Here is a 576,716-nt window from a genome sequence, read left to right as displayed (position 1 = left end):
TATACAGCAGTGCACCAAACCTACCTAGTGAAGCATGGTAGTGGGAAACTTATAGGTGTCTCTGTGAAGGTTCTCAGTCGTTCGGGTCATGGTAAAGATAGGCAACTGGAATCTGCCATCAATTTACAATACAGTCCTACAGTAAATTCTGTTCCCAAGAAGTTTCAGTCATTCACATCTTGAAACTGGAGCTGACGGTTGGTCGTTGGTGCACCATTCTTTACATAAAGAGGACAGGATTCCAACAGTCCCCCCTGAACGACAGGTAAGTATCTAGCTGTTAGCGGACACTAGTCATGCCAGCATTTGATTGTTAAAGGACACAAGCCAAGCAAGTTTCTGATGGGCTACACCCACAAATGTTCCTACTTAAATCTCCACTTCCCACCAGTCCTTTAGGGCTGAAGAAGCTGCACGGATGATTGGCGAAATGTCTACGAGTCCAGTTGCCTTTCCAAAACATTTTGGGATATTAAAGTCTTGTGGTGTTAGCCTTTGATGGAGCTGGACACAGCAGACCCAGGAGAAGCAGCACTCTTCTCCTGGGTCATGAGACTCGCTACGACCTCCGGTTTGCATCTCTACGGAGAATTATGTATGCTGCAACAAGACAATGAGGCCAAACACACCCCAAAATACCAAAGAAGGAGTGCTGATTGTCCTGGACTTTCCTCCACAGTCACCTGACCTCAACCCTTCCTGAATATTCATTGGTGCACTTGAACATATCAAATACTAAGCTAACGCTGAAGTTATTGAGATTATCATGTGTAATGGAAACTATATTCAGCTCATCATCTCTGCTAGTTTTTTGCAACATGGCTGAGTATTTTACGATTCTGAGGTTTTGGATGAACCATAGCACTAGCAAATTACAGATAAACAAGCCAACCGTCGCTGGTGGTCAGAAGACATCATCTGGGGTCTGTAGGTCAATCTACAGACACATGTTGACGATAACAAGTAACTCCAGACTCAACGGGGAATAGCACTAGCGTATCATAACAAAATATTGGTGAAACGAACGAGTTTCGCGGCAGATAATGCGTTATTTAGACGCTGCGTTTCGGTGCCCCATTCACTCCCACTATATGGATATACACAGATCTAAATATCTCCCAAACGACTCCAAATGACACCAAAGTTATATGGGTGAGTAAACGATTGTATTTAATGCTAGAAATAAGGTTCAGGTTGTAAAAAAACAGTAGTTCCCCTTTAAGGACCCAATATAAAAAAAATCCTGTGAATTGGTTTGAAACTGTGTTTTAAAGCCATGAGCCAAAATGTTTGTGCAGCAGCACAGCCGTTGATACAGAATCAGTTCACTGATTAACCGAGCTCCGACAAGAAGTGCACAGGGAGCTGCGGCTCACATGCTGCTTTCTCAGGGTGAAACGACGTTGCAGCAGGGGGACTTTATGTTAACATGTCATACGGAGTAATTGCCGCTCATTACCCTGCGCACAGCTGGAGACCAGCCTGGTCAGCCCCCATAGTCTTAACTGCTATTAACAATCAGTTAAGTGTACTTCAACAGTCAGGTTGAGCGAAGAGATGATGTTATAAAGAAACTCTTTGAACTGTGGAACTTAGGTGTACAGAAAGCAGACAGGAGTGTGCGTATTGGTGTCTGTGTGCATGTGTCCTTGTGTCTATATATAGCTTGAAAGGAAGGAGAGCTGAGATCTGAGTAGTTACGTTATTAAGGGAAGGGCTGTATCAGGGCGACTAGACTACCCTGAAACTTGAACTTCCTCCAAATCTTCTTTTGTGCGTTTTCGTTTGTAGTTAAATCAATTCTGAAAGTTGGAGCTGACAAATATAAATGCACCTTTGCTTTTCACACGTTGACACTCTTCAAGTGTACAGGTATATCATTACTTTTCATGTAGCCACTTCTATTTCTATTCCCAGTTTAAGTTAAAAACTCTTTTTTTGCACTACTACTACTACTATTACTTTATTTTTATATTCAAATTCAAATAATTTCCTATACAAAAATGCCCGAAACAGCTTGAGGATGTGCAGCTTATCTTTTTAATTACATTACATTTAATTACAGTTGCATGTTTTAGCTTTATCTTTTCAAGGTTAAACAAAGGTTGATTGGACATATTTCTGCATTTTCTGCAGCTTCTGTTTTTAATGCTCAACACTTCCTGACTACACTTTGCATACTTTCACTGAAGTGACATTTTTAGTGCAGGACTTGCATCGCAGTGCTGGTAAAGTGAGTATTTTTAGCGCAGTTTTAGAAATGTTGCATTAATGAACAATTTGAGTGCTTACTCCTCTGCCTGCTGCTTTTCTCTCAAAATTGTTTTTATATTAGAGGCATAACATCCTTCTGTTCATGCAATGGAGACTTTTTATATATCAAATATATAAATATCAGGGGCCAGTTTTGAAATATCTTATCAACTTCCGTATGCTTAGCTGAGGAGGAAAATTTGATGCAACATTGACAGGAAATTGCAACACAGTGAAATGGAAACTCAGCAGCAGAGAACTTACTGGAAGACTTTCGATCATGTCATCTTGTTGTGCCCTTTTCTTCTGCTATGGTATCTAACTGGACAATTAGAACAACCAGCTACTTACCTTGACTGACTAACTCCTATTATTCACATATAATGGAAGTGGATAGACTAGCAAAAAATGGTAATTGCTCTGTTCGGAGCGGTATTTTCATGTCCTGCAGAGCAGCACTAACAAACTACCAGAATCACTTTTAAACACTTAATTTCGTTGACTATTTGGAAATGGTTTTGTATGGCCAAAACACTTGATGTTGATAAATTGCACAGTATACAAGGGAGTAGTTAAAAGAGGATCGTGTAGTCAAGCGATGCACTAATGGGAATTTCGTCTGAAAGCAGTTGAAGTACAAGCTGGGAAATTATAAAAGAAGCAGTTGAGTCCAATTCAAGTTGAAAAACAAATTGGCAGTCTTGAATGGGACTCTCCTTCTGTATTCCCATCTAAAAACATTTTTATTTAACTAAGGGAGCACCGATCAGCATTTTTGCAGCGTATCACCAATGGCGATCACCATCATCATCAGCCGGCGGATATCACCACGTCTGTCAGACGCTGCCTCCAAAAACACTTACTTTGAGTAGTTTGATTTATACGGTTCCAGAAATGGGTTAAAAAAAATGACTTTCATGTGTTTTTTAATCCATCAATTACTCAGGAAATACTAAACCCAGAATAAAATAGTTGATTCCTGTGGGATGTAACAAAGATTTTTTTTTAGAAACTAAATAATAGAAAAAAAGCAAAAAGTGAACAGAACAGAAAAAAAATAAATTCCAGCAGGCTAATGGAAGGAACAAAAAGCAGTCTTATCTATGTACTCCAGAAAGAATGAAAAATAGATTCTTTATTAATGCACTCCTTAGTTAAATTCCAGTACGCTCTTGTCTATAATATAACATGCAGTGTTGAAGAGTCACTTGCTTTCTGCAGCTTGCTACACGGTGAACAGAGGTAGATTCATGTTGGACTTGGACTACCGGTAAAAAAATGATTGGAGCACCCTCAAACTTAACTTGACATTCAGCAGTTACTGAGCAATGACACGCAAAGTGCTTAAAAGAAATAACAACATATTGTTCGACCTACACGCTGGTGAACATGTGGGATTTGACGTTTTTTCTGCAACTGCATTGACTAATTCAGCTTCGACTGATGGCTTTTGCTCAAGGCGTGCACTCTAGAGTGGAGACAAATTACAATCCAGAACCTGACGTAAAAGTTACAAGCGCACACCATCATTAACCATGGGAACATGTGCGTCAACTGAGACTAAACTCTGCCGCAAATGACTCCCCTGCATAAGAAGAGAGCTTCTGCTGCATCATTGGCTTCACTGATTAAATTTTAATCCTCAGAATAAGATGCCACACTCTGATTTCTACCAAAAAATCCCATAAATCAATCATAAATCCCAAATAATGGCCTTCACATCACTTTTTGTGTGTCGCACTAAGTTTGCCTCTCAAGCCGTGACGTTGGTTGTGAAATCAAGCCTGCAGCAGAGCGAAGGGTCCCGACCGAGCACGAGCAGGTTTCACGCTCTCGGGGCCCCGGCGTTCTCAGAGGTCACAGAGCACCCGGCGGCGGCCCCGGCGCTGACGCGCCTCAGTGCCGGGTTGTCCATACGAGCTCAGCCAGCCGTCCCTAATGACGGCCGTCGTCGCTAATCAGCCGGCTCTGATTGTGTGGCGCTTCTTCCGTCGGGCCGGGGAATGAGCGTTGACAGTCGCATTGTGCTGTGAATGCAGGCTGACCCGCGGGGAGGTCAGGGGGAAGAGTTGCACGGTGATGTCACAGGTCAGGGCGCGTTGCACTCTGAAGTGTGAGAGGCCGGTCCAAGGTACCTCACTGAAAGTTCAGTTTGCTTTACAGCCGAAGAGGGTTGCAGTTAAACCTTGATTGGGGAACTGGAATAACGTTTTATAACATTTTGTCTAAGCTGATAAAGATTCAGGGGAGCTGTACTGCTCTACTACTCCTTAATTTCCTCTCTCAGAGGCACAGCAGTGGAAGGTGTGAAAAGCCTGCATTTGCTGATAAAACCCCCCTCAGTTCCCGTTGAGTTTCTTTATTGGATTGAGCACAAAGCCAAACCCGATCTTTTGTGTTTGTCTTACGGCTGCCCTAAACCAAAACCGAGCTTGAACATGTCTGCTGTGTGGACGGGCTTTAAACTCTGTTACCGATGGAGACTATTTCTTTTAGGGGGATATTGTGTGAGACGTAAGTGTCCGTGTAGTTGTCGGAAAGTGCGTGAGATGCTAGTGCTTCTAAGAGCTAGCCGCAAAGAAGCCGACTCTGCTCGTTCTGCGTTGTTATTGAGCAGTGTCCTAATCTGCTGGTCTAAGAAGGAAAGATAAAGGGCCCAGTTCAGTGTTGCTTGTCCTAATTTTCCCGCATCACCTTGAGTTTTGCCCCAACTTGTAGCTATTTACCAGAAACAAGCTAGCTATGCTAACGGGGTGAAGATGGCCTTAAACCAGAGGTTTCACTACCACGGTACAGAGCTGTGAATCTGGAAAGACACAAGTGAAAAATGTTGTTTTGTGATGGGATGCAGATCTCCAACATTCATTCATTCATTCATTCATCTTCTGTAACCGCTTGTCCTTTGAAGGGTCGCATGGGGGCTGGAGTCTATCCATGCTGTCATTGGGCGAGAGTCGGGGTACACCCTAGACAGGTCTCCAGTCTATGGCAGGGCTAACACAGAGAGACATTCACACCTATGGCCAATTGAGAATCACCAATGAACCTAACGAGCATGTCTTTGGACGGTGGGAGGAAGCCGGAGTACCAGGAGAGAGATCTCCTACATCTTCAAGTTTTTATAAAGATGTGAGTTAGCTATTTTGCGCAACTACAGTAAGGCTCTACTCAAGCTGCTGTGCATGAGTGACACTCATCCCTGGTTGTGGTTGTATATGTGGGGCGGCTGTGGCTCAGTAGGTGGACTGGGTCGACCACGAACTGGAGCAATAGCGGTTCGAGCCTTGCAATGGCTTGAGCATTGCCCCCACATGGGTGGATGTGCCACTTTAGGTAGAAAAGCGCTATATAAAAACAAGATCATTTACCATGCGTACATCTCTTTTCCTTCCCACGCTGGTTATCAGGTTCTCACTCTTAGGCCGAATAAGACAGTTGCCATGGACATTTATATGGTTATTTATAGTCCTGCAGGATGATTACTAAATCGTTGTGCAGGGATGATGTATCAGGAAATTTTTTTTAAAAAAAGTGCGATTTGCGGTGGACGTCCATCTTCCCCTCACATGATGGGGTTAACACAGAGGGCATGCTCCGTGTTATTAGGATATGGTGTGGTTTCTTGAACTGATGCTGAATTTACAAAAAAAAAAAAAAAAAAAAAAAAAAAACGTGTTTAGCTGAATCCATTGAATTTCACAATCTTGTTTTACATTTTAGGAAGCTGGGTTAAAACATCCCTGGAGCATGAGGTCATGCGCGTATTGTTAGCTCTGCATTTCCTTAAATGTTGGAAAGCTGGAGCACCACGATGAAGTCCTTTTGGGTAATTACAGTCCAGAGAATGCCTTATATTTCAGTGGCGAAAACTGGCAGCCCGGCGGTTCCATGCTGGCACAAATGGGATGGCAGTGGAAAAAAACAAAAACAAAAAAAAAACTAATCTGTGTTGTGCCCCTCTTAGTTTGCCATCCTTAACTTGGTAACCGTAATTACATCCCCACATCCTGATGTGAGGCAGATACGCACCGGGAGCTTTTAATAGGCCGTGCAAAGACCAGGGCCATTCATCCAAGGTGCTGAGTTTGCAGGAAACATCCAAACCGCAGGTCCTGGTGCACCTCGTGCTGCCGAAGTGCCTCTCCCATGGTGCACACTCTCTCTGCAACCAGAATGAAGTAGCGCAACATCACACAAGAGGTTCTGTCTGACTGACACTTCTTTTACTTTTCTTTTGTCTGCCACAGTTATTCTGACACACTTTCTTTTACCCCACATCCCTTTCAGACCTATGTTGCTTTTCAGTCAAGCTCTGATCGTTTGTTGTCTTGCAAGCTGAATATGTGTGCCAACTGTGTATGTGGCACAATAACTGGCCCAGCACAGTGGTTGGAAAAAAGGGCCGTGCACCACAGATAAATACTGCATGGTTTAAAGCAACACGTGATTGGAGTTTCTTGAGTCGAACTATGAATAGGAAGCAGGAGAATTAGACTCCATGCGCTCATGACCAGAGCTGTCAGCATGAATTTGTGAATGGTAAAGCGTCACGTCACTGAATGCGGGATTTCTGATAAACAGAACGTCCCCGTCTCTGTCACTTCATATGCTGTGTCTCCGCATCCTCGGTCTCGAAAACGAAGCCGATTTCCCTCCAAAATCTGCCGCACAGAATGCCGAGAGCCTATAGTGTTTCCAGAAGGGGACGTGCAGGGCCATGTGTGGCACAGTCAGAACTGGCAGAGCTGACTCCTTACAAAACCACAGATATGCAGACGTGGGTTTCATTTTCCCAGGATACATAAACGCTGACGACGAAAGGAGAAGTAGAAGTCTAACGCGTCCACTGACAGACGTATTTGTCATGGGGTTTATTCCTCCTCTGGGGTTTTAGTCTTCTGACCTTTAAGTGAAAAATCCACAGTGCAAAAAAAATGCACTTTAAAATTCTAAAGAAACTCGTATGAGGCTTTAGACGCATTCAGCGAGTATCAGACAAGGGTTGACTGTGTTTCATTGGTTTGAAAAAGTAAATTCTTGCCAGTGGAGGCTGCGGCACCGGTGGAAGACATACCCAGATGATTTACAGTACTCAAGTCAAAGTAGTTCTACCACAATGTAAATGTACTCCATCATAAGTCTAAGCATTGCTAGATCAGAACTCCACTGAAGGAACAAGTGTGGAGTGTCCAGTACTCCGTAAAAGCTTTATCCTGTCAATCTCACCAATATTTTCTTTTTGCAAACGAATTTCTGGACTGCTGACAACGCAGCCCACCAGCTGGTAGGCAGCAGCAGAAAATGACTGGTGATGTGTCCTGCTGGCCAAGTCACGGTGAGATAATCTAATCTAAACACAGCAACGACTCAACAGGGAATAGCACTAGCATATCATAACAAAATATTGGTGAAATGAACAAGTTTTGTGGCAGATAATGCGTTATTTAGAGGCTGCGTTTCGGTGCCCCATTCACTCCCACTATATGGATATACGCGGATCTAAATATCGTCCGAATGACTCCAAATAACACCAAAGTTATATGGGTGAGTAAACGATCATATTTTATGCCAGAAATAAGGTTCAGGTTGTAAAAAACGGTAATTCCCCTTTTAGTAGGCTAATAGTTTCAGTTACAGTACACATTACAGTACAGCTGATTATTTTACTTTACTGTGTATCCAAATTTAAACAACCTAACATTTGCCAGAATAGAAAACTGAGTCGCAGCTTGGCAAACAGACTTGGAAAAGTCTCTTAGTGTGAAAGGAAGTTATGGTGCAATAAGTTATTTAAACAATCTTCTTGAGGTGTTTCCTCCATTTATTATAATCCTCTGTAATGCTGATTTGTTTGTGTGCCAGCTTTTGATTTTCTGTAATCTCTGTAATTTTCTGACTCAAAGGCGAAATACCTCCACACATGACGTATTTTTAACTTGTTGGAGCGGACCTCTTGCTGCACCTGCACTAGTAGCCATTCAGCATGTTGCTCTTATTGTTCAGTGTCATAGTCATCTGCTGTACCTTTGGGACTTTTGCGTAACATGGAAAAACAAGTGGTGTCGTAATTTTAGAGCTCTAGCATCCGTTTGGTACTGAAGTATGAGTTTTTGTAACATCCCTAGTGGTTAGCTCTGTCTTCCCAAACACAGTAAATGCATCAGAGGCACAACCGGGCCTGAAAAGTTGAGATTATCTTTAGGCTCACCTCATTTTTTAGTGTCTAAAACCTTTGCACAACTGTTTCCACAGCACCAGTGTATATGGTGAAATCAGATTAAGACGATTTCTTTATATATTTTTGCACGTTCGCACGCAAATAATAGTTTGCATGTTCTCCCTGTGTCTGCGTGGGTACTCTCTGGGTACTCCAGCTTCCTCCCACTGTCCAAAGACATGCTCGTTGGATTCATTGGTGATTCTAAGTTGGTCGTAGGTGTGAGTGTGAATGGTTGTTGGCGGTTATAGAAGATGAATGAATGATATCTAGCATTATTATTTGTTTAACAAAGTAATGAAAGGAGTACGACCAAAGAAAGAGCCCCTTCTCTGACTCTGATGTCTGGGAGTCAGCTTGTGTGAGAGAAGAAGGACAGGATGCAGACACTAATTAGATTAATGTGCATTAAAACATCGCCATGACTGATGGAAGACCTCAGTTAAAATTAACTTGAGACACTGCCTCTGTGTCTCATGTGAAATGTATGTTGAAATTTTGAATAAATGAATCTATGGTCACTGAGAAAGTTCACTCCTACAGCTCTGACTGGAAGCAACACACAGACATGGTGATTCTAAGAAAACACAGAAATGAACTGATTTATGTATCTCCAAAGGTTGGAGTAACAATCCTAAAAAAAATTATTCCGTATGTGGAGCACAGATGTCCTCTCTGCACATTAAAAAGGGTAAAAAAGACTACAGCAGCTCATCCTCACCCGCCCCCCTCCTCCAGAATCTGGGAAAGGGTGACTTCCTCCCCTGTTATTTCCATGCCAAGCTTGCCCTCAGTTCAACTCGTGAAAGCACGCATTCCTTTCCACCTGAGCAGGGGGTAGTGTTACCCCGAAGATTAGCCCTCTTCTCACTCCCCCTCCCCTGATGAAGTAGAGTGCTTTTTAACATGGGATTTGTATGGTCCTCCTGGCGTCCCATCCATTCCATCAGAAAACACTCACTTCCTCTGTCGCAATGAATAGACTTGCATGGACAATGCACTCAAGACTCTCGAGACTAACCTCTTGGTGGCCTTTGCTTTCCAAATTTGCCAGCAGAAGATGTGCACCCATGAAAATGAGGGATGATGAATGGATCAATGAGCTAATTGGGCAGCTGTTAGAATGCACGTTCCTCGTTTTTCTCTCATTATACACTCGCTTTTGAAATACTAATAAAAAGCCTGCAAAAACACTAATTTCCTCTGGGGATGCCTTTGGACGTCTCCCAGACTGAGCTACACTAAATCTCTCTGTGGAAAAACAGGCCTCAGTTTAGGGATCATGCAGTGACATTTGAGAGACATCTACCAATTTTCTTTATAATAGCGATGTTTTGCTCACCAGAAGCGTAATGCAAAATATAACTGGCCAAGTACCAGAAATGACAGATTCAAGGTGTCATAAACTTTGAATGTAGTTTGAATTCTGTGCACTTTTAACTTACCAGCACTTCAGGATTTGATTCCTGGACTCATGTATCTCACCGTGCAATCTATACGAACAATTCACATGAGCTGGAGGAGAATTTTCCTTCTACCCCAGCCCTGACAAGCTCTGCAGAATTTATAATCTGACTGAGGCTTGTTAAAATCACTGCAGGGCTGCAGTGCTTTGGGATAACATGAAGACAACTCGGGTGGAGACAGTTCACATTTGAGAAGCTGATGTGAAGTGAAAACGAAGGAGGGGGAATAGAAGTGTCTTTGGTGCAGCAAGTGCTTCGCCAAACATATTTATGGCTTAAACATGGACACGGTTAACTCATCGGACTGTACTGCCTCACTGCCAACAGCCAAAACAAACCTGAGGACGCGCTGGATGCAGAGCTGTGTATACTGTTATGTTTTTCATCCAGCTCTGCTTGGGCCGCTGATGGGTTTAACACTCGTGGCCTGTCTGTGGAGATTTGAAGGCATCTGGAATTGTCATAGAGTGGGTTTTCAATATGTTTCTTTTCACAGTCCAACCATAGAACCCCACACTGTCTCTGGCTTTTTTCTTTGACTGGATTTTCTTTTCAGCTCTTTAGACTTTAATATGTGCTTCAGGTGTCACTCTTCTGTCGTGTGTGTATTGCACAATCTGCAGTGTTCAAGTTTGAAGATAACTCAAAATCAAAGAATGTACTGCCATACTATTTAAAGGGGAACTACCGTTTTTTACAACCTGGACCTTATTTCTGGCATAAAATACGAACGTTTACTCACCCATATAACTTTGGTGTCATTTGGTGTCGTTCGTCAGATATTTAGATCTGCGTATATCCATATAGTGGGAGTGACTGGGGCACCGAAACGCAGCCTCTAAATAACACATTATCTGCTGCGAAACTAGTTCATTTCACTAATATTTTGTTATGATACGCTAGTGCTATTCCCCGTTGAGTCTGGAGTTACCTGTTATCATCATCCAGGGTCCATAGATTGACCTACTAACCTCTGACCTGGATGATGGCATCTCTGAGCATCACACGCACCCACGACGGTTGGCTTGTTTACTTGTAATTTGCTACTGCTAGTTTTTTTCAACATGGCTGAATATTTTTCCAATTCTGAGGTTGTGGACGATGACTTTGTTTACGATGGACGTCCTTACCGTTTTGAGCCAGAGTATATGGATGAGGAGCTCGTTGAAAGGAGGATGCGTAGGCAGAGAGAGGAACAGCTGGCCAAAGAACAACAAACAGGTAGATGACAGGTAACTCTGGACTCAGCGGGGAATAGCACTAGCATATCATAACGAAATATTGGTGAAATGAACGAGTTTTGCGGCAGATAATGCGTTATTTAGAGGTTGTGTTTCGGTGCCCCAGTCACTCCCACTATATGGATATACGCAGATCTAAATATCTCACGAACAACTCCAAATGACACCAAAGTTATATGGGTGAGTAAACAATCGTATTTTATGCCAGAAATAAGGTCCAGGTTGTAAAAAACAGTAGTTCCCCTTTAAAGTCCCAGTGTGATCATTGGCAACCCTGACCACAGGCAGTTCCATCCCTAATGCAGCTGAGAACTGAAAGGACATTTACGCATCATTTTCTTATTAGCCTTTTATTTTGATTTGACAATTCTGACATATCAGCTCGTACATAAACAGAGCTCCTGTTACTTGTCTGGGGGGTCTCGAGGCTAAGAGCATCAACTAAAAGCCTAAAATGAAATGAATAGGGGCATTACATTAACTGTGTATCTCCCTTCCACTCATAAAATAAAATAGCAGGAAAGCTGCCAGGGCCTTTCGCTGCGGTCCTAATTACAGCGATGATAGAGTGGCCTTGTGGATGCTGCAGGCATGCTGCTGTTTGATGGCGTCTCTAACTCTTCAGGATGATTTCCCAGAGGGACGCTGCGATCACGGAGGATGTAGTAACAGCCCACCCGTTAAACAGATGTGCACAGATATTAAGCTAATGAACTTAGTGGGTGAATGCTGGGGGCGTGCCACTGCTGTCACTCCGAAGTGCACGTTCAGGATCAAGCCACTGGCTTTGAAAGTGAAGCTTGCAAACAGATTGTTGACCTCTCGGGACTGACCTTTCACCATAAAAGAATTGCAATAATGCCTTCATTGCAACTCTGATACCTCTGGGGCAGAACAGAGACATTTAAGGAGGAATTTTAGATGAGTTGGAATTCCCAGGTGACAGCATAGTGTTATTGTTGACACGATCTGTGGAACCGTCTAACTTTTGTAAGCGTTGTTTTTATCTGTCACTGTGTCGACATTTCAAGAAGTGGAGACAACAATAGTAAAAATAATGGGCTGACAACAATATCCTCAGATCAGACTTCCCTTTCAGCTGCATTTTATTGGTCCGATTTACACAGAATCACTTATAAACGTGGTTTTATAGTTGCGTTTCCAGCCTTTCCTAATGGGCGTCTGCACCCAGCAGAAACAGAGGCTACCCTCTCAGATCACTGAAGTGAGGAAAACACCACCTCAGGAATAGGTTTTCACCAGATTATCCGCTGAGCTCCAGTTTCAGCCACTTAACCTTTCAACTCAAATTAAACTTGACCTGTCCCGAGGTTAAGCCACTTATTACCTCCACTGCAGGTTTCACTGTCATGTAGAAGAAACATGCTCTAATAGCAATCAATCATTTTTCTTAATATATATATTGCTATCAAGACTGAATATATATCTATATATTAATTTGCCTACTAGTTCTATGAACAAATACCTAAAGTTGAAGTACCTGCAGTTGCTCAACTGCATAAATAGTCAGAGGAGACATTACAGGCAAATGTTCCTGCTAATCTTGCTCTATAATCTCACAAACATACTTCCTGACAGACTAATAGGTCCATTTCGAAATCTATACTTTTAATATTACCTATGGGCGGCACAGTGGAGTGGTGGTTAGCGCTGATGCTAAGACTGGGTCCTTTCTGTGTGGAGTTTGCATGTTCTCCCTGTGTCTGCGTGGGTTCTCTCCAGGTACTCCAGCTTCCTCCCACCATCCAAAGACGTGCTCGTTGGGTTCATTGGTGATTCTAAATTGGCCGTAGGTGTGCATGTGAGTGTGAATGGTTGTCTGTCTCTCTGTGTTAGCCCTGAGATAGACTGGAGACCTGTCCAGGGTGTACCCCGCCTTTCGTCCAATGACAGCTGGGATAGGCTCCAGCCCCCCTGCGACCCTCCGCAGGTCTGATGAATGAATACTAGTCATGTTAAGGGCCTTACTAATTGTCATGATCAACAAGTTAAGACTGGAACGTACATAATATGTAATAACATTGATGCTATTGTGTGTGGTTGCTGTCCAGTATGGAATATAAATCTTGGGTGAGAGGAAGATCATTTAGAAGTTAGTGTCCGATATGCAATTTTAGACTGTATTATAATAATATAATGATATTGCTACGGAATACATGTCATAAATCTAAACCTCTGTTGATCATTGTGGTAATAAGACCAAAGGTATAGGGCTAGATTGATGTGGTCCTCTGATGAATTATGGGATGCATTAAGCTCTATGCAAGTTTGATGCAGTAATAGGAGTGTGGATCAAACGAAGGATAAGTGTGTCATGTGTTGGTAATTTATTGGCACAGGTAACGCTTTGACTCAAAGTGAGCTTGGAAATGACCATTAGAGGCTGTAGAATGGTTGAACGGCTTCAGTCAGAATTCCTCACAGTGCATGGAGGGTTTCACCCCAAATCCAGCACCCTGAGGTTGTGCACTAACATGAGGAAGGCTGAGGACTAGTGAGAATCAGAGCCTGGATGAAACAGCAAAGATCCAGGAGTACTATACTTCAGGAAGATGGCCCCTCTGATGAAACACTTGGTGAATAACTCAGGCAAGCAAAAACCAGAGAAGAAAGAGCAGGAGCCATCACGGGTCACCATTATCAACTAACAAACGGTGTGTTCTTTGTTTTATTCATCTCAGGTTGTTGCACAGAGAAGACACTTCAGAGTGAGATGAAAGGATCGATAACATTCTTGCGTTTCAACAGAGAAAATTTGTGGCTTACGGTGCAATTTGACAATTCTTGACAAACAATTCATTGTGTCATTCAGTGTTTTATTCCAGTGCAGCGATGTGACAATACAGTGTTGTAGCTTGGTAAACTTGACACTTGGTAGATGTTGAAAAATACATTCGGGCATAAATTCAAATGTGGAAAACAGTGAGAAATGCTGTAAATCCACAGGAGCAAAGAGAGCACCGTATAAAAGTGAGGAAAATGCCAGAATTCCTCCCATCCCTCAGGTCATTTTGGGGTTTCGGTCCAGTGAAACTCTTCCTGGCTGCTTTACATTTCACTGTCATCCCGGCCAGATTTCCCAGCGTAGGGTCCAGTCACAGCAAGACTCTGGTTTGGAAGCTGGAAAGCACGTCACTCATCACATTGTAATTCACAGAAAAATAAAGAAAGACATTCTCCTTACTCTAAGTGACTTCAGCCGAGACAGAGAAGGGATGAAGACGCAGTTTAGTTCCAGAAGCTTTTGTTCAAATGAATGTATTCCATCCTCTGCAGATATAATGGAGTTGTTATCACACATCTAATAAGGGATGGAGCTTTTACAGACGGCAACTGTTGCTGTGGTTACAATAAATGCGTCTTTCGCCCAATTTATTCATGAAATATGAGTTAGTATTTCTATCCCACGAGTCAGAGTTGATCCAAATATAAGCTCTCAATTTACCAGTCGATCTACGTTCCAACCCTCACCTATGGTCATGAACTTTGGGTAATGACCAAAAGAACGAGATTGCGAATACAAGCGGCCGAAAAGAGTTTCCTTCGCAGGGTGGCCGGGCTCAGCCTTGGAGATAGGGCAAGGAGCTTGGACATACGGGAGGAGCTCAGAGTAGAACCACCGCTCCTCCACGTTGAGAGAAATCGGTTGAGGTGGTTAGGACATCCGGTAAGGATGCCTCCCGGACGCCTCCCGGGAGAGGTGTTTCGGGCATGTCCCACCGGAAGGAGACGTCGGGGGCGACCAAGGACACGATGGAGGGATTATATCTCTCGTCTGGCCTGGGAACACCTGGGGGTTCCTCCCATGGAGCTGGTGGAAGTGGCTGGGGAGAGGGTGACCTGGACCCGGATAAGCGGGAGAAGACGAAGACGAAATTTTAGGAAGAGTTACAATCTCTAGGTTTACAATATGGCTGAAATAGCTTTTATTTTTGCAGACTGTCTAACATGCATAGTGACTGGAAGCATACAGAAACAGCAAGCTGGTTTAAAATAATAATAAAAAAAACCTCAACTCCACCTTTAAAGCTGACTCTACTAAGCTAAGTTAAAGCAGGAGATTGAAGAAATTTGTACACTGGTGCAACACAATACAGTTCAATAGTTCAGCTCTCAGTTATTTGAAACTAATTTTGGATATTCAAGAAGCAGAGATTTGGCCTGCTGTGTCCTGAACTGTGTCTTGGTTCCAGCTCTGTACGTCATGGTGTTGTGATTGGTTTTCCTGGGGTTCTGTTTCCTGTTTTATTTTGTTAAGTTCTTGGTTTCCTGTTGGTGTTACTCCCTGTGTTTTCCCCTTTGATCGGTTCATTGGTTTCTCCTTGTATGCTCCGCCCTGATTTGCTTCACCTGTGTTTCGCCACCCCTCTGTCCCCTGTGTGTATATATAGCCCCACCTTCCCCTTTGTTCTTGGTCACACCATATGCTCGTCACCCTGCTGTATGCTTGCCACTTTCCTGAATTCATGTCTCCTAGTAATTTTGTCTCGTCACGTTTGGGTCACCTGCCATCTCTGCAGCGCTTTCTGTTTTGTCTTTTTTCTTCGTTAAATCCGTTTTGTACCTGCTCCTGCCAGGGCCCTCTCAGTCCTGCATTTGGGTCCTACCTCATTATCCAACGAACCCCTTGACTCTTGTGCTTAACACTCAATAAACTGCATTGTATTTTCCAAAAACATTCCTTCGCCTATCGGTTTAAGTTTTATTTTGAAAGATGCACCATTTGAATTTTGACAGAGCACAAAGTTAAAAAATATTTTTCAGTCAGGGTTTGATTTTTTATTTATTTTTTTGCATTTTTGATTTGTTTAATTCTAAATGAAGGACTCTGTAGCCTTTCATCAGCTTAATTTTTAGTTTTTAGGGATAGCATTTTCATAAAGTGCCTTCAATGCGGTCTTGTGTCATGATGTTGGTTATGTATGGTAACCCTGGCAGGATTTTCCTTCCCTGTACTGTTGCTGTCTTTTGAGACGGCTTACACTAGAAGAATACGTGTGTGTTTGAGAACATTTTGACAACCCCTACTATATATGCTATTGGTATTTTGCCTGCCACCGCAACAGATCTACTCAAGATATTACAACCTCTGAAGGCGTCCAGTGGCGTCTTGCCCAAAAGATGCTAGCAGCAGATCCTTAAAATCCATGAAGTTACATGTTTTTGGCCTCTGCAGATGAGACATTATCATGTGCCTTTTGCATGTAATAATACCAGATAGTCTGTGTGTGGTCAGAAAGTTGGTATAAATTGAAATAATTCACAATTAATTAAGTTTGTTATTTCATTTAGTATAACATGTAAATTGGTCTTCTAGAAGATTTGGGGATTTACAGGCAAAGCTGATTTGAGAGCAGGTCCTGGATGGTTAAAGATAGTTGGGTCTCTGCACTTCAGTCTTTCTAAAACCAGAAAAGACTCCATCTGTCTGAAGCTTTCCATGGCTCCCTCTACAGCTGAGGTATAAGATTAAGACAGGGCAGCTGTTGACCTTAGATGCTAAACGTGATAAGATTCCTGTAATAAAAAGGGAGTTCTGAGGCCAGTTAAGGGCAAAGCTATCCCGGTGTTGATGTAAGACGGTCAGAATGGACGCTGACAAATAGCAAGGTTTATTTGTGCTTGTCCCCTGCAGTGCAGCCTTACAACATTTCATAGGTTTCTCTGTGTTGTTGCCTGGCTACGGCCCTGCTCAGGCATATTTTTATCATGGTTGCTGTGTATTCTACGTCCTTCCCTTGGTTGCTGTGTGTTTTATGCTCTGCCATTATTTGCGGGAAGATGCCCTGGCAGTCTTGATAGCAAGTGGCAAATACAGGAGTGCATTGTCTCCTCGTATTTGTCCTTGCAGCAGGTTTTTTTGTTTTTTGTTTTTTTGTCTTCCAGAATAGATTTTGACTTTCACTGTTTGTTAGTGGGATCCTCCAGTCATCGGTCACACACCTGCAGTCCTGATAAGCGACACGGCCATTAGCGAGGGCAGCACTGTTATCGGTGATAATGGAGGCCGTTTCCACAGATGCTCACAGTTGGAGATGATTACGAACCGAGCCTATTACAGCGATCATATGTGACTCTAATGGCACATTCTCCCTCTGATTAATTCAAACAGTTATTAATTTGAAATTAATGGCTACCTTTAGCATCCCTGCATGAAGCCATAAAATGGATAAATCACATGTCACGTAAATGGAGAGTCGCTTTCTGAAGCTTGACAGCCCAAATACAACAGCCTCCTGAGGCTCAGCGGCGTGCAGACAGCAGGGCCACGGGGCTGCTCGCCAACTGATTACCTGAATCACAAGCAGACAACATGCTCTCCTGCTCCTTCTCTCCCCATCTCTCACTCTGCTCATGTTCGAGAGCAGAGACCTGGCCGTACACCCTGGGAAGAAGAAGCCACTTAGCAGATGATGACGCTTTGCCTCACCAGCCTGTGACACAAATAAGGCAAGTGGGCACTGAGAGGGAGCGTGCCCATCTGCCGTAGCTTCATCATTCCTAATATGCCATGCGTATCCCTGGGAGACCAGCAGGGGTTTGTGGGAAGTGAGGAAGCGTTTACCAGCAGTATACAGGCTGGTGGTTAGCCTTCGTCATACACTATTGTCCCAGTGGAGATGCAATTAGAAATAAACAAAGGCGCCCTTTTACCCCCGGAATTAATAATGTGTGCCTTGTATGTAGATCGAGTGGGTATGTCTGGCGTTAAAGGAGAATTACCGTTTATTTACAACCTGGACCTTATTTCTGGCATAAAATACTATTGTTTACTCACCCATATAACTTTGGTATCATTTGGAGTCATTCGGACAATATTTAGATCAGCGTATATCCATAAAGTGGGAGTGACTGGGGCACCGAAACACAGCCACTAACTAACGCATCATCTGCCACAAAACTCGTTAATTTCACCAATATTTTGTTATCATATGCTAGTGCTATTCCGCGTTGAGTCCAGAGTTACCATCCGGGGTCTGTAGATTGACCTACTAACATCTGACCTGGATGATGTCACCTCTGAGCACCGTGCGCACCTGCGACGGTCGGCTTGTTTACCTGTAATTTGCTACTGCTAGTTTTCTGCAACATGGCTGAATATTTTTCCGATTCTGAGGTTGTGGACGACGACTTTATTTATGATGGACGTCCTTACCGTTTTGAGCCAGAGTATACGGATGAGGAGCTCGTTGAAATTAGGATGTGGAGGCAGAGAGAGGAACAGCTGGCCAAAGAAGAAAAAAAACGCTGCATGTCTGCGAATAGATAACAGGTAACTCTGGACTCAACAGGGAATAGCACTAGGGTATCATAACAAAATACTGGTGAAATGAACGAGTTTCGCGGCAGATTATGCGTTATTTAGAGGCTGCGTTTCGGTGCCCCAGTCACTCCCACTGTATGGATATACACGGATCTAAATACTGTCCGAACGACTCCAAATAACAGCAAAGTTATATGGGTGAGTAAACAATCGTATTTTATGCGAGAAATAAGGTCCAGGTTGTAAAAAACAGTAATTCCCCTTTAATATCCATCTTAGGACACATATAGACATCAGAGATCTCATTCTCTTCAAAAAATGCATTCTGGTAATGTTTATAAAAGTTGTCTGTAAATATTTCATGGCCCTTGTACGGCAGACGTACACACATTCTTGAGATGGTTTCTCGTTTTCTCTTAAGTCTGGATACAGAGTGCAGGGAATGGTTCAGAGAGAACACAAAATACTGCAATATAAAATGTCACTGTGACCTCCGAGGTTGTCAATTGTCTTCCATAAAAGCAAGGCTAGAAACAAGGGCAGGCTTCTCAGATGTTCTAATCTAAAAAAAAAAAAAAAAAAAAAAAACCTGAATGTTCCTAGTAAATGTGTAATCTGATATTTACAAAGACAGCCGTGATGATCAACGGCCGACGTCTGTTATTGATTTTCCAAAAGGCCGGCATAGTTTTGAGTCAAGTTTAAATTATTTAGCACAATATCACATATTTGACTCAGGGGTGCTTTATGGTGTGTGCAGCACACTCCCTCGATCCAGATAAGCCTAACAAACATCATAAGAAATGCCAGGAAGAGCAACAGAGGGGCCCCCGTCTTCCTGAAACAACTTGCATTTACTGTGTGGTCAATCACAATGACAAAATCAGCAGCTGAAGCTATATTTCCTGCGGGATGAAGATCTAGAAAATCCATTTTCTTTTCCAACTTCCTGCATCCTAGTATGACATGCTCATTTCAAACGGTCATTTTCTGGATGGAGCACTGAATTCTGAGAAAGGAATAGCAGAAACATTTGAGTGAACTGTGTTCATAATAATTAAATAGGCTGCAGTCACTACCTGCTCTATAGAACAAGGCACCAGGAACCATTTCCACCAGTGTCTATAAGATCCTGGCAGATGATTAAACAAAGCAGGCAGAGAAGTAACAGCTGAAAGAGAATTAGATGCTTGTAGTATTTTGGGTACCCCAGCACTGTTATACAGTGCAGTAGGTTGAAAACTACTTGAAAATTCCTGGAAAACATTGAAAGTGTGAACAGGCTTAGTCCCATATCATCTAACCCCATTTGAACTCACTAGTCTGTGTCATTAAATCTCTCCAAAGAACCTGCCACCACTTTCCAGAACCTCTGTTTTTCCCTTCCATGCTGCCACTTGCTCCCTAAATCTTGTGTTGCTGGGGCACTGGGTGCCCAAAGGAGAGGGTGGGAGGGAAAGCAGGGCAGGCTGCAAGTATATGTGCATGTGTGTGTGTGAATGTGCACCTGGGACTCTGCAGTCCCTGCAGGGTGAGGGTTTGTTTCCACCAGACTAATCCGGGACAGACTCAGGGAACTGCGCTTAAACAGACATCTGGCAGTTCTGTCTGGAGCATTGTCCTTTCCAGATCTCAGATTAGATTTAGGGCTTATAGATAATACAGTACATATTTTACTGTTGGCTGTCCAGCCTAGAGTGGTCGTATTTAGATAAAGAGGCAGAGGAACTGCAGACGTTGAGGTTGAAGCAGAGGGACAACTGGAACTACAGCGCAGGTTAAAATATTTTTCCAACACAGGAGGCTAATTAGCTAGTGCAATGATGTGTTGCATGCAGTCTCTGGTTCTTTCAATAATATATAGTATATATTAAAATACCATTACCCTTTCTTTGAAGGGAGATACTAACTTTTGTCTTCAATCCTCTTACCATTCAGGTCAGATTTATTGCATAGATACAAGTTGAGGATTCAAACACCCAGTGCGACTTGCCACGGAATACTGTTTCAGGTCTATGTCCTTTTTTTGTATTTTGTCAAAACTGAGAAGATAAATCATGACATGAATTAATTTTAGAATGCCAGAAGATATATACATAATCCTGCCCAGTTTGGGGAATTTATGTAACAAATCGAAAGTGTTGGGAAGAATACTTCTGCATATGTTTCCCCCTTAAGACAGCTCTAGTAAACCTCAAATGCTACAGCATCAATTCAGGCAGGTCCTGCTTAGTATTTCATGTTCAGTGAGAGCCCACAACTAGGTATTTGCTGCAGCAGTAATTTAGGCACCCAAATTTTATTTGTGTTACTTAAAGGGGAACTACTGTTTTTTACAAACTGGACCTTATTTCTGGCATGAAATATGGTTGTTTACTCACCCATATAACTTTTGTGTAATTTGTATTCCTTCGGGAGATAATGAGATCAGCGTATATCCATGTAGTGGGAGTGACTGGGGCACCAAAAAGCAGCCTCTAGATGACGCATTATCTGCCTCGAAACTCGTTCATTTCACCAATATTTTGTTATCGCACGCTAGTGCTATTCCCCGTTGAGTCCGGAGTTACCTGTTATCATCATCCGGGGTCTGTAGATGAGCTGGATGATGTCGTCTCTGAGCGTCTCTGAGCGTCGCATGCACCCGCGATGGTCGGCTTGTTTACCTGTAATTTGCTACTGCTAGTTTTTTTGCAACATGGCTGAATATTTTTCCGATTCTGAGGTTGGTTATTTAGAGGCTGCGTTTTGGTGCCCCAGTCACTCCCACTACACGGATATACACTGATCTAATTATCTCCCGAAGGAATACAAATTACACAAAAGTTATATGGGTGAGTAAATGACCGTATTTTATGCCAGAAATAAGGTCCAGGTTGTAAAAAACAGTAGTTCCCCTTTAATGAATATGCAGTATACATACTGAATATATGTGTGTCAGTAAACTGAATGCATTTCAGTACTGTTCATTGGCATTCACACTTGGAGACTAGCTTACTTGATCTGGACCGTGATCATCGAGACCTTCTAAAAGACTGATAGTAGGTCAAAGAACCAGACAGAGGCCATCTTCTCAATCTTGGGCTTTGTTATTTATGTGCAACTGTCCAACTGTCAACTTTCTCATCAATCCAAATGCACGAAACTAACTGTGCAAATGGATTGGATAGGAATTTTTTATATATTTTTTGCTTGCTTAAATTACTAAAAAACTATGTGGTGACTTCTGCAGTTTCCCCAGAACTTCTGTATGGAAGTTGTTTAAAAACGTGCTCTTCCACTTTCAGCTAATGGAAAACTCTAAATCACTGCCAAATAACCAAGAGTGATTTATGGGAGAGTCAGAACTGGTTTGTAAAAGATACACCCACTTAGCCTTGGACCTATGGATGGGAAGGATGGGATGTGTTAGCGACTGACACTGTATATGCTTTGTATAGAGACTGAGTATTACTTTCCAGCAGGATGCATTAACCGTGTTAGCAATGGGGTGTGAAACCGGGCATGAGAAAATCTACTTCCCATTCCCCAGCTGCACGGCCCCACCCAGCTGAGCAGGTACACGGAGACCGCTTTGTCTCATTTACGCACAAACAATGTATAGAAAACTAATGTATCATGGATGTATGGTGATGCATACATGCTCCAGTACCGAACGAGCTCTACTGTCATGAAAATATCCTCGTTCTGCTGAAATAGTCGGGATGTTTGGCTCCCACCGCGCTGACAATAAAACTTGTCAGCACATTAATGAGGCTGCTGTCAGCGGAGACAAGAACATGCAAGTCAAACGCAGTGACAGGTGTCATACAAAGACATGCTTTGTCTAGTGCATGAACAGTACACGATACTCTGTGCTGTGGGAAAATGAAAGGCCTCCATTATGGAATGAGGAGCCGGGCTGTCACTTGCCGTATGGGTTAATTTATCCATATGGAATGTGAAGGCAAATCTACTCAGCTACTGAACCTTTTCCCACAGCAGTCTCCCACAACTGTCATATAGTATGTACAGTAGTCATGCAGAAGTATTGCGAGGTAAGTGTGGGTATGTTCATACAAAGGATAGCAAATCAAAACACATAAATCTAACTAGAGCTTAGGACAAAGTTAAAAAAGACACTTTACCCTACTACAGGTTCATGGAGATCATTGCATATGGCTTTGTCGAGGTTTTGAAACATAGAGTGTAAGCAGTGTACATCTACACTCCATTGCTTTAAAATGTTTGGAGCAAATCAACAAAGGATGGAACTCTTTGAGCCAAATTTCATTAAAGTGGCGACGGCAAGTGTGGTACGCCAGTATTTTGGGACCTTTCTTGACGACAAACTCAGCTTTGATGCCAATACCAATCAGATATGCTATCAGGGGTTGGTATTTCTGAAAACTTTGAGCAAAATATGTGTGAAAAATACTGTATTTTATCCTCTGCTGGTTTTGGAGCCTTAGCATGATTGTAACTTATATGCTGTATTTTGTTTATACTGTATCTGACACGATGTTGTACAGATGGAAAAGCAAACTGTGAAATTGTTTGACAGTGGTAAAGATCATCTCTCCATAGCATGTCATATTTGAATTTTACTCTTTCTATCACAGCATTTGTTTTGGCACGAGTATTAGGATGATGGAGATTTTATTTACCATTTCATGCAGAAAAGGTGTTTAATATACATAACCCCATTCTGTTAAACTTGTAAACACAACCTCTGAGAGACATTAAAAGCACTTTCTTGCACAAAAATCATAAATCATGGGAGAAAGCTGTTTTCTGGGTTGTTGCGATCGTAATTTAGTCAAAATGTTGTATTTCCTATTATCACATTAAGATGCCAGAAATCACTCTTGGTCCAATATTACATGTCTTAAGAATTATTTCACCATGATTGTTTACGTGTTCTTAATCACATCATAAACTATTTCACAAGATTAAATGCCCTCCGGGGAGCCAGCTTAATTGTATCCATGAGCGAAGTGGGGTTTTGAAATGATTTCAAATGTGGTCACTATAAACATTTGTGGTTACACCCACATGTGAAAGCTCCACCAGCAGTCAATCATCACTGGACGCATAGTTCTACTGAGTTTGAGATCCATTTTCTCTATGTCTTTTACTCTCTTTCTCCGGTGTTGAGGTCAGGTAGAGTGCCAGTGTTCTGTGTGTGTCTTTGCAGAATCTGTAGTCGCTCACATTAAATAAATCAGAGTCCGTCAAACAGTTAACGTAGCAAGCTTAAAAGTATGGTAGCAACAAGGGAGCTAAAATGATTACGGTGTAGTGGCCCGACTGTGTTACTTCAAGTTTTAAATTCATGACATGATGCACGAGAACGTGAAAAACATTTTTCACCTTAGGAAAAGAAAAACTACAAAATGCTGAATTTATTTCTCTAAGCTTCACAAACCCTGTTAAAGTAGTCTTAAACTGATACATATCATATTCCTGTCAGGATCCATTCATTCAGTTACACTTGGAGTCTAGAAGGGCAGTATAAGTATCTTATTTTAACCCACACACAGAAAAAGTGCCTGTGTTTAAAAAAAGGCAACTGGACTTGTAGAGTTTTTTGAGAAGACATTTCCCCACTCATCTGAGAGTTCTTCAGTTCAAGGGGGCTGGTGGGAAGGTAGAGGTTTAAATAGGAAACTCTGTGGGTGACCCATCAGAAACCAGCTTGTTTGTGTAAACAACTAGAAACTGGTGCCGCTGTCCTCTTTCCTTATGAGAGCTTAGCCTAGAGAAGACCGATGGTTTGAAAGGGGAGTAAAGGAAGCCTTCTCTTAACAGAGGAGGTGGACTGAGAGTTAATCTGCCATTAACTTACAATACAGTTGTAACTTCTGTCCCCAAGAAGTTTTAACCCCATTCTCACCTTGAGACTGGAGACTCTGAGTGACGAAAGGTCGTTAGAGCACCATTCATAGGGAAAGAGGACGGGGACAAACAGTCCCCCTCAACGACAGGTACGTATCTAATGGAAATTAGCTGCACCAGTTTCTGGTTGTTTACACAAACAAGCAGTTTCTGATGGGTCACCCGCAGAGTTTCCTATTTAAACCTCTACCTTCCCACCAGTCCCTTAGAACTGAAGAAGCTACTTGGATGAGTGGTGAAACGTCTTCTCTATAAGTCCAGTTGCCTTTTGTAAACGCTTTTTGGGTGTGCAAACAGTGCACGCATGAAGATTGGAAACGTTTCTTTTAATGCTGAGCTGCATTCATTCACGAATGCAGTGCCAGCATGGAAATATGACATTTTTGTTTTATCCTCTTCTTCATTTTAAAGTTTATCACACAAGTTATTTCAGTGATTTGACATTTCACAGTTAACCACAAAATTCTTACGCATTTATATTAATTCTCAGAATCTGGTGCCTACGTTATCCAGAATGTGTCACACTGAGGAAGTAAAACTTCTCATGTATTGCATTGTGTTTTATTTTTCTGTTTTTTCTGCTTTTGTTTTGTTAACCGTTTCCTTTTGTGTTGCAGTTGGCTTGCCCTTCCTGGGTGTCCCCGCCTTTGTGATTGTCTTCCCCGTCCTGATTGTTTTCACCTGTGCCTAGTTACCCCAGCATGTATATATTGCCTGTGTCTCCCTTAGTCCTTTGCCAGTTCGTCCTATCCTTTTCAGTGGGACCAGCTCCGTCTCAGTCTTGTTCTGACCAGGTCATCATTTTTCTTGAGGCTTTGGTATATTTTGTTATTTTATCTTGGATTATGTGTTTCCTCGAAGAGAGAGATTTTGCATGAATTTGAATGTCTCTTCCGAGTCATGGAAACCTTCAAACCTTGTATTGTCGTGACAGAATGTAACCTCTATAGATGGATATGTGTACATGAACGTGCAAATTTTTTTTTGGCAAGGAACAAGATTTTTGTACCAGAAGCTTTCTGGATTAATTTAGAAGCTTGAGTATCATCTGAACAGGCTTTGGTTGAATGTAGGTAGATTACATCCTTGCAGCGGTAATGCCTTGTCATACTCTATTGTCAAGCAAACCAACATAACACAATGTTTGTCAAGCAAATACGTCAAACAAAGCCATTGTAGCGGCTTTAAACTGTTAATCAGGTGGAAACTTCACTTATAAATTCCAGCCGCATTCTCATATCTCAGGTTGATTGTTGGGCAATCAACAATAACTGGCCTCGTAGAACAAGCATTCTTGGCCCGGGCATGTTTTATCAGTTATCTAGATATCTGCTGGGTATATTCAAATCCCTGAAACTTGGTTGATGTGGTAGCAGGCAGTTGAACTGCTAATATAACCATTAGAGGTCTTTTCTTTCTAGCTTTCAAAATGGTTTTCTTTTTTTACTGAAGCAACATCACCAAACCCCAAAATGCACACATCACAGCACCGCAGTGATACTGTATTTTATGGCATATTTACTAAATCCATGATGTTAATGGTACTAAATGGTCATCTAATCTCTATTCTGTCAGTCTGATGCGCATATCAGAAGTTGAGTACCTTGATAAAACAGTTTGTGGCACAAATTTATTTCTGACATGGCATTAAAACATAGAAGAGGAACTGGATGCAAGAAGATGATGTCAATAAAAGAGTGACAGTCAAAGCAAGAATATGGGAAATTACTCAGAAATAATGGTGCATAAGTTTCCTTTCGATCAAGAGATTTTAAAAGACACATCCAAATGGGACTAGACCTCACTGGCCTGGAGGACATGGCTGCAAACAGCGATGTCTTGGCTACCTTGCTTAGCCTACTGCCTTTGCTACCGGTAGCCAGACAACTGTAGGAAATGTTGGACTGATTCTTTATAAGCTGTTGTGAACCATTTAGCTTGCAATGAATGAACAATAGCATTCTTTTCATTTTAAAAAACATGAAAGAAAATGCTTCAAGTAACTGTATGACATCACATGCAGCATGGGAACTCTACAGATAGGCCCTTCCTTCTTTCTTATCAGTTGTGAGTCTTTTGTTCTTTGTGCATATACTCCATCTCTGGGTCGGACATGTCTTTGTGGAATTATTTGTCTTGCCAAATGGAGGGTGCAAAGTTAATGAAATGCCTTTTTTACCAGCCAGTGTCCCTCTCTAGCCACAGCCAAAGGACAATGACACTGTTATGTTCGCTGGTTTTAATGTGAGACACAGGCAGTGGTGTCTGCAAGAGAGTCAGAGGTTTTGCCCTCTGTGAATGTACTTTTGTGACGGTTCTTCACAAAAGAGCCACACATCATGTCGAACAAGGCTATTTACAATAAAAGCGCATTATACTGTTATGTATAGACTTGTACCATCTGGATTCCTGGCAAGTGGCAGATAGATGCTTTGGAAGTAGAGACTTGGGGCTTTGTTAGATTTTCTGTGGCTTCCGTTAAGGATGAGGCCAGATTTATGTGGTCCGTACCCATTGGGGATGACGGCACATATGAAAATACAACGACTGCTCACACAGATATCTAGGCAGTGCCAGATGAAGATGAAGCATCTCTTTCAGTTTGCAGGTGTTGCATTGTGCATCCAAAATAAAATCAGGTCAGCTTTGAACTTCCTCCGCAAAGCAGGAGAAGTGGGAAGTGGAACTGTAGTAGGCTAAAACTAAACAGCTGGAATGTCTGCAATGCTTGACAAGCATGCATGCAAATTAGCACAGCTAATATTTAAGTGTCGTTCCACCATGGTGACGTGACAGGAAGACATCAAGCCTTAATAGACTTAGCTTTACAGTAGATCCAGGCTGAGCTGCTGAGTATTGTTGTGGTTCTTATCAAGCCCAGATGTGACAGCGCAGGCTACAGGTATTCACAGCTCTCTTGGAGCAGCGCCAGACAGGAAGCCGTAATAATAACAACCCTTCAGCTATATGCCACCGCCCTGGGACAAATTCAGCTAGCACCGTACAGCCGAGCGCACCCCAGGTCTCTGCGTGCGTCACGCGGCTGTGCTCTTCCCTGCCAAGCTGGCCAAGAAAAGCACAGCAAAGGGAGGTTTTTATGTGTTAAATTGTTGCCACGGTGGAAAGGCCATCAAATAGGCCTCCTTCACTTATTATCCCGCCTTCAACCCAAAAAATAAATCTTGCAAGTCTAGTTAAGTATGTTATTGTTCAAGAAAATTGTTGTTCAGTTGTTCAGATGGTGTAGGATTTAAGCGTTGGATAGAAGAGACAGTTGCACAGTAGTCTTGTGAAATATGTACTAACTTGCGGCAGATGAGGTTAGGGTTAGGGCTAGGGTTAGGGTTAGGGTTCAAACCCAATATGTCACGGTTTCAAATGGATGGAAGAGGGCATTTATGAATGTTCAGCCACATCTGTTGTATTTCGTTTTGGTCAAATTGTACAATTTTGTGTATTGTGTGATACAGTAAGTAAATCTAGATTATATTCTTTTTCTTTCATTTGTTTATTCTGTGTTGATTTCAGCGATGAATAAATATCTGTCTTATTCATTTAAGACAAGAATATGGGAAAAAAGGTTTTTACTTTTACTTCCTACTGTAAAAGGTATTTGATGTAGCTCAATATCAACTTCAGATCATCTATTTTGTTCCTACTTCCCTCTCTGGACCTCTTGGTGCCTCTTTATTGCGGCGATCAAAGAAAGTTATAGCCGATTTTAATCTTTAGACTGTCTTTAGAAACCACCACCCCTTTCCCTCGCAAATGTAATCATTTATTACTTTCAGCCCAGTACAGACAGATCTCACAGCTGATTATTCCTCCGCTGTGTTTGTATTCGAGTGCCTCCTGGGCGTCTGTGTGAACACACTGACAAATGTATGCGTGTCCTTTAAACCACTCTTACTCTCTCTCAGAAGTAGAGGGCAGCGTCTCTGTTGCTCATCTCATCAAACAGCTTGAAGCCCGGACTCATGAGAGCAAATCACTTCAGGGCCTCATCATTGCCATGACAACCTGATTGAGTGCAGCTACATAATTGGAGGCCCCGTGATCTTGTGTCGCCTTTGCCACTTTATGAAAGGAACTGCAACCAACACTCACAGAGGAACTGAAATACCTGTAGTTAGTATACAGCAGCTGTGACTTTGAGCTCTTGCATCTATGTTTTATTACTGTCTTTAATGGTAATTATTGATATTTTGCAGTGTCCTCTTTTGGATCATTTTAATATTCTCAAGTACAAAAGTTGTGCATCCACCCTGGCGGCTACGTCTTCACTCGCTTTACACTCCAACTGATTTAGATTGAACAAGTCTTACAGTGTGTAGCATGTCAAATGTCTTATGTAATAGTTCACCTCGAGTTGACTGCCTGAAACGGCTAGCAGGCTCCACTTCATGTATAAATCATAAATCCCAAACAGTTTCTGACGTGTTTGAATTCAGAGTTTAGCCTTTGAGTGCAACAGACCATTTGTTCTGTAGGACTGCACTTTGTTTTTCAGCAGAAGATGTTCTTAAGGTCAGCTGGTGTGAACTGTTGGTGCTGCTTCAGTAAACTCGGCTGATACAATACAAATCAACAAAAACTATGGCAATCTGAGAAGCAGGCTGTGGAAATATTGTGGAATCTGCCCTGTACACGGCGAAATTACCAACAGAGACTGTTTGCCGACATTCTTGTGTGCGGCACTCAGAGGTGACATCAGCCAGGTCAGAAGACATCATCTGTGGTCTGTAGGTCAATCTACAGACCCCGGATGATGATAACAGGTAACTCCGGACTCAATGTGGAATAGCACTAGCATACGATAACAAAATATTGGTGAAATGAACAAGTTTTGCGGCAGATAATGCGTTATTTAGAGGCTGCGTTTTGGTGCCCCAGTCACTCCCACTATATGGATATACGCAGATCTAAATATCTCCGGAACGACGCCAAATAACACCAAAGTTATATGGGTGAGTAAACAATCGTATTTTATGCCAGAAACAAGGTTGTAAAAAACTGTAGTTCCCCTTTAATCATATGCTTTTATGCAGTGAGTTTAGTTTGAATATTCATGGACCCCAAATGACTTGTTAAATTTGGTATTGGTCGCCTCTTGATTCTTTGTGTGCAGTGTGGTGCAGAGATTCACGTTGCTCAGAATCACTTTTCGTATAGTGCCACCAGCAGTGATGGGACTCTTTGAGTGTTGGTGGTGGAGTGGTCTTTATTCTGGAATAACCAATCTTGCCTCCAAACAAACCACCACAATAGTTTCCCACTTGTGCAGTTCAGTATTTTGTTTAATTATATTGGTCATAAACCTAAATAATATTTGCCTGTACAACTGTAAGTGAGCCTTTACCTTTAGGCTAGTCGAGTTTTTAGTTTTAGAAATGAGTTGGTGGTCCCGTGGTTGCAGACTGATCCAAGAGAGGAAAAGATGATATGTCCACATTCCATTGTTGTGATATTTATGGAACTTTCATACTATCTTCATTCCCTCTGACCGATATGGTAGGTTCTGGACACATTTGAGACTGGTGCATTTTTTTGTCCGGGGTCAAAAATGCGTTTCTTCCTGTTCTCAGATGTGACCCTGTGGCTCGGGAAGCTCTTTGCAGCTGTACCATCTTCCCAACTGTGACAGCAGCTTTGAATGGCAGGATGTCCTGTTTGACATTCCCCCTGAGAGACTCTGTCAGAGGTCAGGCACTCTGGGAAGATTCACTGGCCACTGGGAAGGATGCCCAGCACCACGAAACAAGGTGGATTAGACATGTAGACATACATACAGTATATTCCATGATGGCTACATTTACAACCACATTATCAATGTGGATATTATGTAGTTAGGATATTAAAGCAGGTTTTAAGGTGTCTATGGGCTGAGCGCAATTGTGCCTTGTGTTGACTGCATGGTGACGTCTCACCTGAAAAAGCTGATGGAAGCTGATGGAAAGCTCATCGATGGATCAGTTCGCCTACCAGCCTAGCATCGGAGTGAAGGATGCTGTCATCTCCATCCTGGAAAGAGCTCTATCTCACCCGGAGAAGGCATTGTGAGAATTGTGTTCTTTGATTTGTCCAGTGCTTTCAACACCATCCAACCTCTCATATTGAGGGATAATCAGGTGCATGCATGAGTGGAATACCACCTCACATCCTGGCTATTGGACTGACCAATAGACCACAGAATATGAGGACACAGGACTGTATGTCTGATGTGGCTGTCTGCGGCATGGGAGCCCCTCAGAGAACTGTCCTGGCTCCCTTCCTCTTCTCCCTTACACCATTTAACCAGCTGTCATCTGCAGAAATTTTCAGATGACTCTGCAGTCGTCAGCCTCCTCCAGGATGGGGACTCATCTGAGACTTTGTAGTATGGTGACAGGGAAACTGCCTCCAGCTTAATGTGGGTAAAACCAAGGAGCTGGTGGTGTTTTCCGCAGGCACAAGCCAGTGGACTCTTATAAGTATCTGGGTGTTCACCTGAACAAAAACCTGGACAGGACTGACCATGCTAGGGTACTTTATAAGAAAGGCCAGAGCAGACTCTACCTGCAAAGGACACTTAGGTCCTTCAGAGTGCAGGGAGAAACTACTGAGAACCTTTTATGACTCTATGGTGGCATCTGCCGTCTTCTATAGAGTGGCCTGCTGGAGCAGTAGCATCTCAGCTGCAGACAAAAAGAGACTGAACAGACTGGTAAAGAAGGTCACCTCTGTTGTGGGCTGCCCTCTCGAGCCTGTGGAGGTGGCGGGTTATCGGAGGATGGAAGCAAAGCTGTCATCGCTGATGGAAAACCAGTCCCACCCTCTCTGTGGTGCAGCAACAGCAATGGGCAGTGCCTTCAGCAGCTGACTGCTTCAGAGCGTTGGCGCAGGTCCTTCCTTCCTACTGCTGTGAGGCTGTACAACCACATATGTAGAACTACTGTTGTATTTAATTTGCTATTTTTGTATTTATTTATTAAATGCTTATGTCTCGTGCACTGTCCTTAAACTATATGCCGCTGTAACACTGCAAATGTCCCCACTGTGGGATAAATTAAAGGATTATCTTATCTTACCTTATGAATGTGACTGCTAGAATGTCTGTGCCGTCCCTGTTTATCTGTTCCTCAATGGATCAACTGTACAGCTGCACCAAGTGATGCATGCAGTGAATGCTGAGTCTCTGCACTTAGCAAAATTAACGGAAATCAAACATAAAGCCCCAGTAGAAGCTGGATTTTATACTTAAGCTGAAGCATTTTCCATATGTGGTTGCAATTTTTTGTCATTTCCCACCATCCAGGGCAAATGTGCATAGACTTTCATCCTTAAATTGACTTGATAAACAATTTCACCTTCTTTCATTTAGTTTAAGACCAAACCTCTGATGCCATACCATGTCAATCCTGATGCACCAGTTTTTAGAAGAACCAGCATCCTAGAAATATTTCTGCAGGATCTTCAGATAATCATCAGCTAGGCAACTGAAACACGTATATAAAGGGAAACATGTGTTTTTAAAATACATGCCAGTGTGATCACCCAGGTCACTGAGGATAGATCAGGTCCTAGCTTGCATCTCAGCAGTAACACGCCATGGGTTGCCCCTCGAAATCCAGTTCCACCCAGGGGATTGTTCTGTGGCCTCAGTAATGAAATGTATGGCTCCCTGCGAGCGACTAAACTACCCTTCGGCAGCCCAATGGCACCAATGGCGTAACAGTGATCCCTTCCAGACTCGGCTTTTGCACCCCTCCACAAGTTTCAGGTATTTGCTAACCTTCCTTTTACTGGCCTTGTCTATATTTTCTTCCCATGGCACTGCAAGTTCCCACATGATCAAATGCTTGATGGAATCTGAATAAATTACCATGTCGGGGCAGAATAAACTGCGGGTGATATGCTCTGGGAACTGAAACCTTCAGTTACTTTCCACCTTGCTACAAAAAAGCTATAATGCAAATTTGGAGTTGCATTAATCACAGTAGGATGTGATGACATTCCCATCTTGGTTTACTTATGGTTCATTGATATATCTTAAAACCAGAGATTATGAAATGTAAAAAGAAAGCATATATGCTGTATATGTATGCTATAAATATGATATAATGAAATAAATGAGCCATGAACGTGGGAACGTTCAACAAACCTCAAAGTTTTGACTGTTTTGTAACAACATTACCGATGTCAAGGTCTGGGACAAGTTAAGTGGCAAGTGAAAAGTCACCTAGTTGTTAGGATGATGTAAACTTGGCAAGTGAAAAGACGTGAGACACTTTAACAAAGGCCCAATCATTATGACCAGATGGTGGGTAGCTAACCACATGGATACATTTGTAAAAGGTTGAAGTTTAATGTTAAGCCTTTGTTGCTTTACTGCATGGTCACACAAATATGAATTATTTTCTCTACTGTCTTATAATGATCTAATGATTGGACACACTCTGATCATTATGAGCTACAAGAAGCCTGCATGATGTAGCCCAAAGCCTGACCTGTCAAAGGCTTTTTGATATGTAAGGTAAGAAAACCAAATGTTTTCCTTCATAGCCCTGTGTAGCCGTTGATAACACATATGAAAAGCTTATGTCAGGCTGGAAATACTATTTGGTAACCTGTCTGGAGTTGATAGACAGAGTCTGAGCTGAGGTCTGGGAGCTAAATTGCTCCACTGCCTTGTATCTGTATGGTTGCTGCAGGAAGTGTGCAAAACTCATCTGTGGAATTTTCCTGTGCACAAATCATCATCCTGTCTCAGAGGAATTTCTTACTCAACCTATCAGCTTTAAAGAAAAGGTCAAGTTTTTTTGCGCATGGTCGGTCAGTTCTCGTAACTCAGCGCTGCTGTACATGTGACGTCCCATGGCTTTCCAGATAAGCGAGAGCCCGCTTTCCTCACGAAATTGTATACCGTCATTGTTAACTAGTCAGATGACATGACTTGTTAGAGCCCTTTGACACCGGGGGCTGTGAGACAGCACTCAGGATGACACGATGACTACATCCCATCAGAATGTCAATGCCCCAGCCCAGCTGAGTCCAACTCACTTCCTGTGGATCAGGGCTTTCTCTCATGCGCCACTGAATGGGGTATGGTGTGGCAGCGCTGAATTGGGTTCCTGTTTTTGCTCTTCAATCGAAAGTGATCCGCTTGCCAAGGATCTGCCCACCTTTCAACTTTCTGCACACTAAACAGACATAGGAACTCTCGGGAAAAGGGAAATGAAAGTGAAGAGCTACTTTAGAAAAAAAAAACCTTCAGCTTGGGGGTTTTCCTTACACACCAGCAAAGGACAGAAACTTCCTTTTGATATTTTATTTTGAATTTCATGCAAAATATACATGCGAGGAGAAAAGAAGAAGTAGGACCTTGGGTTTGCCACCACCAACCCAACAGCCCAACAATAGATGGAGAGCTACATCTAGAGTATATTTAATGAAGTTAGAGTAAGAATTCCTTTTGGATGCACTTCCAAAGGAAGATGAAGACACTTCCCCTTAGCAGTACATGCCCATTCTTTCATTGTGCTCTTTGAGCCACCATTGTCCTTCATGACACAGGGATTAGAGTGTATTTTAGACGTTGAATATGCCCCAAATAGGAAGATAAAGTAAGATACTTACTTAAACAAGCGTGTGTAAACAAACTTGCAAAAACCACTGTAAAATAATGTTGGCACAGAACAAACTCGTATTAATGAAACACATCAAAGCTGCTCTAGTCGACCTTTTATGTAAACAGCAGGTTTGATTATGTGTTTCTGTTACACTGCAATTCCCCAGCTCCATTAACCATTTTAGCATCTTTCAGCTCTTTGTTTTGGTTTTACTGCTTGCTGCTTTGCTGATTTGGATCACTCTCACAGCTTTCATCAAACCCGTGATGCTGATGAAGGCAACGAGCCGAAACGTCTTGGTCTAATAAAGTTGTTCCATATAATACAAGTGTTGCTGACTTGACCTTTTCATATTCCTTTTTTTCTCTTCCATGCACCTTGGTAGTAGGTGACGTTGTGCCAGAAATACAATTTCTTCTACATGAAGCCCAAATCCAGCAGCAACAGGCAGTAGCTTTTACTAAAATAAATATAATGTAATGAAGCCTCAGAGGCCTACGGTGCAGCAACTTAAACACAAAATGTACAAATATGAGATTAAAAAATAAATTTAATTCACTACCTGATTCACACAAAATCAGCAACTAGCAACTAGCAACTAGCGGAGCCGCAGACATTAGCTGAGATTGAACCAGGACTATATACTGCATGTATTGGACTTCAATATCAAAAAAAAAGGCAGCTGGACTTTTGAGATTGAGAAGACATTTCACCAGTCATCCGAGTAGCTCATTCAGTCCTAGGGGACTGGTGGGAAGTTTGAAGTTTAAATAGGAAACTTTAACAGAAGCTTGCTTGTTTGTGTAAACAACCAGAAACCAGTGCAGCTAATTTCCATTAACGGTTAGATACTCAACTGTCGTTGAGGAGGGACTGGTTCCTTGGATATGCCACGACCTGGATGACTGAGAACCTTCACAGACACATTGGACTTGAATCCATTAGGTGGACAGACACATCTTTGTTTGTTTTATAAATTAAGGCTTAAGTCAAGTAGTGGTCAGTGTTGTCTGGTTTCCAACTTGACTGTAAACGCACAGAGCCACATTGTGGGTCTAGCTGAATGCGAAATTGTCGTATACAATAGATAATTTGAGTGACACACTTACCTTTTGTGTCTGATTTCTCTTTGAAAATAAATTTGACAGGCGGCACAGTGGAATTGTGGTTAGCGCTGATGCCTCACAGCAAGAAGGTTCCGGGTTTGAATCCATGGGCCGACTGGGCCTTTCTGTGTAGAGTTTGCATGTTCTCCCTGTGTCTGCGTGGGTTCTCTCCGGGTACTCCAGCTTCCTTCTACCGTCCAAAGACATGTTCATTAGGTTCATTGGTGATTCTAAATTGGCCGTAGGTGTGCAATGTGAGTGTGAATGGTTGTCTGTCTCTCTGTGTTAACCCTTGCGTTAGACTGACGACCTGTCCAGCTGGGATAGGCTCCAGAATAAATTTGACTTAGAGCTGGATTGTCTGATGGCTTGTTTCTCCATTTTTCCTCCCCCAGCTGACCTATTTGTAACCTGTCCACTGCATGCAGCAGTCACAACGTGTTAAACTGTAGTTTCCATTTTACATACCATGCACACATGTTCAGCAGTGATATACAAAGACACATTGGCATGCATCTTTGTTTTTCTTTGTTTCTGTGAACGCCTTGTTTGCAGAATGTTGTTGTCATAGCGGCCCCTGGGATCCTCAAAATCTATTTTGCATAAAGTGACTTGCTCAACTCTGCTTGAACTTTGCTGAAACAGAATATAAGGATGAGAAAAGAAACTCTTTGGCCACAAACCCACTGGAATGCATGTCAAGTTAAGAGCACATCTCAGAGAAAAAAGAATATATCTTTAATTAATGGCACATTACAGTGGCACTGAATCAAATTCCGCCATCGGGGCTCTAATGTGTTCCATGACACTGGAGAATGTGTTGATATGTTTCTTTCAAGCTAGGATGAGGTGGTGGAAACATCAAACTACCAGCTTGGATTCCTTCACAGCATTGTCTTTGTCACTGGTGCTGTATAGGAACAACTGATGTAGGCTTTGGCAGGCCACGCTTGAGGGAAAAATAGACCTTCACACATGTTACAGATATTCAGATTAACAGAGAGCTAAAAGCACATTTGCAAAAACTGTTTTTGCCATAAAGCTACTGGAAGGAATTTGCTCTTAGTAGCTGCCAAGAAAAGCCTTGAATTGATGCGGTTGCGTGTATTTCAAGTACTTTAATGAGCTATTAGATATCTTCTCTCTTTCGCGCAGTCCTTCAGGCCATTTGAAATATTAAATGTTTGATTTAAGTCTTCAGGTGTGCTAATTTGATGAGAATTTCAGATGGGATTCGGTCCGTTGCTGTATTGTTCTCCAAATATGGCGTGGAAAGAATGTGCAACAGCTCATTTCTTCCCACGAAGAATCTGCCTCACATACAAATTTATGTCAGTGATAGCGTTGCAGAATAGCTGTGTTTTAGGAAAAAGGTTGGATATTCTCTCGGCACCTGGTCAAATGGTAGGAGACTGGGGCTCATGTAGGGAAAGGGCTTCCTGAGTTGCATCTTCTCCATGACAATTACACATGGAGATGTTTATAGATCTTACACTCTCTTGGAAATCTGCTCCAAGGGTAAAAACTCCAAGCAATGCTGTATACTTAAGTGGGAAGAAATAAACCAACAACTACAATCAGTCTGTTCATTGTTATGAACTTAATTATCCCTTTTCAAAAGCAAAATCTTGTTCCTGGTGATCAACGGGTATGTTTAAGTGGGTTACTACTATTTCATCTGTGGTCAACACTTTATTTAATATGTGCTTGGGTCTCACAGTAGAAGATAATTAAGGGGAATCACCAAAATGACTGGGATATATTATCTTGGCTATACTGTAAATGGTAATCTGGACTAAATGGATGGGCTGGTATTTCTATCACAGAGGACTGATCAAATAACAGAATAGTACTATTTTAATCTCATTTTTTCTGGGTTCTACACTTTACCAACACTGCCCTCAAAGAGATTCCCCTTTAAACCTCCAAGACATAAAAATCATTGCACACATTCTTACCAACAGTGCCCTACAGATTGACACAGCCAAGGACATTATATTACAAACTAATATTTAGGAGTCCATGCAACGATGTTGCAGGTATCCCTATTGATTTTGTTGTGATTTTCATTCTTCTTCTTCGCCTTAATTTTCTGCTTAGCTAAAGGTGTCTGCCCAGGACAAACTGTAAGGGCGAAAGGCATAAAACCGAGTCATTTGGTAGAAGTCCTGCGATTTCACTTTGCCAAGGTGTCACTACACATGCCTACAGCTAGATGGCGCTATAATAAGCCTATTTACGTTTTGGCTCATATCCCGAGAACCGTGTGCCCTAGAAACAACACGTCTATTTCCGTCTGCCATTTTTCCTCGCCATTTTGAAAAAATTGCACCTCAAAGCAAAATCAACTCCTCCCAGCCCGTTCATTCAATTCTCACCAAACACAAAGATAATGAAAATTCTTCAGAAGAACTTATTATTGAGGGTTATTGATTACAAAGTTAATGGCTAATTCATTTTCACGGCGTGGCACAGTATAACTGAAAAGCTAATATTTTGTGAAGTATATACCCAAACTTAATCAAACTTCATATCATTGATAATAATATGATTCTTTACAAGCACCCAAAATTTTGTGACCCTTGGTCTTTGGGGGGCGCTACAAAAGCAACATTTCAATATCTCAAAAACTGCAATAGCTAACTTGATGAAATTTGGCATACACAATCTGGAACATATTGTGTAGATACTCAAGTTGCGTGACATTATGTCTACAGGGGGCGCTACAGGTGACATGGAAACATTTCATATGACTTTAAGGCCTATAACTTTGAAGTATTCACCCAATCCTTATGAAACTTAGAAACCGTCATTATAATATGCTTGCATACAATCATGCCAAGTTTCGTGAAATTCGTGCTGTAGGGGGCGCTACAACCACTACATGTTTATATCTTACAAACCACCACAGTAAACTGCTTTTGTACATTTGACAATAATAATCTGTGGATGACTCCTTACAAGCACACCAAGTTTTGTGTAATATGGTCTATAAGGAGTGCTACTGGTGACTTATACCTCTGCGTCCCGCACAGGGATGACTTCGCCACGGCATGGACCCCTTTGTGGTCGCTTGCGATCATCTAGTTGTTGTTGTAGTAGTCCAGTTTTACTGACAAAGTGTGCTTTATGTGCCTAAAGTCATAAACATACCCATTTTTAAAGAAGTTAGAACCACATTCACCAAAGACTATTGGCAGCGCCAATGAGCCAAAACAGCTGATTTATGTTGCCACAGTAATCAGCAAAGATTGCATAACGCATACTAAGTTAAAATGTTCCACATTAACTCATAATAATTTTAGGCTCGCTAGTCTGTCGCTGTAAGCAAGCTAACAAATGTCCAGATAAACCTGAAGGCCTTCTTAAGACTTGGATATAACACACAAGAGAACAATCAGCACCAAGCCAAGGAGCTGACAGAAAGTGGTTTAGATGAAACAAAGTAAGAGAACACGTTAATAGTAATAGTGAAATGACATTTAGTCACGTTAAATTCAAACCTAATCTTGCATGCTTTAGAAAGAAGGCGCGTAATGTGCTGTAGTGCCGATGATGGAGTCTTGCCCATGCTAAGAACGTATACGTTCAAGATCCTTTGACACAAAATGCTAGTAAAAACAAAAGAATATGAAATATGGTATGCATGGAAAGTAATCAAACTGTATTATATTATGTTATATATTTTGAAATCATCTTCACTTAGATTATTTAGGTGGAAATTGCTTTTGGTCTAAAAGTGAACGGACAGTTTGGAGAAGGCAGATCGAGCACTGGCTTCTATTCTGTGTATACCGTACGGTGATGAACAGACCAGAGCTGTAATCGAATGAAGAAGTCTTGTTACAGATCTACTTCACACTACAAATCACACGGCTCCCAAATAAAAGGCTGAGTGAATTACAGGCCTTTTGAGAGGGTCTTGTGCGTATGGGGAGGCAGTCATCTCGCTTACTCTGCCCTGCCCTGTCATTACTAACAACACTCCGGGACCCTGGTGAGAGGCTAATGACTGGTGCCAAAGTGTGAGTCATTCTCTGGCTGACTCTCCGCGTCCTAGGAAGACTGCTGATGACCTACCCTGATGGCCAAAATGTTGCAGAGAGAATACGTCTGATTGGAGTATTCATATTCTGCTGAAGCTGTTGCATTCTCCTCACGCCTGACCTCGTCTTTTTTCTTGTAATCACTTACTGAATGATAACATGCCAGGGTTAATCGTCATTGTTAGTATCCTTGTCATATTCTATTTTATTTTGTCTATTAAATGACAGAAAAAAGGGCAAATGTCAAAAGTCCCCCAGTGTGAGTGACTGGCCAGCAGTTTAAACCCTTAGTCTGTTTACAATGATCTGCAAAGATATGACTTCAACCATTAAACTGATCAATTTATAATTTCAACTACCTTTTTCAAACCCCAAACTCTACGTTGACTGCTCAGACACCTACAGGTATGGGGAAGCAATCACATCAATTCAGGTGTCAGTCATCAGTACTAATGAACTCCCCAAACACCAACCACTGAGGATGTAGGTATTGACGGCTGGAAGCCTTCACAACTGTGAAATGTTCTTCTGTCAAGAGGATGTAGGTTGCGCATCAACATGGCAGGAATAAGACAGAATTAAGGGTGGCACGGTGTGACAGTGGGCAGCGCTGGTGCCTCACAGCAAGAAGGTCCTCAGTTCAAATCCCTGGGGTGAAGGGGGTTCGATTCTCAGGGCCTTTCTGTGTGGAGTTTGCATGATCTCCCCGTGTTTGCGTGGGTTTTCTCTGAGCACTCCGGTTTCCTCCCATCATTATCCCTTAATGTACAACTGTGACATTTATGATTTCCTTCAGTTTGGCGTTGAAAGATCTCCCAACTTAGAGTAGTTTCCTACAAGTTATAATACTAGGTATCATATGAGCTACATCAAGGGGCCTGTTCAGACCGTGCATTAAGATCCGATCTGGGCTATCCAATCGCAAGTGGCCAGTTTTAGGTACGTGTGTTCAGACTTGGCATTAGCATGTGTCTAAAAAACGTGTCTGCAGATGCTGCTCCAGAATCGAGACCAGCGCTGTTTTATGTGTGTGCAATCTCCAGTAATAAATAAATGATGTGCGCTGGAGGTGTTCACACATGTCTTTTACGTGATCGTATTGCCCAGATAGGATCTTAATACAAGTTCTGAACAGGCAAGTACAGAATCCAGAGTGATTACCTCAAAGACTGACTGGTTTTCTTTAGACAAGTCAGCTAATTCCGTTCACGAGAATAACTTCTGCATAAATTAGTGAGAATGCAGTCCAAAATCAACGGCATGCACCCATCTCAAATCGTGTGGTTATACTGGTGTAAGGAAAGGTTGCTGACTTTGATAGCCAGTAGAGCAAGTTTTTTTTTTTTTTTTTGAAAAAAAAGGGGAAGAACACAACAAACCGAGAGCAACGCCAGAGTCAGGAAGAAGAAGTTCAGCGAGACTGAAAAAAAACCTGCTTGCCACATGCACACATGTTAAAGGTCAGGTTCGTTCTAGACTGGAGTTGTTTTCAGCATTGCTGGACAAAGGCTTGCTGGGACAATCAGAGCTTTACTAGATACAAAGTGAACTGGTTTGTAGGACAGTGCTGCGGAGGTAGATTACAGTCCAGAGGCTCTTATCCCCCTCTGCCAGATTTTACTGGCTTGTAGCTCAAGACATTAGACATTTTTTTTTACCTCAGCTGTTATAATTACCCGAGGTGTAGCCCTTTGTCTAGTGCCTCAGGGAGACAAGTCTGTGATTCACACATTGGAGCGTGTTTTTTTTCTTCATGTATCGACCCTCATATGGAACTGAGGGATCCTAGACGTTAAAAGCTGACCTTTTCTACGACACATGTTTATCCCAAAGGTATTTTTTTTGTGCTATTGATGTGTGCAGGGGGTAAAAGGTGGGTGTTGTGTGTGACCATATTTTAGTACATTGTATGATTACTTAGGTCTCGGGCAACACTCGGAAACAAAAGAATTCTACTTCATCGCATCATCCACTCCAAACATTCCCCAACTTCCATTGCGTATTGCCGCCTCTCTGTCTCAACAAGCTTAGCTTGCGAACGGTCAGAACGGCAGAATACCGCAACACTCGTAGATGTGTGCAGATTGTATCTGCTCAAGTGGGCAATGAATTCACGGTCTGTTTGTAGAACTGCACGGCTCATGTGCAGCCAGCCAAACACTGGCGGATGAGGGTTACGGATGAAGCCAGGATTGATGGCCTGACGCTGTGTCATAAATCTGTCACGTCCACCACTTTTTTTTGCAGAGAAGCCTGTCATGTAATTGTATTAGGTGTAAGGAATACTTATGAGCAAATCATTTAAGGAAATTAGCCTCAAACTCGTGGCTAAAACATTTTTTTTTTCTATGACCAGCTTACTGTTGGAAAATCCCATTAATTTCTTTGTTAACCCATGCTTTAGGCAGTTTGTTCTTCTCACTGTGACCAATTGTTGCAAGTTCACCGCAGCCACGAATCTGAACTTTTTCTGCAAGTGAAAGCAAACAAGGTTGTTGTAATGTTTTGCAAGAGACTTGGCTGTAAATGTTCTGTTATTTTGTTCAGGCCGAGATGAAGACAGCAGCTACTTCCATCTGACAGGTTAAGTTGCTTTCACTGTGGACAGCAGTCTGGAAGTGGAGCTCAGCTGTCTTGCAGTTAAGCTCAGGACAGATCTGGAGAAGTACTCTGTGGGCTGGCCTTCAAGAAATACAGTGTTCGTGCTCTCAGCAGCATCTGTGCACTCGGAGATATTAAAGAAGGAAAGCCGATCTTGAGTCAGGGAATTTGCTCCGCAGAACTCGCATGCATGGAAATTCTTTTTGACTCGCACATGGTTTTATGACTTGCGTCCCTTTGTAACTCAGAGAGAGCTGCACCAGATCCTGCAGCTGTGAGGGCAGTCATGAAAACTAATGAATGCTTGCCCTTTCTGTAATCTAAATATCTCCACGTCAATTTACTGTGAATGAAAGGCTATTTCTATATGTCTCTGTTTCAAGCAGACATAGCCTTTGTGGGTATCTTCTCGGTGACAGCACAAGTAAGTCGGTTTATGTCGAGAACAAAGAAACTCATTTTCTATTCCACGCTGCTTTTCTCTCAATGTCCTGTCACATTAAGAGAATCTATGCTGTACAAAACATAGCTGTGTTTCAGAGTGTAATAGGCCAGACTACTGCTTCTAACAAGCCCACTGAAATCTCTATAATTGTAATGGATGGACGCCAAAATAATCACAGTGGAACCAGGAATGTCCGTCCCACCGTTGGAAACATTCTGCAGAGGCCGTGAAGCGCAGCTCTCGGTGCAAATCATAGCATTTGTAAAAGTTTGCTTTCGAAATGTCTTTGACAGAATCCTGCCAAGGCTAATCTCTATGTCCTCAGATGACCACATAAAAAAAAAAAAAAATGGGTAAAATAGAGTTCACGTTTCTTTTCCCCTTTTCGAAAACGCCTCAAAACTGCTGCGCTCAGATTCTCTGCTTGGCATCCGCTGTGCTCTGGTTTTCCAGTTTGGCAGGCCACTCGTGGACGTGGCTGCTGAAAACCATGACAGAGGCAGATTCGTAAACTCTTCACACAAGAACCCTTCCAGGAGTCCCATCTGATGGCTTTACATCGCACGCGGAGGGCTCTGAAGGCACGTGTCCCATGACGTTGCTTTGTGCTTTTGTGGTGAAGTGACTGACAATTAGAAATTTGTTTCATTGAGGCTTCTGCTCCCTTAGATAGATGAATTCTGCCACAGTGTCTTCCCAGACTGTAGTACAATATAACACTCAAAATACAGTTTAAATTAATTGGATTTTTAGCTATGCTATTTGGCACAACTAAAGAAAAGAAAATCAAACATTTACTATGGAGATTGTAAGCTTCAAATGGTGGTTCATTGGTGACAAAAAATATTCTACTACTGTTCCAACAATCAGTATTGAGGTTAACTGCTGGTATTTTCAGCTCAGTGATCACAGTAAAACTAGGAGCCCTGGGGTCCTGGTGCACCTACGCCATAGATTTTGATGTAAAGTTTCAGTATACTTGAAATATACAACATTCAACTGTTGGTTTGTGATCGGTGCATGTGGTGTTTTCATTCGTTCATTCACTTTTTGATACAGATTACTGGAGTTGCATTCAGGAGACTTTCAATGTTATTTAAATGTTTGCTTCTCAATGTGCAACTGCCACTGTGTCACTTTTTAGTGTGCTTTCACACCTATATTTTGGTGCGAAAGCGACCTGGTTTATGTTTCTGAGTAACGGAGGCGTAGTCATCCACATCATCTGAGTGCTGTGTAGTTGTATTTGTTTACAACAAAGTGGCTCTGATTGGTTGAAAGTCTATCCAGTTGTGTACAGAGTTTTTTTTTTTCTCTGTATTGGTTGAAACATGCCCCTATAATGAAATCCAGATGAAGTGTTACCAGACTCATATTGTGATAAAACCTTCATCTGGTTACGCACCAGGCTAGACTGTTCCGTCTTATGAGTGTATACTTTATTTGAGTCATACTTTCCATAGTCATAATTTACAATTGTAAAACAAGCTCTATTTTTTCTCAGCATGTTGGATCCTACAGACCTTTTTAAAGTCAACTAATGTATGGTGAAAATTGAGTTGACGCAGACCACAAGAGAAAGTAAAGCTTTGCAACAATGAAATCTATGTTCTTGACCTGGATACATATTGTTGCGTCTTACACAAAAGAAGCTACGGAGGATTTTCTGCAAATTTATTGAAGACTCCACATTGGCTATTGTCGGCCGTTGCCCACAGCAACACCTGGAACGCCGTTAGTCTGACACTTCAAATAATCGACTCTCGCTTGGCAAACTCTCAGCTCTACCTTAACTTCTGTCTCTCGCATGGTGCATTCACTGACATCAAGGACTTCTGTGTTTTCCCCCTTTGATTGTTTGATTGGTTTCTCCTTGTGTGTTCCTACCTCATTAGGTTTACCTGTGTCTCATCAACCCCTCAGCACATGTGTGTATATACTGTATATATAGTCCTACACATAGTCCTGCCTTTTCTGCTGTCAAATCATCTGTTGAGTAATCAGTTTATTTCCTTGTGTTTCAGCCTGTTTACCCTAGATCCTCCTACCTTGGGTTTTGCTTTGATTTTTGATTGGTTTTCACCCATTTCTGGAGTTGTGTTTTGGGGTTTACCTCCTTACCCTGCAGCGTTTTTTTTGTTCCAGATTGAATTTTCATCGAAGTTCTTCCTTCTTTCCTGCTCCTGCCTCCCCTTGTGTCCTGGGTGTGGGTCCTACCTCACCGTTCAATGCTCCATTGAATCAATTTCTGCTCACGAAGTTTAAGCAGATCAGTTTTTCTGGCTGTGATTGATGTCAACAAACCTGCCAGCCGCTGATACTTAATTTGTCGCTCTCAATTAATCAACCAGGATGCATCATCTAACGACTCGCAGCCTCGAGGACTTGACAGGGTCACACTGAAATCCGTGCAGGCGAAATATGTGACATGCATCTAAAGCGAACACAGTTTTCTGAATCAGTACACAAACACGCCTGCCACTGTTTATCCACCTCGTATCATGAAGCTGAAAAAGCAAGTGTGTCATCTCCGTGGCAACTGTGCCACAAACAAAACTGAAAAAGCCTGTTGTGGACACGGTCACTGGATATATGAATCATCCCCCTTTGTGAGGAAGAGAAAATATCGGAGCAGGTTCAAAACTGAGTGGCTCTTCTCAGTGAAAGATGAGAGGAGGGTAAATATTCATTGTTTGCCACAACTTTACTGTATGTTTCAGTCCAGCAAACAGCAGGCAAGCAAGGATGGTGAAAAACTATTGTAGTGTAGCATTTAGCAGTTTTTCACCAAAACAATTCTAAAAGGAAATGGAATATTGCGTCAGACAAGACACAAACATGACTCTAAATGAGCACATGTACTTTAAAGGCTTGGCTTATTGGTAATTACCAATAACTGCTCCAGAAAAAAAAACAAAAAAAAAAAAAACAAGAGAGGTCATAATTTCAGTTTATCACTGATCCTGTTGAATTGTTGAATTGCCAGTTGCACTACACCATCTGATGTTTCAAGTACTTACACAGCATCACTGATACTTGTTGGATTAGAATATTGGTTTTAGTCAAGTATGTTTAACAAACTAAGTTGTTTTAACAGATCTGGTAGAGAAAGAATGGAGAATAATGGATCTCCACAACAGCAGAGAAATGCACCACATTCTAAGATCTACAAAATTCTAAGTGGTGAGTTAAAGTGCTTATACAGTATATAACTTGACAACAAACTTGTGAATGGCACACTGTGTGTCTGTCTAATGTCATTCATTCATTCATTCATATTCTTGTCCTGTGAAGGGTCGCGGGGGTTGCTGGAGCCTATCCCAGCTGTCATCGGGCGAGAGGCGGGGTGCACCCTGGACAGGTCCTGTCTAATGTCAGATGTGCCATTTTTCTGACAATCAGAGACAACGTCTGGGAGCTGGAGATGGGGTGAAATCTCATACACTGCTCCTCTGCTTCAGCCCCCGAGGGGTTTTCCCTTCACCCTCAGAATGCCAGCTAGACCTTCATAACCTCATTACCACAATGAAAGTAATTCATGGTGGAAACATCCAGTAGTTAAATAGTGGTTGTATGATTCTCCCTTTTGAAAAATGTGATTTTAAATAATGATTTTGAATGGTCCATCTAACGGCTGCACTCAGTAGGAGGTCCTTCATGTACTGTTGCAATAATGCCTCTTGAAAAGCTGTATCTCTTGCATTCATTATTCCTTTATTTGAAGGAAAATGACTGGGCTTTTTGGGGTTTTTTTCTTTAACTGAGTATAAATGAGACCAAATATTTACAAACTTACCAAAATGTCCCTTATCCGGACTTACAAAGACCACTTAGCAGTACTTACAAGAATAATACAATCAAATTTCAAAAGACTAACTAAATTCTACAAAGCACATGAAACTCCAGAGTCAGCCATCAGCTCAGCCGTCGTTAACAAACATCGATTCTGTGATGACTGGCCCAAGTTAAAGCTTAAACATGCGTTCTCTGCAAGCTGTTAGTCCTCAATTGAAGATCCATTCTAGTACAGATATCCGCTGGTGTGTAGACTGATTCCAACTGGCTGCATCTTCTCTGCAGCATATTGTGTCTTGTCATCGTCACGCAATTTTAAACCAGTACAGTCGGTGATTGAAAAACAATCACTGACTTGACAAACTCAGTAAATCAACACATGCCAGATATGCCTTTAACTTAGACGATATGTCTTCTATTTACTTCATCTTTTAGTCTTGAAACCAAAATGTTCTAAAGTATGTCCCCCAGTGGTTCCATGTGCACTGAGCTTCATTTAGGTTGTATCTCGTTCTCCCCTGTGTCAAGCATTTAAGCTGTAAGCTATAAGATGCAAAGAATATCAACGCCTAGCATAATAGTAAATGTTGCTGGTATTTACCTCAACTATACAAAAATACCTAGAGGTGTAGCATTTTCCCAGGCAAAGGTGCATTCAGCACCTGAAGCTCTTTAGGACACCTCAAACTGAAGGATGTTTTCCCTATTGACATAATTTATGGAGATTGTTCAGTGAACCTCAGCTTCTCTGAGGGTTTGCCTACGTTCAACAAGGCAGCAATTGGTAATGCAAACACTGAAGAACCAGGGTATTTAGGTTTCAGTAACGTGCTGCAAATATTTGCTCTCATGACACTGTAGCAGAGTTTAGGCAGCACTGGCACAAGCATCTGTGAGATATGCTATACTGTGGCATCAAATAAACATTTCAGTTCCTTTAACCTCCTAAGAGCATAGCAACATTATTAATTACAAAAGATTTTAATAGCATCCACAGAACTACAACGAGATGTGATTATAATGAGTGACTCTTCAAGGACAAGGGTGGCAAAAACCATCGCATATGACCCCTAATGAAGTTTTATTGACGTCTTTTCCCAGTGACAGAAAGTGTGCATGCTCACATGAATGCACAGTGGTCTGCCCTAAGACTGAATACAGCTATGCAGGGATGCAGACAACTATGCGGACCACTGCTGCCTTGGTCTGGCCACAGACGGGATATGGCAGAAAAGCATTTCCAGATAATATTATGCACCTTATGCCACATCCTCTTGGACTCTTTTGTTGTCCCAGTGGTGATGGCAGTAAATACTAGACTTAAATTGATCTATCTGGTAATCAGTTCATAGTGGTGGTAACTGATGGAAGAAGAACTTCGAGAGACTCTGTGAATGGCTGATTAAAGAAACCTTTTTGACTTTTGACCAGAGAGTCTAATTACAGGTTCTCTCTGGAGAGAAGCTCCTCTGGCTGCCTCCCCTACACACACAGCTTTTATACAGATAATCTTGGTGTGTGGTTTCCATGGTAATGTGAGTACAATGACATTGTGAAGGCAGAAGAACAGGTGAGAAAACATTGTAAATCCAACCATAATGATGTTACAGAAAGGGTCATAAAGACGTTAAATTACGTGGATTACGCATAGGTTATACATTTAGTTGTGTCATTGTTGCACAAGTCTATCAATGTGTAACTAGTCTTAAGTTAAAAGGTAAGGTGAGCATAGAACACAATCAATGATACTATCAGTAGTATTTTTCTATCAGTAATTAGTTATTTGTGTTATTTTACGTTTCTGTCAGGGTAAGTCCAAGATACGCGAGTTCGATTATAGACGTACACATTTCATGAGAATTGTATTAACTGGTGTGAAGGAATAATACCAAGTAAAAAAAAAGCTGTCACGGTAGTCCATTGCTTTGCAGCACAAGTGTCACACACTGCAGGCATTGTACCAACGATCAATGAGATTCATCTGGTGGTCCCTGCATGATAAATGATGACATTTTGCCATGACAAATGAACAAACACCATCAGCTAATGAAGACCAACCTCAAGAGTCCTCTACTACACATTTACATGTCAGACTTCTACGTAGAAGCAGTTTGTTGCCTTTCACACTGAACACAGAAAAGCATACGGTGCTTAGATAAAGCATATTTGCAGCACCGGGCTATAGCATAGACCAAGCGTGATGAAATGGCTTGCAATGGCCCTGTCAGACATAGCACATGAGTTCTGGAGAGTAGAGTTTATCCAGCTATTCTCGTGCTGCAAAAACTGATTCTGTATTATTTCATCAGCCGACTGTATGATGCAGTTGACTGTCACCCCTCCATCCCCACCCATGGACAGGGATTCAAGTATTATCCATTTACCCAATACCCTTCAAAAAATGCCACAGTAAAGACATCCATCAATTTTTAACTTGAAATCTAATATTCCCTTCCCTATGGTGGAAAAAATACATTTCTGCTACTGACAAATTCTGACTGACAAGCTTCACACCATGTTTGTATTTTCACACTTTGAAATCAACAGCATATGCCTAGGGCTGTCACACTTTGCTCGATATCTGTCATATTTTTTTACTGACTGGTTCAAGTGAATGGCAGCTATCCAAGCAACTTTCCACAGCTGCTACACTTTTGTTACTGTACAGTATAGAGTATCGTTTCACTGTTGCCGTTGCAAATGCAGAATAATACAGATTACAGTTTGAAATAAATGATTCCGTACACTAAATTCCTTTTTTTGTTGTTTATAAAAGGCAGCAGCACTGTACGAACTGTGCAAAAACGTGCTGATCTAGTGCAACATGGCAAATCTTGCCTAAAGGACTCTGCTCTCTATCTCTCTCTCTCTTTGTCAGGGGGTTAGTGTGTCAGAGGATAGAGTCAGCCGCTCTGTTAAGTTTTGCAGCGTAAGCCCTAGCTGTCAGTGGACCACAGTGGCCGGCAGCATCCTCCTGTCTCTCTCTTTGAGGCCTCCACTCTGTCAGCGTTGTGTCTCTCTTTGAAGCGTGAACTCAAAACGGAGCTCAATCCTCCCGTGAGTAAGCTCATCACCAAACCACCACGCTGGCATTCACAGACATATTCTGATCAGTCACAACATTATGACCACTGAGAGGAGAAGTGAAAAGCACTGACCATCTTGTGACAGTTCAATGTTCTGCTGAAGATCCTTGGGCTTTCATTCATGTGGATGTTACTTAGACATGTACTACCCACCTAGACCAGACCAGGCACCCCCACCCCATAGCAATGACACTCCTTGATGGCAGACAAAGCAGATGGCACACACACAAAAACGCTTTAGGAACAACTCAAAAAAACATGAAGACCAGCACAAGGTGTTGACCTGGCCTACAAATTCACTAGATCCCAAACTGATCAAGTATCTGTGAGATGATCCACAGAGGACCCCCCCCCCCCCCCCCCCCTCCCCCAACCCATAGGACCCAAAGGCCTCCACGAACAACACTCTCTTGCCAGACACCACAGGACACCCTCAGAAGGCTCATGTCCATTCTATGATGAGTCACAACTGTTTTGGAGGCACCAGGGAGACCTACACAATATTAGGAAGGTGGTCATAATGTTATGCCTGATCGCTGTATGCAGTACATGCACAAATGTAAGCATTTTCTGAGCTGGAAGTAATGTGGAATGGCCAGGTAAGCAATTTTGTCAATCACCAGTCCGCTGAGACCAACTTCTGTATGGTCTCAGTGCTTTGTCGTCCTTTCAATGGGAGCTTCACTAAGATGCATAGTACACAGGCAACCATGTAAACAAACGTATGGTTAAAAACAAGTATATATCTCTGCAACAGTTGTCCTTCAGACTAACGATGCATCGAAAAGAAAAGAGGAATAACACAAGGAAACCCATTCTAAGAGCAATGGGCCATCCATACTACAAAGCTGTTGCAATACCAAGCTCAATCAGCTGTCAAGCTATATGAAAGGTAACTGGATTTGCTTGAGTTGTGTAATGCCTTATTGAAAGTAGCAAGTGGACCCGAGAGCAGACCACAGCAACCTCCCTGAACACGATCCAGTAACCATCGCAATGGCAGACATCCAAAAAAGGTCGAGTCAGGTCAAGTACGAAGAGCTGGACAGCTCGAGGCCCTGACATGATCCACACTTACTGGCCGAAGAAGCTAACCGCAATCCACGAGCGAGTGACAGCACAAATGAACCAGCTGCTAAGGGACGGGACCCACCAAGTAAACGGCCTGTGCCAGATCATCACCACGTGTGGGTGTGGATACCACCTGCCGAATGGTGAGAGACAGTCAGGAAAAACATGAACCATGGCGGACAACAGAGTAACATGAAGCTGCTATGGATTTTGTGCAGACACAGAGTATGTTATGTGTATCCTCTCCAAATTTGACGCCTTCAGGGATGATGTCATAGTTCAGATTTACTCCAGGTGCTGAACCTTTTTTGGTAGGTTTGTATGTGTGTGTTTCTGCTCATTTTAATGTTGGTGAGCTTTACTCATTAGCACATTACCATGGAACAGACAAACAAAGAGTCAGCTAGTCACTGTGTCATATCAGGAAGCCCAGGAATTTCAGAAAGCAAACTGAGCATGTATTTAGTCCAGAGTTGTCCTCTCCTTGGGATAAAGGTCATAGCTTTGAAGGCTGAGGACTGTGAGGTATGGAACTGAAATCCTAAATACACAATTAGGATTGACAGAAAATCCGAAAGGACATAATAATCCACCTTGTTGCATTTAAGTGTGTATAGGTGCTTCACTCCATGCATATATGCATGCACTGTAAATATACTGATCCTTTTTACAATTTGGTGACGTATTGCCAATTTTGCATGTGAATAACAGTGTCGTCTATTCAAGTGTCTCATACTACATATTATGGCTTACTGATTTATAGATGTAGGGAATGCCCATCTGTCAAATTGTGTCTGTAGAAGCATTTCTATTGATTTTCTCCCACATATATGTGGCTTTGCTGGGTATCATTAACGGTAAGTGGATTACAGTAGGGAAAGGATTTGGCCTGTTAGACTGCAGCCTGCAGGTTTTCCCCATGGTCACTCTGTCCTGTCTAAAGTAATGCGTCTGAGCAGCATGCTGCAGGCGTGTCAGTCTGTATCTGCGCCTGTCCGGTAAAACACCCGTAGTCCATGGGAGGGAATGTGCTTTGGGTCACAGACGGGCCATTTAGGCATTTCAGGCCATCTACCGCCAACACGTCGCTCCCCTCCAGCCTTTCGAGCAGTCAACTGTGTCCACAACCAGTCCCACTGCCAGACCTACATACCGATGTGCACAATCTGAATCTTTACCTACCGTTTTGTCCAGGAAGGATCCCTCAGATTAGATAAATCACCCTCGGAGTGCCATATATTGTTTATTTTTTATAAATTTTCCATTGCTTGCTTTTTGGCAGGAATCCAGCTTGTATTAAATTGCATTTGAGTCTTTCATCCACAAGTTTTTGGTCTCATTTACAACATGAAGGAGTGTTTGCTCAGCTGTTCTCTGTCACCTCGGATTCATCCTAATGGAATTCAGGACCCTACCCAATGTTCATTCACCAATAAAGTTGTCAAATACCAACATTTTGTTCCTGGAATTATCAACTGTCCAAGTTAATTCTATGCATTTGGAAACAATACAATTGTCTATAAGAGTAGAGTAGAGTTGAGTAGTGACCAGTTTTCTCAAAGGGAGCTTGTAAATTGTAATTCAGAATCTGCAAGTAATACAGAGTTTTATCATAGTACAAGCATTGTAAAACTGCAAATAAACTTTTTGTCCCCACACAGATTGTTGCTTTAATAGCTGGAGCAACAATCTGAGCCAGACAAATGTGCGTTTCCTTCAGCACCCCTGATAATGAATAAATAAATAAGCTGCAGGGGCCCAAAATGAAGGCAATGTTCTGTTCGCCATTCTTTTTTATTATTACATGAAAGTACGACTTTAGGTTTCGATAAAAAAGACTTCATAGGTCACACACTGAAAAGGTTATAGCTTCGCTTTAGTCTGACATATCATGACAAGTGAAATCCCAACATTTCTGCCGTCCAAATCACAGCAGCAGCCGCGCAAACGGCGTCTCTCCAGCCCGTCTGCCGACTGGGCCACACGTCCTCCCTCTCCTGAAGGACTCCTCATTAAAGTTGCATTAGTGAGGATTCAGTTCCACCGTGCATCCTGAGTGAAGAGATTTTTCTTTGGACTCTCTGCCCCGTGTACAGCAAATGCGCACACAATGGATACGGAAAGACCAATATGCTTGGCTGGGATTGGCTTGACATTTGAATGGCCAGAGAAGAAAGGGGAAGCAAGGATTTGGTAAGGGGCCACTTCCTTCTTAGCTTTTTGATTTAAAAAAATAATAATAGTAATTAAATAAAAACCTGTTACGCTGTTATGTGGTATCAAAATTCTACTAAATGGGTCTCTTTTAAGTGAAATGTGGTGCATCCAGTTGAATTTGAAAATTGAAATTGAACCCATCTGATCTGGAAATAAAACTTGTGTTAAAGTCATTAGAGCTGTAATCAAGTTCTTGTATCTGTGCCCGGTGTCAGCAAGTACAGCAGGCGCTTATAAATATATATATATATATATATTCCTAACGAAGAGGTTGTTGGCAGTGAGAGTGTTAAGCTGAAAACACACAGACCACTAGCACCAGTAGTAAGCGTTACGCTGCACACATCAACAGGAAGTTCACACACTGCACAGGGCAATAAAATTCAATGCACAAGTTTCCGATTGTAATTGCAGACATTAGCTTAAAAAAACAATAATAATAAAAAATAATCACCCACACCCCTACTTACACTCCCCAGGAAATGTCTCCCATGGGTGTAAAGAGAATTGAGGACCCAAACGCAGAGACAAGAGGAGGGAGGGACAGGAAACTTTAATTAAACTGACTTTCTGTTTAACAAAAGGCGCTGCAATGATAAGCCAGCGTAATTCCAGGAACCAAAGTCCAAGCACAACGGTAATTCAACAGAAGTACCAAGAAAATACCAAAACAAATAAATAAAAAAGCCAAAGAAAACTAAAAATTCCACAAAAAGAACAGAATATGTAGCCAGAAAGCAGAACAGAAAAAATACACAATGATAATGAGCCACAGGTGAAACCTGTGAGGGGAGGTGCGTAGGAGCACAGGTGAAAGTAATCACACGGGAGGAGAAAAGACAGGAAGTACAACTAACTAGTTTAATATAAAAACACACTGCGAGACCAGAACTTTGTATCACAACAATATATATATATATATTACCAATGTCTTTGTAATGACAAGATGGTGGGTGATTGTGTAAAGCGCGGGATATTTCTCGACCTCAACAGCTGGTTTCTCCTCATCCATTAACTCTACATAGAGTGACAGGCAAAGGCTGCCCCAGTGCAGACAAGTAGACCCAGGAGCCAGGATGTACATAAGAAACATTTTTTTTCCTTGGGTTGGTGAGGCTGGAAATAAGACAGTGACGTAAAGAGGCACCCCATTGTTGTTTTAAAGTGCACCATTCAGTAGAAGCTTACTTTGGCCTTGGGGCTGTGTACAAACCATAGACTGTATATAAATATGGACAATGTGTCCCCACTTCCTTGCATTGGCTAAACAGATGCTAGTTTCCCAGGGACGCGGGCGTCAGCATCTTGCGACTTTGGAGCCACAATCTGCGCAGTACGGGCTGAGGTTGGCATGGCAACTTGTAGTCATCGTGATGTCACATCCTGTTTCTATAGCGTCAAATAACGAACCATAACGAAACTCATTGGAAAAACGGACACTTGAGTATGCGTCTGTGCTATATTAACTACCTAAAAGACAGAAACCATCCTTGAGAATAAAATTGAGGTGTAGTTAGTTAGTTTAGTTAGTTTGGCCCAAGTCGCAACCACTAACATGGAAGAGGCGGAGCTTATGACCTATACTGCAGCCAGACACCAGGGGGAGCTCTACTTGCTTTGGCTTCACCTTTAAAGGAGTTGCTCCGCTGTCCATCTCAGTCATTACAGACCAATGTGTCTCAACAGCAAACAATAGGACAGTATTTAGCATCTTTACGCAAGGTTCCAGTTTGCTGCGACACTTTCGCAGGCTGCTATATATCTGCAATGGCTAGCAAAGCTGCACTCGCTGCTGGGTGAATTTTACGTGTGAAATAAGAAGTTGGCTTAAAGGGACAGTGTGAACCTCAGGTGAAAATGTATGCACAAGAAGGGTTTATTGTTTGACCCAAGCATGGAACAGTGGATCTCAATTGGATTCAGGGATGATAACTGCTTGTCTAAATGACGCTGCATGTTTTAAGAATAATAACCATTTTTTTTCAATATTTTTCTCATTTTTCTCAACGTCAACAAAATATGAGGTTATTTGCTATCCAAGTTTATGTCTGAACAGCAAACTATATTATCAAAGTTGAAATAAATTTTCAACACAAGGTAGTATGAACAGTACATTTAAATGGTAAGATTAATAATAATAAAGATTATCAGACTGTATAACATAATATACATAAATTGAACTTGTGAAACATTGACGTCTTGCAGTTTATTACTGCTGATTCTTAAAAAAAAGAAAGGATGATAACACCAGATAAGAAGAGGATTTATGTACGTTTGTTCTTGAAATCTCAGATTTTCGGGGTCAGATGGAAGGCTTTGGGTTCGTGATTGTGCTGCGTGTACCGTACACTACCGGCTGTAATTGTCATACCGAGAAAGTAAAGCTGGTCATGTTTTGCGTTGGTGTTTTGTTTTTCTGTTTCCGCTCTTGTTTTGTTGACTGTTTCTTTCTGTGTTGTAGTTGGCTTGCCCTACCTGGGTGTTCCCGCCTTTGTGATTGTCTTCCCCGTCCTGATTGTTTTCACCTGTGCCTAGTTACCCCAGCATGTATATACTGCCTTTGTCTGCCTTGGTTCTTTGTCAGTTTGTCCTGTCCTTTTCATTGGAACCAGCTCTGTCTCAGCCTTGTTCTGACCAGTTCATAGTTTTCCTTGAGCTTTTGCTGTCCTTCTTTATTTAATATTTTGTCATTTTACCTTGGCTCACGTTTTTTCCTCGAAGAGAGACATTTTGTGTCACCTTAGTCATTGATTTTCTTGTCGCGTTTTTGCCTCATGAAGAGTGACTTTTAGTTTTTTCCTCAGAAATAAAGACCGAGCGAATTTGAGCGTCTTCTCTGAGTCGTGCATTTGGGTTCAAGCCTTGCACGGCCGTGACAGCAATTAATGATAAGCAATCATTGCCTCTGAGCTAAAACTGTAAGCAGCCGTTCTGAGAAGTTCACGGACTCCTGGATGAAAGCAAAACAACCCAGAAAACATAATCACAGTGTGGAAATGTTTGAAACAACAAAACAATATTCTGAGGTCATAGCTCCAACCTGGTCAGCGCAGCCACCCAGTCTGTTTACATTTGGAAAAGGAAGAAATTGCAAAGTGTAGCCACAGTCAAAGAATGTGTGTGTTGATTGCTATCTCACATGTCCCATATACATTCTGAGGGGAGGAATGTCAGTGGGTTTTTTTTTTTTCTCCAACTAAATGGTAACAGCTGTTTCTGAGTGATGTGTTTGATGGAGGTTGGGAGAGCGGTCTGCTTTTATTTACTTTGGCCACAGCTTTGGAAGGGGAATACTTCAAACGGATGCAGACTGCCATCAGACTCCAAGCTCAGCGGTCAAACATTCTTTGGTTTGCTGCAGCAAAACATGGCATGTTACCCCGAGTGTTCAGTTTCAATGGGAAAGACCCAGTTTGTGTTGGGAACAGCAGGGCCCACAGCTGGGATTTTACAGGTCAGCACATTTCAACTGGTGGCTTTACATCCGATTATGGGAGGGAAAAGGAAGCAAAATAGATTTACCTCGGCTTGGGAATGTGTTTACAGGCTGCTGGTTATTCTCACACTTCACACCCAACTTGGTTGTTTTCAGATCTCACTCGGTGCGTTTACATATGCTGAAATAACTGTGATGTCTTTCTGCAGTAAGCGTATTTTCTCGTAAGGTCATGAGGCCTGGTTTCTGAATCAGAGGAGAAGGTCAGAGATTGTTTTTAATATTGATTAATAATGATTTGAATTGATCAATTACATCACAACGGCATACTTTGTTATACTATCCAGAGATACAGTATTCTCACATCTCACAGCCTTATCAGACTCAATAATTATTGTAGGCGAAGACTTAATACAATCATTGACCCTAACTAAGACCAATCACAACTTGGAAACACCCACAGAACATGGCACTCATCAAATATTGTAAAAAAATACATGGAGGATCTCGGACTTGGCGATTTTTGGTGATCTAAAAACCCGTTGCAAAGAGAATATTCATACTATTCACGCCCTCACAGAAGTTACTCACACGTTGATTATTTCCTAGTCAGTCATTCCACTGTATCTTGAATTAATAACCCAGAAATCCATCCCATAGTTATCACAGATCATGGTCCAGTCAGCTTTGAATTAACACTCAAAACCACCCCAACACCTCCAAGTAGGTGGCGGTTCAACACAACGCTCCTGGCGGACCAAAACTTCAATCGTACTCTTTCTAGAGAGTGGACATCCTTCAGAAATTTGTCCCTCATTCCTCTGGGAAACGGCATATCATCCCACATTCCACACATAAGAAAGAGAACAAGAAAAAAAAACAAGAACTGGAACATAAACTTCAACATCTCCATTTCCAACGCTCCCATTCACCCAACGAGCAAGCCCAAAATGAAATCAAGACATCAAGACACAACTAGAAGATATTATACACCAACAAACCCAGTGTCTACATGCAAAGACAACAAGACTAAATTATTTTGAAAACAATGGAAAATTCCTTGCTAATCAACTGAAAAGAAACAGAGAAAAATCAATTATCACGACAATTAAGGACCCACAGGGAAATTTACCTATGACTCAAAAACAACAAATTCTTTTCTGACGACTCTGAGAAACTCTACCATTCAGACAACACATCTAGCACCGAAGAATTCCACCAAGTTTTTAGTAGAAAAAGCCTTGTAAAGTTGTCCAAAGAACAACTAGACCAACCAATAACCTCAGATGAACTCAGGAAAACCATATTCTCCATGTCTAGCAATAAATCCCCCGGCCCAGACGGTTAATTCCATAAACACTTCTTTCAACTCGTATCTCCTCTTTTCATCAGAATGGACAACAAAATTAAATTATCAGGAACCATGCCCGCACACATGAACACAGCCCTCATCTCCTTGAATCTCTTGCAGCTGCCATTCGCCAAGCCACTGACATTACAGGAATACAAACACACCTTTCCCGCCACAAAATCAGTCTATACGCAGATGACATCCTATTATACCTAACGGACCCCTTAACTACCCTTCCTAAAGTTATAAATATCACATCCACATTTTCAAAAATCTCTGATTATTCTATAAATTGGTCTAAATCTATAATCCTAATCTTCTGATAGAATGCTGTGGCTAGAAAGCTCCCCTTGACAATAACCGGTAACAATAACCGGCATCAGTGTTTCCACCAAGCTGTCAGAGCGGTTCTCCTTGAATTTCACACCACTACAAAAAAAGTATAGAAGAAGACCTCAATCGCTGGAACAATCTGCCCATCTTTCTAATTGGAAGAATAGCAGCAGTAAAAATGTCATCTCTAAAATAAACTATCAGAGACATCCCCTTGCCTTTAAATCACCTCCTCTAGCAGTTGATGCAGCTTTGCGTGAACTTTGGAGGAAGATTCCAAAGCAAAACAAGTGTACTGTAAATTATGTTCAGCAACCTCAATTTGTGTCTGTGTGCTATGCTCGGTGAGTATGCCATGCCTCGCCACACACACTGTAATGACCAGCTGTGTGAGATTTCTAACATAGCTGCGGTGCCGGTGGCTCACCCTGCTTGCTATTTGCAGGACTTGTTCACAGCAGCATAGCTGAACAATTACGGGCTGGGTTTGTCTGAAAGCTTATATTCACGGTGTCCAGAACATAACTGCTAATCCTTCTGCTGACATCTAACCTTTCCTCCTACGCAAGATCAAATTTACTTGTATGAATACCACATTTACGTTAGCGATATCTTCCAAATCTTTGTCCAGTTTTCTGCTATAGCTGTAAGTGATCAGGTGCCGTAACATTTCCTGGCTCCAGTCAAGCCTTCCGAGAATTCACCATCCATTGCTGAACATCTGGCAAAACGGCAGTAACTGAGTAGTGACACTTTAAAATTATATACATATATATATATATATATATATTTATCAGGTTTCATTGGTATAAAGCCTCCTTAGCTACAAACACATTTAATGTCCTCGAGAGTTTAAGTTTAAGCTTTCTTGTCTGACTTATTTCTGCAAATTTCATCTGAAAAACTTGAAGTACTTGAAACACTAATCTGTTAATGTTAAGACTGGCATCTCAGTTCTTATCAGCATATGAGTAACCCGCCAAATTGTTTTTTATTATGGAAAAATAAATGATAAAATAGACGAGGTCGCCCGCCCAAAACTGTTTAACTGGCACATCATAATCAGTTCCCAATGGAGTGACTCCAGAGCAGCTATACCACGTGTTAGAATTAGAATTTAAAGAGGTGTTCCTTCATTCAAAGTTCAAACTATGTATGTTGGTATTTAGGCAATTTGGGTCACTGGTGTGATTCATAATTCCTCTGCTTTGGAGTTTGGAGGTTCAATAGGACAGATTTGAATAATTTTCAGCTTAAAGGGGAATTACCATTTTTTACAACCTGGATCTTATTCTGGCATAAAATACTATCGTTCACTCACCCATATAACTTTAGTGTCATTTTTAGTCCTTTGGAAGATATTTAGCTCTAATGGAGCGTATATCCATATAGTGGGAGTGACTGGGGCACCGAAACGCAGCCTCTAAATAATACATCTGCCGTGAAACTCGTTCATTTCACCAATATTTTGTTATGATACGCTAGTGCCATTTCACCGTTGACAAATAAGTTTTATGGGTGAGTAAACAATCGTATTTTATGCCAGAAATAAGGTCCAGGTTGTAAAAAAACGGTAGTTCCCCTTTAATCCTATTGTGACTGAATTTACTTATTACTTTCTGTAGTTTAAATGCCATGCTAGTGGCAGTCAAGGGCCAGAAACTTCTGTTAGTCATGTAATGAACATCAGAGACACGAGGAATTTTAAAGGCATTTTCTTAAATTACTACTTTATCTCATGTGTAGTGTTACAGACTTACTAAGGCTGCATACTCATTTTTTCAAAAACTAGTCAAACATACAATGGGACCGCTGTAATCTCTTACTGCACCGGAAGCTTAAGATGAACTTAGTCAACCCTGTGCAAAACACTGTCTTCACCTCCCTCCCTGCCCACACCCCTCCCACTGAGACTCAGAGAAGACAAGAGAGAGAGCTGAGGAATGCACTTTAGTACTGGCACAATGGAAGCCTTTTGTGGAAGATGAAAAGAATATTAGTCACCACTAATGAGATTTGATGTTGGACTGCCATTGTCAGTTCTAGCCAGATGGGTAGGATACACGGTGTAGCAGTCAGGCGCCACACATCAAAGACGAGGGGATCCCTGCATTGCATACTCTTCTGGCATTCAGTGCAAGGACAGAAATTAAGAGTTTCCTTAAAATGGCTTTCGTCAGCTGCGATTCTCTCGAAGATGTACCTGTTTCACTCAGGACTGGCTGTTAAAGTTTGAGATCAGATAGCCAAATTATCGATGAAGTACCGTACAGGTCCCCAATGACTCTGATCAGAGAGTTCCTTTAAGGAAGAGCTTTGCCTAACCCTCTGAAACTTGGTCAAATTACATCTGCTTGGTATCGCACAGACTGAGCTCACCGCACCAGCTGGAAAACCTGAATTGTGTACATTACTTAAACATTACTTTCCATAGCAAGTCATTTAAACGTCATGCCAGAGATGATGTTTCAAATTAAAAGTAACGAAGGTGTAACAAACTGGACTTGAGCTAAAGTCTCAGTTTTCCATTTTGGCCGTAACACTGACAGATTTAACAGTGTGTTTATAACCTTAAAGGGGAATTACCGTTTTTTACAACCTGGACTTTATTTCTGGCATAAAATACGATTGTTTACTCACCCATATAAATTGTTCGGTATTTAGATCTGCGTATATCCATATAGTGGGAGTGACTGGGGCACCGAAACGCAGCCTCTAAATAACGCATTATCTGCCGTGAAACTCGTTCATTTCACCAATATTTTGTTATGATATTCTAGTGCTATTCCCTGTTGAGTCCGGAGTTACCTGTTATCTATTCGTGGGCATGCAGTGGTTTGTTGATCTTTGACAACTAATTCCCCTTTAACTCACCTTTTAATAAATGAGAGTATATTCTACTTCTGCTTTTCAGAGCGAAATGTTTCTTTATATTAGACATGTTTAAGTGACTCTGTCCATCAGTCATGATCTGTGTTTTACAGGTTTCTCCTGTAGAGCAGGCTGGTGTTTTCATTCATCGTTTTTTGATTTAATTTTATGCAAAGCTTTCGTTTTGTATCTTTTGCGAAATAATTTTTAGAGTGTATACCGTACTTCTTACAAACGCTGTGTGTTTTGCAACTGATTGTGTAAACCATTGTCAGTTGTTTGGATTTATGTTGATTTTATCAGATGATGTTGTGATTCTAAAATATAGATTTTATCACTGCAGTGTAGTGGTGTGGGAAAGACTGCTTGTTAAAATTCTGTTTTGTGGTTGCCACTTCCAAGGTAGAGGCAGACTGGGTGTAACCTTTTCTTCCATGATGTTCAGGTGTTAAAGCAATCAAATGGAAGAAAATTATTTCTCATAGAAAACAGTATTTTACTCCTCAACCCCTATTTTTTTTTCTTTTATTTCTACCTGTATAACATCTTTGTAAAACTCTATAATTAAATGGAGTTTAATTAAATCCGTAAATAACTGCAAACAGATGCATACCTGCTTATGACTGAACGTGCCATGCTCGGGAATCTTCAAAAAATGGTGCCAGTTGGTTGCCAGTTGATAAGGCCTTTCTACCGGCACAGAGAACTCCTCAGAAGGTTAGGCAGCTGAGTTTTGATGTAGTTTTGAGTAGCAGGAGGTTTGCAGAGCACTAAACTTACAGCAGGAAACACAAGTCAAAGCTATACGACGTGATTTGACATGAAATAAACCTTCAACCTCATGGTTCCATGACTGAAACCCACTTACCCAGCAGTACCTTTAGGAGCATGTCACAACAGCAAGTTGCTTCATGCCGCCAAGCAACTTTTCCACTGAAAGCAGAGAATGCCTGGAGGATTGGACTTCAGTGCAGATTCGTGTAAAATTTACAGTTTGTCAGAATAAACCAAAAGCATGTGGTGCGCACCTTAAACAAAGCTTGTTATGCTCTAAAACGGCTCTATATTTATCCAGCTTCTTATTTCCCAGTGGGTCCCAGAAGGGTCAAAGGGATGTCTGACTGACCCTGCAGAGAGATAACCCAATAAGTCCTGTCGTTGGCCTCACAATACGGCCTCTTCCTGTCTGGGCACCACCCGCGCTGATTAAGAGGAGAAGGTTCACTGTGCACAGCGCGTTCTTTACGTCAGTGCAGCGGCCTTACAGTCCAGAGTGAATCTGTGTTTTACAACTATTTACCACCATATGTTGAGTATTTATGCTGGATGGACTGTGACAGTTTAAATATATTAAAACTAAGATGGCACTTGTCTTGTAAAAAGACAGAATCTAAAGGATTACACGGAATTGGTATTTTTAGAAATGTGACTGTGAAGAGCAAACAGGAAGTTCAGAGACAGTTTTTCCTAACGAATGACCTGGGGTGGGTTTGATAGGATGGCCTCTCACTTTTAGTCGCTTCTGACCTGGATGATGTCGTCTCTGAGCGCCGCGCGCACCCGCGAGGGTCGGCTTGTTTACCTGTAATTTGCTACTGCTATGGTTCGTCCACAACCTCAGAATCTGAAAAATATTGAAAAAAACTAGCAGTAGCAAATTACAGGTAAACAAGCCGACCATCCCGGGTGTGCGTGGCGCTCAGAGACAACATCATCCAGGTCAGAAGACATCATCCGTGGTCTGTAGGTCAATCTACAAACCCTGGATGATGATAAAAGCAAACTCCGGACTCAACGGGGAATAGCACTAGCGTACGATAGCAAAATATTGGTGAATAGCAGATAACGCGTTATTTAGAGGCTGCGTTTCGGTGCCCCAGTCACTCCCACTACATGGATATACGCAGATCTAAATATCTCCCGAAGGACTACAAATTACATAAAAGTTATATGGGTGAGTAAACGACCATATTTTATGCCAGAAATAAGGTCCAGGTTGTAAAAAACAGTAGTTCCCCTTTAATATCTGATGGAGTTCGTTTTCGTGCAATTATTAGTTGTTGTTTTTTTTTTTTAAAAAAACAACATGCTTACTCGTCTGTCTGCTCCAACTCTTTGGAAAAAGTTGATTCTCTGAGACTTTTATACTCATTCTCTTTTGCTCTCAAGTGTCTTGTTGATTGGAAGAAGAGGCTGCAAAAGCTCTCCCAAAGACAATGGGAAGTGGAAACACAGCTGAAGTCCAAACAGCAGTGAAGTAATCATGCAAACTTCTTTTTCCTTCTTTACGCTTTGTGTCTTTGCAGTCAACCATTGATTTATTCCATCTGAAAGACTGATGAAAGACTTGACTTTCTGTGTTTATCTTTTCTCCCTGAAGCAGAACCATTGGCGATCCACACATTGTAGTTTTGATGGAAACTATTAATACAGCGGCAGTTGTTGTGTTAGAGCATTTCAAGTCGCAATAACTTGTTTCGAGCGGTCTGGAATGTTTGGTCCCCGCCCTGCCCCTTCTTCCTCCGGCTTCCTCTGCCCATCAAAATAAGCCACTCTCTTCAACTTCCAGGAACAGACGCCGCTCAATCAGTTTCCAGATTGCACACTGCGCAACCAGATTCTGTAACAGAATGTCATTGCGGCGGCAGGAAGCACAGGGGCGTTTATGCCGAATTACAGCTGACGCGAATCCGATGAATTTTGCGGTGGCTAGGAGAAGTGCGTGGCTATAATTTGACTCCTCTTCATGCAAATGAAAGCCGGCTCGTGATTCACGCCGGTGACGAACTTTCTGGAGAGTTTAAAAAGGTGACACTGACGTGACATCAAGATGTTTTTTTGGAAGTCCTGCACTTGGGCAGTATCAGGGTAATTGTTAAAACAAGCTTATATTATGGCCACCCATCCCCGGAGGTATAAAGCCAGTGTTTCAGTCGACTGACACACTTTGAGGATGTAATGAGTTGTAAAAGCCTGCTTTAATGATCACCAGCTGCCTAATTACTGACCATGTGCCTGCATGCCCTCACTTTTATGCAGTCACCAGCTTGTACGCAACCAGAAGCACCTGCTGTTTTGTTTTTCAAAAGGGGTCAGAGCTGATCTATACATCCAGATGCCTCCCAGCACAAAATACTGATGAATGTGGCAAGTGGAAATTATTTGGTGATTTACAAAATTTCAAATTTGGGCTAAAATTGGTTGCAAAGTCTGAGTTGCCATTAGCCATTTCTTTTTATTTTGGTGGCCATTGCTCCTTAGGTGATTCAGCGAAAGGACTCATTTTCTCAGGACCGTAATTATCTGGGCCAAGTTTCATGACAATCCATCTATTTGTTGTGGTACCAGGAAAAAAAAATGCTGACCTAAGAGATGTCTGGGCAATGGTTTCATAGAAATGTAACCGTTAGATTTAGTCTACTTGTGAACTTCTTGACTGCCAGTTTCATCCCAAGAACCGTGAAGGTGTTAGTGACGCTTAGGCTGGCCAAGATTTAGTCTTTATGTACTGTATATGATTACCGTCTGACTTTACCTCCCTGGTTATATAATAATAACTTAGATGTCTGAATAAAACAACACTGCATCCAGTATTTATCTAGATATATAGAAATGTTCTGCTTGCTTAACAAAATGTGATTTTTGTCTTACAAAACTGGGAACAGGAATATTTCCGCTACTGTAGTTCAGTTTATTGTCAACTGACCTGCTTCCAACAATTACCTCAGCCTGTTCAGTGGTGATCCAGGCGGCAGGACAAAGCCTGGCGCATTTGAGGCTTACAGAGAAAGGGGTGTTTTTGTTTAGGCCCTCAAAGGGACCCAAAGGCCGTCTGTCCCTCCCTATCTCCCTTCTGTCTGAGCAGAGGAGGGGGCTTGGGTGACTTTTGACACCAGGCATCTGTTGCTAAACCAAGGAGTTCTTTCTGGGGTCCCTGTGCAAACTAATACTGTACCAACATCCCCCCTCCCCCGGTGGCTTCTGACCCCAGACACATGGCCCACACATCTCAGTTTAACCCTCTGGAGTCGACGGACGCGCCGGCGCGTCCAAATCACATGACCAGTTTAAGACGATGTAGCAGCAAGACGAAGTCTCACTGAGACTCCGTTTCAATTTGTGCAGAAAGTGCTAACTTCAAACTATATACCAGTTTTTAAATTGTGTTGATAGGCCAAGTAAAAGTGGACTTATGAAAACTAATATACGGCATGCTTTTTCCTGAATATTGTCATCATATTTGGTGCGCGTTTAGTGCAGTAAGATACGGCGAAAAGGAAAACGCTAGCAAGCGGAGATCGCTAGCCGGCTTCAGGTGATCGAAAAAAAAAAAAAAAACATGACACCCTCTTTCCTATTGGTGGAAAAATGCATCACATCAGCCAATCAGAAAATTATATGGTAATGGTTGCTAAGGAAGAGGGAAAATTGGTGGGAGTGACGCTATATACAATCTATGGAGTGATGACGGTGAAGAGAGAGAGAAACGAGTTTTGAGATTTGAGACATTTGTGACCTTAGTTATTTACTTACCTTACTTATTAGACATTACTTATTAGACATTACTTATTGTGACGCCTGATAGTTTTGCAGATGGTTCTAAATAGTTGTGCAAAAAACGCCTGATGCATTTCCTGTATTTCAATGTAAATAGTTGTAAATAACTTTGTTGTTTGCTAAATTTTTATATAAGCTTTTGAAATTTACAGTTTAGATTTGCATTCTAAGTTATACAAATGGTTCGTTAAATATGTTTGTGGTTTTCACAGTGAAAAATCTAGGTTTTTCCTACTCGGATTTAATATTTTTAGTGTGGTTTTAGGTCCACTGTGTTAATACAGTATATCAGAATGAAAAAATAACTGTATAATCACACATGTGAGGTTGTGTTGAAGAGAATGACACCCAACAAGGCAAGGTAAACTGTTTTTAAGATGAAATATAAAGGTAAAACCAAAAGTAGAAAAAAACGGCCAATTATACTCTGGACCCCAGAGGGTCACGCAAAACAGCAATGGATTAAATTTCATTTATGCGCTCGTCTGTTTAAGAACCACCAGAACCAAATTGGAGGTGGTTAATGTGCTGCGTAGTGTACATTTACAACTCGTTTCATTGCAGGCAATTGGTTAATGACTCCATGTCCTCTCCAGAGGATAGAAACACCAGCAATGTGCTAATGTGGGCAGTATATACCTTTGTCAAGGGAAGAATACACAATCTGTCTTCCGATTGAACATTAACATTGTTGTGTTTCAAACTGTTGCCCTAAAAATGTCCCGTAAAGCTTCAAAATGAATAGCACAATCTGCTTCCAAGGCAACGCGCTGAGTGGTGCCAATGACTGTCAATCTGTCCTTTTCCTCTTAATTAAATAAGACGTGTTTCTTTCTGCCTCTTCTTTGCTCCTCTGAGTAAGTCCCATTCATTGAAGGCACTGCTGTGATTAATGGCTTTGTTTCAAGCGAGTAGTGTGCTGCATCTGTTGTCCTCTCAGTCAGGACGGGACGCAGAGTCCCTTTTAACTTGTAGGAGCAAGGATCCGACCATGTGTATAGCGGTGGAGACACTGCAATAATAGCCAGGACTTGAAAAATGAGCAGGCAGTTCATTCAGATGTCACAACTAACATGAGTCTGCTACAGTGACACAGGCACAAATAAATTTTAGTCCAAGCCTGGCAAAAAGTGTAAAGAACTTGGTAAATGTTTTTCTTTTTTTTTCACGGACATTTTTAAATCTGTATTGTCACAGAAATCCCCCCCAAAGCTACATTGTAATTATCTGAAACTTTTGTAAGAATGTTTGTTTGAACATTACCAAAATACCACCTTTATGTAAGAGCCGGGGGTATTTCCCAGTCAGTTTGATTCAGTTTTATTTATGGCGACAATACCAATCACTAGAGATGGGATTTTTTTTGGCTGTTTGAATGGTGCTGGATCTTGTGGAACCATTCCTTTCAAAGAGCCATTCAAGAGACTGGCTCATTGTGACATTTATTTATTTTTGAGATGCCTGTCTGGGGGGGGGGGGGGGGGGGGGGGGGGGGTAGTGACTTATTTTATTCTGCAAATAATCACTTGGAGGAATGATAGGGTAAGATTTGGATCGGAATCATTTTAACATCCCATCAATATATATATTCATTTGGTGGGATATCTGAGTTAGTATTATTCTTGACAGTTACTTTATTTATCCAGTGAGAAATTCATTCAAAATGTGTGTTGTTAAGGAATTTAACCCGTGCGAACTGCTTGAAAGGAAGCCATGCTTACCACTGTAGTACCAACGCTTCATCTTTCAGCCAAATCTTCAAATCACATTTTGAGTCACCAACCATTTACTTCAAATGAAGCGTGGCCTTCCCCTTCTTGAGACCTCTGCGTACTGAGGCACCCACATGTGAAACACAGCAAAAAAAAATAAAAGAAAGTCTCGCAACTCGGTTCACATCGCTCTCTTTAAAGAGCTGGTCAATAGATTCAGTTCGTTCACCAGCATCACAAATCTAACAGACACAATTTAACAGATACTTTGCTTCTGAACTGTATGACTCTATTGTGACCTATGTTTAGCGTTGAGAACCCCTTCTAACTTTCTGCAGCCATTAGATAGAGGTGGTATGGTCAGTTATAAGATGCAGTTCATTAACTTCTGTGTTGAAGATTAATTTCAGTCCATCGTGTAGCTTCTGAAAAACCAAGTGAATTCCTACATTTGAGTTCTGATGGCACAGCAGACCTCGCATTTCAGGCCAGCCCTGCCCGTTTTGCTAGTCACTGGTTTATGAAAGCCTTCATCTGGCTGCTCACCTGTGTTGAGCTTGTGTCCAGCCCTCTATTTGTAATTATCAGTAAAGAGTAGCATAGATTGCCAGGTCCATCAAACCCTGACAGGGTAATTCAGTAAGTCACCCTGAAGAAACTAAAGAGTGTTTCTCCAGGAGCTGGCCTGCTCACTGAGGCAGAGAAAGCTGTCAAGTGCACCATTAAGCCAGATGCAACAACCAATAAATCTGCCAGCAGAGATGTGTTACAGATGTCTAATTCCTCACACGAAAAGACAGACCGGTAGAAAACAAATCAAGCATGGAGGGGTTTGAATGGTATGTGTCAAGTTTTCATCTGAGTGGGGAAAAAAAGCTGTGCTTCTCATCCTAGTGTATATGTTAAATTCCCTCCGTGTGAATACAACATTATAGAGCTGACATTGGAATTAAGCCAACACAAGTAAAACATTTAAGCACTAATTAGTAATTGACAGAGAACAAACACTGAATGTTTAATCGTATTGATCATATCTCGGAGTGCTGAGCCCAGAATTAAATGCCTGTGACCAGGAAATTAAATGCCTACTACTATGGTCTGGCAGTGCTCCTGAGTATTGTACATGCCAGCAAATCAGTAAAGAATGCCTCTCAACTAAATCGGCGTATTTCCATGTTAGTACAACCACTAATTTCCACTGTAGATCATCTTCATTTCTCTGTAAGGCCCTATTCATAGCTGGCCTCAACAGGCATCTTATTTAATTGGTTATAGCTATTAAAGGAATGGCTTAAGACCACAAACTGGACTGAGAAAACATTTGGTTCTTTGGAAAGTTCAGAGACGCTTCACATCCTCTGTTTGGGGTTGTACAGTGTTACAGCAAATTATCCATTACAATGTGTGTTTTGAATGTCATATTGTACAGTTAAAAATGTAAATACCTCATTTTGAAATCACAACAAAGCTTAAAGGGGAATTACTGTTTTTTACAACCTGGACCTTATTTCTGGCATAAAATACGATCGTTTACTCACCCATATAACTTGTCATTTGGACATCGTTCGGACGATATTTAGATCCGCATATATCCATATAGTGGGAGTGACTGGGGCACCGAAACACAGCCTTTAAATAATGCATTATCTGCTGCGAAACTCGTTCATTACACCAATATTTTGTTATGATACGCTAGTGCTATTCCCCGTTGAGTCCGGAGTTACCTGTTAATATCATCCGTGGTCTGTAGATTGACCTACTAACCTCTGACCTGGATGATGCCATCTCTGATGTCATCCACCGCACAGCTTGTTTACCTGTAATTTGCTACTGTTAGTTTTTTGCAACATGGCTGAATATTTTTCCGATTCTGAGGTTGTGGACGACAACTTAGTTTATGATGGACGTCTTTACCATTTTGAACCTGAGTATATGGATGAGGAGCTGGTTGAAAGTAGGATTCGGAGGCAGAGAGAGGAACAGCTGGCCAAAGAACAACAAACCACTGAACATCCGCAAATAGATAACATGTAACTCCGGACTCAACGGGGAATAGCACTAGTTTTGCGGCAAATAATGCGTTATTTAGAGGCTGCGTTTCGGTGCCCCAGTCACTCCCACTATATGGATATATGCAGATCTAAATTTCATCCGAACGACTCCAAATGACACCAAGGTTATATGGGTGAGTAAACGATCTTATTTTATGGCAGAAATAAGGTCCAGGTTGTAAAAAATGGTAATTCCCCTTTAACTGTCCAAACAGACAAATTTGAGAAGAAGTGAAGGTTTTCATAAAGGGCAGTTCCTGCTTTTGGGGGTATATAAAGAGGAAACAGTCAAAAATAAATGGAACAGGAGGTGGCCTGTGTCTTCTTTGTGACTGAGCAAATTGTAAGTAAAGCCTAAAAAAAACTTTATCAGGCTGAACCTGGGCTAAATCACTGGTGAGGGAAGGAGAGACTGGAAAAGCTATGTGGATGACATCCTAGAATACATACAGTACATGGATACACTGACAAAGTTATACAGGGTTTTAAATAACATACCAGATTGAAATAGTCTTGCTACTGGTCGTGCTAAGTTGTTAAGTTAATAATGGGCAGACTTCGTCATTTATTAGCCTGTAGTCACAGCGCTAGTCAGCATCCATTTTCATCCATCAGATTATCAGGTTATGATCTTCTCGCCAGTCGGGGCTATGATGTCATACAAGACTAAAGCCAGGAAATACCCAATCTCCTTGTCATTACATTACAGCGAAACAACCAATGAAAACACAGTGCTTCTGCAAATCCAATCAAACTCCTTCACTGGCTTCATGCAACCATGAAGTTAATGTGTTTGCAGTCAAACCTGGCTGGCTGTCTTTCCACTCTCCTGAGCTGTCTACCATCTGCTGCTCTGGTGGACATTTGTCTCCCAGCCCGCTTGGACTTGTGCATGACTAATTTGGAAGATAACCGCTAACAGAGCAGAGAGTAATGACCAAAAAGCTTGAAAGGTGCAGTGTCTCTTGTAATATATTACATTGTTTATATTGCAGAACAGAAGTTGTTCTGTTTTATGTTTCCACTGTATCAATGCGTCTTGTTTCAAGTTGGTGTCAGTGAGAACGATATGCATTTTTGCAGCATTGGCACACAGTCAAATTTGAGGAAGTGCATTGTTGACCTTGTTTTAAAAACGGAACCGTCAGAAAATTAGAAGCCTTCTTCTATGTGTCCAACAGAAAGATAAACCGAGCATCCTCACATAAAGAGCCAGGTTTTTATAACCTATCCTATTGTGCTTTGTTCACACAATCACTCCCATATATGTGGCTTATCCTTGTCAACTATAAAGGTCTTCATCAAAAGGTAAGCAGACAACCTCCAGCGTGAGCACATAAGCACCATAATCCAGCAGATAATGTGGGTGTAATAGCTACCTTTTACATGTGCGAAGCAGTTGGGTTCCTCTTGAGCTTAAAATACACTTTAAGCAAATGGCAGGCTGGTTTGGGTGCCACTGATGTTGAGGTATGGAATGAGCAAATTGGCCAGCCCACCCGGGTTTTAGTATCTAATTCTACCTGGGAGAGAGAATTGAATTTTTTACACAGACTATGTATTAGCCCAGAGGGCCGACACAGAATGTACCCAGCTTTGTCTAAATTTTGTACTAAATGTCAATCAGCAGCTCAACCTCATCTTCAAACGCCAATCGGATCTTGGTCCAAGGACTTGCTTGCTTGGACTCAATGATGAACTCCCTGCTGATATACACAACATCTCCTGCACATTGCATTGTGCCAGGAAATCTATCCTGGTGTTGTAGATCTCTGATAAAGCCCGATCTCTTAATAAGCTGCTAAAAATTGTGTCTAGCGTCTCTCCATTCGAAGCATTGTCTGCGGCATTAACGGACAAAACTTTTCAGTTTTTTCCAAACTCGGGATCTATTTTAGGCTTTAATGCCTCTCAAAGGATGAGACCTGGACTCATCGACCTGGCCTGGGTACAGGTCACAGTCTCATAGCCATAGTGGAAAACATGTGATAGGCCTTGGAGTCTCATCATGCACTCACAAGAAATGATGTGCAATTGTACTGGCATAAGACCAAAGTATGTGCACATATGTAACATGTAACAGACACTTCAAACATTGCACAGGTTTGACATGACAGCGTTTTTGATTGGAGAAGCTAGGTCTTTCGGTTGAATGTATGCTACATGATTAGCTAATTTTCATTTGTTCATGAATCAGCTGCCTTTTCTAAGACACTGAAAATCAGAGATATCATTTAGTATTCCTGTGTGAACTATATTGTTGACTGCTGTCTGAAGAGATTCAATATGCTTGAAATAGGATTGTACCCAGTAATGTACCTGACTGCATTTTGAGTGTCAGGGCTGCAAAGCTAAATCTCATAAATGTATGAATTGCAGCCAAACAACTATATGGCATATTAAGGCAAGCTGGAAAAGATTTGTTACTTAAAAACAGAGGGTAAAATAATTTCACATGAAACATAGCTCCAGGTGAGTCTTGAATCTTGTAGTCCTAAAAGTCTTACAAAAAAAAAAAGGGAAAAGCATCATAGACTCGTGTGACCTGTTTTTGGAAATTAGTTTGTGCAGTTCTGTTGCATAACGTTTCACAAGAAGTCCCACTTAGTTAAAAGCAAGTAGATGACCTCATTCACACACTTCCATGGAATCACATGTGATACTTTGGACCAAAGGAACAAGGAACAAGGAAACGTAAGAGGTTTCCCGTCATTTGTGAGGCGTTCACCTGCTTACTGAAGGGAGAAATTGTGTAAAATATTCAGTGGTTACTAAAAATAACCCTGATCCCAGAGGCTGCTAAAAAATATATTCTCATGCTGTGTATAGTATGTGAGAAATATTCCATCAGTATCTCCACCTTTCTACTGCTTTGAATAGTCTTACTTGACTTGGTTTGTCTCTTTGACTTTTACTCTCAGCCTTTAATACATTTTTCAGCTATTGTTACTTTGCAGAAATTAGAGACGGTTTGGACTTTCTAGAATGTACATCAATGGATCCAAGTTAGATTTGTTAGTAGTAGTGGTATTGTTAAAATACCCAAATTCCTGCTGGAAAGGATGCCACATCATTTTGATGGAAATGAAAACGGTCAGTCTACAGAGGGCTGAAAAGTTAATTTTTGCTGAAATGTCATTGCAGCAACTAAAAATGGTACTTAGTTGTCTGCATGGCTCCCACCTGCATGTGTGTCAAACAGATGTGAGCAGCTTGCAGGCCCTGCTTTGGGAGCTCTGATCTACCGTTCTATTTACAACTGTGTACTGACATAGTCTATCATAGGAGAGCTAATCCCATTCCTAGCCAGAGCCTCCGCTACCGAAAGAAGGTGGACGCTGCGTCATGGTGATGGCTTCCTTCCTCAAGCTTGTGCCCATTGACATACGCCAACAAAGCACCATTTGGTCATTTCATTCAGCAATCAGACTCTGGTTTTATTGAGAGTGGATTGAGTGGTGTTGTTGAATCAATCCTTAGGTCTGCTGCTACTACCACTACAACCTTCACAGACAAAGAAATTGACTCTGGTTCCTGCACAGCATCGTGTTTTCAGAGGGACATTTGGGCTGTCATATATTCTCAACCAAGGAATTGACCGTAGAGTCCAGGCATAGCATGACACCGTTGACTTCTTTTGTCAAGGGCGACTGGTAAAAAGGGGAAGCAAACCCCGGTCTTCTGCATGACAGGCGGAGATACTGTCCACTACACTAACCACCGTCAGGAAACCACAAGGTACTACACCCATGTGTCCATAGTCAATATCCATACCAAGGAGGAACACATTCATGAGCCATATCACTTGGCACTCCACAGTGCGTCCGGTTCATTTGACAAAGAATGTGTGTTTGAGCCTCAGCACACAATAAACCCTTTTCAGCTGTTTCTGGTGAAATTGACCAAAATAAAAGAAAACTCTTGGTCTACTGTATTGCCTTCTTGAAATATAGAGGAAAAAAAATATTTTATATGCAACAACACCCTCTAGGTCTACACAGACTTCCTGGGCACAAGCTTTGAAGCCCTGTGAGTTGGTATTTACTGCCAGCCATCTGTATAGGGAAAGGAGCAGGTTATATTTAGATCTGCCTTGCATTCATGTGTAGACGCCCACCAGGGGAATCATAGCTACTATCAATACACTTCCGTTCTGTGTCATTCACAGGATTGGTTACAGCCTGCTTCTCTGGGGGCTGAAACACAAAGGGGTGAATTTAACAAACATCCAAGGATATTTTAGAGAAATGCATTCTAATTAACTGTGTGGCTTTGCGTTTTCTTCCACTTCCACAAACTGAGTGAATGTATAATTTTTTTGTATATTGTATTGCTGCAAAAGGATCATTTTCTGAAAATAGTCCAAATCTAGGCTCAATGGGTCAGAAGGTGTTTGAGTTAATATAAACCCCACTATCTCCTTGGGATGTGAATTAAAATCCATCTCAACCATAAGCAAACAAAAGCATTTCCAAGAGTAACTAAACACTATGTATAATTAAGTCATGAGGTGTAAGGTGGTAACGAAAGAACTGCTGGTTTTGCATTGAGGCGGGGAGGGCAAGAGTCTGGTTAAAGATCCATATTTACTTAACCCTAACCATCACACACACCTTATAATAGCTGCTATGAACAAAAACCTGTGCGATCATTTTAAAATAGCTGTGTTTCTGAAGAATTTTGAACTTTATTGCTACTGCTGCCTTCACTTTACGTCACCAAACATTATTTTATTGCATGGCTACAACTGCAATAAAGTGTCTTGTGAATTAGGAATCCAGATTGAAAACAAATGCACGAGTGTAGTGAAATGCAAGTCAAGAGAAAGTCTAAACATTGATATTGACTGTTGGTCTACAGATGCACTTTACTATAGGGAAAGTCAAGTATCACTGAAAATGGCAAACATGTCATATGTTAAAGGTTATAAAGAGGACATTGTTACGGTCAACTTCAATAACTATCTGTCCGCAAATGTCAGTGTGGTGAGTGACTGTGAAGTTGCAAAGGTTTTATCACTTCCTCAATCTGCTGGAACCAGACAGACCAGGATCCTATGAAGTGATGAACTGGCTGGGTCTAGACGCACTGGTTGTTCAGAGTTTTATGACTTTTGTTGACGTTTGCAGAAACATAAGTTGGATTTCTGCTTATTATTATTAATATGTTAACAACCCGAGTTTGCATGTTCTCTCTGTGTCTGTGTGGGATCTCTCCAGCTACTCCAGCTTCCTCCCACCGTCCAAAGACATGCTGGTTAGGTTCATTGGTGATTCTAAATTGGCCCTAGGTGAGTGTGAATGGTTGTCTGTCTCTTTGTGTTAGCCCTGTGATAGACTGGAGACCTGTCCAGGGTGTACCCCGCCTTTCGCCCGATGACAGCTGGGATAGATTCCAGCCCACCCGCAACTGCTTATTGGCCACCAATTCAAATAACTGAACATTTTTTCTAATATGTTTGTCACAAATCCTTCGCAACATTACAGACGGCTTCATACGCGATGTCATCTAACTAGTGTTCTACCCTCTACCTGGAAATTAGTGAATTTAAGGATTAAAAGTTAACCTTATTTAACTGATAACCAATAAAAAAAAATGGACCAAAGTGATAAGTAGTCATTTTAGCAAAATATTCCGGTCATTTAATGTGCTTATCCCTTACGAACCAACGGTCTGAAAGTAACTATTAATGTAATAGATGGCTAGCATGATGTTAGTATAATTTTGCGAAAATAGCTGTGTAATTTGTCAGATTATTTGAATTGGCGGCTAATAAGCAAAGTCCTTGTTAAGAACCAGTTACTTTAAATGATAATAATAAGCGGAAAAACAATTTGTGTGTCTTCTCATTTCCACTCACCAGTGGCAATTGTCAACAACTCCAAAAGTCATAAAACTCTGAACAACAAGTGTGTCTAGTGCCAGGCAGTTCATCCCTTCATAATGTCCTCTGAACAATTGCATTGTCGTGGTTGTGCGGTGAGTATTTGCAGTGCACCTGTTGTCAAACGGAAGAAAAAGTTTTCTTATTTCACCTGTGTTTCGTTCCTTTGCACATGTTTTTTTGTTCTTCAAAATGCAATGCGTTGTGCTTTCTTGGCCACCGTACTTTTGACTCTGCAGTCCCGGCTGTTCATTGGGTTTCATGTTTGGAACCTAATATGGGCTTCCCCCCATTCCTCAGCAATCCCACCAAGCCTTGGTCTTAGGCCTCAGTGTCTCTAGCATGCTGCAGTCACTTGCCGGTGCAGCCGCTGTAAATCATGGATCCCAGCTGCACTGTTGGATCAACCGCAGGACAAGCAGGCTTTTGTAAAGTGTCCCTAACTGATTCTCCAGGGTGATGAACACACTGGTTAGCCTCTTCTCTGGTCCATGCTTGGGCTACACCGATTTTCGACTTGTAAGAGGGAGTCACACATTCTGGAAATGTCAGTGCACAGAGTTTAAGATTCTCTTGAACACCTGTTGTTGTTCCTTTCCCATACCTTGCCTCTTTTTTATTTTTTTGAGGCAAGCACTTGGAAGTAGTTTGCTGATTTGTCATTAGTGGAAACTTTTAGACAGAAAGGAAAGCCTCATACTTCCTTCTCAGAGCCCTGACTACGGACTAATTAAACACTGTACACTGCATTACAAACAATCCCTCAGACGGCGTAAAGATTTCAATATGCGTAGGAGGTAAGTCATTCCCAAATAACCAACTCCCTTTCTCCTTTAAACCATTGTACAACCAGAAACTTCAAAGCAACAATTCACACTGTTGCTCTGCCAGGCAAATCTTTCATTGTGCTGCTGCATATAATTCAGTGTTTGTCTTGTAAAACCAAACCAGGAAACCACATGTTTAAATCTCTGATCCCCTGCTGCAGCTCTTCTCGTTCCACATTTATTTGTATAACTTTTTAGCTGGATAAATAGTATTTGGAGCTGCTCGGGTATGTTGTTTGGAATTGTGCGGAACCTACTTGGCAGATAATCAGCATGTGTTCCCAGTTTAGACAGATAGATACTTTACTTATCCCAAGGGACATTCAGTGTCCAGTAGCTTCATCCCATCCCCCCCCAAACAGATATGGAATAATAATAATAATAAAACTATATTTAATCACAGTCCAGTTGGTTCCTCACAGGAAGGCATTATAGTCTTATGACCTGACGGACAATGACCTCCTCAACCTGTCCGTTGAGCAGGACAGAGACAGCAGCCTGTCACTGAACAAGCTTCTCTGCCTGACTATGGTGCCGTATAGAGGGTGGTGGACATGATGGACCGGAGTTTGTTCAAGGTCCTTGCCTTTGCTACCGATGTCAGGTACTCCAGCTCTGCCCCAACCACAAAGACAGCCTTCTGTATCAGCTTGTCCAGCCGAGAGGTGGCCTTCTTCTTATTGCTTCTTAGAAGAGGGCATTGGCAAAGATTGCCCGGAAGCTGCTGGACATGTTCTACCAGACTGATATTAAACGAGACAGCTCTGACCTTTTTTGCACACTGAGTCTTTGGTAGCCAATCAGTCCAGTTTGTAATCCAGTTGTAGACCCAGGTACTTAGAGGTCTGAACCACCTCTACATACTCCCTGTTGATGGTCACAGGTGAGGCCTGGACCTCCGTAAAATCCATTAACATCTCTTTGGTTTTAGCTGTATTGAGCCGAAGGTGGTTCTCCTGGTACGCAAACTGCAGTGGGTCGAGAGCATGGCGGACCTGTTAATAAACAGTCCGATCCCCCCACCTTTCCTTTTCCCACTTGCCTTGGTGTCTCTGTCCACTCTGACTGCAAATCCAAGTTAGCATTGGGGATGCTAGGCGCTCTTCATCTCCATCAGCGTGCCAGAGGAAGGATACCCAGCACCAAGTAAATGTTGCTCCTTCTGAGAAGATGTGTTCACTGGACAAGTACACCAAGAAGATCCACCTCAAACACATGCTGGGGTAACAGAAGACTATGAAGGCCCAACAGCTCACCTCACCTAACCATACAGATAAATGAGATATGTCTACTTAATCATCCTACAGATGCTACCAACTGAAGCTTATGGGCCCAGTTAGTGTGTCATTAAGTGAACACTCAGATTGATTTCTAAATACCTGCATAACACACTCTATACCCATCGGCCACGCTACTCTTTCAGACCAGATCCACATAATTTGTTGTGATAATGCAGCAGGGGTGGCAACACAGATGGATGCTGCAAAAGACTGCAGGGTCGTCCAACAAAAACTAGCACATGGTTAAACATTTTCAAGAGTTGTGTCACAGACATCATATATATTTTCATGTCATGGATTTATTCATTTTTTTTAATGCAATTTACCTGAAACTGTGAACCTTCACCAGTGTACACCAGTGCTGTGCCAGATATTATTATGGGATGTCAATCCAGAGATTAGAAGACCAGCAGACTATTCATTATCTCAATCAGTGAAATGGTTCTTGGAATATCTGTAAAAAGCCCAATGTCTTATGTCTCTAATAACTTAAACATAAAGCCTTGATTACTCTGAACAGCAAAAAAAAAGCACAGCTTCTACTTTTCTGTTACTTGTGGGAAAAAAAAGAGAAGAAAATAGACAGAATGTTTTTCATGGAGTTCCATTATTGATCTGTAAGCCCGAGGGTAATTCTCCGCCTGTCCAGTGGGAGCTGTGTTGGAAGTTGTTCCAAAAGCAGAATAAATTAATCAGAACTCTCGGTGCTGCCTGGCTCCTGAGGAGCAGCCGGTGCTATAATCAAAACAGGGCTCAGAGGGGTTCACTGTGTTTCCGCTAGATCATCAGGAAGAAATCAGCAACCCTACTTATCACACCAGTCATAGAGGAGGAAAAATAATTTTATTTTCATTTAAAAAAAAAAAAAAAGTTACCTTTTACATTCTGGATTATGTCAGTTAACATTAAGTACATGTATATATTAGTGTATATGTGCATGTGTTGTGTATGTATGTTTGCATGTATGTGTATATACACCTATACCTTACCTTTTATTATACTATTACAATATAATGCATTTACTAATACGATTACTTGTGTTACTACTACACCCAGTACCATAATCATGTTATTAATAATTATTATGAAAATGAATATAAATACCAATAATGTTGCTGTAAATTAAACATGTGGTGCCTGCACAGCTGGCACCGACAGAGGCCAACAAAGGAACAATGTGATGGACGAACAATTATTCTTACTAGCGCATTTACGAGGTCAGACACTGATGTTGGCCTGGCTCCCAATCTCCATTCCAGTTCCTCCCAAAGGTGCTCAATGGGACTGAGTTCAGGGCTCTGTGAGGGACAGTCATGTTGGTGTAGAAAATGGTCTTCCCCAAATTGTGGCCACTGTGGGAAGCATAGCATTGTCCAAAGCTGAAGCATTAAGACTGCCCTTCACTGAAGATAAGGGGCCTAGCCCAAACCCTGAAAAATATCCCAATACCATTGGCCCTCCTCACCCAAATTTTACAGTTGACACAATGCAGTCAGCCAGGTAACGTTCTCCCGGAATCGGCCAAACCAAGACTCGCCCATCTGACTGCCAAACAGAGAAGCGTGATTCATCACTCTACAGAACACGTTTCCGTTGCTCCCTGGTCCAGTATCGGTGTTCGTCACACCACTCCATCCGATGCTTGGCATTGGACATTGGATGTGAGGCATGCATGCAGCTGCTTGGCAATGGAAACCCATTTCATGAAGCTCCCACCGCACAGACTTTGTGCTTACATTAATGCCACCTGAAGTTCAGGACCCTCGAGCTATGGAATCCGCAGAACGTTGGTGACTTTTACGCGCAATGCGCCTTGGCATTCGTTTAACCCGCTCACAACTCCTCCAAAAATGGCAACTTTACGGGATCCGTGTATACGCTGTACATTAACTGTCTTGACAACAGCTTGATGGTTGTGTTGTGGTTCATTGAATCTTGACCTCCTGCCATGAGGTTGTCATGTTTGGTATCATCATGCTTGCGCAGAGACCAATATAAATATATCAAAAATATGAAAAACTATATATGCTAACCAACCATACCCGGCAACCAGCGCTACAGCAGGAGACGGTTGCATATGTAGTATGCATATGGACTCAAGTATTCTATCCCTCTAAAGGTTGGGGGCTAGGGAGGTGGAGAGTGCTGTGGCACTGGTATTATCATGGGCATAATCCGTTTTTATAGCCCTACTCAAGTGTCGCTGAGTGGGGCTATAATGTACTGGATGAATGTGATGGACGATATTGGCCGCGCAGCTATCAGTGAACAGATCATTGTGAAGCATATAATAAACAGCTGATGTCCATCAGCCACTGTAAAGGCTATGCTCCCTTAATACAGACTATAGTCCTTAGCTCTGTGCACCATACAATTTACCCTGCCATGGATTTTGTATTATCAAGATGTCTTATGAATGCATTAATACATATTTGTTACATTAATATCATTATGAAGCATGAAACTAATCCATCACATTGACAGGATCGCCACTGCTCTACTTGAAGACGGCGGTTATTAATATGATTTGTGCCATTATTCCATCGTGACTTCATCTCCCCACTCCCATTAGTCAAAACAGATAGTGAAACAGGAATCCCTTTGAGCCGAAGGCCCTTCTCAGTCCAAGAACAAGAAAGCTTTTTTATGGCGCAGGCAAGCTCGTCTGCACTGATGAAGCATGCCCTTTTAATCCCCAATGAAACTCGCATGAGAGTGAGTCTAGTGAACTTCAGTGGCCTCTGGAGTCACTAGATCTAAACTTCTGAATTCAGCTTTAGTATGGTGTACATTCATATCCAAATATATATCCTGCCTCATTACAAAACATATTACATTACATATCAGGTCAGGTTTTATTTGTCTGTGCAGAGCCATAAGCTTAATCAGTGAGACAACACAGCAGCAACTCTCATGGGAGCCACTCCGGTCTATATTGCAGGTGACGCAGGGCCCGTGTCATTTATCTGGACCGGCGCAGGGGCACGTATCCCGCTCGTCTCGCTCTTATCTGAAGCCTTTACAAGAACACTTTAATATACTCCTCCCATCATCGTGATCGCACAGTGTTGCTGGGGAATATCGGTAGTGGGGAAGTGGGAAGGAGGGGGTTACCAAGGCAACTGGTTACTCAGCGACAAGCTCACCATAGAAGTACGCTCGCGTTGCATCTGTCTTATTACTCCATCGCTCCCCTCCCCCGCCGCATCAGACCGAGGGGTTGTTTTAGTTGGCAAAAATAAAATGGCTCATTATGTAAAACCTTTAATGAACCTCGTCACATCTATCAGGCTCACATCAGTACTGGCCATTTAAATCAAACCTTAACTCAAGTGTTAACCCAAAGAATCCAGCTTGTTGTGTTTTGCCCTTTTAATTATTCTGGCAGAGTTATGCATCTGAGATCGATCAATTCTAAGCAGCCCTTAGAACTCTTGAATTGCAATTGTGGTGATATTTTTCGTCTCTTAATTTAATATAATGATTAAAAAAAAATGTGTAAAGACCGCTCACTGCGACGAAGCTGGGTAATGATAAAGTTATTCTGGTACAGATTCTTTGCTTTAAAGGACAGGCACCTAAAAGCTTCGTTTGCAACGGCTGAATAGTATTTGGGTTACCATGGAAACGTGGCGAGCAAAACTGAAATAAATGAGGTGAGTATGGGCCTTTTTTTTTTCTTGGTGACAAGGCACTGATACTCTCTTTATGGTGGAGAGGAATATAAAAGGCAGACACATCTGTATTCTGGTGCATGAATCAACCCAAAGATATCCCGGGCCTAATGGATGTCACCCGAGGCTGCTTCAGAGGTGAAGGGGTTTCTGCTTTCCTCCTGCTCTATTTAAAACTTCAACGCTCCCCTCTCGTGTTATTTTTCCAATAGAGGTCTTCCTGGACAATTAGCAGATAGAGTAACAGCCCTGAGCGTGAACCCGAAACTTGTCACGGAGAGAAAAACTGCTTCTCGAGACGCACCGGATACAAGCCACTGGATAGAATAATGGACTCAGTCTCAGTCCCTCCCTGGAGTCCCTCCCCTGTTTAGCTGACAAAGTGTAGCTACAGCGCTGAATTGGACTCAGCGGTGTCTGGGCAGCTAATTGGAACAATATCATGGACCACTGCCAGTGTTTGCTAGATCTGGGTCCTCTTCATCTGAGCCGGTTAGAAACTCCCAATAAGTGATCTGATGTGATATTTTCACAATACATCTGGCATCATTTGTGTGTATTCATTGTTTCTTAGTTGTTTCTTAAAGGGGACCTTACTGTTTTTTTACAACCTGGACCTTATTTCTGGCATAAAATACGATCTTTTACTCACCCATATAACTTTGGTGTCATTTGGAGTCGTTCGGACAATATTTAGATCCAGTGGAGCACTGCGTATATCCATATAGTGGGGGTGATTGGGGCACCGAAACGCAGACTCTAAATAACGCATTATCTGCTGTGAAACTTGCTCATTTCACCAACATTTTGTTATGATACGCTAGTGCTATTCTCCATTGAGTCTGGAGTTACCTGTTATCATAATCCGGGGTCTGTAGATTGACCTACTGACCTCTGACCTGGATGATGTCATCTCTGAGCTTGTTTACCTGTGATTTGCTACTGCTAGTTTTTTGCAACATGGCTGGATATTTTTCTGATTCTGAGGTTGTGGACGACAACTTTGTTTATGATGGACGTCCTTACCGTTTTGAGCCAGAGTATAGGATGAGGAGCTCATTGAAAGGAGGATGCGGAGGCAGAGAAAGGAACAGCTGGCCAAAGAACAACAAACCGCTATACGTCCGCGAATAGATCAGTTTTAATTAAAGCAATTTGTGATCAGCCATTTTTTGTCAGCATTTTCACTAGCGGTAACTTTTTTGATGGCACCACATACTCATTTTGAGAGGGCATACTTGAACTCACTTTCATAAACTTAACCAAGAGCAACAGTAATTCAGTATTACAGAATTAAAAACATTGGCAGCTAAATCCGAAGCTTTAAGTGGACCCTGAAAATACTTGCAGTTTTGGCATTTTGACATATCAGCTCAAACGCTTAAATCCTGAATGATTTTTCTTTTCACGGCTTTTCACGGCTTGTAGAGGTAGAAACAACATCTGTGTCGACTCCGCACCGTGCACCAGCAGATCTAACACCAACGGGGAGGGGAGGCAGACTATTACCTCATCCCAAATCTCATTATTCAAAATACCCCTCCTTCCTCTGAACTTCAGGCAGCACAGACCACAGTGTCCTCCAATTTACTGTGCACCGCAAGGCTTGAAAGGATATTCCCTTTAACGTTTCATTCCTCCCCTGGTATGAATGTGCTGCAGCTGAACAAAGGCACAGCTGGAGATAAAGGTCCCCCTGCAGATAGGCTAACATGTAATAAACCGAAATGAACGGGCGGGAATTGGAGCTACTTGAAGCCGGCTATCACCCAGGTCTGTGCATGGGACATGGGACCCTTACCTGGAATCTAACCCTAACCCTAACCCTAAGTACTAAAATTTGACAGGTGCACAAAGGTTTAACTTTTCCTTGACTGAATATTGTATACTGTATAAATTTGTGAATTTTGGGTGGACTACAGCTGTGACACACACGCCCTTGGGATGGAGCCAATTCCAGAGAAAGCCCGGGCCCCAACAGGAACATCCATCCCGGTCATAACAGCATACAGATGCCTCGGATTCCTAAATATGACGTCAGAGCACGTACACTTATCTCGTCCTGCACGGATGACTTGAAGTGCCTGCATCAGGATAGAGCCCTTCAAGTCCCGTCCTCTTCCTTGCAATTTTCCTTCCTCTGCTATTTCACTTTCCCCCCTGTCCCAGCTCGTGGTTGACCCACGGGGGGTAAACGGGTGACCCCTCCACTTTCTCTGGACACAATAGCCTTTGATAGCCGACGGTGGGAAAGAGAGCAAAAGAGACTCATTGCACATTCAGCTAAATCTGGGCAGCAGGGGCCGGAGCGCCAGCAGCCCTCGAATGGATGATGCCATTGATGGTTAAATCAATTTGGGATGGTGACAGCGTAGCAAGGCTCCAGACTGTAACAACTGCAGATTACAACAGTACTATGCCCCTCCCCCCAACACACACCCCCGCTCCTCTGCCTTTTTAGATGAAGTGTGGGGACTTGAGAAGGGGCTGGGAGGGTGGGGACGGAGGGCGAAGGGGGACTTAAGAGAGGCGGGGAGGGTTTAGGGTGACAAAAGAGAAAGCTCTCCGGTGAAAGGGAAGACGGCGAGAGGAGAATAGACACATTCGGCGCAGCTAAGCGCACAATGCTGTTTCACTCTTTTCTGAAAGGGAAAAATAAAAAGCAAAACGTTACTCAGTGATGAGAGAGAGCTGCTCCACTCAGCTGCTCTCTGTCCTCCTCCTCCTCCTCCTCCTCCACCTCCTTCGCTTTCCTTCCTCTTCTCGCTGTTGCACACATGCATTCATGCATGAATACCAGCACACACACAGAATACATTTTTTTTTTTTCTGTAGTAGATTTGAGGTGGGGGTGGGGGTCAGTAAGGTTTAAATCCCAGCCAGGGATTTTTAGTGCTGGATGGGTGGTCTTGTGTGGGTTGTGACACAGCAGGTTTGCGTGGATTTTCTTTTTTTTTTGCGTGTGGTGTGAAAGCATCAACAGGGCTGCGCGAGAAAAGGCTCAAGGCTGCCCTCTTCAGACAAAAAAAAAATAAAAAATTTAAAAAAGGAAAAAAAAAGATTGAGAGTTCTTCTTTGCCATCTCAGCATTCTTCTTCTTGCCCCTACTCCGCTATATGGGAAGTTAATGGCGACAAAATGGTGGAGTAAGAATGCACGGGGAAGACTGTAAGACTCACTCAGTCATTTTAAAAAACACACACCTCATGATTCATAAAAAAAATTTTATAAAAGCACATGCAGAAAGAGTCTTCATGCCGATTCATGTTACAGTGAAGCATGGTGGTGTGTTGGGGGGACGCACTCGCCGACAGTTGCATGAGAAGCCAGAGGTGGTCTGCGGTTGCCGTGGCAACGGTGTGGGCTGAAGGAGCTGTGAGCGTATTGAGTATGCAGAAAACTAGTCCCCTGAGATCGCTGAGTGGATTTAAGATGGCTGTCAGAGAGAGAGAGAGAGAGAGAGAGAGAGAGAGAGAGATCTGACTGGGCTTTCATTCGCAGTGATGACAACCAGGGGCAACACATTACAGGAAGATGATAACATCGTTTTATTTTCATTCTTGGTGCACACTTCAGACGGTGGCAAGGGATGAAGCTCGGTTTTCCTTTTCGGTAAAAGATCTGTCGGGGGAATCGAGTTTGGTCGCAGCTTCCTTTGATCCGCGGTCGTCTTCTTTTCCGCTGCCTCTCAGACGTAGAGACGTAAGCCCAACTCTTGCTGCCTTCGCCCAGAACTCGTTGCCATGGTCACAGTAGCTGCATGACAAAGCAAAGGAAGTGGATGGATATCTTTTCCAGATGTTGTGTTTCTCTTGACAGGAAATGAAAAGCAAATATGTCAAACTTGTTGTTTTCAAAATAATAATAAAAAAAAGTTTGTTTAAATAGCAGGGAAAACTCATGGCTCCTTGGTTTTCCGTTTGATTTAGAACAGTGTGATATCTTCCTCATTTTGTGACTCTTTCTTTTTCATTAGATGAAAAGACTATTAAAGCGGAATTACCATTTTTTACAACCTGGACCTTATTTCTGGCATAAAATATGATAGTTTACTCGCCCATATAACTTTGGTGTCATTTGGAGTCGTTCGGAAGATATTTAGCTCCAGCGGAGCGCCACGTATATCCATATAGTGGGAGTGACTGGGGCACTGAAACACAGCTTCTATATAACGCATTATCTGCCACAAAACTTGTTCATTTCACCAATATTTTGTGTTTCTGTTATCATCAGACCCCGGATGATGATAACAGGTAACTCCAGACTCAACAGGGAATAGCACTAGTATATCATAACAAAATATTGGTGAAATGAACGAGTTTCGCGGCAGATAATGCGTTATTTAGAGGCTGCGTTTCGGTGCCCCAATCACTCCCACTATATGGATATGTGCAGATCTAAATATTGTCCGAACTACTCCAAATGACACCAAAGTTATATGGGTGAGTAAAAAATCATATTTTCTGCCAGAAATAAGGTCCAGGTTGCAAAAAAAAAGGTAATTCCCCTTTAACTCAAGGAGTTTTTAAAAAGCTAAAATATAGATGCAAACTGAGGATCCAGCTCATCTGGCTAATGACAAAAAAAAAAAAAAAAAAATAGGAGAATAAAGATGGAGTAAAAGACACCAAAATACAAGGCTGTTCTAAGCTGCGTAATGACTTCAGGACTGACCTGACCTGTTGGATAACAATCATCAGGTGTAAAGTACCTAAAACGTCAGCATAGTGCTCTATGTGTGATTCAATTAAAAAGTATAATTGGAAACATCAGTAGCGTATTTGATCCCTTTCCATCTGAAGGACGCTACAACATTTTACTGATGGCCGCTGATTGAGAGTCAAATTTGTTTCATCCCCCGCAGATCCTCTCCAAAGCTCATAACAACTGTTTGTGGGGTTTTCAGAGATAATTCGACATGAAACCAAATGCATGTGTGACAGCATGAGCAGCTGCCAACAGAAGCTCTGCTGCTGCAAAAACACACAGGGCTGGCCTGTCACCTCTGTGTTAGCAAAGGATGCCTCTTTACAGTCGGCTTCTCTGCGGTGGTCAGATCCAGAGCCGCACATCAAACGGCCTAGCCTCCCGTTCGTCTCACTCCATACTGTTGTACTTATGGTTTCATTAAGCCCCCTTTTTCAAACCTCCACACCACTTCACACGTTCTCCGGGACTGTTTCAATCAGACGCGAGGAATGAATGCATGTGTTGCTGAGCGTGTGTGTTCTTTCAGACCGTGAACAGATGTGGTTAAAATTGAAATTTTGCCAAGTAATATCCAGTAGTCGTAGCATTGGGGCTTTGCCGGAGTCTGAAAATGCAGGAAGAGGGTTGCTTTGGAAATCTGGATGGTTAAAATCAGGGCTGCTAGGCTTTTAGAACGTCGTAAACGAGTTCCCTTGTGGCGAGAGCGAGATAACTCCAGGAGCGCTCCACTTTGAACTTGAGAGAGCTGGAGTGGAGTGTGACAACAGAATGCCTCCTTCCCTGGTTTAGACATGTCTTTTATTTTCTTCAAACGCTTGAAACCACATGCAAGAAAATATTCTCCAGCGAGAAGTGTATTCGTCATGAGGCGAGCAGTCCCCAGAGCTGGTTTTTATTCCGGCCAAACTTCGTACACTTTTAAGTTGCAATTATAAATTTCTACTCTTGGCATCTGAAACGTTTCCACTTACAATAACACAACATTGTGCGCCAACCAAGGCCACCTGAATCTACCTCCCCTGAGTTCCAGTCTGCTACAAGTGGCTATTTTTATTGCTCGTAAGGCTCATGAAAGGAGCCTTTCATCTGCAGGACCTGTCTCGAACATGAAAAAGTTGCATTCACACTTCCGAGAAATGCTAAAACAGCTGTTAAGATATGATTTTGTGTGGCGGAGCCTCTTTTCATCTCAGAATTGCACTTTTACACAAAACCTCTAGTAGAAATAAACTTACTGAACTGAGAATTCCACATGCCTTTCTTTCTTCAGTTTGTCTTCCTTGTTGCCCTATTAAGAGGAGTAACCTTTCCCAACTCATCCGCCACACTTCCCCAAACCAAAATACAGTTCCTTCTTGGATTACGTTCCATTTACCACAGGTATGATCCGCAGGGCATTGCTAACATTGCCTAAGCTCTTCGAGGTGTACGCATTTACCGAGGCATTGTTCACGGATCACGTACCGTGTGAAGTGCCACGGGCCAAAGTCTGTTTGGCTTCTCTGCTCAGATGACACATTATGAGCAATACTACCTCAGCAATTAGAATCATTCGACAGTTTTGAATAAACACAAACCTTAGCTTCTCATGCATGTCATTGGGACTAAGACGCCTTTCAAACCTAAAGTGTATCAGCCTTAGAGCCAGACAAGGGAAAAGATATTAGACAATTGTGAAAAAGTCCTAAATATTTCTCCTTTTATATTCAGTGTCACTTTTGAGCAAACTGTTGATGTGACATCCAAAGTATTGGCCACACAATCGAGTAAAAATTTTATATTGTTTACAGTTTATGTCGCCAATTCATACTGCACAGAATGCCACGACTTTACGTAGTACGATTAAGATCTTGTGACGTTAGATGAGAGAGAAACCAAACAACTCCCCCTAGAGCAGCTTTTGGTGAGGGAACTCTCCAATATAACCAGACTGACAGTGAGCTGCCCTCTGCCTTGGTGGGTGAGAGGAGGGTGAAGAGGGAATTGGTGAACACTGAGAAACAGTAAACACTGAGCAGATTATTGGGCCCAATAGTCCTTCTATCAGAAAGATGCTGATCTGGAGCCAGAGATACCTGAAAGATACAGGGAGAGAGAGGACTGAGAGAGGAAAAAGCACTAATTATGAGACAGAGGGGCACAAAATTATAAATGCATTGGGGATGAAAGAGAAGAGAATAGAGTATAGGTGCTCAGTGCATCATGGGAAGCCCCCCCCCCCCGCAGCCTAGACCTATAGCAGTGTAAGTAAGGGAAGATTCAAGATCACCAGTCCATACTATAAGCTTTATCAAAAAGGAAACGTTTTAGCATCACCTTAAAAGTACAAAGCCCGAACCCAAACTGGGAGCTGCTTCCACAAGGAAGCCTGATAGCTGAAGGCCATACCTTCCAAGCTACTTTAACAACTCTAAGAACCACAAGTAAACCTGCACTTCGAGAGTGAAGCATTCTATTAGGGTAACATGGTACTATGAGGTCATTAAGATAAAATGGAAAAGAAAAGCATTTTAAAATCTTTCCTGGATTTTACAGGGAGCCGATCAAGAGAAGCTAAAATACCATCTTGCTTGCTAATTCCTGTCAGTGACCTCAGTGCGGTATTCTTGAGACTTTTTATAGAGTCATCTGGACATACTGACAATAAGGAGTGCAGTAGTCTAGACTAGAAGTCTTTGAATAGTTTTTCAGTTAGTTTATTCGTTAGGAAAGTTGCCTGTAAGTAGCATGAGTAGTAAATTTCAAGGAGATAAATGTCGGTTTCTTCCGGGCTATAGTAGCTGTACATTAAGTGAGTAATATTCAAAAGAATGCTGAAAGAGAAAACTGAAAGGTGCTGAGGCAAAAAAAAAAAAAAAAGAAGAAAAAGTATAAAGTTGCACTTTCACAACAGACCATCTAATTCTATGTTGACTCTGACAAAGAACTATTTCATTACGTTGTTTTGTACAAGAGTGAGTGGAGCTAGGTTAATATTAACAATTACATGAGGGCTTACATCCCAGATATTAAAACCACAAAATTGTCCAGGATTTAATTACGCGAAGCAACAACTACCTTCTGCATTTGGCACCCCTTGACAGGCCATGAATACGGCGCATTAGCAAAAGAAATCTCCATGACACTGGAGAAAAAATGTGCTTTCATAGGCCCAAGGGCAATGTTCCTTTTGACTGCACTCACACAGTCAGTTCCTCTGTCAACCCCTTTCAGTTCCTCTCTGGTCTCATCTCAGCAGACAGCACTAAGTGGTCATGACAAATATCACATCTGCATATCCAGTTCCATGGTTCCTGCTTTAGCTTTTATTGTGTTCGCTAAAAATGGTTGCCGGACCAAAACATTTGCAGAATGGCTTGTTTCCGGTCATCTAGCCTAAAGTCTCATTCAGGTCTAGGCTTACAATCGGCATTTCATTCAGAAAAACCCTGAAGGTAGTTCATGAAGTCAGTCAAGACAGACAGAAGACTTACAACCCTAATTTGAAAAAATTTGTGAACTATTAACGGTACACAGAACTGAAAATATTATTTATGATACGTGAAAAAGAAGTGCTTCCAAAAAGGCTCCTTGTGGAACACCTCAGCCGAAGAAGTTTTAAAGGATTTAGTTATTTTCTACAATATATTGACTCAACATCTGGTCCTTCCAAGGTGTTTCTACAACGTTAAAGAATCTACTTAACTGTTAAAGGCACAACAGATTTTGCACAACTGAAATTATGCTTTTTTTATTAGACCTACAAAGGACTTTGTGGAACATTCCTAAACATGGTAGAAATATGGAGATAATGAGAAAAGAACCCAGGTCATTGCCTTCTTCCTCCTCCCCCACAACTATAGCTGTGTGAGTCAGTCCCAGGGCCTCCCTGCTTCCTAACCCTGGGAGCCAGGGACCTCCAGTCTGCCTGGTTGGAAAGAAAGCACTCACCCACTGTGAAATATCTGCAAGGTATTAGTATTGCGCAGTCACAATGGCAGAGGCCCGTACACAATGCTGGGAAGTTCTGCACAGCAGCGCAAGATGACACATCCGGCACAGGCCAAAAGAACATCATCCCATTGTGCCATCATTGTGTTGCTGGGGGGTTGCTCTCAGGGGAAGAGAGGCAGTGTGTGCCTTTTGTCTTTATCTCCAACTGTCTTAATCCTTGCTCTTTTCACAGGGGGGCTGTGGATCCGTGGAGCAGTGAAAAATTCTGACAGTAAGCAGGCAAGAAACTGGCTCCCCTCCAGTGCTCAGCCTGTCTCAGGGCCTATTTGTCTTTTACATCTGAGCCAACCTAAATTTCATCTCTTCCTCTCCTCCTGTAATACATTGTACTGCAGACTGTTCTCATCTCTGGTGGAAGATTATAGGCTATAATTAAATATCAACTATCTTGACTCTGAGGCAGTTTGGCCTGAGGTCGGAAGAAGATCCTCCTCTAAGTGGCAGAACCTGTCGCTTGACACTGCTTGAACCGCTAGCAGATATTGCACCGCTGAACTGACATTACAAATGTGGAATTTGTTAATGTGGAAAGTCAGAGCCAAAAAAAATCAAACAGAACAAACTTCCTACTTTACTGTAGATGCGTGAAGAGAATATTTAGCATCATGCTGTCACCGCGAGGCAGTACTCAGGAGTTGTGAACAGTCTGGTTCAACAGGTACAATAAAGTCTAAAATGAGAAGCGTGAGAAAGCTATATTTTAAAACGGTGCCTTTGAAGCATGTCATCACTTGCTACAACTTGCATGTGTATGTGTGCTGGTGTGCAATTTCTTTATAAGCTTCTTGTAATGTGCAGTGAAGTCCTAAGTGGAACTGGGACATTGACAGGAAGCAAATTATAAACACTTCTTTCCCCCAACACACTACCAATTGCCTTACAGAAGACACTCGAACAACAGAGATGTTAAACAAGCTCAGGCAAGACTGTGGGGTACCCTGAATTCCTGGCAAGAAGGAAAATACACAATCTTTCTTAGTGTGACCTTTAGCTAGTGTATAGTAACATAATATTTGTTTGTAATTTGGGAAAGCTGCGACTAAGTAGGTAAAGCGGGCTTCTACTAACCAGAGGGTTAGCGGTTTGATTCCATGTGGACTACAGACCTGTGAAGGGTTATGGGGGGACTGGAGTCTATCCCAGTTGTCATTGGGCGAGAGGTGGGGTACACCCTGGACAGGTCTTCAGTCTATCATAGGGTTAACAAAGAGAGACAGACAACCATTCACACTCACACCTACGGCCAATCTAGAATCACCAATGAACCTAATGAGCATGTCTTTGGACGGTGGGAGGAAGCCGGAGTACCTGGAGAGAACCTTTTAAACATTTTTTGTGGCCAATGTCACGGCTAAGCATCGACTGACAACTCCATCAGAACTGAGACACACTGCTGGGTGAGGCTGTCTGTCCCGAATGCTGGGGGGGTATGCGGTCACAGGGTCAAAGCGCCGCGCTGCTTCAGTAGTTAGTCAGGCCAGACTGAGCGGGAGCCAAGCCAGACCGACCCTGGGAGCCAAGACTCGGGCCAAAACAATGTGGCCAGCTGGATTCAGCAGGAAGCTCATTTCTTGCCTGTTTTGAATCTAATCTAAAACGGGGAAAGTTCTCCTGCTTTTTTTTCTTTTTATCAAGTAGTCCTTGCCAAGTCATTGCAGTGACACAGACGAATGGTGTTGTCGGTCATGCACCTGTATAAGCAATGACACTGTAACCGGAGACTGGACAGAGAGCGAAAACAAGACTGAGAATGTCATCATCAGCACATTTTCACAATTAGACAGCTTTCAAGTGAATCTTTCTCAGTACCATCTTAGCACAGATACTTCATAGAGATGTTTCAGCCGTAGCTTGCAGATGAAGTTTGTCCAGTTGCACTCTCCATTTTATCTGATCGTATGTTAAGCCAGAAATAAGGCCCAGGTTGCAAAAAAGTGTCTAATATTTGAGCTTTATAGTCTTTTTGAATCTCTTTTTGTATCTTTTCTATTTCAAAGACACTTGGCTCCTGGTGGTCTGTGACTGACAGCTACCTGCTGGCCCTGGCTAGACTTCACAACCATCTAAGCCACAGCAGCAATAATAACGGGAGGGATATTGATCCTCTCCCAGGCCATGTTTTTCCTTCCACTGAGAGGATCTTCAAACACAGGCCTTACAGCTGTGACAACACAAAGGATTCAATGGAGGGTTCAGGCTGAGGCAAGACGGTCGGTATGAGCTGATGTCAAGACAACCCTAAGTGAGACTGTCCTCACCAGATTTGTTTAAACGTTTTTAGCAACCCATATTAACATCTTCCCAAAATGTTTGTGCAGTTATTGACTGTCCTCTATTAGAAGCTGAGGCGTGATAAGGACGTCCATCATAAACAAAGTCGTCGTCCACAACCTCAGAATCGGAAAAATATTCAGCCATGTTGCATAAAACTAGCAGTAGCAAATTACAGGTAAACAAGCCGACCATTGCGGGTGTGTGCGGCGCTCAGAGATGACATCATCCAGGTCAGATGGACTCATACCTGTCAAGTTTTGGATTTAGAAATAAGGGAAATTTTCCAGCGCCCGCCGCAAGCAGTCCCACCACCCCAACCAAGCTCCAGTATCCCTTATATCAGGGGTGCCCACATTTTTCTGGCTTGCGAGCTACTTTTACAATGACCAAGTCAAAGTGATCTACCCGTGTATATATATATATATATATATATATATACACATTTTTTTTTAATTGTCATATTAATAGTTGTTACAGTGTTAAAAGCTCTATCCATCTTTGTTTTTATTTTTATCAAGAAAAATTGGTGCACTGCACCTTTACAAAAATAGCGCTGTCTCTTTAAGAAAGACGGTAGTCTGGAGTTGTTGCGTGGCTGTGGATGTGTGCCTCTGAACTGAGGGCATGTTGCAACTATAAAGTAAAAATAAAGATGAAGCTTTGTCTTGCTGTTTGTTTTGGAGTTGCAATGGATGCATGTTTTAGACTAACATCAAAAAAAAAAAAAAAAAAAAAAAATTCAATGGCACGCGATCTACAGTAGGCTACCTGTAGTATGCTACTGCAGGTGGCAGTTATCGCGAGGCTGGTGACAGAGCTCAGATTGGGAATATTTTTATTTTATTTTTTTTACTCCGCCCGGGCCCGGGGTATTATTATTTTTTAATAACGCATGTTAAAATACGGGAGATTTACGGGAAAATACTAATACGGGAGGACGGCGGGAAAGAAGGGTAAAATACGGGACTTTCCCGGCCAAAACGGGATACTTGACAGGTATGGATGGACTCAACGGGGAATAGCACTAGTGTATCATAACAAAATATTGGTGAAATGAACGAGTTTCGTGGCAGAGAATGCGTTATTTAGAGGCTGCGTTTCGGTGCCCCATTCACTCCCACTATATGGATATACACGGATCTAAATATCGTCCAAATGACTACAAATGTCACCAAAGTTATATGGGTGAGTAAACGATCATATTTTATGCCAGAAATAAGGTCCAGGTTGTAAAAAACGGTAATTCCCCTTCAATATAAAGAAGTATGCATTACTAAGTACTAAATTTAAAAGAAATGCAAAAAACAAGTGGGCCTCACTGTATATAACAGTTTACTGAGTAGATAATGTAGGACTCAGTTTACAAACTGTCAGTCAGCTGTTTGTGCGTTGGCACTGGCGGACAGAGAAGTGATAAAAAGTCCTCTCAGCAGCAGTGTCGGCGTTGTCCAAGCAGCTCAGGACGGGCCGCGGAAGTACGCCGTAATTGGTCGTCGGTGATTCTGGTTTCAGAGGTCAGACAGCAGGGAAGTGTCTCTCCTGGGAGCTGATGGCTCATAAAGTCGACTCCAGCTGGAAGATGAAGGAGATCACTTCTCTCTTTTAAACATCAGACTTGGCCAGAAAACTGAGATGTGAAACTGCTCTGCTTCTTGTCAACACTTTTGGCACAGTGCTACATTTACACTACAGACGAGTTTTCTTTCTGTTGAACAGTCTGAACTGGTGGCCAGGCTTTTCGCCTTTATTGTGTTGTGCGTGCTCCTATTTTCTGTGTTTGTCACTTAGCTAAGCGGAAATGCATTTTATATTTGACCATCGTCATCATCAACACCACAACCATCACCATTAACTTCACATTACAACAGTGGGTAACTGATAGAGACCAGGTGCAGTTTTGTTTCATTCATCAATAGACGAGTTAGCTCACATTCCTCAGCAAGTCGGTGATTAATGGACACGTGTCTTATCATCAACACAAAGACACGAACCCAGGGAATTATGAAGAGGAGATAGTGACTGAACATCCTCAGGGATTTCCCCGGTCCAGCCTCGAGGATGTTATATGTAATTACTTACTGTCCAAGAAAGAGAAAAAAAAAAAATTGCATGGAATTTTTCCTCTTTTTTCACCACCTCCAGCATGATGTATCGTAAAACATATATTTTCCCTCCCTTCGCTCTCCAGCTGTGAAAATATTTTCCCTGTCAAACATCTGTTGGAGGAATGTGGGGACAGAGAAAGGGCCTGCTTCCTGTCAGTAAAGCTGCAGAGTAGTGCAGCCCCCTCCCCACACACATATAGAGGCCCTACCTTCTGCCGGCTGCTTCCCACAGTGGGCCCTCCACGCTGCTACATGGATCCCTCAGCATCGTTATATTCATTTAAATTCATTTATTTGTCTATAATGTACTATGGATTAGTTTAAACCAGTTAGACTACAGTGGATATATCAGGAGGAGGCCATCTATTTTGACAAATAAGGGAAGCTGAAAGGTTTTATTGTCTTGTTCCTGTTCTGATATCTGATCGGACAGTTTTACATGCCGGGTTTAATGTGAAAGGTGTTTTCCATTGTGGTGAGGTGACCCAGATTTATCCTTAGTTAAACTGAGCGTTTTAGCCTTTTTAGTTCTTTTCATCGACATTGTTTGCATCCTCAGCAGGCGCAGAATCAAACTACTCAACAACTCCAATTCATCACTTTTTGGCACCCCTTGAAAAGAAAAATACATTTTTAAATATATCTAATATGGCCCTAGGTGTGCATGTGAGTGTGAATGGTTGTCTGTCTCTCTGTGTTAGCCCTGCGATAGACTGGCGACCTGTCCAGGGTGTACCCCGCCTCTCGCCCGATAACAGCTGGGATAGGCTCCAGCCCCCCACGACCCTCCAGAGGACAAGCAGTTACAGAAGATGAATGAACGAATGAATGATTATATCTAATACTGACAACATCAGTAAGCAGGGAAAGCATGACGCCCTCCCTATGATCTTTGTCGTCCCCCATAATCCTCAAGGGAACATGAGTTTCTATGCGTTCTGTGACAAAAATTTGGACAAACTTTGTTCCAGCTTTCAGCGGGATTGAAACAAAAGAATGTCAACAATATGAGAGACATTTTAAAGTTTAGATAAACAGCTTTCTGTCATATACCACATATAGACTTCAGTTAATGGTTGAAGGCTTGTGGATGTGCACTCTGTGTAGGCTGCTGTGATAACCCTAGAGTAATGGAGCAAAGACAGTTCCTGTCAGTCTGAGCCTTTCACACAGTGACAGCTAAACAGAGCAGCTCCTGACACTTTCATCACGCTAGGTGTCATTTAGCTGTCCGTGCATTTCCACACGCGATCAGTCGGCTTATGATGTCGCTACCTTTGCTTCAATATGAACGCTCCACAGTAGACATACTCTATATTCAGTTGTTCATGCAGTGTATATGTTTTGAACAGCTTATGAGAACTAACTTTTTATATCTCTACATTAGTGTTAATTGAGTGTTTCCTGGTTTTACCTCTGCTGGATTACCCTCTTTTGATGGACGTATGTTTAATACCTTACCTCTTAGTTACCACAGCATCTTTTGCTGTAAAAAGGCTTGTGTTGTTGTGTTGTTCACCCAGCCTTCTCTTACTCCGTCTTGCTCCCTTTTCTTGCTACATCGTGCCATGTTTCATGATGGCTGATTAAAAGCTGTCCGCTGTACGTTTTTAACACTTTACAGACCAGCTTTAAGGTACAACCTGTTTGGTTGCTGCTTCACTTTCTCCTTTAACATGTCTTCCCGGATCAAAGTCAGTGCTTTTAGGAGCACAGTGCAATTCTAGCTGTAACTACACCAATCAGGCATAACATTATGACCTAATATTGCGTAGGCCTCCCCTGTGCCTCCAAAACAGTTGTGACTCATCAGAGAATGGACATGGGCCTTCTGAGGGTGTCCTGTGGTGTCCGGCAACAGGATGTGTGGGCCTTTGGGTCCTATGGGTTGAGGGGAGGGGCCTCTGTGGATCATCCCACAGATACTTGATCAATTTGGGATCTAGTGAATTTGGAGGCCAGGTCAACACCTTGTTTTTTGAGTTGTTCCTAAAGCATTTTTGCGTGTGCATCAAGGAGTGTCATTGCTATGGGGTGGGAGTGCCTGGTCTGGTCTGGTCTGGTCTAGGTGGGTGCTACATGTCTAAGTAGCATCCACATGAATGCCAGGTCCAAAAGTTTCCCAGCAGGAAACTGAATTGTCACAAGATGGTCAATGTCATTTACTTCATAATGTTATGCCTGATCGGTGTATACTCATGGCTTCGGCAGAACAGCCCAGGTTATAATACATAAAATGTGTTTCTTATGTTTAGACAGCTAAACATGTGAGACTGAGGCAAAGACTGGACCTTTACATTCTGATTCTGGTGTATTTATTTTGCATGTATTTCATTTATTTGCTTGTAAACCCCATAATTGAGATTAAAACCCTGAAAGAAAAAGGGAAAGTTACATTTTTCCATGCAAGTTGTGCATTTATACTACTTTTCTCCGAATGCAGGTCAAACTAGGCTCAGCAGAGGGCCATCACTCACTCACACACACTGAGGTCATCCACTCAAAGGCACTGGCCTCATCCTTAGCCTTGTGGTCGTTGCCCGAGTGACCTCCAAGGTCAGGCAGGCCAGGAAGCAGATGGGCAGAGGTCTGATATATCGCCACAGGCTGTGGATAGTTGTGATTGGCCACGTTCCTGTGTGGCTGGTTGACAACGGCGTGTTATCGGAGCAGAGTGTGAGGGGCCTGCTGTTTGACTTTGGCTCCGCCGAGGCCCGACGGGAGCAGCTGGGCCGCAGCACAGGGTTCCCATTATTTATGTGGGGTCCTGGCATTAGCGCTCCAGCATACTACTGCGCTGCTGGGGGGTGCTGCACCAACTGCCACTTACTGTACAATCAAGTCTGTGGAAGGACATGGCAAAGGAGAGAGGAGGAGGAGGAGGAGAACGGGAAGGTTGCTTGTTGCCAAGAATCCTGAAAAACAACCACAATGCTCCACTGTGGAAGTAATTATGCTGTATCGCTGAATGCAGGGCATAGCTCTGATCTTACTCAACAGATGTTTATCTTGCTATGTCATTCAGTTTGCAAAGTTGTTACAAATGCCCTGAGATGGATGATGATGTTGTTGACAATGTTGTCAATCACTTGGTGCATATATGTGTCTTAAAACGTTGATCCAGACAAAGCAGATTATCTTAAAATTTTGTATAGATGTTGCCTGTCCTTTGAATTCGAACGATGGCTATTCTTTTCATCCGGTGCCATTGTCATGTTAAAATCTGAACCCAATTTCACCACTAAGAAGATACTGCTTGCATGAAAGTAGGTTCTCCACCACCGCCTTCATCTTTTCTCTACCTCAGTCAAGTCTTTTTAGATTTCCAGACAGATTAACGGCAACGATACTGCCGGTACTGTCTGTCCAAATAAAATCCTGGCAAACTTTAGACACAGCGCAACTACATGTAGAGTCAATAGAAAATGCAGATGGTAGCATGGGAAATCACTCCAGGAACAGTTAGACAAGAGAAATGTAGCTTCGTATTGAATGTTAACACAAAGCCAGTAATGGTGAAACTTCTGTCAGAGTAATGTTTAGTTGGAGCTGTGTTTGTGTTTACTACTTAGGGGTCGAAGCACTGAAAGTGGAATGTAAATATTAACACACGCCAACCACAAGGTGGCGCTATAATAATAATGGTAAACGCATTTTATTAAATTGGTCTTAAAGGATACGTCACACCTTCAAGTGCGTTATATCTCTGCATTTCTCAAATGCAGCCACATCTGATTGCGTGCGCCACTTAAAGGGGAATTACCGTTTTTTTACAACCTGGACCTTATTTCTGGCATAAAATACGATCTTTTACTCACCCATATAACTTTGGTGTTGTTTGGTGTCGTTTGGACGATATTTAAATCCATGTATATCCATATAGTGGGAGTGACTGGGGCACCGAAACGCAACCTCTATAACACATTATCTTCCGTGAAACTCGTTCATTTCACCAATATTTTGTTATGATACGCTAGTGCTATTCCCCGTTGAGTCCGGAGTTACCTGTTATCATCATCCGGGATCTGTTGATTGACCTACTAACCTCTGACCTGGATGATGTCATCTCTGAGCGCGGCACGCACCCACAACAGTCGGCTTGTTTACCTGTAATTTGCTACTGCTAGTTTTTTGCAACATGGCCGAATATTTTCCCAATTCTGAGGTTGTGGACGACGACTTTGTTTATGATGGACGTCCTTACCGTTTTGAGCCAGAGTATACGGATGAAGAGCTCGTTGAAAGGAGGATGTGGATGCAGAGAGAGGAACAGCTGGCCAAAGAACAACAAACCGCTGCACATCCATGAATAGATAACAGGTAACTCTGGACTCAACGAGGAATAGCACTAGCATATCATAACTGAATATTGGTGAAATTAACGAGTTTTGTGACAGATAATGCGTTATTTAGAGGCTGCATTTCGGTGCCCCAGTCACTCCCACAATATGGATATACGCGGATCTAAATATAGTCCAAACGACTCCAAATGACACCAAAGTTATATGGGTGAGTAAACGATCGTATTTTATGGCAGAAATAAGGTCCAGGTTGTAAAAAGCAGTAATTTCCCTTTAAAGTCCTGCAGTCCATGCGCAATACCACAAAATGTGCGATAGCTCCTTGAAAAACAAGTTTTAAACTTATTTGTATTTGTAATTTGTAACTTACACACAACAAGATTGGTGACAAATTACTCCCTGAAAGCTGCCCGTTAATAATTATTAATAATACTTTCGGTTTTGAACTTTGTGTGTTAGCTTTGATACAGCAAAGCTTTTTGTGAAACAGCATCGCTATACCGTGGCCAGTTGAGCAGTGCAGCTTTAAGAATAACTTTTCCGGGTGCATCATGACCACGGATTTCCTAGAACCATTAATTAGGCTTTGCAGCTTTACACATTGTTCCTTTGCGGCTGAGCCGTGTGTAAACTGAGGACGACTTTAAAGACTGTGATTCCAAGAAATTTTTAAAATAGACTGCGCGTCTGTATTGTCTCTGTTACCCAACAGCACAGCTTACAAAGCCCAGGCCCAGCTGCACCATCATCTCTTCCACGGGCTGCTGACTGATTACAGTTGTTTCGTCCTACTCTTCCTGTCTGTGCAGCACCAGCGCTCTTCTGGCTCATGTTGTTGAGGAGCTTGTCCTCCCTGTGCTGTCCTCCTGATGGGGTGATGAACATTCAGATGTGTGGCATTAATTCTGGGTATATCACCGCTGCCCCTTGTCTGCTCACAGTGCCACAGCTCAGGGTAATAACCTGACATTCCCTCGGGGTCCAGTTTAGTTGAGTATACTTCAGAAATAATCCTAATACCGGGTACACTGAGCACAAGAACTGATGTAGCAGTTTCTCATGCCATATAATTTACTTTCTGTATTGGATGGTAGAGTAATGTCATTTCACTCTTGCTAGCCATAAAACTATTTGATTCAGGTGTTATGGCACAGTTACCGTTGGTTATGGAAGCTGCAGCAGCATGTCCACAGTGTGAGATTTGTTGAAGTCAGGAAAGGTAAATACATAGAACACATAGTGTTTGCAGCTTGTCAATCAAAGTCAGTCAGACTGTAACAGAGCTTCTGCAATGTCACAAGATTTATTTCCATCCAGTGTTGGATTAATTTTTCACCAAGATCTTGTATTGATGATGGGAGAGTCTGACCACTGAGCAAAGCCTTCTCCAACACATCCCAAAGATTCTCCACGGGGTTAAGGTCTGGACTCTGTGGTGGCCAATCCATGTGTGAAAATGATGTCTCATGCTCCCTGAACCACTCTTTCATGTTCTTTCATGTTGCTGAACCTAGACCTGAGCAACTGCAGCAACCCCAGATCATAGCACTGCCCCCACAGGCCTGTACAGTAGACACTAGGCATGATGGGTGCATCACTTCATCTGCCTCTCTTCTTACCCTGATGCCCCCATCACTCTGGATCAGGGTAAATCTGGACTCATCAGACCACATGACCTTCTTCCATTGCTCCAGAGTCCAATCTTTATGTTCCCTGGCAAATTGAAGCCTTTTTCCCCCAGTTAGCCTCACTGATTAGTGGTTTTCTTAAGGCTACACAGCTGTTCAGTCCAAACCCTTGAGTTCCCTTCACATTGTACGTGTGGAAATGTTCTTACTTTCACTACTAAACATAGCCCTGAGTTCTACTGTTTGTTTTTCTTCCATTTGATTTCGCCAAACGTTTAAGTGATCGCCAATCACGATCAATCAGGATTTTTTTCTGACCACATTTCTTCCTCAAAGACGATGGTTCCCCACTATCCTTCCAGTTTTTAATAATGCGTTGGACAGTTCTTAACCCAGTTTTAGTAGTTTCATCAATCTCCTTAGATGTTTTCTCTGCTTGATGCATGCCAATGATTTGACCCTTCTCAAACAGACTAACATCTTTTCCACGACCACAGGATGTGTCTTTAGACATGGTTGTTTAAGAAATGAGAAGCTACTCATTGGATCAGATGGGGTTAAATAACTTGTTGCCAGCTGAAAGATAATCACCCATGCAGTAATTATCCAATAGGAGGCTCGTACCTATTTGCTTCGTTAAATCGAGGCTTTTTTGGGGGCCAGGAGGCAGTGTATTTCTGAAATTCAGTTGTGTGTCCTTGATAAATGTAGTCATCTGATAATTTTGTTCAGTCGTTATCACAGAGACACACAAATTGTTAGCAAACTACTCAAGGCATGTGCTACTTCCTTCAAATGGGAGGATGCCTTACTTTGGAAGGAAACTTCCTTTCCATGTTATGAGTTCCACCATAAAGCAGGGTTAATACTTGTTCAGGGACCAATGAGGTATTACCAGAAACATCTGTGGATCATTGCCCAGAGTGGAGAGAACTGCACGGGGCCTCTGGTCCCGGCTACACATAAGCTTGTTGTACTGTTCTGTGTTTTCCAAATCATGCAACGAGAATGAAAGAGGAAAATGAACAAGAACATTTTGGAAGAATCATTAGTAATTAAGAACAAACCCATGTTGTGAGTGGGAGTCTCAAAACTCTGTTGTTCAGGGTAATATGATCAAAGTACTTCACTTTTGAGTTTGGCTCAATATGTGTCTGCTCTGGTGCTGAGGTATTTTCCCAACTCCGTGTTTCAATTTGAGAAAGTGCTCGCGCTGTATGTGTTGAATACATTTAATCATTCAAGTGTCCAGCAGCACTGGAATTTGCGGGGATTATTTACAGCATAGGATTTTCTATTTGGACTAGCAGAGAGTGGAAAAATGTGTCCTACCTCTGGTGAGATAAGAGTCCAGGATATTTTGCTCCCTCTGTGTATAACCAGTATTAAACCAAATGGAGAGCAAGTTGATCTATCACAGGAACCGACGTTGGTTCAAAATTGAATTAACTGATTGACTGATTGTGTGCATGCCGTAATAATGTCAGCACCACACTAACCATATTCTGCAGCCTTCTCTTCTCTGGACATCATCTCATTGGGGCAAAACCAAACTGTCATTTCTCACTTAATTCAGCACTTATGAAATATTCATTCATTATACCGTACATGCTGGACCGACGTTTTACCCGCAGGTATCCATTAATCCCTATATGCAAAAAAATTTGGTTAAATACTAATTAATTTAGGAATATATCTTGTAAATGAAATCTGAAGATATGTAATTATGCAGGACTTGCCTCAGAGCTCTTTCTGAATATTCTCAATCAACGTGTTCTCAAACCAGAAGATATTTACAGTAATTAACTTAAGGCCTTCAGGTTATTGAGAGTTTGGAGAGCTCTTCCTATGAGGAGAATTCACAATATTCCCCTTCGTCGGCCCCCTGACTATGCTGGACAGCCTGTGGAAGTTGGTCATGGTCAACATGGTTTATTGCCCATGACTCCCTAAATAATATTTAGCATTGTTTGCTGAAATTGCATCTATGTGAGCTAATATAAATAATGTACACCAAAGAAGGAGAGCTGGCTGATGGCGTAAGTCAAATGTTAGACTAAAGCTGAAGAACCTGGGGTTTGTGTCCCGTGTCGGAACCTTTTGCTTTCAGTCACTGCTTGATTTGATAGGTTTAACCCTCTGAGGTCAATAGTATACAGTAACTTGTTGTTTCTGACTACTTTCGGTTCATCTGCAATTTCCCCATTGTGGGACAAATAAAGGGTTTCTTATTCTTATTCTTATTCTTGTGTGACTTTTGACATATTGTACTAACACACTGGACCTAAAACCACACAAAAACATAAATGTCACGGTTCTGTGATTTGATTTCCTGTGTTCATGTTGAGCTTCGTTCATGTTTCATGTTTTTGAGTTTCCTGTTTTATTTAGTTAAGTTCTTGGTTTCCTGTCTTGTGTCCCTTCCCGCCTTTGTGATTGTCTTCCCGGTCTTGATTGGTTTCACCTGTTTCTCGTCACTGTCCTGTGATTTCCCACCTGTGTAATTGTCTGCCCCGCCCTGATTGTTTTCACCTGTGTCTCTTCTGCCCTTGTGTATATATAGTCCTGCCTTTCCCTTTGTCCTTGGTCATGTTATACTGTTTTTCACTATTTCTCGTGATTTTAAGCTCTAGTCTTTTCCTGTTATGTTGGTTTTGATTTTTGGATCTCCTGCCTTATGCAGAGCCTTGTGTTACTTTTGACTTAATTAAATTAATTTTTTGCCTACTCCTGCCTCATCCCCTGGTGTCCAGCGTTTGGGTCCTACCTCACCCTGAAAATCCATGACGATAAATTCCGAGTTGGAAAAAGCTGGATTTTTTTCACTGTGAAAACCACAAACATGTTTAATGAACCATTTTTATAACTTAGAATGCAAATCTAAACTGTACATTTCAAAAGCTTATGTAAAAATGCAGGAAACGCATCAGGCATTTCATTTTTTGTACAACCATTTACAAAACTATCAGGGGTCACAGTAAGTAACGTCTAAAGCTCACAAATCTCTCAAACCTCAAAAGTCGCTTCTCTATTTCACCGTCGTCATTCTGTAGATTGTACACAGCATCACTCCCACAACTTTTCCCTCTTCCTTAGCAACCATTGCCATATGATTTTCTGATTAACTGATGTGATGCACTTTTCCACAAATGCTTTCCAGCACTTGAAGCCGGCTAGCCCTCTCTGCTTGCTAGCCCTCTCTGCTTGCTAGCCCTCTCTGCTTGCTAGCGCTCTCTGCTTGCTAGCGCTCTCCGCTTGTTGGTTAAAAAAAAAAAGTTCATAATTTGGGATAAAAGATGTCCTTTCACAACATTAAACACACGTAAAAAGACAAACTTTTCACACTCAGTCGAATATCTGATGTGAAACAGTTAAGACACCACACTTTAGATCTGGGCTCATGTGAGGTGCATACTCTCCCACAAGGGCTGACGTTTGTGTAACACCGTAAAGAATGTCCCACGGCAGAAAGTCATAACTGCAACAGTAGAGGGAACGCCTAACTCCCCGAGAGAAAACACGAACCATTTCTCACTCCTTGAAAAATAAGCTCAGCAGATAGAATAACCTGGAAACTCTCCCGGCCGATTCAAACAAAAACACAGAGCGAGGTTCGGAGCTTGGCAAAAAACGAGCTGCTCGTCGAAGAGCTCTGATTGAATATTATTCCTGCGTCTTTTAAGAGCAACACAGCGCAACGCTGGCAATTATTACAGCAAATACTGAAATATGGTCCTGACGCTGGGGTGGCTTCTAATCGTGCTTCGGCCGTGTTTGCACACCTTTGTACTTTGTTTTTCTCAACCTCTGAAAAATGTGATGGATTCGGAAGGAAAGCTGGATCGTTAGCATCCAGGGACCAAAGAACCATCTAGAGTAAGATGGCGGCATTTGTGTGTCTACGATCAGCGTGGTTGATTTGCACCCATGACCCCAGCAGTCACAGGGGAAGGGTCGCTCCGGGGAAAAGATAAAATCTCCTCTCACATGTCCGACACAGGAAACACAAACATACACAGCGGTTTATTATGGGTGTGAGCAGTGAGCGATTATATCTGCGATGTTTCTTGACGATGTTTGTTGTTCTTTTGCACCCACGGTCCTCAACACATTTGGCATGACCAACGCTTTACAGTAGAATATTTAGCCAATATTTCACAGCACTTGCCTCCAAGTCAGCCGTGTCTTCTTCCCGTTCCCCGTTGCAAATGCAGCAGAATACAGATCAGATGAGAGTGACATTGAGGGATGTATTTGTCACTCCATGTCAGAGATTCACATCAGACACTGCAGAATGTGTCGGACACAGGGATGCCTCGTGACCTCTAATTCGGACAGGAAAACTCAACAATGCTTGTCCACCTCCAGTCACAGTCCTTCACAAACTAGCAGCAGGTGTCTGGGGTTGGTAATTAGCACAAATTTAGGTTTAAAAACTAGTAGTTGTGTAGCCGTGTTTGGTGCTTTGGTGCCACAGTCACATATGATGAAGCAGAGAACAGAAGTCAGAGGATATGGTGTTTTTAAATCTCTTTATTTGATGAATTCTTTTGCATTTTTCACCTCTCCTCTAGACTGCACTTGGACCATCCTCCCCTTTGGACTCAGGAACTGCCAAACCTGGCTACGCCCCTTAGGATTACATTTATGGACCAGTTCCTGGGGGAATGTGCCAAGTGTAGTATGGATACGGGGGAGTTTTGGGAGATGTCAGTATTATAAGTAATGATTTTGAGCAGCTGACGATCATATTTTCTCTTTTGAACTATGTATTAATGTTTTTTTCACTCTTAACTTATAGAAACGTTTTCAGGAGCATGGATTAATCACTGCCAAATGTTAATTGATTTATTAATTGTATTTCCCTTGTGTAGGAGGAGCCACTGTCTATATAAGCAGAGGAGATGGTGCTTCTCCTGGGGGATTTTAGGTGTGACTGGCCAGCAGGCCATGGTTGTTGCCATAACCAGGGGCCCAGACTTGAAGGGGGCATAGCCTAGAGCAGAAGTGGATTCCAGTTATTTTCTTTTTATTTCTTTTTCTTTAGTCTGGTTTTTCTTCAGTTTGGCCCACCTGACTTGTACTGTAAATATTGCACCATGCTCACTGCCCCCCACCCATCTACTAGAGCATAGCATAGCCCAGCCAAACACAGTTTTTCATTTTCAACATTATTCTTCTTGAACAATCTTTATCTATTTTATAGATAAACTCGATGCATTGTACTTGAATCCACATACACAGCATATACATAGTCTAGGGTCCATGATGCATTTTAATACAGAATCCAGTGTGATAACCCTTAGTACCCCTTGGTGGTATGGTAACTATTACCTTCCTCAGTACAGTAAATTCAGTACAGATTGCAGTTCTCATGGCTACAGAATAAACTTGGAGAGATCTATAATGTTGAATAAAACTCCAGGGCATCCGATTTACATCTACTCTCTTTAGGTTTCCTGGTAATTACACATTGGCAGCACATATGCATAGAAAACCGAATTCTTCATTGTATATAATTCAAAACATGTATTGTGTTTATTAACCCAAATTTCACATTTAGAGGGCTCCAAACTCTTAAAGCAAATAATATTTTTTTGACTCTACAGTCCACCAACATCCTGATAATTACACAGTGGAAAAGCATTGGGTCACCTCTGCATGCCTCAACAACATAGTGACCCCTGGGCCAAAATACACATTGGTTTCAAAATCTAGCACCCCCGAGTCTGGTAATCACACCTCCAAGATACTCGTAGAGGGCGATATTACTGGGGACGTGTTCAGATTCAGATTCAGATTCAGAAAACTTTATTTGAATCTGCCTGAATAAGCCGCATGTGAGCAGCATGACGTGCAAGAACAAGACACTTTTAAGGAATACAGAAATACACAGTATGTGCAAAAACCAATGCCATTTGAACTTTCCAAACCAATACACCAATCAGACATAACATTATGACCACCTTCCTAATATTGTCTAGGTCTCCCTTGTGCCTCCAAAACAGTTGTGACTCATCAGAGAATGGACACGGGCCTTTTGAAGGTGTCCTGTGGTGTCTGGCAACAGAATGTTGTTAGTGTGGGGCATATGGGTCCTATGGGTTCAGGGGAGGGGCCTCTGTGGATCATCCCACAGATACTTGATCAGTTTGGGATCTAGTGAATTTGGAGGCCAGGTCAACACCTTGTGCTGCTCTTCATGTTTTTTTTTAGTTGTTCCTAAAGCGTTTTTTTTTGTGTGTGTGTGTGTGTGTGTGTACCTGTGTCAGGCTGCATCCTGCTGGGGATGGCTGCTGCCATCAAGGAGTGTCATTGCTATGGGGTGGGGATGCCTGGTCTGAATGCCAGGTCCAAAAGTTTCCCAGCAGAACTTTGTGTTCTCACAAGATGGTCAATGATGTTTACTTCTCCTCTCAGTGGTCATAATGTTGTGGCTGATCGGTGTACATCTTTAAATGCATTGGGAATCTGGAATTAACCAGGAAAATATTCCAGCTCTGCAGTCCTCCAACTTCCTTATTTTCTTGTAGAATGTGAATGAGCCTCCCAGCCAAAAGATCTTGAGCACTTCATCCACCACTTACATATAGTTGCAGTAAAGCTGAATGTTGCGCTGCAACCTCGTTGTGGAGAGTTACATAGCATACTGAACAGAGATGTATAATACCATGGAAACAAGAAATACATCCCCTCATCTTCTCACAGAGAAGATAGCGGCCAAAGTCCAGAACGGAGCTCCACCATCCTCTGAGCTTCACCAGCAAGTGACACCGCCAGCTGCAAATAAAGTTGCTCATTCTGGTGCGTTAACAAAAAGTCTCCTTGGAGTGAAAGGACATCTAAGAGACTACACAATACCTAATTCAGAATGAGAGTATGCTCACCCAGTTAGATACGTTCAGTGTATTCCTTCTTGTGAAGGAATGAAGCAGGTTTTCTTACTCGTTGCTCGGTTCTATGTATCGTTGCCAGATATGTTCACACATACAAGGAATTCCTCTTCCTATTTAATGCAAATGACATTAGTCTAAATCAGAAAAAAGAAAAATCTAAAAAAAATCGACAAAGAATAACAAATAAAAGAGTAAAATAACAATTAGACTTGTGCATAATGTGCTCTAACCCTGTACAGCACTCTAAGAGGTAATAAAGTGCTTCTCTACTGACTGGTCCAGTTTCTAATTGCTGTATAGTTACAGCCATAACTCTCAATAAGTCAGCCAGACGTTGCTCTGCCACACAGCCCCCCCCCCCCCCCCCCCCCGTAAGTATTTTAGAGGGAGGTTGGCAGGGGTCCCGTCCTGCAGCAACTGGGAAACAAAAGAGGAAGAGAGCCTCCTTCCTCCACGCCGGGAGGGCCCTGGGGGAGACGCTGCAGCTGGTTCCTCAAATTCAATCTGAGAGCAACGCTGCCCTCTAGAGTGTCTGCTAGGGAAGCTGCAGCTTCAGAGATGGGGAGGGTGGCAGACGCTGGTGGTGTAGCTGGTGAGGTGACCGCTGGGACTCAGCCACTGCTGCTGCTGACGATGATGGGAAATCAGGTTGTTTATCCCCGCTGGCTCTGTTTTATTGTTTTATTGCCCCGTGCGGGTGTTGACTAAGGAGCAGGATCATTGTGTCTGCCTCTTTTTTGTTATTTTGTTTTGTTCTCAGCAATGATAAGACTTCATAGATACCCAAGGGGGGAATTCAGGAGAAAAACAAGAGTGTCTGGAGGTAAATTGTTTAAGGATGTGGATGACACGTCTTAGTTTCTGATCCCTTTTAGTGGTTTTGGGACAAATGATAACTCTAAGGGTCCAGGCCATTCACCTGGACAGGTCTCCAGTCTATCGCAGGGCTAACACAGAGAGACAGACAACCATTCACACTTACATGCACACTTATGGCCAATTTAGAATTACCAATTAATCTAACCAGCATGTCTTTGGACGGTGGGAGGAAGCCGGAGTACCTGTGAAACACTTCAGAGTAATTTTGGAAATGAGTGTTAGTCAGAGGTCGACTGGAGTGCGATTATTTAATCTAATTCCTGTCTTTGTTTAAGCGAGCTGAGTTATCCCATCCCGTTTTGTTGGCGGTTGGCTATTTCAGAAAGCGGAGGAGAGCTAAATGATTCTCCGGTGAGCGTATGTGACAGGAGATGCTTCGTTTTTTTTTGTGATAAATGGTAAGAAGACCAAAGGGCAAAGAAAAAGAGCGTCACTGAGAGGCCCCCAGACGGTATACAGTATCCAAACAAATGTCTCCACGTCCTCCAAACACTGTAACCGTGCTGAGTAAACCGTGACACAGTCAAGCAAATATTTGATCATTTTAATTGATGCCCGTCTCTGTTTTCCACGTCTCCTGCTTTCCTCTCTCACTTATCTCTTATGTGGTTCCAGCATTGCCATGATTCCTTTTATGATTTTTATGTCTGCATTTTCTCACTAATTCATATTCGTGACCCTTTCTGAGAAGCAATAAAGCAAGGCCTCGCTCCAAGAAGCAACTGCGTGGTTCTCATAACATGGAACTTCAGCGCAGAATCGAAGGATGGATGATGTCTCAAAAGTGCAAACTACGCAAACTGGCCACTCTTAAAAAAAGGCTTTGAGGACAAGACGGGAGGAAGAGCTGGACGTGGCGGAGCTGGAGATGTTGAGGTTTTATTCTCTGGCCGCGGGCAGGACGGATAGGATCGGGAATGTGCACATTAGAGGGAGATAAAGTTAGAGCGGCCAGGTTGAGATGGTTTGGACATGTTCAGAGGAGGGATCAGAGAGTACATCAGTCGAAGGATGCTGAGGTTAGAGCTGCCGGGCATTAAGGAGGTCTAGAGGAAGACCAAAGAGGTGGTTTGTGGATGTAGTGAAGGAGGATATGAAGGTAGCTGATGTGAGAGGAGAGGATACAGAGGATAGGGTGAGATGGGAGCAGATGATTCGCCGTGGTGACCCCTGAAAGGAACAGCTGAAAGGAAATTATGGTATTTAACTGGTATCATAAAGTGTGTTGTGGTCCAGTAAAACACAGCAGCAATAATGAACAATGATTATGTCTGTGCTGCATGAATGTTCAAATGGATCTGACACTGCCACAATGTATTCTTCAGTCAATTAATGACTGATTTACACAGCAACTCATGACCTTACTCCTAAAAAGATGTCTGATAGGTACACTTTTACAAAATATGGGTCTCTTATGGTATTTAATGCCTTTTTCCTCACATCAGTCCCAAATTGTGTCCCAAATCTGAAAGCTAAGCGCCTCAAGAATGAAGCCAGACCGTGTCAGATGGTAATGAAGACGTCAGAGAGACTCTGGTTTTCACTCGGCAGACAGAGCAGCTCACCACAGACTCACTCTGTGTTTGCTCCTCACGCCGGACTGGACACTGACAGCGTCTGGACAGTGTGAGCAACCAATTAGGTTAAATTGAATTTGTCGCCCCCAGAATTTCTTTGCAGGACAGACTGGAATCATTATATCAGAATGCAGCGCTGGCTGAGGAGAGGAGGAAGGAGTGAATGAATGTGATTTGCGGTGGTGGAACGATGAACGCGGTGATGGACAGTTTAAGCAAGTCTCACGGGGGGACGGGTCTGTCAGCACAATCTCAGAGAGGACCAGCATCACAGACCGTCTGTGTTCTCAGCGTGGACAGTGGGGACCATCAGGCCTGTGGGACTTAACTCAAACTTAACTGAAATACACAAAGAGAATTTCAACATCATACATTTTAAATGAATGGCAACAAGTGTTATTTTTACTCATCACACAAGCAGGTTTACATTTGCAGCCGGAGAAGCGTTCGTATCTTACATCGTGTCCTTGTGGTCTCTTTGTGGAAACGAGTTTACTAAAGTACAAATTTCACAGGAGACGGGCTGCCAGGCTTTACTCCCAAATTCCCACATCCTCTGTTTTAATCCGGTTTTAGCATTTTCATTGCATTAGTTAATGCTGTGCTTGTATAGGTGTCACAATATTCCAAGTTCATGCGTGGAAATCCACTGAGGAAAAGGAAAAAAATAATGCTTGGTTAAGGTTGTAAAATTAGGACTGACAGCAAAGGCCGTACAGGCGGTTGTCTATGGCACCACCTGCTGGAGGGGGGCGCTGCTGCAAGCAATCAAAAAATATATAAATTAAAAATTAAAAATTAAAACAATAAATAAAATAAAATAAAAATAATAGTAATAATTTGCAACTCGGCCTGGCACTGTTTCCTTGTGCTCCGTCTTGAAAATATGAAGAAAGCACCTTTTCATCGTGTCTGGAGGTAAATTGTTTAAGGATGTGGATGACACGTCTTAGTTTCTGATCCCTTTTAGTGGTTTTGGGACAAATGATAACTCTAAGGGTCCAGGCCATTCACCTGGACAGGTCTCCAGTCTATCGCAGGGCTAACACAGTAGTAGCTAGAGGCTGTAATGCTACCATAGATACTGTAGCTGCTGTGTGACTGTGTAACTGTAATGCAACCTCTTTTATTTTAACAATGCATAACCACAACTAGATACTTATTTATGATATGTTGAACACATCTACACGTTTTGCTTGGCACTGAGGCCTCACAGCAAGAAGGTTCCAGGTTCGACTCTATGGGAATCCATGGGATTCGAACCCGGAACCTGTGGCCGGAACCTGGGTCCTTTCTGTGTGGAGTTTGCATGTTCTCCCTGTGGCTGTGTGGGTTCTCTCCAGGTTAGGGTTAGGGTTTAACTTTGTTACTAATTACAGTAGATGGAGGCCATAGTCAAATAAAATAAAGTTTAATGCACTGATGTGGTGTAACAGTATGGAGGTACTGTATGTTGGAATACAGCTACAAGTCACAAGCATGGCAGGTGAGATCTGTAATCGTATGGTCAGTATGGTCAAATCCAGACACATCATGGGTTTAAGTCTCTCAGATATTCACATCTGTTACACATGCAACGCATCCTGGCCTCTTCACATGGAAGGATTTTGTCCGTTTGTCCACACATGGAGGCTACGAAAGTCATTTTATTATGCTAATAAATTGGTCAAACCTAAACTTTCCACGATGTGAATTGTAGCTTGCACACAGAGCGTGTTTGTTTGTGCGATTGTTTGTGTTTTCTAGTAATGTTTGCGGTGGTGTGTGGGTCACCAAATGGCTAGAGCTGGGGTCAGGGTTAGGGTTATTCTAGGGTTAGGGTTAGGGTTAGGGTTATCTAGTCCAGATATGGTTTAACAACTTCAGTGTCATCCTCTATATATCCCTTCATCTTGTTTTCTTGTTCCTACAGTATTACACAGCTCTGTTCAGGATATCACGTAACTGCAGCACAACATTCAGCTTTCCTGCAACTATACGTAAAGCTTTGTCAGTGGTGGAGGAAGTACTCTGATTCCATCTTGTCTTTTTGTGAAATACACCATTTTTTTATGTTTGTGAATCTCTATTGTCTGGTCTAGCTAGACACATGGAGGCTGATTTGTGTTTCATCAACTCTCATAGTTACGAGGACAGGGGAAATGGTCATCGTAACATAACCGGTTAAACTAATGCAAGGCGGTTTTGATCGGTTTTATGGAAAATAATGAGAAAACTGTGTCCATGTCTAAAACAGATGGAATTATCATTAAGTTCTGGGATGTGCTGCACTTGATCTGAGTTGTTAAATGCATATAAGATGGAAAACACGTTGGCGAGTCCTCAGAGTCGTCTATAAGCAACTGCATGCAGATGTTTGGCTGTAGTGTACCGTCATGTACTGTAAATCACAGCTAGGTTCTGGTATTTATTTATTTCATTAGTCACTTCCGAACCACATGTGTTTACTTTGCTCTCATATTTATTTATCAGACAATGTCCATCACTTGAACCGCACACTGAAGCATAGACAGAGAGTACAACAAGGAATACCAGTACATTACCATTGACTTGGCTTCATTGCTATACAGAAAATGTTCAGTTTTATTCATGGAATTTCCAAACCTGTCTCATTTAAATAAATAGTTTTAGCTAGTTTAGTACATTTACAGCAAAACTGAATTTCTCGCCATAAAAGGTTGGACATATATGACAGTGAATTGTGAAACGCTCACTTTTTCTCACCCATTTTCATTGAAATCTTTTTTTACAAGTGAGTGGTAAACTCTAGATTGTTTTTATCGCTAAATTTGGTTCAGCATCCTTCTTGCCAAGGGTTGGCAAGAGATTTTATGTCAGTTTAAGCTCTACAGTATATTCTGGCACCCAGCAAGGAATCCAGGAATTTGCAGCCCCTGGCCAAGAAATAATCTGAAAATGAATGTTAACAGAATTGTGAAATCTTGTACTTGTGCCCTGTTGTTTGTGCAACTTCAACAGACATGAAATTGGGTATTAACTAATTAGCTTCAGAGGTGCTGGTTGGTGGATTTATGTTCTCAAATGCATGCAGCTTCATTACTATGTATATTTAGACATAAACCCACCAGGTATAACATTATCACCAACTTGTCCCCCCTTTTGCTACCAAAACAGCCCTGACCTATCGACGTATGGACTCAACTAGACCCCTGAAGGTGTGCTATGGTATCTGGCACCAAGATGTTAGCAGCAGATGCTTTAAGTCCTGTAAGCTGTGAGGTGGGGCCTCCATAGATCGGACTTGTTTGTCCAGCACACCCTACAGATGCTCAATTGCATTGAGATCTGGGGAATTTGAAGGCCAAGTCAACGCCTCAAACTTATTGTTGTGCTCCTCAAACCCTTCCTGAACCATTTTTACTTTGTGGCAGGGTGCATTATCCTGCTGAAAGAGGCCACAGCCCTCATGAAATACCATTTCCATGAAAGGGTGTAGATGGTCTGCAGCAATGCTTAGGTAGGTGGTACAACAACATGGATGGCAGAATCCAAGGTTTCCCAGGAGAACATCACCCAAAGCATCACCCTGCTTCCGCTGGCTTGCCTTCTTCCCATGGTGCATCCTGGTGCCATGTGTTCCCCAGGTAAGCGACGCACACAGGCATCCACGTGATGTAAAAGAAATCATCAGACCAGGCCACCTTCTCCCATTCCTCTGAGCTACAGTTCTGATGCTCACATGCCCAGTGTTGGCGCTTTCACTGGTGGACAGGGGTCAGTATTGGCACCCTGACTAGTCCGTGGCTATGCAGCTCCATACGCAAAAAACTGTGATGCACTGTGTATTCTGCAACTATCTATCAGAACGAGCATTAACTTCTTCAGCAATGTGAGCTACAGTAGCTCGTCTGTTGGATCGGACCACACAGGCCAGCCACCTGCATCAATGAGTCTTGGCCGCCCATGACCCTGTCGCCTGTTCACCACTGTTTCTGCCTTGGGCCACTTTTGATAGATACTGTGACCACTGCAGACCGGGAACAGTCCACAAGAGCTGGAGTTTTGGAGATGCCCTGACCAAGTCGTCTAGCCCACTCAAAACCTTACACTCGTCCATTTCTTCCTGCTTCTAACACATCAACTTTAAGGACAAAATGTTCACTTACCACCTGTTATATCCTGCCCACTGACAGGTGCCGTGATGACAAGATAATCAGTGTTATTCCCTTCATCTGTCAGTGGTCATAATGTTATGCCGGATCAGTGTATTGGCACACCCTGACTAATTTTTAAAACCGCTTTGTGTGGGTTCGAATAATGCTTAAAGTGTCTGTTTCCGAAGTTTACTTGCTTAGCCTCAGCTGTCTTTGGGGAAAAGCCCGAGAAGAACGAGCTAAAACTTTGATGAAAACCACAGCGAATCACAAAGTCTCTGCCAGCATTTACACGTGTGATTTTCAGCAACCTAATCTGCCTGGTAGTTTCAGTTTTCAGCAAAAAAAAAAAATCTTACATGAGAGGCAATTGAGTCATTCCGTTTTCCCACCGAGTCGGACCTCTGCTCTACATTTTTGAAATCGCTCTCACGTACCCCCTCCTCCTTCCATCTGTTTCTAATCAACGCTCGCTGCCAAGACAGAGATACACTTCCCCTGAGGAGGCAACTCACCCACTGAGATAAATCACAAGACAGTCTATAAACTTTACAGTAAGGCCAGGATCCCACAGGAGAACAGCCAGTCTAAAACATAGACTTAAGTTTCTACATTTCTGAACAGTTGTCTGATTTTATTTTCTTACTGCAGTGTATTAGCACAGCCACGCCTTGAAGGTATAATGTATAGCACCCAACATTGGCATGGACACAGGTTGAACTAATAATAATTCAAACTATGCCAGTGAACCAATGTGCAGAGTACTTCGGACCCTAAGGCTGTAAGTTACAGTACATAAGTTAAAAGTAGCTTAACGTTTGTAATTATTAGACCTGTTGTTCAGTATCTTTATATATTTCTATTGTGAATAAGGTCTACAAAACATACACATTAAAGAAATACACGTTTTGAAGTGGCTAAGGGAGTCAGTATGCTTCAAACAAAGAGTCTGACATCTTGTTGTCTTAACTTCTGAAAGTTGTGAAACTTCATGAGAACAGGACCCCTGAGAAGATCATCGGCTGAGTTATGGCCTCACAGAGCCCTGCTACTCAAAGGATGTTTCCAGCTTATTTCAGCCAATTCAACGCAACCCTTTGAAGTCACTATTGCATCGCCTGGCTGTCTACGGGCGCCCAAGTTTTCATTTTCGCTTTCCAGGTTTGTCAGACAACGGTAAACAGTTGATTTGCGCAACACATATTCAAGTTGTACTGGCTATTGCCTGTATACAAATAGTATTTTTTTGGAAGTCTGACTGAAAGCAAAAACAGAAATTAGCTGCCTGGTATGGATATTTTGCTAACTGCATTTCAGTAGACCATTGCTATGGGGTGGGGGTGCCTGGTCTGGTCTAGGCCTTTGGGTCCTAAGGGTTGAGGGGAGGGGCCTCTGTGGATCATCCCACAGATACTTGACCAGTTTGGGATCTAGTGAATTTGGAGGCCAGGTCAACACCTTGTGCTGTTCTTCACGTTTTTTTGATGCCAGGCTGCATCCTGCTGGGGATGGCTGCTGCCATCAAGGAGTGTCATTGCTAGGGGGGGGGGGGGGGGGGGAGGGGTGGCTGGTCTGGTCTAGGTGGGTGCTACATGTCTAAGTAACATCCACACGAATGAATGGCAGGTCCAAAAGTTTCCCAGCAGAGCAATGAATTGTCACAAGATGGTCAAAGATATTTACTTCTACTGTCAGTGGTCATAATGTTGTGGCTGATCGGTGTATGACAGTCAGTGGGTAAACTAAACAGCCTATTATTATAGTATGGTAAATTCCTAATTATTTCCTTTTTAGTGAAAGAAAATCCTGTAGGCATGTGAGCTAACCCTCTAAAGTACCACTGTCCATACAAAGCGTGCTACCTCCATGCTCAATACTTCCTTTCTCGTGTCAAAGATTTATTTCCTTTCCAAAACTGTGCTTGTGCTTCTGCCTGGGGAGCCTTTAGCGATACAAGTGGGTGTGTAGCATTAAAGAGAGGAGGTGTTTGTTGTGATAGAGGTCATAGTTTTCTCTGGTATGTGTGGAGAGTGTAAGGAGAAACTGCAGGCCGAAGGGGTAGAACTGACCTGAACACTTTGACCTCTCAGTAGAGGGCTGGGAGGGAGGAAGGGAGGGAGGTAGGTCTTTCTTCTCCTTTGGTGACATAGGAGCAATCAGCTTTAAAAGTCAGTTTGAATCTGATCATTGACTTCTTGCTTTTCTTGTTATATGGCACTCAAGAGTTACCTTGCACTCTGTAAACTGCGATAGGCATGTACCATAGACAGTTTAACATTCACCTTTGTGAAAATGGAAATGTCTCACTTGTGTTACTTATATCATACTCATATCATAACATTTTGAGATATTCGCTCTGCAGCACTGAGGATATGTTTCTCCTTGAGCGTTTTCCTTGGCTCAAAGGCCAGCAATGCACTGTGAAATGCGCACTGTATCACAAATACAGTGCTGCTGCTGTGAAAACTTCCCGAATCACTGCCACTGACCCTAGCCTGTGAGCGATCTCTGGTGTTTATACTGTGCCTGTGCTGAGTATACCAGCGTGCAGCAGGCCAAACATGGAGAGGGAACGGTCTACTTGGTCTCGGGAAGCTCGTGGACAAAAAATAGATTGTGATTCAGCAAAGCTTGAAATCGCTCCTGTGGTTGTTAGAGCTTTGTATGATCTGTTTTCACTGTGTCTAAATATTTTTTCTAGTCTGGCATTGTACTCAAAAATCCATATCTGGAGTTTACTGTTGCAACTGACTCTGTAATGGTACGACAGGAGATTTAGACAAAACAAAAGAGAGTGGTAGTTGTATTGCTGTTGTTAAGAATAAATGGACTATGAGTTAACCACATAGAGGTTCATGTTTCTAGACGGTGCTAAATTCCATCTGGGATTTTATCTCTGCCAAATACTATATTGAAAGGATAGCGTTTCAGTCCCATTTTATTTACAAGTCAGTGTGAATGCTTCACGATGATATGGACATAAAATATGTGACTAAAATGTACAGTCTTTGAGGAAGAAGAGTTTGGTGCATTTTGATCCAATAGAGAGCATTCATTATTATCCTTACCAAATATTTACTACGTGTACAATACGGCAGGTGTTCAATGACGCAAATGATGTGTGACAAAGGGTGAACGAGCTTAGTCACCCAACCACAAACTTGTATATTCTTTCAACAAGCCACTCTACAATACTCGACTTCTCTAGCATGCCTAAGCTAATCATTCGCAGTTTTAATGAACATTAAAGGGGAACTACTGTTTTTTTACAACCTGGACCTTATTTCTGGCATAAAATACGATCATTTACTCACCCATATAACTTTTATGCCATTTGGAGTTGTTCGGACGATATTTAGATCCAGCAGAGTGCTGCGTATATCCATATAATGGGAGTGACTGGGGCACCGAAACGCAGCCTCTAAATAAAGCATTATCTGCAGCGAAACTCGTTCATTTCACCAATATTTTGTTATGATACACTAGTGCTATTCCCCGTTGAGCCCGGAGTTACCTGTTATCATCATCCGGGGTCTGTAGATTGACCAACTAACCTCTGACCTGCCGCGTGCACCCGCGACGGTCGGCTTGTTTACCTGTAATTTGCTACTGCTAGTTTTTTGCAACATGGCTGAGTATTTTTCCGATTCTGAGTTTGTAAACAACGACTTTGTTTATGATGGACGTCCTTACCGCTTTGAGCCAGAGTATACGGATGAGGAGCTTGTTGAAAGGAGGATGCAGAGGCAGAGAGAGGAACAGCTGGCCAAAGAACAACAAACTGCTGCACATCCGCAAATAGATAACAGGTAACTCAATAGCACTAGCGTGCCATAACAAAATATTGGTGAAATGAATGAGTTTCGCTGCAGATAATGCGTTATTTAGAGGCTGCGTTTCGGTGCCCCAGTCACTCCCACTATATGGATATATGCGGATCTAAATATTGTCCGAACGACTGCAAATGACACCAAAGTTATTTGGGTGAGTAAACAATCGTATTTTATGCCAGAAATAAGGTCGAGGTTGTAAAAAATGGTAATTCCCCTTTAAGGAAACGTACGTAATATGATATTTTTGGACAGAAGGGTAACCAGCAACACTTCACTTTTACACCAGATTGTCAATAACTGCCTTAGGGATGCTTGTGGCAAACGATGCCAATGACATGTCTGATCTCTACTAAAATCAGCCACTAACTTTGACAAAGAAAAAGGCCTCTTGCTAAAAAAATTTGATGGGAATGGTGTATATATTCTGTATGTGTAGCATATAGCAAATCTCTATATAACCACTTGGCATTGTCAAAAATAAACCCAAGAATGGTTTTAACCCTCTTTCTGTCCATAATGGTAAATATAAAGGTGCCAGGGACCTTGTTTTGCTCTTGTGTGGATGACGTTTCTGCCATACATAACTGGAATGTGACAACCTGTTTATTAGTCACTTGAGACATACATCTTCCACATGGTCCGACAGGCCAGCGCGGCATAACTTGGACGTATTTGGAACTGCCCACAGTCTTTGTGGAGTCATGAATTTCAGCATGTGCAAAGGTAAACTTTAACATTGCCTGTACAGTATCTGGCAGTTGCGCATCCTAGGGAACTACTGTTTTTAGACCCTTACAATACCTCCTTTGTGCTGGAAGTGTCACACACACACAGGCTCTTCCTGTTAAGAGCTTCACACAGTGTCCGTAAATTTAGCTGCTTTTGATGGGCCGACCTTGGAAAACAAACACAGAGCTCATGTCTGGGGCTGCCACGGAAGAGCTGGGCCAGGATATTGGAGCAGCTGTGTCTTTTCTGCCTGTGGAGTGCGGAGTGAGTGTTGAGGCTTTAGACCCCCTGCCCACACTGACCGAATAGAGGGGAAGGGGAAAGGGGGGGGAACAGCAGAGGGAGGGTGGTGCCTGTTGAGCCCAAGGTGAAAAGGGTGCCACGGCCCTGCAAATGGAGACGAGGAACTAACACTCAGTCTGACTCTGCCACTTGGGTTGTGGGGGTGGGGGGTGAGGCAGGGCTAAGCAGTTTGGATGGGTACGCTGTCTGAGTCGAGCCTCAATAGCTCAATAGACAGAAGCCTTCTGTTGCTCATGTGCCTCTCTCTCTCTTTCTCTCTCTGCCGTTCTTTCTCTCTCACTCTTTCCAGCCTTCCCATCTGTATGTGATTTAGGCGCAGGCTCAGGGGAGAGGCAAGTCCGCTAGGGGAGAGCGATCGAGGCAGGGAGGAGGGATAGAGAGAGAGAGAGAGAGAGAGAGAGAAAGGGAGGAAGTCCATACAAGTTTGTTTTACTCAGCCTGGGCCGGGACTAGGCGCTGTGCCGCATCAGGACATTGTGAGCGGTGGAAAAGTGAAGCCAACGGGTGCAGCACGAGCACAAGGAGCTGCCCAGACGCTTCCCAGTGGCCAGGAGACACTGACTGAGACTCAAACAGAGAAGGGGGCTCACTGGGCAAACATAAATATGGCTGCTAAATCTCTGTCCTGCCTCTGCCTTCTCTACATCTTCTCATGGATTGCCTATCCAGCTTCAGCCGCCAGGCTGGGGGAACAGCAACAGTCGGTGCTGGAAGTAAGAGAGATTTAGTTTTGCCTCTTTTTGACTGCAGGCTAACAGCATTTATGCTTGGTCTTTCACTTTCTTTGCTATAATGTACATGTATATAATGATGCTGATAACCATGTACGCACACATATTAAGGTGAGAAACTGTAAGCAACAAGTCCAGAGAGCTCTATGAGGATTTCCATGTGTTTGGGCTTTGAAAGTTCGCTACGGTCCTGCTTTGTGTTCACGCATGTTAGGATAACCCGAACTTAAAGCTCAGATGGGCTGTGAGTTACTGTCTGCGCTGCTGTCATGCCCCTCCTGCCCCTCCCTGACTTCTCCCTAATGGAAACCAGCTGCCAAATATTGGGCAACAGCCCAGAGAGGAAAAAAGATCACAATAGGGAGTAAGAGCAATTAATACTGATACACAAAACACAGTTGTCTTGGCTCAGTGTAGCTCTACTAGGTAGATATCATTTTGTCGTATTGTCTCTAGATTTGATAAAAGACCATTTTTTCCACTAATGTAATTTCCGTTAAGTGTATGCCCATGCAAAATGCAAAGGACAGAAGTTGCTTCATGTGATCTTTTCACGCAATGTAAAAGGAAAAGCAAGACCCTAAGTCATGGGTTTGTTATTATCATATGGGGCAGCATAGTTAACAGTTTCATCCAGTCTTCTTAACTTTGCAGCTATGTTGCATGTGTTGCATGGTGACATATGCCGCCACCATCAAAAGATCCACCAGTTGCACTTCTTTTGATGTACTTCCTCACTATGTTCGTTTGCTACCCTTTGGTTTTTATAAAAACTGTTTAGTATCTCAACCAGCAATCAGAGCCCTTTCCAAACCAACAAGTGCGCCACACTGTAAGATATACAGGGTTGCACCATAGACCAAAGTGGCTCCATGTGTAGAATCAAAGGTTATGCCAAAAACTCAACTACGTACACTTGAGGGATGTGAAGTCTACGCCAATAGACTGTGACAAGTCTGGAATTGCCACATTAATTTTCTTTGTTAGAGACAAAGCTGCAAATTCTGAGAAAGTATAAAGATTAAGTAATGGTAAATCACAAGTAGCCATTTAAGACAACAACAAAACATTCTGAGGAAGATTGCCCTCTCTTATTGTAATGGTGCTACTTGAGTCACTTTGGAAAGTCAGTGCCGTACTATAAATTAGCCCAAGGCATCTGTTGAGACACATCCGCTGTAACATCATGACCATATGTTGGTGGGAACCAAAAACTATGGAATGGTTCCATTTTGGACAATTCACACCTGCATGTTCCAATGCAGTCTGGTAGAAGGAATGGGGCCTGAGGTATGAGATTGTGTAGTACCTCTGACCTTGACACCAGAGTTGACATGTCACACACACAAGCAAGTATTTCGTTGAATATATTGTATATCCAATCTCATCCAAGTGTTGTCTAACCATCTTAAACAATAGAGCAAGCTTTATTAAAGGGTAGTACTGGGTGTAGAAGTTGTCACTGAACATAATCTAGGGTTTTGCTAATGGATTTTGTTAACCCATCTTGATGTTTTTTACAAGCAAGGATGTAGGTTCAATCTGAACTACGCCGTATTGAAGGGTTTACTGTACAGCAACATTGTGATTGCTGGTTTTACTTTATCTGTCCTGATCCACCTTTGAAAAAACGCAACCCAAATATATATATATATATATATATATATATTATGAGACAGGCTGGTTTGTGGTACAGTTTTGATGTTTTACTGCTGCCGCTACGGTGGCCCTGAAGGTCAAAACACAACGACATTTCACAAAACACAATGACATTTCAGATTACGGAAAGGGTAGGGACAACACTTCTTGTTTCTGACTGGACAGAACCCGAGAGTGAAACGTCATTTCCTGTTTCTACCCAGCTGTGTCCGTGTTTTAAACCTTGTTGGAAAGAATGGAGGATGAGACGGCATTGATAGAGGAATGTTTTGAAAGAGGACATACATATAATGTCATTCTTGATATGCTTTCAACCCATCAAGACATTGGCATGTCCCTTGGAACCCTGAACGCACAGTTGAAGGAGTTAGGACTGAGGAGACGGGTCAACGACTCCTACTTCTTTCCACAATGTGGACAGTACATGTTGTCTGCTTTCAAAGCGCATCACAGTGTCCGCGTAGCTGACCATTCACAATGCGTCATTTCTTGACTGGCAGCAGAACAGCCACTCACATCATCTTATATTTTAGCACGAGTTCTGTCCAGTCAGAAACAAGAAGTGTTGTCCCTACCCTTTACGCAATCTGAAATGTAGTCGTGTTTCCTGTAATGCCATTGTGTTTTGATCTTCATTTATAGTACAGCGTCACTTTGACGATGTAGGCACAGTGTAGCTCCGGAACCTACGCCATGACTTGACGTGCAGCGCCCCAGAAATGGGGTTTTATTTTGTTCAGGATCCTACACACCCACTCATTCAGGTGTCTTCTCTAAGTTCCACTCGCTGTTGTGTCAAGTACAGAGTGAAGGTCATCAGCATAATGACACCAGATAAAATGGGCAGTGTGTAAAAGGTAAAAAGGTCAAATACAACGTACGAGCATCCAATCAAGAAACTTGTCAAGGCTAAACTAATCAATTTAAACATTTCTTTCTCCTTTGTTTTTCTTATACTGTATGTGTTTACTTCTCCCTGAGCTTTCTCTGAACTGTTGGTCCCCTGAGAGGAGGCCTGGCTCCTGCCGCCAGACTGTTTGTGCAGAGTTAGGATGAGTTTCTCATGACCCAGGATCCGCTCCATCCTGAGGATGTTTAGAGGAGTTAGCATGACTTAATCCAGTGTCTGGTCTCACATTGGCGTTGGCGAGGCAGAAATGAGATTCGGCCTTCAAGCTTTAACGTTTAATCCATTTAATTTCCTCACTCTGGGAAAACTCTAAAGACACACATACATTTTATCGCCATTAAACAACATCCTACAAATCCAACTGCCATTACTAATTTTCCACCCATACACACACAACACGGAGATGGCTGCGCAGTTTGAAAGCTATATGATCAGAGAGTGTGTTGACTTTGGACAGGGCTCATCAGTGTGGCCAGATCCTGTTTTTGTGCTTCATACCAGCTCAGAGATAGGGCCTAAAAACCCAACTAACACCAAAACAGACAGATACTTAAAAAGCCAGAGGCAAAAAGTGACTGAATCACTGGAAAAGGCTGCTTCACTTGAAAACAGAAAGAGGCCAGATAACGTGTTGAATGTCTGCATTGTTCTCCCGTCAGGATGGGCACAGTGGGAGGACCACAGAATAGTTCACATTGCTCAGTGGGATCACAAGTGACAGAAAACTAAAAATGTCATTTGTTTTTCATTTTCATGTCTGACTCCCAGCTTTTAGATTCACTTCTACAAGATTACTGGAAAAGAAAGAGGTCTTAAAGTGACGAGTCATTAGGGGAAATATTGGCTACTTGCCTGGCTCTGTCCAAACTGCAATTAACTCTAAAGCACACTAAAAGAGAATGTTCTTGGATCTTGTTTGTTTTCACACAGTGGCTATGGAACTGGAAACCTGTCTGTAATGAAGGAAGTGAAAAGTGTTAACCAAACAAACATGTCCATAAAAACAAAATCATCTGTTCCAGAGCAGCCTTGAACATATTTGCATGTTGCATTGTTCGCTATTCAGTCTCCGACAATTCAAATTCTTTAAAGATAAATGACCAGCTCCATGTGTTTATAGCTTATGAGTTATTAAAAGGGAATTACAGGGTTTTTTTTACAGTGTGGACCTTATTTCTGGCATAAAATACGATCGTTTACTCACCCATATAACTTTGGTGTCATTTGGAGTCGTTCGGATGATATTAAGATCCGTGTATATCCATATAGTGGGAGTGAATGGGGCACCGAAATGCAGCCTCTAAATAACGCATTATCTGCCACGAAACTCGTTCATTTCACCAATATCTTGTTGTGATACGCTAGTGCTATCCCTATCGTCTGAACGACTCCAAATGACACCAAAGTTATATGGGTGAGTAAACGATCATATTTTATGCCAGAAATAAGGTCCACGTTGTAATAAACGGTAATTCCCCTTTAATACTTTTGAGGCTTGCGTTTGTATGTTACTGACCTCGTGTTCGGTGAACTCAGGCATGGACATGGAACTCATGTCAGTATTCTCATTTAATTTTTGGAAAAGCAGACAAATAACAGATGTCCCAAAGGGTGGGACAGTACCTTTTTTTCAAGTTCATGACGTCTAAACACAAGAAGCTGTTTAGTCATAGCATCTAATAAAGACACATTCCTCTCATTTTAGAGGGGTCTAAAGACATCCATGTCTTACCTCTACACCATCTGCTCCATCGCCTTGCTCCCACTCTCAACCCCCCTACCCTGTGCTCCCCTGTGTGTACACACTGCAGCTGTTGGACCCATCACAGGCTGTCACACAGCTAAGAGATCTGAGTCATTGCAAAACAGTTTTAAGTGGTGTTACAAATGGTAACTAGGATGGTTTGCAGTGGTTAAACCATAAACTTGAGGTTTACTACTCCTAATGGCTTGGCTCATTAATTTCTATAACCACTTGTCCTGTGAAGGGTCATGGGGGGGAGGGGGGGGGGGCTGAAGCCTATCCAAACTCCTAACAGAAAGGCCCCAGTCGGCCTGGATTCAAACCCGGAACCTTCTTGCTGCGAGGCACTAGTGCTAACCACCATTCCACTGTTCCACCCCATTTGGGTAAATTTTATTGAACCAACTAGCGTCATTAAGTCCAATTCCAGGATATGTTTACATGTAAGGCCGCCGCATTTGGTGTTTATTTCTGTAATGGTGAATGGCTCTGCTGTGCACTGTGGGTCAGGGAAACCCACAGGAAAAGGGCCCGCAGGAAGAATCAGAGCTTCTGTTTGCAGGATGTCACATTAGACGGACATACAATCGTGTCTTTGTCTCAAAGCCCGTCTGTTAATAAATCAAAGGAACGTATGAATCACAAGTGGTCATATTCACTAATGTGTGTCTGTGGAATGCCGTTCCGAATGCACGGCAGCAATGTCCAGCTCACTGAGTGGAACAAGGAGGTCAAACTGTGGCGTTCTTACAGACTACCGCAAACAAAGTGCTATTGTACGCCTCACTGAATGGTGCAGTTTTCAAAAGTCCAAAGATGTTCAAAGGGTGTGTGTGTGTGTGTGTGTGTATGGGTACATCACAGCATCCCGAGTATGCCCTAGTGAACAAACGTCAGACAGGATGCATTGTTTAAAAGGGCTTTCTGTGCAAGGGTGGCAAAATTTGACTTAAAGTTACTTTTATTCAACCAGCAAGTTTTTTCGCTGATGTACAACAGGCATCATTGTTTTATTTACATTTGAACAAGAAGTGGCATGTCCAAAATTATACATACCCTTTGCAAACTGTCACAGTCTATGGGAAAATCCAAAGTTCTATACCGTCCCAAATAGTCCAAGCTGTTCTAAAGCATCTTAATCACCCTGATTCATTGGGAACAGCTGTTTTAATCAACTCAACAGCTGAAAAACAGCAGCTCTCTGCAGTGTGCAATGTCCGTTGGACTGTCTGACTTTGAGATGTTGCCACCAGCAGAGCCCAAATTCACCTTCAGGCCGTGGTGGTGATCCTTGGATTCTTTTTCACCTCTCTCGCTATCCTCCTGGCTTCCAACCACGTCCTCTGAGATATTCCACAATGTGGAACATGTTGTATTCTTTAATAATACTTTGCACTGTAGCCACTGGAACTTGAAAAAATTCACATATGGCCTTATGGCACTTTCCTGACTCGTGAGCAGCCAAAATGCGCAGCCGCAGGTCCTCAGCAAGCTCCTTTGTCTTAGCCATGACTGTCCACAAACCAACTGCAGAGAGCTGCTGTGTCTGCTTTTGTAATGCATCTATACTTCTAATCTTTGTCACTTAGAAGAACAAATTTGTAAGCCTCGCTAGGGTGCTAGAGGGGAGATGGGAATTTGCCCAACCAGTCCACATGCTTTGTGGATTCGGAGAAGGCTTATGACCATGTCCCCAGAGGCATCCTGTGGGAGGTGTTCCGGGAGTATGGGGTGGATGGCCCCTTGCTAAGGGCCATTCAGTCCCTGTATCAAAGGAGTGCAAGTTAGATCCGTGTAGCCGGTAGTAAGTCGGACCTGTTCCCGGTGAGGGTTGGACTCCGCCAGGGCTGCCCTTTGTCACCGCTTCTGTTCATAACTTTTACTGACAGAATTTCTAGGCGCAGCCGGGTGGGGGAGGGTGTCGGGTTCGGTGATCGGAGGATCTCGTCCCTGCTTTTTGCAGATGACGTGGTCCTCCGTGCTTCATCGAACAACGACCTCCAGCTCTTGCCGGGGCGGTTCACAGCCGAGTGTGAAACGGCTGGGATGAAGATTAGCACCTCCAAGTCTGAGGTCATGGTCCTCAGTCGGAAAAGGGTGGATTTCCCACTCCAGGTCGGGGAGTAGGTCTTGCCTCAGGTGGAGGAGTTCAAGTATCTTGGGGTCTGTGTTTTGTTGAGATTTGTGTTCTTAAACCCCTGATTGTTCTGTTCTGTTCTTTTTACTCGTGTTTCACTTTTTTATCATTTACATTTGTGTTCATTGCAGATCTGCCCAAAGAACTTTTTCCTCAGCGAGCAAAAACAGTGTCTACCGTGTAACTGCAAAGGCCATGCTGACTATTGTGAAGACATCACTGGCGTTTGTATAGTAAGTTTCCCTCACTGGTTTTTGCTCAATAAAAATATCCAGGTTAAGAAATGGCGCCGTCAACGTGCAATGTTTTTCCTTCCAGAACTGCAAGGACCACAGTACAGGTGATTTCTGTGAAATGTGTGAAGACGGCTACATACAAACTCAAACCCCTGACGGACGCCACTCCTGCCAACCATGCGCCTGCCCCCTCTCCGTCCCCTCCAATAAGTAAGCTGGCCCGTTCTTGTTTTTGCAGCAGCAAGACTGGGTGTTGGCAAGCAGTAAGTCATCTCTGAAATACTTTCCCCTGTGTGTCCGGGCAGCTTCGCGGTGCGCTGTGACAGAGGAGCTGCCATTCTACGGTGCAAGTGCCAAGAGGGCTACGCCGGACATTTCTGTGAGAGGTCAGCGCTGAGGAGGCTTTGAACGATTAATCAGAAAATGAATAAATGCAATGAAAATAACAACATACTGATTTGCGCAAGAGCTTCATGGGCTTCAGGGCAACTCACGTCCACAATATTCACACCGATGTAGTTAGAGTAGGACGCCCTGCAGCATGCCTGCACCATCAAATTACAGCCTCAGCCAAATTTGAAATAACAGCTGGTGTAGGTAATGGCTTCAGTCGCAAGATATCAATAATCACCCCTAATGTTTTTGTCCTTTTTTTGTTAATGCATTGTTGATCATGATTTTTGGACAATCCCATTGCTAATGATTTATAAATGCAGGCATGATGCAGCTTATTAGAAAGCAGGAGAAAAGATTTGCATTTATTCATGGATCATTAACGTAACCTCATTACTCCTTGACTGGATAAACGCCAGATGAAGGGCTTTTACAAAACTTTGACACAAACCGAAAAAAAGGTTCATGTAAGTGACATAAAAATCATTTTTAAATACTTTAAAAACCGTTAAATACCATTTTTTACAACCTGGACCTTATTTCCGGCATAAAATACAATCGTTTACTCACCTTATAACTTTGGTGTCATTTGGAGTTGTTCGGACAATATTTACATCCGCGTATATCCATATAGTGGGAATAAACTGGGGCACCGAAATGCAGCCTCTAAATAACACATTATCTGCCACGAAACTCGTTAATTTCACCAATATTTTGTTATGATACACTAGTGCTATTCCCCGTTGAGTCCGGAGTTGCCTGTTATCATCATCCGGGGTCTGTAGATTGACCTACAGGCCCCGGATGATGTCTTCTGACCTGGATGATGTCATCTCTGAGCGCCATGTGCACCCCACGTGGCTTGTTTACCTGTAGAGTATACGGATGAGGAGCACGTTGAAAGGATGAGGCAGAGAGAGGAACAGCTGGCCAAAGAACAACAAACCGCTGCACGTCTGCGAATAGACAACAGGTAACTCCGGAGTCAACGGGGAATAGCACTAGTGTATCATACCAAACTATTGGTGAATTAAACGAGTTTTGCAGCAAATAATGCGTTATTTAGAGGCTGCGTTTCAGTGCCCCAGTCACTCCCACTATATGGATATACGCAGATCTAAATATCGTCCGAAGTTACATGGGTGAGTAAACAATCATATTTTATGCCAGAAATAAGGTTCAGGTTGTAAAAAACGGTAATTCCCCTTTAATAAAGTCACTAGTTACGTCTTATAAAACCTTAACATACACATTACACAGCCTTATTAGAAACTGGTACTACTAATTCTCAAGTGCTTTTAGTTGTTTTGTAATTTACGCACCATAAAAAATAGGCACCAATCACCACTGCATGTAATGAACAGCTGAACACACACACGTCCCCTTGTCCATAGTTTATTTAAATAACTTAGTCGAAAAGCAGAGCTGGCATGCACCAAGTTCTAAGTGAGTACCCAATGGCGGATTTTTCCTTCGCTGCTGTTCCTTGTGGCAGGCAGCGACACTATCATTCATCTGCCATTTCCCATATCCAGGTGTGCTCCAGGTTACTACGGCAACCCAATGGCGATTGGTAACTCCTGTAAGCGGTGCGACTGTAACGGCAACTCGGACCCCAACCTGATCGTCAGCGAATGCCACAACGTGACGGGCCACTGCCAGCATTGCTGGGGGAACACAGCCGGCGCGAACTGTGAGAGGTGCGCTCCAGGTTTCTATGGTGACGCCATCAGCGCCAAGAACTGCAGAGGTGGGGGCAGCAAGTAAACTCCCACAGCCATCACTCAAGAGACATTTGATCCATTAAAGTATTGTTGTTGCTTATTGTTCTGTGAAATCCAACTCGATTGATGTTTATTGAAGTTTGTTAACACAGTTGCTGTGGCTTACATTCTTGCCATACAACCAGTTATTGTTCCTCCAGGTCAGCATAGTACCCCCCTACATATATACTCACATCTCGTCTCAGCTGTTTTAAAGATAACACGTTCAACATGTATTTGTCGACAACCTTTTAAGCTACTATGTAAAGAAAATAGACAAAAGGATTACCATATGCTTTTCGGGGGCCCTGTAAGTCCAAAAATATCCCTTCCCATAGTGCTTGTGACGTAATTTGTCCTCCAGCGTTCTCATCACTGCATGTACTACTGTGTGTCTGTCCCAGAGTGCGAGTGCGACAAATGTGGCACCTCTTCATGTGACGACCGGACCGGAGTGTGTCACTGCAAGCCGGGAGTCACCGGACGACTCTGTGATCGGTGTGAGGTGAGACAAGCCGCATACCTCTCCTCAGTGCAGACGATACTTCTTCAGGAAATAACTCATGTAGAGTGGGTTTAAAGGGATAATATGACATGCAACATACTTTTTCTTGCTGTTTCTGTGGTCACATCCTTCCATCTGCTTTAAATATCCTTGAGCTGCACTATAGTTCTGATAACAGTCTAACTGTAACTTGATTTAAAAAATGTGTTATCAGGTGAAGAGGAAGACATGAGAGATGTCAGTTTGGTGTGTACAGACGTGCTCCTCCATTTTCTTGATTACCAGGGTTACGTATTGTTTGACTGGTTGTCAGAAAGGAGAAACACGCGTGACAACAGCGCTTTTCCAAAAAAATTTCCACAGTTGAGGTATTTTCAATTGGAAATGTTTGGACTGGCAGCTGAAAAAATTAGGGATGCACCGAGAATTTTCGGCCAAAAACCGAAAATGCACTTTTGGGCCATTTTCGGACGAAAATTGCTGCGGTTGTTGCTTGCACGCGTTGATTCGGCGATAAAAGTTCCGGCCGACAAACCGAAAATACACTTTCGGGCCATTTTCGGCCAAAAATTTATCGCCAAAACAACACGGCCGAAACAGGATGTTATGATGATGCAAGAAACAACCACAGCGATTTTTTCGGCTGAAATTTTTCGGTACATCCCTAGAAAAAAGGAACAATTCGTGTGCAATTCGGAAAAGTCGCTGCGCTGATAAAACGTAAATACCATACGAACCCTCACTCTTAAGGCTGAGGCAATAATATGAGTGGAAGTGTTTGAGACAGGTGTAGTTTTAAAATATCACACCAACAGAAAGTAGTGAAACTGTTACTTGACCATCGCTATCGTCAAATTGGTAGTTCGTAATATCGCTTCGTTTCCAAATTTCACTGGTGTGCATGATATTACAAACACGACATTTATAATAATAAAAGCAACCTTGAACTGCCTAATTTTCAATGAACAATGTTTTTATTCTTCTAGGACGGCTACTCTCATTTCCACAGCTGTCAGGGCTGTCGGATGTGTGAATGTGCGCCAGCATCCACTCGCTCCACCTGTCATCCTGTCACCCACAGCTGCCCGTGCCGCCCGGGAGCCGGAGGTCGTTACTGTGAGCGCTGCCTCCCAGGGTACTGGGACTACAGCCCTTCCGGCTGCCAGAGTAAGCCGAATGCCTTTACAGAACATGCTAAATATTCTCTTGCCCCCTATGGACAATTTGCTGAAGCACTCGATGTAGATTCCCAGAGAAAAAGGCTCGGCTGAACGCACATGTTCCCACGCCCATTATTGCGGTAGTGCTCATGATGTCAGAGAGGCCTCTGCTGAGAGCCGTGACCTTGTGGTTGGAGGCTCTCTGCAGAGAGTAGGATGAAATCATAGTGCAACCTAAAGCTAACATACACAGCTGCTAAAACAATCAGCCCGACACTAGAGGGACCGCAAGACAGATGAGCTGGCCTTAAGCCAAATGACCATCTGTGTGTCTTGATATACTGTATATGTGATAACTGCACTGAATTGTTTCTGGTCTACCAAGAATTTAATATGAGGAGAACCCTCTGTCTGACATTGCATTTGTTGTTTCGTAGAGTGCGACTGTGAGAGTGGCTACTGCGACATGCACACCGGAGAATGCCTGGCAGAGTCTTCAACAGTCAACCTGTGCAACAGCAGTAAGTGGAACAAACAAGCAGTAAAAGAGATCCCCTGACAGAAGAGCACAAACTAAAAATTGTCTGAAGGGCTTCTCATTTCAAGTTTCTTTCCGGTTTTAGGCTGCGATGACTGCATCTGGAGTCTGATTGGGGACTTGCGGCTGTCCAATAAGACGCTGGACCAGCTGAAAGTTGGAGTGTTGAACATCTCCACAGGTGCTGCTGCCAACGACAGAATCAAATACTACAACTACACTGCTCACCGACTGCAGGTACGTGCACATATAAAACAATGAGCACAGTGTAAATGCTGGACCAAGGAGAAGTCACCAAGCTTTAGCCTTGAATAGCCGGACCCCTTTTCTGACAAGAATTGGGTAACATCAAGTCATACATCTGTACTGAAGCAGATTAATGTTAATTCAAAGAATGCAGTGAACAGCATCCAAACGTCTCTTTTGATCTGATAGAGTTGCTGAATGGCTTTGCTTTCAGACCCAGTTTCAAGACTGGAGAAACAAGTCATCTGTGATGAAGACCCATACTGGTGAGCTGGAGGAGGCAATGGACGCCGTGGTGTTGGACATCAAACAGCTGGGAGAATCGGTCAGAGAAGTCACCATCTTTCATTTGCTCTATTAAGTTTAAGATGAAGCTTCAAAACACCCATGTTGTACTTGAAGGAGATTTGTTGTAGATGATCACATCCTATGAACATTTCCAGACCAACATAACACAACAGTGTGAAACCCCTTATAGTCCCAGGCTGATGTCATGTTCTTGTGGTTTTCCAGGAGAACACTGTGAAGAATCTAGGGAGCAAACTGGACAGCGACACACTGGAGACCTTCACCCTGGCTGAGCAGCTGAGCAGAAACCTCAGTGATCTCAACATACGCGTTGAAGGTACCCAACAGTTTTGCTTGCATGCAACTGACTGTACTTTGACTGACTTTTGATTTTATCTGCAACATGGACATGGCCAGTTCATGGACTTCACAGAGAAGATTAATATACTATACTCCAAGCTGTATTAGTATACTGTATGAATCAATAGAACGGCTGCAGGCAGGGAACTTATGACTTGTTAGACTCATTCATTCATCTTCTGTAACCGCTTGTCCTGTGAAGGGTGGCGGGGCTGGAGCCAATCCTAGCTGTCATTTGGCGAGAGGCAGGGTACACCCTGGACAGTCTATCACAGGGGAGACAGACAACCATTCACATTCGCACCTACCTAATTTAGAATCATCAATGAGCCTAACGAGCATGTCTTTGGACGGAAAGGAAGACAGAAAGGCCCCAGTAGGATTCGAACCCGGAACCTTCTTGCTGTGAGGCATCAGTACTAACCGCTAACTTTAAACTTTGGCAGGCAAATTTACATTATCGTAAATGGACATAGCTACTTAACAAACTTTGTCTAAAACATGTCCATTGCTGCTTCCATCTGTTGCGCATATAAGGGTTTGAACCCTCGGATTGCCGGCGGCCAAGACACCAGATGGTTAAAACAAAGCCTTGTGTGTGGGTGTGTGTACACAGAGATGATCCATGACTGGGAGCTGTACAGTGTCTACCGGGATGTGGATCCGGAGGTGGTCAGGCGGAACACTGGGGTAGCTCAGGAAATGGTCACTTGGATGAGGAAACTGGACCTGTCACCACAAGAGCCCATCGCCACTGATGAGTCAACTGAGGCCCACGAATGTGAGGAGACGCAGACACTGCAACATGCACATACACAGTGATTACTACCTTACACAGTAATGGCGTGATTTATGATTAAAACCTAGTAAGGCACTTGCTGAAAGAGATGCAAACACCAATGCGAAGGAAACTTTAGATATACAATGCAGTAGCCTTATTTGGTTTTGGGAATAACAGCATTAGGTCTGAATGCGTCTTTCAAATGTGCCTACGTGTTTCTGGTTGTGTCTTCAGTACTGAGGCGGGTCCGTCAGCTGGAGAAGAAGTTAATGATGACGGACGGCCGCCTCCCACCTGTCAGAGAGGTCCTGGTCCGCTTTTCCACCAAGCTGTCCGACGCTCAGAGCTTCCTCCAGAAAGCAGTCAGCGCGGTGCAGGAGACCGAGGACAAGAACAGAAATAGCATCCTCAAGGTCCAGAGGAATGAGGTGATTTCTCATGACCCCCCCTCAGTTTATACTTGGGATCTAATCTCGTCACGCATCTCTCTCCTTCCCAGCACTCCTTAGCTGTGCGTGACAGTGTGGGTGCATTAGTGTACAGTTAAGCCCACAGTCCTTCTCCCTGCTGCAAAGGAGTGTGGTCTTCGTACTGGGCCGTCTGCTTTATATCAACTCAACAGTTATAGAGTGATGAGTGTTTTGTCCCACTGGGGATCTCACCCTTTAAAGACACAAGAGCAACCTGCAGACTATTCTTGGTTTGCCTTGCACGGTTGCAAAGCAGCTAGAGAAAGCGAGAGAGAGAGAGTGGGAGAGAGACAGGGGGATCTGGTTGTAGTTTACCAGGCATGTCAGAGAAGCCTATTACTTGTGGAATTTAAGTGGTGAGAACAGAAACGCAAAACCATCTGTGGGAGTTTTGGACTGTTGCATTAGAGGGAGGCTCACACAAGGGGAGAAGCAATGGTGCAATGCAATGCAATGAAAAAAAAAAAAATAATAGTCTGATGATATCCAGATCCTACACATAGAGACAAAACTACCCAGCCAATCATTGAATCATTACTGTACAGAGAAAACTCATCATATCCAAACTTGTTGGGCTGTGTGTATTTATTTTCATTTATCGGCTTCTCACCAAACATGTTGACTAGGTTCGTAATTACCTCCTAGTAAGCCATAAGTATGACTGGCAGCTATATGTGCAGCCCTGCAGTGATACCTGCAGTTGATCAGTGGCCATTGATCACAGCACTCCAGCTTCCCTTAAAGGGGAACTACCGTTTTTTACAACTTGGACCTTATTTCTGGCAGAAAATACGATTGTTTACTCACCCATATAACTTTGGTGTAATTTGGAGTCGTTCGTTAGATATTTTCGATCCATGTGTATCCATATAGTGGGAGTGACTGGGGCACCAATATTTTGTTATGATACATCCCTAGTGCTATTCCCTGTTGAGTCCGGAGTTACCCGTTATCTATTCGCGGATGTGCAGCAGTTTGTTGTTCTTTGGCCAGCTGTTCCTCTCTCTGCCTCCGCATCCTCCTTTCAACAAGCTTCTCATCCATATACTCTGGCTCAAAACGGTAAGGACTTCCATCATAAACAAAGTCGCCGTCCACAACCTCAGAATCGGAAAAATATTCAGCCATGTTGCAAAAAACTAGCAGGAGCAAATTTCAGGTAAATAAGCCGACCGTCGCAGAGATGACATCATCCAGGTCAGAAGACAGATCCCGGACAATGATAACAGGTAACTCCGGACTCAACGGGGAATAGCACTAGCATATCATAACAAAATATTGGTGAAATGAACGAGTTTCGTGGCAGATAATGCGTTATTTAGAGTCTGCATTTTGGTGCCCCAATCACTCCCACTATATGGATATACACGGCTCTCCACTGGATCTGGAACGACTCCAAATGACACCAAAGTTATATGGGTGAGTAAACGATCGTATTTTACACCAGAAATAAGGTCCAGGTTGTAAAAAAATAAATAAAAAATGCTAATTCCCCCTTAATATACAGTTTTAGTTAAATCCGTTTGACCTACTCCACAGTGCACTACGTGTTCAACAGCAGACTTGACAAACCTAGAATCTAGCCAGTGGACATGGTGGAGCCACATCACGCTTTCACAGATATTATTTGGGACCAAAACAAACCTAAAAGAGAGTCAGCGTCGCACACTTCTGTTATTTTTGTGAAATCATTTTAGACATTTGATTATTTTCATCACACAGGTGTACTGCAGAAGGTGTCTCACTCCAATCCTATTAGCTAACTCTTGTGTTCATTCTGTCGCGAAATGTAGAATCTGCTGATTGCATGTCATGAAGGAACTAAAATCAAACCACTAAATACTCAAACATAAGACATGGAAGTAGTTGTCAATAATGTAAATGCATGCTGTTTGCAATAAGTGCAAAAACCCAAATTCATACGGTGAATTTTGATGTCATCTACAATCTGTTGATGTACAGTTGGAATCTGAACCCAGCTATGTGCAAACCTCGGCACACTACACGTGCGTCTGGGTTCATGTATTTGTGTGCACAACATGTGTTATCAGGAGTGGGGATCTCCATGATCAGGGTCTCTGCTGTGAATAGTGCGCTAACTAAACACAGAGCCTCTCCTAATCTGGGGCTCTTCTTAACCTCAGCACAGACCGGTTGACTCCAGCGGCAGCAGCAGCCATAGTGTGCACACTGCTGGGTGACCACAGCCAATAAAATGATCTCATCACTGCGCCATATTCAGTCATGCAGTCAAATTTAAGGGGGGTTGAGGGCATTGCAATAATCTCCAATAACCAGTGGCGATCCTATGTCCTATGTTGGCCCCAGGCAAGTGTGCTATCCCTCCAGTCCAAACTAGTGAAATCTGTAGAACATAATATAATAGGACTCTGAGGTTGGTTGCTAAAAGTTAACGTGAATATTTTTCTGTCTCTCAGGCAAAGATGCAGAGGCTAACAGAGGACCATGTTGCTGTCAACGACACTGTAGAAACGGCCAGAGGCTTCATTTCTCAAGCAGAGAGAACGGTGGCTGAGGTGGATGCTATGGTGCAGGTGAGGTAAACTGGAACCAAATTTCAGAACGCTCCTGCCGTCTGATGGCGCTCAGGTTTTCTTTGTGGCCAGTACGCATCATGATCTAATAGAAAGCAATTTGGGGCTGCAGTGTCCTGGAGCTTGAATTGAATTTATGCATGAAATGGATCCATGAGAGCTGCCCTGCTTCAGATTCCACAGCTGGTCAATTCGATTTGGAAGCAATTTGTGGATTGCTGGAGATTGAATGAGTAGCATTCTCAAGCATTCTCTGTTTGGTTAAGTAGCTCTCTATTGAGTTACTCTGTGGGAAATCTCATTATTCCCAAGGTAACAATGCAAGCCCAGTCTAAGTCTAGTGCGTGACTTGTGATGCAGGCAACGTGCACAGTTTTGATGCCCAAAATAAAGTCGTATGCGTGTGCTTACCCCTGTACATCTTGTGGCTGCATTTCAACAAGCAAATGTCTAATCACCTGAGTAAAAAGCATGCATACATGCAAAAGAAAAATAAGATATATACAGCTACATAAATGACTAATGAGCACAGTGGTGCTCAGTCACCTTGTATGTACCACATCAGTATTTTCATGTCTGAGCTGTGCTAGTCAGACACACAATGCGCATTGAACGGCGTTGAATGACTTTGGATTTTTTAAAGTTGACTAATATGAGGTGAAAGTCGACTAGTTGATGACGTCACACATAAAAACACAGTAGAAAGTAATTCTTTGCAACAATGAAATCTATATTCTTGACCTGAACACATATTGTGAAAAGAAGCTACGGAGGCTTTTCTGCGAGGTGACTGAAGCTTGAACACGGGCTACCGTCGGTTGGAGATACAGTATATATAGCCTATATGAATCGTCAATAGCGTTTTAGAACGTGTTGTAAGATAGGATAGTCTAGCAAAAAGCAGCATATCTCCGAAACCTTTTCCGTGTGTAGCAGATAAAGGTCTAAAATCTTTGCAATGAAACTCACCAACAAATTGCAGATTAGCGGCCTCCTTCTCTCTGTTGCTGCAGGACGTTTGGTGAAGTTGTTAACTGACTGCTGTTGAGAGGATCTGGACCGTTCCTCTGCTAGCGTTAGCATTACTGTCATGGTAGAGTGGGTTTCATCTTTAGTGAAATATTTCCAGACACTTGATGAACCAGTGCTAGCTTCCTGCAATGACCCACTGGGCTCCTCACCTGTCTTCTCGGAGACGTCCATGTTGTTATTGTCACGTGATCAGCGACTAGTCAACTTCCCGCTTAAAGCGTCGTGGCGCAGCAGTAAAGTCGACTGGTCGCTACAACCCCTAGTGCACACGTAAATGGCACCTTTAGTCACGCATGTTTGTCTCAAAGACTATCGAGCATAGCGAGGGTGTCAAATAGTTCCATGTGGAATGCCCTTTCAAATGTTGAATGAAATATTTACGTGCGTGTCTTGTCTTGTTGCGTATGCAGAGTGTGACCGAGCACCATGCAGAGATCGATGGCGCCAGCGAAAAGCTGATAGAGAAGACGGAGCGTCTCTCGATGGCCGACAGAGATTTGGTACAGAGGGCTGATGAGCACGCTGAGGAGCTGGAGACTCAGGCCAACAAGCTGGAGGAGTGAGACGACGTTTGAAATGCATATGATAAAAATACGTATGATACAAGTAATCAAGTAATGTCCAAAAAGACTATACCAACTCTAGCCCATCTCTAAACATGCAAGCAATGTTGACGTTCATTCGGAGTAATGTAAAGTATTGAGAACTGCAACTTTCAGTTAATGTGATTAATGTTACCGTCTAACACCTTGTCTCCTCCAGGGATCTGAAAGACAGTGACGGCAACGGCTTTGTGCACAGGGCCATAAGTGCTGCCAACGTCTACAACAATATAGTGAAATACATTGATGACGCCAATATCACTTCACTCACCACCCTCAACTTATCCCAAAGAGCTGAGGATGTAAGTCAGGTCACAAAAATCCCCTAATTCCACTTTTATAAGTCTATTGCATTTTTGTTTATCCTGCACGTTTGTCTTTTAGGCCATCACTGGGGTCAATATGCAGCTGGGATTCCTGATAACGCAGAGCAGCAACGTCTTCAAGGAATCTGTATCGCTGCGTTCAGAGCAAATCGGTATGACCGACCTGGCCGACATGATCATTGTTTATGTGTACTCTTCGTAACTCTGTTATTTAATGTATGTTTCTGTCACAGACATGGAGACTGAGGTGGCTGACAAACTGGTTTACATCTCAGAGACTCAAGAAACCATGGATAAAAACACCAAAAAGCTTGCAGAGATTGTGCAGGATATAAGTGAAATTCAGAGAGGTAAGGGTGTACTCAGCTTCTTAAAAGGAGCAAATGTAATTTCCTTGTGTCCAGAAGTATTTATCGCTTACTGTAGTTTGGTTTTATTTGCCTAGGTCTTCAGATATGCTAAGATATGCCATAAACCGGAGGTCATGTTTTAGAAAATTATATATATGTAAAAATCCATGTGATGAATCTTGCTTACAGATTAATAAACCATCTGTAGATCGGTAAACCTTTTGCTGGAACTATTGCAAATGTAGCCCTGCCAGAACTGAACTATGAGATAATGAGAGTGTGATTTGTTGAATAAGCAGTGAATAAGTAATTAGCTAACATACTCTAAATGCTCTAAACTCTAAATTTTAAGTAAAATTCTTGATCAAGCAGTTATTTCCCACGGTTTAGTTTCATGGGTCTACAGTTTAGAAAGTTGTTCCCAATGTTCACCAGTACAGGCCCATATCTTAGCAGCTTGCTTCATTGGTTTCACTGAAGTCCCATGATTATGCAATACAGTAGGTACTTATGGTTTTGGTGCATGGACCTGTAGTTTAGCAATCAGTTTCAATCTGAGAGGTCATATAGCCATGGTATGGCATGGTATAGCTGTGGTAATCGCGCACAGTGTCATAGTTTAATCATCCGTATGTATGATTTATGAATCAGAGTTCTCAATTTCAGTTAAATATTTCATCAACTCCCGGACACTCCATACAAATGTCGCTTTGTTACCCTGAATACATTTTTCCGTATGCACTAAAGCACTTTTACCAAAGAAATTGTTCCTTTTCCCCGTCAAGTTTGTGAATTATCAAGAATAACGGGGACATTGTTTCTATTCTCTACATATATTTCTGCATGCCTACAGAAATGAAATAAAACCCAAACTATTTGAATGGTAAGATTCAAATAGTTTCTTCTAACTCTGTGCTTTTTCCACCAGTTGAATACTCTAGTTGTCGACATATTTGAATTTGCGCTTTCTGACAAACCTCTATCTTTTTTGTTGTTTGTTTTCAGACAGAACACCACAGCGCCTTGAGTTTACCTTGGAAGTGGCTGAAAGTACTCTCAACCGCTCAGAAGAAGTCCTTCAGGCTATCACCCCCTTCAGCACGAAAGTGGAAGAGTGGGACAATAACATGAGAAGCAATGAATACTCCTCAGATGCTTATGAGCAGGCTGTTGCCTCGGCAGGAGAAGCAGGTAGAAGTTTCACGGGAACCTTTTCAGTGGGGATTTTTAAAAAAGGGACAACTAACTGTGTACTATGTGTTTTATATGCATCACATCAAATTTGTGTTTTTGTTGGACCTCGTTTTGCAGTGGAGAACCTGAACGTGCTTGTTCCCGAGCTGCTGGATAAGCTGAAGGTGGTTGAGGAGAAGAAGCCTGTCAACAATGTGACCACCAACATTATGAGAATCAGAGAACTCATAGCCCAGGCCAGGAGTGTGGCCAAGAAAGTTAGTTCATTACATGACATGTATTACCTTACATTCCTGCCGAAGACGACACCTCATCTTGACAAAATAATGATAATGTGTCTATACAGGATTTAAAAAGTTTAATTTCTCGGGATTGTGAAAAGCTGATTGTGATTTATTTTACCAAACTTTGTATTTTAACTTCTGATCTCACCAGAAGCGCTGTGTCGTTCCTATTTGTTTTCTACCCCAGGTCCAGGTGTCCATGAAGTTCAACGGACAATCCTCCGTGGAGGTCCAACCTCACAGCAACCTGGAAGATCTGAAGACAGTGACGTCCATCAGCTTGTTCATGCGCGTAGACCCCGACAAGGATCCCATAGAGGACCGTTTCATCTTGTACCTGGGAGACAGAAATGTGAGGAATCCGGGCAGAATCAATTTGATGGCTTTACCGTCTGGGGTCATGCGTTATGATAAAACAAATGTCAACCAAAATTTGCACCCAGAGGCGAAGGGCAAAGATAAAAGGCAGTGGACATGAATGGTTTGTTGTGATCATGGGAGCAGCAGACACAAGCTTTGAAAGAGCACAATTGCCCCATTTGAAGGTTTCCAGGAGACGCATGACACAATAGTGCATGTGTGTGCCTTCGACGTTAGTGTCCAATCACATAAATAGTGCCATGCCTCGCACCCAATGTGGGGCCTCTGTGTTCTCCTTTATAGCACTTCACCTAGGAGATTTCACCAGCACTGTATCTATGCGCCGATGTTTCTTCACAGTTTTCCAGTGTGGAATAATAGCCTCAGCATGGGCACTGTTAGTAGTCACAAATGAATGAGAGTAATTCTTATGAAACCACTATATATCAACGCAACATGACATTTCCCAATTAGGAAACTATTGACCACTGTTTTCTGCTTTTTCTGCCCTCAGGGGAAGAAAGACTACATGGGTCTGGCCATCAAGAATGACAACCTGGTGTTTGTGTACAAGCTTGGGCATGAAGATGTTGAGATCCCGCTGAGTTCAAAGCCTGTCAGCCAATGGCCTGCAGTCTTCAACAACATCAAAGTAGAGAGGTAATAGATATTAATGAGGATTGCTCATTATGCAAGAATCTTTTGCACAAGCAGATCTAACAGATTTGCCCAAGTGGCACATGCAAGTCAATCAACAGAACATTCACAATTCATTTCCAATTAAATGCAATGCAGTCAGTTAAAACAAAACTTCCCTTGTGGAGTTTCTGACTACTTGCAAAACTGCGGCAATGTCTATATGGCTTGGTACCTGAGTGCAAGGTTAGAAACTCTATCATTTGGTAACTACCCCTGACTTGAATTGCTTTGTGTTGCATTGCACACCAAACGGTTCTCAAAGCGTTTTTACGGTCACAATGACACGCCTATCCATTCGTTCACACGAGCTTGCATTCACACAACATTGCCAAGCTCTGGGAGCAACTTGGGATTCAATGTCTTGTCCAAGTACACTTCGGTTTTGGTCCATGTGCCGGGTATTGAACCACTAAGGCTCTGGTTCATGGACAACCCGCTTTACATGCTTACCCACAGCCAACATAACTTTGCACATCAAATGTAAAGATTGTATTCTGTTAACCATACCATCAAGACATGCCAGTTTACTGAGTTGTTGTTGTTTATTTCAAGATTCGAACTTTTTGGCATCTGATTTATTTAGCAAAAGGTGTGCTGATGACTCTCTGGCAGCTTTTAGTATATACGCATGGAGTGAAATAGATACAGTACGTCAATCATGCTAACCATGGCCTTTTACTTGCAGGCTTGGCAGACATGGAAAAGTCTTCCTGACCATTCCCAGTCAGAGCTCCACAGACGAGCAGAAGTTCATCCAGAAAGGCGAATCTCCTGGTTCTGACTCACTGTTTGACATCGACCCCAACGACATAGTGTTCTTTGTTGGCGGTGTCCCACCAGACGTCAACGTAATACATTTTGTAACATTAACTTTAAATTGTAATGTTATTAACGTTATGTGTTTGCCTGTTTTTCTCAAATTATGACACCGACTCTTTCTTTTTTACAAACTAGCTGCCCCCTCCTTTGAGCCTTGCTCCTTTTGTGGGCTGCATCGAGTTGGCCTCGCTGAACAATGATGTGATCAGTCTGTATAACTTCAAAAAGACTCACAAAATAGACGTCGCAGCATCACCTCCATGCCCCAGGTACCCTTTTGCATGGCTGGATTTATCTTTTGTAGGTACCCAAGGACAAACTTTGCAGTTAGCACCTCAGTGACTTCTGCATTAAACTTTTTTAACAGCTCCAACAATTTCAGCCCAATTCACTTGTAGTAAGGAGCTGACCAATTTGGCCAGCCTTCCGAATTTAATACCCATTATTGTGTTGAAGTATTAATTGAATTCATCACGTTGACAGTTTGCCTTTGTCTAAAGTACCACATTGTGTTCCCCATTTACAGATACAAGTTGGCGTTCTCCCAAAGCCGTATCGCCAGCTACCTGTTTGATGGAACGGGCTACGCACTCATTAGTAATATTGAGAGGAGAGGGAAGTTTGGTGTTGTCACAAGATTTGATATCGCAGTGCGAACAGTTGCAAACAATGGCGTCCTTTTGCTCATGGTCAATGGGGTATGTAACCTTTTATAAAATGGTCCAAGATGTCTAAATATAATTTTGCCCAGCAGATGGTTAGCACGAGTTGATGGGTAGCAAACCATTGATAGATGATGGTTTGGTTCTGAATATAATGGGGTTAAAATGTTAAAAAAGTAGAAATTTGACTGTGTTACGTTATATATGTACACCGATCAGGCATAACATTATGACCACCTTCCTAATATTGTGTCTCCTTGTGCCTCCAAAACAGCTGGACAGGGACATGGGGCCTTCTGAGGGTGTCCTGTGGTGTCAACAGAATGTTGTTAGTGGGGGGCCTTAGTGTCCTATGGGTTGTGGGGAGGGGCCTATTCTTCGTGAGTGTCATTGCTATGGGGTGGGGGCGCCTGGTCTGGTCTAGGTGGGTGGTACATGTCTAAGTAACATCCACACGAATACCAGGTCCAAAAGTTTCCCAGCAGAAATACAAGATGGCCAATGTTATTTACTTCTCCTGTCAGTGGTTTTAATGTTGTGGCAGATCGGTGTATGTGTAGTAATTTGTCAGCAATATGTTTTCTGATTTTTTTGATGTTCAACTAATGTACTTTATCGTCTCGTCTTCAGGATAAATTCTTCCTTTTAGAGTTAAAGAACGGCTTCCTGCGCCTAATGTACGACTTTGGCTTCATCAATGGGCCCAAATATTTAGAGGACGAGTTGCCCAAGCTGCAAATAAATGACGCAAGATACCACGAGGTCAGGTTTCCTCCGTGTAGTTACTCGTTTTAAAGATCCAAACTTGAGCTTGTGACTGTGTTGCCATAACTGTCAGTGCTGGGACATTTCCTCAGGTGTCGGTGATCTACCATCAGTCGAAGAAGGTCATACTACTGGTGGACAAGAGCCATGTTAAATCCATGGAGAATCCGAAAACCACACTGCCCTTCTCAGATATATACATAGGCGGGGCTCCATCCAGCGTCCTCAAATCCAGGTAAATTAGATGACTGAACACATATACCTATTGTGTTCTGGATGTGCAAATATATAATAAATGCTAACCTATTAGCTGCAACAACCCAGAATAAGTCAGATCTCTGTAGTTACTGTGCTGATTGTAGTGTTTGATTTTGTTTTGTTTGTTTTTTTTTTATCCCAGGATAGAGCTATCCTCTGTGGTTGGCCTGAAGGGCTGTGTAAAAGGATTTCAGTTCCAGAAAAAAGACTTCAACCTGCTGGAGGAGCCTGGCACCATTGGCATCAGCAGTGGCTGCCCTGAGGAGTCCTTTGTATGTGCCCCCTCCACCTCTTCACACTCTTGTCAATGATAATGTACTGTGTGTGTGTCTCTCTGAAATATCAAATATGGGTAAAGAGTGGATGGCACACGTTATTTCACAGACAATCTTTGTGTCATTGACTTAATACATTCCCCAGCCCCTTATCCTTACCTTAACCATCACAACTAATGGCCAACTCATTTTGTCTGACCACCCTTTTCCAAAGGACTTAAACTGGACCTCACGACATAAGTTAGGGTTAGGGTTAGGGTGCACACACACACACACACACACACACACATGGACACGCCTACATGTTGATTTGTGGGAGGATATTTGATATTTACTGAGATGCAAGAGGGGTAACAGGTGCAGAAATTGAAATGTGTTTATTTTGGCAGATGTCTCGTAAAGCCTACTTCAATGGAATGGCCTACCTGGGATCCACTGCGAAGATTTCCCCCTTTGACAAATTCGAGGGAGGACTCAACTTCAGAACGCTGCAACCCACCGGACTCCTGTTCTACCTCAGTGAAGGGGTAAAGCACACGAGTGTCTTCATACACATACCGTGACCAAGCAATTTTAGAAAGCTGCGTGATGGTCAAATGCAAAATGGATGTTTTTGCAAAGATCCTTTTAACACATTCAGGATCTAGTGTTGATAACTAATGGCCGCAAACTTTCCTGCCCTCAGTCTGACGAGTTCAGCATCTACCTGGAGAACGGAGGGGTGGTGTTGAACAACAGAGGCACAAAGGTTAAGTCCCAGAAGAAACAGTACAATGACGGAAGGTCGCACTTCTTATTGGCCTCAGTGAACAATCAGAAGTAAGTGTCTCAATGAACGCAGCAAATCTGTGTTTTGATTCTAGCTACCTGCATATACTGTTTCCCCTTAAATATATACTGTACATTTAAATAAACAAACTTGTGCCAAGGACATTTGGAAGTGCACTTCAGGTGTGATGTATCTGACCCACTTCTCCCAAAACCCCTCAAATTTGTTGGTCAGTACCCTCATTGTGAAGATTATGAGGTTATTAATGAGAATTTCCTCTTACCGTCTTTCAAAATTCTGAAAAAATACTTTTGCACAATTGTTTTTGGATTGCACAACTCCAAGTCTGCAGTTAAGACAGAAAGACGGACTTGGACAAATACCAGAATATGGAGACCAGAATAAATGGGAGTGGTAGATGGCTGTTACCTGCCTGAGAATCATCCATGAAAACGAACCAAACAGCTCAATTCAGATTGTTCACCTCAGGTATTCACTGTTCTTGGACGACAAAGACAAGCAGGAGAAGAAGCGTCCATCTTCAGCAGCCACAAGTACGTCGTCAGTTTCCAGCGCAAAGAGTTTCTACTATGGAGGATCTCCCAGCAGCAGCTTCAAGAACTTCACAGGCTGCATAAGCTACGCCTACATCAACAGGTAAATCACCACTGGAAAATCCCTGCAGCCTGGAGTGAGAGAGGGTGAGACCCATTTTAAAATAAGGATTTAGATGCAGTTGCTGATTAGTATGGAGGTCTCTCCCTTTTCTCTCCCTCTGCAGTATCTGAGGAAGCAACTCACAAATAAAGCCGTGAACTCGGTGGCTAACCACACAGGTTGCCATGGTTACAAGCTAACGCATTAAGCAGCGTCTGGCACTCTTTCTGTCTGTTTTTTCTTACAGGCAAGACCGGGACATTGAGTCTGAAGATTTTCAGAAGTACCCGGTGAAGGTCCAGACTTCTTTGCAGGACTGCCCTGTGCAGCGGCCCCCTGCTGCGCTGCTGTCGAAGCACAAGAATAAAACTTCCAGCGCCAGACGGAGTCAATCAGAGAAGGTAAAAATGTGAATAGTAGAGTAGAGCTAAACGAATCCTGTCTTTTTGGGGATCTATTCTTTTTCATTTAGTTGGAATCGGTTTGGGCCAACCTGACACGCAATATATACTCTCACAGGTCACCAGGGATGAACAGGCGCTGTCAGAGACAAACACTAAGCCCTGTTACCTCTCTTCAAGTCCCAGAGCAACCCGTCAAGCCTACCGCTATGGTGGTGTCGCCAACTGCAGGCAGCACTATGACCTCCCAGATTCCCTTTCTGAGAGGTAGGTCAGGCCGAGAACCATTCCAAAGCAAGGTCAATGTTAAGCCTGCTCAAAGGCTCACACATGCACTTCATGCACGTCATTCAAAGGTGCATCTGTGTCTGCACGCATGACTAAACGTATCTTACTCCTTCAAGGTCGCACTTCTCCTTATCCCTGAGGACCCACTCATCTTCTGGCCTCATCTTTTATGTATCTGACCACAAAGAGAAAAACTTCATGGCTCTCTTCCTGACCCATGGAAATCTTGTATACACTTTCAACGTAGCAGATAAAAGAGTTCAAATCAGGAGCGGCGAGAGATACAATGACGGCGCATGGCACAATGTAAGTTCACGATGTCATTTCACCTGTCAGTGTACTTGCACGCATGCTAGGATGGATGTACGTTCAGCGAGTCGTGCACCGAAGTGACAACTTCTTCTCACGCCGAAGGTTATTTTTATCCGCGATGGGAGCACGGGCCGGTTAATAATTGATGGGCTCACGGTGTTGGAAGACAGCGCTGAGGGAAGCAGCGCCGGGTGGCATGTCAGCAGCCCCATCTATGTCGGAGGAGTTCCTCCAGGGACAGCCCACAAGAATATTCAGGTAAAGATTGGTATGTGGAAGAGATTTAACAGGAAACCACCACTGTGACCTTTTCTTCAGTGAAACTCAGCAGGAAAGCATCCCGTAACACTTGTGTTAAACATAAATATACCTCTTGTTCCGTGCTAAATATGAATATTTAAGTGTTAATATCCCTTGGACTCATCTTGAACTTACATGATGGTATTTAAATCCTCATTTCATTTCTAAACCCTGCCAACGTATTACACTGACCCCCTTTTTTTGTTCTACCCCATAGAGAAACTCCGCATACAGCTTTACTGGCTGTTTGAAGCACCTTCAGCTTGATGGACAGGACTTGGCCTCCGAAGAGACATACGGGGTCACTCCGTGCTTCGAAGGACCCTCTGAGACAGGAACATACTTCTCAGAAGAAGGAGGATATGTCATCCTGGGTACATTTCTAGTAGTTTCACACGCATGAATGTGTTCCCTCAAGCCTCAAGCGGGAACTGAACGTGATGACCTTAACGTGGTTTTGTGCAGTCTTCCTTCCAAAATGTGACACCGCATACATTTTGTCAAAATCAACTCTTTCCAAGCTGAGCATCTGCTATTTACACGGCTCATTAGCGCCTCGAGCCCCTCGTTCTTTCACATCCCGTGTGCGCGGAGAGAGTGCGGGGAACGCGAACGCTCCAGCAAAACTGGGGGACTGAGTTGCAGCTGTTGGAGTGATTTCACATGTACACCCTCCACAGAGAGACGGATTAATGTAGTGAGAGCCAGAAATGATAAGGTACTCGGCACTCACAACATCTTGTTCCCTCTGCTTTCTCCTCCCTCAGATGAATCATTTAACTTGGGGCTGAGGTTTGAGCTTGTGATGGAGGTGCGCCCCCGTGTGGCATCTGGGGTGCTACTGCACGTCCGCTCGGCAGAGGGCTTTTTCACTATGTACCTTCATCAAGGGGCGGTAAGTCTTTAGCTTGGCAGTAAACCAAGGAAAACATATACATTCAGATCATCTCAAGTGCAATTTCATGGATCGCAGATGCTGTATAATGCTGGTGCACATTTCAGGTGGTGGTTCAAGTAAATGATGGGACTAATGAGTTCTTCACGAAGAGATCACCAGAGCAGGGCCTGTGCTCTGGCACCTGGCACAAAATTACAGGTGAGAATTTCCTTATCAGTGCTCGAAAGCCATTAGACAGAAGAAAAATGTGAACAGGTGATACGGCCAACACGGCAAGCTCTAAATGCACAATGTGGATTTATTTGGTTGTATTGTTGTTATTGGTTGCAATATTGTTATTAAGATAAGGTAAGATAAGATTATTTGTCACATGCACAGTTATACATAGTGCAATGCACGGTGAAATGTACCTAAAATACCCTACAACAGTGTTTTTCAACCACTGTGCCGTGGCACACTAGTGTGCCGTGAGAGATCGTCAGGTGTGCCGTGGGAAATTATCCAATTTCACCTAATTGGTCTAAAAAAAACATTTTTTGAAAACAAATTAATTATTATCTGTAAATAATATCCCATTGTCAAGTGTCTGTGTATATATATCTGTGTACCTATCGGCCAAGAGCTGTGTTCATCCAAACAGGCCCAGGTTTCACACGGAATGAGTAGAAATATGAAAGATCATAAGACTTTTTTCTTTGTGTTTATTTGATTCCTATTCAAGACACTTTGACAAGAATGACTTTATATTGTTAATATAGGCTACAGGGTTTCATTTTTTTTAACATTTTCAGTCGGTGTTGTGCCTTGTGATTTTTTTTCAATGAAAAAAATGTACCTTGGCTCAAAACACAGCCCTACAGTGAGATTTTGGTTTTGATTTCAATGTGAGGTTAAAGTCACTAAGACATTTCTTTAAAACAAACATTAGCTCTGATGTAAGTCCGTTAAGATATATACATTCCGCTTAAACTAATTTAGTTTTCAGATTAAGCGCACGTTAAGTGAGTCCTATACTGACAAAGTCAAAGAACACCCTCCCAACCATAAAGCACGGTGGTGGCAGCATCATGTTGTGGGGCTGCTTTTCTGCAAGAGGAACATGTGCAAGGAAAGTTATGTGGCTATACTCTTAGAGAGCTATATCCCAATGATAATCCAGTTGGTGAATCTAATCACAATCGAGACAAATAGCAAAAATCAGCGCTAATTTGCTAAAAAGAGAAAAAGAGAAAAAAAAAAAAAAAAAAAAAAAAAATCAGCGCTAACTAGCCTAGCTTAGCACGGTTGCAATAACTCCCTTTTGTGCAACCTTCATAAAAAGGCATACGAGGAAAACGGAGAGATAACGTTGAACTAATCCTCACTTAATAGTCTCCACCAGCTAGTGTTTTAGCAAATGGTTAAGTAATTCAGTCAATTAATAACCTGGATTGGAAGTTATCATAGAAGTACATGAACGGTGGTATCGTACTTGTGAAAAACTATTTTATTTCGTGAGTACCGCTGGAGTAAGAAGATAAACATAATAAATACCAGAATGGTGAGTTACAACACTTTGTTTTTGTACTAAAAACTGCTTTTCTGAAGAGTTTATTAGAGTTTATTAACTTATTACCCCCTGCCTGGTCTCAGTGATCCGGAATGCCAACGTTGTCCAGCTCGATGTGGACTCTGAGATCGTCCACGTCGTTGGGCCTCTGAACCCCAGCTCCAGAGATAACAAGATGCCGGCATTCATTGGTGGAGCTCCAGGTGAGCCTACAACAACAAGTGACTTCTCCTTTTTGTAATGAAAACTCATCTGTCTTACAATGCGATGCATGTTTCTCTCTCTCTCTCTCTCTCTCTCTCTCTCTCTCAGATGTGTCCCTCCCAGAGAGCATCACCACCAGGAAGCCCTACGTGGGCTGCATGAGGAACCTGACCGTAGACAAAAGGCAAGCAAACTTCAAGAAAGCCGTTATGGTCAGTGGAGCCGTCAGCGTCGGAGCCTGTCCAGCAGAATAACACTTCTGTCGTCACTGTCCCCCATATAGCACTGACCAAACTCATCTTAGAAGCTACCGTTCTGTTAAGCATACCCAGTACTCTTCGTTAAATGTTTGTGCTTGTGCTTTTTTTGTCCCACACCAAGAATATGACCAAACATCCAAATTAAAATAATCAGAAAGGAAGTATCTGTAATAAGAAAATGCAGACAAATCCCAACAGTGGAACTTACAGTCTATGCTACCCTTAAAGTCCATAGCATCAAACACTCAAACTGATAATAGTGCAATCCATAGTACAGTATGTTCCATTACTACACTTTACTATCACAATGGCACATTTTTTTTGTACAAGCCTGCGATGAAAATTTGTTTTTGTACTATTTTACTTCTGATAATAAAGGATATTGTACATCCAAGTGTGTTTTTTTTACTGATTTATTTTCAAAACATTAGAAGTGTGGCTATTTTTACTTGCAGTACTTTAGAAAATTAAGACAAAAAGAGAAGTTTGATTGTGGGTTTTCATTTTATTTTGGTAAGTGTGAAGACAAAGAGCAAGTGGTTTTATTTTTGGCTGCTCTGTGGGCGATAAATATGGAAACAGCGCCACCTACTGTCTATTTCCCCCAACTAAACTGAAACGAGGAGTTAGTTTAAAATATATATATATATATTTTTATTTTTTATTTTACTGTTTGTTTCAATTTGTATAAATTCACTTATTTTATTCTATTATTGTGGAAGGATATGCATAGTCCCTTTTTGAATATTTATCTGAGGCAGTCATCGTTTCTTACCTGTCCTGTCCTCGTGGCAGTTACGTAAACAGCGTAAAGACCACAACAGACAAAGTTAATGCAGAGCGCGCACTCTTTCTGCAATACTTATAAATATTTATAAAATATTTTCGGGAAGACACTTGAAAACAGAGGACATCTCTGAAAACTGTTTCACTTAAAGAGAAAAATGAATAGGCACGCTAAAGAGTAAAGCTTCCAGCAGGGTATCTTACGCTGTTGTCGCAGCGTTGAGCGCGGTCTCCATGGCAGCCAGGCAGGCAAGCACGTCATCAGCAGTCGACCGGACGCAGCGAAGGCGCGCGTCTTGCGAAGCGTTTAAAAGTTCTGTCTGTCAAAAAAACTAATTTTAATGGACAGCTGTGGACAAACAATAACACCGAGCGTGTCTTAACCGGTGCTACAAACGGGGGTCTGTGCGCCACTGCTGTCATGACACAGTCCGTTGTCGTCCAAGGTGAGTGGACATCTTTACGTGCGGGTTTATGCGCGGAATATTTTCATAGCAGTTTATATATATTAAAAAAATCAACTTTATACTTGTGTTCTTCAGTTGGACAGTGTGGCAACCAAGTTGGCTGCAGGTTTTGGGATCTTGCTTTGCGAGAGCACGCCCACGTCAATAAAGTAAGTGCGAATACACACAACGTAAATACAAGGACACTGTTCCTGCCTTTTTGTTTTTGTTTTCTCGAGTTCACCCGAGTTAGCGTGTTGTAATTTATTTCTTTTCGTATCATGTCTGAGGAAAACGTTTTTTAATTCCGAGCTGACTCATCTTTTTATTGTGCCTGAGAAGTTCCTGTATTGAGTTACCGGGCTGTTCTCTCTTGCTTAGAGACGCCAACGGTTGCCTAGCAGCAGCGTTTTCACAGTTTACGGCTGACGTTGCCGCTTGAACGCCAAGAATTTTGTGTGCACGACTTCCCCTGTCGTAAACACGAGCTCACTGGCTCCAAACGGAACAATTTCAGCATATGTCAGTAATATTAATAAAATATCCTCTTATTCAAAATTAATAATGAAACTATCCTAATTTCCAAACATTTTAATAAGATAAGATGAGACTTTATTGATCCTCGTGGGGAAATTTAGGTCTTACAGTGGCAGGGCAAGACAGTGAAAAAATACAAGTTAGTTAGATACAAAATAGAACAAGGTGGGAGAAGAAAAATAATACAAGAATTAAAGGTGCCAATCAGCCACAATATTAAAAACCACTGACATGAGAAGCGAATAACACTGACAATCTTGTGACAACTCAATATTCTGCTGGGAAACTTTTGGACCTGGCATGCATTCATTCATGTGGATGTTACCTAGACATCCACATGAATGAATGCCAGGAGTTGCTTTGTGCCTAGACCAGACCAGACCAGGCATGCCTGCCACATAGCAATGACACTCCTCGATGGCAGCAGCCACCCCAAGCAGGATGCAGCCTGACACAGGCACACACACAAAAACTCTTTAGGAACAACTAAAAAAACAAAACAAAACAAAAAACACGAAGAACAGCACAAGGTGTTGACCTGGCCTCCAAATTCACTAGATCCCAAACTGATCAAGTATCTGTGGGATGGTGGGATGATCCACAGATGCCCCTCAACTTAACCCTCAGGACCCAAAGACCCCCCCCACTAACAATATTCTGTTCCCAGACACCACAGGACACCCTCAGAAGTCCCATGTCCATTCTCTGATGCATCTGACTTGTTTTGGAGGCACAATGGAGACCTACACAATATTAGGAAGATAGTCATAATGTTATGCCTGATCAGTGTAAAATCAAGGTTTAAGTAGCTAAGTAATTATTACTACTAATATTAACTACAGTTTGGTGAAAACCCAAACTAGTTACGGTTAAATAAAATGTTAAACTTGACCTAAACATCTGAATGTAAAATGTAAAGTAAAATCCTACTCGGTCCTTACCATAGACATGATAAAGTCTATGGTCCTCACCTTATCTTGTGTTTTTCTGCTACTTTTCAGAAAGGATTATATGATGAGGCCCTCAGCAGTTTTTTCCGGAACGTGGATTTAAGGTAATTATCCCTGCTTTCATCCAGTCTGTCATGTAAGTGTTCAGACGCGGTCCTGAGTGTAATCCCTCTGTTGAACTTCTGCTTTCCCAGCAGACGTGATGGGGGAGCCTGTGTTGTCGGCGGGAGAATCCAACAACTGAAGGCCAGGGTAAGTTCGGACCCGCACCAGAAAACTGAGAGAACTTTAAAACCTTCAAAAAAAACAAAAGTATGTATTGCAGAGCATGTTTTGGACAAACGATGATTATAGTTGATCTATTTAATACCATGTCAGTTAAACAAAGTGAACAACAAAGGACATGCAGTGCACATTCAATCTCTCCCTTTTGTTTTGCTAAAACTTTGTTGGAAACTGGCAACGGATGTATTTTTATATCACTCCAATGGATTTTTTCAAATTGTACGTGAAACATAATATCTCTTGACCCAGCCTCTTTATGGTTTACGGGAGTCTTTCCGTTTATGTTAATTATGCTTTCTGGCAATAAGTAAGCAAAAAAACTGCCTCACATCTGCTAAAGTTCAACCCTTGGGGTTTTCTTTGGACCAGTGAAGACAATAAACAATTCAAAACTGGATAACAACACGCTTAAGACCGACTGATGACGTCTATATTCCGTCGCAGATTATTTTAGAGTTTGAGCTGGATTCTGAAAGTGTTCAATGAAAAGTGTTCGCTGGGTTACAAAGAGGAGTTATGAAATGACCGCAGGCATCCGGGGCATGCGGTACAATATCGGCGAAATATATCATTGTCACATATTTGAATCTGCAGGCGGTCCTGGTGGACATGGAGGAGGGCGTTGTCAACGAGATCCTGCAGGGCCCCCTGAGGGAAGTGTTCGACAGCACTCAGCTCCTCACAGACGTGTCAGGTTCAGGCAACAACTGGTGAGAGACAGACTAGCCACGGGACGCCTCGAGCTCACATAGGTTGTAAAGTGTCTCAGTTCTGCGTAGAATAATTTGGGGGGGGAAGGGTAGGTGCAGTTTCTTGTCGGGGCAAGGTTTATCTATAGCCTGACATCCACTGTAAAAAAAAAAAAAAAAAGAAACAAATGTCTTTTTCATCTTAAGCAGAGCTGTTGGTGAGACCTTGAGAAAGGAATGTTCATCATAATAAAGAAAAGTTCACATGAGACAGAATTATGTGTGAGCTGTCATGTTCTCCCAGTTCACAGCGGCCTCGTTCAAAATTCTTGAGGTTTATAAAAAAAGTGCAGGGAAACCGACTGTTCTGTCACATAACATCTGCAGACGCATTATTTTTGTCCCCATGCTGGGTCCAGCTGTGGAGAGAAGTATTATACTGTATTTTTCAGATTGTCTCTCTGTTTATGTCGTTCGATTATCTCACGAATGCATGCATGGATGGTTTCGAATGTCAACCTGGACTTGAGGACGACCCTGTGATCCAACAATCCATAACTCAACGAATCCCGAGGATCGTTCATAAAGTGATAACATTTTAAATCCAACAAGGCCAGAGATCGAATTGTATGTGAAGTCACGAAAGTTATGCAGAAATACTTTTTGAGGTTTTTGAGGCTGGGTGGACGGAGCTGTAAACTTAGCTCGCTGGCGGAGGCACGCGATCACAAGGCCGTAATTCTTCTTTCTGAGCTGCCACTAATTTAGTTTCCAAGCATGAGCCCCAAGAAACTAATATTAAATCAGTTTTACTATTAAATCTTCTCCTTAATCTTGGCAGATGCAGCGCAGCAATCACTGCGAGACTTAGGCGATATTTATTCCTTGCCAAGCGAATGCCTGTGGCAAACCCTGAACGTAGTCTGCTGCGCGTCAACAACTCAACAAGTGTTTTATGCCGTTTTTTTTTTTTTTTTGGTGCTTAATCATGATTCAAGGTTTTGTTTTTCTCCTAAGCAAGCTCTGGTGTCCTCCTCTTCTCCTCTTGTCCAGGGCTGTTGGACACTTGACGTACGGCTCGGCCTACAGGGAGCAGATAGTGGATAAGCTGAGAAGGGCGGCAGAGCACTGTGACTGTCTGCAGTGCTTCTTTCTCATTCACTCCATGGGAGGAGGTAAGGTGCTGCTACACGTCCATGCGTATTCGTTAAAAAGATATTTTACTTAAACCTTTGCTTCCGTTCATTAATATTGCACAGATTCTCACCTGAATCTCAAATCTTGTGCCTCAACAAGCTTGGTACTTCTTGAATAAAGACCTTTTTGATCATGAGAGTATGATTAGTTGAGTATCAGTGATGCAAAGCAGATTCTTTCCACAATTAGTCCACTGCCCGGGTATGGAAACCAACATATTAAGCTTCTCTAAATCCCATCCCAGTTTATTGAAACAAGGTTTTAAGTTCTCTTAACGACGGCTGGTGACTTCAGTGTATATTAACATACTGATTGTGGACTTGAGGCACTGGTTCAGGCCTGGGGACCAGAGTGCTCAGCCTGCTAGAGGAGGAATTCCCCGACGTGTGCCGCATCGTCACTTCCATTTATCCGTCTGAGGAGGACGACGTCGTTACCTCTCCCTACAACAGTGTCCTGGCAATGAGAGAGCTCACGGAGCATGCTGACTGTGTCCTGCCTGTGGAAAACCAGGTTTGCGCTTTTGAAAACATTTCATGCGGATGTCTGTGCAAGCACGTACGTTATGAAATTACGGATTCTAATGACTTCTTCTATTCTGCCCTTCTACCCTGCCAGTCTTTAGTTGACATCGTGAACAAGATTAAACTGATGTCTCACGGTGCAAAGCCGAGTTCAATGATCAAGAAAGACAGCAGCGTCATTTCTGCACAGGGTGGACTCAGCGGGGCGGAGAAGCCCTTTGATGCCATGAATAACATTGTGGCTAACCTGCTGCTCAATATTACCAGGTATAGTCACTGTTTGTTCACGTACAGTTGGTCTCTGTGGTGAGGGGGTAATTGCCTGTCTTGCAACGTACACTTAAGACTAAATTCACGCTGTCCATCATACAACATGACCGCAAGCTCAACATGTAGAGTCAAAGAGCTATCTATAGCCTCAAGTAGCCCAGCAACAGGTGGTATGACACTCACAGGGCCCTGATATTAACGTTATGGAGTCAGCGTGGGATTACACAAACCAACAAAACATTGAGACGGAACTGTCGCAAGTTCTCTATGATAGAAATAACGTACCTTCCAAGTGCACTGGAAGAACTGGGCGCAAGTGTACCTAGGAAAGGCAAAGGGTGATTAAACTGATTTGATGAGCCTTTTTCCGTTTCCTGCATTTAACTTTTGTGTCATTTGGAGTCGTTCGGAAGATAGTTAGATCCACGTATATCCATATAGTGGGAGTGAATGGGGCACCAAGACGTAGCCTCTAAATAACGCATTATCTGCCATGAAACTCGTTCATTTCACCAATATTTTGTTATAATACGCAGATTGACCTATTAACCTCAGACCTGGATGATGGCATCTCTGAGCATCGCGCGCACCTGCGACAGTTGGCTTGTTTACCTGTAATTTGTATGAAAAGTAATTAATCTACAGACCCCGGATGATGATAACAGGTAACTCCAGACTCAACGGGGAATAGCACTAGCGCATCATAACAAAATATTGGTGAAATTAACAAGTTTCGCGGCAGATAATGCGTTATTTAGAGGCTGCGTTTCGGTGCCCCATTCACTCCCATTATATGGATATACACAGATCTAAATATCTCCCGATTGACTCCAAATGACACAACAGTTGTATGGGTGAGTAAACGATCATATTTTATGCCAGAAATAAGGTCCAGGTTGTAAAAACACCTTTAATACAAACTATTCATCGCAATATTGAATAAAGCATCTTCACTTTTTGTGCTTAAAAGCAGTCTGGATGTGTATTTTTTTTAAACTAAGAGCTCTAATTAACTGTCAGTATCACTTAATCGGTTTCTTTCACTGTCCTTTGTTGCAGCTCTGCCCGTTTTGAAGGCTCTCTCAACATGGATCTGAATGAGATTGCCATGAACCTGGTGCCGTTCCCTCGTTTACACTACCTGGTGCCCAGCCTCACCCCTCTCTACACACTGGCGGACGTAAACGTCCCCACCAGAAGGTCTGCTCTCTGTGCATCAGTGCAGCTATTTTAACCTAATCTCTGTTTGGGCCACCACATTCCTCCGGGCGCACGCTTTGACTTGTCCCTGTAGGGAATGCACAGTTCCATGCGTGTATGTAAACCGACACACTCATGTCAATGTAATTAACTTTGATCCTCTGTTCTGTATTACATCAGACAAGCAGAAAAACAAAACAGATGTATGTAATCTAGCACAGCTTTTTTTTTTTTTTTTTTTTGTCTTATCAAACAGTCAGTTTAAACAAGAGGCGTGTGATTCTCAAACAACACAAAGCTGGTTCTTGTTTCATTATGCGAAAAGGTGTTAACTTCAATTTTAGCTCCAGGCATGGGATGGGAAAAAAAAACACCCTCAGTAACATAAAAGCAGTCTTGTGTGAGCAATAGAGATCTTGTCTGTTCCAGTGAGCAGCTCATAGGTCAAAAAGAGTGGTGGTTTTACTGGGTAAATATGTGGCTGTATGAATGCAGAGCAGGGTGTTGCTCAGCAGGACTTCCCTGGTTTCTGCCCCTCGGGCCCCAGTCAAACTGAACGTTATCTGACACGTCTCCGGGCGTTTCTTTCTCAATTCCTAATCGTTTGTTAAGAGAACCTTTCTTTTCCTTTGCTGTCTCTTTTCACCGTGCCACCTAGACTGGACCAGATGTTCAGCGATGCCTTCAGCAAAGACCACCAGCTAATCAGAGCGGACCCAAAGCACAGCCTCTACCTGGCCTGCGCCCTCATGGTCAGAGGCAACGTTCAGGTGTCCGACCTCCGCAGGAACATCGAGAGGTCAGAGCGCCGACCCCCGATACGTTCGTACTCGTTTTAACCAATAGTGCTCCTATTCAGCGCCAGCGGCAGCGGTTCATGACTGGTTCATTCAGACCTTGTTTTTGTTGGACACGTTCTCAAGAGAAACGGTGAAACAGAAGCTGGAGTGAGAGCACGCTCGCTCACCTGCCCAGTTCATTCGGTACCTTACTGAAAACGAAGGCCTTCCACTGTAACAGTCCTACACTAAATCTTAGCTTCATGAAGGTTCTTGGTGTTCAGCATTTGTTTCTTATAACTGAGAGAGCTGTTGATTCAACTGAGCTTTCATTTCGGAGACTGCGGTTTGTAGAACTGTTGAAATGTGTCGTACTGAAACACATTTCTGCTATTTTAGTCAGTGGGCTAGACTAAATAACAGAATCACTTTAGCGTGTCATTCAATCCAGTTTAACAGCACCGCAAACTACATCCTCCAAGATGGTCACGCAATAGGAATTAAATGCAGGACACTGTAAATGTTAGCAGGCCCTGACAGAAAAGCAATTAACTAATTAAAAACACATTTTTGAGTTTTGGACAATTAGAAGATTTTGCTGCTAGCTCTGGGAAGAGATTATTTTCCCCATGTGTGTGTTATTTTCAAAAAAAGTTTTCAAAGTTTTCAGTGACAGAGTAATTTAAATGAGCTTTGGTGCACAGTTTTCCCGTGTTAAATATATAATTGAAGTACAAATCATTGTCTCTCTCTCTCTCTCTCTCTCTCTCTCTCTCTCCCTCCCTGTATTAGATTGAGGCCGTCGCTGCCCTTTGTCTCGTGGAACCAAGAAGGCTGGAAAACCGGTCTCTGTTCCGTGCCTCCTGTGGGTCACTCCCACTCCCTGTTAGCGCTGGCTAACAACACCTGTGTGAAGCCCACATTCCTGGAGCTGAAAGAACGGTTCACCAAGCTCTACAGGAAGAAGGTGCATTTCCAGTAGTTGTGTTTTAGATCTTCAGAAGCTGCAAAAAAAAATCTTCTGAAGGACTTTTGAGATATTTTGTGCTGGTTGGTCTGAATTATCTACTGAGAGTCATGGTCATCTCGTACTGCCTTTGCTGATCTTGCACCGTTTCCTCAAATCCAACCTGCAGATCAGAGTTTGGCTCATTGCATTATTAAATACAGCCAAGCTCAACTTGCCACACTCGGTGACATGGTAATTTCTCTTGCGTCGTGTCTGATGAATGTCTAAACCGCTATAGATTAGATAGCGATGAAATGTATGGTTAACCGTGGTAATCCCTCATTTTTTAATCTAGTGCCATCGTCGAGTCAAATTTTACTTTGCCCAACTCTTTTTTTAACCAAGTATGTCATGCCTCGGCTGATTTGTGTTTATTTTTAATTATCAAATGTTAGCACGCTAATGGACCAAGTTGTGAACAGATATTGTCGTTAGCAAGATGACATTAGCATTAAGCTCAAAGAGTTGCTGTTATTCATGAGGGTTATGATGTTGATTCAACTGTATGGTCATTATGGTTCTCATGGACTGTACAGCATTATACTGACTGGTGTTTCAGTGATTTTGCCTGTGAGCATAGAGTAATGAAAATGAAATGAAAAAAACCGAAACCCTTTCTGTTATCGTTCTGTTATTTTAGGCTCACTTACACCACTACCTGAATGTAGAGGGGATGGAGCAGAGCTTCTTCACAGAGGCCGTCGCTTCCCTCAGCTCACTGATTGAAGAGTACCATCATCTGGACGCCACCAAGGCCAGACTCATACCTGACGCGCCCAGGCTCAGCATCGCCAGATAAAGGTCCGCTCTGCTGTCTTGTTTCAGAAACAACTTCAACACAACCAGTTCTTTTTGTATATACTTTTTATTTATCAATGTTGTTTAATTTATGACCTGATTAAAAGGTTCTTTGTCTGAGAGAAATAAACAGGAACATGTAAAAAACAAGAGTTCAACTCAATGTGTAGTATGACCTGTTTTGCCTTAAGGCTTCCTGACCCCTGAGCATTATGAGGTAATGTTGGTGAGTCAGCGCTGGGTGTTATTACCCTGGCCATATTCCTTGTTGTTATTGCACATACCTGTCCTAAAGACGAGGTTTATATTTCTCCATTTTTTTTTTTTAACCATCCCTACAATTCTTCCCTATCTAATTTCATTTTGAAACAACGGGTTTTGTCTTCTCTGAGATTTCTTGAGGCACATTGTCTCTGCTGAGGAGAACTTAAAGGGGAACTACTGTTTTTTTACAACCTGGACCTTATTTCTGGCATAAAATACGATCGTTTACTCACCATATAACTTTTGTAGTCATTCGGGAGATGTTTAGATCTGCGTATAATTTGCTACTGGTAGTTTTTTGCAACATGGCTGAATATTTTTCAGATTCTGAGGTTGTGGACAAAGACATCATGATGATGATGATAACGGGTAACTCTGGACTCAACGGGGAATAGCACTAGCGTATCATAACAAAATATTGGTGAAATTAACGAGTTTCACAGCCGATAATGCGTTATTTAGAGGCTGCGTTTCGGTGCCCCATTCACTCCCACTATATGGATATACACAGATCTAAATATCTCCCGAATGACTCCAAATCACACAAAAGTTATATGAGTGAGTAAACGATAATATTTTATGCCAGAAATAAGGTCCAGGTTGTAAAAAAAAAAAAAACAGTAGTTCACCTTTAATAACCAAATATGTTTCAGTCCAGTTTTCCACAGCAGTTACATGTGTCTGTGGACATCTTGAGCGGCTCCACTAGAGCAACCGCAGGTCAGAAAACATGTCGCTTGGATCGTTGCACTTCCTCTGGCACACACAGGATATTATCCACTGCATCTTCCACTGTGTGTTGGTGCCCCCTTTGCAGGTGAAGTTGACCTTGATCATGCGTGACTTGTTGGGGACACAGCAGCGCTTATCCGTACAGACGCCGCAGTAGGTGGGCTTGAACTTCTTGGTGCTGGTGCAGCCGGAGAGCGCCAGTTTCTCCGCTTTCTTAGCCAGGAACTTTGGTCTGCACGTCTTTCCTTTTGGCACCTGGAAGGCAAGAAGTGATTCGCACGTTTTTACATTTAAATAGACTACACTTTTTAGCACAGTCAAACAGACTTGAATCTAGTCGTCACCTTAACGCTCCTGATTATGCTTTTCTCACACGGTCGCAGCAGGCACAGACGGCGGTCCTTCCTCATCTCGCATTTGCCGTTGTCGTTGTTGACGCGCGTGGAGATGCCCAGGCCGCAGGTCTTGGAACAGGGACTCCACGGGGTGGTCTGGATCAAACAGTTCTTCTTCCAGGCTAAAGGAGGATCCCTGTAAGCTTTCAGTGTTACAGTTAAAGGGCACTGTGTCAACAACACCCTACACACAAAGTATCAGCCTATGTGTTGCCAGGCAGACATTAAAATCAGGCTAACAAACTCCAGATGCCTGGTTTGACCCACCATAAAGGCAATTACCTACTAAATGTTTCCTCTGAGCTGCACAGGAACCATTTCCTTTACAGTGAAAAAAGACGTTATAGCTGCAGCTTTGTTGTTCGCTTGGTGCATATACTAAATGCCCCTCAGCTCAGCTGGAATGATGGTTTCAATTACCATGTGTGCATGTCAGCTCTTAAATTTTAATCAAAACATTGTGCTCTGGTTTTCCACAGTGATGAAAGAGAGTTCCCATGAATCAGACATATTATACTGTAGATATGGCCCTTCAGAGCTACATTCCCAGCTAAGCCAACGAGCTGTAGTCTACATCAAAGTGCCGTTTGTTTTTTTTTGCGTTTAACAAAAAGCGATTTCTCCCTCCTCTTCCTCTTAATAACGGGAACCATCCATCAGTCTTCTTTCCTCTGTGAGGCAACCTAACCACAGGCAGTCACACTTCATACTGCCAAAATAACGAAGTGCCCCCTCCCCTTCCATTCAGCTAATTAGCATTCCTGGCCAGACGGGCTGGCCCCTCTTTCAGACGTTTACTCTCTAAACACACACCTGACATGTAGGTCGTGTCCTGTTGTTGCTTGTTTGAGCGCTGGCCGCCGCGGAGGCCGGCTGGCGTGTTGCCCATCAGCGGGGCAGGGCCCAAAAGGCCAGCGGGCTTCTGGATGAAAGCAGGGGTGCAGCCGATCGCTCCGGCAATGCATGTGCACTTATAGAGGGGGCTGGGCTGGAAGGCGTCTCCGTTCTCATAGTGGGCCCCATTGAGGTCGCAGCCCACCGCCATCATGTCTGAAAGAATGAGGGGAAACATGTCAGGACTCTCGATGAGCTCTCTGTAGATCTTAGAAGCAGATCTACAGACTGCAGACTGTTAGCTCAGTTGATTCACAGCCTAGCACCCAAGCTTGGCACTTACACCCAATAACCCAGAAACTGTGATTCAGGTCGCTGGCACAACATAAAAGTGCAACTGAAATGTAAATCGTTTGATGGCTAGAGTGGAGAATTTGATTGATTACCGTTAACAGTGTATCAGTTACGTGCATCTGAAACTTTCCACTTAATAAAATGTCTAAAAAAAACACTCTGCAGGCTTCTCCATGCACACACATTGTCACTCAGCTGAGAGCAGTTTGTGAAAACGCAAACTTCAGATTGATTTGTAAAGCGAAGACCATGCAACAATATATTCCTACAACGTCGCAATTGTCTAAAAGCGTTGCTTCTTTGAGCTCGTCATCCCTGTTTGTAACATTTGTGAGCAAGAGGTATGATTTTAAAAGGAAAAGAATATTTTGAGTCCTCCCCAAACAAAAGGCCAGGCGCACTCACATGCGCACACTCCAACCTCGTATCTCGGCTGGTCGGCCGAGAAGTCGCAGTACATGCCCTTGTGGGGGTCGCACACGTCCCTCTCGTTGCACGGCTGTCCGATCTGCCGGGCGCAGCTCTTGCAGCATCCGCACCCGTCCAGGACGGAGCTCACGCCCGGAGCGCAGTGGGGCCTCGCCGGGCACTTGCAGGGCCACTGGCAGAACTGCCGCCTGTCCGCCGCCGCGGCCCGCGCACTCTGAGGAGCCAGCAGCTGCCCATTGTTCTGAGCCCTGCTGAAGCACTGGGTGAAGATAAAGAGAGACTCTGTTTGTGTGTGGACTGTCCAACTAAATTCACCAAATGCAAAATAACTTTTTGCTTCTGTAGAGTTGGCTCAGCAAACCCCCACACCTCACTTCCTCCTTTTTGACTAGAATCTATTTAATATTTGGAAAATGTTTGGGAAACAGGGTGACTGCACAAACCAATCAGACATAACATTATGACCACCTTCCTAATATTGTGTAGGTCTCCCTTGTGCCTCCAAAACAGTTGGGACTTATCAGAGAATGGACATGGGGCCTTCTGAGGGTGTCCTGTGGTGTCTGGCAACAGAATGTTGTTAGTGGGGGGCCTTTGGGTCCTATGGGTTGAGGGGAGGGGCCTCTGTGGATAATTCAACAGATACTTGATCAGTGTGGGATCTAAGGAATGTTGTTTTTTTGAGTTGTTCCTAAAGTGTTTTTGTGTTTGTGTGTCTGTGTCAGGCTGCGTCCTGCTGCCATCAAGGAGCGTCATTGCTATGGGGTGGGGGTGCCTGGTCTGGTCTAGGGGGATGGTACATGTCTGCCTCCACCTCCACCTCCACATGAATGCCAGGTCCAACAGTTTCCCAGCAGAACTTTGTATTGTCACAAGATGGTCAATGTTATTCACCTCTCCTGTCAGTGGTTTAAATGGTATGGCTGATCTGTGTATACTAAACGTATCCTCAGAGACCCCACCCGCCCCAGACATGCACTTTTCTCATCCCTTCCTTCAGGCAAACACGAACAGACTTAAAACCTGCCCCCCAACCCCCAACCCTAACCCTAACCCTAGGATATGCTGCTTTATGTAATGCTATAAAGTAACTATGTGTTCATGTTAGAGACTGTGTAGTAACACACACATCATGTGAAGGCAGGGGGCTGCTGAAAATCAGCATTTAAGGTTGCATGTTGACTTGAAACCACAAAATGAACAGACAGCTTCTGTTCCACCTACAAGTTTAGCCACTCTGGAAAATGTTGGAGCAGAACGGCGCTGCGTACGAGGCAGTTGGTTTGCAGTGCAGCCTGCTTAATGTTAGACTTAAGAGCAAAATGCCCTCACATGCTTAGGTTGGCCTCACCTCAAGTGCCGTTCGCAAGCCAAGGTCAATATTTTGTTTTTTGTTTTTGGCCCGGCTTAAAAGAGTGTATGTGTGAGGACGATGAAAGTGAGGAGCGACTGCTGCTTCCAAAAGATCCTGCGTGATTGTATGATTTGCCCCAATCAATGTAGGAATATCAGTTGTATAAAATAGATTAGTACACATGTCGCATGCCAAAAAAAGCTTCAGTTTGAGTTCAGTTGCTCTCCAAGTGGCAATGACTGTCTGGATTTTTCCGCTAATCAGCAAAACCTTGAATCTTCCCCTACTAACAAAACCCTCACATGTGTTATTCCTCCGTGCCTTATCACTCCAATGTCCAAGGACAAGTGAGACTGAGCAGTCGTAGTAGTGCTTTGAGCTGTGTAATATTAGCATGCTAACATGCTAATACGTATAAGAATAAGAAGGTTTATTCAACAAAGGTTCAAAAAAGGCAACTGGACTTGTAGAGTTTTTTGAGAAGACGTTTCACCACTCATCCGAGTAGCTTCTTCAGTTCTAGGGGACTGGTGGGACAGTCGTTTATGGAAATTAGCTGCACCAGTTTCTGGTTATTAGCATAACAAGCAAGTATTTTTCAGGAGGAGTTCCTATTTAAACCTCAGACTTCCCACCAGTTAATATGTTAATATTAGTGCAAATACGCCTATTGAGTGCAGGTGGACTGGAGAATAAATATAGGGGTTATTGCACAGGAGTCTGTGAAGTAGAGGTTGAAGGTGTGCGGGATTTGACGGCTGTCTTTTAATCTATTGGTTCTGGATTTGATGATGATTTGTTTTTTAGAACTAACATCCAAAAAAGTTTCAAAAAAGGCAACTGGACTTGTAGAGTTTTTTTGAGAAGACGTTTCACCACCTACTTGGATGAGTGGTGAAACGTCTTCTCAAAAAAAACTCTACAAGTCCAGTTGCTGAAGAAGCTACTCGGATATACCATGACCTGGATGACTGAGAACCTTCATAGACATATTAGAACTAACCACTATGGGCAAGGGTTCTTCTAGGAATGCAGTTAGCTTTGCAGGTGTAAGTATTTAACAAATTCAGTGATGATGCTGAATAAAAGGTGTCAACCTCGTGGCCGCACTAAAGGAAATAGTCTAAGCCCTCAATGGCAATCGTTGCTTATAGTTGAGATAGTCAAGTCTGGATCAAACGTTGCAATCCGCAGAGCGTGGTGTTGCCAAGGCTGAAAACGCATACATGTGAACCCCAATGAGAGTTAATCCCTGAATGAAAATGGTTCCCAGTTCCAAGAAAGGTTTTGGCAAATTTGTTCCTTTGAATCTCAAAGTTCATTTCACTCTAGAGTATTAACGTCAACCTTCAACCCCACGTCTACGATGGGCAAGACTCTTCATAGCTCGGAGCAACAACGACAGGCTCATTGTCTTTTCTGTATCAGAGCCACTCTGTTGTAATTCAAACGTGCTTTGCTTTGCCTGCTTTGTTTGCTATAATGAAACCCATACAGGGTATCGCTTGAGCGTAAATTCCCTTAGGGTCACAGAGGGTTATGCCAAAAATCTAGAGCCTGTCTGCCAGGTTTACTGAATGAGCTCATTTCTTGGTGTGAAAGTGGAGCTTAACACACAGAGACTTTGGAGCAGGCTCTTTTGGAAGTAAAGACTACTCCAAATATATTTGTACGATATGATGCAAATGTGCATCTTATAAGACCACATTGATGAGATGAGTCATTTTCCGTTTTCTACTACTGAGAGCTCCCAAGCATCTTAACGGTGCATTTTCTTGCGCTTCATATGAGGCAGGTGCAGAATGGCATCAGGTGTTTTGCCGGACACCTTGTCAGTGTGTGTGTAGTGTAAGAGCAGAAAAAAAGATCATGCTTTTCTTACCTGTTGAGCAAGGATGAGCAGGAGAGAGCGGCAAAGAAGCGGTAGCATCTCTCAAGTGTTAAGATTTGTTTGAGCCCCAGGAGCGAGCGCACACGGGGAGATGACGAGGGCGCAGGAAGGGTGGGATTGAGGGAAGGGGGCTGAGAGAGGAATGGGGTGGGGTGGGGGAGAGATTGGGAGAAGTGACCCGCCGGAGAAGGGGACAAAGCACCCCTCTGTCTCCTCTCCAAACACACCTTTCCGCCCCCTCACTGATCCAGAGGGGAAATATTTGTCTTCATAACTGCCGGGCTGCTCCAAGGCCACTTGTTTATTCTTAGCCTGCGGACCTCGATCATATTTATCTGAGCCAGGACTGCACAGTTAAATCCGTAACCCACGTGTGACCGACCGATACACAGCTCCCAGCAGTCTTTTTAAAAAATTTTATTTTTTAAGAAACTTCTTAAATCGAACAAAACCTCAATTCATAACCTCAATTCTCCTCAAATACATGTTGCTGGTAAACCGTGGTGCTGAGGCTGTCCATCTAATGTAGGCCGATACGAATGTGTGGTCACATTCCGTTCTTATTTACACTGAGTAAAGAGGTCCCATTTAGAGCTAACTTTCCACCTCCATCTTTGTGAAACCAACATCCCCTTGAGAATTCACGCAAATAGACCTGAACAAAGACTTCTTATTAATACAGTAATGCTAGTAGTCGTACCTGCTGTTCTACCATAGTATTATTAATAGGGGTGGGACTCGATTAAAAAGATTAATCTAATTAAAGAGGCTTTGTAATTAATCTCGATTAATCGCATTTTAATCGCATAACAATATTTGCCCCAAAAAAGCAATTTTTTTTTATTTAAATGGATTTTAGTGGACATCTGAGTCAAATAACAGACACAGACATGAACATTGTAAACTCTGAAGCTCTTTTAACGTCTGGAAAAAATGCATTTAATTGCATTTCAATTCAAAACAGTAGAGTTTGGGCTTCCAACTCGTCTTGTCCGTACTCGGACCGGGACTGCTAGCACTAACAGCTCCGGCGGTTTCTGTGCTCACTGCAACATGCTTTGCATTTAGATGGCACCGTAGTGTTGAAGTGCTTCAGTGGTATGCAAACTTTGTTTTTTTTCTGCACAATTTGCACAAGGCTTCCATCGGGTAGTTTTTTTTAAATAAAATTTGCCTTCCACCTAGCAGCGTGCTTTCATCCGATTCCTCCATTTTGGTAGCCGTTAGCCGAGCTCGGACGTGTGCATCAGTGTAATCGGTGTACCAGGAAATCGTGCGCTGACAAAAGTTCTGCATTGTTTGGAATGCAAACCGCGATTAAATGCATTAATTTTTTTTGTAATTAAATAATCGTAATCAACGCGTTAAAATCCCGCCCCCAATTATTAACAATCTGTGCATTGGCAATGCTGGATTTTTGAGTTCTGATGATACAGTTAAGTCCATTGGTCTGGACAGTGACCAAACGTTTTAGCTGTTTACCAAAATGAATAAGTGCAGATTCTCAGCTTCAATGTGTTTATATTCGCATCGGAATTGGAGCAAAGCTTTTGGACAAGTTAACATATTTGAAAAGCAAATTTTTAATACTTTGTGGAAAATTCCCTGCTGGCAGTGACCAGTGCCCGAAGTCTAGCACCCATGGCTATCATGCCTATCACTTCAAGTTTGTCTCCAGCAAGTGAAATGCCCATGAAACTGGTGACGTTCAACTCTGTGTTCTTTCACATCATCAAAAAACAATACTCATGAATCACACTGCCTCCACTGTTGGATGCATGGATGACCAGGACATTTGGTTCAGGTTCTCATGGTCCCCAGATAATGAATCTTATGACGGTGATGATATCTTGACAGCTTTTAGATGGATGGCCAGGAAATGTGTTAAAAGACATGAATGTGCCCATCAGCACTTTAGAGGTGTAGCATTACCTGGATTCAAGAAGCGTACAAGACACCTAGCCTTGCGAAACACGGCATGGGTGCATTTCAACAGATACGGAGAGGTAAACAAAAATACCTCTGCACACTATTGGATAGTCCTGCAACCAATCAGAGCTATCTGGTTGTAAACAAATGCAACTCCACGTCACACAGATGACATGGATGACTATGCCGCTTTTGTACATAGGCAAAAATGTAAAAAATTTTAATACCTTCCCAATGGAGCGGTTTTAGACAAACTTTATGCCCCCAAGAAAATGATGGGTGGGGAGTTTGAAACTTTTATGGTGCTTCGGGAGATCTATAGCACCATAAAAAGACCACATACGATGTGGAAAATAGACGTCAACGGTGAAGATAGAGGTCAAGGGGGGTGAGAAAGGGAAGGATAAGGAAGGACAGTTCATTGGTGGACTATGAGAAGGAATGTTCAGCCCTACGTGATCAGCTACACGGGTGATCAATTAGCTTTTCATTCATAAATGAGAACTATCTACACTATGCCACCGCTTTTCATTCATGTTTACTGAGACAACTAAGTGCTTGATTACCTGGTGAAAGTATCACTGGCCCCGAAAGTACAAGGCAAACATCACAAGCTAAGTGATGTCTGTTAATGATATGAGTAACTGTAGTCTGGTCACTGCAGCCTTATCTCTGCTATTTATTTGCGTCTTTTGTGTCACCAGCTTAGATAGGCACTCCCACCCACATAGCATCAAATAGCGGAAGGATTACTTCCACCATTACTCAATACCAGCTGGAATGTGGAAGCCTTTCAGTTCTGCCCGAAACTAACCAGTTTGACGTATAATACAAGGAAAAATACAAAAGCTAAAGGAAGCCTGTGCATTTTTGCATTCACAACAAAAGCATGTGAATGTGTTTTCGCTCTCCCTCGGCTCCTGCAGTCCATAAAATTCCAGTCTCGTTTTGCATCGACCGAGAGAGTGCCACAAACCCTTGGTATGAACTCAAAACGGGTTACCTAATTTAATCTTATGAAACTTTTTGGGCAGGGGTGGAGAGACAAAGGCAGAGCAGGTCAGTCATCACTACTCAGCGGCTCCTCCCACAGCAAGCGACACCTCCCTCTTGCTTTAGTTTACTCCCATCGCTGTGCAGTTAGATCACCCTCAGAGAGCGACAGTTCACTGCAGACAGACACAGGTTGCTCTCAAAGCGAAACACAATACAGGTGTGACTGCATCTGAATGAGGACGCCTTCTTCTGCCTGTTAATCATCTGCGTTGGGGCAGACAATTCTAGCACACTGACTGACTGACAAAGCGTTGCCTGCCTTTAACTGCTTCTGCATCCATGGCAGCTCCATTTTAAAAGCACTTTTGGACCTTCTGAGTTAAACCTGACCAGTTAAAGTGTGCGTCTGCAAATGGCCAGCGAAATGAGCTTTGATGAAATCCTAAATGCTATTGGAGGCTTTGGGAAGTTCCAGAAGATCTTGTATGTATGGATCTGTCTACCTCAGATCTTTCTGGCGTTTCATATGCTGGTCTCAGTCTTCACCGGGGCTGTTCCTCCTCATGTATGCCGCTCCACTTGGCCCTCAGCGGGTTTGAACTTTAGCCTTGTGACTGCATCCGATGGCCAGCCTAAGCCTGTGTCCTGTGCAGTCCCCTTAAACCACAGTGGGGCTCAGGCTCATGACGATGGACACCCAACTGTGAACTGCCAAGGGGGCTGGGAATACAGCACAAAGACATTCCAAAGCACCACAGTAACTGAGGTGAGTAAAGACTGATGTTTGGATTTTAATTTACTAAATATGTACTTTGTCCCGTTAATGTGTTCAACACGAGGACTCAGTGCAGCTACAGAATATTGGGGGTATGCCAGTAGTTTGATTACAGTGTACTACAGTGATATCTGAGATGGGGCTGAGAGGGGTGAGGGTCGGGAGATGGACTCCTGCCGTGCAGGCATCTTTTAGGCCCCACCATATACACTGCCAAGCGTTGTACCACGTGACATGTGAGGGGTGGGCACTAAGAGCAGTTACATGAGCAAAATGTTGTGATTGAATAAGACAGTGTCCCATGTGGCAGTGTTATGATTACGAAACTAGGAAGTTAACGAGCACTTAATGAAAAGATTATGAAATTATGAAGGAACTTAATAGTACTCATTGTAGGTAGATCAACCTGAGGAACAAACGCTCTAAATCTGATTTTGTCAAAGGGAACTAAGGCCCTAACGTAGCACCAGAAGAAGTTATGAAATATTAGGCGTCATCTGCCGGGGATCATACATACACGTGCTAATTTTGTGGAAGTGGGGGAAAAAACATTGGCCAACACAGTAACTGGAGCGGTTGCTGCTCTCTTCTCTTTTTCATTTTCTCTCTCTAACTGGTTGGCCTCAAGCAGATGGGTCCCCTCCAAATGAGCCGGGTTCTGCTCAACGTTTCTTCCTGTTAAGAGTTTTTCCTTGCCACCTCCGTCTTTGTGCTTGCTCTGAGAACTTCAGAGCGGGTTCTGTAAATTGTTATTGAAGCTGCTGCAAATAAAGTTGAATTGAATCACTGAATGTTTTCACCTAACTTCCTGTCACTTGTCCTTCCAGTGGGACCTGGTTTGTGAAAATGCCAGCCTGAACAATATGGGCTCTTCCATCTACATGTTTGGCCTCCTTGTTGGAGCTGTTGTGTTTGGAAGCTTAGCTGACAAGTAAGTTGAACATCCCCCATGCATTTTCAGAGCACTCTTAAAAGGATTATGCCTTTGTCTTGTTGCTTGCTTTTGTCCCGTGGATTACTTTCTAGAACTGTGCGTCGGTCGGATCCTTTGTGTGGCTTGCTCTGTATCACCAGGAACTCTGTTGTCTCATTCCAGATACGGTCGCAAGATCATCATCCTCATCAGCCTGGCTATCCAGGCTGTTTTTGGCGTTGCGGCCGCCTTCGCCCCTAATTTCTACGTCTACACGGCGCTCCGCTTTATGGTTGGGACCTCCATCTCGGGGGTTATCATGAATGTCTTTGTCGTAGGTCAGTGCCCTGCAAAAACACAGCTCTGTGATGAAACTGTGATTTTGTGTTACTTTTGTAATTTAAAATCAGTGAATAGTGTCCTGTACTTTGAAAGAACCTGTCAAATTTGCTATGGTTTTAAGATACTTAAGCGATGCTTACAGTGGACTTGTAGAGTTTCCTGAAGACGTTTTGTCACTCAGCCAAGTAGCTTCTTCAGTTCTAGAGTTGGAGTGTAAATAAGCGTATCTGTGGGTGTAACCCATCCGAAACTTGCTTGATTAGTGTCTGTTAAAGACTAGATACCTACCTGTCGTTCGACGGGACTGGTTGTCTCTGTCCTCTTTCTCCAATGAATGGTGCATTAGCAACCTATTGTCAGCCACAGGCTCCAGTCTCAAGGTGTGACTCAGGGTGGAAACTTCTTGGTAACAGATGTTAAGACTGTGATGTAGATTGATGGCAGATTATATCTCAGGCCGTCTCCCCTGTTCAGGCTAAAATGCAGATGTTGTTGTCTTCGAGGGAGTGCCCTTTGTCCTTCAGGTGTAGGTTGACCACTGAATCGACTCTCCTGTGTTGGGACATGTGTCTGTGGATGGGTTGTTTTGCTTCCTCAGTGTACAAGTCTGTACATTCCTCACTGCGCTCAACAGCGTGAACTACATTGATCTGTTTTTGCCTGGGTGTTTTCTCTTTGGGTTTCTGCTTCAGTTTGTTACCAGGAAATAAACTGGAATACTGTGTTTTCTGAAAATTTTCCTCTTCTCTGAGTGTTTTTTTTTCACTTCCCCATCCATGTATAGGGATGGCAGTGTTCTTCCTCTTATTGTTCTCCTCCTCTCAGTCCTTTCTGGAATATCTTTTTCAGCTTCTGACAAAGGCCCAATTGTTGATGTGTTTTTGACCTTCTTCAAGAAACTCTACAAGTCCAGTGCTTTTTTTTAGTGTGTATCAATATCTGCACTTGTACCGTAAGAGATTAAAGGGTAAAAGTCAATTTTAAATACTTTTCTTTTTTTCAAATAAAGCCAGACAACAGTCACGACAAACTCTGTTCTTTAAAGGGGAACTACTGTTTTTTTACAACCTGGACCTTATTTCTGGCATAAAATACAATCGTTTACTCACCCATATAACTTTTGTGTCATTTATAATCGTTCAGGAGATATTTAGATCCGCGTATATCCATATAGTGGCAGTGACTGGGGCATCGAAAACGCAGCCTCTAAATAACGCATTTGCTACTGCTGTGGTTCGTCCACAACCTGTCTGTAGGTTGTTATGATATGCTAGTGCTGTAGCACTAGCATATCAAAAGTTATATGGGTGAGTAAACGGTCGTATTTTATGCCAGAAATAAGGTCCAGGTTGTAAAAAACAGTAGTCCCCCTTTAAGTGACAATCCAACCAGGTTTTTACATAAAGGTCCTTTTTTTTCCAAGAGAAGTACTGAAATATTTGAACAGTGACCTTCACGGCTCTGAGAGAGTATCACATCTAAAAATCCCTGAGCTTGGAGGCTCTAATTGTTTTAACAGAAACTTGTGTCAGGATGTGGATTCCTAAAAATGTGACCCTCAACCAATGGGAGACAACATCATGGAGATGGGGCTGTTTTATGTGAAATCTGAAGTTTGCGACACGTGTCTATCGTCTGTCGACCTGAGACATTAAACATACATGTGTTTTTGTTTTTGTGTGTACGTGCCGCTGTGTTGTCATGCCGCCACACAGGCACAGAATGGACAGGATCTAAACAGCGGATGTTGGCTGGCATAATCACTGACTACTTCTTCGGCTTCGGCTACATTCTTCTGGCTGGTGTGGCGTACCTCATAAGAGACTGGCGTAAACTGCAGCTGGCTATATCCGCACCCGGCTTTCTCTTCATCTTCTACATCTGGTGAGACTGACCCAGCGTGCGCACTATAATCAGGAAAACAGACTTCGGGAAGGTTTCCGACAGCATTACAGAAAAAATGTGGCGTTGCGCTTGTGAAACTCTAGATTAAGGAGGTTCATCCCGTTAGATTGAACATTAAAGCTGTGACGAATGCTCAATATCATGCATGACTGGTGTTAAATTCCTCACATACTTTTAGTGTAGTGCTACAGGCAACAGTACCTACCTACTCTGAGGTCTACTCGCCTGTCTCTTGCTATGGATTTTACATATTATACTCAGTTTTAGTTATCAAACATAACTAACAACACAGATAACTGCAGCCTTCCATTTAGTATGCCAGTGGTAGCTGATATATAATCACACTGCAGCACCATTGGCCTAGTAGGCGTTCTTGTGAGATTTCCAACAGAGCAAATGTTCTTTACATTTGTAGGGCTTTGCCAAAGTCGGCCCGCTGGCTAATGGCCAACGGCAGGAAGGAAGAGGCTTGGGAACTGATCCAGAAGGCAGCGCAGATGAATGGGAAGCCCATCGATAAAGACCTGGAGATGTGTCAGGTAGAGTTTTATTTTTAGCACTTAGCAGTTTACAGATATATTAATTCATTTATTAAAATGTGGACGATATTAACAAACACCATACTGAGCCCTGCCCCGACTGGTTGCTTTTGCTCTGTCACCATTATTAGCTTTCGAAAACAACATTATTCGAACTTCTTGCACATTTTTGAACTATGGGTGGACAAAGGGGACCTTTCTTGAGCCCATTTGACTGTAAAGTTAGCCAGCTCTCCGAATATCTCCTTAAATTTGTTGAAATCTGTACCTGGTTGGTGTTTTTGTCCGTAAGTCTATTTTCCTGTGTTCTATATAGATCCAGTGTAGATATAGATAAGTATGGCACTTTTGTATTGGGCTCTCAGTCGTTCCAAATAGCTGACATACAATCAGTGCTGTATCTGAATACCTCCTGCCCATGTTATGAGTGTAGGCATAGCGTTGAATTCAGCTGTAGTGTTGTAGATCTTTAGCTAATAAGCTGAGGAGCTTACGACACAATATCTGAAAACGAAGCAAAACTAGGAAGATATAGTATAGTTGATGATGATGAACACGTTTCAAACACTGCTTTAGTAGCACTGAGAGTACTCACACCGTGACACAGCCTGATGACTGCCAGGAGCACCCATTTTTACTTTGCATACATTTCTTTTGATAACTGTCTCTCATTCAAATATTCAAACTACCTAAAACAGCTCTGTGTTTCATTCCCCTGATAACCGTGACTGGTGACTGTTGGCGTCATAAACTCACTGGTTTACTCTCGTTTCGCCAGGTCTGTAAAACTGACGCGAAGGCTGCGGTGCAGAAAAAGCACTCGTTCCTTGACCTCGTCCGAACCCCAAAAATGAGGAAGCGATCTCTTATTATCTTTTATCTCTGGTGAGTGTTGAGCAGCTGAACGCTCCTTTTCCATCCCTTTCACGTTATAAAATATATGGGTTGAACTTCCTAGTGACTACGCCTGAAAAGGCTTCCTCATTTCCGCATTTGGTTCATGCTAAACTAGTTCTTTGCACAACCAGAAAGTAAGCTTTTCAAACATGTGACTAAAATAAAGAGTTATGGCACAGGCCATCTTGGACGTTCCGTGTAGATCCCTCAAAATCAGTATAGCCAATGTTGTTTTTATGTTTATTGTGTGAAACAAGGTTAAAACCATGGAATAGTATCTTCAGTGGAGGGTCAGTGCACCTTTACCACCTTTGAGTTGTCTCACCTAAAATGCCGTTCTGTACAAGAATGTCTTTGACTAAATGGTCTTGTATATTTATAAAGCTTTTCTACCTATTGCTTTACAATCAAAATTTGACCGCAATAATCAGAACCAAAGCAGAAGTGCCAAAAACTGCAGCTCGTTAAGTGGCCAGTTGAGGGTTGCTCCGAAAAATCAGTCCCCGTAGAAATGGACAAACCCTTGCTGACGTCACCCATAGGTTCCCTGCAGGGTGGTTTTGAAGCTCGGTGTGGTGGCTCCGGCTGTTGCCATCTTGGCAGTTCCTGGCTCTGCCTAAGCACCAGCTAATCCAAAAATGGGAAAATAGGTAAGTCACATAAATATTCACTCCTGTACAGTTGTCATCAATGGGGAAATTAGCTAAACATAGGCCAAATAGCTAGTTTTGTACCAGGCTGTAAACATTTGTATTATTATTTATTTCTGCTGTTAACACGGGGGTCTGTTGGAATTGACGTAACTTCACTACACAAAGCAGTGAGCTCCCTTTCTTTGCCTCCACGCGCGTCGCAGGTTCGTCAACGTCCTTGTCTACTACGGCCTTTCGCTCAATATTTCCGACTTCGGGATGAACATCTATCTGACCCAGATGATCTTTGGTCTGGTAGAGATGCCGGCACGCACCATCACCCTCTTCACCCTCAACCGCTCCCGCAAGTTCTCCCAACTGGCTTTCCTAATGGTGGGCGGCACTGCCTGCCTGCTGACCATCTTCATCCCCAGCGGTATGCACATACATACACACACACACACTCATCTACAGCTAAACTACATGCAATAGGCCTCCTCATAGATTGTACAAACAGTAGACTCTGTGCCCTATCTATTCTATGCTTCAATATTTGTCAGACATTGTTTATTCAAGTTTTTTTTTTTTTTCTACCTTTTAACAGACTTGTCTGTTATCAAAACAGTCCTTGCCATGATTGGGAAGTTTGGCATCACAGCCTCCCTCTCCATCATTTACGTCTATTCAGCTGAGGTGTTCCCTACCGTTATCAGGTGAGTGTTAATCTCCCATAAACCGACGTGTTCCTCCTCCCGAAACAAACAAAGAAAGCTCCCGAGCAAACATGTTCAGACTGATTGACCCCGGAGCAGGTTAGGTAAATTTCAACATTTTATAACACTCTTCTCTTTGAAAGACAGCCAACGGTTATTATGTTGTAATTGAGATGTGAGTCAGCTGTGTTCTGTTGGGTAACGGATAACGTTGTGACAAGTCGTTTCATGAATGACTCTCCATACCAGCTATTCATTGAGCGGCATTCGTAGCCCATATTAAAATTCCGATCATGATTCTGACATATTTCAGGGGTTTTGCAAAGTGCTTTACATGAATAAAAAACAGTAGATCCCACCCATTTCAAATCCCAAATCATTTTGGTCCCTGACGTTGATTTAATTAGTTAAACCTCTGACAAAAACATCTGTTAAGTTTTATTTAAATTTTCACTACTGCTATGGGTCGTCCACAACCTCTGAAAAATATTCAGCCATGTTGCAAAAAACTAGCAGTGGTTACAGGTAAACAAGCCGACCATTGCGGGTGCGTGTGGTGCTCAGAGATGACATCATCCAGGTCAGAAGACATTATCCGGGGATCCGCGTACATCCATATAGTGGGAGTGACTGGGGCACCGAAACACAGCCTCTAAATAACAAGGTCAGAAGTCTGTAGGTCAATCAACAGACCCCGGATGATGATAACAGGTAACTTTGGACTCAACGGAGAATAGCACTAGCTTATCATAACAAAATACTGGTGAAATTAACAAGTTTCGCGGCAGATAATGTGTTTTTTAGAGGCTGCGTTTCGGTGCCCCATTCACTCCCACTATATGGATATACGCGGATCTAAATATCTCCCGAACGACTACAAATTACACAAAAGTTATATGGGTGAGTAAACAATCGTATTTTATGCCAGAAATAAGGTCCAGGTTGTAAAAAACAGTAGTTGCCCTTTAAGTCGTTTAAATACGTTGAACATGTCATTCATATTAAATTATACACAATTAGAAGTTATCCACTAAAACAAGTTTCAGCAGCGGGGTCAGACAAGTGGCAGGTAGAAGTGTGGAAAGTTTTTTATTTTTTTTCCAGAGCAGTAAACAGACTGAGCAGCAGTTTCGCTGTAGGCTATGTCAACACCTACACAAAGTGTCAGTGAGAGTGTTAACAAGAGTATATGTATATATATATGATCCAAGTAATAATACCAACAATCCTCTGTTGGACTAGACACGTTGATTCAATCCCGTAGTATCCCTCCACATGTGGCTTGTACCAGTGATTCCTGAACAGGGGCCAGTTATTTGATTTGTAGACGCACGGGGAATATTACAAAAACAGGATTACAAACTGATGTGTGAAGCTCATCATCGGCAAATGACAATAAAGGGTTACGCAGGACAAGTCTCCCTCCAATTGCAACACGTGTACAGCAGCTGCTGCTATGTTGGGAAGCGAGAGGAGAAGTCTCACTAGATCGCTAAAAGTAAAATACAGCTACTGTAAAGAAAGAAAGTGAGCCTCAATGCTGACAAGAGCAATATGTCTGTGTGAAATGAATGTCTACGGACACTGTCACTAAGCCCCGGCCTCCTTGGGAGTACTCAGATCCTTTACTTAGGTTGAAAATCTACTGCTATACGCTCCACTGCGAGTAAAAGTCCTGCATTAAAAAACCTGTAAATACTTGTAGATATTGTGCAATAAAATGGCCTCTGTTTTGTTATTACACATTATATTTCTGAATGAATACAAGTGCATGTTGCTTTTTATGTTTAAAGCTGAGATCATTTAAACTGCTGTATGCATTGTTGGGTAATTTGATCTACAGCGATGCATACTATTCTATACGCTCTTCATATGTTAGCCGCAATCCAGCGACAAACCCGGAAACCTCGCTTCAAAAAAATATCATACCATATGTTCCCGTTGCCTTTACCAGCTAATCCGAATGAGCTATTATAGTTATAAGAGTTAAAAGTAGGAGATTTTCTCAACCCACAAAGAACGCTCAGAATCAGTAAGTCAAGTTTTCCCTGGACTGGAAGCGTGTGGGGAATTACAGTCTGAAAAAGGAACCAGCAACGAAAGCTGTAGTACAAACGCAGCAGAATAAAAAGTGCAATATTTGCATCTGTGATGTAAGTGGAGTAGAAGTAGGAAGTGGCATGAAATGGAAATGCGCAAGAAAAGTACGTCAAATTTTGCTTGCGGTCAGCACTAGAGAATAATCCGTTAACACGCCCTTTGGATTTCATTATTGGGCGAGTTTCAACTAATGGAGAAATACCTCAACTCACAACTGGTGAGTCCTACAACCAATCTGAGGCATTCTGCGGTCAACAAATTCAACTGTAAGTTACGTCTGGTGCTCAGATGAAGTACATATGTTTTTGTTTTGGGCAAGCTCTGTCCGGCAATGGACCAATTTGATCGGCCCAGGTTCTTACAGGGTCCACTGATCAATCCCTAACCTTTCACTTGCAACCGCTAAAAAAATATCAAGACACATGCCAAGTGCAGGCCAGGTGGTTGAGGCACCCAAAAGGAAAAGAAGCTCAAAAGCTTCCTTTGCATAATGCCAGTGTTTTTTTTTTGTTTTGGTACATCACTTGTTCACCTCGTGTTTGAGCTTGGAAACTAAAAAATGCAAAATGTGACTTTCAGATTCTGTCATACAAAGGCAATTTAGGTCAAAGATTTCTCTGGTAGCCTTTGATAACCTAGAGAAAACATGGTAACACAAGGTGTAAATGAACGGGAATCCGTCCATTATCAAATTACATCATATGAAATGTAAATGCAAAGACTCGTGGATCAAATGAGGATACTTTATCAGATACAGATATCAATACAGGATTTAACTAGAGCTTTTATCTCCCTAATTTACAGACAAAATGGGATCGGTATAGGCTCCATGTGTGCTCGGACGGGGGGCGTCATGGCTCCCATGATGTACCTTCTGAGGCGCATCAGTCCTCAGGCTCCCATGGTCCTTTGTGGCCTCTGCCCCCTGCTGGGCTCCGCCCTCACCCTGATGCTGCCTGAAACGGCCAACAAGCCCCTGCCGGACACCATTGAAGACGTTGAGCAATCCAACTTCAGGTCTGACATAACTGTTTTCAGTGATATTCAGTATTTTCTTCCTGTTGCAGAACTGACATATGCAAACATTTCAAAAAGTATATTCTACAAACGTCTAGTTTAAACATGTGCGTAGCACAGCAAGACCTAACACGGTGGACATCAGGTTAAGTGAGATATTTCATGCTCCGTCTCTGTCGTTGTTGTGTGAAAATAACATTTCCTTCTATTTTCTTTGTTAGTGAGGAGGATGGTGGCGTGAAGCCAAACCATCTTTGACACTTTCCTCTGGAAACCAAATCTTGGCAGCAGCAGGATGGAGTGAAACACAAGCACCAGAGCAGCCACTTGTCAATAGTTTTTAGACACAGACAAAGGTCTGTGCCTCCAATGGAAGTCTTTCTTTTTATGGTCATACACTATATAAGTATTTTTTAACTTTCCATTTTTTTATGTTTGCTTTTTTACTAAATTTCTTTTCTTTTGTTCAACTGTGTTATTCTCAACTATATCATTTTGATTGTGGAATTAAGCAACCCAGTGTTATAACCTACTCCACACACCCATGGCACAGTTTTACATTCTAAAGGTCTATTATTATAACCTCATGGAGCCTGTATACTGAAGGTAGAACCTGATGCCTTGACACGTGGGCACGACATAAAATGCGAATTAGAAGATCCTCTGTTAGCTGTTAGAGCACACATTTTCTGCAGTAATTTACACTTGAGTCACACGTTTCAGGTCATTAATGTTTGTACACACGAATGTGACTCTGTAAAAGCGCAAACTGCCAGGATCTTTTTTCGATTCAAGGCTTGAGGCTTCGATTCTATGCTTGTAGCCTCAAGCTTATAATCGAAGGCTTTTTTTAAAAAAAAAAAGAAAAAAAACAACAACTTATCTCTTCATGAAACAGTGTAGCCTCAAGCCTAGAATCAAAGGATTTTTTTAACTTTTTTTTTTTTTTTTTAAAAAGCCTAGAATCTAGGCTTGAGGCTTCGATTGTAGGCTTGTAGCCTCAAGCCTACAATCGAAGGCTTGAGGCTATAAGGCTTGATGCTTGACGCTACAAGCCTTATAGCGTAGCGTTCAATTCTAGGCTTGTAGCTTCAAGCCTACAATCGAAGGCTTGACGCTATAAGGCTTGAGGCTTCGATTCTAGGCTTGTAGCCTCAAGCTTAGAATCGAAGGATTGACGCTATAAGGCTTGATGCTTGAGGCTACAAGCCTAGAATCGACGGCTTTTTTTTTTTTTTTTTAAACTTATCTCTTCATGAAACAATATATGTTTTTGGGTTGGGAGTGGAAGACTGCCATAGTATCAACTCATAAAGTTGCTTTGGAAAAGTGATATTTTTAATATGAACAGCTGGCATTAGAACAATGTAGAAATAATGGAACAACACAGTAGGTCTATAAAGAGATATTATTGCAGTTTGCTGTGCACGGAGCCCGTACCTCAACCACATCCACAATGTGGATGAACCCAAATTCTGACTGTGAACCAGGACTTATCACTGTACATTATCACTGTTGCATTTGCCTCATTGTAGTTGCACCTGCTTAAATTTCTCACGTAACTTTTAGGAACATACTTGCCGGTTCACAGCAACTGAATGTTGCAGACTACAGGCTGACACGGAGCACATTCAGTATCAAAATGTTTAGACAGTAGGTATAAAAACATATATATATATATTTTGTTGTTAGTCATCCAAGTATTCTGATATTGTGATATTCCGGTGACAGCCCAGTGCTAGTTCATGATCTGTGTTTGTCCAGAGGGGATGTTGAGGTGGGGTAAAAGCTAAAGTGTGATAAACTGCACTCATGTTTACAGTAATAGCCAACGGCAGAGGCTGTCTTTAAGGCAACACTGACACACTCTGGTTTCCAGCGAGTGTTACAAGTTCTCTGACAGCTCAACAAATACTTGAATGCCATATGTAAAACATTTATTTTATATGACTCTAATTTGCATTTGTATACTTTTACATTTACATTTTGTGATTTTTGCAGAACCAAAGTCTGTGACACAGGACGTTAATATGGTGTGTTTTTACTAAATTTATTTGTACAATAAAGGTTTATTAGGTGAACTTATGTGTCTGAGAAGTGGCTCACATTTGATGGGAAACTGTCTTTGGCTCGTATATTTGTTTCAAGATTGCAAAATCAAGAGACTGCTGCTGGAGGACACACTGCCGCAAGGGAAATATCTTGAAAATCATTAAATACATGTCAGGAATGTGATGATAAAGGAAATATTGTAATTAAAGTCACTTTAGAAAGCTGCCAAACACAGGTATGACTAACTTTAGCAGTTTTTGACTTGTGAATAGTGGGTGTAACTAATGATTCACTAATGGAACATGTGCCAAACACAGGTGTGACTAATTTTAGCAGTTTTTTAATTAGCGAAAAGTGGGCGTAACTAACGACTCACTGACAGAATATTCAGTTTGTAGGTCTGTCCTGGAGTGGAGTCGTCTTTCACGCCGTTTCATTCAAAGATGCGTTGTGAAAAAGATTTATGAAGCATGTGGGAATGAGAAATATATTTAGAGAGGAACCTGCATGACATGAGAATGACATGCGCAGATGTCGAAAGAAAAACATGCATGCTTTGGGGATGTAATTATTATTAACAGGAGACGCTGAAATCGGTTATTATATAGTATTACGGAAGTATAAAATTATAAATATGGCACATAGCTGCGTTGATATTAATATTGATTTCACAATATTTAGTGAGAACTTCAGGCTTTAGTCAAGAAAAGAAGCTTAAATATTAATATTACCTCCCATTTTACCACACTGAGTCTGCGCTCAGTTTCGGATGATGCCAGGGCTTCTTGCATGCGAGTGATGGTCACCGCGTTCCTCCGTCCCACCAGAGGGGAACAGCTGCGGGTTATGAGCTGTGGGAACATGTCAGAGGGCAGAGTGGCTGTCATCACTGACCGACCGGCCTGCAGACATCAGACAGCAACTGGCACTTGAATCAGCGGACATTTTGCTAAAGTGGCAAAAGCTGTTTAACAGCGCTGTTACAGGAGGACCTGTGAAATACTCAACTCATTCAAGGAACACCTGGATAAATGAGTTCAGTAGTAGTAACAGCAACAGAAGGAAATGGATAAATACTGTACGTCATACACTGCCTGGACAAAACAAAAGTCGCCACATGGATTTCACTGAGCAAATAGGTAGGAGCCTCCTATTGGATAATTACTGCATGGGTGATTATCTTTCAGCTGGCAACAAGTTATTTAACCCCAACTGATGCAATGAGTAGCTTCTCATTTCTTAAACAACCATGTCTAAAGACACATCCTGTGGTTGTGGAAAAGATGTTTGAGAAGGGTCAAATCATTGGCATGAATCAAGCAGAGAAAACATCTAAGGAGATTGAAGAAACTACTAAAACTGGGTTATGACCTGTCCAACGGATTATTAAAAACTGGAAGGATAGTGGGGAACCATCGACCACCAGCAACAGTAGAACTCAGGGCTATGTTTAATAGTGAAAGTAAGAACACTTCCACACAATGTGAAGGGAACTCAATGGATTGGGACTGAACAGCTGTGTAGCCTTAAGAAAACCACTAATCAGTGAGGCTAACTGGGGGAAAAAGGCTTCAGTTTGCTAGGGAGCATAAAGATTGGACTCTGGAGCAATGGAAGAAGGTCATGTGGTCTGATGAGTCCAGATTTAACCTGTTCCAGAGTGATGGGGGCATCAGGGTAAGAAGAGAGGCAGATGAAGTGATGCACCCATCATGCCTAGTGTCTACTGTACAAGCCTGTGGGGGCAGTGCTATGATCTGGGGTTGCTGCAGTTGCTCAGGTCTAGGTTCAGCAACATTATGTTGCCCAAAGAATGAGGTCAGCTGACTACCTGAATATACTGAAAGACCAGGTTATTCCATCAATGGATTTTCTTTTCTTGGCAACAGCACGATGGAGTCTTTTCTTCCCAAGATGACAATGCCAGGATTCATCTGGGCTCAGATTGTGAAAGAGTGGTTTAGAGAACACGAGACATCATTGTCCACCACAGAGTCCAGACCTTAACCCCATTGAGAATCTTTGGGATGTGCTGGAGAAGGCTTTGCTCAGTGGTCAGACTCTCCCATCATCAATACAAGATCTTGGTGAAAAATGAATGCAGCACTGGATGGAAATAAATCTGGTGACATTGGCTGTCGAGCTTCCTGCCATTTGGCATCAAGGTGCTGTTCCACGTGTTGACAAAAGATGGCGCCCTAACGTCAGGTAGAAAAGCGCGTAGCCTACGCTGCAGCTCAACCAGCTGTGATTAGAAGTCAAACAGCTGATTGATATATTGCAAAACATCGACGACCTCCACGTGACAGAGAAAACTTTACATAATTTAAAAATGTAAACGGTCTCAGCAAACTCTTTACTGGCATTATATTTATACTGAACCATTAGCATGTTTTATTGTTATAAAGTGCCTCATATTGCACTCTTAAAAGCGAATAAAAGACTAAGACGTACACATTTTGCTGAGATATTCATCTAAAAATCACCCTGAACTTTGTTTTCGCTCAACCGCCGCCACCGCCGCCCCGCCTTACCCTCTACTCTCCTCTGATTGGACAAGAGACCTGTCAGTCAAAGAACCGGGTCCGCTGCGTGCTCGGAATTCGGAGTTGCCGGTACGTTCAGGTGTGGAAATGAATGAAAAGCGTCAGACAAAAGTCTTAAAGTTATGAAGTTGGCTCGGGAGTTGTTTTCACTTTTCTGGAGCCGACGTCAAATGTGATATTTAACGAGGCAAATGCGAGCCGTAAAGGATGCTAATGATGTGGGCCGCCTTTAAGTGAACGACAGAACAAATAAACATAGTAGCTTTTTGCGAATCCCGCGGTTAAAACGTAACATTGAACGCATCTGCTAGTGATTTTATTTTAATTTTCCTTCTTTTTTAAAAAACAAAAATAAAAAAAAAAATACACTCGTCTCCTGTGTAAAGCCTTTGTTGGGTCTCGTTTCTCGCGCCTCGCTGCCCGAATTTCCCACGGCTCGTGAAGGCAGCGGCAGTTCCATTGTGGCCCTGCAGAGCTAACGCCATCATCATCATCATCACACGCCGCGGTTACGACGAGCAGCACGGCGACATCAGGGCCACGGCAGCAGCAGCAGCAGCGGCGGCAGCAGCAGCGGCGGCAGCAGCCTCAATTAACGCCACATTATTTTTATTTTAACGGGCTATGGAATATAGGGCTGCGAATTAATAGTAGGCGCGTTTGAACTGGTAAGTGAGCCGCTGCTTTTCCATTATTATTATTATTTTTATTTGTTGTTGTCATTCAGCTTGCTCCCGTCTCCAGCAGCCCGAATGAATCACTTTGATTTTTTTTAATTTTTTTTTATTTTTATTTTTTGCATTTTTACTGTTATTGACGCTTCTTGCGCGTAAACGTGCTTTAGCCTGGTTTGGCTGGCTGGCCACACACACACACACACTCCGGGCTGCCTCCTCTGCACGGGAAAAGGGCTGTCTTGGTGAGGCGTCGGCTGTTTTTTTGAATTTTTATTTTTTTTATAATGTGGCGTATTCAGTGAAACAACACAGCGGCATACGTGCAGTGTGCGTAACTGGGACCCACACTCCACAGTCGCTTGCTAAGAAGCCAGGGTCTTTTTTAGCTTTCCAAGCATCCTGACGCATTCGCTTCTGACCCTCTCTGCTCGGTTGTTTACCATGCATCCCCCCCCCCTTCCTCCTCCTCCTCCTCCTCCTTCCCTCCCCTCTCTCTCTCTCTTTTTTTTTTTTTTCCTCCCGGCATCATCAGCATCTCATCTATTGATGCTCGGTCGAGTCAGTTGAAGGACACAGCCTCACATGATCCACTGGCTCTGTGTTTTTTCTGGCGTAGTATTTAGTTAGTCATGGATGCTCTTGTTAACTTTGAGGACCAGGAGGAGAGTGGTGCAGGTGTACTGCGTTGGCATCATGTCAGTCCATCTATCTTCACTTATCCAGATGTGTAGCTGTGGTTTCGGCACCGCAGCACGAGGCACTAAACTCCCCCCCAACTTTGTGTTCTTCTCCACTAGTTGGGTTTGGATATTTCAACCTTCTCCTCCTCGTGCAAGGGAAGTGTCTCCCTCCTTCCCCATTCTGGTAATTGGGGTTAAATACTCTCCTCACCTCGATTTCCCTGTTAAACAATGATGGGCATCCCTCCATCCACTCCACTCCCTCGGCCCATAAAGCCTGGTCAGGCCTGGACCGCAGCCGTTTGTTGCGCGTGTTGTGTTTGCGAAATTAGTGCAATTGATTATGTCGCCCGCCGCTTCCATTAGCTCACCAAACTCTCTCCCTCTCTCTCTCTCTCCCGTACTCCTTTAAGAAGTGTTCCCTAATGAATCAGCGTCTGTTTACACAGCACGAGACAGACAGCGAGGTTTCGCCACTTCGCGACGGATTTATTTTAGGTGGCTCTCGAGGGAAAGCTGCTGAGTCCGGAAGCGGCGCAGTGCGATGTGGAGTTGTAATTCCCCCCCCCAGCTTTGTTTTGCCGGTGAAGTGCTATTATTTTCAGAAAACCCGCCTTCCACTGGCTTTAAAACGGTTCTCTGTTCAGAGGTAGGAGGTATGGAAACCAAGTAGGGATGCACCGAAACAACACGGCCGAAACAAGATGTTGTGATGGTGCAAGCAACAACCGCAACCAACGCATTTTTGTTATTTCGGCCGAAATTTTTCGGTGCATCCCTAAAACCAGCCTCAGGACCCACTGTGCTTTACGAAAATATAGTTTTCTTAGAAGCTCTGTACACTTTCATTATCTCATGTTTGGCTGAAGTCTTCATTAATCCTAGAGAATCCTCATCTGACCCCCGGCTCCTTGCAGAGAAAAAGAAAAGCCCTCTCTTGTCAGAATAAGTTATGAGTAAAGAGCTACTCCTTTTTTTTAATTCTCGGTGCCGTCCAGTAGTCCCTCGCGTTCAGCCTGCCGGCCCGTTCAGACAGACAGCTTTAAACAGCTTGTCTTCCTTTTTTGCACTGTAATGAAACGCTGCCAAAGCACCGTGTTCCTAATCGCAGTTCACCCCCGTCACGAGCTGACAGGCGGATACTTTGTGCTGGCAGGACACCTGATCCGGCATGTTATCACACAGAGGCGAGCAAGGCGGTAACACAGGGAATCTGATGCAGTAGAAGAGAAGGATTTCTGATGAGCAGTCCCGGTGATTAACTTGGGGAACTTTAGTTGCATTTAGATGTACTGTTTTTTTGCTTTCATTAGTGGGTTACTTCTCTGTGGTCAGAATATTTTGATAACTTGGCCTAAAGTTAGCCATGTGGACTTTTGATTTAAGCACCCAAACGTAACTGGAATGATAAAAATCGTGTACCCTCTTATCGTAACTCTTCCACACAGGGCCTCAGGAGTATGAAATCCCCTTGAGGGGAATAAGCTCAGTTGATAATGTACTTTAATGGTGCACTTCTTAAACACTTTGACGGCTAAATGAGCACAGATGCCAAACAAACAATCAGGTTTGAACTTTGTGGAGCTGTGGAGCCCAAGCTCGGTCGCCCCTTTAGGCCTGTGCCACTTGGTAGCGTTCAATTTAACCGTATAATTCGTCCTCTTGTTATGAATTTGTCATCCGTTGGTGCTGACGATACACCGTTAGGGCCTGATCTGTAACCTGGAAGTATCTCACGTGCATGTAATGGGCACGGTAGAAGAGTCTGAGGAGGAGCTTCCTCCGTCATTTGGAAAGGGTTCGGCAGCACCGGGTCAAGACACAAGGCAAGCGTGGCATCTAAACGAGGAGAGACGGGTATCCATGACAACGGAGGATGAGGCTGAACGGTCACCGATACGGGCGACCTCGCTCACTGCCGTGCTTTGCCTGCTCCGTCTCCGCTTTGACCACGAAAGCACTCACTTGATGCCTTCAATAACAGATGTGGGCAGTGATTGGCTTTAAAGGGGAAATACTGTTTATTTACAACCAGGACCTTCTTTCTGGCATAAAATACAATCGTTTACTCACCCATATAACTTTGGTGTCATTTGGAGTCGTTCGGTCCATATTTAGATCCAGTGGAGCGTCGCGTATATCCATATAATGGAAGTGAATGGGGCACCGAAACGCAGCCTCTATAACACATTATCTGCCACAAAACTCGTTCATTTCACCAATATTTTGTTATGATACGCATCCGGGGTCTGTAGATTGACCTACTAACCACGGACCTGGATGATGTCATCTCTGAGCGCTGTGCTTATTGTTTACCTGTTATTTGCTACTGCTAGTTTTTTGCAACACAGCTGAATATTTTTTCCGATTCTGACGTTGTGGACGAACCATAGAAATAAGGTCCAGGTTGTAAAAAACAGTAGTTCCCCTCTAAGCTGCTCTGTAGGAAACGTTCAGTCACTACGTTACATTATTTTCAAAAATTCTAAAAGCTCAAAAGCTGCTTTATTGGGAGTCGAGCAGCGTGTAGAATTCTGAAACACAAGTGTTGCTACGAGAGGAAATGATGTGTGAAGACGGCTATCAGAAGTTTACCGAGGCTTTGGCCTGATAACATGTTGTGACAGTCATCTTTTACACAAACTCGCTTTTTTTCTTTTGATTTCTTAAACTTCTTGTGAAAAAAAAAAAAGTTTTCTAATCGTTTAAGCCCTTAATTACTATTTTTGTGTCAGTCCAGCTCTTCCACAGAATGGGGTGGTTGCATCTAACCTGCCATACCTTTATAAGTTAGACTTCTACCACAAATACACGAAAGTGAAGCTGCTGTGCCCGGTAGTGACAAGTTAAAACGTATACCGCTCTGTGAATGTGCACAGGTTTGCGTTAAAGATCTTTATTAGAGTTAATGTAAGAACTTCATCCATATGTCTCGTGTTCAGCGGTGCATTTTGTAGGGTGGTGTTGACAGAAAGTCTAGTCCAGATCCTTCTGATAGACAGTTTCATTCAGGAACTGCTTTTTTTTTTTCAGACCCTTTGCTCTGATCAGCTGCAGCCTGCTTCCTTTAATTATGCTTTTAGACGTGTGAAGGACCTGGCTGGACTCCCACCTGTGGTGGACTGAATTGATTCGACACACACCTGTGAATGTAGGGTCCCGCAATTCCCGCTGGATGTCAGGATGAGATTTTCGCCTCTCAGACTGATTTTGGAGCATTCATTTTAATAACACAGGTTAACTCTATTTTCTTTTCTCAGTTTCATCCTATTAACCATGTTATGGCCATTTGTGGGTTCAGACCCCTGGGTTGGAAACCACAGGCTGATCAGGATTGGGTGTTTATGAATGGTTTCCATATTTTGGAGATGTTTAATGAAAGCAACGTGGCACACGTGCACTTTCTGCACATGTCTACAGATTTTACTCAACCTGGATAGCACCTGCTCTCAGAATTTACTCTATCCTCCTCATTTATGTGGCTTTGATTCATGCTCAGGAGCGTGCTGTACTCTGCTGATGTAGTGTGGTCCCATTGTTCTCAGTGTCCCCAGAGAAAACAGCAAGCAGCTTCTTCTGGGAAGTGCAGGTGTGGTGTGTACTCACATGGTGACTCCCTACGTCCCTTTTGGTCCCTGACTGTCTCTAACCGCTCTCTGGCTAGAGTCATTTGGAGCAGACTTGTGTAGTGGCCAGTGCAGAGAGCTGCCGGAAAATCTAATCCTTTTGCAACTTTATGTAACCGCTAATGTTCCACTGAAGAGTTACATACTTTCCTGACGGTAAACAAACATTTTGGGAGCAGTTTACCTTTAATAGTTGACCAGAGAAACATAGACAAACATCATTAAAACAGCTAAATGTTGTGTTCAGCTGTTTTGGTTCGCAGCCATTCACGTTTGCCTTATAAATGTCTTGCATGATTAATTGTTGGTTGCTGGCGAACTTTAAAACTGAAAGGTTAACCCGACCTTTCAGCCTTTCAGTGTCTAATTCTTAAACTGTAAACAGTTAAACTGTACTTGTATTTCTCTGTTCTGGCTCCCCAACATGGATTAAATGAGTCCTCTGTGACAGTTATTTGAATATATTTTGGGTTTTGAACTGTTGAACAGATGAATTTAGGAATTTAATCTTTTATAGACTCTTTTAAATAGTCTGTAGATTATCCCATAATGGGAGCAACTGCAAACCTATCATCAACTGGTCCTTTTATTACTATTCAGGACTTTGTGGTTAAGGTTTTTTTTTTTTTTGCCAACTTGAAGACAGAAACAGAAGCTGAATGGACAAGTACAGTAAGATGCAAAGATTCCCATTTAACAAAAAAAAAGAAACACATTTGAAACGTTTCCCCACTTCTTTCAGTCTGTGTTAAATATGGCATGATTCAGTTTTAGGCCCTTGGCAACCCTGTATTTTAATTTTAGCCAGATTTTATCCATCCTATCTATCCATTTTTTTCCCACCTTTCCGAGGTTGTGCTGGGTGGCAACAGGCTGAGCAGGAAATTACGGATTTTAGTATTTTCTAAGCACTTTGGGGCCACACGTGTCGCAATCTCAGCCTGAGATGTTCTGTTCTATCAGTGGAAACCCTGATTCTAACCCTAGCCTCTAACTCTATCCATACATATACACAGGTAACTGCCTTACTCCAGCCCTAGCCTAAACCTAATTCTTGCATGTTAGCTAGATAGATGGATGGGTGGATTGGTGGTAGAGAGGGAGAGAGAGAAAGAAAGAGAGAGACCCATTGACCCCAAACCTTTCAAACGGCCCTTTGTCCACAGATAGATGATCTAAAAGTCAAACTAGTCCTCACAGCGATAGCTGGACACAGTCCACAGACAAATGAGGACTGAATAGATGAATAGATGAATAGATGATTGGATGTACTCTGACTGTTGTTCAGCTAACATCCGTCTGATTACACAATAGCCCTGCAAATCAGTTTGTGTCTGTTTTACGTGCATGCCTACAGTTATTGTATATTGGGCTCAGAGCACTATCAAAACACATGCCTGGACATCTGATATGTAGACTAGGGATGTCCCAATCAAGAATATTAGAAGATCCGATACTGATCTTCTAATATTCTTGATCCTGATCCACTTTTAAATAATCCAAATTTCCTTCGTTATTCTCCAGGACACGTGTATTAACTGTATTGAATCCAATAAATAGGACTGTCAAAGCCAATGCAGCGAGGAGACGGCAGCTCGTACCTCGGCTCCGTAGTCCTCTCTAGAATATGTTTCTCTTCAACGCTGTCTCCAGGAAACTTTTCTTTTCTTTTAAATGCAGCGTTCAGTGTTTGTGGTTTTTTTTTTTTCAGGCCAGCCTTTGCCTGCGTCTACCTAGTGACAGCTCATGAGGAGATATTTCAGCTTTCTTAAAACTAAAACCAGTGTTGTCATTGGTTCCTAAGATTGAGATAGACGCACTGATCGTGTTGATTTTGTACAGCTCTTCTCTTCTCTTCATACTACAATCCAATCAGCTTTTAGGCCTGACGGGACTTTTTTCGTTTTTTTGTCTGGTGAGACCGCAGCAAGGTTTCTCACAAGAGGATGCAGGAAATGATGAGTATTGAAAAAAAATATCAACGTGAGAACTTTATGAATTGTTACTGGATCTTTCAAACCAAGATCAACTTCCGTTTCCCACAAAATTTCATGAGATCCTGGCATCGATTCTTCTAGCCCCTAATTATGATGCTATCCCAACTGTTAATAACTATATATATACAGTATATGGCTTTAGCGACATATGGGGCGCTGTTTGTAAAGTTGCGTACGTTAAAATGAACACGCATTTTTTCCCACATTTAGCTTAGCTTTTAAAGTACGCAACCTTACAAACGGCGAAAGCCATTAAAAATGACACCTCATTTTTTTATGTTTTTGGAGCTAAATGTGGGAAAAATTGCGTGCGTTTTTTTTAATGCATGCGTTTTTTTTTTATACTTGCGCAACTTTACAAACGGCACCCCCATAGCGACTCAATAGTGCAGTTCATATACAGCAACACTAAACATAGGCTGTTGAGACGTGGCATTCTATGGGCAACTGTATGTAAGATTAAATAAAGTATATATTATAATAAATTCAATTTATAGTAAACGGTTGACATTCAATTTAACTTTGCTAGCTAGCTCTTGAAAAGTTAAGCTAGTTCGCGTTACATCTAAAGCCGTTTTCTCCGGGTTTTGACCAACTCTCTTTGAATTGCTGTAAATCTCCATGGTCTAAAAGTCAAGAGCACAAACATCAGGTTTTAGAAAAAGTTGCGTAAAATTTTATTAGTGAACACCAATAGCTTCTCATGCTACGTGAGTTGTCCGTGCCGTTTTCTCCGCCAGGTTAAATTACAGACCAGGTGAGTGGCCGGCCCTTTGGGGAGAGATGATTTCGGGGTCGAGACCACGGCTTCTAATATTCGTGATCCTGATCCCATATGGGACGCCGTTTGTAAAGTTGCGTACGTTAAAATCATCATGCAATTTTTCCCTCATTTAGCTCAAAAAACACCTAATTTTTTAATGTTTTTCATCCTGCCATTGTTTTCTTGGGGGGGGGGGGGGTTCTACTATCTTAATAAAAGCCCCTAATTATGATGCTATTCCAACTATATATACAGTATATGACACATGAAACGTTATTTGAGACGTGCAAAAATATTTCAGGTTCGTCATGAGACCACGGCGGAGCAAATCGCCATAGTATTAACATTGTATGGGAAACCCTGTGTGAAATCCAACTGCTTTCAAGCTTGAAACACTCTGCTTAGGGAGTTTAAACCTGCCTGTCAGTTGTCTGTAGCCACCTTCACCCTGTCATTACGGACGGCTGCAGAAAGCCTCCCTCTTCTCTTCAGGAGTTAATGTCGCACATGGAGCTTGTGGTGGGTCAGATGGCCTTGGCTCATGCGTTCGGTACTGGGTGTACAGTCAGCCACTTCTCCGCCCCTCAGCGTCACGCCAGAACCTTAGAGGTCAGAAAGACACCACAACAGTGCTGTCCTTTGTGTCACTCCTCCAGCAGCGGAGATAGATGAAACGTTTCTCTTTTCACTCTCTCGCTCGCTCCCCCCCCTCCTTCTGCTTTGGGGGCTGAGCCGTGACATACTTGGAAGTCTCAAATGAAGTTATTGTTACAGATGAGTAAATGTTGAGCCACGGATGAATGAAGGCTATGACAGAGGCGTCAGGGGCGCACTTTGACATGTGAGAGCAGGGCTACAGATCATATGATCTCCTTGGAGCGCCTGCAATTCTGCAACTGCTAGTTTTCTTTCCTGTCGATTAAAAAAAAAAAAAAAAGAAGGTCTCTTTTTCTTCGCTTTTTTTTTATCCGGTGACTTCATTAAATAAAAAAACAACCCACTGGGTCATTGTTGTGGTGATATCAAGTGAGAAAATGATGTGTGAAAACCGATGAAACCATGAAAGCTTGTCAGAACAGGGCCTGTCATATCAGGGCTCATATCAGCCCTCCGCTTCCACCTGCTAGAGCCGCTCTTTATGTTTGCTCACGGGGTGCTCGAAGTGCGCAAAGTCAGCCGGTGGCCGTCGAGTGTGGCTTCATTTCCCCTGAAAAGAATCACAGTTGCTCATTTACATCTGGAGCACAGGCAGAGGCGAGAGAGCTCCGGCGAGCAAGGCTTTCGCTCATATCCCGCTCAACATTTTCTATTTTTAATCTCCCTCGCTCTTTTTTTTTTTTTTCTTTCTTTCTTAATCTCTCCAATTCCATTTAGCTTTCAAGTCCGTTTAGCCTTGATTCGGGAGTTCAGCAGTGCACCTCGGTCTATATTTAAAGCCTCACCGCTGAATAAATCGAGCAGAAATCTTTTAATTTAGCCAGCCACCACCCAACCCTGAAGTTTATACTGCTGCCGAGGCAGAGGGATGGCGGTGGTAAGTTCTTCTAACAGGTTTCAGCCATATGTGGACGTTAAGCAGCTAGCCAGAGATCCCTGGCAGCTGAGAGAAGCTGAGAGAAGCTGAGAGCAGCAGAGAGCGATAACTGACTCTATGCATTATGCTTTCTTAGACTCTGTCCCAGATTTCAGATCATTACCAGTAAAGTATGCTTGGGCTTTTTAATTTTGGGTGACCCTCCTTCCAGGCTGCCTCTGCTTTGCTTTCACACCTCTGCAGAATTATGTGTGCATTTATCTGCTTTGCATTGATTTTGAAGGAAAAAGCTTAAAAAACGTCCCCCTAAAATTGTAACATCTGTTTTGCAAGGAATTAAGACAAATGAATTGTCAGATCAATCAATAGATGGGTGTCTTGAGGATGAGAAAACAACCTGAACACACTACAGCAAGACTTCTACAATACTGGGCTGTGCTGTGAAGCAGACACGACATGTGGTGTGTGTGTTTTCTTTCCAGCGACAGTAGCGTGAATAGACCAGAGTGCAATGTGACCACAATGTGCAGGTTTTCACATGTGTTTACTGACAGCACTTGAGAAGCCAAGCCTTCCTCGGTAGCTTATTTTAAAAGAATTTAGCAAAAAAAAAAAAAAAAAATGTAGAAGCAGATAGGATACTTCACTGGAAAAACACTTGTTGCACTTACGCAACATTGTGGAAAAAGGGTCACTGTCTTACTGGTGTTATAATATTACAGAAAGACATTTTGTAATGCTGAGCTTTACTGTATTTTAGAAAGATTTAAGCGTTTCCTCTGACCTTTGTGGAGGGACTCTTTATTTTAGGCACCTCTTCTTTATAGAGACTGCTTTGCACTGCACACGGATGCCAGTATTTCTATTATTAGCTTATAAAACCAACCGATGTATCGGCAAGGGCAGTTAATTGGTTGGGACTGCAATATATAAAGAAATATTCGAGGTAAGGAACGTCCTCCAGACTAGCACTATCACCATTTATCTTCTGTAACTGCTTGTCCTGTGATGGGTCATCGGTTGAGAGGCGGGGGGTACACCCTGGGCAGGTCTCCAGTCTATCACAGGGCTAACACAGAGAGACAGACAACCATTCACACTCACATTCACACCTACGGCCAATTTAAAATCATCAATTTTAATGTGAAACATTAGATAGTAGGGATGCACCGAAAATTTTCGTCCGAAAACTGAAAATGCACTTTCGGGCCATTTTCGGCGGGAAATTTATCGCCGAAACAACACGGCCAAAACAGGATGTTGTGATGATGCAAGCAACAACCGCAGCAATTGTACAAGAGTTGAAAAATTATCATCATCTAATAGGGATGCATCAAAAATTTTCAAAAATTTTTCAACTCCTGTTCAGCCGGGAAATGAATGCATTAAATCATTAACTAAAGACCAAACAGCGTGGGGTGGAATGAAAAGTCTGCATTCAGGTGTTTGTTCAAAAAGTAAATCAAACTAGTCAGACCAATTATGTGTAGTGAATGGTGAAGTCCTTCTCTTGTTGCACGGTATGAATTGTTCTAATTCTTCAAGTGGTGTTCTGTCAAGTGGTGCTCAACATTTCACTAGTGAAGCAGGTGATATGTTGGAGGGGGTTCCTTCCATGACCCATGTAGCCTTCAAATGAGGCCCTTCACCAGTCGCAAGTCGTGAGGGCGCCTTTCTTCCCTGCCGTAACAGCGGGTGAGCCGGGGCGACAAATTTCACCGCGCCTTATTATTTATTAATGAAATGTTTACCGTGCTGGCGGGCGGACCGATGACAAGTGTTTGCGAAGAAAGTGCTCTCTGTAAATATGTTAATGTCCCGGAGAGCTCTCATACATAATTAACTCGCTGTGAATTTTCCAGTAGTTTCTGATGTCACGTGTGTGGGAGTGGCTAGATTTGGTCACAACAAAGCCAGGCTGTGCTGCATGGGGAAATGTCATGAATTGATTGTGACAGTGTGATTTATACAAATAGGAATACAAAGACTAATGTGTCTGAAAACAAAATCATCACAACTTTATGGGCAACAGTGTATTTTATGGTGTCTGCAGATGTATTCGCAATTTAAATGTAGATATTCTGATTTTGCGTCATGCTCACATTTCTGCTCAGACCACAGTTGACTAGTGTTTAATCTAATCTCAGATAATAACTGCGTTTCAGGCTTCTCACAGTCACAGAGATGTTCTGTTAAGGCCAGTTTCCTCTGCAGCATATAGTCACTGACCCGTCTGCTCTCTGTGTTGCGCTCTGCTCCCCTTCGACTGTGCAGCGTCATTTCTCTGCATTGCTGATGCAGCTGCAAGATGCTGACAAAGGAAATGATTGCTCAGCCTGGCAGCGGCAACGTGCTGGCAAGCCCGACCCCGGCGGCCTCCACCAGGCTCCATCATAGTCGGCGATGTCTCCGAGGGATAGATTTATGTTGGCAGAGTCACAGGGCTTTATCTTCTCGATGCTTTGGCACATGTTTAATAGCCGCTAGCTATCAACATATACAATAACAACGATGGCCCGATGCTTATAATGCAGCCATCCCTGTCTGCCCCAGACGGTGATTTACTGTATATGTGGCAGTCCCGCTATGACATCAACACTGATTGCTACGTGGACCCTTGGTCAGATCACGAAAAATCTCCAGTAGCCAAATTTGTGTGGTCAGAACTGTCAGCCAGCACCCAAGATCCAATCGTACTTTCATACTCTTGTATGTAAATAAAGATCATTTGAGGCTCAGCTGCTGTGTCTGATGGGTTGCTACCACCGTATCTGGACCACAAACAGCACTGTTTGTTGTTATATGCGTCCCAATTTGGGAAAGTGCATCTTTTAAGAGGGAACTGCGTGCAGACTACTCATATTCAATAATTTAATTTGTTAAATTTTGATTGGATTTATTCATTATTTAGTTGGTTGACAGCGACAAGGACAAAGGACAAATCAGAAGGCTTTCATTACTAATGAATCCCTCATTACTACACTTGCTTAGAGGGCTTTTAACTCTAGTTGTGGAATGAGTTAATCACTCAAGATGACATCAGTTGAGGACAAATTGCAGGTTCACGTTAGGAAAGGATAAGGTCACAAGTGACCGAGACCACCTCCAGACAGGGTCTCAAATAAGTCCCAATGAGTCATGGATGTGTCACTTAGGACGCATCATGATATCAGGTCCGAACAGGGCAGTAGACTTTGTTTTTGTCTGGAGGCAAATCAGATTTGTTTCTGTAGTCAGTCGTTAAATCAATTTTTAGGTCAGACTGTCCAGACTTATTTGCGAGCGTGCAGAAGGCGTGATTATATAACAACAAAGGTACTTCCAGCTTTGCCTTTACACTAGCCTGTTGGTAGCCTGGAATAGCCAGAATTCTTCTCAGGTGGAAGTCTGGTAACATTTGGTTTTCATTGTGGGGTCCAGTTACAACCGGTACAGAGAAAAAAGTGTCTACACGCAAATGGATAGTCCTACAACCAATTACAGCCACTTTGTCGTGATCCAATCAAGCTGTGCTCAGACGATATGTATGACTACCTCGCTCCTCCAAGTTGCTTCTTCAGTACTGATGTAGTACTTGAACGAGTGGCGCAACATCTTCAAGACTGTCTATCCAAGGTATATCCAATAAGCATGGTGAAACAAGGGCTTCTTCAGTTCTGAAGTAACGTTATCAGTACTGAAGACTGGAGAAACATCTTTAAGAAACCCTACGAGTCCATTTGTCCTTGTTTCAGCTTGCAGCAGGGTCGCCTCTGGCTGGACCAGGGCCCCCAAACAATACTACTGGCAATGTTCTTCAAAGAGCCAGTGAAGGAGTATCCTTTTTGCTGAGGCAGCATCTTCTGATTACCTGCTCAGTGAGGCTTCCTGCTTTCCTGTCCTCCTGCACTACTATCAGGAAGTGACGAAGAGGAAGCTAGGAAATGGCGACAAGAACGTGAAGAAAAGCAGGAGGCAACTGTTTGCTCTAATTAAGCATATATATTTGCCTTTACACTAGCCTGTTGGTAGACTGGTATAGCCAGAAGTCTTCTCAGGATGTAAGTCTGGTAACACTCCATTTGGTTTTCATTATGGGGCATGTTACAACCAGTACAGAGAGAAAAGTGTCTCTACACGCAAATGGATAGTCCTACAACCGATTGACTACCTTGCTCTTCCAAGTTGTAGTAGTAGTAGTACTTGAATGAGTGGCGCAAAGTCTTCAAGACTGTATATCTAAATGGTATATCCAAGGTATATCCAATAAGCATGGTGAACCAAGGGCTTCTTCAGTTCTGAAAACTGGAGAAACATCTTTCAGAAACCCTAGAAGTCCATTTGTAATAGTTTCAGCTTGCTTGCTCGATTTTGGTTTTCTTTTTTTTTGGCAGATTTAAAAGTGCAAAAATCTACCATTGCATATACTGTACATGCAAGTTTAGATCTTTATTATTACTTTCTTAATGATTTTTGCATCAGTGTGTTGACTTCATGGACTCACTTTATTCATAAATGTTGGTTCGTTAAATGTATGCGATGATACATCATTCACTCCTAGGGCCAATCCTTGAGAGGTTTCCCTCGCTCTGTGTTCACGGTGCGCCTGTGGGAATAAGAGTTAATTATGTCTTCCTATGAAGACACAAAAGCTATTCGGTGCTTCTGAAGTGTTCGGTCTTGATCTGAAAAAATAAATAAATAAAAAAACGCCATCATTTTTGCTCCCTCCATAATGCTTTAATCACCTGGTAAATCCCTCCCTCATGCAGCGTAGATGCAGACTGCTGGGGCCGACTGAGTACAGGAGGCCTAATGTGCTCTGAGGATAATTGTCCATTTTAATCCACTCCTCAGCCTCTCAACCAGAGCTGGCAGTTGTGAACTGTCAGTCAAAGCACATCTGACGGAGCTCATGGGAATGACGAAACATTCAGGATATTCTTGCGTGTCATATCTTAGCAATGAACTGCGGGACAGCGATTGAGGAAAAACCATCAGCAACTAAATATATCATCACTCCTGAACCGCTGCATAAACCGTCTGCAAGGTTGCTCCAAATCCATGTAAGACTGCACCTTGCAGCTGTAAGCCTTGCAAGTGCAGCTCTCGTTGAAATGGCAAGGTGCCTTAGGGACTTACCCTGAAATGAACCAGAAGTGGGTGGTTCTCGGTGAGATTTATGTTAAACTGTAAAATGCAGAGAAAGGAGTCACCCACCTACCACCACCACAGAGACATGGGTTCATTTTCCAGCAGGGGCGCCTCTGGCTGGACCAAAGCCCTCCAAACAATACTACTGTTCTTCAGAGAGCCGGTGAAGAAGTATCCTTGTTGCTGAGGCAGCATCTTCTGATTACCTGCTCAGTGAGGCTTCCTGCTTTCGTTTCCTCCTGAACTACTACCAGGAAGTGACCACAGGAACGTGAAGAAAAGCAGGAGGCAACTGTTTGCTCTAATTAGGCATATATATACAGTAAAGTACAATATAAACATGTGATATTTGAGAATTTGTGGCCCTTTCAGTAGCCACAGTTTCACAGAAGTGACTCAGTCGAGTGTAGAAACAAGTGTTTAATGTGTTCATACGAGCTTTTTGAACTGGCGATTGACGCCGGCATGTTCCGTTACTGTGAACTTGGCCCGCTTTGTAGCTTGAGAAACAATGAAGTGGTAAAAAGCACCAGTTGCGTCTGAAGCGTAGTCGTAGTAAATAGTTTGGCTCTGTTGAGGGCAGTGATACACCCTGTAACATCAAAATGCCAAAACCACGGAAAGAAAAAACAAGAAAGCAAGCAGAAATGGATAAAGACGTGGGTCTTTTCAGAACAACTTCAGCTTTAAAGCCCTTTCTGAGCAGCTCAGACGTTGATGAGAGTAATGAAAACTTTAAAACCGCCCCTTCCGTGTACATTTAAACTGCGATTAACTCATATTACCTGTGCGTTAGTTATTCCGTAGTCGTGGAGGAACTTTTAAATTATTATTTTATTAGAAAATTTATTAGAAACTGTTCCTACCATAACTCACGTGAAGTGGAAACCCAATTGTCAGCAGCCAGGAAGGTGATGATGTATGTGTAGCTATACTGAGCTATGCTATAAAATAAAAATGAGAACAAAACCTGATTTTTTTTGGATGCACAGTACGGTACACTGAATCTTATGCCTTGTCTCTGGATCCTGCTGTGTGTCCGGAAACTTCAGTGCTCATCTCATCTGTCTTACTAGCAGCAGCAGCAGCAGCAGCAGAATGACTGCGCCTGTTGTGCCTCTGCCTGTCATGTGAACGCTCTGGGTAGCTGAAGGATTTTACCCCCACAGCCCATCAGCCATTATTTCTTTTTTTCTTTTTTTATTGGAGAGGGGGGGCTGCTGTTGAAAGGGGAGACTCTCTTTCCTCAGGGACTCGCACACTCAACGGCGAAGCCTGTCACCATGACGGCCCGTTGCCAGGACGGCCTTGGCCGAGGTGGAGAGAGTGGGAGGACCGGAAGGAACCCGCAAAGCGAGCGCCCGACATGTGGGGCGGCCAAAATGACAATTTTCTGCTGGTGAAGGAGACTCAAATCACATGTTTCACTCACAAACTGAGGTCGGCTGGACTATTTTGGGACACTGTTCTTATGTACAGATATCCAAAATAGATACCCTGTAACTTACAGCTGAAAGATCGGTTTGGTTTCTGGTTGAGTGCTGCTGGTACTTTACTATACGTTGCTAAAAGTCAGTGCTGGTTTTGTTGTTTACTCTTTTGAGGAGAGCTGACAGGTGTATGATGTGATTCGTAATACCGCGAACTTCACTGGAAAGGAATCAAACCGGTCCTCTTCTCATCCTGTTGTCCTCATTACCTTCGCCTCACGCTCGTCGTTTAGTACGTGACAGAGGCCGAAGCGGTTTCACACTGTCCTCTGTATACGTCCACATTGCTGCCATTCCGCCGGGAGGGTTAAATTAGAAAGCAGAGTTTTTAAAAATAGCAGGTTGTTTGTGTCTGTGCGGTCAGGCTGGGGCTGCTTGCAGCATAACAGTGGCCGATCGCTTCAGCTCGCTCTCTGATTGTCACATTCAGCAAAAACCAACAACCGTCTGTGTATTTTATATTTTACTATTAGCGTAATAGCTTGTTATTTTTCAGGTTGGTTTGCAGATTTTGTGCAGCTCACTTCCATCAAGTAAACTGAACCATTCGGCCTGTGGATGTCTAATTCAGCCAATAACAGGAAACGTTCTGTTAAGAAACCCCCACAAACACAAACCAGCAGCAGCAGCAGCGGTGGCGGCAGCGGCTTTCCACGTGGGCGTCTGCTCTTGCAGAACAAATAGTTGCATCACATCAGCGAGGCCGCTCCGCTCCGGCAATCAGCAAAGCCACGGAGACAGATTAAATTCGATTAGCCGGGCTGAGCTTTAAAGTCAAATCAGCAGCTAATGGGTTCTAACATATTTGGCAGCGGTGACAGTGTGTCTTTTGTAAATAAAGGGCAGCAAGGAGGCGCTCCGTGAAGTTAACCCCGGCCCTCCTGCCACACAATGGCTCCACTGTGTAATTCTGCTGTCAGTCAAAGAGCTGGCAGCCGCTGTAAAGTTTATCCATGCCCGGTGGAGGTTTGTCTTGTAAATAAAAGTTACCATGTAGAACAACAGATATGTCCTTTTATACTTTAGCTCTGCACTTTTTTTCATAACAGATTTGCAATAAAGCTTGCATTCTGGGATAATCGAAGCAATGACGGCATCAGCTGAAACAGAGCGGTGCCTCCCTTTTATTATGAAATGGGTTGGTTTGGCTGAAATGTGGGCCACTAACATAATATACGATTACAGATTAACTCACTGCCTTGAAGGGGAACTACCATTTTTTTACAACCTGGACCTTATTTCTGGCATAAAATATGATCGTTTACTCACCCATATAACTTTGGTGTCATTTGGAGTCGTTCGGACGATTTAGATCCAGTGGAACGCAGCGAATATCCATACAATGGGAGTGAATGGGGCACCGAAACACAGCCTCTAAATAATGCATTATCTGCCACGAAACTCGTTCATTTCACCACTATTTTGTTATGATGTGCTAGTCCGAATGACTCCATATGACACCAAAGTTATATGGGTGAGTAAACGATCGTATTTTATGCCAGAAATAAGGTCCAGGTTGTTAAAAATGGTAGTTCCCCTTTAATACTACCGTATTTACATATTTTGATTTGCATCCGCCCATTCTGAACTAAAATCGTTGAACCCAAAGCCTCGTGATTCAAGTGGTTTAAAACATGTTAAGATAATAATGCCAGTATTGACAGTAAAGAGTACATACACAGCAAATAGTTTTCTCCTATTTTTTTTTTTTGGTGGTGAACAGTTGCTCATATTGGCGCTGTTTTTACCAAAAAGAGTGTAGTGGACAAAATGTGTCAGAGCTTTTAGTCATGCTTTGAAAAAAGGACTGAATGTTTGGGGGAAGTGGTGGGTTTTAATTTGTTCCATCATGTTTTCCACATAGTTTTAAGTTGTCATCTCGCTGCAGTGGTTTTTTAGTGGTTTAACGACACAGACTGGAGAGTTAGTGCCGTTATCTCGATGAGTCTAGCTCTTCATATTTACACAACTGTAACCCTTTTTGGACAGTTTTCTGGAAATGTGGTTCAAATTTACACCGCAGCTGGATACAAATCCAACAGTCACCTAATTTAACTCCGCCTTAGCGAAGTTTTGCCTCATTCATTCGGAAAAAAAACACACAACCACTATTATAAATGATGGTCTGCAGAAGAAAAAGCCTTGTGAGTGATGTTTGTCGACTAGTAATGAGAGCCTTTTAACATATCCTATCCTCGTAGCTGTTAATCTAAACAAGAATCAACAAATGGAAGTATTTACCGGTGTGATTCTCTCATTAAATAATGTGTCATCATGTGATTAATTATGGATGCCGTCATGTTGTTGAATGAGGAGCCGTGCATGATTCAGTATTTCCTCAATCACTGATGTCTTTATTTGCCTTTATTACCAGAGATTACGGTGCATGTGGAAACTTCCAGGGTTGGAATTATAATCTGAGTATTGTGCAGATCAAAAATCATGACACACACATAAAACAGTGTTGTTTGTGGTTCTGAAATAACAGTAGATAGAGATTCATTAAAAACGGCCGTTGTTAGAGTACTCTGCTGCTCCCCAAAGGATTTTGGTGTTTATTATGACAAGGGAAGGCTTTACTGCTGAACAGGTACTTTAATATTTGACACTTTTCTGAAAATATACAGGACTTGGAACTGCTTGATAGTGAAATTGGAAAGTATTTGGGCGGTGTTGTATTGGTACCATTATTTGTGTCTATCCCGCAATAGACTGGCCAACACAGAGAGACAGACAACCATTCACACCAATTTAGAATCACCAATTAATCTAATGATCATGTCTTTGGACAGTGCCAGGAAGCCGGAGTACCTGGGGCATCAGGGCTAACCACTACACCACTGTGCCGCCCCATATAACTGAATATTGGACGCAAATTGGTCCAAAACAACTGCATGCTTGTGATATAAATGGCAAGCAAAAAGGTTCCGGGTTCGAATCCATGGGCCGACTGGGTCCTTTCTGTGTGGAGTTTGCATGTTCTCCCTGTGTCTGCGTGGTTCTCTCCGGGTTCTCTCCAGCTTCCACCCACCGTCCAAAGACATGCTGGTTAGGTTCATTGGTGATTCTTAATTAGTGTGAATGGTTGTCTGTCTCTCTGTGTTAGCCCTGCGATAGACTGGAGACCTGTCCGTGACCCACATGCTTTTGCATTGGGTCCACTGCCAAATGACAGTGAGTAGTATTTTTGTCAAACCTGCCTGCAGTGGCCTGCATTAAATAGCATTGTTTTATTCACATCAATGAATAAAAGGATTTCTAAAATCCACCTGTTCTAGTGGCTGGGTGAGCGGTGAAATGGGGCCGTCAAAGAGGCCTCTGATTAATGCCGGCAGCTCATGCGCTTCTTGCCACAACCTGTTTTTTTTTACTAGTAGAAATATTACGGTCACACTTCCAATATGTTTCTGTGCCAGTCAGGATTTGGATCATTTATTCCAGCTGGACAAATCAGCATTCATCATCTTCTCCTTTGTCACCATGTTCCAGATTTTATCACAGTGATAATAGGTTAAATCAGCCGAACTAATAGAAGCCGAGGCCGACGGTGCCTTGGTGCCGTCCCAAAGCGATGTGGCGGGGGGGGGGGAGAGATTTTGCAAGACCCATTTTCTCAAAGCGTGAATGACAGCAAGTGGCACGTGCAGTTGATATTCATCTTTTATTGAACGCTGCGATGAATAATTGAGCGTCTCCGTGTCCCTGCAGGGCCTCTGTTTTGGCGGCGCACAAAGCAATGTGGAGGAAATAAAGGTCCTGACACGCTGAAAACCAGAGGTATGACTCTTCACACTCCACTGGACACTTACACACTTGTAACCTCACGCGAAACACACTTGTGGATGAACCAAGACCAGCATATGAGAATAACCTCCTACCAGCAGCAGATGGCCGGACTGCAAAACATGCTCATTATGGAGGATTACTCTAGTCTTTAAATGGATGTGGGTTTTAGGCACAGATGCACCAACACACACACACAGATATGCATCACTAACTGAGATCGCTTACCAGAGGCTAACCTGCTGTCACAGGTGCGTGCACATACCTGTGGTTCGTTAGCATGTGCTGGATGTTCTGCACTCCACAGCGCGCGTGCAGTTCTCGTAAATGAACGGGAAGCTGTAATAAGTGTCAAGAGAAGTGCATTGTTGTTATTACAAGTTTGACCCACGGAAGGAACAGATGCAACCAGCTAAAAGTGTTCCTTCATGACCCAAGTGTCCATTTCTGCTGCGGCCATCTTTAATCCTCAGTGCAGCTGTAAGGTCAATCCGTTGCATTCCATCAGGAGTTAATGTGAGGGCAGCCAGCATACACAGCAACCCCCCCCCCCCCCCCCATGCCCCATGTGTGTCTTTTTTCCTTATCCCATGCAACATATTTCCTGGTCAAACTTGCAGCAGATGAAAGATGTTCCAGTCTTTTCCTAATCCGAGCGTTAGCACGCAGGGTCCCTGCTAGAGTGGATGCTATTACCCATGAGCAGCAAGCATCGGTGAGCGTGCTGCCTCCTAGAGCAACAGCTGGACCGCTACGTAATAAGCATGCGTCATGTGTTCCACTGTTAGAAAGGAACTCAGATTTACTTTTGACTCTCCATTTGCTACGGGCTTGAGTTTTAAGAGCCTTTCTGGTTTAAATACGAGTATAATAATGAGATGTTTTACTGTAGCTGCTCGAGGCTGAACCAGACTGTAATACCTGCTTTAACCCACGTTTCAGTGTGTTTTTGGCTCAACAGACGAGACAACAGGAAAGCACAAGATAATATTTTTGTGTTTGCTTTTTATATGTATGAACCTGTGGCTGACTAAATAAAGCAGCGGTGCTGAGAAGTTGGTCGGCGTCGTCTCAAGGAGCGAGAGAAAAGAAACCAAATCTCTGTTTAAGAAAAGTGCAGAACGTTCGTGGTGAGCTTAAACAGACGTTTAGAGCTGGTGGTGCACATGAAACTTAAACCCTTAATATTAGAAAAAGTCATTTTCATTGTCATATAGTCGTGTCTGTAGCTCCAGAGGTGTTGTTGCTGGGTCATGCTAACTTTGCGCTCTCCTCTTTGAAGAAACAAGGAGTCTTCCTGCAGCTTTGCAGTAAAGTTGAATGGTTGGTTTTCAAGTCTGACTAAAAGTAAAATCTGAAATTAGCTGCGTGGAAAAAACAGTTTTGGGATTACGAATCATCCGGCATATTTATCTGCGCACTAGTCACTAGTTTCAGAAACTCACCAGCTAAAAGCAGTGGCGTATTATAATACAAGACGCGGATTGTTGAGGTCACCAGGCAAGAGGAGAGTACAAAGTTAGCATAACCCTTAGTGCTATGATAACCGTAATAATAAATGGGAAATAAATCTGGTTAAAATAAACTGGAAATATCCTCTGGATTCTCCCTAATGCCAAAACTGGCTTTTCCTCGCAGCTAATTTCAGATTTTACTTTGGTCAGACTCAAAAACCAACCATTCAAGTTTGTTGCAAAGCTGCAGGAAGTGCAAAGTTAGCATGACCTAGCAACAAAACCTTTAACTGTTGAACTGTTTGGTCTGCTCTTTGTTTAGTGTAATTGAAAACATAATGCTTTTCAACATGTGATCGGAGGCTCTTCCATCTGTGGTTTCCTCATTTGCGTTTTTCTATAAGTAGAGGTCCCGACCTTACCAGTGAGGTTTAGCTAACACAGAACAAGTGTCCCATTTTCAAAGCTGTGTGGGTGGATGCGTCTCACACGTGCTCTGTGCATGTGCAAAAAAAAAAAAAATGCAGCACAAATTAGACAGTTCATTCATTTGTTCACATTCCTGTGAAGGGTTGTGGAGGGGGTGGAGCCTATCCCAGGTGTCATCGGGCCAGAGGCGGGGCACACCCTGGACAGGTCTCCAGTCTATCTCAGGGCTAACACGTCACCACTTAACCTAATGAGCATGTGCCTAATGAGGCATCAGTGCTAACCGCCACGCTGCCTCAAATTAGAGTATGACGCTAAAATATTGTGTCACAGATTAAAGATAAGAGTACAGACTAAAAGTTTCCGTGACAATTTCTGAATCACACTCCCAACTGAGCGTTTCCTCTCTTCTACACTGCAGCTCTTTGATAGCTTCACTTGTCCTGCTAGCTATTTTAAATCCATAGAGATGGCCGTGTCTGGACCGGTCGGGACATTTCACTATGGTGCTTCCTCCTCTTGAGCGTTACCAGGGGTTCCAACGATCTGAAGCCAGCCCGCTGACAAAGATCCATTATTAAAAGAAGAAAAAAACAACTATAAATGGAGGACAGGGGTTTTTTTTGTGGTAGATTTCATCAATGGGTTAGTGGAAGAAAAAAAAAAAAAGCTGCACAAGGGAATTCTTCCAGGAATCAGCTGAGTATCCACCATTCATAGCGAGCGTATTCTGCACACTAATAGCTCCTTTATTATGTGTGCTCCAGTTCCCTGTGGTGCTTCTTGCGTGTCTCGATGCACAGCGACGGAGCCTGCGGCGTGGGCTCGTCGCAGTTACTGTAGCTCGGCACGTGACTCGGCCCCTTTTCGGAAGAGCTCCTCCGCGTCTAGACGGAAGACGTGCCGGCGTACGAAGCGTGGCAGGTGTCAGAAGAAGCTCGGCGGAGCAGCGGCGGTATCACACGAGGAGCGCCCTCGCTGTGGGAATGTGAAGCTGATGCATGCATGTGTGCAAGAGTGACTGAGTGTGTGTGCTCCGGCGCTCTCTCGGTGGGTGGGTGGTATTGTAGGCTGGTGAGAAAAAGAAAATGAGTCACAAATTCCAGTCGTGTTTTCATGCCTCCACTCTCCTTGCTCTCTCTGAGAACTTGCACAAAGCGAAGAGCTAAACAGCACAATTACCGTCACATTATACCAGATATGGATAGTCGCCGCTAGAATCACTGGCAGTCATGACACAAACGCCTACTTGTGTTTTCCGCTTTTACAACTCCCATGCTCTGGAGCTGCCTCTTCGTTCGTCCTCTCCTCCTCCTCCTCATCCTCCTCCTCCCAGCTTGTTAGCTCCACAATAATGACTGTGCCAGTGTGGGCTGTGTAGCTATTCACTGAAATGTCAGCGTTGCCCTCAAACTGTGGCCCCATTGTGGTTCCCAGTCTGCCTGATGGCGAGGAGATGCAGCCAGTGGGAAGAAGTGGTGCCGCTAATGAACCTTGTTAAGCTTCGCTCCATTATATTGACACATCTGGTGGCATTTTTCTCCTCCTAATTAAGCGATCTGTTCGGGATCTGGGCTGCGAAAGGGTTTGCAAATCCACCGTGGAACAGGCAGGAAGTGCTCTACTATATGTACTTGCCGGGGTTGTTACCCAGTCTTAGAGTAGCCTTTGAAGCCTCAGCGTGACACATTATCTGAAGATTCTCCACAAATAACGTCCCGTGCTTTGTTCCTTTGGTGTCATTTGGAGCTGTTCAGAAGATATTTAGATCTGCGTTTATCCATATAGTGGGAGTGACTGGGGCACCGAAACACAGCCTCTAAATAACGCATTATCTGCCACGAAACCCATTAATTTCACCAATATTTTGTTATGATACGCTAGTGCTATTCCCCGTTGAGTCTGGAGTTACCCGTTATCTATTCGCGGACGTGCAGCGGTTTGTTGTTCTTTGGCCAGCTGTTCCTCTCTTTGCCTTTCTAATCGCAGGTCAGAGGTTAGTAGGTCAATCTACAGACCCCGGATGATGATAACGGGTAACTACAGACTCAACGGGGAATAGCACTAGCATATTATAACAAAATATTGGTGAAATGAACATTTCACAGCAGATAATGCGTTATTTAGAGGCTGCGTTTCGGTGCCCCATTCACTCCCACTATATGGATATTCATAGCGTTCTGCTGAAGCTAACTATCTTCTGAAGGACTAAAAATGACGCCAAAGTTATATGGGTGAGTAAACGATCGTATTTTATGCCAGAAATAAGGTCCAGATTGTAAAAAACAGTAGTTCCACTTTAAGTATGCTACTTATAAAAAGAGCACTCTGACCATCAGATCCACTCATGTCAGAAGACGTTTCTCTCATCCTCGCCGTCAAATACACTGCTGAGGTGCTGCTGCGTATGAGAAAGTGGAGACGTCAGTAAATTATCCTCAGCAGCGGTGCTCGGCCCTGCTGAGAGACGTCACCTCTGGGAAGCATCAAAGTGCCGCGGCGGTGCAGCGTTCCCCAGAATCTGCAGCATTTAGGCAGAATCGGCGCGTCGTCGTTTCTTTCTCTTAATGTTGGTATCATTATTATTCCAGGGCTGCTCATGTAGGCACAGTGGAGGAGGAAAAAACTCCTTCAGATGATTTATCGACACACGGTCTTGAGTGAGGTGGTGGTCCATAATCAACCTCATAGAACAGCCTTAATGCTGCTTTTTATTCAGTCTTCAAATCTGTGTTCTGGAGCTGAACGGTTTGTCATTTGATTAGTAAATAGCAGTTATTTCCCATTTCCCAAAATGCTTCATCTGGAAAAAACCAATCTGCCGCTTTCCACTGGTCATATATTGCTACCTTCCAATGCTTCAGCTTGAGGTTATGACATGGAAATGTGCTCTTTATAGGTTGTGAATGAAGTTTAACTCCTGCACGCGGTAAAAACACAACGCCATTTGAAGGAAGAACAACGTAGTTGCTGATTTTTACTGTTGTCGTTTGTCAGTGAAACCTGGTATGTTGGTTGCTTTTACTACAGATCATTCCTTGCATGATTGTGGAACAACATGCTTGGTATAACTAAGGGTAAAATAAACGCAAACACAGCAAAATGTGCAAAGAAAATGCAGGTTTGCCTTCCTAGTAGCTGCTTTGCCTGTGTTTACCTATAAATACACTGCAAAAAAAAGTCTCCACCTGGATTTAACTAAGCAAATAGGTAGGAGCCTCCTATTGGATAATTACTGCATGGGTGATTATCTTTCAGCTGACAACAAGTTATTTAACCTCAACTGATGCAATGAGTAGCTTCTCATTTCTTAAACAACCATGTCAAAAGACACATCCCGTGGTCGTGGGAAAGATGTTAGTCTGTTTGAGAAGGGTCAAATCATTGGCATGCATCAAGCAGAGAAAACATCTAAGGAGATTGAAGAAACTACTAAAACTGGGTTAAGAACTGTCCAACACATTATTAAAAACTGGAAGGATAGTGGAGAACCATCAGGGTAAGAAGAGAGGCAGATGAAGTGATGCACCCATCATGCCTAGTGCCTACTGTACAAGCCTGTGGGGGCAGTGCTATGATCTGGGGTTGCTGCAGTTGCTCAGGTCTAGGTTCAGTAACATTATGTTGCCCAAAGAATGAGGTCAGCTGACTACCTGAATATACTGAATGACCAGGTTATTCCATCAATGGATTTTTTTCTTCCCTGATGTTCATGGGCATATTCCAAGATGACAATGTCAGGATTCATGGGGCTCAGATTGTGAAAGAGTGGTTCAGGGAGCATGAGACATCATTTTCACACATGGATTGGCCACCACAGAGGCCAGACCTTAACCCCATTGAGAATCTTTGGGATGTGCTGGAGAAGGCTTTGTGCAGTGGTCAGACTCTCCCATCATCAATACAAGATCTTGGAGAAAAATGAATCCAACACTGGACGGAAATAAATCTGGTGAAGCTTACTGAAACAATGCCACAGTGAATGCGTGCCGTATTTCTTTCAAACAAAGCAGACGTATACAGTGGAATTGGAGATGTAAAAAGCAGTAGAAGAGGTGGGATGATCGATCCCCCCGCTCTGAGTTTCAACAGAAACTTCTTTTGAAGTTTTTCGCATTTCGTATGACTACAACTCGATGGGCGTAGGAAACTCATTTTAATGATCTCCCCCTTAACCCCCTCATCTATCCACTTGCGGTTGTCTGGCTGGGTGCATGCATGCAGCTCAGACTTGGACTGGGACATTTATGAAGCGCGTCTTTCGTTTAAACTGATTCGCCTTCGCCCGTTTGACCGGGGGAAGTTTAAAGCTCATGAACTGTCTCCGTTCAGTATGTCGACAGGTGGCTGCTCTCAGTATGCATCAGCTGCAGTGGGTTGTTGTGTCGCTTACAAGGTGCAACTGTGTGAGTGTATGTGAGTGTGTAATGTATGTGGTTGTCTGTGTGTGAGTGCAAGTTCTTATTGTGCAGATGGTACAGTATCATGACCCCATCCGGTTTTACTAAATAAATAGCCCACCTTCAGTGCTGATTGCTTTAAATGACTCGTGTCCTGCCCCTGTTTTCTGCACCTCTTTTTGAGGTTGGAGGTGTGAGGGTGTTTTATCTTATGCCTCATCACCCTCTTTTCTTTCCTTTTTGTTTCCACTACACGTTGTTAACACAGCAGACAAGCATCTTGAGTCAAAGTGTGTCATATCGATCTATATGCAAACAGGTAAAGCGGCTCGACCATCATCTGGCACAGATTTTTAACCTGAACAACAGCAGCTGTGGCTCCTCGCCGACAAGCTTTAGACTTACTGCACATCCCACTAAGAGCTGTGACAGGTATATTGTTACCGGAGCTGTGAGATGCTCTGGGTGTCCCGGGCCTTCCTTCACACTCGGATGAACTTATTATGGACACGGCTGCACAGAGGGCAACAAAGGAGCCTTTCACTCAGCCGTGGAAAAAAACTCAAACGGAACATTTCTGGTTTGCAAATTAGCCTAATCGTAACCCACTGAGGCAAGAAGACCCATTGATCCCACAAAGAAAACGTCTGTGGCGTATGGAGATCGCTTCAGAGCGTCAGTCGTATACATTTTTTATTAACTTTGTCATTATGTGTTCTCTGTCTGTTTACTGACTCAAGGATGTCCGGTGGTTCTAACACCAGGGAGGCTTGTTAATAGTCAGCCACAGTTAAATCAGTGCTCCATATATTGGAGGTTGAGCAGCGGCGTGGTTTTAACTCTAATGGGGCGGGGATAAAGGCGGCTGTTGGGCTACAGCCATGTGCCGTCCTAGGGTCCCCAGGGGCTAAGCCAGCAGCTTAATGAGCAACCCCGCAGGAATTAGTGCTACTTTAACCTCAGCGCTTTGATTGCTGGAAGAGGCCCGGTGCTCAGCTGATTTAAAGCTGCTGATGGGTGGAGAAGGAGAGGATGAGGGGACGTCATTCTGTCTGTTAATATACATGTGCACTTCCGCTGTTGAAGAAATGTTGACATTAGAGACCATAGCGCTTAAAGGGGAAGTACCGTTTTTCACAACCTGAACCTTATTTCTGGCATAAAATACGATCGTTTACTCACCCATATAACTTTTTGGAGTCCTTCAGAAGATATTTAGCTCCAGTGGAGCGCCGCGTATATCCATATAGTGGGAGTGAATGGGGCACCGAAACGCAGCCTCTAAATAACGCATTATTCGACGGGGAATAGCACTAGCGTATCATAAAAAAATATTGATGAAATGAACGCGTTTCACGGCAGATAATGCGTTATTTAGAGGCTATGTTTCGGTGCCCCATTCACTCCCATTATATGGATCCACTCCACTGGATCTAAATATCGTCCAAACGACTCCAAATGACACCAAAGTTATATGGGTGAGTAAAAGATCGTGTTTTATGCCAGAAATAAGGTCCAGGTTGTAAAAAACGTTAATTCCCCTTTAAATTAACATGATTTTTTTATATATATAAACTCTAATCTTCCAGTAAAATTTGAATATGACATTAATGCAATACAATGCTTCCACAAGAATTTTTTCTTTTTGCCTTTTTTGCCATTCTGAATCAAATTATTCCAGATAAATAAAGTATTTAAAGACACAAACACTCGTGATTCAAAGAGTGTAATCCCTCATATGATGCCATAGAGGCTTACTTTGTCATCAAAGTGTGTACACTTTTGCTGTTGCCTATAGAGACGATAGAAAATAAGTTGAATCCGTGGTTCCCGGTATGAATGTGACGCTTCAATTCAGAGAAGTAAATAAGTCGCCATCGCAGCTGCTTTTTTTTCTGCCACAATCCTGAAATGAACTAGCTCCAGTGTTTAGTTGCATAGAGGAAATATCGCCGTGTTGAATGAGGATGATTCTTTAGACTTCACAAATAGGAGACTTTACACAGCATGGCACAAAATAGTGACACAGCATAAATGTACAGAATATATCTACAAACGTGACAGAAAAGAGAGCAGGATGTGAGGCGGAGACTCTCCAACGCTGAGCATCCAGAGAACCGAGTCAACGAGGACATCACTCTCTCCTATTTCCTGTTATACCGCGTGTCTTAACAGCTTTATTGTCTGAAACTGAAGTGTCTGTTTTCAGAGTGCTTACAGTCTCTCATCGTGCCACTACTGCCGCATCAGCATCAGCACCTCTTTAAACATTAGCCGCTGATTGATCTAAATGGAGCCCACCCACTGCGTTGCACTGTTGCCTCAGTGCGAACCAAGAAAAGACAACGGGGGGCAAATTAGATCTGGCCTGCCTCTCCTCTCTGGCATGACATTACCATGCTGACCTAGAATCTGCTTCGTCGTAATCAGGTCTTGCAAGGTGCAAAATATAGGTTTGGAGAGGCGGCGCTCCCACCAGAGAGGGTGCATCGATTCCGACGAGAAACTTCGACGGCCAGGCGACAGTTCTAAATTGGCACTGTGATCTACGATGCTTCATTTATACACACTATTTATAGATGTGTTGATCGATGCTGCTCCACCTGAGCACAGAGAAGGCCTCTCTAGAGAGCGAGGCCTGCTGTAACAACGTAGACGGGCTGTTTCCATGTGGCTTCACACGTTTGAACCACGACTGACGGTCAGTCAGTCAAGCAGGAAGCCCCTCGGCCTGTCGTTCTGCCTGGCCTCAAACTCCGGAGAACAGACTGCCTGCCACTGCCTGACCACTTCCTCAGCTGTCAGTCATTCGTCTCGACAGATAGATACACATTACACTTCTACCAAGATGTCGCTGGTAGCCAGTCGGTCTGTTGAGCCACTCATCTGTCTGGTGCCTCATTGATTCATGATTGGCAGAGGATACTTACTACTGTTTTGTTTAAGTGATGAAGACATTAATGTAGCTGTTAGCATATAATACCTCAAAGGTTCCTGCAAGGTGCACGGGTTTCTCGTGCACGGCCGTGTTTGCGTGTTTACCCGTGCACGCGGACTGAGCGGAGAGAAAGAATGATGAGCCTTTAAGATTATCTGCAGCCGGAACACAATCCTCTTTGGATGCGGCGGGGGCGTGTCTGAGTCTGGGCGCTGTCTAGACGCTGCTCTGTGCGGGGGAACGTGCTGTACCGAGCCGGGCATGCTGCACACGCCGGCTCGAGAATTCACAGCCGGATCACGGCATCTCCTCGGTCTGAAGCCACCCGGTCACGGGGGATGAACGTACACACTGGCAGAGAGGCATGTTTGTGCTTCTGTCTAGTTCTTATGTGCACGATTTCCCAAAATGTGTCCCCAACCTCTTGAATTGTCATGGCTGCTGCTTCGTTTCCACTCTGCCACCCTGGCTCTGGCGGCAGAGCAAGGATCCACGGTACGCACTGTGCTCTGGAGTGTGGTAACCTAGCAATGGGGTGATAGGCGACGGTGCTTCCACTGCTTAGAGGTAAATCCTGCTTCTGCGGGGCACGTGTGAAGTCACCCTTGGCCGTCCTTCATTCACTTGATTGTGCATGTTTTAGATTTTTTTTTACGCTGCTCCTCCTCAGTTGTTGACTTTGCGGCGGCAGATTGAAAAGCACCAAGCCATCGCAGAGAAGTGCGACAATTTACTAAATTAATCTTGTTGCAGTAGGGCAAAAACATTCAATAGACAAACAAGGCATCACGGTGGACGAGTGGACAAGTGACGAAGATCCAGCCCATGACATTACAATATTTGATTTTCTCTACCTTCATATAAATCTCTACCTTCATATATATCTATATCTATATATATCTATCTCTCTCTTTCTATATATAAAAAAAGAGATATATGTATATATATATATAGATATAGATATAGATATAGATCTATATATACACATATATATAGATATAGATCTATATCTATATATATGTGTATATATAGAAAGAGAGATAGATATATATAGATATAGATATATCTGTGTATATATATATAGATATATATCTACTGTATATATATATCTATATATATAGAGAGAGAGAGATATACATTATAGATAGCTAGATAGATATCTAGAGATAGATATAGATAGATATAGATATATGTATATCTATATCTATATCTTTCTATATATATATAGAGATATATATCTATATCTACAGAGAGCGATATATACATTATAGATAGATAGATAGATAAATATATATATATAGAGAGAAAGAGAGAGATAGATATACACTATATTACCAAAAGTATTCGCTCACCTGCCTTTACTCATTCTATGAACTGAAGTGCCATCCCATTCCTAACTCATAGAATTCAATATGATGTCGGTCCACCTTTTGCAGCTATTACAGCTTCAACTCTTCTGGGAAGACTGTCCACAAGGTTGAGGAGAGTGTTTATAGGAATTTTTGACCATTCTTCCAAAAGCGCATTGGTGAGGTCACACACTGATGTTGGTCGAGAAGGCCTGGCTCTCAGTCTCCGCTCTAATTCATCCCAAAGGTGTTCTATCGGGTTCAGGTCAGGACTCTGTGCAGGCCAGTCAAGTTCATCCACACCAGACTCTGTCATCCACGTCTTTATGGACCTTGCTTTGTGCACTGGTGCACAGTCATGTTGGAAGAGGAAGGGGCCCGCTCCAAACTGTTCCCACAAGGTTGGGAGCATGGAATTGTCCAAAATGTTTTGGTATCCTGAAGCATTCAATGTTCCTTTCACTGGAACTAAGGGGCCAAGCCCAGCTCCTGAAAAACAACCCCATACCATAATTCCTCCTCCACCAAATTTCACAGTTGGCACAATGCAATCTGAAATGTACCGTTCTCCTGGCAACCTCCAAACCCAGACTCGTCCATCAGATTGCCAGATGGTAAAGCGTGATTCATCACTCCAGAGAACGCGTCTCCACTGCTCTAGAGGCCAGTGGCGGCGTGCTTTACACCATTGCATCCGATGCCTTGCATTGCACTTGGTGATGTGTGGCTTGGCTGCAGCTGCTCGGCCATGGAAACCCATTCCATGAAGCTCTCTGCGTACTGTACTTGGGCTAATCTGAAGGTCACATGAAGTTTGTAGCTCTGTAGCAATTAACTGTGCAGAAAGTCGGCGACCTCTTTGCACTATGCGCTTCAGCATCCGCTGACCCCTCTCCGTCACTTTACGTGGCCTACCACTTCGTGGCTGAGTTGCTGTTTTTCCCAAACGCTTCCATTTTGTTATAATAGAGCTGACAGTTGACTGTGGAATATTTAGGAGCGAGGAAATTTCACGACTGGATTTGTTGCACAAGTGGCATCCTATGACAGTTCCACGCTGGAATTCACTGAGCTCCTGAGAGCGGCCCATTCTTTCACAAATGTCTTGTTTCACAGTCTGCATGCCTGAGTGCTTGAATTTATACACCTGGGGCCAGGCCAAGTGATTAGAACACCTGATTCTGATCATTTGAATGGGTGAGCGAATACTTTTGGTAATATAGTGTAGATAGATATATCTAAAGGCAAAATGCTAACCTAATGAGAAATACAATATAAAACAAAAACTTGCAGTTGCAGCTAACTCCTTGTTTCGTAATCCATCTACCTCTAATTCTCACTAGATCACAACACGTAGATTAATCAGCTGCTGAATATAGTCCATATTTCCTCCTGTTAGAGTAACATTTACTGACTAACTATTGCACCCAGCTTTCTTTAATTATTTAGCAGTTTTTTTGTGCTTTTTGATGGAATTTGTCAACAATAACAAGATTACAGATCGTTGCCAAAATCCTGCATTAATATTTATGTGTACAGCTGGTATTGTGAATTATTGAGCAATGCATCTCAACGGATTTATTGAATTTATAAAACCCTTGCGCCCATTGATGAAATAGTTTCATCTTCATTCATTCATCTTCTGTAACCGCTAACCGTCCTGTGAAGGGTCGCGGAGGGGGGCTGGAGCCTATCGAGCATGTCTTTGGACGGCGGGAGGAACCCATGCAGACACAGGGAGAAAATGCGAACTCCACACAAGAAAGGCCCAGCTGGCCCATGGATTCGAACCCGAAACCTTGAAATAGTTTCAATTAAGACGAAAAATTTGATACAAAAAGTGCGATTCCAAATTTTAAGCGACAGAACTTAAACAATGCGACGCCATTTGCATCTTTTTTTCTAACCTGCCTATGAGGCCGTTACTTGGTCTTACAAACCCTTATTGGGCAAAACCTGATTGCATTGTTTGGTCCTGGTAGTGACAGTAAACGCTGCAGCCTTGGAAATGATCCTCGTGTGAAGCAGAGGTGGTGTTGGACTTGATTTAAATGTCAAAATGAATGATTATTTATGAAGAAACCTAAGACACTCGGCTGCCATGGCATTTTGTGATAGCTGTGCTCACACCCTTGCAACGCAATGGCTGAAGATAGATAAACTAACCACGGTTTAAAAGATTCTGTCAGTTTATAAAATGATTTGGTTGATGCAACCACTGGTTTGAAGCTTTCCTTCGAGTTGCAACGTAGAGAAGAACAACATGGCAGTGGTTTATCTTCTAAATAGGCCATGAAGGGCATGTGGTAATAAACTATGCATCTGCAGCGAAGGCATTGCTCGCTTAACGTGTGGATGGGAGTTAGTTCAAAGTGCTGTCTGTGTTCGTCTTGCTGTTGCGAGCTGTATCAAGAAAGTGGGGAAGGGAAGGCGACAAGGAACATGAGCCAGAGTCGGAGCCGTGTATTCCTGTTTGACTCCAGGTCGGCTCAGTCGCTGAAACGAAGCAGCGAGGATGAAACACAGAGAGCCAGAGCAGGACACACTGAGGCCTCCTTGGCTTGGCCTATTTATAGAATAAATAGTCGACTTGCCGCAAGACACTTCATCAGCAAAACTGCCTTCCTCGGAATGGAAGAACTGAGTGTTTATTTTCGGCATTTCGGGGCCGAGCCGCATCATCACGCCGCTCCTCTCCTGCAGCATTGTTCTGAGTGAGGTGAATGGAAACGTAACACACTTCAGGGTATATTTGAAGCTCTTAACCACATCCTGTAGGCAGTCATATAGTGAAGACGCTGAGGCAGCTGTCAGAGGCAGCAGCGCTCCGCCGGAGGGGTTCAGCAATGTGTTGCACCTTCTTCACGTTTGCACATTTACAGGAAGGTGCATCACCCACAAGTTGAAATGCACGGCGTTGTTTTTGTTTTTTTGGCAGTTTTGACCTATTGTTAGTTTCTTTTATGCCAGAGTACATCCTGTTGCCATTGTTTAAGCAGAGCTGACCGTATTCAAATATGCTGTTTTGTGGGTTTTCCTTATGAACATATGTAGCCAAACCCATTATGACCAATCACAGTATATTAAATTGATTATCTAATGTTGTTTTTTGTCTCCATCCGTCTCCTCTTATACTATAGGTCTGCTGCGAATGTCTTTGTGCCACATACTAACTTAGAGATACTGCTTCGGTGGGTGAGAGCTGCAACAGCATACCGTATACGTAACAATCTGGGATGTCCAAGTGAAAGTATGTACCTGGATATGCTCATCGTCTGCAGAGGCTCTTTTCTAATAACGGCATTCGAAAATTGAGTTTGCGACCCTGACACCACTGGCACTTGTCTTCCTGCCCTGAAAGATGAGGACCCAGGGAAACAGGATGGCACTGTAACAATGCATTATTTCCTCCCTTTCCTGTGGAGCATGCAATCAGCAGCCTAAGGAGACGCCAAGTAATGTGAGGATGTCTTTTCCGATTCATCATAATGAATTGATGGACACAGTTAGTTTTTAAGTGCAAGCTCAGGGCAGTCGTTTCTCTTTCATAAGATCAGGGGTCGTGTTAACCGAGTACTTTCCGTCGTTTCCGTTTTTTTTTTTTAAACTGTGACGGAAAAATCTGAAGGCCATCCGTGATTTTGACAGATTGCAATTCACACCCCTGACCACTTGGTGGCGAATCGCAGTTTGCATTCCAAACATCGCGGAACTTTTGCCAGTGCACGATTTCCTGGTACACCGATTACACTGACGCACACGTCAGAGCTCGGCTAACGGCTACCAAAATGGAGGAAACGGATGAAAGCACATTGCTAGGATTGATGGAAGGCAAATTTTATTTTAAAAAACTACCTGATGGAAGCCTTGATAAGAGTTTTGTGCAAATTGTGCAAAAAAAAAAAAAAAAAGTTTGCATACCACCGAAGCACTTTAAACCTACGTTGCCATCCAAGAGTTGTTAGCGCTAGCAGTCCCAGTCTGAGTACGGACAAGACGTGTAGGCAGCCCAAACTTTTATTTGTTCATTTATTTATTTATTTTACCATTTAAAGTCAAGTCTGTTCTGAAAAAGTACTTAAAGTTAATGAAATTAAATTAAATTCTGTCTTTTTAAAAAATTAAAGTTATGGGTAAAAATAGATTACGACATGATTTTTATGACCCTGTCAGTCAAAATGACAGACCACAAAAAGTCTAGCGCAGCCTCTGCATGGGGCACCACCACTTGGGACGACAAATTATTTTTAACGTGAATGTGTTACTTGGTGAAAACTCTTGAATTTAGTTATGTACCGTCTCAAGGGTGTCACGTCAGCCGCAATTCCAAATGCGTCCGCCACCACGAAACTGACACAGGCCCTTGTCATTTGCTGTTTATCACGGGTCGGGTCGTGATCGGAGGAAACAGATCTTCTTTAACAAAAATGGCTCAGAATCTAATTAGTTTTATCGCACTGCCGTCCAAAAATAAAATGGACACCCTGCGGTCGGTCGTAGGAAGACTCTGTCATGGTGGTTTTTTAATGATCATTTTTTTAAATATCCGTTCTGATAATGTCACTTCTTTGGAAACCACTTTTGCAGTAGAAATAGCTGTCGCAGATCTGTCATGGGACTGAGCATACAATAACATCTTATTTGTACTTTCAGTTAACTTAAGAGTAAGTTACTCTCTTTTAACTTAAACAAATATACAATTGCAAACCCTGTGGCACATTAAAAAAAGCTGACTGTCACTTCTAATTGAACAAAAGTGGAAAAATAAAGCAAGCATAGTACAGTATTCTGTTCATATTTTCCATCATTGCAGACTGGTGTCTCCCTCAGGGGCTTTCTGTCGCTTCAAAAGCCAATCAAAGGTTTAATTTGCTGAGAGGTACCCCCTTACGTTTGCTTTCTGTAAACTGTAAATGGAAAGAAAACTATCATGTTCAGTACAGAATGCAATCATACCAACTTAGATAAACTGAAATATACGCTTAGTGTTTTTCAGTGTTCAAAGCCGGCCAGTCTGCTTTCAAAAAAACCCTTCCCCCCCCCACTGAAAAGCAAGTGTGTGGTGCAGACACATACGCACCTGAAAATGTCAAGCTATCGCTCTAAGGGTGTTTGTGAGGAGACTCTGAAGGTGTCTCCTCTGTCCTGCGCTCTTGGGCTACTTTGTTCCTCAGCTGAACCCCACTGATGCCGCCTGCCTGCTCAGTGCCTGACAACCAGACACAACTCAGTGGCTGAACTGAATGACAAATTTTATGTAACATATTTATTTACCCAGCGGACTAAAGCACGGATAAACGATCATTTTACCAGCGCTGCCGTAGGTAGCACTCACTGCAAGGGACGCAGTGGTACGCTTTGCGACTCAAGCTGAGGTTAGGTTTCCTGTCTTGTTTCACAGAATCAAAGCACTCGCCGGAGATTGAAAGATAACTGATGGTTGCCTCCGAGCGGCCGATGAATATTTCAATGACGAGAGCGGAGGCAGCATCTTGTGTTGGTGTTAATTCATCCAGAGCCCCACGGGGGAAGGAAAGACTGCGGCGGCTGCCAGGTCAAGTCCTGGACACAGCTGCATTATTAACAGAAGGTCAACTGTCAGCATACGTCTGCAGGGCTCGCATCAGGCAGCTCACCCAATTTATTTATTTTATTTTTTTTGTGCCTCTGGCTGCCATGTTTGTAACCTTGTAGGCGGTTTAATGAAGGTTCATAAGCCTTCTCTTCAAGCTTTCTGCTCTTTTTTTCTTGCTCCAATAAAACGGCGCCAGGCCACAACGCTTAACACGCAGAGCATCTGGAACAAGTTTTATTACCTCACCATAAAAACACACAGAAGATAGAGTATATAGGGCCAAAGCCTGTACATGTTGACCTGAATAAGTTACAGGCCTGCATAGGATGTACACATGTTTATGTTTACAATTAAATACATGACACAAATACATTCACAGTATGTTCAGTTTTAAAAGGTTTAAAGGACCAATGTATGGGATTTAGGTGGTTCTGTTAGCATAAATAGCATAAAAGAGTATTCATACTGTGGTTTTTGTTGGTGTGCAGTCAGCTACGACTATTTCTAAGCTTAGAGTGAACCAACCTGTCAAGTGTCAACCTGTAAAGCAAGTGTATTTTGTCATTTTTCCGGTGCAGAACAGCCGGGGACGCCTAAACAACAATCTCCTGCAGTGGTGACTGCACATATCACAGTTGAATGTTGACCGACTGCTAACACGAAGCAAAAACAAAGCTGTAAAAAGTCTTGGCAACACTTCTCATGGAATTAGTTTATCTCAGAAATGTGCAGATGGCAAAATTTATCTATTTTTTTTGGATATATTCGGTGTCCAACTTTGTGATAGACTGGCAGCCGGCCCAGGGTGTACCTCACCTTTCGCCCGGGGATAGCTGGGATAGGCTCCACAGCCACCTCCCGACCTCTAAGGATAAGCCGTAGTAGATAATGGATGGGTGGATTAGTTGTCCCAGCAGTCATTTAATAATAATAATCCACTGAATCTTTTTTTTCTCACCAACATTAAATGTTAAATGTGAGCCACCTAGCATGGTTTTCTCAATACTTGTGGACTTTGTGAATGAAATGAGTTCCACATAACCTACTAGATACCACATATAAAGTAAAATAGACCCGTGAGGCGTGGACTCTATTAGACGTGCTCTGCGGTGTCAAGTATAAAAGGCGTCAGCAGCTGATCTTTTAAGTCTGATAAGTTGTCCCTGGTGAAAGTTCTTTACACATGTTCACTTTGAGTGGTCAGAATGCTGTTTTTCATGTGGTTGACTTTGTTGTCTTCTGAAGTTCCCTTGAAGTTTCCTTAAAGGGGAACTACTATACTACTAATCATCACTATACGATTGTTTACTCACCCATATAACTTTTGTGTCATTTGTAGTAATTCGGGAGATATTTAAATATGCGTATGTCCATATAGTGGGAGTGACTGGGGCACCAAAACGCATCCTCTAAATAATGCATTATCTACCGCTTGTTTACCTGTAATTTGCTAATGCTGTGGTTCGTCCACAACCTCAGAATCGGAAAAATATTCAGCCATGTTGCAAAAAACTAGCAGTAGTAAATTACAGGTAAACAACCTGATCATCACGGGTGCGGGCGGCGCGCAGAGATGACATCATCCAGGTCAGAAGTTAGTAGGTCAATCTACAGACCACGGATGATGATAACGGGTAACTCCGGACTCAACAGGGAATAGCACTAGCGTACGATAACAAAATATTGGTGAAATGAACCAGTTTCATGGCAGATAATGCGTTATTTGGAGGCTGCGTTTCGGTGCCCCATTCACTCCCACTATATACGCAAATCTAAATATCGTCCGAATGACTCCAAATGACATCAAAGTTATATGGGTGAGTAAACAATCGTATTTTATGCCATAAATAATGTCCAGGTTGTAAAAAACAGTAGTTCCCCTTTAATGGAAATGACTAATATGACCTCTTATATCACGAAAAAACGAAAGGGCAACTCCACTGTGTTACATTATGACACTTTATGTCTAGAAGAAAATAATCTTCTGTGTCTCCACCTTGGAGGATCATGGAGGTGCCCGCTATCATCCTCCCAGCTCTTCCTACTGGTATTGCTGCCGCCGCCGCTGCTGCTGACACTGAGCCGCCCTGACACAATGGTGCCATAACTAGGCACCGCCCAGCTTGATTTTGACTGACAAGAGCAGCGAGAATAGAAGCTAGTGCCCCTCTCTGCGAGCTGCGAGGAAGGGGAGAGAGGATCACAGAGGCGGACATGATTGAGGCCTGTGTTGTTGTGATCCACGCTCATCCGGCGAGAAGAGATGTAGACAAGCGTGTGGCCTCTCCGCTTCCCCCGGCAGAACCACAGACGAGCCAGGCGGCAGGCGGAGAGGTTATCCCGGTTTTGACAGCTCGCGGCTCATAATACCAACTGGAGAGGGGATTCTGCTGACTAAAATGAAAAGAAAAAAAAACAGTCAGGAAAGACATTATTACCCAAACTGTCTGCCGTCCTCTGGTGCTTTCATACTGTCTGCAGGCTGAGGTTACTATCGTCTCCACCCTGGGAGGCGACCTAGACAAGCTGAGGGGCACGTACTGGAAGGCATAAAAGCAGGATGGAGCCTGTGATTTTTAATGAAGGGGGTTGGAGCATCCTCAGGCAGGCCTCCTGCGGTGCCACGTGCTGTAAAAAAAAACTCTGAAAACAAGATTATCAAGCCCAGATCCTTTGTTGCCCCGCCCAGCCTCTTCAAAATACACCGAAACCAGTTTGCTTTGAATTGCAGGGGTCCTTACTCACGGCGACAGTTAAGGACAGCTTTCATTGGTTAGGTTTGTAGCAGCTACTCCTCTCCTGCTGTTTTTGTTTCCTCCTTTACTAACTTAGTCTCAAGGTCGTAAATCATTTCCTACAGTTGTAACACAGCTGTCGCCAGTTTTCAGGCCAACTGGAAATAGCTTTGCCCAAGTTTTCCTTTTTCGGTCCCTGTCGGCTGATATGTTGCTGCTGGTTAGCTGCGCGTGCGTTTTTCCCTTTGTTAGCCTGGTTAATTTCGGAAAAGGGAGGCTGCTCCGTCCCTCTGTGGTCAAGCCCAGCCAGGAACACCAGAGGCAACGGGAGTGTTTTTTAGGGAGGCATGGATCACAGCTGCTGCAGCAGTGCTGTCGTATCCTCTGTGATGTGCCAGGTGACCTCAGTGACCCGACGGCATGCAGCCAGGCCTGCCTGAATGAGGGATGCCCTCTGAAGGTCTAAGCCAGACAGCAGTCTAGCAGTCTGCGTCGAAGGATTGCATGGGTTGTGAAATGCACAAAACTATGTTTTAAGCAAACATCTGTGATTAGAACGCCAGCTCATTTACACACAAACACGTTTGACTCGTGTAGATGTTATTCTTTTTCTGTCTGTACAAGGTTGATGCAAATTATGACCCAAAAGGCATACCACTTACTAATTTACAACTCTACTAAAGTGGCATTTATGGGCGGCACAGTGAGAATGGCTCAGTTTGATGCAGTAACAGCCCAGGAAAGTAATTTAGCTAAAAAGTATTAGGGCAAACGCTGATCAAAGTGCCAACCACAGTGCTTTTAGAAGATATTCAGCTGGAGAATAGAAGATAGGGTTTATTTTACTAATAATTTCAACCATAGTAAAGCTGAAAAGTAAATAATGCTTGAGGCTGAGCTTTAAATTATGCACGTTTTGGGTAGCACATGTCTTTATGTGTCTGTAGTTATGTTAGTAATGAGAGCCTTTTAAAAAATTCTGTCCTTGCAACTGTTGAAGAAATGAATCAAAGTAAGAATTTACAAATGAAAGTATTGTGAGTACACGAGTGTGATTCAGTGTCAATTATTGATGTGGTCATGTTGATGTATGATGAGCCGTGTGTGGTTAAGTGTTTCCTCATTTACCGTTGTCTTAATTTCATTACCAGAGATGACGTAGATTGCGTATAGAAACTTCCAGGCTTGGAGTTATAATCTGAGTTTTGTGCGGGTTTTACTGACGTCAGGACGGAGATCAATAAATAATAACTTAACGCGTGAAGCCAAAGTCACGACGCACGCACATAAAACAGCTCTGGTCTCGGTTCTGGAGCTGTGGTAGAGATCCATTAGAGACGACGTCTGTTGCAATATTCTACTGCGCCCCAGGTGATGTCGGGGGTTTATTTGCATACAGAGGGTGAAACTGAGATCGGACACGGAGAGCTGGCTGGAGACGCGTGTTAACACAGGTACCTAAATCTGTACACTTGCGATCGGATAGCCCAGATTAGATCTTTATGCACGGTCTGAACAGGCCCTGAGATTCTTAATGTATCCTCATCTGTATCTTTCAGTACTAAACAGTGATTAATGATGTTGCTTCACGGTGGGCTTTTGGTGGAGTCACTAGGTTTGCTTGAACCGACGGGTCAGTTGTAGTGACCTAGCTCTCTGTCTAAGAGGCTGCTGACATGTTAATGTGTGACATGATGCATCCAGTAGCTCTCAGCTGTGGTTGTAATGCAGTAGGTTGCCGCTACATGCGTGCACTCTTGAGGCTCGTGTCAGTGTGAATAATAAAACGGGAAGTGATGGAGATAGAAAGAGAATGCGTGCATTCTTCAGTTTCTACCTTTCACTAGAGCAGGCCTTCTCCCTCCACGGGACGCTTCGTGACGCCGGCAGAGTGACGCTCTGGGAGTGCGGAGAGGCGGGGCAGCCTGCTGGGGAGGCAGAGCCGAGGCTTTCCCTCGGCAGAGAGGCGGATGCAGCATGTAACACTCGGAGCCCCTGATTAACCTGCCATCTTTGTCAGGCGTCTGGATGCTCTCACCTCCCTAGGACCTGCCCCTCTTTTCTTCCCTCCCTATCTATCCATTTCATCATGCGCCACCATCCGTCCCATCCCTCATCGACTCTCGCTTCATTCCTGTCTCAAACTCCCCATCTTCTTCCCATTCTGCTCTGTGCCCTCTTGTCTTCCCTCCTGTAATCGTTTTCTTCCTCACTATTACTCCATCTCTCTCACACACTCTCTGTGTGTGTGTGTGTCTATTTCGGTGTTTGCCCTTTTCCTCCTGATGAAGGGCACAGCACGAGAACAGCGCAGACTGAATAATTCTTTCATTACGTGTTGCCCTGCAGTACAACAGGGTGAGAAACTGTAGGTTTGTTTGCTTTATCGGCAGTCGTATTGGGTGAGCAAGAGAACAAGAGTCAGAACAATAGGTGATGCTGGGGGCTTTGTTGTGTTGCTGACTTTGTGAGTAGTTGTGGGTGGTGGTGGCACTCAGCTGCCATGATAGGTTTCTCTACTCTGGACTCTCTGTTCCCTCAAAGGTCATCATTGTCAAGACAATGCAATAATTTCTCCATGGCATGACTCTAGGCTACAGTTATATTGTGCACCACCCATGTTTTACTATTTGCATTAAAGGGGAACTACTGTTTTTTACAACCTGGACCTTATTTCTGGCATAAAATACGATCGTTTACTCAATCTACAGACCGTGGATGATGATAACAGGTAACTCTGGACTCAACAGGGAATAGCACTAGTGTATCATAACAAAATATTGGTGAAATGAATGAGTTTCGTGGCAGATAATGCGTTATTTAGAGGCTGCGTTTCGGTGCCCCAGTCACTCCCACTATATGGGTACACGCAGATCACAATATTGTCCGAATGACTCCAAATAACACCAAATAAGTTATGTTGGTGAACGATTGTATTTTATGCCAGAAATAAGGTCCAGGTTGTAAAAAACGGTAGATCCCCTTTAATATGAAAGCGTACGGACAAAATTTGATATGAGCTTTCAAATTGACACGTGACAAATTTGAACATCAGGAAAACTGTGGCTCAAATGACTGTACGGAGCATGAAAGAGGTAGAAATCATCACCAACCCGTGCAGTTCCTCTTTAGTCTCCAGGGCATTTTGCACCTTTACTGTTTTGGTTTCCATCTCATTACTTTCATCCAGCCACAGCTGGTAGCTGTTGTCAGATGAACCCACTGTGCTCGCTAAACAACAGAAGGACTGAATTGTCAACGAGCTGGTGAGCAAAAGCTGTGCGGGCCGCCCTCCTTTTCTGCCCGTCCGTTGAATTTCCAAATTCATTATCCTCCGTCGCACACATCTAAAGGAAAGAAGTGTGATTAGTTGGACTTGATAAAGGAATAGTTCCGCATTTTAGTCAGCTTTAGAGGACCTTATTTCTGGCATAAAATACGATCGTTTACTCACCCATATAGCTTTTGTGTAATTTGCAGTCGTTCAGGAGATATTTAGATCATGCATCGATCCATATAGTGGGAGTGATTGGGGCACCGAAACACATTTAAATATCTAAATATCTCCCGACTGACTACAAATTACACTAAAGTTATATGGGTGAGTAAACGACCGTATTTTATACCAGAAATAAGGTCCAGGTTGTAAAAAACAGTAGTTCCCCTTTAAGCTGCTGCTATGCTAAGCTACCATCTGTCTCGAGCTTATTTAACACGAGTTAGTGTGTGCAGTAACATATTTCTCTTTTCTGTACATTGATCGCCAGTAAGGGCATCTATTTCCAAAATAGTGAAGTGTTTTAGTCAACTAAACGCCTCCTTGTCAGGGCAAGAAATTAGTCTAGCTTAGCTGATGTTGAACAGACAGTCCAGCTCCCGCAATTTGACTTCGGTCCCCTAATGACCAAAGGATTGGAATTAGCCTGAGGGTTGGTACCCTCCACCTCCTGCTCCTTTAACTCCCTCCCTCCCTCCCGCCTCTCTTGCTTTTGAAGCACCCCACCTCCTTATCTAATATATATGAAGCCAGGGATTTATATTTGTGAGTCTCCCTTGACAGCTGCCCCCGAAAAAAAGCCGTGACATACTGTACCCTTCAGGTCTGCACAACCACCCTATGAATTAATCACCCAGGCACGGACTCCCCCCACACCCCTTTTTCATGGCCCTGTCTTTTCTTCAACATGAAACCAACGTGGACAGCATCTTATTTCACCTTGAGTTCATCTATTTTCTTCCCATTAACTCCTTTCTTTATTGGCGATCTTTACATCCTTGCATGTTTCGGGCCTTTGGCTCCAGTTAAAGAATCTAATGAATGTTGTCCGTCATGTTTTATGTGAATAGCTTTTTTTGGCGTCAAGTAATTATAGATCCGACTCCGCTACTGGTCATGTCCTGCTCTGTAATTGGATTTTCGCCAAGGGGTCATTGATTTCACGTTGGTGGTTGGTGTGTTTTGATTCATGAGAGGACATGCCTTCTTAAGCTTCTTTTGATAAAAGAAAAATAAATAAGAAAAGAAGAATTCTCTTTGCAGCCCGTGACGAGCGTTAGTTTTAAGCTACGGTTTAGTCGCCTTCCTGCAGCCCTCTGGGATGAGCACAGCGAGACCGGGCGAAGTAAACAGCAAAAACAGCCCCTACGGCAAGCAGGTGGAGGCTTTTTCTGCGAAGGAGGAATAATTAATCAGCAGAGAGGCTGCGTGAAAAGGAGGGAAGGAAGTGAGAAATAAAGAGATGAAAGAACCCTCAGTTCAAAGAGAGCAGTCAGCGATGAGCCTGGCCCTCGCTGGGCCCGCAGGAGTCTGACAAACGGGACTTATAACTGACACCGCCGTCTTTGGAGACGAGCAGATTGCATTCAGCATGGATCCAGTAATCTAATTGCCTCAACGATTGTTCTAATTGATTGGACTGGGTAAGAAAAACAGAATAATTGAATTGAAGAATGTGGTGTTTTGTGGATTATTGTGGCAGGAAAACAATGGATTTTGACACAAACATGGTTTTGATGCTTTTTAAATGACTGACAGACAGTTGTCTTCGTTGTCATCGTTAAATCAGAAGGTCTATCTCGCAATGGTGTTCAAAAGGCTTGGCTAATGTACGACGAGAACCACTGAAGCTGCTCTGAAAGCTTGTTTTGTACCAATGCCTTTCTTAGCCTCTTGATTTGCTTTTTTTGCACAAAAAACTGTAGTACGAGTATAAAACACTGGTTACCATCTATTAAAATTACCAACTTGAGTTGTCTTAATCACCAGTGCTTTGTATTATGTCACATGGAGGACATACAGAAACCAAACCTTCAGACTAACATTGTTTCACTTACACAAAACCACAGACCGCAGTGACGTAACATATTTTCCTCTACAAAACGTCAGTTCATTAGTTTCCAAGTCAAGTCAGTTTTCTGTCTGTGATTCAGTATTACAAGTTATTGTTTCAACAACACCTGTACTCGGTTAAAAGGAAATCTCTTAGTGTAGACAGCAGTGCCGTTTCATGTATTCACTCAGTGTAAGCAAACAATTGTTTAGATTATTGCAATTCTGGAAATCTGAATCTTATTGTGTTATTTTTTTGTAATAAGCTGAGACAGACACCTCTCCTGGTCATACACAGAGTTTGTTTCAAACTACACCGATCAGCCATAACATTAAAACCCCTGACAGGAGAAGTAAATAACATTGACCATCTTGTGACAATACAGTGTTCTGCTGGAAAACTTCTGGACCTGGCAGTCATGTAGCACCCACCTAGACCAGACCAGGCACCCCCACCCCATAGCAATGACACTCCTTGACGGCAGCAGCCATCCCCAGCAGGATGCAGCCTGATACACGCAAAAACACTTTAGGAACCACTAAAAAAACATGAAGAACAGCACAAGGTGTTGACCTGGCCTCCAAATTCACTAGATCCTAAAACTGATCAAGTATCTGTGGGATGATCCACAGAGGCCCCTCCCCTCAAAGGCGCCCACTAACAATATTCTGTTAGTGGGGGTCTGTGCCAGACACCTCAGGACACCCTCAGAAGGCCCATGTCCATTCTCTGATGAGTCACAACTGTTTTGGAGGCAACAAGGGAGACCTACACAATATTATGAAGGTGGTCATAATGTTATGCCTGATCGGTGTATAAACATTAAATAATTTTAAATAACTGCCACCTATTGTTTAAGGATTGTCTTAAATCTCGGTGGAAAAAGACTTGATCCTTGATCATCCTTGCTCCAAAGATTACCATTTAACACCAGCCCAGGAAAAGCTTTCCATCCGGCTTTGGGGGATCAATACATTTTATACCCCCCCCCCCCCCCCCCCCCCCATGAAAGCCGATTCAGTCGTCCTCTGCCAGTAGCGAGTTATGTAAAGAGTCAGAATGCAGAGCGGTTTGTGGTCTCAGTCAGTGCTGCCGTCTGCTTGTGAGTGTATGCGATTCGAAACGCTCTGCAGTCATGCACCGAGTGTGGAATCGCCGCAGTTGTTGCCAGGACCCCCTGCCTTCCCCCGTCCTGTCACAGAAGATTACAGTGTCTGTTGACAGAGGCGCTGTGTCGTGTGCTGCTGCTGCACCATTACTGCATGTGGGAGGCCTCCATTTCACTGCGCCTGCAGGTTTCTGACATGGGTCAAACCAAATTGGTTACAAAGAGCAGGAAGGTCTCGTTGCTCTACTCGTGATTGACTCAGTTTCTACCTTTGGCGGATGACGCCTTCGTGGGTGTTTAGTGCCGTGTTTCCTAATATAATCACTGTTGCAGGGCTGCTCTGCTACTGAATGACCAGCACTAACGTTTCAGAGTTTGTAGAATTTGTAGTTGTAAAAAAGATTCAAGCAATCTGCGACAACCTCTGATTGTGCTGATGGGCGTTTTGGCCTCTGCCTGCACCAGGGTGCTATCCGAGGGATCAGTCTACAATTATGTTGAAAGAGAGCGTTCACGCCGTGTCAGTCAGTACAGGGGCTGCTGTTCTAATTGGTAGACAAGGGGGTTTCTCTCAGCGGCTGCACTGGAATCAAGAAAGAGCCGAGCCTCGACGAGCGTTGCACTTGATCACTTGTCAGTGCTGTGAAAACAAACACAAAACGTCAGCTGAGCTACAAACTCAAAGACGTACTACTTCCCCTAAAGCAACAGCCTGCAATGTTAAAAAAAAAAATTTAATCATACATATAGAACATTTAAACGTCTATTATTTATATAGCGTCAATAACGATATAGATTTTCTCAAGGTGATTTGTAGAACCTAGAGCCGGAAACGCCTAGAGCAATCACTAAGAACCTTGAGCTTTGTCTGTATGGGGGGAATGTGAATGAATAAATAAAAACGACATGCTTTTCAATGGTAGCATTGAAATACACGGATAGCGAGAAAGTAATAAAACAAAGGATAAGTGCTCAGAACAAGAGAGAAGAAAGTAGAGCGTAGGTGCTCAGTGCAATCACGGAAAGTCCCCCAGCAGCCTAGGCCTATAGCAGCCTAACTAAGGGATGGTTCACGGCTACCTGAGCCAGTTCTAACTATAAGCTTTATCAAAAAAAAAAAAAAAACCTTAGCGTAACCTTAGAAGAAGAGACGTTGTCTGCCTCCTGAACTCAAACTACACAGGGGCCTGGTAGCTGAAGGCTCTACCTCCCATCCTGCTTTGTGAACTTTGATCTTTCAGGGTGATATGGCACTACGAGATGGAGCCTTGTATGTGAGGAGGAGGACTTTAAATCCTATTCTGGGTTTTACAGGAGGCCAAAGAAGAGAAGCTAAAATCTGAGTAATGATGATGCAGGTGGCATATTAGCATGTAGCATAGTAGTTTCATCCCCAACCACATTCTTTCAGTCACCACAGAAGAACAGAACTTTAGACCGTGCATGAAGATGAGAACAGAGATCGCTGGGAAACTGAAAGTTTTTATACCGAAGCTCAGCTCTTTCTTCGACGCGACTGATCAGTTCTGGTTGTAGGTTTAACATTCAAATGGTGTATCCCCCGATACAATTTTGATATGATTGTCATGCTCGAAAATGTGGAGATCACTGCTCGTAGTCAAATTAAACCAGTAGACTCTGATGTGAGGTGAAAAGGGGAAACACAACCCTTGGCAATGAGGATCTTGAAGTCAGCGACTCTTTATTCAAGCAGAGTTCACAGGAGCTCCCAGAACAGAAAAATGAAACGGTATTTATACACAATGGCAGGTTATCTTCAGTACCCATCATGCTGCCAGTCAACAAGCATGTCATCTCTTCTCTGGAAGGAGGTAGTATCTTCCTTGAGAAAACAAGGCACTTTATCGTGCATGAATACAACCCGTTTACTAAACCTAGTAACTAAACCCAATATTTTTCTATCAGCTGATATGGTGATGTTTTGTTTCGTAGGTTTCAGCCTCGTCTTACACAGCTTGTAGTTAGATCGTCGTGTTATCACGTCAGTTGAGAGTGGGTATTGCTTATCAGCGACACTGTCAATCGTCAGCAGACTGCGGCTCTTTCCCATGATCCTTCGCTTGTTTATTACCGTTGCTACTAGTGGGAAGCCTCAGGAATAAATTTCCTGCTCCTCGCTGCAGTCCGATGAGGCAGAGGACAAAAGGAAGCCAGAGGAGAGAAAGGAAATATATTTCCGAATGACAGACTGAAGCTGAAGGCCAGACTGGCGCTTTGTCTTCCAAGGAGATCCTTGATTTATCGTCGGCCGTTTCCTGATGTGCCACTCTAACGCATTTGTTTTCATTTCGGGGAGCTGTGGATTAGTGGTTAGAGAGGCAGACCCAAGGGTCACAGCTTCCTCACTTGACCATTGCCGAGATAACTCGAGCAAGCACCTAACCAAGAAATTGTTCCCCGGGAACAGCATAAAAGATGGAGCAGCCCATCATTTGAAGTGTACAACACTGCAGTACAGTATAAATTACTATTATTTTATAGTTGTTTTGCAGGGAAACACTTAAAGGGGAACTACTTTTTTTTACAACCTGGACCTTATTCCTGCCATAAAATACGATTGTTTACTCACCCATATAACTTTGGTGTCATTTGTAGTCGTTCGGGAGATATTTAGATCTGTGTATATCCATATAGAGGGAGTGATTGGGGCACCGAAACGCAGCCCCTAAATAACACATTATCTGCCGCAAAACTCATTCATTTCACCAATATTTTGTTACTGTACACTAGTTCTGTTCCCCAATGAGTCCCTAGTTATATGGGTGAGTAAACGATCGTATTTTATGCCAGAAATAAGGTCCAGGTTGTAAAAAACGGTAGTTCCCCTTCAAATGGCAGTAATTCCTCTGAATCTACTGTACATAACATGTAAGCTCCTTCTTAAATATTGACTCTTCTGTATTTAATCTGGCTCTTGAAAGTCCCCAATCTTTATAGAAGTAAGTCTGGTGGTTGTATCACCTGTTTGCTTTCTGTATCTGAGGCTTGTTTGTCAGAAAGTTCCTGTTTCTGACATTTCAGGAATTTAACTCTCCTGCTGATTTACGTTTACATCTACTTGTCTCTTCTTTAAAACTGATGTGGCGATGGTGAAATGTAGGGAGAGTGCAGCATAAAGAAGAGAGTGGAAATACTTTGAACATGTGGAAGGCAGGTGAAGATTCCTACATCTGGCTGCTCGGTCTGACTCAGATTGTTAGGCTCCGTGATAAAGTTATTGTCCGGTTAGCAGGCACTGCTCTCCGTTAAGATCAACAGGGCAGCATTTACAGTCCTGTGCCTCCGTGCCTCCCCTTCTCACCAGCTAGCCTCCCTGACGTCACTGTGATAGGAGCTGACCGTGAAAGAGACACATTGTTTGTGTGAGTCATCCAGAATCTAAGTTGTTAAAAGAAAAAAAAGGTCCTTGCTTCCCAGACCAGAGTGCTAACAGGCTTTGAATGATGTCAACTGTAGAGAAAGCAATGTGAAGTGAAAACCTTGAACAGAGGGATGATTTCAGTCCTGTTTGTTTTACTGTGAGACCGAGCTCATTTCTCAGCACGTTACATCCCATCGATCTGCCAGTTGAGGTGAAATTAACACAGTGTTAAGAGTTGTAATCTAACCCTCAATCTGTAATTCTGCTATTATCTAATGTGTTATGATATTTTAAATCACTGCCTTTCTAGGACTTAATCACTCAAGTGCATCACTACCATTCAGACCAACTTAATATCTATTCTTTTTCTTGTTGTTAACAGATTATAGATAATGGGCTGTGTGCAATGCAAGGATAAGGAGGCAACCAAACTCACAGACGACCGAGACACCAGCATTTCCCAGGGAGCGGGGTACCGCTATGGGGCCGACCCCACGCCGCAGCACTATCCCAACTTCGGGGTGACCGCCATCCCCAACTACAACAACTTCCACACCCCCGTTGGGCAGGGGATGACCGTCTTTGGAGGGGTCAGCACGTCGTCGCATACAGGAACCCTAAGGACTCGTGGCGGGACAGGTTAGTCGCTGCCTCTAAAGTTCACTCCTTGTGTCCTGATTGAAAGGCCCAACGGTCAACGGCAAAGCAAAGTCAAGGTTTAAACTAGTTGTAAACACTCAGAGCAGATATATGAAATGCAAGCAGAGTGCCACCCAGTGTAATGCTGCCTCAAAGTTTAGGGTCTTCACTCAACTGGAAAACAGTGAGTCACTAGACCTGTGGTAAGACCTCGGTAGAGACCTGTGGCAAACTTACCCAAAGCCTACACACGCTAAAGTTTATTTTAATTTGCCATCGGTTTGGGGGTGTTGTCAGACTGCTCAGTAAGCACTTCAAAGCATCCTTAAGCTCTGATAGTTGGCCGGTTTAATCACTGGACATACCAACATAGAGTTGGGGGAAAAAAACGGCGCTTACCCCGCTCTTCCTGCCGCAATGCTGGTTGCACTGGTTAGCTTCCAGATTTGACTACAAATGACTGAAAAAGAAAGCATTACTGTCACTGGAACTTAAAACAGTTTTCAATAGAGCATTGATCAATTCTTGGGTCACCAAATATCCGTACCTGAGACAGATGGTATCTTGCAAGGGCTACAGAGCAAGGGTACTTCTTAGAGAAATGAGTATTTATTGTTCGACAGAAGAGGAAAAGTGTCTACGAGACAGCCTGAAGTGAGAGGGTCATTGCTCTTTGTTTCATCCCCGCGCTAACAGTGCTCTCTACGCCCAGTAATAGCACAGACTATAAGGGATCCTTTGTGCGGTGAAAGACTTCCCATAGCATCCCAAAATCCTCACCCCTCAGCCAAGGCTGCATACAAGCTCCACTCCCGACCTCATTCCAGCCCTGTCAGGAACGTCCGGCTGGTATTAGCACAGGGCTTTGTGCGCCAGGCTCATTGTTTAGGTAGGGAATATTCCTACTCAGGATATCCTTTATGTTTGACTGAGCCTAGGCCGCTGTGCAGAGGAACTCAGCGTTTCCACTCAACTTAGCAGAGGCCTCTCCCTCAAAGTGTGGATTATTTTCTGCTTTGTATAATCCAAATCCACGCAGTGGCAGAGGAGCAGAGAGGGGGTTTAGTTTTTTAATTTTCTCCTGGTGGGGAAATTTTGGACGTAAGCCGTCCTTCCCTTTCACCCTCTGATATAATGTCGCTGCCTAACAGCCCCAATCATCCCCTTCTACCACAATGAAGTAGCAGTTGGCATCAGACAGGTTATTGATTATCAGTTGATCTTTTGCTTATGTAATTCCCCCAAATGGAAATTCACAGCTAGTCCAATGACCTTATGTAACTAATTGAGTGTCATCCCAGCAGACAGCGCTGAGAGGAATCGATAAACAAGTTTATATCTAGCACCTACATCTGCTGACTGTTCGAACGCCGCAAACCACAGCTCTTATGCATTCAAGTTTTTTTTTGTTAAGGTGTTTCAATTAGACATTCTTTTAACATGTGAATAGCAGCAAGTACTCATTATCTGCACTGCTATAGAGCTCCACGTTGCCTCTTCATATCAGTGCTGCTTCCCTAGAAAGCCTCAGTCTGGCGAGAGTCTGCGAAATGTGAAATGACTTGAATTAATGCGATCAAGGGAGTTAAACTGCACTTTGAAGTAGTGCGGGTTCGAATTCTATTTGTCAGACGCTCCCACTAGCATAAAACAGCTGAAAGAAGATGAGACGAGTTTGAGAAACGTTAAATAGTTCATCTTAGCAAGTCGAGTGATAAATGCAGTTTATTATCCAGATGACCAGACAGGTTGGAAACCGACAAAGAGCTGCAGTAATATCTTCACCAAACTGCTACTGGTACCCATCCATCCCAGTTTACAGACCAACTGTTTAGTTCAACTTTGACCTACTGTGCTTAGTGTGTATAATTATATTGCATTTCCCAAACCATCCATAAAAATAATGGTTGGCTAATATGCTTCACTGCATCTCCCAGTCTTAATGTGGTCTGAATCTAGCGAAGTAATAAACTGGAACTATGCTTCAGTACCCCAGTTTTTCCATACTGTAGATTGCTTTAACCAGTGTTAAACACATTTGCTGTTGGACATACTTCAGTCTTCACTTACAATCACTGGAACTGTAATTAAAGGGGAATTAACGTTTTTTACAACCTGGACCTTATTTCTGGCATAAAATACGATCGTTTATTCACCCATATAACTATGGTGTCATTTGTAGTCGTTTGGACGATATTTAGGTCTGCGTATATCCATATAGTGGGAGTGACTGGGGCACCGAAATGCAGCCTCTAAATAACGCATTATCTGCTGTGAAACTCGTTCATTTCACCAATATTTTGTTATGATACTATGCTAGTTTTTTGCAACATGGCTGAATATTTTTCCGATTCTGATGTTGTGGACGACAACTTTGTTTATGGACGTCCTTACCGTTTTGAGTGAGAGTATACAGATAAGGAGCTCGTTGAAAGGAGAATACGGAGGCAGAGAGAGGAACAGCTGGCCAAAGAACAACAAATCGCTGCACGTCCGCGAATACACAACATAAAGCTCTGGACTCAACGGGTATTAGCACTAGCGTATCATAACAAAATATTGGTGAAATTAACGAGTTTCGCAGAAGATAATGCGTTATTTAGAGGCTGCGTTTTGGTGCCCCAGTCACTCCCACTATATGGATATACGCAGATCTAAATATCTGACAAACGACTCCAAATGACACCAAAGTTATATGGGTGAGTAAATTATCGTATTTTATGCCAGAAATAAGGTCCAGGTTGTAAAAAATGGTAGTTCCCCTTTAATTACATAACTGTAGTACTGTTTCACATGTTTTGCACTTGGGTTGGGGTCTGCCACCTGCTTTTGTTAAAAAGGCTACCAACATGCAAAAATCAGTGAATATCAGCTTTATGGATTTTTGGGTTACGGTACATAAGTTATTTGTCCATGCCATAACACTTCCTAATGCATTTTTGAAAAAAAGCAGCCCTGCGCTGATTCCGGTGATGAGATCATGCTGGAATGGCTGATTTTCAGGCCACTGGTCTTTATCTGGAGTTTTATTCTGTCTAATGGAAGTCAGACTGGATTGAAGCATCCCAAATCCCAGCCTCCGCCTCTAGGCAGTTCAGTAAAGAACCTCTGGCGCCCCTTCTAGGCTAGATTCTCATTACTATCAGTTCACTCAGTTAAGGTGGTGGATTTGCTCCAAGCGATCTGAAACACTGACCTGAAAGGCCAATTTTGCAACTTAGCAAAGCCTCTAAAACTGTCTCGGGACTTTAAGAGTTGCTCTTGTTAACAAAAAGCACAACAAACCCACCGGTAAAAAGATACGTGTCTTAAATCCTGACAGTGGTTAAAATGATTCATCAAGGGAATACAATACCAAATGGAATTTTCAAATCACTATACAGTATAAGTCTGCCGTCCCAGGACGAATACATTTAAGTTCTGGACATCACATCCATTGTAGGTTAGTTTAACAGTCTGCATTTTTCCTCCTCCTCACAGTCTCATTTGTATTGTTGTCGTGCACTAAACCTAAACTACTTCATCACATTTCCTGGAAGTAATGAGTAAGCAGGAGTATAATAGTGAGGAAATACTCCCATGAGATGAGCGTAAAATGCGTAGGATTAGTGGCAAGAGATGTAGGGAGGGGATAAGGGAAAGTGACTAAACGGTCTTCATTGAAAAAAGAAAAAAAAACTCAACTCTGCAAAGGTTAGTCTGCCACTGTAAAGACACAAGAGAGCTGTGACAGTGATGTATTACAGTAAGTAAAGGTTAACAATACAACAAAACAACGCTATGGTGCTCCGTGAGCCTGAAGCTAGCTTGGTTGTGCAGTGTGCCATTTGACCATGTCTGAGGGCCTCTTCAGGCCTTGCATTAAGATCCGATCTGGGCTAACCAATATCAAGTGACCAGCTTTAGGTGCGTGTGTTCAGACCTAGCATTAACATGTGTCTCCAAATGCATCTGCAGATCCGAACTCAGATTATAACTCCAACCCTGGGAAGTTTCTATACACACCGTAATCTCTGGTAGTAAAGGTATAATAGGAGGTCTTTAATGCAACTCACACTACCAAATGCGGACACATGCGACCCAGGCAACCTCCACATGTGGTCAGAGATTGGAATTCTCAAACGCAGTTCGTCCTGTGTGCGTTCACACCAGTCTTTTACGTGATGGGATCGCCCAGATCGGATCTTAAAGGGGAACTACTGTTTTTTTACAACCTGGACCTTATTTCCGGCATAAAATACGACCGTTTACTCACCCATATAACTTCGGTGTCATTTTGGAGTCGTTCGGACGATATTTAGATATATCCATATAGTGGGAGTGAATGGGGCATCGGCAGCCTCTAAATAACGCATTATCTGCCGTGAAACTTGTTAATTTCACCAATATTTATATATGGATATACGTGAAAAAGAACACCGAAGTTATATGGGTGAGTAAACAACCGTATTTTATGCCAGAAATAAGGTCCAGGTTGTAAAAAACAGTAATTTCCTTTTAATGCAAGGTCTAAACTGGCCCTAAAAGGAAAGGTATTCATAGTCGCATGTGAGGGGAGAATGAAAAGCCTGCTTTATTAAGAGTCTTCATCTGTCCGAGCTGCAAGTGTGACGGTTGAATAATGAAGAACACACAAGATGCGTGGGATAATTATCGATCTGCAGTCATGTCTCTTCAGTCCTCGTTGGTCATCTACGCAAGACGGGATGGTTTCCCCAAAAAGGGGGTGTGATGATGAGATGCCTACTCGGGATGATGTTTTACTGCTCTGATGTATCCCTAAAGCTTAATACAATAACTTTATTTCATAGTAACAATAGTAAGTTTTATTATAGGGGAATTTCTATTCTTCCTTATAACTGGTTTACGCTAAATTTGTTTTCACCTGTAAAAATTTGACGATGTCTCATTAAATTCACCACAGCCAACTTGTTGTACATTTAAACCAGAGATTGCTCAGTGTGCTTCCAGAGCTGCAGTGTGATCTGCAAGGCGCTGACATTCTGTTTGTGTCCCTCCTACAGGAGTCACCCTCTTTGTGGCACTTTATGACTATGATGCACGGACAGAGGATGACCTCAGCTTCAAGAAAGGAGAAAGGTTCCAGATCATCAACAGCACGTAAGTCGCTGCAGCCGCTTATCAGACCGCCTGTGCTCAGGAGGAATACCCATTTTATCACCGTCTCAGATGGGGTGGCGTTAGCTGCTGGGAGTGGAGCAGATGGGGCTTTGCATTTTTTTCAGCTGAGGTGTAAGTGACGGCTTGTGTTTTGCTTTCATAACCGAACCTCGAAATAAGTCTGCTTCTCAGCTTCAATTTGTAGAGATTTAAGACACTAAAAGTCACGTTAGCTTTAACAACTAACCTGGCAGCGCAGACGCTTGAAAACTAAATGATTTTATACGTGAAAGCAGACTTAAACACAAAGTTAATGCTTAAGAATTTACACAGAGCACATTATTAAAGGGTGCAAAGCACTTCAAATGAGGTGAAAGTGGTGGCTCGAACATGCAACATGACAATCACACGGTTTATTTAAGGTTTACACAGGGTGGAGCTGGGTCTCCAGCCAGCAGTGATGAGTGTGGCGTTCCTTCAAGACTTCCCTCTGAACTTGGACAGGAAGTGCCTGGTTACACCCACATTGATGTTGGCTAGCCTTTCTTCCAGTCAGCAGAATTGCAGACGACCCGTGTGTGTGTGTGTGTGTGTGTGTGTGTGTGTGTGTGTGTGTGTGGACGAGAGCCAGCTCTTTAACCATCCCGTCCTCAGCATGCGGATGGTTTTTATTTTCTTTTGCGTCTGCGTTAAGCCGTGTCTCAGCCTGCCGGAGTGACCTTAAGCTGCCTCTCTCTGTTTGTTTGGGTTCCTGCAGCAGCGCAGTGACATTCGAGGAGACGGGGTCCTGCCAGGACTGCGCTCTGACTCTGTCCTCCGTTAAATTTCGCTCTAATGACGACGCTTCTTAGTGTCGCGACGCAAAACGGACCCAAAAGCCGAACGCAGATTCAGTGATGTTCCTTTTAATCTTGGCAAGTGATGCTTGTGAGGCTGAGACTGTTGGCAGTGGTTGGTCGTGACAGGTAGGAAGCAAGCTGAATTGGCCGGCCGTGAGTTGGTGCTGCTGAGCTGGCTCGCAGATATGATGAGTAACGGTCCTGCAACACGGGTTAGTTAGCACGCAGGAGGACGCAACAAGCTCACAAGGAGTGCAGGAAAGACCAGGTTGGGTGTAGTGCAGGGGTTGGTAGATGGATTCAGGTATAACGGTTCTAATTTTCATAGCAGGAAGTGATTGGGTAGCCACACTCGGAGGCAAAATAGGGACAAGAAACCAGAAACACAAGGAATTAGGGAGAGAACACAGCAGAGCCAGGACGCTGTGCAAAACGGGACAACTGTGTACCTGTGTAACGTCCTGTGAAGGGTTAGGGTTAGGGTTAGGGTTAGCGGGGTCTGCTGGAGCCTATCCCAGCTGTCATCAGGCGAGAGGCTGGTTACACCCTGGACGTGTGATTGAAGCAAATGCAAACTGTGCTTCTGAAGTGTTGTACTTGAACACGCTGAGCGGTCTTGGGATTTTGAAAACGAACACTTGTTCTGTCCGAGCCATATCATTCACAGCATAATTCACATAAATCATATATACTTAAAATTAAGGGTGCATGATAATTATCGGCCCGATATCTGGAAATGATGACGTCATTCCGATAAGTCCGATATCACAACGAATGGCCCCGATAATATATAATATACATTTTTGTCAGTACTGCGGTGTGAGTGGTTGTTTTAATCAATCGCAATAGCTGCCATTACCCAGGATGTTACACATAAACCACAGAAACATAAAAGGTCGGAAAAACGACTCTCAAACCGGGAACAGGGAACTTCCGTCACCACTTGAATGCAGCACAAAGTGCATACATTTGTAAACAAACAACATGGCGGCGGCGGTGGTGTGGGACTTTTTCAAAGTTTCCGAGGATGACATTTCTCTGGCTGTTTGTGATAAATGTTTAAAGAAAGTGCCACGAGGTGGAAAAACCAGCACCAGCTTTAATACCTCGAACATATAATATAACCATCGATTCGATGGGGTTTTGAAGGCGTATGAGGACGCCAGCGCGGCTAAAGAAGGTAGCAAGCTAGCCGGAAAGAAGACACCTGGACTTTCGAAAAATCCAAGAAATTTGCCAGAGATGACACAAGGGCTAAAGCTATTGGAGATTTAATCACAGAAATGATGGCGCTGGATGATCAGCCCTTCACCCTCGTTGAAGACAGGGGCTTAGGGTCTCGTCTCATTAATCACAATGTTATCGGTTATCGGTATCGGCCTTTGGAAGCGGAAGGTTATCGGATATCGGTATCGTTTTTTTAAAAAGGTTATCGTGCGTCGTTGTCTTATTTCTCAGTCATGTCATAGCTTTCAAGAGGTTTCATGAAGAGAAGGTCTGTTGGGAAAGCACACATGCATTTAGATTATTTTTTGTTTCCTTTTAAATTCTACGTAGGTATGTTTTATTTATTTATTTATTTATTTATTTAATAGGGACAGTGCACATTAATGAACATTTGTTCAGACAGCAATAGACGTAAATATGCCGGATTATAGCAACAATGCTAGCTTGCAGCTGCAGTCCCTAGGCAGGTAACACAAAAACATGATAAGACATAGGACAGGACAATAGATGACAATGAGAGCACATCACAAGACGTCAGTGGTTACAAGACTGGTTTAAAATCTTTGTATGAATTAGGAAATCCTGGCTACATCCCAGGTTATTTTAGACTACTATGTATGTAGTCTGAGAGACAGAATTCAGGGCAAAGCAGGCGCACTAAGTACCTATATTACTACATTACTTCTACACTATTTACAGGTGAAAATGTGGTTGTAGCCTAATAATGGAGGCATTAGCTGTCTTCCTGATTGTTTCCTCACAACAATCCCCGTGATAGCAGTGATTATCTTGCTCGTTAAGTGTTAAAACAGACGCCGTGTGAGGCGTTTCCTACTGTACGTGATTGCTTTATCACCTCAGCCTTCGGCCCCGGCAAGGTCAGTCTTCCTCCTCGCCGCGCCCGCTTAGCATCCTGTCTCAGCAGGCGTCTTGCACATTCCACCACACACACCACGCGGTCCCTGCTGGGACCTAGCCAGAGAGCAAGGGAAGACACCGTCTGTCATCAGAGCCCTTCTCCTGCTCCTCCTCCTCCTCAGCGGGAGCCAGACAGAGCTGCATCTTCACCCCTTCTCTTCTCCTCCTCCCCACCCTCTCCTCCGTCTGCCCACGACTCACTGCTTTCAGCCGGGCCGGGCTTCTTCCAGCCGCCCACACTGACTCCTGCTGGAGAAAGATGGTATAAAAAAAAAAAAAAGCCTGATGTAGCCCCTGACATAGCTGGCAAGAAGTGACTGACAGATGCTCGAGCAGGCGGGCTCACGTGAAACTGGCCCCAGTAGAGATCCCAACGCCACCGCCCCCAACGAACAGAAGGCACTGTTGTCCCTTTGTGGTGTTTTTTTAATTTTTTTTTTAATGCCATCCTCCAGGAAATGGGCCTGAATCGCCAAATGCATCCAGCTCAGGCTGTTTAGAAGCCAACGTGAGCGTGTTGTCGTGAAGCTGCATCGGCTATAATCAGGAAACGGCTCCTGTGTTTTTTTAAGTCTGCGCTGTTAGTAAACTCAATTACAATTGTTCTATGAATAAACACTCTGCGGCGTTGTGAATGGCTGCCTGTACGGCCGCTCTCAGTCAACACGCTCAGTCCCGTTGTTTAATTATACTCTCATCGGCAGTCACCGCAGGGAAAGAGGATTTGAGTCCGTTGTGGACACGGGAGGGAGGTTCTTTGTTTACTCGTGTTGTTGTTGTTTTCTGTCTTTTTGTGGTGGTGGTGCAGGGTTGGTTTTAAGGAGACAAAAGAGGCCGCGGGACAGACTGGGGCCCACCCCACCCCGTCCCGTCTGTTTGTGTCTCTCCGGCTCCGTGCAAGCTCACATACCGACACATCTGACACCACGCAGACACTTCCTCTTACTCCTGCATACTTTTTTTCACCCTCAGAAGGCAGATGCCGGAGAATCCATCTGCCTCTCCTTCTCCGCCTCCTCCCGCGCTCCCCTCCCGAGGGATCCTCTGCGAACAAAGGGAGGCATGTCTGTTTCTGCCTGGGATGTCGTCTCCAGGCGATCCCCATCATCGTGGCTTTATTCAGCAATAAATGAAGGACTAACAACGCCTCTTCGCTCCTCCTCCGCCCCCCTTCCTCTCTCTCCGTCTCTTAGCATCCCCGACATACACGAATAGAACACAAGCCGTTCCCTTCTGGTGTGTGAGGGACGCGATAAACACGAGCGCCGGGTGGTACAGCGTGTCCGAGAGACACGACGAGAGGAGAAGGAAGTGTGTGTGTGCGATTGTTCGTCTATATGTAAGCGCTGGCAGTAGTGGTTAACCACTCTCTCCCTTAAGGCGTCAGGATATGCCGCTCACTTATTTAAAAGCTTACAGGGACATCCGAAAAAAACTTTGCTCGGGACAGGAGGAAAGAGTGTTGGGGGACTATTTACAGCGCTCTATGCTCTGTATTGTTGATTTTAAGAAGTAGAACTGCTAATAAGTGTTCCTTCTTGTAACTTTTAAAAATAAAACCCGTGCGGGAGGTGCATCCTTCACCAATGAGGGATGGAAACCGAAGGCGCTTGTCGCAGGGGGATGCTGGAGCCTATCCCAGCTGTCATCGGGCGAGAGGCGGGGTACACCCTGGACAGGTCGCCAGTCTATCACAGAGAGACAGACAACCATTCACACTCACACCTACGGCCAATTTAGAATCACCAATGAATCTAACGAACATGTCTTTGGGCGGTGGGAGGAAGCTGGAGGAAGCCGGAGAGAACCCACGCAGACACAGGGAGAACATGCAAACTCAACACAGAAAGGCCCAGTCGGCCCATTTATTCGAACCTGGAACCTTCTTGCTGTGAGGCATCAGTGCTAACCACCACTCCATTGTGCCGCCCATGTTCGAGTTGTTCAGTGTGATTATGGCTCTTGCATAGAAGCCAAACCTCAGTCTGTTAGTACTGGCCTTCAGTGTCCTGCTACCAGATGGTAGCAGGTCAGAATGTGAGTGTCCGGGGTGAGTTGCGTCTTTAAGCATCGCTTGGTCCAGATGTCCTCAGGCAGGGGGAGGTGTACAGTTCCTGTAATGAGGGGATGGGGCAGCCGATGATCCTCTGGGCTGTGGTGACGACCCTCTGGAGCGCCTTCCTGTCTGCTGCAGATGCAGCTGGAGAACCACATGCAGATGCAGTAAGTGAGGATGCTTTCTATGGAGCATCGGTAAAAGGACACCAGCAGTCTCTGGGAGAAGTGGTTAGAGTTCCTTAGAGTCCTCAGGCTCTGGTGTCGGCGCTCCAGGTCAGGTCGTCTCATCACATCCAGTTTCGATACTTTCAGTGGGTCTACAAATTGATATCTGAGCCTCTCTTTAAATGGATTGCTTCTTGAATGATTGTCAAGAATTAACTCAGCATTTCGCCGCACAAATCCTTTTATTTATCTCCCAACCGTATGTTGAAGTTGTGCTGGAAATCTCTCTAGGTGGCACCATAGCCTTTAAATTTGATCAGTTACTGTGTGATTGATTTCCCCTCTAAGATGGACAGGCAGTCAGATTTTGCCTTTTTACCAACCACCCGAGGTAGGATTTCACTAAAAGTCAGCAAGAAAACTTTATCATGTGGGGATTCAGAGTGCCACAGTGCATTATTTCACCATTTTCGTGTCAAATATCAGTATGGCAGCAGGTAATGAATACATTTCTTTGCATTTTGATAAAGGTCTGCGTCACATGCTTAAGTTTTGATTACTTCAACAGTACGTAGCTGCAGCACATACTTGTTACGGCTTTCAAAATGAAAAGAGATGAAGAAGGAGGTTGTATTATGGACTTTTTTTATGGCTCAAGAGAGAATATGAAAGGAGCAAAAAAAAATGAAGAAATGGGAAGAAGATAGAAGGAAAACAGTGGAGTGGGTGGCCACATGAAAGAGTCTGAGGAGCAGAGGAAGCACGGATGGGCCCGAAGAGAGACGGTGGTTAGTGAGGAAGAGGCGCACAGAGCACATCAGAGAAAGAGACTAATGGCTGAGTGGGTGTCCAGTCTGAGAGGGTCTTTATTGAGCATCTCCTCCTTCCTGTTCTGGCCCTTTTTTATCCACTTTATAGACATATAGCAGGCATTCAAAGTGGTTAAACTCTGATTCATGTGTCGCCAGCGTCACCCACAAGCAACAGAGTGCAGAGGTCCAAAAGAACAGTTGAGAGTTAGGAAATTACCGTTTTTTACAACCTGGACCTTATTTCTGACATAAAATATGATCATTTACTCACCCACATAACTTTGGTGTTATTTAGAGTCATTCGGAAGATATTTAGATCATATAATGGGAGTGAATGGGGCACCGAAACGCAGCTTCTAAATAACGCATTATCTCCCGCGAAACTCGTTCATTTCACCAATATTTTCTTATAATACGCTAGTGCTATTACCACAATATGTCAAATGTGATATATTTCATCCTTGGTTCAGACCAAGACCTGGTTATGGCTTAGCATAACGCTGAGAGTTGGGGGAAAAACATCTAACCTGGCTCCAACAACGCAGGAAATCACCATTAAAACTGAATAATAATCGAATAACATTTAAGTAGTTTCCAGCAGAATTCCACAATTTGATTATGTGTTAGTTTAGTGAATGTGAGAGGAGAAGATACGGAGTCTGAACGTGGTTTAGGTCAGGTCAGCCATTCATACTCACACCTACGGCCAATTTAGAATCACCAATGAACCTAACGAGCATGTCTTTGGACAGTGGGAGGAAGCTGGAGTACCTGGAGAGAACCCATGAACGTAGACAGGACCGTTTTTGTTTTTGTCTTCTCATTATATTTCAGCAATGAGTCAAATTCATTCATTCATTCATTCATTCATCTTCTGTACCCGCTTATTCCTGTTAAGGGTCGCGGGGGTCTGCTGGAGCCTATCCCAGCTGTCCAATGAGTCAAATTGTACAATTATTATATTGCTCATATGGTGTCACAGAGTCTTATATGTTTTCCACATGGACAGTGTTCCGACAAGAGCTGTACTTTGATGTGTTCAGTGGAACGGAGTAGATCGGCTTGGATGAAATCAAGTGTATTAATGTGCTTCTTTTTTCTCTTTTCCCTCTCCCCCAATCCCCTCTCCCTCTCCATCTCTCTCTCTCTTTCAGTGAAGGGGACTGGTGGGACGCTCGCTCCCTCACCACTGGTGGCAGCGGCTACATTCCCAGTAATTACGTGGCTCCGGTGGACTCTATCCAGGCTGAAGAGTAAGTAGCGTGTGTGCGCGCTTACACACTACGAGCGACTCCCATCGAGAATGTGCTCTGAAGCAGCTCGAGAACAGTGGACGCGAGGCTGCAGACGGACAGCCGCACATGTGTGGAGTTAACTGTCTCTGATGAATGAGTTCAGGAGGAAAAGTCGCAGTCGTCCCGCAGGTTCTTGTTTTCCCTCGGGACGGCCATTTCTGCCGGCCTGATAGAATGACATTTACTACAAAGAGGTGGATCTAGAATTTAAAATGTCAGCCAGACTCTGGTGGTAGATGCATCCAGCTTGGTGAAGACTTAGATTTTTATTTTACAGTTCATTAAAGGGGAATTACCGTTTTTTACAATCTGGACCTTATTTCTGGCATTAAATACGATCGTTTGATCGTGTCATTTGGAGTCGTTCGGACGATATTTAGATCCGCGTATATCCATATAGTGGGAGTGAATGGGGCACCGAAACGCAGCCTCTAAATAATGCATTATCTGCCGTGAAACTCATTAATTTCAACAATATTTTGTTATGATACGCTAGTGCTTTTCCCCGTTGAGTCCAGAGTTACCTGTTATCATCATCCGGGGTCTATAGATTAACCCACTTACCTCGCACTAGCGTATCATTACAAAATATTGGTGAAATAACGAGTTTCGCGGCGGTATTTAGAGGCTGCATTTTGGTGCCCCAGTCACTCCCACTATATAGATATATGAGGATCTAAATATCGTCCGAACGACTCCAAATGACACCAAAGTTATGTGGGTGAGTAAATGATCGTTCCCCTTTAAGTGCATGAATTTTTACATGTGTGGCACCAATAAGTTACACTTCATCCTTGAATGAATTGAATATAATCTTCCTCATCCTGTGAGTGTGGTTTAGTCTGTAGTCTCAATAATCTTTTTGAGTAAAGAGTCACTCGGTTAACTGCGGGGTAGAATCTCATCATGAGCTCACTGGTGGAGCACGCTGGGTTTTTCTATTTTTTTATTTATTTTTTAAGGATGTGGGTTCAGCTCCTCTCATCGGCACAGATCTGACTTTGTGAAAGACGCTCTCGTGTCGCATCGCTAGCGTTTCCTGCCTCTCCTTTCCTGCTCTCGGCGCAGTTTGAGTCCCTGCGTGAACCCCTTTGAAGCCAGGAAGTGCTAAAAAAAAAGAAAAAGTTTTATCTCAAGTTGTTGCACAAAAACGTCATTATTTTAGGTTTGTATTGCCCTGGTCCCCAGAAGCCTCAGCTGGTCATAGTCTGTGTAACAGATGAGCTGCTGGTTTGTAGCTCACCTGGTTGAGCAGGTGCTCCTTAATCTGAGGCTACAGTCCTCTATACAGTAGCGTAGGCCTCTCACCTAACTTCTTTATATCTTCAGTCATAGGGTTAAACTAATCCATTTCACCCTGACAGTTACACTGGGGATGAATGTGCTTAGTTTTTCCAATATTACTTGTGCATACTGTATTTCTAGTCAAGTGGGAGTTGCATGGCTGCACCGCAAAGTTATCAAAGAAGTAGAAAAAGTAGTAGTAGAATACATGCGTACTATACAGCAGTTTATCATCTCTTCTGAGACTGACCTTCAGCAACCCCCCCAGGAGATGGAAGTACAGTGAAGTAGAATCACGCGTGACTTGAGAGAAAGTAAAAGGGGGAGTGGGAAGTGGTTGTATAGGATCTGCTCCTTGTGCTGCTTGAGTTGACACATTTTCTCCCGTAATTGCAGCTGGTACTTTGGCAAACTGGGTCGTAAGGATGCAGAGAGGCAGCTCCTATCCACCGGCAACCCTCGGGGCACCTATCTCATCCGTGAGAGTGAAACCACAAAGGGTAAAAGAAAAACACAGACACACACAGCACACGTCAACCTGCAAGACTCTTGGATGAGTTGGGTGATCAGTGACTCTAATCTCTAAGCCCCCAATCCCTGATCTGTGTCCTCCAGGTGCCTTCTCCTTGTCCATACGGGACTGGGACGATGTGAAGGGCGACCATGTCAAGCATTATAAGATCCGCAAGCTGGACAGTGGTGGCTACTACATCACAACCAGGGCTCAGTTTGACACACTGCAGCAGCTGGTTCAGCACTACTCAGGTAAAAACTTTGCACACTTTTCGTATGTGGAGCTTCGTGCATTTTGGTTCCTACTGGTCATGATATGTTCCTTTGAAGTAATTTCATTCAGGATAAAATTTAGGACGTAGTTTTGCAAGTTATTCTGGTAAACTGTAGGTCCTTAAAGTGTTAGGATGTAATTTTGGTTATTATATGATATATTCTAGTTAAAGAGAAATTACTGTTTTTTTACAACCTGGACCTTATTTCTGGCATAAAATACGATCGTTTACTCACCCATATAACTTTGGTGTCATTTGGAGTCGTTCGGGCGATATTTAGTTCTGCGTATATCCATATAGTGGGAGTGACTGGGGCACCGAAACGCAGCCTCTAAATAACACATTATCTGCCGCAAAACTCGTTCATTTCACCAATATTTTGTTATGATACGCTAGTGCGAGGTTAGTAGGTCAATCTACAGACTCCTGATGATGATAACAGGTAACTCTGGACTCAACGGGGAATAGCACTAGCGCATCATAACAAAATATTGGTGAATTGAACAAGTTTCACTGCAGATAATGCGTTATTTAGAGGCGTTTCGGTGCCCCAGTCACTCCCTCTATATGGATATACACGGATCTAAATATCTTCCAAACGACTCCAAATAACACAAAAGTTTTTTATGCCAGAAATAAGGTCCAGGTTGTAAAAAAACGATAATTCCCCTTTAATTTTAAGATGTACCTTTATACATTTTAGGATTTTAGTATTATGTATGGGAGTGCAGTTTGGTTAATTGAGGAAATCTAGGAAATCTACATAGTATGGTGGAGATTTCTATATCATAACGTGGTTAGTTGTGCTGTTTATTTTGGTGAATCTTAGCGCCTGATCTGATTAATTGCTGCAGATATTCAGATTTGATTGGTAGTCGTTATTGCTGCCTTGAAATTGTATCATTTGTCTAGCATAAATTAATGTGATGCAGCTTGGAACACAATGACGAATGAAAATGTTGCGTAAGTTAGCATTAAGTGTTACCAAAGCTTCCCCTCAGTGTTCTGGACCAGGGCGTAAAAATATACTAAGGATTTTACTGCTCACTCTCTGGTACAGAGATTTGTTAAGATGGGGAAGTAGCGTCGACGCCGTGGGCCAATTTGCACATGCCCGGACGGCAAAGTCCTCTCTTCTGCGCGGTGTCCATTTCCTTGAATTGATTCCGAGTGCATTAAGCAGACGCCGTTACACCGTATAATCTCATTTTGCCCCTCGCAATTTCACATACAGGAATGAAGGGTGGCTCTTACCCACGAGACACAAATAGAAAGACACGGAAAGCCGCTGTACTGTATGTCAAAATAGCTGCATCTGCTGCAGCACGTGTCCACATTCATTTTTAATGCGAGGCCAGCTAGAAACGCGGTGTGATAGCGAGAGCGGGAAGGCACTCTGTTCACACCCTTCGGTTTAGCCTCGCTGCGAGCTCATCCAGATGTGCTTATTGAGCTCGTCGGAGATGGCCGTCGCATCTGTGCACTGACACACATATCTGACAATGAGATTTAGAGAATACTGGTTATTATTACTCATTCTGGATTGTGTTCTTACTATGTACCCATGTACTATGTTCTCATTTGTTCTGTTTTGTCTCTCTCTCACTGAGAAAAGGATGTTTCTCCTGTCATGCTCCAGTTAGCTCATTGACATATCGATCTTTATGCTCTAAAATCAACTCCCTGGCTTTTCTGTACGTTGTTTGCGTCATGACACATTAACCGTCCTTCTGCATTTCACCACCGCCAATCTAGGTGACACATGGAGCCGACCACACGCACCTTCGCTTATGATTCACTCTTTTGTAAGGGCTTGCGCTCATGTGGCTTTCTGCTTGTCTGCTGATACGGCATCGTGCACTGGCGCTTCTTCTTCGGACACGTCTCCTCGAGAATCAACGAGGCTGCACGTTTAAAGAGACGCAGCAAAACCTGGCCTCGTGTCATCTGGTGCGAGCCACAGCTAATAGTGCCTGATGAATCAATGTTGTTATGCGGACTTGACACATAATCCATTATATTTTAATGTGTAACTTGCCTAAAAACAATGTCCTTAAAACAAACTGTCTTTGTTAAGGAAAGGAGCCTCTACTCTTTAATTTTCCAGTAAAAGTTGAAAAGTCGTGCATCAAATCCACGTGCAGCCTGTTGAATCTGTACTCACGTTGTCATAAATTATTCTGAAAGTGGTCCGTGTATTGACATGTTTGATGGGTTTTATGATAGCGGAGTGAACACAGCGCTGTATTGACGTTCGAGTGAAGCCTCCGAGGCAGCGGGTAGGCGGCCCAGATGGGCTATGGTGGCCGAGTCGCAGGTCGAACGCTCCCATGGGTGCGGGACTTTATCTCGACTTTACTGCCCCGTGCAAACACCCTGGGACATTATCACTCGCAGAGGGAGGAAGGGGAGCGCTTTGTCATTGCAGCGTTAGACGAAGGGGAAGGGGGGGGCTGTCTTGATATCGGCAAGAAGGTACCAGCGGAAACTCTGCGCTGTTCCACTGGTTTAATCAATACTGGGCAAACACGAGAGCTTCCTCCAGAGTAAAAGCAAGAGACGCCGCGGTGTCATCAGCTAAAGTGACTGGGTTGGATCGAAATGGAAACAGCTGGAGCACCACTCAGTTGCCTAAACAAGCGCGGCCATTAATGACGGTGCAGAAAGTCCCGGCGCTCCATCTGCATGTTTAACCTAGCTCTAGATGAACGCATCCCCGGCGAGTGACCGACGGCCACAGCTGTCTTCTACACATGCATTACCGCCATTATCGTAAAGAGAGCGTGCAAGGCGTGGATGCCATTAGCCAAAGTGAGCCATAACGTTGTTGGCGACCTATGATCACACATGTTATTGTGTCTTCCTTCGCCAGGATGAGGCCTCAACGTAAATGTTGCACAGTGCAGCGGATACAACGGCGTGAAACAACGATATATGCAGTTGAACCTTGATGCACAACTGCAGACCTACGACTTGCAGCAAATGATTATATAAATTGTGTACATTATATTATGTACACATTGCAAAAAGCTCAAGAAGACTGCAGTACAATCACTTTTCTTAACAAAAGTCTAATTATGAATGGTACAGATTACAAAATGTTTGCTGAACCAAAAATCCAACAGACTAAATGTTTGATTCCAAACCCTGACAGCATCGTGATGGTGTTTTTCTCAGACTTGACTGAGAAAGCCCTTTCATAGTAGCACAAAGTGTACAACTGTTGCTACACGCTGGGCTTGTGACTAGGAGACAGGTGTTGAGGTGCGAGACTGAGTCGGCAGAGTCTCCTTTTCGCGTTGTTGGAACTGCGACAGCGCCTCCGTTTCATTGTCTGCCACCGTACAGCTCCGAGTAGCGTTTTATTTTAGACCCGTCTGACCCGGCAGCACTCCGGTTGATTTGATTATCAGGAAAGATCAGAGAGAGACCGCATCAGACTGATTACCGCTTGATCCTCTGACCTGGAATCAGCCCAGAAAGTGGAAAGAACCGCATCGATTTTCAGCTGTGATGTTTAGTCTGCTCTTTATTTATGGTTCTTTGTTGCTTTAAGGGCTTTTCTCTGTCTGCTGCAGGGTGCTATGCTAACTCTCTGTACGTCTCTCCCTCTCTCTCTCTCTTTGTGCTCTTACTTGCGTGCCGCTGTGCGCTACGTGCAGAACGAGCTGCGGGGCTCTGTTGTCGCTTGGTGGTTCCCTGCCACAAAGGGATGCCCCGCCTCGCCGACCTCTCCGTCAAAACCAAAGACGTGTGGGAGATCCCACGGGAGTCGCTGCACCTGATCAAGCGCCTTGGCAATGGGCAGTTTGGGGAGGTCTGGATGGGTACGGATCCAGTCGCCTCCGGAAGACGAGGCCACGTGGGAGGAGTCGCGCGGAGACAGCGGAGACACCAGACACACGCCAAAACAAAAAGACAGATAATCTGGCCCGGGAATGGGGATGGGATCAAATCAGTTTGATATTTCTTAATCAAGTGTGTCCGGAGACACTGCTGTCTCAGCGTGAAGAAGGCCTCCTTCCACGTGTCCCTCGCTGCATGTTATCTCCCCAGTAGTTAACCCTGTGTGCCTTCCCTTCCTTCCCTCCCCCTGTAGAGAGTGCGGATGGTTTGTGCTTTAATTTAACCTGCGTGTGTGTGAACTACATCCCTGACACTGTGGGCTTGAGTCATGATGCCTGGGAGATCAGCAGAGACGCACTTGAGTTGGAAGTAAAGCTGGGGACGGGATGTTTTGCTGATGTGTTTTACGGTAAGGAAATCCAAGAAAAAGCACAGTTTCTTTTAAACTGTTACCTGGGGCCACCCTGGAAACACACGCGGAGGTTTTCATTTATCCTCACCAGTGCCTTCTTAAATGCGCCAAGGAACAATTTGTTCACCAATTTCAGATGAAAGCAAATGCTCTCTTATCCCCCTCCAGCATTCGCGCTGTGTTTTGTGCTGGTATTTTAGCACAAAACCCATTAAATGTCTATAAAAAAAATCAACTCCTATTTACGGAGACAGTTTTCTACCTCGCTGTTATTTTGAGTAACATGCGTGCTCTGCAGTGTGGGACTCATAAATGGTCACTAATTGAATTCAGTCAAATAAACTCACTAGAATAAAAATGTTAAACTCAGAACAAACAGTAAGTGAAGTGAATCCCTTTGCATTCGACTGTGTGATCATTTTGGATTTTGTGCAATAGTTCTGCAAACCACAGCCTCCAAAATCTAAACATAGTGAATCAATAGCTCTCTCACTTATTAGAAACCCTTTGAGTACCTTAACTGTTATAAGTTACTGTTATATTGGGATGTTTTCACTAGTGTACTTAAAGGGGAATTGCTGTTTTTTTACAACCTGGACCTTATTTCTGGCATAAAATAGGATTGTTTACTCACCCATATAACTTTGGTGTTATTTGGACGATATTTAGATCTGCGTATATCCATATAGTGGGAGTGACTGGGGCACCGAAATGCAGCCTCTAAATAACACATTATCTGCCGCGAAACTCGTTCATTGCACCCTGCGGCGCTCAGAGATGACATCATCCAGGTCAGAGGTGAGTAGGTCAATCTACAGACCCCAGATGATGATAACAGGTAACTCTGGACTCAACAGGGAATAGCACTAGCGTATCATAACAAAATATTGGTGAAATGAACAAGTTTCGTGCCAGATAATGCGTTATTTAGAGGCTGTGTTTCGGTGCCCCATTCACTCCCACTATATGGATATACACAGATCTAAATATCGTCCGAACGACTCCAAATGACACCGAAGTTATATGGGTGAGTAAACGATTGTATGTTATGCCAGAAATAACGGTCATTCCCCTTTAAGATGACAGTGTCCCCTGTGGTTAATCTTGTGCATTAACAACTCTATGTAGACCAAGAACTTCCTTTCGTGTGATCAGACAAATGACACATTTTTAACTCGTGTATAAAGAGGTCCGATGATTCACTCTTATATAATTGGATTGCAGTGACGCTGACCGACAGCCACACACAAGAGGCAATGGCTTTTTAAATGTGACCCTCATTGGCCTCGGAGCTGCTGTCTTCTCTTTCATAAGTATAGTCACGTGCCTTATCCCTGTAGCTTGGCTCAACAAATGAGCTTGAAGACAAGATATTCCTCAAGAAGACAACTGCTTTACAAGTTGAAGTGTTAGCCACTCAGCTAAGTAGCTATTGCAATTTATTTGCAGTCAGTTTACTATTTTCCCAGTTCATTCTTTGGATTAATATTTCCTGTTTAGTTAATTTTGGACCCGACCATTTTGGATTTCCATACTGCAGATCATGAGGGTCTGCCTTCTTATCGTATTTCAGCTGGACAGATTAGTGCAGTTAGGGCACCTCACAGATGACACCCAGCCTCTGAGATCCTATTGCTGGACCACCCACCAGGTGACCATCACCCATCCCGCCCAAAGAAGCCTACTCTAATTTACAGTACGAGCTTACTCTTAAATTAAGCCGCTGACAAAAGGAGGCCCGGATGTCAGCTGCTAGGGTCTGTCTTCCCTTTGGGTCACTACTGATATCCTTGCATGTATTTCTATCGCAGAGTGAGATACAAGGAGTACTATGGTATTGGAGCGATTGCAGCGATGCATAACTAAATAAGAGGGCAGTAGCTAAAGACCGTGCAACATTGGTCACATCATCACGTTGTGTTATAGTAACTGACATGTAACCAGTGAGGAGATTACAGGCTTGCTTTTGTTAATCATCCTACAAAGGATTATTTGCTCCCGTGTTGGCGTATTGTGGCTCTCAAAGCCCTGCTGAATCTCCCCTCCAGCTTTTATAAGCCATTTCAAATCAGGGTCCACTCCAAATCTCGTACCCATTTAATTATCCTCCAGCCCAACCTCTGCATGTTGAGAACTAAAACTGAACTGATTCCTTACCCCGTCTCCTTGTCTCATTCTGTGCTGCATGTGTACCTCATTGTCATTTCAAAGCAAAGGTTTTTGACAACAGTCCCCTCTCAGCCGCCAACCGTCTCGGGGGTGTCAAGCCCGCCTTTGAAATGACGTGATTTGAATATGAATCGATGCTCCTGCTGTACACTGACGCCACAATCCGTGTGCGTTGCACCAGGAACGTGGAACGGCACCACCAAGGTGGCGGTGAAAACTCTGAAGCCTGGCACCATGTCCCCCGAGTCCTTCCTGGAGGAGGCTCAGATCATGAAGAAGCTCCGCCACGACAAGCTGGTGCAGCTCTACGCCGTGGTGTCGGAGGAGCCTATTTACATCGTCACGGAGTACATGGGCCAAGGTAGACGAACGCACTAACATGCACACACGTGGTCGCTAACTGCTTTTTGCAAAGTCACTTGCAACCCGTAGGTCTTAATCTGCACTAGCAGCTCATTTATGCTGCGTGGTTCATTTTGATCCAAAATCATAGAAATCTTCTGTTAGATTAGATTACAATAAACAGGATTACTTTTCAGTCATTCCCCTTGTTTGACCCAAGCGTCCTCAATAGTAAAAAATGTAGCACACTAGCCCAAAATGGCCTAGCTCAGCTCTTCATGCTTACGTCTGCGGCTAGTGTGTATTTACGTTTATAGCGCTGTGTGAATGTATTTAATTTAAAGTGAAACTCTTTGTTCCTTTCCAGACAGAGCAGTGGCAGTGGCTGCTCTGTCGTGGTAACCCCCCGATTCAAAGGGACCGAAGATGATTAAGGCCTTCGAAACGCTGGAATTCCCACAAAAATAGCTGTGGGTGCGCATTAATCACCACAAAAACGCAATAGTGGAAGCTTTAATGTGCGTCGCATGAGCCTGCCACATCTAGGTCACGCCAATAAGAGTAACCAGAGAGCAGGATGTGTTTTCAACAGGCAGATCCGGCGTGAGATGTTGTGAACGTCGAAGCTTTTGCGGTGATTTTGCGGAATTACTGAATTTCAAACAATCCCTTGTAGGGCGGAGAGGGTGGGGACGCTGGGATACCACTTGATTGGCTGGCGTTGTGTTTTTTGTGCGTGCACGGGCTAACATCAGACGTCTCTTTGTGTCCACTGTAGGAAGCCTGCTGGACTTCTTGAAGGACGGAGAAGGACGAGGGTTGAAGCTGCCTAACCTGGTGGACATGGCAGCACAGGTAGGCTATGTGTACATTCTGTTCTGTATAAACAGGTATCTGTATGTGGTTATGCAGACTCTTGTTGGATAGGGACAAGGCGGTATTGACCAATAGCGTTTTAGCAGGATCGGGTTGCGATCAGGTAAACGGTCCACGTGGAAAGCAAAGGAGGGAGGACCTCGTTGGCATGCAACCAAACATATTTGTCAAGCAGATACCTGGAACTATAATTAGATATTAGTGGAACGACCACGCCTCAAACATCATCTGTCAAGTCTACGCTCATCTTTAGTTGTTGGCTAAGCCGTTTGATCGGTAGTAGACTCATTGGTTTCCTGGAAACGGCAGGATTTTTAGAGGGAATTAAACTTCCCTGAACAAGATATTCTGTTCTCTGTAGGTGAAACTGAGCAGATACACCGATCACGCATAACATTATGACTACCTTCCTAATATTTTGTAGGTCTCCCTTGTTGCCTTCAAAACAGTTGTGACTCATCAGAGAATGGACATGGGTCTTCTGAGGGTGTCCTGTGGTGTCTGGCAACATGATGTTGTTAGTGGGGGACCTTTGAGGGGAGGGGCCTCTGTGGATCATCCCACAGATGTTTGATCAGTTTGGGATCTACTGAATTTGGAGGCCAGGTCAACACCTTGTGCTGTTCTTCATGTTTTTTTTTTAGTTGTTCCTCAATGGTTTTTGTGCGTCCTGCTGGGGATGGCTGCTGCCATCAAGGAGTGTCATTGCTATGGGGTGGGGGTGCCTGGTCTGGTCTAGGTGGGTGCTACATGTCTAAGTAACATCCACATGAATGAATGAATGCCAGGTCCAAAAGTTTCCCAGCAGAACGTTGTATTGTCACAAGATGGTCGATGTTGTTTACTCCTCCTGTCAGTGGTTTTAATGTTGTGGCTGATCGCTAGATTTTCTTTACCGGACGATATTTTCATAACAGTATGTTAAGGTAAGTCAGTGGAAACCTGCAGGACTTGATTCAGTGGGTGTTTCTCTTTGTGCTGTGCTCCAGGTGGCAGCAGGAATGGCTTACATCGAGAGGATGAACTACATCCACAGAGACCTGCGCTCTGCAAACATCCTGGTAGGGGACAACCTGGTGTGCAAGATCGCCGACTTCGGCCTGGCCAGGCTCATCGAGGACAACGAATACACGGCTCGGCAAGGTGGGCTCCCCACCACCACCCCTTCCTCCTCTCTCAAGAGCACTGATGATGTTAAATGCACATTCCTCCAGCTCCCACTCACTCACACTCACAGGCTGATCTGACTGTATTAGTTCATGTTGGAAAATCTCGCTCTCGGAGGAATGCAAAATTTGAAACACGCCCACGTCAGAATGTCTGGCTCGTGAAACCGCAATCGTCTCAAAGCATTTGCTCACTAATGCAGAGAAACAGGGAGAAGACACTCCCTGGCCCAGAAGAGACGCAGAGTAATGAGTGTCTACCCTGAACTGAATTGGCCGTTTTCTGATTGGGAGTAGGATATTCTGTCAGTGATGACTGACGTATCTATCTTGGCATTTTAACACTGGAATCGTGCTTCTCTGAGGGTAAATGTGTGAGTAAATGTTTCCACTCCCACTCCGGGTCACAAAAGGTCGTTGCTGACTGTGTTTTAGACTAAACGTCACTTACTGCATTTCTTCCAGAGCCCTTAGCCCACATCTCGTGGAGTTGTTTAATTATCATGACAACAACTGAGATGCTCCAGAAGACATGTTAGTAAGTTGCCCTTGCGGCGTTTCGCCCCCAAACATTCAAGCCCCCAATTATGATATAACTATAAACTTTACAGTATACGGCGCATAAAATAAGATGATGCGTTTTGTATCCGTCCGTCTTTAAATTACCGCAATATTAATAATAGACGAAATTGGATTTAGCGACAAATAGCAGCAGCCTGTGCGGTTTCAGAATCAGAATCAGAATCAGAATACTTTATTAATCCTTCAAGGAAATTGTTTTGTTGCTGTTGCTCCCATAAAGTGACAGTTGCTAGTTACAGGAAAACTAAACACGAGCTGTTCAGTCGTGGTATTCTATGAACAAATGTATGTTTGATTAAATAAAGTATCCGTGAAAATAAATATAATTTACAGCAAACTGTTGACTTTCAATCTAACTTTGCTAGCTAGCGCTTATAAAGTTTAGCTAGTTCTGGAGTCGTTTCCTCCGGGTTTTGATCAGTTCTTTAAATAATTGTAAATCTCCATGGTCTAAAAAAAAAAAAAAATCAAGAGCACAAACATCCGGTTTTAAAAATTGGCGGTAATGTAAGTTTTTATTAATGATCAGCACAAATAGCTTCACATGCTACGTGTGTCGTCCAGGCTGTTTTTCTTATGAGGCCATGGCGGAGCAGATTTGACCCTGGCAGGCCGCCAGTACTAGTATTAGCATAGTATGGGAAACCCTGCGCTTGTGAAATATGCTAAAGCACCCAAGCTGCTGCATCGTCATCACTTCAGTCACCACTTTAAAGGAAACTGAGATTAGAGGAAGATTAGAGATTAGATTTACAAAAGACGAGTTTCCCGTCGCACATTTAATTCTGCATAAATACGGTCTTAAAGGTATGCCCTCGTGGACCGGGGGTTAAGTAGCTTCAAGCAGCACGGCGCTTTTGTTGCATCTTGTTTCCTGTCTCATAATAAACACTACTAAAATGAAAGTGCTAGCTGCTTCATCTCACTGTGAAAACTCAGACCTCTTGGAGTGGGCAATGAGCACGTTGTAGCAGCGTTTGTAAATGTGATTGAGTTTAGAGAGACAGTTCTGAGACATACCAGTGCATCAAAGAGAACTACTACTACTAGTACTATTGGCCTCCCTTCGTTCTTTCACTGCGGTGGTTTTCATGGTATATACATACATATATTAGTACCACTCTGTTTAGTAGGAGGTGAAAGAGCACATCTTTTAAAAGCTGATGCTCTGTTTATTAATATTAATGTCACCTCGCTGCTCTCCTTCAGGTGCCAAGTTCCCCATCAAGTGGACCGCCCCGGAGGCTGCGCTGTACGGGAAGTTCACCATCAAGTCGGACGTGTGGTCGTTCGGCATTTTGCTGACGGAGCTGGTCACCAAGGGTCGGGTGCCTTACCCAGGTGAGGAGGGGGGAAAGGGGCTCAGAGCAGTGGTCTGGTAGGTCTCCGTGACAACAGAGTCCTCCTGCTGTCTATGGGAGTAAAAGGTTCCTGTAACACTTCGCTAACCTTTGCCTCCCTGCCAGAGTGGGAGATAACCCCTAATTGCCAGCTCTTACCTGTGGGACAGGTTACACTTCAGGTGGAGACTGTCCTGAGGTGTACTCTGGACAGTCTGAAGTGCAGCTCCATGCGGGGGAGGGAGCAGCAGAAAACTCTCAGAAAAGTCACATTAATCATACTAAATACTGCATACATGACCACTTCTTGTTTATAGTGACGCTAAATAGCAGTTTAAGACGCTCATCAAAGCAACGTTAATTTGCGATTAGCCTAAATAGCTGTTTCTGTTTTAATGTTGTTTTTTTCCTAATCGTGGCTGAATTTAATTACTGCCTCTTATTTGCTGGTGAATAAATGAAACGACAGTCTCTCCTCTCCCGTCTAACTGGATGTAGCTTCGTGGCAGAGCGCTGACATTCTGGTTTGCTATTGTAGTTAAACGTTTACACAATGTTATCACAAGGAGCTACGTATGTCCTCCTGACTACCAGTAGTAGTAATTTAGATCTGTGTATATCCATATAGTGGGAGTGAATGGGGCACCGAAACGCAGCCTCTAAATAACGTATCATATAATATCATACAATATTTTGTTATCGTACATTTTTCCAATTCTGAGGTTGTGGACGAACCATAGCAGTTAGCAAATTACAGGTAAACAAGCCGACCGTCGTGGGTGCGCGCGGTGCTCAGAGATGACATCATCCAGGTCAGAGGTTAGTAGGTCAATCTGCAGACCCTGGATGATGATAACAGGTAACTCCAGACTCAACTAGCGTATCATAACAAAATATTGGTGAAATGAACGAGTTTCGCGGCAGATAATGCGTTATTTAGAGGCTGCGTTTCGGTGCCCCAGTCACTCCCACTATATGGATATACGCGGATCTAAATGTCTCCAAACTGACTACAAATTACACAAAAGTTATATGGGTGAGTAAACAGTAGTTCCCCTTTAAGGAAAGACGGTGCCTCTCGAGCTCTCACTGTTTGTGCAGAAGGCCATCAAGGCTAAATCAAAGTCTCTCTCTCTGTTTAAGTGCCCCCCCATAGCCCGAGCTCACTTTTACGCGTACGCTTGGTTTTTCAGGCATGAACAACCGCGAGGTGCTGGAGCAGGTGGAGCGGGGCTACAGGATGCCGTGCCCTCAGGACTGCCCCATCTCGATGCACGAGCTGATGCTGCAGTGCTGGAAGAAAGACGCGGAGGAGCGGCCGACCTTCGAGTACCTGCAGGCCTTCTTGGAGGACTACTTCACAGCCACCGAGCCTCAGTACCAGCCTGGGGACAACCTCTAAACCCCCTCCGCCGCCAAACCTCTTTTCTCTCTCTCTCTCTCTCTCTCCCTCTCTCTGTCTCGCTCTGTCTCTCTCTCTGTCTCTCTCTCCGGGACTCAGCCCGACCTGTGGCAGGACTGGCCCAAAAAACTCTGGAGCCCTTCTAAGCCAGGCCTTTTTATTTTAGGGATCTGTACAGCTTCCTCAGCTCAACCCGAGCTCCTCAATTTCCAACCCTTAAAGTCGCAAGCCTCAGTCTCCGACGCGCCCCCACTCCTAGTGTCTGAACTCAAATGTGACGATCGGGACGGAGGATGGACGAGACAACTGGGGGCTGTGCTAATGCAATGAAGTACCTGTATTCAGTGTAAATAAGAAAAGCTTGTCTGAGTTTGTCTGCTTTGGTTAAAGATTTTATTTTCTCCTGCACAAAAATAATAATGATAAAAGAAAAGAAAAAAAAGATCGATGCAGAGGAAGACGAGCACCTGAGCAGGTACAGTTAATCTGTATTATACTGTAGCTCCTGAATTATTTTCTAGAGATGAAATTGGAAGCCTCAGTATAAATATATATATATTTTATTTTGTCCTCATTTTCCTTAAGAATATTCACCCCCAGATCATTGCCTTTTTGTTTCCCTCATCCATATAACTTCAGTTGTATGTAGTTGTTTGTAGAGGCTTCTTCAGACGAGCATGATGCAGTCCTTCATTAGCTTTTTTTTTTATTATTATTATTTTCATGCCTCCTACCCTAAAATCTTCCTCGGAGCACCAGTCGGTTCTTTTACAAATGCAATGTCACAATTTTGGAAATCACAGCCAAGCGTGCAAGGATTTTGAGCATATCCCTCCTCGCTTATTTGAGACAATTTCCGTCTTTCTACCAAAAGTGTTTAGCTGGACGAAAAGAAAGAAAGGGGCTAATATGAGAAGAGTATGTGTTTTTCATTCGAGCTGTCATTCCGCGGCCTCTCCTCATCGCCAAGAATCCTAATGTTGCGGGAAGCCGACGCAGACCCTTCGCCTCATCTCGTGCGCATCCTCCTCCGCCGCCCGAGCCCGCGGCTGGACCTGGACCACCTTACCTCCTGAGATTCTGCTTCTTTTTATGTTGTACTGACACGGTTACGCTCTCGGCATTTGAGTCCTTGTTTGTTTTTACTGTGATCCTTTTAAAGAGTCTGTTGTGCTGTACGTTCAGGAGAGCTCTGGGGCCAATTCAGGTAACGACCGAAGAGGTTCAAGTATGAATGTGGAATGAAATGAAAATTTATTTAACCCTGATCTGATCTGGTCTTAATTCTGATGGTTTTCGTGGCCAATGGAAACCCCTTACTGTTCAGTTGTACAGCTCAGTGGTTTTTAAGTGTGGCTAACTTCCCTCCTTTGTACCTTTTCATTTCCATTTTTTAACATTACTTGTTTTGTTAATTCAGTGATATGGCGTTTGGAATTCAGAAAAAGACCAATAAACATTTTACACTCTTTCAAAGACACTTATTTTAACCGATCCAGTGTTTGCATGCTTCAACAATGACCCGCTTGTGGATGTGGATGTGGATGTGAATGTTGAGAAAGATGCTCTAAAGCTGTTTTAGTGTCTCTCTCAGAGAGACGTGTGCAGATTTAGGATCTGTACATGTCTAGGAACACGTCATCTCATAACGTTAATGGTGGTGTGTGCTCCCAGTGAGAACGAGCATTCATGACTCTTGAATGTGCTCATCCAAATGGAGTGCAGCCCAGATTTTTCTTTTTACGGTGACACCTCACACATTCTTCCAGTGGCTTATCGCTGTGTCCTGCAGAGCTAAATGCTGTATGCTGTAATGGGCATGTTTTATTTTTCTCTACCCAGTCGGAATTTAAAAGGGGACTCACCGTTTTTTACAACCTGGACCTTATTTCTGGCATAAAATACAATCGTTTACTCACCCATATAACTTTGTTGTCATTTGGAGTTGTTATATTTAGATCCGCGTATATCCATATAGTGGGAGTGAATGGGGCACCGAAACGCAGCCTCTAAATAACACATTATCTGCCGCTAAACTCGTTCATTTCACTAATATTTTGTTATCGTATGCTAGTGCTATTCCCTGTTGAGTCTGGAGTTACCTGTTATCCAGAGTCTGTAGATTGACCTACAGACCTCTGACCTGGATGATTTCATCTCTCAGCGCACCCCACGCGGCTTGTTTACGTGTAATTTGCTACTGCTAGTTTTTGCTAGTTTTTTGCAACATGGCTTAATATTTCTCAGATTCTGAGGTTGTGGACGACAACTTTGTTTATGATGGACATCCTTACCGTTTTGAGCCAGAGTATACAGATGAGGAGCTCGTTGAAAGGAGGATGCAGAGGCAGAGAGAGGAACAGCTGGCCAAAGAACAAACTGCTGCACATCCGCGAATAGATAACAGGTAACTCCGGACTCAATGGGGAATAGCACTAGCGTATCATAACAAAATATTGGTGAAATGAACGAGTTTTGCAGCAGATAATGTGTTATTTAGAGACTGCGTTTCGGTGCCCCAGTCACTCCCACTATATGGATATACACGGATCTAAATATCGTCCGAATGGCTCCAAATGACACCAAAGTTATATGGGTGAGTAAATGATCGTATTTTATGCCAGAAAAAAGGTCCAAACGGTAATTCCCCTTTAACCATGCTTGCTTAAAGGGCCAACGTGTTGGAGGGGAATTTAGTTTTTGTTAAACCCTGCAAAGTTAACGGAGTGTTGAGCCACCATGTTTCCACATTAGCCTGGACTGTGCAAATTAAACACTGGCTCTGGAGAGTTACTTGCATGTGACTTTCTTCAAACGTTCTCCTGTGTGTTTGCAAGGTGAGGAAAAGGGTTGCAATCAGTTGGTTGCAATCTTCAAACTGACCATTAGATGCCACTGAATCCCATACCTGGGTCCTTTAAGCCATGCTTTGCTAATGAATTACAATAAATTACACATGTAGTAGTAGTATTCTTAAGGATATCTCACAAGCAGCTCCAAGGGTACCAGCTCTGTTATGCCACATCACTGGTCTACTGAATACTACCACGCGATCAGAGCTGAGTTGGTTTCACCAGACGTTCTCACTGAAGTAATTTTAATATGAGGTGGAACAAATGCAAACATTAATAATGGCTAAGGTTACACTTAGGTGACAGAGATCTCTCACACTTACCCAGATCACTGTCATCATTTGTCGTATTATTACATCTGTGTTTGACAGATCAATATGTTGTGGATACAGCGTCTCTCTTTTCATTACTGAACTCGCCAATTGCGCAACTACAGCTATGAAAACCACACCGACCAACACATAAACACATCTTCTGTGTAGAAGGTCACTCATATCCCAGGATGTGAATGTTTTTTTTTCTCTGCCACTCATCCAGGTTCAAGCACTGTGTTTATCCTCTGTCCCACTGTTTGATTTCTGGATCCAGAAGTGGTAGAAGGCACAAAGAGAGGGTCAATAGTCCACTGAACAAAGGTTTCAACAAGGTTTACTTAAGTCAAAGATTCCCTTTAACTCGTGCTGAAAACTCATCGACTCAAGAGGGGAATGTCACACCCTTACCACCTTTTATCATCACTTAAGTCTGGTTAACAGTGACAAGTAACAAGTGATTATTATTTTAAGTGGAATATAGGTCTCCTGGGTTCATGTGTTGTTGACCCAACTATCTACCCTTACGTTCTCATCTTCGCTCTCAAAAGTAGTGGTACCTCTAGAGGGAAAAGTCTCTTGGTATTACAGATAGCCTATTGTGGTTTGATTTGATTTTGATTTGACTTAATCTTTGACTTGAAAATGCATACCTGAAATTAGCATTAAGCAGTGTTTTTGCATCACTACAAAGATCCCAAATAGGGTGAAAGTCTGTCAGTCAACTTAACTTTGGTTCATACTAAAACAATAATTGGTTGGATGGACACGAGTGGAAAATGAAGTTGACTGTGATGTCCAGTGACGCGTCCTTGCAACTGTTTGCTTGCAGTACTGTTTAGTGCTGATTTGTTGATTTAACCAAACTGCGACTGAAAGTTTCAACATATATTTATACATTATTTACACGTCCGTCTAAGAATAGCACGTTGGTACAGATTTTTGGTTACACGCAGGACACGGAGCACCGTGGAGGCTGACTCTTGTTTGGTCCATTCATCCACCACAACAACCTCCTCCAGACTTTCACAGACTTTCATGTCACTCTTTATACTTGCTTCCTCGTGGCTCTCTGTGGTTTTATGAATTAAACTATGAGGGTATCAATATTTTAAAGTATCAGAGTGTAAATTTTTCACTGTTTACTCTTTACCCAGGCACCTGCCTTTAGCTAAGTCTGACACAGGGTGTACATAATGGGTTGATAATGCACTTTAATGGTGCTACTTGCCTAATGAGCTGGTACTTGAGCTGGTTAGTGTATTCTCATTTGCCTGGAAGATTTAGATTAAATGGACAGAAGATGATAGACTTTAACAGCTTTTGAACTCAGTGATGTCCATTCACGGTTCATTGTGTTTATTACATTTACGTAACTTTGTGTAACTTTTTTGTTGCAGTCATCCACTGGAAAAAAGAAGCGTGAACCCGTGACGTGAGAATTGATTCTCAGATCGATAAAGTGGCGATTGCCTTGCCAGGAACTCTACCTCTAGCTGATGGGTTCTCTTCCAAAGCAACATGGCAAACAATCTGGGACAAAATCATTACCGTGGCTCCATTTGCCCACTGCACAAACTCCATTTATTCTATCGGAAACTGGCATCAACTGCCGAGAAACATGCCCTGCGCATTAGATGCATGTCAGGTGGTGTGACTCCCTCCTCCTCAAGGTTTATAGGAGCAGCAGCTGGTCCTGTCTCACCCACCCCTCCTTCACGTTATCAATCGCTTTGTCCTCGTGGAGCCATAACCACCTGGGATGCACGTCTGGGGAAGAACTCTCCTCTGCGTGGCCCTTTTGCAGCTCTAAGGAGACACCAGGTACGTCTGAGTTTATCCATTTCAGGGCGGCTATATTCATCCAGAGATCTAGAGCATCTGTCCTTTTTAATAATACACTGTGGACGTCAACATGGATGAGTGAAACAAAAAGCTATCGGGAGTATGAGATCAAGATAACAGTGGATCTGCATGTGCTGTCCTTATGTAACACAGGACAACAATTTCCCAGAGCTCTCTACAGAAGCCTCCACCGATTCCTGCTCTTCAGCTTGCGGCCAGGTGAGACCCACCCAAAGCAGACAGATCAGGTTTCACCCGGCATTTGCTGTGAGTCATCGGGCAACATCGGAGCCAAATCGAGCTCTTTTGTTACATCACACACAAGAGGGCGTCTTGTTTTTTGACCACAAGTTCAAACATAGTTGAGAAATAATTCTGAATGTTCTCAGGGTGCCTTAAAGTCAACGGCAAAGGAAACCCAGAGTGTCACAGGTACCATTTGTAACCATGGGGGTTAGTCAAATCATGTATCATGAAAGCTCCACTCTGCAGTCCACCACTTACCACTATTTGTCTACTTTACTTCCAATGGCTTTATTGCAGGTATTAGTATGTGAGCGGTGAATGAATAATGGAAGAAGCAAGCGTTACCATCTTTGTCACTATACAGAAGATCTACTACCCTTTGCTTTGCGTCGTGGGTATTCCAGGTTTGTATTTTTTGTAGCATTTGGCTTTAATTGATTAAAATAAGTACCAAAGCACAACAAGGTATAAGATCGCAGGTCAAAAAAAGTTTTTCTTTGTCCAGGCAAATAGCAACCACAAAGGCAACCTGACCCACTGGCCTCATTCAGGCCAATAACTATTTAATATAACTGATTTACTATGGTATTATAAGATTAGAAGAGACTGAAGGAATAGTCTCTCCATTTAAAGGGGAACTACTGTTTTTTACAACCTGGACCTTATTTCTGGCATAAAATATGATCGTTTATTTACCCATATAACTTTGGTGTCATTTGGAGTCGTTCGGACGATATTTACATCCGCGTATATCCATATAGTGGGAGTGACTGGGGCACCGAAATGCAGCCTCTAAATAACGCATTATCAGCCACGAAACTCTTTCATTTCACCAATATTTTGATATGATATGCTTACTCACCCATATAACTTTTGTGTAATTTATAGTCCTTTGCTACTGCTAGTTTTTTGCAACATGACTGAATATTTTTCTGATTCTGAGGTTGTTGACGAACCATAGCAGTAGCAAATTACACGTAAACAAGCCGACCGTCGACGGGTGTGCACAGTGCTCAGAGATGACATCATCCAGGTCAGAAGACATTATCCGGGGTCTGTAGGTCAATCTACAGACCTGGATGATGATAACAGCTAACTCCAGACTCGAAGGGGAATAGCGCTAGTGTTTCATAACAAAATATTGGTGAAATGAACGAGTTTCGCAGCAGATAATGCGTTATTTAGAGGCTGCGTTTCGTTGCCCCAGTCACTCCCACTATATGGATATACGCAGATCTAAATATCATCCAAAGGACTACAAATTACACAAAAGTTATATGGGTGAGTAAATGATCGTATTTTATGCCAGAAATAAGGTCCAGGTTGTAAAAAACAATGCTTTATTTGACTTTAATCCCACATTAGATAAAATATTATCTCTAAATTTCTCTTATAGGTGTGTGTTTAGATTATCTGAGTGCTCGAAGACTCAGACTGTTAGTTTAGCTGTGAATTAAGTGACAGGTGTAGGGTGCAGTGACATTAGACGGCTAAATGTACTAGCAAGCTAAACATTTAAACATGTCTCGTTTTGGACACAGCGAGGCCAGAGGGTTTCTGCATGTTCCCGCGTCTTTGGCAAGCTAGATTAAGTGGCAATCATGAGATTAATAAAAACAGACCTAAACATTAAAAGGGGTTGTTCAAAGTAGCCAACCCAGCAATCACCAGCGTTATCATCATCACCAGCCAGCCGTTACATATATGGGCTGATAGCAAACATCGGGCAAAGTTTACAACCTGCGGAGTTGGTGGAGACCCAGAGGGAACGCAATACGTTAGACGAATGCTAATGTAGCTTGCAAACAAATGGTTAAATCATCATCACAAACAAACACATTCATTTTGTTCTTTCTGTCTTTCCTCCCAGCAAACCTTTTCACTTTCTACATGATCTGTTTCCGTAAATGTGGAATGTCCAACACGGCCATCATTTACCTGAGCTGCCTGGCCATTATGGACACCTGCTACCTGGTGTGGGTAATTCTCATTGACCTGACTCTCACCTTCTGGATGTTGCAGCCTTTCTGGCACTCCCACCCCTGGTGCGGCATTCTGGGATTCCTGCAGTATGGCTCTCTCTACAGCTCCTCCTGGATTGTCGTGGTTTTCACCATCGAGCGCTACCTTGTCCTCCGCAGCACGGCCTCAAAAGAGCATTTCTCCCAGGCCTGGGTCACCAGATTGACCTGCGTGGCTATAGTGCTTGTGTCCCACCTGGTGTCTGTGCCAGTGGGTTGGATAAATGTTGTCACGCCTAAGAACTTAACCGTGAATGGGGTGAATGTGACACTGCCGAGGTGTCGGTACCGCGACCAGATCTACTCTACCGTTACAGTGTGGATAACTACTTCCCTCTCTTTGGGAATCCCAATCATATTGGTTATAATCTTCAACTACCTTATTGGATACCATCTTAGCAACGCCAGAAACCTTTTCACCAAGGAGGAGCGTCGCGTTATGCATGGGAAGACCACCAGGGGCATGCTGAGGAGGACCATTCTGCTTCTGGGCACCGTCTCCGTGGCGTTCGTGGTGCTCAGCCTGCCTCGCTTTGTCACATATTGTATCCTGAGGACCAAGTACAACACTGAGAACTTCAACAGGAATGACTACAGGATTCCCATCAATGTAGCTGGAGACTTGGCCAACATGCTGCAGAACCTCAACTCTACCACCAACTTCATCCTTTACTGCTTGGTCAGCCGCCGTTTCCGGCAGGAGCTGCTCCGGGTGGTGACTTGTAAGGCCAAGGTACTGGAGTTGGGCTCCGTCCTCAACTATACCACCATGAAGGTCTTCTCGGTGGTGAATCATAAGGCTTCGCCGTCCAGCGACCCTGTGACCGTGGTGCTCACCAATCTAAAGCAGATACCAGATCATGCCTATGACAACAGACCAAATTCAACCGTCTCATCAAACCTGAGATGGAACCGGAAACCATGAAAACACAAATATATGGACCTTGAACTAAAATAACCTCACCCAGTTATCCTTCAAGATGTTTATTTGTTTGCTTTTAGGTAGGCTAGCATTGTGGTTCTGTTTCATTGATTGTCATAGTGGAAATACTGGAAATTCGTGGTCCCCGAGGATGAATCCCTCTGAATTCAGTGTTCCCCTGACTTGTTATCTAGCACCATGTATCCCAGAAGCCACTTGGTCAACTGGCACAATATTTTCAGTCTTGATCATTTAGATCCGCTATGAGAGTGAAACCGTGAGAATTTACGATTACCATAATTAGCATGCCAGCCCACTAAAACAAGATGGTGCTGACACAATATACACCCAAACATCTTCATTCATTCATCTTCTGTAACTGCTAGTCCTGTGAAGGGTCACGGGTGGGCTGGAGCCTATCCCAGCTATCATTGGGCGAGAGGCGGCGTACACCCTGGACAGATCTCCAGCCTATCACAGGGCTAACACAAAGAGACAGACAACCATTCACACTCACACCTACGGCCAATTTAGAATCACCAGTGAACCTAACCAGCATGTCTTTGGATAATGGGAGTAAGCCGGAGTCATCTTTGAACATCTTTGTGTTTTAATGCTTGTGTTAGCATACCGGAGTTAGCCTTTTGCTCAAAGCACTGCTACGTGCAGCCTCTAGCATGAATCCTGTCAACAAGCTTTATAAAAGTCAGCCTCTATTGCACACCTGGTTGAAGCAGGTGCCCCATAAACTGAGGCTGCAGCCCTCACTGCAGTGGCTTTTTCACTGCATGCCTTCCCCTTTCTCTCACCCATTACCTCCTAACTCTCTTCCCTGAAAAACTATCCAACGAAAGCACAAGAGGATAAAAAAAAAAAAACCTGCTCAACTGCTCATCCAAAACTCACTCTTGTTGATAATACATTTCACACAAGCCGCATATTATACCCTTGTACTTTTTCTCTCCTGCGCTTTTTGATTTTTTTTTTGCTTCCTCGAGCGTCATGGCAATGAGATCCGAAGCCTTCCCAATCAAAGGAATTGTTAAACATAACTGGCTGCAGTTTACCTGCCTGGCTGAGGAAGCAACCTCATTGGCAGTCCCGGACTTACTGCCAGACACCATTTGCATAAACAGGTCACGAGACTTCCAAGCTTTGCATGAGACAGAAAGGGACAAGCCGTGAAAAGGTTTCCTGTTTTCCTCAGAACAGGTTTGTGCTGTGGCGGAGCAATAAGTAAAGGTAGGTGTGGGACGTTTGGCTTGTTTGTTTTTATATATATATATATATATATGTAAAACTTGCCAGGAGAGTACATTGGAAACTTTTGAGATAGTTTGTATTTGTTGTTTAAGAATACATGCCTATCATAGCTGTAGATCAGTGATTCTGACCTTTGTTCTAGTTTGCCGTGCTCACGTTACATTCCAACCCACCTGTAGAGTTACGGCTACTGTTGCACACGGTGCAACGAAGAAAAATGTGTAAATAGTACCCCTGAGAAGAGTTTACAGTGTAATACTTTTACATCTGCTGTTTTCTTTGTGTGATTTGTGAAGTGTTTCTTTCTCGTGTTTGGCTTTGAAACTTCCGTTCTTTTCATGCCACTTGTTTCTCTGGCATGAACCTCCTTAAGGTGTCGTGCTCTGTTAAATTCTTTCAGCACTGTTTTCATTTTCACCAGACCAAAGGTCACAGACGCTTTCCTTGGTGAGAAAATGGAAACTTTCCAAGGTAAGAAACCAAAGCCTTGTCAGCCTGATCATTCAAAATGTCGTTCCCAGTGACATACAAACCTGTTTTTATTCCGGCTCTCGCTGTCAGGACCTTGCCCACATCAGAGTATTCCCGTTGAGATAGACGAGAGGATGCCATCTGACAGTCTGGACTTGAACTGGCTGCCCCCTTGCAAAGAGTGTAGCGGACACACAGAGACCAATAACAGGCCAGAGGATCATGGACGTCAGCCTCCTCAGGGGTCGGTGCACAATGTAGACAGGTATAGACTCCCTGAGAGCCAGTACAAGTTTGAGCCCAGAGCAGCCTGTTATCCTGCTCAAGAACGTCACATCTTTACACCATCAGCCCTACCCTCGGGGCATATGAAGCCCCCCCACCCTGCAGATGTTTGTCCTCCTGGTCTCAGAGAACAGATGCCGCTGTACGACCAGAACCCCATGTTTGAGAACAGCAGAGGCTTCGCGAGCCCTTCAGGCTGGGCCTGGGGCCGCTCTATAGAGGAGGTAGAATCCTTGGAGCCTCCTCTGCCCCTCATGTCGAACGTTAACTGCGGCCCCTTCGTTCCACGACGATACCCGGTAACACGGATGCCCGGTCAGTAAGAGATGCGACATGTTCGTTAAAGGGGAACTACTGGTTTTTACAACCTGGACCTTATTTCTAGCATAAAATACGATCGTTTACTCACCCATATAACTTTGGTGTTATTTGGAGTCAGTCAGGAGATATTTAGATTTGCGTATATCCATATAGTGGGAGTGACTGGGGCACCGAAATGCAGCCTCTAAATAACACATTATCTGCCGCGAAACTCGTTCATTTCACCATTATTTTGTTATGATACACTAGTGCTATTCCGGAATAACCTATTATCATCATCCAGGTTCTGTAGATTGACCTACAGCCCCCGGATGATGTCTTCTGACCTGGATGATGTCCTCTCTGAGTGCTGCGTGCACTCGCGACGGTCGGCTTGTTTACCTGTAATGTGCTATTGGTTGTGCTATGGCTTGTCCACAACCTCAGAATCGGAAATATATTCAGCCATGTTGCAAAAATCTAGCAGTAGCAAATTACAGGTAAACAAGCCAACCATCACGAGTGCAATGCGGCGCTCAGAGATGACATCATCCAGGTCAGAAGAATAGCACTAGCGTATCATAACAAGATATTGGTGAAATGAAGGAGTTTTGCGGCAGATAATGCGTTATTTAGAGGCTGTGTTTCGGTGCCCCAGTCACTCCCACTATATGGATATACATGGATCTAATTATCTCCTGAACGAGTGCAAATGACACAAAAGTTATATTTGTGATTAAACAATTGTATTTTATGCTAGAAATAAGGTCCAGGTTGTAAAAAACAGTAGTTCCCCTTTAACCTCAATAGCACTGAACGAGAAACCGTCCAAATGAGGAATTTATGTGTGCTCCTTCGTATCTCTCTGCAGGCCCCATGCCGGGGAGCGGTCTGAGACAGTGTGCCTGTTGCGTTCCTGCAAATCAGTTCGGTCACAATAACAATTATGGCCATTACAATCACGATCACCCTGCCAGTCCACACCAGGAGCCACAACACCACCACCAACACATGTACGTCGTTATGATCTAATCTTTTCAGTATTCGACTTTCCACGTATGACGCGATTCACTGTCTGACTGATTATTTCCCTCCACAGGAATCCCCCTCAAAATAGGCTGCAGCCTAAAAATGCTCCGAATGACTCCTATGGATCGGCGCCTCAGTGCGTGGCACCTCTTAGAGATGTCATGCACGAGGTCAGCGTGGATCGCTCGTTCCTGGCAGGACCAGGACCAGGACCAGTCACAAGGGAGGTCAGGAAGACCATTAGCCTGCCTGAGGAGTGCAGTAGGTCACATCAGTGTCTCTGAGTAAATATGTAATGATTTTTTTTCACCCTATGGTGTGGATGTTTGACTGACTGTTCGTTGACAGGGAATGTTTTCATCACATACTCAGTGGACACGGCTAAAGAAATAATCCCTTTCATCAAGTTTCTGACTGATCAGGGCTTCAAACCGTCAGTAAGTCGTATCCAGTCTCCATCAACCTTTCATTCAAACCGACATTTCATACAGACATTCACAATCTGGCCATCCTTCCTTCCTTCCACCCAGATTGACATCTTTGATAATCCAATCCGAAGAATGGGCATCACAAAGTGGATGGACAGCTTTCTGAACGATGTAAGTCTGACCGCTCAGTCTTCTGAGCACAGAATTCATCAGTTTGCTAAGTAAGTCTTCAAAAAAAAAAGGGTGACAGCAGTGTGTCGTTTGGTAGAAATCAGTGCTCATCATTGTGGTCATCAGCCCCAAGTACAAGGAGGACGTGGAGGGGGATGGAGACGATGAGCACGGCCTGCACACCAAGTACATCCACAACCAGGTAAGTCAGCAGTCATATTTAGTTGCAACATCGCCCTCTTGTGACTCGTTGATATCATGGTACTCCTCCCATATGTGAGTAATGACAGGAATATGAGGAAACGGCTCTGGGGGGAATGCCAGGACAATTCATTTGCTAGCACACTGAAGTAGCTTGCTTACTTGATTAGTGATGCACAAGAGAAATCATATCCTTCTGTCTGCTGATAAAGAATGCATCACGATGAATGATTGCTTTATTGTTAGCCAAAGTATGCAGAACGCTTTTCAGACTGCAATGAATGCATATCACCATATTATATTTTCCTGCTGGCGCAGATTCAGAATGAGTTCATCCAACAAGGCTGCCTGAACTTCAGACTGGTTCCTGTTTTGTTTCCCAATGCGACCAAGGTGAGAAGAAGCAGCACACGCAACAGATCAAGACGTTTCGGTCACATCTACTGAACTTAATCTTTTACTGAGCAGTTCCTTACAATACAAACAAACCCCTCGCTTCGGACCGTTCACCACGAACCAGTGCAGCAGGAAAGCGAGGGTGTTTCAGTACCTGCACAGGCATGAATCACAGCTATCGATGATTGGCAAATTCCATTTCACTGCTTCACCTTCAGGATCTTGTTATTGTTTGAGCTGACTCACTGTCCCAACTGTAATGGGACACTTGAATAGCACAGAGGTGCTGTTCACATTCTTACTGAGAACTTTATCTTGATGTTCATATCAGTATGATTAAAACTTATGGGAGATGTAGCTGTGTGCGTAACATGACATGAACTTCCATGATGTTGCTCAGTAGCATATGCTCTTTTGACCAAAATATATAATGTTGAACTAGTGATACTTACAACTACAAACAGAGAAGTTTGGACAAATTGCATTAAAAATGATCAAAAAATGTCTTTTTGGAAAAAAAGGAAAAGAAAAGAAGAACATAAAGCACCAACTAATGATGGTAATAGCCTCAGTAGTTACCATGCGTATAATGAAATCTTTGAAAGCTTTGTCATTTAGGGCATAAAAGCTTTTAAATAAATCAGTACTATAACAAACTGTGACTGTGGTAACACAGTTCAGCAGGTCAGTCTCAGTGAGAGCTCTGAAATGAACCGCAGTTAACTCCAGCCGCAGCATTTAAATGTTCATTATAAACTCTAATGGCAGCAGGCAGTTGTTTTTAAACGCAGACCAATAAGGTCTATTGACCATGCAATGGGACTGAATGTAGGCAGGATGAAGAATGTGATTGTCTGTGAAACTGTTCCAGTTTGTACTTTTCATCAGCACTATAATTAGAATTTTCCATTGTGAAGTTCAAAAACAACAACTTCTTGATTTTAGAATAGGGACAAAGAGTCTTCGGTTACTGTCAATGTTCAGAAAATGTACGGTGGAGATTTGGCAATTGGGAAATACAGATCAGCTAGATATATCCAAAAAGCATTTTAAAAATGGCAACTGGACTTGTAGAGTTTTTTTGAGAAGACGTTTCAGCACTCATCGGAGTAGCTTCTTCAGTTCTATGGGACTGGTGGGAAGGTAGAGGTTTAAATAGGAAACTCTCTGGGGAACCCATCAGAAACTTGCTTGTTTGTGTAAACAACCAGAAACTGGTGCAGCTAATTTCCATTAATGGTTAGATACTCACCTGTCGCTGAGGGGGGGACTGTTTGTCCCTGTCCTCTTTCCCTATGAATGGTGCTCTAACGACCCTTTGCCAGTCAGAGTCTCCAGTTTCGAGGTGTGAATGGGGTTGAAACTTCATTGGGGACAGACGTTAAAACTGTATTGTATCGCCATCTGATTGTGGTTACCATGTTAAAGGGTGGTTTGTTTGGTTAAAGAGAGCTAAAAGGTACCTCCTTCGAGCCGGATTTGAACCAGCGACCTAAGGATGTCGACGGGTGCTCACTACAGTCCTCCGCTCTACCAACTGAGCTATCGAAGGGGATGTGCCCATTGCAGTCACATGATGTCGGTTAGCCAGGCTTACTATATACATCAACCAGGAATACATTGATTAACAACTTGAAAAATAATTTGCGTGAAAGTGATATAATCTGTCTTAAACACCTGCACTCTTAACATCTGCAAAAAGTTTCACCCCCATTCACACCTTGAGACTGGAGTCTCTGGCCGACCATCTGCCAGTCAGAGTCTCCAGTCTCAAGGTGTGAATGGGGTTGAAACTTCATTGGGGACAGAAGCTAAAACTGTATTGTACTGCCATCTATGTCAGATTGGAAAAGCTGTAAATTTTTCCAACCTGGCACGGATGGCTTCCTTTATTCTTCTTTCAAACCATCGGTCTTCTCTGGCTAAGATTCGGACGTTGCTATCTTCAAGGGAGTCTCCTTTATCCTTCAGGTTTAGATCAGCTAGAATAATTGCATGCTATAAGAGGCATGCACTCACTTACATGAGACATTAATTGTGGCGACGTGAGGGGAATAAGGTTTGAGGTAAAATGTCTATAACTCAGAGTCTCCCTCACATCCAGAGTTTTAGTATAGTCACTCACTGGCCACTGATTCACCGTGCAGCCTCTCTTTATTCTTTACAGAAACACGTCCCGGCCTGGCTGCAGAGCACCAGAATCTACCGCTGGCCCCTGGACACCCAGGACATAGTGTTGCGTCTGCTCAGGGAGGAGCGCTACATCATCCCACATCCCACGGCTGACCTCACCCTCACTGTTCGTCCTCTCTGAAAAACCTTAAAGGAAGCAGTTTGTCTTCATCAGTAACACAGTAATGAGTGAGGACTGCACTGTTCACTCTTAAAGCGTTTTTAAAGTGGTTTTCAGACACAGATATGCTGTTTGTTCTGTTGATTCATATTTCACTTTGACAGTGTTTCTGATCACGCCACGCGCTGTCCTTCCTTTAGAAAATTAAATTGTCATTAATACCTATTAGTCAGAGGTGTAGCGCGTGTTTCTAGGCGTGTTACAGTGTTTCGTTATAATTAGTCATTGGATACACATATTAAAAAAGCTCTTACTAAATTAAATTATATATATTGTATTTCTGGTAGGTCAGGTGTTGGGGATTGGCCAATCAGAGCTCCTTACTATTATTACAATTAATAGGATCTAACCTAGCAGCGACATTCACGTTCATTTTCTGTCCACTGCACAGCTCTTGTTTGGTCTCCTCCAATTTTAAAGGGAAATATTTGATTATTCTACTGTATTCGTGAGCTAGTTAACTAAACGTATCTTATTTTTGAGTCACAAAACCAAAATGAGCTTTAGAAAAAGACAAAAAATGAACAAACTAAATTAATTTTTTTTTTAAAAACACACGAACATAACATAAGAGCTATCTTTGAATCACACGGCAGCCGTGAAATGTAAATTTAAATGTAAATGTTATACGTTAAAGCAGGAACACGTGTATTTTTGAGACGGATTTCATTAGTAAATAAGAAAAGGAAACATTTAAAAGCCTGTAATGAATTCTGGAATACCTCTCTAAAATATATATATTTTTTTGTAATTATCATAGCAGGGCAGGATGAGGGGAAAAAATAATATCACATTTAACTTTTTATGTTTTTATTTGAGGTCATTAATAGATTGTTTTTCACTTTTTATTGATGAATTTGTAATAGCCTTTTTATGATATTTCCACATTATTACTGAATGTGCGTGTGCCCTGTAAACATACAGTTAACCAGAAGGTGGCAGCACATCCCAAATAATAATACCACCACTCATAACCTCCTCCTCCTCCTCCTCCTACCAAGGCTCTACATTTTATTTTGATAATTCTTTACATTAAATGCTCTGTTCAACAGATGTCATGATGAAGATTTCTGATGTTCTGTTATTTTCATTCTTACTAAGATGATATGAAAGGAGTTTTTTTGGGGGGGGTCGCAAAGCATTTGTGTGACATAAGATCCGTAGAAAGGGCCCAGGAAGTCTGACAACAGAAACATCCTGTCCATATGCTGCACACCAAGTCCCTGATAAGCCAGCAGCAACGTGTGGGGCACCTCCAACTGCCAGCTTCCACCCTGAACTTGCTCGATTTGCCCCCCTGTCCGTGTTCAGCGTTGGTACAGCTGACAGCTAAAGATGATTTGCGTGTGAAGGGAACTGCGCTCGTGTCCAGGCTTTTATCAGCTCCCGCACACAGGGGGCTTTCTGTAAACATACGTGCAGCCGGTGCCGATAAATCCTCTATTTGTTATTGTTCCACCATGTGTGTGCCACTCAACTCGGCCTTATCTGGTCGGCCCATTGCAACCACATGCAGATATTCACCCCCACCTCCAAAAAAACAATCCATGATCCTTTTTCTAACTACCCTTCTGCTACTCACTGAGTGGTGTTTGGTTATCCTTTACTACATCTACAGTTCATCCATGGCGCAGTCCTGCTGAAGGGCCCTCTGGGGATGCAAACATACCTGATTCATGTCTAGTGGAAGATGTTTCTACTCCTTTTATTTTATGTTTGTTTGTTTGCACATTGCATTTCTTCAACAGTTGCTCTGCCTCAAAAGTATTGTGTTTACCTCCTCCAAAAAAAGCAAATGCCCCCTAAATCCTTTATGAATTAACCCCTTTTACTCTCAGTTCATCAAACACAATCCTATGTGGTTGCTTAAGATGTTCTGTCCTTCCTTAATCCACCTCCATCACCATCGCTGAGAGGAACATAATAAAAAAGAGATGGATCATCTGAGCAGAAAATGGCACTTCCACCATCACTTTTTGATCACTCTGCTCCCTCTTGGGCCGTCAAGACTAAAATATATGCACTCGGTGTACTGTAAAGCAATTTAGGTAAAAGCTCCCAGCAAACACTGCATTAAATATGGCATATATAACAAGTTTTTGGATTAATTTGATGTTAAAAATGTCCCTCACATGCACTCATACAACTCAGGAGTGAAGGCTGGCGAACCCGAGCAGAAGCCTGCCGATTGGTTCATTAAGAGAGGGCCTCGGTCAAGGTCAACACACACTCCGGCAGACAGCGGCGGCGGCGGGCCTCGCCATTGAGATGAAAATGCTAATGAAACATTTTTCATCACCGGGGGAGTCGTTGACTTGCGATGTCCCCGGCGTGAACCGGACCGAACCAGCTGTTTGGGGAGGGTTATGGCTCTTTCAGCGGAGAGAGGGGAAAGCAGTAAGCTCAGCACATCCAGCGCTGCTACTTGCCACGTATTAGGCTATTAGAGGAATCTGAGTGGCATGCTGAACAGTGTGGAGATGTGCAGGAGGCATGAAGGGCTCAGGCACACCGCCGGTGGAGCACAAACCCTCTGCGTCTTTTGTGCAACATAAAATGGAAAAAAGTACTTTTAAAGTCAGATTTGTTTTAAGTTGGCAGTGTTGAATGTTATATTGCAAAAGCTGAAATGCAAAATGACAAACTGTTCCTTCAATAAATATAGGAAGTGGATCTCTTCATATTATGTTTCTATTATGATTTTATGTTTCCTTATTCTTTTTGTTCAGGTTTATTCATGGTATTTTAGACTAGCTCCTACTGTTTTTCCTCCAATCACATCACAGGAAATGTTTAAGCCAATCAGAAACGCGCTCCCAACTAACCACCAATGAGAAAAGTGATGTTTTCCAGCTCCTCGATCCAGATCCTTGTTTTGACGCTGCAGCGGCAAATGACCGCATCGTGCTGTTTCCGGTTTCTAAGCCGACTCGCACTTAGTTACAAAATAAGAGTCAACCCATACGAGACCGTTTGAAATATCACGCGTAGCGCTAAGATTCGGGTCAGATTCACTAAGGTTAGCATTGTGTGTGACGTCCTCGTTGTTTTTAATGTGGCCTCTACAAGTTTCTCAGCTGTGTTGTAAAGTATTGAACCGAATACCCGCTCTTCGCGTATTGGTGCCATTATTCTGAAAATACCAAACAGGATATGAATGTGGATGTTGCCGGTGACTTCCTTCGCGTTTTTATTTAAGCAGTTTGTGACAGAGAAGTGTACGCGAGGACAGCCAAACACCAAATTTGATCCAAACCAGATTTCTAAGAGACTGATAAACGTTTAAATGATGTGAACTTTCAACTTTGCTGCAGGTTTATGGACTAATTCAGTTAGTCAACCGCTCTTTAAAAACATCCTTGGTTCTGGTTATCTGCTGCCTTTCAAAATAAAACAAATTTTCTCGCGTTAGGGCTTTGTGTTATGCCGTTTGAGTCGTCGAGGTTGCTTTTATTTTGAAATTCTTAGTAGGAAGTGCAACTCTTCTGCATTCTGACGAGCTTACTTCCTCCCCATAGGTTAGCTAACGTGGGCTAGCCTGATATGGAAGAAGAGGGAGCGCAACCGAGGGGCTGTCTGATAAATCGGGACTGGTTGGGACTAGTTCTGAGGCGTGATTTGGAAAGATAGCGCTACATACCGGAAGCCCGGGGGAACATCTTCCTGGCTGAAAACAAAAACACCACAGGGAGGGCTAAAAATCACGGGACAGCCACAATTACAAGTACAGCATGAACCCGACAGCTGTGGAGTGGCGGATAATTGCCCGCCACCGTCGAGTTTAGCTCCTAGGCGACCGCAACTGGACCTCAGCGGCGGCGGCGGCAGCGGCAGAAGCGGCAGCGGCGGCACTACTTCAGGGCTCGCTGGGAATCTTTGTTCGCGTTTTTTTTTTATAAATGGGGGGAAAACCCGGACTCCGCTTTCTCTCTGCAGCCAGTTCGCCGCCGTGACAGCTTTGAATTCTCCGCTACTGACTGCCCACCCATGTCCCCGCATCATATGCACTCGCAGCAGTAGAGTTTTTTTTTTTTTGGCGTTTCCTGAGGGGTCGGTCGCTCTCTTGACGGACGCGGCAGTCATGTTCGCCGTGCGCATCGTCACCGCAGACTACTACCTGGCAAGTCCCATCAAAGACCTGGACGTCTGCTATTCTGAATTCAGGGAGAGCGACGTGAAGAAAGTGCCGGTGGTGCGGATATTTGGAGCGACACCCGCAGGTTAGTCAACTCTTTGGTGTTTTTCCACGTCTAACGGTTGCTCTGCGCGGCGGCAAGCGGCAAGCGGCGGCGGCGGCAAGCGGCCGCGTCGCGCGACCTAAAGCGGCTCCGCGCTGCATTGTTTACAGGAAATCCAGAGGGGGGGAAAGATGGTGTTTTAGGGTGTTGACACGTTGCTCCAACGCGGCGTTACATTGCACACAGGGTTGCCTGCAGTGGTGGGAGTCCTCAGCTCCCTTCTCACTCGGCTCTGCTTTGTTTTCGCTCCCCCCCACCACCACCACCACCTCTGCTCCATCAGGGACAAGCGCGGTGGTGGTGGTGGCGGACACCTCTCCTCCTTCTTAGGGCTCCACTTATCCCTATTAACGCCACATGTGGCATTCAGGGACACCTTACATGCTTGCATTTTTTTGTAGTGTTTATTGTGTGTTTAAAGCAACCTGTGGCGCGTGGACGACATCGTTCATCCCAGAAGTGCAATTTGTTGACTGCAGCAACATCAGCAGGCAAATAATGTATGTGGCAACCCTATAAATAAGCGTTCTGGTGTAATTCATGCGTTTTTTCAGAAAGACTGAAAGGGCAGGACCATCATGACAGTGCATACATTAATATGCGGGATATAACAATGGCTGTCATGATCTGCAAAATAAATAAATAAATTAATTCAATGTGCAGATTGCTGCTGTGCTACGCAGGTCAAAAAAAAAACCAAAAACACATTTATTCTGTTTTTTCCTCTGAGCTTTCTTTGGCACATGCCCCGCTCTCGACTGAAAGGCATTACAGCCGAGCACCGTGGGCACCTTAATCTCCAGCTGCAAAACAAAAGAATCATTTCCCTGCACAATAGCACGGCATTAGCACCCCCCCCCCCCCGGACAAATCCCCAAGCGAGGAGTGCCGTGCCCTCTGTTCAGTCTGTTTATGTGACAGGTGAAAACACTATTGCAGTTACAGTGACTGGGTGTATTTTTAGCAGGGTTAGGTCCTCAGTCTGCCTCAGTCTGCCCCCCCCTCCGTCCCTCCACCCCTCCACCCCAGAGGCTGGCAGTACTCCTCCTTTGCAGGACGACCCAAAGCGGCGTCCGCCAGGATGCACCTCCAGTGAGGATTAAAGGCTTTAGAGCGGAGAAATATAAAGGATAGTGGGTCAGGGTTAGGGCGTCTGGGCTGATTTGGTCCTGTCGCAAAGCCTCCACGTTCGCATGCGGTTGTGCTGGTACAAGGGGGCTACACACACACACACACACACACACAAAACACAAAAACACACACACAAAACACAAAAACACACACACAAAACACAAAAACACACACACACTGCAGCAACGGCAACCTGCGTAGCTTGTCAGTTGAAAGTATGCTGATGAGCAGTTCATCAGCACTGATTGAACCACCAATCAAGACGCCATGCAATCCCTAGAACAGCCAGACGCACCAAGGCTGGATTGATATTATAATATATATATCGCTGCTTAATTGTTTTCTGCCTTTTTCTGGTCGTGCAGTCGGCATTGTAGGGAATGTAGCCGACATCTTAACTGGATTAATAGTTTAGTGAGTCTATAGAATATTGTTGGGAAATGATTAACTGATTAAACTGCAGTTATTTGATAGCTTCAGGCAGTGGAGATTGAGGGATGAGGGTGCAGGAAGTGTGGCTTTCATTCAACAGAAAGGTTTGTTTGTTAAACAGGCATAATTCAGAACATTAACATAACACTGATTATTGAAGCCTGGTTCTATTCGGTCGTCTTAACCGAACCAAACACGCGTGAGGCGAGCACTGTGGAAGTGACTCACCTACTCACCTGTGTTCTTTTTTTTACTGAGACACTCACACAGTTGTAGGAAAAAGGTTCGGAACAAGTCAATTGTCATAACATAACAAGATTAGGGATGCACCTAAAATTTTCAGCCGAAAAACGAAAATACACTTTCGGGCCATTTTCGTCCGAAAATTGCTGCGGTTGTTGCTTGCACGTGTTGTTTCCGCGATAAAAGTCAGAAAATTTTTGGCTGAAAACGCACTTTTGGACAAAAATGTATCGCAGAAACAACACGGACGGAACAACACGGTCAAAACAGGATGTTGTGATGATGCAAGCAACAACTGCAGCAAATTTTTGGCTGAAAATGGCCCGAAAGTGCGTTTTCGGCCAAAAATTTTCTGACTTTTATCGCTGAAACAGCATGTGCAAGCAACAACTGCAGCAAATTTTCGGCTGAAAATTGAAAATACACTTTTGGGCCCTTTTCGACCGAAAATTGCTGTGGTTGTTGCTTGCACATGTTGTTTCGGCGATAAAAGTCAGAAATTTTTTGGCCGAAAACACACTTTGGGGCCATTTTTGGCTGAAAATTTATCGCCGAAACAACACGGCCGAAACAACACGGCCAAAACAGGATGTTGTGATGATGGAAGCAACAACTGCAGCAAATTTTTGGCTGAAAATGGCCCAAAGGTGCGTTTTTGGCCAAATTTTTTTGGACTTTTATCGCCGAAACAACACGTGCAAGCAACAACCACAGCAATTTTCGGTCGAAAATGGCCTGTAAGTGCATTTTCGGTTTTCAGCCGAAAATTTGCTGCGGTTGTTGCTTGCACGTGTTGTTTCGGCGATAAAAGTCAGAAAATTTTTGGCCGAAAACGCACTTTCGGGCCATTTTTTGCTGAAAATTTATTATCGCCGAAACAACACGGCCAAAACAGGATGTTGTGATGATGGAAGCAACAACCGCAGCAAATTTTCAGCTCCGGAGCATTTCGGTTTTCGGCCAAAAATTTTCGGTTTGCCTCCCTAAACAAGATCCTGCTTTTCCCTCCATTTTGCGGTGACCCCTGCATGTTGACATACACTCTTGTTTGAAGCCCGTGTAAATGCCTCCGCCTCCGGCCCCGTCTGATTCAACATTCCTTCTCCAACAGAAGCCAGGGGGGCATTTAGAGCTTTCACCTGATTTCGGTTCGCACACACTACACCACCGCAGTGTTTGATACTGTTTTTCCGTTGTTTGTGCGTTTTAAATTGGATTTAAGTGGCGGTAATGACAAAGTAGCCCGAGTGTATGCGTGTTTGTTTGCCGTGGCAGGGCGCCCTGCGGATCTGCACACTTTGATTCTTCCCTTGCTCAGCTTATGTAGCACTCGCGCGGCTATGTTTCCAGAAATAAAATTGCATCACCATCTGGAACGCATTGAAGCAGAGAGGGATCTCTTTCTTTCTCTGTAGCTGAGAAACGGGCCCCGCCTATTGCAAATAATTCACTTTTTTTTTCTTCAAAATATTTCTCTTTGCCTCCATGTTGTTTTGTTGGCTGGTGTGAAGGGAAAGCACGAGCAGTTTTGCTTAACGTGTGTCAGCTTTTATCTCATCGGTGTGTTTACCCCGGTGTAAGTGGTCAACAGTGCATCTGCACCATGTGGCTCTGGCTACAACCCCCAGGCCTCCTGTCCCCTGTCCTTCCCTGACCCAGGCCGTGCACACTCCCACCCATCAGCCTTGTGTAATTCAATACCACGCTTCCTGCTTTTCTTCTCCCCTCTCCTTGTAAGCGTTGACCGGTTGCCCTTCCCGTATTGCGCCCACAGGGTACACGCGTGCCCACTTTTCCGGAATAGCGCGAGGATTTGAGGAAAATAGTCGCCCCCTTTTGTTGCGGATCCTATCACTTTATGCTCATTCGCAACCAGCGCCGTCCCCGGCATTCACCGAAAAGTCTCCCAGTCTCCACTCCACACATCATGCACCGCTCAGAGATGTTGTTGAGGCGGCCGCAAACCTTTTGAGGTTTGACAGCATTGATCTCCCGCCCCTCGACGCCGACGGGCTCGGGCCCAGATGCGCTGACGGGCTGGCTCCGCGCCTCGTGACAGCAGGAGGAGGAGCGGCGCTGTTTTGGTTCATCACTCGGGACATGTGCGCCGGGGTGTTTGTTGAGTGTGCGCGTTAAGAACGTAGAAGGAGAAAGCGCGTGACCAATCGTCCTGAATGAGCCGGGGGGGGGGGATAAAACCGAGGGCCTCTTCCTCCCCTCTGCCCCCTCTCCCCCTCCCAGGTTTAGCTCTCTCCGGGGGAACCCTTAATACCATCTGAAGGAATTCCTCCGGATCCATTAATAAGATAATGGGCAGACTAAAAAGGACTCCGTGGCTCATTAGGCAGAAGGTCATTGTCCCCTTAACTGTTTACTCTCCTCTCATCCTGTTGGTTACTCGGTTTCAATTACCGTCCTCTTAACTGCCAGTCCGGTAGCCGCTAATTACGTTACAACTGGGAAGCCTGTTTTGTCGATTGTGGTGTCTATGGATCTGATTTTCTGGTTTTGCTCGAGCTCGTTAAGTTACATGTAATAGCCGCATGTTTTCCAGAGTGCTGGTAATAGTGATGCCTCGCAGAAGAATGCCGCTCCGCTCTAATCCCCCCCCCCCCCCCCTGTGATGTTTTCTCCTGCAGATTGAGGCCCAGCTTCAGGTCAGGGCTTTTTTTTTTTTTTCTTTTTTTTTGAATGTTGAATGGAGGAAGGAATGTTTTACAGGATTTTGTGGGTTTCGGGGACACGGAGATTGCGTGCACGTGAGAATGATTCATTTTTGTCACAGGCGTACAAAACAGAAACAATCTCTGACTGGTTTATGTCGTTCTTCATGTATGAATATGTAGACATTTGCTGTTCTTTCTGCATTGTTGTCACATCTTGGATTAGTCTCTCCTGTGTGAGTTTGTCAGTAGACTCCAGAGGCGTCTCTGTGCCGCTCGCTCACACCTTTTTCTGTCTTATCTCCTTTTGTAGTGGCCTTCCAGCTTCCAAAGCCTTTCTGCCGTGCACTATCTGGTTTCAGGGAGGCTTGTCCAGACGCAGTCAGCCACAGCGAAGAGTTTCAATAAGCAAACAGGCAGAGTCCTCTCTCTCTCTCTCTCTCTCTCTCTCTCTCTCTCTCTCTCTCTCTCTCTCTCTCTCTCTCTCTGCCGTTCACACACAAGTCCGTGTGAACGGGAGTAAATATGGGAGGAGGTGTTGCCAACTCTGATTTCCATGATACCACAGGTGGCCTTTGTGGTGGATTACAGACAGAGAGGCTGAAAAGCTTCTGGCTAATGAGCAACATCCAGTCGGAGGTGGTGTACTGGGCGCAGGTCTGATTTAAAGTCTTTTAACCACATTTATTTTTTTTTTTAAATCACATTTGGCCTATTGCGGAAGGTTTTTAAACTGCCGTGCAGTGCGACTGGAAGTATATTTTCTGCAACCCAAGGCATTTTATTTAATGACAACCACTCCAGATGGAGTCAATAAAGTGAGGCTGCAGATGCAAATTGCAACCACATTCAATTTTTGGGCTACATCTAAACGGTAAACTGAAAATGCTGCTTCCACGTTGGTTTTGTTATAGAGAGTCATACAGAGAAACACCTGAACAAGATGAAAACCGACCAAATTAGTATTCCTTTCGTTCTGCAAACAGGCAGCGGCCCGCGTCAGAGCCAACATGTGGAAAGTGGCGAGACGATCCGAATTATTATTTCATAGTAGGGAGTGACTGCAGAATGTTGTTTTCTTCTCTAACACAGTCCCCACTTATGGCTGTTGCACGCACTGCCTGCTGCTCTGCTGTGCTTGTTACACATTTTATTTCACCTGCTCAGGTGTTTTACTGCATCCTGATAAACAATTAGAGATGCACCGAAAACTGCGATAAAGGTCAGACATTTTTGGCCGAAAAGCGCAAAAAAAAACGCACATTCGGGCCATTTTCGGACGAAAATTGCTGCGGTTGTTGCTTGCATGTGTTGTTTCGGCGATAAAGGTCTGAAATTTTCGGCCGAAATTTTTTGGTGCATCCCTACAAACAATAGACTCGTCCTCAAAAATTTCGGACATTTATCGCCAAAACAACACATACAAGCAACAACCGCAGCAATTTTTCAGCCGAAAAAGGCCTTGAAGTGCATTTTCGGGCCATTTTCGGACAAAAATTACTGCGGTTGTTGCTTGCACGTCTTGTTTCGGCGATAAAGGTCCGATATTTTCGTCCGCAAAACCGAAAATGCACTTTCGGGCAATTATCAGCTGAAAATTGCTGTGGTTGTTGCTTGCATGTGTTGTTTCGGCGATTAAGGTCCAAAATTTTCGGTCGAAAAACCGGAAATGCACTTTAGGGCCATTTTCGTCAGAAAATTGCTGCGTTTGTTGCTTGCATGTGTTGTTTCGGCGATAAAGGTCCGAAATTTTTGAGGACGAGTCTATTGTTTGTAGGGATGCACCAAAAAATTTCATCCGAAAAAACGAAAATGCACTTTCGGGCCATTTTCGGCCGAAAATTGCTGCGGTTGTTGCTTGCATGTGTTGTTTCGGTGATAAAGGTCCGAAATGTTCTGCCGAAAAACCGAAAATGCATTTTCGGCCGAAAATTGCTGCGTTTGTTGCTTGCATGTGCGATAAAGGTCCGAAAATTTCGGCCGAAAAAACGAAAATGCACTTTCGGCCCATTCTCAGCTGAAAGTTTATCGCCGAAACAGGATGTTGTGATGATGCAAGCAACAACTGCAGCAATTTTTCAGCATTTTTCATTTTTTCGGCCGAAAATTTTTGGTGCATCCCTACAAACAATGGACTCATTAACATATGTATGTCAGCTGTCAGCATTCACCAAGATTTTCAGAGAAGTTGTGAGCTTCCTGACTACCTGGTAGCTGCCAGTGATTTCTTTTTGTCTTGAAGGAGCTGTGAGTGTGCAGCGGCTGCCTCGGTGTCCTTGCTGCGGCTGTGGCCCAGTCAGTCTGATTGATGGCTGTGACGGCTTGCTACAGCTCCTTGCTGGCTTTCCGAAGGCGTCGCTGTCGAGGGCTGCAAGCCTGGCGCTGCAGCAGTCGTTGCTCCCGACGCATTCCCATCCATGTCACCTCGTTTCATACTGAGTCGGGTGGGACTTAAAGTTAACATCTGGAGCTGCTGGATGTCTTTCCATTACTCATGTCCATCTAAATCATCTTTTTTTGGCAATACTGCATTTCAATTTCTCCTCAAGCTGCACCCATTAGTTGTTGCTGTAGTTCAGCGTCTTGTTTAATGACACTACGACAGCAGTGTGCAATAAGGTCGCTGAAAGCAGTGACGCTGATGTTGACGTGTAGTAACAAGTTTGCCTTTAAATCTTTAAATGCACTTCTTACCCTGAGTGTTTGAAAGCCACAAGACGGTGCAGGTTGTTGTTGTTGTTTTTCTGTAGCTGCATGCCAGATGGCTTTGCCAATGAGGTAATGTGATTTAGTTCATCTCCATGGTGAGATAGATGCTCATTGGAGAGGTAGGAGAGATGGACATAACAGGATGTTAGGGTTTTTATTTGCGTCCATAAAGTTAAGCTAGTTACGTTACGTCTGGAGTAGTTTCCCCCGGGTTTTGACCGACTCTCTTTTAAATAATTGTAAGGTGAGTGATCTGTAGTTTCCCATTTGTCATGAGACCATACCATTTGTAAATTAGACCCTGGCGGGCTGCCGTAGTATCAACATTGTATGGGAAACCCTGCGTAGTGTTTGTCTTTTTGATTCAGTCGGAAAAAAAAGCCACCTTTTGATGTGAAGGGCCTGCTGAGAGCCGCTGTTTTACTTTAACGCGACTGTAAAGCTGTCTGTTTCGACTGCACGTCTTCTCTCTGAAGCCGGTTTCTGTAATGTGGTTCTGTGTGGTCTAATGGAAGAGGCCCATGTTGGCACGTGGTGTTATTTCTGGTCCTCTGCTCAGTGTTTGTACTATTGTGTCCTCAGAGAGGGGGAAAAAGAGAGAGAGAGAGAGAAAGGGGGGTTGGGGGGCGTGCTTTGTTCACCCAACCCATGACCATAGGAGACTTTCCACTTTATGCTCCCTCAGGGCCACTGGCACTGCTGCAGGAGAACGCCGCAGTGTTTCAAACGCAGATTAAAACCTCGTTGAAAAAGAATGAAAGAATTTGTCTGGCAGAGGAAAGCTCGAGTCGCTGCTGGGGGGGCAGAATGTTTTAACTTGCCATGGTGTGCCATTCAGCATGGGTATTAATGTGAGCCTGTGTGCACATACTGTATACGCACGGCCAAAGAAGGCTTTCATCTGTGGCGTTGGGTGTATCTGCCAGTGCTGCAGATGCCATGTTCAGCATGTAGACTTTCTGGTTGATGCGGTGTTGCATAATTGCGTTCACAGGATTTTTGGCCACTAATCTACCGACGTACGTAAACAAGTTGAAGAACATTTTCAGCCGTAGTGACTTCCATCAGTCTGCCTTCACTTCCGTTCTTCCACTGACTTTATATTTGTCCTCTCCTTAAAGGGGAACTACTGTTTTTTACAACCTGGACCTTATTTCTGGCATAACATACGATCATTTACTCACCCATATAATTTTTGTGTCATTTGTAGTCCTTCGGGAGATATTTAGATCTGCGTATATCAATATAGTGGGAGTGAATGGGGCACCGAAACGCAGCCTCTAAATAACGCATTATCTGCCGTGAAACTCGTTCATTTCACCAATATTTTGTTATCGTACGCTAGTGCTATTCCCTGTTGAGTCCAGAGTTACCTGTTATCATCATCCGGGGTCTGTAGATTGACCTACAGACCCCGGATGATGTCATCTCTGAGCGCCACGTGCACCTACGACGGTCGGCTTGTTTACCTGTAATTTGCTACTGCTACTTTTTTTTTTTGCAACATGGCTGAATATTTTTCTGATTCTGAGGTTGTGGACGAAACATAGCAGTAGCAGATAACAGGTTAAAAACAAGCCGACCATCGAGAGTGCCCGCGGCGCTCAGAGACGACATCATCCGGGGGTCTGTAGGTCAATCTACAGACCCCGGATGATGATAACGGGTAACTCTGGACTCAACAGGGAATAGCACTAGCGTATCATAACAAAATATTGGTGAAATGAACGAGTTTCGCAGCAGATAATGCGTTATTTAGAGGCTGTGTTTCGGTGCCCCATTCACTCCCACTATATGGATATACGCTGATCTAAATATTGCCCGAAGAACTACAAATTACACAAAAGTTATATGGGTGAGTGAACGACCGTATTTTATGCCAGAAATAAGGTCCACGTTTTAAAAAACAGTAGTTCCCCTTTAAATCTGCAGTGTGTTCAGATTAAATCTTATGTACAATCTTATGTTACATAAGTATAACTTTCTTTGTGATGTTGGGCAGAATGATACTTCAGCTCATTTGACTCCTCTCCCTAAGGGCCTGTTCAGACGTTTCATTAAGATACGATCTGAATGATAAATACAGATGTGAACACCCCTAGAGCGCATTTGAGAGATCCGATTCTTGACCACGTGTGCATCCGCATTCCTTTGGTAGTGTGAACACATTCATTTGGATCATCAACATCAAAAAGCACCATAAGTTAAGTTTGTTGAGAGCCTTTTAAACTATTCTGTCCTTATAGAATAAATCAATCTAAGTAAGACTTCTGCAGCATCATCATGAGTCATAAAATTTTATCTTCAGTTTAAAGTCAAGCGTTCTGCTTTTTTTATTTCGGTCAAAATCAGAAGAAAAAAAACAAACAAGCACTGTATCTCTATATCTCTAAGGCCCTAACTGACTCACTATAGTCACTTCTTTTATATAATTTTTTATTGTGGAGGACCTTTTGGGCATTAGATTCAACAAATATGGCTTTGTTCTTTTATCAGCTCTAAAAAAAAATTTGTTTCTTTTAGATATTTCTAAATTGAATAAACTACAGAGCATGTTTGCTTAAAGCCACTGCACTCCTTAACCTGTGCAAAGTCCACCGTTCTCCAACAAACCAAGGACCGACACTTTTTCATGCACGACTGCAGCAGCAACCGAAGGGTCTTTTTTTTTTTTTTTTTGATCAATTTTTAATTCCACAGCAGTTTGAGGGCAGGCTTATTAAAAAGGGGGAGGCGGGAGGGAGACTCTGGAAGCCTGGCTCTAAAAATAGCACAGCTTGTATGTACATATGTGTGTGTGTGTGTGTGTGACTGTGTGTTTTAATGCGACTGAGCTTGTGTCTGTGCAGATAGACGGCTGGCATGTTGCTGCTGCTGCTTCTCCTTAACAGGCTGATAACTCTTTAAAACTGTTTGACAAGCGTCTTCAGTTTGTGAGTCGTTATTGCTTTTTCTGGAGACTCTGTGATGTTGGAACTAAAACCTTTTATTCCTCGAGGAGTTTTGTCTAGACCCCGCTCCGTCCTTTTTGGTACCTGCTCCCTGCTCCCTCACCGTAATCTGCCCCCGTCACAGCAATATCTCAGCTTCAATTTAGTGTGTGTGTGTGTGTGTGTGTGTTTGTGGCTTTCTCTATACTGAGTGAGTGGGGGTAGAGGAAAAAGAGAGGGGTGGGTGTTGTGAAAGACAGAGAGCGAGAGAGAGAGGGAGGGAGCAGGCATGTGTGCAGGTCTCGCTCGCCCAATGCACCAGCTGAGCCGCTGTCCCTACTTCTCGTGATGTGCGGCGGGGAGAGCGAGACACGCCATGAATATCAAATTTCACTGGAGCTGAGAAAAGGAGGGCAGGCAGTGCTTGGAAATTTCTTCCCGGTGCGTGGTTGGAGATCGGCGCCCTCTGATCAGGGGAGCTGGTCTAGATCCATGCACAAACACACGGTGTCTCCGAGCACCGTGGTATCCACTCAGCTTTTTTTCTTCCCCCCCCCACATTCATTATGAAATCTGTAGCATCTCTGTACAGTTCTCGCCGCAACGCCAAGTTTTTCTTCCATTTCTCTAAAATGCAAATGTCTTTCTCTGCGTCATGTTGGAATTTTATTCAATTTTTTTTTTTCCCTTTTCAAGGTGCTCCTTATTAGGACTCCCATTCCTACTGTTGTGACTCTCCAGACGCACGATATTATGCTAAATTCAGTTTTTTCCCATATTGAGGGGAGAAGAGTTTTACATAATGCGTTACATAAAACGGCACAACTTCTCCAGCGTGCCACTTCGTTATCGGACTGGCTTTATGCATTCAGTGTTCTTAAAGAATATACTGTTTTAAGAGTTTAAATTAATTGAAAAATCAGTGGTGCGAGAGCCGTTCACCAGTCGTCCTGCCAGATTTAAATCTGAACTTGATGGCCGTTCCTGTGGCGTTGGGTTTCTGATTGAAGCACACTTATGAGGGGTGTAACGAATAACAGATTTGACTCGGAAAATCGGTTTTGATTTAAAAGATGCGAGTGCATCGGTACACGGACTCCTGAATCAGTCTTAGCGTAGCTTGAAATGGCCAATGGCCTGAGAACAAACGTATGAATCGATTCAAAGGGGAATTACTGTTTTTTACAACCTGGACCTTATTTCTGGCATAAAATACGATCGTTTACTCACCCATATAACTTTGGTATCATTTGGAGTCGTTCGGAAGATATTTAGATCCGCGTATATCCATATAGTGGGAGTGAATGGGGCACCGAAACGCAGTTCCGGATCCTCCTTTCAACGAGCTCCTCATCCGTACACTCTGGCTCAAAACGGTAAGGACGTCCATCATAAACAAAGTAGTCGTCCACAATCTCAGAATCGGAAAAATATTCAGCCATGTTGCAAAAAAACTAGCAGTAGCAAATTACAGGTAAACAAGCCGACCGTCGCGGGGTGCACACGGCGCTCAGAGATGACATCATCCAGGTCAGAGGTTAGTAGGTCAATCTACAGACCCCAGATGATGATAACAGGTAACTCTGGACTCAATGGGGAATAGCACTAGTGTATCATAACAAAATATTGGTGAAATGAAGGAGTTTTGCGGCAGATAATGCGTTATTTAGAGGCTGCATTTCGGTGCCCCATTCACTTTCACTAGATGGATATACGCTGATCTAAATATCTCCTACAAATTACACAAAAGTGAGTAAATGATCGTATTTTATACCAGAAATCAGGTCCAGGTTGTAAAAAGGGGAACAGTAGCTCCTCTTTAAATATTTAGTTATAAACTTGCCGTCCTCAATCTCAGTGCTTTAGCACAACCTCCTATTTTTTTTTTACCTGTGGCTTTCCACCACATGGTTTATAAAGTTGTTTGTTTTGAACATAAATTTAGACTTTTCTAGTTGATGCTCTTAAATGGCAGCTTTCATGGCTGCAGCCCGTCTGTCTGCAGGATCAGCTTTTACAGCAGAAACGTTGTGGACATTGCTCTTTGAGTGTACTATTGTAAGTGTGTTTGAACAAGAATATCCCTGCTTGTGTGCCTCAGTAGCTGCAGGCACCCAAAGGATTTCCCCTCCGCTGGTCACAGTCCACGCCTCTCTCTCTTCCTCTGCTGTACTCTGTCTCCGCTCGCCCTGCCCTCCTGTCTCCCCTATACCATCTCCTGTCTTCTACACTCTTTTGTTTTCCCACACATGCCATCCCAGATTCCCTAAATCACATCAGCGCTTCCTTTCATCTCTCTCTCTCTCTCTTTGCAGTCCTTTTCCCCTCCTCCCCCTTGCTCTCCCCTAACCCTCAGATTGTCCCGGTCTGCCGTCACGGGAGATCTGCGGCACAGCGAGACCCGAGTGTTTACAACTGGAGCTAGTTTGGCCTTTGCCCTCACCCTGTCAGTTCCCCCGAGCCTCCTCCTCTCTGAACTCAAACCTCCACACCGAACTTTAAAATCCCTCTGCGGCCTCCTCTTTTTTTAATCTGGCACCGTGACCGTCATTAGTGAGGACAAATTGAAAGGGGTGCAGGTGAACTGGACAAGCCACCTACAAATATTCAGTCTGTGTGTAAACAGTCCCTACTCTTGGTTTATTTGTCTGCCGTTTTATACACGTCCATGAGGTTAAACACTTGAGTATTAGCTTACAATGCCAGCATTAACTAAACATATTGAGTTTTATTTCAGCTTTGAGAACTATCCATTGCAATATAATGAGATACCTTTGCTTCCTTTCATCAGATTCGACGGCGACAAATCCATTTTCCACGAGCGGGCAGCCTGTTTTTATGCGATGCACCCAGATGCACATGCACAGGCTTGCATGTGTGCGGCGCCTTGTGATCCACAGTCGTCCCAATGTAATCACGCTCACTCTTTGGCGTGCACCAACGCATGAACATCTGCTGCAGTGCGTCAGCGTGGTCGTAAACAACGCTGAAGTTGTATTAGCGCTAATAAACAAAAAACGGGGCCTCGCAAATATTATTACGCGGAAGGAATACGACGCACGTGTCGGTCCTCGAGTTTATTTGCGAATAATAAGATTAAAAGATAGATCGCGAACAAACATCTAGTGGACGACTCGTTGACTAACTGGAAGAGTGTTTTCGTTGCTGTCATCGGCGTTATTTCTGCAAACGTGGGATTCAAAGTTAAAGCATTTACGCCTAAAACGCCTGCTAAAAAAGGCCTTTTTAGGCGTAAATACTCTTCTGTAAACCCCATCTCAAAACCTGAGGTTTTTCAAAATATGTCAGCGCTTACTAAAACCTTAATTTCTCAGGCTCTGTAGCAGATAAAAAAATATGAGATAAAAAGCATTTGACAGCTTACTTCTTTGGCTTTCAACTTGACTGACTTGCTAGGGCATAATCTTCAAATGCATTTTTTTTTTAAAAATCAATAAACACCAAACATTTTTAAAATTTTGAAAATCAGTAAAGATCGTTTTTTTTCAATTACTTCGTCAATATCACTTCCTTCACTTGAGTCAGCCGTGACGGATCGCTAGCACGGTGTTTAAATCAATCACAAAGCGTTTTATTAGTCACATGAGTTTAAAAAAAAATCCCTAAGCATCTCTGTCACTCACCCCAAGAATATTTCAGCCAATCACAGTGCATATAATTGGCCATGTGCCTCGAAAAAGACGACAACGCTCAAAATGACGCGTTTGCCGGCCTTAATGGTAACTACGCATAGATGCGTGATCCGGTCTGAATGGGTTAAAGCATGCAACAAAAAGACCTTTTCCATAATATTTCATGCCTCATCACTTTGTTTATGGTTATTGTGATCTGTTAGGGTCCAGGTCCAGGTCCAGGTGGCATAGAAATGTAAGACCGTGACCATGTAATCGTGTGCTTTGAGTCCACTTGGGCGTTTGCCATCCCTCTTCTCTCTACTTTTGAAATGGCGTTTAAAGAGATGTTTTTCCTTTGCTCCTTTCAGGGTTCTCTTCATCCTCCGTGACCAGATACTGTCTTTTGATATTATTTACAGTGGCTGGTTTGCCTGGCAGTATGAGAAAAGAAAGAAACCAGCTCCTCTGTGGGTTATAATGTGTGCAGCAAACCCATAGTTTTAATGTTCTTCGTTGGGTTGGAGCTATATTTGATTTTGCTCCTGCTCCGTTGCATAAAAATGTGTTTTTTTCTTTCTTATTGCCTGTTGGCACAGCTTAATTGAATTAAGCTCCTACCCCGCCTCCTTCCAGCCCCATATATTCTGCTCCGTCTTCACTACTATGTCCCCCCCCACCATGTTTTGCTGCAGGAATCCAGCCCCTGCCTAGTGTCCTGTCCTGGCCTGGCCTGGCCCTACTGCTGCCCTCGGGCTGTTCTCGGCCTACATGGCCTACGCCGATGCTCCCCATATTTATGCACAGTGCCCTGGCCAAACAAACCTGCACTCCCCCCCCCCCCGCCCTTCCCTCCTTCTATGTCTCTGTTCTGAGGAGAAGTCAGCTGAGGTTATGTGGGAATAAAGTGTCCTAGTTCACAGGGTTCTTCCTGTAAACTCTCAGCCTGCTAATTATGCTCCCGCTGGATGGACTGCTCTTTTCCCTCAGCACCTCTCTCTCTCTCTTGCTCTCTCTCTCTCTATTTCTCTTCCTATTGCCCAGGCTCTTTTCCTTTCTTCCTCCTCTAAGTTTATCCCTCCTTGCGTCTCTCTCTCTCTCGTGTGTTTGTGTCCGTCTACAGTGCAGTAAAAGACAATTTATTTGTCTCTGCGGACCCTCTCTCTCTCTTCTTCTGGGTCTCCAGCTGTTTCTCTCCAAATGTTACACAACTTTTAAGTGGATATTCATAATGTAAAGATTACGTAACTAGCAATTGACCAGATCAGTGTCAGCCTGCATTATAAATTGAGTATTTCCACTGCAGATGCCGACCCTTCTCTTCTCGCGTGTGCATCATACATACTGAGCAGTATAGCCGGTCTTTTCCACCACACTAGGACGTGTTGACAATGACATTCACAGCTAATGAAACCAAAGTGGTTACCATGTGTTTTTGCGTGAGACAAGTTAAGTCTGAAACAGTACGTGGTGGAAACATGAAAGCCGACACCCACTCAGGTTCTTGTCAATGACGTGCTTTTGGCAACTGGAGTTACTTTCAAATGATAGATTCTCAACCGGGGGCTCGTGGACCCCTAGTGGTCCGTGGTGTAATTGCAAGGGGTCCGTGAAAATAAAATATCTTTTCAAAAAGATCCTATGACATTTATGGAAATAGTGCAGTTTCTGCTGTTTCTTTCAAATTGCAACCGCCATCCCCCAGATCGGGTGGGGGTTCCTCAAGGTCGATCAAAAATATGCAGGGGGTCCAGGACCCCAATAAAAGGTTGAGAACCACTGCTGTAAATGATATTAACTTGGTCTGAGAGAAAAAAGGATGGAGCCATGTAGATGAACACGTCCTGACCAGCCTGCGTCAGTGCTAGAAATTTATACTTGTGCGCTCGTCAGTCTGGCTTGCTCTGTAAAAATGCTAGCCGGCGCTGTGTCTTTTTTGCCAGTCGGGTTCATTTTTGTTCCCACTTCCTGTTTCGCTTTCAACAGTGGCGACTGAAACTTTCGCCGAAATTTCGCAGAAGACGAGTCATACAAACGTTTGTATCTCCGAACCTCCTCAGTCAGTCTTTCCTCCTTGTGTTCCATCTTTATCAATCCAAGCCAATCAATCAGACGAAGTAGCAGCCGGAAATACTAAAGCGGAAACACGCTAATACCAAGCGGACCAGTCGAAACTCTTGTGCTCTTCGTCGCATAGTTACATTTCTGGGGAGGTGCACATCAGTTACAGCGCTAGGGTCTGCATTGACGCCGTAGCCTCTGCGCCAACGCAACGCAAAAGTCTAAACCACCTATAAGGTTACTCACGTGCTAGCTCAGCTATCAGGGTTAACCATAGATAAATGCCAGCTCTCTTAAGCGTAGCATAACCAGTTTCCTACAAAATCGGTGGCTTGGAAGCTGTTTTTCCAAGACTCTTTGCTTGCAAACTCTAAAAATACAATCTTTTTTGTATTAGAAACATTTTTCCCAGTGTAATACGTAACCACACACAGATTAACCACACATGACCCGTATGGCCAAAGTGTTTACAGTGTATCACCAGCCCTCACAGACCAAATCCAATCCCGCGAAGGCTGTGTGCAGTCTGCCACTGCAGGATTCCTGGAGTACAATCAGGATTTAGAAAGCCAACAGGATCCCACTCGGAATCCAATGTCTGCCTAGAAAAACTACGCGTTTCGAAATAGAAAATATGTAGATGCAGCACAGCTCTTTATTTCCCTTTGCCCAAACACAATGACTGGATCGAAAGCAAAGGGTTTGCAGGTCGTACATGTCACCAATAAACACAAAGCCACAATTTAATTTCAAAAACAGTACACGCAATAGATAAAACATATCTTAGAGTGCCATTATATCCCCAGTATTTTTAAATTTGCCTTTATTTAATATTTGATGTGAGTGAAAAGGATGTATAGAGGGAAGGAGGACAGCTTTCAGGAGACGATGGTTAAATTGGTCTGTCTTTCATTTGTTTGTGTTATCGATAGAGCGGGTAAGGAGTGGATGGGGAACAATATAGAGAAAAGAGACATCCTGTTACACAATTCAGTGTTGTTGAGGAAAAGACCGACATAAATGGAAGTTGGAGCTGATAACTTTAGGATTATCTTAATTAATTACCAGCAGAGAAGTCCAATCATGTCTCCTGTCTTTCGCGTTGTTCTGTGCACATCCCTAGCGTTGCCCTCCTTGCTTTTGATTCATCTGCGACCAAGTCCAGATCTGTGGGTTCTGCTGCCTCCATCTGCACTCTGTTCTTGTTAAGATTTCACGCGAGCCTGCGTGGCTGGTGAGAACAAACGGCAGGAACGCCGGCCCCTCGCAATCGCAGCGTAGGCTGGCCCGGCTTCACGCTGTAGCCAACCCTTAATTTTCTTGTTCATATTTATAAAGATTGATGTATCCTCGCTTTGTCTGCTTAACGCAGGTCTGGCATGAATCACCTTCCAAGTCACCATCTGGTCAGCCTCAGCCTGTCTGCTCAGATGACTGGCTCTGCTGTACCGTCTGTCTTCTCAGCCAGGAAGATGTCTGGGGATAGCTGGCATGGAGGTGTCCACGCCAGTCCTCTAGCAGGCTCAGCTTGAGCGACTGGGCCGTGCTGGCTACAAAGCGGTCTTTACGGGGAAAATAGAGAACTGATCCTGTTCCCTGTCATGAAACTGGGACAGGGGACAGTGGATCTGTTGGCATTTATCCTCTTGTCTATCATAGGCGGGACAGGTGATTGGATGTGGAATCAGAATGCATGCACAGTTTAGGCTTTACTTTTTAAAAATTGCAGTTACTTGGGCACTTTCTGGTCCAAACCAAAGACGTGATTGTCCAAATCGGAACCAAATCATTACAGGTGGATGTCTTTACTAGTGACAAAATGTAGGTTTATTCATATTATCAGCACGTCGACTGTGTAGCTATGGCGTAGCACCGGACCCTGGGCCGTAACCTGACGTGCACATCCCCAGAAATGTAACTACGCTTCGCGGCAACATGGACCACAACGGCTGGGATTGGTCCAAAATGCATTTTTGGACCAGGACAAGCACAGAAAGTTCTCCTTCGTTCACTTAGATGTCTTCTCTATGTTCTGTGCTGCAGTGATTTCAATGAAACTGTTTATCCTTACTTCAACTCCAACATGAGCCACTTGCCATTGACATAACAATGCCGACACACCAGCGCACAGGTACAAATGCTTTTGAGGATGCAACACCCTACGCCGTAGATACGCTGTCAACATGCCGCGGTACTGTAAATAAAGCTTCAGCAGGCCTTACGATGATGTATTATGAAGCTCCTGGACTACTACCAAGCTGACTGTGTTGTGAAATAGTTTTGTCAGCATGGAGGGCAGAATATCTTGGGAGAACTGGGCAAACGGACAGTCTGCCCATCGCCAACGCGGGCGGCACGAGGCTGCTCACTTTGTAGTTTCCTGATCAAAGCGTTCTGATGTCAGGATTTGTTTTGTGAGATCGTAGTGACCGTGACCGCTGACCACTAAACTGAAATCGGTTTGTCTTTCAATCCAAGGGGACAGTTGTGCCAAATCTGAAGAAATTCCACCACAGAATGGGACAGATGAACAGCTCAAATACACAATGCCTGTCGCCAGCGCGGACATATAGGCCACGATACAAATCATCATCCCCAACTGGAAGCACCCTAAGAAGCAGCAATATTCAACAATGTTTACACGACTACAGGAGTTGACGGATTCCCGTTTGCCGCACCAGCTAAACAGATTCCCATCGTTAAAGTGCACCATTTCATCTCTCTTTCTCTAGCACAATTTGTCGCTGAGCTACACGACACTCTTCATCTCACGTTGGCAATGCCACAACTGTTATTACCAGGCAAATTAGAGTGGCATCCACTTCTTTGCGACCACTTGAATTAAAATGCTTTAATGGCCACACACTGGACATCACAATTGGCCTTTTGGGGAGGCAGTCCTAAATTTAGTAAATCCCGAGTTTGATCCATTAACGGTTACTCTGTCATCTGTAGTTTGTTTTTTCATGATCTAAAAGTCTCGCCGAGTTACGTCGAAGGTCGCACCATTGTCAGCAATCAACATCAAGCTCCTCTTGATACATGAATCATGTGGAAAATTGTTAACCTTACTGTCTCATAAATATTGACGCTATCACAGTTGCCACAGTTGCTGAAAATTGACTCTGGGCCATGATCGCAGACTGCACTGTGTATAAAGTATGGTCCGAGAGTGGAGACAGGTGGAGCTGCGGTATCAGTGACCCGACCACAGTCAGTTCCCGCCAGACTCATTCATGTTTTTTGCTACGGGGCTGGTTGGCATGGCAACGAGTAGTCGTCATGAGGTCGCATCGTGTTTCTAAAACAAAGTCTCTTGCAAAAATTTCCACTTGCCACTGCCTAAAATGAGAGTAACTATCCTTGAAAAAAAATAAAATTATTTGACGTGTACTTTAGTGTTTTAGTTCGGCCCAAGTCCCGCCCACTAACATGGAGTGGGTGGAGCTTATGGCCTATACTGCAGCCAGAGCTCTACTTGCTTTGGCTTCACTTTTTAGGAGCAGTTCCACCGTCCATCTTTGTCCACAGGCTATGACCAGGATGGACGGCTGTTTGCTCCAACTTTTCCAAGCTAAGCCAGAGGTCTTCAACACAGGGTCCGTGACCCCTAGGTGGTCCGCGGAGGTACTGCAGAGGGGTCGCAAATTTTTTTTCTCCATAAATCTAAATGGTTTTAAATACACATATAAATATATAAGTAGGGGGTCCCTGCTCCATCTCTCCATCAGTTTGGGGGTCATTGGCCTGGAAAACGTTGAAGACCCCTGAGCTAAGCTATTATGCTAGCTACTGGTCCTTGTTTTTATCCGGTCAAACAATACAGTTGCCTACTACTCAATGCATTCAGGTAACTTTTGAGCCACCAAACTAAGCCAGTTTCAAATGGCGTATTTGACACATTGGCACTGCTCTGCTTGCTCTAGGTCCTCGTATTTCCACATTTTAACAATTTAACAGTTTTGATAGCCTAAACTTCCCAGAACATAACCAAGAACAAAACGACATGAGCAACATTTAATATCCAAAATAGGTGACTGAATACGGCTCATTTATATTTTACTCGTTGTGTATTTGTCCACTTATTTTGAGCTGTTTCTAATTGATAAGGATTGTAGTGAGAGGCTGGAGCGTTAGGTGAGAGTGTGACATGGCTCGTGGGTCACGTAGGTGTGCCACTTGAGGCCAAGTCAGAACATTATAATTGTTTGCCCGTCTTGAAGAACTAGGCTGAGTTTATGTTAGCTCTCCCGCCACAGCCAGTAAGAGTCTCACTAACCATACCAAAGATCATATAATGCAGTCCTGTGTACCTCATCAAGCAGGGAGCACGCTCTCATTCATTTGCAGACTGCTCATGTGTATATTCCATCCCCTCTGTTCTCTCCAGCAGTTAATTCAAGGAGCAGGTGATAGGAGTGAATCCATTAGAAAGACTGTGATTTAGAGGGTTGTCACACTCCTCTGTTCGTTCGTCTTCCTCTTATTGCTTTCCTTCTCAGACACACACACACACTGCGACCTACTCATTGTGTGGCTTTGTGTATCTCCGCACGTCTGACTGGCATTTCACTGTTCGTCCGCGGATTTATAACAAAGGTTTCCTATAAGCGTATTAATATGGACGCTGTACTCCACCAACATTTACTGGAATCAATTTGGAATGACCCCAACATCATACAGGGACGTAACTGCACACAACGCCCGCAATTAACTCATTAGAACAGTGGCGGCGAACATGAAGGTCAGTGCCAGCGCTGCTACCATGGCAAAGGAACTATTGATCGGCTGCTCTCGTCAAAGCAGAGCAGTTGTTTTTGTGTGGAATTGACCGTATTTGTACGTTTGCTGGGTTACGCACCAAAAACACACGAGCCCCGTCCAGTTTCACAGACAGGCTCAAAGAACTTTGTGTGGGTGGTGGCTGTTTGTGTTTTTCTGCGTGGGCATGTGTTTTATAGACTGACGCAGATATTTGAGAAAGAATTGTTCTTTGAAGAGCGTAATTGGTTACGGAGAGTCTGCTGTCTTTAAATGAAGCTGTGCATGAGTAGTCACTACAGTGGACAGAGACAGAGTCCTCATCTGTACCGTCTATATCAACTTCATTTATTTCATTAAATGCAAAATGTTCCAGGAATAATCTGAAAAATGAAAGATTTGCCTTTTTTGGATTTCTGTAAATCTTATTTTTAGCGTTCGCTGAAGTGGAAGCTGCTTTTAATTGGAGTTGAACATAAACACTATCTATCCATATAGTGGGAGTGAATGGGGCACCGATAACGCATTATCTGCCGCGAAACTTGTTAATTTCACCAATATTTTGTTATGATATGCTATATGCTATTGCCCGTTGAGTCTGGAGTTACCTGTTCGATAAGATAAGATAAGATAGGACTTTATTCATCCCCGTGGGGAAATTGTCATCATCTGGGGTCTGTAGATTGACCTACTAACCTCTGACCTGGATGATGTCATCTCTGAGCGCCGCACGCACAGAGCGCGGCTTGTTTACCCGTAATTACTGCTAGTTTTTTGAAACATGGCTGAATATTTTTCAAATTCTGAAGTTGTGGACGACGACTTTGTTTATGATGGACGTCCTTACCGTTTTGAGCCAGAGTATACGGATGAGGAGCTCATTGAAAGGAGGATGGAGAGGCAGAGAGAGGAACAGCTGGCCAAAGAACAACATACCGCTGCATGTCAGCGAATAGATAACAGGTAACTCTGGACTCAACGGGGAATAGCACTAGCGTATCGTAACAAAATATTGGTGAAATTAACGAGTTTCGCGGCAGATAATGCGTTATTTAGAGGCTGTGTTTCGGTGCCCCATTCACTCCCACTGTATGGATGCGCGCAGATCTAAATATCGTCCGAACGACTCAAAATTACACCAAAGTTATATGGGTGAGTAAACAATCGTATTTTATGCCAGAAATAAGGTCCAGGTTGTAAAAAAACAGTAGTTCCCCTTTAAGTGACCTCAAACCTAGTTTGGCGTTTCCGTCCTGGTGATCCAGGCCGACGTATACAAGAAGATATCGCTGACCAGTTTATACCAGCTCTAGTTGGAAGCTGTCTATTTGAACAGGCACTGTTTTAAACTACGGTTCAGACAGTGGTATTTTTTTTTTTCCTTCCAGCATTTTCAGCAAGTAAAACCAAGTTGTGTGAAATTGGAGTTTTGACATGGCTGAATGCATATAATAAATCACATATGCATTTAATCTGGATGCCAGACACTTTTAATTGTCGTAAAAAAAAAATCAGTCTAACGATCAGCAGACTCTCCTTTAGACGGCAAACTCTCCTGCTCAAAAATGCCACAACAAAAAATTGCTTTGTACTAGACTTGATTTGCCATCCCTGTCAGGATCCCACACCTACTGCTTGGTGAGGTACAGACAGCATGCTCCTGTGAGTGTGAGAGAGTGAATGTGAGTGTGTATATGTGATTAACCGGCCTTTTATTCTACCACCTTCCTAAAACGACTGTGTATATTTTCCATTTTTCACAGTTTAGCCCCTCATACCCTCATTCTGTAATATTAACACACTAGCACTGAGCCGAAGGGCATCATAGATAACAGCTTAAAATATTTTCTCAAGTATAACTTGATTAAAGTTCTTCAGGTTGAGGCAGAGTTTTTCCTCTTCCACCACCACCGCCACCATCATGCATGTGTGCAGTAGCCCATTGTCTGCCATTTTCTCTGCAGGCAGTGGGAGTGCTCATTCCTATATTTCACACAGCTCTCCATGCGGCTTTTTTAATTAATACCAGTTCTGGTTTTTATTAACATCTTCTTCCATTCTTCCCTGTGGCATCCGTCCGACTACACTGGGAGTTTGACTGCAGCTACAAACGGGCGAGCAAAGAAGAAAATGCTAGCACAGAGCTCAGATAAAGCTGTAGTCATGTTGGAAAGCATTCAGGTATAAAATATGTGTGTCTGCTTCGTACAACATCAGGATCCTTATTAGTGTCTCCAAGGCAAAAGAGTTGCGTGCATTTACACAAGTTATTGAAATAGGAGCAAGCATTTGATTTATTCATTTCATAGAGGTGAGCTGCTGCAGTCCTTACTTTAACGTTACACACGTCTGCAGGTTAAATCCCTATCTCCATCGCACTGGGATTTAATGTGTTTGTTCGAGTCTGATGCAGTCTCACATCGGGATATTTGTGTGTTTTGACGTTGCTGTCTCCGTACAGGGTGGGGGAATGAGATCCAGTCTGAATGGGCGCTCGAGGTGTGACCAGGTTTTCTACCGATCCGTCTCCTTAGATGAGCAAGGGATGCACCGCAGCAGATGTGAATGTTCTGTTTGTTTGCTGTGCTGTACCAGACAGATAGCAAATAACTTCTTCTTATTTGGAGCCGACAGACCTTGTGGTAGGGAGTTTTAGTAAATTTGGTTCTTTTGCTCCCTCCACGTTACAGTGGCGAGGTGGTTAGCACTGTTGCCTCACAGCGAGAAGGTCCCGGGTTCGAATCCATGGGCCGACTGGGTTTGTTTGTTCTCCCTGTGTGTGCGTGGGTTCTCTCCAGGTACTCCGGCTTCCTCCCACTGTCCAAAGACATGCTGGTTAGGTTCATTGGTGATTCTAAGCTGGCCGTAGTGTGAAAGGTCGTCTGTCTTTCTGTGTTAGCCCTGCGATAGACTGGAGACATGTCCAGGGTAGAGGTTGACTGACAGGGTCATAAAAATCCTGTCATAATCTATTTTTACCTGTCACTTTAAAAATGATAATAAAGACATATTCAATAGCATTTAATTGTCATTCATTTTTAATTAATACTCAGTAGCAGTGGGAAAAAAGATTCAGATCCGGCTCATATAACCAACCATCAAAGACGACTCAAGAATCATGAATCTAGAGTCTATTTAACCGGCTCAGTTGAGTCCTAACACGTTTGATTGATATATAATCAATAAACTGCACCATTCAAACATCTTACATCTCACTCGGCAGAGAAACAAAACGTACCGCCCGACTTGACCACTAGCAAACTAAGACACTCACACACTCTCTCACTTACGCACAATACGCAGAGAAACAAAACTTAACTGACTCATAACCGCCGCTTGTGGATCCCTGCTTGACCAAGAGCCAAATATGCTCACTCGCCACCAAGTGGTCAGGGGCGTGAATTGCAATCTGGCATTTTGAGAGATTGCCTTCAGATTTTTCCGTCGCCGTTTTAAAGTAAAGAAACGGTCAGTGACGGAAAATATTCGGTTCCAGCAGATCCCTGCGACCCTTAACAGGAATAAGCGGTTACAGAAGATGAATGAATGAATGAATGAATGAATGAATGCTCGCTCCCTCCATATTGTCCAGTGTGTCAGTGTGGTGGGTGCATGAGTGTTCCTGGAAAACATCACCTGTACTCAGTGAGTCCACCTTGGATAAAACGGAGCTCTCGTCTTTGTGCCTCTGTGCTCCAGTAGGCACCTATGTATTGTGAGCTGTTTTGAGAGGAAAGGCTTGTAACAGGGGAGAGGGATTCGCTGTAAAGTGGTTCTGTATATTTACCTATTTCTAAAAAGAAGATATACAGAATCTACAAGTGGTTGTGTACACTGCTATGGATATATACAACTGTACAACTACACAGGATCTTGTATCAGGTTAATTGTAGGGACACGATTCAAACAGAAACTGAATATTTAACTTGTGGCTGATTACTGGGCAAAGGCTGAGGATCAGTGGATAAGCGGAGCGGGTTGCTTGGCGCTGGCGTATTAATGTGTGTACTTTTGCGAACGAGTGGGTAAATGTGTTCATTGTGACCGTAAAGCTCTTTGAGTACCAATAGGTGGAAAAGAGCGCTATATAAATACGAGGCCATTTAGCAAAGTGAACACAGTAAACAGTGAAGTCTCAGCCATGGAAAAACGTACGCAGCTGATTGATGGACGGTGGAAATGTGGCTTTTTCAGCAATGCGTGTTGTGTTTACGTGACTAAAGTGTACCGCTGGATCACAGACCCTTTAAGCAGGACTTTTGCCGTCTGTTAAAAAGCCATGGCTAAGCGCTGATTGTTTTAAGCTGTGTAGGACATACTGTGCACCACATCAGTGAGTAAAAGCCCCAAAACTGTATTTACACAGCGACTGGGGAAGATGCACGTGCACTGCGCGCAAGTTATCTTCAAAGAGGACCTTTACTCCAAATTCACAACAATCAATCTCCAACGCTGAAGCAACACATGGAGGAGTTTGTTCAGTTAGTGTCAGTTTCGGTTGTCAGCTTTTTTCCATCAGTCTCAAAAATACAGTGAGAAATACCAGAAAGCTCATGGTACGAAAACAAAAACATGCGTAACACGTGGTTGTGTGATTTGCCTTAAATAGTACGGCGTGCCAGAGGAAGCTACAACCTAGATGTGAAGTCGATAACATAAAACCCAGCATGTCTAACAATAGATGAACAAGTGGCCGATATGTCGTCTAGTTTACCGGCCGGTTCTATAACTAGCACGCTGGCTGACTGCCTCACTGACCCGGTGGTGGTGTAGGGCTGCTGCGCCGGGTGCTGAGTCACGGAGTTGCAGTGCTGATTACCACAAGGGAATGGGGGCCAGGATGAGAAGAAGTGGGGGCAGGGGGAGCCCCTTGGCACAGTGAACCCACTGTGTGCCAGCGCTCCTCCCCTAGAGGTTAAGCCCCAACGCGGTCACAGCCCCCTCCCTCCCTCCCTACAGCCTTCATTCAACAATACTTCAGTGGACGGTAGACAGGAAGTGGCATGTGGTTGTGAATCAACCGAGGTGTAAAACACACAATTTTCCGCATACATGTGACTGAAAGCCCCCCTGACAAAAACAATTAGACGATTAACTGAAAGACTATCTATCTATCTATAGATCTATCTTCGTTGGACCTCCTTTAGCTTTGATTACAGCACACATTCACTGTAGCATTGTTTCCATAAGCTTCTTCAGTGTCACCAGATTTATTTCCAGCCAGTGTTGCATTCATTTCTCACCAAGATCTTGTATTGATGATGGGAGAGTCTGAACCACTGCACAAAGCCTTCTCATTGGGGTTAAGGTCTGGACTCTGTGGTGGACAATCCATGTGTAGACATAGACCTGAGTTCTACTGTAGTTTTTCTTCCATTTGATTTCACCAAACGTTTGAGTGATCGCCAATCACGATCAACCACATTTCTTCCTCAAAGACGATGGTTCCCCACTATCCTTCCAGTTTTTAATAATGCGTTGGACAGTTCTTAACCCAGTTTTAGTAGTTTCTTCAATCTCCTTAGATGTTTTCTCTGCTTGATGCATGCCAATGATTTGACCCTTCTCAAACAGACTAACATCTTCTCCACGACCACAGGATGTGTCTTTAGACATGGTTGTTTAAGAAATGAGAAGCTACTCATTGCATCAGTTGGGGTTAAATAACTTGTTGCCAGCTGAAAGATAATCACCCATGATGCAGTAATTATCCAATAGGAGGCTCGTACATATTTGTGAAATCCAGGTGGAGACTTCTTTTTTTTTGACCAGGCAGTGTAGATATGACTAGTTGGAATGGTTGCCGTCATAAAATGTGCAGTTTGTTGTCTGGAATATGAAAATACTTAAAACTACAAACTGTCGGGTTAAAGCTAATCCAACAGCGATGGTTTGGGGAGCTGCCGCTTTATTCACACAGACCAGATCGTGCCCTAGGTTCAGGTTCACCTTTAAGTAGAAAGCTGAGTGCATCCTTACTCCAGACTCAACGGGCAATAGCTCTAGTGTATCGTAACAAAATATTGGCGAAATGAAGTTTCCTAGGCAGATAATGCGTTATTTAGAGGCTGCGTTTCGGTGCCCCATTCACTCCCACTATATGGATATACGCAGATCTAAATATCGTCCGAATGACTTCAAATAGCAAAAAAGTTATATGGGTGAGTAAACAATCGTATTTTATGCCAGAAATAAGGTCCAGGTTGTAAAAAAACAGTAATTCCCCTTTAAGGGACACTTTTATAAGGGACAGTATGTCTGGAGGTATTGTGTCATGACTCAGGTCGTCACTCGTTCTTGCTTAACTGTTCAGACCCGAGTCTTGACTAGAGCACAACAACAAGAAGCAGCAGATGTTAATTGTCTCGGAAATTTGCAATGCGGATCAGTCCACCCTCCTCTCCGCTTCCTTGTCTTATTTTACGCCCACCCCAACATCTGGAACTCCCTGAAACATACACACACTATTCATTTCATTCTTCTCTCTCTTTCCCTCTGCTCCACGTTTCCCTGCTCTCTCATGCAGACACATACCTCTCGCCATCATTCGGCCTCTCTGTCTCTGTCCGCTCTTCCTTTTTCTTCTTTATTTCATTCCGCCCTGCTTTCTCAGGCACACACTTATTCCCCCCCCCCCCCCCCACTTTCTCTTTCTGTGGCCTGACCAGCTGGGTGGAAAGAATCACTTGTTTATCTCTCCCGCTGTCCGTCAGGGGCTTTTGCTTTGCCGGTGCTGTTGCCTGGCAACTGCAGCACAAGCCAGCATTGGCTGCTTGTAGTGTGTGTGTGTGTGTGTGTGTGTGAGAGAGAGAGAGAGAGAGAAAAAAAGAGAGAGAGATGGAAAGAAAGAAAGAGACTCCATGTTGACTCGACAGGCTGAGGACAGACGGACGCATGCCGGCTTCTCTGCTCCCTCACCGCCAGAGTAGTTGCCAGCCTTTGTGCGACTCGCGGAGGAGCGACTCACACCTTGGCCAAGTTCGAGCGCCGACACACAAACACACACACACACTGCAGTCTAGACCGAGACTTGACTGAATCGACTTGAATGCCTTCATTGGCGCGGCTGCAGGCACTGATCTCACCTTCTGTGTGCGTTTCACTAGCTTTTGTTCCGAGTTTTCATCGCTGGTTAATCTGGAGTTTTTCCCTTTTTTTTTTTTTATTAACGCTTCCAAAAAGAGCATTACGCCCCATTAAGATATTTTAAAAGTGAGGAAATACTTGGATGAAGGCTTTGATCAAGTTAGACCTCTTAATTTGTGAACTGTAGCGGCACATTACAGCGTAGTAGTCTGTGAAATCTGTGAGATGTTCGGTAAAAACGGACTTCTGCGTGACTTCTTGAAGTGTGATCACACGTCCACAGAAGTCTGGTACGCGAGTATTTGCTCTAATCGCCTCTATCGAACTTACCAGCAAGTCTTTGCAGATTTGCAGGGCAGAGTTCACCGTTGTTTACCTCTGACAAAGGTGGAACTACATGGCAAGCTGTTAGACAAATGTTTAATTTATTATTCCAACTTCATCTCACCGATAAACTACAGTTTATAGTTTTTTTGTTTGTGATTCTCAGTGACACCACTTGATCTTTAAGCTTGAATGGAAACCTTAATGTTAAAAGACATGTCCCAGTCTTTGTTTTTTCCTTAGTTTAGTAACCTTAGTAACCTTAGTTTCTAAAATAAAAAAAAAAAAGAAGTAATGACTGCTTCTAGCCCCATTGAGGAGAATAGCACTCAATCAAACTTTAAATGCTCCCATGTGGTTGGTCGGCAAGAATAAACTGTTTTGTTGAATGTTGCAGCTGTAATCACCAGAACAGCAAACAGTGAGGGCTTGTAGGTATGACGGTAAACACATCAATAACTCGGGCCCTTTAAAACTAAAAATGACATTGTGATACATCGATCAAGGTAAAAGCGAAGCAGCAGCGTGCCTGTCCTGCTAAGACTCACAGATAACAAGGTCAGAAGACAGTGATTGCAGTTTTCCACGTCTAAGACAAGCGCAATACCCACAGTCAATGCAGTTTACAATGATTAAGAGCAGCAAACCCAAACCAGTACACGGTTTGCTTTCAGTCTGCTCTTAATATATAACATAATCTCATTTTAAGGACTTCAGAGGCAGCGATAATCCCTTTGTTAGAGTTTTTCATAGACATAAAGTGGAATTACTGTTTTTTACAACCTGGACCTTATTTCTGCCATAAAATACGTTCGTTTACTCGCCCATATAACTTTTTGGATCCAGTGGAGCGCCGCGTATATCCATATAGTGGTAGTGACTGGGGCACCGAAACGCAGCCTCTAAATAACGCATTATCTGCCACGAAACTCGTTCATTTCACCAATATTTTGTTATGATACGCTAGTGCTATTCCCCGTTGAGTCCGTAGTTACCTGTTATCATCATCCGAGGTCTGTAGATTGACCTACTAACTTCTGACCTGGATGATGTCATCTCTGAGCGCCGCGCACAAGCGACGGTCGGCTTGAATATTTTTCCGATTCTGAGGTTGTGGACGACGACTTTGTTTATGATGGACGTTCTTACCGTTTTAAGGCCAGAGTATACGGAGGCAGAGAGAGGAACAGCTGGCCAAAGAACAACAAACTGCTGCACATCTGCGAGTAGATAACAGGTAACTCATCATAACAAAATATTGGTGAAATGAAAGAGTTTCGCGGCAGATAATGCGTTATTTAGAGGCTGCATTTCGGTGCCCCATTCACTCCCACTATATGGATATATGCAGTTATATGGGTCTAAATATCGTCCGAATGACTCCAAATGACACCAAAGTTATATGGGTGAGTAAATGATTGTATTTTCTGCCAGAAACAAGGTCCAGGTTGTAAAAAAATGGTAATTCCCCTTTAACATTTCCCTCTTTTAGCTGAGCATAATGTTCAAATTAACAAGACAAATGTAAACGCCCTTTTTTGTTTTTAATCTCACAGTGATGTTCTCATGTGGCTGATTTTTTTTTCCCCCTCACATAAACCTGCTGCCTTCCACCGGGGGAGCTCTGCCCTCTGCAGCACAGAGTGTTCCCTAAATCTCACTAATATCCTGCAGTGGATGTCAGATTCAGGCACGTTCTGAGGATCCCGTTGTCTCTCAGCACCACATCTTGCATTACCCCTTTTCAAAACTTTGAAGCAGTCACGTGTAGTTGCTGTGCCAAAAGATCCTGAGAATGCATCTTCCTCTTTTGAAGGCTCCACTTTGGTTCCAATAATCTCAAGGATGGTACTCGGGGGGGGGGACTGCAGCATTGCATTGCACACAGCATTTGTCACCCCATAGCATAAGGACGTACCCTTGGCAAGCTAAATGTGTGTTGTGTACGGGGGTGGGAGGGAGACGGTGCCAGACCCCTCCTCTGCCGTTAATGATGACGGTTGGGAAGGAAGGCACGTCATGTCACGTCAAGCTCCTACATAACACTTTCCCCTCCTGACGAAACTGTCGGACTGTCGCTTGTGCAAAATACGCTAACAGACAGGCTCTGATTTGTGTGAGCTTTGGCACCTTCTGCGTACGATGTCCTCATTTTTACATTGTTGTTATTATCTTTTATGTAACCAGATTAAACATAGTTTACCCCCCCCCCCCCCCCCGCCAGTCAGCAGTGTGCAGATAAAAGCTCTGGCCCGAGCCGATACTGGCAGATGGAGAATGAATCTGAGCGTAGTGTCTGCAGCACAGTTCACCTCAGATGACTCTTCAGCGCTAGAGTGTGTGTCTGTCTGGGAGTGCTGTGATGTCACCCCCCCCTCCCGTTATGAATACTGTATTTCCCCCGTCTCCGTAGCGGCTGACCTCACTTCACATTGCTCAAGACCTCAATCCTCTCCGCTTGGCTCCACCCACCACGGCCGTCGCCTCCGCGCTCTTCCTCTCCGTCGTTGTTTAGTTACTTAGCTAATGGCCTGTGTTCACACTGCGTACATGTCCGTCATGAATCAAGTCATTACAGGCTTTTTTTTTTTTTTGTTGCACTCATCCATCTCTGTTGCCTTGCAGTGACTGGATAGAAAGTGTACAGGGGCGAAAACTGTTTACTGGACCCTCCGCATACTCCATTTATCTCAATTGCAGCAAGACCAGATTTAATGGTCTCAGTAAAAAGAAGTCTAATCAAAGACTACATCCGTGTAGCTTGTGTTTATATTGAAAGACTTAGTCTGTGAATGTTGGGAAATATGTCTGAGTAGGTTGTTTCATACTGCCTTACCAAATGAATGAATGAGTGCCTTCGAACTAAATGTTTCCGCCCTTAAAAGCTTTTAAACCTTAAATCCAAACGGGCGTAAAACTTTAAGCTAACAGATTTGCCGTTGCTGTGTCGCAGGCCAGAAGACGTGTCTCCACCTCCACGGCGTGTTCCCCTACATCTACGTGCCGTACGATGGCTACGGGCAGCAGCCGGAGCGCTACCTGCGGCAGGTGGCCTTCAGCATTGACAGAGCCCTCAACGTCGCCATGGGAAACCCCTCCTCCACCAACCAGCATGTGTTCAAGGTGGTGTTGGTCTCTGGCATGTAAGTGACACACGACTGTGTTGAGATTTGTCACAAATAGCAATATGAATCGTGCGCTATTCTGCTTTTATTCTATTTCTGTTATATGTATTTTATTTTGGATATATTTTATTCTGTTATTTATTCTGTTTTAAACTTGACATATATCCATATAGTGGGAGTGAATGGGGCACCGAAACACAGCCTCTAAATAACGCATTTTCTGCCGCGAAACTCGTTAATTTCACCAATATTTTGTTATGATACACTAGTGCTATTCCCCGTTGAGTCCAGAGTTACCTGTTATCTATTTGCGGACGTGCAGCGGTTTCTTGTTCTTTGTCCAGCTGTTCCTCTCTCTGCCTCCGCATCTTCCTTTCAACGAGCTCCTCATCCGTATACTCTGGCTTAAAACGGTAAGGACTTCCATCATATACAAAGTCGTCGTCCACAACCTCAGAATCGGAAAAATATTCAGCCATGTTGCAAAAAACTAGCAGTAGCAAATTACAGGTAAACAAGCTGACCGTCACGGGTGCGTGCGACGCTCAGAGATGACATCATCCAGGTCAGAGGTTAGTAGGTCAATCTACAGACCCTGGATGATGATAACAGGTAACTCTGGACTCAACTGGGAATAGCACTAGCGTATCATAACAAAATATTGGTGAAATGAACAAGCTTCGTGGCAGATAATGTGTTATTTAGAGGCTGTGTTGGGTGCCCCAGTCACTCCCACTATATGGATATACGCGGATCTAAATATCTGACAAACGACTCCAAATGACACCAAAGTTATATGGGTGATTAAACGATTGTATTTTATGCCAGAAATAAGGTCCAGGTTGTAAAAACCAGTAGTTCGCCCTTAAGTTGGCACTTAGTACCAAGAATTTAATAACTGGTAATGATGGTGCATTGAGACAATAAAGAATCTTGAATGCAAACCCTGTTTAAAACTCATAAATCTGTGTGAGGAAATGTCAGGGTTTAGATATTGATTTTGTTGTGTGTGTGGTCTTTTTCTTGTCTTGCAGGCCCTTCTACGGTTATCACGCCAAGGAGAAGCTCTTTATGAAGATCTATCTGTACAATCCACAGATGGTCAAAAGGTAAGATTATTGCGGATCAATAAAGTTTAATGTGAACAGGGATCATCACAGGCCCCCTTTTTGTTTGATGTTTCCGAATGCCAGACTGTGTGTGTGTGTGTGTGCGCGCGCGACTCTGCCAGCTAAACTGAAATCGATTGCTGCGTATTCAGTTGTACGCATTGATCGGCCGGGTCCGTGTGTGTGGAAGGAGACCGGAAGGCTGAATTATTTTTCAGAGTGATCTGCATTAGTGGTGACAATGTGAATGAAGAATTGATGCAACCGTAAGAGTATAGTGAAAGACGTGTGGAAAGGTGTGTAGCAAAAAATAAATAAATAACATCTGAGAATGGCAGAAGAGAATAATAAGAAAGGAATATTTGATGAAGAAAAAAAGTAAAAAAAAAAAATGGGTGAATGGCAGGTTTGGCTCTTGTATTTGATCAGTCAGTGTGTCAACACAGGTTTCTGACCTTTAAAGAGGAAACATGACTCCAGGGACGACCTCAAACATTCACACAGTGAACTGCTCCCCATTTCTCTATCCAGCAAGTAGATCAAGGACAACGGGTCCTTTTTCTATTTGTTGGACACACACACAAAAAAAAATTAAGTGAAAGGATTATATTTATAGATTTAAATTTGGTTTTACAGGGTTTTTTTTTAATTAATTGTGAAAAAAAGCATAATTAACAGTGTGGCGATATGTTCTGTGGTTCAAGCTTAATTCTTTAGGCCTTTAATAAATGTACAAAAAAAAAAATCATATTTAGCAAGTCTGAAAATTAATTAAAGTGACAGTTGATCGTCTTTGCTCAAACGCTGATCATTACAAACTGTTCACCAAGCAGAGAGGAGCCTGGGTACGTTTTTTTTACGGCTGTTTTCAACCAAACTGTGCAGGAAAATATTGTGCTACCTTCATTAATGTGAATGAGGCCAGTTCAGTGCCTACACAGAGGCCTTTTGCAAAAGATTTTACCTGATTCAGTTTTCAACAGATAGCAGAAAACAGTGTTATCTGGTTACATTCCTGGTGCATTACTTTGCTGTACGAACACTAACCTGTCAGCCACTCCAGATTTGCTCACTGAGTATTTTAATTCTCTGACCAACGTGGATCTTTTCAATCCAAAGGGTCACTAACGCCTATCTAGGTTCATATACCTGTACCGTGGAAGACTTGAAGGATGTGCGTGGATCGTCACATTCATATAGTTGTGATTGCCCATTTGTATGAGAGAACTAAGCCGTACATTTGCTAATAAACATGTTTACAAGCACTGTTTTTCTTATTGAAGCTATATTAGGAAGATGATCATTGCTATTTCAAAGGATGACTGTATTCATGCCTAATCGTTGAAATAACATCAGTGTTATCTTTTTTTATTCACGGCGCAAAACCTTTTTGTTGTTGTAGAGTGTGTGAGCTGTTACAAAGCGGAGCAGTGATGAACAAGAATTACCAACCCCACGAGGGCCATATCCCCTTCCTGCTGCAGCTCTTCATAGACTACAACCTGTACGGCATGAACCTGGTTAATTTGGCAGCTGTCAGGTTCCGCCGGAGCCAGAACCAAGGTAAGGAGCAGTTGTTTTTTTTGCAGAACTAAATCCTGTTGGCTGTGGCTCTTCAGTTGCAGCACCTTGGCTACTGTCACCCTCCTCCTCCTCCTCCTCCTCCTTCTCTCTCCTCATTAGCTACGGCTATTTGTTCTGGACCCTCCCTTGTTTCCTCAGCTGCCAGGAGCACTGGTTGAAGCCTGGAAATATTCAAAACTAATGAGTTGGTCAGATATTGACATTAGTTAGACTGGTAAGCTTTCCCACATGTATTTTCTTTGGTACCTGTGTGCACCGCTTTGCTAATATTTCTGGCCCAGTTCCTCCTCAGGTCAAACATTTTTATTTGGTTTTGAGGAAGCAAACACTCCGTGTCAGAGAATCAAAATTAATGTTATCCTTCCATGCACAGTCCATATCGACTAGCAGTTATGTGCTAAACTTCGACAACCTGGCTACATCCTAACGCTGACTTCTAACTGTCATTTCTATAATAGGCTCCTTCCGTGCATTTTAGTAAATTATTTGGAATTGACAGTGTTGCGTTACGAACATGGACTACATTATCAGAATTAACTTGGAAGTTTTGGATAAATTCATTAAAGGGGAACTACTGTTTTTTACAACCTGGACCTTATTTCTGGCATAAAATACAATCGTTTACTCACCCATATAACTTTTATGTAATTTGTAGTCCTTCAATTAGATCTGTGTATATCCATATAGTGGGAGTGACTGGGGCACCGAACCACAGCCTCTTATCTGTCGCGAAACTCGTTAATTTCACCAAAATAACAATAATAACAGGTAACTCCGGACTCAACGGGGAATAGCACTAGCGTACGATAGCAAAATATTGGTGAAATTACCAAGTTTCGCGGCAAAAAAACGCCTAAATGCGTTATTTAGAGGCTGCGTTTCGGTGCCCCATTCACTCCCACTGTATGGATATATGTTAATCTAAATATCTCCCGAAGGAACACAAATTACACAAAAGTTATATGGGTGAGTGAACAACTGTATTTTATGCCAGAAATAAGGTCCAGGTTGTAAAAAACAGTAGCTCCCCTTTAAGAGTTGTTCAATTAGACTGATTCTATGAGGTCACAGTAACTTCTACTACTACTACTACTTTCTACTTTCTGCTTCACTTCGCCAAAAATTCTCCGAACCGCTACAGTCAATCTTTCCTCCATGTGTTCCGTCTTTATTGGTCCAAAACAATCAATTCAAAAATTGCGGATAAATACTAAAAGCAGAAACACGCTACCACCAAGCGGACCAATCACAACTCTTGCTGTGTTTCATTTCTGGGGAGGTGCACGTCAGTCTACAACGTTAGGGTCTACGCTATCGCTGTCGCCATAGCTACGTCTTCAAATTGAGGCAGAAGCCTAAACCTCCTATCAGTCCTCATTTCACCTTTGCCTCAGGATGCCTATGTAGCCCCTTGAAAGCTCTCCGCCTTCTCACTTCTCTTCCCGTGTTTTGTCTTGCGGGTCTTGGCTCTCTCTGCACTAGCGTTCTCTAACCTCTTTTCAGTTCGCTTTGTGTCTCTTGTTCGCTTTACTGCTGTTCACACAAGGAGTCCAAAGCATGATCTAATGGAAGAACACCCATTGAGACATTAGTATTCGTTTGGAGCCCTGTTTCAGGCAACTTGATAAATTTAAAACCCATATTCCCTCTTTTTTTAGCACTCTGACAATTCCCAGGGGAAATGCTGCTAAATGCTCCACTGTGTTCACATTTGTTTTTTTTTTCTGTTTACCATTAACCGCCCAGCAGGTTGAGAACAGTGGCAGCCAGATGTGACTGGGATGTAGTTTACTCATAACAGTGAGAGTTCACCAAAATATTGGACTTGCATACCGTGAAACCGACACTGTAATGTTCGCTGAGTAATGTGCTTAGGAGTTTAGTGGATTAGGATTTATGCAACAGTGCCTGAAAAAGACGTACGCCATTTCACATGCATATATAAAAACAAACTTGAAGGGGAACTGCAGCGGCAGTCAGAAGTGTCTTCCTCAGATTATGGTGAACCTGACATCCAAAAACCTAACGCCACTCCTCCTCCGGATGGAGACTAAACCCCTAATTGCCAACTCGGTTTGATCACAGCTTAGTCCTAATCTCAGACCCTCATCATTTCCAGTCCGACCTTTCTCCACACTCCCATAGCGCATCCCGCCCCGCAGGACTGCATTCACGTGCGAGGGCATTAATGATTCACGACAGGAAATTCCACACTTGAATTCAATAAAGTTCTTTTATAAAAATCCTCACGCCTGATTCCCCTCCAACAAAAGCAGGGTTCCCATGTTTGATCCACCTCTGCACTGATGCAATCGGTGGAAAGAAGGCTCCGGTTCCTCGTACAACAAAGAAACCAAAATGCCTCCAACAATAGGTACACCTGTTTACATTTTCTTCTCCCCCTCAGGCTCTGACTTGAAAGCAAGTTCTTAATCTGGGATCAAGTGGCAGAAGGTTATAAGTGGCTTGGCTGATAAAACGGGCCAAATGTGAGTCCGTAATGTGTTTTGAAGCCCACAAGTACCGACCTTCAAAATACAGAGGTGGAAAAGTACCCAACTTACCAGATTCTTTGTTTCCTCTTCACCTTGGAAAAAAAACAACCTACCTAAAAAAAGCATCTGATGGCCCGCCTGAAGAGATGGTGGTAACTCTGTTGTCATTTTGCGACTTGAGTGTGGAACTTCATTGTTTCCAGAAACACTCTAAAGACAGGATGCCACCTAGACGGCTGTGTGACTTCACCATGTCACCACCCACACTGTGGGGGTGTTTGCCACTATCTGTTCTTGTCCCGTACTGTGCTCTTGTGAAACATCTTCCCAAGTACTGTTCCAGTTCAAAGTGCGCACGTGACCGTGTGCGGTCCAAATACCCCACCTGTTTATCGAGGACGCATCGAGGGAGGTAACTTGTGTGGTCTTGGTACAACCGTGCATCCCAGAATGCATTTCACGGGCGTCCTTGACTACATTGCAGTTCCATAAAAATCATAAAAAAATCCCGTCATAATCTATTTTTACCTGTCACTTTAATTTTTTAAAATGATAATAATGCAATTCAATAGCTTTCAATTTTCATTCAAATTTCATTAACTTTAAGTACTTTTTAAGTATTGACAGTATTGACTTTAAATGGTAGGGTTAAAAAAAAAAGTTTGGGCTGCCGACACGTCTTGTCCGTACTCGGACCGGGACTGCTAGTGCTAACGGCTCTTAGGTGGCACCGTAGGGTTGAAGTGCTTCAGTGGTATGCAAACTCTTTTATTTTGCACAATTTGCACAAAAACTCATCAGTCCTAGCAACGTGCTTTCATCCGATTCCTCCATTTTGGTAGCCGTGAGCTGCATAGACATGTGTATATATATATATATATATATATATATATATGTGTGTGTGTGTGTGTGTGTGTGTGTGTATATATATATATATATATGTCTATGGTTAGCTGAGCTCTGACGTGTGCATCAGTGTAATCAGTGTACGAGGAAATTGTGCACTGACAAAAGTTCCGCGATGTTTGGATCGCAAACTGCGATTAGAGACGAGAGCCAATTAATAAGGTCACTCGCCACCAAGTGGTCAGGGGTGTGAGTTGCAATCTGTCAAAATGACGGATGGCCTTCAGATTTTTCTGTCACAGTTTTAAACAAACGACGGAATGACGGAAAATATTCGGTTAACGCGACCCCTGATACAGTATAAGTGACATAATACTGTAGCTGTACTGTAACTTAATATTTACTCCAGTGAAAACCAAATGATGAATTTATTTTTCAACATCTGTACCACCGTTTCATCTCCAGAGAATTAAGAGAATAGAGATGCCTATTAGACAGGCAATTCTCCTTAGAGAAGCACCACGCTGCCATTACCTTCATGTGCGTTATGTCTGCGTGTTTGTGTTTTCCAGAAGAAGCAGCAGCAGCCTCGGACAAGCCAGCCTCTAACAGCCATCCCAGCATTAGCCCCTGGAAGATCCCCTGCACCTCCAAGCTCAACGACAGCAGCCTGGGCGGCACGTTTGTCCGCTGGGAGGAGAACGCCATACCCTGGTGAGCCCCGCATGCACGCACCCTGCTGCGTCAGATCTTAGCATGTAGTAGTTTCTTTCTACCAATTTTGTCGTTTTTGTTTTAATACTTAAACACTTTTTTTTGTATTAATTGTCTGCAGCTCCTTAGTTCTGGATCAGGTGGAGAAGCAGAGTACCTGTGAGCTGGAGGTTGACGCTGCGGCTGTGGACATACTCAACCGTCTCGATATTGAAAGTAAGTTTACTTCCGGCAATATTGCATCCAACGGGGGCAAGGAAATAAAGGTGAAATCGAGATGCAGAACGTTTAGCTCACACGACGGATTGGTTACTATTGTTCAGACTGCCTCCCTCTGTCTGCCCCCCCTACATCAAAATCCATTAGAAGTGTCAAACATAAACACTGTGGAGAGGACCTAACACCTCATGTCAATGGGGAGCACAGAGAGGAAGAGATTAGCAGAGATTAAAGAATCCACGATGGAGGGATGAAACTGAGCAAGGCCAGTAAAGCAGATGGTGTTGTCTGAATAAGCCATGGACTCCTATTTGAACAAACACAAGTTTTGTCCCTTTACCTGAAGCCAGTCACAGAAGCTACATGTGCAGGGTTTGTTGGTGGAGCTTTTAAAGAGCATGTTTCGGTAAACGTGTCCTTGTCAGGGTGAAGGCTTCAGGTCATCCCAGAAGTGCCAGTTTTGCTGAATGGTGCGTTTGTGCGTTAATGACAGTACTTGAAGTATCCAGTGAGTCCTTGTGATTTAGATCAGACTGTACTAAGAAGCGTAAACCATTCCAAGAATCTGTCTCAAAGTGAAGAAAGGAAAGGAGAGGCCACTCCAGGGCAGGCGGAACATGTGTTCTGACTCACACTTTTCCATCTGCTGCTAAAACTGGCCTTTTGAAAATACAACTACAGCATTTATGTATGTATGGGTTGAGTTCTGGTGTCAGTTTGACTGGTCAGCGCCGTCACGCCTTAACGGTGCAATGGTAGGTGAGCTGACACTCATGGTCGTGTGCTGTGATTCTCGCTTGTGTCCAGATCAGATTGGCAGGAACCCAGGCCTACAGGGCATCTGGGAGGATGAGAAGCAGAGGAGGAGAGAGAAGAACCAGGCCTCCCAGATCGAAACCCCCGAGTCACAAGGTGAGGAGATTCACAAGAGGAACTGTCATTTCTGTTATTTTTTTTTTTCACTACTTTGATCGTACATAAATTACTCACAAAGCTTTTACTTTAAGTTTTGTGTCCATTTTGTAAAGTGTGCTGGCAGAAATATTGTTATTAGACTGTAAAGGTAAAGGCTCAAATACACACTCGTACTTCTTAATAGGAAACATAGAGACAATAAGAAATAAGTAGAATATCACCACTCCGTATCACTAGGTTAATAAATATATTCATATAACACTTCACATTTTTAAATACAGGACTGTAGTCTTTGTGCATCTTTCACATATTGTACTCTGTAATAGTAATGTCCCACAGTTGTCATACAATCAGGGATTGACAATTTGTGGGCGAACTGTTGATTTGTTTAAAACCAACAATCTACAGTGTATCCGGAAAGTTTTCACAGCGCGTCACTTTTTCCACATTTTGTTTTGTTGCAGCCTTATTACAAAGTGGAAATTCTTTTTTTTGAAGTATACTTAAAGTATACCACAACTACACTCTTCTATATACTACTAGTGTACTAGTTATACTTCTAGTCCACATTTTTAAGTTTATAAAAGTATACTTTAAGTCAGAGGTTGCACTAGACGTTTTCGTTGTCGGTCATTTTGACTGACAGGGTCATAAAAATCCCGTCATAATCTATTTTTACCCGTCACTTTAATTTTTTTAAAATGATAATAAAGACACATTCAATAGCATTTAATTTTCATTAAAGTTTCATTAACTTTAAGTACTTTTTTCAGAACAGTATTGACTTTAAATGGTAACAAAAAAAACAAAAAAGTTTCGGATGCCGACACGTCTTGTTCGTACTCGAAACGGGACTGCTGTTAGCCGAGCTCTGATGTGTGCATCAGTATAATCGGTGTACCAGGAAATCGTGCACCGACAAAAGTTCTGTGATGTTTGGAACGCAAACTGCGATGAGAGACAAGAGCCAATTAATAAGGTCACTCGCCACCAAGTGGTCAGGGGTGTGAATTGCAATTACTTATACTCAAGTATACTTAATAAAATGAACTTTAAGTATACTACTTTTTGCTAAGGGCAGCCTTTGCTCAATACTTTGTTGATGCTCCTTTGGCAGCAATTACAGCCTCAGGTCTTTTTGAATACGATGCCACAAGCTTGGTACACCTGTCTTTGGGCTGCCCATTCGTCTTTGCAGGACCTCTCAAGCTCCTTCAGGTCGGATGGGAAGCGCTGGTGACTCCTTTTGAATCATTCTGCCACAGCCTCATTGTTTTCAGATCTCATTCTTAGAGTCCAGTGTAATCCAAACTGAGATTACACTGGATGGTCCAAAGTATGACTCAAATGACCTCTGACCTTAAGTTGTAAGATGATGTTATTATACATTAAGTTGAACGTCAGAAGTGAATGATTGTTTCAGACGGGCTTAATGTAGGTCTAGAATTTCAAAAACCATGTGTACAAAGATTTCAGTTCAGTGGCGCCAGCCTTTCTGTTTGTTATGACAGAGTTGTGTTTTCAGGCAATCCAAACTCTTTTGTGGCTAACTGTATTGTTCCATCATGTTTAGCTCCTTATTGTTGTACAGCTGTGGCATCTGTCTTAATTTTGTTTCTGGATCCTCTTTAAGTGTAAGACGGCATTTGAGTTTTCCATTCCCTCCCACAGGTCACGGTCATCATTCTCAGAGCTGTCCGGATGATTTGGGGACGCAATTTCGTCTACTAACCATAAACACGAACCTTAATCTCGCCAAAGTTATCTCCGTACGCACTGTCATTGCTGTCATAGCAACAGGTTGATAAGTAATCACACATGAATCTGCTGTTTTCAGGCCTTCATCCAAGCACGCAGGTTTCCTTGATCTGAAAAAGCGAGAATCCTGTTATGCAAAAGGAAATTTAAATTTATTTCTATAAGTTTGACTGACAGCAAAATTACCCAGCCATTACCAGCATACTTAACTGCTATTACCGACCAAAATGTTTTAATTGTAGCTCAGAATTCAGTGTCGTTTGTCTGATCTGTTCCAGATCGTGGTTTTGTCGCTTCGACGGAGAGCGAAAAAATCTTCATGAAGAGGTTAAAGGAGATTCTGAAGGAGAACGAGTTCGACGTGTAAGTTCATCATCCTTCCTCTGACTTAACGGTAAATAGGCTCAGCACATTTCAAGATAAATTATGCCTGAGAGTTATTGCTGGACGTTTGTCCCAACCCCTGAGGAAACCCAGAGTAGTTGGAACAAAGCTGGGATTTGTGGAAGAGAGAAACGATGTACGGGAATAATTACAAGATGCTTCCAGCCTTAGTGGAAAAAATGTCCCCCGACGTTTTCTCAGACCACATGAATATGTGTTTTTTTGCATCTTTAATTCTTTGTATTGAACTGTAATGAAGGTGTTGCCTCTCAGCTGCAACATCTGTGTCCGCCTCCACTTTCTTCTCAAGGCGGAGAGGGAGGGAGTGAAAGCAGAGCTCGGGTGGAACGGGAAAGGATGGATGGGAAAGTGAAGTTAGAACAGATGTAGTGGAGAAAGAGGTGGTGAAATGATGTTGCTGAGGTTACACACCCCCTCCCTCCCTCCCTCCCTCCCTCCCTCACGCTCCCACCATGTACAGCAAGAAAGTATTTCCTGTTATGAATAAAAGTACAGTTGGCCCGGCAGCCGTGAGCGCCGCGGCATCTGATCCAGATGGCTTCTATTCACTAACCTCCGATATCAAACAGGAACAGAGGGAAAGGGGAGAGCAGTGCAGTGTGGGAGCCGTGTGGGCTTTCGGTGTAGAGCAAGTCCCGTCTTGAGTGATGGGGCACACACACAAACGCACAAACACACACCCGGACACACACACGGACACACACACAGTTTGCTGGCTGCTCTCCCACTGCCTGGCTGTCCCAGTCACTCGCTCTGTTAATACTCACACACAGTCTGTCACTTCCTTTCCTTTGGCTTTCCCTTGCTCTATTATGCACTGCCACTGTTGCTACTGCATTCTCGGTGTCTCACTTGGCACTGCGGGCGTTGTTGGAAATTTCTCATTTCCTTCTACTTTCATGCTTTTCTTTATTCCATGCTATCACAGGTTTCCACTCGTTCCCTCTGAGATTTTGCTGCAACCTTAAATCAATCAGTCATTCAGTTGTAATTCGTCAAAAAAATCCATCTCCCCCTGTTTTATTACATGTATATAACTATTCAGTACTATTTGAAATGTACTATTAAATTCTCTGTCCTCTTTTCTTGTCCTATTTATTGTTTCCGATTCCATACTTCCACCCTGTTTTACCCAAACTTCACTCTATGCTGTGGAAAATTGGGATCTTTCCCACTTGAGAAACATCTACAAGGCCAAAAACTCTTGTTTTTTTTTTTATTGGTTCTGACGAACGGCAGTCGTGCCTCTCAAACCTGATTGGTGGATCCATTCTCCCTCCCTGCCACTGCCCTGAAGCTCACTGTCCTTTCTGCCAAAGGAAAAATACCCAAAGCAAAGGATGAGTCTCCTTTTTTTAGATCAGTGCTTCTCAGCTTTATTGTTTTGTGACTGGAGCAAGTCTGGGAAATTAAAGGAGAACTACTGTTTTTTTTACAAGCTGGACCTTATTTCTGGCATAAAATACGATCGTTTACTCACCCATATAACTTTTGTGTAATTTGTAGGCATTCAGGAGATATTTAGATCAGCGTATATCCATATAGTGGGAGTGACTGGGGCACCGAAACGCAGCCTCTAAATAACACATTATCTGCCGCCAGACTAGTTCGTTTCACCAATATTTTGTTATGATACTCTAGTGCTATTCCCCTTTGACTCCGGAGTTACCTGTTATCATCATCCGGGGTCTGTAGGTCAATCTACAGATGATGTCTTCTGACCTGGATGATGTCATCTCTGAGCGCCGCGCAAAACATTCAGCCATGTTTTGCACAGAAAATTACATCATCCGGGGTCTGTAGGTCAGTATACAGATGATAACAGGTAACTCAATGGGGAATAGCACTAGCGTATCATAACAAAATATCGGTGAAATTAACGAGTTTCATGTCTGATAATGCGTTATTTAGAGGCTGCGTTTCGGTGCCCCAGTCACTCCCACTATATGGATATACGCAGATCTAAATATCTCCCGACTGACTCCAAATGACACCAAAGTTATATGGGTGAGTAAACGATCGTATTTTATGCCAGAAATAAGGTCCAGCTTGTAAAAAACAGTAGTTCCCCTTTAAGCAAATTGATTTATGAGCAGAATTTGATTTATTGCAGATTTAATCCTATACAACGACCAAGTAGAAACAGACTTACAAAACAGCTATGGGGCCATTTGGAAACAGTCCATTACGTAGCTCGGCCTTCAAAGGGCACAGGCACGTTGATTTTGACGCTGTAAATGGTCCCGGCTGCTTGCCAGATCATGTTACAGTTGCCATTAGCTATATTATATTATAATGTAAGTTGGGCCGTGCCTGTCACCCAAGAAAATAAATCAATATTTACTTGCGATGTCTTATTTTAGTTAGTTTTTGTCTGCTATTTGTGTCCAATTTAACCCCAAAAAACATATTTTTATTGCTAAAGGCCTTAAGAGCCCTAAAATAAAAACCTTCGAAGAAATTATTTTTCTTCTTCCTATCCTTTAATTGGTTCACAGTCATCATGTGAGCCTGTCAGATTTACCTCGTGACCAACTCTATTGATCACGGTATTGTCCTAACAGGTCAGAAACACTAGACACGGGTAATATTCTCCTTATCTTTCTCCTTGTTCCACGCTCTCCCCATTTTTCCTTCTTCAGCTTCATCATTAAAACTCTCTTACCATAGCAGACCCAGTGAAAGAAGAAAGAAGGGGGCGTGGCTTTGGTGGTGAAATGTGTTAATTGCTGCGGTAATCTCTTGACGCCTGCTCGGCTCCCTCCCTCGATGCCTGCAAAGTTGCTTGCTAGCAGACTAATTAAGAGACAGCCAGACAGTGGCACGTGTGCACCGAATCTCCGGAGCCCTTTCCTCATGCGGCCCGGCAGAACTGAAGTCTCTGAATGACAGTGAGACTACAATAAAATCTCACTCACCGTTAGCCTAAACTCTGACTTTAGAGTTGCACCAAAACGTCAGTTGCTGTTTTTATAATCGCCCGTGAAAACCCTTCATCATTTATCAGCCACGTGCTGCTCATTCATCTTTTAAAGTAAGTGGAAGGCTGCCCAAGAGGCTGTGACTTTATTAGCATTTTGTCTTCTCCTCCACCAGTTCAGCGCCTCTCTCTGGCCTGACTCCAGTGGAGTGTTCCTCTAGGCAGACGTGGTGTTATGTTGCGTTACCTGTCCGTCCTCACAGGAACCCCCTCACCCCCCCAACACCCCCAGTGTTTTCAGCGTATTACGTCAGAATGTGTTTGACCCATGCACGCCTGCAGTCACAGGAGCAACAGGGGCTCAAATCAGTAGCTTGATGGCATGTTGTATTAAATTAAACCTCCCCGGTGCTACGTGGGATTTAAACCTACAGCCTCTTGGGCGTAAGCTCGGGCTCTAATCTTCAAACTTTCTGAAAAGCCTGCCTACAGATGTTGCTTGGGTCAGCTCAGAAATGCATAAAATGAAATTCATTTTTTTCTCTTTATTACCAATTCTGCGAAATTTGTTCCACTTCCAAGCAGCGGCCGCTTGGCTGGTCTACATTTCAATATTTCAGAGTCGCTAAGTGGGGAGTTGCTAGGCGATGCGGCGGGGCAGCATGGCTAAGGGAGCATGATAGGCAGCTTGTAGCTGAGAGCGATCTGGAGGGATACAAAGCCCAGTTGGCCGCCTGCCCATTTTCCATTTATATTCCCTCGCCAACACACACACACACCACTTAGTTGCTCACACACACACACACTCACCAGACAAGAGACACTCTCTACACTTGTGCAGCCCCCACACAGACAACCCTCACATAGTAAAAGGAGCACTTCCCCTGATTACGACCCACGGTAAAGAGATGCTAATTAAACATGACTGCGTGAGGGCAGATACCAGAAGGTTCCTCTGTTCTGCCGTTCAGGTGACACAGCCAAAGAGACGGTGCTGCTGAAGCTTGTATTTTTAAAATATTGTTTTTTAAAGATTTGGCCATCCTTCACTTTCAAATATAATGATATTCAGCATGAACATTTGAGAATATGTTAAATTTCACCTGATGGTTTTAAAGGGGAATTACCGTTTTTTTACAACCTGGACCTTATTTCTGGCATAAAATACGATCGTTTACTCACCCATATAACTTTGGTGTTATTTGGAGTCGTTCGGAAGATATTTAGATCAGCGTATATCCATATAGTGGGAGTGAATGGGGCACCGAAAGGCAGCCTCTAAATAACACATTATCTGCAGTGAAACTCATTCATTGTAAAAAAAAAAAAAAAAAAAAAAAAAAAGTAATTCCCTTTTAACTCACTCACTGCTAGGTCTAATAAAATGTGACGTCATTAATTAGTCATTGAATCAAATGTGTTTTATTTGTGTCTGTACATGTTGTGCTTGGACAAAGAAATTATCTTAATTCTGCCTTTCTCCACTCAGGACACAAGATACATCTGTGGGCGATGGGGACGACCAAGAGGATTTCATTGGGGAACTAACTCTGCATTTGGACCCCCTGACCCCAGGTGGACTGCAGTGCACCCCTGCTAATGCAGTGGGGACGCACAGGGACTCACAACCAGGTGCGGGCCAATGTTTAGAGTATTTACTATTGGAGAGGTAAAGTGTCATAATGATTATAGGACTGTGTCCTCTACTGGGATTTGGCGTACATTGCGATGATGATGATAATGACATAGTTTTACAGCAGAGTAAGGGTTGCCTTTGTGTTCAGATTTTTATTTTTCGGGGGGAACACTGCAAAAACGTCAAGCACAAGGCTCGAGATTATAAAATTCATCTCACTTAGAGGCAGTTAAATTTATTATATACTTGTATACATTCACCATAAAGGTTTTCAAAGAGTGTCTGTTTAATAATGATTTGTCCAGCTTTTTCTGAACACGTGCACTATGCAGTCCCACCTTCATTGTTACTCTTACCTCTTTATTTCTGTGTAATACTTTATATGTTAAAATATTGAGGGAGAACTACTGTTTTTTACAACCTGGACGTTATTTCTGGCATAAAATACGATTGTTTACTCACCCAGATAACTTATTAAAATATTGGTGAAATGAACGAGTTTCCCGGCAGATAATGCGTTATTTAGAGGCTACCTTTTGGTGCCCCATTCACTCCCACTATATGGATATACGCTGATCTAATTATCTCCTGACTGACTGCAAATTACACAAAAGTTATATGGGTGAGTAAACGATCGTATTTTATGCCAGAAATGAGGTCCAGGTTGTAAAAAACAGTAGTTCCCCTTTATTGTTATAATCTAATTAAAGATGCTTTTAGTGATAGTTGGAGAGGTCGTAGTGTTTTTTTCTGGGCAGGTTGACCGTCTATCACTTCCACCAAGTCAGGGGTTGAAAGCATGACACTGTGTGATTAGCATTAGACTAATCTGCAGGCTCTGTCTCTGCCAAGTCTCCTGCAGGAGCAAAGAAACTGCCAGAGACAGCAGTGGCACACACACACACATTGACCTAATGTTGAACTGTGCTGTGTTGGTGAACCACTTCATTTTAGAACCTCTCTCTGCTCTTGTTTACAGACTTTGTAAGGGGCAGTGGTAAAGTTCCAGACGAGGCTGTTGTTGATGAGGAGGCCATCCTGAGTGTCCTGGAGAACAGTCAGACTTTTCTCCCACCCTCGCAGACGTCCAACCACTCCCCCCTGTTAGGTATGAGTCCCACTTTCTCCTCTCTTTCTCATTTTTCCATTCTGTCCTCCTTAAAAAAATAAATAAATCTCCTGTCGTGCAATTCCTGTTTATTCTTTAATGGTCCACGGTGGAACGCTGTGCTTCCGCTCCCGTGTTATAAGATAAGATAAGACTTTATTTATCCCCATGGGGAAATTAGGGTGTTACATCGGCAGGGAACAACAGTACAGGATACAAAAAACAGAATAAGGTAGACGAGAGAAACTATATAAAAGTAAATACATTATGGTACAAAAACTTATGGTACAAAAACTACTTGCATATTGCATCAGGTTTTCAGTAGCTAACTGAAAGTTAAAAGAACCAACTAGTGTAAATAGAGGCTTCAGGTGGTAAGGAGATGTGGTAAGGAGGCTTAATATACATATTGACATTCATGAATATCTTGAATAAGACAAACTCTAATAGGAGTTGCACCAAAAATTGCACTAAAAAGACATGAGGTAATGACAGGGATGAGTTGGTATATATTGTGCTCTTGTAATGCTGATGTTAAAGAGTCTGACTGCTGAGGGGACAAAAGACCTCTGGAAGCGTTCCTTCTTGCACTGTGGGTGCGGCAGTCTTTGGCTGAAAGAACTTCCTAAAGTCCCAACTGTCTCATACAGGGGGTGAGAGGGGTTGTTCCTGATGTTGGACAGTTTAGCCAACATCCTCCTCTCCCCCACCTGCTCCACTGAGTCTAGAGGACAGTCCAGGATGGAGCTGGCCCTCTTGATCAGTTTCTCTTTTCGTCCCCTCTCCGTGACTCCGCCACACCAGCAGACCACGGCGTAGAAGGTTGCCAATGCAACCACAGTGTCATAAAAGGTCCTGAGTAGTGTCCTACACGCCCCAAAGGATCTCAGTCTCCTCAGAAGGTGGAGACGACTTTGTCCCTTCCTTTATAGGACATTGGCGTTGTCCGACCTGGCCTCTCTTCCCAGCAGACTTCAAGTTTTATCTGGTTTTCTTGGACCTCTGGAAGAATGCCTTACAGTCATAGACAGTTTGCTCCAGGGATTGCTTCTTTCTCCTTATAATATAATATAATATATATATATATAATAATACTACTGTACAATGAAAATTACACCTGAACACAGATGTCATACTTTTGCAGCATTACTATAACCAGCATAGTTTAATCTTCCTAGTGCAAGCTCTATCTCTGCCTGTTGAGAAATTAAAGCTACGTGGTTTTCCTGGTCTAGAGTCACAAAAATGCTCTGAAGAGAAAAAAGGACTCCATGACAAGATTGTGTTTCCAGTTTGCATCAGTGAAAAGCAGTAAATCATCATAAAAAGAAAGAAACACTGACTCTCTTTTCTATGTGCTCTAGTAACTATATGCTCATTCATGTGATGTGTTGACAACCTGTTTCTATTCTATTTATGACGTGGCTAAGTTATGTTGTGGTCAAAAGCTAAAATAAGAAAGTTGTTTTCAAGCTAAATAAAGTCTAAGGTTTAAAGACGAAGCCAGTTTCTAGCTGTGATTAATTGGCAGATTTTTAAAATGCTTCAAGTTGTTGTTTTCAGATTGATTTAACAATTTATGTTTTTTTTTGTTTTGTTTTGTTTTGTTTTGTTTTCATCGTCTGTGTAGACAGCAGCCAAGACCAAGCCATCATTGATTTGTTGGTTGGCCTAGAGGACAGTTGTTTCTCCAGGACCCCAGTCAGGCAGAGTTCTCACTCCTCATTTGCCGGTGCTGGAGCCTACCACTGTAACAGCGACGAGGAGGAAGCAGGGCCCGAGCTGGACAAAGAAGAGGCAGAGCTCAGTGTCTTAATGTCTCAGCGGTGGGACAACGAGCCTCCTGAGGCCTCATCCTCATCGAGGCAAGTTTATATCTCTGTCGTCTCTATTATTACTCGTCTTTCAGAAACACCCACCCATTTGTTCTTGTTCTGCTTTTTCTCACAGAAACATTTCCATCAGTGACTTAATTTAAAAACAAGTGACAACAACTGCTTTTTTTTTTTGGTACCAGCTTTATTGCAGATTGTCAAAACTGAAAGTTGAATTTCTGGTCAGATTTGTAAACTTCTGCTGTTCTTGTACGGTTTGTGCAACGTGGATTTCGTTATTCAATTGAATGCTAGAGAACAGCCCAAATTGTTTAATAAATTGCATTAAAAAAACAAGATTTGTTTTGGTATCTGTAGGGAAATGGGCTTAGGTATTGTCATGGCAGGAGTATTTAAAAATGGAGCCAATAACCAACGTTAGATTAGGTTAAAATTTGGTGTTCAAGTCAATCTTGGAATAGTGTTTGCCCAGAATAATTCAGTCCAAAGATCAGGATAAACTAGAATTAATTTTAAGCTTCAATATTTGTTTTCAATCTTAAGCACATACCCAAACCTTTACACAGTGATCAATCAGGAGATGGTCATCCACAGTGAGCTGTGGGTTTTTTAATCAGTGTCACTGTCTGTGTGTGCATAGGCCCGCTGTGAAGGAGACAGAGGACGGCTTCAGTGACGAGCAACAGGAGTCCTGTGATGAGGACATGGAATGGAGCGGGAATAACTCTCTGTTTGCCAACTTGTCTATCCCCCAACTCGATGGAGCAGCAGATGAGAGCAGCGGTGAGTCATCTTAGGCTGAGATACAGTGAAATGTCAGTTTCCTTTTACACCCATCTTACTGGCCCTGATGATTGATGTTCTATTAAAGGAGAACTTACTGTTTTTTAACAACATGGACCTTATTTCTGGCATAAAATACGGTCGTTCACTCACCCATATAACTTTTGTGTAATTTGTAGTTGTTTGGGAGATATTTAGGTCTGCGTATATCCATATAGTGGGAGTGACTGGGGCACCGAAACGCGGCCTCTAAATAACGCATTATCTGCCACAAAACTCATTCATTTCACCAATATTTTCTTATTGTACGCTAGTGCTATTCCCTATTGAGTCTGGAGTTACCTGTTATCATCATCTGGGGTCTGTAGATTGACCTACAGACGCCGGATGATGTCTTCTGACCTGGATGATGTCATCGCTGAACGCGGCATGCACCCGCGACGGTCGGTTTGTTTACCTGTAATTTGCTACTGCTATGGTTCGTCCACAACAGTAGCAGTAACAAAATATTGGTGAAATGAACGAGTTTCGCGGCAGATAATGCGTTATTTAGAGGCTGCATTTCGGTGCCCCATTCACTCCCACTATATGGATATACGCTGATCTAAATATCTCGGAAACAACTACAAATTACACCAAAGTTATATGGGTAAGTAAACGATCGTATTTTATGCCAGAAATTAGGTCCAGGTTGTAAAAAAAACAGCAGTTCCCCTTTAAGAACATCAGAAGACAGATGTGACAGCTGCTGCAGAATGAAAAGTTGGGTTAACGACAAGTTGGGTGTATGATCTTATGTCGTTATGAGGGACATGAGATTTAATATAAAGCTAGGTATTGTAATTGATTCCCTGGAGTTTGAGTTGTTGTCCACTTTGAATATTTGTTAGAGTAGACGTGAAAACGTTGAATGAATGTGTGCATTGTTCTACCTTTTTCCTCAACTTATTTACTATGGTTTTTACTACTTTATGATTTTATATATGTTTTTTTATGTTTCATCTGTTGTGTTGACAGATTCCTCCTTAACGGACAGTGGCTCCATGTCCCAGTCTTCACTAATAGTCACAGAAAAGATGCTGGGGAACAGAAATCCCTTCCCCGGGGAGACGATCCACCCCGAGCCACCTTCCTCAGCTAAGATCCTTCTGGAGTGCAAGCACGCTGAGCACAGACCACTTCACGTACTGGACACGGAGCAACCACTTGATAAGCACTTTCAGTTAAAAGGCAGCCAGGACAGCAGCAGTGAATGTTCAACAGGGTTCAAGGTTAATAAAGAAATGCCCTATATCCTTCCCGTTAAGCATCCCATTCCTTGCAAAATACCCAATCCCCCTGAGGGGTCGCCCGTCTGCATGGACAAAGAGGATATACGGCCAATATACACCTACGACAAGAAAACCTCTATAGCTTTGGATAAGACAGACCTAGAAAGTTTCCCATTTGGTAACGGAAAGGTTACTAAGAACAGGAATAAATATGGCAGCATAAAGAATGTAGAAACAAACTGTCTGTCCATCCTTCAGAACCACAGGACTTTCTCTCTCTGTTACTCTGAGCTGAGAAACTGCTCGGCTAAGACGGAGCTGGAGCTGAGCACGATGGACAGTAAAAGCCCCATTCTGAGGAACATCAACGCGGCCCCGTCGCTCATGAAAGAGGAGGAGTTTCTTGATCCCCAGGAGGATGAAATGGGTCAGGACAGCGAGGAGGGGGATGTCGGCGAGCTCAAAATCAGGTACGAGGACTATCAAGAAAACAAGACCGAGAGGACTATCGTGGCGCAGCAGGAGGCGCACTACAAGTTCTTTCCCAGCGTCATCCTCTCCAACTGCCTTAGCAGGAAGAAAGCCGGAAACAAAAAGCTGCCCGATACCTCCACCAAACTAGATCAGACCCAGCCTCGCAGGTCTAAGCTAAAACTGAATAAGAAAAGGTTAGGAATGGTCGGGCATACGAACAAATTGAGGCTGGTTCAAAGTTCTACCTCTGACGGCCAGTTTAGCACGGGTCCCGCTTCAGTCACGCCCATTTGTCCGGTCATTTTGGACACAGAGATGTTAGTTTCGGAGCATCAACCGGAAAAGCCAACGACAATTGATGCGCCGCCAATCGTGGAGGAAAAGCCCGTTTTGAACGAAGAGTCAGAAAGTGAGGAGAGGTCTGAAAGTGAACAGACGCAGCTGGTTTCAGGTCACGTCGACACCGACTCCACCGCTGTTTCTTGTTTCTCTGAGGAAGCAAGAGACTCGGGCGAGGACAGGCTAAGCCCGGTGCAGGATTTGTCTGCTAAAGTCACTTGCACTAAACCGTCAGCACTGCCCGGTAGTAAATACACCTTGAGAGCCAAACGAAAGATGACCTACGACGGCGAGGATGGAGAACACTCATGTGCCTCTGGTTCTAAAAACCCGGTCTCCGTCAAAGATCGGCCCAAGGACGGCAGTAATGTCCTCAGTGGGCAAGATCTGAAATATCAGAAAAGACGTAAGAAGGAACCTCCTATCATCATCAAGTACATTATTATCAACAGGTTCAAGGGACAGAAAAACATGCTGGTGAAGATGTCCAAAGTAAATTCGGAGGAGCAGTTGGTGTTGTTGACGTCAGACAAGTTAGAGCAGTATAACAAACTAGCTCCTTTAAAGGACTTTTGGCCCAAGGTGCCAGAATCCACAGCTGTCAGGTTCCCCGTCGCCGAGCCAAAGGCCAAAAAACAGCCCAAAAGAAAAGCAAGGGTCAGCGCTGCAAGCAAGAAAATAACAAGTAGCAACTCATCCAAACCCCAGATCAAGCGGGGCGAAAGGGTGAGAAGTAGTAAAGGCTGTCAGAAAGCCCCAGTTCTGCCCTCGTTGCCTCCACCTCGACCGTGTTACGGCGACGTAGCGGATGATCATGACACTAAGTATACGGATGTGATGGTGGAGTTGGGCTACCTCTCCGACAGATCCTCGAGCCCCACGGACTCAACGCCTCCACGTTGCTGGTCCCCAAGCGACCCTCTCATGGACTCCAGGAATTCAGAACAGCTGATAAATCCGCTCAGCGACCCGTGTCTTAGTTCTGCTTTTCAAAAGCCACGCGCAACGTCGTCAACCAAAGGGGCTCAAAGTAAATGTCAAACCGCCAAACCTAAGAAGTCTGCAGATGCTAAAAGGAAAGTAAGCAAACCTCCTGCTAAGACTTCAGAGGCAGAAGAGCCTAAAAATGAGAAATCAAGACAAAGCGGAAGAAAGGCAGCAGAAGAACGGCAGAGGAAGAAAGCAGAATGTACCGCTGAAGGTGCCGTCGTCAGTCCGACGGCAACCAGACCTAGGAGGTCTCGGAAAAAGAAAACCGAACAACCTAAAAGCCAAGACACAAGTCAAGACAGCTCCAAGCTCCTTTTCCCAGAGGACGACTTACCTCTTTCTGAGAATTCCTCTCAAGAAGTACCTCCGTATCAGCAGCTAGTAGGCGTGGACAGCAACAGCCAGGGCGGCTCCCAGGCTCCATCTACGTCAGACTCTAACTCAGCAGCTCGGTTTATCGAACCAAAGGCCGAGGACTGTGAGACTTCCATCATGGAGGTCAACCAAAGCTTTTCACCGCCAGCTCAGACGAAGCAGCAAGGATGCCAGACCACTGTGATAAAGGCAGAGGCTTCGCAGGAGGAGTCTTCAAGACCGGCGGTTAGTCAAACATCAATGGGGCATAGTAAAGACGCCCAACTGGCGGCAGCCTCCCCACACTCAGGCCCTAAAAACGGGGAGATCCCTACGCTTTCCGAGACGCCGTCCGGCTTAGCCGTGCTCAAGCAGCTTCTTCAGAGGAGGCAGCAAGGACAGGCTCTTCCCATACAGGTGGTTGGTGCAGACAGCCACTCGACTGCCATAGCTCAGGCAGCAGCACTCCTAAGTTCCACAACTAAAGCTACCAAATCCAGAAGAGCCCCCTCCAACGCTCCCCGGAAACCCAGGGCCCCAAAGTCTGCTCCCAAGGATAAAAAGCCCAGAAACAGGAAAGACAAGACGAGCACTAGTCAGCCGAATCTGTCCGTGAAGCTGGAGGGCAGCGTGTCGGGTGACTGCCCCCTCTTCCTGTCGGACGCTGGACTGGACAGCTGCAACTTCATAGAAGACAGCTTGTCCCCAGAGGTCCCGCACAACTACAGCTTTGATATAAATGCTATTGATCAGACAGAGTTCTCCAGTCCATACAGTGGCAGTCCGTTTGTCCTGACTGATAAAAGTTTACCAGCGAAGTTCCTCAGCGATATTAGCCAGGACGCCGTATCTGCTCAGGCGCCGGGTTTTGAGAAGAAACTCGACAGGCTCTGTAGTTCAGGAGAGGATCTTCAAAAGGGGTCCGATTGGCACAAAGCAGGGCCCATCAGTCCTGACATGTTTGACCGGCCTGAGAACAGGGAGTCTGTATCAAATCAATCATTGCTTGACTCCGAGAAAATCAAGAGCAGAGAGTGGGACTTCTCTTTAGGTAAAGCCCATACGCTGAGCCCCTTCCAAGACTTTCACTGTGAGAGAAAAGAGCTGCTCTTTTCAGCATTTGATCCTGTCCTACCGCTGCCTTTAAGCTCGGCATCGTTCCTCGACCACGAGGGCTCACCGACAGGTGAGCTCCTGGAGGGCATCGATGGACTAACATCCACTACACCCAGCAGCTCTCCAAGCTCCGTCAGCTCCTTATCGCAGGTGAGAGCAAGCCAGCTGCAGCGAGGGGCGGGAGGCGGAGGCCACATTCTCAAGCCCCTCATGTCCCCTCCAAGTCGGGAGGAGATCCTCAGCACTCTGCTGGAGCTGGAGATGTCGGAGGCCACTTTCCAGGAGCCCTTCTGCAGCGACCCCTCGGACGCCCCGGGGAAACCAATGTAAGATGATATGCAGCAATAATGCATATACAACATGTTCATGGACTAAATGTACAGAGATAGAAATGTACCAGTAAAATTGTGGCTGATTTATCCTCATAAAGGCGTAGTCCTATGGTTATTCAGGACAGAACACACAATCACAATGCAACAAGCAATGTCCCTTGTGGATAAATAAAGTTTATCTAAGTCTAAAGCACCAACAACAACTTCACAGATATTCCCATATCTTCATAAATCCAGCATTTGTTTGGCTCAGCTGAGTATAATCTTCAGGGCTTATTGTTATAAACATAATGCATGTGATTTATTCAACAATTTGCATTCACCATTTTTGATTGAAAGGTGAAGTAATCGCATCCCTTTATCTTTTCTCCAGGGAGGTTGGCGGCCGCAGACTAACAGTGGCTACCAGATTAGCTAAGGAGCTTGCAGAGTTCAGCGGAGACCTGTCTTTGGAGGGCCTCCATTTCTGGAAGACGGCCTTCTCGGCCATGGGTCACCCTGCTGCTGCTACTACTACCACTATTACCTCAACTTCCCAAGGAGCTGACGCCTCGGAGACGAGTAGAGACCGGGCGGAGCTTGGCGCGTCCTCAGGCGGCGACAAGAAGGTAGTCATTCTGCCCTGCAAAAACCCGCCGAGCCAAGAGCGCGTGCAGCTGTGGCTGGAAGCCAAGAAACAGTATGAGAGTTTACAGAAAGGGAGGAGAGAGACGGTGCTGCTGAAGAAGGAGAAGGTCGGGTTAGACGTGGAGGAGGGGAACCCAGACAGAACTGAGCATCCATCTGCATCCAGCTGCCCAGCAGTGCAGGTTGAACTATGTGGGAACCTTTCCAGTGCTAGGGCTCAAAGGAGAAAGAAACGTAATCTGTCTTTAATCATATCTCCCTTGGTGAACACGAACTCACAATCTAAATCTACAGAGACAAGTCCAGTTTCTGATGAAGGCAGCTTAGGGCTTGAGCAGGAGGACAAAGAAAAATATGATGATGATACTAAAACCTCCTCTCCAGAGTCCCCGGCGTTGCCTCCATGGCAGCAGTCCTGTCAGCCTTCCCCCTCAGGGCTCGACCGTGTCAGCCAGAGCAGCCCGAGTCAAAACTCTCCAGAACCACTATCACCCAGACTCTCTAATACCCCGGAGAGACTAGGGGGGGGCCACAGTCCTTCACCTCTCCATGTCGGAAGCAGGGAAGAGGGGAGGACTAGTCCCCAGCTTCTTCACAGTACCCCCCTCTTAAGGAGGCGGCGAAGAAACAAGGACGCTCTGGGCCCAGTGTGCAGCACGCCCATATCTGAGGGTAAGAAAACAGCAGTTCCACTCTGCCTGTAATCTGAATTCATCACAACTAATTCTTTGAATCATTTTTAACAAAAATTCTGCACACAGTCCCATTATTAAAGGGGAACTACTGTTTTTTTTACTACCTAGACCTTAATTCTGACATTTGTTGTCATTTGGATTCGTTCGGATATTTAGATCTGCGTATATCCATATAGTGGGAGTGAATGGGGCACCGGAACGCAGCCTCTAAATAACGCATTATCTGCCTTGAAACTCTTTCATTTCACCAATATTTTGTTATGATATGCTCAGTGGGGAATAGCACTAGTGTATCATAACAAAATATTGGTGAAATGAACGAGTTTCAAGGCAGATAATGCGTTATTTAGAGGCTGCGTTTCGGTGCCCCATTCACTCCCACTATATGGATATACGCGGATCTAAATATCGTCCGAACGACTCCAAATTACACCAAAGTTATATGGGTGAGTAAACGACCGTATTGTATGCCAGAAATAAGGTCCAGGTTGTAAAAAAATAAATAAAAATAAAACGGTAATTCCCCTTTAACATTCACTGTTGCTTCGCTCTAAGCTCTGCTCTTCATGTTCTTGTTTTTGCAGCAGAGGATCCCGTTTCTCAGAGACACCAGCAGAGGAGGAGCCAAGCGGATCCGCTGAGGAGAGTGTTACTTAACACACAGATAAAGGTCAGACTGCAGGTGTTTGATGTGTTCAGTGGTGTAAGAAAAACACATCATAATCAAAGTCTACAGTTTCCCAGTGGACCAAATCATTTTAAATACCACTAGAGAGTTATGGAGTGTTCTTCCCTCCATATGCTCTCCTTACGTTTCACATGTGTATCCTCTGTCATCCACAGAACCAGTTTGCTGCTTTGAATGTGCCAAAGAAAGATAACTCTCAGATTGAAGGGCCCAGCATAGCCAACACCTACGGCTTCAAAGTCAGCATGCAGAACCTGCGGGATGCTCAAGCTCTGCACGAGGTGAGCTGCACTTCTACTCTGGTCAGACGAGCCGTTTCAAGTTGTTGCGCTTTCTTCTCGGTTTGCCTCCTCTTCGCACAGAAAGGGCGAACTTATTAAAAACGTATGAACCTCCTGGATTTATTCAGATTCGTTCTTATGGATCGAAAGTCAGGTCGATAATTTTCTTCAGCACGCGTTATACCGCGTCCATGTGAGGTCCTCATGTGGAAAAAGGTGTTTTGGAGAGTAAGGGAAAACACTTGGGAGAAAGTTTGGCGAGATACAGCACCGCTCAAGAATCGCTTGGATGCTGTTTGTGTTGATGTTTCTGTAGCGTAAACCCAACCTTCCCCCATTTCTGGGTCCAGGATTGTTTTGGCGTTGGTCTGTTAGTCCCCTTCCCTAACCTCTAGTCCTCCAGGTAACGGATTACAGTCTCGTACCACGTGAGACCAGACAGGTTTCGGGTTGAGCACAAGCTGCCTCTGTGTAATCAAGGCTTCCCCAAGAGAAAACATTTCATACCAGCAGCGCGAGACCGGTACCATGACCTGGCAGTAACTAAAAACAGGATCAAATAAGGGAACTGATTTAAAGCATCGTCTTGGAATATTGTAGGCAGGGGTCGTACCGACTAGTCGACTTTACTGCTGCGCCACGACGCATTAAGTAGGGGGTGACGTGGGAATCAATTGTTGCTCCCATCCCATCCCAAGCCCACAAAAATACTCCCGTCATATCTCGATCATGTGACTGCCCCCCCCAAAACAAATCCTGTCCTGCAAAATCCTGAGAGAAAGACTCCCCAAATCCCGTCCTGCTCCCTGTGTTGTTGTCTAAAGTTATCAGACTCTGTTGCCCAACTTGCCCCCCTGTAGCATGTTTGCTTAATCGCGGTCAAATCACTGAGGTTTCCTCGGAAATTTAGGCTACACCTAGGCTATACATGCGTCATTTTATAATTTAATCTCCGGCTCCGTCCTGGTCCCGCGACTGCTCCCATTGATTATTTGCTCTATCCCGTACCTATCACGTTACCAACAGTGAAATTGACTCCCGTACAGTCCCAAAAAGTTGTCACCCTCTAGCTTTAAGCAGGAAGTCGACTAGTCGCCGATCACGTGACGGTGACAACACAGACGCCTTCTAGAAGACGAAGGTGAGGAAGGCCACTGGGTCATTGCGGCAAACAAGCTGCGGTTCATCCCGGCTACGTTATCCTGTATAGGCTACGTACATATCTGCAGCTCACATGTTTATGTTCAGTTCTGTTGTTTTCTATTTGTTGACATCGTTGCTGTGGTGTTTTATTTTCCCAAGTGAGAGACGCATATTAAGAGTCAGACTGACGGCGCATGTGTTCAGGTCAAGAATATATATTTCATTGTTTCTTTCTACTGCGTTTTTACGTGTAACGTCATCAACTAGTCGACGTCAACCACATATTAGTCGAAAAAAGTCGTTCAGCCCCTAACTGCAGGAGATCTGGACTACTCCTTTAGTGCGTCCTCTAAAGATGAGTAACTTAGCTTGGCATAAGCTCAACGTTTATCAGAATATGAGTAACACACCAATGGGATTTCATTATGAGCTTTGTTTCAACCGATAGAGAGAAAAGAAGAATACTGTAATTGTAAACAAATTCAACTCCACACCCCTCAGATGACACGTATGACTACATCTCCTGTTACTCCTCTGTCCATCACCACATATAAAAGCACCACCCAAACAGTTCGATTCGCTCAGTTCCCAACAAAGTGACCTCAGACCAACTTTATCCCGCAAAACGTTTGTGGGCGGAGATGATTTCAGGCTGACTTCCAAGGTAGTAACACAACAGACCAATGCTTCAGATTGATTCTAGGTTGGTTTTTTTGTCTTTCCTCTTCAGGTCCAGTACCTGACACTGATGAGCATGGAGCTCCACGCAAGATCCCGCCGTGACCTTGAGCCTGATCCTGAGTTTGATCCGATATGTGCCTTATTCTACTGCCTCAGTTCCGACGCTCCCTTGACGGGTGTGGACGGCACCCAGTTGACGGGCGCCATTGTGGTGGACAAAGACCATGAGAGTTGTGGACAAGGTGAAGTCTTACTGATCTATCACGTTTGTGCCATAAATGATCAATTTCCTGTCTCGACTCAGTCAGGCTGATGAATCTGTTAAAACTCGGCAGGTCGAAGAGGAACAGCGCCGCTGCTGGTGAGATCAGGCGTGTCCGGGCTGCAGGTGACGTACGCCTCTGAGGAGAAGACGCTGTTTCAGGAGCTGATCACCATCATGAGAAGGTGTGTGTGTGTTATAGTGCTGTAAATGAATGGAACTGACTGAGGTGGTCTTCTCACTGTGTGTCTTCAAATTGCTTGCATTGGAGGCAATGTACTGCTTTTAAAAAAAAGTCTTAAAGTACTAAAGTGGCCGTGTTCTCTCAGGTTTGACCCGGACATTTTGGTCGGATATGAGGTGCAGATGCATTCCTGGGGCTACCTCCTTCAACGGGCCTCAGCTCTCGGGGTGGACCTGTGCCAGCAGCTGTCACGAGTACCAGGTACGGCCGGGGAGTCACCACAGCAGGGGGCTAAGGCTAATCTGAAACAAGAAGTTCTGTTTCAGAGCAGATCCATCGGCCGACTGTGCGGAGTTTGCATGTTCTCTGTCTGTGTCTGTGTGGTTAACTGGTGATTCTAAATTAGCCGTAGGTGTGAGTGTGAATGGTTGTCTGTCTCTCTGTGTTAGCTCTGAGATAGACTGGAGACCTGTCCAGGGTGTACCCATCCTCTCGCAACCCAACCATCTGGGTAAATTCACAAATGAAAGCGTAAACACTTAAGTGCATATGTGCATAGACACATATTGCACGTGTGCAGGGTTTTGTAGAATCTGACATTGGGATTATGGCTAAAGAAACTGAGTACGTCCTGTCAGACTTGCGGCTGTGTGTGGCTGTGCTTTTTATTTTTGGTTTGTGCGATCCCCTTCGCGCAGTCTGAGGGAAATCATTAAATCCAGGTCAATAGAAAGTGTGTGTGAGTGCCGGTGCGCGCACATTGTGGGTACTGTAAGTGCAAACATGTGTGGCCTTGTTTGTTTGTGTGTGTGTGTGTGTGTACCAGTGAATGAGTGGGAGCAGCACTGTGTGAATGTCAGTGTGTTTGGGTGTTTCCCTGTGTGTGTGTTAGAGCTGAATGGAGAGCCTCCAGCGAGCGGCTGCCCTCCTCTGTAATTGGCTGACTGTCTGGCTCTCTGTGTGTGTGTGTCCTCAGCCGACTCCAAAGAGAACCGCTTCGCTGCAGAGAGGGATGAGTACGGAGCAGGCACCATGTCTGAGATCAACATCATTGGCCGCATCACGCTCAACCTGTGGAGGGTGATGAAGACGGAGGTTGGTCTTCCGGCGTGACCCACAAACTTTGTTATTTCACTTTGAATTAAAGGGGAACTACTGTTTTTTTACAACCTGGACCTTATTTCTGGCATAAAATACGGTCTTTTACTCACCCATATAACTTTTGTGTAATTTGTATTCCTTCGGGAGATATTTAGATCTGTGTATATCCATATAGTGGGAGTGAATGGGGCACCGAAACGCAGCCTCTAAATAACGCATTATCTGCCGCTTGTTTACCTGTAATTTGCTACTGCTAGTTTTTTGGCAACATGGCTGAATATTTGTCCGACTCTAAGGTTGTGGACGAACCATAGCAGTAGCAAATTACAGGTAAACAAGCCGACCGGGTGCGCGCGGTGCTCAGAGACGACATCATGACATCATCCAGGTCAGAAGACATGATCCAGGGTCTGTAGATTGACCTACAGACCCTGGATGATGATAACGGGTAACGCCGAACTCAACAGGGAATAGCACTAGCGTACGATAACAAAATATTGGTGAAATGAACGAGTTTAGGGGCAGATAATGCGTTATTTAGAGGCTGCTTTTGGGTGCCCCAGTCACTCACACTATATGGATATACACAAAAGTTATATGGGTGAGTAAACAACCGTATTTTATGCAAGAAATAAGACCCAGGTTGTAAAAAACAGTAGTTCCCCTTTAATAAAATCTTTACAGTCTGTTCCTATCAGTTTTAATACCATTTACTTAATCCAATAATATATCTTTTACATTTTTGTTTTTGTGACTGCAACATTTTCTTGTAAAATCCTGGAAATCCTTTCTAAAAATTCCTCAAATAAAAGCCTCTAAAAATGGTCTTTGGTGTAAGCGCTAGTAACTCCGGCCAAAAAGCCCAGAAGCTGTGATTAGTGGTCAAGTGGTGAAGCACGTCAAGCGCGAGACGGTTTGAGACAAAGCTGCTGTCGTGTAGATCCAGCTGTGTGCTTTAGACACGGTCTGTAAGAGAATACCGCGTAACCTTTCCCCACTGGCTTTTTCAAATATTATAATATTAAACTGCCATTTTCAGTCCGTTCACCCCCGTTGAAAGGTTACACCGAGGTTTTGTAAATGTCACCAAGGAGCTACTTTGAAGGAAAAGGGGTTTACGTTCTTTTCTTGCTCCAGGTGACGTTGAACAACTACAGTTTTGAGAACGTGGCCTTCCACGTGCTCCACCAGCGCTTCCCCCTGTACAGCCCCCGCACGCTGTCCGACTGGTTCGACCACAACACGGACCTGTACAGGTTTGAGCATTGATCTGTCTTCTTAGGAGTCTACTGTTTCGTGTAATCCTGCTCCGTATCAAGCCTCCCATTATACTACTATGTCAGCTGACGTGCGTGCGTGTTACTGCAGGTGGAAGATGGTGGACCACTACATGAGCCGCGTGCACGCCACCGTCCGGCTTCTGCAACAGCATGACATCATCGGCAGAACCAGCGAGCTGGCCAGAGTGTTTGGGATTCAGTTCTACCACGTTCTGACCCGAGGATCGCAGGTATACATGACATGTCACCTTCCTCCGAGCCCTTAGTAGTCAATTTCGGTTCTCAGACACGTGCGGGTGTTTACAGATACGTACACTGATGTGATAAGACTATGTTGAGGATAGTTACAGCTGCACTAATCGTAATTTGAAAGGTGACGGCCTCACATTTCCTCCGACTCCACGGAGCTTAGTGGGATCTTTTGTTACTTAGTTGTCACTTAGTTTTGGTTTTACAGCCCCCAGCTAAATGTTCTGGTTCAGTCTTACCTCTCTCGTCCATCTTCACCTGTTCCCAGTGAAAAGCACTCAACAAAAATATGAAAACAAGAAAAAGAAATAATATAATAACTTAAATAATAGCAAACGTCTTTCTGTTTCATCACGTTCTTCCTCAGTATCGCGTCGAGTCCATGATGCTCCGCGTCGCCAAACCTCTCAACTACGTCCCGGTGACGCCCAGCATACAGCAGCGAGCCCAGCAGAGGGCGCCGCAGTGCATCCCCCTGGTGATGGAGCCCGAGTCGCGCTTCTACAGCAACTCCGTGGTGGTGCTGGACTTCCAGTCGCTCTACCCGTCCATCGTCATCGCGTACAACTACTGCTACTCCACCTGCCTCGGCCACGTGGACAACCTGGGGACGTAAGGACACGACATGACGGGCCCGTGCAGGCTCACACCCCTGTAATGAACTTGCTTAGGTGTTGCACATCTGCCAGGAAAGTCTCCCCCTCCAGCGGCGCCCTCCTTCCCTCATTATTTTTAATGGAGGCAGACACGCAGAGGGCTCCGCCGCTACGAGTTATTTCAGTTTTTCAGCGGGATTGGTGTAGTTGCATAGCAACAGCAGGAGCCGTGAACACTTCTGTCCAACATACATATGTCTGCTGCTGCAAGGTAACAAAAAATAGTAGCGGCTGGTTGACAGGCTTCTTCTTGCTCCTCATCCTCAGCACAGTAGTAAGAAATGAGCTCCGGCAATTGGTGGAAATTTCAGCTGGATCTTTGTGGCCTTAAATGCAGCCTGCAGATATTTCCTCTAAACTTAGAATAAGTGTCAGGTAAAGTTTTTGAATGACACAGGAGTAAGTACACACTGTCTCCGTTTTCAGGCCTGACGAGTTCAAGTTTGGCTGCACCTCTCTACGGGTCCCTCCCGAGCTCCTCTATCAGCTCCGCAGTGACATCACCGTGTCGCCCGGCGGCATCGCCTTCGTCAAGGTAAAAACACCCTCCGACTCTTTGCCCTGATAAGATTCCTTCAAGCGCTCTGCCGTGGCCCCGTTACGGATCATCTCGTCATCCTCCAGCAGCGCCGCTTTATTAAGGTTCATTAGCTGCTGTGAAGGCTGAGCGCACCCATAGGAGGCTCAATTTATTTAGTGTTTTCCTTGATTCACTCGCTGCACCTAGTCTCAATGTTTAACAAACACACACTCAACCAACTACTCAAGCCCTTTTCTCTCAAGTATCACCACTTTTTTTTGTGTCCTTTGACACTGATTGTCTCTTTCTTTGCCGAGGACACACACTTTCCACATTTGTTGTCTTCTAATAGATCTGAATTAAAGGGGAACTACTGTTTTTTTACAACCTGGACCTTATTTCTGGCATAAAATACGGTCGTTTACTCACCCATATAACTTTGGTGTCATTTGTAGTTGTTCGGGAGATAATTAGATCCATGTATATCCACATAGTGGGAGTGAATGGGGCACCGAAACGCAGCCTCTAAATAACGCATTATCTGCAAAGTCGTCGTCCACAACCTCAGAATCGGAAAAATATTCAGCCATGTTGCAAAAAACTAGCAGTAGCAAATTACAGGTAAACAATTAGACGACCGTCGCAGGTGTGCGCGGTGCTCAGAGATGACATCATCCAGGTCAGAGGTTAATAGGTCAATCTACAGACCCCAGATGATGATAACAGGTAACTCTGGACTCAATGGGGAATAGCACTAGCGCATCATAACAAAATATTGGTGAAATGAACGGGTTTCGCGGCAGATAATGCGTTATTTAGAGGCTGCGTTTCGGTGCCCCATTCACTCCCACTATATGGATATACGCAGATCTAAATATCTCCTGAACGAATCCAGATGACATCAAAGTTATATGAGTGAGTAAACGATCGTATTTTATGCCAGAAATAAGGTCCAGGTTGTAAAAAACGTAGTTCCCCTTTAAGTTTCTAGCAGTTTTTCGTATGTGCACCTACATGTCCAGAACCGTCAGCTGTTTTACTGTCGGCAGCAGTACAAACGTCAGCCTTTAAAATGAGCGGACAGGTGAATCAACACCTGTATTGAACAGAGTCTACCAGTTATATTATTTAGTTATGTTGACATTTTTTAACATTGTCAGAAAGACACGGTCTGAGCAGAGAAATGCACAAACCCTGCGACAGACTGGCGACCCTGCACAGGACAAATGGTTACAGAAGATGAATGAATGAGAAATTAATATATTCATAGAAGTCTCAGTCTGTAAACGAGCACCAGCCTTGAGCCGCTTGTTGTTTGTGTCCTCAGTCCTCGGTGCGTAAAGGCGTCCTGCCCAGCATGCTGGAGGAAATCCTCAACACGAGGATTATGGTGAAGCAGTCCATGAAGACCTACAAGCAGGACAAAGCGCTGATGAGGCTGCTGGACGCCCGGCAGCTCGGACTCAAGCTCATCGCCAACGTCACCTTCGGCTACACCGCCGCCAACTACTCTGGACGCATGCCCAGCGTGGACGTACGCTCATTAGCCATGAGTCCCACATCTACAAATAAATGTTTAAAACCTGTTGTGTACTTTTTTTTTTTAACGTGTGATCTGTCCAGGTGGGAGACAGCATCGTCCATAAGGCCAGAGAGACCCTGGAGAGAGCAATCAAGATGGTCAATGACACTAAAAAATGGGGAGCCAGGGTTGTGTACGGAGACACTGACAGGTGAGCTACGTTAGTTTCTTTACACTCACAACTCAGCCTGAAGCAACAACTGACACACATTCTTGATTCACTTAGCCGTCTGTCTGTCTCACTCCACACAGCCAGCAGCTTTGTTGATGTGTCACTTGCTTTCTGGTGATGTGCGAGTATCTTGTGTGATTATTGCACCTGAGCTGTGTTCTCATGAACATTTACAAACCCCCTGATTAGATTCTTTAACGCCTCAGAGCCAGCTGGCACAACATTAATTACTCGGTGTCAGACCAGACGCATCTACTCAACTTGGCAGGTGATGATTTGGAGAGTTTCTTGTTTCCGCAGTGGATCAGTTATAAGAGCAGTGACGTTGTAAGCTGCATGGATTGATTTAACTATAAGAAAACAGGTAGGAGCCTCCTATTGGATAATTACTGCATGGGTGATTATCTTTCAGCTGGCAACAAGTTATTTAACCCCAACTGATGCAATGAGTAGCTTCTCATTTCTTAAACAACCATGTCTAAAGACACATCCTGTGGTGGTGGAAAAGATGTTAGTCTGTTTGAGAAGGGTCAAATCATTCACTGTGCGATTGTCGGCTCATTTTGAGACGATTTGCCACTCGTGCGACTATTTTTTGAATCGTCGTTGAATCTTTGTGCGGTATACGTGGGGTAACGAGGAGAGATTAACACCTCACGACGACCTCCCGATCACAAATCGTGTGCTCGCAAGAAAGTCAAACTTGTTTGAAATCCCGGTCGCTCCTCGTGAAGGTATCGCACAGTAGAAGCAGCGCCACGAGCCGATTTGCGCGATCGCTGAAGTTACATCAAAACAACTTCGATGTGCGTCTCCCACTACCGGGTTCCTCTTCTTCTTCTTCTACTTCTTTTCGACGTTGCAGTTCCGGATACAAAAGTCCGACTTGTGGCGTATGGACGTACAGTGTGAGAACGTGATTCGTAGGCTGTGAACTTTTGAACTCAGCGAACTAGTCGTGTAGTTTGAGATGGAGCTGAGTCAAAGGATTTTAAATATCTTGCAGTGTATGCCCGGCCTAAGGAGATTGAAGAAACTAGTAAAACTGGGTTAAGAACTGTCCAACGCATTATTAAAAACTGGAAGGATAGTGGGGAACCATCGTCTTCCAGGAAGAAATGTCCTGATTGATCGTGATTGGCGATCACTTAAACTCATATTGAAGAAGACCAACAGTAGAACTCAGGGCTATGTTTAATAGTGAAAGTAAGAACATTTCCGTACAATGTGAAGGGAACTCAAGGGATTGGGACTGAACAGCTGTGTAGCCTTAAGAAAACCACTAATCAGTGAGGATAACTGGACTCTGGGACTCTGGAGCAACGGAAGAAGGTCGTGTGGTCTGATGAGTCCATTGGGCCTAGAGCTCCACCACGACTCAGACACCAGCAAGGTGGAGGTGGGGTACTGGTAATAGCTGGAATTATTAAAGATCAAGTTGTTGGACCTTTTTGGGTTGAAGATGGACTTAGACTCAACTCCCAAACCTGCTGCCAGTTTCTAGAAGACACTGTCTTCACATAGTGGTTCAGGAAAAAGTCTCCACTGCGTAACTCGCCAGTAGAAGCCTTAAAGATGAAAGAATAATGACATGGTCCTCTTCTTCACTTCTTCTCTGAACAATGTCTGGGAGGTTGTGGTTGCTGCTGCACAAAAAGTTGATGGTGAAGTGATCAAGAAACTGACTTTTGCCTATAACGCGGTCGTCCGTCCATGGACGTTAGCAGTCTTTCCGTATCTGGCAGACTTAGCGGCGTATCAGCCTCAGCCTCCGGTTGTTCGGCTTGTTTTGTATCTCCCGAGTCGTTGTTCTGCCGTCTGGCCCTTCTTCTTCTTACCCATCTGTTTCACGTTGTTCGCTAAGATCAGCGTTAACATCGACAATTGCGAGACTTTGAAAGGATTTAAAAAGGAATTTGGACAAATGTCAACAGAGTAGTCCCCCGGTTTTGCAACCTGGATGGAAGACTTTTGAGTGTTGTTGAAAACAAGGGCGGCTATATCGGTCACTGATTGATGTTTTGAAATGTGTATTTATAAAATTTGAGTTGTTTTATTATTATTATTCTGACTTTGAAGATGAAAATAAGGAAGTGAGATTGAGAGTGACTAATAGTTGCCTACCACTTGTGCACACACTGATATTCTCGTACAAAAACCAAAACCTCACTTTCACTTCCTTAAATATTCAGGTTTGAGGTTTATTAACACGTTGGATTGACCGAGAGCCCTGCTGCTGCTGTTAAATAATAAAACTAATTTCTCAAAAGTGCAACTTGACTAATAATTGTGCACGTGTAGCGTATAGATTGTGGATCGGGATTGTGACGTCTGTGTCTTTGTCAGCTTGTTCGTCTTACTGAAGGGAGCCACCAAAGAGCAGGCCTTCAAGATCGGCAACGAGATCGCAGAGGCAGTGACCGCAACCAACCCCAAACCAGTCAAGCTCAAGTTTGAGAAGGTAGAAGACCAGACACACACACACACACACACACACACACACACACACACACACACACAGACAGAGAGAAACAAGCAACAGGCTTCATGTAACGTGTCTGTATTGTAATGATTTGTGTCATTCAGAGCCAGTGTTCTTGATCCATCTACACACACTGACTCATCTAGAGGTAGTTATTGATCTGTGTGTGTGTGTGTGTGTGTGTGTGTGTGTGTGTTCTCCAGGTGTACCTGCCATGCGTCCTGCAGACAAAGAAGCGCTACGTGGGCTACATGTACGAGAGCCTGGACCAAAAGGAGCCTGTGTTCGACGCCAAAGGGATCGAGACGGTGCGCCGCGACGGCTGCCCCGCTGTTTCCAAGGTAACAGGCAAACCACCGTCCTCCCCTCCTCCTCCTCCTCTTCCGTCCCTGCGTGTCTCTGTGCACCAATCGCCACACTTGTTCCTGCTCTCGTTTACTCTTAGGGCTAACATTTAGGCTGAGTCACACCTGCCCCCCTCTCCTAATTACAGTTAAATATCACTCGCTCACTCACTCACTCACTCGTGTCCTCTCCAGGTCCTGGAGCGTTCCATTAAGCTGCTGTTTGAGACGCGGGACATCAGCCAGGTGAAGCAGTTCGTGCAGCGTCAGTGTGCGAAGGTGCTGGACGGCCGGGCCAGCATGCAGGACCTCACCTTCGCTAAGGAGTACCGGGGCGGCGGCTCGTATCGGCCCGGAGCCTGCGTCCCCGCCCTGGAGCTCACCAGGTCAGTGGGTGTACGCGGGAAAAAGAAACAACAACAACAACAACAACAACAACAACATGCAGAGAGTCATTCAGAACACAACAGAAGTGTGTAGTTTTGTGTCGGCCTGTGTGTAGCTGGCTGTCAACTACAGTTACAGTACTCGGTGTGAATCCAATTACTCCTTCCCCTCAGTGTTTATTGTCTGGCTGCTCTAGCCTGATGTACAGTACCTGAGGCTGTTGCTAGGCAACCCAGCTCTTAATGGGGGGTGAAAAAAAAAAAATCAGATTTCAGAGGCGACGGGTAAGAGGAAATATTCCTCGCCGTTCATCTCGTGTGTTTATGAACAGACACACAAAGAGGTGTCTCAACCCCGTCCACTCAGGTTTCTGTGTCTGTCCCGGTTTTTCGTCCCAGGCGCATGATGGCGTACGACCGCCGTCTGGAGCCGCGGGTCGGCGAGCGGGTGCCCTACGTGATCGTGTACGGGGTGCCGGGCATGCCCCTCATCCAGCTGGTGCGCCGGCCCATGGAGGTGCTGCAGGACCCCGGCCTGCGCCTCAACGCCGCCTACTACATCACCAAGCAGATCCTGCCGCCGCTGGCGCGCATGTTCCAGCTGATCGGCGTGGACGTGTTCGGCTGGTACCAGGAGCTGCCCAGGGTGAGATGTAAAAAAATGACCGTAGGGGCCAAAACGAGAAGAAGAAAGTGGAGACGACGTGATAAAGACACCAACAGATTAATTACTGACCGAGCAGCAGATGTAAACGTCACCTTTTGCTTCCGTTCTTGTCAAAATGAAACCCCCTCGCTGTGTGTCTTTAGTTTATCACTCAGTGTTTTAGTAGAGAGAGGGAACAAAGGAAGGAGAGAGATCTTTCTGCTTGAGGATGAAATGAGACTCACCAAACTGCAGCGCTGCTCCCTCAGTCTTTCTTGAATTCAGCTTCTGTCTGACGGAGCACACACGCCCCCTGCTGGCAGAGCTGCTCAGCTGCATCAGTGAAGTTTAGGGCTTTAAAGATATTTAAATAACATCCATTGTAGTTCATTCTAGATTTATAAACCTGGATCTAGTCTGGGTTTCCAGTCCCAGTTCTCCTACAAGAATTTAGAAACATATATTTGATTGTTGCCGTGATCCGTGTTGCATCCGTGCATCTTCTTCCCTGGAGGTTTAAAATCTTCTTCTCCCTCCAGATCCAGAAGGCGTCCTGCTCCTCGGCGGCGGCGGCGGCGGCAGGCGGCGGCGAGGACGCGGGGAGGAAAGGGACCATTTCCCAGTACTTCACCACGCTCCACTGCCCCGTGTGCGACGAGCTGACCCAGCTGGGCGTGTGCTCGCGGTGCCGCGCCGAGCCCCAGCGGGTCGCCGTGACGCTCTACCAGGACATGAGGCAGTGGGAGAGTCAGCAGGAGCAGATGCTGAAGGTGAGAGGACGCTGGGACGGTGGGACGGTTGAAAATATGTGGAACGTGAACCAAACCGATGTTTAATCTTGAGGTTTGCACTGATCACCTGTAACAGCCCCAACCAGCAGGCAGGTAGAGTCTGGCTGGTTGGGGCTGTTGCTCCAGTCTGACAGGGGCCCACGCGGTCTGTCCTGTCCCACAAAGCGTCCCTGACATTTCCTCAATTCCTGCGACGATAACATTTGCCTGTGTCTCTGTCCTCGTTGGCCCTTTGCTCGGTCTTCACAGATATTTGACTCCCAGCGGAGACGTGTGGGAAGTTTAAGAGATAAATCACAATCAGATCTCGTATCTTGACTTTCTCAGATCGCTGTTAACTGTTAACTGTTAACGCGCCCTCATGAGTGATAATCTGCGTTCTGTGTTCAGATCTGTAGGAACTGCAGCGGCTGCGCTGAGCGGCAGGTGCCCTGCGTCTCCCTGGACTGCCCCGTCCTCTACAAGCTGTCCCGGGTCAACAGACAGCTCTCCAAGGCTCCCTACCTCAGACAGCTGCTGGAGCAGTTCTGATTTGCTCCTGAATCCTGGAGCTCTCCTAACTCCAACTCCTCCTCCTCCTCCTCCTCTGATTTGGTGCTAATTGCTGCCCCTTCACTACCCCCACCCTCCTCCTCCTCCTCCCCCTCGTCCCATCTCAGTGTTTGATTGTCCACTCAGTCGTAATAGTTTCAATGGTGCTTTGACTGAACCCTGTGGGGGGGGGGGTTTCCCTCATCCTTGTCTTGTAACTGTTATTCGTTCAACAAGTATTTCCGTCTGCTTTGAGCCTCCCGTGAGGAGGCGGTGCTCGTCGTCACGTTTGCTGCCTTCATCTTCATCTTCATCTTCATTAGCTGCCGCGGGCCGAGGGAAGCTCACACGCTGGACGACACACCTACGTCTACAGGACGCCCCAATCAGGGACGGCTTGTCTCGTGCTTCGCTGTCGCAGTTTGAAGTTTTTTTTTTAGAGAGAGCTTCTCACAAACCCCAGGACGGACGGACGGCGTTCAGACCACTAATCCTTCATTTTCTATCGTCTATAGACTTTTGTAAATACTTTATGTACAACGTCATCTATAATCTCACTGTGCATTAGCATTAAAAAAACATATATATATATATATATAAGCTGCGGCCGTGGATGCAGTGAGATCTATTCATGGAGTCTGTTTTAAAAAGAAAAAGTGCCATCTCTCATGTTTCATGTCTCATTTAACCTGATTGTATCGATGTCCATTTGGCAGATTTGACACTTCGTACCCGACAGAGACTGAGAACTGGAATCTCTTCAGTTTTATAAAAAACTAAACAAACAAAAAATAATAATCTGGGACTGTTGCAATACTGTATTTTGATAATTTATGTCATGAAGTGTCTAATATTTCCTTGTGCATATATGGGTTTCGTGTACGTTTCCACTTTAACTGGGACGACCCGTCGTCAGAACTACATTCAGACCCCCGCCCCGCCCCCCCGCCCCCCCCCCCATACAGCCGTGAACAGGATCTGTGTATAAATGTAAAAAAACAAAACAACAAAAAAAAAAAAACAACAATGCTAATAATGAAGGAGGTGTTTTGTTTGTTTTTAATGGACATTGCTGTGGGTTGAGGTTTGAGATTGATATAATAAAAAGTCAATGTATTAAAAAAAAAAAAGCTTCTTTCCCTTAAATCAGTTGGGATTTAAAAAATAAAATAACAAAACATGGATGAATCACAGTGACGACACGACAACTTCAAAAACGACTTCACACACGTCTACCGTTCGATCACTGCAGCAGCGCGACGTTAAGCGACGTCTAGACGCCTCTAGGAGCAGGGCAGCGAGATGACGGAGAAGGCTGGCGTCCCCTGTTTCGACTCGCCCGTCCTGCAGAGCAAGGCACTGGAGTTCAACTAGCCCCCTGGGACCAAGTGTTCTCTGGCCTATCCCGACCTCTGACCTTTGACCGCAGAGGGAAGGAAGCAGGGCGACACAAGAATCAACGCGGCGGTACCTTAGAGCAGTCTGTGGTGAAACGACAGTGTTCTAACTCTGACCATCGTCCGGACCGTTATACTCTGAGATGGCGTGAGGTCTGCGTGGTCAGGGCTCCGTTCACCGGACGGTCGATCATAAGAGCTGTACATAAATGTTCTTTATGTCCCAGAGGACGACATGATCGCACACTGAGGCGTTGGACGTCAGTCTTTTTTCTCCCGCTCCATAGACAGCAGCAGTTTGCGTCTCGGCGAGTCTCCTACCAGAGAGACGGCGTCTGAGGAGAAGGAGGCTCCACCTGCGGGCTGCGTCACCTGGGCGTTGGCGGCGGCGGCGGCAGCGGCGCTCCCTGTCAGGCCGATGACGTCCGGGGGAGAGGACGCCGCCGCCTTACTGGGCGAACTGACGAGACTCGACGTGTCGTCCATTTCAATCACCTCAAAGTCTGCGTCGTTCCACTGGTCGGCCTCGTTGTCCTGCTCTTCCTCGTCCTCCTCCTCCTCCTCCTCGTTGGCTCCCGAGTCCAGCAGAGCCTGCCGGTACTCGCTGTCGTCGGAGTCCAGCCGGCCTCTGGCGCGGGGTTTCCTGCTCTGGACGCCGGGGGCGGAGGCTATCTTGTACATGACCGGGAAGAGGATGGAGGTGACGGTGGCGGTGACGAGACACAGGTACATCAGGACCGGGTGATCCGGGAGCTGCCCCATCAGGAAGCCCACCAGCGCGGGCAGCACCATCTCGCCCAGCGCGGCGCCCACCACGAAGACGGACGCCGTGTGGCCCGACACCGTTATGTACTGCTCCGCCCAGGAGATGCCGCTGGGGAAGGTGGTGGCCATGGACGCGCCGTAGAGGCCGCTGCAAAACCACAGCGCCGCCTTGTGCTTGCTGAAGAGGCAGAGGAGGAGGGAGGAGACGGTGGAGCCCACCAGGCTGAGCAGGATCATGGCGCCCGGGTGCATGCAGGCGGCGAAGAAGATGGCCAAACCCCGACACGCGGCGAACGCCCCCCAGAACAGCGAGTTCAGCCCCGCCGCCTGGGACTGGGGCATCTGCGCGTAGTCTTTGGCGAAGGTGAAGATGAACGAGCCGTACGCGACTTCGGCGCCGACGTAGGCGAAGAAGAAGAAGAAGAGGAGGGCGACGAGAGCCACGTGGTGTCTGGCCACCAGGGGCTTTCCCGACGCCGCGCGGGCTTTGTCGCGCGGCGCGCTGCCGCGGGAGTAGAGGACGAGGAAGAGGAAGGAGGTGACGAAGACGAAGGCGCCGATCACGATGTAGGCCCACATGGATTTTAGGGTGCCGCTCTTGCTGTGGATGTAGTGGATGAGTGTGTGGGCGTCGGGCGTCGCGGCGGCCGGGGGAGCGGAGGCGGTGGGCTCCGTGATTGCCGCGCTGGCGTTCCCGTCGGCGCCAAACAGCAGCTTGGCTATGATGGGAGACGCGAACGCCCCCGCCGCGAAGCTGAAGTGGAGAGCCTGCATGTGAGGGCCCGCCTGGTCGCCCCACGTGTTCAAGATGAGAACGTTACCACCTGACGGACGAGAGAACGACACAGATTAAAGGCTGGATTAAATCAGATTAAATCAAATAGATTAAATCAGATAGATTAAATCAGACAACATTCAGCTCTTCACTAAACTGATTCAGACAGAAGTGTTTCTAATAAAGACGACTTTCACAGGTTCACTAACAGAACAGATACCAGTGGTTCCTACTTTTTATCACCACACACTGACGTGAGTTTCAGCACGAATAAAACTCAAGACCTCAGCAGGTGTCACTTATTTTTAAAGCATGCGCTAAAATCAAGAAAAGAGACCCTCAGGCATTAGTGGACGTCCCAAAACCTGAATTACAGCTCAGTCCAGAACCGTAATTTATACAGAACCTCACGACCAAGGTTATAACAGTTTTGGATTTTTCATTTTAGTTTAGTTTTTATGTAGTTTTTACTTTTTTTTCCTCCAATTCACTTAGTTTTTATTAGTTTTTAAATTTCCAAAAATGCTTAGTTTTAGTTTAGTTCTTATTAGTTTTAGTTTTTTCATACTTTAGGTTATTTGTCAGGTGCAGGATTCAAAAAGGTCAGAGTGAGTATTGTATAATAAAATTCAACAAAACATACGTTTAAAAAAAAATGAGTGCGAGTTAATTATCACTGACTTTTTATTTTTTAGCGAACTATTCCTTTAATCCTTCTCTTTCGGGAGGCGGCGGCGGCGGTGGCGGCGGCGGCCTCACAGAAGCTAGCTTGTTTTGGTACTCGACATTAGCCGCCTTAATTGTGCGAGCTTCTTAAACGGACTTTGAGATTCGCGGACTTTCTCCCCTTGAGAATGAAGCCACATATTATGTCACAGTCTGTTTCCACTACAAGACACAAAAAACAGTCCCGTACAGGACTTTGCCGCTTCCTCCCGGCTATTGCTGCAACCGCTAAGGTGACGTCACAGACCGTGAGGTGCTGCCAGCTGGTGTAAAACTGCCAGAGCGGAATAAATTGATCATATGAATCCAACCAGTTGAGGCTAATAATTAAATTGACAGAGAAGAAAACTAAGTGAATTATATCTATAATTTCAGTTTGTTTTCTAAACACGCAATACAGTTTCAGTTAGTTATCGTTTTTTTCTTTTAATTTTCAGTTAACGAATTTGTTTTTTCAATTTTAGTTTTCATTATTTCGTTCGTTTTCGTTAACGATAATAACCTTGCTCACTACGTTTTATATTTATTTGTTTAATCTGCCTAAGATGACGAGGAAAAGGAGGTCTTTCTTTTCACATACAGTTTAATTTAGTTAATTTTATTTATACGGCGTCAGCACCAATACAAATTATCTCAAGACGCTTTACAGAACCCAGCATCCATTCCCTACGTAACATATAACATGTACTGCACGGACAGACCAAGTGGTTAAAGATCTAGCTCAAATACGGATTCACTTCCTGTAATCATTTCAAATTACAAGCACTAACATAACAACAGAGCGGAGCCTTTCAGGGCTTTTATGGTAAAACAACAATGGCTTGAAGAGACAATAACACTTTAAAGAGAGTCATTTAAAACAACGTGTTGAAAAACATCATGACTATATGGTTGAATTACTCCAATAAAGCAGCAGAAATGTACATTCTGCTTGTGTTTGCATGCACGTGATACAGTATCACCGGCGTATCCACACTTAACCTGTGCGGGAACCGGTTTTTGTGCACTTGAACCGCACGTAATTGGAAAAACTAACTGAGGGAGCGGTTTTAATTTGAGTAAATAAGAGAAAGTAGAAACAGTTCTCCTTCTTGTCACGAGCAGGATGCAAAACTACTTGAGAGTCTTCACCAGGCGAACAGCTGTCTTCAGCCTCGAGTAGATGGGTTCGTCCATATGAAGTAGGTTCTGCTCAAGGTTTCTTCCAGTTAAAAGGGAGTTTTTCTCGCCACCATCTCAAGTCGCTTTTCAAAACCCGGCCTAGAAATCCTCTGGGGATTTCTAGGCCGGGTTTTGAAAAGCGCCTTGAGACACTTTGTATTGGTTCTGACGCTATACGAATAAAACTGAAGGGAAGCCCGACTTCGTTGCCCTGACTCGTTCAACCGTTTATGAATCAGCCGTTAATATACTATCTTACCTGTATCCAGGACACCCATAGACATCCCAATGCTGGACATGAACGCGGTGAGGAGCAGAGCCTGCTTGCAGAAGGGAATAGCACACATTCCAAACGCTGTGATCAGCATAGAGAAACCTAGAGGGGATCATCAGAGGAAACTAAATAAATAAAACATTTCTAGAACGAGTGCAAAGAGTCAAAATAATGTCGACGCAGAAACCTGCCGCCGCGCACACGCAGCCGAGGACGTTGACACATCTCTGCAACCAGCAGCCAAGTACAACTTCTACAACGGCAACATGTGGGTGAAGGGGGGGTTTTTACCTAGCAGGAGGTGGGGGTTCATGCAGTCAAAGAGCATGCCTCCTAGCAGGGACCCGCCGATGTAGCCTCCGGAGCGGCCGACGAAGATGTAGGAGATGTTGCTGATGTTCTTCTTCACGTTCACGGCCAGGTCCTCGAACGTGGGGCCGAGGACGGAGATGCTCATCCCCTTAGAAAACACAGAGAACATGATTACAGAAGAAAGTTATCACCAAAGACAGAAGGCAGAGTCTCTGGCTTTTATTAATATCCACCAGAAGTTTATATTTGGCTAAGATGTCTGTTGTATTTGAGTCCACTCCTTTGCCTCCATAGTCTTTCTTGTTGCCTCACCTCTCAGCTCCGATACCGAGCGGCCTATGAAATCCAACAGCTGAACAGAACCACCCCTTTCCCCTTATATATGATCATCATCAGGGACCCTCACCGTCCATCCCTGGACCCGTTGTCCCTCCTGTCATCGGGTAAGAGGAACACAAGCTTCTGCTCCAGATCCAGCCGGATGTTGAGGAGCTTCTCCCCAGCTTCTTCCCATTTGTCAAACCGAATCAAACTACCAAATCTTTCACAGTTGATTGTGATTTTATCTAGCCTAGAATCTAGACGCGCCCCTAGGGTCAGTCTACTCTCCGTTGACTTGAGATTTTGAAAAATCCAAGGTGGACCGGGCCAATCACGAGTCGGTGGGCGGGCTTAACACGATGACGACTGACCTGCGACCATAAGTTCCGTGAATTACGCGTGAACACCCCATCCTGCTAGAACTACCAGAGCGACGGCTGCTGCTAGCGAACAACTTTCTTTCGAATCGCGCTTTGGCCGCCACTCTGAAAGACTTGAAGTTAAGCTTTTCTCTGAGAAAGAAACAAGAAACTGCACGGAGGTCGTTCTTACAGAAGAAGGATGTATTTGGGGTTTTGCCAACCGGATACGGCAAAAGTTTGATCCACAGCTTCAAAATGATTAATGCAGCAGAAACTCAACCTGTAGGCGAACTCATAAAAAAAACAAAAAAAAAACAGGATGCAACAAGAACTATTTAATATCTATTAGTTTTTTCCACAACACATGCAAGGAACTCTCTTTTCCGTCGCTCTGACTACGTCACCTTCTTCGTTGCTCTGATTGGCTGTAGCGCTATCCTATTGCGTGGAGAGGGAGTTTGAAAGACGACCGTTTATCCCAGCCATCCGGTTGAGCCCCGTCTATGGAGAGTGCCCCAGACCCTTACATTTTAATGTGGGTCTGGCTCGTCAGGCTAGATTTTATCTGTTTTTTATCCGTTTATTTAGGTGTGAATGAATGCCCGTGAAGTGAGGAACATCATTTTGCACATCACATCACCAAGCACGTTGAAAATATTAAAAAAGGACTACGATGCGCCAACGACGCCAATGAAAAATGTACAGTTTACTGTCAATTAGCAGGAGGCAGCGTTCTCATCCAAAATGGGGGCAAAAATGTATGGATTACAACTCTTTAACATCCTCCTTAGGCTTCAAAAACAAATCCATAAGACAGCAGGGTCATTTAGTATGACCAGACCAACATTTAGCTACCATTTGAGAAAAAAAAAATCCAATCTAAAAAGACTCAGCAACGTAAAAACCCCGTTCACGACATCGGTGGTGGAAGAATCCTTTCCAGCGCCGTCACAACATCCAGCCAGGTGAAGAGCACTCTCCAGCGCGGCCGTTTTCCCAAGTCTACCTTAAAGACTTGAAGACTTCGCGAGGATCAAATACAGAGGGTTCAAATAGAAAGGCCCCGAAACTAGAAAGACGGGATCAGACTAAACACCGCCAGGGCAGATCTGGAACGACATTCTTCAAACAGATGAAACTGAGATCAACCTGTACCCGAAAGACAGGAAGTAACAAGTGCAGAGAAAGGCCTTGAATTATTACTATTTTAATCTAAAGCAGACAATGTAATCTGCAAAGCACGGTGGAGGCAGTGTCCATGACATGACCGTGTAGGAGTTTCAATGGCGCTGGGTGTCACTGGTGTTTATTGATAAGAAGTGAAAGAAGAAGAAGAAGTGTTTAGAAGTGTACGGTCAGGCGAATAAAGCAAAGACGATTGTTTTGTGATGTCCACAGGCTGCCATTGTCTGCAAAGGAGTCCTGACAAAGGATTTAAATAAATATCCGAATTATAATTGCGTTCTTTTGGGTCTTACATTTTAAAAACCGTGTAAATGATCTTATTATAGCTGTCCTAAAACGATGTGAGCCTTACTGTAGGTTTAAAGGTGTATAAAAGGATTATTTTGCACCTGTAACACCAAAGGCCTGTGTGTATTTTAACCCCCCCACCCCCCTCCTCCAGAGTGAGTGTATGAAGGAGCGCCTAACATTGCAGAAGTAGACTCTGTGGTGTCCCTATGCAAATGATTGTCAGGAATCTGATGAGGATAAGTGCGGCGGAAAAGCAAGTTTTACAACTATGGAAATCCTGTCCGTGCAGGATGCCACGGCGTTCGCTTGAGCAAACTGGAAACTGGAAACCAGACGCTGGTAGCAACCGGGTCTGGACTTAGTGAGTGCAAATCAAACGGTGGACTATGCTCCTCCACACAGGGTGGTTGTAATTCTCCACCAACATGGACTATAAAACCATAAAACTAACTGAAGTTCCCGCTGATATTGAAACTAATTTTAACGAGTGTGCTTTTTAGCAAGTAAAATTTTTACCTGTTTTGCTTTTATTTTGCTCATGAAGGCAGCTTTAATGCTAAATAAACTGGTGTTTGCTATGCTAACTGATTAAACATAAACTAGCCAGCTAACAACCTAGACAAGCTAGCTTACTTAAACTAACGGTTAAAATTACAATAATATTAATTCATACGCATATTGTCACATATTTCAGATGATTTTTTTTTTTTTTTACTTAAAATATTCGCCTCTATAATAAAAGCCGGCCGTTTTTTTAAAGCTAACGTCCCAGAGACATTTACCAAGCCCAGGAAGGATGCACACAGCGCCAGGGTGACCATCCAACGGCCGCACGTTCCATGTCCGCCCCTTCCTCCGCCGACCACCTCCACCCGGTCGTCGCATCCCGGCTTGCTCGTCCTCTTCCCCGCCTTGAGTGCGCTCTTCAGCCCCCGCCTGGTGTCCTTCCTCTTGTCAAACAGCGTGTCCTCCTCCTGGTCGTCGTTGTTGTCGTCGTCGTCGTCCTCCATGCTGGCGAAACGGACGTGCTTCTTCTTAACGGCTGCGTCTCGCGACATACCTGTCAGTTGCTTTTTTACTACGACCGTTGGCGGTGGAAGAAGGCGGAGCTGTCAGAATATATTTGGGAGCTTTTCTAGCCGACGTCTTATCTACCCTACCTCCTCCTCCCCCTCAGCAGCTTTTCCTCCCCGGTCGGTGCCTCAGGTTTCAAGTTTCCTCCCGGTTATACGGTAAACGTTGCGTCAGTCATCTTCACGCCACCTGCGTGGATGACAGTGGTAGCGCCACTTCTATATGTCAACACCGCCGCTTAATGTATGGCTGCTGGAGGCTTGCAAAGATCGTCTACTAAACATTGATGCGCACTTCATCAAAATCACCTGATCTAGGAATACGCGGAAGAACACTAGTGGGTAGCTGTCACATGATTGGCTGACCAAGTGTATTTTTGTTTTTCGGGATTAATGGTGCAAAAATAGATCATACATTAATAGAGCTCGCGTGCGTGCCAGCTCTGGTTCATGTTGTTGCTGCTGCTGCACACCAGAGGATGGCCGCCTAAAATATAACTGCCTCTGTGAAAGGGTTCGGTCTTTTGCTCAGTTTTATTAAACCAACGACGGCTGGCCGATGCCTGCGACGCGGAAGTCACCTTTGTGTGTATACATCTCAAAGGCCACGTGCCTCAAGGAAGTCAGTTCAGTCAGATTAGTATTCTGTGATCAGAATACTGATCCGAGTAAGACCTCTCGCTTTTTCTTGAGCATCTCTGAATCAGTTGCTGACGCGTTAAAAACGATCGAGGTTCTTACAGGAAGTAATAGTAGCCGGAGCGCTGGAGGGAAAATGGCGGCCTCTAGTGTTAAAACAAAAACGTTGAAATATCTGATAATGTTATTATTTCGAGATATCACTTATCTTATCCTTATCTTATTATTGAAAGACGTAAAACTAGAAGAAAAAAATCCATTGATGGAATAACCTGATCATTCAGTATATTCAGGTAGTCAGCTGACCTCATTCTTTGGGCGACGTAATGTTGCTGAACCTAGACCTGAGCAACTGCAGCAACCCCAGATCATAGCACTGCCCCCACAGGCTTGTACAGTAGACACTAGGCATGATGGGAGCATCACTTCATCTGCCTCTCTTCTTACCCTGATGCCCCCATCACTCTGGAACAGGGTAAATATGGACTCATCAGACCACATGACCTTCTTCCATTGCTCCAGAGTCCAGTCTTTATGCTCCCTAGCAAACTGAAGCCTTTTTTTTTCCCTTTAGAAATTACATAGAAGACTACTAGTATTTATATAGGAAGGTTCATTGAGTATATGGGATGTCCTATGTTCAACGAGGTTCCTGAACGCACCATAGTCTTATGTTGTAAATTATATGGACAGGTGTCAACAATTGTGGACCAAAAAACTAAATAAAATGAATACTTCACATTGTTGTGTTGTTTAACTTCCGAACCTGAATGTTCAGAAAGTGGAGACATTTATTTTTGAGATGGACCTTAATCGTTTGCATCTTAGCCCTAATTTACGTCAAACGCCTCCAAGGAAGTACCACCATATACGCTGCTGCCCTCACGATGACAAAAACCTTTTAAGAAAAATGTCGTCCGAGAGATGATTTGTGTAATATTTTGCATGAGTTCTCCTTGTTCCCACTGCAACATGACACTGCTGTTTCCTTTACACTCTGCAGAGCCTTCTCAGCTCCCATTACCGTGGATGAACACGCAGAGAACCGAGGATGCACTTTCACATTTATTCACATTAGTGTCCCACATTAGCCTCCGGGACAGAACGACAACAGGAAGGAATCGGGCCGTGAGGTGCTGAAATCTCCCTGGAGACCGATTTGTTGGCAACATGCGGCCCATGGGCCAAAACCGGCCTCCCAGAGGGTCCAATCTGAATGATGAATTTGCAAGTGCACCTTAACTGAAAATTTTATACTTATTTGCACTAAAACGATGGAAGAATCTGGTGTTTTTGTCGTAGCTTATTATGCTACTCAGTTACTTGGGCTGTATGTGGCCCCTGAACTATTGGAGATCCACATATAGGACACTTATTACCTCCTGGGTCGCCCCATACATTGAGAATATTTGCTCCCTAGGTCGAGCCCTCGGGCGGGACTTTACCTTCAGACTGAAAAGAAATCCTGCTTTCTTCAATAAGATGAGTTTACTCTAGTGAAACCTGATGAAAGCATGTGAATTGTAGGGAGGACATGGGAAGAATCCCTAAAGGAGAGTAAATTTAGGGTAACACAAGACCTTTAATCGCACAAATATGGATTAGAGGTCATTTAAAAAAGCAGGATTTTAAGTGGCAAGACTGCAAGGAAGTGATTAAGTCCATGTCCTACACACAGAAGAAGCCAAAGGTCAGCCGTGTCACACCGTATGAGACCACACGCAGATAAATTACGATAAAGTCAGTGAAATTCTTTCACATATTTTCTTTTTACTGTCTTGAAATTGATGAAATCTGATTGTGTTTACATACATTGCATATACCGCCGTTCCCCACATATCCTACAACTGAGAGGAAAAGGGGAAAATTCATTTTTAAGTAGGGCTACTCATAAAACACTATAAATTTTCAGTCACATGCAACACAAAGAAAACAATAAACATCAATACTGAGAATTAAGGAAAGAGAAATTAAGACCAAAAAAAAAAAAAAAAAAAAGTAGCAAAGTTTCATCCGTCCGTCCACACAAACACAGATATTCTCAATAAAGCAAGTGGTTGGATGGGATGCCAAAAATAATACCAGCAAATAAAGAATACACTGAACAGAATACACTAAACATTGGGACAGATTAGCTTTCCGAAACTCCTCTTTGCCACTTGAAGCCTCTGTAGACGATATAAAGACAAGAAAACACTCTGCGTGTAAACTTAAAGCAGCTTTTCCCAAACATTTTGGTCTAAAATCATCACTGAATAATAGTAATAATAATATTTTTTGCCATCTTTGGATGATGCTGATCATTTCGAGAAAGCACTTGTAAAGCGATCGCTACAAAAAATTAGGGATGCACCAAAAATTTTCGGCCGAAAGCAGAAAATGCAATGTTGGGCCATCAAATTGTTGCGGTTGTTGCTTGCACGTGTTGTTTCGGCGATAAAAGTCCGAAATTTTTTTAGCCGAAAACCGAAAATTAACTTTCAGGCCATTTTCGGCCAAAAATTAACTTTCGGGCCATTTTCGGCCGAAAAACATTTTCAGCCAAAAACAGAAAATGCACTTTTGGGCCATTTTTGTACGAAAATTGCTGCGGTTGTTACTTGCACGTGTTGTTTCCGCGATAAAAGTCCAAAAAGTTTTGGCCAAAAACCGAAGATGAACTTTCGGGTCATTTTGAAAATTCAGGCCGAAAAAAATTTTTGGCCAAAAATTTTCAGTGCATCTCTACAAAAAATGTAATTAATAACTGTAGTAAAACGTTAAAATGTGGTTTACAATCAAAATCCAGATGTCTCTCGATTAAGTGTTCATTCGAGGGTCTCGCTGGTGGATCGCACTATAATGGCACAGAAATAAAGGCTGCTATAGAGTCACGAGCATCATGACACAAAGCCGTGTGCTTTTATCGTAACTATTCGGAGAGTAGAAAAGATTTAAACGCTGTAAAGTTACACATAACTGAGCTGTGGACTAATAAGTTAAGACTTTCCAGTTTATCTGCGTTCGTCCGGTCACACGACTCAAACTGCTGGCCTGCCTCTGATGTAGGGACGGGGATGGCAGGGGACGGGGAGGGAGGGGGGGGGGGGGGTACAGTTCAAATATCATCTGAGGTAGAGTGTGTCACAGGTCTGCAGAGGAAAAAAACACATCGACCCACGGCAATTCTACGACTTTACGAAAGGTCTCTGACTTGGGCCGATGAGTAATTCACCAACTTTGGGGGAAACGCGTGGTGGCAAGCAAACAAGACTGACACTCTTTCAGCACATGTTGGTCTTCAAGGTAGTGAAGTTGAGCCTTTACGTCAATCACACGTTGACTAAAGGTGTAGGCGTTGAAGGACGCAACGTAAGAAAACGCAAAGGAACGCGACGTGCCGACAGAGCAGCACACGCCATCCTCCTCGAGAATAAATACGACACGAAAACATAAAACAAAAACAGCTTCCTACGGAGGTTAGTGAACTGGGAGGAAAGTTAATGATCAGCTCGAAGAGTCAATTATTAATCCAACTCACGTCCACAGTCTCATTTGAAATGCAGAGGGGACACGATAGATAAGATAAGATACTGTAGGTAAATGTAGAATAGTATTTTCATAGAGTGGTGAGGAACTACTACTTTATATATTTGGTCCATTTCATTTATCATATGATGTGTTGTTGACATAGGGACATGTTTTTATATAATCCGGACTTCGTCAGTTGATGTATATACTAGATAGCTTAACATTTAAAAACAACTCTCACTGCTTTTTGAAAAGAAAAACTGCTCAATAGTATAATCGGTTAATACAAACGATGAATCAATATTACGTCCTTAAGGATGAAAGTGGATTTAGTTTAATTCCTATAACAAATTCTTGCACATTTTTTTTTTGTAATGAAGAAAGAAATAAGATTAAATGTGATAATAACTGAGCTTTAGAGGTTCGTCACCAGGCTAGCAGCTTCTCCCCGTGTTTCCAGTCTCGCCGTGTGTTTAATGACGCAAGACGACTAATGTGCATATTTTTCCAACTATTGCTTTAAAGATACGATCGTAAAAAAAAAACAAAAAACACTGAAGAGGTTTTTCAGACACACAGTTTGATTTACAAGCAGCCTTATCTGCACGAATCAGTCACGTAGATTAACCCACGACGGGCCCCCTGTGGTAAACAGACGATGGGACGTCCAGAGCGATAATCACGCGTGTGTTCCCTTTCATCGTTTCGGCCGATGCTGTACTTTGGCAGCACACACACACACACAAATTAAGACACGCCAACTTGCGGCACAGCGAAACTTGGAGTCTTTGGGTGCCCCACTCTGACCGCTTGGTAAACCAGCCACAAGGACAATTCAAGTCAAGTCGATTATTTTCCTGGATCCAGCCTCTGGGACGGAGCTGCTTGTCATGACATATTGTGTCAGCATTTCAGATGTTAGAGATGTCGTTCGGCGAGCTGCGTCCCCCCCTCTTTACAGATCAGACCCGGTAGCTACTGTAAGTCCCTTTGACACGCTATGGAAGCCGTAGCACGCCAGTTTGCTTTGGGGCTGACACAAAACAAATCTAAATCACATTTCTGCAACTAAAACTACAGGTTAGTGTTGACATCTGATTGTGAATAATAACAATAAGTCCTCTAAGAATGCCGTCTGACGTCTGATGTGTGGGGTTTTTGGTAGAGGGTAGAGACACTGGCTATCTTATTCCCCTAAAATGTGCAGTTTTCCCTATTTTCATTTGAAATGTCAAGTCTGTCTGCTGCAGGATCGGTTCAGTCTAATGCATAGTTCTTCAGGATTACATTCATGCTCTACTTCGTCATCTGTCTGATATGTTTCATCGCTTTGGCATTTTTCTCCTGCCGTAGGCAGTCATTACAATCGTGGCTAAACACAAATGCTCTCTCTCTCTCTCTCACAAACACACACACATACACACACAGTATCTTAATACTGCCGGTCAGCAGCTGCCTCAGTCTGACCCCATGTGTCTCTCTTTCAGTCTGTGCGTGGGGGGGGGGGGTCACTTAAAGGACAGATTCCCCAGCTTTGTACTGCGCGTCTCCCTGAGCCTTCTCGTGCTCCATCATCTTCTCGGTGACGCCCGCGTCCTTGCTCTGCGCCTCCTTCGACCTCCGCTGCCTGGCCACGGCCCACGGTATCGTACACAGCAAGGCGCCTCCGATGAGGGGGGGGACGCCTGCCAGGTAGAAGGCCGTGTCGTAGTTGCCAATTTTATCCCTCAGGAAACCTGCAAGAAGAAAAACAACCGGGATCAGGAAGGAAAAAGACGATAACGGTCGAAACTTCTGCGGGTGCGACATCTGAACGGCAGGAGGAGCAGATTGAGCGTGACACGTTCATGTCATGTCACACGTCTAGTTTATCTCATGATCTGACCTTAGTGGAGCCTGCGAGGGTCCACAGCCAACAGGACCATCAGAGGAGACCCGTGTGTGTCTAGTGTGTCTATTCACAGCTAATAACGACGTCTGCTGAGACTCACCATGTGGGTTTGATAGAAGCAGACATCAGACCTTAAATCAAAGCATCTACACTCCCCTGACTAAGATTAAATAGGTACAGCTCCACAGTCAAAGCAGTGTAGCACCAGAAAATATCTTTATTTCTAAAACTCGACTGTCTATCTCAGTATCACCGACTCTACGTCATGCTTCATCCTACAGTTTAACCCGTATGTTCTACTCCTGCTCGCTACTTTCTCACCGAATTATTTTGACACCATGTCAAAAACACTTTCAATGATCCTAACAGTCTCTCCCCCCCAGCGTCGCCATATTTGTACTTCCAGAAGACCGTAACTGGTTTACCACTAAGCAATTAGATATTTTAGCTTTTACTTCCTTACTGGTGAGATGGATGTTGAATAAAGCTCCCTGTGGCCCTCAGTGGCTCAAGGACACCACGTCTTTTCTAAAGCTGGAGAAGATTCTTTCGCTCTCTTTCTGTCTTTTGGCTTCCCTTGTATTTTTATTTATACTGAGTAGCTTTAACACAACTATTACACGCAAGAATCCTCAGGTATTTATTTGTTTATTATTATTTTTTTGAATTGTGTATTGATTATGTTCCTGTGGGCCTCAAAATTAAAAAAGAAAAACATCCTAGGAGGCAGACAGTAAGCCTGCGTTTATATTTTTTATTGTGATACTCGATGTAAATTTGACACTAGTCCCTGCTCTAATGTGCCTTCAACAAAAGAAAAAAGAAAGAAAACATGCAGAGAGGTGTGTTTGTTTGTCCACGGGGAGGTTGACGCTCTCTGTCTGTAAACATTTACTTCCTTGTGCAACACTCTGCTGAGACCTGCTAACGACACTTAAGCTTGAGTCGTGACCTCTGAACTTCCTGAAGCAGGAAAAACCCAACAACCACAAACACTTCTTTCTTTCTAAGTAAAATGAACTTGTCTCTCAGGCGTCCTGCACATGAAGCTCACATGAGCCGATGCACATGAACTGATACTGATAAAGGGGAAACATAGACTGCGATTCCGCACACTGCACGTTTGGTCACATGCATGCCTCATGGAGGTAACGATGAGTACATACCGTATGTGTTTCTGATTTACTGCCAACCCAGGAACAAAACAAAACAAAAAAAAAAGTGCATAATTAACACTAGATGGGGCAAAAGACTTTGGGAAATCTGCAAGAAAACAATCGCTCTCGTTTTTTATCTCTGGATAGGTACGAAGAGATTTATCAGAACGCCGCAGGAATGCTTTTTGTCTGACAGCGAGGGCTACTCTGTTTACGGAAACGAAGAGCAGGACTTCAGAACCAGAATAACACCTTTCTATAAACAGAGGATATATGTTTATAAAGATGGTTTTAGATGATAACAGTTTAAAATACGACGAACAGATACGCGGCCTGGCTGTAAACTATTAGGTAAGCTCACACTGATTGTAGCGCAGAGACTTGGGGGGGACGTTAGTGACTTTATCAGCCAGAAGGTTAAGAAACAACATCTATGTCAGAGGTCAGGTTTTAGTATCTCTGGAGCTGGAGCTTCACAAAAAGGTCCCAAACTGTTTTACAAGATTTTGAACACGTGTCACACATGCCAGCGTCTACAGCAGCTGAGCGTGAACGCGATCTCTGGGTTTTTTACCTGCAATCGGGGGCCCCGCAGTCATGGGCACGGACATCAGACCCAGCAGGAAGCCGATGGCCTGGGACACGTCGTCGGAGCCGACCAGCTCGAAGGCGATGGGCGCCATGATGCAGATGAAGCAGCCGTCGAAGAGACCCATCAGCAGGCACACGGCGATCAGCCCGCCGAACACGTTGCACAGCGGGATCATCATGGACATAAGGCCGATGACGAAGAAGGAAGTCACCTAGAAGGGGGAAGGGAGAGTTAGTTTGAGGTCGTTTCTTGCTCGTGGGGGGGCGCCTAGTTTGTCAAACTAGAGAAAACATAACAGCTGAAAGGTTCAGTTGAAGCTTTTGACTGCTTATAATGTAAAGGCACGTTAAGGATAACCACAACATCCTCACATGATCGTTGAAATGCTGTTTCGGAGGGTTTCAGCGGTCGGAGCTTCCCCGTGCAGCCTGCACACTCACCTGCAGGTAGACTTTGTTGACGCCGCTGACGTAGTCCGCCACCCTGCCGAAGATGAGTCGGCCCACGCCGGACGTGATGCCAATGCACATGAGCAGAACCTCTTTGTTGGCCTCAGCGCCGAAGCGCTCCTCCACGTGATTCATCTGCAGAACGACAAACGAAGCAGATGAACGCAGCCGTCTCGTTGTGCAGTTTGTTCAGGTCATAAGGTTAACCACAAATCAGTCACACGCCAGAGACATTATGTACTGTAAGTGAAGTGAAACGAGCTGTTAACACTAAATATTCTCATTTAACTTACACTGATTAGTGTAAAAGATTCCTGGGTGTAACCGTGGTAAATGATCCATTATCCGTTGTAGACAGTGCAGTGAATTGTGTTACATTTTTACATTAGAGGAGTTTTATATTTGGTTATTTAGTTTTATACTGGACCTTATTTCTGGCATAAAATACGACCGTTTACTCACCCATATAACTTTTATGTCATTTGTAGTCATTCGGGAGATATTTATATCGGTATGTATCCATATAATGGGAGTGAATGGGGCACCGAAACGCAGTCTCTAAATAGCGCATTATCTGCCGCGAAACTCGCTCATGTCACCAATATTTTGTTATGATACGCCAGTGCTGTTCCCCGTTGAGTCCGGAGTTACCTGCCATCATCATCCGGGGTCTGTAGATTGACCTACAGACGCCGGATGATGTCTTCTGACCTGGACGATGCTGTGGTTCGTCCACAACATCAGAATCGGAAAAATATTCAGCCATGTCGGAAAAAAAATAGCAAATAATGCGTTATTTAGAGGCTGCGTTTCGGTGCCCCATTCACTCCCCATTATAAGGATATACGCAGATCTAAATACGTCCCGAACGACTACAAATTACACACAAGTTATATGGGTGAGTAAACGGTCGTATTTTATGCCAGAAATAAGGTCCAGGTTGTAGAAAAAACCGTAGTTCCCCTTTAACAACGTCTAGACCCGTCATGAGATTTAAACAAGTTATCAAATAAGTCACAACAGCAGTTTTTCAGCAGGCTATGTGTCTCCTTGAAAGTCATATGGTTGTGTTACTTAACTTTCTGAATTGAGGATGTGATACCTCAAGCGCACAGAAAAAGGTCAGCATTCTGCATAGTTAGGCAGAAACCTCTGTGTCATAAGTGAGGGTGTTGGCACCACTGGAGCCAAATGAGTGATTTCACATGATGTCAAGTTTTCCCAAACAGAGCAGCAGCTCCTATTGCTCTGTACTGTAGTAGCCATTGTTCTGTTGCTGCAGATTATTTCCAGAATTATTCACGTGTTTGTTGCTATAGCCATGTTCCTCCAACTCCAGAGCACTAATGTATGAAGGCCTGAGTGTGAGAGCCAGAGAGACAAAGGTCTGCTGTGTGGAGCCGTGCCAGCTTTTCTCCAGGAAGGGTTAACGCAGACCTGACTCAAAGGGTCCGTCTGTCTGTCTGTTTCCACTACAATCCCCATCACCACCCCTGATCCCCTTCTCCTAGTCACACCCCATCAATCTGCACAGACCTCTGGATGACTCCGTGCCTTTGTCAGTATCCCACAACCACATGTTCGGCGTTCAGGAGTGTCCTGCTCGGAGGGGGTTCTCGCACCCAAACAGCGATGCTGCAGGCAGCGGGAAGGTTCAAGCGTGTGGACATGCATCAGCAGAGTAACTGATGATACACACACACACACTCAATCAAGGCCGATCCCCGGGGGGAGGGAGGCTTGCATAAAGAAGCCAGATGTGTCTGGCGTTCCCCCAGCTGGAGTTCGAAAGGTTTGAAAGGCTCACATGATAAACATAGAACTCCTTCTTGGCTGAACTGACGTAAAGAAATAAATAGTTGGTAATCGCAGACAATTTATGGCTCGAGCTCATACTCGAATAAAGAATGATGTTTTGATCAACTGTAAAATGTGTTTTTTTTATATTTTAGGTGGCTTTATAGTAGGGATGGGCGATATGGACTAAAAATTTTATCCTGATAATTTCTGGTATTTATCACGCTAACGATAAAAATGACAATAAATAAACACCAATTCAGTCTAATCTTTTTGACTATAATGCATCGGCAAATTTTGTTGTTTTTTGTTTTTTTGTACCGGACTCTTTGGATGAAGTCGACGCTGCTTCTGCATCCTTGCACATTTTCTGTCTTTCTTCATATTCTGGTTTGTGCTTGTGTTTGAGGTGGCGGAGGAACACATTAGTGGTGTTTCTGTCCTTTTTATGCACTATTTGTTAGCAAACCTTGCATTTTGTAAGTTGCTGCTCCGCGTCAAGACTTTTTAAAACCAAACCAGTTCCAGATAATGGAGGTGGAGCCTCGTTTAGGAACGAGCTCCTCGCTACCTGGCGTATCCATAGACATGTAGACATAGAGCCCCTCATTGAGCGCTGGACCGTACGTCAGCGTCGCCGCCATGTTGGATCTGTCCCGCGAACTAATACGAGTCAACGGAATGAACTTTATTAAGCATCTTCTACAAAGTACCATAAGCATTTGCACATTCACACACGAACGTAAGGAACCAAAAACAACGTCTGTAACATTAACTACTCAGAATGTAATCAGACGTTGTTTATGGTTCGAATCAGTTTCCTGAATATATACGTTCGTGCGTGAATATGCAAATAAGAGGCATTAACTTACAGCACTTTGTAGAAGACGCTTAATGGGAATGGCTAGTGTGACGTCATCATGTCCAAAAAAGCCACTTCCGTGTCCATTCGCTAACATTAATAACAAAAATAATAATAATAACCGGCTAGCGATTACTAGCGAGCTAACGTTAAGTGGAAGTCGAAGTGCTGACGAAACAAACAGCTAGCAGTAGCTAGTAGTACCTAGCTAGTAACGTTAGCTCGCTAGTAATCGCTAGCCGGTTATTATTATTATTTTTGTTATTAATGTTCATCATTTGAGATCCAACTTACCGTATCAACTTCAGCCATCTCTTCTTCTCTTTTACGTCGAGGGGAAATCGGTCACGTCGTTTCTGTTATTGCAACACGGGACACAGCACTGCACCGTTTTAATGCCGTTGTAGTCCAGTTTGACAGAGCACCGTAACCGTTAGAATATTAGCGAATGGACACGGAAGTGGCTTTTTTGGACATGATGACGTAGCGCCTAGCCATTCCCATAAAGTTCACTCCATTCACTCATATTGGTTCTTGGGACAGAGCTGCCTCCTCCAATATGGACGTATCGCAGCGATGTTGACGTATCGCAACAACGGGCCGACCCGCTCAATGAGGCGTCTATGTGTATATGTCTATCTGCTCCGCCTTCCGCCACCGTCAGTTTGTCAATGTATTCCACAAGTGTTGGGCTGCGAGTGCGTCGTGCACATATACCGTATTTCCTCTAATACAGGCCCAGGCCTTTATTTTACTCAAGCGCATCGCGGTCCAGGCCTTTATTGGAAGGAGGCCAGAATTAGAGGCAGGCCTCAATTTCTATTTGAGCAAAACGAACTACCAGTAGAATGAATAAAAACAAGATTTTGTGTCTATTTGAACCTATAAAATACTAGGTTAATTTATTGAAAACGTACAGTTACCATAACATGGTATGCATACAGAACATTAACGACAAATGAGCGGCGCAACGCGGTCAGGGCGCACTGAGGACAGTCCGCAACCAGTGGGCAGTCGCGCCGGGAGCGAGGGGGCCCCGTCCCTCCCCGCAGTGTTCTTGGGCGCAGTGAGCACTGATTCCACGACCACAGGGAAGCGGCGAGGTGAGATGCGGGGGGTCGCTGTAAAGCTCGCGGCCGGAGCCACCTTCGCCCCGAGCACTTCCAGGCCGACCCAGAGCCGGTCGCGGCGCACCGCCACGGAGGAAATGCCGCTGAGGGGATCCTCCCACACCGTGCCGCCGAAACCCTGACCCGCCGATATGGTTCTAATAATAGCCCCGGCCGCTATTATAGACCGGCCTTTATTTACCTCCGCTGACAGCGAGACCGGCCAATGTTGGAGACCCGGCCGCTAATGGAATACAGGCCAATATTAGATGATTTACGGTATATACGTCATCCATGGGAATTTATCGTTTTTATCGCGGGATGACATATTCTTACCGTGGGGGAATGCTTTTGACGATATATCGTAAACGATGAAATGTCGCACATCCCTACTTTATAGTAATGTTCTTTTCTTGCACCGTTATATATTTTTTATAATTAAAAAAAAAGGAGCTGGATTCTTCATCGGGCACAAAATAACATGGCACTCAATCAATGTCAATGACGTAAGGAAGGAAGGAAGGAAGGAAGGAACGCATTCAGAGATGCAAAACAACAACATTTACCTAAAACCACATGAGGAGATTTGTAACGTCAATGAGATCTACCAGTCAGTCAGACGGGGCCTCTGCTCCGACGTCACACTGTTGTTGGATTACCGGCCACATATCAGGACAAAATCAATCAAAGACGACCCCCTCGTACGCAGCGATCTCTCAGGCAGACACGAGAAGACGTCCCCCTGTCTCTGACTCGTTCACACGCTGCATCAATTATGTCTGTTATGTATTTCGAGGCTTCCTGCTAGGTGGCAGGACGGTGCTGTGTCACGTGGAGTTTTTTTTTCTCACGACAAATAAAATGAGAGAGAGAGAGACAAAGTGCGGCCTCGCTCTCTGTCTTTAACGGGATTAGACGGGTAAACACACACGGTGCTCTGGTCTGAACCATTCTGCTCTTTATCGCTGAGCGTTGGCATTCGTACACTACGTCACTTCACTGTGGCAACACATGAAGTCGTTTTTCCACTAAAAAAAGTCTGGCAAAGGAATCCTAAACAAATATTAATTTAATTTAAACCGAACTGACTTGACTTGACTTGACTGAACACTGTGGCTTATCAGAGAGTATCAGAGCAGCAACCAGAGTACCAGAGATTGCAGCAGGATGTTTGCCTTTTATTTTTTTTTGACGAGCGTGTGTTTGATCACGTTTTTCAGGAACTTGAAAGGCACATGTGATTCAAACCCTCAGTCTGGCAGGTAACCTTGTAACTCTGCAGAATAAACAAAAACACTTTTAACAACAAGCCAACAAGCGAACTACATTTCCCACAATGCATTTGATTTACAACCTTAATCTTCCACAACTTTTTCCACGCTGAGGAGGGAGGACCGACGCTCCTGAAGTCTGATCTAGGGACGGTTTTCCCCTTTTTCGAGCCCCAGCGCGCACCGACCGACCCACCTTCTTCCCTCTGCTCTCTCTGCTCTTGGCTTCTTAATGGTCATTAAACATCCAGCCCTCTCTCTCTCTCTCTCTCTCTCCCCCAGCCCACACACTGCAGCCCAGCAGGTGCTCCTCATTAAACACACTGAAACAAACGTGTTTTAAAAGCAGAGACAGCTTTCTACGGAAAAAAGTGTCTTCTTTACAGGGAATCCACTGCGACTCACGCCGCGCTGATTCAGGAAAAAGGGAGGGATGACGATAAGAAACAACTTTCTAATTTGCTGGTCTTTCACATTTCACATTCGGCTCCCTGCGCTTGGCAACGCACACCTTTTATCAACTCATTTACAGAGCAAATACGGTCCAACTGCAGAATCGGCAATATGTGAAAAGGCGTGCGTCTGACACTGGACTTTACTCCTTAACAGTCTTGAGATATGTGCAGCTACGTCAAGAGGAAAAACAGGCACGGAGCAGGAGCAGGGGCAGCGCTTCTATAAAAAAAAAAAAAAAAAAAAAAAAAGGGCTGCGCTCGGCATTTTGTTCTGGGAAACGCGCACTTACGCTCAAGACCCTAGACACAAAAGGTACGGGGAGGTTTTGAGGGCCTGATAGCCCTTTTGCTTCCTGAGAGTCCAAACAATGTGCCGTTTGACTTGTTTTTTCCTTCTTCTTCTGTTTTTTCCCATGCAGTTTCACAAAGCCTGGACTTGACTTTAAGTACAGGGGAGGGGAGGGGCGCTACGTCTAGGGAAGAACGGGGACAGGGGTCTGTAAGGCCAGGGGTGGTGCTGAGGCTGCAGCCGGGGGCCCCTGTGGTGTTCCAGTCTGAGTAGAGACACAGGAGAAGTGTTGGGGGGAAAACAGAGGCAGGGATCCCTGGGACAGACTGATCTCCCTCCAATAACAGAGTCGCCGTGTCCAAATAAACAGTCACCGCCTGAGTCCGTCCCAACACATCCAGACTCTCTCCTCTGCAGCCCCTCACAAGAAGAAGTTAGCTTTTATGTGTTGGTATCTGATTGACCCTTTGCCCAGAGGGTGAGCCAGGACATAGCCACACAATATGTGTTAAAGTGACTGTAATCAAATTTTGATGAAATAAAAATAACTCACCAGGTGAACGTAAGGCACAAAGTAACCATAAAGTGCTGCCGGGATGCCGAACGCCCAGATGCGGTACCCCCAAGACTTCCAGATGTTGACGTTGAAGATCTGGCGCATGCGCGAGCCCGTCTGGGAGTTCTTGGGTTTGACGGGCAGCAGGGGCCTGTAGGTGAAGCCGGCCAGCATCAGCACGAACATGAGGATGCAGAGGACGCGCATGGTGTTGTGGAGGCCCAGGTTTTCCAGCAGGCGCGACAGCACGAAGGGCATGGCGACGGTGAAGATGCTGCTGCCGGCCGTCACGATGCCGTTCACCAGGCCCAGACGGTTCTTGAAGTAGTGGCCCAGGATGACCAAGCTGGGCTGGTAGGCGAAGGAGCAGCCGCAGGCGAACACGATGCCATAGGTGAAGTACAAGGGACCCAGGGATCTACGGGGAAACAAAACAAGAAGATGCATCGATGTAAAAAGGCGTTGTTGTATTTTCAAGGCAAGAGGACAGTTCCTGAGTTTGTGTGAAACTTTATGCAGTTTAAAGCTCATATATATATAAAACCTTGTACTATGTGCTGCAGAACCCAGTGTGCCTTGAGTTTGTGAAGTAATTCAGTAGTAATTCAACTGTTTTATCACTTATTTTGTGTTAAAACAAAGTCAGGGCGGCAACACTCGCTGCTTCCCACGACTGCTGCGGGCCAGTGTGAGCGAGCGTTCCCCTCACGTGTGGGCAAGTGTGAGATTCTAGGAAATTATTAACAACAGAGTGCTACTCCAGAGCCTCCCGCCCACAGCGTGATGATAAAATGTAGCAGGAGCGTCCTTTGTTTTTTTTTTGGGGGGGAGATCAATTCAACTTCAACAGTTAAGTGCTAGAATTTAATTTTGTCCGTGAACATGTTACGTTACACTTGGACGTAACATTGTGATGGCGGGTTGAGATTACGCTGGAGAAATAAGCTGATCTCACTTCCTTTTAAACATTTTTACTGAATTGCAAGTGTGCGTCCTTGAACGACATTTAAAATGAACAACCAGACTAGATTTCTTCCACCTGCGCTCTACTTTTTTGTGACTGTAGATGTTTTCAGTTATCTGCCTTTTGACTGATGACATGGATCTAACTTCCAGTGGTGCAATAAAGTTTAGAGCAGACAAGACATGATAGAGTTGAACTGATTAGAAGTCATTTCAGGTCACTTTCCCTATAGAACACGTCTGGACCATGTTCTTTTAATAAATAACGATGTTACTGATCTAATTTAAGCGAAGATATTTCATTTTCTTCATCATCTTCTCTCTGTTTTAGGATTTGTGGAGCTTCGCCAGACGTTAGCTCTGCTACTACTAGTAGATACAGAATAAAAATAATAATAATATGAATAATAATATGAATATGAATAAACGGGTCTGGAGTCAGTCAGTCAGTCCATTCACATATTGACAAACTCATTTTATATCAGCCAACGGTCATGAAGCAACGTTTATCCAGCTAGTTAGCTAGCTAGCTAGCTAGGGGTTGTCATTACCATTCGCTAACGATAATGACGGTTAGCTAGCTAGTTAGCTAGTTAGCTAGTTAGCAGGACAATTAAACAAACTTGCTAAACAACGTTTCACCTCCACCTATCCAGCCCACATCACCAACAAATGCCTGACTTTTATCCTTTTCTTCCCTCTGTTTTCTTTTTCTTCCGTTTTCCCGCCACTGAGATAACTTCTTTTTGACGCCATTACTGCGGTTGCTTTGTTTTAATATTCTCGTCGCTAACGGTAATGACGGTTAGCTGTCAATCATTCCCCATCAGACCTGTCGGCGCGGAGTGCTACGTCACTCACTGTGTGTGACAGCCAGCGCGGTCCAACGAATATGACGTAATGATGCGACCAAAACACCGGCCACAGCTTATCGTTGCGGTTTATTTATATTAACATTACTTAGAGAGTTGTTTTTGTCACTTTTGACTGGTCTATGGTTGAAAAAAATAAAATATAGTTTATAAAATGTAGATATTCTTTGTGGCGTCGGCGTTTTCATCAGTAACTCCTCATAATTACAGTGAATGCACACTTCATCATAATATATTATAGTGCAATTTTCTTTACAGGTCTGAACACACATAAATGTTTTTTTAATTTATGCATAAGCAATAAATAAATGCATGATTTGTGCTACGTTCTGCTGTGTTATTGAGCACTCATCAACTTTTATACACCAGTCAGCAGATGGAGCTTGACCACGTATTTCCATGATTGTCAGCACTTTAAGGACGTTGGTTTAAATGTAACACGTGTCCATGTCCACTAAAGAAGATCATGTGGCACGGTTTAAAAGGACTTTGTGGTTGGGCAGTTTTGTTAACTGCTGCTTCCAAAGGCGAGACTGGATGTTCAATCTCAACTTTAAGGTCAACATTGACATCGAAGACGCTAAGACAAATAGCCATAGCCGTTCCATAAAAACAGCAAACTCTTATCTACTGAGGAAGATTATCTGATATGTTGAAATGATGAATGATTATCAAACCAGGTGTTACCAATGGCGTGCAACCGTATCAGAGCCTGATATGTTAAAGGAGAACTCCGGCGCAAAATGAACCTGGGGTTAATAACACATGTGTACCGAGTCCGACCGTTCTCTGGTATTTGTTTTCATGTATTTGTTTTGTTAGTCAAATGTGACCAGTTTTGCAAACCGCTATTTAGCGTATAACGCTAGCCTTCGGGGCACACCGACACATAAAAAGAAATCGCTATTTCTATACCACTAACAAGGCTCACAATATCACCACACTTACACGGTAGCATAACTAGGGTCTCTACATGTAAACCGAAGCATTGAGAACTTTGCAAGTATACAGGCAGTTTATTAAAAAAGGAATACAGTACCGTTGGCGTCTGGCTCGCATATCCAGGCGGGCGCCATCTTGGGGAAACTGAACTGTCTGTTGCCGGAAGAAAGCACTGAGAGCACTGAACGAAGAGAGTTCAGTTTCCCCAAGATGGCGCCCGCCTGGATATGCAAGCCAGACATGAACGGTACTGTGTTCCTTTTTTAATAAACTACCTGTATACTTGCAAAGTTCTCAATGCTTCGGTTTACATGTAGAGACCCTAGTTATGCTACCGTGTAAGTGTGGTGATATTGTGAGCCTTGTTAGTGGTATAGAAATAGCGATTTCTTTTTATGTGTAGGTGTGCCCCGAAGGCTAGCGTTATACGTTAATTAGCGGTTTGCAAGAAAACTGGTCACATTTGACTAACAAAACAAATGCATGAAAACAAATACCAGAGAACGGTCGAACTCGGTACACATGTGTTATTAACCCCAGGTTCATTTTGCGCCGGAGTTCTCCTTTAACTAAAGTCATGAAGGGTTAGTGTATAGATCATGCACAGTGTGTAATCAATGCAGTGATGGTGTGATGTCACTTTCACGAACTTTATTGTTTCCTTACTTAACAAAGGAGCTGGCCATTAGGCCGACCAGGCCGACGGCAGCGCCAGTGACTGCGGTGAGTCTGCAGCCGTACATGTCGGTGAAGACGCTGACGATGGGGGAACAGAAGAAGATCATCCCCATGGACAGGGAACCCACCAATGCTGCAGGAGACACAGAGAGAAAGCGGGAAAAAAAAGGATGAGTGAATCTGAAAAAAAAAAAACAAGCAGTGGTTATCGTTACGCTTTCAAAACGGAACACGGTGCCCACGCCACAGACCGTGCAAACTAGAAAACAGATGGAAATGTCACAATGATAGAAGACCGCTGCTCACATCCGTGCATTCACTCGGAGAGATAAGACGCCTCAAACATGTCATCAGTTTCCTTTTTTTTTTACTTCTTGGCTATAAAGCTGGAAGAGGGGCAGCAGGAATGCAGACTGCAGTGGACAGGAAGGAACTATCAGAAAAACACTCGGGGATGATGCACAACACAAAGCGCACATTCATCCTAGAGACACAGCATCTAACGGTAGCATCACATTTACTTCCTCAGACAAAAAAACGACCGTGGCAACAAACCAAACAAATAATGACTCTGCGAACATTTAAAAACTCACTTCCCGAAAAAGGTTCAGTTTGGGGAGAGGTAGTTTTATATTCAAATTAACAATAACAATATATGTGAGAAGCCAAAAGTGAGAAGCCAATACAACCTTAAAGAATCGGATAGTCCTACAACCAACTAGAGCCCAACAGAGCAGTTCCAGACCAAAAAATTAAATCTGTTGGTAGGGAAGCTTGTATGGCTTACTATATACTGTTATACTGTAAGTATCCAACAAAGGTTAAAAAAAAAGCAACTGGACTTGTAGAGTTTTTTGAGAAGACGTTTCACCACTCATCCGAGTAGCTTCTTCAGTTTCAAAAAACCCTACAACTCCAATTGGTTTTTTTTGACCCTTTGTTGGATATACCATGAACTGGATGACTGAGAACCTTCACAGACATATGTACTGTAAGATCAAACCCTATGGTAACCCATTTACCATTCACACACTGCATAGGCTGAGCAGTAATAATGTCAGATGACTTACAACGTATGCAGCTGGTGTGTAAGTATTCTGGGCTGCAAGTCAACGGCAATGAACATTTAAAAACTCACTTCCCGAAAAAGGTTCAGTTTGGGGCGAGGGGGGTATTTTTATATTCAAATGCAACCTTAAAGAAGCCCTGCTCAGATCTGTATACAATCTCATGTATAGTCCAAAGCTTGTCTGCTGCCTACAGGAATTTCACGTGTTCAGCTTCGTATTAACTTTAATTTTTTTTACTGTCCACGTTAATCAAAAGGGTAAAGCAGTAGTTTCAGCAGAGCTAAGACAGTGACTAGATCACAGGAAACATCTGCAGCGTTCAGTGCTTGGTCAGCAGTCCTCTGTGAATCCAAGGTTCAACGCCGCTGTGACGGGCGGTGCAGCAGATCTGAACTACACCTCGAGGTGCATAAGCATGCGGTGCATTCGAGGCAAAACTGCTGGTCAATCTGAAATAGTAACAACGGGAGATTTAAGGAGATTCGATGCTTTGGGAAGCAGCAAAGAATTTTGTAGCGCCCTTTGAGCATAAAGAAGAAGATGAGGAAAACCAGGAGCAAGTGACGTGGTTTCGCCAGGAATACTTGCGTGGGAATATAAGCGTTTCTGCGCTAGATAACAGCACAGCCAGCACATATGACACACTAGTAGGAATTCAGACAAATCTGTTTTTCTCGTGTCTGAAGGAAGGTCAGATGAAACTTGTGGGAAAAAGTGGAGCAGCTGGACTTTGAATGTTTTTGTTGTCTGCTTGCTTTTTTGCGTGGGTAACGAGAGACCACTGTGTCGGGTTTCAGGGTTGTTGCTGGTCTTACTGCTTGTGTCTTCATTCGCTCTGAATCCTCATCTCACCCCACGCTATCAGAGTGCTGCTACACACACTCGGGTTTCCCCCATAACTTGTGAGGAACAGAAGAAAAACACCCCACTATACTAACAGTGATAATCATGGCCGTACCAGATTCTCCCCCTGGTCAAAGACAGACTACAGAGGACGTCTGTTTTAGCGTGAGTCTACAACCGGGCCAGCAGCTTTAAGACACATGTTACTATTGTTAAAACGAAACAGAAGTATAAAATAGATATGAGTTGAGGCAAGTTCACCGTCCGCGACAAAGCCACAGCACGCCTACCGTCCCAGTTTAGTTCTTTGTTATGCTACTGCTAGCATCAAAATGCAAATTAGCACTAAACACAAAGCAACCAACTTTAAGAGGACATTTCTGCAAGAAAAGGTCTGAATGCGCAGCTTGAGTTCTTGCGTGCTTGGACAAGACACTCAGCCTGGAGTTGGTATCCTGATGGCAGACTCTGACTACACTATAAAAGTGGCCTGATGTTACCAGACTCTTCTTATCACAATACGATAAAACTAAATTGGTATTTCATTACAGGGCGTGTTTCAACTAATACAGAGAGAGAAGAATACGTCTGCACACAATCGGATAGTCCTACAACCAACTAGAGCCCAACAGATCAGTTCCAGATCAACTTTACGCCACAAAAAAAAAAAAAATCTGTGGGTAGGGAAGCTTGTATGGCTTTCAGGCTACTATATACTGTAAGTATCCAACAAAGGTTAAAAAAAAAAAGCAACTGGACTTGTAGAGTTTTTTGAGAAGACGTTTCACCACTCATCCGAGTAGCTTCTTCAGTTTCAAAGAACTCTACAAGTCTAATTGTTTTTGGTTTTTTTTACCCTTTGTTGGATATACCATGACCTGGATGACTGAGAACCTTCACAGACATATGTACTGTAAGAGCAAACCCTATGGTAACCCATTTACCATTCACACACCTGCATAGGCTGAGTAGTAATAATGTCAAATGACTTACAACGTATGCAGCTGGTGTGTAAAGTATTCTGGGCTGCAAGTCAACGGCAGTGAAGGCTAGAAAAGCAGAAATACTACATTAAAACGAGCTAATTCTGAAAAATTCAAATTAGTTACAGGTCCAATTCTGCGAGGACAGACACAGAATCAGACAACAGTTCTCCTATTGGTCACTAAGGCCCCGTTTACACGAAGGGAAGACGCAGATATTTCCCTGCGGTTTGGCCTCTCATTTACACGAAAACCCCGTTTTTATCAAAGAAAACGATTATTTCTAAAAACTCCGGCCAAAGTGGAGATTTCTGATAACGCCGGTTACGTGTTGCCGTGTCAACTGGGAGGAACGGGGTTTTAGGTTCTCAAACGTCACATTATGCGCCAGAAAATGCTTAACGTCGTGTGAGCGCCCTGTCAACTTTGCTGTCTGTATACACAAACGAACCTCGCGCCATGTTTGCTGTTTTGAAAGGAACAGGAAGTCGCTCGTGTTATTCGTTGGTGTCGATTCTGAGGATTTTGATTGGCTTGCATGGCTTTATTCTTTTGCCTATACTGCCGCCCATAGGTTTGGCATAGTTATTATGGCGCTCGACGGCGTATTTATGCGGGTTGATGTAAATGACAAGTTTTTTGAAAACGATGTTGTGTGCACAATGTTATTATTGAAAACGGAGGGGAGGAAATATTTGTTTCTCTAAATACCCGGCTATGTGTAAATGTGGCCTAAAAGTCAGTAGGATTCATTTTCTGGGGACCTTCAATGTCTGTGCAAAACACAAATGGAAAGCTTTCCAAGTGTTAGTTTGACGTTTCACCAAAAACCAAAAACATCAACCTCCCATGGCATTATAGGAAATAAACATCTTCTGGAAACCATGAACCATGAGTCTATACAAAAAGATGTGCTAACCCTTAAAAAATACGTGGATTCTCAGCGCATTAACATGGACGTAACAATCTATCCTCTGGAGAACTTGAACAGCTAAGCCACATTTCATTAGCCTGGCTCCGCCTGCCTACGTACTTCCGCTCATTTGCATTCCCTACAGTACTCCGTCTGGAATAGCTTGATCCGCTAACGTTTACTCCGGCCAACTAGTTGGCGAACCAATCAGCGAACAGAGGGCGGGTCTGAGAGCGATTACGTTTCAGTTGCGCGCCGAGTTTGAAATGTTTACACGAACGGAGACGGATATACTCGAAGCCATTCGCTCCGTTGTGGATATGCTTCCTGGCATTACAGCACTTTTATTCCAATTTCGCGTCCTTAATTGCAATGGGGGATGGTAGAGTAGCGATTTGTTTACTTGTTGCGTTCTTGAAAGCGGAAGTACGAGGCAGCAGAGCCTGAAGGCTCCGGCGCATAACATACGTCATTACCAAACGTTAGTGATTGGTTAAAGGAACTCCGATGATTTTAAACCTCAAACTGTGCCCTCCCACCAGGAAATAAACGTTTGCCAATGGAGCTAGGCCAGACTCTCTGCGAAGTCAGAGAGTCTGGTATCCAGGCTAACATTTCATGGCAATGCACACAATACATTTTAGATGACAACCATGCAGTTACTGAACGTACCCTGACTGGGGACCTTAAGTAAAACTGCCCTTCCAAGAACCACGATTTGGCTAATCTTCTAGGGTATCACAGGGCAGTGATTCAGTCAAAGGCCCATGTAAAAGCATGAATGCATAATCTATATTTAGTTACCTTCCCCCCCTCTTGCTTAATACACTGCTCTGGTTTCCCTGTGTGAACCAATAAACTGTCAAACCCTCTGCAGAGATATTCCAGACAACACTCATAAATCAGAAAAATACCCCAAATTCAATGGAGGCCTGTCTATCTGGCTCAGAGATGGCAGGCCCGCTTTAAGCTACATAATGTAATAAATGGGCAGCGAACAAGAGGGGGTAAAGAACCCCTCAAAGACAACAGGAAATTGCTGTTGTGGTCTGCCGGCTGTCTCGATTTAAAAAAGCATTTGCGCTTCAGACAAAGACAAATTCCAGATTTAAAAAAATGCAATATCAGGATTCTGTCCGTCCCAGTGACATCCAACACTTGCCTCGGGGGTCCTGCTTGGACACTGACAGACAAGGTAGAGTTGGCCCTAAATTGTCTGTCTGCTTTGTTAAAGAGTCTTTGCCCGGAAAAAAAACCGTCTGCTCTGAACCTGGTCACCCCACAGTGACTGCAGAACACTTGTGAACTCTGATGTATGACAAAAGCCCTTCTCAAGAAGACCTGAATACCATTTTATCGACAACACGCGTCTTATTCTAAATGTTCTCATGAATAGATTGTAAACTAGACTTTTAAATAAACTAGACAATTACATAATATTTAAAAATACATATATTTCAGCTCGTTCTTACTTATTTGACCCAGTTCTTTGAGGTGATTACCCGTTTACCCCTCTTAGTTAACAGCTGTGCCCTTGCTTGTTTGGTCGGGTAGTTTTCTGTCACCAAAATGATTTCACTCCAATTTGCGAATGAATTCAGTGGACTTGCATCAAAGCAATCGTGTCAAGGAGTTATCTATTAACCAACGTTAATGGAACCAACCAATGGACAGGCTCATATTGCGGGTGGCAGAACATTTTCCCAGCTTGGTCAAATAAACAGCTTGTCCCTAGCACATTCTCACAATCTGGACGCTAAAGATACTCGGGCTACAATCGAGCTTCCAAAATGGAGAATGACCGCAGGCTTCATTTAACACCGGAGGCCACTTACAATTCTGCCCCGTTACACTGGAACGAGCACAAAGTGAGGAGGAGTGAGGTTTTAACAAATTAACCGCACTCGCTGCCAACAAACCAGAAACAGGACCAGATGTCCGCCCCCCTTTATCACACCATCAACATGGAACCATGGCGCAGGGTTTATCTTTTCTGTCTGTGTGTCTTTGTTAATGGAACATTTTTTAGATATGGCACGGCACATTGAAGACGTGCTTCAGTCTGACCAATGCTACCTTGAACAACCACAGCTCAAATGAGCAGGCTTTATTATTAAGGTCTGAGACTACACATTCATTCACATATCTTTGATTTTACACAAATACTCTATGGACAGCCTGGTAGATACTACATATATGCTTTATTAATACATTAATACATTTTATATAGCTATAGTGTTGATTGATCATTCAGTTGTGGTAAAATATGTTCAGTATGTTGTTCTTTACTACTGCAGTGCATTTGGAAATAAAATGTTCACCCCTCTCCTCTTGATCACCTGTCAGTTAAACGGGACAGCTGGCAGTGAACGGTCTGTTTCTGTGGATTTCATTAGCGAAATCTGAGTTTCTGTAGGCGGTGCGTATCCTTGTTAGTGTTTCCCACAAAATTTCATGAGCATTTTTTTTGTTTCTTTTGTTGTTGAATTTCAATCTAACTTTGCTAGCTAGCGCTTAGAAAGTTAAGCTAGCTCAGGTCACGTCTGGAGTCGTTTCATTCGGTTTTGACCAACTCTCTTTAAATAATTGTAAATCTCCACGGTCTAAAAAATCAAGAGCACGCACGTCAAGTTTTAAAAATATGAGTGGCCGGTGTGTTTGGAGAGTCTGGGGGGAGGCGGCATTGGGAACGGGAGGGAGGGAGGGACAACATTGTTTGAAACATGCAAAAATATTTCCTATTGGTTATGAGACCAAGGAGGAGAAATTTAGACCCTGGCGGGCCTCCATGGTATTAACGTGGTATGGGAAACCCTGCTTGTTTGTCCTGCTGTGGTGGTTATTTCCAATGATGATAACCGTCCAATTTTTCAGCACATTTCCAGTGAACGGGTTTACAAACTGAAGATAGAATAAAAGTGGAAAGTGGAAAGTTGATTATTTCATTAAAGAGGAACTACTGTTTTTTACAACCTGGACCTTATTTCTGGCATAAAATACGGTCTTTTACACACCCATATAACTTTTGTGTAATTTGTATTGGTTCGGAAGATATTTAGATCTGCGTATATCCATATAGTGGAAGTGACTGGGGCACGGAGACGCAGCCTCTAAATAACGCATTATCTGCCGCAAAACTCGTTCATTTCACCAAATATTTTGTTATGATACGCTAGTGCTATTCCCCGATGAGTCCAGAGTTACCTGTTATCATCATCCAGGGTCAGTAGATTGACCTACTGACCCCGGATGATGTCTTCTGACCAGGATGATGTCATCTATGAGTGCCGCGCACACCTGCGATGATCGGCCTGTTTACCTGTAATTTTATTATTATTTCCCGAACCAATACAAATTACACAAAAGTTATATGGGTGAGTAAACGACCGTATCTTACGCCAGAAATAAGGTCCAGGTTGTAAAAAAACGGTAGTTCCCCTTTAAATTGCGTCTCTTGGGCGTGTTTTACTGTAGCTCATTGTTGCTTTTAAAATTAGATTTTCATGGTTCAACAGCAAATGTCAATAGTTAGTTTCAAGTTGCAGTTTTGATTATTGATGATAGTGATTCCAGCCGCTGCTGGGGGTCCAGGGTTACCTGCAACGCAACGCACACCTAGCCTGTCACATTGTGAATGGGAACACATTTGATCCATGCACAAGGATCTCCACAGGCAGAGAGAAATGCCAGTGCACTAGCCTCAACTTCTCCTGCAGTCAAACCTCCCAGCAGCCTCACAGCCAGCTCACATTACAGTCTAAGTTTTAGACCGACTGACCTGGGGTCAGGAAGTGGACCGTACTGTGCTGAACTCAACGCTGGCTCCCACATGGCAGAGCAAATTTTTCTCTAGCGAAGAAAAAAAAAAAGTAAGAGGAGGAAGAAGAAAGAGATTAAGACACATCCCGTGTTTCCCCACTGGACTGGCCTCGGATTACATCCAGAGCATGTGTCCTAATGCTCGTCTCATTACCACAAATGGGTAACCCATTCTCATTTTGAAACAACAAAAACACAAAACAGGGCAAGCGGCAGGGTTAATGGGTTTACAAGCCGTGGCTGAACATGTTTGTCACATAGCTGAAACTCATTAGTACCATCTCTCCTGAGGAAAGCTGTAGTGTTAGCCACAAGCACGGGAACCTCTCTACAACCGACTGTGGTCTGCTCTAACATTTGAATAAGCTGCAAAATAAACAAGATAAAATGAATGAAAGATATCCTCATTTGACAAAAAGTCATGTGCTGTAGTGTTCTGTCCATGCACCTTGGTGTGATAATGATCCAGTCAGGCATTAATTAGAAAAGTCCCAGTTTTTGTTCTCCTATAGGTCCTGACCAATTACAAATCATAATTAATCCCTGTTCAACAGGATTAGCTTCACGGGAGGAGGTACACTGAAAAAAAACAAAAAAATCCACCTGGACTCAGTTAATCCAGATTTGAGTTTTCAAATTTGATTATACTGGAAAAATAACATGAAACTAATAATTTAAGTAATGTCTCTGGCTTCCACTGTAATGTTAAATTAAATGTAATTTTGTCTGCCAAATATGCAAATATGACATTTTTATGCAACCTCTGGCACAAGAATTACCTTTGGGATTAATACAGCTCTTTCTTACCTTCCTTAATATATCTTATCTTGAAAATAAGACAAAGATCGTATTTGAATTACAATGTACTCACTATAGGATAGAATCGAAGTAGAAAGTTGATTATTTCATTAAAGGGGAATTACTGTTTTTTTTACAACTTGGACCTTATTTCTGGCATAAAATACGGTCGTTTACTCACCCATATAACTTCTGTGTAATTTGTATTGGTTCGGGAGATATTCAGATCAGCGTATATCCATATAGTGGGAGTGAATGGGGCACCGAAACGCAAGCCTCTAAATAACGCATTATCTGCCGCTATGTTATTTTAAACTGGACAGTATTGCAGTGCTGGCACAGAGCCATGGCTTCAGTCCCTTCTACTGTACATCTGTCAAGTCTGAGAGGACTGTACAGTTATAATTTCCTCTTAAAAAAAAACACTAGAAAACAGACAATCCTACAGGAAAGGTGGAGAAATCTCAGCTCAGACTTCAGCACCATGACAAACGTATAAGTGTAACTTCATAGCTGGCTCTGTTCAGTTACAAAGACCCCAGTCATAACCCTAATCAGGGCCTCTTGGTGGAGCAGTTACACATCTGGGCCTGAACGGACCATATAGCGTCGCAACCATTACTCCATCTACAACTCACAGCAGATGGAAGTCATTTGTACCGGGCTGCTCCACTGGAGGCGGTGGAGGGGGGGGAGAGGCAGTAAAAATGCCATTTTTTTTTTTGGTGTGTGTGTGTGTGTGTGTGTGTGTGTGCTTGTATCCCAACTTCAAACTCATGTCCTCTGTGTGTTTTCTGGCTACACCACAGGAAATCTTTTCCCCACGACACAGCACAAAAAAAAAAAAGGCACATTGCAGCCGAAGACTAATTTATGGCCGTGCACGAAATAGAGAGAAAACACCCCATATGCATACGTGGAATTTCTTCTCTCTGTAGTGAATTTGAGGTCCATATGAAAAACGTTAAATTGGAGTTGTGTTTCGTGTCAGTGGGAAAAAAAAAAAAAAAAAGAGAGAGAGAGAGAGAGAGAGAGGGGTGGTGTGTAAAGCTACTTGGTGATTGGGAGAGATTTTTACCCACCCACTTTTTAAGCAGCCATATAGTGAAAACACCCCCTCGCTGAGTCTTAACTCCTTATCACCGGAACTGCTTGTGTGTGTGACTGGTATCTGGACTGATAGCCAGAGAGTGTGATAGCCTCTTAACGTGTCTTGATCAACTTCAATCGGCGCGCGTTTCTTTCTATCTCCTTATCTACGCAATGTCAAAGCAGAGGATTGCTGTCCTAAAATAAGAACTACAGTATAGAGTATAAAATCAAAGCTACTGATTGATAAAATTGATAAAAAATGCTGATGAATGATGGACACGATGTCTTTCACGGTTGCTATGGCTGCTTATAGACACACACAGACCAGACGATGATCAGACGCCTTTTGATCTTGTTATCTTATCAGTTGCCTGTGATGTACTATGATGTGCATAACGAGATCTGTCCTTTACAAACTGAATTTCCCTTCGGTCGATACGTGCATTGAGTGCATGGACGCAGACAAGAGCAAAGAAGTCGTGTAGTACGCCCCTCCCCCAGATTGGCAAACCTTTTAATGGGGTAGATGTGAACTGTCGTTTAAACGTAGACAGAAAAAGCGAGATTATCTTTATAGTTTACAGTTACACACACTATAAAATAAAAACTGCCAAAACACTACACATCGTAGCGCCCCCACGCTGCTACAAGGCGGCTAAAAGAAACCTAAATGACTGTATTGATCGACTAATACCCCCGGTGTGTATCGGCACAGTGCCTCTGTGCTTTGACGCCTCCCCTGTCACTCAGTTGCTAGAGAGCCATTCGCTCATGCGTCCTCCGGCCCCTCAGGCTTGTGGGCAGATGATGCGTGCCATGTGCGGGAAGCCAAACAACTGGTCCTCCTGCCGCCGCCGCCGCCGCCGTCGCCGAAGTGGTGGTGCTCTGCTTCCAATAATGTTTACCTTTCCTACACTTTATCACTTTATCTCGGCAACCTTCGTCTAACTCAACCCCGAGATCAAACGGCCTGACAAATATTAACCTGGGTACGCTTTAAGCTCGTCAAGGTCTTTCTGGGCCCGTTGGAGCCGCGGATCAGTCTAATACATGCTGTTTGCTGCAAAGGCTTACCGTCATTTCTGTCTCTCTCTCTCTCTCTCTCTGTCGTAATATAACACACTTTGCTGCACTCACATGGACTGATTCTTGGTGGACAACGGTACCAAGGGAACCAGCAGAGACTCCTGGAAGTCCCTGCGCAATTCCATAACCTAATTGAGCATATTTCGCAAAAGAACTATTCCTTAAAAAAAAAAAATCAGACCGTCTTTGACTTTTTGGGCGTCTGTGAAAACGTCAGAAAACATGTCACAATGCAAGCCCGCAACCAAGCTTCATAAAGGTCACGTGAAACCTCAGCAGCTGAGCAGAGAAGTGCTGAGGTAGCAGTATAGTGAATGGCAAGGGGTGAAGTCTAAGCACTGACAAACATAAACTCCAAACTCCAGTGATAATTACAGTTTGCACTCAGGGACAAAGACAGAAGAAAGCAAAGTGGAAAACGTAGAGAGAGGAAGGTTTAAAACAGAGTCCTTCTTCAGGGATGTGGTCTAGATCCAGTGGGTTCTGCCTTTAGGGTACAAGTTTACGACAAAGACGTGGACAAAGACTACGTACTTCCATGTAGTATGTAGAAGGTTAACCCTAACCCTAGTGCACACGGCGTAAACACACCACCAGAGTCATTACAGTTAACGTATTATCTAAGTAACTATCTAATTACTGGCATATACCTGCACTCCTTGACGACACTCTCTCACATGAAGTGATACTAACACAATATTTTCCATTTAACTGTGCAGTGCAATGTGTCAGTTTCACATCCAGGATCAAAACATCGGCTTCACGTGTCTCTCTTTCCAGTCTCCTTACGCGCTCGGTGAAAGTGATATTCGGTCAAAATATGGTCAGATGATTTCCTACTGGTGTGAGCGCCAGGTCAGAGGTTTCGGGCTGGTTTTTCAAAACAGCACAGCTGAGGACTCTAAACTTTTGCGTTTGGTGCAAAGGTCTCTGGCAGGTTTGACATTAAACAACAGGCGAGTGGTTTTTATGGCGCAAAGTCCAAGAATAAACCCCCATGTGGCGTTCCCACAGGGAGGGAAGCAGCCCGAAACAGATGTGAAGGCCACCGGTCTGACACAGGCCAATCAATACGACCGTACGTTCCTGCCCCAGCATTAAGCATCGGGATTGGTCGTTTGTGACTTAAATGTACTTGTGGCGTACTTGACGTACTTCTTTCTTTAAAACTACGTGATAACAGAGAGAGAAGGTCTGGCCGGCCGGTAAAAAAAAATACTGCAAAAAGCTGTGGACGTCCAGCTGGGACAAAAATGTGCCAACAAGACGAGCTTGCAGTTTGTTGTACAGTATGTTTAATCTCCTTACGGTTAATCATACAGACGTGCACAGCAGCGTCGACCAGCTCGGGGTTAATTACAGCGAGCTTGTGCGGGTCTGGAAATAATTAACTCTCTGCCCTATCAGAAAATCACATTAAATCATAAAAATTACAGATACAAATTGAGATATATCAAAGTCTGCACGGTAAAATACAAGCCTCAGCATTTAAAAAACCACTGGCAGGAGAAGTAAACAACATTGTGTTATCTTGTGACAACACAATGTTCTGCTGCTTTTGGACCAGACGTTCTTGTAGATGTTAAGATGTTAGGCATGTAGCACCCATCTAGACCAGACCAGGCACCCCCCACCCCCCCACCCCATGCTGTCCCCAGCAGGATGCAGCCTGACAAGGTGTACACTTATCTGCATGTTCAAATCTACAGCCTCGCAGTGACCCAGAAGTGTGACATCCTGTGACACACTGTAGGCCTTCTACTTGCAAAACAGAGATAAGAAAGCCTACGAGACATTTCACTGACGCGTAGAAAACGTAGGCTCGGTGCACGACTGTGCGATCAGGTGAGGTATAGCTTCTCAGCATATGCAGCTTCAGCAGCGCGTGAACAGAAAGAAGCGTGTCGCAACATGTGCAGTGGTATGTTGGTGCATTTCCATGTCACAACACTGCACGCACAGATGGGGCTTCAGAGTGTATCAAGCTAACAGTTCTGCACCCTAGACAGTCAAGCCCCAGAATTATCCAGCCATTGTTTTACACACAAAGAACCCACGTAGAAAAACTTTGTGCTTTAAGAACGTTAAAAGAACAGCTACTGACTTGGTTGTCTCCGTGTTACGTAATATGTTTTTTTCTGGGTTTTTTCATAATTGGACCCCTTTTAATTATAGTCATTCAAATAGCACATAAAGTAGAATTGACCTTTGGCTAAGCCCCGCCCCCCTTAGTTACTGTTGCTACATCCGACATTCTCTTCTGGGCTGTGGTTTTCTGGTTATCTATAAGGCTCTGGTATCAACATGGCTTATAAGCTGTGACAGCTCTTCCTGCTGAACTTTTGTCAAACTTTTATAAAGCAGCAAATAAAGTGTCCGATAGAAGTATTGGCAAAAGGGGCTGCAATATGCGTTCGAAGGCTATATTCAGGAGTGAAACGCAACGAACAACAAGGCATCCAAATAGAGGCAAAAGCATACCGGTCATAGTCAAAAAAATGAACCGCCGCATATCCTATTAATCGAGACGGAGGCTGGGACTGACGATATCAAGGAGCAACACTGTTCATGCAAAGCTGGGTACGTCTCTATTCACTTCTATAATCGTTATTACGAAGCAAACGGACTAACGTTACGCACGTATAACGTTGTATTTCTTCAGCGTGTGCTATAGCGTATCAACAACTACGCAACTTAAGCTGTAACGGTGATGTTGTGGTTAGCTCCACAGGGTTTTGCGCGCACATCATTGGGCTTATCCATACCCTGGATATACACCGACAGTAGCTGTAGCCTGCCGAGACCGAAAATATGAGACGCCTGCGTTAAAGTCAATGGAGCGCTGTGGAAAAGTGTCGGACCCCTGTGGGAGCTGTGATTGGTCAATCTACATTCTAGGGTGTGGCTTAGCCAAAGGTGAATTAAACCGAATGGAGCTGTCCCCGAAGCAAACCGACTCGCAATAACGCGAGAAGACGACGAAAGAAACGAATGGCAGCACGGTGGCAAAACAAACCGATTCCTGTTCACGTCTCGAGGGTGTAAACATCTAAGCAACTCGGCTTTTTTAGAAAGATTAAACGAAAGGAGGCTGGTATCTACGGCGCAGCAGGGCCGGTTTTTCTTACACGTATGAGATAAAGTATTGGCACTTTACCAAAAACCCTACTGCTCAAGTGGCACATGTTCAGGGGATCACACTAACGGAGTATTACATCCCTAAATATCGACGTTTTAATAAGAAATATGCCATATGGGAAGACAGATGGAGCAACTATATTATAACTATATTTTCTAATAATTGCACATGAGCAAAATGTTGTTTAGGTGTAATGTGGTTTAGCCATTATGCTAAACTCTGCTTGACTAAGTGTCCAGGCAGCTTATTCCCAACCCATGTCTTTCAAACCCCAATGCATCTCATTGTTAGGCGGGATTTTTTTTGCTCTACATACGATACTGTCACTAACGTCACCGATACGACCAACAAAGTAGGTCTAAATTAAACCCAGTTCCTCAATCATGACACAAGGAGCACGCAGAGGTCTGTGCTGACTCACAGCAGGTATGAAAAGAAGTCCCTGCTATTCTCGTTTACCCGTGCCGATTAAAATTCTCCGTTATTTTTTTTTTCCACGTCACTGAGACAAAAATACCCGTACGTGGGAAGGAAGCGCCCCTATCATAATGACGAATGATGTTTATCGAATCTTTTCTGGGCTTCCATCCTGCCTCTAAGAAGCGAGGGGCGCCTCCAGAGCTGCCACTTGCCACCCTCTCGACGCTTCCTCTACCGCCAGTGCCCCCCCCCCCTCTTCTCTTTCCTCTCACGACAGGAAGACCTGCTTGTGGAGGGGTGGACGTCTCGGGTTGAAGCGGCACTTCGTGTTCTCTCTGGGAACAGGCTTTGAGAACATGTGCTCACGTCAGGGGAGTTGGGGGTGGGGGGGGGGGACTAGAGCAGGAAAGACTAGGTATGGACCGTCTGAATAAAGACTTATCGTCGTGAGTGAAAGTCACGCTGTGCTTGGTATGGGTCTTTGTTGCTGTTGCACCCTCGGTGATTGCGTCATTGATTGCTAAGGCTTATATCAAGGTGTTACTATACTACAGAAGCTTCATGCAAACAATGAGACGAGCGTACAGCTTGTAGAGCAGCCAGGAAGCTGCGACGTTACGCCGCCACCGGCCCGAAACTAAAAAAGAAGCATTTAGCGCCGGAGAGTGGTCTGAAAGAGGTTTGGATGAGTGGTGACAGCTGGGTGGCAGCTGGAAATGATGCAGCTCTCACACAGACCCAGAAGAAAAACACACGTCGCACAAAAAAAAAAGAATAACGCCATGTGCAGAAAGCCATGGGTCCTCTTCTACAGTCGCCTTGTTCCTGCAGGAGCCCCCAACAGACACCGGCTCTCACCGAGTGGAACTTTTTGTTTTTGTTTTACATTGAACCGAAAGCCACCATTGGTTCTCCCGCCCGCATGGCTGGAAAGGGAGGGGGAGTGAGGAGGATTATTCATTTTGATGCCATCTACAACCTCACTGCTGGAAAGCCCCTTAAAGAAAAGCTTTAGTTCCGTTTCACACGAGTACACGTGCCAACTTATTAGTTAACCAATTAAGCTTTTTGCAAAAATACGGCAAATTTCCCCCCGAGCAATGGCGAACGTCGGCCGAACTGCGAAAGCGAAAAACATCTGGGGGATGAGGAGCTACAAGGAAGTGAGCTCCGCAACCCCACTGCTCTAGGCTGCAGTCTACAGAAACCACCGCTAGCACAACACACCTAGATATTCAACTTGACTATCAGCAGCCTTCTTGCGAGACAAAAGCCTCCTGGCTCTGCTGCGTTGGCTTTTTATCAGTGAAGTACTGTTTAAAGGTCAGGGAAAGGTTGTGGGAACGGTAATTAATTGCAGGTCTGTAAAGTTTACGAACTCTGACTCTCAAGCCATGAGGACGCATTTGCTGCAAAGGCGTCATCGACTGTTGGTCCGTCGCGTTAGCACTTTCGCTCGCGCGCCTCGTGTCTGCATCACACCTGCCTCCTAGTGCTTGCCCAGCTTGCTGAGAGATGTGCCGTTGCCGTCCGAGTCACCTGAGGGCACGGGATGCCGAGACGTCCAATGGGACGAGAATAACTGTGAGCTCCAATCCGAGCACTCGGGGCATATAGACATAACCAGAATCAGCAGACCTCTGTCAAATGTGACACGGAAAAGTGAAACGTACGATAACGCTTCAGCTGTGGGAAAGCAGAACACGTGCGGCTCTACCCGGTGTACTGTACGTCCTAAGGAACGACTCTAGGTCCTGAAGAACTGATCTGAAGACGGCACGGTGTAATATTTCATGGCAGAGACACAACTTTTCTTCGTTTGGGGACTGATTTACACGTACCTGCTTCATAATCACATCAAATATATACTTGGGTTTTCTCTAATTTCTGTTGCTTTAACCATTAATCTCTATGATCATTCTAGGTCCCAGTATTAAAGGATAGGAGGCCAAACAAACAGCCAGATGCATGAGATGTATCGGCGTTCCTTATTAGACAGTAGTTCCGATACCGAACCAAATGCAAGTGAAATTCGCGCTGGAAGTTGCACAAGCGAGCCTTGAGGAGCCCGGGAGCCGTCCCCTCCTCCCCGCATTCCCGTCGTCCAGTTGTCTCAGCTTCACTTGAGGCAAAACGTCACTTGTCAAGTCACTGCGCCAGTGTACTTTGGTCAGTGTGGGAGCTGTGGGTGGTGTGTGTGTGTGTGTACACTGGGTCGAGTTGCAGGGTAGAGTACATATACATCCATATCAGATATTGATAAAATTCTTGCGTTTGTTGAAAGGCAGGCAGAAAATTTCTTGCGTCGTAACGGAGTTATATGAAATCTTTTAGTTAGTTGTTGAAAAAAAAACAATTGACCAACTTTTACCAACTCACAGTACAAGGCACCCACAAGAAGAAGCATTTTCACAGACGGTTTAATGGAAGCTGGCACCTCACCTAGTGTTGTCTGTCTTGAAAACTAAAGTTCTTACCCACAGAAATGCGAAAATCCGCTAAATCTTCACACATTTGTTCTGATGAAGAATAAAAACTACTCGGCACAATGACAACAACGTTGAATCCAATCTCGACCTGCTATGACTGTAGTAGCTTGGTTTATTATGTCTTTACTACACATTTCTATAAAAGCCTGATTTTATTTCTTGTGCCAGTTGCAGGTCACTGTAGCTCTGCAACTTTAGCTATTGCCAATAAGATGCTGGCACAGCGTTGCTCTAGAGCACACGTGTCAAACATACAGCCCAGATGGTCCAATCTGGCCCCCCGGGAAAAAAAAAGTACATTGAAGATATTAACTGCAATTTTTCAATAATTTTTCAATAAAAGTAACTGTTATTCCTAGGGTTTACATCGTTTTAGTGAGAGTTATGGACATAACACAATACTAAGACCTATAATTGCACTTCTTATTCTCAAGAAGTGCAATTTCTGTTGCTCATTACATGTTATGTAATAGTACAGTTCATTAAATGTGAACGTTTTCAAAACGTACCTGTTCTTCTTGGCACCAAAACAAAGGGAAACGTTTGGAGTTGTCATTATTTATAGGTTAATACGCTGTTGTGTTACTGGTCCGGCCCCATTGAGATCAAATCTTCACGTATGTGGCCCCTGAACTACAATGAGTTTGACACCCCTGCTCTAGGGGGAACATCGGACCAATTCCTGCCTTTAAAAGCAGATGTTTACAGGAGAAACCTCAAAGGTAGTGATCGGGTCTGAGTATCTCCCGCTTTAGGACATAGGACACCACAAGCAGCAGGCTTTTCCACGCAGCTCAGTACTCTTACATGTTCATCTGTCACACGCCGGCACCAACAACAGGTGGTTACGATCACGGCTCAGCAACATAGGGCCATTATTCATGGGGCAAGGCCATAATCTGTGCAACACACAGTCAATCGGATAGGGCTTTTCTCTATGTGACCTTTTTCCTTGACTCGGACTGCTCCTCCTCCTCCTCCTCCTCTGCAATTGGCACATGTTCACATTATAACTTAAACAAGCTTTTTCTTTTTTCTTTTTTTCCTGAAGTGAACAGAGGGAAAGATGAAAGTTTTCCACCGTTTATCTAAACCGTCCTTGTATCATCAACAAATCAAGAGCAGACCTCTAAACATCCCAGCACACCACTTTACTAGCTACACAGCTACTCACTGGATTGCAACTGCAGCAAGAAGCCTGTTGCTAAATAACTGATAAATAAGAAAGAGTGAAGAGAAATAATGGTGCTGGCTAGAAAACACTAGATCTTTTTAGTTTTAGTTTTATAGTTTTTTGTTTTTTTGCTGTGGCTTACTCAGTGATAACACGGTGGAAATGTGAATCACTTTTTTTTATTTTTTATGAAAAGCAACTGTCAGTTCATTCAAGAAAGTAACCGCCGCAGCGCGAGCACGCCGAACTGCTAACAGTTTTCAAACCGCTAGTCTCGAGACACAGAACCAGCGACAACAAGACCGCAGTTTTCTTTCTGCTGCCACCACAGTCATCACCAGGTCACTGCCTCTCTAACATTATATATCATACCCACAGAGGTGCTGTTTAACCGCAGCTCCCTTTTTTTGTTTTTTTTGTTTTGTTTTGTTTTGTTTGAACAGTGTCTCCTCTCTCTTGTCTCACCAGGAAACGACATATCGGATTGCTGCTAACTGCCGTTAGCTAACTTACAGTATGCACAGCTGGCTAAATACGGTTCACTCACTGTGTTGTGGGGGGAAAAAAACAACATAACAAAACATAAAATTATAAAAAATTGATTGAGTTCACGCTTGGAAGTGGATTGTATGTGCAAGAGGAGAGGTCAGCAGCCGCGGTGGAGAAGGAAGGTCGCTGGTTCAATTCCCCCCCTCCGCCACAAACCGTTTAATGTGTCCCCGTGCAGAAACCTTAAGGAGTTAGCTTACAGTTGGGACTTAAATAGACAGAGCTTTCTCCTAAAGCAATGCATGTCTACATTCTCAGTATCTACAACACTCAAGCATCCAGGTAAAGCCTCTCACCTGCCCTGAGGCGGAGGTCGGCATCATTCTCGGAGTCGAACTCCTGCAGCAGGGAGAGGAACATCAGCCCGAAGGCGTTCTGGATCCCGAACACGGAGCCGTTGCACCACATCGCCGCCAGCATGACCACCCAACCCCAGCCGCCCTCCGGGTGCACGAACTCGACCTCGCCCGCTGCGGGAGTCGCCGCGGTTTTGTCCGTGATGTCCACTTTGCCGTCCCCGTTCTCCTTCTTCTCGTCCTCCACAGCCTTGTCCTCCTCCAGCGGCCGCTTCTCCTCTGCGGGTGCGTCGTCGGCTTGCACCTCATCCGTAACGGCCGCATCACCTTCGGGCAAACTGTTCCCTTCTGTCATTGTGGCTTTGTTTTTTTTAAATGAGATTTTATGTAAAATTTTGTGTATTTTTTCTTTTTTTTAAATGTGGACGCTGCTGACAGAGGTTAGAGCATCTGAAATACAATCACAAACTGTGTGAAGCAATGCTGGCTGTAAGGTGAAAGCTGTAGATTTTACCGGTGCTGGTAACGCAGCATGTGTAACTGCCAGAAAAAACGGCTGTTGCAGTAACATAAATAGACTGCACGAAGGGGCGGGGCTTAGAGGGGTCCCCGCAGCCCATTGGACGCTGCGATGTTACACGTTACGACGAAGTAACAAGGGTCGCTGCAGCACATATTACAGGACTTGGATTAAAAAAAATAAAAAATCAGTTCATATGTGTTCAAAACAACTACCGCTGTCGTGGAAAGAGTTTCCTAAGAAAAAAAAATAAATAAAAAATGCTAAAAATAGATGCCAGGCAAGAATGAGGGCGGACAGAGCTCGAGAGGGGATAAACGCAGCGAGCAGAAAATTAAAGAAGCGGGCACATCACGTGTTTAGGGATCAAAAAATAGCTCGCAAAAAAATAAAAAAGGAAAAAGAAAAAGCCTACCATCATCATCTGTCTGCTGTGACGTAATGTTTGGTGTTTTTCTGGTTGGTTTACCAGCAGAGAAGTTAAAGGTCACTACTGGATGAGGACAGCTGTCACACAGCAAGCTCTTGTAGTGTTAAAGAAGTTCTGCAAAAACAATTTTTATGTTTTCAGCACATTAATCATTCAATTCGGGTCAGGATGCTTGAAGACTTAAAAAAAAAAGACACATAAAATGAAGAAGTCTATACTCTTTCCAAGCAGTTTTGAGCGTGTAGATAGTGATAAGCGGCATTGTGATTATTGGAATCACGAACAAAGTGAAAGTGGTTTAATTTAGCGTCACTGGATGTATATAAGACACTCCAAACGTCTGCACCTCAAAGGTCGGAAGAACTACTCGAAGACCAAAGACCACAAAGGAGTGCTGACTGTCATAAAATTTCCTCTACGGCCACCTGACGTCCATCCCACCCCACCCTATACTGGCACCTAAAGACTAGAGACAGTGAAACATTCTTGTGATCACAAGAAGTTCCTTTGGGGCATTGTGAGGCCCTGCTGGGATAACACAGACTATCTTCTAGTTCTTGTGGAGGCCATGCAACTCAAGTGACGCCGTCATAAAACATCTGGCCGTTGTAGTTTGGCAAATTCACCCAGCTTTACTTCAAGTCTAGTCTTTAAATAGCAACAGAGCATGCACCCGTGTTTACTGATTCCCAATATGCTTTTACAAAGTTATGATAGAGATACAGATTTTGAAAAAATAACACTTAGCCTTTCTGCTAGCCACAGCAATTTAATGAATTACATGTCCAGTAGGCCAGTATTGGAAGGCGCTTTAGATCTCCACTTTGGCCACTTTGGCTGCCTGTGTGTTTTGCTGTTGCGGCAAACTTGACAATTGTATTTGTATGCCAGTACACACCATAACACTATATGTATTCTGTAGTTGTTAGTCCACAAAGTTCCAGACTGCTTTTCTGAATGGCAACAGTCTGTGCTGGGGTTAATTGATAATTATTTCAACACTCAGCTCAGCTCAGACTGGTTGATGTTATCAGTGTACTCACTGAAACTGTACAGTGAATGAATGGGTGTTTAAATTTAGACAGCCATTTTTCATCATCTGGCGCCACCTTCAGGACAAACATTGCATTTTTTCCTGTCCTGCCCACTAGATGGGGGCAGCAGAACGCACTGTGTCCACGTCCCCAGAGAAAGAACCACTGTCTGGCTCCTTGCATGCTATGTATGCTGGTGTCAGCAGCCAGGATTAATCACAGATGAACATCTACCCATTGGCAATCAGTTAATATATATAAAAAATATATTTTAATCCATAGGAAAGCAGGGCTACATTTGTCATAATTCTATGTGTAACAATAGTTGCTTTATATCAGCTATCCAGGCCCAGTGTTTCTGCACAAATGACATAGAAAATCACATTTCACCCCTTATTGGAACCACACTGAGTCAAAATTAGTATTTTTTTAAGTGGTTTCAAGCAGGCTCTGTGATTGCATTGGTCAGTAGAGGTTCCTGCAATCGGCCATCAGCTGCAAAATTACTGAACTAAGCCCCTCTAGAGTTTTACTTGCAGGATATCCACTTGATATCACTGACTCAGACTGCTTTAGTCTGATAAGTCAGCTTAAAATACAAAGTTTGGATACTGTCTTTCAGTTCTTCTATTTGTTATTTTCAGGCAGACTTGAACTGTGAAGCTTCCCTTTTAATGTAATATCCCCTCAAAGGAATGATGAGGGAGTCAATGTGGATGTCCAGGGATTCAGTTTCTACTGCATGGATGCTGCAGACATTATCAGATTGGATGGAGGGTACAAAGCAAAATCAGGAAGCAAAATCATATTTATGGAGAAAGTGGACTGAGCTTGGCAGAACGAAAACCACGTGAGTGAGAATAAGTCACTCAATGTACCAGAGGGGGAAAAAAAGACAGAATAACAATATCACAATATACATGACCTTTGTATAAAATAAAAAAAAACATAATAATAATAATAACTTCTGACTCATTCTCCTGTTAGATCTGCTGCACCTGTGAGAGTGGGACAACCTACAGACATGGCAATGATGTAAAATGAAACTGAAACAGAGAACTGACTGAAAATGAAGGTCACTCAGTCCTGAACATTTCCAGAAAGCCCCAGACTGCAGTCTTCTCCATCACCACCAGAGGTCTCCAAACAGCAGCTCCAAACAAAGCATTGCTCACCCGAACCCGTTGTCACCTGTCCCACACAGACATCCAGATCCAAACCCCTATAGTTAAAGCTGAGAGTTGTGCTCACAAACACATGATGCAGTGAGTCTGATCCTCACAGATAAAGGGGAGGAGCTCACCTGAGCAGGTGATCGGGTTTGATGAGAACAGGAAGAGAACTCTGAAATCAGCTAAGAGTTTAGTTTGAGTGGGCAGAAGAAGGTTGAACAATGAAACAGGGTGAGTGTTAACACACCATTAATATCATTGTAGTCAGTTTTCTCTTTATGGATTGTGGAGGAAAAAGATTCTACTACAGGTGTTTTACCAGTCTGTGGTGGCCAGCATCCTGTTCTACGCTGTGGTGTCCTGGGCGGGGGGCAACAAGAAGAGGGACAGCCGGAGACTGGCGACAACACCTGCACTGACTTTTTATCTCAATAGACTCTTTGTACCCACTTTAAGATACTTCTACCATTTTACAATACCCTTTTTATTCTTATATTTAATCTTTGACCTTATATTTTAAGTATTATTTTACTTGAATGTGTGTGGAATGGAGGAGATGCAAACTTCTGATGGTTCAAAGACACAGACAGAACAGTGTGTGCTGTGTTACCTTGGTGTGTCTCTTGAAAAACTTGTTGGTCCTAATTCTTTTGCCCTGAGCTCGCAGTAAGTGTCGCTGGTTTATCTCTCAGACTTTCTCCATTAGAGGAGAACAAGAAGAACAAAGCAGAGTCTCCAGGATCCCGATGTCTGACAACGAAGAGTCCAGACTTCACCCTCCAGACTTCGGTGATGAATCTGGACCTACATCCACAAAGTAAGAGAACTGCCACAAATGAGTGGATCAGTGTTTGGTGTTGACGACCTGCAGCTTCCAGTTTCCTCTGTCACTTCCGATTAATAATACTGAGCTCATCTGTTTAATGTGAAATGATCTTAAAGAACATTTGGACTTTTCTGTTCTTACACGTTTTTATTGAAAACCTGAAAGGGATTTATAGATACCACTGAATAAATGTTCACGGAGGAAAAGTAAAGCAGGCACAAAGAAGAAGCAGCAAGTGTTTTTCTGCCAAGCTACAGGTTACAGTAGGTCTCACAGTTTTTTAAGATTAAGTCTATTCTAAAAGTTCAGATAAGTTTGAACTCCTTCTAGTTTTAGTAAAGATGAAAGTACAGTACATTATGTTAGCATTCAATAATGACAGCGCCAATGAATCTTTGACTCAAAGGAATGTAGTTGAGCTTGACTTCACTGCTGCAGTCACAGGAACAGAGGAGTTTGGATCAGCTTTGGGTGCAGCATGGTGACAAGACTCAGTTCAGAGTGTGAGCAGCGTTACACAACAGACGTCAACATAACAGATCAGAATAATAATTCACAGTTTTCTGTGTTAGTAGCTTCCTCAGATCTAAGGGGCCGGTGGGAAGTTTGAGGTTTAAATAGGAAACTCTGTGGGTATAGCCAGTCAGAAACTGCCTGGCTTGTTTCCATTAACGACTAGAAACTGGTGCAGCTAATTTCCATTAACGGTCACATACTCACCTGTCTTTGAGGGGGACTGTTTGTCCCTGTCCTCTTTCCCTATGAATGGTGCTCTAGCGACCCTTTATCAGTCAGAGTCTCCAGTCTCAAGATGTGAACAGGGTTGAAACTTCTTGGGGACAGAAGCTAAAACTGTATTGTAAATGGATGGCAGATTAAATCTCTTTTCTGAATGGTTACCCACAGAGTTTCCTATTTAAATCTCAAACTACCCACCAGTCCATTAGACCTGGAGAAGCTACTTGGATGAGTGGGGAAACATCTTCTCAAAAAACTTTACAAATCCAGTTGCCTTTTTTTAAAACGCTTTTTGGATTCTGCAGCTTATGTAGGCAAGTCTGGATGAATCTGAGTCCTCTGATTCTAGGCACAGATTGGGCAAGTATTAAGATTCAAGACTTAGTGGAACCATACTTTAAACGGCAAATACTAAATTACTAGAGATTAAAGAAAAGTGTAAATGTTGTAGATGATTCTGTCCATTATGTCATCATTTCATAGGAATATTTTGCAGTTTATGTAGGCAACAAAGACATGCTGCCACAGGGACAGAGTCTGAGTTCTCTGATTCCTCCTTGTATTCTGATAACCAGGTTTCTGGTTGAATGAAGAAATCAGCTGACTGGAGAAGACTGATAATAACTGAAGTTCATGTAAACTCACTGAGTGTTACTGGTTTGCCTCTCAGACTGACTGAAGTCCAGAAGATGGAGGAAGAGGAGGATACAGCAGAGTCTACAGTATCCAGCAGTCTGTCTATGAAGAGTGACAGCTCCAGATATGAACCTCCAGAATTTAGCGAAGAACCTGGACCCTCAGACAAAACGTACGAGAACTGCTACTAACTCCTGTATCACTCATTTTGAATAACGTCTGTCAGTTCCCATATATTTTCTTTCCCTGATTGTTGATTTGTTTTTACTGAAATATATTTGCTGATATATTTTAATTTTTTGTGAGGCAAATAGAAATAATGAGTCCTCTCTTCCTCTTTAGCTTTTCTGACAGCTGTCCACTGTAATCCAATCTCAGAGGACGGTTTCAAACTTGAAACCATCGCATTGTTTGCAGTAGCTGTAGTTTGTGTGTTTACTGCTGCTGAAATTACTTCTATCAAAGAGTTTATCAGTGATTGATGAGAATCAAACCTATTTGATTTTTGTAGCGGTCAGTACCGCAGACGGCGAACAAGCTCCAGATATGAACCTCCAGAATTTAGTGAAGAACCTGGACCCTCAGACACAACGTAAGAGACTGAATCTACTGTAAACTGACCTGATGGAAGATGATGATTTTAGGATGAAGCTGAAATGTTCTGCTAAAAAGATTTATAGTCACGATGCAGATGTTTTAGTGCAGGTAGGTAAGATCCTAGTCTGGGTTTTAGAACCAGGAAGTACTGATCGTATTTCTGTAGTAAAACACCTGAGAACCTCCATTTCAGAATGTCTACTCATCAATATTCAGATGTATTTGTCCTAAGGTTGAAGTCTGTAAAGATTTTCAATCTGCAAATGATTTAAGTGACAAAGAGAAGCAGCTGCCCTTCTGTGCTTTGTGTCGGGACGTCCTGAAGGATCCAGTCTTTACCAGCTGTGGACACTGGTTCTGCAGACAGTGCATCGTCTCATACTGGGACCAGTCTGCTTCATCAGAAGACTCCTCCTGTCCCCAGTGTGGACAAATATGCACAAGTAAGGCTCTGAACAACAGCCCAGATTAGCTTCTTTCTTCTCTAACCTACAAATATCTTGTCCTGCAGATCGACTTGTTGAATAAGAACCAACATCCACTGAGGAAACCTGCTCTCACCATTTTATTGGTAGCTCAGTCTTAAATATTACAACAAGGAAGGAACAACAGTGAGCTGTTAGATGAAGAGCTGCAGGCGAGCTGCTGAAGCTTGACCTGCTGCTTCTGTTGTCAGTCAAACACTGCCACAAGAAAATGTGTTTCCTCCAAAAACGTTTCATTGTTAGAAGAAAAAAGTCTTTACAACACATTTAAAAAACATTCAGTTTTCTGTTCTTTGCGACTTCAAACAGGGATGAGTGTTTCGTTTTTGTCTCACGTTTGTTCTTGTTTTTCCAGCAGATGTAGGTCTGCAGAAGGTTTTAGATGAACACAAGATCAGTCTGAGGAGGAGATATGAACGTGTGACTGAAGGAAAAGGAAGTGGAAAGCTCTTCCACGAAATCTTTACTGAGCTCTACATCACAGAGGGACAGAGTGAAGAGGTTAATACCCAACATGAGGTGAAGCAGCTCGAGACAAATTCAAAGATGAAGGCCCTCCCCGACTCTCCAATCAAGTGCCATGACATCTTTAAACCTGACCAACCTGACCAACAGAGAAAGATCAGAGTGGTTCTGACCAACGGTGTTGCTGGCGTTGGAAAAACCTTCTCAGTGCAGAAGTTCACTCTGGGCTGGGCAGAGGGTTCAGAAAACCAAGATATCAGTGTGGTGATTGTGCTTTCGTTCAGGGAGCTGAACTTGGTCAAAGATAAGCAGTACAGTCTTCTCAGGCTGCTCCATCATTTCCACCCAACATTACAGAAGATCACAGCAGAGGAGCTTGCTGTCTGTAAACTTCTGTTCATCTTTGACGGCCTGGATGAAAGCAGACTTTCACTGGACTTCAGCAACAGTGAGGTTGTGTCTGATGTCACACAGACGGCATCAGTCAACGTGCTGCTGACAAACCTCATCCGGGGGAAACTGCTGCCCTCGGCTCTGGTCTGGATCACTTCTCGACCTGCAGCAGCCAGTCAGATCCCTCCTACATGGGTTGGCAGGGTAACAGAAGTACGAGGCTTCACTGACGACCAGAAGGAGGAGTACTTCAGGAGGAGGTTCAGTGATGAAGAGCTGTTCAGCAGAATCATCTCCCACATCAAGACATCCAGGAGCCTCCACATCATGTGTGGAATCCCAGTCTTCTGCTGGATGACTGCTACAGTTCTGGAGTACATGTTGACTACAGAGCAGCAGGGAGAGCTGCCCAAGACCATGACTGACATGTACTCACACTTTGTGATGGTTCAGACAAAGACGAAGAACAACAAGTACCATGAAGGAAATGAGACAAGTCCACAGGAGCTGATGGAGGCTGACGGGGAAGTTCTTCTGAAGCTGGGGAGGCTGGCGTTTGAACATCTGGAGAAAGGAAACATCATGTTCTACCAAGAAGACCTGGAGCACTGTGGTCTTGATGTGACAGAGGCCGTAGTGAACGCAGGAATCTGTACAGAGATCTTTAAAAGAGAGAGTGTGATCTTCGAGCAATCGGTCTACTGCTTTGTTCATCTGAGCGTTCAGGAGTTTCTGGCTGCAGTCTACATGTTCCATTGTTACACCAACAAGAACACAAAGGTGGTGGATGACTTCCTGGATATACAACGCCAAGAGAAGAAATCAAGCTGGACAAGTTCTAATTCTTTTGAAAGGCCCAGCCGTGGCTCATCTCTGGATGGCTTCCTGTATGGAGCCATGGAGAAATCCCTGCGCAGTGAAAATGGTCACCTGGACCTGTTTGTTCGCTTCCTTCATGGCCTCTCTCTGAAGTCCAACCAGAGGCTCTTAGGAGGCCTTCTGGGTCAGACAGAGAATAGTCCAGAAATCATCCAGAGAGCCATCCACAGGCTGAAGGAGATTAACACTTATGGAATCTCTCCCGACAGAAGCATCAACATCTTTCACTGTCTGATGGAGATGAACGACCTCTCAGTTCATCAGGACATCCAGGAGTTCTTGAAGTCAGAGAACAGACCAGAGAAGGAACTCTCTGAGATCCACTGCTCAGCTCTGGCCTACATGCTGCAGATGTCAGAGGAGGTTCTGGATGAGTTTGACCTGGAGAAGTACAAGAACAACACATCATTTGAGGGACGACGGAGACTGATGCCAGCTGTGAGGAACTGCAGAAAGGCTCAGTGAGTTATTATTATATCACATTATTGTCATTCTTCTTAGTTTTACCTCAAATCTCTAAAATTTCTTTTATTATTTACTATATATTTGTAATAATAGTTTGATTCTATATTCTTTTTAATAAGTTCTTAATCTTCCTTTGTGTGATGGAGGCTTCGTGGAAAGCTGATAAAACTAATGAAGGAGGTTGCGCTGGAGGTTTTTGAGACACACAACATTTTATAGCTTGTTTTTTTTCAGTAGGTTTATCAGTTTCCAAAGAGTACTGAAGTCATTGTGACCATGGAGGATGCTGGGGGAGATGAACCGGTTTAGTTCTGTTTGTAATCAGTCTTCATATTCTTTTAGATCTCCTCCAAGCTGTAAGCTCATCATACAAAAACACAAATATTTACATTCTGTTGCAGTGCATCACCATGTAAAGAGAAACTTAGTTTTAATTCAAGCTACAATCAGATACTCTGGGTTCAGTTTGTATAAAAAGTGGATTCATTCTTGTCGAGTGTTTAGTTAGCGTCATTGTCAGCAGTCATCAGGATTAGGAGAGATCATCTCTCCAGCTGCAACTGTTCAACTCAGAATGTATCTAGAATGCAAATTATCTGATTTTATATGTTTTCTACTCACAGACTTGTAGGATGTGTAGTCTCAGAGTCTCACTTTGAAGTTGTGGGCTCAGCTCTGAAGTCCAACCCTTCCCACCTGACAGAGCTGGACATGAGTAAGAATGACCTGAAGGATTCATTAGTGAAGCATCTGTCTGCTGGACTGGAGAGTCCAAACTGTAAACTGGAGACTCTGAGGTCAGTCCACTCACTGGAGCGTTTTTCTTTATTTATTCAATTCAAATCATTGACTGATGTGTCAGACATTCTTTAGTTGATAAATGTTCAGTATTTCCATGAGCACAACTCTGAAGAAGTTTCTTCTTTTTCTGAAATGTTCTGTTTGTTTTTTTTGTTTTGTTTTTTTCTTCAAATAGCTGAACAAATGTTTTTTTGCTTGTGGCTTCAAATAGAAGCGATAGACTTGAGCAGGTTTCATTTAAAGGTGACAGAAGTGAAATCATGGAGCGTATGATGAGATCTCTGATCAGTAAAGTTTTAACTGAAGCACAAACTCCCAGATCTTCGAGGGTCAAAGGTCTCTGACTACAAAGACTCCAGAGGAGGGTTAACATGTCAGAGGCTCCGCTGGTGTCCTCTTCCTTATTAAGTCACTGACTACCTTCTTGGTCTTGTCCACATTCAGCACTGTAGTCTGGGAAGACCGCGTGCAGCCAGGTCTCCGTAAAACACATAATACTGCTCACAGCGTACCGTCTCTGGGTCAGTCGCGTACAATTTGTCCATGGTTTGTTGGGCTAAATAAGTAAGGTTTAGTTAGAAAAAAAAGAACACACTAAGAATAACCTAAAAAGTTAAAAATCAGAGAGCTACTGGTGACCTGCTGCCACTCTTTCAGGGGCTCAGGTCAGGAACTGAGCAGACAGTCCTTGTTCTTGTCTGATTCGATTTTATCTGCATCTTTTATTCTTCATTCAGATTGAATAACTGCAGTTTGTCAAAGATCGGCTGTGATTCTCTGGTCTCAGCTCTGAAGTCCAACCCCTCCCATCTGAAACATCTGGACCTGAGTAACAACAAACTGCAGGATTCAGGAGTGGAGCAGCTGTGTGGTTTTCTGGAGAGTCCAGACTGTATATTGGAGACCCTGAGGTCAGTTCACTGTCTTTTACTGTTGTACATCTGATATGTTTAATCACCAACTGACTCTAATATTCATGTTCATGCAGAACTTTCCCCCATAAATCTGTAAATGTCCCTTTCCTAATTATTTCATCTACATCTTTTATTCTTTATTCAGACTGAGTCACTGCGGTTTGTCAGAGAGCAGCTGTGATTCTCTGGCCTCAGCTCTGAAGTCCAACCCCTCCCATTTGGAAGATCTGGACCTGAGTAACAACAATCTGAAAGATTCAGAAGTGAAGCAGCTCCTCGAACTTGTGAAGAGTCCAGACTATAAACTGAAGACTCTGATGTGAGTAGAGGGTTCCAGTCAGCCCGTGCTGCTTTCATCACTATTGTCCTAAACACAGTTAGTATCAAATAGTATCCTGTAAACCTGCAGCTTCTCAGTGAAGCTGTGAGAGGAGGAGAATGGAGACAGGCTTCAGGATTGGACAGAAAGACAGGGAGAGAGACAACAGTCAGCCAATCAGATGAGCCAGAAGCCTGTTGTGATCATGTGTTTGAGGTGCTGTGGTGGTCATGCATCAAACCTGCTTCCAGACATTAAACAACTGATCACAGCTCTGAGATCAGTCTGACCAAAGCATGCACATCACAGAACCAGCATTACATTTAGTAACCATGTGCTCTCTCTACAGAACAGAAACACCCATTTATCTCCTTTGTTCTTTCTTCTTCTTTCTATAGATGGAGAGGACGACATGTGAGCTGACAGAGGAGGAGCTGCGTCCTGATGATCCAGAGAGGTTGAAGCAGCAGCAGCAGCATCCTGTGTGTAGGGAGACTCTGACTGCAGAAAAATGCTGCAGAATAAACCACATGTTCAGCAGAAACATGAGCTAGAACACACACACATTATACTCACAGTGATGCAGCCAGTGTTCAGTTTCAATCACTCAGCATATAAATGTGTTTCTGGTTCTGCTGTTCACTTTGTGAATGCTGGAATCTAAAACTTCTTTTACTTTCTCTGATATTTACGGACTCTGTTGGAGCTTTTGTTCAGTACCAGTCGAAGTGTGTACGGGTTATGGACATCCTGTTTTACAAAGTGAAGGCTGATTGTGTGTTCTTCTACATGTATATGTGATATGATGATGATGGTTTATTCATGGTGATAAAAGATTAAACTACAACTAGTGTCTGTCCAACCAGTCGTCTTTTCCATCATGGAAGAAGTTCTTTCAAAAATTTTCAAGACACAAACCCTCCCAGATCCTCTTTGGATTATACTGGATGCATCTGATTAGTCAGATAACCTTAAAGGGAAACTATTATTTCTTACAACCTGGACCTTATTTCTATCATAAAATATGGTCATTTACTCACCGAAATAACTTTTGTGTCATTTGGAGTCGTTTAGGAAATAATTAGATAATTTCATCATAATTTCACAACAGCAGCTGATACCAGAACCCCGTCCTAGTCCTCTAGGCTAGTGAAAACTTAAAGGAGATTGAGAGATGTACAGTCATGACAATCAATACCAGCAGTGACTGATAACATGTATTGGAGACCCGTCACATCCGGCGTGTCCATCCTTGAACAGTCAGCAGTTACTGATACAAAATGTAACCTTAAAATGGAATTACCTTTTTTTTTTTTTACAACCTGCATCTTATTTCTGGCATAAAATACGATCGTTTACTTACCCATATAACTTTGGTGTCATTTGGAGTCGTTCGGACGATATTTAGATCCAGTGGAGAGCCGCGTATATCGATATAGCGGGAGTGACTGGGGCACCAGGACGCAGCCTCTAATACATTATCTGCCACGAAACTCGTTCATTTCACCAATATTTTGTTATGATAGTGCTATTCCCTATTGAGTTACCTGTTATCATCATCTGCTATGGTTCGCTCACAACTTCAGAAACTAGCAGTACCAAATTACAGGTAAACAAGCCGACCGTCGCAGGTGCGTGCGCTGCTCAGAGATGACATCGATGACATCGTTGGGGTCTGTAGGTCAATCTACAGACCCTGGATGATGATAACTGGTAACTCTGGACTCAACGGGGAATAGCACTAGTGTACGATAACAAAATATTGGTGAAATGAACGAGTTTCGCGGCAGATAATGCGTTATTTAGAGGCTACATTTCGGTGACCCAGTCACTCCCACTATATGGATATACGCAGATCTAAATGTCTCCCGAGCGACTACAAATGACACAAAAGTTATATGGGTAAGTAAACGACCGTGTTAAAGAATATCGTATTTTATGCCAGAAATAAGGTCCAGCTTGTAAAAAAAAAAAAAAAGTAGTTTCCCTTTAACACAGGATAACCTTCAAGTGCTGTTGTGTCTTGACAGCCCTGTGACTGGCACGAAATGAACGAGTTTCGTGGCAGATAATGCGTTATTTAGAGGCTGCGTCTCGGTGCCCCAGTCACTCCCACTATATGGATATACATTATTTCCAAAACGAGTGCAAATGACAAAAAAGTTATATGGGTGAGTAAACGATCGTATTTTATGTCTGAAATAAGGTCCAGGTTGTGAAAAACAGTAGTTCCCCTTTAATGACGCACAGCTTTATGTCTTGTCCCGTGGTTTGTTCTGTGCAAAGAAACGTATTCTTTTAAAGCGGAAAGCCAAAGAATGCCGGACTTTTAAAGGACAGATGCACTGACTGACACCCTTTTTCCCACATGGAAAACAGAAAGTCGCAAGATGTGCTTTAGTGAACACAATCATTTATTTTTAAATGACACCTCAAAATGTAAAACAAACCTTTATCTCTTGTGAGTGTAAGTGAGGGCTTCAAGCTTTTTACATATTTACTGTAGAAAAAGAGAGACTGACCGTCTGACTGAAATTTGACTAAATAAATGATTTATTGATTCTGTGGTGAGTCATGCTGACGTTCATGACAGTCAGGACAAAAAAAAACACCTGAATGTTACAACAGGGAAATGAATAATAGATTACATTGGGCTCACATGCCAAGTCCTTGACAGTAAGAGCCATCAATGACGAGCTGACAGTCTTTTAAAGTGACGGACATGGGCCGGTGTCGGAAGCAGCTTCAACTCTCCACTTTGGCCACTTTGGGTGCCTGTGTGTCTTGCTCTTCAGCCACTATCGCTCCCCTCCTCTTTCTCAGGCCCTTCATCTTCCGTGTCTGTAGCTTGGAGAGGTCCTGCTTCTGCATGTGCACGCGGCCAAACTTGGTACCAAAAGTGTCATGAGAAATGTTCTTCTTCTTCTTGGGCTGTAGCAGAGGAAACAAAAGCAGAGGTTTAGGTTTAATAAAGGTTCCAGACCGACATCGTTGGTATATTTGGACACTTTGGGATGAGGTCTGGGAAAATAACGTTTTCGGGGTTAATTAATAATTATTTCAGCACTAAGCTCAGCTCAGACTGGCTGCTGTTATCAGTGTATTCACTGTAGCTGTACAGTGAATGGGTGTTTAAATTTAGACAGCATCCTCTGGCGCCACCTTCAGGACAAACAGTACATCATTCAATCATCCAGCTTCCAGTATTCATGAGCAAATGATACAGAAAAATCACATTTTACCCCTTATTGGAACCAAACTGAGTCAAAATTAGTATTTTTTAAGTGGCTTCAGACAGAACTTGTGAACACATTGGCCAATAGAGCTCCCTGCTATCGGTCATCGGCTGCAAAATTGCCGAACTAAGCCCCTCTAGAGTTTTACTTGCAGGATATCTACTTATATCTAAGTCAGCTTAAATTTTATTTGTTATTTTCAGGCAGACTTGAGCTGTTAACCTTTCCCTTTCAATGTGATATCCCATCAAAGGAAGGCTGAGGGAGTCAGGGTGGATGTTCTGCTTGCATGACATTTACCTTCAAGGCTTTGGGCTGTTTATGTGCCAACTTGTACAAGTCATCAGAAGGCAGATGCGTTCTCCTCAGGACGAAATCAAACGAAGGCCCGATCTCCTCCAGCTCGATCCGCGGCGTCCGACACCCGGACTTCTTCAACAGACACCTGCAGTTACACATCAAACCTTAAAAATACACGAGTGGCTGGTGTACAAACAAAACTCAACAACAGCCTAAATTTCTCTACATGAGAAGCAGATTTTAATTTCAGTACCTGTAGCTGCGCAAATAAATTTTCCCTTCCAGGGCAGTGAAGTGCAGAACATGTTCTAAACCTGCCAGGCGCACCGCAGGCACGGTGGGACCTCTGAAGAAGTCTGAGACACGGGGGAGAGTAAAAGGACCAGGACATAATGGATTACTGATATCATAAACATATAATAGTAACATCTTTAATGAGTATGATGGCTGCTTACCTATGAGCAGACTCTTGAGACGTTTGTGCTCGTTCTCTGTATCAAAAGCCTCTCCTGCAAACACCAGCATCGGTTTGGTCCCTTCAGGACATTTACTGGCCTGGAACAGAAAACAAAAACTATACTTTAGGAGCTATTAGTAGTGGTGTTCAATTAGTACCTTAAAGGGGAATTACTGGTTTTCACAACCTGGACCTTATTTCTGGCATAAAATACTATCGTTTACTCACCCATATAACTTTTGTGTAATTTGGAGTCGTTCAGAAGATATTTATATCAGCGTATATCCATATAGTGGGAGTGACTGGGGCACCGAAACACAGCCTCTAAATAACACATTATCTGCCACAAAACTCGTTCATTTCACCAATATTTTGTTATGATACGCTAGTGCTATTCCCCGTTGAGTCCGGAGTTTTTTGCAACATGATTCTGAGGTTGTGGACGAACCGTAGCAGCAGCAAATTACAGATAAACAAGCTGACCGGTGCAGGTGCGAGTGGCGCTCAGAGATGACATCATCCAGGTCAGAAGACATCATCCGGACTCAATGGTGATTAGCAGTAGCGTACGATAACAAAATATTGGTGAAATTAAGTTTCACGGCAGATAATGTGTTATTTAGAGGATGTGTTTCGGTGCCCCAGTCACTCCCACTATATGGATATACGCGGTGCTCCGCGGGATCTAAATATGGCTCCAAATGACACCAAAGTTATATGGGCGAGTAAATGATCATATTTTATGCCAGAAATAAGGTCCAGGTTGTAAAAAACGGTAGTTCCCCTTTAAAGAAAGGAGAGAACTGCACTGAAACCAACTTTCAACTGGAAACTAGGGAGGTAGTGCGCAACATGAAGAAATAAACGAGACCCCTACATAAAATGTCTAATCAAATTCCCCGTAACAGATGACGGATAGAATAACAGTGTTTATTACCTTAATCTCGCTCAGGGAGACGTACTTCTCAATTCCAAGTTCAATCATATCCAGCACGTGGAAGTCAAACAGACGTCCTGTGATTAGAACAAAGGGAAACTATAACATACAAAATCAAAAGCAGGTTTCTGCCTCTACATCACTCACTGTGTTGCAGGCCAACATTTTACTCAGTGTGTTTATTATCATTAGGCTGGATGTAACTTGTTCCAGCTCCTCTGGTAGGCGCTACAGATCACAGTACGCCAAAACAATCAGACAGAAGCGGCGCCATCATTCTGTCAAAAACTTTGCAGCTTCCGTCTGAAACCGACTGACTCTGCATACAAAAAAAGGTCAGAGCCGTCTCGTTTAATGTCTGCCGGAAGCTGCTGGACATGTTCTACCAGACTATAGTTGCCAGTGCCCCCTTCTAAGGAGCACTAAAAAGAAGTACACCTCACGGTTGACAGAGCTGGAGTCCCTGACATCAGTGGAAGAGGCAAAGACCTTGAACAAACTCTGGTCCACCATGAACAATGTCCACCATGAACAAAGTCCACCACCCTCTACACGACACCATAGCCAGGCAGAGAAGCCCCCCCCCCCCCCCCCATGAGCAAGCATCTAACCCCCAATGTTTTGTCATTTTTTCCCCTCTGAATCGTGTCACATAGAAATCTTTTAAAGTAAAAGTACAAAAGTTTTGATATGATGCACTTTTGTTTCATTTCTTGTTTCATCATTTAACGCCTGCTGATGTAATACGGATGTAATCATACAGCTGAGAGAGTGAGTTAGTGAGTGAGTGAGAGTTGGACTTTACCAAATATGAGATTATTGGGCCGTTTCTTGTTGTGGGAGCCAAACAGAAACAGAGAGCAGTCGGTCTTCTTGGAGAAAAACTCCTAATAAAGAAAATATTAGTGAGAAACCGGTGCAACAGCAAGGAAGCCTTTTGGATACGGGATCTTATAAACTCACCAGCGACGTGGAGTCTTCAAACGGTCGAGTTATGTTCTTTCTGAAATGCATATACAGACTTTATCAAGAAAGAAACTAGACGTCACATTAAATCCAGTAATAATGCAGCTTTCTTGGTCATTACAATGTTAGCAGTAGAGTGAAAATAGCTTCTGCTGCTATTTTACTTACATGCACATTCATTTAGTCATTTCACACAAAAAAAAAGAGCCATTTTAGCTCGACTTTTAAGATGTGCAAAAGCAAGAAGATAAAACTCTTAAGTGGTAGTGGGTCTGGGCTAGTATATATATTTTTACACAGCATCATACACTGCCTGGCCAAAATAATAAAGTCGCCCCCTGGATACCACAGAGAATGTGTGCTGTAATCAAAGCCAAAGGTTGTCAAAGGAAATATTAGAGTGTCGGAGCTTTTTTTTGGCCAGGCAGTGTATACTCCTATTATTATATAACTATACCTTGTTCTTTTATTAAAGAAACCAATGAGACTTACTTCTTGTACAGCACAGCATTGGGTTTCTTCAGGGAATACTGTGGGGAAACAAAAGAAGTAAGTCACACCTCACATCTTGCTACTAAACAAACCAACAGATCATACTCAAGTCAATTTGTAGACTGAAGTAGGAAAGCATGGTAGTCTACTCAAACTCTCAAACCAATCCGCCACTTTCTTAATCGGACTGATTTTCAGAGTTAAAACACACTCAAGTGTGATGTGTAGAATCTGCATCACTGGGTCACATACTATGTCCTTGAGGGCCTGGGTGATGGTCTGATTGGTGTTGCCGCCTTTCATGATCATGGCAGTCTTCACATCCTCGGTCAGCTTGGGCGCCCGGCTCTCCAAGAAGCGCTTGGAGCGCTTCGTCTTGGGTTTTCTGGCGATGAAACACAAAGGTGACAAAGCTGACAGTGCTGTTCAATTCCACAGAAATAAAACCGTGCCAACCACAGGGCTGTCAAGAAACAAAAGCACTTGAAGGTTATCCTGTGTTAAAGGGGAATTACTGTTTTTTTACAACCTGGACCTTATTTCTGGCATAAAATACGATCGTTTACTCACCCATTTAACTTTTGTCTAATTTGTAGTCGTTCGGGAGATATTTAGATCTGCATATATCCATATAGTGGGAGTGAATGGGGCACCGAAACACAGTCTCTAAATAACGCATTATCTTGCCGCAACTCTCGTTCATTTCACCAATATTTTGTTATGATACGCTAGTGCTATTCCCCGTTGAGTCCGGAGTTAGCTGTTATCATTATCCGGGGTCTGTAGATTGACCTACAGGCCCTAGATGATGTCCTCAGACCTGGATGATGTCATCTCCGTTTGTTTACCTGTAATTTGCAACTGGTATGGTTCGTCCACAACCTCAGAATCGGAAAAATATTCAGCCATGTTGCAAAAAACTAGCAGTAGCAAATTACAGGTAAACAAGCCGACCGTCACGGGTGCACGCGGCGCTTGGAGATGACATCATCCAGGTCATAAGACATCATCCGGGCTCTGTAGGTCAATCTACAGACCCCGAATGATGATAACAAGTAACTCCGGACTCAAAGGGGAATAGCACTAGCGTATCATAACAAAATATTGTTGAAATGAACGAGTTTTGCGGCAGATAATGCGTTATTTAGAGGCTGCGTTTCGGTGCCCCAGTCACTCCCACTATATGGATATACGCAGATCTAAATATATCCCGAACGACTACAAATTACACAAAAGTTATATGGGTGAGTAAACGATCGTATTTTATGCCAGAAATAAGGTCCAGGTTGTAAAAACAAAAAAACAGTAGTTCCCCTTTAAAGGTGACACTGATGAGCTTTTAATTAGTAGTAGCTGTTTTCCACTATTCCCAGTTATTGTACAGTATAAATTGAGAATCACTAATGCCACTAGTATTCACCTGTATCTCAGTTTCTAAGAGGGAAGGTAACTAGACCTCTCAAGGTTTTACAGTACTATAACTAGCTGCCAGACCACGAGCTAAGCTAACGTTAGCTTGTCTTATCTCTTTTACGAGCACCGAGCGAGCTTATCCTGGAGAAGACAAACACTTAAACGCTTTTAAACACTTAGACGAGGTGTGTAACTTACAATACGCCTCCTAACTGCGCCATCCTGTCTTTATTCGTGCTCCTTTTCCAGACACGGGGACCACCTCTCTCACACGCTGTTTGTCCCGTCCACGTGAATTACTGAGGCGGAAGACAACACGAGTTTCTTCTTCTTCGTTGGTCCTTGAAGGCGGTTGATATCCGGCCACGAACGCACTACTGCCATCTAGTGGCGGAAGCTGCAGTTCACAGCTCAAACCGTCCACCAGAGGAGCTACAGGGCTAAATACAATCAAAGAGCCCAGTGTGCATGATGAATATTTAAATAAATGAAACAACAACTATATTTTCAAAGAGTTTATTTAATGTAAAGTGCCTTAATCAATGACTTTGCGGTGTCACCTGCAAACATTATATCTGAGACGTCTGAAAAACCCTTAACATGAATGGGAAATAGTGACGGACCCACAACGGAGCCCTGCAGAACCCCACAGAACCCCACAGAGTGACCTGCAGCTTTTAAATACTGTATTTGACTGAAGTTGAACTGATATAACATCATTCTGTTTTATATCATTCGTGTACACTGGTCAAGCATAACATTATGACTACCTCGGCTGCCCCCTTTTTGTCGCCAAAACAGCCCCGAACCCGTTGAGACATGCACTCCACGCCCTTTATGTCCTGTAACCTTGCAATTTGGGGCCTTTCCACCAACATGCCACTCTGACTGATGCTCATTTGCATTGACATCTGGGGAATTTTGAGGCCAAGTCAACACCTCAAAGCATTCCTGAAGCATTTTTGCTTCGGGGCAGGGTGCATTATCCTGCTGAAAGAGGCCACAGCCCTCATGAAACACCATTTCCCGTGAAAAGGTGTACACGGTCTGCGGCAATGCTTAGGTAGGTGGTACGTGTCAAAGTGACACAAGCTTGGCGTCTTCCTGTGGTGCATCCTGGTGCCACGTGTTCCCCAGGTAAGCAACGCACACGCACCCAGGCGTCCACGTGACGTAAAAGAAAACATGATTCATCAGACCAGGCCACCTTCTTCCATTGCTCCGAGCTCCAGTTCTGATGCTCACGTGCCCAGTGTTGGCGCTTTCGCTGGTGGACAGGGGTCAGTGTTGGCACCCTGACGAGTCTGTGGCTATGCAGCCGCATACGCAACAAACTGTGATGTACTGCGTATTCCAACACCTTTCTATCAGAATCAGCGTTTAACGTCTTCAGCAATTTACACCTCGGCCACTGCAGACTGGGAATAGTCCAGAAGATCTGCAGTTTTGGAGATGCTTCACAGTTTGGCCTTTGTCAAACTCACTCAAATCCTTACTCTCGTCCATTTTTCCTGCTTCTAACACGTCAACTTTAAGGACAAAATGTTCACTTACTACCTCTTATATCCCGCGATGAGGAGATGACCTAGTCTGCTGTCAGATAAATGTGCTGGAGTAAAACGTATTTACTTTAGTCAAAGTGGAAAGGGTTAAACAAAATGAAAATACCTAAGTAAACCTCAGAACTGCATCTAAATACAGCACTTGAGTGAATTTACTTTACTCCACTGCCAGTTTGGAGAAAACTCAACATATTACAGATTATTCACTTAATATTCCTTTAAACTACCCAGCAGCATAGAAGTATACATCACACAAATTTATTTCTGGAGATTTGATAATCTGCTTTGGTGCCATTTGAAAGCACGACTTCACTTGTAGTGGTCCATTGACGTTTTTCCTTTTTGCCGTCGTGCAGAGCGACGTCGGAGACTCTGCCTCCAGGTAATTATGGACAGACTAGAGCTTACCTGAACAGCTTCTTCTAACGGTCCAACTAGCACGTCGGATGCTTTTGGTAGTTTAATCTGCTCAGTGATAGGTTTGAGGCAAAACAAGCTCATAACCAAGAGGCGGTGAACATGTTTGAGGTTGCTTCCCAGGCAGCTTGCAGCCATCGATTCAATTTAGAATTCAGCTTTGCATCAAAGGGTGCTTGAAGATGAGGCTATGATTTTTATTATTCGATTATTTAATACCACAAGCAGACTCTTTGCGACTGTTTTTATAGTGGTCATGAGGTTTTACTGGTTTGGAGAGATTGCTAAATGTTGCTAGACCGTGACAGCATGAAAGAGAGGCACGACATGGACACGAAACACCAAAAATACTCCACAAAGACACGGCGACTGAACAGATAAGTATCTTTTTTTTTTTTTTTTATTATTGAAGCATCAAGCTCGTAACACAGATATATTTAGCACATCTTGACCATCCAAAGAACGGCAAAAGAAAGAATTAGAACAGCAAAGTTTCTCCTTCAGTACATCCTGCAACTGCACCTTCTCTCTCTCTCTCATACATGGGGGAGGGAGGAGGAGGAGGAGGGGGGAGGAAGGGGAGGGAAGGGGAGGGGAGGCTTTTCTGACTTTCCTTTCCTCTGAATATTTGGAAACGAAAGCGCTAAAAAAAGGAACATATTTAGGCGATGACCTGGCCAGCTTTGAGAAAGTCATCCTGTAACTTCAGGACAAAACTGTTTGGAACGATGGCGTCACAGCGAAAGAAAACATTTGGACACGAAGGGGAAGAATGGAAAAAAAAAAAAGAAAAAGAAAGAAAAAGGAAAAAGATTGGTCCGCAGCAGAAATACAAAATATCTTTTGTATAAAAATTCTACAACCGTTCAAACTGCAAAAATGTATCTTGAGTTCACCGTATAAAAATAAAAACAAAAAAAAAAAAAATCGCAATGATCCACACCGACAAGGCAGAAACTAAATGTTCCTCGGAGCGCTCCGAGTGTTTGTGGACAGTGCCATTTTAACTCTTTAAATAAAAAAATAAAGAAAAATAAAACAAGGAGGTTAACAGTCGTGGCAGATTACAGTCATTTATTATTTTTTTTCTTACAGCAGGTGGAGCGTGGTTCATGTAAGACCAGAGATTGGTCCTCGTGGGTAAAAAAAAAGAAAAAAGAACGAAGCCACTCCAAAAAGCCGTGCAACTATTCCAAGTTCCGGCTCTCACATGAACAACTTCGTCAACCGGTCTAACGAGCCTCTGGGCGGGCGCAGGCTGCGCACATCTCAGACGTCGTACATTAATAACAACAGCTCTAAAAGCAGCAAGTCTTTGTCGCGTCATGATCGGATTCTGTTCGAGTTGCGTTCTCTGGCGGGAGAAGACGAGCCAGTGGACGCTTTGGAGGAATAAGAGGACGTGACCTGCTCTCGGCACTCGTCTGCAGCTTGAACGGGTTGCGAGGAGTTGCCTCAAGAATTGCCCGAAACGCATCAGGATGGGGGGCAACTCCAACAACGTCATCAGCTGGCGACGCTACACTGTCGAGCAGCACGGCTACACTAGTAGTCACATGCACCAAAGTGTCACAGATTTTGTTTTCCCCTAATTCAAAAAAATTCTCAAAAATTCCAAAAAATTCTCAAAAAAATTCTCAAAAAAATTCTCAAAAATAATAATGCTGGTTGGGTCACATTATTGACTGACTTATTGCTCAAAAAAAAAAAAAGAAAAATAATAGTATATAAAACATTCTGGGCACAATAAATGTAATAAAATGGCAGTTTTTTATGCAGCAGGTACATGTGGAATGATCCAGGATCACCCTGGCATGCTCAGACTGGCGGGCCTTCATTGTGCGCTTACAGATTTCTGTATGGGGCGGAAAGAGACAGAGAGAGGACGGGATATTATGCGGGAAAAAGAAAAATGCTTTGCTGGGCAACTGAGCAAAAAAGTGTCCGATTCATTATTTCCCATTCAGAGCGGGGGGGACTTTTTGCGCAGCCAGCCGGGCGGGCGGCCGGGCGGGCGGGCTCTCTCGACGGTGTCACGGCTCTGGGGGTGGGAGGGGGGGGGGGGACGGGACAATGTGGCCGGTCAGCAGAGGGCATTGTGAGCGCCGGGAGGGAAGAGGAGGGGCGGCGCGCTCTCCTGAAGTCATACATTCAGCTCAAACCTGGTCCAGGCTTTTCTCTAGAGACGTGTACATTCGGAGAAAAAAAAAAAAAAGAAAAAGACGCGTGGACAGGCCACTTTGCATGGCTACATTCAGTTCTCCATTTAACCGATTCACGTGGATGTGGAAACTCTGAGTGCTGAGTACGACTGCGGCGAGGTGGGGAGGGGGGGGGGGGGGTTACAAGATCCAGAAGCTTCCTATAGATTCAGCAAAAATAAAAAGCAGCGTGGGTCCGACAAAGTGCGCACGTTGAATGTCTTCAGTGATTCATATGCATACAACGATAAAAGCCTGTCTATTCGGGGGGGGGAGACACATGATGGGACTGTGTGATTGTCGAGGTGAAGGAGAGGAGCTGGGAAGAAACAAGAGCTTCAAGAAGCCCAGCAAAGCAGAGATCTTCTGTTTAAGTGCAGCGTACGGCGGCGACCGGCGGCCGCGCGCCGACCGATAAGACGCTAACCTTTGCTCCAACAGTGCAACAGCGAGCGCGGCGGGTCAGAGAAACTCAAATACACCCCGACGACGCCGAAAGCTTTATACATTCAATTCGACTTGAGACAAGAAGGTTGGCCTTCTTTACGTACCGTTTATTTATTTATTTTTTAATAAAGTGCACTGACTCGTAGTCGTTTGGGAGCGCTTTGATCGAATCTTTAAATTTCAAACAAGTGGCTGAGCTGAGGTTGTAAGAGGCGCACTGATCTGAGCATGTCAGGGCCCCGGGCCTAGTGCGGGCGGAAGCCTTGTCTGTGGGGGATGAGGGGGGAGACCTGCAGGAAGGAACCATTGTACTGGGCACGGGTGGACGTTCTCAAACGGCGCGTGTTCAATTCCTCTACATGCACTTCAAGATCACAGCAAGAGTGAGCTAGAATATCGAAACAGAGAAAAGAGCTTTCATGCAAGAGATCTAGGTCACAGGTACAACAATGCAAACAACTCAAACTGGAGGTTAAACTAGAGGCGGCATCGGCGCCGCCGCCGGGGCACCGCGAACGACGCCGGTGGCGGCGGCGGCGGCGGCAGCAGAGGGGCAGGGGGGAGGGGGCGGACGAAGAGCTCTCCACTGGCGGGTGAAGCCGGCGGCAAGGGTGGAGCCCGGCGGGCCCACCTTTCTTTTTGCGCCTCTTCTTCATCCTCAACCCTCAGCTCTGCTGGTTCTGCTGGCGGTTCTTGGTGTAGCTTGTGAAGACGAAATTGTAGTCGTTGAATTGGGCGAGCTGGCGGTCGAGGCGCTTGTAGCCCTCGAGTTTCTGGGGAGAAGAAAAGACGCTGCGACATTTGGAGCTCTGCAGGAGGAAACACAGGGGAAAAGAAAGGATTAGTGACACGTTTAAGAAAAAATAAATCACACCACTGCAAAGAAGTCTGCATTTTAAAACGAACCTGATTGACAAAAAGCGTAGTCACAAATTTGCCCGGCTTGAACACCTCCACAACCTTCCTGATCAGATCATCGTAAGACGTCTGGGAGAGGTTGGTTTCGAAGCTGACGTAGGAGAACTCTGGCTCCGGGGTGATGTGGATGGTCCAGTAGGTTCCCTGGAGGAGCAACGCAAAAAAAGGTAAAACAAAAATGCTAAAAGACGACACCAGACGAAGAGGAAACGGGCATCACTCACGTCAGTCTTCATTCCATTCATTGAGTATCCACAAGGGTTGAACATTGTGGCGTCGATCACAGAACCTGGTATCAGGTCACGAATTCCACTCATCTGAAACGGGAAGAAAAGAAAACCGTCAAAAAATTCTGTCTTTTCACATCCAACCACAAGCCCCTCCCCCCTCCCCCCGACTACTAAACGCTGACGGCCGAGAGACTCACACGAGTGACATCACTTGCAGAAACACCATCTTTCATGTAGAACTGGTCCATGATGGCTGGATCGAGGTCGCTCATCAGAACTTCCAGCGTCTGATCCGCATGCTTGTTCTCCCAGTACTCTGGTAGGTCTAGAGTAAACAGGTACCTGTGGGCGACAGGTGGGGGAGGCTTTGTTGAGATTTCACCACCGCCTCGTGTTTCGGCTGTGGTAATTTTCATGCACCCGAATCGAAACGTCACGTATCAACATCACGCTGCGACGGAAAAATCTGAGAGTCTACAAACTGCAACCGCTTCATTTACCAGATGTTTTGTTTTTTCTTTTAATTTATTTGTTGCTACACAGAATTAACTTATGACTCAACCAGTGTGGATTACATGGCGCTTACCAGCAGTCAGAGTTCAAACGTCCCATGCAGTAGGCTGCACCATCTGGGGAAATACATAAAAACAAAAAAAATTTTTAAAAAAAGGGGCAACAGAAATATTATGGTCAACTTTTGCATTCAAACAGTGTTTCAAAGCTATTGCCTACATCGTCTAGTGAATATCTAGAGCCTAGGGCCACTTGCTCCCCGTCAAATAAACAGCCTTTACTAAGGATGCACCAAAAATTTTTGGTCGAAAACCTAAAATGCACTTTCGGGCAATTTTCGGCCAAAAAAATTCTGCGGTTGTTGCTCGCACATGTTGATTCGGCAATAAAAGTACAGAAAATTCTTTGGATCAAAATCGAAAATGTGCCGAAAACAGGATGTTGTGATGACGCAAGCAACAACACGCAGCAATCTTTTCCAAAAATTTTCGGCCGAAAATGACCCGAAAGTGCATTTTTCGGCCAAAAATTTTTGGTGCATCCCTAGCCCTTCCCACAAGAAAATTTTTAATAAAATATATTCATTATTACACACAAACTGGACCCGAATAAGAAGCAGAAAATTACTTAAAATACCTCAAATCAATTGAAGAACAACTTATTTTCAAGAAGAAGGGATGACAGAACTGCTAGGTTACATACTTGGGAAAATCTGGCTGAGGAAGTCCACTTCCTCCTGGAAGTTTCGATGAGGGAACTCTTGATGGGTCGGCTTCATAAAGTTCTTGCGGGAGTAGAAGAAATTCTGCAAAAAAAAATGACACAAAAACCAGATGAAAGCCTCGCTCGTCAATTAAAACCTCCCGCGTGACGTTACGCCTCGCCAAACGTGACTAACCTCGATGGAATCGAAGCCGCAGTACTCCCTGGCGAGTTCCAGCAGAGGCACCAGTGCTTGCAGTAAGAGGGTGGTTCCACATGTCTTCAAAATGAAACGTCTCTTGGAGACAAACATGCTACTCTCACTGTGGACGGGGGGGGAAAAAAAACACAATGTGTTAAACATGTTGACGGCGATCACACTTCTGCATAACTGTTCAGAAAGACAAACATCATCTCAACGTCTTAAAGAAGCCAGACAGCTTTGATCAGTTCAGGACACCTGAGTGTTTCACGTGAAGCGGCAGAGCGGTGATTATAGGGAACACAAACGGTCGCTTTAAGTCACTGGACACAAAAACCATTCGACACTAGAGCAGGTATGAAGAATAAAACATTTACTGACAGTGCATCAAACTACAAGCAGCACAAGAAATTATTCACGGGTGAATCATTCGAGTGTTTATGATATTACGGGACGTGGCCAAAAGAAATAAACCCCGTTACATAACCCGTAACACGTTTCCTGGTTGCCGGGATAAGATCTGCGTAAACCTGGCAGACTCGTCTGTGTCGCTGCTTTTTCCATTCACTTGTCCGTGCTCGCCTGCGCTCAGATACGATTTAACCGGCGGCGGCTCTGCCAACACGTACAGGTACGCGTCCCCGCCGTGGCTTGACACGGAGACTGTTGCTATCGGTGGCAAGCCGCTTACGGGTGACCGCTGTCTAATCCGACCTGCCTTCTAATCGGCAAACAAAAAAAAAAAACTAACGGGAGGGGGAGAGGTACAGACGCCGGCACTCACCTGAGTATATAAGCTTCCTGCTTGTCAGTCTTTGTCACACTTATGATCAAACAATGCACATTCTCCAGAAGTTTGTCCCACTCAAACCTAGAAGAGAAGAAAGAGGGAAAGCAGGATTTAGCATTTTGCCATTTAACAACTGTTACTGACTCGTTTAAACCGTCACCAGGAGGAAGGGGACTCATTTAGTTGTTTATATTCACGAGAAACACACTCTCTCTAGGGGGGGATGTTAAAGTTGTTTGGACAACGTCTTAATAGGGGAAAGCACACGCCGTTCTCCAGTGACACCCTGCAGGGAGAGATTCAGTTCCTTGAATACGCGGCCGGCGCTAGTGGAGACGTCTGTAAACAAAAGAGCAATGATCCCAAATGGATCTGGCTGCAGGGTTGTCTCGGAGACACAGACGAGTCAAGCATTCGAAATCTGGCTACTGACAGTCAAACAAAACTGAAAATCACCAGCTTGGGCAGCCTCTCCCCCCTACCCAGGTGTCGGACGGGACCGGCCGCATTTGTCGGCAGCGTCTTCCCCGTGGGACCGAGGAATGCGCCCGAGTGGCTAACCAGACTGCTCCTCTAACTGGCAACAACAGGTGTGAACTGTAAATCTTTATTTTATTTTTTATGCCAACTAGTTCAACTACACGTGACTAAAACCAAAAAGATTGTTTACCACACGTGTGTCTTCGAGTCCGGAAGCGAAGCCTTGCTGCAAGTTTATTTCGTGCACACAGTCGAGGAAAACCGCCGCTCAAACAAAGACCACTTTATAACGCCAGTGGTCTCGGGCCTAGTGCAACTAAAACGCCCCCGCTGTGCCCACACCTGCTCGAGCCCCCATAAAAGAAAAGAAGAAAAAAAACTCTGCAAGGGACAAATTAGAAAAAGCTAAAGGACTGTGAGTAGAAAAACAAGAAAAACGCACACCGGCATGAAGCCCCTTCACTTAAAACTTGACTTGCAAGTTGTGTGGGACTCAAACTACTGGTTCTAACTTCTAAACAGTCCGTTGAGCCAGAGCAGATAGTTTTGGTTCGTCGCAGAACGAACGCCGAACTTGAGAAATGTCTTGGCTCCGCTCAGAGGACAGGTCCAGAACCCCCAGCTCTGCTCCGGCTCACCGTCGCAGTTTACCGGGATCCTACCTGGAGCCGAGCCCCACGCTTGAGTCGTTTCAGGTTTTTTTGTTTCTTGTTTCTGTCCGACGAGTCCAGACAGAGTGACGTAACGCGACACTATGTTAAGCAGCAGACGGCGAGCTACTGAGCCAGCTTATCTCGACGGCGGCTGCCAAGAAAGTGAGACAAGAAAGAAAAAGAAAGTGAGTTCGGCGTGCCAAGCGCTGTTTGTTCTGCAAGCGCCGCTAACAAAGAAAAAAAGAAAAATCGGATGAGAATAATAGACGGCGAGGGTTTTATGTTACATGGCGGCGTTTGCGCTTTTATGGAGCATCTATTAAGAAACATTAAGCATTTGGCGCGAGCTTGACGCGGTCCAGATTTACGGCCGCGTCCTAGGGTTTTATGGTTCACTATTTTACGCACGGTGACATCAGAGCCGGTGCAAAATTGCGCGGCGCCTCACAACGGAGGCGCAGCGTTACTCAAGACCTGGGTCAGCTCCCGTTTCAGTGTGAAACGTACACCAGGGGGCTATTTCTGGTTGCTCAGCAGGATCGGGTTTTCCCTCAAAGAAAGAGGTGGTCTCCAGGAAAGGACCAGATTAGACCGCCGAGGAGTCTTCATCCAGACCAAGGCGATGTGGGTGCACGACGAGCTACCTGACAGTCACTAGAGGCAGCTATAAGCCTCCGCCGCCGCCGAGCCTTGAGGAATGGCAGTCGAGGTAATGTGAGCGAGCTCGGCGTTTGTGAATCGGATGCCCTTGCGGACTTATTTGGACATTGGCTGACGCCCAGCGAGCCTGATCCACTGACAGTGTCCCTCTGAGCCCTTAATCTGCCCTCTGGCTGTAAAATTAATTCCAGTCCCCCATTCACCCCCCGTTACCGGTTCGCTTGTTTTTTTTTTTTTTTCTTCCTTAAAACCCCGACCTTTGTGATCCCGGTTCAACAACCCAGAAAAGTCGCTCGTAAGCGGGGCGGCAGGTTTTCGGCCTTGAACTAACAGCGGGCTTTTTGTGCAGCAGTTATCTAATGCGGGATTACGACAACGGGCGAGAGAGAGAGCGAGGTGCCAAGGTCTGTAAGAGATAAACCCCAGGTGGAGGAAGAGAAAGTGAAGGTGAAATGTTTTTCCCGGACACGTGAGGAGAGGGCTGCAGGGGGGAGCATTTCCAACCAGCTGCTGTTCTGTGGACACTACAACAGTGTTTATTACATATATACACACACACACACACACAACAGTGTCTGTCAGTAACTACAACAATAGTTAAGAAGAATGACTTCCAGTTCCACCTATTTAACTTGTTCTACTGGACTCAAGCTCTTTAAACGCAGAGGAACAAGCAACAAGTGAATGTGGTGGCGCCGAACGAGGGCAAAGGTCAAAAGCCTTTCAAGCCATCCACGTGGATTTCCCTGAATCTGAATGTCACATCACTTTCTTCTTCTTCTTCCTTTTTCTTTTTTTTTATTTTAATGCAGCCAAGTGCCTCCGAGCAAATCACAGCAAAGGGAGACCTTCTTCTAACCAATCAGGGAAAAACTGGGAGGGGACTTCCAACATGGCTGGAAACGTGACCAGAACCAGGACTAGTAAAAAACTTAACACACTAGATCCCGGGTGCTGCCTATGCTGTGAAGGGGGGACTCAGGAGTGGCAGCGCACAGGGGGAAGGAAGGAAGGAAGGGGAAGGGTCATGGGATCTCATCCTGAAATGACTCGTGGATGACTCAGTGTCTCTGCCATTTCAGTCATTTTTTTTGTTTGTTTGTTTTATCCGAGAGCCACTCCTATCTATCGGTTTAACTGCAAACACAAAGCCGCTGTAGGTGTTGAGAAACTGGGATTAAACTGTGGCGCTGGTGGTGGTGGTGGACAGTGTCGCTGCCACCGAGACAACACGAGGTGAAGACGGGGCGACCGCATGCTTGACATCTTCACAGAGCCCCCCCCCCTCCGCGAATGACGCAGAAAGAAATAAACTCTACTAAACATCTATTTATTTATTTTTTAAAAAGAGAAGGTTGTAGTTTAGTTTAGCGCGGTAGTGGTGTAGTATTTCTGCCATTTCCCAACAACAGTTTCGGGTCAATAAAACGCGTGCGCACTGATATGTGTTTTTTTAAAAAAAAATATATATATATAAATAAATAATAAATAATAAATAAATAAAAAGCAGGATGAAGCAAGCCTTATGTAGACAGTGAATACATATAACGACGAAGACGGGCATTTAAATTACGAGTCGCACTGTTGGTGAGAAAGCAGCAGGAGGCAGGTGAATGTTTCAATAACTGCTAACTGGGCACGAGCTACAGTTAGCTAGCCGTTAACGGTCGTCAACTTGCTATCAAATCCCCCTTTTTAAAACATTATACAAGTTATATGAGGCCTCGCCACAACAAGTGAGTGATTACATGAGGTTAATAAAACTGTTAAATGGTAATAAATTCGTCGGGGTGAAGAATGAATGACTCAGCTCAGAAGTGGTGCCGATCAAGGGGGAGGTGGCCATTTTCCAATGACGATGTTAGCTAGCTAGCTAGCTAGGTAGTGGGCACAGTTTGGTTCCTGGTTAGCTTTAACTAAACACGTACCAGTGCTAAGAAGGGGAGTTAAACCGCCGCATGAAACTGAGATTTAACGGCTTTTAGCACGAGTACATGACGTGAGGGCGTGCAGCCAAGCATGTGCCCGGCCGTTTCCGCCAACGTTTCCACATGCTACAGACTCGGGCTCGCGACTACACCTGATCCGACCGAAATGGCACGAACCTCGGGATGGTACGGAGGTCCCCGGTTCCTTTGGCTTCGTCCTGCCGAGAGAACCACACTTCCAACAGCTTCTCGGTCCCCTCGAAGAAATGTGCACCGTTATCTTCCATCATGAGACAACAGACACCCAGCAACGCAAAAAAAAAAAAAAAATTAATAACCGTCGGTTATAACGTTTTACAGCTTAATTAATCCTTCCTCGATCAGTTATAATTTATTGAGGTACAGTCCTTTTTTAAGCAATCCAGGTGTTGATTCTCTTGAGTTACCGTCTTCCCTTTTGCAGAGAATACCGTTAGCGTGTGCTAGCTAATATCGCCGGCCATACTGTGTAAAGCGCTGAATGGAGGGGTGCGCGGTGGTTTTATTTGGCGCAGTGTCACGTCAGCGGCGCGTCAGGCCAATCGAATCAGAGCATCCGGGTTTGTGATTTGTGATTGGTCCAAAAAGCTGCCAATCACAGCGTAAAGAGGGGTTTCCTCACGTGATTTCAGATAGAGATACACATTTTAGCTTTATCTACTGTACACCTACGTAAAAATAAAAAGTGAAATGTAGTTTATTGTCGCCCAAACAACAATTTATAAGGTTGATTTAATAATATAACCGTAAATGATGCTGGTTTAAGTCGGACTATTTTACATAGTTATAGAAAAATAAATATTTTACAGCTACAATATATGGTTTATGTACATTTTAACAGCTTAACGGCTTCTATATTTATCCCTACTGCACGGCCTTCGCGCATTAATTTACTTACACGAATATACAATTTTAAATCTGAATTATAACGTTGATGATGTCACACTATAGAGTTTAAACACTGGCGTCTTAAAAAATTAGTAGTTTCAAGAAAACAAACAGAATAATTGGTAATCTGGTGCAACCCAACCCTTAAATCCTGTTTTTTTAATTTTTTTGTATGATGTTTATACGTGTTCTGTAGCTGTTATGTTTACGAACGAGGTACTTAACATTTGGTCCACCTCTTTAACACACACACACACACAAGATAAACATTATGAACGCTTTTAAATATAATGCAGTCCAGTACAACAAACCACAACGACTTAATACCATCATCTAAAATAGAAAATCAATGAGGTTGTCTAAAGAACTATTGATGGCCGAGCTGCATTAGATAGACTGCACTGCTATTTCTAATAAAATGCATACAGCAATTCCTTATACTACTATTACTATTATTACACTCCTCTGGCAAATGCTACTACCACTACTACTAAAAATAATAATAATAATTATTAAAAATAATAAAAAATATTATTATTACAGTTCGGCTGGGTAAATTTACACCTCATTTATTTTACATTAAAACTCCACGGTAACCTCAAACCACCGACGGCTGCATTTTTGAAGAGCGTTCATGAGTACGCAAAGTGCAACAAACCGCAGAGAGAAACGCGGGTTGTAGTTCCTTACATCTTGCGCCCGCCAGCCGTTGAACAGCGGCGCCTGCCCACGAGAACTACGTTACCCAGGGAGCCTCGCGCGCCAATTAGAAACGTCAACGAGCCAGTGAACATTAAGCGGAGCAGACCAAAATCCCAAACAAGGAAATGGTGGGGGAATAAAACGACCAGATTATTTAATTAATGCATGTAATAATTAATATTTTATTTTATTGTAAATTAAGACGTATTTATGGGTTAAAATGGATTACGACTTCAAAACAAAGCTGGCGGCCGAGAGAGAGAGAGTAGAAGATCTGTTCGAATATGAAGGTTGCAAAGTGGGTCGAGGCACCTACGGGCACGTTTATAAAGCTAAGCGCAAAGACGGGTAAGATAACCGTGAACGTTATTGTTTGTACTGACATAAAACTGACTGCGGGATGCATTTTGTGGACGCACACCTCGGTTTTGTGTTGAACGGGGCGTTAGATTTGAGCCTGCCCGAAGCGATAGCCCGTGTCTCTGTGTTTTTGTTTTCATGTAACGCACTCAGTCACTCACCAACGGTTCCCCCCCACCCCCCTTACCCACACACACACACACACACACACACACGTACACATTCACACGCGCGCACACCTCCTCCCTTTCCTCCTCCCCCTCCTTCTCTTTCCCCAAACACCCCCCCTCCCCAAAACAACACGCCAAAGCCGCGGTGCTATTTACGATTTGACATGTCTCTTCTCCGCGGTGGCGACCGAGGTAGCTAACCGTTAACGTTTTTAAACGCACCAAGAGGGGGGCAGTTGGTATCGCGATAGTGACGTTTCAACGTGGTTTCGCGGGCACAGTTTTTTTTTTTTAGCTCTGTGCGATGTCAAACTTTTATATATATATATATACTCTAGCTTGATTGTTATACTTTTCCCCATTTGCTCTTGACAGTCACTTGTCAAGCACAGTGTGTGAATGAAATGTATACAACCGCCACAAGAAGATGGACTCACATTTCTGCTACACTGTGCCAACACTCTCACTATTCCTTACGCAAACTGGCAAATTCCCAACCCGCAATTATACCTGCCAGTGCAGCTTTTATTTAAATTGTACAAGAGTTTTCACATTGTACAAAGTTGAGTCATTCTGACGTAAGAAGAAATGTAAGCTATTTACCCTTATGTGACAAAAAAAACCCCCAAAAAACTATGTAATATTCTTTAATCCTGGATGTATTTTTGACTGTGTTCCACGGTTCAGATTCACGTAACACTCTTACTCTTAGCCAAGGCTCTTGCGATGTTTTATAACGCAATTACTCACGTGTTACGTGTCGAACTCGTAGTCGTAAAGTTTTGCTGTCCTTCGAAAAGGAGTGTTGCGGGAAATGTGCACAAGCCTGAGACACTTTACGATACCGCTGTTAAACCTCAAAAAGCCAGGGTTGCTATCGTGGTGATAATGCAGTCTTGTTTATTATTCCTTGATAGTGTAATTAGAATTTAGTCGGGCCGTAAATCTGCGCACCCAGATTAAATGATATCCTAGTATTAAAGGGGAATTACCATTTTTTTTTTTTTTTACAACCTGGACCTTATTTCTGGCATAAAATACGATCGTTTACTCACCCATGTAACTTTGGTGTCATTTGGAGTCGTTCGGACGATGTTTAGATCTGCGTATATCCATATAGTGGGAGTGACTGGGGCACCGAAAAGCAGCCTCTAAGTAACGCAATATCTGCCGCGAAACTTGTTCATTTCACCAATATTTTGTCACGATCCGCTAGTGCTATTCCCCGTTGAGTCCGGAGTTACCTGTTGTCTATTCGCGGACGTGCAGCGGGTTTGTTGTTCTTTGGCCAGCTGTTCCTCTCTCTGCCTCCGCATCCTGCTTTTAACGAGCTCCTCATCCGTATACTCTGGCCATAAACAAAGTAGTCATCCGCAACCTCAGAATTGGAAAAATATTCAGCCAAACTAGCAATAGCAAATTTCCGGATAAACAAGCCGACCGCCGCGGGTGCGTGCGGTGTTCAGAGATGACATCATCCAGCTCAGAGGTCAGTAGGTCAATCTACAGACCCCGGATGATGGTAACAGGTAACTCTGGACTCAACGGGGAATAGCACTAGTGTATCATAACAAAATATTGGTGAAATGAACGAGTTTCGCGGCAGATAATGCGTTATTTAGAGGCTGCGTTTCGGTGCCCCAGTCACTCCCACTATATGGATATACGCGGCACTCCACTGGATTTAAATATCTTCCGAACGACTCCAAATTACACCAAAGTTATATGGGTGAGTAAACGATCGTATTTTATGCCAGAAATAAGGTCCAGGTTGTAAAAAAACAGTAGTTCCCTTTTAAGGTCACATTTTGTATCAGTAACTGCTGAGATAATAGACTGTTCAAGGATGGATAGGGTCTCCAATACATGTTATCAGTCACTGCTGGTATTGATTGTCATTATTTTACATCTCTCAATCTCCTTTAAGTTTTCGCTAGCCTAGAAGACTATGACGTGGTTCTGGTATCAGCTGCTGTTGTGAAATTATGATGTTGCAACTGTAAGTGTACGTTGATTGGTCAGCACACACCAATCCTGCGTCAGCAACCGGTGAACAATGTAAGCATTGGTAAATCATCTGAAGGCCAGGCTTTTTTAAATCTACAACATATGCAGCCTTTTTGCATGTTACCAGATGTCGTGCAGAATTACGAGATGCTGCTACACCAACTTCCAGCAAAGAGACACGTCAGTTCAAGATTCCTGTTGGGAATGCAAACAGAAATAAAGCCCCTGACAGTAGTACTTCTTGGATAAGCTCTAGGTATTCACCCTTAGGGAGTCTCCAGACTGCTCACGCCAAAAGCGGCTAATGAAGTCATTTCGGTTCATCATTGACTCACTGAGCTGTAAAAGCTGAGTCAAGGCCGCAGGGAGTGTCTTATCTCATTCGCCTCTTCGACCTGGGGAAAATAGAAATGTGATGCGAGGTTAGAAGGTGAGCGCAGTTACATTACAGGTGGTCCTTTCTGCGGCAGTAACACCTGAGCTCTTGTTTGTAGGCTGCAAGATAACAGCCTCCATTGCTCCGTCATGCTTTGCCCGTGGGATGGTGCAATCACGGGAACAGCCAAGAGCAATGATGGTCGCACGGCATGCGTTATGACGGTGCACTGAACGGCGGCTCACGTATTACTTGTGGTACAGGTGTAATTGATGTTAGTCATTGCACCTGAGTGTTCTTTGCCACGACAAGTCAAAGTTTCTTCTGTGGAAAAAGCCAAGTAAGCCAACCGGTATAGCCTTACCAGGAGGGCTTTTTCATTTCATCTCCGCTAGGTATCAAGAGGTCAACTCATTCAACACTTTAGAAAGGAATCACAGGACTTAAAGCTATGACCTAGCTAGCCAAGTACGGATGCAGCACTACAGCTGCTATCATGTGTTCTGTTGTGTCTTTTTAATCTGCCTCTGGCAAAACCAAAGTATACAATGAAAAGTGGAATCTGGAGAGATGCTGCTGTCAGATGCCAGCACTTTAGTCTGGATGGGATTCTCAAAGGCAAGGCCCTTGGGAAGGAGGGCATCACACATTCACAGTGAATTTAGCTTATAAAGTTTATTAATGAACCAGTGAATGACATGTTAGAACAAAAATTTTCCCAGTTTCCTAGCTGAACATAAGGGCCACATGTTTTCTGATGGCTTCTGGCTGGCTTCACACCTCAAGCTCAGTGTATACGCAACTTTACTCACTCATCTCCCTATATATTTATATATATATATATATGTGTAAATATACATCACACACACTAGGGAGCTTTTCGATGGGTCTTGACAGCACTTTCAAATAACTGAGGATGATTATTTTGCAGATGTGTTGATTTACACCTTCAGAAGGCAAATTAAATACATTCAGACGCACACGTCGCAAGATCTAATGACTCGTAGCGGTCATAGTAACAATGACGGCAGCAAAGAAATAGGTCAGGTGATGTAGTTAAGGAGTCACAGAGGCACCGTAGGGAGGAGGTTTTGGTGGATGATTGTGTGGACAACTGCAACTTGACTATTTGGCACATGCAAACACCTGCTTCGCACTAATGCTGCGGCTTTGGGCTTAAACCTAACCAAACAATTATCATAGCGCCGTTAACGTCATTTGGTGGTGACACAGGTACACTTCTACGTTTCGTATCACAGAGGAGGCGCGAACCTCCAGATGCGTTCATTTGCGATGGAGGGACTTGTCCGTGAGATCGGCCGTGGGCGTACGATAACAACGTTACAGGTTTTCTACAAGAGCTCGGGTCCAAAGTAAACTCTGTTCAGACATTTCCAGGGCTGCTTGTCTCTGGTGGTTTTTTTTTAAACGTGGGGTTTATATGGTCCTGGCATCGCAGAGTACACGCCAAGATCCAGTCACCAGCGCGTCCGCAAACCACAGGGTTCCAAGTTTCGAAACAGACATGAGGACAGAAAGCGCTGCGACACGATTGCAGAAGCTCCCACCGTCGGGGCTGGCTCTGAAGCCAGGGAGCAACCCAAATAGACCTGAACACGCAAGCCGACACTTGCCCGGTGGGTGTTGTCAGGCATTCTGTAGCTATGCATCAACTTTAGGTATTTGGCTTGTGCTTTGTGGGTTTACATAATGGGTCTCAGCATAAACAGCTATAGTTTATAGTATAAACTAGAAAGTTTAGTGCAGTTTCTTTTTTATAGCACAATACAACAAACATATGACATGCAAATTGGATCTGACACGACAATGAATTCTTTAGTGTCCCGATTTTGAGGCTTATAAGGTGTATACATGCTCCAGTATCCCGGCTTCTATCGGAGTACTCCAGGTGGCAAAACCGGGTTTCTTGAAATCGGGAAATGGGCATATCCCGATTTCTGAATTCGGAATATATGGTGTTTACATGGACAAACACAAAAACGGGACACTTCAAAAACCCGATCAAAACCGGGATACTAAAGACCATGTAAACATGGTCAGTGATTCCTTCTGTTAATAAAATATTAACTAATATTTGCAATAATTTACCAGCATTTCTTCTGAATATGAAGTCTCTTTTTTTCGTTGTTGTTCTAGGGCCTCTACGTGACCTTAATGCACACAAGCTCGCCTTTGTCGCCTCAATGTTGGTTGCATTACCTCAAGAAGCGCAAAAAAAAAAAGACAAAACTACTAAGATTGAGGAACAAGCGAGAGATAATATCAACATTAAAACTCTATTTCTGCTGTAACGCTCCACTAAAAAGTAGTTCTTTGTCAGTTCTTTGTCCGTGGCAGGAGTAAAGCTAAAAAGCCAACAACAACACAAAGTGTACTCTACATTTCCAGTGATTAAATAATGTTTTTATGCTTCCATTGACATCTGTAAAGCGCTGCGTAGCATCAACGCAGTACGATACTGGATATTCTGAATTGTAGGGGTAGTAGAAGTGCGAATTAGTACACGAAAGTAATGTAAGGTCCAAGTAAATCTACTTGTATGAGTTGCGATCAACTTGGGTAAATGTACTTTAAAGTCCATCACTGGTTTGTGGGGTGACTCTGTAACCTAAGTCCAGGAATTGCAGACGAAAAATAATCCTTTGGCCAACGCACTAAATAAACTACCTCAACAATTTAGTGGATTGTCTGCTGACAGAAAAATAACAGTTGGCTTTTTTTTTTTAACTTTTTTTCTAACTGGGTTTTTCCAAGCAAAAGTAAACATCCTCCAAAATGTGAAGACATGTGTCTTTATGTTAGAAGACGCCTCTCGCTTCAGCAAATCACAAGGGATGTAATCACAGTGACGTTTTAAAGAGCAAACTATGTTACAAAGATATTCAAGGAGGAATTCATTTAAATTACACGCCGCTGTTTAAAAAAAGACGGCCTCGGCTGAACAATAACATTTATTCTGTTCTATTAAATGCACCTTCTAACGGGAGACTCGAGGTGATTCGGCGGTCGAGTCTTTTTCAGTGCTGGTTAACTCGTTCCAAGTTTGCAAACTGAAGAATTACACAGAGGAGCGGTCCAAACTACGAGGACAGATTCATCTTTACATGTCAAGGTCTAAGGGTTTCTGCTGCCTTACTTTGTATTTCGTATAAACATTGTTTTGAGCTGTACGGCTCAATTAGTAACAAGATGTGTGCTGAATCCATCCCCAATGCAAATTAGGGTTTGATCTTAGCTACACGAGGAGCTGTTTGATACGTGTGGACTGCTCCCTGAATGAAGCTGTTATTGCGTGCCGTCCACGGGCCCATGTTTACTTTTCAGTGCTTTTAACTAGAGCGTGTTTCCTTTTAGCGCTTATTTTCTGCACTGCTCTCTGCTCGGCCTGGGTTTCCTGCACCAGAGCACTTGCTTATCTCAAGTAATCAATATTAGTCTGCTGAATGCGCTCTGCCCTGCAGGCGTCACATTTCACTTTTCGTGCACATTTCATGCACAAACGTGATGCACAAGGGCAAACGACGAATCCTGCAAAATCTGAGATTGCAGCCGCGTCATTATGTAGTTTGAGTGCATCAAGGGTGATGCAGGGCAATGATCCAAGGCCCGGGGAAGGGTGGGGAAGGTGGGCAACATCAGAGCACTCCTGCAAGGAACTAATGGCTCTTTGCTGCCAAAAGCTATCTCCCGTGTTCAGGGATCCCTCGGTGGAAGTTGAAAACATTTTCATGCCCGTCTGCTGCGTTTCTCCTCCTCTCAAAACACATCCTTTGCTTTAACAAGAACGTAAAGGGCAAAGCAAAAGTCAAGAGTTGTTGAATTATGTTTATTGCATGCCGGAAGAGGAAATGTGCACGATCCAGTAACGCTGCTCCCCCCTTTTTCACTTTTTTATTTCCGCAGGAAAGATGAGAAGGAGTATGCACTGAAACAAATAGAAGGCACTGGAATATCAATGTCCGCCTGCAGGGAAATTGCTGTGAGTTACAGTTTTCATTACTGATGCTTGGTGGGTCAATGCAGACATGAATGAAGTGCAGACGTGAATGAAAACAGACTCTCCAAACTGCACGTTTCACATGGTGTGCTGTACAGAATGTTGTGTGTGCAACTGTTTGATGATGAAGAGGCAAAAAACTGATGATCATCTGTTGTTGATAAGAAGAAAATACATGTGTGTTTGAGCTGTTAATTAATGAGAAGGAGATGTTTAGGAGTGTTTTTGTTCAGTTTTTGCTAATTCACCTGATTTATGTCAAGATACTTTATCCAGTTTAGATGTGGTTCGCTTGAAAATGAAATGATATTAGGAAACACATACTCGTTGTAAAGGTGGGAGAGTTACTTTAAGTTTCTAAGCCTAATAGTCTAACCCTTTTTCATTGTCTCATGCTATTAATGCAGTCAGTACGATAATATTGCCATGTACTTAAGTTATTTGTATAATGTTACAAGATGCATGCAAAAACACACAAAACACAAGAGAACTGACGACACGCACCCTGCAAAAATTCACAACACAACTGAAACAACAACAGAAATGTATTCATGGACCCCAAAAAGTGATGAACCTGGCTTTGGGGGGCCCTTGTTATTCAAAGCTTCATGACTTTTGCAGAGCTGCTGACGCTTGCCACCCATCAGTGGTGTTGGATATGAACTGAATTGTTAAATAATCTGGCAAAATATACGATTCATTTTGCGGACCCCTCTACATTTCCCTAGCAATACGTTTCTGCATACGTTTGTGTCGTATGTCCAGCACATTAGACATTTTATAAAATGTAAAAGCTTCTTTGGGTGTTCACTGGGTCTGACCTTTGACTATACTGTATATGTAAGAGCTGGACGCGGCGGTGTTTTCATAAAACCTCCGACACAAATGCTGTGCGATTATCATAAAGGCCTCAGCAGCTTAAACAAACAAAGGACATGTTTGCCAGAGCCTCAAGGATATAAACAATGCAAACAAGTCAACACTGACTCCGACTTGAACCTTGCCACCACTAAGCGTTTTTCGTGTCCTTTCATTCTGCCGTCAGTCTCCGAAGAATAGATGCAAGATTGTGTGTGTGTGCGTGTGTGTGTGTGTGTGGTGTGTGTGTCGCGGCTGCTTGTGTTGTTACTGTTGACTGCTGAATGGACAAACAAACAGGCCGTTGTACTTCCTGTTGCTTTGGAGCACCAGCACAACCCCTGTTCTCAGGCAGCGTTTAGTCCTCTACGCCTCCCTCATGAGGAGTTTTAATGCGAGGAGAGGACAAACATTCATCCAGCTGATAAAAATAATAAAGACTTGGGTTTCTTGAAGACCTTTCTCCACTCATCTGAGTCACTAATTCAGATCTGACAGACTAGTTTATTATTATTAAATGTGTTGCCCACCATTACTAGGGCCTCTTAGCAACCAGACAGTCTTCAGTCCACTTTACAAGTCCAGTTGCCCTTGTTTCAGATTGTTTTTTTGAACATACCATGGACCTACGTAACATACCATGGGCCTACGTAACATACCATGGACCTACGTAACATACCATGGACCTACATACCATACTATGGACCTACGTAACATACCATGGACCTACGTAACATACCATGGGCCTACATACCATACTATGGACCTACGTAACATACCTACGTAACATACCTACGTAACATACCATGGACCTACGTAACATACCATGGTCCTACATACCATACTATGGACCTACGTAACATACCTACGTAACATACCATGGGCCTACATACCATACTATGGACCTATGTAACATGCCATGGACCTACGTAACATACCTACGTAACATACCATGGACCTACGTACCATACCATGGACCTACGTATCATACTATGGACCTAACTAACATACCATGGACCTACGTACCATACCATGGACCTAGATGACCGAGATGATGAACAGGGCTGTCCATCACGGCGTAAAAGAATGTTTTTTCCGACACTGAAACCTTGTGTTGTTGACGTTACGGTTCGTGACAACTTTTCCTGATATCAAATGTCACGCCCTCAAGAATTTAAAAACGCCCAACCACACAGTCATCCAAGGGCAATGCTTGGTTTTGTTACGAGGACTCGTTGGCTGGATTTACCCTTTCACATAGATATTATCTTGCTTTCAAGGCCGGCTGTTTCTGTATCGCTGGAGGGCAAGTCAGTTAGCCACTCAGCCAGTCCCGCAGATAGAGAAGGAACGTGGCCCCCGGGCAGATGGGCTGTTACGTAAGGTTCTCTGGTTTCCAGTGTAGTGTGTTCACCTGGAGGGAGGGAGGGAGGCTAAACGCCATATGGTGCAAACTATGTTGCCAGTGTGCTGAGTTGCTCAGTCACCTGCGGAGCAACATTTACATCTTGTTGAGCGACGCGCTCAACAAGATGCTGCATGCTCACAGTTCCTCTTTATGGCGGCAGCAAGCTTAAACTCATCACAGACGAGTTAACCACTGCGTATGTGGACGTTGTGGTTGGTGGTTTTTGCTTCCTTTGAAAATGACATGCAAATTATAAAGAAAAGAAAAAGACTTGTAATGTTGTATATTAGAAACATGCACCAATGTGTCAACATTACAATAATTCTCCAATAACCAGCATTAAAGCCAACCAGCAGATAAGAGGACTGGGGTCAGAGACAGCTAACTGAACCCTCATACCAGGCTGTAGATCAGTGATAGAAGGTAATCTAGGACACATCTCATTTCTTTTCTCTTTTTTTTTTCTTGTGGGGTTAAAAAAGTAGGTTGAGAGCGCTAACAATAGAGTGCAAGAGTTCGGAGATGGGTTTACATACACCAGCTTGCAAAGAGAGTACCTTAATTTGGTAATTTGCCCTCTAAGTGTGGTCCTAGAGGGCTTGACGCTCTTTGGAAAGAGCCGGCAAGAATGTACGCTCATTAAACATAAAGGTAACTTAGAAAATGTAACATAAGGATCAAAAGACATTGTCACTTTTACAGGTTTATTTCTCTACCGCTTTGTTTCCCAGAAATGGCTCTACCAAGTTGGTTAGAGTGGTTTTAATGCTTACACGGTGTTTCTTGTAACTGCTATGATTTACACGTTTCTCACTGGCTGGGTCAGCAGACGAATTAATGCTTAAAGGTTGTCTGATCGGCTGTGGGGGGGTTTACACCACTTAGGCAATCTTTAAGCTATAGCTGACTAGATAAGAACGCCCAAAGCAGTGAAGTTTGAGCAGTTAATTTGGACGTCCAGGCTTCCAGAAGTAATTGTTTTGTTTAGTTGGTCCTTTGATAAGAAGTCTACATATAGGTGAGTCTGTCTAGCACAAAACTATAACGATAAAGTCATGGATTCGAACCCGGAACCCGGGAAAAAAACGGCAAACAGGAAATGTTTCTCATCTTTCGAATTCTCAGCTTCTCGTTTGACATATTAATTAAAAGCGTTCCTCATTGTTCCACCCTGATGTTTTCGCCGGCAGCTATTTCTGTCTCATCAGTGGAAACTTGCGTGACTTAATAGTCAAATCAGGTTTGCATCGTGTTTGCCAAAACCCATCTGCCCGCCTGTTTTGACTGCTTTCATAACGCAGTTTGGTTTTATTAACCGCCAGCAACGTTTCCCAACTCGGCCAGGCTTGAATGCGTTTTATCCAAACTTTTTTTTTTAAATCTTGTCATTTTAAATCAGGATTTCATTTTGTTCCCCAATAAACCTACAACATTTCTGCCTGCAGCTGTGTCGTTACAATTCTTTGTTATGGTATACGGGATCATTTGCAGCTCGTAAAAATACTTTCATTCACAACTGCACATGGTGAAAGGGTCCAAGGTCAGTCCTGCTGAGTATCAGACGCAGCTTTCTCAATATGCCTTTGTGCATTCACATAACAACAAAGCCATTTCTTTTATCAGACTGACAATCATGCTTTGTAACAGACAATCGAGCATTTACTTCCTTACAGTCTTTGCCTTTTGTTAGCTATTTTGATCGGTGATATTTCCGGACGCCAAAGCCAAAAACAGACTCAAAAAAAAGGAGATAAGTTTACACAGATTCATTGTAAGGCTCGGTAAATGTAGAGATGATTGGAGAGGATGGTGAGGTTGGCAGGTGAAAGCAGACGGCTGAAGGCAGGCAGGAAGCCGAGCAGGGGATGGTGTGGACAGGTGACAGTGAGTGAGAATGAGGAGGTGTGGAGTTGCACCCAGAGACGGACGTACATAGAAACAAACAGCGAAAGAAACAGTGATGTAGATAAGAAACAAAAAGACAGGGAGAACAGGAGAACGCGAGATCATATTTAATATTTCAAGAATGCCCAGGCGGGCAAATGGGTTTTGGCAAACACGATGCAAACTTGATTTGACTATTAAGTCACGCAAGTTTCCACTGATGAGACAGAAATAGCTGCAGGCGAAAACATCAGGGTGGAACAATGAGGAACGGTAATTAGGGCTGAAAGATTTGGGAAAATAATCTAATTGCGATTTTTTTCCCCCAATATTGCGATTGCGATTTAATATGCGATTTTTTTTATGTATTATTTATTTTATCCTCTTTTTTTTCCCAGCAAAACATAATGAATGATTTAAATATGAACAACACAATATTAGATACATTTAGTGTAAAATGTTCTTTCCCATAGGCTGGGCCTATTTGTTAGAATTAAATTAAAAGATTTTTATTTAACTGCTCATTACAGAAACATTTATGGCTTTGCCACTGTGCATTTAAAGGGAGACTACTGTTTTTTACAACCTGGACCTTATTTCTAGCATAAAATACCATCGTTTACTCACCAATATCACTTTTGTTTCATTTGCACTTGTTCAGGAGATATTTAGATCTGCGTATATCCATATAGTGGGAGTGAATGGGGCACCGAGACGCAGCCTCTAAATAACGCATTATCTGCTGTGAAACTCGTTCATTCTGCCAATACTTTGTTAGGATACACTAGTGCTATTCCCCGTTGAGTCCGGAGTTATGTGTTAACATCATCCGGGGTCTGTAGATTGACCGACAGAGGATGATGTCTTCTGACTTCTGAGCGGCGCGCGCACCCGCTACGGTCGGCTTGTTTACCAGTAATTTGCTACTGCTATGGTTTGTCCACAACCTCAGAGTCTGACAAATATTCAGCCGTGTTGCAAAAAAAACTAGCAGTAGCAAATTACAGGTAAAGAAGCAGACCGTCGCGGGTGAGTGCGCCGCTCAGAACCATCGTCCAGGTCAGAAGCGCAAGTTGCGGTTAGAAAATCGCGTTTTATCATATCGCGATATTATCGCGAATGCAATTAATCGTTCAGCTCTAACGCTAATTAATATGTCAAACAAGAAGCTGAGAATTAGAAAGATGAGAAACATTTGCTGTTTAGCGTTTTTTTTAATTATGTAAAATAATCCGCTATATGGGGCGGCACAGTGACAAGGTGGTTAGCACTGATGCCTCACAGCGAGAAGGTCCCAGGTTCGAATCCATGGGCCGACTGGGGCCTTTCTGTGTGGAGTTTGCATGTTCTTCTTGTGTCTGAGTGGGTTCTCTCCGGGTACTCCGGCTTCCTCCCACTGACCAAAGACATGCTGGGTTCTAAATTGGCCGTGAGTGTGAATAGTTGTCTGTCTCTCTGTGTTAGCCCTGCCATAGACTGGCGACCTGTCCAGGGTGTACCCCACCTCCCACCCGATGACCGCTGGGATACGCTTCAGCAGACCCTGCAACCCTTAACAGAAACAAGTGATTACAGAAGAACAAAGGCAGCAAAATTTTTTTATAAAACCTTTGTAATGAAAGTAGACGACAAGAGACGAAAGACTAAGGGCACCATGACCATGACGGACGTAGATATATCTGTTCATCCTGTTTGACCGTCTACCATCTATTGCAGGTGTTTGCCTTAGCAAGGGACATTCTTTGGCCTCTAAATTCTCCAAATGAAGCAAGAAGGCTAGCCTCGTACAGAAACTTTGTGGTGCTGACTATTGCAAAAATCACTTTTCATGAACATGTTCTTATAAACGAGATGTTCACCAAGTTGATGACATTGACTTATGACATGTTTGAACAGTTTCTCGACATGCTTGTAGAAGCAGGCCTCCCCAAAGGTAATTTTAATTAACTTGATGCTTCAGTCTCATATTGCTTTAGGCTGGAGTTGAGACGCCGCTGTTCAATTAACTATGCATTTCCTTGTTTTCTTTGGACCTGAACAAAAAAAAGCCTGTTCATCTGTCTCTCTCTCTTTCTTCTCGTCTTTCAGTTTGTCAGTATCTGCCTCTAAGTGGGTGTCAGATTGCGTGCCTGCTCACCCATCTCTCCCTCTGGTCCTCATAGTAGCTTCACAGCCAAACAGGGTGGAGGGAGTGAGTCACGTCCTTGGAGACTCAAGTTGTTGTTGCAGGATCATGTTATTGAGCGAGTCATTACTCGGCACATGATGGGTCGCACCACTGGCCGAAGATGCTCTCATATAGTGTTGTGTGCTTTGATTTGATTTTGACATTCATGCACCTCATCAGACAGCATTACAGAGCGCTTCTCTCTCTCTGTCTCTCAGTGTCATGTTGCTTGCATACATGGAGAAGCTCTGTGGTTAAAAGCGAGATGGTTAATTTGCTTTGTCTTCCATGCTTTCAAAGAGCAATCATCCCTTTTAGAAAGCCTCAGATGATGGTAAAGTAGCCTGCCTTTCGAGCCTGGAAGTCGGCCCAAAGTTCGCCCGCCTACAAAAATATTTGTGGGGTAAGTTTGGTCCGGAGTCGCTCTGTTTGGAATTCACTATGCATTCCAAAGATTGGGCCAATCACATTGTTAAGGTGGGCAGAAGAGTAACAACAGCATAGTTGTACAGGTCATCTGAGTTCTGTTGAGTTGACTTAGTTCACAACAAAATGTCTGCCTTATGGAGAAGCAAGATGTTTAAATTCCGCTATCACGTCTGTTATAAAAGAAAGTTGAAGCAAAATAACTTAAGATCATGACCAGTTAAAAGTGATCAAGGATTCTGTCACATAATTTGTTGCTCTGATTGGTTGTAGAACTATCCAATGGGGTGCCATGTTATTGGTTAATACTAGGGGTTTTTAAAGTCGACTAACATGTGGTGAAAGTTGAGTCGACATCGAGCGTCTCACACAAAGGAAATTCCAGAGGCTTATCTGCCAAGTTTACGGCCGTAGCCGACGTCAACACCATAAACACCCGTCAGTCTCACACTTGTAATATGCGGCTCTCGCTCTGAAAACTCTCTACCATAACTTCCGTTTCTCGCGTGGTGCATTCACTGACATCATGGACGAAAACAAAACACGCTCTACAACCATGGCAACAATGTCAACTAATAGAACTCAACAGAACTGAACATGAATCATACTGTGCGCTGCAGATATGTAGGCCATAGCCTACTTAAACAATAGCATTTAATAGTTCTCTAGTGTATTGTAAGATGGGATAGTGTAGCCAGGATAAAAAAATAAATAAAAATACTGTATTTCTCTGAAGCCTTTTCTGTTTATACCATAATAACTTGGACAATGAAATTCACCAACATATTGTTGATTGTTGAGGCGGCACAGTGGGGTGATGGTTAGCATTGATACCTCACAGCAAGAAGGTTCCGGGTACTCCGGATTCCTCCAACCGTCCAAAGACACGCTCGTTAGGTTCATTGGTGATTCTAAATTGGCCGTAATTAGCCCTGTGATAGCCCTGTCCAGGGTGTACCCCACCTCTCACCCGATGACAGCAACCCCTACAGAAGAGGAATGAATGAATGAATTGTTGATGTGCAGCCTCCTTTTCTTTGTTACTCCAGGACGTTTGGCGAAGTTGCTAATTGACTGTCATTGAGAAGATTTGGGCCGTTCCTCTGCTAGTGTTAGTGGATGCCTTTTTTTCCGATGAGTGTGCATTAGTAGTACCTTTGTTGTATTTCAGGACTGACATGTCACGTCAGGTATTTCCACACACTTGAGGAACCGTTGCTAGTTTGCTGCAATGACCCACTGGGCTCCTCACCAGTCATCTCTGAGTCATCTGTGTTGCTATTGTCATGTGATCGACGACTAAACAACTTAACAACGACGAAACATCATACATTATCAGATGAAATTATTTACCACTGTTCAACACAGCCCCTGGTTCATGTTTTAACTTTTTAGAAAGAGGTATTTAAAATGTGATCATTTTCCGTGGAGAAAGTGTGATTTGGTACACCGGCTTAGAAAGGGAAATTGGACGTTGGTAATGGAAAAAACAAAATGGTCTGTTTGTTTTGTCTTTATCATGTGTAATTCAGTTCAAGCAGATATATTGTGTGTGTGCAAACGGAAGGGCAAACCCAGACATTAGGTGATTCACATGGTCTGATTGATTATCCGTGGGATTATCGCTTTATTGTTGCTTTCAGACACACAACAGCATTTACATAGACGGCAACAAAACCAGCCGTTTCAAGGATAAAGGAACTCCAGATTTGTAAACAGGGGAGCATTAATCTAACTTTTCATTCTGTGACCCTCAAACACAGGATTCTCTGTCAGCTTACCCAGAGGCGTCACTCCCTCACCACACAAGTCTTCTGTGTTTCATAGCCCAGGATCACTGTCAGCTTCTGATCCAATAATCTTTCTCGTTTCTCACCATTCACTCTGAGCATTATGTTGACACTTCAGAGTAATAAAAAAAAAAGCTGCCTTTGTTGTGCCGAAAGGTTTCTCTCCACGTAGCCTGCAGCTGTTGGTTGTTTGTTGGACTCAAACGTAGATTGTGCAAGGCGTCTTTAGATGTTCGCATCGAAACTTCCGGAAGTTAGCAACGATTCTGCCACACCTTGGTAAAACATTGTAACCCCACTCCCAACAATGTTCTTGTACACGTTGTAGTCTGATAATAACCCCTGACTCTTGGACTCTTGGTTCTCCACACCTTTTTGTAGTGGTTATGATGGTGAAAAATACACGTTTTACTTTTTTATCTCTCCACGCCAGCAATGACCATGACCGGAAGCTTTACGCTTTTAGTTTGTTCGTTCATTCATCCCGTCCTCTTCTTCAAATCTGGCTTATTCCCTCAGACTAAAAGATAAAGTGATTATAAATTGGTGATCACAAAATAGGGTTTTGGTCATAACTCAAATTATATACTACTAAATACTATAATTAAGTTATATCTCAAGGAAAACCAGTGCGAATTCATTTGTTTTTCTCATAATAGTCACTGTCGTAAGTGTGATACAGACCAGTAATGATGTGGTGTACAAAGGTCAACTTAGTGTACGCTACAATATAAATGTCAACTGCAACTTGACTAGTTAACTGAGGCAAAACCCGCTGTGCTGTGCAACTCTAGCTCCCGTTGTATTTTTGAAGCAGCAGCAAAGTGACTACAGATGTCTGATCTGGATTGTTTTAGTGACAAAGCAGACTTGTTTAAATGTTTGTGCAGTCATGTGCGTTACACGAATACCTTCTGTAGCTGTATGTAGGCCACGCAACTTTGCAGAACTGCCCTTTTCACATGTATGGAATGCAGGTGGGAGTGAGTCCCTCCCACCTCTATTTCCCAATTTCCCAGCAGAGTGGTGCCTCAACTCACATCACTATAAGTTGGTCTTGCTCGAGAAATCTTTGAGACTTGCCCGGCAGAACAAAGGAGCCTTTGTGCCTCGCAAAACCACCGCTCTTCGTTTAGCAAACTGTGCAGTTCAGCAACTGGCATGCGACATGCAGTCGAGTTGAGGCGGGAAGGGTGGAGAGGCTGGTTTGGCTGCAACGCGATTTTGGGTTTCCAGCGTAAATGGTCAGGGTTTTGATTTGTTTTTCCATGTTGATATACACCTTGAGAATATAAGGCATGTCTACTCTCTTAATTATGGGTGGTGATTTCAATCGGATCTTTTAGGCTTATAAAAATATAATTATATATTCCAGAGACCTCATAACAAAAAGATATTTGGCATTTGTCAATGCTCTGGTTGGCCCAGGAGTCGAACCTAGAACTCTGCTGCTCTGAGCCATGTAGTATGTCCCCTAATTATTAGGCCATTTAGTTGCCTCAGACCATTGTTGTCCAGTAAACCCATCACTCAGAGCTCAAGTTTTTGAATTGCGATCCTCTACAGATGTAGAAATTTAGTAGTCAGGACCAATACTGTACCAGTGATATTCCACGATTTTGGATACCAGATTTGATACTACATAAATACACCAAACAGACATAACATTATGACCACCTTACTAATATTGTGTAGGTCTCCCTTGCGCCTCTAAAACAGTTGTGATTCATCAGATGATGCACATGGGCCTTCTGAGGGTGTCCTGTGGTGTCTGGCAACAGGATGTTGTCAGTGGGGGCCTTTGGGTCCTATGGGTTGAGGGGAGGGGCCTCTGTGGATCATCCCACAGATACTTGATCAGTTTTGGATCGAGTGAATTTGGAGGCCAGGTCAACACCTTTTGCTGTTTTTCATGTTTTTCTTGAGTTGTTCCTGAAGTGTTTTTGTGGCTGCATCCTGCTGGGGATGGCTGCTGCCATCAAGGAGTGTCATTGCTATGGGGTGGGGGTGTCTGGTCTAGTCTAGGTGGGTGCTACACGTCTAAGTAACATCCACATGAATGCCAGGTGTGATGAAGGTCTTTTTCGTTATTACCAAACTACCGTTTATAGCCAGAGCTTGCCTCTTGTGGTTGGATCCCTCATTGTGCATGTTAAAATCCGGGTCTGAACTGGGCCAGAGACCCGTGGCAATCCGAAACGGGCGGCAAGTTGCATAATACCCACCGATGGCTCACAGCCTTTGAACCCCTGTGACAGAAACAGACTGTGTTTAGATAATGCTTGAGCAACCTGGGCAAATCCTCTGCTAGCCGGTTGTGTGAGGTGATCTGACCAGCTTAGGTGGAGTTAATTAGCGGATTATGGATGGCACAGTCAAGGTATAATTAAAAACAGGAACCCAACTTCCAGTTCCAGGCTGCCGGTTAATCGTTTTTAGCTTGTGAGGAAGAAAATCAAAGCCATAGGGTAGTCTGAATGTTGAGGACATTATTTTTGACATCAAATTTGGTACAAATGTCGACATATTCTTAGATTTTATTGCTACCAACGATGATGTAATTGTCCTCAGATGTGTGGGTAGTTTCAATCGTGTAGTGGTTGCTTTATTTCCACGGCCTCCATTTGATATCAAGGTCTTGATTGATGATTATTGTATAAATCCCGTCTCCCACCTGCTCCTGTTTCACATCTGCTCCCTCCGCTAAGTTTGACCTTCATGAATTGAGACATTGTTCACGAATTTCATCATTCTTACAAACATGGGTCTTGTTTTCCCTGCTGGGTCACAATAGCTTTTGTTCAGCTAAAATATCCTGCCCTCATAAATATTCTCTTTTTCCTCTCTGCCATAGCAGCACATGTGGGCACTGGAGATTGTTTTTTTGTTAGCCGTCTTCAATGGGAAGATAAGCGCGCAGTCACAGTGTGCCAGTAATAATGATCTACTCTAAGGAAATGACTCTTTTAGTATTGTATTATTCATCTTTTCTCCCGTCTCCATCTCATGTGTGTTTTCCGACCCACACTGGCCATTCTTCCGCGGCGTGCCGATCACTGTACAAACAGGAACATATTTTAGTTGTATTTGTAGAGGGTGGAGGCTGAAGAGCGCCAATATACGGTTGCTAGGAGTAAAATGACCGCCGGTGTCTCGCCGTCAGTCGAAGGGAAGAGCTTTTAGCCGCGGTTAAGATTCAGCTAACAAAACGACATGTGGTGAACAGCCTAGACGCTTTCATCTGCTGCAGTGAATGAACTGAGCTACAGTCAGTGTATGTGTCTAGTCCTCTTCTGGTGTGAAATATAATTCGTGCTCGATCTAGAACAATCACACTTGGGCTGTAGACCGCAGTCCAGTCAGCAGTATTTATACACACACTAACTCCAGCAGCCACCACCGCCGCCGCCGCCGCCGCTACTGTGGTGCCTCGCTGAGCCGGTGGCCGCCGCTCTGTTCATTCTAGAGGGAGAAGGCTTTGGCGTGTCTCGTCTCCCTGCAGACAGAGCTGCAGTGTTTGTCTCTAACGTGGTGGCAGGCACAGAGCAGCCTGCAGTGGATTTATCGACCCGCTGCTCGCCAGCCGCATGAGAAAAGTCATTAATCAGTCCTCAGGAGCCGGATGATCCAGGGCAGCGGTGTTTTTCTTGTGGGCTTTTCTTGCTCACGAGACGTTCCGCCGGTTTGACAAACCCGTGAGACGCAGCGCTGTTCTGAACCCCGTTGTTTTTTGTAGTGTTGTTTTAGTTATAGTCACGTGTTGTTAAATGTAAACTTTAGCCCAGCTTTTGGAGTATTATGTGCAGTTTCGTACAGATAACAAGAAACAACGGAGAGAACGAAAACGCAAGACTGATTTCTAGTTGGTTACAAACTATAGAAGCTATGGTCGTCATCTGAGCGCGGCATCACATGGAGCTAGTCTGGTTTTAGTCAGCAGTTCATGCATTCATTCGTTCAATTCAAGTCTTCTTTGGGGATGTAACAGCAGTACGTGTGTAAGAGGCTGTGCAACGTTTGGTTAGTAGTAGTAGTAAATCCAATTAAATATTGTACTTCAGTGCTTCACACATAGAATAAAATGCACAAATTCCAATCGCCTATTCTAGTTGGGGTGCACGATAATTATCGGTCCGATATCTGGAAATGATGACGTCATTCCGATAAGTCCGATGTCATAACAAATGGCCCCGGTAATATATAATATATATTTCTGGCAGTATCGGGTGTGAGTGGTTGTTTTAATCAATCGCTCCAACTCCCACATGAGACCTGAACGGCCTGAAGTGAATGCTGCGTTCAAGTGGCATCGGTATAATCGGAAAAACTACGTTCTGGCTGAAAAAAAAAAATCATTAAAATACTCCCTCATGTCGGAAAACAACTCGTCAACTCGGTCATGATTTTGGTAGTAGCTGCCATTACCCAGGATGTTACACATAAACCACAGAAACTTAAAAGGCCGGAAAAACAACTCTCAAACTGGGAACAGGGAACTTCCGTCACCACTTGAATGCAGCACAACGTGCATACGTTTGTAAACAAACAACATGGCGGCGGCGGCGGTGGCGGTGTGGGACTTTTTAAAAGTTTCCGAGGATGACTTTTCTCTGGCTGTTTGTGATAACTGTTTAAAGAAAGTGCCACGAGGTGGAAAAACCAGCACCAGCTTTAATACCTCGAAGACGAAAAGTCATTTGAAACATAGCTAACGATTTGACGAGGTTTTGAAGGCGTATGAGGACGCCAGCACGGCTAAAGAAGGTAGCAAGCTAGCCGGAAAGAAGACACCTGGACTTGGACTTTTCATCTGAAAAAAATAAAATAAAATATCTTCATTTTAAGATTCAAAACAGTTTCTGATTTTGTTTATAGAATTGATGTCATGATATGTCACTTTTGCTCATTAGTCTTCCTCATCTTCAGGTATGTTATCGGTTATCGGCATCGGTATCGGCCTTTGGAAGCGGAAAGTTATCGGTATCGTTTTTTAAAAAAAGTTATCGTGCATCCCTGTATTCTAGAAAGTGGAAGGCCGCAGAGAGGCACCTACTCTGGGTAGCAATCTGTCAGTGGGAGCAGTTGGGACACTTGGCACATGCAGAGACAACGGGGACACCCTCCCCATCCCTCCTCCCTCTTACTGCTGGGGGCCCAGTAGGACTGTCAACATTTGGAAGCGAGGCAGCTGCTTCGTCCCTCTTGGCCTCAACACGGGCGGTGAGATGGGGAAATTCTCACTGTGTTCTTTGGCCGTTTAAAACGCAGCAGGAGCCAAAAGTAGAACTGAAACCTACGCACTTCATTTAGATGGACATGTAGATATTTCACTGGAGAAAAAAAATAAATAAACAAGCACGACCTTGCTGGCAGCAGTTCTTACATATTAGTCAGTGAACGTTCAGCTAAAGAAAATGCATTGTGAAATGAGAAAGTAAAAGTTGCATGCTTGAATGTATGTCTGGGTGAGGCGAGGAGGAAGTTGTGGGAGCAGTGGGTATGTTTTACAGTGAGTAGTGTCATTTCTGTAAGATTGGTTTATACCAAGATAAGATAAGATAAGGCTTCGGTCTAACCATCACCTGAGAACATCTTTTAATAGGCGTCCTCTTTTAGACCCCAGACGCAGGCATCATGTGAATTTCAAGTGTCGCTGCGGTGATCAAGTGACCTGTAAGCACTCGTCGGGTCACGAGCAGCTTCATTAAAACTGGACCGGGCCGTCCTGGCCAGGATCAGCAAATATGTGGAGCCCTTCCAGCAAGTGCTTTCTATCCGAGGCCTTTACAAAAACATGACCTATTTCATTCAGAAAGTGGGCAAACAGCCACGTCGTTTATTCCTGCGCTGCTGATACTCGTTCTCTCATTAGATTTTAAATTATCTTTGCATTTTTAGGGTATTCTGTTGACTTGAGCACGTCTCGTCATCAGCGTGTCAGTGTCTTTTAGACAAACGAACGAGTATTTTCTGCTGCTGACCTTTTTGCAGCTGAATGCCCACAGCCCTCCATCCCTTCACATGCCTGGTAGTGTATAAAAGTGACTCACAGGATGTTTTGGTCATGGAAACTTTTCATGCAGGACACCTGGCTTTCTTTTTTTTTTGTCTGGCCAAGGCTGGATTACAGATGTGTGATTGAAGCCTGCAGTTGCATTTCCCAGGACTTATGTTCTCGTATCGGCAGCTTGCAAATGTCAAATCTCAACGTAAATCCTTGTGGAAACATGTTTTATTTACCGCTAAGATAAGTGTATCAGTAATGCATTGATACGGGTTTAGAGGCCAGCGTCTCTTCTCTGCTTTGTCATCATGTAAAATGTGGGACGTGTTTTTGTAACTTCATATTGCCTTTGGCAGTAGGTCAACGAATCACTGCCATGGTGGTTGGGCTCCGGCCGTTTACACTACATCTATTTCTTTGCTCTTAATACGCCAACATACCTGCAGTAATTCAGCTGAGCAATTTGTCACCGCTGTCTAATAACGACAACGTGAGCAATGTTGGAACTTTCCCAGGCAGACAGTAAGGTCTCACGTTGTACGTCAACAGGATACGCGTCTGTGACTGGCTGCTGGCTGCCGCTGCTGCATATCTCAATGCTAATTGGGTGTGCTGTAGTCGCACAGAGATGAAATAAACCGAGTGCAACGGTGTGGCTCACTGATTTGTATTTACCGTAGACTGCGCATAAAGTAGGACAAGGTGCCGCAACTTCCTTCCACTTTGCAAAAGAAATTAGTGGTGCCATCTTACTTCCTTTTTGATAGCTGGAAATGTTTACTGAAGCTAGATTTATGCATCTGCATTAGATTTACATGCAAGGTAAGTAGCAGAGCTGTACCCTGTGCCGTAGCCTACATCTAATAAAGCTTTCTGTATTGTGTATTCTACTCTGGACATATTTCCTAGTACCTGTTACTCAATATTTAATAGCTACCACTCCCTACAGAAGCCACTCAGTTCCAGTCGCCGTTATGTCAAGTACACTGGAAGCCCAGACTCTTTTACTCTATTACACTTCTCTATTGTTGCTATTGTTTGTTTTCTCCGATAACATAGGAAATAGGCGCTCAACAAAGGGTAGGAGCCCTCTGGTTGGACGTCAGCACACCAATCAGAAGGCCTTATGAACTTATGTGTGATGGTTCTGGTGTTTGTGTTATGAGTTGTGTTCATGTTTCATGTTTTCCAGTTTCCTGTTTTATTTTGTTAAGATCTTGATTTCCTGTTGTCACTCCCCGTGTTTCCCCACGTTTGATTAGGTCATTGGTTTCCTCCTTGTGTTGTCCTGATTTGTGTCACCAGTCATTCTGTTATGGATATTCAAGGGGAGGTAGGACCCAAAATGCTGGACAATAAGTGGCGAGGCAGGAGTAGGCAAAAACTGGTGTCTAATTAAACAAAAGGAAACCCAAAGCGCTGCTGAGAGGCAGGAATTACAAAAAAACAAAAATCAAAAACATTCATCTCTAGTCTCGTGTTACAGTTTTTGTCCTTTTTGAAAGTTTTTGATTTTTGTTTTTTTGTAATTCATGCTTCTCAGCAGCGATTTGGGCGAGTAACAACAGGAAATCAAGATCTTAACAAAATAAAACAGGAAACTGGAAAACATGAAACATGAACAAAACTCAAAACACGAACACAGGAGTAACAAAACTAGAACCACCACATTATGAGCGTAACTGTAGAATATAATTTGCTGAAACACATTTTGGAGAAGTCATTTTTTTAAACCATAAGTCGGCTATAATTTCTTGGGGAATGCACCAGCCCAGGGGTGATTTTGTGAACCGATGCGTTCAGAAGTCGTGCATAAACGGCAAGCACCAGGAATTAGACCGCAACAATAGTCTAGTATACGGTAAATGTGTCCAGAAGTGTGCTTTGTGGGCGAAAGTGGTTTCGGTGTCACACTAAGTCTGTGTCACCCTTTGTGGCCCTCGCTCCTAAAAGTGGTGCCGCGGGGCTGCAGGCGTAACAGCCCAGGGCTCATTAGCACAATGACCCATTACAGCTCGCGGATTAAGGTTTGTGATTAAACACAAACCTCATTTCCCCATCCGGCGGCCAAATTAAACAGCCCCATTACAATTCCGGCATTGTTCCCCTCCCCGTGCCGTTTTCCGTGCCGAGACTGGACTGGACTGCCTTGGAGGTACAACAGAACGAGAAATATAGTATTTGCGCTGCGCGGTTGATCTGACGTGTATATTTTTTATATGTGTCTGTTTTAGATCAGGAGAACTCGTTGTGTGGGGTGGTCCGTTTTCTGTGCCGCAACCCAAAGGATCTGTCCACAATCAGAAGCAGCTTCCATTGTCTAGAAACCTGCATGCAATAACTGTCAAGGCATATGCTTTCCTCTGCCTACTGATCAAACCCAGTAACACAACAACAACAACAATTAGAGCTTTATAAATAAAATAACAACAAGATGTCCTCATTTCACTTTGGGGGGAAAGTTTTTGTCTCATGTGTTTCTGGTGTTTCAGAACAATTGATGTAAGTCACATGTGCTCAAGAACAACGCCTTTACTTTGCTTTAAACTTTTCATTGTTGAAAGAGTTGGTTGATTGATTACTTGTTTGACAAAAAAACACATGTTTAATTCAGTTTCAGAAAGAATAGTGCCAAAATGTATTTATGTTTGTTTTTTTTCCACTGTTTCTTAGTTATCTTCTGACATATTGATGATCAGACTTTCAAACTAAAACTTAAACAACCATTAGTTGCAATTAAACTGTATATTATCATCAAACAGTGTTGCCAATCTGTCAAACTGCTGCTTTGGTCCAGACGGAAATACCATATTGAAAGTATTCGCTTGCAATGAAATATTGCACAGACATTTATGGTTTCACAAACAATATATCCTAATGACTTCTGTAATACATACGCTTTTCATGTACTTACTGAAATGTTTCCTCGGCCCTTTAACTGGATTGCTGTAGAATCTGGTACAGACTTTCATGATGTCAAGGATGATTTGCAGTAACTAGGATTATCGAACCTTTCAAGGTCACAGTTTGCGTTTGTCCAACAATTTTCTTTATGGTTAGGGTCACGTGCTTTGTGTTTAGTGTTGGTTAGCAAAAGTTAGCATGCTAGGACGGTAAGAGGGCTATCTTTGCATTGTCAAACTTAAAGGGCAATTACCGTTTTTGACAACCTGGACCTTATTTCTGGCATAAAATACGATCGTTTACTCACCCATATAACTTTGGTGTCATTTGGAGTCAGAGAGAGGAACAGCTGGCCAAAGAACAACAACAACCGCTGCACGTCCACAGCAGATAATGCGTTATTTAGAGGCTGCATTTCGGTGCCCCAGTCACTCCCACTATATCGATATATGCGGATCTAAATATCGTCCGAATGACTCTAAATGACACCAAAGTTATATGGGTGAGTAAACAAAGGTATTTTATGCCAGAAATAAGGTCCAGGTTGTAAAAAAACGGTAATTCCCCTTTAAGATTGAGCTCTAACGCCAAGCTGTTAGCATAGCATTTGCGTCTGGACCAAAAAGCTGCACTTGCAAAGACTGCGAGGAGTACAGCCAATGCGTCAGCTGGGTCTTGACCGGGTCAAACTACTATACTCATGAAGCAGGATACACCGAAGTAGGGGCCAGAAGCTGACGGCACCAAACAGCCCTTATTCAAGCTTGTATTGCATATTTACGTTACATTCAAACAGGACTATTTGTGCAATCACCTAGATCTATTACAAGATGAGTTTGAGTTGCCATCAGAGTAGGATAAAAACCAAACAGCAATCCCCAACCAAGATTCCCATAAACATTTGAACTGTAAGGCAAACAGTCCACATTTTAAAAGTCCACAAACCTGAAGTATTAATAATTCAACAGGCTTTTCTAGACACTCAGAGACGCTTTACATAATGACCAACTGGTTGGTAAGAGCAGTATTATAGTCTGTTAAGAAAGCAGCTCTACAAGTAACTCAGGATTACAGGATCGCCAGTGGATTCTCTGAAATTCGAGCCTTTCCCTGTGAGGCGATGACCTGGTTTCAAAGCCAGGAGGTATTTACACAGCTTTAGTTACTCCTGGAGTGTGAACCGGAGTGTGGAAGAATCCTCGATCTGCAGGTTCACTTTGGTGCTTGACTTTGGCAGATATGGCAGGCTCTTGTTTTCATTAGTTAGTGTCTTTGCAGTCACTTCTCCATCTGTGTTAATGTATGTTGAGCCAAGTAGGGTAGTTTTCTTTGACGGATGTTTTTTTTTGACACAAGTCAGCCACGATTCACAGTAAAATGTTTAAAATGGATATGGAGGGTTTTGAAAACAGCAAGCACACTGCAGTCACCACACTGAAAGTTAACCATGCAGGAATGGAGTGCATGAGTTATTGTTTTCTCTGCATCTCACTGTATGTGTAGTACTGTTAACAGTCACGGCAGCGTGTGCTCATGAATAATTCATCCAGTAAGGTGGGATTCACTGTGAGCTGGTTCAGTTCTTGTCTTCCTCTGTGCTGAAATACCCTGCAGACATGGAGGCCTGTCTAAAGGGCACTGACCGATTGATTATGGATTGTGAGTGATGGGCCAGCAAATGGCACAGCGCAAATGGCAGTTGGTGAAATCGGTGAACCAGTTACAAAGACAGAGAAAGAGGCGCTGCTTGAATGCTACGGCACAGCGTGGAGCGTTAACCAGGACGGGAGTCCTCCATTATGCAGCTGCCTCGCCGCTAACCTCCATTAGGCCTTCAGCTGCTGTTACAACCTGGGTCTCACTGATGAACGGAAAGACAGCGCGAGACGTTTCCATGCTGTTCCTTTGAAGCACCATCTTGTATTTTAATTTGGGACAGCTAATCACGGCATTAGGGTGTCTTGGATATGATCCCAATATACTCACGTAGTACAGTTAGTGTTCATTGATCTTATGATATAATTATTAATTAATATATTAACAACTATTTAAATCCATGCTTGAAGTAAGAGGTGGTGTGAGGTAAAGAAAAAGTTCACTGAGGCCAGTACGTTACAGAAGCCATCAATGTCCTTCATGAATAAACACTCATTAATCGTCTATGAAATCATTTAACAAATCACAAAGTCAGTTAGCTCCAGTCATTGTTTTAGTATCTTAAAGGGGAATTACTCACCCATATAACTTTGGTGTCATTTGGAGTCATTTGGACGATATTTAGATCCGCATAGTGGGAGTGAATGGGGCACCGAAACACAGCCTCTAAATAACGCATTATCTGCTGCGAAACTCGTTCATTTCACTAATATTTTGTTATGATATGCTAGTGCTATTCCCCGTTGAGTCCAGAGTTACCTGTTATCTATTCGTGGACGTGCAGCGGTTTGTTGTTCTTTGGCCAGCTGTTCCTCTCTCTGCCTCCGCATCCTCCTTTCAACGAGCTCCTCATCCGTATACTCTGGCTCAAAACGGTAAGGACGTCCATCATAAACAAAGTCGTCGTCCACAACCTTCAGAATCGGAAAAATATTCAGCCATGTTGCAAAAAACTAGCAGTAGCAAATTACAGGTAAACAAGCCGACTATCGTGGGTGTGCGTGGCGCTCAGAGATGACATCATCCAGGTCAGAGGTTAGTAGGTCAATCTACAGACCCTGGATGATGATAACAGGTAACTCCGAAATCAACAGGGAATAGCACTAGCGTATCATAACAAAATATTGGTGAAATGAACGAGTTTCGCGGCAGATAATGTGTTATTTAGAGGATGCGTTTCGGTGCCCCATTCACTCCCACTATATGGATATACGCAGATCTAAATATCGTCCAAACAACTCCAAATGACACCAAAGTTATATGGGTGAGCAAACGATTGTATTTTATGCCAGAAATAAGGTCCAGGTTGTAAAACGGTAATTCCTCTTCAAGTAAAGTTTGTCTGTAAATGCATGAGCACGCTGCTAACAGGAGCTGCAACAAGCTAAGATCTAGTTTAAGAAATACTGAAGTTGCTCACAGGTAACTTAATGAATCCACAGCAATGGTACTTATACATTTTGGAACCATTACACTGAAGGGACAATGGACGCAAAACCTCCGATACTTCTTTCAAGACGAATTCTCCGTGCTTGTCATTTCGGTTTCATTGTTTCCATTAAGGGGTGTATCACGTTTGAGTTTCTTTTTATATAGCGAGAGCGGATTAATAAAACCAGCCATGCTGTTAAGAGGATTATGTCTGCTAATTAAAGTGTCTCATGCCCGGTTCACGTACCTGATGACTCACATCTAAACATTACCTTTGAGGAACGTGGGTGGTTGTCTCGTGTAAAAAGTCTCATTTCAGATGTTAATTACTCTGTGTTATGTGATGTGAATGAATTAATTCACAATACTGTCAAAGGGGCTTTAGTAAGCGCTGTGTATTTCATTACCAGTCTTATTGCTCCTTGTCTTTTTTGGCTGCAGTGCAGGTTTATTTGAAGGAAATTGAGGAGCAGAGGATTTATGCTTATTCGTGCTTGTGTACAGATTGATTTTTCCTCACACTGCTGCACACAATAAGTGGCGTGAAATAAACATTTTTTTTGCACATCCTGTCTTGTTTTATCACTCATTTCTGCCCTGTGTGTCTTCCAGCTTCTACGAGAGCTGAAGCACCCAAATGTGATCGCCCTCCAGAAAGTGTTCCTGTCCCACAGCGACAGAAAGGTGTGGCTGCTCTTTGACTATGCCGAACATGATCTTTGGGTAAGTTCCTCAGCGTGCTATGATGTGAAATGAAATGTCGTATTTACCCTTTATTTTATGGCTGTCTGAAACTAGATTCTACCTTTAGCTGACCTCCTTGACTGTAGACTCGGGCAGATAAAAAGATATTCGTACACATTAATGAATGATTAAAGTCACACTGACATTATTACTGGATCTTTAGACAGACAGATATGTTTTTGTTTGAATTTGCGTGCTTTAAATCACACAACAATGATACTTAAGTTTGCCTTTAGTTTATACAGTGGTGGCCAGACACCACCAGCCAGCAGGCAACTATGTTTTATTACCTTTTCACTATAAATACTGTATATCTTTACCTGCTATTAGCAAACATATTGCCAGACAGCTTTTGGAATTCCTGTTTTCTTTGCGACTGGCCGTCTGCCAATGTGTCCGTCTAGTAAGTTAAACATTCGTATTCGTTTTGCTGTTGTTGGTTTCCCAACCTGGTTCTCAAGCTCCAGCTGTCAGTAAGGTTACACAGTAAAATCACTGTACACCAATCAGGCATAATTGACCATCTTGTGACAGTACAATGTTCTGCTGGGAAACTGTTGGACCTGGCAGTCATTCATTCCTGTGGATGTTACTTAGACATGTAGCATCCACCTAGACCAGACCAGACACCCCCCACCCCATAGCAATGACACTCCTTGATGCACACACACAAAAACGCTTCAGGAACAACTCAAGAAAAAAAAAAAGAACAGCACAAGGTGTTGACCTGGCCTCCAAATTCACTAGATCCCAAACTGATCAAGTATCTGTGGGATGATCCACAGAGGCCCCTCCCCTCAAAGACCCCCCCCCACTAACAACATTCTGTTGCCAGACACCACAGGACGCCCTCAGAAGGCCCATGTCTTGTTTTGGAGACCTACACAATATTAGGAAGGTGGTCACAATGTTATGCCTGGTCGGTGTGCACCTAAGATAGAGGTTCCCACCGTTTAAACCGACGAGACGTGCACAACTGAGGCGAGGCCTTTCTTTCTTTCCCTTTGCAGCACATCATCAAGTTCCACCGGGCCTCGAAGGCCAACAAGAAACCCATGCAGCTGCCCAGGGGGATGGTGAAGTCTCTCCTGTATCAGATCCTGGATGGGATCCATTACCTCCACGCCAACTGGGTGCTCCACCGGGATCTGGTGAGCGGCTATATTAGTTTCACTGCTCCAGTTTCCTTTAACCATCAGCACACACACACACACACACACACACTTCCCCTCTGAGCCGTTTCCAACAGCAACGAGGTTAACACTTCAAATTTAGCTGAACACTTTCTTTTGGCTGTCATTTGTGTAATCATTTTTTCAAGGCAATGGATAATATGTTGAGATGTAGAGAGTAGATTTCTTCTATTAACACGGTTTATAGGGTGGTCTTGTCTTGAATAGTTGCTGTCATGAGTTGCTGATGTAGTGCAGAAATGTAGATTTTGCGCTTGCTAACTTGTGCAAATCAGCCCAGATGCTAATGTTAGCTTCTTCAAGTGATGCTCCAAGTCAAGGGAATATAATTAGAAAACATCTAAACACAGAATTACATGATACGTTTATAATATAACTGAAGTTTAGCATATTTGTTGGACGGTGCTAGCACAACATTAGCTAAAAGGCCTTGACACACCAATTGCTGGTGTTTGGCAGTCGGTTATCGTCTGTGATCCTAGGTTTTGATGTGTGCCACTAGTTGGACCTCTGTCGGCAGCTTTTTAAGCCGTTCACGCACGTGTAACAACAACTGTCACACTGACCCGTTCCAACTACCAGCAGAGCTTTGTTTCTCTCGGTGCAGGTGTTGTTATGTCTCGGTATTATTATGGTTTTGCGACTGCCCGTGCCCGAGGAGCAGAACATCCTGAACTCTGAATGCCGTCTGACTCGTGCGTACCCTTTAACCCAGCCCCGGCGCAAGGGTAATTCCTCTGAGATTATCTCCACTTGGCTTTTCCCACAATGCTTTGGTTCAACAGAGGTTTTCATTCTCTGCAGCAAAGAGTCAGGCGTTCGCGCTTAAGCTGAGTCAGTCCTGCCACTAAACGAGGTTTTTGTTTTTGTTTCCGACCAATGCTTGCAGTATTTGTTGACTGAGCTCGTTGGATTTTTAGCAGAGTTCGGTTCACAAATGTCATAATACACTTGGGCATGCTTCTCTCTGTTTTTTTTGTTTCTTTGTGTTCGGCTTTGTTGCTGAAATGCCGAAATGATATCTCTGCCGGTTCATGGAAGTGGAGATGAACATCTAGAGACATTATTTTCTGGTTTTATTGTGACTGTGTTGCTGCCTTGGATGCAAAACCATAACCTTGACAAAACTGCGTGCATCAAAATCTCAAATCCTCGCTGCCCGTATTTGTCTACATTCTGTAAATGCTCAACCAGACCTAGTATTTAAAGTATTTCTCCTCTGTTCATCTGTCAAACTTGTTATTCTTCAGCTCCAGCCTGTTCTGTCAAAGCGCAGTTGCAGGTTTTTAACAATTTGGAAAATGCTAAAACACCGTCAGGGAATTCTTCGCACTTCAATCCCCGCCCAGAGAGTTCCTGAACCTTCAGAAAGTTGAACCTCTCGAGAGGAGACTTCCTAATCATGAATGTGAAACTACGTCCACGGAACTTCATTTTGACCCTGGTTCCTTTGGCGGAAACATGGGTTCTTCAGAAGGTTCCCCGGTGTAGTTTCCAGCAGTGCAAACATTGCTTTAGTGTGGAAAAATATCTTCGTCGTCTTCTTCTTCGTCTCATCGATTCAACAAGAGACACCCTACCTGAACGCGATGTTCTGTAATATTCAGTAGTGCAGACGCTGTACCTGTAGGCATCCTGAGACTGTGACACACCCTTGTAATGAGCAAAATAACTCACAAGTCACCTGTGTGAGTCACACTTGTGTTTAATGCCTGTTTATGCTTTTGTTACGATTGAATAGGTTTATAATTTGTCTCCCCTTTGTCAAAACTTGACGCGCATTACCCACAATGCAGCCTAACAGCCAACAGATTAAGGTGTTAGGCTAGCCCTAATGTAGCCTGGATGGTTTGTTTGCCTTTATTCGGATGTATTTCACTGATTTTGATCATTAAAACACACAAAAAATCTTACATTAGTAATAAATAGCAAGGCAAGCCAGTTCAATCTGACTCCCTGCTTTAATTTGTGCACTGTAAACGCCCACAGCCCATCTGTATTCGTGGCTGCCCCTTCTATCTTTGCCGGCATCTGTCACTCTTAGCAAGCGCCACTTGGATCTATGCGAATAATTAACTAAAAAGAGCAGATCGTGTGGTAAAACTTTGATTTGAATCTGTCGCCGTTTTGACGTCAGACGGTTGGAGGCGGCCTACTCAAGAGAGAATGGATGACCGGGATTATACAGTCTGAGCGCGAGTTAGCTAAGCTGTTTGTTGAGGCTAAACTTGAGGTCAGAAGTCAGAGTTCGGGCCTCACAGTCCGTCTGCTCTTCTTCTGTCTTCTTTGAATCAAGTTCCCCACCCTTATGTAATCCCTGCGAGCCTTAATGGCCATGTGGTGGCTGCACATCACATTATGTAAACCTGCATGGATTAGGGAGCGTGCTCAATCATTCACACTCTCTCTGTGGTGACAATCTACGGGATCTGTTGTGGGCTCTCTCTGAATTATTTAGATAAAAAGTGCTGGTGTATCAACTCCATCGCTTTTGTTTATTCCATTGCCGTTGCGGTGACGTGTGAAGTGTGTAAGCAGCGCTGAACTGAAATGACCGCGTGTCGATTAAGAAGTCGCTGACTCCCGATGAGTTAAGCGAGTCATTCTCAGAAGATGACATCAGACAGCGAGTCCAGCGAACGCTCTGGGTCAGACCGTTTGCGGCCGCGCTGTACAAACTAATCTCACGCTGTTCTCACTTGCTATTTCACGCCCCCGGACTAATGTGCAGATTGTCAACTGTTACAGGATGTAAGTGTGTTATTAAGAAGCTGGCTGTGGCACAGAAATTGGTTGCATCCAAGGACCTTATTTACATCAAGTGATGGATTTCTTTTCCATCAAGTGGGTCATGGAAAAAAAGTGGATATCAAACTAACCAACTGGCCAAAGAAAAACAAAGATAGGGTTTTCAAGGAGAACACACAACAATTAAGTTGCTATTGTAAAGGATTGGCAACATTCAGGTGACTGGGATTGTGCAGGATCTTTGAAGAAACTGTCGCCTCACTACATTCTGCAGCTATGCTGGTGAATGGTTCTTATAAGACTAGGGTTAGGTTTAGTTTCACTTTCAGCCTGATCCCTTTACAAGAGGGCTTGGTCCGCCTTTAGCTTTGATTACAGCACGCATTCACTGTGGCTTTGTTTCGCTAAGCTTCTGCAATGTCACCAGATTTATTTCCATCCAGTGTTGCATTCGTTTTTCACCAAGATCTTGTATTGATGATGGGAGAGTCTGACCACTGCACAAAGCCTTCTCCAGCACATCCCAAAGATTCTCAATGGGGTTAAGGTCTGGACTCTGTGGTGGCCAATCCATGTGTGAAAATGATGTCTCACGCTCCCTGAACCACTCTTTCACAATCTGAGCCCCATGAATCCTGACATTGTCATCTTGGAATATGCCCGTGAACATCAGGGAAGAAAAAAATCCATTGATGGAATAACCTGGTCATTCAGTATATTCAGGTAGTCAGCTGACCTCATTCTTTGGGCAACATAATGTTGCTGAACCTAGACCTGAGCAACTGCAGCAACCCCAGATCATAGCACTGCCCCCACAGGCTTGTACAGTAGACACTAGGCATGATGGGTGCATCACTTCATCTGCCTCTCTTCTTACCCTGATGCCCCCATCACTCTGGAACAGGGTAAATATGGACTCATCAGACCACATGACCTTCTTCCATTGCTCCAGAGTCCAATCTTTATGCTCCCTAGCAAACTGAGGCCTTTTTTTCCAGTTATCCTCACTGATTAGTGGTTTTCTTAAGGCTACACAGTTGTTCAGTCCCAATCCGTTGAGTTTCCTTCACATTGTACGTGTGGAAATGTTCTTACTTTCACTATTAAAGTTCTACTGTTGTTTTTCTTCCATTTGATGTCACCAAATGTGAAATTTCTTCCTCAAAGACGATGGTTCTCCACTATCCTTCCAGTTTTTAATAATGCGTTGGACAGTTCTTAACCCAGTTTTAGTAGTTTCTTCAATCTCCTTAGATGTTTTTTCTGCTTGATGCATGCCAATGATTTGACCCTTCTCAAACAGACTAACATCTTTTCCACGACCACAGGATGTGTCTTTAGACATGGTTGTTTAAGAAATGAGAAGCTACTCATTGCATCAGTTGGGGTTAAATAACTTGTTGCCAGCTGAAAGATAATCACCCATGCAGTAATTATCCAATAGGAGGCTCGTACCTATTCGCTTAGTTAAATCCGGATTGCTTTTGACCAGTCTATTCAACAGTCTGAGTGTGATTAAATACATTTGTTATCAAGAAAAACGACTGATTCGTTTTCTGTTTCATTTAAATTCTTTCGTTTGCTGACTCCCCACAGCATGTGACAAAGAACACAGCGACGTGTGGACACCCCTCCAGCTGGCCTTTTTCACAGCAGGCACCAGAAAAACCACAGGTGTTGCTGATCACATTAACGCTGCCTCCGTTCTGCAGAATCTCTTTCGTGAAAAAGATCTGTCAACTGATATGCGTTACAGTATATCTTATATATTAGTACAGTAGTAGTTTGTTGAATCCGTAACCACAGTAATAAAAAGTATTGCAGCCATACAAGGGGGGGGGGGGGGGGGGGGGACCTGCTTGCCGTCATAATATAAACTCTCCCACAGTAGCCGTTTGGTTGTTTTGCTCCCTGAAGGTCACACCACCCTTATCTGCGCACCAACACTTCCGGCCCTGCTTAACTATTCTCACTGCTGCCAGATGAAACCCCGCATTGTCAAACTCTGTGTGACTCTGCGCTGATGTATTGCAGTCAAGTGCTGCTGGTGTGTTATTCTGCTGTCTCACTGCCAGGGTTTCCTGCCATTGTGGCCGTAGGACTGAGTCTACTTGGATAATCTGTCCTTTTTTGGTTCTCGTTGTTGATCAGATTATTGTGCGCAGGGGGGCTTGGCTCTTTGTCAGTGTCTGTGGGTGTGAGTAATAACAAATGTAAAGGGAGGGGCTGTGCATAGCAAAGCAAACATGGAGCTACTTTATGGAAAAAGCCCCCAGGGGCTCTCATGCTGCGAAAATCTCGCCGTGAGTTGGTGTTGTAAATACATCCGATGAGAACGAGCAAGACCCGACGTGTGATTTCCTGTTGTTTCCTTTAGCCACGAGCAACTCTTCCCCTGCTTTTCATGACTGCAGCGTTTCTGCTGTTATGTAATCGTGTGTTTTTGCATGCTCTCCCAGGAATCAGGCATGTGCTTTGCATTGCACCACTGCATCGCCGCGCACCCATCCCCCATTTGCATGTCCTGCCACTGCTCCACTCCTTTCTCGCTGTCCCACCCCCCCCACCCCCCCACACCAGAGGCACTTGGCCTGCCTGCCTCCCCCACCCTCTCCCTCAAGGGTTATGTAACAGCTTCTATATGCCAAGCCCACTACCCTGCAAGGCTGGATGAGTGAAAATGCTGACTTAGCAACTCTCACCTTACAGTATGCACTATACTACAGTGAAAATATATTTGCAGAACGGTTGATTGATGAAGCTGGATGATACGATAACGCATTTTTAACGTCTTAGACTCTTTTGTTTTCCATTTAATTCGTATATAGGTTCAACATTATGCTACGTACACTGACTAAGATCATCTTCTCATTTTTTCTAGATCTTGACAGTCATAAGCATGTTTACAACGGCCACAACTGACGTCATTGAGGCCTATCACCTTTTACAGTATTTAGCTGCTGCTTTGTATTGTGACAAACTGAAACTGTCTCTTCGCTCTTTTAGTTTTAGGTAGGGGCTCAACGCAACTGAGGGAAACAGTCCCTTACTGTACGTCGTTGCATTCAATTTCAGTTCTAGTTCACCTCTGCACTCACTCATGACAAACAAACCAAAAGGATTAAACTTGAGATCAGATTAAACTACTGTTTTTTTACAACCTGGACCTTATTTCTGGCATAAAATACGACCGTTTACTCACCCAAATAACTTTTGTGTCATTTGTGTAACTGCTAGTTTTTTGCAACATAATATTTTTCCGATTCTGAGGTTGTGGATGAACCATGGCAGTAGCAAATTACAGGTAAACAAGCCGCGGGTGCACGCAAACGCTCAGAGATGACATCATCCAGGTCAGAAGACATCACCCGGGGTCTGTAGGTCAATCTACAGACCCCGGGTGATGATAACAGGTAACTCTGGACTCAACGGGGAATAGCACTAGTGTATCATAACAAAATATTGGTGAAATAAACGAGTTTCGCGGCAGATAATGCGTTATTTAGAGGCTGCGTTTCGGTGCCCCATTCACTCCCACTATATGGATATACGCTGATCTAAATATCTCCCGAACGACTCCAAATGACACAAAAGTTATATGGGTGAGTAAACTATGGTATTTTATGCCAGAAATAAGGTCCAGATTGTAAAAAACAGTCATTCCCCTTTAAGAGTTTGATAAATGTTGACCAATGCGACCGCAGTGATTAGCTCAGCGTTCCTACAAACCAGTGAACCAGTAATTGGCGGAGAGCCGCTTGTGGTTAGCGCGACAGCAGACCTTGACTCTTCATACTTCCAGAAGCAGTGCTGGATCCGCACAGCAGCCGTGATTACAGATGTTTGCAGGCTTACGCAAGTCGACGCCTTAATATTTAGCCTCTGAATTCATGCTCAAATGTCACACAGATAGATTCGTTAAGTCGTTGCTTTGACGCTTGATGCTGGCTGCGACCTTTAGCTTTTAGGGCTGCCTTTTTGTCAGTGTCCTGTTGTATTGGTGTGTCTCGGTTTGCTAAACTGGCCTAGTTTTTGAGACAAAGATGTAGATGGGCTCGTAAAAGAGGGCCACGTCCCCAAGGATTAGGTTTACGGGTCGTCAGTGGGACAGTGTTTATTTTCCCCAGGCTCCTGATCCATTTATGACACAAACCAACTGTAAATGATTAATTTCCCTGGATGAATACAAGAAAAAGTCTCAGTTTTTTTGGGCATTACGTACATATCTTATTTTTATTTGGTCTTCTTTGGTCTGTTGCATTGGTCACCGTGAATTTTGAAGATGTTCTGACTCTCACTCAGGTCTTTTACAGAACATTCAAGAGGTAATGACTTGTCTTTCAAACAGCCCAAAATGAATATGGTCATGCATATTAATTCAGTCGGGCCTGTTTAGAATTTGAAAGAGGAGCTGGTGAGTCCGAACTGCCTGCGCCTTTTGAGAGACGCATTTCTTTGTGTTTGCAGATCGCGCCGTGTTGTGTTGTGAGCCCGAACAATGGATCTCATTATTAGTGCTGTTTCTATAGCAACAAGACACGTTTCCCAGGCAGCTCTGAGTCCACCAAGCCGGAGGGTTCACATCCCAGGCAGAATTGGACAGACTGTTTGACAACAAGCAGATACTGCATTTTATCGCATGAGGAGGCGAGCTTGGACCCGGCGGCATTTTCCACTCTGATCAAATGTGTATTTGTAGGTTTCAAACAACACCTGCAACTCAGTGTAATTGCAGGAAGTGTAATTACTGATTATTTTGAAAAGCCTTAAGTTGAAAACAAATCCGTTCTGATGTGTGACAGCCTCAAGGTGTTCCTGCCGCACGTTTCTTCTCCAAAATGCAAAACGCAAACCACACTCTTACGCTTTAAAGCTGCAACAATTAATAATTAACAATGGATCATACGCCTGTGTTTGGTGCGAAAGTTTAACTCAGATGTTTTCAACTCAACACGATCTGATAGCAACAGCATTAGAGGCTAGCCAGTGGAGCGTTTGAGATGCAAATGAACCAGATTTGTATTTTCCTGGGGTTGTTGAAGGTCAAACTTGAGCTTAAACAAGAGTAAATATTGAAACATAATGAAGTGTTGAAGTAGCCAGAGGCCGCTACTTGTAGTACTAAAGTAATTAGATAGATAATCTAATTATATAATCTATTATTGATGTAGAAAAAGAAGCTCTTCTATTGTTATCATGTTGCCGCCATCTTACTAGGGACTAAAGTTCAAAATAGTTGCTGAATGTGGATCACTGAGTTGAGCTCAGTTAGAGAGCGTGGTCTCAGTCTGATTCCAGTCCCTCCTAAATGTGGTTCATTTACAGTGTGAACACGTGTAATTACATAACCAACTAGTTCACCTGATTCGCCTTTGGAAGAGCGCCCTCCACTTTCGATTTAATTATTACCCGATTTCCTGAAATCCGAAAGCTTGACCAAACACTAAACTCTATGCAAAGAGCGTAGTGCCGAGGGCGTGCCACGATGTTGGCTCGCTGTAAACCGCTTGAACTGAAGAAAAGGTCAAATACAACACTGTTCACCGCTTTACCTTCTTCGGATCACTTAATTCGTTCCGATAGCTGCAGACCTGGGAAATCCCACAAGAGCTTCCGTTTTAAAAGGTGCTCTGACTCACAATTTGTCTCTTGTCAAAGTTGCTCAAATCCCCATACTTGCCTGTTTTGCCTGCTTCTAACATCAACTCTGAGAACAAGACGTTCACTTGCCGCCCATATAATCTAAGTTCTTCACTTAATCAGTGATTGTGACTTAATGTTGTCATGATGTTGTGGCTGATTGGTGTATGTCAGTGCGTTTTCACATTGTGCAGCAGCTTTAGACTTTTTGATGACGTCTGTAATCAAAAACATGTAGGAGAGTATCATATCGGACCCCTTTTCGTATTACTGCGTGTTGTCTTACTTCCAGATTAACAAAAGGTGCCAAATGATACTACATCTAATATGTTTCTCTTTCTCTCTCTGTCCCACAGAAACCAGCAAACATCCTGGTGATGGGGGAAGGTCCTGAACGGGGAAGAGTTAAAATCGGTAAAGCATACTCTAAAAACCATCTGTAAACTGCTTGACTGGTGCAGATGTTTGACGCGTATGATCCGTTTATCATCGTAGCGGCGGATCAATGAGACCGTTGACTTGTTTGAGCGTCCAGTAGCTGCAGCGTTTAACCTGCTCTCTGAGAGGTTTGACGGGGGAGCTCAGATCAGTGGTGTTACATAAGCCAGCTGGCCAGAGGACGGCTGAAGGGTAATGCTGCAATGCTGGAGTCTATTTTTAAACCCTGCGCTCCCAGTAATAGTACCCAGTTATTGTCCAGGCTCTTTTTACAGCTGGTGCTGGTGAGGATTCACTGGACTGAATGACCCTAACTCCCCGGAGCAATTTCAGAGTTTAAGGGCCGTTCAGTTTATTTACTAACCTGCACTCCGTAAAGCAACCAAACTGTCCATGCTCTAGAAAGTTTAGCCTAGAAAGCTAACATCTGTGTTTGCTGTAAGTTAAATTATTTACACTTAAAACTGTCTTGCACTTAAGAAGTGTAATTAAATGGGGAATTCTAGGTAAATCCTTGTAGATTTGCTATTCCTTTACTGTGTATCTTTGATTCATATTACAATTTATCACTTTTCTTTTTATTTCAAACAAAAACATGCAGCGTACCTGGCCTTAACAGTACCTGTAGGTATTCCTTTATGGAGCCCAAACATGTAGACAGAGGTCAACCATTCCTTTGGGGTTCAGACCAAAGGACTGAAGTTGGCATTCATTTCATATGCAATAACTTCAATGACGTTATTCTCCTTATTATTTTGTTTCCTATGATGTAACTCTGCTGGCAGCACAGGTGCTTTCCTGTTTGATCATATATTTTTCCTGAATAGGGCATGTATATACTTGTATCATCAATTTTGTCCCACAGAGCTGCTCTTAAACTTAAAGGGGAACTACCGTTTTTTACAACCTGAACCTTATTTCTGGCATAAAATACGATCGTTCACTCACCCATATAACTTTGGTGTCATTTGGAGTCGCTGGGACGATATATAGATCTGCGTATATCCATATAGTGGGAGTAACTGGGGCACCGAAACGCAGCCTCTAAATAACGCATTATCTGCCGTGAAACTCGTTCATTTCACCAATATTTTGTTATGATACACTAGTGCTATTCCCCGTTGAGTCCAGAGTTACCTGTTATCTATTCGCGGACGTGGTTTGTTGTTCTTTGGCCAGCTGTTCCTCTCTCTGCCTCCACATCCTCCTTTCAACAAGCTCCTCACCCGTATACTCTTGCTCAAAACGGTAAGGACGTCCATCATAAACAAAGTCGTCGTACACAACCTCAGAATCGGAAAAATATTCAGCCATGTTGCAAAAAACTAGCAGTAGCAAATTACAGGTAAACAAGCCGCCCGTCGTGGGTGCGCGTGGCGCTCTGAGATGACATCATCCAGGTCAGAGGTTAGTAGGTCAATCTACAGACCCCAGATGATGATAACGGGTAACTCCGGACTCAACGGGGAATAGCACTAACGTATGATAACAAAATATTGGTGAAATGAATGAGTTTCATGGCAGATAATGCGTTATTTAGAGGCTGCATTTCGGTGCCCCAGTCACTCCCACTATATGAATATACGCTGATCTAATTATCTCCCGAAAGACTACAAATGACACCAAGGTTATATGGGTGAGTAAAAGATCATATTTTATGCCAGAAATAAGGTCCAGGTTGTAAAAAACGGTAATTCCCCTTGAAGTAGAGGCTTAATAACTATTTAAACTAGAGGCTTTTTAACATACCGGAAAACTTGCAATGCACCTTTAACACTTGCGGATCATATTTAACTGTGCTTTGAGATATCTTGTGGTGCCGAATGAGACTTTCCACCAGGACCCAATTCAATTCCCTCCATATCCATTTTCTAACTGCAACTGTCTTCTCTACACACCTCCTGTAGCTGACATGGGTTTCGCCAGACTTTTCAACTCTCCCCTCAAGCCGCTTGCGGACCTCGACCCTGTGGTGGTGACGTTCTGGTACAGGGCCCCTGAGCTGCTGCTGGGGGCCCGACACTACACCAAAGCTATTGGTGAGTCTCACATGTGAAGAAGTTAGATTTAGAACTGTTTTTGTCCCAGAGGGGAAATTCCTTTTCTTAAACTGTTCATCAGCTTGGCATGTAAGATCGGCTGGTTATATAAGATTTTAATCTGTGCAAATTCACAGTTTTACAAATGTTTATGTCCTGGACTATCAGTTTGCTCACAGTTGCTGAATTGCATTAAGCTAACTGTGTGCTGCCTGTAACCTCATATATAAACAACAGATTTTAGTTTCAAATAAGTGAAACTCACATGTTGTACAGAAGCCTTTTTCTCTTCCCTGTGTATTTCACGCTTCGCTAAGTAGCAGAAACCAGTCAAGAAAATAGCAACAGTAAAAATTACATTGAAGAACAGAAACCACTCGTTTTGAACTGGGTCTAACTCAAGTCTGTGTACATGCATCAGATATTTGGGCAATCGGCTGCATCTTTGCGGAGCTGCTAACGTCGGAGCCCATCTTTCACTGTCGCCAGGAAGACATCAAGACCAGTAACCCCTTCCATCATGACCAGCTGGACAGGATATTCAGCGTCATGGGTTTCCCTGCAGGTCTGTACACAGTACAAAAAAAAAACTGCAAATACGCACAGGCAAAGCTGCATTTGCCTACAGGTTTCTGAATTAATTTGTAGTAGAATTTTAGAGTCCACATTTCAGATGAACCTGAGACAAACATCGGACACAGATGTGCTGTGTTTATTTAATTCTCAAATGCATGGGTCGTTTCTCCTCGTCAGTTTGTGAACTTGGGTTGTGTGCGTTTGGATTCCACAGATAAAGACTGGGAAGACATCAGGAAGATGCCAGAGTACCCCACATTGCAGAAGGACTTCAGAAGGACAACGTGAGTGCACTCTGTGATGAACTGACCATCGACAGAAACTCAGAGACGCATGAACAGATTAGGAAATGTGATGTTGTTGTTCTTTCTCGTCTCACAGGTATGCAAACAGCAGCTTAATCAAATACATGGAGAAGCATAAAGTCAAACCAGACAGCAAGGTTTTCCTGTTGGTAAGTCTCGTCGCATCAGTAGACATTGCAGTGATATTACATTTGTAGGGCCTTACCATAACCATAACATCACTATCTGGCCTGGCCTAACCTTTTCCCTGAACTCCCTCCATGCTAAATTGAATTATTGACTTTGTGGGATTTGCTTTAATCTCTTAAAGGGGAATTACTGTTTTTATTACAACCTGGACCTTATTTCTGGCTGGAATACGGTCATTTACTCACCCATATAACTTAAGTGTAATTTGAAAGATATTTAGATCCAGTGGAGTGCGTATATCCATATAATGGGAGTGACTGGGGCACCGAATCGCAGCCTCTAAATAACACATTACTTCGTTATTCGTTCATTTCACCAATATTTTGTTATGATACGCTAGTGCTATTCCCCGTTGAGTCCAGAGTTACCTGTTATCTATCTAAATATCGTCCGAACGACTCAAAATGACACCAAAGTTATATGGGTGAGTAAACGACCGTATTTTATGCCAGAAATAAGGTCTAGGTTGTAAAAAACGGTAATTCCCCTTTAAAGAGAGACAGGTCCTCAAAATGAAACTGCCATCCCACAACAAGATCAGTTATGCAAAAATACCCACACTCATTTATAGAACCGTGGTACGTTGACGGGGTAGGTTCGATATAGGTCCAACGTGGCGACACAGACCACAACGGCTAGGATTGGTCTAAAAAGCATTTTCTTGCTGTCGTGACTCAGCGGCTGGTCAAGCGTGTAAAGTTCACCTTTGTCCAGGCTCATACACCCCGTCATCTACTCAGGTGTCTTGTCTATGTTCTGCTCTGCTGTGGTTTTAGTGAAACTGACCTGTTAATCCACATTAATTTTATTTCAACTCCAACATGAGCCGCTCGGTTTCACTCGCCATTGTGTGAGGTATGGGGTGGAAATCAACACAGCTGGCCAGTTGCCATCTAGTGTTTCAGTGACGTAAGTACAGAACAATATGGACACACCGGCGTGCAGGTATAAAGGCTTTTGAGGGCGTAACCCCTTAACGCCGTGACGTGGGACTATAAATTACACAATACGTTGAAAGACTGTCTGTGCAAGTCAGAAACCAATGTTAGATTGTCGTTGGGTCATAAGGTACATACGCCAAGGCAGCAAGACTCCTGTTGCGTCGCTTTATGACTCAACCTTGAGGTATGTGAACTAGCAGTGCTTCATAGGTAAGCACTGTGTGAATATGTGATCTAATGTGAGTCATGCAAAGACGATGAGTTAGCGGTGGCGTATTTAAACACAGATCTCTCTTGCTCAACTCTTAAGATTAACTCTGTGAACTTGTTTACACCGCAGCTTTAAACGAGACACGTGTTTTTCATCAGGGCTCCAAGACAAATCGAGAAACTTGAAATGCCATTTAATACACAGATTGTTGCCTCCCCATCCCAAGCACTTGGGAAGACTTGGTGCAGGATTTCAGGGGAATTTGGAATAATTTCTCAGCAGCAGTTTAACATCATCTGTGTGAACTCTTAACAATAAAGAGCTCTAGACCTTCTGACTGCAGCTTATCATGCAGCACTGTGTGCTTTCTGCCTTCAGCTCCAAAAACTCCTCACCATGGACCCCACCAAAAGAATCACATCGGAACAGGCGCTGCAGGACCCGTACTTCCTTGAGGATCCGTTACCAACCACAGAGTGAGCCTTAGTAAATTTTTGCAAGAAGATTTCTCTTCTCTTCATCCATTGGCCTACAGTGATTTATGTCCTTAGATGGAGTGGAGCCACGGTGGCAGAGTACGTTGATGCAGAAACTCTTTAACCTCTGATCTTTATCTGGTTTTCTCTAGTGTGTTTGCTGGATGTCAGATCCCCTACCCAAAACGAGAGTTTCTCAATGAGGATGAGCCAGAGGAGAAAACGGAAAAGGTAATTTAACCTGTATTACTCACTGAAAGCAGTCACAGCTTGGAAATACAATGCAGAATCACACACACACAGTTGCTCCATTTAACACCTCCTTCATAGCAACTTTCAGAAAACTGTACTTGATTGTGACTGGCTAGAGATAACCACAATGCATTGTCACATTTTCGATTAAATGTCAGTGCTTGGAGGCCATGTCAAAGCTGTTTTCGTCACCTGTTAGAAAAGAACAGTTATATTTGTTTTTTAACATTCACACAAAATGAATGCTTAAAGGGGAACTACTGTTTTTTACAACCTGGACCTTATTTCTGGCATAATGCGTTATTTGGAGGCTGCCTTTTGGTGCCCCATTCACTCCCACTATATGGATATACACGGATCTAAATATCTCCCGAACGACTACAAATGACACAGAAGTTATATGGGTGAGTAAACGATCGTATTTTATGCCAGAAATAAGGTCCAGGTTGAGGAAAAAAGTTATTCCCCTTTAAAGAGCAGCAGAGCAAGAGTAGTTTGACTACTAGTAAGAGGCCTGAGCAGGTGAATACAATAAACTATTTTTCAATAACAACTACTACCCTGAAAAGTTTTTGCGCCCTTCAGAATTTTCTACATTTCTGCATAAAAATGACTCAAAACATAAGTGGATTTTCGCACAAGTCTCAAAAGTCGTGTATTTGTTTATTCCGGAAGATTAGGCAATATTACATAGCAGTTACCAGAAATGTTTAGATGCTGTTAATGCTGTTACAACACACAGCAGCGTCATTTGTAAGTCAGACATGAAGAAATGTTTACCTTTCTTGAATAACTAAATACACAAGTGTAATATGTCTATTTCATTTGTTTACTTGGGTTCTCTTGTCTACTTACAGGAAAATCCGCCAATGTTTTAAATCATTTTCACGCAGAAATGTAGAAATTTGTTCATCAAACTCCTATTTACAGTGAAGGGGGACGAGCTTGTTGGAGGGCAAAACCACAATCGCTAACATGATAATGACGTTGTTTTATGATGTTTCTGATGTCATAGTTAAAGGTGATGCTGTACCACATCCAGACAAACATGAGCGGGTCAGAATATTACAAAATAAGCCAACTACTTCATCATTAACTACTGTGTAATCTCAGTTTGTTTCCACCTTCTGTGACGGCAGTTACACAGGGAACTCTACGCCTACTCTGGCGTTCATGTATTTATTGACAGCCCGTACAAGACTCAGTCATAAAACTTTACCGGTGTGAAATCATAGTATCTTAGAGATCTCACGTGTCTAGAGTAAGCGTCACACATTTCCTGAAAGCATACATCAAAGGCGCTTCAAATGTTCACTGTCGGCGAAAGCACATCCGTACATACATAAATAACTCAAGAGTTGACGTAACGTTGTGTGGTGACCAAACACTGCGGCAGTCGCCGTGAGATTGTGTTACAGAGAGATGAATGACTGAAGAGGAAAAACACAAGCTAGGCAAACGTAAGAATCCAGTTCGACCGGCATTTCCGTCTATGCAGGTAACATCTGAAGGGTTTCGGTTACGTGATGATTCATGTTAACTGTCTGACAATGATTACAGCGTAGGTTGATCTGTTGGTGACCGTACCTAGGATGCATTCATTCATTCATTTATTTTCTGTAATCACTTGCCCTCTGTAGGGTCGCGGGAGGCAGTGTACACCCTGGACAGGTCGGCAGTCTATCGCAGGGCTAATACAGAGAGACAACCACCTAGGATGCATAAACATCTTAAATAACCTAACTACAGCTTTAGCTTGGATAGCTTGACTAGCATTTAATTGGTCCCTGGTCGTTCCTCACTGCAGTAGAGAACGGAAACAAACTGCTTCCAGTGTGCAAAGATAGCTCTGATGTTTTTGAGTTGCCATGTTGATATCTATGAAGACACCATCAAAACATAAACATGCCATAAAACTCCTCTGCATAAACACCGTAAAGTAAATTATCTTTTAAGAGTTTAAGGACCTTTCTCCATGATGTGTTTATGCTCGACAAAAAAAAACAAATGCTTAGAAGATGGGTTGATCATCTCAGTGTACCAGATGTTTGTGGACACTTTTACTTTTACTTTTACACCCATTAAAAGAATGTATTTAGTTACCTCCCTGGTTGATATGACGTCACATTAGGACCGGTTCTTAGAAATCTGCAGCCCTGTCCTTTCGGTTATTTTTACGGCGCCATAAATCACCACTGGGATTCAGCTGTGACTTTGCCAGAGGCAGGGACACACAGTACCTGGAGTAACGAAGCGTACTGGGAGGCTGACCTTTGTGTAGGTCTCATCGTATCTCATTGTGCTTTTGCAAGCAGCTGAAAAAGCGCACCCTCTGCCAAAGCATATACATGGTTTAAAAAAAAAAAAAGCAGATCACTCTCATGCAATCCAAAGGGAAAGCGAGCACCGAGACAGGGATAGATGTCTTCGCGTGGCTTCTGAGAATCTGCAGCCTCAAATCGAACAAGCAGCTGCCGTCTGGGATTCAATGAATGATCTGCGTGTCAGACCGGTGACTGAGCCATGTCAGGGTGTTGGCTTTGTATATTCATAATCAACCGTACAAAAGTAGGAAACAAACTGAAACTAAAACTGAACTATGGCGCAGGATATAACACTAAAAACAGGGTAAAATGTAGAGCCTTTGCATGTATGCGTTTGCTCAGTTAACGGCCACAAGGCACTACTGAAAGGCTCTCATAGCCCGAATTTTCAAAGCAAGACATGGAATTGTAGTGCAAAACGAATGAGGCAAAACTCTGCTTAGACAGAGAGGTCAGCGTGACCAGGAATGCACTGTGTGTTCACACTGCTGTGCAAGAATACAGCTATTTGCAGTCTCGACCTCCTCCCTGTGTGGTCCGGGCGATTGGATCTCAAATGCAGCCTGTGTGCGTTCACTTTGGCCCACTTGTACCCGGAGGCCAAGTTCAGACCATCTGCACCATCACACGTGGGAAAGCTGTGAAACGCAGATTTAATTACACACCATTTAGGTTACTACACACTGTATATTGCACGTTCATACAAATTTATACCAATGCAAACCTATTTTCTTAAAATTTTGACACTTAATTAAAGGAGAGCTACTGTTTTTTACAACCTGAACCTTATTTCTGGCATAAAATATGATTGTTTACTCACCCATATAACTTTGGTGTCATTTGGAGTCATTCGGACAATATTTAGATCTGCGTATATCCATATAGTGGGAGTGAATGGGGCACCGAAATTTCACCTCATTTCACCAATATTTTGTTATCATACGCTAGTGCTATTCCCCGTTGAGTCCAGAGTTACCTGTTGTCTATTCGTGGACGTGCAGCAGTTTGTTGTTATTTGGCCAGCTGTTCCTCTCTCTGCCTCCACATCCTCCTTTCAACGAGCTCTTCATCCGTATATTCTGGCTCAAAACAGTAAGGACGTCCATCATAAACAAAGTCGTCGTACACAACCTCAGAATCGGAAAATTATTCAGCCATGTTGCAAAAAAAATAACAATAGCAAATTACAGGTAAACAAGCTGTGCGGGTGCGCGCGGCGCTCAGAGATGACATCATCCAGGTCAGAGATTAGTAGGTCAATCTACAGACCCTGGATGATAATAACTTGTAACTCCGGACTCAACGGGGAATAGCACTAATGTATCACAGCAGATAATGTGTTATTTAGAGGCTGCGATTCGGTGCCCCAGTCACTCCCACTATATGGATATACGAGGCGCTCCACCGGATCTAAATGTTGTCTGAATGACTCCAAATGACACCAAAGTTATATGGGTGAGTAAATGATTGTATTTTATGCCAGAAATAAGGTCCCCTTTGAATTAACCAGATAAAGCCAGCTGAAGTAACTCACCTGTCGTAAATACAGTAGGTAACTAATGTGGCCTTTCATGCTGACTCTAATGCAGTTACCATTAAGAAAATCTGGGCACTGCAACTTTTACTTTATCACTGCTATTCGTTCATTTTTACTGTTTAAGGCAAATCAAATTCATTGAGTTGTACCCAGAAATCATGGGAATCTTTTTGGCTCCTTTGGTTCAGTCACACGGGGAAGCTCTAGGGGCTGAGCTGGCAGAACGGATTACTAAAAAACAAGTTAATGCAACAAATGTGAAAACATTTGTAGAATAGACGGCAGACGGGAGTGGCTCTCGTGTGAGTTACTCACTGTTTGATTCATCCGTCATTTCACAAGTTCAGCTCAAGTTTTGTTAATTATATTTATAAATCGTAAACTGATGTTTGATACGCAAACTGTTGCCTCAGGGGGGAAAGTGTCACATGCAGACAAGAATACACTACAGCTAAAAATACAGCCGTTATGCGCCTATTAGGAGCCAAAATGATTTTCACACGCACTTCGCCTCGCACGGCCACATCGTTAAGCTTTCGTGGGTCGTGTTGCGTGTCTTTCTGCAGAACCAGACCCAGCAGCACCAGCAGACGACAGGCCAGACTCAGGCCCAGAACCAGCAGCAGACTGCAGCCCAGCAGGCCCCCTCCCAGCAGAGCTCTGCTCAAACCAACGGCACCGCTGGAGCCACGGGGGCCACCGCTAGCGGAGGTTTGCAGCACGGTCAGGACCAGGGACCCCCTAACAAGAAGCCTCGGATCGGGCCCTCTGGAGCCTCCTCAGGCACTGGGGTGCTGCAGTCAGAGTACCAGGTCAGTAGGATTTTACAACACCAGAAATAAGTATATCCTACTTACTATTTGTCCAAGTGAAATTTTGGGGTCAAAGGTCACTGAGACATCACAGTACACTCAGTTTGCTAATGATGACAACACTTCCCAGAAATGCCTTTTAGAATAAAATGACATGATAGCACTTTCTATGCAAAAGGTCAACTTCACAATGTCATTATGTTCTGAAATGACATTTCTATTATACTTAAGTGAGAGTCTTCACTACATATATGAGTTTCGACAGACGTAGATGTCAGCTGCTGCTTGACTCTTTTTGCGGCGGCACACAGCCACAGAGCGGTAACTCTATTCCTTTGTTACCATTAACTAATCAGCTAACTAAGGTGCTGTGCGTAGTTTATTTTGATTTGATCAATTGTACACCATCCATGCTGCTGCCAGAAACACTGGAACGGAAAATGTGGTTTAATCCACAGCTAAAAATAGTCCTGGACCAACGCACTGCCACTAACTTCTAAGTCTGAGCAGCTTATATTTAAAAATACTTGAAAATAGTCTGTGCCCCATCATTCAAGACCTGCATCTTCCAGTGGGACTGAGACCTACAGACTAGGCAGGTTAGGGGGATCTGAAGGTATTAAGACATGAACTAACTCACTGTTGATATTGCACATTTTACAGAAAAGAAAATTATAGATTAGCCCAGTCATATCGTGTAGTCTGGCAAAAAGGAGCAGATAAACATGAACACGCTAGCCTGGAGGCCAGCCTGTCTTCTTGCCATCAAAGGTTCCCTTTGTGTGCAGTTTTATTTTATTTTTCTCTGTATTAGTTGAAACACGGCCCATAATGAAGTCCAAATGGCGTGTTCGAGAGTAAACGTTGGTCACTTCCTTCTGAAACTGACAATACATCAAGAACCCTAAATCACACAGTGATTGACCAAGTGTGCAGCTTTGTGGAAGTGACATTTTCACAGTGCGGGCTTCAGAAACAATTATAAACACTTACGCATTCCAAGATTGTTGGAAATGCAAGACCAACTATTTCTTTAAAGGGGAATTATCGTTTTTTACAACCTGGACCTTCCGGACTCAACGGGGAATAGCGCTAGCGTATCATAACAAAATATTGGTGAAATGAACGAGTTTTGCGGCAGATAATGCGTTATTTAGAGGCTGCATTTCGGTGCCCCATTCACTCCCACTATATGGATATACGTGGATCTAAATATCGTCCGAACAACTCCAAATAACACAAAAGTCATATGGGTGAGTAAACGATCATATTTTATGCCAGAAATAAGGTCCAGGTTGTAAAAAACAGTAGTTCCCCTTTAAGTGTCTGAAAAAAAAAATGTAAAAACTTGTTTACTGTGTATGCCATCTGTCCTTAATCCCTTCCCACCGTGGATAACACATAAATAATTAAATTATCATCTCTCCTTATTGCATTAAGAAGATTATTCAATCAGTTTTGAAGACGTACTTTGATTTTCCAGACATTCAATTCACTGGATCGCCGGAAAGCTGCTATCACTAGCTCTTTAAAAACCTTCACAACACAGTGAAGGACATACATGCACACAGTACACTCAGACACCAGACAACAACAGCCTGTTGTCTAACTGATAAGGACTGTACATTCCACAAACTCCTGCGGACAGAGCTGATATCAAATCATTGCAGCGCCTGTGAGCTGTTGTGTTGTTATCACAGAGCCAAAGAGACGAGAGATTCCTGAGGGTGTGAAGAAAAGAAGCTGTATGCAAAAGTTGACTTTTGTAATTAAGAAGACGTTAACAGCATTTCCCAGTCGTTTGTTCGGGGTTGTCCTGAATGTGCAACTGCAAGGGGCAGGGACATTGTGTGTAATTACCGCACAGGACACAGTGTGATCGAAGTGACTGGTTTGACCTCTCCTGCCAGCGTATTGGCAAGGCCACATGGAGGTGACGCTATCATATAAGTATACCACATACAGATACATAGTCAGGGCTGAGGCTGCATGGGAGACAGCTGGTGGCTGTCAGGCCTCAGCAGATGTATAAATAAACCAGTGGAGTGGAGTGGAGTGACATAGGAGAGTGGCTAGCTGTCCAACATCGCTGTCACTGTCGGCGTCCCACTTTTCAGTCCATCAATACATATCCCAGCCTGCACCACACGCCAGTCACTCTCCTACACAGCAGCAAGGGGTTGCACACGTGACCTGGACCGTATCGTATACGTTAAATAAGTTCACTTGAGGTGACGGGATTCTGACAGTTAGCTCCTCGTCATCCTCCCGTACAGATTTCACCATGACATCAGTTTTAAAGTCTTAACTTGGGCTGCACAAAAGCATTGACAGGATTTACGAACACGTTAGCCTGTTAGACCTTTCTACAGTCTTTCTAGGACACTCAGATGGACACTGATCTCAGTTTGTCCTCCAATAAATACATAATCTACTCTACTTTTCTATTTAAAACCAGAATAAAAGAAGCAGGTGCCTAATTGCTGTAGAAAGTAGCACTGTCTGCGTTTCCCTTAATTACCAAATTAGTGTCAAATAGTGTAAAGCTTCATGAGGAACGTGCGCAGAATATTACGGGACCTAGAAAATAAAGCGCGACTGAAATACTTTTACAGCAATATAACAATAATAGTAATCCAGAGGACCCCGTGGTGGTCAAGCGACCAGGTGGGAGGTGGAATTTAACAGGAAGCCAGTGGAGTTGCTGCAGGACAGGTGTTTTGAACCAGTTGCAGTTTATGAATGGATTTGTCCGGTAAACCAAATAAGAGGGAGTTGCAGTAGTCCAGACGGGACGTGGCCAGGCTATGGACCAGAGTGGGTGAGAGGGATGGACGGAGACGGGAGATGTCGCGCAGGTGGAAATGGGCTGAACTGAAGTTGTTTATTTTAGATTTTAGATTGGATTTGGTGCCAATGAGAAGAATTTCAGTTTTGCCTCTGTAAAGTTTGAGAAAGTTGATGGAGAACCAGGTTCGGATGTCCCGTAGAGAGTCAGAGAGGTACGTGGGTGGAAGGGTTGAATTGGGTTTGGTGGACAGGTAGAGCTGGGTGTTATTAGTACAAGCCATGGGAATGAAGCTGCTTTAACTCCGCACAGCCTTCTAAAACCACATTACTAACCCCCCCCCCTCTTTATATCCATCCACAGCACTCAGGCTCTCGCCTTGGTTACCAAAGCAACGTCCAAGGATCCACTCAGCCCCAGAGCACCATGGGATACTCGTCTTCATCCCAGCAGAGCTCCCAGTACTCCCACCAGACCCACCGTTACTGAGGCTCCCAGTCGCTCCTGAACCAGCAGAGGAGTCACCTCCTCCTCCTCCTCCTCCTCCTCCTCCTCCTCCTCACCAACCTCAACAGACGTCACCGTACTCCCTCGGCTCCCCCCCTTTCTGCTTGGATCCACGCCCTTACAGCACATCATTCCAGTTCAGCCTTTTTTTTTTAACCCATCTTCACCTTTGACCTTTGACATGACAGCCTTCTGCATTGTATTATGGAGGCAAACAAACATAGGAACCAAAAAAAAAATTTAAAATAAAAAAAAAATAATAATAATCCACCAAGAAAACAAGTTCTGCCTCACTGGGATGGAGAAACTTTTTAAGACGACGGAAAATACGTGAGGTAGACGTGAAGGCGTCAAACCTTGGCACTTACAAACACAACCTTCCTCAAGAGGGAAAAAATCGCAGCTGTGTTCATATATGTATATTATATAGCACCTTTTTCTATTTGATTTTTTTTTTCTCTCTCGCTTGTTTGCTAGACTTTTCAAGTTTACCTTGATAGTTGATGTCATTATAAATATTGTTATATATGGAAGCGTTCGGATGAAACGAAACGCGGGAGGAAATGCTTGTTTCCGTCGTCTCTAGTGTGCTGTCGTCTCGGATAATCAGAAGATAATGAGAAAACGTTTGAGCTAACCCCATCCTTTTAAAATAATAAAAAAGAAGTCACATGTTTCTACACAGGAAAAACAAAACAAATCGGCTCTTTAGCTGATTGAATTGCAGGGAAATATTAAAAGTAAACATTTACATTTACAGTAGATTTATCCAGATTTGGATTTGAAAATGAAGAAAAAGCAGTCGTCTTTTTTACAGCTACCTTCTGTGTGTCCTCATCGCTCTACCACTTTTATCGACAAGCGAGCTTCGTTTCCTCTGGTGACGGCATCGTTTTCTCGTTTGACTTCACTCAGACGCCCGTCTTCTTGTGGACCCTCCAGACTTTCAAGGTTTCCGAACACGTGTAACCGTAAAGGGCAGCTAACAGGACGCCCCTCCCAGCATATGCTTCTCCAGACTGTTACTGCCTGATGTCAGATTGTTTTTTTTGTTTTTTTTAAAGATTTTATTGTTATCGCCGTTGCCCTGAGAATGTGTGTGTGTGAGAGCGTGCGCGTGTGTGTACAGTATGTTTTTTTATGCATGTCGTTTATCCTTTTACGTACTAGAACTGCACTGACCGCTGAACCGATCTGCAGAGAGTTGGAACAAACACGGGGTGAGTTTTGTCGCACGAACACTCGCCCACTTCCACTTCCACTGTCACCCCACCTTTCTGGCTGCTGAGCTGAGAAGGTGTTTGTTGAAGACTTTGGCACGTTCAAAGACAATGGTTGTGTTCTTTAATACATGCCACAGAGACACAAGCGAGAAAAAAATCGTTTTTATAAACAGTATTTTAACCTCCCTGTATTTTTACACTGCCTGGCCAAAAAAAAAAAAAAGTCACACACTGTAATATTTTGTTGGACCGCCTTTAGCTTTGATTACATTCGCTGTGGCATTGTTTCGATAAGCTTCTGCAATGTCAAAATTCTTTGGGCAACATAATGTTGCTGAACCTAGACCGAAGCAACTGCAGCAACCCCAGATCATAGCACTGCCCCCACACTGCCCCGCATGCCAATGATGTGACCCTTCTCAAACAGACTAACATCTTTTCCACGACCGCAGGATGTATCTTTAGACATTAAAGGGGAACTACTGTTTTTTACAACCTGGACCTTATTTCTGGCATAAAATACGGTTGTTTACTCACCCATATAACTTTTGTGTCATTTGTACTCGTTCGGGAGATATTTAGATCTGTGTATATCCACACTCCATATAGTTGGAGTGACTGGGGCACCGAAACGCAGCCTCTAAATAACGCATTATCTTCTGTGAAACTGACGTCATCCGGGGTCTGTAGGTCAATCTACAGACCCCGGATGATGATAACAGGTAACTCCGGACTCAACGGGGAATAGCACTAGCATATCATAACAAAATATTTGTGAAATTAACGAGTTTCGTGGCAGATAATGCGTTAGTTAGAGGCTGCGTTTCAGGTGCCCCAGTCACTCCCACTACATGGATATACGCAGATCTAAATATCCCCCGAACGAGTACAAATGACACAAAGGTTATATGGGTGAGTAAACGATCGTATTTTATGCCAGAAATAAGGTCCAGGTTGTAAAAAACAGTAGTTCCCCTTTAAGAAATGAGAAGCTACTCATTGCATCAGTTGGGGTTAAATAACTTGTTGGCAGCTGAAAGATAATCACCCATGCAGTAATTATTCAATAGGAGGCTCCTACCTATTTGCTTAGTTAAATCCAGGTGGTGACTGTTTTTTTTTTTTTTGGCCAGGCAGTGTGGTTTATGATCTAATTATTGCGAAGATGTAACAAAGCATTTACATTTAGTCAAGTGCTGCCGTGAAAGAAAGGCATGTTAGGCATGTGGAAAATACCCTTATTTACTTTCTCGCTGAGAGCTAGATGAGAAGATTGTTGTCACTGTCATGCATGCTGCATAACACAAACCTACCATGAGTATCCAGTTAGTAGCTTTGTTTAGCATGTAGACTGGAAACAGCCCGGAGCTTTCAGAAGAACAACAACACGATAAAGGATCTTTAAAATATGTGAAGCAGCATTCGTTGAATATTTCTCAGGCAAGCAGAACAACAAAACTCCTTCAATCGCTGCCTTCAATCTTGATAAATGGAAACTGGAAATTCACTTTCCAAAAAAAATGATACGCAGCTGCAGACAGAGAGGTTAGGATTGGTTGGGACTTGTGTTCAGACTCATTTTAGCTTTGTTTTGGTCTCAAACTCCTGAGTCTCATACTCTCTCACTCTCTGTATATATACATATATAAATAAGCTAATCAGTGAGGTGCTGGTTAGCTTTGCACAGAGGAGTGAGACTAGCTGGTTTGCACTGTTTGCACTCATGCTAGCCTAAGTTGCGTTATCTTATCCACATATTGACATGAGAGTCTCTTTCCATTTATCTCTTGGCTAACAAGCAAATGTATTCCCCGAAATGTCAGTCCTTTGCTCTTCTGCACTTTATTCGAGTATTTCCATTTGAGGCTACTTTATACTTCTAGTCCAGTACCTATCAGATAGGTATAATGTACTTTTTATCACTAAATATATATATGAAATGACTATAAACTATATCCCAGCCTATTTTTATATTTTCTGTATCTGTTTCAAGACACTGTCAGATCTTTTTCAGATGGTTTTAAGCAAATTTTAGGATCCAACTACATGCGGAAATATCTTCGGGTTGAATTTATCAATATATAAAGTTGTTAAAATGGTATTTACGCGTTTATATTCCAATAATATTATGCGCTGCGTGTCCCGTCGTTCTGCAGTGATTACATTTTAAAATGAGTTTTTAATGAGTGTTTTTACAGTGTTGTAGGGTTATTTGATACTTCAATACTTCCTCCACCGCTGAGGATGATACTGACGATGCAGTTCAAATCTGGTCTTGCTCCATGCACGGTCACCCGGCTGGCTGTCCTGCACGTTGTAATAAAGAACACACCCATTGACTTGACTGTAGCTTTGCTTCTCAGAAACGTGGCCTGCAGTGGGACGAGGAAACACTGACACCTTGTGGCCGAAAACAGAACTGGACTTTCTGACCTTTGTGAAATTGCTACTACACAAACTTAAATGTTGTTGCAAGGTTCAAGCATTTTTTTTATTTATTATTTTTTTATTTTATTTCATACCAGAACACGCGAGACATAGTGAGTTCGTATAAAGATGTTCATATAATATAGTTATGTCCAGACTTCCAGTCATGTTTCACTAATGCTGAAAGTAGACACCGCTGTCAGTGAGAAGATTGCAGTTCTTTACATATACAACAATTTAAACTATTTTAAAGAGTGCATTTAAAGGGGAATTACCGTTTTTTACAACCCGGACCTTATTTCTAGCATAGAATATGACCGTTTACTCACCCATATAACTTTGGTGTCATTTGGAGTCGTTCGGAAGATATTTAGATCCAGCGAAGCTCCACGTATATCCATATAGTGGGAGTGAATGGGGCACCGAAACGCAGCCTCTAAATAACGCATTATCTGCCGCGAAACTTGTTAATTTCACCAATATTTTGATAAGATACGCTAGTGCTATTCCCTGTTGTAAAAAGGTAATTCCCCTTTAAACAACTTTTTTGAAAAATTTACACTGCACGTTGCTTCAGTTCATCGTTTTTTGTTATTTTTTTACTCTGACAGTCTGGCAGACAGATCGAGGGAGTGGTGGTGGGGTGGGGGCGGCGCACTTGTACATAATGGGGGATCGAAACCAGCAGCTATTCAAAGGTTTCCTCCTCCCCCCCGTCCGAGGTCGAAGATTCATCGAGACGCTTTGTCGCAAATTTCTCTCTCCGCGCAAACGAGGTGTCACTAAGTATTAACCGAGCGCGAGGCTCTGGCGAGAGACAAATTTCTGTCAAACAACTCCTATGCAAAGAATCCCAGGCTAAAAGCTTTTCACGTGCCGCTTAGGTTTTTGCAGCTAGCTGACAGTTCTGCTCAGTTCTACTCTGATGGGTGATGTGTGTCCATTCCTTGTGTAAAATACTGAGTACAAGTAGACAGCGCTCACTTGTGTCCTTTTTGTTTTTTTTCACGGCTTTTTAAAATGTACTCTAAATGAACTATTGTAAAGAAATGCATATATATGGATAGTACACAATCATATTTATTGTTTCCACGCATCTACGAATAATACCCACTTTCTTTTTTAACTTTCCTCTGCCTTAACTATTGTAGCTATAGAAAGGGACCTCTGTCAGACAAACTGCGCATCGCTACACCACATTTCTCGTCATTTTATTTCCTCTCCGCAAGCTCACGCGAAACGACGTCTGTGTAGTTTACTGAATGTGTTAACGCCGCCTCAGCGTGCAGTAAGAATGAAGGTGGGATCACTCGCTCGCAAGCTATTTCCACGGTGTCCCTGTCGTTGCAGGGACGATAACGTCGATCCACGTTTTGATTTGTGTGGATGGTGCCTTTATTTTTCTCCATCTTAAAGATGTCATGGGAATTCGTTCAGGTTTTTACTTTTATCTTTGTATTGCCTCTCTTTCTCTGTCCCCTTCCCGTCTTTTTTTATTTTATTTTTGTGGAAGGCAAGCAGCTAATATTGATTTAACTTCATCATGTCACTCCTTCTCCTTCGCCTAAATGCTGCGAGGAACCCTGACGGAGGATTAGCTCTTGTTCGCTCTGCTAACAGATTGAATAGATTGTCCTCACACGTTACTGAAGCGCAGTTAGAAGTATGTGTTGACATGCTTGTACATAAAAACACATTTTAAGAATTTCTCATTGAGACATTGATACAGTAACTGTCTTTTAATGCACTGTTGTTGCTCAGATATTTAGTGGTAAATAAATAAAAAAAATATATTTAATGTTTTTTTTAATGTGTTGCTTTAGACACTAAACCTCTGGCAGAGCTACGAGCTTTCTGAAATCTATCGCACCCATCTAGACCGCTGTCTCTCCTCCCACATTTCCTCCTTTTTGATAGTATTGCATGTGCCTGTCTTTTTTCCAATGGAGAACATAAGCACTTAGTGTCGTCCTGTCAAACGTTTGTGTAGACAGACAGACAGACAGACAGACAGACAGACAGGCGCTCCATCTGCAAAGCTGAGTATATGCGATGCCTTCAGTGTCCGAATAGCGAGCATTGTTTGGTTTGAAACCACCAAACCAAACGTGGCACCAAATCTGTCACATGGGAACATCTCTTAAAGGGGAACTACTGTTATTTTACAACCTGCATCTTATTTCTGGCATAAAATACGATAATTTACTCACCTATATAACTTTTGTGTCATTTGTAGTCAGTCGGGAGATATTTAGATCAGCGTATATCCATATAGTGGGAGTGACTGGGGCACCGAAACGCAGCCTCGAAATAACGCATTATCTGCCACGAAACTCGTTCATTTCACCAATATTTTGTTATCGTACGCTAGTGCTATTCCCCGTTGAGTCCGGAGTTACCTGTTATCATCATCTGGGGTCTGTAGGTCAATCTAGATGTCTTCTGACCTGGATGATGTCATCTCTGAGTGACGGTCGGCTCGTTTACCTGTAATTTGCTACTGCTATGGTTCGTCCACAACCTCAGAATCTGAAAATTATTCAGCCATGTTGTAAAAAACTAGCCCCAGATGATGATGAACAGACTCAACGGGGAATAGCACTAGCGTACGATATCAAAATATTGGTGAAATGAACGAGTTTCGCGGCAGATAATGCGTTATTTAGAGACTGTGTTTCGGTGCCCCAGTCACTCCCACTATATGGATATACGCTGATCTAATTATCACCCGAACGACTGCAAATTACACAAAAGTTATATGGGTGAGTAAACGATCGTATTTTATGCCAGAAATAAGGTCCAGGTTGTAAAAAAACAGTAGTTCCCCTTTAATTGTGGAAGAAGTTTTTTGTGGAAGAAGTCATTTTTATAATTTGCTGTAACTCCCTAAAGCTCTCAGTGAGTAGCATCAGCAGGATGCTTTGCAGGTTGGGCGTCTGTCCACTCTTCTACATTCTATCTGTATTATGTATGTGTGTGTGTGTGTGTGTGTGTGTGTGTGTGTGTGTGTGTGTGTGTGTAAGCGCGATTGCACATGAGTTTGAAATATACACATGGCCTCAATGTATTGTCTACTCATAGCATTTATAGATAAGGCAGCAATAGCTCGGCGCAGGAAAATCAGCAAAATAAATCATTTATCTAGCTGCTTTTAGTAAACTTGTCCAAATTTCTCTGTACAAATGACTGTTAAATGAGAAGTAAAAAAAAAGAAGAAGAAGTCATGTATATTTATTTTATATCCTCTATTATAATAAAAGCCTCTTTTGTCTCAAGTCATTTTCATGCACGCAGGAGGAGTTGTCTCTTGGGAGAGAAGGGGTTGCTGGTGTTTCCATCCACCACTTGATGGCACCCGAGAGCGAATGTTTACCTCGGTTTGTTTCAGCACCAAAAAACAGCCAGCCTGTCGAGGAAACGAAACAAAGGCCCAGAGGTCCACTTAAAGAGCAGAGTGGTTTCTGAGTTCAGAATCAAAAAGTGTCTTTACCAACCCTCAACAACTGAAGAGACAGTGTCCACCCTAGGGCTTCCACAAACAAGATTTTTCCAATATCAGTTAAGCTAATGATTATTTTTCCGAGTAGTCCGTTAATCTATTGGCAGTTTAGCACTAAATTAAAAACATGTCATTCATCTTTTAAAGGGGAACTACTGTTTTTTTACAACCTGGACCTTATTTCTGGCATAAAATACGATCCTTTACTCACCCATATAACTTTTGTCCGGGGTCTGTAGTTGGACCCACAGACCTAGATATCTCTTAACGACTACAAACGACACAAAAGTTATATGAGTGAGTAAACGATCGTATTTTATGCCAGAAATAAGGTCCAGGTTGTAAAAAACAGTAATTCCCCTTTAAGAAACCATTTCATACACTATATTACCAAAAGTATTCGCTCACCCATTCAAATGATCAGAATCAGGTGTTCTAATCACTTGGCCTGGCCCCAGGTGTATAAATTCAAGCACTCAGGCATGCAGACTGTGAAACAAGACATTTGTGAAAGAATGGGCCGCTCTCAGGAGCTCAGTGAATTCCAGCGTGGAACTGTCATAGGATGCCACTTGTGCAACAAATCCAGTCGTGAAATTTCCTCGCTCCTAAATATTCCACAGTCAACTGTCAGCTCTATTATAACAAAATGGAAGCGTTTGGGAAAAACAGCAACTCAGCCACGAAGTGGTAGGCCACCTAAAGTGACGGAGAGGGGTCAGCGGATGCTGAAGCGCATAGTGCAAAGAGGTCGCCGACTTTCTGCACAGTCAATTGCTACAGAGCTACAAACTTCATGTGACCTTCAGATTAGCCCAAGTACAGTACGCAGAGAGCTTCATGGAATGGGTTTCCATGGCCGAGCAGCTGCAGCCAAGCCACACATCACCAAGTGCGTGGCATGAAAAACCTCCAGAAGCAGGAACCAACCTTGAGCTGAACCCAGCTCATATACAGGGACTCTATGTTGTCTGAAGCCAGACAGGTAGTGACGGAAAGATTCTGCCATCAGCTACCGCAGATACTGGAAACGCACTTGTATTGTTTGTGTGCAAGACGTTGCTTAAATCACCGGAAACATTGTTTACTTTTATAGGTGTATATAGTATAACCAAACTCCTTATCATTTGTAAATGCAACGATGACATACTAGCCATTAGCAAGCTACTCCAGAGTGTCTTTGTTGAGTTCTTGTCCAAAAACCAATGAATGTTTACTCCCAGACACTGGCTTTTGGACCTGACCTTCATTCATGTGGATGTTACTCAGACATGTAGCACCCACCTAGACCAGACCAGGTACCCCCACCCCATAGCAATGACACTTCTTGATGGCAGCAGTCATCCCAAACATGAAGAACAGCACAAGGTGTTGACCTGGCCTCCAAATTCACTAGATCCCAAACTGATCAAGTATCTGAGGGGATGATCCACAGAGGTCCCTCCCCTCAACCCTCATCCTGATGAGTCGGGACTTCTTTTGGACTCACAAGGGAGACCTACACAATGTGAGGAAGGTGGACACAGAAAACAAACCTATCCCTGTTACAGGCCCAACTGGTGTTGTACGTCTACATATACACTCCACGAACCAGAACCAGAGGGTTTAGCGGGTCAATCCCTGGTACAAGTGTCCTTGAGCAAGACACTGAACCTAAAGTTTTCCCCAGTGCTTGAACAAATGTGTCAGCTTTTATATAAAATAGACCATGTCCCGCTGATTACTCTAGAGTGAATGTGTTCGGATCATTTGAGCCGCTCTATTAACCACAAAGACATGCACATAAGCACTGCATTCAGTTCTCTTCTTAAGCTGCTGCTGCTGCTGCTGCTGCTGCGACAAGTAAAACCAGTGCAGGCAAGCCGAGACTTGGCACCGACCTCGTGAGTTCTGGCAGAAACGCTGGGCGAACGGATCAGCCTGAAGTGTTGCTGCTGCCACCTGAGGGAAATTTACGACTACCAGCAGAGAGCTCAGCAGAATGTGTTAACACAGACGATCCCGTGTCCTACTTGAGGAGCTGCCGTAGCTACCGAAGAGCTCGCCCCACACGTGTAGACTCGCGGCTTGAATCCTAACATGGTCATTAATGAAGTCTGCGTAGTTGAATTTGCTGCTGCCTGCATCAGTCCCGGCGGAAGGTGGGCTTGGTTCAGAGCAGGTTCGATAGGAATGAACAGCATCAACTCGTTTGGTCACTTTTGAACATAACTCAACTCGGTACCACCATTACCTACATGCAGGTACGTGCAACCGACGGGGCATGACAAAACACATTGCATTGCATAAGATGCCGTGACAGACTGTAACGAGGCATGATGTAAACATGATTGACATACAAAGTGTCCGGACGTTAAATAAGCATGCAATAACAAAACACACCTAAACTGAAATGGTCAGTCATTCACAGTTAATCAAACATGTGCACTGTAGGAGGTCTCTACAATGCCCTACTGTCCCAGACTCCACTGGGCTTATGGGAAAAAAAACACAAAAAACATTCTAATCCCTGCCAGCTTGGTAAAGTGTCCCTGTAGTTTCAAACATTGCTCAGACAAGAGGAAAAGGTTTGGTGAGGAGTGTTTCCAGCAGGGTTAGTGTATGAAGCCACATTTTATTTGTAACTTTTTCTGGTGAGGGGACGGTGTACTCAATTCAGTTTGATTCAATATGATGCGATATATACGATGCGATACATACAATGCGTTTTGATACAATACAAGACACATGCGATTCGATACGATACATATGCTGCAACACAATGCGATTTGATACAATATGATACATTACGATACAATGCAATATGGTACAATAAGGTACGATACAATGCGTATGATGCGGTTTGATATAATACGAAAACGTACAATGTGATTCAATACGATACCATATGATACAATATGTACAATGCGACTGAGTATGATACGATATGTACGATGCAATTCGATTCGATACGATACATACGATCCGACTCGATATATATGATGTGATGCGATGCGATAGTTACAATGCGATACGATCCGATACACGATGATACGATACAATGGATACGATGCGTTTTGATTTGAAACGATACGATGCATACGATGTGATACGATACAATACTTACAATGCGATCCGATACATACGATGCGACGCGATACGATACATACAATGTGATACGATAAAACTATGCAATTCAATACAATACGATACGTATGATGCGGTGCGATACGATACATACGATGCGACTCGATATGATATATGACGTGATGCGATGCGATAGTTACAATGCGATACGATCCGATACATACGATGAAATTCTATACGATATGATGCGATACGATATGATACGATACAATAGATATGATGCGTTTTGATTTGAAACGATACGATGCATACGATGTGATACGATACGATACTTTCAATGCGATCCGATACGTACGATGCAATCTGATACGATACATACAATGCGATACGATAAAACTATGCAATTCAATATAATACGATACGTATGATGCGGTGCGATATAATATGATGCGATACGATGCGATACAATTCAGTTCAATTCAACTGACAAGTCTCAAGATGCTTCACAGAATCCAAAGCCGGAAAGCAAAGCACTAAGATGGGCAAGTGCAAGAAAAACTCCCTTTTTACAGGACAGAACCTTGAGCAGAACCCATATGGAGGGACCCATCTGCCTAAGGCCGGCCGGGTAGAAAAGAGAAATGAGATAAACATACATCTGACTAAAACATACATGTAACATATAAACAGTGATTGGTAATGAACAAGAAAAAACAGAGTTTGCATTCAAAACAACTGAGAAAAATGAGAGAGGGACACTACATAATTGTACTTCAAAGGTCGAAACGGTAGGGGTAGAAAAAAATCGACTCGGGGTCAGTTCACTCGGTGTATCCGAATATAATTTAGATAGAACTGTGAAGGATCCTGCTTTAAAGTTTTAAATTCAAAAGCAACATATTCTTTCAGAATTGATGGAATCGCTGTCAGCGAGGACATAGTCTCTGAAAGATGTTCGCAGTAAGTCTGTGAAATATGTGGTTGGAGTATTGTGTTTGGACAGACGTCTCCAGAGCTGGACGAATAAAGTGGTTTGTACTGAGGGGGAGTGGGACCCAGGCCTCATAAACAGGCTCCCTCATCAGGGCCTGGGAGCTGTTTTGAAAGGGATCTGTTGGTGATGGGTCAGCCCTCACGCTCAGATACACACACACAAAAAAAAGTTCCCACAATTTAATCTTGAAGGATATTTTCTTTTCGTTTGTTTATTTCCTTTTGCATATATGTGTGCACGCCACACAAATCATCCCTCCCTACCATCATGGTTATTACACTAGTGCTGTATTAATTGTCTGTCTTCATATGATGCCATATGTTATATATTATAATATAACTATACTATTATCCCCATGTCATCACAAAATACCAAATGTAACAATGGACACTGCAAATAGCAAAGTTTTCTTGTTATTTTTCTTTTTGGATCTCTTCTTCCTGCATTTTATTTTTTATTTATTGTAGATTTTATTCTTTTTGGATTAACACGCAAAGTACCAGTTACCAATTCTGGCTCTGTGTGGACCAGCTCGCTGCCTTGCGTGGGATGTTATACTGATGTCTTGGTCTACTCCTCCTCCTCCTCCTCCTCTTCCTCCTCCTCCTCATCCTCCTCTGACACAGTTGTGTGGTGGAGACAGTGTTTGTGCTTCCACTGAGGGAGGGGAACTGTAGAAACAGAACAAACAGAAGGATCTATCCGAAGCAGAGGTTTTAAATCAATGTTTAATCACTTTCCTATTTTGCATTAGTCACCGGGAGATTTCTGTTAGACTTTCCCACAAAGTAGTGACCATTTTGAACACTAAGATAATGCTACACATACATGAAGGACTTTTGATGTTTCTTTTGCAGAGCTGCAAGGATATAATACACAGTCTGGAAAAATATATAAAAATAAATAGTCGCCACCTGGATTTAACTGATCAAATAGGTAGGAGCCTCCTATTGGATAATTACTGCATGGGTGATTATCTTTCAGCTGGAAACAAGTTATTTAACCCCAACTGATGCAATGAGTAGCTTCTCATTTCTTAAACAACCATCAAGCATTTGCATATCATAACAAAATATTGGTGAAAAACATCTAAGGAGATTGTAGAAACTACTAAAACTGGGTTAAGAACTGTCCAACGCATTATTAAAAACTGGAAGGATAGTGGAGAACTATCGTCTTCCAGGAAGAAATGTGGTCCTGCTTGGTCCTGATTGATCGTGCTAGGCGATCACTTAAACGTTTGGTGAAATTAAATAGAAGAAAAACAACAGTAGAACTCAGTGCTATGTTTAATAGTGAAAGTAAGAACATTTCCACACGTACAATGTGAAGGGAACTCAAGGGATTGGGACTGAACAGCTGTGTAGCCTTAAGAAAACCACTAATCAGTGAGGCTAACCAGGAAAAAAGGGCTTCAGTTTGCTAGGGAGCATAAAGATTGGACTCTGGAGCAAAGGAAGAAGGTCATGTGGTCTGATGAGTCCAGATTTACCCTTTTCCAGAGTGATGGGGGCATCAGGGTACGAAGAGCAAGGCTACGTACTGCCACAAGTGGAAAAAGAGGGGATTTGCTCTACCACATTTAACCACTGTGTTAGGCTAGCACTGTGTTATGATTGTCACTGTTGTAGACATTTTGATTGAAGTCCACGTTCCATGGAGTATTGTTGCCACTTTTGGGTCATTTGAGTCTGATTGCAAATCCCCCAGATCATGTAGGGAAGGGAACTGTAGAAAGAAGGTTTCCGGGTTCGAATCCAGGTCGACTTGGGGCCTTTCTGTGTGGAGTTTGCGTGTTCTCCATATGTCTGCCTGGGTTCTCTCCGGGTACTTCCTCCCACCATCCAAAGACATGCTGGTGATTCTGAATTGGCCATAGGTGTGCATGTGAATGGTTGTCTGTCTCTCTGTGTTAGCCCTGAGATAGACTGGAGACGTGTCCAGGGTGTACCCCCCCGCGACCCTTCACAGGCCAAGCGTTTACAGAAGATGAATGAATGAATGAATAAACTCAGTGGGCCAAGAATGTCTGAATTCTCAGGCCTTGCTTTCCATGAACAGGCCTCATTTCACTGAAGCAGTAACCGATAGAGCTGCAGCTCTGAAAGAGAGATGAGCAGAATGTCTACGCAAGTGAGTGATGTAATTCAATTCGTAATGTAATTTAAATATTGAGTTATGGGATAGCACCGTATAATAACCTTTGATTCATTGCACATTATCTATTTATGGATTATGGTGCAGCTAGAATGAAATGCGATGTCCTCAAAATCAGATGACTGTGAAGATTCAATTTATTTTTTTGTATTAGTACTAAAGATGTTGTCTTGACAAATGCAGTTAAGGTCCGTTCTTTTTGTAGGAGCCCAACTCAAGGATTGACGTGTCTGTCCGCAAATGCTGTTGGTTAAATGGAGAAATCTTCACGTTTGCATGTTTGTGCGCAAGGACGAGCTAATTAGCAGCGGGAAAGTAGAGCTAGACAGAAGGTTTAGGGTGAAAGAAAGGTTCACCAAAACCTCTAATGTTTCCATCCTAAAGGGGACAAGAGTGTCTACCACATTTTATAGAAATCACTCAGCTGATTTAATTAGCTCCACATAGTCTACACTAAAAAGTACACGGTGGCGCAGGGGACATTAAAGGAGAGCTACCATTTTTTTACAACCTGGACCTTATTTCTGGCATAAAATACGGTCGTTTACTCACCCATATAACTTTGGTGTAATTTGGAGTCATTTGGACTATGTTTAGATCTGCGTATATCCATATAGTGGGAGTGACTGGGGCACCGAAACGCAGCCTCTAAATAACACATTATCTGCTGCAAAACTCGTTAATTTCACCAATATTTTGTTATGATACACTAGTGCTATTCCCTGTTGAGTCAGGAGTTACCTGTTATCATCAGGAGTCTGTAGATTGACCTACTAACCTCTGGATGATGTCATCTCTGAGTGCCGCACGCACACTGCGATGGTCGTCTTGTTTACCTGTAATTTGCTACTGCTAGTTTTTTGCAAAATGGCTGAATATTTTTCTGATTCTGAGGTTGTGGACGACGACTTTGTTTATGATGGAGGTCCTTACCAGTTTGAGCCAGCGTTTCATAACAAAATATTGGTGAAATGAGCGAGTTTCGCAGCAGCTAATGCGTTATTTAGAGGCTGCGTTTCGGTGCCCCAGTCACTCCCACTGTATGGATAGACATGGATCTAAATATCGTCATGCGATCGTATTTTATGCCAGAAATAAGGTCCAGGTTGTAAAACGGTAGTTCCTCTTTAAGGTTATCACGCCTGGGAAATCGTGAATGTTTGTATGGAATTCCATGACAATCCACTGAATAGTAAGCCAGCCAGTAATTCCATGGAGTGACATTGCTGGGTATGTTTACACTGCTGTGAAATTACAGGGATATTTCTAATAGTTGGCCACAGCAGTTTTATTTATTTATTTTTTTTATCTCTACCAATGACTGAGCTACATGTCCTTTCTATCCACTGCAGCTCTGGTTAGAAAGTGCTGGGCCCATCCGCAGAGTGTCAGTTTGACCTTAAGGGTAGGAGATTGGTGTCTGGATCCCCGCCATCGCACCACTCACTCCCAGTCTGCGTTCGGAGCAGCCTCCAACCACAACTTGATGCTTACACTGCCGCAAACCTTGACATTTCAATTGCCTCCTGGTAACAAACCCTCCACTCTGCTCAAAACAGGCCCGGAGGCCCAGTGTTTGTGTCTTTTATCTCTTACCTTTAGCTCCAAGGCAGTTGTTCTAATGCATTTTGAAAGCTTGTTTTATCTAAATGCCGTTTGTTAAAGTTGATTTAATGTCCATCTTCTTGTGTACTTTGATGCTTTCTTTTCTTCCACTGAAGCAAATGTCATTCTCTGTGGTTGACCCGTCTTACCCACAAATGCAAATGTCGCTCATCTTTGCAAAATCCCTAAACTGACGAGATGTGATGCCTTCCTTACACTGATGACGCCAGGCTCTGCTTTAAAGGGGAATTACCATTTTTATAACCATGACCTTATTTCTGGCATAAAATACTATCATTTACTCACCCATATGACTTTGGTGTCATTTGGAGTCGTTCGGACGATATTTAGATCCACGTATATCCATATAGTGGGAGTTAATGGGGCACCGAAACGCAGCCTCTAAATAAAGCATTATCTGCCGCGAAACTTGTTCATTTCACCAATATTTTGTTATGATACGCTAGTGCTATTCCCCGTTGAGTCTGGAGTTAAACATCGTGATGCCCAAACTTCAAAACCTACACACTGGCTGAGGACTGCAAATGCATTTGAGTGGTTATGTTTCACTTCATGTAAACTTGATTAACAGGCATGATTGATTACATATATAAGTTACGTGAAAATAAGTTGCTTCTCAGAATTTAAACATTGGTGCAAACGTTTTGACCAGACGAGATCAAACTGGCCCTGTGATAGACTGGCGACCTGTCCAGGGTGTACCCCGCCTCTCGCCCGATGACAGCTGGGATAGGCTCCAGCAGACCCCGCAACCCTTAACAGGAATAAGCTGGTACAGAAGATGAATGAATGAATGAAAGATCAAACTGGGATTGAAACTTGTGCGTCTAAATTCATCTCTGGTTAGGAGGCAGTGTGCAGACCCTTCTTTTCTTTATTTAGTCCCAATGATAAACTGTATATTGTTGCACCTGTGCTAAAACTCAGCTCGCACCTAGACTTCCATGAAACACCCCCCCCCCACCGTCCTCAGCGACGCTGCACTCTACTTGTTAGCACGGCGGCGGCTGCGCAACCCTCTCCAAGTGGCCAGTGGACGAGCACAGAAGTTTGCTTAAGAGGGGAATAATGACTGGAGACCCACTGCTGAGCTAAATCTAAACTGCTGACCCACAGCAAGCTGTCCTCAGACCGTGAGAAACGGGCCTCTTTCCTTGCCAAGAATGTGGGTGGCCGGCCCTCTTGCACCAGGAAGCCTATCTGAAGAGTGTGGCCGTTTGCAGCAGCAGAATTCTCTCAGACTGCTGTCGTTACATGCACACGTTGCCCACCCACCCTGCCCTTTTTGTTTTGTTTTTTTTAATTTCTTTTTACAAAAAGTTCTTGTAATCTGTGCCTAAGTACGGCATGTACGCACACAAGGAAATGGAACTGGCATGTGTGCGTGCATTTTTCACTTCCACTTGTCAGGCAGCTTGTTGAAATGAGGCCAAAAGACTTGGGAGAAGAATTAAACGGCAGCCACATTCACAAGTTAAGTCGCTGGAAATTCCCTGTGAATTTTGATGCCATTACGCTTTTTTTTCTGACTTGACACAAAGACACAAAGCAACCCATCCCACCAGCTCATCACAAAGTGTACAAGGCATTGTATAAAGCAACGGGAGCAGTGGCCATACAGGATAAGAGGCTGCACTGTGCTGTCAGTTAGGGGGATTTCAGCTCCGCGGTCTTCAAACCCGGAGTCAAAAGGTCACAGTCTGTGCGAGATAGCAGGGGCCACAACTTGTGTGTGTGTGTGTGTGGAGGAGGGGGGTCTGTATGTGTGAGTCACTGCGTTGCGCTGACACACGAGACGCCATATGTTTCCACCCAGTTCACAGAAGAACAAATGCGCCGTCCCCTTTCACGGAGGGCCCACAAGCGTCGGCTTTCTCACTCATCCCATGTGTGTGGGTTGACGCAGCAAGGGCCAACAAGCGGGATGTTGTGAAGGAAACGTATATGGGACACCCGCTTATGATGTCCATATAGTATGAAGAAAATGGCTTTTAAAAACTTTCTTAAACTTTCTTTGTCAGGGTTTCACAGTGAATCTTGTGAAGAAAATTGAGACAGTGATTTGTTTTTGAAGGTTAATTGCTGAGAATTCCTGAAGAGTAGTTTTATAAGAACGTTGAGAATGCTACCTTGCTAATGTGCAGACATTTATATATATATATTTATAGATATATATCTTTCTTTTTATCGTTTATATATCTTGGCTTCGTTTTTTTACAGTTATTTTTTGCACAAATAAATCTGCTTTTTGCACAGCCGTATTTTGCACAAACCCTTACTCTCATATAGTTTTAGCAATTATTTATTTATATTTATATTTTTTCTCCATATATTTTTCAGTGTTGTTATTTTTTTTTTTCATTTTTTTTTTTTTTTGTTTATATTTTTGCCAGATTCCGAAATGACAACCTAAGGAAATTTCTTATGTCTTATCTTCTGATATAGTTCCCTGAAAATGACAAAGAGGAAAAAAATATCTGTTTTTTACAACCTGGACCTTATTTCTGCCATAAAATACGATCATTTACTCACCCATATAACTTTGATGTTATCTGGTGTCGTTCGTCAGATATTTAGATCTGCGTATATCCATATAGTGGGAGTGACTGGGGCACCGAAATGCAGCCTCTAAATAACGCATTATCTGCCACAAAACTTGTTAATTTCACCAATATTTTGTTATGATACGCTAGTGCTATTCCCCGTTGAGTCTGAAGTTACCTGTTATCATCATCCGGGGTCTGTAGATTGACCTACTAACCTCTGACCTGGATGATGTCATCTCCGAGCGCCATGCAAACCCCGCGACGGTCGGCTTTTTTACCTGTAATTTGCTACTGCTAGTTTTTTGCAACATGGCTGAATATTTTTCCAATTCTGAGGTTGTGGACGACGATTTTGTTTATGATAGACGTCCTTACTGTTTTGAGTCAGAGTATACGGATGAGGAGCTCGTTGAAAGGAGGATGTGGAGTCAGAGCGAGGAACAGCTGGCCAAAGAACGACAAACCGCTGCAAGTCCACGAATAGACAACAGGTAACTCCGGACTCAACGGGGAATAGCACTAGTGTATCATAACAAAATATTGGTGAAGTTAAGAAGTTTCGCGGCAGATAATGCGATATTTAGAGGCTGCGTTTCGGTGCCCCAGTCACTCCCACTATATGGATATACGCGGATCTAAATATCGTCCGAACAACTCCAAATGACACCAAAGTTATATGGGTGAGTAAACGATCGTATTTTATGCCAGAAATAAGGTCCAGGTAAAAAACAGTAGTTCCCCTTTAAGTGCTTTAAAAAGTCACATACAGGACATGCAACAGGGTGGAGTACGCAGTGTTGTGCCAAGTGGGGGGCCCCTTATGGAGGTCCACTTCTCCAACTTCGCCACCGCTGTAGTTTAAAGTTTCTGGAGCCCAAAGCATTTGCCTTCCTTGCTTGTCGACTAGTTTAATATACAAGCTGCATAAAAACTTTCAATAAAAAACCTGGAACTTGAAAGAGGATACTGTTAAAAAGAAACACACACACTTCACATTTGTGCAGTTTCATTCGCTTGCCTGGCAGCATCCACCTGCTTAGGTTGTCAGGCAAAGTGTGCAGAGTGCTCTGCAGGTCACCGTCTTATCTGTTAGGTTGTTTGTGTTTCTGGGTCAGAACTGTTGCTCTGGCGACACAGTCCTACCGCAGAGGTTTAAAATCTTTAATATCGCACGTGCAACGCTGGCGCCGAGGCGCAAAACGCAACAGCCTGAGGAGTAAAAAGTCTACACGAAGCACGCTTCTGTTTTACTGTCACATTTTAGAGGTAATTTTGCTTTGCTGCACTCGGTGACACAGTTCTCTGCTGTGTTTCACACTCAAGTTTGAAAAGTGTTGCTTCCACTGGGCGTGTAAGTGTTTATTTGGCTAAATAAACAGAATCTACAAGGTGTCAATAACTGAGGAAGTGTTTCTCTGCTCAACCCCACTTTGTGGTTTGTGCTGATAAGACATAACTGACCTGTGATATTGAGGACCAAATGGAAAAAAATCTAAAATACATACATCAGGTTTTTTCTTATTTAGGGAGACGACATGTCTGAGTGGCTCCCGCAGAAAGACAATTGTCCAGACATAAGACACTGTTTATTTATCCGACATATGGGAAATTTCCTTGTCATAGTAGCACTGAAAGGGCATTCTGTATGTACATTGTGGTGGTAGAAAGTTTACAAGTAAATTATTGCTATGAGACGGTGAGGCAGTGGTTCGTGCAACATAAGGCGGTGCAAAAAGCAGATTTTATTTGTGCAAAAACTTACTAAAAAAAAAAAATCTGTTTTTTACAACCTGGACCTTATTTCTGGCATAAAATACGATCATTTACTCACCCATATAACGTTGATGTTATCTGGTGTTGTTCGTCAGATATTTAGATCAGCGTAAATCCATATAGTGGGAGTGACTGGGGCACCGAAATGCAGCCTCTAAATAACACATTATCTGCCATGAAACTCGTTCATTTCACCAATATTTTGTTATGATATGCTAGTGCTATTCCCCGTTGAGTCCGAAGTTACTTGTTATCATCATCCGGGGTCTGTAGATTGACCTACTAACTTCTGACCTGGATGATGTCATCTCTGAGCGCAATTTGCTGCTGCAGTTTTGAGCCAGAGTATACGGATGAGGAGCTCACTGAAAGGAGGATGCAGGGGCAGAGAGAGGAACAGCTGGCCAAAGAACAACAAACTACTGCATGTCTGCGAATAGATAACAGTAACTCCAGACTCAGCGGGGAATAGCACTAGTGTATCATGACAAAATATTGGTGAAATGAACGAGTTTCGCGGCAGATAATGCGTTATTTAGAGGCTGCGTTTCGGTGCCCCATTCACTCCCACTATATTCAATTCAATTTTATTTATATAGCGTCAATAACAATAATGGAAAATGGATATACGCTGATCTAATTATCTCCGGACTGACTACAAATTACACACTCGTTATACGGGTGAGTAAACGATCGTATTTTACGCCAGAAATAAGGTGCAGGTTGTAAAAAACGGTAATTCCCCTTTAATGTCCAGCGTGAAGTGCTATCCACCACCTCCTTCGTCTTCCTGGCACTGATGTGCAGGTGGTTCACACCAGTCTACAAATCTGGAGATGACCTCCTTATACTCCCTGATCGCTTCCCCGACTCAGTAGCGCTAAAATATTGTGCGTATCCATGGTGTTGTTAACGCAACCGCTATGAAAAAAATTGGATGCGCATATTTCAGTTGTTACCAGCCATTGTGCAACACCACCAGCTTCAGGTAAGATACTAGCAGTGCTGTCTCGTTTCATTTTACTTCCACGTCTGTGCATTCTTAAGAATGAACTTGTTTTCCTTCGCTTGCATCTTTTTTCTCGCAGCTCAGCCTATTTTGCAATCACAACTTTTTTCCTTCCTCCCCTCGCAGTCGCCACACAACTTTGGGAAACTGAAAAAAAAAAAAAAAAAAAAAAAAGAAAACAACTCTTCTTCTCGCGATAGTAACTCGCTGAGGCAGCCGCCATATTCTGTGACAGTATTTTGATTCGTATCTGCTGGAAGTGAGGAAAAAGAGAAAAGTGAAGGGCTGTCGAGGGGAGGGGGGGCCGAAGAAGAGGAGCTGTCAAAAAGGTATTCCCGAGTCTCTGTCAAACGGCGGAGGGCTGAGGCTCGGTATCCCTCCCCTAACGCTATTTCGAGGACACAGAAGGCCCGGGGCCTCGGTTGCAGTTGGCTCTCCGTTTCCCTGGCAGTAACTGGACCCCTTCTCGGCTTCTCATCTCCCAGCACCGCGGCCCTCCGGAGGTCCGGTGGCGGTCTCGGGTGTTCAAGGCGGCCCGGGGAGCGGCGGCGGCGGCAGCAGCAGCAGCAGCAGCAGCGTCGGACACCGTAACGTAAGTTACACTTAAACCAACGTTCGATTTTTGCCAGTTAGCAACAGCCGGAAGAAACGGTTTTAACGGCGTTGCTGTGAAATTAACGAGCAGCTTCGGCGTCTCTCGTGTGGCGAGTCCTTCTGCATACGGCGCCGTTGGCTTTGAAAGAAAATGGAGAGAAAAACTTTTCAGATGTGGAAAAAGTTTTTTTTTTTTTTTTTTTTTTTTTTTGTCCACAGCAAGAAGCTAGCTAAGTTAGCTAAGTGTTTGGAGGCTGCTCCCGTGTCTTGGCCGAGTTAGCAAATCATCACCTATTGTCTGAAAACGTTCATTTCCCCCCCAACTTCTCCTCTAAGGCTTCTTTTTTAACATTAACGTCTTCTAGGTGATTTTTACGTCTCCTTTTTTTTGTGTGTGTGTGTTTTAGCTTCACGCAGACTGGCCGCTACATGTTTTGTAGCCAGTGTTAGCCCATGCTACTTTTTCCATTGAGTTCTCTCCGTCGCAACATTAGTCGTGGATGGAAACGTTAAATCATAAAAAAAAAAAACGAAGCTCGACTTAACCTCCTACCCGGAGTGTTTTATCTCAAACGGTTAATAGTTCACCTCTAAGATGCGACACCGAAACTAGTTTTTGTATAAAAAATGGAAAAATGTGTTGTTTTATATATATATTTTTATATTTAGTTGTGTGTCTGCACCAGTTTAGCACACATACACGTTAATGTATTATAAACTCTACTACATATCTATATATATGTATAAGAAATGCAAAGAGATTGGTTGAGGTTTAAACACTGACTGGTTTTAGTGTTGCACAACTCCTTTAAACACCTTCTTTTTTGGCTTTTTAAAACCTGAGCCCATTAAAGACTTATAACTACATGTTTTTTTTTGACTTTCCTCCTCCTCAGTGGGTCAGATATCACTCATTTGTGCCAGTTGTGATTCAAACAGATATATAGGTCAATCATCCACTTCTCCTGTCCTCTTGTTCCTGGTACAGTTGAGAAGTAAGAAGATGAGGTGTGTTTATCCGGAGATAAATTAACCTGTGAGGATTTTCTGCTGCCACTAAAAGGTGGCGGGACGGATGGAAAAAGTCGTTGGGTTTTAAGGTGTTTCAAAGTTTTGACGAGTCGCGACCGAGTCTGTGTTTTCACTGCAGATGATTTGAGATGGTTTCCTAGCTTTCTGTCTTCTTGGTTTTCTTTAATGCGGTGCAAGCGAGGCCCGAACGATTTATAGTGTTTTAATTAATCAACATGATATATATATATATATATATGTGTATTGTTTGATAAAAGCAAAGCTGAGAGCATAGTTTTTAAGTCATTGTCCTTGATTAGAGTAGTTAATATGGTCATGTTTCATATACACTGATCAGGCATAACATTATGACCCCTGACGGGTGAGGTGAATGGGAATCTTCTGACAAAACAAATGTTCTGCTGGGAAACGTTTGGACCTGGTGTTCATTCATGTGGAGGTTACTTAGACATGCACCACCCAGGCACCTCCACCTGCCATCCCCAGCAGGATGCGCACACAGAAACGGTAACGGAACCAAAAAAAAAAACAAAAACATAAAATTAACTAGATCCCAAAACTGATCAAGTATCTGTGGGATGATCCACAGAGGCCCCCCTCCCCTCAACCCGTAGGACCCAAAGGGGCCCCCCTCTAACAACATCCTGTTGCCAGACACCACAGGACACCCTCAGAAGACCCATGTCCATTCTCTGATGAGTCCCAACTGTTTTGGAGGGGCACGAGGGAGGTGGTCATAATGTTATGTCTGATCAGTGTGTGTGTGTGTTTTAAAGGTTTTCAGCGGTTTTCATCGTGATTGCATCCCAAACAAACAAACACAAAAAACAAAACGCTGCTATTTGGGTCGTCGCCATTTCACTGTTTCTTCCTTCCTTCCTTCAATGCATGGTAGCATTCAGACATTTTTGGTGGTCTACTTGGCACCGTGCACCCCCCACCCCCACCCCCCCACCCCCCTCTGGGTGTGTTCAGACTGACTGCGTTTCTCCATGTTGTGTTACTTACTTAGGCCGGTCTTCATATTAACATGAGCCGCCAGTCAGAACGATGCAAAACGCTGGTTGGTCGGTTGGTTGTGGATGGAAAAGTCTGTCCGCTGTCCCCGGGCCGGTTTGGAAGGTAATCAGTCTGTGTCCAATTAGTGTTTTTACTCCAAAAAGGAAAAAGGACTCGCCTTTTTGAAAATTGTGATTGACTTTGTGATGTTAAGGTTTGATTTATCAGACTGCTGCTGTTTATAAGTCACGCAGTAAAACGACCGCCTACCTACCTGTAGCTTTTATAATCCCGGCTTCGTAGACGTCGACTGGCTCGAGGCTCGAGTTCGTTCGCGAGTCCCTTTTAATAACTCGGTTTCACTACTGCGTCGGCCTCCAAACACCTCCGGGCCGACCGTAGTCGCAGCTCGACCGGCGAGAGTGCGTATCATTCATTAGCAGCTTGCCTGTCTTGACTCGCAGTCAACATTGCACTTCCTGACCAACAAGCTGCCACGGCCGACTGTTTATAGGTGCAGACCCCTAACTGAAACCATGTGTGCCTGTAGCTGGGCAAACACGTTGCTAGGAGACCTCGCTGACTCGCCACTCGCTCGGAGGGGCTCGGCAACGGACGCTCGCTCGCTCGCTCGCTCGGGAAGCTGGCGCGATGAGCGCTAAATCGGGATCTCGGTGCGGCCCGTGCGCTCGGCACCAGGCTGCTAATTGCTTAACTTGGACAAGTAAAGGAATCTCAAAGGAATGCGCGGATCGTGGGGTGTAAACTTCAAAAGTGCGTCGCCGATGTTTTTCGCCCTGATGCTACCTGACGGGAGGTGTCGGGCTCGTGTTTGCGTCCGTGCGACAAACAAGCAGAAGTAACACTTGCGAACGTCGGAGGACTTTTCACAACGAGCTGAGTTTGCGGCACGCTGTCGCTGAAGTCCGTGCCAGTTCTTAAATCTTCTTTCCTGAAAAACCTGTTTCCTGATTTATCATTTGCAGCTTGCACAACAAGTTATCACCACAGAGCGAAAAGGGTGGGGGCGTAAAATGATAATTGCCGCACATGAGACGCTTGGATAGAGTACAAATGATTGTTGTTTGGATCGACATCAACGTTTCTTTCTCTGCTTACCTTTCCGTTTTTCTGAATGTCAGAAGGGATTGTCTTTAAGAGGCCGCAAACGCTGAACTACCGTGCAGCTACAACTGCTCAGGAACTCGTCCCGTGCGGCGCGTTACCGTCGTAGTAAAGAAAGCGTCACGGTGAGGACCTGTTACGCCGAACGGGAATCAAGTAGGTGGATGGGAAGGATCCGTTGCTGCAAGTCAGGAAGAGGGCTCGGTGCTCGTAACCCTCCCCCCTTCTCCTGTGTGTGTGTGTGTGTGTGTGTGTGTGTGTGTGTGTGTGTGTGTGTGTGTGTGTGTGTGGCTGTCAGGAAGAGAGGCTTTTACTGAAGCCCCCCTCCCCCTGTTTGGTTCTCCCGACTTCTCCCCTTTAAATGGAGTCCTCCATTACTTACGCAGGCTTGTTCCCGGTCCTCTCCAGTTCAAGGGTTAAATTGCACGCATTCAGGCCGACGCTGCACAGTCGACTATACCTCTCGCTGTCGACCGCCGCTCGGCGCTTGTTTACTTTGAATGCTGCAGCGGCTCAGAAATAACCGAGGCATCTTTTAAGATGGCACAGTAGGATTTCAGTTTTGTGCAAGGGGCCATGATAAATCTACATTAATGGACTTTTATTTAGAAACTGCATAAAGCTTTCATTTGCAGTTGCGTTGCCGTTAAACTCCATCAACTGCTGTGAACGTCAAGGCCTTTAGTTGCTGCTTTCTTGACTTTCAGGACTTTCAGCTGGTCACAAACGTTGGTTAGCTTATCTGAGCTGTGAATAGAGACTGTAAAAAAAAAAAAAGCACTTAGTTCCTGTGATGTTACGGTTTTGATGCCTGTAGTTTTGGTATCTTTGGCTGTCAACACAACCAATTAAAAGAAATTTAAACAAAGACATACTACTACAGCAACAGCATAGGCTGAGTTTTGCCTCCTCAATACCCCCCCGGCGTTGGGTAACGGCAATCTGACATAGGACGACAGGGCAATCTTGACTTTTGAGAAGATTGCCCAACCACAGTACTAATTACGGCTGTCAGAAAGCAAATCTTATTGGGAAAATAGCTTACTGTTAAATGCCTTTTAGTATAAACTAACAAGACATTTTTAGGTGACAGCATTTTAATATTAGACAGTTTGTTAATAATTATTGTTTCATCATTTTTTTGTCTGATCTGTGGTGCCTCGTCGGGGGTCCGGCTGTAACTTGATCCGGAGACCTGCTCCTGCTCTGGTCAGGACTATCTTCCCTGCCATCTGCAGCAGCAGCAGCAGCAGCAGCAGAGCTCCAAGCATACTCAACACTTTCCCCCCTCCTCCCCCACCAGATTCAATTGATATGTCGGCCTGTTCCTCACAGACATTCGGGGTCAATCTGTTCTTTATCTCTGGTTTTACACGGGTCAGAACTTCGGGGGTCGGGAAGAGCTTTTAACGTGACAAGTTGTAATCGGCTTGAGTTATTTTAACTTCGTCTTGCCTCTCCTCTGCGGCGGAGCTGGAGAGAAATGCTGCAGAATAAAGCTCACGACCTCCGTGGACGAGCAGCGATTGAGACTAAAGACTCGTTAGGTGAAAGGTAGAGGAGAGGTTGTCCACGAACTGCAGAGTTAGTATTTCTATCGCTGGAGCGTGCTACGTGCCGAAGTGTCCTTGAGCAAGATACTGATCCCCCCCAGTTGCTCTCAGTGCTTGGTGCTGGTGTGAGGAAATAGGTATATAGGTCACTGCGACTGTCGAGCGCTTTGAGAACCTACAGGTAGAAAATATGTGGTTCTGAAATTGAAATATTTTCACTAAATGAGTTTTAAAAGCTCCATATATCTGCAGAGTTTGCTGATAACACACTACGAGTGACCTCTTTCGATCAGCGCAAACTTACAAGTCATCTGCTGACTTTAACTGATGCTTGTACACGATCTTTTTATCAGTGAGTAAAGCTGATGATCTAAATCAGGCAAGAAATTTATAGCCAAGCGAGGAGTCACTGGCTATTTTTTATTGTCAGACAGTCTGCAGCGAGCGAGCGAGCGAGCCGAGCGGTTTCAGTTCAGAACTGTGGAGGCCGTGCACCCGTCTGCGTCAGGCATTTGTTTAGCAGACGGGATGTCAAAGCGACCAACTGCGTAGATGTTGCAACCCTCGTTCAGATAAGGAAACACGGATGCACAGTGAGATTCGGTTCCACTTTGCTGCGTCTGATCGAAGGTGTCGTTGTGTGCCTGTTTCTCTTGTTACGTGCATCAACAAACAAAGACTGCATTAAGAGCAGCCCCACGTCCGCGCTCAGAAGCTTTTGTTTTAAAATGATAATCATCTCTTGTCAAGAAATAATCTCAACCCATGAAAGAAGCTTGTGAGGCTTGCGACTACATTTAGGGCCTCTGTACGTGGGAATTAGCGCACGTTGCTGAAATAATAGCTCGCTTCCTGCACATGTTTGCACTAGTCACTTGATAAAATTCCTTGAATTTGCTATTTGAGCTAAATGAACCAGTCTAGGGAGATGTCTTTGTTGTCTCCTGGAAAGGGTTCTTGGAATAAAGGAGTGATGATTCAGGGAAGAACACGTAGTCCTTAACTGCCAGGGCAGTGAACAGTAAGCTCAACCATATTAACAAGTCTTCAGTGTGTTTTAAAATGAAAACTTATTAGTTTGGACGCAGCCTGATAAACAGAGTCCACCGTCCCTTTCTCCATCTCGACGCCCTCGATCTGGGCTCTGGGTTAAATCTCTTAACGCCTCTCTGTCACTCTACAGCAGGGGCGTCAAACACATTTTATTTCGGGGGGCCCACACACAGCCCACAAGTTGATCTAGAGTGGGCCGGTCCAGTAAGATAATAGCATAATAACCTACGAGTCCGTTTGTTTTAGCGCAAAGAAGATCAAGAAAATTAGGAGAATGTTTACATTTAATGAACTAGCCTTAAAAAAAAAATGAAATTTTGTCTGCTGTTTAGTCCCAGGTCTCTGTGTTGTATTGTGTCCACTTCTCTTACTAAAACAGTGGACAACTTAGGGACAGCAGGTATTTTCATTTAAAAAAAAAATTGCAGTCTTCTAACTTTGCAAATTCACGCTGCGGGCCAGATTAGACCCTCTGGGCGGGCCGCTTTTGGCCCGCGGGCCGTATGTTTGACACCAGTGCTCTACAATCACCACCTCAACTTCCCTAAACCGACTCACCCTCTGTCACAAGTTTAACAGGTGGCCTAATTCCTCAAAATCGTCTAGAACGTTTATTTTAGCCCCAAAAAAAAACAAAAAAAACAAAACAAGTTAGCGCCATTATCTCGGTCCGCTCTCGGTTATTTATCTTTGAAAAGGTTCACTTTGAAATTGCAGCAAGTGCAGCAGTTGCGCCGTTCGCATAACGCAAACTTCTCGGCCACATGCTGTCGTTGCTGCTGTTGAGAGTTTTGCAACACAAGACGCAACTTGCATCAGATTGTTTTACACTCCTTTTAAAACGAAACGCGTTCAATTATGTTATTATTGACACGCACACATATACCGGCTCATCCAGATCATCTTAACGAGCTCTCAGATCGCACCCGATGAAACATATTACATTTTAATAACTTGATTTGTGTTTTAAAGTGCGCGTTCTGTGTCGCTCTCGTTTTATACAGTTTTTATAGTATCTCGCTGTACTCGGGGTTTTATTCGCCGCACCGTTTTATCCTCGCAGTCTCGTAAAAGCAAATGGGTGTTGGCAAATTAGCGTTGGCTGTAAACGCCGCTATGCTTAACGCTGGATGGTTACTTCCAGTTTATCTGTGCATCTTTCACCTGTCGCATAAACCGTATATAAATACATTATCCTTAGTAGGTAGATGTAAATCCAGTTAAGTTCTCCTTGCAGTAGAAAAGTACACGGGGCTTTACTTACTTTGGCAGGATGGATGTTGCCATTAAACTACTTTTCTTTACATTTGTTCATTATATTTAGAGTTTTGTGAAGGCGTTGTGTAGTGAATATCGATGGAAAGTTGTTAACAATAGCTTTAAGTGATCAACGCAATAAAAAAAGAACAACAAATGCAGAAACTTGAAGAATGAAGAATTATCGACTAAAAACGCCATTATTTATTAGTTTTTGCAGACCAGAGTAAATTAACTCAAGTATTAACCAAAGTTTACAGACCGATGAATTGTTCAGCTAAATAAATTAACTCCAAAATAGACACCCCCCCCCCCCCCTGTAACCGGGGGTAATTGTAAATCAAGACTTGAGCGCGGTGGAATAATTAAAGAGCAGCTTTTCCTGCTAATGAAGTGTTTTTCAAGTTTTTTTTTTCATTCGCAGAGAAACTCCGGCTATGAAATCGGATAGCGGCGCAACCCGTCAATTAAAGGAACGCGGAGGAGCTCCGTCCACCGGCTCCCTTTGGACGCGGCGCTTTAAAGCTAATTGGAACCAGAGTGGGTGTGTGTGTGTTAAACGGGCACATGTTTGGGAAAGACGGCAGCGAAGCTCTTGAGACGCTCTGGCATTGTTAGCGGGATCAGTGTTGCGCTGCTTGAAAGATTCATTTCCACCCCTGCTTCTCTCTTCTTTTTCTTTTTATGATTTTATGGTCAATAGAAGCAGCAGACTAGGAGGATTGGGCTTTAATTTATTTCGAATGAGAAAATGCGCCGTGACAACCGCCGACATATTGGCATGCAATCTGCCGAGGCTGCAGAAAACCTGTTTACTTCCTGTTGTTGGGAGTTCTTGGTGTGATTTGCCTTCACGTACGACAAGGTGCAGGAACCAACAGGTTGTCGTTGGTGTCATTTTGCTCTTTGAGTCGATATATTTGTGTCTCTGTGCGGTAAATCCTCGCGCGAAAACGTTTCAATTTCAGCGAATATTAAGGATAACAACAAATATCCCATTCAGCTGCTTTCTACTGTTTCTTACTGTAGCGTGTTACTACGCTTACTACGCCGCCGCTCGCGCACGCACTGCTCATTTTGAAAGCAAACCTCGGTGCGAGAGCGTACAGGAAGATGGGTTCGGTGGTTATCTCCGGCCTCCGCGCTCCTCCAGAATCGCGCAGACCAGTGTCTCTGCAGCAGGATGTGTGTTCGACACAAACACTTCCTCTCGGCGTAGTACGTCGCTTTGACAAACACCTCAGTTTGCAATTTGTTTTTTTCCGCGTTTGGCCGTGCCCCGTTGTCAGAGCTCAGACCCCCGACGAGACGTTTTGAAATTGGGTTTGCATCACGCACGCACACTTGAGGAGAAACTTTAGTGTTCTGTTTTTGTAATCTGAAACATCCACGCACACCGCGAGGTTTGGAAATCTGTGCAACACACACACACACTGCATTATTTAGATTATTGTGCCAGAGGGAGCAATGCACCAGCTTGTGATCTCACAGGGGAAGCAGATGTAAACAAAACAGTACAGGGGTGCACCAATGCGCTGTAGTGGTTGTGGAGGAAAAAACATAAAGCAGAAGCAGGCTGAACGAGTGTCTTATAGTGTCTATTCTAATTGCCAGATCTGTCAACAATCGTATTCCAGCTAGTAAATCTCCTTGTAGATTTGCCCCTCTCATTGTCTGACATGTTATGATATTATTCCCTACTGTCACAAAGAGTCTGCGAACAGTTTGGAGGGTTTAAATCTGTGTTTGTAAACCCCCCCCCTGCAGATTACGTTATTTGCGCTGAAAGACCGGGAATTCTCCTCCCGATTGTCGAGAGAGAGAGGAGGGGGGGGGGGGGGGGATGAATCGGGCTCCGAACTCCGGTAGCGTCTGCCCAGATTTAGTTTTTACATCCTTTAAATTAAAGGATTATCTCATGATGCGCGAGTAAATAATCTTCTTTTTTTTCGAGGCTTGCGATAATGTGTTTGAGGACTGTGGAGCTGTCATTGAGGGAATCGCGGGCCAAAAGTTGGTTTGGTGAAGACAAATACACGACTCGACGCCGGCAGTGATCTCCGCCAGAGCGTTTCCAGATCTTACCTGACATCACTCGGGGGGGGGGAAGTTGAGGAAAGTTAGCGCGCCGTATGACAAAAATTAGAGTGACTTGCAGATGGTCCTCCAGTTATATAGGACGTATTAATCCACACTTCAATTATAAAGGCCTGATCCAATAAAGGTTCAAAAAAGGCAACTTGACTTGTAGAGTTTGTTTTTTTTGAGAAGACGTTTCACCACTCATCATCCGAGTAGCTTCTTCAGTTCTAGAGGACTGGTGGGACAGTCTGAGGTTTAAATATTGCAGCGGTCCACCTACAACCTGAAGGACAAAGGACACTCCTTTGAAGATCACAACGTCCAAATCTTAGCCAGAGAAGACCGATTGGTTTGAAGGAGGAGTAAAGGACGCCATCCATGTCAGACTGTGAAAAACCTTCACTAAACAGAGGAGGTGGACTGAGGTTTAATCTGCCATCTATTTACGATACAGTTTTAACTTCTGTCCTCCAAGAAGTTTCAACCTCATTCACACCTTGAGACTGGAGACTCTGACAGCCAAGGGTCGTTAGAGAACCATTCATAGGGAAGAGGACAGGGACGAAACAGTCCCCCCTCAACAACAGGTAAGTACCCAGTCGTTAATGGAAATGAGCCGCACCAGTTTCTGGTTATTAGCGTAACGAGCAAGTTTTTTCAGGAGGAGTCCCTATTTAAACCTCAGACTGTCCCACCAGTCCCCTAGAACTGAAGAAGCTACTCGGATGATGAGTGGTGAAACTGCTTCTCTAAAAACTCTACAAGCCTTTTTTGAACCTTTGTTGGATAAACCATGACCTGGATGACACATAAAGGCCTCGTGTGTGGCCTTTAAAGTAGTTATCGGGTACTGGAATAAATGCAAATCAAGGTAAAAAATCTTCAAGTTTCACTTCTGCCTGCTTATGAAACTCTAACCCCAAATAGTCAGACCAGCGAGTATTTGCTTGGATGATAGTGTAGCAACCAACCGATCAAGCGATCAGTTGATCACGTCCTCAGAAAACCTGACGTCCACTCGAATGAAGGGACGAGGTTAAAGCAGCGCTACTGTTGTAACATAACACATACGCTAAGTCGAGCTCTTTGTTTTTCGCCGTTCACTGCAGCATTGTTCAACTGTCAAAGCTACATTTCAGGTAGCAGACTTTTTTATTTTTTACTTTTTCTTACTCCACAAACACAAGCGCAGCTGAATTAAACATGACACTTCCCAAGCTTTGTTCACTTTTTCCACAAATGAACAGCTTTTGGCAGGCTTCGTCCAACATTAGCAACTGTGTAAAAAAATAGGTTTACATAACCCCGTGGAACAAAAAGGCAGCAGACACACTGATCTGATCAAGATATAGAGGTATGTATGCGACTTTTACGTCTATTCTAGACTGTGGCTGCATAAACAACAATTTAGTAAATTGAATTAGCTTTGTTTATTCAAAATGGACTGCGCACACCGCAAATATCAACGTTGCCGCTTCATCCACTGCACCAGATTATAGCTTCAAGTGAATTTGCATCGATTTCCAAGAGTAATTTTTTTAGTGCATCCATGAATTTCTGCATTATGAGCGAGCACATTGCACGTTGGCGTCTCGGTTGCTTGTTTTCTGTTGGATGAACATTGCAGGGCGGCCGTCTTATCACTCCCGTGCTTATCATTTGGGCAGTTTCTGGCCCCCCCCATCCCCTCTGACTTCCTCCAACCTTTACTCTCAGATGCGGCGCAGAAACTTCTGTGCTGTTCGTAAATGCCACACGGGGTCCCGCTCTGTCCTTCGTCATTGTTCCCGGCCTGCTGATGGTCTTTCATCTCCCTCAGGTTTTTTTTTTTTTTTTGTGCCGACAAACTTCGGGAACTTCGGGCTTTGATCTGGTGCCCTATCAGTGATAGCGTGGGCCTCGGTCTCCTATACTCCCTTCGCTGTCTCGCTCTGAAAACATATTGTCGCGGGGGGGGGGGGGGGGGGGGGCGTGGTGGACGACCCACCCAGCTGAAAAGCCTTTTGTTTGTTGTGGTTCGGCGTAGTTTTCCAAGGGCAACTGTCTGTGTGGGTCTCCCGTGAAATTCTTTGAGTAGTTTTGTAGTCTAGTAGATTAGACCCCCCGTATTTGCCAACGTTTTGCAGCCTAGTGCAAATCAGATGTAACCACCTGAGCTGCAAACACACGGTACACACTAGTAAAGCCTGTCAACCTGCTGGTTATTTTATGGTCTTGGATTGATAGGGGCGGTGAAAAGAGGAAATCACGGGGCGAGAGAGGAGGAGGTATATAGGCTGGGATCCTTCCTGCACCTTTGCAGTCAGGACTAAAGCCTTAATTTATGGTGCACCTGCTAATTCAGGTCAGCTGTTGGGATGCCCTGCGTTGCTTTAGTTGTTGTTGCATAGGCAGAGGCATTAAATCTCCCTTTGTTTACAACTTTTCTGATAGTTACCTATTACTCATGCGTGGAAACTCCTCTTCAGCGTACAGGCCCTCAGTCTGGGGATACCCCCGGGTTAGCTAAGTCCACCCCCTTACCTGCCCCCTTCCTCCTAACCCTCATATCCCTTTTCTTCCCTCTCCTCCATGGGAGCCCTTTCGCCCCGCAAACCTACTGGCCTGCTTCTGCTCCTGGTTAGAGATGTCATAACAGAGCCGCTCTGCTGTGGTATTCCTTCGTGGAATGCGCTCCATTGGGTTCTGGTGTGTGTGTGTGTGTGTCTGTGTGGTTGTGCGGTTTGGCTGCTGTCTGTGTAGCACATCAGACCAGGCCGGCGCTGGCACCCTCCTCGGCACACCTGTTGGTGCCAGTCTAGTAAGAAACCAGCGCTGTGGCATTACTCCCGTTCTCCGTAGACGGCAGCACGGCCAAAAAACTGTGGGTGTGTGGGAAAAAGACCACTGTGCGTACGTAAACCTGCTCATTGTGCAGAATAACACTCATGATAGGCGTCAATACGTATAACTTGTACCGTTATATGGTCCTTGCAGTCGTATGGAGGATGGTGAAGAGTTACTGGGTTGTTGATCAGCATCAGTTAATGGTTTCCACATCTTACTTTTCGGGGCCAAATTCTTCGCTGTCATTTGCGTTTTCAGTGGAAAACAACACATTTAAGATTTAAATTACTACATGTTTGTTGAAGACAAAGGGGACAAAGGCAATGTTGTTGGTACTGGGGGGCCATCTGTGGCTCGGTTGGTAGAGTGGTTTGCCCACAAACCAGAAGGTTGCCAGTTTGAGCAACATACTAGTGTTTGGCACTTGGTGTGTGAATCTGTGTGAGTGAGTGGGGCACCAAATGCATGTACAAAAGTGCACTATTAAATACCAAGACCATCTATTTTTAGACATTTCAGTGACTTTTCTGGGACATTCCACTAAAAAGGAAACCAGACACTGTTAATTATTAAAAAAAAAAGGAAGACAAAGATCCTGGATTGCCCTTAGCTCCCTTTTAAAGTTCTAGGTTGAGAGCCTCGGTTCTTCTATAAAAACCTTTTATTGGACACGCTTGAACAGCAGTGTAACTTTGCTGATACAAGATTTTGAAATAATGTAAGGTCATCAACAAGTCTCCTGTCTGAGTTTTACTTTACTAGTTTTGTTACATATCACTTAAAGGGGAATTGCCATTTTTTACAACCTGGACCTTATTTCTGGCATAAAATACGACTGTTAACATAAAAGTTTGGTGTTATTTGGAGTCGTTGGTCAGATATTTAGATCCGCCTACATCCATATAGTGGGAGTGAATGGGGCACCCAAACGCAGCCTCTACATAACACATTATCTGCAGTGGAACTCGTTCATTTCACCAATATTTTGTTATGATGCTCTAGCGCTATTCCCCGTTGAGTCCGGAGTTACCTGTTATCATCATCCAGGTTCTGATTGACCTACTAACCTCTGACCTGGACGATGTCATCTCTGAGCTGCACGTCCGCGAATAGATAACGGGTAACTCCGGACTCAACGGGGAATAGCACTAGCGTATCATAACAAAATATTGGTGAAATGAACGAGTTTCGCGGCAGATAATGCGTCATTTAGAGGCTGTGTTTCGGTGCCCCATTCACTCCCACTATATGGATATACGTGGATCTAAATATCGTCCGAACGACGGCAAATGACACCAAAGTTATATGGGTGAGTAAACGGTCGTATTTTATGCCAGAAATAAAGTCCAGGTTGTAAAAAAACAGTAGTTCTCCTTTAAGGGCAGCACTTTTGAAATGCTTTTGGATAAGACGCTGCTTGACTAATGTTGCCTCTAACTGCTTCTAAAATCACAATGCCTGAAGTATTATTTTTATGTCCACACATTAAACCTAGTAATGCAATTAAACAAGACAGATTTAGAGAGATTTGATGGAGCGCTACCATTTTCCCCTTCCTTCTTATTATTACGACAGCGTCTTGGATAGCAAGAGATGATGAGACAGAAAACTTTTGCGTTTCCTTAAATGCAGGGCTAAACACAAGCTACTCTGCATAGACTAAATGTGATTAAAACAAAGCGCGAGAGGAAACCATGATCCCTTAACACAGGCCATGTAAACTGCCTTTCAAGAGCAGAAGTCTTACTCCGTTTAATTGGTGATAGTTATGATGATTGCCCTCTCACTGAGGAAGACAAGTATGACTTGAATGTTTTAAGAGTGCTGGATTAAGACGGAATGGCATCTCAGCAGCAGAGGAGTCACGTGACTTGGCCGCTATTTGTCTTTTGGTTGGCCTCAAGGTGGGGACTGATACTCCTAACAGCTGCGGGAAGCATTTCCGGTGGAGGGTTCTCTCCTCGGCCAAGCAGACGGAGGTCCTGCAGTACACTGAGGCATCAATAGCTATTTCCACCACAGACTGCTCCGTCCAGTGTGGAGTTGTGCTGATCCCAGTAAGGGCCTGCATTGATTATTGGTGGCACTCCAATAACAAAGTTAAATATAGTCTGAAATCACATTTTTGAAAGCGCAAAATAAAAGCTCTTTTTACCCTTACATGCGGCGTTATAGCTCTTGCTTTATCAGACTAAAGTCTATTGCCCCGTTTATATATTAATCATCGTTCTGATGATACAGCATCTACAACAGGAACCTGTTTAAGGGAACCTTTTTTCCTGTGTGCAAGGAGCAGATAACGCCACCAGTGGGGAAGTGAAATGCTTGAATGAGCTGACCTAAGACAGAAGCGCTGCTAATGTCCTGCCGTCTGTGCGCTTCAAAGAGCATGATGACATACAGTAAGTGCGTTTCATAAGTAATAAAGGGTGAAGATTTGGCTGGTGCATACTTGGCATGTCATCACTGAGCGCCTGAGTGCGAGCGGTTTCATTGTGTCCACCCCCCTCACAGCGAGTGTTGAGAGAGCGCTGCCTCTAGCTCTAGCTGTGGTGTGCGCTGGGGGGTCACTTGCCTGAATCCCAGGCCCTGCCGAGCTCCGGAGGAAGATGTGGATCGGATATGCTTTCCACTTAGCGGGGTATATGATGCATGGTTGAAAAAAATAATGATTAAATAAACAGATTTATGAAATATGAATATCATTATAGGTAGACATAAGTCATCACATTTGACACATTAAAGGGGAACTACCATTTTTTACAACCTGGACTATATTTCTGGCATAAAATACAATCGTTTACTCACCCATATAACTTTTGTGTAATTTGTAGTTGTTCAGGAGATAATTAGATCTGCGTATATCCATATAGTGGGAGTGACTGGGGCACCGACACACAGCCTCTAAATAACGCATTATCTGCCGCGATACTCGTTCATTTCACCAATATTTTGTTATGATACGCTAGTGCTATTCCCTGTTGAGTCCGGAGTTACCAGTTATCATCGTCCGGATCTGTAGATTGACCTACAGACCCGGATCCTGCTTCACTTGGCGCTCAGAGATAACATCATCCAGGTCAGAGGTTAGTAGGTCAATCTACAGACCCCAGATGATGATAACAGGTAACTCCGGACTCAACGGGGAATAGCACTAGCGTATCATAACAAAATATTGGTGCAATGAACGAGTTTCGCGTTAGATAATGCGTTATTTAGAGGCTGCGTTTCGGTGCCCCATTCACTCCCACTATATCTATGTACGTGGGCTTAAATATCATCCGAACGACTCCAAATGACACCAAAGTTATATGGGTGAGTAAACGGTCATATTTTATGCCAGAAATAAGGTCCAGGTTATATAAAAAAAAAAAAAAAAAAAAAACTGTAGTTCCCCTTTAATCTTTAAATAAAATTTGCACCACAAATCTAGTTTTAACAGGTTAGCAGCTTTTACATTTTAAAATCACGTTTGCATCTTTATGATAAGGAGGATTCAAGGCTATGCCGCCGTTCACTCTTACTCAGCAGGACTCAGGTTTAAATGTGTTTTGTGCAGGGCATTGCTCAAAAAGAGAAATAAAAATGAGTCAGCGTGTTGCAGACGAGTACAGATATACAATAAATGATGTATATCCAGTGCGGTTTCGAAAAAAACCTGTTTTATTTTCCAGGTAAAAATGAGTGGGGGATTGCAGTGCTGTGTTTTCACGTCTTCGTTGTTGCGCCACACACAAAAAAAAAAGCTGTGTATGTGTAAGACTTCCTCTTAAAGGTGTGGCTGTGGAATGGGATTGGCATGGAAGTTATGTCTGGTATTTACGGCTTTTTGTATGCGGCTTTGCTATCTCAAAGACGGGGCATATTTAAGGCACCAGACTACAAACCCGGCTATTAGTCAGCGATGTCAGGACTATTGAAGATGTTAATCATGATTTTGTTCTCATAAGTCTTTCAGAACTGTCTTGGCTGTCAGTACGCAACACCTTTCCCTCTGAACCTGTCAGATAATGTGCATAACTTAATATCTGATTAATATCTGCGAGAAAGTACACATATCAATTTTTTTCCAGTTTCATTTGTGCTCAGTCGTTGATATGTACAGTCTACTGAAGAATGAGATGAGAAGAACGACGGTGCGCTCTTAAACTGACAAATAATCTGTTCATAATGTGGCGGAGGAATCGGCCACGCAGCTGGCTAGTAATACCACGTGGTCGTTGTAGAACTAACTGTTTCTGAACCTTCTTTTTTTTTTTTAGCTCTAAGCAAACACCACACCCCAGTCCATGTACTCCAGATCATCGTCGGTATCAGTTCAGTTTTCACATAACTTGAGTTTCCCTCAGTTTTCTTTTTTTGCACTCTGTGTATGATGAGACAAAAATTAGCCAACGTCGTTAGTTCGACTAATATTTAGTTGCTTTTAGTTGCAGCCTGCAGGTTCACTTTGACTTGTTGTTGTGGATATACTTCAGAGCTCCTCCATGAACGGTGACAACACATTTCCTTTGTGCAATCACTTAGCACGGAGAATTGTTTTTACTTGTCTGCTGGTTTTCCTGTGAACCAGGAACTAAAGCTGCGTCCACAGTAGTACAATGTAAAATGAAAATGATCTCCGTCCAAACATGTTTTAATAATATTTTAAAATAGATTGCATGATATGCTCGTTCAAGGCTGAATGGTTCTGTTGGCCCATTGAGCTGTTGCTGCAAGATCATTTCAGACTCCACTGTGCAAATGGACACCACAACTTTCCCGATGTATAGGCTTCTGTAAATTCTGTTCACTGGTGCCCTGTCTTGTTGTATAGGGTGAGCTATGGGTTGCTGCTCTTTAGCTGCTAGCATCACCTGTAGAACTGTAGAACCAGCGGCTTATTCCCCGGTATGGACCACATAAGTTCCTATTTGATCCCAGGCATGGTGCTGTTTTGCGCTTGTGTGAACGAATGAGTAGACGTGACTATGACTGAGTATTAGTGTGTACGCAAGTTCTGTAAAAATGCAAGACCATTTATTTATTTATACAAAACTAGGGATGCAGGGAAAATTTTTTGGCCGAAAACCGAAAATGCATTTTTGGCCGAACATTTATCGCCGAAACAACACGGTCGAAACTTGTTGTTGTGATGACAACCGCAGAAATTTTCGCCCGGAAATTGCCCGAAAGTTCCTCTTTTTCGGGTTTTCGAACGAAAATTTTCAGACAAAGATTTTCGGACTTTTATCGCCGAAACAACACGGTCGAAACTTGATGTTGTGATGATGCAAGCAACAACCGCAGCAATTTTCGGCCAAAAATGGCCCAAAAGTGCAATTTCGGTTTTCGGCTGAAAATTTTTGGTGCATCCCTATAAGAGCTATTCAGTATTTGTCCAGATCCCCGTCGTCGTTTTATGTTTACTTGATCGTCTTCAGCGTTGTAGCATTCAGAATGCATCTAACTGCTTTTAATACCCATTTTAAAGGTTTCTCTAGCTGTTTTATCTCCTCCCATTGTCTCAAACGGTTGTATACGGTTGAAAACTCTACTACTCGCAATGAGCACCAACAGTTTGTAAAGACTTTCGTCCAATAAAGTGTGAAAGTAACGTTGCTTGTTGACTGGTTTATGGACGGAAAAACCGCCGCTGTCATGTAACCTGTCATTCCTGAGAATGGGATTGGAAAGTTTAGCTTATAGATTCGACCATACCTGCTCAAGGGGAGTCTCTGTTGGGGCTTGTCAGCTGGCGGTTAATGTTTCCAGAATGTAAGGAAAGACAGCGAACACAGCCCCGAGACTTTCATTGCTACACACTTCGTCTTCTTCTTCTTCTTCTCGCTTATTAATTTTTTGCTTTGTAGATTGTTCCACACCCTGTTTTTAATTCAAATTTTCTTGAAGGGAGCCAAACGGCGACATTAGTGGTTTAGGATAAGGCTTTTCATGTTTTTGAGGTTACTGTTTCAAGCTTTCACTGTGTAGTCCTGATGTACTGTACAGTGCCTAAGGAAAGGAGGGTCCTCAGAAGCAACTGTTCAGAGTTGGAGGATTTTGTTGCGCAGCCTCAAGAAACAAATAGAGGGCATTTGGGTAAATTCATACATGTCAAAATATTGTGATCTAGAATACAAATCGACTGTTTCCGAGAGTATTGGAAAAAAACAAACACCAGCGTGCAGTATACAAAGTGCTTTGGGCGTGTTTGGAGTAGCAGGCCTTACAGGATGGTTTAGTTTGACCTGAGTTTGTTTTTTTCACCCCGTGTGACCTGTGTCAGACCAGGACAGTGGGTATTTCCAAACAAAGACGTTTGCAGGGAATGTATGTCCTTTGAGGACACTCTGTTGCGTTGAGTTCAGAAAGCCCTTTGAGAAGTGTGGGGAAATATAGTTTTTCTCTGTGCTTGCTAACCCTAACCCAAAAGGAATAGATAGAAAAACAGATATTTCTATTTCACAAACCTGTTTTCCAGAAAGAAATTCAAAAAGTTGATTCAGTTTTATAGCTGTGTTGGCAACCCACTTTCTTTCTTTGATGAGGAACCAAGCCTAATAAGCCCTAACCGTTCCAGTTTTAAAGGAAAGTAGAATGCTAACCAGATAATATTGTCAGTGTTTAAGTCTCTGTGGTTGACTTTCGCCAAATATAGAACAAATTAATTGCAAAAATTTATGTCTGTTTTTTTTTTTTTTTTAATCACCAGTCTAGAAAGTTGCTAAACAAGAACAACAAAGTTGCTAGCTGGGCAACAATCACTAAACCGAACATGTGTTTTTGTCTTTTTGCTGCAGAGAGTTTTATTCTCAATCATTGTTTGTCTATTCTTACACAAATACTGTTCTATGCAAGCTCTGCAGCTGATGGCAAATAAGCTAGTCTTGATAAGGATACGAGCGGCGGCAGCAACTCTCCTGCTGATAATGTTAAAGCTGATCCTCCCCGTCCGATATGCACAGGAGGTCAGGCTTTTCCTGGCAAAGAGGAAATACTTCCACCTGACAAGGAAGATATTGGGTCAGCTTGGGCGAAAAAGTAAAGAGCACTAGGACTGGTATCAAACAAGGCAACAGCGACAGAGGAACGAACATAAGAACAGGTGCAAAACATTAATTAACAAACCATCTCAGTTGTACAGAACATCAAAAGCATGGGAAACCGAGAGGAAAACTGGCGTAGCAGATGTGCCAAATCTGCTAAACTTAGGGGCCGTCCACACGGAGACGCTTTTTGGTTTAAAGGCAGATGTTTTGGCCGATCGTCCAAACGAATCCTGCAAACGCATTGCCTTAAAACGGAACTTTTCTGAAACCTGGTCCCAGGGTGAAAAAACTCGCAAACGCAGCCCTTGAGTGTTCGTTTGGACGGCGAAAACGCATACTTGCGTTTCGACGACGTCATCGGCACACCCCTCGAGCTTAGCCTTCCACCTCTTGTATCCCGCGAGACGTCTCATAACAACATAAACAACAATGGCGGACTACATGCTCGTGTTCCTGCTGGAGAAGACGTTGAGCCTATTAGGGTTACTACCAGGGCAAAATATCATTTCTCCTTGAGTTTGGTTTCTTCTGAAGCCGATTTGTAAACGGCGCTCAAGCTTTATGCGCGTGCTCCGCCTCTTCCTCTCAGTTTTTGGTGAATTTCTGAAACTGAAACAGCGCCACCTATAGGCCTGGAATATGAAGTAGCGCGTTGAGTCGTGTTGAGACGGATCCGTTTGTACGCGAATATTCTTGAAACGATGCCAGGGATCGTTTTGGTATGTGTGGATGTAGCCTTATAGCCTGGCTCCGCCTGCCTACGTACTTCCGCTCATTTGCATTCCCTACAGTACTCCGTCTGGAATAGCTTGATCCGCTAACGTTTACTCCGGCCAACTGGTTGGCGAACCAATCAGCGAACAGAGGGCGGGTCTGAGAGCGATTACGTTTCAGTTGCGCGCCGAGTTTGAAATGTTTACACGAACGGAGACGGATATACTCGAAGCCATTCGCTCCGTTGTGGACATGCTTCCTGGCATTACAGCACTTTTATTCCAATTTCGCGTCCTTAATTGCAATGGGGGATGGTAGAGTAGCGATTTGTTTACTTGTTGCGTTCTTGAAAGCGGAAGTACGAGGCAGCAGAGCCTGAAGGCTCCGGCGCATAACATACGTCATTACCAAACGTTAGTGATTGGTTAAAGGAACTCCGATGATTTTAAACCTCAAACTGTGCCCTCCCACCAGGAAATAAACGTTTGCCAATGGATCGAGGCTAGACTCTCGGCGAAGTCAGAGAGTCTGGTATCCAGGCTAGTAGCCTTAGTCCAAATCCATAAATCTATGGTGCTAATGGAACTGCACTAATACAGCGCTAGATTTTGTAATTCAATACGCATCACTCTGCTACAGTTGTACCTTTGATTAGGCCCGTTCTGCTCATGGTTGAGGTGGCTGCAGGTGAAAACGGCTGTCACATTGCATAATGGAGCACACACAGGGGCAGCTAGATGGTGGGGTCAGTGGTTAGAGCAGGTTGTCCATGAACCAGAGGAGTTAGCAGTTTGAGCTTTAGCACTTTTGGATCGCATGCCAAAGTGTCCTTGAGCAAGACACCGAACACACACACACACACACACACAGACAGAGCTGCTCCCGGTGCTTCGCATTGCCGTGTGAATGTGTCTGCACTTGTGTTAACGAGTGGGCGCACGCATCGTTGTGAAGTGTGAAGTGCCTTTGAGTAGCAATAGGTAGAAACTATTTAAATAACAAGACCGTTCGCCGATGCGCCTTTTGTACTTTTACAAAATAGGTCAACGAACTCTGCGTCGTGTTTAAATTTTGCGTTTTTAAGAGGGCGGGCAGAGGAGCGAGACCAAAAAAAAAAAAAGAAAGGAGGTCAGAGTCGACTTGAGTTGAGGCGGGCGCACGCATTGACAGAAAGAAGAGCTAGAGGAAGCGTTCACCTCCCAGCTTCTTCTTCTTCTTCTCCAAATAACCCCCCCCCCCCCTTCTTTCCCTTTTCCTCCTTTCTTCCGCTCGCAGAGATGCAACCATGCAGCCTTTTCGAAAAGTTGGAAAAAGCTGACAGTCCATTGATTACTCAGAGAGGCTCTTTTCTGCGGAAATCAATGGACAGAACGTCTCTACCTCACATTTTCCCACAGTGCTTTGGGAGGAGTTGGTCAACCTGGGGAGCTGGTGCCCTTGCCTGCTTCCAATCAGCCACCATCTGCCGGCTGTGGTGCTGAAGAATTTTTGATTTCCTGCACACACAGTCCCCCACCACACACACACACACATGCACACAAACACTCTCATAACCCTGTTTTCAAAAGTAGGCAACTAACTAAAACCCGAGCAGACCTTCTTCTTCTTCTTCTTCTTCTCCCAGACTTGATCCCCGGCTCTTTGTGCTCTGTGAGGCCCAGGCTTCATGGCACAGTTCGGTTTTCTGCACATAATGTGTGGTTTGTTTCCGTTTTGGAGACGTTGCCCGGAATAAAAGATCTGCCTCGCACTCTGCGGGGGCCCTCGTGTTTAAGCCCTAGCGTACTTGGAGCGAATGTGTCGTCTAATAGTGTTATCATTAGCGGGGGAATCATTTAAATGAACGAGGGGAAAATATTATTGTCTGAAACTATATTTATGCGCACGAGTCTTTCATGCCGAGCCGTAAACTGATAATAAGATTAAACATTTGCGCTCTTCTCTTCTCTTCTTCTGGACGGGTAATTCAAGATTGAGTTTCAGGATGTTTTAAGATAATCTTGTGGAATATGCCCAGCTCATTCAAGTTCATTTTAGTCGTTTATTTTATTCCGACTCGTGACATTAATACGGTGGGAAATCACTTTGATTCCCCGGGTAGCAGCTTTTGTGATGACTCGAAGCTCTTTTGTTAAGACTAGCCCCCTCTCTATAAAACGGCCATGTGTTCCTAAGCTCCGTGGGAGGCAAGGTGATGCCTGTGGTTCCTCGGAGTCGTTGAATCAGAATTAAACATACAAAAAAGAGAGAGAGTGAGAGAGTATGAGTCCGGCTGCATTCTTTAAGAACGAGTAGTTTATGAGTAATTCACAGAAAACTGAAGGATGGCATGAGAGAAAGTTGCCGTTCGTTTGTTTTCTGTCAGGAATGTAATCGGAGCCAAACTACGCTGCCACAGCTGAGCGTTACTGCTTAGCAAAATCATAACTCTCGCAGCTAGGATTGGATGTGGCCGCCGTTTCCCCAAAATTGATTCCAATGTCCCAGTTTGATTTGATTTCTCATTTGATACGATTAAATATCCGTTGGGTTAGGGATAGTCTAGTTCAGTGTGTAGAGGTTCTTTAGTCTGACATGCATGTTTTTCTACCGATACAGAGAAAAAAAACTATCTCTGCGTGCAACCAATATGAGCCATGTTGTTGTAAACAAATTCAGCTCCACCCAAACAATGTGATTGGCCCCCGGCAGATCTTTGCCAGGGAATAGTCAGTTCCCAACGGAGCAACTCCAGACCAACTTTAAGCTGCAGAAATGTTGTCGGATTGGGGGAAGTTGGTTCTGGCTTCTAGGCTATAGATTCTCTGAAGGCTAATGCTGTGGAACAGTGGACCACTGTGCGTCACTGGTGCCTCGCAGCAAGAAGAAGGTCCTCGGCCCAGATCTCCAGGACGGAGACGGTTCGATTCTCGGGGCCTTTTTTCTGTGTGGGTGGAGTTTGCACGTAGGCTCAGGACGAAACCCTCCATCCGACCGTGCAGTTTCGTTGTACGATGTGTAGTGTATATGGAAAATAACGCCCTTTATCGTTACCTTTACCTAAATTATGCAAGGAACCCTGAAACCTGGTGCAGTCAAAAATGCTAATTTGGTACTTACCCCAAAGCTCTCACATTAATGTACTTCTTATTTACGTCTAGAACGGTTCAAATTTGTAGATGAATTTAGTTCATAAAGAAAAGCAAGAAAAGCTGAGGCTGGTTCCTGACGCTTTCCCATGGCTAGATGCGCGTGGTCGCTGCTTCATGCTTCAACAGGAAAATCTACATATATATATTGTTTCATTGGTACTGAATCCTCCAAACGAAGATAAATTTGAATGGCTTTTTAAAACCAGCCCGTAGAACATCAGAAATCCTTCATAAACTGCTTTGTGGTCTCTTCAGAAGTACATCCTTTCTAGCTGTCCGGCAGACAAATCTTTAAATATTGGGTATCGTCCGATCTTATTTGTATTCTTCTAGATCATGTGTGCGCAGTGCGACTTTATTAAGTCCTATAATATTAATAGTTGATACGACAACAATGCCTTAGCTCAAACTCCTGCTGTAGAGTTCTGGTAGAGCTGTGGCTGGAGATGTGGTGTTGAGAGGGTACCTTGGCTCCAGAAGGTCCAGCAGACGGTGAAAACCTGGCCATCCTACGCAATAAACTCTGTAACCCACCCAAAGGTTCGGGCTTGGCTGATCCAGTCACAGTAATAATGCCTCGATCGACACATAGCTTTATATTCCGTCATGAAAACAACACGGTGATCTCGACTCGCTCAACCTGGGTATTGGTTCTTTGAGTTCAGTCAGCAGTTGCTGGTTGCTGCATTCTTGCAATTGGTGCATGTGTGCCTAAGTTGGTGTGTGCACTAAGACACACACACACACACACACACACGTGCGTGTCCGTTGATTCTGTGGAAGACTGGCCAGCAGCCCCGACAACATCCGCTGCCAATGAGTCCCTTTATTTGTTTAAATTTTGCTGGACCAAGTCGCAGCAGTTAGACATTCCATCTAATCCTGCGGGCTGCTCCTTAAAGCTGCAGAGGACGCTTCTGATTGAGCTGAGACGGGACCCACTACTCTATTTTTATGTGTTTGTACCGTGTATATGAAATGGCATCAGAAGACACCTGAATCGCCTGAAGATCGGGTTTAATGAAATCGGCGCTGCACGCAAACAAACCTGACGTTTCAGCCTTTTCCAAACGGAGGGTAAATAGACGTGGCATTTTGTGCTTTTGTTCCTCGCAATGTGTAGCCTCTTTGTTTGCGTCGGCTAGTTTTGTGCGGGGATTGCACCAGCTACAGCGTCAGGTGCTGGGGTTGAAGTTTCTGCCAAGGGCTCCTGCTGATTATTATTTTTTTTCACGTTTTATGTAGGCTTTAATTGATTTGGACATTTTTAGGTGCATTCAGTCTAGAAGAGTGAATGAGTCCATTGATGGGACATGGCAGGCCTTGCTACCTCCAGAAACGAGTGCGAGGCTCTGGGTCAATGCTTTGGCAAAGTGAGTAACGGCTCCAGCAATGGAAGCTTTGTCTCTATCTCCGCTGGCAGTGCAGTGCAGCGCAGTGCTTAAGGCCCTGTTTCCCCACTGCCCTAGAGGAAAGCAAGGCAACTAATCTGCCCCCCTTTCAGAACCTCCCCCACACATGGACTGGCTTCGGCCCTGTAATTACCTTCAGTGAAGAGGTGTGGATCTTTTTGTTTTTCAAGCCAGGAAACAATCTAACCACATTGTTGACCTGTAAGTGGGTCAGCCGCCAAGCTGTGGGTTTTTTTTTTTTCCCCCTCCCACAATGAGTTGATCAGCCTCAATTGTGCAGTGTTGTCCTTTGCCCCCTCTGCGCTGATGTTTCCTCTTGGCCTGTGAATCAAACAGGTTAATGTTTTTTTTGTTTTGTTTTTTATGGAAAAATTGACACACGTTATGAGTCTACAGGAAGCACAACTGGACAGAAAATGGGCAATGATGAAGCAATGATGCAGCAATGATACTGGATAATAGATAAACCAATCTGCAAGGCTGTAAAGATATCACGCACTCCCCAGGCGGCTTCTGTTTAGTTTGTTTGTAATCGGTTTTTTTTGTTGTCGCAGTAATCTGTTGACAGATATAAGTGGAAAAAAACAGGTTAATGTCAAAAAGTGTGAAGTTTGGCCTCAGTTTCTTTTGGCTTTATTTACTTTCTGCTTCGCTGCAAAGGAGTAGGCTTTGTTCTAAACATGTAATCTGAGCTGTGGTTTGCATTTAGATTCTCTCCTGGCTGTGTTTTTAGGGTTCTGTTTTGACAAACTCCAAATGAACTCTGCCATCGGGTAAACCAGAAAACTTAAAGTCTATATCTTTGCTGTTCCCTTTACTGAACCCTTGTTTACAAATCACTTCTTGTAGGCTGTTTAGACTTCTGCGTCCCCAAGAATGTAACTGCGTGCCGCGGCAACGCAGACCACAAGAGCTGTGATTGGTCCGCTCGGTAGTAGCGTGGTTTCTGCTTTAGTGTGTCCGGCTGCTTCTCCATCTCCGCAATTTTTGATTGATTGTTTTGGATCAGTATAGATGGAACACATGGAGGAAAGGTTACCTGAGGAGGTTCGGAGATAAAAACATTTGTGCGACTCGTCTTTGGTGAAATTTCTACGAAAGTTTCAGCCGCCATTGTTGAAAGTGAAGCAGGATCCGGGGTCTGTAGGTCAATCTACAGACCTGGATGATGATAACAGGTAACTCTGGACTCAACGGGGAATAGCACTAGTGCATCATAACAAAATATTGGTGAAATGAACGAGTTTCATGGCAGATAATGCGTTATTTAAAGTTTGTATTTCGGTGCCCCATTCACTCCCATTATATGGACACAAAAGTTATATGGGTGAGTGAACGACCGTATTTTATGCTAGAAACAAGGTCCAGGTTGTAAAAAAACAGTAGTTCCCCTTTAAGTTACATTCTTACCTATTCCTATGCTCTTAAATAAGGCAGCCACTGTGCCACACTCTTTATTTTCCTCATCATTAAGTAAGTACATTTAAACTCTTGTTCTGAATCACGTCGCTCGCTCTACTTTTACTTGGGACACAGGATTGAGCTACACAGAGCTCGATGGGGGTGTGCTTAATGTGTCACAATGTTTTGATTGGCATATTTGAATATCCCACAGGAAGATATTTCGAAAGAGTGCGGTTAGAAGAAACATGTGGGATAGCGAAAAAAAAAACAACAAAACATGGCTGTCATGCACTTACACTTTCAAGTTCTCATGACTGTTCTGTTCCATGTTCCGTGTCGCTTTGTCGGTGTCGTCGTCTCTCCACATGCGAGAGGTCAGCGGTCAGAGAATGTGCATAGATGAAACGATGGCATATAAAAGCAGTGTAGTGTGACTACTGTAGTAAAGTTGCACAACGGTCAAGTTAAAACCTCACCAGCTAAGACTATTAAAGTCCAGAGTCCTGTACCAGTTTGGGAGCCTGCAAAATAACCCCCCTGGCAGAAAACATGTTAATATAAATTCACAGGTACACCTCTACCTAGGCACAATTAAAATGAACTAGGTGTGAGGAGAGGCTTGGTTTGGTTTGCAGCTATTAGTTAAAGATCACAAATAAAAAAATGAAGATGCATAAATAATATTTTGAGTGCTTCAAGGAGGAAACTCGTCTTTATTGTTGTATTTTGATAAACAACTGTAAACGCCTTCTACTTTTACATTAATTTAGAGAGTTGTTTGTATGAATCTGCAGTTTAATACCCCTTCCTTTAACATCTGTCTCCTGTGTTATTCGATGCTATGCCATTCTCTTGTAATAACATTAACGGTTCTCCTGTCAGAAGCTGTCGTAGCAACAAATAAATCACCGGCGTCTTTGCTGACACTAAGGAGCACAAAAGAAAATCCGGCACACAAGCGTGCTTTGGTGCCATTTGGAAAAGTTTTTCCAGCGGTTTATTAAGGGTTATGCAACAAAAAAATAAAAAAATAAAAATAGTCCCCCCACAATTGCATAGTCAATAACAAACACACTGTGTAGCCCTGCTGCTCTGTGTCTTTGCGCTGTCCTGAATCAACTGCAGAGCCGCCTTACTTTGGAGCGTAGGTGGTGAGATGTGCTCCCAGACCAGACTACTGTTCAGCCACTTCCTCTCCTTAAAGGGGAACTACTGTTTTTTTACAACCTGGACCTTATTTCTGCCATAAAATACTATTGTTTACTCACCCATATAAGTTTTGTGTAATTTGTATTCGTTTGGGAGATAATTAGATCCGTGTATATCCATATAGTGGGAGTGACTGGGGCACCGAAACGCAGCCTCTAAATAACGCATTATCTGCCGCGAAACTTGTTCATTTCGCCAATATTTTGTTACCGTACGCTAGTTCTATTCCCCGCTGAGTCCGGAGTTACCTGTTATCATCACTTTCTATCCTTAAAGGGGAACTACTGTTTTTTTACAACCTGGACCTTATTTCCGGCATAAAATACGATTGTTTACTCACCCATATAACTTTTGGGTAATTCGTATTCCTTTGGGAGATATTTAGATCTGTGTATATCCATATAATGGGAGTGAATGGGGCACCGAAACGCAGCCTCTAAATAATGCATTATCTGCTGCGAAACTCGTTCATTTCACCAATATTTTGTTATGATACACTAGTGCTATTCCCTGTTGAGTCTGGAGTTACCTGTTATCATCATCTGGGGTCTGTACCTGCGACGGTCGGCTTGTTTACCTGTAATTTGCTATGGTTCGTCCACAACCTCAGAAAAATATTCAGCCATGTTGCAAAAAACTAGCAGTAGCAAATATTTTATGCCAGAAATAAGGTCCAGGTTGTAAAAAAAACAGTAATTCCCCTTTTAATAAGTGAAGTTTGGTATTAAGATCAGTTGAAAAAGCTGTTTTTCCTCACTAGTCGGAGATGATTTCCGCTTTCTGCTACTTTTTTTTTCTTTTATTAAGGAACTTGGTGGGGGAGGCTTCTGAAATTATTGCCTTCTATTCTCATCTCTAATATTTTGGCACAATGAAATCCTCAAACGTCTGATGGATGTCTTGTATAGCGGAGCTGCAATAGACCACACTGACCTCATCACTACTTCATGCATGTTTACTTTTTAGCTGAACACAGGCTTATCTAGTTCATCTGACCATGTGGAGAGGAATATTCCCTTCACTTTTTCCTGTTTTACAAAGAATCAGATTGAGAGAACATAGTCTTTATCAAATGTTTTTTTCTTTTCTTTCTTTGTTCTTCTCCAGAAGATGTTCAAAATGAAAGTGGTTTGCTGCCACAACTGACGCCCCAGTGCACTGAACGGAACAAGCACTCCTGACCTGGCAACAGACGAATGGCCCAGGGAAGCCACCAGATTAACATTCAGGTTTTGCATGACCTGCGCCAGAAGTTCCCTGAAGTCCCAGAGGGTATTGTTTCCCAGTGTGTTCTGCAGGTACGACAAGAAATGGCACTGCAAACTGTATTTAATAGATTATTTTCAAACGTGACACAGCGTTCACTTCCTCTCTCTTTCTTTCTCCCGCAGAACAACAACAATTTAGACGCCTGCTGTGAATACCTGTCCCAGGTCAGTCCGGGCTACCTGTACAGCGAAGAAGGGAACCTCGGCTTTTCTGACGACCCCAGCTTCAACAGGTTCCGTAATCACATGACCCAGCTGAACCTAGGCTTGCAGTCTCAGAATGTGCACGTGCCCCCAGTTCGGGACGGCCTGAGAATGAACGGCAGCCGGACTCTGGCCCACAGCCTGAGTGACGGGCCCCTCCAGACAGGCACCAACAGTGACTTCTTTCAGCAGGAGCCCCAATCAGCCCCAGTACAGGTGCCCTCTACTCTTAACGTGTTTGGTGTGATGGAACCCACACGGAAACCGCAGCCACCGCAGCACCTTGGACTCTACCCTCTAGGTGTCAAAGGAGCGACTATGGGTGCTCAGCAGACTCAGCGCTTCAACCCCATTACCGTGACATTAGCTCCTCATATCCAGACAGGCCGCAACACCCCTACTTCTTTGCACATACATGGCGGGCCACAGTCGGGCCTCAGCAGTCCACAGGGTAACTCCATCTACATCCGACCTTATGTTAGCCAGTCTGGTACGACCCGGCAAAACCAGCAGCAGGGAGGCAGGGCCCAGTACAGCCCCACGTCCCAGCCCCAGCAGCAAATCTACCAGATCTCACACCCCTCCTCTTTGTCCAGCTCCTGGTCCGGCCCGCAGCACTCTTCCTCCTCCTCACATACCTCACAGCACCAGACCCAGGGCCATCAGACCTCTCACGTCTACATGCCAATCAGTTCCCCCACAAATCCCCAGGCGCCGTCCATTCTCCCCAGCGGAAGCCAGGCCTCTTCCTCTGGTGCCCCTTCGTGCTCTTCTTCCTCTTCCTCCTCCTCCGTCATGCCCGGCTCCCTGTCCACCATCAGCCAGTACAACATCCAGAACATCTCCACTGGTCCACGGAAAAATCAAATAGAGATCAAACTTGAATCTCCTCAAAGGAGCAATTCCACGACAGCAGTGCTGCGGGCGAGCGGTGGACACCGTCCGTCCTCCACCTCCTCTTCCTGTCCTTCATCTTCCTCCTCTTCAGCCGGGGTGGCTACTGTTCCCACCACCCCTCTGTCCATCGGAGGTCCTGGCCTGAGTCGCAGCCAACCCACTGTTTACATCTCTGCCAGCCCGCCTACTGCTGCTACCACTCCTTCTGAGGAGGCCATCGTGGCCTCAGCCGGCTCCCGCTCCCAACCCAAGTTTTATATTTCTGCCAATGCGTCCAGTGACGACGGTGGGGGAAGGAACCCTCCCACAGTCTACATCTCAGCAAATCCTCCCTTGCAGGGGACCTCAGGGCCCAGGGCCTTGGGGAGCCAAGTGAGCATGGGCCCAGCATACATTCACCACCATCCACCCAAATCCCGCGCCCCCGTCGGCGGGGGAGGCACGGCTTCTTCCCCTCGTGTGGTGGTGACTCAGCCCAACACCAAATACACTTTTAAAATCACTGTGTCTCCCAATAAGCCCCCAGCTGTGTCCCCTGGAGTCGTGTCCCCGACTTTTGAGCCCAACAACCTCCTCAGCCTACCGTCAGACCACCACTTTGTGGAGCCGGACCCCCAGCATCTCTCAGACCCACTGTCGCCACACAGGGAAAGGCCAAGTGACACTCGGAGGCTCAGCATGGGCTCTGACGATGCAGCGTACACACAAGGTGAGCAACGCCGAGTGTCAGCACTGTGAGCGTAATCTGGTCCGTGTTCCTCAGTGAAAGTGAATGCACCGGCAAGTATTTATGTTTATTGCCAGTTGTATACTATAAAGTAATTACGGCACTTTTTGCGCAATGTTGATTTGAACACTTATACCTTTAAGTTTGCATACACTTTAGATTAAGAGTTAATGCCTATAGCTTGAGACCAAGTAAGCAAATATTTGCAGACGTTGTTGACACTGTTATTCCTTTTGCCGCATAGCCCTCTAAAGTCTTATTACAACTGTTTGTTTCGTCATTTATGGTTGTTTAGCAAAGGTTAAGTGGGTAAAGAGAGCACTTCCTGTTCAACTTTTTTCATGCACAGCGATGAGGCAAAAAGTTTTAATAATAAATAGTAGTATACAGTATCCCCCACTGCATTCTGCCAAGAAATCATTTTTACTATGAAGTATACTGTGTCATTTTAAAAGCCACTTTCCATAACATCCACTCTAATGTGTTTCTTAAGCCAAACTGTGTATACTTGCTGTCACTATTGTTCTGGTGGAAACGCTGCTCTACATGTTCGCATCCGCGACCTAGTTAAAAGCAAAGGTGACTTGCTCAGTGAGTGTGCCGGCGTGATGACTCCAGCGTGAGTCCTCCACGCTAAATGCTGTGTTTGGTGTTTGCCCCATCCGTCCCAGAGACTTTCGCAGATTCTGCCCCGTGAGTCAAACATGTCAGAGCTGACTGCTTGTTTCCTTTTTTGGGCTTTCGACTCGTATTACGCGTGAGTCACTGGCTGTGACTCTGACAGTGTGGTGACTACGACCAAGAGGGACTTCAAGCAGAGATGCTGCTGACTCCCTTCAGCCCAGTTCCCCCCCCCCCCCCCCACTTTAAAATGTTGTGCTTGGCTGAGTCACATTTGAAGCTATACCTGGTACAGACACACCTGTCACCACAAACAGGCTTTACATGACACATTAATGTTAACCGTCACCAGGACTGTATCTTTTATTGTCTGGCAGTAGAAAAATATCCTACATAACATTGACCACACGGGTTCTGACTAATGAGTGAAGACCAGTTTCAAACGTAGTCACATCCTTAAGTCAGTTAAAGGGGAACTACTGTTTTTTTCCAACCTGGACCTTATTTCTGGCATAAAATATGGTTGTTTACTCACCCATATACCTTTGGTGTCATTTGGAGTCATTCGTAAGATATTTAGATCTGCATATATCCATATAGTGGGAGTGAATGGGGCACTGAAACGCAGCCTCTAAATAACGCATTATCTGCCGTGAAACTCGTTCATTTCACCAATATTTTGTTATGATATGCTAGTGCTATTCCCCGTTGAGTCTGGAGTTACCTGTTATCTATTCACTGACGTGCAGCGGTTTGTTGTTCTTTGGCCAGCTGTTCCTCTCTCTGCCTCCGCATCCTCTTTTCAACGAGCTCCTCATCCGTATACTCTGGCTCAAAACGATAAGGACGTCCATCATAAACAAAGTCATCGTCCACAACCTCAGAATCGGAAAAATATTCAGCCACGTTGCAAAAAACTAGCAGTAGCAAATTACAGGTACACAAGCTGTGCGGGGTGTGCGCGGCACTCAGAGATGATATCATCCATGTCAGAAGTTAGTAGGTCACTGTACAGACCCCGGATGATGATAACAGGTAACTCCTGACTCAACGGGGAATAGCACTAGAGTATCATAACAAAATATTGGTGAAATTAACGAGTTTCACAGCAGATAATGCGTTATTTAGAGGCTGCGTTTCGGTGCCCCATTCACTCCCATTATATGGATATACGCAAAGCTCAATATCTCCCCAACGACTAGAAATTACACCAAAATTATATGGGTGAGTAAACGACCGCATTTTATGCCAGAAGTAAGGTTCAGGTTGTAAAACAACAGTAATTCCCCTTTAAGTCTTTGGTTAAATAGTGTTTGCCAGTAAACATTATTCATTTTTTTTCTGCAGTCATTCCTGAGGGACACTATCTTTTTGTTTAATCTGTTTGTTTTTAAGTGTTTGTTATTGTGCGGGTTAGTAACACAGTCAGACAAGATGCAAGTTTGTGAAACGGCTTCAAATTAATCAGATGCATACCAGTAAACCAGGGATAATAATGAGACTAACCGCCACCCCCCGAATTCCTGAATCTCAAAAACAACAATTAAACCAAGGCGTTGCCATTAAGTGTTATCCTGCATCTCCTGCATGATATATTTGTCTCTGAAACATAATTTTGTGTACTGCTGAAGAGAGATTTTTCAGAGAACAACCTTTTTTTTTTTCTTCTTCTTCTCTTTTTTGAGGTGAGTTTTCGGACGAGTTGCACACTTACGAGAAGGGTCTGTGTTGACGGCCGAGTGAAACCTCAAAAGTCAAACAGCTTACTCTTGCTGAAATTAAGTCGGTGTAAAACAGCAATACAAGTCACAGTGAAAGTGCAAAAAAAGATGAATGTGAATGCAAAATAGCCCCTTTACAGTACCTTTACGTTACATGCTCTCACATGTATTAAGGAGCAGGTAGCGGTTTAGCCCGTGAACAGGAGATTGAGCTGATCTGGGTCTTTCCCTCACGAGGCAGACAGCTACCAGTAGGACATCATGTCAGTTGTCGGCGTGCAGCGGCATGTGTTTGTGTACAGCAGGAGAGAGAGCTGTTCATCATTGAAAGAAAGTCTGCGTAGGTGGTGTAACAGCCTGTCAGCAGATTTATTTAATGAGTACACGTCATAATGAATTGCGGGGGGAAATGCAGTATGTGACTTGAGTAGATTATGCGCTTGGTTATGGCAACAGTAAAGAGTCTAATGTAGTTCCCTGTCTCTCATTACACACGGGCAGTTATACTCAAACCTCAATTCATCATTGTGTGCAAAGAAAGATAAGATAAGATTGACGTCAGCACAGTTTGTTTTATTCTGGTGTTTTGATCTTCACTGTCTAAATAGGATAATAATAGAAGCAACAACCAACAGCGGCTATTATTACTTCTCAGTCTGTCCCTTGAGTTAGAATTTAAAATTAAATCATGTTTACATTTTTCAGTGGTGCTTACCAACTCTTTTTGCTGACAAGGCCGTTTGCTTTTCCCCTCTCTTCTTCCAGCGTTGCTGGTGCATCAGAAGGCCCGAATGGAGAGACTGTGGCACGAGTTGGAAATGAAGAAGAAGAAGCTGGAGAAACTAAAAGAGGAGGTCAACGAGATGGAGAATGACCTGACCAGGAGACGACTGGAGAGATCCAACTCAGCCTCTCAGATTCCTTCTGTAAGATTAATTCCTTTTTGCGTGTGAAAGTGTCCACTGTGTTTGTTTTTTTTTTTTGGCATTTTGCTTCAGTTTAAAACCGCGGAAATGTAATAAGAGATAAGGGAGTGTGTCCGGTTTCAAAGATCATCAAACCAGAGACACTTCAATTATGTGGTAGGTGTCTTTCCCACTAGGATACATCTTGTATGCCTCATACTGTGGTGGGATTAATCACAATACTTATTGTGTGATTACGTCCAAATTTGGTCCAAAAATTTATTGGGGATGTTTGAAAAGGAAAAGAGACTCTTAACCAACATCTGTTACTGACGGACCAATCGGTCTTAAAGGGGAACTACTGTTTTTTACAACCCGGACCTTATTTCTGACATAAAATACAGTTGTTTACTCACCCATATAACTTTTGTGTAATTTGTTGTCCTTCGGGAGATAATTAGATCTGCGTATATCCATGTAGTAGGAGTGACTGGGGCACCCGAAACACAGCCTCTAAATAACGCATTATCTGCCGCGAAACTTGTTCATTTCGCCAGTATTTTGTTATGATACGCTAGTGCTGTTCCCCCGTTGAGTCCAGAGTTAGCTGTTATCATCATCCGGTCTGTAGATTGACCTACAGACCGGATGATGATAACAGCTTGATGATAACAAAGTTTCGTGGCAGATAATGCGTTATTTAGTGGCTGCGTTTCGGGTGCCCCAGTCACTCCCACTACATGGATATACGCTGATCTAATTATCTTCCAAAGGAATACAAATTACACAAAAGTTATATGGGTGAGTAAACAACCGTATTTTATGCCAGAAATAAAGTCCAGGTTGTAAAAAAAACAGTAGTTCCCCTTTAAACCTATTCTCAATGCCATTGTGTTAGCAGTCCAGCTGGAAACGTGTGTTATTAAGAGTCATCATTTCCTACGACTGCCAGCAAATGCATTTCTTGTTTTTATTGACAGATAAAACGCTGAACAGGCAAAACTAAATTATCAGGGTCAGATCGCCAGGCTTGGTTCCTGCTCACAGCACATCAGTGCTCCTACACCATGAAACTATGTTGATTACAGGGTCTGTTTTTGATCTGGCTGATATTGTTCCATATTTTCAGGCCGTCTGAGTCGCTTTACAGCAACAAATTTTGCGGCCGCTTTCAGAGAAAGAGCGCCGTTTAAAAGGAAAACACAAAATGGACATATTCCTTTCCGTATTTATTTTCCACACAACTTAATTTGTGCGTTACATTTACAGCAGGGACTTTGTTGAAACCCCTGCGGGTTCAGATAAAGTGCCGTTCTTAGCCTCTTTTTGTTGAGTCAGCTGTTTTTTGCCAGCTATTACAGTTTGAGTCAACAGAAGGGGAAGGAGGCTGTGGAAGGTTAATTGGCTGGTGTTGCTGAGCTCAGTAGCTCCTTGCTTCAGTGTTGTTTACTGAGTTGCGCCAGCTCTCGAGAGCGGAAAGGCTCTCCTTCTGACACAGATCTGCTCGTTTCACTTGGCTTGCAGGATGTCCTGTCTTGTCCTCCTTTTACAGTCTTGTGTGTCAGAAGGCTAAATGTCTGATCCTCCTCTCTCTTATCCTCTTTCAGATTGAGGAAATGAAGCAGTTGCGGTGCAAAAACAGGTCACTGCAGATCGACATTGACTGCCTCAGCAAAGAAATCGATCTTCAAACAAGAGGTAGGGTTTCTGCATTCCTGTCTTCCTCGGTTAATATTCAGTGATCTAAACTGGCATCCAGTTTATGCGCATGTGATTTGCAATTATGAAGTTGACAGTATGTCGTTAAATGAGCGAGGTCAGATATGATCAAGGCCCTGCAGCTGCAGCAGGTCGGTCAGGCCACCTCATATCCTCTCGGCACACGCAGTCAAGGTGTAGCCATTGTGCTGTTAACTACCAGTTCTTCCTGAATTGCATCCTGTTGCTGGTTGGTAACAAGGGATTTATGGGCCCCCTGGCAGCAGTCCACTGCTGACAGAGATCGAGCCACCAGCCAACTGGTTTACACAGGTGAAGGCAGGAAAGAAACTGCTGCTCACACCAGTGAATAGTGCCTCTCACTCACTTACACAGTTACAGATCTGGTGATGGCCTTAAAACAAGAGGTAATAAGTGATTGGCTGCATCGGTCACATTGTATAATTTTCCATGAGAAAACTGTAAGCTGTGTTAAACAGGCCAACAGCTGGGGGAAAGGCTTTCGCAAGACCTGATCCAAGATCAGAGGAGGTCCACCTTTCAACATTTTACGAACCAAAGTATGTCTACAGAGGGAAAAATGTATCTTGATAGCATCTTCTATTACGTGCATAAGTCGTTGGTGTTTTCAAAAGTCCATCCTACTGCTCATTAGCAAATTTTCGGTTAGTGTTATCATTCTGACTTCTGACGTTTGTGCTATAAATGGTACGTGGCACATTATTTATGTAGTTTTTATTGTTTTATATTTAGGTACATTCAAAAATACTGCCACTTTGATGTAAAAGGCTTCAACATAAATGATTACTGCACATTTCTGGTCATACCTTTGCACCGGTATGCGTTCATATATGTATTCAGTCTGTTAAATGTAAACCTATAGTTTCATTCTGTTTCCATCTGTGTACAGGACCACACTTTAATCCCAGTGTAATCCATAATTTTTATGACAACATTGGATTCCTTGGTCCTGTCCCACCCAAACCCAAAGGTACTTTATCTGTTGGTAAGTTTAGAAAAGGTTGCATGGTCATGTCTGACATTTCTCGTTTCGTAGGATGCAATCCTCTCGTTTTATTGGACGTCTTGTATTCAGTTCACTATATCCATGTCAGCTCCTAATGCCCTAAGGCCAAGTCAGGCATGTGGTCAGCATTCACTTTGTTTTGCATTTTGTCTTGCCATGTTTGCAGACTGCATTTACTGACACAAGCTTAAAAACCTGCCATTGCTAACTTTACCATCTGTCACTGTTTGATTCATCTGCGTTGTATGAAAATGTGTCGTTGAAGCCGCAATGACTCATTTAGAGTTCACATTATATCATTAATACTTTCACCTCGCACAAATACAGTAGAAAGGTGGTGAAACATTTGATTTTATGCTACTTGAAGCGTGTAGCACCTCAATACACAGTGAACCAACACATTTAACAAGTGGGCAGACTGTGAAAACATTTCACAGGTGTTGATGTGACACTTTTTTTTTTTTTGTGACTGCTCTGACGTCTTTGTCCTTCCCCTGCCCTGTCACTTGTCACCTCTGTCCCTCTCCTCTCCCCCCCACCCACCCATGTCCTTCAGTCATGTACCTCGTGTTTTGCATGTTCAACAGATTTTTGCACAGCTTCTGCTTGAGCCTTACGCGATGCGCATTCAAATCTCATGCCCTTGTTTTTAATGCTGTATTTATTCCTTTAAAATCTGTTGTTATTTAGGCTCTAAAGTTCTTACACAACACTGAATGGATAAAAAATAGAAGAGATTTCATCCAGAAGAATCAAACGGGTTTCTTTTTTTCGTTTTTTTTTTTTGCTTATGACTCTTAAAAGGGGAACTACTGTTTTTTACAACCTGGACCTTATTTCTAGCATAAAATACGGTCGTTTACTCACCCATATAACTTTGGTGTCATTTGCACTCATTCAGAAGATAATTAGATCTGCATATATCCATATAGTGGGAGTGACTGGGGCACCGAAATGCAGCCTCTAAATAACACATTATCTGCCGCGAAACTCGTTCATTTCACCAATATTTTGTTATTGTACGCTAGTTGAGTCTGGAGTTACCTGTTATCATCATCATCCGGTTTCTGTAGAAAATATGAACAAAATGAACAAGTTTTGTGGCAGATAATGTGTTATTTAGAGGCTGCGTCTCGGTGCCCCAGTCACTCCCACTATATGGATATACGCAGATCTAATTATCTCCTGAACAAGCGCAAATGACACCAAAGTTATATGGGTGAGTAAACAATCGTATTTTATGCTAGAAATAAGGTCCAGGTTGTAAAAAACAGTAGTTCCCCTTTAAACTAGACATTGTCTGCAGTATATAGACCCAATGTGTCCATGAGTGCTGTGTTTCCACCCATTTGGACATTCTGGGTCAGTGGTTCTCAACTGGTCTGGCTTCGGGACCCACCGTCACCCCTTAATGACGAGCCGTGACCCGAATCAAAGAAAATTTTCAACTAGTCAATTTTATCGAATGAAATGATTGTGCAGTTTGAACCTGAGATAGTAGAGTAAAATAGTATGAAAACACACAAAAAACAAAAGTAATGATAAACCAAAACTACCAGCAAGTGGCAATGCTTTTACGCTCAATTAGCTGCATTTTAATTAAAACCAAAACTCTTCACTTCAGTAACACTGAAGCCTTTTTTAAACAGACTCGGAGCTTTCATGCCCAAACACGAAATAAAAAAGTCCAACTACTGAGAAGTAGTTTCAAAAATACTCAAAATACGTAGCTTTAGCTGAGTACTCCCTCATTGAATATACAACAACAGGTTTATCTTTGAGAGAATGGTGTTTTGTTACCAAGTGCCGCTTCAGTTTTGACGGCTTCATGCCCTTCATGCTGCCAACGCCTCGCTGCACTAAACACACTGAGGGTTTTGTCCTCAATATTGGAAAATCCATATCTCATAAAATCTGCATCGTACCTGCGTTTCACCGTGATAAATTAGCATATGTAAACAAACTTGCAGATCTTCTGCTATGGTGTGAAATGGCAGGTGTCACCTCCTGCCACTTACTGCCACCTGCTGTTAAGAAGTGTGAATTGGTGACACTTTTTTTTCTGGCCTGCGACCCACTTAATTTTTTCCCCCGAGCAACAAAGACTCATATGGAGTATTCCTTCATTTAGTAACCAGACAAAAGTTGATTTCATGTGTGACATTTGCATTTGCAACTGTGCACCAATAATATAAATATCAAAGGAGCTCTCAATTCAAACTAAACAGGCCATCCTTAGGCTGCAAGAACAAATCAATCTGAGAGATTGACAGAAATATTACAGGCCAGAGAAGTTCCTAAATAGCATTCTTTGCACAGATAAAACTAAAAAAGATCAACCTGGACCAGAATTGGATGGAGAAGCTGCCAAGTCTCCCATTTTATGCCCACATTCATGATATAACCATAACAAAAATAAAATACCAGAAATACCAGGGTCTAAGCGATGCACTAAATAATTGCAGGATGTTAAGTTGCGTTCAGTGCTGCGGTAAAAAAGGCCCTTTAAAAGAAATGTAATGAACTTTGCTGAAACCTGTTATGATGACACATTTTGCATTCCTGCATGTCTGCACTTTTAAACACATTTCTGAGCAGACGTGTTGCCGTTTGATTACTGCCAAGCAGGCAACAATCGGATGAGTGCAGGGCATGTAAATACGCTGATGCAAAAGTATTCACTTAAAAGGGAAACTACTGTTTTTTACAACCTGGGCCTTATTTCTGGCATAAAATATGGTCATTTACTCACCCATATAACTTTGGTGTCATTTGGAGTCAGTCGGGAGATATTTAGATCTGCGTATATCCATATAGTGGAAGTGAATGGGGCACCGAAACGCAGCCTCTAAATAACGCATTATCTGCTGCGAAACTCATTAATTTCACCAATATTTTGTTATTGTACGCTGGTGCTATTCCCCGTTGACCTGGATGATGTAATTTCTGAGCGCCGCGAGCACCCGCGACGGTTCGGCTTGTTTACCCGTAATGTGCTCCTGCTATGCCTCGTCCACAGCCTCAGAATCGGCAAAATATTTAGTCACGTTGCAAAAAACTAGCAGTAGCAAATTACAGGTAAACAAGCCGACCGTCACGGGTGCGCGCGGCACTAGCGTACGATAACAAAATATTGGTGAAATGAACGAGTTTCGCGGCAGATAATGCGTTATTTAGAGGCTGCGTTTCGGTGCCCCATTCACTCCCACTATACGGATATACGCAGATCTAAATATCGTCCAAATGACTACAAATTACACCAAAGTTATATGGGTGAGTAAACGACCGTATTTTATGCCAGAAATAAGGTCCAGGTTGTAAAAAAACAATAATTCCCCTTTAGCCACAGCAGCATAAAAGTAAATAACCTTGCTGTCCTCGTGTAATACCCTGCACTGACCTCTCCGTTCTCCACCTCTAAGACTCGGGCAGTAAGGCTGTGAAGCCCGTCGACGACCCAGGTGACGACGAGGAGAAGCAGTGGAGCTGCACGGCCTGTACCTTCCTCAACCACCCTGCCCTCAACCGCTGTGAACAGTGCGATTTCCCGCGGAACTTCTGAGCCAACGAGGCTGTGATGCGCCGCCCTCTTTCCTCTGCCCTCCTGTCTTCTACCAGACTAGAAAACACAAGGGGCCCATTCTGCTTCTTCTTCTTCGTTTTTTTTTTTTGTTTTGTTTTTTTTCGTCCTTCCTCACAGATGTATGAAAACTCGGACCGTCATTGTGCATCGACGCGGCCTGTTTTCTTCCTTTTTTTTCCTCCTTTCTCCAAGGTTTGTAGAATGCTGTCCACTGAAGGCTTGACTGGATAGTGTTTACAGCTTGTGCTTCTTCCTAAAGGCCAGCAGCATCAGACGATACCTCACCTTAGAGACTCGGATTGCGTGGGGTCACCTCCCCCCCCCCCCCTTATTCCGCTCGACCGACGGGACGGGCGACACCCTATCCCCGGGCGGTGGGTGGGGATACCTTGCTGCTCCCACTTACAGTATTACGAGCGTGGCCCTGCAGTGTGACGGCACACACACTCACACTTACACACACACTTACATACACTTACACACACACAACACAACACAGGTGCCGATGCGCCTTTGCTGAGTTTAGTTTTTTCTTTTTCTGCGGTGGCACGACCGAGGATTGGGAACTGTGTGCTCAGCCACTGCACGCCATCTGAAGGGAAAACCAACAGACTACTTGTGGAAAAGTTTGTTTGCTGTTTCTAAAGGATGCCGATAAAAGGGGGGCGGGGGGAATAGCCAGTGTCGCTGCCACTCAAAACACGCCTCTTCTCCTCCTCCTCCTCCTCCTCCTCCTCCTCCTCCCCCTGCAGCATCCCTCTCTTCTTGTCTCTTCAATCATGAGTTAATGAGAAAAAAAAAAAACGAATCGTTGCATGCTTTGTGTACAGTACACGGAGGCAGAAACTCCCCTCAAGCTTTTTACTGTACATAATTTTAGAATGTGCCTTAAAAATCTTCTTCCTCACACTATGAATTACTTTTATTTCCTGTAAGTATAGCTTCATAGACTTTATTAACTTGTTTTGTTTCCCTTTTTTTTTGTTTTTCAAACCAAATAAGCACCAACCATGCTCCCCCCCTTTTTTTTTTTTTTTTTTTTATTAAGCTTTTTACTCGAGTTCTGCGAGAGTTGAAGCCTTGCAGAAGGAGAGGAGCAGAGCAATTAAAAGCCCTTTTGCAGTCATCATGAAGCTACATCTGCCTAGTCTGTTCATCGCTTGTGTTATTGCTGTATCCCCTGTGTACGATCTGCAGATGCAGCAAAGTGGAATGCGATGGAGGAGTTTTTATTATTTTTATTATTTTTTTTTTTGTGTTTCTTTCGTTTTCCAGGACGCCAAATATGTTCGAGACTGTTGGGGGGGCGGGTCGGGGAGGGAGGGAGGGTAGGATCGGGGAGTTTTAAAAAAAAATAAATAAAAAATGCAAAAATTACAAACCGCCATCTTATCTGACAACTGGAATATAGGTTTGATGTTTTGGGGGGGACAACTACACCTCAGTGCAAAGAGACACTCATTTTCCAGTACAATCAGCGTCGATGTCAAAAAGCTCCTGGAACAGCTGATTATTGGGTTCCACGTTTTCCCACGTCGCCTCCTGAATCGTGTTCCCCGCGAGGTACCAAAAGGTCAAAGTGCGTACGTTTTCTGCTCCCCGCCGCCGTAGAAGCACCGGTCAGGGTATCTGGATCGTCGCATCTTGGAAGCGGACAAGGTCGGAGAAAAAAAAAAAAAACCTCAAAATGTAAGCACAAAACACGACTGTCCACTTTGTATACTCTTATTTTTATTTGGCTGAGTTCATCCTCCTAAGCTTTTTATCGACGAGGGTGTTTCTAAAGTTTACCTTTTTTTGTCATTAAGTTACCTTAACTGTGGAGTAGTTAACTTTCTTTATTTTTTTTTTTCCCGACATTTGTGAAATGTTGCCTTGCATTAGTGCCTTTTTGAATTTGTATTGATGATGTATCCTGTCACGCCCAAGTGCCATTTTTTAAAACCAAATTCTTAGTATTGTTTAAACCCTTTTAAAAGTAGAAGATGATTTAATGTCTCTTAAGCACTTATGTCGTACTTTTCTCCTTTTCCAGCCCAAAGAAAACTGTTTTTTTGTTCGTTTGTTTTTTTTTTTTTTTTAAAGCTTTTTCTGCACCTCGGTGTGAAGAGGCAGTTTATTCATGTTATATTAAATGGGAAAAAAAAAATAATAATAATAATTTGGATATCTAAAGTTTTTGGATCTTAGCTGGGAAACTGTCTTTGTAACAGATAAGTTATTTGTAAAAATAATAAAAAAAAAAATCTATTCTGAATGGGTTTTTTTTTTTTTTTGGTGACGCCACATGCAGGATGTTCTCCACTAGATGGCAATAGAGGACGGCGGGTTTAAGTTGGACGTCCTGTCTCGAGTAGTTTACGCCTGCTGGTCTGGGAAAAGTTAAAAGAATCGGTCAAAATGAATTGGGTCTCTAAAAAAAAAGGTCACACACACTAATATTTCGTTGGACCTCCTTTAACTTTGATTACATTCTCTGTGGCATTGTTTCGATAATCTTCAATGTCACCAGATTTATTTCCATCCAGTGCTGCATTCATTTTTCACCAAGATCTTGTATTGATGATGGGAGAGTCTGACCACTGAGCAAAACCTTCTCCAGCACATCCCAAAGATTCTCAATGGGGTTAAGGTCTGGACTCTGTGGTGGACAATCCATGTGTGAAAATGATGTCTCATGCTCCCTGAACCACTCTTTCACAATCTGAGCCCCATGAATCCTGACATTGTCATCTTGGAATATGATCCATTGATGGAATAACCTGGTCATTCAGTATACTCAGGTAGTCAGCTGACCTCATTCTTTGGGCGACATAATGTTGCTGAACTTAATCTGCCTCTCTTACCCTGATGTCCCCATCACTCTGGAGCAGGGTAAATCTGGACTCATCAGACCACATGACCTTCTTCCATTGCTCCAGAGTCCAATCTTTATGCTCCCAAGCAAACTAAAGCCTCTCTTCTTACCCTGATGCCATGGTTCTCCACTATCCTTCCAGTTTTTAATAATGCGTTGGACAGTTCTTAACCCAGTTTTAGTAGTTTCTTCAATCTCCTTAGATGTTTCCTCTGCTTGATGCATGCCAATGATTTGACCCTTCTCAAACATCTTTCCCACGACCACAGGATGTGTCTTCAGACATGGTTGTTTAAGAAATGAGAAGCTACTGAATCCAGGTGGTGATTTAGTTTACAAACTTTGATTGCTTTGATTCATTTTCTATCTCTCAAATCAATGTGAAATCAACTGTTGCGATTCACTGGCTTCAAAACCGGCTCTGGCAAGTCGTCGCAGGTATGCTGGCTACTCACTGTTTTTCTGCAGCGTTTGAAAGCTTTAGACTCCCGAGAGCAGTCCAGCTGTGTTGATGGAAATGAGTAAGATCCGCCGTGCTGAGGATTTATCTACCCATCTATGAGTTCAGGAAAGACAGACAAATATCCTCTTTGGTTGAGTGCTTTTATTTCGCAGGTAAAACAAGGCGTTCAATTTTAAAAACGGGTCAATGACGTTCTTTACAGAAGTACAGAGTATAGCATTCCTCACTTTGAGGCAACATGGGAAAACAACACATGCTGCTTTGATAAAAAACAATAAGCGCTACAATAAGTAGCTGGTACGGAGCGTAGTGCATTGCACTTTCACACTGACATAAAGAAAACAGCGTTCAGTCTGCTACATGTTCTAGGCTTCATCAGATCGAGTCACATTTTTAATGCTTTAAAATAAAGTTTGCAACGAGTCGAAGCGAGCGAGACGAGTTTTCACTGTATTTTATTTCCTTAAATAATATAAATTCATTCACAGTTTTTCGTTTTAGAAATGTCCAGTTTTCGCTTTGCTTCTGGGATGAGAACTCTCACTTGGGCTAGATTTGAATGAAACAAAAAAAAAATATTTTTAATCTAGAAGGAGATGTGGCTCGTCCTGTAGTTCTGGATGAGAGAGATCAGTCTGGACAAGTCTGAGACGTGCGGGTAAGCGTTCATGACTTGCTCCACGATGCTCTGGGGGAAGAGGGTGCTCAGCTGGCTCCTCAGGCCCTTCCTCTGATCGCTGGACGGGCTCTTGGCCCGGCTGCTCGGCTTGGCGTCGGGGAGGCTACCCTGCCCCCACGGGTCTCGGGGCAAGCTGTGGGGGTGCTGTCTGAAATACTGCTTCTCTGGGTAATGAACCGGCTGCTCCATGTTGTGTGGAGGTAAAACCGGACAGGAGCTCCACGTTGAGTGGTGGTGGTGGTGCTGCTGCTGCTGCTTGAGGGACATCCTGCTCTGCTGGTGGCCGCACCTGCACTGGCTGCACCCGTTCTGAGGAGGGTAGTAGCCTCCCCCGCTAAGGCAGAGCCCCTGAGTGCTCCCGCAATGCGAGCCCGAGAGGGAGTAGTCGTCGTGGCTCAGGCTGTAGCTGGCCACGCCGCTGCTGTAGCTGTGCAGAGGGTACTCCGAGCTGTTGTGCGAATCCTGGATGTAGAGCCTGGACATGGAGCTCCCCATGGAGCCGAAGGCCTCGTCCAAATCCGGGCTCGGGCAGTGGTGCAGGCTCGTGTTCGACTGGCTCCTCGGGCTGCCGGTGTCCCTCTGGAACGAGGACTTCTCGCTCGGCGACGCCCTGTGCGACGGGTCGTCGGCGTTGAGGGGCGGAGGAGTGGTCGCGGTGTACCCGGGCTCCAGCGGGTACGCGGCGGTTGAGAAGTTCTTGGCTTTCTCGCGCTGGGCCCTCAGCTCGTCGGCCACGGAGAGCTGCGACTGGTTGGCCCTCTCCGGATGGTAGAACTTGCACTTCACTCCGTATGTGCACTTCTTTCCTGGAAAAACAGAAATACAGCAACAGTTAGCCATAGCCTTTAGCTTTCTTTTTGCCTTTTATACACAGCCAGGGCCGTAGCACCAAATTCTGGGCCCTGTACCTCTCCCTACTTGGGCCCTGGGTAGTCAGGTCCCCTTTTCCCCCCCACTACTACTCATTCATCTTCTGGTACCGCTTGTCCTGTGAAGGGTCGCCAATTAACCTAAAGGGCATGTCTTTGGACAGTCGGCCCGGATTCGAAGCCGGAACCTTCTTGCTATGATGCATCAGTGCTAACCACCACCACCACCACCACCACCGCTGCACCGCCCCGTCTACATCTCGGCTGACTCAAAATCTTGAAACTCCTAACTTGGGTGCTGTTTCAGGAATTTAAACTTCCTCTTTTTCGGCTGGAAAAAACATTTTGCTCTGACGAAACCTCTCTAGGTTTTGTAAGACCAGTTGGATAATCTGAGAAACACTGAGTCTGTTTCTATCCCACAATCAGAAAGTGCTTTCTCTGCTTTTCTCTGGGTTGTTGCTGCTGCTGCTGCTGCAGGCTTTTACATGTCTAAGAGGTTCTGGCTTTTATGTTGGCCCAGATGCCAGTGTTGGTTGGCAGATCAGTCCTACCCGCCTTGGCTGTTCCCCAACTTTTCCTCTAGCCAACACCATGAGGTTAACTTGTTTTTAGAGGACTAGTTCTTAATGTCTGTTTGATGAATCACCATGTAATCCACGGGCTATAAACCCTAATCCTTTCTTTGTCCTAATTGCACTTTAGTGTCAAGTAATGAGCTAGAACAGTGCAACATTATTTAGGCTTCACTTTCTCGCCGAGTGCATATATGCTAGCAAGCTAATGTTGGTATTTAGATGAGGAACTGCTTACGGAGGTGGTGGTTGCTGGTGTCATTGTGACAGTGCATCATGCATTAACAATATGTAACAGTCGTGGGAGTGGATCTCTATCTTGTGTCTTATTGTATTTGTGCTGCACCCTGGACTGGAATTGTAGGTCTAAAACCGGTGGCGCTGCAAACTGGCGAATACAGTATCGCTGCATGTGTGTGTGTGTGTGTGTGTGTGTGGGGTGGGGGTAATGTGCAGCCGTTTGATGTGTCCCCTGTGACATGACATGCTGTAATAGCTCTTCGGAAATCTTCCATAAAAAAAAAAACTTCTATCAGTGCTGATCCGACTGGTTGTTGTTGCACAAGCTGCTTTTATTGCTCCCTTGGGAAAGCACAAGGAAGTGTAACCTGAGCTCTTAGTTAATGGTTAAAACAAGAGTGTGAACTGACCGTATGGACAGTGCTGCTGCCGGTTGTCTGGGGTCCACGGCTTCTTTCTCAGGAAGTCGTCGATAGTGGGGCCGTTTCTGCCCAGGGGATCGTCTGGAGGCATGAACCTGAGTGAGCACAGAGATGCGGTCAGGATGAGGTGACGTCGGCTGAATGATTGGCGCTAGTGATGTGCCATGCGCGAAAGAGCCGGATCTTCTGAATCAGAAGAGCCGAATCCCTTCGAGTGAGAGCCGACTCCCCCACTGTTTTTGCCTTTTGCTCATTTATCTCTACTCGGTGAGGACGGGGATGGAAGTTTTTGATCGATTGATGGCCAATAATATGTGAGGACTTAGGATCGTACCATTATGTGAAATCAGAGAGAGGGGGGATCGACGCTGTGGCTTACAAGCGCAGTAGTTATGAGTGACACCAGTAAAGGAAGCAGCATCTGGCTGGAATTTAAAGATAATTGAGTGTCTTTACTGCAAAATGAAAATATATAAAGAGCCGGTTCCACACCACAAACCATTTGCACCGTTTTTGTTTACTGAATTTGGTTCTGTTTCCGCTTGTGTGGATTCGATTGCAGTGTTCTGTTCATTTGAAACATCGAATGCAACATGTATTTGCCGAGTCGGGCTAAAATATTAGGCTATAAACAAACGATGCTGAATAAAGAGCCGTTTGGGAACTCTTCTTCGGGAGCCGTGGCAAAAGAGACGGCTCTCGGAGAAGATCCGAACTTCCCATCGCTAGCTGGACGTCCCCGCCACATGAGAGGGGCCTTACTTGTCGTTGGCGAAGGTGTACATCAGCAGCCTCTCCTCTATGAACTTCTTCCACTGGGGGTTCTCCGTCTGCAGGTCGCGGTAGTTGTCGTTGGACACGATGATGCCGTCCGAGTCGAAGGCCAGCTTGATGATGTAGCGGTCGTCGTAGCACACCACCCTCTTGCCGTTCACGCAGCGGGACGGCGTGTACACCAGGATCTTCCTCCTCTCCAGCTCATGGAGGATGTGTTGATCTGTGAAGAAGCACGGGGGAAAATTACACCATTAAACATTAATATTTTTTTTTTTTTATATCTTCTCTTAAAAGTTTATAGTGGTACAGTATGTCTCTTGCCAATTGCAGAGCATTGAACGAGGAAGATGACCTGCACATAGTCCACCCTTATCTGGGTCTCCTTATTTTGAATTACATCAGGAAATTAAAAAGGATTGGCGTTGCATTTTGGCACCGATCGTGTTGACTGTCCTGTGAACTGCTCAAGACTGCTTTCGAAAAAATAAGTTAGCTTCCTTGTAGACTGTTTGCAAAAGTCAGTCCAAGTCATTTAGTCTAAGCCTCGGTGTTATTTTGTCTTCTTCAGGTTATTCAGATGATGATTCCACCTGTTTTGCTTCCGTGAGCAGTCTTTTCTCCCCGGGACGTGTACCTTCTTGTAGGCACTTCAGTATGTAAAAGCATTGAAATCGATAGACCGAAACAAATGTGCCTTTCAAGCAAAAAGTCCTCAGAGCTTCCTCCATTAAGTTTGATGGTGAGGTTGCACGTCGCCTCTCAACCACATTGTGGCGTGCAAAATGTTAATTTCCAAAGGTACTGAAGCAGATGTGTCTCGTGCTGAATATAACAGGTGTGCTTCAAAGAAATCTCAAGATAAAGCTGCACTAATCAATACGTATGTTGTTAAAAAAGACTCCAACAGCAAAAAAATAATCATTACCCTAGGGTTAGGGTTAGGGTTAGGGTTACCCTCCTTTAGCTCATTGTTTTGGACCACTGTGTGTAAAGAAGCAGGTTGTCGCAAGTATTATAAGTATTAGGAGTGGGGAAAAGCCAAAGCCAGAGCAAATATTGAATATGAATTTAGCTGATACCTGAATGCCAATATTGTTCTTCGCTAGAACGACTTAAAGGGGAATTACCGGTCTTTTCCAAATCGCAAAGAACAACAAACCGCTGTACGTCCGCGGATAGATAACAGGTAACTCCAGACTCAACTGGGAATAGCACTAGCGTATCATAACAAAATATTGGTGAAATGAACAAGTTTCGTGGCAAACAATGCGTTATTTAGAGGCTGTGTTTCGGTGCCCCAATCACTCCCACTATATGGATATACTCAGATCTAAATATCTCCCGAATGACTACAAATTACACCAAAGTTATATGGGTGAGTAAACAATCGTATTTTATGCCAGAAATAAGGTCCAGGTTGTAAAAAAACATAATTCCCCTTTAAGCCCTCCTGGCTGAAGCAGCAAGAGGAATGTTAATGGTGGTACTGTTTGTGCTGCACCTACTGACAGAATAATTGTGAGCCTGTAACAGCCTGTAGTGAAGCTGTGGAACCAATCAAAGAATCTGCTTCAGCGCAGTCGGTGAATCCAAGACTTAAGACTTAAATTTGTGGCTAACCCTTGAAAAGCAGATATTGCAAAAAAAATAAATTCCCCAGCAACTAAAAATTGACTTCCTGCAGTTTAATTCGGCGTGACATTCGGCCGACCTCACACCGGGTCAGGGCGGCCGGACGGCGACGAGTCCGGTGACCTTACCCGTGATGGGCGCCTCGGGCCGCGGCTGCTCCTTCCTCCACAGGGGAACGAACACCGTGATGCGACGCAGTCCTTTGTCCCAGAACCAGTTCACTGCCAGCTGAAGTCCCTGGCATGAAAACACCTTCTTGTCGCCATGGCTGCGGAGAGACACAGAAACCAGAGTCAAAAAAAAAAAAAAAAGAAGAAAGAAACAACTTCTTCTTTTTTCCGTTTCCGTGCACGTTGTGCACCTCTTCTCTGTTTCTTTTTTGTTTTTTTTGATTTTTTTTTTGTAAGGAAACTGGTGGTGTTGCAAGAAATGTGCTTAGAGTTCTCCAAAACAGAGTTTCAAAAACAGGGAGATGAGTAATTTGAGACTTTTCACGTGCATTTGGTGTGAAAGAGGGACTTTTTTAGTTTTTTTTTTAACTGACAAAGCTGAGAGTTGTTGTTTTTTGTTTTTTTTTGCTGTTGTACGCTATAAAACTGTGGTCGCATTGCTAAAGTGAGAAAATAAGCAGGAAAAAGTGCTTATTTCTTTTCACATACTTCAACATGAAAAGGAAAGCACCAATGTTTTTGGTAAATGGGGCTAAACCCTGAACGGGACCTGATCTGAGGCTTCCAATTGGCCGGAATGAAAGGTAACTGGACATTTGAGAAAAACAGAGATTTATTAAATGGCATCCTTTCATCGATAATTTGAACAGCAGCAAGTCTTTCTTCTTAAGGCAAGATCCCGAGAGAGAGAAAAAGAAAAAACCCTTTTGTTCCCATGTCAAGTGCAAGAACAAGTGGCCTCAGAATAAGTGCGAAACCTTTGCTTTGTGATCATGATCACCATGGACACTTGGAACCTGACCCTCCACTTACGTGTGCACTGCACACATAACACGAATATATCACAACGTGAAATCTAAACCTACCGTTACACTCACACTATAGCAGGATGCACCGAGGAAAAAAAAAAAAAGTAAACTGGATGGTTTTGCCTGCAGGAAAATATGCGTGCGCGTTTCTGCACACGCCCACGGGAGTTCCCCTTCTTCGCAGCAGGAAGCGGGGAAGAATTTTTGCATACAACAGGTAGAGAAGATAACGCACACTTGGCATGAGCGGGCTCTGGAATAAGTCTATCCGCGTTGCATAACTTTACTGATGGGTCATAACGGGTGTTGTGAAAGACCCTTCCTTGATAGCGTAACTGGAGCACGGCGCGACCTCATGACGCCCTCCCGGGTCCAGTCAGTGCTCGCAGAGAGCTGCACACTCAGCAGTATCTGCAGCTGCTGTGTGTGTGTGTGCGTTTGTTGAGTTCAACAAGTAAGCGGAACAAAGTGCTCGGTTCTTCTGAATCCGTTCAGTCACATGTATAGTGAAGTGCGTGGGGTACCGTTCGTCATGCCGCGTGAAACCAGATAAATGTGTTGTGTGGCTCTGGGGTGAGCGCGGTGAGGCTGCGAGGAGGCTGCCGACGTGACACCCTGTGAGTAATCTCGGTTTGGGATTGGAAACGGGGGGGCGGGGGTGAGATCTTTTTGAGAAGACGTTTGCCGATTTACCGGACAAGGACGCCGCAAGTGATGGAGCGGCGGTTTGGCCCCTGCGATTTCACGCCGGACTTCGCAACTCGTTTGAGCGACGTTGAGGAGTCGCAGGGGGGGTCTTCGGGCGGATTTGAAAAGACGCAAGAGCTTGTTTGCGTCTCGGACAAGTGAGATATGAGGAAACGCGAAGACGGCCTCTGAGGTTTCACGCCTGCAGCTGGCGTAGAGTTACACAGCCTTCCAGGGAATAAAGGTGTGACAGTAAACACCAGCTCTCCTGTCCTTACAGGAATGATGTGTTGTGATAACTTTTTTATTTTCCATTTTTGAATTCACATCCTGCTCCCCGCCCACTCGGCCTCTCGCTCTTGCCAATTTCGACCGAGAACTTCCTTGTTACCCAATTTAGGACAGGTAAGGCTGCCAAGCGTGAGGTCGTACGGTGCGTGTGTGTGTGTGTGTGTGTGTGTGTGGCGTGTTTCAGCGCAGCGTTTGACGCGCATGATGAACTCGGAACGCCTCAAATCTCAAGCTGAATGGCTGAATGGCTGCCACCGCGAGAAACATGTAATAAATATCACCACCCCTCCTGGGGCATCGGGTCGCACGCACAGATCATGTTTTCACTTCCCACATCTTTAAAGAGGAAGTGTGGCTCGATTCAAATCTGCGAACTGAAACGAGGTTTGACACAAGTGGAGCAGATTCACACGCTGGAATTTGTTTGAAAACTAAAATAGCGCCGTTATAATGCCCCCTTTTAAAAAAAAATAAAAAATAATAATAATTTCCCAGTGCAGTCGTACACGTGAATGATTGACACTCCCTTCTTTAAGTGGTTTTCCAGGAAGTAGAGACCTATTTTTCTGTCTTGTCAAAACAAGACGACATTGTTTGGCTTGGACGGAGAATTCCACAACATACGGGCTACTGATAAGTACAATCTAACGATGCACTTTTGAGTACTTTCACCGCATTTAAGATGCAGCCTGTGAGGTGAACTTCACTACTGCTACACTTGTCTGACAGAGACGCAGAAGTTGCGTTAACATTTGTCACTCAAAGCACGATCGTCTTCCGTCACACGAAGCATCTGCACCACGCAAACACACAAAAACGGAGACGTAACCACAGATTTTCTGAGCAGACTCACCTCATCGCCACGTTGCTGCCGTCTATAACCACCGGTCTGAAGCCGGCGTCCGGTTCCCTCTCCGGTCCCGGCTTGGGTAGGCTGGGTCCGGGGCTGCAGCCTCTGGGCACCAGCTTCGGACTGTTGGGGACGCTCTTGATGCTGGGGGTGCGAGTGTGGCAGGTCTTTATCAGCTCCTCCAGGATGTCATTGGTCTGGGCGTCGTGGTGGAGGTTCTCCAGCACCCTCAGGATGTCGCTGTGGGAGTAGCCCAGCTTGAGAAACCGCTCCACTTTGGCGTGCTGCTGCTGCTGGTGGTGGTCCATGTTCCGCTGCGTCCTCTCTCCTCTGTCTTCTCGGGCACCGTTCTGACTCGGGGGAATCCTCCTCCTCGCCTCCTTATTCTGGCTCGCCGGCGTCTCCACGGAGACGACCTGTGTTTTGGAACGGTTGACAGGTGTCAGAGGAGCAAGGCAGAGTCAACCTCTGTCACTGTAAACACAGGAAGCGCAGCTGTGGTCTCGCAGGGGTTTTCAGACAAATCGATTGCGGTTTTCATGTGCACAGATAGATTCAACCTCATGACTTCCTACGCAAACGCAAACACTGCCTGACGTCACGCTGGTTAAGAAAGCCCCCGTCTCACACACACACACACACACACAACAAGAGAGGAAGCAAACGGTCTGCACTGAACCCTTGGTCTAATTTTACCTCCAATGACAAAGAGGTCAGCCAAAGCATGAATGAACAAAACCGACGTGCCTCGACGTTAACGTTACACCCCTGTCCCCATTCAAACGCGCTTCGTGGCACTTTCTGGAAACCCCCTGAACTTCAGGTCCAAAGAGAGATCACGCTGATGGCAGAGGGTGACGGCTCTTGGATGACTCAACCCACTTATTCAGTTTTTCCTCCCACCAGCGAAGCTATTCTAGGCGCAAACTTTTACAATCCTCTCACACCTGAAACGAGAAGAAACAAACCCCTCCTCTGTGAGAAACCGACCCGGGAGGCATCTCGCCCGATCATCTTTTCCAGTCAAAACATCAAACTGAGAGGCTTTTGTTCGCCGTCCCTTTTGATCCTTCCCGTGCGAGCAAGATGCCTCGATTAGCGCTCGAGTGCGCTTCGATGTCTTGGCTCGATATCGGAGGTATGAGGAAACAAAAACAGAGATGTCACCACAGCCTCTTGTGGTTTTGTTGTCTCAGTGGAGCCATAAATACCTCACCCAGAAATAAATAAATAAAGAAGGAAAATTCCATATAAAGAACAATGTTATTAAAGGCGTTTTCAACCTGGCGCAGCCTAACTCGTCTGCAAGAGACCTGTCTTTGCACAGGCTTGCTAGAACCTGCACCAAACCACATCCTTTGCCGTTCGGCTTGACATTCACCTGATCCTTTTTCTTTTTCTCATGCGCTTTTTTCAAAAAATTTGCACGTCAAGTTTTGAATTAGCTTCGCCGCCTGCTTCTCACGTCCCGACAACTTTGCAGCTTTAAGGCGGCTCTCAGCCTGACCCCGGACGGTGTCTCCGGTAAGAAACGCGACGAGCCGCAACAACAAGCTTCAACAAGCCGGCGTCTCCGAGCTGAGAAATCACATAACAGCGCAAACAGCTGGCAGAGCTCTGTCGTCACGTACGTCTGTATTTTATAAGTAACCTGGACTTACACATTCAGCAGGTGGTGGTGGATTGAAGCATGAGTCCTCCTCGCCGGCTGTCTCTCTCTGTCTCGCTCTGTCTCACTGTGTGTGTGTGTGTGTGTGTGTGTGTGTGAGAACTACTCTCAGTCACTCAGTCGCTGTGACAAGCCCTCTGATCTGCATGTAGCTGCTCTTATTACTCATAGAAGGAAGTGAGGGCTGTTGAGAAAAAAAACTCTCTCTGACCAGCAAGGAAGAGAACGCGCTGTAAATTTGCGATCACTACTTCCTCGTCTGGAGCCACGGGCCATCTGAATGCCTCAGGGATTTATTTGTCCCTTTCTTTGCCTCTTGCCTTTTTGTTGTTTTTCTGTGCTCTTCCGTGTGTGGTGTTGTAACAAAGTAAATGTTGCTCCAGGAAGCCTGCCAGGGTTTAGACTGAGACAGACTTTGGTGTTAGTCATTCAGACATTTAAATTTGAAGTTTAAAATCAGTTAGAAGTTTGGCATCTCCTTTAAAAGCTGTTGGAAGTTTGGCTTTAGGTTGTATGGCCACTGTGCCAGATAAGGAAATTGGAATAATAATTAATAATAAATCTAAGCCCTGACTTACCCGGATCAATTAATATTATTATGGTTATTTAAAAGGTGTTCAAACAGGTGACTGGCTCGCGTCTGATTGGAGAAGAAAAACTGACCACTGACATTAGCGTTGCCAACTCCCTGAAAAATAAATAAAGGGCACCTCACTGGCTTCACCCTTCGAGGCGTGGTGATTGTTTTAGCCCTTTTCTTTTGTGTTTGCGCGACTTTCACTCGAACCTGATTTGAATTAGATGCATATTTTTGAGTGAACACGTGGAAAACACATTTTATTTTTATTGTTTTAACACAAAACTAAAAGAATAAAATAAATATCTTTCTTAAACAGAAACTTAAGACTGTATAAATTAATATTAAACAACAGAAAGCAGAGCATTCCTCTTGTAATAGCGCAATAAAAACAAAAAGCGCAAACAGAAAGTGTGAGGAAACGTTGTAGCTTTGTTGTCTTCCGGTATCTTCTTCGCAAGCGACAGCACCTCGACCAATGAGATGAGCGGGATTCCCGCCGTCAGCTGATTGGTCGCTGAGCAGGAGACGGCCTTGGAGACGGCCTTGGAGACGGGAAGTTTACCGTAAATGTTCATATAAAGCGCCCCTGGTGTTCAGTAATTCCACTGACATTTTACACTCTATTTTACGGGACGCAATACAATACGGGACAAAGTGCGCCCCTCTTCAGCTAATTACGGGACGATCCCGTTTTACAAGCGACGGTTGGCAACCCCAACTGACATGTCTGTGGGATTAGCTTACCTAGGCTAGCTAGCAGTAACACTACAGCCTGGTGTTTCGCCTTCCCAAGGAACATTAAAGAATATTTTACCCCTCATTTATCCATTATCTGTTCTATTCTACAGTCATGTAACTGCAATATCTGCCCGTTTAAACTCGAAGCTACTGTACAGCTAGCAACTTGTTAGCTTAGCCTAGCAAGGACGGAAGAAACAGCGAGCTAACTGTTCAAAAAACAAACACTAGACTGTGCTAAGACAAACATTGGCAAAACTTTCCTGCTCTTGTCACACATTACAGCTGTTAAAGAAATAACAAAACAAAAAAAAAAAAACATGACAATATGTAAAGTAAACTTTAGAAGAGCTTGGCTGATTTGGTTGCTTGCTAGGCTAACTAGCTGCTTGCTTAGGTTTATATTTAACAGGTGGATTATCTTCTCATCTTATTTTCCAACCCCCAAAGCGATTAAGTGTGTATCCAAAAATATCAACGACAATTTTTTTTTTTTTTTTTACGTAACCAGACTATATGTAACTCGATGTTAAACAATGGTAATCTCCGGTTTCGATTTCCTAGAAAGTAAAGCTATCGCAAAATATCAGTGACGACACTGATGTCAAATTAAAAAACCCACGCGGTGAGATCTAATCACGGCCCAGTCGCACATTTTAATCTTTGCAGCATCTAAACAACAAGCGTGACACGAGATCTTAACACTTTGGTACAGAAATCAAAAACAGACAACCTTCAAACTGCAGCCGACTGAACAGAGTCCAGGGCTGTCTCGCAAATTCAATACTGCCGAGCGGGGTTGTTGTGTTTTCAGGAAATATGACTTTTTCATACAACAGGTGGGTGAGCGGAGTTTCATTTTAACAAGCGTGGGTTAGATTTTGATGTTCTCAATTAAAATGTTCACATTATTTTCAATCTGACACCACAAACTGCCACGGTGGGAGGTAGTTTACCTCAGTTGCCCCTAATTCTTAGAACTGCACTGGTCAAAGTGTACACACTGCCCTAACGGTGTTTGCTCTCCATACATAACCATTTATTAGTCTGTCTGCCATGCCGTTTGTCTTTTAAATCTACACAAAAAGAAAATATGTACATATTAAAAACGACGTATCAGTGACAGCATGAGGTAAATATGAGGTAAACATGAGGAAGAAGGTGAATAAAAATAGGAACAGGAAACAACAGTCATGTCACAGTGAAACAGCATTTTGAGGCGGCCTTTATTCCTTTATGTTTAGACGCTATCTAACCAGGATGTTGGACAAGCAAAAAATGAACCAGTAAGCTATTAGCATGTGTGTGTGTGTGTGTTTGTGGTTTTGTTTTCTTTAAGTCATGCTTGGCCAATCACAGATTCTTGCCCAATCACAGATTCTCGCCCTGAAATTGCAGACTGGAACTTCTTCATTTGTCTTACACGTCTACCATTAGTTGACAGTTACACTGTTTGGACAGGAAAGTCTTGGGAAAGTCTGACAAGACAGACGAAGGTGCGGTGGTGTGTTCAGCACAGTATCGCAACACCTGGAAACCTACAGCGGCACACGGCTGCCAGCATGAGAAGGAAAAAATCAAGTTCAGGTCATTCCTTTTTAGTGTTTTAAGACGTTTTTTATGATGCACCATTGTCAACAACAGCAACACATCAATTTATCTGTTAAAATGCAACTTTTTCACTGTTAAGACACCAATGTACAAATGTAATACTTTGGCATGCACCAATGTGTAATGTGTAAGAAGAAACATCCGTCCTAACCTAAAAGTATAGACCACATGAAACATGCAAATATACTATTTTAATGTGAAAAGATCAAGTTATAATGAGAAAATGTGGTGGAAAAAAATGTGGATGCTAATTATCCGCCCAAGCAAAGGCAATGAATTTACCACTTTACCTGTAAACTACCATGTAGAATCATGATGACTCTGGGAACCCTCTGACTTTTCATTAAATTAATGGCCGCCAACTTGTCAAAGTTTTTACTTATCCAGTTGAAAATAACTGTACGGTTTGGAAACTGTTCAGCTGCTGACAAACTAACTCTCAAGCGGGTAATAAAAACTGCCTAGGGCATCACTGGTATCCCCCTGCCACCTCTGGAGGACATTTACCAGTCCAGATGCTTGTTCCCGTCTGCCCATCCCCCCCCCCCCCGCATCGTCATACTACTCGTGTCTCAATGTCTCAACCAAGACTAAACGTCATAGCACTACATATTTGCAATACACGAGTGAGTTGGTGTGTGCATGGGCGAGGCAGGGAGTGTAAGGGCGTGTGCAGTGTGGAGGTGTCTTTTATGTTAACAATTGTCATCTTTTCAAAGGAGAGCCATTGTAAGTTGGTGTGTGTGGACATGCAGTGGCGATAAAAAACCATTCACTGATAAGTTGTCGTCTTTCCCATCGTTATGTGAATACTCTGGGGCTAATAATGAGGCCAAAAACAGATCTCAGAATGGCCATGTAAGGGTGACTCCAAAACTGGGCCAATACCCGAACACACTGATATTAAAATGGTCAAATTTACAGAATAAATAAACATGTTAACAGTGTACACTAGTACAGTCTGATATCTAGAACTAATGTCCCCATTCATGACAACTCACCTGTTTAAAATAGTTGGGTATACTTAAAGGGGAATTACCGTTTTTTTACAACCTGGACCTTATTTCTGGCATAAAATACCATCGTTTACTCACCCATATAACTTTGGTGTCATTTGGAGTCGTTCGGACGATATTTAGATCTGCGTATATCCATATAGTGGGAGTGATTGGGGCACCGAAATGCAGCCTCTAAATAACACATTATCTGCTGCGAAACTCGCTAATTTCACTAATATTTTGTTATGATACACTAGCGCTATTCCCTGTTGAGTCCAGTCTATCACACCTACGGCCAATTTAGAATCACCAATTAACCTAACGAGCATGTCTTTGGACGGTGGGAGAGAGAACCCACACAGACACACGGAGAACATACAAACTCCACACAGAATAGCCCCAGTCGGCCCATTCGAACCTTCTTGCTGTGAGGCACTTCACCTCTTTGCTTATTTTTGGACTAGCCGGGAGTAAGGAGGAGTCAGCCTGACTCCCGGCGAAGTTACTGACACTAGGCTTCAAAACCACTAATCAGGAAATTAGGGTATGTAAATCTATATAAACAGTCAGTGGTTAATACACAATACATAAAAATCGTCTCAGATTGAATACGGCATAATAAGGACACTGCAGCAACTTGTTTCCAGTCAACAACAGGCCTTTTCAATGCTCTCACAGGCTTCATACCTTTTAGTCACCTGCCAGTCAACCCATTCAGCTAAGCAGGGAAACCTATAATTTAGCTGCTTCAGTGTTCGTGACATTGCTTCACATGCTCGCGCATTCTGCTGCAAGAATTTTACCAGCGCAACCAGCAGAACGGCCGAGCCTGACTACAATGAAAAGTAAATTAAATAAATTAACTTAGGTATTTAGGGACAGTTTTATTCATTTCATCTTTTTTTTTTTCATTTAGGCTTATTTATTAATAAAATTTGAGAACGTTGCACATTTACTACTATTTTATGTGAGATAATAACTTTTCAGATGAAGACTTGACACCTTAAAACAGTGACACAGCGTGAACTACCAGACGCCATTTAAAATCCAACATATTAATGTATCGGCAGAATGTATGAGCCATACAGGTACTTCAAATATTGTGATTGCTTTTACTTAAAAAGAAGCAACTGCTGCCGACCACCTTTGACCTCCTCGCTGTGGGATACAGCAGTGATCAGGTCAAAGGTCACATGGCCTTGGGTTATATTCTGAGACGCAAAGCCACGTTTGTCCACCCCCTCGACCCCACCGCAGATAAATCAGGAATTATGAGCCGTTTGACAGCGCAGAGGCAATGTGTGCTTTCTGGAGTTACACATGCTGCTCTTGGTTCCTTAAAACGACATCTGTTTTTTCCCTGCGCATTTTACACTGCATAAAATGAGGAAGAAGGCTCGGCAGATAACGGGGAGGGACGGTTTTTGTTTCTTTGACCAATGAGCGTGATTTTCCAGCTTGGTTATTATGGGTTTGTTCAGGTGATGGCGTTTGATAAACCTCAGCTGTGTTTCCAAGAAAGACACATGACTGGTGTGGAGGCAGAGCGAATGGGGGCGGCAAGGTAAACGATGAGCAATAGCTGAAATATTGTTCAAATCCATTCAAGCGAACAAAACGAGACATTAACAGTATGCTTGCACAAGCGTGTATAGCATTCTTGAGAGTACCTCAGCAGGTGACAAACATGTCATAGAGACAAGAGCTAAAAGCTAAGAACACTGCCAATATCCCTCAAGAGCTCTTTAATCACAAGTAAAAGTAAAAAGCCTATCCCAGCTGTCATTGGGCTGTCATCATGGATTATGTATACACATGACTGTTTTATTAAATAACATCCATTGATACATTATTTAAAGGGGAACTGCTGTTTTTTACAACCTCAACCTTATTTCTGGCGTTCACTCACCCATATAACTTTGGTGTAATTTGTAGTCATTTGGGAGATATTTAGATTTTCGTATATCCATTCAATGGGAGTGACTGGGGCACCGAAATGCAGCCTCTAAATAACGCATTCTGTAGGTCAGATCCCGGATGATGATTACAGGTAACTCCGGTCTCAACAGGGAATAGCACTAGCGTATCATAACAAAATATTGGTGAAATTAACAAGTTTCGTGGCAGATAATGCGTTATTTCGAGGCTGTGTTTCGGTGCCCCAGTCACTCCCACTATATAGATATACGCAGATCTAAATATCTCCCAAACGACTACAAATTTGCACAAAAGTTATATGGGTGAGTAAACGATTGTATTTTATGCCAGAAATAAGTTTTTTTTTTTTAAGATAAACCAGAAACAAATCCAGACTGGGCATTGTTCATTTAAAAGGGACATTAGTACGGCACCCGTGACCTCGCAGCAACCCATCTGTGACTCCTATACAATACATTTACACAAAGGTGTGCTGTGTTTGCATGAGTCAGTGAAGAGCTAATGGTGCAAGTATGTGCGAATGACCCTGTGTCAAAGGAATCTGGCCTGGCAGAAATGTATGACAGCTAACTATTCAGCTTTACATGATCACTGCTTTACCTATGTAAAAAATACCAGGGACCTGAGTACGTACTTAGTCTCGGTTCAACGCCGTTCGAGAGGTGAATCATGCTCCTTTCACTTCTGACATATACACACACTTCTGACTTCATATGCCGACAGGCGTTCATTTTATTTCATTCATTGGAAGCCGGTTCGGGTGTACGCTGTCATGTTTACAGAAGGTTGAAGACGTGTGCACACGGCGTAGGCGTCAGCTGGGGAAGTCTCTTCCAGTGGTTCCATCCGGGGGAGTGAAGCAGTGCAACCCTTTTTTTCCACTCTGCTTGGTGCTGTCACCTTTTGGTTTTCATGGGCTCGACCCTGTAGAGGTTCACTTGTTTCCATTTCTGGTCGCAACACGCGCTCCACTCCTTTTACACCTACAACAAACAATAACGTGTTTTCGGGAAATTAAAAATATCGTGTGGTGACACTTCCTCAAGGGTGACGAATAGGAAGCGATTGTTTTGCGTTAAAGCTGTTGGTTTTGCAGTGAGATTATGATGTTCAGTTTGTTGTACAGGCGACGTTCTCACCGTTGTGTTTCAGTACCCCTCACCATTTGGACTTTGAGCCCAGTAGAATTTCATACAGCAGAATTCAGTAATCACCCCTTATGGCCACAATGGCCACTCTGTGCTCTGACTGCGTGGTTTGTGGTTGGGTTTGCCCGTGTAAAAAAATAAAACAAAAGAAATAAGTAGTAGTAGTTCGATTGTTAAACTAGTGTGTGGTGTTTTTTATACCAAACATTGACCAAAACACTCACAAAATCCACACAGGAGGCCCCAGTCGGCTTACATTAGAACCCAGAACCTTCTTGCCTGTGAGACATCAGTGCTAACCACCACACCACACGGGATGTACAGAGACCAAACTTCTATTACTTTCCATTCATGTTCAAATCATAATATTTCCTGTTAAATTGAACACCTAAAGCGACCTTTACTCTACATTAACAGTAATTTACCTACCTTCAGATCAGGAACTTTACTTCACTGTGTTTTGACTATCATAACAACTACAAATTATTTAATTTTACAAAACAATTTCAGCTAAAAAATTTTTTTTTGTGAACCTGATTTTTTTTTACATCATGAACGCCTACCAAGCATTGATCAAAGCACTCACAAAATCCACACAGACACAGGAAGAACATGCAAACTCTACATCATCAGTGCTAACCACCACTCCACTGTGCCACCACATAGGACATACAGAGACCAAATTTATTCAAATCCAGATATTTCAAACACCTTTCAATTCGACATGTACTGATATATCTTGTTCCTGATACTTCATCTTCATTTTAACTTTTATTACTGTCCATTCATGTTCAAACTGTAGTATTTCCTGTTAAATAGCTACCTTTACTCTACACCAGGGGTGTCAAACTCATTTTAGTTCAGGGGCCACACACAGCCCAGTTTAATGTCAAGGGGGCCAGACCAATAACACGAAAGCGTATTTACCTATAATTAACGACAACTCCAAATGTTTCCCTTTGTTTTAGTGGAAAGAAGAACATTATGAAAATGTTTACATTTAATGACTGGACATTTCTGTTTAGTTCTAGGTCTTAGTGTTATGTCCACAAATCTTACTAAATCTGTGTGAAGCCTTGGAATAGCAGTTACTTTTATTGGAAAAATCGCAGTTAATGTCTTAAATGTAATCTTTGCAATTCTCAAATTCATCCCGCGGGCCAGATTAGACCCTCTGGCGGGCTGGTTTTGGCCCCCGGGCCGTATGTTTGACACGTATGCTCTACATTAACAATAATTTACCCACCTTCAGATCAGGAACTTTACTTCACGGATTTAATTTTACAAAAATTTTCACCTAAAATTTGTTTTGTGAACCTATGTTTTTTTTATATATAATGAGTGTCTACCAAGCACTGAATGAAAAACCCACACAGACACAGAGAGAACATGCAAACCCCACACAGGAGGACCCAGTCGGCCTCGATTAGAACCCAGAACCTTCTTGCCTGTGAGGCATCAGTGCTAACCACCACTCCAATCCACTGTGCCGATGTATAGGACGTACAAAGATCACATTCAGATATTTCAAACACCTTTCAATTAGACATACTGATATGTCTTCTTCTTCTTGCTATTTAATCGTTTCTAACTTTTATCACCTTCCATTCATGTTCAAATTGTAATATTTCCTGTTAAGCTGAACACCTAAAGCAGCCTTTACTCTACCTACCTTCAGATCTGGAGCTTTACTTCACTGTATTTTGACTACCACAACAACTACAAATGATTTAATTCTACAAACAATTCCAACTAAAACTTGTTTTGTGAACCTGTTATGTTCATTACTTCAGATAACGTTACCTTCTACGGTTCTGGATCATCCGTATATCATACACATGTTTACCGACCTACAATGTCAGTCGCAGCGTCTCACCAACAAAGCACTTGTCATCAAAAACTAATAATGAGCTCTGACTGCAGCCATCAGACCTCTTTCTAATGGCCTCACATTTAAAAAAAGTTCCTCTGGGTGTTCCCTTGAACTTTAAGGCGAGGACGTTAGCTTTTCAGTTTGTGGAATGAGATGCTGAGATAGTGTTATCACTCTAGCTTTACGAGGTGGGTGGTGGGAGACACCAGTGAATTCCCTCAGCACTGAGGAGACTCTCTCCACCCAGCAAGTTTCCATCGCGACATTTTATGAAGGTAAAAGAAAAAAAAAGAAAAATACCACCAGTCATAAAGTTAAAGGTGGAACATTAATCATCTACCGCTTTTGTTCTACATCAGGCGGTGTGAAAGAGGAAGGGCAAGTTACGGAGGAAGTAGACAGTTTAGACGGGGAAGTCTGTCATGGTATCAAATAAAATGAAGAATTGACTGAAGACGTAACACATCACAGCACATCTCCATATATAAAAAAAAACATTTATTTCCATTTCATTTCTTTATGACAAGGACCTGCTGATTACAACATTTTCCTCCTCTAAAAGTCAAGATGAAACGATTGTAGAGGAAGTTTGGACTGATACGTATTTACATGCCAGGTCATGCTCAATACGACTCAGGAGTGGTGGCACAAAGACACTAGATGAGATGTCGGTGACAGGACATGTCCCGTCCTCCCGTCCGCTATCCTCCCTCATCTGTATCTGCTCCTCTCTTTGTCCTTGGACCTCTTGGGGGAGCGGCTGCGGCTCCTGTCCCTGTGGCCGTGGCCTTTGTCGCGTCCCTCTTTGCCGTGTTTGACCCGGGACTTGCCGTGTTTGTGGTCCCTGTCCCTCGAGCGGGATCGAGAGCGCTGGCGGCCCGTCTTCCTGTCCCGCCGGCTCTCCTCGCTGTCCTGGGAAAAAAAAAAAAGAGACGAGAGTATGTTTAAGAGGAGGAATTCTAACCACTGACGGCTCTCATAATTATTTATGTATTAGCTGAACTGGACTAATCTTAAAGATGTTTCATCACACCCAAGTGGATGAGCGATATACCATGACTGATATATTGCTCAAGGACAAGCCTGCGCTTCTTTCGGGAACTTATGTTGCAAAAGTGGAGGTGAAGTGGACAGTTATGTGTTCAGGATAGCAGAGCGGCTTAAAGTGAAATTGTACAAAGAGAACAAAGCGTGATCAGCCGCCCTAGTGTTGCGAGTTTATAGTGAGTCTGCCCGTCTCTTTAGGTGTTTCAGTTTCACCCGAGGGAGGTTCTGAAGGCTCGTGTCTTTGTTTTACTGTCATTATACACTGACTGGCCACAAAAAAAAAAAAAGAGAGTCGCCCCCTGGATTTAACTAAGCAAACAGGTACAAGCCTCCTATTGGATAATTACTGCATGGGTGATTATCTTTCAGCTGGCAACAAGTTATTTAACCCCAACTGATGCAATGAGTAGCTTCTCATTTCTTAAACAACCATGTCTAAAGACACATCCTGTGGTCGTGGAAAAGATGTTAGTCTGTTTGAGAAGGGTCAAATCATTGGCATGCATCAAGCAGAGAAAACATCTAAGGAGATTGAAGAAACTACTAAAACTGGGTTAAGAACTGTCCAACGCATTATTAAAAACTGGAAGGATAGTGGGGAACCACCGACCACCAGCAACAGTAGAACTCAGGGCTATGTTAAATAGTGAAAGTAAGAACATTTCCACACGTACAATGTGAAGGGAACTCCAGGGACTGAACAGCTGTGTAGCCTTAAGAAAACCACTAATCGGTGAGGATAACCGGGAAAAAAGGCTTCAATTTGCTAGGGAGCATAAAGATTGGAGTCTGGAGCAATGGAAGAAGGTCATGTGGTCTGATGAGTCCAGATTTACCCTGTTCCAGAGTGATGGGGGCATCAGGGTAAGAAGAGAGGCAGATGAAGTGATGCACCCATCATGCCTAGTGTCTACTGTACAAGCCTGTGGGGGCAGTGCTGTGATCTGGGGTTGCTGCAGTTGCTCAGGTCAAGGTTCAGCAACATTATGTTGCCCAAAGAATGAGGTCAGCTGACTACCTGAATATACTGAATGACCAGGTTATTCCATCAATGGATTTTTTTTTTCCCTGATGTTCACGGGCATATTCCAAGATGACAATGTCAGGATTCATGGGGCTCAGATTGTGAAAGAGTGGTTCAGGGAGCATGAGACATCATTTTCACACATGTATCGGCCACCACAGAGTCCAGACCTTAACCCCATTGAGAATCTTTGGGATGTGCTGGAGAAGGCTTTGTGCAGTGGTCAGACTCTCCCATCATCAATACAAGATCTTGGTGAGAAATAAATGCAACACTGGATGGAAATAAATCTGGTGACATTGAAGAAGATTACTGAAACAATGCCACAGTGAATGTAATCAAAGCTAAAGAAGGTCCAAGTGTGTGACCTTTTCTTTTGGCCAGGCAGTGTAGATTAAGGACAATGCACAAAAGAGAAGGAAAAGTAAAAATCCAAAATAATATACTATAATATCAAAATTAGGTTGAATTGTTTTTCAAGTGAATCACATGACAAGAGGGTGCAGGGATTTAGGACTTTTCAAAAAATAATGAAATCGGAAAGAATATAAATATTAATTTAGCAAGAAGAGCATATTGACATATTAAATGACAAGCCGACGCCTGATGTTAATTCGATTCCTGGTATTATTATAATTACTGAGAAGCCTGTTATGGCTCAGTTAGTGTAACTCGGTATGCAGCCCATGTGTCTACACACTCAACTACAGCTTGCAGCACATTTATTTGCACATATTCACATCTGCAAACAACAGACTGACAGACACGCTGCAATAACAAGGAAACTCTGAGTAAGTCAGTTAACAGCAAACTGGAATTTGAGCTTGTTAAGATTAAGAGCCTATCTGCGAGATCCGATCACGAAAAGGACAGGTGTGAATACTCTCGGCAGGCATTGCGATTTAATTCGAGAGATACGATCTCTGACCACATTAAAGGCCGCCTATACTCAACAGGGGTGCTCCTACGTCAGCGGAGTTTTGCCTCATTCATTCAGAAACAAAAACACACAACCGCTTTTATAAATGATCTCCTGAAAAGGAAAAAGCATAAGTGAAGTATTTACAAATGAAAGTATTTATTATGAGTATGTTGATGTATTAGGAGCCATGTGTGGTTATGTTACGTATTTCCTCAATCAACGTTTATCTTTATTTCCGTTTATTACGGTGTGTGTATGGAAACTTCCAGGAGTTATAATCTGAGTTTTGTGCAGGTCTAACCAACGTCAGGTCAATAAATAATAAATTAAAGGGGAATTACCGTTTTTTTTACAACCTGGATCTTATTTTTTTGCATAAAATACAATCGTTTACTCACCCATATAACTTTGGTGTCATTTGGAGTCGTTCGCACGATATTTAGATCCACGTATATCCATATAGTGGAAGTGAATGGGGCACCGAAACGCAGCCTCTAAATAACGCATTATCTGTCGCAAAACTCGTTCATTTCACCAATATTTTGTTATGATACGCTAGTGCTATTCCCCGCTGAGTCCAGAGTTATGTGTTATCCATTCACGGACGTGCAGTGGTTTGTTGTTCTTTGGCCAGCTGTTCCTCTCTCTGCCTCCGCATCCTCCTTTCAACAAACTCCTAATCCGTATACTCTGGCTCAAAACGGTAAGAACGTCCATCATAAACAAAGTCATCGTCAGAATCGGAAAAATATTCAGCCATGTTGCAAAAAACTAGCAGTAGCAAATTACAGGTAAACAAGCCGACCGCCATGAGGTTCGCACGGCGTTCAGAGATGACATCATCCAGGTCAGAGGTCAGTAGGTCAATCTACAGACCCTGGATGATGATAACAGGTAACTCCGGACTCAACGGGGAATAGCAGTAGTGTATCATAACAAAATATTGGTGAAATGAACGAGTTTGGCGGCAGATAATGCGTTATTTAGAGGCTGCGTTTCGGTGCCCCAGTCACTCCCACTTTATGGATATACACAGATCTAAATATGGCCCGAAAGACTACAAATTACACGAAAGTTATGAGTGAGTAAACGATCGTATTTTATGCCAGAAATAAGGTCCAGGTTGTAAAAAACAGTAGTTCCCCTTTAAGTTTCGGTGCCCCAGTCACTCCCACTATATGGATATATGCAAATCTAAACATCATCCGAATTACTCCAAATGACACCAAAGTTATATGGGTGAGTAAACGATCATATTTTATGCAAAAAATAAGGTCCAGGTCGTAAAAAAAACGGTAATTCCTCTTTAACGTGTGAAGCCAAAATCATGACGTAGACACATAAAATAAACGCTGTTCTCGGTTCTGGAGCGGCGGTAGAGATCCATTAGAGACAGCAGCTGTTAAAATATTCTACTGAGCCCCAGATAATCTCGGGGTTTATTTGCATACAGAGCGCTAAACCGAGATCTGATCGGACAGCCAAGATGCAGACGGTAATGAAAGGTCTGAACAGGCCCCAATACCACATTAGGCCACCAGCCAGGTAACGCCTTACATGTAAACAAGTAACCACAAGACGTTTCGTCACGTTTTACCGAGAATTCCTCCAGATATAAATCACCTTCTCGGAAGAAAGCTCTGGTGTATCTGACAGACAGACAGACAGATTGCCCACACAGATACGAAAACATTAGTTCCCGTAACTGGATTGCTTCCATGCTGTAGTTTTTCGTTGGACTGTAAGTTTTCCCAAAGTGCTTCTCGCGGGGCGTGACATTTGATATGTGCTTGACACTGATTAGAGAAGTGGAATAAACAGAACAGACATTTGGAGCAGTAACTGTACGTCATTAATCAGTCAAGTGTCGCATGGCTTTAATGGCTAGATTAATGGCCGCATTAATAAAACTCAAGAGCACATTGTCCAAGTAGAGATGATACTCGCAATGGACCATGAATGGACAGCCACTTCACTGCCAATTACGATCAAAAAGACGCTAAAACTGTGAATGTAAACTCTGAGATTTGTAGGTTCTGGGATGTGTTATGTCAACTTTGACGACTTTGTAGGCGTAAAAATATCCAAAATCTGCTGTAAAGGGAATGTACCTTGTGCTTTTTGGACTTTCTGCCGTCCTCATCATCTGAATGATGATGGTGCTTCTTCTCCTTATGTTTCTTCTCAGAGTGCCGATGGCTCGCCACGTCATCCTCCTCGTCCTCGTCCATTAGCAGGTCGTACTTGGAACTTTTGGGAAAGTTACGGAAATCACCAGGAAGACGAGAAGAGAGACAATGCTTGAAGGTCTGCCAAAATAAAACCGGGTATAATGTGCGGCTGCACGCGTGGTTGCTTTCCGCCGAATTATACGCTATGACATGAAGTGGAAAAACTGGATTGGCGCGCAAGGATACTCTTGTTTGGGCTTCATTTGATCTTTGAGAGCCAGCTTGGATCGGCTCTCCACGTCCTTCTCATAGGCTTTGAAGTCGTCTTTGGTGTACTTCCCACCTGGCAAAGAAAGAGAAGGAGGACAATACCACTGAATGTAGAACTAGTTGTACCCTTACTTGCTTTACCAACGATTAAGGGAAATATTCAAAACACACAAAACACAGCGCAACAATGATGTTCACCGCAATGCAACAAACAATACCTTTCCCTTTCCATTTGATCTTTGCAACCGACTGGCTGAAGTCCACGTGAATGCGTCGATCGTCAATGAGAACATTGTCCATTTTGAAGTAAGCCTTCTCACAGTCCTCTTGCTGCAGAGACAGAAGGCACGAAAAGGGATAAGAAAAGAAAAGTTTAGGTAGGAAAAGGATTAAAACAGGTCGAGGCGATAATCGGTCAATAGCTGCAGCTCTAATTTACGTATGTCCAGTATGATTTATGAAGAACTAGAATTATCGCCTTGCAGTTGTAAAGCCTTCAAAAACCAGTCACGTAGCAGCACCTCTCCGTCTGTCCAGACTCATGTGTCCAGAATATGTAATTTAGAGGAATTCAATGAGAAATATTGAACGTTATGGATGAAAATAAAGGCTTTTCTGTTTCTTTTCCTCGTGCACTGGTTCACTAAACTGACGTCTTTCCCCTACTTGCCCAGGGACAGGGGTCCAACAACAGTACAGGACCAACTTTCACTGTGTGGTCTTCTCCCAAACCCAACATTCAAGAAAAAACTCAGAATAAAAAGCTGTATTTTTTTCTGCAAAATGTCCTCGTCTGCCAACAGTTAACCAAGAACAACCAAAGTCTCCATCAAAAATGTTTAGAGACAAGATGTTCGATGCGAGTTGCCGGCCACTAGCCTGGCTCCGCCTGCCTACGTACTTCCGCTCATTTGCATTCCCTACAGTACTCCGTCTGGAATAGCTTGATCTGCTAACGTTTACTCCGGCCAACTGGTTGGCGAACCAATCAGCGAACAGAGGGCGGGTCTGAGAGCGATTACGTTTCAGTTGCGCACCGAGTTTGAAATGTTTACACGAACGGAGACGGATATACTCGAAGCCATTCGCTCCGTTGTGGATATGCTTCCTGGCATTACAGCACTTTTATTCCAATTTCGCGTCCTTAATTGCAATGGGGGATGGTAGAGTAGCGATTTGTTTACTTGTCGCGTTCTTGAAAGCGGAAGTACGAGGCAGCAGAGCCTGAAGGCTCCGGCGCATAACATACGTCATTACCAAACGTTAGTGATTGGTTAAAGGAACTCCGATGATTTTAAACCTCAAACTGTGCCCTCCCACCAGGAAATAAACGTTTGCCAATGGAGCTAGGCCAGACTCTCTGCGAAGTCTGTAGGTATCCAGGCTAGCCGGCCACATGCTCAGATTTTCAACATAAAACAAAAAAAACCCTCTAGGCAGGAGACAGCTGGCTTTGATTGAAATCTGTTCCTCTCATGTATTTGATATTCACAGCTTTTTTGACTGGTATACAAAAGGGAATTTGTTGTTATTAATTCAAGAACTTAGTTTATGGATCAAATATACAGTATTTTTGATCAGATCTATGCCAATGGTGTCTTATAATACACTAAGCAGCGACCTCTAATGGTTTAAATGTCAACTGCACTTCAACTTTTCAAATGTTTTTTACCCCATTTCAGCGAAGTCCACAAAGGTATTGGAAGGGCAAACGGAAAAAACAACTCCGTAGAGAACGCTTACCGCAAAAGGAAATGGCACATCATCATCAACACTATTGGAAACATTTATGGCATGCCTCGTTATCTTGTAGAGGTGTAAATGTAGTTCACCACAAGGAAGTTGGACTCGAAAAGCAAGAACTAGTGCCAGTCAGAGACTGGGGCAAATTCCACTTCAAGCCCTGGCTCGAGGACGGCAGAATAAAGCAGAGACGTGATGTGGGAGTTACAAGAAAGGGAAGAGCTGAGCCTCTGCAGATAAAAAGGTGGCGTCTTCGTTCTGGCCTCTCCAGCCATGGCTAACCCTAACCCTGACGACCTCAGGCGTGGCAGGCACTAGTCAAAGACACTCACACCGCCACTGCAAGGCCACTGGAGACGCCACCATAAAATATTTATCTAACTTTTACTTCTCTATGATAATGACTACAATTCCCCACTGGACGATAAGTTATAAGTCATAACAAGAGCACACTTCATGGTTTATGACTCAATTCCATCATTCACATCCAGTAGGGTTTTTCCATCGGTCGCTGTCACCTGATATACTGTGTTTACTGAAGTTCAATAACCACCTGAATGCAAAATCCTGATAAATACATCATTATACTTCCTTATCCTGGATGAGAATAACTTGACCGCCGCTTTGTTGATCCATATGTGGTCAGTACAACAGTCTGTATGGGAGGAGGGGGCATTGGAGCCTGAATTGGGAAGCCCCTCCTGTTTCCACACATGATGCAACATCATGGTCATGTGTTTACCGCTGTTGACTAAACTGAACAGGTATTGAAACGATTTAGAAACAGATCATTTCTGTTGTTTCAAGGCGTGAAACGAGAAGATCGATATCAATCTGTTTGAGGACTGGATGATTAGGGGAGCATCGTTTAAAGACAGGGGACAGGTGGACGTTTTCAAAGTGAGACACCTGAAAAAAATTCTTACTAATGCCTGAATAGTTGGCTGGTACCAAGGGAAGCTGAAGCAGTGAGCCGTGGAGGTGTTGGGGAGGATTTTTCCCCCCTAAAAGACAAAGATAACCCCGTCCTGGCTGCAGCTCTGATTTCTGCACAACCATGAGACGGATGTAGATCTCTAAAGATACTTGAAATCTCATCTTTTACAAGCAATGGGCTACCTCCTAAGTTAATTTTAACTTTAAAAACTAACTGTACACTAACAATATGTTGTATACATTAGGGATGCACCGAAAAATTTCGGCCGAAAACCGCAAATTTTGCACTTTTGGGCCATTTTCGGCCAAAAATTGCTGCGGTTGTTGCTTGTACGTGTTGTTTCGGCGCTAAAAGTCCATTTTCGGCCAAAACTTTATCGCCGAAACAACACGGCCGAAACAGGATGTTGTGATGATGCAAGCAAAAACGGCAGCAATTTTCGGCCGAAAATGGCCCAAAAGTGCAAAATTTTTGTTTTTTTGGCCGACAAAATTTTGGTGCATCCCTAGTATACATGGACATCACACGCACGTACAGTCTACTTTATGTATTTGATGTCATGTTTGCATGTAAGAGGCTCACCTTTTCAAACTCAATGAAAGCGTAACAGAGGGAATCTCCAGTTTTCCAGTCTCTGATGATCTCACAGCTGCAGAGAACATGGCAACACAAGAAATGTCACTTCAAAAGTCAACGTGGAGCTGAAACTAAACGTAGATTTTCCACGTGGACGGAGTATTTATGAACAATTACTAAACAAACGCATGTTAGCGTCACCTTTTTATGGAGCCAAAGCGGGAAAAGATGATTTCCAGGTCCTCATCTGTGGTCACTGGGTTCAGTTTGCAGACAAACAGCACGTTCTCTGGAGGCTTCATATCTGCATCTGGGAGGTCGCCCACCTACAACATTAAGAGTGTACAGACGTCACCGTTACCTCTGGTATTTTCAACAGACAACGAAGAGCAGATTTCTTTGTCGCACCATCTCCAGCAGGATAGCCTGAGTCTTGGCCTCTTTCTCCTTCAGCCTCTCCTCCAGTTCCTCAGCTCCTTTCCCATCCGTGTCATCGATCACTTCGTCCGCCCCGATACGGCCACTCTGCACACACACACACGGCAGAAACATGTTGTTATATTCATTGTATTTAAATGTATTTTTACCCGTCTCTCCAGCTTTATTTGTGTAGACAAAATGTGCGGTGTAAGAAACGGTGGTACTATACTCACATCTAGCTGCTCTTTGGTGGGCTCAGGCGATCGATCAGGCACTGGCAGATTAGGAGGGTCGTCAAATGGGTCATCCAGGATCACCGTGTGATTTATCCTGAGAAAGATAAATTCTCGTCATCACTGTATAAAACTATATGTGAGGTTTTACTGAAAAGTGCAACATCAAACCAACGCACTGTTTAGACATTTTTGCCACTGAATGTAGACCAGTGTACACAGAATAAATTCTTAGTAGATTATCAGTCCTGTTACACTCAATTTGGATTTCATTATGAGATGTGTTTCAAGCAGTAGAGGAAAAAAAATAGGTCTGCACCGAATTATATAATGATACAACCAATCCGAGCCATTTCGTTGTGAACAAATTAAACTCTACGTCACTCAGATGACGTGTCTCGGTCACTCTTCTGTCCATCACCCCATGAAGCCCACCAAGATGATTTGATTGGCGTAATTGGAAGCAGATCAGACCAATTTTCCACCGCATATATTTTGTGGGTATGGGAAGTCCAGGCTACACTGAATGTGGAGTTTGAGTCAAACCTTAAAGGGGAATTACCTTTTTTTTTTTTTTTTACAACCTGGACCTTATTTCTGGCATAAAATAAGATCGTTTACTCACCCATATAACTTTTGTGTCATTTGGAGTCCTTCGAAAGATATTTAGATACGCGTATATCCATATAGTGGGAGTGACTGGGGCACCGAAACACAGCCTCTAAATAACGCATTATCGCAAACAAGCCGACCGTCGCGGGTGCGCGCAGCGCTCAGAGATGACATCATCCAGGTCAGAGGTTAGTAGGTCAATCTACAGACCCCGGATGATGATAACAGGTAACTCTGGACTCAACGGGGAATAGCACTAACGTATCATAACAAAATATTGGTGAAATGAACAAGTTTCGTGGCAGATAATGCGTTATTTAGAGGCTGTGTTTCGGTGCCCCAGTCACTCCCACTATATGAATATACGCACATCTAAATATCTTACAAATGACTCCAAATGACACAAAAGTTATATGGGTGAGTAAACGATCGTATTTTATGCCAGAAATAAGGTCCAGGTTGTAAAAAACGGTAATTCCTCTTTAACGTGTGAAGCCAAAGTCATGACGTACACATATAAAACACCGCTGTTCTCGGTTCTGGAGCGGCGGTAGAGATCCATTAGAGACAGCAGCTGTTAAAATATTCTACTGAGCCCCAGATGATGTCGGGGTTTATTTGCATACAGAGCAAGAAACCGAGATCTGATCAGACAGCCAAGATCAGACGTTAATGAAAGGTCTGAACAGGCTCCAATACCACATTAGGCTACCAGCCAGGTAACACCTTCCATGTAAACACTAAGAAAACAGTGCATGCAAATGACTGGAAAGGTGTCCAAAGTACTCTTAAGAAATTAAGTTCATCAGTTAGATGTCAATCATGGTATTCTGCTGCCCCACCCTCCCACAGGATAACAGTGGTTAAAACAGTAGAGTCACACTCTCCATAGAGACTGACTCACCTTATATCCTGAAAAGGGACAAAATCTTTGTCAACAAACGTCTCGTTGATCTTCTTCAGGACGTCCATGCCTTCTGTCACTTCCCCAAACACAGTATGAACTCCGTCCAGGTAGTCCAGGTTCTCGTTGGCGGTAATGAGGAACTAGGAACAATGATGCCAATCAATCAAGCAAAAAAATGTAAAACTTTATGCAGGAACATTTGAAAATACTGCACGCAGACACAATTTCGGTCCGTCTTGTTCACCTGAGAGCCATGCTGATCGTTGCCATTGTTCACCATGGACACCGTCCCACTCTTCCTGTGTTTGATTCGCGGCGCTTTCTCTGCATCAAAAAAGCGGGCCTGGTCGCCGTAGAGCTTGCTAACAGTACAAAGGAGGAGAGGAAAATGTTTCAATGTTTATGTCAATAAATAAATAAATATATTTTTTAAATCAACTGTGAACTTTGATGAAAATGTCTGACCTGAACACAGATTCTCCGCCACGGCCTGTCCCAGTGGGATCTCCAGTCTGAACAATGAAATCTCTCTGGAAAGAGGGAAAACACAGAATTGTGAATCTATGCCTTTCGTGGAAACTCTTAACATGAAATCTAGTCAGGGGAACTCAGAATCAGAAATCCAATAAAAGAATTTTGTTTGATAGTATGATTATATGAAGAGGTGCAAAGAGAAGATTGTTCCATCTGTCGTCTGCCTACAGTATACTCTCTGTCATAATATCGAACAAGTTGTGTAACAGGCATCGTCTGTGTCTCATTCTTACACACATGTGAACTTAAGTGACATCCCATTCTTAATTCATAGGGTTTAATATGACGTCAGCCCACCCTTTGCAGCTATAACAGCTTCCGCTCTTCTGGGAAGGCTTTCCACGAGGTTTGGGAGTATGTTCATGGGAATTTTTGACCATTCTTCCAGAAGAGCATTTGTGAGGTCAGACACTGATGTTGGACGAGAAGGCCTGGCTCTCAGTCTTCGCTCTAATTCATCCCAAAGGTGTTCTATCAGGTTGAGGTCAGGACTCTGTGCAGGCTAGTCAAGTTCTTCCACACCAAACTCTCTCATCCATGTCTTTATGGACCTTGCTTTGTGCTCTGGTGCACAGCCATGTTGGAAGAGGAAGGGGTCATCCCCAAACTGTTCCCACAAAGTTGGGAGCATGGAATTGTCCAAAATCTCTTGGTATGCTGAAGCATTCAGAGTTCCTTTCACTGGAACTAAGGGGCCAAGCCCAGCTCCTGACAAGTACCGTTTTCCTGGCAACCACCAAACCCAGATTCATCCATCAGATTGCCAGGTGGAGAAGCGTGATTCATCACCCCAGAGAACGCGTCTCCACTGCTCTAGAGTCCAGTGGCGGCGTGCTTTACACCACTGCATCCGACGCTTTGCATTGCACTTGGTGATGTATGGCTTGGATGCAGCTGCTCGGCCACGGAAACCCATTCCATGAAGCTCTCTACGCACTGTTCTTGAGCTAATCTGAAGGCCACATGAAGTTTGGAGGTCTGTAGAGGTTGACTCTGCAAAAAGTTGGCAACCTCTGTGCCCTATGCTCCTCAGCATCTGCTGACCCCACTCTGTCATTTTACGTGGCCTGCCGCTTCGTGCCTGAGTTGCTGTCGTTCCCAGTCACTTCCACTTTGTTATATTCCCACTGACAGTAGAATACTGAGCAGTGAGAAAATTTCACGACTGGACTTGTTGCACAGGTGGCATCCTATCACAGTACCACGCTGCAATTCACTGAGCTCATGAGAGCGACCCACTCTTTCACAAATGTTTGTAGAAGCAGTCTGCATGTCTAGGTGCTTGATTTTACACACCTGTGGCCATGGAAGTGATTGGAACACCTGAATTCAGTTATTTGGATGAGTGAGTGAGTGAGTGAAGACTTTTGGCAGTATAGTGTATCCGTGTGGTCACTTTGCATGTAAAAACTTGGCCCACAGCACCCTCACCAGGCGACTGAAGTTTACTCTGTGCCATGTTTGGAAAAAAAAAATAATATATATATATATATATATATATACATGAGATTGATTCGTTACAAGAGAGTTTAATTTACCTGTACATTGTGGACGAGACAGTAGTTGTAGTATTTTATCTTGCATAGTTTCAGGAAGTTTAAGCAAGCTGCAAAAGAGGAGAGTTCAGGTTAGCAGTTATAAGAATTTAACAAATGTTTAATATCACAAAGACTGTATTAATCGTTAGGACATGCGTTTGTCTCTCTATATATGGCGTTGGTGGCAAATTAACTCTCAATTTAGCAAGTTATTATTAAACGATCAAATGAATCGAAGGTAACTAGCTAACAGCGTTAGCTAGCCTCCACTCATCCAGTAATTTAGCTTGCCGCTGGCTAACTCGAGCAGCAGCCAGTTCGTTAAATTAGCCACCGTTAACATGTGCAAGATGTTTAATTTTCTTACTTTTGGGTCTTTCTTCTGTAAACAAATCAATTACAATATCTCCCAGCGTCGTTTCAAGGAGCACCGCCATGCCGACGTTCCCGATCTCGCGAGAAGAGAGCCTGTGACCGTCTGCCTGGGAGATTCCGTGCGCCTGCGCAGTTCACACGTCTTGGTCAACGTTTTTCGTCGGACGCTCGTTTGCTTGGAAGTTAAAACAAGCTAAAAATGGAAATGACGGGGCCGAGAGTTTGTGTTATTTTTCTTCTTTTTGTCTCGTCAACCTGCGCGCAGTCGTCGACCAGGCCGCTGAATACGGTAAGACAACAAAGCGATGGCCAAAAACGGAGCTAATTTGAGCACGTAAACGTAACGTTAGCTTACTGAGCTACAGGGGTAACGGTGATGGCAGACATTGTGGCGTTAAACCAGTTCTGACTTCTCTTTATTTTTTATTTTTTTTTAACTTTACTTTTAATCATTCGTCTCCGTAGGAAAACATCCTGATCAACGTGACAGCAGGCACGCTGGCGGACACACAACTGCAAGACTCTAACAATTTACAGGTATATATACACGATGTAAACAAACCATTTAAATGACAATCAAAAGCGTCTGTAGGTCGAGCCTCAAAGCTGTTACCTTTCTTATTTCAGATCAATTTAAACATATCGGTGGGCGAAGAGCAGGTGTTGGTCAATGACATCCCAGTGGAGCTGTTCGGGGTCACGAGGTTCAACTGTCAAGCTCTTCTCTGTGAGTTTTCTTCACACAGACCATTTATGATGGATCCGAGTACAAATCCACAGGTGTAGTCCATGGTGTGGACTGTGTATGTGGTCTAGGATCCGTACTGAATGGGGTCACTTTGTCTCCCTGTGTTGGTGTTATCAGAAGTACATCAATTGTTTCGTCATCTCTCTAATTTTTAGTTGTCTCCTGAGGACTATGAGTCAAACCCCCTGCTACTGCTTAAAGGGGAATTACTGTTTTTTTTACAACCTGGACCTTATTTCTTGCATATAATACGGTCTTTTACTCACCCATATAACTTTGGTGTCATTTGGAGTCTTTCGGAAGATATTTAGATCTGCGTATATCCATATAGTGGGAGTGAATGGGGCACCGAAACACAGCCTCTAAATAACGCATTATCTACCGCTAAACTCTTATTTCATTTCACCAATATTTTGTTATGATACGCTAGTGCTATTCCCTGTTGAGTCCGGAGTTACCTGTTATCATCATCCCGGGTCTGTAGATTGACCTACTAACCTCTGACCTGGATGATGTCATCTCTGAGCGCCGCAGTGTAATTTGCTACTGCTAGTTTTCTGCAACATGGCTGAATATTTTTCCGATTCTGAAGTTGTGGATGACGACTTTGTTTCATGATGGACGTCCTTACCGTTTTGAGCCAGATTATACGGATGAGGAGCTCGTTGAAAGGAGGATGCAGAGGCAGAGAGAGGAACAGCTGGCCAAAGAACAAACCGCGAATAGATAACGGGTAACTTTGGACTCAACGGGGAATAGCACTAGCGTATCATAACAAAATATTGGTGAAATGAAAGAGTTTCGCGGCAGATAACACGTTATTTAGAGGCTGCGTTTCGGTGCCCCATTCACTCCCACTATATGGATCTTAGGAAGGACTAAAAATGACACCGAAGTTATATGGGTGAGTAAACGATCGTATTATATGCCAATAAGGTCCAGGTTGTAAAAAAAGCATAATTTAAACCGATAAAGGACTGCTGTACGGTGGCCCTGAAGGTCAAAACACAACGACATTTCACAAAACACAACAACATTTCAGATTAAAGGGTAGGGACAACACTTATTGTTTCTGATTGGACAGAACCCGACAGTGTAACGTCATTTCCTGTTTCTACTCGTCTGTGTCCGCGCACAAGTTTTAAACCGCGTTGGAAAGAATAGAGGACGAGACGGCATTGATAGAGGAATGTTTTGAAAGAGGACATACATGTGATGTCATTCTTGATATGCTTTCAACCCATCATGACACATTAACATGTCCCTCGGGATCCCTGAAAGCACGGTCGTAGGAGTTAGGACTGCGGAGACGGGGCAACTACGTCCTCATCGTGCGTCCCCTCTGCCTCTTTTAAATAATGCCACTGTCTTTCCGCTAGACATGCAGAAATTTGGCTACGGCTCCTACTTCTTTCCACAATGTGGACAGTACATGTTGTCTGCTTTCAAAGCGCATCACGGTGTCTACACTTCACAAAGCGTCATTTCTTGGCTGGGATCAACCAATCACATCAGCTTATATTTTAGCACGGGTTCCGTCCAATCAGAAACGTGAAGTGTTGTCCCTACCCTTTCCGTAATCTTAAATGTCGTTGTGTTTTGACCTTCAGGGCCACCGTACTGCTGCTTAAATGATAGACTCTGTGACAAACAGCTTAAGGTTTGAGGTCATTTCTCATTTTGAACCGCTGCCACAAACTTTACATTATTCATGCTTTCTTTTGCAGTGGACGCCAACAATGGAAGCAGTGAGTTTGAATCTGGGGACGTGGTATCGACCGTCACCCGGGTGATGGTGAGCCAAAACAGGCTGTACAGCGACTCGGAGGAGGTCGTGGCTCTTCAAGTCTTCAGTGAAGTAATAGAGATGGAGGGCAAAGAGGTAATCGCTTTTTTTTTATTTATTAATTGAGTCGTAGTGACTCGCGTTGGAATCAGTTTGTAAACGCACCATTGTGACGGTTCTTTAGGTCCAGCAGCCTGACATGTGTGAGGTGAAAATACTGATGAGCCCAGACTTCCAGAAGCTGGCTCAGTTCACCAACATCTACCCCATTGGACACAGCGAGATCTTCAGGGCTCCCAGGGAAAACGACGTGGTCGTCACGGATCCACCAAATTCTAGAAAAGGTTTGTTTTGAGGCAGACAGACACTCTATCGCGGTCCAGTTTAGCGCGCATTCTTATCTCACTTCTTCTGCAAATCAGACGAAGAGCAGCTGATGTCCCAGACCACCAGCCAGTACCCCCTAAAGCACACGGAGACCACCCAGGAAGAGACTGCAGCTCCGGGAAAGCTCCCCGAGACTCCCCTGCGCATGGACCCCGACCTGATGTACGATGTCAAATACGACGACGAGTTCGACGAGAGGGACTCGAGCCAGCCCGATCACAATCAGATGGAAACTCCACCCGAGGAAGTTATATCATCCTACTCTGTGAGCAAAAGCGCCATTACACCCTCTGTACTTCCTGACTCCTTGGTATCTGCTGTTGCGCTTCCAGCTGAAAAAAATGGCTAGTTGTAGATGTGATTGGATGTTTAGGGGGGAAGACAATGACAGGATCCCAGAGTCAGTCAAAGTCAGTTTGTTCACATATGATTGCGATTGCGGCTATAACAGCTTCAACTCTTCTAGGAAGCCTTTCCACAAGGTTTAGGAGTGTGTTTATGGACATTTTTGACCATTCTTCCAGAAGCGCATTTGTAAGATCAGGCACTGATGGCCTCGTACGAGAAGGTCTGGCCGGGCCAGTCAAGTTCTTCCTCACCAAACTCTCTCATCCATGTCTTTATGGACCTTGCTTTGTGCACTGGTGCTCAGTCATGTTGGGACAGGAAGGGGCCGTCCCCAAACTGTTCCCACGGAGTTGGCAGCATGGACTCATCCAAAATCTCTTGGTATGCTGAAGTATTCAGAGTTCATTTCACTGGAACTAAGGGGCCAAGCCCAGTTCCTGAAAAACAACCCCACACTATAATAACCCCCCCCCCTCCACCAAACTTCACACTTGACACAATGCAGTCAGACAAGTACCGTCCTCCTGGCAACCGCCAAACCCCGATTGGTCCATCGGATCGCCAGATGGAAAAACGTGATACGTCGCTCCAGAGAACGCGTCTCCACTGCTTTAGAGTCCAGTGGTGGCGTGCGTATCCGTGGACATTAGTCAGCTTTATCTGAAACGGTGTTCACTGGAGGTGATAATGCTTGTAGGGACAAAGTTAGGGACAGGAAGGCGGTCACCTTAAATCGTGCTGGTCGCGGTTAATGACGCATGCTCTCCCCGTTAATGGTTTGTTTCCTAGCGAGGCGTCGCACGTACGCTGCTTGGAAACTTTTCGGTAATATCTAGCTCACGCCTCCGTGTCCGTCCTCTCCTCAGGCCATGTGTCAGTGGGTAGAACACGCGAGGGAGCGTCTGCGGCGCTTCTGCTCCGAATCCCTGCCGCTCTTCTTCCTGGTCATGTGGGTGGTGGTGATCGGCGTCGTCGGATCGGCGGTGATCGTCAAGATCCTGGACTTGTTCTTCCCGGCTTGCGAACACAAGTGAGTTCTTTGTGTTGGGGGTTTCTGGACAATCTGCTGGAATAACCTTTCCGCCAATTATCTCCAAAATAACCAACCTTTCATTTTCTGTTCCCAGACACATCTTTCAACTAAACCCCGTCACTCTGATGCCAGAGGTCGAGAAGCTCAACCTGCTGGAGGACGTAGAAATAGAAGCAGAGGAAGAAGAGAAGAAGCCTTAAGCCGTTAAAGAGTGACTTGGCCAGCTCCTTTCAGTTGGTTCCCTTTTGTTATTTAACCTACCGTTTGACAACTTAACGCATGGGAACAACAGTTAAAATCAAACTCCCATCAAGGTCCTTTCATTTAGCTGCGATGTGATCCAAACATTTCGGAGCAAAAAAAATCCTGCATGTTCTCGCTGAAAGTGGGACGGCGCCGCTCTCTCTCTCTCTCTCGTGCCCAGTAGTCAGTTTAGCATTAAAGAATGACAAACTAGGGGTGACATTTAGCGCACGCGTTACCTCTCGTTTGTTTATTCCTCGAAGAACTTGTAGTTTTCCTCGTCGGCCTTTCAAGGGAGCAAAAAATTGCTCTTAAAAAACAAAAGAGTAGTTCCTAAAGTGTTGAACTTTAAGCCAACGTTTAACAAGCTATCCTCAAAGCACTATGAAAATGTGAACGTTAAAACCGCTGCACTTCAACGACCGTTCAAGGAACGCCATTCACAGACGAAGATCATGCAATGCGACTAAAAGGACCTTCATGTGATATGGTTTTGTCGAGGTTTTCCTCTCCTTCTCTTATCTTTCTTTTGGCAGTTTGTCGTTACCGACGCATTACAACCCACTTAAGAGTAGACTCAATCTTGAGGAAGAGGCTGGCGCAGAGTCAGAGTCAGTACTTTGGGTTTAGCTAATGAACACGAACAAGCTGAGCGTTTTGCGAGCAGATTTTTTTCCATTCCCTTAAGACACTTTGTTTATGTAGGACGTCCGTACAGGATGCACTTTTTCGCACTATATTTTTCCTCCAAAGTGATCCTCTCCCCCCCCACCCTCCCCCCCACGACTGAGAACTCTAAATGTGCTAGGATGAAATTCTTCAATATACTCGTGAGGCTGGCAGCGTCTAACTCTGATGGAATAAGTTTAACAAGACAAAGCTGTGCAGATCACGGCGTGTCTTCTGTCACAGTTCAGAAGCTGTTGATCTGAATGTCAGTAGTGAGGAGGTGCCTCCCTAGGAGACCACTGTTGAGGTTCATATGTTGATTGTCTTTCTTCACGGTGCCTCTGTGACTATTTTGGGATCCTTTCACTAAATGGGGATGGCGGGCAGGTGGGTGGGTGGGTGGTGGGTTATAATGTATTTTACATGAGTCCGTTTTGTGTGTGGCTTCCTGTTATTGATATTGGAGAATGTAAGTGACATTGCTGATGTCTATGCACCTGAAACCGTACAAGACAAGTGACTGATATGACTGGACTGAAGAATGACCACAAAGTAAATGTGTAAATTGTTGTTAAAGATGATCAACGTGCACTTGTTTTGAATCGGGGAGTGAAAATTGCACAGATGTGGTTAGTCTCAAACAGAGTACCGCTCCAGATGTTTCCAAGCGCGCGCGGACAGTGTTACCCGTCAAAAAAAAAAAAACATGGCTTTCGTTAAAATTCAGCATCTACTTGTTTTGTGTGTGTGTGTGTCTGTGTCATTTCAAAACCCGTCGCGCTTGTTAAAAGACACCCCCCGAAAAAGCATCGCTTGCGTACCTCAAGAGCAGGTGAGGTCGCGGCCGTCTCCCCCCGAGGCTCACTTAAACGGCAGAATGCATGATGTACTGCGTTAGCGAAAAGGTGCATGTGTAGTCTAGCTAGTGAATGCAGTTGGAATGCAGACTGTCTGCAAGTTTATACGTCGAAACTAGAAAACTGCATGAAGACTCAAAAGCGGCACTAGGAACCGGCTCAAATTCCAAATCGATCCAGTCTACGCTGCAGACGACGCCACACGGGTCTCCAAGGCACTATAAGGCATGAAATCGGGACGCGTCACCGAGGAATAAAAACAAAAACTGTGTTTTAATTTGCTTTGTTTCAATTGGTGTTGAGATCCATGGAATATCTTTTTGACATCCGTGTGCGTAAATTGTATGAACTACAGCTGGACTGTGTATTTGGGTCTAAAGTCATGCTGATTAAACGCTTTCTTTGCAACCATCACACTGGTAACGGTTTATTGTCTGATAATTAACTGTGCTTGAGGATCTGGGCCCGTATTCCTGAAGATGCTGAGAATCTTCCCAGAGAGCTGCTAAATTAGCCTAAAAAAATCCTAGCAAGGAGTCTGATCAAGGAATGGACATAAACTCTGATCTTAGTGAGGATGTGTTTGACCCCGTTGTTAGGTATGAGTCATAATTTCAAAAGGTGTGATTGGTTGATCCTAAAAGCTAGATAAAAATACACTTTTAGTGATAATGGGCCTAGAATGGACCGTCAAATCAATAGACTTAAAGGGGAACTACTGTTTTTTTTTAACAACCTGGACCTTATTTCTGGCATAAAATACGATCGTTTACTCACCCATATAACTTTGGTGTAATTTGGAGTCGTTCGGGAGATATTTAGATCTGCGTATATCCATATAGTGGGAGTGAATGGGGCACCGAAACACAGCCTCTAAATAACGCATTATCTGCCGCGAAACTGGTTCATTTCACCAATATTTTGTTAAGATACGCTAGTGCTATTCCCCGTTGAGTCCGGAGTTAGCCGTCATCATCATCCGGGGTCTGTAGATTGACCTACAGACCCCGGATGATGTCATCTCTGAGCGCCACGTGCACCCGCAACAGTCGGCTGGTTTACCTGTAATTTGCTACTGCTAGTTTTTTGCAACATGGCTGATAGCAGGTTGTAAAAAAAAAAACAGTAGTTCCCCTTTAATCATAGAATCTAATCTCTACGAAGACTGTGTTATTATAAATAATATTTTACATAAAAAGAAAACCTCTGTTAAATAAATAGTAAGCTATACTTTTACTTTTCTTTAAAATTATCCTACAAAATGTGTGATTACACTCCCACTTGCACAGTATTCACATGCTGATAGTTATATTTATTTGCTTACATTCATTCGCCATGCTGGTAATCTTTACACTTCACCCGTTTGGTATTAACGAGGGTAAAATGGCTCAGCCCTAAGACGTCATGTTGCCTTACGCCAAAGAGGAAATGCCCGTGAAATGGATGTTTTGCCCAGACCCTAAACATAGCAGTAAGGGAGCAGCATCTTGGTTAAAGACCAAGACTATAAAAGGTTACGGAGCGGCCGGCTGAAAACTTGTGGAGTGAGATCAGAAATGCTGTTTCCGAGGCAAAACCAAGGAATTCAGAGGAACGGTGTATTGTAAGCCAACGGTCCCGGGCTGGAAAACCTGTTCACAGGCGCCAGAAGCTGTCTGAATCCATG

General features: G+C 43.7%; 18 protein-coding genes across 41 annotated transcripts; 11 read left to right on the top strand and 7 right to left on the bottom strand.

Annotated features, from left to right (window-relative positions):
- Positions 1-117,958: 117,958 nt before the first annotated feature.
- lama4 (laminin, alpha 4) lies at positions 117,959-147,767 on the top strand. Of its 2 annotated transcripts, XM_084560064.1 has the most exons (40): positions 117,959-118,346; positions 124,946-125,047; positions 125,133-125,260; positions 125,356-125,436; positions 126,979-127,193; positions 127,611-127,711; positions 128,698-128,878; positions 129,309-129,392; positions 129,495-129,646; positions 129,870-129,980; positions 130,169-130,280; positions 130,920-131,084; positions 131,319-131,512; positions 133,993-134,109; positions 135,552-135,700; positions 135,904-136,045; positions 136,128-136,221; positions 136,303-136,419; positions 137,425-137,610; positions 137,731-137,870; positions 138,085-138,249; positions 138,772-138,917; positions 139,642-139,804; positions 139,911-140,044; positions 140,302-140,473; positions 141,068-141,199; positions 141,295-141,437; positions 141,603-141,732; positions 142,125-142,262; positions 142,421-142,554; positions 142,994-143,161; positions 143,409-143,562; positions 143,681-143,829; positions 143,967-144,156; positions 144,265-144,420; positions 144,680-144,836; positions 145,230-145,357; positions 145,465-145,558; positions 146,993-147,112; positions 147,222-147,767. In XM_084560064.1, the coding sequence occupies exons 1-40, from the start codon at positions 118,239-118,241 to the stop codon at positions 147,365-147,367; spliced, it is 5,598 nt and encodes a 1,865-aa protein (XP_084416190.1). In that variant the 5' UTR covers positions 117,959-118,238; the 3' UTR covers positions 147,368-147,767. The 2 variants fall into 2 exon arrangements, with proteins under 2 accessions (XP_084416190.1, XP_084416189.1); XM_084560063.1 differs by having other exon boundaries at positions 137,425-137,870.
- A 658-nt stretch (positions 147,768-148,425) lies between these two features.
- tube1 (tubulin, epsilon 1) lies at positions 148,426-157,003 on the top strand. Of its 4 annotated transcripts, none has more exons than XM_084560657.1 (12): positions 148,426-148,605; positions 148,702-148,775; positions 150,144-150,196; positions 150,290-150,344; positions 150,972-151,087; positions 152,120-152,241; positions 152,589-152,776; positions 152,882-153,054; positions 154,117-154,257; positions 154,916-155,056; positions 155,829-156,003; positions 156,686-157,000. In XM_084560657.1, the coding sequence occupies exons 1-12, from the start codon at positions 148,581-148,583 to the stop codon at positions 156,842-156,844; spliced, it is 1,422 nt and encodes a 473-aa protein (XP_084416783.1). In that variant the 5' UTR covers positions 148,426-148,580; the 3' UTR covers positions 156,845-157,000. The 4 variants fall into 4 exon arrangements, with proteins under 4 accessions (XP_084416783.1, XP_084416782.1, XP_084416781.1 ...); XM_084560656.1 differs by having other exon boundaries at positions 150,287-150,344; positions 156,686-156,999; XM_084560655.1 differs by having other exon boundaries at positions 148,426-148,775; positions 156,686-157,003.
- Positions 157,004-157,590: 587 nt separating this feature from the next.
- Positions 157,591-163,135, bottom strand: ccn6 (cellular communication network factor 6; the record flags this gene model as incomplete). Its single annotated transcript, XM_084560658.1, has 5 exons — positions 157,591-158,094; positions 158,184-158,377; positions 159,048-159,284; positions 159,828-160,110; positions 163,088-163,135. The coding sequence occupies 5 exons, from the start codon at positions 163,133-163,135 to the stop codon at positions 157,813-157,815; spliced, it is 1,044 nt and encodes a 347-aa protein (XP_084416784.1). The 3' UTR covers positions 157,591-157,812.
- A 2,918-nt stretch (positions 163,136-166,053) lies between these two features.
- On the top strand, positions 166,054-177,935 carry LOC311499705 (organic cation transporter protein). The gene is made up of 10 exons (XM_084560806.1): positions 166,054-166,787; positions 167,624-167,727; positions 167,893-168,047; positions 169,767-169,935; positions 170,372-170,495; positions 171,274-171,380; positions 172,249-172,460; positions 172,629-172,737; positions 175,642-175,854; positions 176,076-177,935. The coding sequence occupies exons 1-10, from the start codon at positions 166,434-166,436 to the stop codon at positions 176,110-176,112; spliced, it is 1,584 nt and encodes a 527-aa protein (XP_084416932.1). The 5' UTR covers positions 166,054-166,433; the 3' UTR covers positions 176,113-177,935.
- Positions 177,936-180,985: 3,050 nt separating this feature from the next.
- On the top strand, positions 180,986-257,586 carry fynb (FYN proto-oncogene, Src family tyrosine kinase b). 4 transcript variants are annotated; one of them, XM_084560472.1, is made up of 14 exons: positions 180,986-181,120; positions 200,061-200,129; positions 229,218-229,474; positions 234,499-234,595; positions 241,769-241,867; positions 243,590-243,693; positions 243,809-243,958; positions 247,644-247,808; positions 248,081-248,236; positions 250,590-250,769; positions 251,529-251,605; positions 252,616-252,769; positions 254,584-254,715; positions 255,908-257,586. In XM_084560472.1, exons 3-14 carry the CDS (start codon positions 229,228-229,230, stop codon positions 256,114-256,116), a joined length of 1,770 nt encoding a protein of 589 aa, XP_084416598.1. In that variant the 5' UTR covers positions 180,986-181,120; positions 200,061-200,129; positions 229,218-229,227; the 3' UTR covers positions 256,117-257,586. The 4 variants fall into 4 exon arrangements, with proteins under 4 accessions (XP_084416598.1, XP_084416597.1, XP_084416595.1 ...); XM_084560471.1 differs by lacking the exon at positions 247,644-247,808; XM_084560469.1 differs by lacking the exon at positions 248,081-248,236.
- Positions 257,587-261,587: 4,001 nt separating this feature from the next.
- Positions 261,588-264,316, top strand: LOC311499418 (putative G-protein coupled receptor 139; the record flags this gene model as incomplete). Its single annotated transcript, XM_084560369.1, has 2 exons — positions 261,588-261,774; positions 263,241-264,316. Exons 1-2 carry the CDS (start codon positions 261,696-261,698, stop codon positions 264,314-264,316), a joined length of 1,155 nt encoding a protein of 384 aa, XP_084416495.1. The 5' UTR covers positions 261,588-261,695.
- Positions 264,317-265,493: 1,177 nt separating this feature from the next.
- Positions 265,494-274,206, top strand: traf3ip2a (TRAF3 interacting protein 2a). Of its 2 annotated transcripts, none has more exons than XM_084559645.1 (10): positions 265,494-265,555; positions 265,977-266,047; positions 266,138-266,647; positions 267,504-267,645; positions 267,732-267,922; positions 268,010-268,098; positions 268,192-268,260; positions 268,358-268,462; positions 268,780-268,854; positions 271,025-274,206. In XM_084559645.1, exons 2-10 carry the CDS (start codon positions 266,032-266,034, stop codon positions 271,169-271,171), a joined length of 1,344 nt encoding a protein of 447 aa, XP_084415771.1. In that variant the 5' UTR covers positions 265,494-265,555; positions 265,977-266,031; the 3' UTR covers positions 271,172-274,206. The 2 variants fall into 2 exon arrangements, with proteins under 2 accessions (XP_084415771.1, XP_084415770.1); XM_084559644.1 differs by having other exon boundaries at positions 265,503-265,555; positions 265,998-266,047.
- A 555-nt stretch (positions 274,207-274,761) lies between these two features.
- Positions 274,762-345,070, top strand: rev3l (REV3 like, DNA directed polymerase zeta catalytic subunit). Its single transcript, XM_084559923.1, has 32 exons — positions 274,762-275,430; positions 306,374-306,563; positions 307,580-307,654; positions 309,057-309,217; positions 313,152-313,293; positions 313,415-313,509; positions 314,320-314,424; positions 316,464-316,548; positions 321,000-321,142; positions 322,126-322,254; positions 323,885-324,119; positions 324,730-324,872; positions 325,890-329,742; positions 330,122-331,047; positions 331,655-331,740; positions 331,914-332,039; positions 333,913-334,105; positions 334,199-334,310; positions 334,455-334,570; positions 335,286-335,404; positions 336,548-336,666; positions 336,779-336,920; positions 337,307-337,551; positions 338,022-338,130; positions 339,443-339,649; positions 339,739-339,848; positions 342,216-342,330; positions 342,555-342,692; positions 342,891-343,081; positions 343,481-343,727; positions 344,267-344,497; positions 344,909-345,070. Exons 1-32 carry the CDS (start codon positions 275,292-275,294, stop codon positions 345,047-345,049), a joined length of 9,168 nt encoding a protein of 3,055 aa, XP_084416049.1. The 5' UTR covers positions 274,762-275,291; the 3' UTR covers positions 345,050-345,070.
- Positions 345,071-346,707: 1,637 nt separating this feature from the next.
- Positions 346,708-354,044, bottom strand: mfsd4b (major facilitator superfamily domain containing 4B; the record flags this gene model as incomplete). The annotated part of the gene is made up of 4 exons (XM_084559924.1): positions 353,401-354,044; positions 350,439-350,607; positions 350,133-350,249; positions 346,708-348,035 (listed from the first exon to the last, which is right to left on the bottom strand). Exons 1-4 carry the CDS (start codon positions 353,674-353,676, stop codon positions 346,708-346,710), a joined length of 1,890 nt encoding a protein of 629 aa, XP_084416050.1. The 5' UTR covers positions 353,677-354,044.
- A 1,356-nt stretch (positions 354,045-355,400) lies between these two features.
- On the bottom strand, positions 355,401-390,942 carry slc16a10 (solute carrier family 16 member 10). Its single transcript, XM_084560741.1, has 6 exons — positions 390,395-390,942; positions 371,712-371,856; positions 368,266-368,686; positions 361,921-362,064; positions 361,463-361,691; positions 355,401-359,576 (listed from the first exon to the last, which is right to left on the bottom strand). The coding sequence occupies exons 1-6, from the start codon at positions 390,747-390,749 to the stop codon at positions 359,353-359,355; spliced, it is 1,518 nt and encodes a 505-aa protein (XP_084416867.1). The 5' UTR covers positions 390,750-390,942; the 3' UTR covers positions 355,401-359,352.
- A 184-nt stretch (positions 390,943-391,126) lies between these two features.
- On the top strand, positions 391,127-402,021 carry LOC311499664 (NLR family CARD domain-containing protein 3-like). 4 transcript variants are annotated; one of them, XM_084560740.1, is made up of 11 exons: positions 391,127-391,923; positions 393,366-393,781; positions 394,243-394,367; positions 395,785-395,922; positions 396,262-396,342; positions 396,621-396,790; positions 397,188-399,030; positions 399,658-399,831; positions 400,573-400,746; positions 400,895-401,068; positions 401,467-402,021. In XM_084560740.1, the coding sequence occupies exons 3-11, from the start codon at positions 394,297-394,299 to the stop codon at positions 401,489-401,491; spliced, it is 2,850 nt and encodes a 949-aa protein (XP_084416866.1). In that variant the 5' UTR covers positions 391,127-391,923; positions 393,366-393,781; positions 394,243-394,296; the 3' UTR covers positions 401,492-402,021. The 4 variants fall into 4 exon arrangements, with proteins under 4 accessions (XP_084416866.1, XP_084416865.1, XP_084416864.1 ...); XM_084560739.1 differs by lacking the exon at positions 391,127-391,923 and adding an exon at positions 392,123-393,228; XM_084560738.1 differs by lacking the exons at positions 391,127-391,923; positions 393,366-393,781; positions 394,243-394,367 and having other exon boundaries at positions 395,379-395,922; positions 397,191-399,030.
- A 1,440-nt stretch (positions 402,022-403,461) lies between these two features.
- rpf2 (ribosome production factor 2 homolog) lies at positions 403,462-409,178 on the bottom strand. Its single transcript, XM_084560246.1, has 10 exons — positions 409,068-409,178; positions 407,709-407,841; positions 407,457-407,494; positions 406,962-407,001; positions 406,804-406,885; positions 405,999-406,075; positions 405,060-405,159; positions 404,858-404,960; positions 404,605-404,749; positions 403,462-403,999 (listed from the first exon to the last, which is right to left on the bottom strand). Exons 1-10 carry the CDS (start codon positions 409,088-409,090, stop codon positions 403,814-403,816), a joined length of 927 nt encoding a protein of 308 aa, XP_084416372.1. The 5' UTR covers positions 409,091-409,178; the 3' UTR covers positions 403,462-403,813.
- A 1,951-nt stretch (positions 409,179-411,129) lies between these two features.
- amd1 (adenosylmethionine decarboxylase 1) lies at positions 411,130-421,185 on the bottom strand. Its single transcript, XM_084560585.1, has 9 exons — positions 420,750-421,185; positions 416,846-416,932; positions 416,056-416,182; positions 415,860-415,962; positions 415,231-415,273; positions 414,842-414,986; positions 414,639-414,731; positions 414,403-414,558; positions 411,130-414,305 (listed from the first exon to the last, which is right to left on the bottom strand). The coding sequence occupies exons 1-9, from the start codon at positions 420,860-420,862 to the stop codon at positions 414,162-414,164; spliced, it is 1,011 nt and encodes a 336-aa protein (XP_084416711.1). The 5' UTR covers positions 420,863-421,185; the 3' UTR covers positions 411,130-414,161.
- Positions 421,186-422,403: 1,218 nt separating this feature from the next.
- On the top strand, positions 422,404-477,589 carry cdk19 (cyclin dependent kinase 19). Its single transcript, XM_084560608.1, has 13 exons — positions 422,404-422,549; positions 429,039-429,114; positions 450,273-450,383; positions 451,415-451,555; positions 460,342-460,399; positions 462,331-462,462; positions 462,884-463,027; positions 463,253-463,322; positions 463,420-463,492; positions 465,063-465,160; positions 465,313-465,391; positions 469,840-470,085; positions 473,237-477,589. Exons 1-13 carry the CDS (start codon positions 422,422-422,424, stop codon positions 473,360-473,362), a joined length of 1,482 nt encoding a protein of 493 aa, XP_084416734.1. The 5' UTR covers positions 422,404-422,421; the 3' UTR covers positions 473,363-477,589.
- Positions 477,590-482,464: 4,875 nt separating this feature from the next.
- tab2 (TGF-beta activated kinase 1 (MAP3K7) binding protein 2) lies at positions 482,465-535,090 on the top strand. Of its 9 annotated transcripts, none has more exons than XM_084560649.1 (8): positions 482,465-482,772; positions 522,233-522,420; positions 522,514-524,200; positions 527,326-527,486; positions 529,073-529,163; positions 529,664-529,744; positions 530,095-530,190; positions 533,634-535,090. In XM_084560649.1, exons 2-8 carry the CDS (start codon positions 522,319-522,321, stop codon positions 533,771-533,773), a joined length of 2,358 nt encoding a protein of 785 aa, XP_084416775.1. In that variant the 5' UTR covers positions 482,465-482,772; positions 522,233-522,318; the 3' UTR covers positions 533,774-535,090. The 9 variants fall into 9 exon arrangements, with proteins under 9 accessions (XP_084416775.1, XP_084416774.1, XP_084416776.1 ...); XM_084560648.1 differs by lacking the exon at positions 482,465-482,772 and adding an exon at positions 493,069-494,292; XM_084560650.1 differs by lacking the exon at positions 482,465-482,772 and adding an exon at positions 493,069-494,292 and having other exon boundaries at positions 522,230-522,420; positions 530,095-530,175.
- Positions 535,091-537,174: 2,084 nt separating this feature from the next.
- Positions 537,175-546,934, bottom strand: LOC311499437 (endoribonuclease ZC3H12A-like). 5 transcript variants are annotated; one of them, XM_084560390.1, is made up of 6 exons: positions 546,063-546,749; positions 545,119-545,531; positions 542,437-542,576; positions 540,662-540,896; positions 539,888-539,994; positions 537,175-538,599 (listed from the first exon to the last, which is right to left on the bottom strand). In XM_084560390.1, the coding sequence occupies exons 1-6, from the start codon at positions 546,114-546,116 to the stop codon at positions 537,701-537,703; spliced, it is 1,848 nt and encodes a 615-aa protein (XP_084416516.1). In that variant the 5' UTR covers positions 546,117-546,749; the 3' UTR covers positions 537,175-537,700. The 5 variants fall into 5 exon arrangements, with proteins under 5 accessions (XP_084416516.1, XP_084416518.1, XP_084416517.1 ...); XM_084560392.1 differs by having other exon boundaries at positions 545,812-546,748; XM_084560391.1 differs by having other exon boundaries at positions 546,084-546,748.
- A 9,213-nt stretch (positions 546,935-556,147) lies between these two features.
- On the bottom strand, positions 556,148-569,062 carry ppil4 (peptidylprolyl isomerase (cyclophilin)-like 4). The gene is made up of 13 exons (XM_084560736.1): positions 568,972-569,062; positions 568,605-568,672; positions 566,998-567,062; positions 566,777-566,894; positions 566,530-566,672; positions 565,014-565,110; positions 564,769-564,885; positions 564,562-564,686; positions 564,367-564,433; positions 561,323-561,434; positions 561,081-561,177; positions 560,775-560,913; positions 556,148-556,582 (listed from the first exon to the last, which is right to left on the bottom strand). Exons 1-13 carry the CDS (start codon positions 569,039-569,041, stop codon positions 556,382-556,384), a joined length of 1,419 nt encoding a protein of 472 aa, XP_084416862.1. The 5' UTR covers positions 569,042-569,062; the 3' UTR covers positions 556,148-556,381.
- Positions 569,063-569,111: 49 nt separating this feature from the next.
- On the top strand, positions 569,112-574,582 carry ginm1 (glycoprotein integral membrane 1). The gene is made up of 8 exons (XM_084560735.1): positions 569,112-569,268; positions 569,445-569,516; positions 569,607-569,706; positions 571,455-571,609; positions 571,698-571,857; positions 571,936-572,165; positions 573,115-573,278; positions 573,376-574,582. Exons 1-8 carry the CDS (start codon positions 569,179-569,181, stop codon positions 573,479-573,481), a joined length of 1,077 nt encoding a protein of 358 aa, XP_084416861.1. The 5' UTR covers positions 569,112-569,178; the 3' UTR covers positions 573,482-574,582.
- Positions 574,583-576,716: the final 2,134 nt, after the last annotated feature.

Source organism: Chelon labrosus (genome assembly GCF_963514085.1).
Source record: "Chelon labrosus genome assembly, chromosome: 14".
Lineage (NCBI taxonomy): Eukaryota > Metazoa > Chordata > Actinopteri > Mugiliformes > Mugilidae > Chelon > Chelon labrosus.
This window is presented reverse-complemented; position numbering and strand designations above follow the sequence as displayed.

Coding starts and splice junctions, on each gene's coding strand:
- lama4 (XM_084560063.1), top strand. CDS start 118,239: ATGGCTGCTAAATCTCTGTCCTGCCTCTGCCTTCTCTACATCTTCTCA. Junction 135,701..135,903: donor CAGGCCAACAAGCTGGAGGA/GTGAGACGACGT, acceptor TGTCTCCTCCAG/GGATCTGAAAGACAGTGACG. Junction 136,222..136,302: donor GCTGCGTTCAGAGCAAATCG/GTATGACCGACC, acceptor TTTCTGTCACAG/ACATGGAGACTGAGGTGGCT.
- tube1 (XM_084560654.1), top strand. CDS start 148,581: ATGACACAGTCCGTTGTCGTCCAAGGTGAGTGGACATCTTTACGTGCG. Junction 150,345..150,971: donor TCCAACAACTGAAGGCCAGG/GTAAGTTCGGAC, acceptor TTGAATCTGCAG/GCGGTCCTGGTGGACATGGA. Junction 152,777..152,881: donor TCCTGCCTGTGGAAAACCAG/GTTTGCGCTTTT, acceptor CTACCCTGCCAG/TCTTTAGTTGACATCGTGAA.
- LOC311499705 (XM_084560806.1), top strand. CDS start 166,434: ATGGCCAGCGAAATGAGCTTTGATGAAATCCTAAATGCTATTGGAGGC. Junction 170,496..171,273: donor AAGACCTGGAGATGTGTCAG/GTAGAGTTTTAT, acceptor TCGTTTCGCCAG/GTCTGTAAAACTGACGCGAA. Junction 172,738..175,641: donor GTGTTCCCTACCGTTATCAG/GTGAGTGTTAAT, acceptor CCTAATTTACAG/ACAAAATGGGATCGGTATAG.
- fynb (XM_084560472.1), top strand. CDS start 229,228: ATGGGCTGTGTGCAATGCAAGGATAAGGAGGCAACCAAACTCACAGAC. Junction 243,694..243,808: donor TGAGAGTGAAACCACAAAGG/GTAAAAGAAAAA, acceptor TGTGTCCTCCAG/GTGCCTTCTCCTTGTCCATA. Junction 243,959..247,643: donor GCTGGTTCAGCACTACTCAG/GTAAAAACTTTG, acceptor CGCTACGTGCAG/AACGAGCTGCGGGGCTCTGT.
- traf3ip2a (XM_084559645.1), top strand. Junction 267,646..267,731: donor CAACACCACCACCAACACAT/GTACGTCGTTAT, acceptor TTCCCTCCACAG/GAATCCCCCTCAAAATAGGC. Junction 268,855..271,024: donor TGTTTCCCAATGCGACCAAG/GTGAGAAGAAGC, acceptor TATTCTTTACAG/AAACACGTCCCGGCCTGGCT.
- rev3l (XM_084559923.1), top strand. CDS start 275,292: ATGTTCGCCGTGCGCATCGTCACCGCAGACTACTACCTGGCAAGTCCC. Junction 332,040..333,912: donor ATGCTCAAGCTCTGCACGAG/GTGAGCTGCACT, acceptor TTTCCTCTTCAG/GTCCAGTACCTGACACTGAT. Junction 334,571..335,285: donor GCAGCTGTCACGAGTACCAG/GTACGGCCGGGG, acceptor GTGTGTCCTCAG/CCGACTCCAAAGAGAACCGC.
- slc16a10 (XM_084560741.1), bottom strand. CDS start 390,749: ATGACAGAAGGGAACAGTTTGCCCGAAGGTGATGCGGCCGTTACGGAT. Junction 371,857..390,394: donor CGACCTCCGCCTCAGGGCAG/GTGAGAGGCTTT, acceptor TGTCTCCTGCAG/CATTGGTGGGTTCCCTGTCC. Junction 362,065..368,265: donor TTGTGCCTTACGTTCACCTG/GTGAGTTATTTT, acceptor GTCGTTCTGCAG/ATGAATCACGTGGAGGAGCG.
- LOC311499664 (XM_084560737.1), top strand. CDS start 395,702: ATGAAGAAATCAGCTGACTGGAGAAGACTGATAATAACTGAAGTTCAT. Junction 395,923..396,261: donor CCTGGACCCTCAGACAAAAC/GTACGAGAACTG, acceptor TGATTTTTGTAG/CGGTCAGTACCGCAGACGGC. Junction 399,832..400,572: donor TGTAAACTGGAGACTCTGAG/GTCAGTCCACTC, acceptor TTCTTCATTCAG/ATTGAATAACTGCAGTTTGT.
- rpf2 (XM_084560246.1), bottom strand. CDS start 409,090: ATGGCGCAGTTAGGAGGCGTATT. Junction 407,495..407,708: donor CCCAGGCCCTCAAGGACATA/GTATGTGACCCA, acceptor GTTTCCCCACAG/TATTCCCTGAAGAAACCCAA. Junction 407,002..407,456: donor AATGCTGTGCTGTACAAGAA/GTAAGTCTCATT, acceptor TATGCATTTCAG/AAAGAACATAACTCGACCGT.
- amd1 (XM_084560585.1), bottom strand. CDS start 420,862: ATGATGGAAGATAACGGTGCACATTTCTTCGAGGGGACCGAGAAGCTG. Junction 415,963..416,055: donor GCGGCTTCGATTCCATCGAG/GTTAGTCACGTT, acceptor TTTTTTTTGCAG/AATTTCTTCTACTCCCGCAA. Junction 414,987..415,230: donor CGTTTGAACTCTGACTGCTG/GTAAGCGCCATG, acceptor TGTCGCCCACAG/GTACCTGTTTACTCTAGACC.
- cdk19 (XM_084560608.1), top strand. CDS start 422,422: ATGGATTACGACTTCAAAACAAAGCTGGCGGCCGAGAGAGAGAGAGTA. Junction 422,550..429,038: donor AAAGCTAAGCGCAAAGACGG/GTAAGATAACCG, acceptor TTATTTCCGCAG/GAAAGATGAGAAGGAGTATG. Junction 450,384..451,414: donor ATGCCGAACATGATCTTTGG/GTAAGTTCCTCA, acceptor TTCCCTTTGCAG/CACATCATCAAGTTCCACCG.
- tab2 (XM_084560649.1), top strand. CDS start 522,319: ATGGCCCAGGGAAGCCACCAGATTAACATTCAGGTTTTGCATGACCTG. Junction 529,164..529,663: donor AATCGATCTTCAAACAAGAG/GTAGGGTTTCTG, acceptor TGTGTTAAACAG/GCCAACAGCTGGGGGAAAGG. Junction 530,191..533,633: donor CAAAGGTACTTTATCTGTTG/GTAAGTTTAGAA, acceptor TCCACCTCTAAG/ACTCGGGCAGTAAGGCTGTG.
- LOC311499437 (XM_084560390.1), bottom strand. CDS start 546,116: ATGCCTCCCGGGTCGGTTTCTCACAGAGGAGGGGTTTGTTTCTTCTCG. Junction 545,532..546,062: donor TTTGTTTCTTCTCGTTTCAG/GTGTGAGAGGAT, acceptor TCCAAAACACAG/GTCGTCTCCGTGGAGACGCC. Junction 542,577..545,118: donor GGCAGCAACGTGGCGATGAG/GTGAGTCTGCTC, acceptor GTCTCTCCGCAG/CCATGGCGACAAGAAGGTGT.
- ppil4 (XM_084560736.1), bottom strand. CDS start 569,041: ATGGCGGTGCTCCTTGAAACGACGCTGGGAGATATTGTAATTGATTTG. Junction 566,895..566,997: donor GGCGGAGAATCTGTGTTCAG/GTCAGACATTTT, acceptor TTGTACTGTTAG/CAAGCTCTACGGCGACCAGG. Junction 560,914..561,080: donor CAAATGAAGCCCAAACAAGA/GTATCCTTGCGC, acceptor CTTTCCCAAAAG/TTCCAAGTACGACCTGCTAA.
- ginm1 (XM_084560735.1), top strand. CDS start 569,179: ATGGAAATGACGGGGCCGAGAGTTTGTGTTATTTTTCTTCTTTTTGTC. Junction 571,858..571,935: donor TCCACCAAATTCTAGAAAAG/GTTTGTTTTGAG, acceptor TCTGCAAATCAG/ACGAAGAGCAGCTGATGTCC. Junction 573,279..573,375: donor TTCCCGGCTTGCGAACACAA/GTGAGTTCTTTG, acceptor TTCTGTTCCCAG/ACACATCTTTCAACTAAACC.